Below are 540,387 nucleotides of genomic sequence, written 5' to 3'. Positions count from 1 at the left end.
TTAGTCATCCTAAGTTCTAAATTCTACATCACTAGCATTGTTATCACGTGCTCTGCGATGCTGACTCTTAACTGCAGTCAGTTAACTAGAATAGTAGCTCTGATAACTGAGGAAGGAGGTGGGACAAAAACTGTGGCTGAATTCAAAAACTTATGAGAAACACAGAGGATCCCTATATACAGGGCTTTTTTTGATGGGGTACTTGGGGGTACTGAGTACCTGCACCTTTTCCATTGTCTGCTAAAATTGACCCATGTAACCCAAGTTTTAATGATAGAACTCAGGCTCTACATACTAATTCTGCCTTGTCATAGATTCTGTGACTGGTTGCAGGGGGTCCTGGCTATTATGGGGTGGGTCCCTCAGTGATCACCCCACTCCTGAAAGGTGGCCTAGCATTTGAGTACCGGCACCTTTTTTGTTAAAACAAACACACTGCCTATATATCAGTGGTCCCCAAACCTGGTCCTGGAGTCACCCCAGCCAGTCAGGTTTTCAGGATACACACAATGAATATTCATGGGAGAGATTTGCATGCACTGCCTCCACTGCATGCAAAAACCCATCATGAATATTCATTGTGAATATACTGAAAGCTGGACCGACTGGGGTGTCTCCAGGACCAGGTTTGAGAACCAGTGATATATAGAAAGAGGGTAGAATCAAAGCAAAACAAATTCAAGCAGGGCATAGAGGGGTATAATCTACACACAATGTCAGGTACAATTCTTGTCACCTTATTGGACCGACTGGATATACCATACAGGAATTTATTTGTCATCATTTACTATGCATCCAACTTCTTTATAATATCGGTACTTCCTTGGCTTAAACAATCTGTGAATACAAATTCTCAAGGTAAAACATTTTCTTAATTAAAGGAGGAAAAGATCTCGGAACATCACCAATCGTTCCCAGCTTGCAGCATATCAGCTGCTTTTATCAGTTGATTTCTTCATAACAGATCTTTAAAAAAAAAAACCTTGACATTGTTTTTAATGTATCTATTTTTTAATTATATTTTCTTTTGCTAAAAAGTCCAGGAGCAGGTTCTTTAACTTTTTTCTTTTTCTTTTTCCATTCTATGTCTCCAGTTAGGCTTTCAGCCACATTCTTTGATACTGATTACATTATTGAAAATAATTGATTATGAATGCTTGTTTCTGTCTTTATAGATTTTATCTTGTCAGCAAAATAATTAGGCATTAGGAACGGTGGACAATTGTTCTTTTGCTCTCGCAGAGGAAATAAATCTGGGCAAAATGTATTAAATGGCTAAGGCAATCTTTCCCTTACAAGGACATTTAAAATTCAGTACAAGACTCAGGTCTTACTCTTAGAAAGATGAGTGTAGATCTAAGAAAGTTAATTTTACCTGAAATTAAGTGGAAACTAAAACTTTACCGTGAGGTTTCAGCCTTCTTGTATCTTGACTCATCCGTCTAGTCATACCCCAAGCTGCACATGTGCTTATGCAGTGGCTCCTATCTCTGGTCACAGGATTTAAAAAAAAGCAACAGAAATGAGAGAGAAGGGATGTACCCCTACCAGTTTATGTGAAAAGCCTAATTCTTTTTAGCATAGGACTAATTTAAAATAAATGGACTTGGCTGTTTTGAACATTTTCTTAAGTAGAGGAGTGTGGTAGCCGTGTTAGTCCACTCTTAAGGTTCTCAATAGAAATCAAACAAAATAAAACATGGAAAAGAAAATAAGATGATACCTTTTTTATTGGACATAATACATTTCTTGATTAGCTTTCAAAGCTTTGATGTCCCCATGCATACTTCCTACCCACCCCCCTCCTCCCACCCTGTCAGACTGTCATAGTAATGCTTGAATGTTTTCACTTATATACACTGTCAGCTAGCACATTTGCTTATTTCCGATCTGACGAAGAAGGGCAACCTTCGAAAGCTAATCAAGAAATGTATTAAGTTATGTCCAATAAAAAAGGTATCATCTTATTTTCTTTTCCATGTTTTATTTTGTTTGATTTCTATTGAGAACATTTTCTTACAAAGCAAAAGGAAATGAGCAAGCCAGGTCCAATTGGCCATGACCTCAATTTTACTCATCAACCAGGTGAGGCACTGTAATTAGTGTGTTAAGTTTGTGGTTGACTGTGGATTGACTAAAGCGAATGACAGAACGAAAGAGGACAGTGGAACAAAGGACCATCTGACCAGCAATGGAAATAGAGGCATTGGAGAGAGAACCATATGATTGGCAGTGCGGATGGAGATGTGGCGGAAGTACAGTGCGCCACTCCCATACCAGTATAAACTTTTGTTTCCGCTCCCTTCCTCCCCCCTCCCCCCCCCCCCCGTAAACCTTGTCATTCACACAATAACTTTGTATTTTGCAAGCGGTGAATGGCCATGATAATTTCCATAAATCTTGTATGAGATACTAGGAAACATGAATTTAAAAGAGAATTCGGAAGACATCATTTATGGGTAGTTGAAGCTACGGTACTCAACTTCTTATTGGAAATCACACATTCTTTGTCACTGTGGAGGAGTGGCCTAGTGGTTAGGGTGGTGGACTTTGGTCCTGGGGAACTGAGGAACTGAGTTTGATTCCCAGCACAGGCAGCTCCTTGTGACTCTGGGCAAGTCACTTAACCCTCCATTGCCCGCCACATTGAGCCTGCCATGAGTGGGAAAGTGCGGGATACAAAAAAACAAAAAACTTGAGAATATAAGTGGAGGCCAGTCTGAAGGCTCAGTAGCAAGTGCTGTGCACTGCAATACAGAAGATCTATGGTTTGATCCTAAGTAGGCCGGAGAATGATGCTAAAGTGATGAGTTCACAGCCCGGGGGGGGGGGGGGGGGGTAGAGGGAGTCATGTAGGTCCCAAGATTTCAGGGTTCTGGAAAGACTTCTAGTACATGTCCCCCATCCCAGCTCAGTTTCTGCAGTGACCAGATCATGTATGTACATGTGTGTGTGTGTGGGGGGGGGGGGGGGATAAAATAAGGGGAGAAAATCCACATATATTTGTGAATGAAGGCTCATGGTACCAGATTTAATCCCCGGTTCTTATTAAATGAGAAATACAAAGAGGAAGGAAGCAGCCATGTCATCCTGCCTCTCCCCCCCCCCACCCTAAAAAGAGAAATGTCATAGTGAGACAGACCAATGGTATATCGAGCTATTTCCTGTCTCCAACTATGATTAATCTAGGACTCTTAGAAGCAACCCCAGCAACTTCTAAGAAAGCTATTTGCAATTGCTCACTCCGACAAGCACAAAGTGGATACGTCCAAGTCTATGTGGCTAATTACTGTTTATGGACCTGTCCTCCAGCCATTTGACCTAAGCTGTTTTTCTTTTTTAATTTGTGGAAGAGCTTTATTAAAACACTTGCATGGAACAAAAAAAAACAAAAGCAATAGAGCAAAACACAGCAACAAGAACTTCCAGAGGTATAATTTCTCTCATGTATGTATGGAACTAACCACTCAAATGTAAAACAACATCCCCCTCCTCCGGCACTGTAGGCGCCAAAACTTGTTTTATACTTGTCATGAAATGCCTAGCAACCTGCCTGGGGTTACCCCGTGGCCACTTAGAGGGTCTATCCCCAGCACAACTCAGGTCCACCTGCACCTGCTGCTTGTGATCCATGCTAGCACACTCCTCCCACTGACTGGGTTCCAACCACCTCTGCATGAGTTTCCTGCTCTCAGATTATCCCCAGGTTACTGGGGCCACATTCTTAGTGGTCCCACAGTTCCCAGAAAGCATTCGCAGACCCAAAAACCACCAGGATTCTTTATCAGTCCAGACAGCAGAGGCAACAAACTGAATAGTGTTTATTGTCTTAACAATATTGAACAGTGAAACAAAAAAGTACAATCAGCAAAGAATAACAGGTAACTGAAATATAGATCAATAATAAAACTATCTAAACCTTTGTTTACTTTCTAAAAAGGACCTGGGAAGATCAGGAATTGTTCACAGAGCCTCAGCAAAGAGATCCTATTCTCTTTTCTTCCTGGCTAAGACTGGGGAAAAAGCCAGTAAAATCCAAATGAAAATGAGCTCTAGGACCAATCAGAGCCCAGAACAAGTTTTAAAAATAGCTGGTTACATCACTGCAGGCATTTCCTTTATCTGTGTTAACTAAAGAAGGAAAGATCAGTTCTTTGTAACAGCTTAACATGTACCACCTGCTGGCCAAACTAGAGAAATACACTTCAATAATTAAGGTAGTTTTACAAGCTTAAAACACACTGTTCTGTCACAATACTCAGCTGTGCTGGTAGCCTTGACCACATTCGCTGACAACAAATTCCATAGCTTAATTGTGAATTAATTGAACACCCCCCCCCCACCCTTTTTAAACAAAAATTGATATATTACAAGCTAGTTTAATAGAATTTCTTCTGGTGTTAGTACTGTTTGATAACGTAAGCAACCCTTCCTTCGCTGCTGCTTCTTCTACTGAACTCAGGATTTTCTAAACCTCTACCATATTCTCCAACCTGAAGAGTGCTGTCTTGATAAGCTTTTCTTCCTAAGGGAATCATTCAATTTCTTTAAGCATTTTTGTCACCTCTCTCCACTTTTTTTAGTACAGCTATATCTTTTTTTTTTTTTCCTGTGGTGACCAGAACTGCACAGAATGCTCAAGGTTTACTAAAAAGAAACTTTCTGGCCAGTCTCAAACCAGGGATCGGTCACATATCAGGGGAACCTGAAAACCACTATGCTATGGCAACATGAGCAAAATGATAAGAAAAGCTAAGGCAATGCGATTTGTACCACCATATGATCCCCATTTTACACAGACCCTGGATTCTATATATGGCACCTAAATGCGGGCAGACAGCAAACCAAGAGAGGGTCCAAAAGTACATAGAGTAAACCAGCACAAAAAAAGCACAAAAGGGCCTCCAGAACTGGAACAATGGTACAAGCTTTACCAAAAAATGTTTTTTTCAGAAGCCTGTATGGCGGTTGAGAGTGCTTGCTGAACAGATCTAGAAAGAATGTCCGCATTTGACCCCTGAGGTAGGTGCTGTTGAGCGCGGAAACACGGCCCATGTCGGGTCCATTTTATTAAAGATTGTACCATTGTTCCAGTTCTGGAGGCCCTTTTGTGCTGACCTAAATGTGGGCACCAATCCAAGATGCATGTGTAACTTAATAGGATAATGAGCCATTTAATGAGCAATAATTGGATGCTAAGAACCAATTATTGATGTTAATTGGCACCAATTAGGATTTGCCTGTGCATCTGGCTGAGTGCTATTTGTGAATTGAGGTTGAAAGGGGGGGGGGCAGAATTAGGAGTAATGTCAGGAAGTATTTTTTCACGGCGAGGGTGGTGGATATGTGGAATGCCCTCCCGCTGGAGGTGGTGGAGATGAAAACGGTAATGGAATTCAAACATGTGTGGGATAAACACAAAGGAATCCTGTTTAGAAGGAATGGTTCCAGGGAATCTTAGCGGAGATTAGGTGGCGACGCCGGTAATTGGGAAACAAAATGGGAGCTGGGCAGACTTCTACAGTCTATGCCCTGATCGTGACTGGATAGGGATGGGCTGGAGTGTAAATTTTAAGGGACTTCGATGTTAGCTTCAGAACTTAGTACAAGAACAGTGCTGGGCAGATTTCTATGGTCTGTGCCCTGAGAAAGGCAAGGACATATCAAATTTGAGTATACATATAAAGTATCTTGTTGGGCAGACTGGACGGATCGTACAGGTCTTTATCTGCCGTCATTAACTATGTTACTTTGTATTATTATTTTTTTAATTAATTATATATATTTTACAGTTCAAACAGAGATGATACAGAAATTTGTAATTAACTTAAACCAATTATCTCTATTAACATTAAGTTGAAATTTACGTAACTCCTTCGACCTTTATAATATATTCTATAACACTGGATGCCCGATTCCCATAGCACACAGCCCAAAAAGGGGCATGGTCATGGGCGGGTCAATAGTATTCTGAAAAGTTGGGCGCAGTGTTTCAGAATATGGGGGAAGAAGATGCACTCAAAAAATTATTTCAAAAACATTCTTACATCTCAACACTGCAGAAGAAACAAGACCTCAGAAATCGCAGAGAGTTATTTTTACTCACCAGATCAATCAGTCATTGGTCAAAAAACCGTCTTCCTGCCTACATTTTAAACTTATTTATTAATACTAGTCCATCAATTTCAACTTACATGTTTTTGTTCTTTTATTTAAAAAGAGATATAAAACTTTTTTTTTCCTTGTAGAGACAATCTCAACTCTTAATTTCCATAAGGAAGCTTCAATTACTGAAGAAATCAATTTTATCAGTGACACTTGTCTGACTTTTTCATCCAGCATTGTTGAGATGTTTTTAATAGAAATCAAAATAAAACATGGAAAAGAAAATTAGATGATACCTTTTTTATTGGACATAACTTAATACATTTCTTGATTAGCTTTCGAAGGTTGCCCTTCTTCGTCAGATAGGAAAAAAGCAAATGTAGTAGCAGAAAGTGAAACATCCAAGTATTACTTTGACAGTCTGGCAGGGTTGGAGGGAGGGGGTGGGTAGGAGGTATGCATGGGCACATGAAAGCATTTCATTGATATTCTAATAGGATGGGTATGGGTAGGTAAGAGGAGGGTGATAAACAGAGAAATACAACCTTATGGTTTATAATGTGCTAGAAAACCCAGATTCTTGTTAAGTCCTGTCTTCAGGGTGTCAAAATATTCAACCTTCGAAAGCTAATCAAGAAATGTATTAAGTTATGTCCAATAAAAAAGGTATCATCTAATTTTCTTTTCTATGTTTTATTTTGTTTGATTTCTATTGATAACCTTTAAGAGTGGACTAATACGGCTACCACACCTCTCTACTTGAGATGTTTTTGAAATAATATTTTGAGTATTTTTAATGTGTGCATCTTCTTCTTGAATTCACTTCCAAGCCTTCTCCTCCCTGTGACTTCCTAACCCACTCCCTCAACCAACCTAACCTGGCCTCCTTCTCCTCCTTCCCTGAGATCACCGAAGAGGACACTGCTCGCCTTCTTTCTTCCTCTAAGTGCACCACCTGTTCCTCTGATCCGATTCCCACCAATCTGCTTAACAACATCTCTCCTACAGTTATCCCCTCAATCTGTCACATCCTCAACCTCTCTCTCTCCACTGCTACTGTCCCTGACACCTTCAAGCACGCTGTAGTCACACCACTTCTCAAAAAAACTTCACTTGACCCCACCTGTCCCTCCAACTACCGCCCCATCTCTCTTCTACCGTTCCTCTCCAAAATACTTGAACGCGCTGTCCACGGCCGCTGCCTTGATTTCCTCTCCTCTCAGGCCGTCCTCGATCCGCTTCAATCCGGGTTTCGCCCACTACACTTGACAGAAACAGCACTCTCTCAAGTCTGTAATGACTTGTTCCTTGCCAAATCCAAAGGTCACTATTCCATCCTCATCCTCCTCGACCTATCGGCCGCCTTTGACACCGTCAATCACAATTTACTTCTTGACACACTGTCCTCATTCGGGTTCCAGGGTTCCGTCCTCTCCTGGTTCTCGGCGTACCTTTCCCAACGCACCTTCAGAGTATTTTCTAATGGCACTTCTTCCACCCCCATCCCGCTCTCTGTTGGGGTTCCTCAAGGATCTGTCCTTGGACCGCTTCTTTTCTCGATCTACACCTCTTCCCTGGGCTCGCTGATCTCATCACATGGTTTCCAGTACCATCTCTATGCTGATGACACCCAGCTTTACCTCTCCACTCCCGACATCACAGTCAAAACCCAGGCCAAAGTTTCGGCCTGCCTCTCAGACATTGCTGCCTGGATGTCCAACCGGCATCTGAAACTGAACATGGCAAAGACCGAGCTCCTTGTTTTTCCACCCAAACCCTCTTCTCCTCGTCCCCCACTTTCCGTCTCTGTTGACAACGCCCTCATCCTCCCTGTCTCTTCAGCCCGCAATCTCGGAGTCATCTTTGACTCCTCCCTTTCCTTTTCTGCCCATATCCAGCAGACAGCTAAGACCTGTCGCTTCTTCCTCTATAATATTAGCAAAATTCGCCCATTCCTCTCTGAACAGACCACCCGAACCCTCGTCCACTCGCTCGTTACCTCTCGCCTTGACTACTGCAACCTTCTTCTCGCTGGCCTCCTGCTCAGCCATCTATCCCCCCTTCAAGCTGTCCAAAATTCCGCCGCACGTCTTATCTACCGCGTGAACCAATACTCTCATATCACCCCTCTCCTCAAGTCGCTTTACTGGCTCCCAATCCGCTACCGTATACAGTTCAAGCTTCTCCTATTGACCTTCAAGTCCACTAAATCTGCAGCCCCCCACTACCTCTCTGCCCTCCTCTCCCCGTATGTTCCCACTCGTAACCTCCGCTCTCAGGACAAATCACTCCTATCTGTACCCTTCTCTACCACCGCTAACTCCAGACTCCGCCCCTTCTGCCTCGCATCACCTTATGCCTGGAACAGACTTCCCGAGCCCATTTGCCATGCGCCCTCCCTGCCCATCTTCAAGTCCTTACTCAAAGCCCATCTCTTCTCCCTTGCTTTTGGCGCCTAACCATCTTCCCCATTCATGATACCTACACTGACTACATAGTTTGTTACCTTTAGATTGTAAGCTCTCCTGAGCAGGGACTGTCCTTCCCCATGTTAAACTTGTACAGCGCTGCGTAACCCTAGCAGCGCTATAGAAATGCTAAGTAGTAGTAGTAGTAGTAGTAGTAGTAGTAGTTCTTCCACTATTTGAGTTATAATTTTGATATATATTTATTGTGGAGATTTTTGTTGCCATTTATTACGGTTGTCTTCTTATAGAATATAGGGGATCCACAACCCAACTTGCATGTCAGGATTTACACCAGGTTTTATCTGGCATAAGTCCATCACCCAGAGGTGGGGGTGGGAATCACATGCTCTTTATAGCAATAGTACTTAGTGCTGATATTTTCTGGCGCCAAATTTTGAGCACCATTTATAGAATTTTGTCTGTTCCCCCCTCCAATATAGAGTAGAATTGAGATGTCCAAGTTGGGAGGTACTGAATTCTGATGATATTTTAGAAAAAGGATACACCAACACGAATCCTTTTCTAATATATCTGCAGGAGTATGTGCGTATTTGCCAACATGTGTGGCAGGAGCAGCCGTTTTATAAAGACACTAGTAAGAAATGCCCATTTCCAAAGGGAAGGAAACGGGCGCTAGCAAGGCCATCCCCCACCCTCCGTCGCTGTTCCAGACTCGGCCGTCGCTCCGTTTTCACCCCCTTCCGCGACCCAGTCCCCCGCTGCCGTCCAGTACCTGCGGTGACGGGGGACCCCAACCCTCATCAGGCGAAGTCGTGCGATTGCCTCCGTGGCGTTGGTTCTGCAATGATTTTGCTCCGCCCTTGTCATCATCAGATGGGCATATCTTGACGCCTCAACTTCCGGTGGCCAAAGCGGATATCTCGACGCCTCAACTTCCGGTCATTTAGAACGTTGGGGTTGCGAATTATGTGCGGAAGGGGCGTGGCTGAGGGCGGGTCTATGACTGACAGTGAGTGGTGCATGAGTGAGAGTGAGTGTTGCTGACAGCCTAGCCTACCAACACTGCAGGGCTTCAGTGTTTCCCTCCCACAGAGTGAGCTATGTTCCAGGTGAGAATTATTTATATAGATATGTTGATAAACTGAATGGCTTGGACCCAGCAGTTAAGCACTTATTTATTTATTTATTTGTTTGTTTGTTACATTTGTATCCCACATTTCCCCACCTATTTGCAGGTTCAATGTGGCTTACATATTACCGTATGGCGTTCACCAAGACCGGTAGGAACAAATACAATGTGATATTGAGGTAGAGTAAGGTACATGTGTTACAGACACATTGGGGAATTATAGAGAGGAGGAGTTATGGTATGTTCAATTACGAGCTTTGGTTTCTTGTGTAACAGGGTTCAGGCATTTAAGTTGGGTCCGTAGGGTATGCCTTATTGAGTAGGTTGGTTTTTAGTAATCTCCGGAAGTTTAGGTGGTTGTATGTAGTTTTCACGACTTTTGGTAGTGCGTTCCATAGTTGTGTGCTTATGTAGGAAAAGCTGGTTGCATAGGTTGATTTGTATTTGAGTCCTTTGCAGTTGGGGTAGTGGACATTTAAGTATGTTCTTGTTGATCTGATTGTGTTTCTGGTTGGTAAGTCTATGAGATCTGTCATATATCCTGAGGCTTCACCATAGATAATTTTATGAATCATGGTGCAGATTTTGAAGGCAATACGTTCATTGATTGGGAGCCAGTGCAGTTTTTCTCGGAGGGGTTTGGCACTTTCGAAGTGCGTTTTTCCAAATATAAGCCTGGCTGCTGTGTTTTGGGTGGTCTGTAGTTTCTTGTTTTTTTGCATCCTGCATAGTTACCATTGCAGTAATCTGCATGGCTTAGTACCATTGATTGTATCAGGTTGCGAAATGTTTCTCTCGGGAAGAATGGTTTCACGCGTTTGAGCTTCCACATTGAGTGGAACATTTTCATGGAAGTGGCAGTTTCACAACTTCTATGTGTGATGCCATTTCCACATATAGCTACCCTACTTTACAGACCTACAATGTAAGTGCTGCCAATTAAGTAGTTAGGCTGCAATCTTAACTTGGTTTCAGTTTAGAGCTGGACATGAATTACATAGGGTTAAAGAGAGACTCCCTTAATCCCTTCTTCAAAGCCCTGATCAAAACAGGCATGTAACAGCATGAGCCCAGGAACACCGAAAAAGGGGAGCAAAATTCCCTGGGCCCGGTCTCCAAGGGGGGCCCGGCACCAGGCTCTGTCTCTCTCCTGCTCCTGTGTGCTGGGAGAAAGACCCTGAGCACCGAGCGCCCCTCAGAGGCCTGGGAGGAGCAGACACACTGATGCAGGAAGGTAGGGGTGGGGGCGGCCTGAGCGAGCGAGGGGTGGCAGCAGCAGCTGTGTGTGTCGAGTTGGGGGGGGGGGGGTGGCGGCTGCGGCAGCCATGACCCAGTCCCAGCTCTATCTCTGGGCGGGCCCAACAAACACAATCACTCGGTGATGAAAGTAATAAATAAATAAATAAATTAATTAATTAATTTACATTTACAAGTATAAAGCCTGTTTCCTTCACAGACTGGATAAGCATATGTAGTGCCTCCTTTACAGCACTGTCCTAGATCTGGGCCCCAGGGCTATCCTCCTCCACTGGACTCCTAGTGCTAGCCACACCTGGGGAGCCTTCTCCCTTGCTGGGTCCCTACTGCTGATTGTACCCTGGAGGGCCTTGTCCTTCGCTGTCCTCTCTTCAAGAGAAGAGACGGGGGGGGGGGGGGGTTCTCACTGCTGGGGTTCAGGTTTACCAGTCCTTAAGAGGGTTCTGCCACCACCAGTGCCAGGGTTCCCCACTAGAGGGCTACCTATACTCTTCTCAGCCCTAGGCACCAATCGTGCCCCCCCCCCCAGGCCTCTTTATTTTCCCCTGAGCTGCTCCCAAAGTTCTCTGTGCCTTAAGCAATACTCCCAAAGGCTGTTGCGCCTTCTTCTGCCCTGAGCTGCTCCTAAAGGCCTCTGTGCCTTGAGCAATGCTCCCGAAGGCTGACACTCTTCTTGTCTTCAGGGGAGCCTCTCATTTTTTCCCCTATTGTAAAATGGGGAATAAATGCACACAATTTAGTCTTGCTCAAACCATGCCCCCTTGAATTCTCTGTCTGGTGTGGATATCCATGTGTAAATAGTGTCTTTCTGAAATTGGTATTTATGGATGTATGTGATCTACAGGTATACATGTCGCTGTTTACATGTGGATGTGGTCTTAAAATGATGGCCTGACGGATAGAAGGATTCAAGATGGCATCCAAGCAGGATGTGTGACATAGACGCTCCTGAAAACTCTCTTACCTTAAGCCTTATCTTTGTTGAATTAATGTCGAAAAGGAAAGGGAAGCCAAGGGGACTACCCCTCCCGAAGCCAATTCCTCCCTTACCGGGACAGCAGTCTATGGCTACATTTTTGGTTTCAACTCCAAACGCGGACGTTTTCGCTAGCAGGGAAAGGAAGAGCCCCGCTCAGGAGAGCGAATTATCGCTCAGTCCGCTGGGACCCTTGACCCTGACGCCGCCGCGTGCACCCGGAACTGCAGTACCGAAACCCGATAGTGAGGTGGTTTCGAAGGAGTGGCGTGCTCCGGAGGTAGCAGCGACGCCCGATGTGAACCAGGGGCTGGTGCTGGGAACCCAGAGATTACCAGGAACAGCAACTGGGGAAACCAGTGTGGAATCGCCGATAACAGCTGAGCAGGAAGCTATTTCCCGCGCTTTAGCGATCCAACCTCTGGTGAAACCCCAAGAAGTATCGCTGGAGTCGATTTGGATGGCGTTAGAATCTCTTCACAAGGTCTGTACCTCATTTGTCACTGTCTCCTTGAATAATGCCTCACAGATAAACTTTTTGAAAACCAGACTGAGGGATTAAAGATAAGGCAAGCAGACTTGGAAATACAAATTGGAAAAGTATCTCAACAACAAGCTCAAATTTCAGGTGATCGTATATTAATCCACAGGAAATTAGAAAATATGGAAAATCAAACAAGGAACCTGAGTTTAAGGTTACTAAACTATCCAAAATCCAAATTTGTAGCCCCCAAGGATATGTTCGCCAAATTTCTAAAGGAGGTATATAATTATCCTGAACAATCACTTCCCCCACTACAAAAAATTTATTACTTGGAAACAAAAGCTCCTTTGCAACAAGATATTCCTAAACAGGCTACTTTCCATGAATCATTGGATCTAATAAACCTTCTTGAACAGTCTATAGACAACACCGAGACTAAGGCAACCTTAATTGTAACGTTTGTCTTTTTACAAGATAAAGAATCTTTGATGAGACTTTATTTTAAAAATGTTCACCCGGTATTTAAAGGAAGCAAAGTCTCAGTGTTTCCAGATATTGCCCGTTGGACCCAACAGAGGCGGAAGAAATTCCTGGATATGAAACAGGAATCTGTTAGCTTAGGGGCTGTTTTCCAATTACGTTTTCCTTGTAAATGTATTTTGATATTCAAGGAGAAGAAATATATATTTTTTGAACCTGAACAATTGAGATCATTCCTTGATAAGAAAAGTGACTAGACCTTAATTCAAATAAGAGTCCCGCAAATGTATTAAAGGGAACCACTGTTTGATTTTTGTTATATATTACTTCTTATTACACCAACTTCCTTTGGTTATAACCATCTTGAATCCATTCTTCTAGAGGACTATAAACCCAATTTGGAAAATACTTTCTTTGTAGAATATTTCCTTAATTTTCATGTATCTAAAATGGATGTATCTGTTCAAAGAATGTATCTTTGTATTAACCTTAAAATGATAAATAAAGAATTTAAAAAAAAATGATGGCCTATGTGTGTTAACCAGATACATTTTCCTGGAGATTATCATAGTGCATGAATCCTAGTATACTATTTTGACAGCCTTTGAGGGGCATAATCGAACAGAAACGCCTATCTCCATGGGCGTTTATCTCCGAGAACGGGTCCGTGAAGGGGCGGAGTGAACCGTATGTTCCAAAAAAAATAGACGCCCATGTTTTATTCGCCAAGGTGTGAGCTGGGCGTTTTTGCTTTTCACCGATAATGGAAAATGAAATCGCCCAGCTCAAAAACGAATAACTCCAAGGCATTTGTTCGTGGGAGGGGCCAGGATTCATAGTGCACTGGTCCCCCTCACATGCCAGGACACCAACCGGGCACCCTAGGGGGCACTTTTACAAAAACAAAAAAAAAAGGTCAAAGAGCTCCCAGGTGCATAGCACCCTTCCCTTGGGTGTTGAGCCCCCCAAATCCCCCTCAAAACCCACTGCCCACAAGTCTACACCATTACTATAGCCCTAAGAGGTGAAGGGGGGCACCTACATGTGGGTACAGTGGGTTTGGGGGGGTTGGACGACTAAGCATTAAGCAGCACAATTGTAACAGGTAGGGGGGGGGATGGGCCTGGGTCCACCTGCCTGACGTCCACTGCACCCCCTAACAACTGCTCCAGGGACCTGCATACTGCTGCTTGGGAGGAGGGTATGACATTTGAGGGTGAAAGTAAAAAGTTGTGAAACATCATTTTTTTGTGGTGGGAGGGGGTTAGTGACCACTGGGGGAGTCAGGGGAGGTCATCCCCGACTCCCTCTGGGGGTCATCTGGTCATTTAGGGCACTTTTTGGGGCCTTATTCGTGAAAAAACAGGGTCCAGGAAAAGTGCCCTAAATTCTAGCTACAAACGTATCCATTATCGGCGAAAGGCGCCCATCTCTGTTCGGGTGATAACCACGCCCCAGTTCCGCCTTCACCACGCCTCCGACATGCCCCCGTCAACTTTGTCCGCATCCGCGACGGAGTGCAGTTGAAAGCGTCCAAAGTTCGGCTTTCGATTATACCGCTTTATTTGTTTTTGTGAGAAAAACGCCCATCTCCCGATTTAGGTCGGAACTTGGGCGTTTTTCTCGTTCGATTATAAGCAGGTTTGTCAACTGATGCTACCGCTATAAAATTATTAGAAAAGGGATGTCCTTTAATAATGTGTAGAGTGAATATTATGCCAAATAGTTTTATTTTTTTATTACATTTGTACCCTGTGCTTTCCCACTCATGGCAGGCTCAATGCGGCAGGCAATGGAGGGTTAAGTGATTTGCCCAGAGTCACAAGGAGCTGCCTGTGCTGGGAATCAAACTCAGTTCCTCAGTTCCCCAGGACCAAAGTCCACCACCCTAACCACTAGGCCACTCCTCCCATCTGGTGATGCAGAAAATTTCAAGTCCATCTTGGCGTACAACAGAAATAAAGCAGAAATGCCATTACCAGGCTCCCTCATGGTCTGATGAAGAGAGTGAACTTTTGATGCCAAGCTCGATAACTCAATAAGGCAAAACAAATCACAGGACATGCCACAATACACCATTTCAGTATCTAAAGTAAAGTATAGTGTTTATAAATGTAAAGTTTAATTTCCTGTTGTGTTCTTGTTTTCTGCTTACATATTGGTGATATGTACACATTGCTGTACAAGGGAAACATTTATGGTACATCTGTGTAGGGATATAATAAATTAGTTTACTTTAATTACTTGATATACGGTCCTTCATCAAAGATAAGAGTTATTTGCAGAGTTATTTATTTATTTGTTACATTTGTATTCCACATTTTCCCACCTATTTGCAGGCTCAATGTGGCTTACATAGTACGGTAAAGGCGTTCGCCAATTCCGGTATGAACAAATACAGTAATGTTGTGGTAGAATAAGGTCCATGTGTAACAGACAAATTAAAGAATTGTAGAGAGGAAGAGTTCTTATATGTCCATTACGAGCTTTGGTTTCGTTGTGTTGCAAGGTACAGGCATTTAAGTTGGGTCCGTAGGGTATGCGTTTTTGAACGGGTTAGTTTTTAATGATTTCTGGAAGTTTAAGTGATCATATGTTGTTTTCACGGCTTTAGGTAATGCGTTCCATAGTTGTGTGTTTATGTAGGAAAAGCTGGATGCATAAGTTGATTTGTATTTGTGTCCTTTGCAGCTTGGGTAGTGGAGATTTAGGTATGTTCGTGTTGATCCTGTTGTGTTTCTAGTTGGTAGGTCTGTGAGGTCTGTCACGTGGAAGGAATGGATCCACAGAAGCTTAGCTGAAATTGGGTGGCGGGGAGAAGAGGGGTTGGTGGTTGAGAGGCTAGGATGGGGGAGGGCAGACTTATACGGGGTCTGTGCCAGAGCCGGTGATGGGAGGCGGGACTGGTGGTTGGGAGGCGGGAAATACTGCTGCACAGACTTATACGGTCTGTGCCCTGAAAGAGACAGGTACAAATCAAGGTAAGGTATACACATATCGTGGGCAGACTAGATGGACCGTGCAGGTCTTTTTCTGCCGTCATCTACTATGTTACTATGTTACTATGTATCCTGGGGCTTCGCCGTAGATGATTTTATGAACCAGGGTGCAGATTTTGAAAGCAATACATTCTTTGATTTGAAGCCAGTGCAGTTTTTCACGGAGGAGTTTGGCGCTTTCGAATCGCGTTTTTCCAAATATAAGCCTGGTCCCCGTGTTTTGAGCGGTCTGAAGTTTCTTTATAATTTGTTTGATTAGGCAGTAATTTGAATTACTACTTGGCAGGGATTTCCCACTTGCTGACTGGTTGACTCACTGGTAGGGGTGGAGAGACAAGCCGCTTTATAGCCATCCCGGGGAGCTTGGGTTGGTTCCCCCCCCCCCCCCCCCATTATCTTGTTGGGATGATGTTGAAGTCTGTGAACTCTGCTTCTGTTTTTCTCTGAGGTTGATAATCGTTGCAGCGGGTGGGAACACGAGCCGATTTGGCTACTTGTGGGGTACAAATAGTCCTCCTTAATTTCACCTGGCAGTGATAATTAAAATATGGGCTCATATGACCCAGCTTCTTAGCAAGGAGGTCTTTTGTTGGTTTCCAGAAGCTTTAGCTGCAACGGCAGGGCAGAAAGTAATGGATACATGGCGAACGGACAAGGTACTGATTTATTGCCTCAAGTTATCTAATGTTTGCAATGCAATTTTGTAATACAGCTCAGGTGAAGATAAATCACGTTAATGTAAGCCCTTTGACAATAAATGAAGCTGTGGCCTGTGTTTGCTGTGGCTTGGTGCTGTTATTCCCCTCTTATTAGGTTGTGAGAAAGGGAAGTTAAGAGTCTTAGCCATTCTATTAGCATGATTTGAAGGTATAAATAAACACATGAAGAAGGGTAAACTAGTCAATTATTTTAGGACAGAGAAATATTGAAGAGACTTATTACTACTACTTAACATTTCTAGAGCGCTACTAGGGTTATGCAGTGCTGTACAAATTAACAAAGGACGGTCCCTGCTCAAAGGAGTTTACAATTTAAAGGACGAAATGTCAAGTTGGTGCAGTCTAGATTTCTTGAATAGAGGTGTGGTGGTTAGGTGCCGAAGGTGACATTGAAGAGGTGGGCTTTGAGCAATGATTTGAAGAGTTTGTTCCACGCATGGGGTGAGGCGAGGCAGAAAGGGCGGAGCCTGGAGTTGGCGGTGGTGGAGAAGGGTACTGAAAGGAGGGATTTGTCTTGAGAGCGGAGGTTATGGGTATCTATTGGGAACTATGTTGGATACTTCCAAGTGACCTGGACTGTGATAAAATGTTGAGAGACCCCCTCCTCCCCTCTCGATTCTCCTATACCATTGGGCCTGGATCAAGGTGAACAATCTGGTTAACACTGGAATAGCCAATTATATAATTTTTGCCACATTGCTTTTTTTTTTTTTTTTAAGGAATTTAGAATTTCTTCTCTTGTGTGTAACGTGAAAACCATGGACCATCAAGAACCAGATCTAGTCTATAAATGGTCAAACTATATTAACTGACCAATTTTTTATTGGGCGATGGCAGGAAAACAGAAGATGTGTCTGACCTCTCAAGCAAGGAGTTTGTGAGTTGCAGTCCAGAGCTAGTCCTGACATGACACTCCAAAGGGGTAGACTCAGGAACAAGGTCAGCAAGGGTGATGGTTTCCTGGAATATCCTGGAGGAGGAGCTGGAGAGAGGAAGTTAAATGAAACCCTGGGGGTAACCTGCATAGGGCAACAGTGACACCACTGAATGGTTCTTCTTCTAAGAAGTAGTAACAACTCTAAACAGTTTAGTGAGCAGACCGGATGGGCCATGTTGGTCTTTATCTGCCATCATTTACTCTGATACAGTTGCAGATCCATTTCAGGGACACTGATTACAGCGCCAAGATAGTAAATTGACCCCAATTAAAAGCTTAGTTTTCACTATTAAGTTTAATCAATAGCTCTAACAGTTGATTGCCGAGTTGAAATGAAGCATCAGATAATATGAAGTCCAGTTGGCAATGCTTCTGGAACTGATTGTGATGAATGGGGCTTGGCTTGGCACTTTTCCCACGGCAGCAGCAGCAGCTGAAAGACCACAGTATCTGGGTTCATGTTTTTCATGTGTCCTTGAGCCACTTACTGGAAACACCTATTTTGATTAGATGAAATCTGTGCTTTTCCCTGTAAAGGTGGCGCTTTTAATAAGTGGCTTATCCTTATGGCCTGGAAACACCTTACAAGCTGAAACTCTAAGAAGAAAAACATCTGTATTCACCCAGAGCTTTAGTTTAAAGTTGGTGAGGCTGCTTTTGGGTGGAGTTTTTTTTTTTTTTACTCGCCTTGCGAGCCACCTCCAGCTTCTTCCAAACCTGTTGGGCAGTTTTCTTTTCCTCCGAGACAGGGAGTACACGGGCTTCAAGAAACAGGTTTGACTTCACCTGCTGACGTTTTGAGCTCCAGATGATTGTTAACCACCCTGCTAATGAAAGAGGAGCCTGGAAAAACTGGTCGTGTCAGGAGAGAGCTACATTCCTGACTGATTGTTGGAGCTGCGGCTCTGGGCGAGCTGGGCGCGTATATAAGGGCGAAACCGCGATCAGAGCCAGCCAGAGAACGGGGCGACCGGGCTCAGCTCGCCATGAAGACAGGTAAGTGGCTAGTGACGCGGATCCCGGGCAGAAAGAAGCAACTTATGCAGAGGGGTTTTTCGGTCCCACTCGAGCTGAAATGTCTTTAAGTCTGCTCTCGTCTGTGTGGGGAGAAGCCACTTGTGCGCTTAAGTTTTCTGGAACTTTAAACTGCAGCAAATTATTTCTTCCCTCCGTTCCCTCCTTTCTGTTCGGGGCTCTTTCGGTGAATTTGGCAGGATCTGGGGTGAGCGGTGACTGATTTTGGTGCCAGCCCAGGGCTTTTCTCTCTCCATTTAATGCTTATGTAACTTTACATAAGGAGCGTTTGATTCTGAAACCGATCGTGTCCCAGCTACAGAGTTACCCACTTTTGTAGCCAGCCCTGATTTTGGAACTGACATCCCAAAGCTGTGTGGGATTTATAGTACCCAAATGCTGCCCATTGAAATCAGTGCTGCAAATTCCAGAATGCACGAGGAAGGGGTGGACACAAATCCAGGACTGGCCTAAGAATCTCCAGGCTGGAACTGGGTAACTTGGCAGCTCTCTAACTATCTTGACTCTTTCAGACTCCGGTTGCCTTAGGCAGACATTGGGTCCTTAAGACCATCGGACTCCTGACGGGGCTGGCAAAGTCGTCGTCCCCCCACCCCCATAAGCTGACTTTGATGAAAGTTTGGAGGGATTTGACAGCTGGTTCAGCCCCGCGGGAGCTTTAAATAAATGAGCAGAGCAGGTGTAGCAGGGGGAGGAGACGAGGGATCGGTTCTTACTTCGCCCACCAAGTGCTTTTGTTTTTTTTCTTTTTCTTTTTTACCAGGTCTGCCAAGCACTCGTCTCGGTGCGTTTTGGTGAACAGGACATCGTGCGTTCTCTGCGGGTCAGCACAACTTCCGGCACACAGCCTTCCTGGTGCAGTGGTTCTTAACAGTTCAACAGTTCTCTATCGAAATTGTGAAATGTTTAGGACCACTTGATCAGCGAGGCCATTGCATCGATCAAGGAGGAAGACTTACACGCGATGGATTCAGCTGCCACTCCCAGGCTTCACCTAGTTGCTTGTCTATCGCCCACGCACATGTGTCTCGTGCTCATGTGCAGTCAGGTATTTTTGCAATTGGTGGCCACTGCTGTGCATAACTTTTTTTCTTCTTCTTTCTTTCTTCTTCTATTAACCAAGCTGAAGAAGGAAATCTTTGCACGATTAAATGCGTCCAATGGACTCTATAGAAAGGTGAAACCGAAAGTGAAGTTGCTGGGCCCACCGCTCCCTCTAGGTTTTACTGGAAATGGTGTGGTGGAATTTGTTTGACAGGTGCAAGGTACAAGTTTTATAGAGAGAAACTTTCTGGTAGCCGGAGGAAAAGTCCGCTTTTAATATCATAAGCTGGGAACACTTTGCTCCAAATATTTTAGTATTTTTTTCTACCATCAATAGAAATCAAACAAAATAAAACATGGAAAAGAAAATAAGATGATACCTTTTTGATTGGACATAACTTAATACATTTCTTGATTAGCTTTCGAAGGTTGCCCTTCTTCGTCAGATCGGAAATAAGCAAATGTGCTAGCTGACAGTGTATATAAGTGAAAACATTCAAGCATTACTATGACAGTCTGACAGGGTGGGAGGATGGGGGTGGGTCGGAGGTATGCATGGGGACATCAAAGCATATCATTGATATTCTAACAGGATGGGTGTGGATAGGTGAGGGGTGGGGTGATCAACAGAGACATACAGCTTTATGGTTTATAATGGGCTAAGAACCCCAGATCCTTGTTAAGTCCTTTCTGTTGGGTGTTAAAATATTCAATCATTCTGACTTCAAAGGTCTTACGTTATAAGGCATTTGCTTATTTCCGATCTGACGAAGAAGGGCAACCTTCGAAAGCTAATCAAGAAATGTATTAAGTTATGTCCAATTAAAACGGTATCATCTTATTTTCTTTTCCATGTTTAATTTTGTTTGATTTCTATTGATAACCTTAAGAGTGGACTAACACGGCTACCACACTTTTCTACCATCAATAAACAGGTTTCATCTTTGTTTTATTGGGTTAGCCATAGAAGCCAGCTCTGTGGGTGCTTTAGCACCCCCCCCCCCCCCAATATTGAGGAAACTCTTTGACTGTGTCCAGGGAAGACTAATTTCCATTGGGTTTAGCACCACCAATCATCACCTTATGCTTTGAATGTGTAATATCTTGAATAGAAGAGACAGCTGTGCACCTGTGGTCTCTGCTGTCATTATTTCATTTCCCAGTAAAGGCATTGGAAGATGGCATTTAATAATTTTTGTTAACCTACGTTTGATGTATACACACACCTATTTTAAGTACCGAAATAAAATAAATAAATATTACACCTATTTGTGGGCATATCTGTTATTGAGTGGTTCTAGTGCTGGTTTCTGGGGCTGCTATAGAGGGACAAAAGGTGGCACTTTTTTATTTTTTTATTTTTTTTTGTAAAGTTGTCTCGCCTTCCGGGGCTCCTGCAAATTTTTGGAAATGGGACCATAGCTTTTGAAGAAGCTGATCTGAAAAAGGACATCCGAAAAGGGGATGGGACTTAATATACCGCCTTTCTTTGGTTTTTGCAACTACATTCAAAGCACTTTACATAGTATATACAGGTGCTTAGTTGTACCTGGGGCAATGGAGGGTTAAGTGACTTGCCCAGAGTCACAAGGAGCTGCGGTGGGAATCGAAACCAGTTCCCCAGTATCAACATCCACTGCACTAACCACTAGGCTACTCCTCCACTAGCGACATTCCATGTAGAAGGCTGCCCTTGCAGATCAGCAACGCGGCTGCGCAGGCTTCTGTTTCTGTGAGGCTGACGTCCTGCACATACGTGCAGGACGTCAGACTCACAGAAACAGAAGCCTGCGCAGCCGCGTTGCTGATCTGCAAGGGCAGGCTTCTACATGGAATGCTGCTAGTGGAATAGCAACATTCCATGTAGAATCTCAATCTCAAATAGTAGCAACATTCCATCTAGAATCTCCAATAGTAGCAACAGAATCTCAATAGTAGCAACATTCCATCTAGAATCTCCAACAGTAACAACATTCCATGCAGAATCTCAAATAGTAGCAACAGAATCTCAATAAGTAAGTACATAAGTAATGCCATACTGGGAAAAGACCAAGGGTCCATCGAGCCCAGCATCTTGTCCACGACAGCGGCCAATCCAGGCCAAGGGCACCTGGCAAGCTTCCCAAACGTACAAACATCTATACATGTTATTCCTGGGATTTTGGATTTTTCCAAGTCCGTTTAGTAGCGGTTTATGGACTTGTCCTTTGGGAAACCGTCCAACCCCTTTTTAAACTCTGCTAAGCTAACATTCCAGAATCTTGAATAGTAGCAATAGCAACATTCCATCTAGAATCTCATATAGGGAAAGGGAAATGGGACTTGATATACCGCCTTTCTGAGGTTTTTGCAACTACATTCAAAGTGGTTTACATCTATTCAGGTACTTATTTTGTACCATGGGCAATGGAGGGTTAAGTGACTTGCCCAGAGTCACAAGGAGCTGCAGTGGGAATTGAACTCAGTTCCCCAGGATCAAAGTCCACTGCACTAACCACTAGGCTACTCCTCCACTCATTCCACCAATAAGAGCTAACCTCATCAGTGATGTCACAATGGCTTGATTTACCGATACTTGGCTCACTTCTGATATTGTGATGTCATAAGGGAAAGGGGGAAAGGGAAATGGGACTTGATATACCGCCTTTCTGAGGTTTTTGCAACTACATTCAAAGCGGTTTACATCTATTCAGGTACTTATTTTGTACCAGGGGCAATGGAGGTTTCAGTGACTTGCCCAGAGTCACAAGGAGCTGCGGTGGGAATCGAAACCAGTTCCCCAGTATCAACATCCACTGCACTAACCACTAGGCTACTCCTCCACTCCAGTGTTAGCAACTAGGAATTCAATTTAATTTCATTAAAATTTTTTGGAAACCATTACATCTACGACTAATTCAGTTTCTGTCCTAACAAAATTGACCAAGAAAAGCAAATTTCTTTTACCATTAAGAGATGAAATGTACTTATTTTGTTTATCGTAGTGGGAGGGGAGAGATGGCAGCATTTATTGAAGTCTCATTTTTAAAATGAGACCGTCAATAATATTTAGGGTGCTTTTTTTGGATTCTTTTTTTGTGGGGGGGGGGGCAGTGAAGAAGGGGGTTCTGTTCATTGGCTCATGAGGGATGTAGCACACAGTAGTTCTCTCTACTTGTGCTTTTCTTCTTATTCTTTTCATATTTACTTTTTTGATTTTATGTATTGTACTCTTCTTTGGTGGATTTATCTTTTAAGTGGTTAATCAAATAAACAGGCCTTGAAGTTGAACCTATTACCACTTTGTCCGGCTTTTACCGTGTCTGGGGAAAAGGGCCTGCAGTAAAATTGAAACCAGTGCGCTCCTATTTACAACCTGAGCCCTTAACGCCACCAATTGATCTAGCGGTAAGGGCTCACACGCAACACGTCCTGTTGCACAAAATCACACAACATGATACATGGGTGAGAGTCGCATCGCTGGGTATTCACAGCTTCCAGAGTAGTTAAACCAATAGCAAGGTGGCTCACTGATCACACTTCTATTAAACACCCTCCACACATGTTACAAGCCTTTGAGTGTGTCAGTATGGCCTCTTCCTTTGCCCCCCCCCCCCCTCCTCAATGCCTTTTACTTATTCTCCCTCTGCTTACAGTATAAGCTGTCTGGGCCAGGGACAACAGAACTGACGTTCTCTGTGAAGTCACTGAGTCACTGGCAAGGGTGGGGAAAACGCCAGAAATGTGACACTAAATCAAAGGTGAGTCAACTGTTGTAACAGACTTGGCACCAGCTCAACAAAAGCAGATTCAACACTTCATATCTCTTCAGTTTCAATTATCTTTGCTGCTGCTACGACATCACGAAGGAAATTAAAAGGGGAGATTCTGGCAGGTATATATTGAATAGCAAGTTTCTTTGCACCTCTCTTCCCCACAGTGAATTCTTTTGAGTGAATTCCTTGAAAAAGTTGGGAAATCCTAATAAATAAAAGCTAATCACATGGTGCAAAGGAAGGTGACAAAAATGATCTGGGGCTTGTGTCAAAAGATGTAGGAAAAAAACTTGAAGCCCTGTATATGTTTATCTTAGAGGAAAGGGCACATGATAGACAAACAAATCGTTTTCAGAGATAGGGAAGCTGTAGAAGCAGAGGATGGGAACTGGGCAGGAGATTTTTTTTTTTCCACAGAGAGTGGTAGATACTTGGAATACCTTCCAGGTCGAGGAGGTGGGGATAAAAGCAGTGACCGAATTTAAAAACACGTGGGATTAACAGAGGATCCCTATGGCGAAAGGACATGGAATCAAAGCAAAATTAGATGGCTTTCACACTTTAAACAGAGCATAGAGGAAGAGGAAATGGGAAGTATAGCTCTAGCCACCTCATTGAGCAGACTGGATGGACCATACAGGTCTTTATCTGCCATCATTTACTGTGTTACTAGGGTATGTTAAAGAGGAGTTTCAAGCACAAATTAGTAATTCTGATGAATGTATTTTGAAATATTATTTTTGAAACCCACCATTACATTGACAGATGGATGTTAGAAAAAGACGTCTTTGTAATACAAAAGAAATCTAGCAAAAACGGTGTTGGTTTGGGACTTCAAATCCACAAAATGAGAAAAACATAAAAGGAAACCCATAAAACATATATAGTAACGGTACACAGTGGGAAATACCAGACATATTGCAAATAGTATACCATCACAGAAGAGAGGGAAAACAGCAAACAAAAAAAAAAGCAAACACTGGGCCTTCAGGATTGAGAAAAATGTAGTCCTTTAATATGACAAAGACCCGACACGGGCCGTGTTTCGGCGTACAACCGCCTGCATCAGGGGTCAATAAATTCCTATTAGTCAACTTGCGGGTTATTGCGCAAGAGGTAGGTAAAGCAATCGGGGTAGAACTCCTTAAATCGCCCACAACCAATCCAGCAGCTTTCCTTCTCCGGTACTCCGTCCCTTCTGACACAACTTCTCTAATGAGACCCGGGTCCATTAACCGTCCCGTACAAAGAAGATGTATATAAAGATGTTTCGGATAACAGAATGGATAACAACGAGGTAGCACATTGAACATCTACTGCAATAACTTTGGTACATGAGACAAGGTTTGGGCTTCCACCAATAACGAAGCTCTGATCGATCGATCTTTGTTGTCTATTCAATAATCACAATATGATATGCTTCCATTCTTGCTGCTACCCTAGATACAGCTGCTGGTCACGCTGAAAGGTTTTGTATCCCCCCCCACGGTGACCCAATGGCAGGGCGTTCACCACCCCCTCCCCTAAAGGCCGTGAGATGACCATTCTTCCTCAGGGTTCAGGCTTTACCTCTGCCCTTCGCCAAAGGACAAACAAGCAATGTTTACATTCTTTGGAGCTGAGGTGTCAAGTCCGAGTTAAAACATTAATGGAAATATTTGAGTTAGCAAAAGGTATTAACAAAGTGAGTCCTTTAAATAGCAGAGATATTTCAAGAGCTGCTTAAAAAGCAGCAGTTTGCCAGGTACCTAAATTATCATATTCAAGAGAGGGCTCAGGGTAAGTTGGTAAAGACGGGGCAAAGAGTCAGAATCCACAACACAGAAGCAATGAACTTCATGCTCAGTCCTCAAAGTCTAAGCTAAGCATTCACTCCCCCCCCCCCCCCAGTCACTGTCCCTTATGTGCAGCTTTTTAAATATGTTTGTAATCAATAGAAATAAAATAAAACAGAAAAAAATAAGATGATACCTTTTTTATTGGACTAACTTAATACATTTTCTGATTAACTTTCAAAGGTAACCCTTCTTTATCAGATCAGAAATAAGCAAATGTTGGTAAATGACAGTATATATAATTGAAACATCAAAGTATTCCATAAATATATTTGAGATCCAGCAGTTCTCAAGCTTATCTGAGTCACACAGAAGCAGTAAACATCGATTTTCATAGTCAGTCCTCGAGTGCTGACACCAGGTCAAGCGTTCAGGATACCCCTAATAAAAATGCAATGAGGAAAGTAGGGATGCAAATCTGTCTCCTGCATATTCATTAGAGATATCCTTAAAACATGACCCATCGGTGGCTCTCAAGGCCTGGGAGTGAAAACCAAGGCATTAAGCAATTATCAAATGAAAGGTTCCCAACCCTGTCCTGGGGGATCCCCAGCCAGGTTTTCATAATCTCCTCAATGCCTATTCATGAGTATATGTGCATGTAGTTAGTCAATACATTCAAATTTCATGCATACTCATGAGAGATGTTCTGAACAACTGATTGGTTGGGAATCCCTCAGGACAAGGTTGGGAACCTCTGCTCAAGAGTTAAAAAAAAAAGCCTAACCTGATGTAGATGGCCATAAATTAGATTAAACCAGTGGTTCTCAATCCAGTTCTTGGGACACTCCCTAGGCAGTAGGGTTTCAAGATAGCCTCAATGACTATGGATGATATATATTTACATGCACTGCCTTCATTTTATGCAGAGTTATCTCATGCATATTTGTCACTATCAATAACGTGATTGCTGCCCACTTAATTAAGCTTTTTAAACCACTTTATGTGCTACATATATTTTTTTATTATTAATATGCTAGTGGCTGATATACATGTACCTCCTAAAATAATATTTCATTCATCCATTCAACCTCACACACTCTTAAATTATAGTACCTCTATTCACATGTTACCTAGGTTAGAACAGGGAACTTGGCTATTACAGAATATCCCTATAAAAAGTACATTATATATACAAATGAAGCGGGCTGCTAGCAAGGTTTTCGTCGCCAACCCCTTTCTCCCTGGCCAACCCCTTCGTTGTTCTGCCATTGCTCCGCCCCCAACGTCATGACGTATGCGAGGGCGGGGCCCGGAGCAATTTCCGACCCCCCCCGCCTCCCTCCCTACCAACCCCTTCGTTGTTCTGCCATTGCTCCGCCCTCGATGGCGGGGCCCGTAGCGATTTCCCACCCCCTGCCTCCCTCCCTCCCTGCCAACCCCTTCGTTTGCCATTGCTCCGCCCTCGAGGGCGGGGCCCGGAGCGATTTTGGTGGCTTCACCACCACGAACCTTCGAACCTTTTTGAAGGAAGTCAGGGCTTGGCTTCACTGACGTCAGTGTCCTCAGAACGTTGAGGATGAGTTTTATTATAGTAGATGAACATTGATTTAATTAAAGACACCTCTACTCCGATGTCACCAATGTCTCCAATAACACTAAAGTTCAATCACGTATCTTTTCCAATATAAAGTTCAATATTGAATGTTCAGTATACACACTGATCCTCTGAGCAATCCTTCTGGGTATCTGCTTCAAGCTTCATTTGATTAAGCCCTTCAAGGGTTCGCCCTGGGGGTCTTTGAAAAGTATCACACCATCCCGTCCGTCTGTTCTTCCTTGAGTAATTGCAATCCTTTATTCAAACTACGATCCCCACTGTTGTTGATGTGGTGGATCTGAACTGTAAACAGCACCTTTCTGTTTAAAGTTTTTCAACCCAATTAATTAAGTGAGCAGCAGTCACGTTATTGATAGTGAGGTATTAGACTGTGCCTGGATTGGAATAAGGGAGATCTCTTAGTAGTATAGGATGCATATTTGTCATGGATATTCTGAAAATCAGATAAGCTTGAGAACTGCTAGTTTTTAACCATATTTCAAAGCTACACAAAAGGGGACAGTGATTGGGGGTGAATGCTTAGCTTGATTTTTGTTAGGAAGAAGAGAAGATTGCGGGGCCAATGTAATAAATTGTACTAGGCCAGTGGTTCTTAAACCTGTCCTGGGTGACCACCAGCCAGTTGGCTTTTCAGGATATCCCAAATGAATATACATGAGATAGATTTGCATGTCTGTCATCTCTATTATATGCAAATCTCCATCATGTATATTCATTATGGATAGTCTGAAAACCTGATTGGCTGGTGGTCCCCCAGAACAGGTTTGAGAATCACTACATTTGGCTTTGGTGTGGGAACCCTATACACAAGCTAAGGGGTCTTTTTACTAAACCATGGGAAAAAGTGGCCGGTAGTGTGGGCGCATGTTTTGGGCATGCGCTGGACCAGTTTTTACCATGTCTGGGGAAAAGGGCTGGGAAAAGGGCCTGCGGTAAAATTGAAATCAACGTGCACTTATTTACAACCTGAGCCCTTAATGCCACCAATTGATCTAGCGGTAAGGGCTCACACGCAACATGTGCGGTGACTGGTTGGCACATGCCAACTGCCAATTAACGCCGTAAATGCCATGCATAGTAGAAATTAAAAAAATAATTTCTTCCAGCAGTATGGGCGCACACCAAATCTGAAATTACCGTCCCTTTTGAAAATGCCCCTCCAAGTCACTATGACTATAGAGAAGGTGACCCAGGTCCATAATGCACTCTAACTGTTAACACGTGTGGTGGAAAGTGTGAGCCCTCCAAAACTCACGAAATACCTACTTTACCCACATATAGGTGACACCTGCAGACATAAGGGCTAGTGTAGTGGTTTACAGTTAGGTACAATAAATTTTTGTTGGGTTTTGGAGGGCTCACCATACAATATAAGGGGGTAACAGTGAGATATGTGCCAGGGATCTTTTAATGTGAAGTCCATCGCAGTGCTCCCTAGGGTGCCTTACTTCTTTGCTGGGATGTTTGTGTGGTCAGTCTACTAAGAATTTTGCCCCCCCCTCCCCCAAACATCCCAATGGCTTGTTTTTGTGTATTTTCTCCTTGGTTGTGGTTTTTTTTTTTACCTTTGAAGAAGGTCCCAAAAGATAGACACACTGAGCACAAAAACATCTGGCAAATGGCCATTTTTGAAACAAAAAGTTGTTCGTTTTTCTGGTTTGAAAAGGAGTTCTGGCCGTTTTCTGTGAAATGTCCAAAATCAGATTTAGACATCATATCAAAAATGCCCCTCCACCTATCTCCTATTTCTGCCTCTTATGTCTTAAAAGGGTCATCTTATAAAGGATTTTTTTCTGCATAAATGCCTTTTCATGTGCCTCCTTGGCTTCCCCTGTTGTTCCCCCCCTCCCCCCCCCCCAGATGTGCCTTCTTCTCTGTTCCGCCCTTGCATTTGTTTGATGTTCATTCTTTATAAATTGTTAGCCACTTAGAGCCTGCTATGTTGGGAATGTGTGGGATATAAATGTTCTAAATAAACAAATAAACGGGCTCTTATAATATGACCCCTGGGATTACACGTGGAAAGTATATGTACTGCGCAGAAGGTGCATCCTTTTCTGTGACCTGTGTGTAGGCATGCTCAGGGGAGGAGCATGAGCAGAGTCATGATTTATTCAAATGTATAAAACAAGTGTGTACTCTACCTGTAAACATTTAGGTCTCCTCTCACGCAGGTGCAAATGTCCTGGCTTCTTTGTAGGTGTCATCTCTGCCGCTTTGGCCCTAATATTTTATAAAGAAATATAGGTGGTTAGGTATTTTTATGCAAAAGGCTTGAAATAGGCCTCTACATAGGCCCCACATAGGCAATCTCTTGTAATTAAGATCTGCTCTTAGAGGTTTCTAAAATGTAAAAAATTGAAGTTTATTTTCCAGCTAATTAGGGTCATTTGAGGGAACGGGAAATGGGACTAGATATACCACCTTTCTGAGGTTTTTGCAACTACATTCAAAGTGGTTTACATATTATATGCAGGTACTTATACCTGGGGCAATGGAGGGTTAAGTGACTTGCCTAGAGTCACAAGTAGCTGCAGTGGGAATTGAACCCAGTTCCCCAGGATCAAAGTCTACTGCACTAACCACTAGGCTACTCCTCCACTAGCAACATTCTCTCTAGAAGCCTGCCCTTGCAGATCAGCAATGCGGCCGCGTGGGCTTCTGTTGCTGATCTGCAAGGGCAGGCTTCTACATGGAATGTTGCTAGTGGAATAGTAACATTCCATGTAGAATCTCAAATAGTAGCAACGGAATCTGAATAGTAGCAACATTCCATGTAGAATCTGTAATAGTAGCAACATTCCATGTAGAATCTCATATAGGGAAATGGAAATGGGACTTGATATACTGCCTTTCTGAGGGTTTTTGCAACTACATTCAAAGCGGTTTTACATATATTCAGGTACTTATTTTGTACCAGGGGCAGTGGAGGGTTAAGTGACTTGCCCAGAGTCACAAGGAGCTGCAGTGGGAATCGAACTCAGCTCCCCAGGATCAAAATCCACTGCACTAACCACTAAGACAAGAAAAGTTGGTGCTTATCGGTGTTTTTGCATTGTGGGTGCTATATTGCTAGGCACCTTATCAGGCTGAATCACATACATACATTTATGCACTGGGAAAGTCACAAAACCGGGGTGGAAGATCTAAGGTGAACAAGGGGAAGGATGAGAAAGTACTAGAGGAAGTGGTGTATTTCCGCTGTTTAATCCATAAGCTCAATTTTACTTTTCTGCATGGAGGGCGTTTTATCAGCTAATATCTAAAATCAGCAGCCCTAATAATAATATTAGGGGGTCTTTCATAAAGTGGCGGTAAACCCAATGTGAGCCTACCGCATGTTAAATCTGAACTACCGCCAGCCCAATGCTGTCGCCGGCGGTAGTTCCGGGTCAAGCATGTGCCGTTTCTGGCGCTCCAGACATTTTAAATTTTTTTTCAAGCATGGCGGTGACCCGGCGGTAATTGGGCATCACTGCATGCTACCCGGTTACCACAGGGGTACCACAAGAGCTCTTACCACCACCTCAATGGATGGCAGTAAGTGCTCCCTGTCTCATGGCCAGGGGCGTAGCCAGACTTCGGCGGGAGGGGGGTCCAGAGCCCGAGGTGAGGGGGCACATTTTAGACCCCCCGGCGCCATTGCCGACACCCCACGCCATTGCCGCCACCAGCACCACCACCAACAATTATGACCCCCCCCCCTGTCGATGACCCTCTCGACCCCCACCCGCCGTTGCCTACCTTTGCTGGCTGGAGACCCCAACCCCTGCCAGCCGAAGTCTTCTTCCTTCGTTTGGTTTCTGAGTCTGACGTCCTGCACGTACAACGTGCAGGACGTCAGACTCAGAAACCAAACGAAGGAAGAAGACTTCAGCTGGCGGGAGCTGGGGTCCCCTGCCAGCAAAGGTAGCAGACGGCAGGTTGGCAGCGGGAGAGGGGGTTGAGAGGGTCGTCGGCAGGGGGGTCAAGGGCCCCGTGGCCCCATAGTAGCTACGCCCCTGCTCATGGCCACATGGTAATCTTACTGCGTGGCCATTTTTGGGGCATTTTACCGGCTGTGGTGAAGAGGGCCCTGGCATGCAGGAAAAATGGCCCCCGCCACTACCGTGGGGCCTTTTTTCCCGCAGCTTAGTAAAATGACCCTGTAGTTTCTAAAAGGGTAATGTTATAAAGAAGCCATACGTTAAGCAATACAGAGGTAAATTCTATAAATGGTTCCTAAAAAATTGGTGCTGAAAAAAAAAATGCTTAAGCAGTATTCTATAAGCTGTGTCTAAAGTTTGGTGCAGTTTATAGAATAACACTTAGTGAAGAGGTCATGCCTAAATTTAGGTCCCGTCATTTGCACCAATGAAAACATGTTTCAAATGCCCACACCTACAGATCCACACGGAGCACTGTTATTCTATAATTATGCAAGTAACTAAAAAACGCACCCCCCAATCTGCCCCCAACCCTCCAATTTCTGTGCCCCTTTTTTGGGCCACGCTTAAATTTGAGGTGCAGATCCCACACCTAAATGTACATGTGTAAGACCCAATTAAATCTAATTAGTGCCTTTAATTGCATGTTAAAAAGCCAATTATTGGCAGTCATTGGTTCGTTATTCTATTAAATTGGGGCCATACCTAAATTTGTGCATTCAATTTTTGGCGACTTTTATAGAATCTGTGCTCCCACTTTGAAGTATTTTAGTCATTTACACATGGATGTATCCACGCACACCCGTAAATGATCTCTTATAAATACAATGTGGCGCTAAAGTACACATTTTGAATGAGGGCAAGTACTTTGCTGGTAGGCATGCACAAAAGTAGAGTTTGGATGGACCAAGGGCATCTACTTGTCTTTTAAAATAGGCTCACCACAGATGCCTTAAAGTCACTTTAATTAAGCATCCCCTTATAAAATTACCTTCTAAATGTCCATGAAATTCATTATCTTGACATTATGGGGAATGGAGGGGTGGCCTAGTGGTTAGAGCACCAGCCTTGACGTCCAGGCCAGTCCAAATCCCCCTGCTGCTCCTTGTGATCTTAGGCAAGTCACTTAACCCTCCATTGCCTCAGGTACAAACTTAGATTGTGAGCCCTTCAGGGACAGAGAAATACCCAGTGTATCTGAATGTAACTCACCTTGAGCTACTACAGAAAAAGGTGTGAGCAAAATGGAAATAAATAAATGTTGGGTTGAATTAAATCTCTGCTTAAATTTAGCAAGGTCAACATGATGCAAACAGATGAGTGGTCAGATATCAAAGAAATATCAATCTCATTGCATTCAATCTGCACAACAATTGTTACTGAAATTAAAATATAATCCTGTCTGGCATTCACCTTATGAACACTGGAGTAAAAAGTAATCTTCTCAGTGAGGTTTAGTGCTTTCCAATTAGCCATCAAGTTTAGCTCTTTCATGTGACGTTCACCCTTTTCCTCATGTGTCCTTTCAGGGGCATTTTTGGTTGTTACCACCTATCAGAGGGTTCACTGTTATGTTGAAATCGCCTGCCATTATTATCTGGTATTCATTGTATATGACCAACTTTGCAAATAACAGATTGAAGAGTTTATAGTTATAAACACTGGGTGCGTACATATTACACAACATTATCCTTTATCCATGTAATACTCCCATCATTATTACACACCTTCCCTCTGGGTTCTGTATCAGCTTGTGGGTTTCATAGGCTATTCTTCTGGGTATCAGGATTGCCACTCCTCGGAGATGGCTGTTGTGTGCAGAAAATCCCAGTTTGCCCTTCCAGTCTTGTTTAAGCTTTTTATGTTCCTGTAAATTTAGACGGAGTTCTTGCAGAAAAGCCATATCAGCTTGGGATATTTTTAAACAGTTAAATATTTTTGCTTTTTTTATTGGGAGGGCTGAATATTAGGCTTCCTTCAAAATTGTGGAACCAGATGCATGGCTGGTAGGGCTCCTCAAGCCCACCAGCCAAAGAGATTCACCATCCTAGCCCCCGCCCCTGCTCCTTGAGTAGCGAGGGAAGCCATCAAGGTGCTCCTGCTGCTGATGCTGGCACTAAGCCGTGCATGTCAGGAAGTATTTTTTCACGGAGAGGGTGGTGGATACTTGGAATGCCCTCCCGCGGGAGGTGGTGGAGATGAAAACGGTAACGGAATTCAAACATGCGTGGGATAAACATAAAGGAATCCTGTTCAGAAGGAATGGATCCTCAGAAGCTTAGCTGAGATTGGGTGGCAGAGCCGGTGGTGGGAGGCGGGACTGGTGATTGGGAGGCGGGGCTAGTGCTGGGCAAGACTTCTACGGTCTGTGCCCTGAAAATGGCAGATACAAATCAAGGTCAGGTATACACATAAACTAGCACATATGAGTTTATCTTGTTGGGCAGACTGGATGGACCGTGCAGGTCTTTTTCTGCCGTCATCTACTATGTTACTATGTTACTATGCTTACTGCACTGCATCAAGGGAAATAGAGCACACACTCACACCATACTTTCTAAAATGGCTCCCATGCATCCACTGGGTCTGCCCAGCCTCATCCTATTCTTCCTTCAGATTCTCATCTTTGCAGTTACACATGCATTGTGTTGTGTTGTCTCATGGTGAAATACCATTCACACCACCTCTGCGGGGTATTTGGCTGCAGTTGCCAGCAATCTTCCTCATATAACCCCTCTTTCTTTGTGTAATAAAATATGATGCATCAGTCACCATTCCTGCAGAGTACAAGCCTCTCTTTCAGGTTCAAAATCTCCAGCAAGTAGCATCATTTCTGACTCTACTGTTTATCTTCTGACTTTGTCCCTTTGGAACAAATTCTGCATGGCATGGGCGATACATGTGTGTTTGTAGACACAGTTGTACAGGCATTGGCTTCATATAGGTATTTTTTTCTCACTATTTTTACTGTATTTAGTTGCTCTCCACACTTTTTTTTTCTCACATTGTATTCATTAGTAATTCTGAACATTCTTTCACATATTTATTATATATTTCTTTTTCTCTTTTTCCATTTTTCCCTTTTTTCCTTTCTTTATGTTGTTTACATTTGCATTGTTCCATTATTAAAATATTTTTTTCAATGTTTATATCACTATCATAGATTCATGTGTATCAGCATCTCATGTATTTTTATTAACAAAAAAGTTCCAAACAAAAAAAGTTCCCGACATAAAAGTCCCTGACAAAATAGACTCCCGACAAAAGGGCCTGATGAAATACATTTATTTTTGAATGGTACGAATTTGAAGGGTACAAAGACGTGGAGGAGCCATAAATTACTGAGAAAGAGCACGGCTTGTCACTTGAAAGTCCTGGCACCTGCCTATGGCTTGACTTCACTATCCACACTTGGTATCTAGTGAGAATCATAAATCTGCTTGAAAACATAATCCAGCTTGATTAAGAGTCTATTTTGTCTTGGGTTGTTTTGTTGTGGGGTTTTTTGAAGGGTTTTTTTTTTTTGTCATGGTCTGTTTTAGTTTTAATCTGTTTTGTTGGGGTTTTTTTTGTCGGGGTTTTTTTGTATGGTCTATTATGTCGGGGTGCCGGATTTTCATGTTTCTGATGAATATTTATTTATCCATTTTTTATGAGGACCCCTGACGAAGGCCAATGTGCAGAAACACGGCCCGTGTTGGGTTTTTAGCTGTATGTACCATTGATGAATAAACGTTTTGGAACATCAATACTGAATGCCCTTGGTATTTGTCATCTTTGGATTTGTAGATTTGGTGGCTTCCACCCTCTTTTTGGCTTAGATTTGCAGTTTTTGTGGAAGTTTTTTTGCTGTTCTTTTGTTTTGTTTTTTCCTTAGTAGTCACCCTGTCATGTACCATTTGTGCTTCAGCAGTTGCTCATACCCTGGCAAATTATTACCCCCCCCTCCCCACCTCAGCCCTCCCTATCTGCTCTTAGGGGAATTGTGTCAGTAGAACATCATTAAGGTTCTTAGGGCCTAACAATCCCTGGGATTGTCTGTTTGTTTATTTTAAATTAAGTATCCATTCTTGTTATAGATGTTTGGGCTCTTCCATTTATAAGATCCTTCAGACTTTAATTGTCAATTGATATTTGGGTCTTATCACATTTAAAAAAAGCCTATAATTTTATTCTCCAGTAATAGCAACAAACACTTATTATCTGCACATATTACTCTCATCCCGTCAGCATTTCGTACAATGTATTTGTTCGAGATCTTCAAATACCCAGTTTGTGTTGTCGTTCATCGTTTGCATCTTTTCTGGGAACTGCAGATTGAACCTGATCCCAACAGTGGGTAAAAGGAAACTTGCTCTCCAGCGCTTAGAACGCTTTTAAACTTTGAAGCCTTGCAGTGTGGTTCCCTGAAGAAGCAGAGCGAAATGGGACTGTTGGGACCGCGCTTGAATCGTTATACAAGCTGGAACCTACCATTCTAGACGTAACTGGGCATGGAGCTAAGGTAAGTCCCAATAATTTCATCTACTTGATACATAAAGACTTTGATATATAAGGACGTTTGATTGAGAAGCTATTTTTTTTTTTGGTTCTTGTTTTTGATTCAAATTGGATGGGAAAACTTAAACTTATTTGCAATAGAAAAAAAAGGGGGTTTTGTCGATGATTACTTTTTATACTGTGTGCAATTGACAAATGTGTTCACGTCACAGTTTGATGAGACGTTTCCCCTTAATTTATATAGACACTCTTCACTGCGTGTGTGTGTTTTTTTGAGACTATCAACTTCTGTGTGAGAACAGGCCATATACATGAGATCTGGAGATAAACATGTGCTGTTTTTCTACAGAAACTGGGTAAGGCCCTGTTGGATCTAAAGAGCTTTCAGCTGATTTAGCGTCACAGCCTCTACAGGCTTTATGATTGCCTCATCCTGAATCATCTCTCACTCATTTTCGAATAACTCCTCCCCGAACAAGCTGGCTTTTGTTCAGGCAAGTCATGTACAGACAAGGTGCAGAATATCACTGAGTACATCAAGGCCGTCTTTCAGAAATGCTAAATTACTGGCATCGCTTTCATCGACTTCTCTGCAGCATATGAACCATCATATGCTGTTTTGGAAGATCTATGAGTTGACAGAGGACTACTTGTATGGTTCAAATATTATTTGCACTTCTTCCTTATTGGTTTGCATTGAGCCATACAATCATAACAAAAATAACAATAATTAGGATTATTCATACAAAAATCAAAACAATACTAAACAAGAAAAAAAGGACAACAAATCAATCTGAATAATCTTCTGTGAAGTCCACTAAAGCAAATGGAGATAGATCATACAGACAGAAAGAGAAGATAAATATAAAAGAAAATAATAAAATTAAATAACATTTAGCGAGGCTCTTGTAAATAGCCAGGAAATTTTGAATGCCTCATCTTGGAAGTCCTGTTTCCAACCTAAACTACTAAAACCAAGACTAGAAATGCCAAAATATAAGTGAGGCTACTCACAATTAGTTGTGTCGATATTTGTCTTGTTTCTTTGTTATTGCTTCGATTTCAGAGTGCCCTCAGTCAAAAAACCACTGTTAAAGGCAGTATATTTTCAATGCCTAGTGGTCTGGCATTTCTAGTCTTGGTTTTAGTAGTTTATGTTACCATTTATTCACCAAAGACTGAGGGATTTAATTGTAAAATATCCTGTTTCCAACTAGGCATCTTAAGCAAAGTGAAGCTTCACATCTCAGCTGTGAAAAGCTAATCAAATATTTAGTAGTATATTGACCATCGTTATTAATATCCTCTTGTGGCATCTGTAGAAATAGCCGATGCTTATTCTATGTTTCCATAGGTCAAGAAAACACCACACCATTGACCAAAAAGAAATGACTATTCTTAAACTTAAAGTCTCATATTTAAATTTTTGGGACTTTCATACACAAAAACCAAGAAAGTGGTACAGTTAATCTCTTTAATGTCTGAAATGTCCAAGAGTATAGAGATATCCAAACTGACACTTCAGCAGATAATTCATATGGAGGGTGACTTAAACCAGGGTTTTCGGTTTTAGCCAGCAAATCTGCAGCTAAAAACAAAGCTGAAACTGAAACTGTTGGCCCCCTTGTACCAAAAGCGGTCCACACAACCCCTCTTACCCTCTCAGCAGAAAGCGGGCCTGGGATCCCCCATATAAGGCGGGCCCCCCCCTAACAGACAGCCACCTTCCAACCACAAACACTGTCCTCCCTTGGCCTACCTTAGAACCCTGTTGGTCTAGTGGCCTAGTTGGGGCAGGAGCAATCCCCACCCACTCCTGCTTATGCTGACTCCACATTCAAAATGGTTGCTGGGACCACTCGCAGAAGTCTTGCGAGACTGCTGCTAGAAAACGCTGCAGATGTTTTGAAATTGGAACTGGCATTGGCAGGAGCAATCTTGGCAGTCTTGCGAGACTGCCTTGGGAGTGCGCAACAGCCATTTTGAATGCAGAGCTGACAAGGGCAGGAGTGACTGGAGATCGCTCCTGCCCTGACTAGGTCACTAGGCCACCAGGGCTTTTAAGGTAGGCACGAGGAAGGCCTATGGGTGGAGGAAGGGCTGTCAGAGGGACCCGTGGGTCCCACTTTCTGCTGAGGGAAGCCTCTCTGCGGCAATAATTCATGTGGTAACTGCTTATCACAATATTAAATTTGCATTCCTATTTTTAATTAAACTTAGGGGAATAAGGGCCTCTTTTACTAAACCGCACTACTGATTCCCGGTTTGGCAACTGTGCCACAGCCTATTCAATTGCAGCGTCGCATTTGCCACACGGAAATCGCTACCGCAGTTTACTAAAATAGGCCCTAAGTTTTAAGCAGAAAATCCATCTTCATTTAGAAGCTTAAAAGGTTTTGCTTAGAAAACGTAGGCCCTGCCATTCAGTTGCTTGCATTTATGAGCCTGATTTATAAGCCTGGTGCTAAAAATTGGTGCTTTGCTTCTAACTCTTTCCCTCATCCTAAATCCTTCCCTATTGCCACTCACTTTTTATGCCTCCTAAATTGAGGAATTTAGTGAAATTTTGGGGTAGATATTCAAAGCGATTTAGACAGTCAGAAACAGCTTCCGGCCGTTTAAAAGCAAATCAAAACAAACACTAACTTGTTGACTGCTTCGGGGTTCGATGCAGTGGACAAAGTAGATGATAAAGCACAAAATCAGTTCAAATTACAAACATAACAAAAAAAAATCCTATTAATCATTAAGGGGCCCTTTTTGCTAAGCCATGACAAAAAGTGACCTGCGGCAGTGCGAGCGTAATTTTTGGGCACATGCTGGAGCAGTTTTTGCCATGTCCTGGAAAAGGGATCTTTCTTTAAGGGGCCGGAAAATGGACGTGCAGCAAAATAAAAAAATTAGCTCATGTCCATTTTCGGCCTGAGACCTTACCACCACCCATTGACTTAGCGGTAAGGTCTCACAAGCTACCCAGGCGGTAGGTATACAGCGCACGTCCACTGCCGTTTACTGCTGGGTAGGAGCTATGCGGTAGAAAATAGAAAATATTTTCTACTGCGTTTTTTTTGGCGTGTGCCAAATTCAAAATTACCGTATGGGGCACGCAGTAGCCGGGCAGGAATGACGATTTGGCATGCACTGGACGCACATAGGCCCTTATGTGCCTTTGTAAAAGGGTCCCTAACATTTTTAGGAAAGAAAAAGGTTTTCACCTTCTTTCTAAAAGTAACTTAGTTATATTCAGTACTAATATAAGAAGGAAGACAATGCTACAATGATACTCCCAATACTGAAAAACTTAGCATTGTTATAAAAAGTAGGCAATTGATCTTGAAGACGCAGAGAATGTCCAATAACGAGTGAAGTAAATTTAATCGATAGTTCTGAAGTGGACCCATATAAAATTTGAAAAATTAAACAAACTTGTCTGGGGTTAACTGGGCATATTCAGTGCAGTGACGTAGCTACATGGGGCCAGGGGGGCCTGGGCCCCCGTAGATTTGGCCCTGAACCCCCTGCCAACTACCCTCTCGACCCCCCCTCTCCCGCCGCCAACCCACGCCTGCACGTACAGGACGTCAGAAACAGAAGGAAACCTTGCACGGGAAGAAGAGGACCTCGGCTAGCGGGGGTTGGGGTCCCCCACCAGCAAAGGTAGGTGACGGCGGGTTGGCGGCGGGAGGGGGATCGAGAGGGTAGTCAGCAGGGGGGGGCAAAGTTGTTGGTGGCGGTGGTGGAGTCAACAATGGCGGGGGGGGGGGGTTTGGCAGCACTGGGTGGGGGCTAAAATGTGCCCCCTCACCTAGGGCTCTGGACCCCCTCTCCCGCCAAAGTCCGGCTACGCCCCTGATTCAGTGGCACTTAACCAGACAGTGCTACTGAAAATATCAGTTAGCATCTAAGCCAAAACTAGCTATTTTTTGGGTGATCCCGGGATGGAGTCGGCACTTAACCAGTTAAATGCCAACGTTCAGCATCTACCTAGTAGCGCTTTAGAAATGTTAAGTAGTAGTAAGTAGTAGTAGTAGTATGCTGCTAGGAAAACTGTATAAATAGGATAGCATGAAACACAATCCTATCGTTATGAAGTTCATCGTAGCCGGTTACGTGCTGAATATTGCACTTAACTGGCTATGTTTTGTCCAGCCTTGTGGGTCCAGATACTCAATGCTGAAGCCCAGACATGGCCTGGCATTGAATATCCGGGTATAAAGCTGGCAGCGGTCAGCATAATACTGAGCATCGCCAGCGGAATATTGATTAAAAGATAGGAAACAGAGAGTAGGGTGAAATGGTCAGTATTCTCAATGGAGAAGGGTAGATAGTGGGGTTCCCCAGGGGTCTGTGCAGGGACTGCTGCTTTATAACAAAGGATCTAGAGATGGGAGTAACTAGTGAGGTAAATAAATTTACTGATGACACAAAGTTATTCAAAGTTGTTAAATCGCAAGGGGATTGTGAAAAATTACAAGAGGACCTTACGAGACTGGGAGACTGTGCATCCAAATAGCAGATGACGTTTAATGTGAGCAATTGCAAAGTGATGCACGTGGGAAAGAGGAACCCGAACTATAGCTACGCAATGCAAGGCTCCACATTAGGAGTCAGAGGTCTATAAATTAATGAGTGGAGTGGAACGGGTAGACGTGAATCGCTTGCTTACTCTTTCCAAAAATACTAGGACTAGAAGGCAAAGAATTTGGGCGGTAATGACCTTCGCGCATCAGATGCCACTTGGCACATGTCCGCTACACGCGCCAGGAAATAAAAAATAGTTTTAGACGCGCGTAGCGGACCCGGGCCAAAATTGAAATTACCGCAAGGGCCACACGGTAACTGGGAGATAGCTCCAATTTGGCGCACGTTGGGCCCGCGTAGGCACCTACGTGGCTTAGCAAAAGGGGCACTGAGTCATTTTGGATGTCTCTATGTTAATAGATGTTTGCAGTATGCAAATATCGAACACAGAATGTGAGCATTTAAAAAATGTAAACAGCATAATACATTCACATTTCATCGAAGCATGATCCCAGAGAGGGTTTTAGAATCCTAACGTTTCGGGAGCACGTTTGCATGATCCCTTTTCTAGGGTGAGAAATGTGGTCAACAGGTCCTTTCATGTCTACATGGTGTCCTGTGGAAGTCCAGTAGCACAATTCCTCAAACTCATTTGATTCATAATGGTGAGAGCGTCTGGGTAGAAGGAGTTTAAACTCATTTCCTCAGTGGTGAATTATAAATCAAAACAAAATACGTAGATTGTGATGATGTTAACTGCTGACTGATTTCTCTCAATAATTTGCCAGTTCCTGCTGCTTTTAGTGTCAGAAAACATCAGAGATTTGCAATCTGACAGCACGCGGTGGAAATCGGGAGGTAACTCCGACTTGATGCGCGTAGGTAATTACCACGCAGTTAACACGAGAGACATTACTGCTAAGTTTCAATGGCTGGCAGTAAGGTCTCAGACCCAAAATGGATGCGTGCCAGTTTTGTCAAAAATAAAAAAAAAGTCCTTTTTTACAGGTGTACTGAAAAATGAATCTGCGTGTGTCCATAACATGTGCCTACACTACCGGAGCCCAGGGACGTAGCCGGACCTCGACGGGGGGGGGGGGGGGGGGGAGGGGGGGTCCAGAGCCCAAGGAACACAGTTTAACCCCCCGCTGACCCCCCCCGCCACTTTCGACCCCCCTTCACACCGCCGACCCTCCTCTGTCACCGCTGCCGCCACCAGGTATCTTTGCTGGCATGCCAGCTGAAGTCTTCTTCAGTGCTGCTCTCCGGCACATTTGCTGATCTGTTTCTGTGAGTCCTGATGTCCTGCGACTCACAGAAACAGATCAGCGAACGCGCTGGAGACCGGCGCTGAAGAAGACCTCGGCTGGCGGGAGTTGGAGACCCCCACCAGCAAAGGTACCTGGTGGCGGTGGCGTCGGTGGAGGGTCGGTGGCAGCGGTGGCCGGGGGAGGGGGTTGAAAGTGGCGGGGGAGGGTCTGCAGGGGGGGTTGAAAGTGGCGGGGAGGGTTGGCGGTGGGGTGGGCAAAAGTAGAGGGAGCCAGGGCTAAATCTGTGGGGGGCCCATGCCCCCATGGCCCCACCTAGCTATGCCCCTGCCACAGCCCATTTTTCAGTAGACCTTAGTAAAAGGACCCTTTAGTTACTACTAACATTGCATTAACGGCATTAGTGTTAACCACTATTACCAACGAATTCCAGAGCTTAAAAAATATTTCCTCCTATTCTATAACAGGGAATCTAGGATAAGAGGATAAGCACACACCCATTTCAAGCCCATTCTATAAAGAAAAAAAGCCACCAACTTTCTTTATACAATATTCACACATGTGGCAGAAAACAGGCTTAGAACTGGTATAAATGCCAATGCCTAGATGTTGGTCAAAACACAGCTAAATTATAGAATACTGTAATTTATGCACACATTTGCATACTCTGTCCATGTGCTCGGCTACTGGCAATGTACACTCCATCAAAACATGGCGTCTACTTTACCGCAACTCGGTACTCTACGAGGTCATTTACACCCACATATATGACAAGAATACTGCCATTACGGTCATTTGCGACACAACATAACCAAAGAATGCAACGGACATTACCTGACTCTTCTTCCCCCTTTCCCTCTCTAAGTTCCCCCCAACTGTTTCCTACCATACATATACCTCATTATACCACAAAATCACTTTGTATTCATTCATACTATGTACATAGGAGCCGACTCTGTGGGTGTTCTGGGTGCTTGAACACCCCCAATATTGAGAACATTCCTTGTATTTGTCCAAGGAGGGGTTATTTACATTGGGCTTAGCACCCCCAATAATTTTGAAAAGTTGCTTCCTATGACTACGTATTCGTTCAAACCGTAATCGGCTAACACTGTTAACGGTTATATGTAAGCAACATTGAGCCTGCAAAAAGGTGGGAAAATGTCAGTGGTGTACCAAGGGGGGGGGGGGGGGGTGGTGGTGGCGGTCTGCCCCGGGTGCACGCTGCTGGGGGGTGCCACGGCGTGCGCCTGTGGGCTCCGAGTTCGCTACGCTAACTTTGCTGGTTCGCTGCAGCTCCCTCCCTCTGCCCCGGAACAGGTTACTTCAGCACGTAACCGGCTACGATGAACTTCATAACGATAGGATTGTGTTTCATGCTATCCTATTTATACAGTTTTCCTAGCAGCATACTACTACTACTACTTACTACTACTTAACATTTCTAAAGCGCTACTAGGTAGATGCTGAACGTTGGCATTTAACTGGTTAAGTGCCAACTCCATCCCGGGATCACCCAAAAAATAGCTAGTTTTGGCTTAGATGCTAACTGATATTTTCAGTAGCACTGTCTGGTTAAGTGCCACTGAATCAGGGGCGTAGCCGGACTTTGGCGGGAGAGGGGGTCCAGAGCCCTAGGTGAGGGGGCACATTTTAGCCCCCACCCAGTGCTGCCAACCCCCCCCCCCCGCCATTGTTGACTCCACCGCCGCCACCAACAACTTTGCCCCCCCCTGCTGACTACCCTCTCGATCCCCCTCCCGCCGCCAACCTGCCGTCACCTACCTTTGCTGGTGGGGGACCCCAACCCCCGCTAGCGATGTGCACCCGGGGGGGGGAGGTGTCATTTCACGGGGGGGGGGGGGGGGGCACGCTGCACCCGGGGGGGGGGGTGCATCGGCGATCTGCCCCGGGTGTCATCGAGGGTAGGAATGCCACTGGAAAATGTGGGATACAAAGGTAACAAATAAATAAAGAAATAAATACATTTCTGCAGTCTAAAACTAGGCAGCTGCTTATAGACTTATCACCCACATGACTGAGGATTTGGTTGTTCTTTAAACAGATAAATCAATATTGGGTTAAGTCTGTTTCATTAATTGCTTGGTAGGACACCTTCCATTGAATTTCTGTTCCTGTCTTCAGCATGCTCTCGTGTCCCATGCGTACTGTCAAACACATTCATTTTTCAAACACAAAGTCAACATATATGGCAAAGGAAGTCACATTTAATGGCAGAGGCACCCATTACTCACTCCTTTGCCAATAAATAGAGAACAGTTTACATACATCTGCCACAGCGTGATCTTGAACACTGACACCTCATGGTCCTTTTAGATGCTAAACTGTAATACTCAATAAATTGTATTTGTGGTAGTACAAATTTTAGTCTGGGAATGTGACTCAGAGGCACAGTAAACAAATGCTCTTCAGTGTTTATAGATCCAGGAAGGCACCAAAGAGACAGATCATTTGGAAGCATATATCTCGTGTGAATTATTTCACTGGGAAGACAGACTACTAATTTATTCAAAGTTTGCTCAATTTGATTGATAAAAAAAAAATGTTTCCTACATTCAGATATTTTGATCTTTCGTTTCATTTCATTGATTTATCCCAGAGAAGGTTAAATTGCTGATTCTGTGCAGTTTTGCATTTGCTTGAAAAGGAACACTGATCTCGTCAGAGCGTATTCCATCCTGCCCCCTTTTCCACTCTGTCTTACCCAAACTAGTTTCCAGTTTGGAGCGTCCCATGGTACAAATACAAGGATCATGTGATCGAAGACAATACTTTCCCTTATTCTTCATCAAACCTGCTGTATGACAGAGCTTGTTGTTATAGAAAGGTTCTGCATGCCCTGACAGTACAGCTCTGGTTGTTTACTGTGAAATTACAGCACAATGCAGTAATTAGTACATTTGAAGAACCCACCTGTATTTTTTTTTTTGTTTGTCCCCTCAGTGGGGTTCCCTGATCGGCTGCCACCCGGGGCGGGTCGCCGCTGCGCACTCCCCCGGGTGCAGCATGACACTCCCCCTGGTGCAGCGTGCCCCCAGCGCATCACCATCCCCCCCCCCCGTGCATCTCCTCCAAGTCCCCCCCCAGGTGCATTCTTCCTACCTGTGGGAGCTGGGGGCAGCCGCGCAGCTGTCCGCTCTGCTGGTTCCCTGCTCTCTGTGCCCCGGAACAGGAAGTAACACCAGAGAGAGCAGGGAACCAGCGGAGCCGACAGCCACGCAGCTTCTCCCTGCGCCTCTCCAGAAGAGTGCTTCCGGGGATGACCACCCCTATTGCCACGCCTTCGGTACACCACTGCTTCTGCTCCTTTGGGCTTCCAGCTCAATTGACACCACTTGGTGCTGGGCTATGGCCCAAGAGACTTCAGCTGTCGATTGGGGATTTCTCCTCATTTTTGCTTCTTATCAACTCATTTTGGCCCCGATGCTCAAAGCTTTTACCGTGCTTTGATGTAGCCTGGTTGTAGCCAGTCTAGCGCACACGTTATTCAGCGTCTAACGCACAAAGAGGATCTGTGTTGCTTTTACTGTTCACGGTAGCAGCTACCGATAATCCTATGTAAATGTATTACAGTGAGCTCATTAGTATTATAATGAGCATTCTGTGCGATGCACAGACATTTCCGTGTGATGCATAGAAAGGAGCACCTACCTTTAACGTTCAACAGGGCCGCCGAGAGACGGGCCGGGCCCAAGGCAAGGCCTCCCCCGGGGCCCCGCCCCCACTCTCGCCGCCCCGCTACCCCCCCGAGGTCACCGCCTCCACCGCTTTCTGCCCCCCTCTGTCCACCACCGGAAGTTACGTCAGACGAGGGCGGGACAAAGGGAGGGAAGGAGGCACGAAGGGAGGTGATTTGCTGCTGCTTGCTGCAGCGCTTTCACACGGAGGTGAGAGGCGCTGTGATTTCAATGCAGGGGGCCCGGCCCGGTGGCAAACGGTCGACGACAGAGGGTGGGTGGGACTGCGGCGCCGGGCCTGGGGGATTTTGTCCCCCCTGCCCCCCCCCCCTCGGCAGCCCTGATGTTCAAAATGTTCCAGCAGGTCTGGAGCTGTCGTTGCATGAGGGCGACTTCTTTATTTATTTTATTTGTTACATTTGTATCCCACATTTTCCCACCTATTTGCAGGCTCAATGTGGCTTACATAGTACCGTAAAGCCATTCGCCAATTTCGGTATGAACGAATACAGTAATGTTGTGGTAGAATAAGGTTCGTGTGTACAGACACATTAGGGAATCGTAGAGAGGAAGAGTCATTATATGTCCATTACGAGCTTTGGTTTCGTTGTGTTGCAGGGTTCAGGCATTTAAGTTGGGTCGGTAGGGTATGCCTTGTTGAACAGGTTAGTTTTTAATGATTTCCGGAAGTTTAGGTGATCATAAGTTGTTCTTGGTGGACCAGTGTGCTTGCATTTGTGTGTATTAACATAACATAACATAACATAACAGTAGCCATACTGGGTCAGACCAATGGTCCATCTAGCCTAGTATCCTGTTTTCCAAACAGTGGCCAAGCCAGGTCACAAGTACTGGGCAGAAAGCCAGATCGTGGCAACACTCCATACTACAAATCCCAGGGCAAGCAGTTGCTTCCAATGGCTGTGTCAATAGCAGACTAGGGACTTTTTCCATCAGGAATTTATCCAAACCTTTTTTAAACACAGATACGCTAGCCACTGTTACCACATTCTCCGGCAAAGAGTTCCAGAGCTTAACTATTCGTTGAGTGAAAAATATTTCCTCCTATTTGTTTTAAAAGTATTTCCATGTAACTTCCTCGAGTGTCCCCTAGTCTTTGTACTTTTGGAATGAGTTAAAAATCGATTTACTTCTACCAGGGCCGCCGACAGACTGAGCCGGGCCCATGGCAAGGCTGCCCTGGGGCCACTGCCGCCCCCCCAATCGCTACTTGGGCCGCCAGTGCCTCAGTCCCCAGTGTCCACCCGCCTACTCCCAGCCCCAATCGACAGCCCCCCTCCGTTTGCCACCGGGCCCCCTGCATTCAAATCGGTAGTGCCTCACCTCCGTGTGAAAGCGCAGCGGCAGATCGCCTCCCTTCGGGCCTTCCCTCCCTGTGTCCCATCCTCAAGGAAACAGGAAGTTACATCAGATGAGGGCAAGACACAGGGAGAGAAGGCCCGAAGGGAGGCGATCTGCCGCTGCGCTTTCACACAAAGGTGAGGCGATGCCGATTTGAATGTAGGGGGCCCGGTGATGGACGGAGAGGGGCTGTCGACGAAGCCGAGGACGGGCGGGTGAGACCAGGGACTGCAGCACTGGGACCCCCTTGGAGGCCCGGGCATGGGTAATTTTGTCCCCCCTGCCCCCCCCTCTCGGCGGCCCTGACTTCTATTTGTTCTACACCACTCAGGATTTTATAGACTTCAATCATATCTCCCCTCATTCGTCTCTTTACCAAGCTGAAGAGCCCTAACCTCTTTATCCTTTCCTCATGTGTGTGTTCTTCATGTAACAGCAGTGTGAAAAAGTTGTTGTGGAATATTTGTTAATAGAATCTGCATGTGTGTGTGAAATGTGCTATGTGCGTGTACTATATATGTGGCTGTGTGTGTTCTGCACATAACAGCACTACTATAATCAAGGAACCCTATGTTGCGGGTCTTGCCTTGTTTCCCTGGGCATGTGTATAACATCGATGCTTACTGTGAGACTGTTCTACGCATGTGCTAGGCGCTTTGCCTACTGAGCCGCTTGCAGAATTTCCGCACTCCTCATTTGCATCCGATTTCCTTTGAGTATCAATTGCTGTTTCAAAATCAGTAAGTTCAACCGTGGATATAGACGCACGTGGTATTTAATGGTGACTTTTGACCATCGAGCCCTTAGCAACATAACAACAAATTAAATGATGACAGATAAAGATCAAAATGGCCCATCCAGTCTGCCCAGTAAAGTGTTTACAGTTGAAACTGCCATTCCAGGCAAGTTAGCTTCCACCCTACCCCTCCCATTCTACTTTGTTTATGGCTGTAAATCACTCTAGGCCATTTTGGAATCACAGTCTAATCATTTTAACTGTACTTTTGTGCTCTGCAGGCTACCCTTCTTTTATCATTAAGGGTCCTTTGGGTTTATCCTACACTTTTTTCAGGGCCCCTTTTACCAACCTGCAGCAAAAGGGGGCCTGCGCTTGCGTTGGCTCATGTTTTTCATGTGCGCCGAGGCCCCGTTTTACCGCAGCGGGTAAAAGGGGAGTCTCTTTTTCCTGCAGGAAATGGCTGTGCGGCAAGTAAAACACATGCTGTGCAGCCATTTGGGGGGGGGGGGGAGCCCTTACCGCCATCCACTGAGGGCACGGCTCTGCCCAAATACTGCCTGGTTACACTCCGGGGCTACATTTATGTAGCATAGGATATGATGCACACCAGGGGTGGGAAGTACCATCGGGCTGCTGCAGTAACCTGGCACTACTTCCTGTTTAGCGAGCGGCAGGGGCGTAGCTATGTGGGGCCATGGGGGCCTGGGCTCCCGTAGATTTGGCCCTGGACCCCCCTGCCGATGACCCTCTCGACCCCCCCCCTCCCGCCTTCAACCCGCCATCACCATCGCCTACCTTTGCTGGCGGGGGACACCAACCCCCGCCAGCCAAAGTCCTCTTCTTCCTTCATTCTGTTTCTGAGTCTGATGTCCTGCACATACAACGTGCATGACGTCAGACTCAGAAACTGAACGAAGGAAGAAGAGGACCTTGGCTGGCACCGCCAGCAAAGGTAGGTGACGGTGGGGAGGGTTGGCGGTGGGAGGGGAGGGTCGAGAGGGTCGTCGACGGGGGTGTCAAAATTGGTGGTGGTGGTGGCAGCGGAGGGGGGGTGGCGGCAATGGCGGGGGGGGGGGGGGTTGTCGGCACCGGGGGGGGGCCTAAAATGTGCCCCCTCACCTCGGGCTCTGGACCCCCCTCCCGCCGAAGTCTGGCCTTAAATATTGATGCTGAAAAACCACGCGGTTAGCAGGATTCTATAAACTACACCTAAAGTTAGGAGTAGTTTATAGACTATATCTGTGCACTGTTCGTACAACTAAAATTTAGGTGCACCCATTTAGGTCACCTAAAACCAGGTCTAAATACCTGCGCCTAATTTAGGCACAGAATGCATGTATTCCCTAATAGTGTACATAGTATTTTGAAATGCCAGAAACCTGCCCATTACATGCCCATGGCTATGCCCCCTTTTCAATTGCATGCATTAGAATTTATGCGTAAAATACACCTAGAAAGTTGTGTGCATAAATTCTAATGAAAGTCAATTAGAGCCACTAACTGATTGTTAAGAATCAATTACCGGCGCTGATTGGCTTCTTAATTAAGTTGTGTGTGCAATTTGGTCATGTGGCCAAATTAATGTGTACAACTTAAGGCGCCATACATAGAATTTGGGGGTAAGCATGGATTCTACAATGGCAGTTGGGCAAGCAACTGCCATTATAGAATGTTAAGTTTAAAAATCCCAGCACATTGCATCTTTATTAACCTATAAAGAGCAGCGTTGGATCTTTAGTTTAAACACAGTGGAACCCTATGCATTAAACATGGAGGTGGAGTGGATAACGATTATTTTTTGGGTTTATTAACCACCTTTATGAAGAGATTCACTCATGGCGGTGTACAGTAGGTACAGTTTAACATAAAACTTATCATTTTGTTAACAGCATAACAATAGTAAAAAAAAAACCAAGAAGAAATAAATACAATAAATGAAGTAAACTTGAAAACGGTAAATTGAAACCTATTAATAGAACTACCGTGAAACAGTAAAAAAAAAAAAAAGAACACATTTAACAGCACTGGAAGTCTGTAAAAGTTTGAATTGATTGGCTGTGGCACTTGAAGGCTGAGCTGGAAGCAATATAAAACAAGACACGGCTGCCATTTTCTTTTTTGTTCGTACATTAAAAATGTGGAAAGTATGCTATGAAGATATTTATAATATATGTCAATCTTAAAATGGATGTCACAATGTGATTCTGATATAATTACGATCTTTTATAGGAGACTTGATGCCCTAACACAGACAACGGAGTGGCCTAGTGGTTAGGGTGGTGGACTTTGGTCCTTGGGAACTGAGGAACTGAGTTTGATTCCCAGCACAGGCAGCTCCTTGTGACTCTGGGCAAGTCACTTAACCCTCCATTGCCCCATGTAAGCCGCATTGAGCCTGCCATGAGTGGGAAAGCACGGGGTACAAATGTAACTAAATAGATACTATTGGAGATTCTACATGGAATGTTGCTACTATTGGAGATTCTACATGGAATTTTGCTATTTCACTAGCAACATTCCATGTAGAAGGCTGCGCAGGCTTCTGTTTCTGTGAGTCTGACGTCCTGCATATACAGGACGTCAGACTCACAGAAGCAGAAGCCTGCGCGGCCACATTGGTGATCTGCAAGGGCCGACTTCTAGTGGAATAGCGACATTCCATGTAGAATGTCAAATAGTAGCAACAGTGGAGAAGTGGCCTAGTGGTTAGGGTGGTGGACTCTGGTCCTGGGGAACTGAGTTCGATTCCCACTTCAGGCACAGGCAGCTCCTTGTGAGTCTGGGCAAGTCACTTAACTCTCCATTGCCCCATGTAAGCCGCATTGAGCCTGCCATGAGTGGGAAAGCGCAGGGTACAAATGTAACAAAAATAAAATAGATACTATTGGAGATTCTACATGGAATGTTGCTAGTGGAATAGCAACATTCCATGTAGAATCTCAAATAGTAGCAACAGTGGAGGAGTGGCCTAGTGGTTAGGGTGGTGGACTTTGGTCCTGGGGAACTGAGTTCGATTCCCACTTCAGGCACAGGCAGCTCCTTGTGAGTCTGGGCAAGTCACTTAACTCTCCATTGCCCCATGTAAGCCGCATTGAGCCTGCCATGAGTGGGAAAGCGCAGGGTACAAATGTAACAAAAATAAAATAGATACTATTGGAGATTCTACATGGAATGTTGCTAGTGGAATAGCAACATTCCATGTAGAATCTCAAATAGTAGCAACAGTGGAGGAGTGGCCTAGTGGTTAGGGTGGTGGACTTTGGTCCTGGGGAACTGAGTTCGATTCCCACTTCAGGCACAGGCAGCTCCTTGTGAGTCTGGGCAAGTCACTTAACTCTCCATTGCCCCATGTAAGCCGCATTGAGCCTGCCATGAGTGGGAAAGTGCGGGGTACAAATGTAATAAAAAAAAGCACAGCTTTGTTGGCAGTGGCTCTCCTACTTTATATGGTGAATCGTGAACTTGAGTTTCCCACAGTTCATTTAATAAGATAAGTGATTTCATGATATGATTTTTTTGTTGCAAGTGCTGAAATTTCAATATTTAAATTGAACTGGACTGAACAGAATGAAACTTTTCCAGGGCATAATGGCATTTTAAAAATAGACTGAAAAAACGGACCGATAATGATCTTGTGTGGATTGTGGTGTTGCATTGAATGAGTTTACTTTGGAACGCATCCACCGTTAACTGGTGCAAACAATTTTGTTTTCCTTAGCGTGTTATTATTTGTTGTGACATGCTAAAAAGTTGGTTTAAATGGTAAATTAAAGTTAAGTGCTGGGATTTTTTGAAATTGTTTGCTCATTTTTGTGCCCCTGCTATAATATCTCTTTGACTTCTTACTAGCTATCAGTTATAGAATACTAGCTAAGTCTAAATTTACATGCCTAACTTAGAGACACAAACAAATGACTAGCGTAAATGTTTATGCCTATCTGTAGCAGTGGTGTAGCTATGTGGGGCCCCTGTAGATTTGGCCCTGGACCCCATTGCCAATGACCCTCTCAACCCCTCTCCCGCCGCCAACCTTCCCCCGCCGCCACGGTGGGCTACCTCTGCTGGCGGGGGACCCCAATCCCCGCCAGCCGAGGTCCTCTTCTCCCTGCGAAGGCTTCGTTCTGTTTCTGATGTCCTGCACGTTGTACGTGCAGGATGTCAGACTCACAGAAACAGAACGAAGCCTGGCTGATCTGCAAGGCTTTGTTCTGTTTATGTGAGTCTGACGTCCTGGGGGTTATCCTCAAGCATTCCTACTCTGTTCCCAAGTCGGGAACACTAATGCAAGCACCTCATGCCTTCTGCAGAGGCTTCCAAACACCACACGTGCGAACTTCTCCTGCTCTGGTACCTAGGACTTCCCCCTCGGAGCTACGGGTCTTGGCAGGGGCGGACTACCAAAGACCAGAATTTTCTCTTTTATTATTTCTCATGTTCAGCCCTCCGGGGCTTTGCTTTATTCTGATTTCTTTACCAAGCTGTGATTAGCAGCTCCGTCTCCTTAGTGACCACCCTGAAATTCCTTCCTCCCACCCTCTAAGCATGGGCATTCTCCGGGGGGGGGGGGGGGATCACATGTGTATTATCAGTTTTATCATGGGAATACACTTCTATCCAAACAAATTTCCCTGAAGGTTTCTGCACCTGCAACGAGACATACGTAGGTTAAATGAAAGTCAGGGTGTTACACTGGGGGATTAAGGGAGTTGTTTTCCTTAATCTCTTGTAGGATCAGCTCAAGGGGTTATGGCATCCTGAGCCGACTTTAGTGAGAGCAAAGGAACATGTGAAGGGTGAGCCAGTGAGGCAGGCTTCTGGCACTCCAGCTCTGAAACCCCGAGCCAGTGTTTCATCTGGCTCATGCCTTAAACTGGCCCTGGTCCTTGTTTATTATTTCTGCCTCAAAAATAAAACAAAAAACCTTTTTTAGTGGCTCCTATAGTAAACTGCCGTCACTTAAATGTAAAGTTTTGTGAAATCAGCTAACTATATGCATCAGTGGTGGCATTTATATGTGGAAGAAAACAGGTGTGAGGATGTTATAATGCCGTTGTATCGCTCCATGGTGCGACCGCACCTTGAGTATTGTGTTCAATTCTGGTCGCCGCATCTCAAGAAAGATATAGTAGAATTGGAAAAGGTGCAGCAAAGGGCGACTAAAATGATAGCGGGGATGGGACGACTTCCCTATGAAGAAAGACTAAGGAGGCTAGGGCTTTTCAGCTTGGAGAAGAGATGGCTGAGGGGAGACATGATAGAGGTACATAAAATAATGAGTGGAGTGGAACAGGTGGATGTGAAGCGTCTGTTCACGCTTTCCAAAAATACTAGGACTAGGGGGCATGCGATGAAACTACAGTGTAGTAAATTTAAAACAAATCGGAGAAAATTTTTCTTCACCCAACGTGTAATTAAACTCTGGAATTCGTTGCCGGAGAAAGTGGTGAAGGCGGTTAGCTTAGCAGAGTTTAAAAAGGGGTTGGACGGTTTCCTAAAGGACAAGTCCATAAACCACTACTAAACGGACTTGGAAAAATCCAAAATTCCAGGAATAACATGTATAGAATGTTTGTACGTTTGGGAAGCTTGCCAGGTGCCCTTGGCCTGGATTGGCCGCTGTCGTGGACAGGATGCTGGGCTCGATGGACCCTTGGTCTTTTCCCAGTGTGGCATTACTTATGTACTTATGTCCTCTACTTGGCTCATCTTTATTACATAGAGCAGTGATTTAACCTATTGTGATGTCATAGTGGCTCATTCCACCAATAAGAGCCAACCTCATTTAGTGATGTCACAATGGCTTGATTGTATAGAATGTTTGTACGTTTGGGAAGCTTGCCAGGTGCCCTTGGCCTGGATTGGCCGCTGTCGTGGACAGGATGCTGGGCTCGATGGACCCTTGGTCTTTTCCCAGTATGGCATTACTTATGTACTTATGTAAGTTGCCAGGTGGTACCACTGTTTTTTTTTTTTTTCATTTGTGCAGGTCTATGAAGTCGCTGCTCCCATTGTATGTGCTGGAAAATACATGTGTATTTGCTGGGGTCCTTCTATGTATTTTACAAAAGGTTTGGCATTTGGCAGAGCTTTTTGTAAAATACTGGTGAAACTGAGCACATCATAACCTGGACGTCTCAAGTCTGAACTCAATGGCCTGTGCTAAATGGTGGTTTTTCCTGACTCATTGCATTGGTCATTCCCACCCCTCCTTTTTTACCTTGATATTTGTGGGATTGTTTTCTTTTGTGTGTGTGTGTTTTTTCTCCAAATATTTTATTAATTTCCAAGAATACAAATAATAGGAAAACAATGATGGAAAAACATAGGAAGCAAGAAACACAACAGGTGGGAAAGGAAAAAAGAGAAAGGAAAGAAGAGAAAAAAGAAGGGGAAAGCATCCAGGTGTTTAACAAATAAGTCCTTTGTACTGGTTTAAGGTGTGGCCTGAATAGTTTGGAGGTAGTTGTCCAAAATAGACCAAATTTTTTCCTTAGATACTATCATCCGACTTTTCGCAGCCATGGCGAGCTCAAACTTCTGATGCTGCAGGACTGTATTCCACCAGAAATGAATATTCAGCAACTGTGCGTTTTTCCAGTTTTGCAAAATATGCCGTTGAGCAATAGTGAGGAGAATGTCCAATAGTTTTGATTGCGGGGAGGTCAAATCAAAAGTTGCATGAACGGACTTAAAAATTACAATTGAATAAGTCAGGTCATCAGTTATGGGCAAATGTTTTTGTATAATATTCCAAACAGCCTTCCAGAATTGAAAGATCGGAGGACACTCATATAGCGTATGAGAGAAAGTACCCACTTGCAGCGAACAGTGCCAACATTTGTCTGATGAGCTCAGGCCAGCAGTAGCAAGTTTTCGAGGAGTCCAATTGGTTTTATGATATAAAAAAAACATAGACTGTGTGTGTGTGTGTTGCTTTTCTTTTACCTCCTTGGAGCTTGGTATCGTGGCCCATCGTTTTGCCACGTCCTTTCCTTTGGTTGGTTTGTAGGAATGTGATGCCTTTGAAACCTGTTAAATACAGATGCTGGGGGGGAAAAGTATTGAGACACAAACAGTGACCAATGCACAAAGAGGATCACATGCAAATGAGATCACTCTTTGTGCTAGGGTTGCTGTTTGCGACTAGAAGCTGTCAAATGCATTTGACAGCTTGCACAAAATTCCTCCCAGAACAAGAAAATCCCTGTGGTCTAATGGACTGCCTTCTGACTTCCCCAGTTCCCCCCGTGCCCCCTGAACCAAAAATCCCAGGTGGTCCAGTGGATCCTGACCCCCTTACACCCCTTCTGACCCGCAAGCAAGAATCACCCTGGTGGTCTAGTGATCCACACCCCTCCCCATCCTCTCCTCATACCTTAAAGATGTTGGAGGCAGGAGGACAGGAGCAACACCTCCTCCTTCCTGCCTCTGGGCCCTTCTGGAACAAAATGGTGGCACCCAGCCCCTGCCCGGTGCATTTTCCTTATATGGTGCTTAGCCCCACCCATTGCAGCCAAGGATGCATTGGGCAGGGGCTGGGCACCGCCATTTTGTGCAAGGCAGGTCCAGAGGCAGGTGGGAGGAGGTGTTACTCCTCCCTTCCTGCCTCTAACATTTTTAAAGTACAGGAAGGGGAGGAGGGGAGGGGGTCACTAGACCACCAGGGCAATTCTTGCTTGGGGGGGTCAGGAGGGGTGCAGGGCAGTCAGGGGTCCACTGGGCCACAGATGTTTTGCATGGGGGTGCAGAAGGGGTTTGGGGGTCCACTGGACAACCAAGGATTTGTTGCTTGGGGGTGCAGGTGCAGAGGGGGGATTGGGGTCCCCTGGACCACTATACTACCAGGATAGTTTTCAGGTCGGGGGGGGGGGGGGGTCAGAACGTGCTTACCATGGGGAGCAGTATGCTTGAAGGCAAGATGGCGTCCAGGGAGGACAGGAGTTTCTGAGCTCCTGATGTCCACTCGAACTATCGGGGAAATAAAATCCTTACCTGAGGTACAGCATGGGGAAAAGGAAGGGGAAAACGGTGGCACAGACCTCCTCTAACGCCATAGATCCCATTCCCCGACAGCCGACACTGGAAAGATTTGGAGTCCAGAAGCTGGAGCTGCAGACGCCCACACAGGACAGATCCGACGTTTGCTCACCGGACTGCAGCATAGAACCGGCTTCTTTAAGCTTGCCTTCATTCACTGTTCCCCCGCGACCCGGAAGTAATTTGCTAGCGTCAGGATCACAGCAGGAATTGCTGACCGAAGAGTCAAGCCCCCAAGCAGCGGGAGGAGGACCTGCCGCTGTATCAGCCCCAGTGGTGCCATCTAGTTGGAACGAGAGGGTGGATAACCCTCTTTTTTCCAGTAATCTGGGACCTACTTCCTTGGAAAATTGTGGAGCTATCAAACCAGCAGTGATAACTCTTGAGAGCCTGTGGGATGCCATTCAGGGTCTGAATAAAACCCTAATCCAGGTAACTGATACAATTAAAGAAGAAGTTTCCTCTATAAAACAGTCTCAAAGCCTTGCGACCTGCAAAGTTCAAAAACAAATGAAGAATAAATTGAAGTATTAGATGGGGAAATTAAGACTTTGCAGAACTTAACAGGGATGATGATTAAAGACAAGGAAATTCTGGTGAAGAAATTAGAGTATCTTGATAATCAAGGGAGAAGGAATAATTTAAGGTTTCTTAATTTTCCTAAAACACCCTTGATTTCTGCAACTGATATGCTTAAAAGGTATTTTGGAGAAGTTCTAACTATTCCTAGAGAGGGTTTTCCACCTGTTGTTAAAACTCAATATGTCTTTGGAACTAATAGGCATATTTTCAAAGCACTTAGCCTTCCAAAGTTCCATAGAAACCTATGGAACTTTGGAAGGTTAAGTGCTTTGAAAATATGCCTCTAAGTCTTCTATACCAGAACCTCAACCTGAACTTAATATTACTGATTTCCTGGAAAATTCATTAGAAGTTGTAACTCAATGGATGACTCTATTAGTTTTATTTGCTTTTGAATCGGACAGGAATAATATATTTCATTTATACTTTACACATATGAATGCTAAGTTCTTTGGTGAAAAAGTTCGGATATTTCCAGATTTCAACAGAGATACACAAAAAGGAAGACGAGAGTTTGTGGTTTTAAAACCAAAAATTCTAGCCTTAGGTGGTACATATATCTTGAAATATCCGTGTAGATGTTTGGTATCAATTAATAATGTAAATTATGTATTTCTTGATCCAAAGAAAATGCATGAATATATAAGTGCCAAGGAAAAAGGGAATGCCTCAGCCTGAATGATCCCATGGGGAAAATATGCTGTTAATACCTGCTAGCGAGCTTTTTACGCTCTCTGATTGATTATTTATTTATTTATTTATTTATTGCATTTGTATCCCACATTTTCCCACCTTTTTGCGGGTTCAGTGTGGCTTACAATATGAGATGAATGATGGAAATACAGTTTGTTACCAATTGGTTATGGATTACATTGTGCAGAGTTATGCGAGACAATCGAAGTGTCGTTAAGGAATGTAACAATGGAACACAGACATTGAAATGTTGGAAGGAGACAATGGGAGCTTAAAGGGCGATAATAAGGCATAAAGACATATGGTATGCATATTTCTGTGAGTAAAGGTATGAGTGATGTGAGATTACGGGGGGTGAGAGTTCAGAAGTGGATGTATGATGCATGAATGAACAGTGAGTGTGGACTTATGTGTTTTGGTTCTTTCCGTAGATTTTTTCAAAAAGATGGGTCTTCAATAATCTTAAATTTCTTACTTAAATTTCTTTATATTTGATTTAATTTACTTATATCTTGTCCTCCAAATTATCGTGGTCAATATATATTAATTAATTTTTTTTTTTTTCTTCTTGTGTACCTTTAAATAGGGAAAGGAAGAGTTTTGTTAGATTGCCTTAAAATTTAATCTGTAATCCTGCATTTGTATATATATGAATGTGTTATTTGAAAAGTACAAATAAAGAAATTTAATAAATAAATAAATAAATTTAGGAGCATAACCTTTATAGACTAAGGCCCAAAGCGGTTTACAAAAATGGGAAATCTAAAACTGATAAACGATATACAAAAAATACATTCAATAAAAACAGGATTAAAAAAAGAGGACATGAATTGCGTCATGAGGTAGAAGGGAAGGTCAGAGTAGATAGATGAGTCTTCAGGGCTCGTTTAAAGGTCTGGAGAGAGGGTTGATTGCGGATATTTGAGGGAAGATTGTTCCAAAGTTCCTAATAGATTTCCCCTATGAAGGGCAATTCTACTACGGGGCACTTATAATTAGGTGCTTCTAGGGCATGTGATAGGAGCCTGTTCACTGAAGGAAAGTCAGTGCTGACTCGACTTTATAGAATATTGATGTAATTGAGTATATACACAACTGTATACACTTAGGATCAAGCACTTTTGCCACCTATAGAGCTGGTGTAAGTATTAGTGACTAAAATGCTGCAGATATTTGCAAAGCATATTGTATTCTGTAAGTTTAAGCCCCACCCTTGTGGACACCCCCTTTACAAATATGTGCTATGTAAGTTAAGCAGGTATATACAGAATAGCGTTTAGGCAGTTTGGACAGTTATATGCTTATGTGAAGACATATGCCGTTATTGAAAAGATGATAACTGGGCACCATTTAACCTTCAACAGACCCAAATGTCCAGGGGTTGTATTGTGGACACGTCCAGTGGTCAAATTTGTTGTTGGCCGTAGCTATATGGATTATTGAAAAGATGTACACATGTAGCACCTATGTTAGAGAAATGCCTCTTAATTGCCTAACATTGTGAGATAGGAACATACCATGATTAATATGTATTTATTAATAAGGAGAGTTTTATATTCTACAACTCCAAAAAAATACATTTGTTCAGCGCAGGTAACAATCTTTACCCCTTAATACAGAATATAACACATTTGTTCAGAAGCAACAATCACACCCCCTTTGAAAATGAACTAAACACTGCAGCCAGACTCATATTTGGAAAAGCGAAATATGAAAGTGCCAAACCCCTAATAGAAAAAACTACACTGGCTCCCCCTGAAAGAACGAATTACGTTTAAAATATGTACCCTGGTTCATAAAATTATTCATGGCGAGGCCCCGGCATATATGGCAGACCTTATAGATTTACCAACCAGGAACTCAAAAAGATCAGCACGCACATTCTTGAACCTCCACTACCCCAGTTGTAAAGGACTTAAATATAAATTAATATATTCATCTAGCTTCTCCTACATCAGCACACAACTATGGAATGCACTACCAAAAGCCTTAAAAACTATGCATGACATAACAGCCTTCCGGAAATTACTAAAGACCAACCTGTTTGAAAAAAATATACCATAATGAACCATCCATAATGACCTAACATCATAACTCTACCACAACCAGATAAAATCAAATTCTATACACTGAACTGCTTCAATCAATTTTCACCAATGAACATTAACGCATCACCCCTTTACCTCTCATGCTTGAATTGAACTTTCTACCCAACGTACTCAACAAGTTACTTCATCATTTATGAACTTTAATGTTACTCTGTTTTGTATTTCTCATGCCGGAAATGATGATTATCATTACAGCATAATGTAAGCCACATTGAGCCTGCAAAAAGGTGGAAAATGTGGGATACAAATGTAACAAACAAACAAACAAACAAATAAATAAATAAATAAATAAATAACTAGAGCTGATTTCCTGCATTTACAAGCCTGAAATGTGGGTGGTTACAGGGGTGGAGTTAGGGCATTGACTTTCAGCACCACAGATCTACTTAGGTGTCTAAGAGGCTGTTTTGCTAAGCTGCCCTATGAAATGGGTTTAGCTTTCCTGCGTGCTAAGCCCATTTTTACTTATTAGGATTTATTTACTGCCTGTCTGAAGCAATTCACTCAAGGCGGTGCACAGTAAGAATAAATCAAACATAAGCAGTAGACAATTACAGCAGTAAAAATATTCAAATAACAATACAAAATATGGCATAGTACATTACTTGCAATGTCAACACAATATGTAATAGAACATTTTAATAGATACCATAGGGTATAAGCAAAGATGGAACATATAGATAGGTAAATGAGTAAGAGGAGTTAGAAAATAAGGTGATTAATTTAAAGAAAGTTGCAAATGAGGTCAGAGAGATGGTTAACATACGGATAGGTAAGAGGAGTTAGACAATGCGTTGACTAATTTAAAGGAAGGTGCACACAAGGTCAGAGAGATGGTTAAATGTTATCTCAGCTAGGGTACGAGTGGATAAACATGTGCAGCCCGAGTTACTCTTTCTGTGTGTGAGAGAGACTAACAAGTTAGTTACTTCTTTCATTAAAGGCCTGGTTGGGGAGCATTCCAAGATGGCGGATGTTACTCGATAGCGTTCACCGAGGCTCTCTGGATTTACCTTCCACTCTAAAAAGAAAAAGTTTCAACTAGTGATGCCGCACACGAAAAGGAAGGGGGTGGTCAAAAGCTTACCATCTGCGGCTGGAGCCGCCCAAACAGTCCAGTTGACCCTCGATGGTTTCGCTACGAATACGCCATGGGAGAAGATGCCGAGGAGCCCTGCAGTGGGAGCGGCCAGAGGAGCGATGACTCCCCTGGGGGTGGATACCACCCTTTCCTCGCCAGATCTCAACCCTCTTCCGTGTCCTGCAAGCTTTAGAGGGGAGGTAGAGCTTTCGGAGGCGTCCGAAGTTGGCGCTGAGGAACTCTCGACGGATGGTGCCTCATTCGGAAAGCTCTACATCAGGGGCAGGAAGCTCCCGCGGAGGTAACCCTGGGGAGCATTTGGGTAATGTTACAACGTTTGAACAATACGATTACAAAAGCAGCTTTGGATACAGCTTCTCTGGTGACAAAAATAGATCTTTTGAACGATTCTGTGGAAAAAATTAGGCAAGATACTAGTAGCCAAAAAACGTATTTCCAACAAGAAATAACTTCACTAAAAAATACAACTGAGTGCCTGATTAAAGATAAACTTATTCTTCATAATAAAATAGATCAGTTTGAAAACTTTAACAGGCGGCTCAATTTGAGTGCTCTTGAACTGTTTAAAAAATATCTGATTAATACTCTAAAGTACTCCTCTGATCTTATACCCCCGATAAACAAGGTATATTATCTTCCAATACCGCAAAAGAAGAAAGAGGAGGAAGAGAGAAAATCAGAAAATCAAGTGTTACAAGCCTCCGGATTACAAGATTTGACTGCATTCTTGGAGCAATCTACTACTGAAATTAGAACTCAATCCACTTTGATTGTTTCCTTAGTCTTCGAGCAAGATGTTAATTCAATTATGAAGTTGTATTTCAAAAATGCAGTAAAAGAATTTCTAGGAGCACGAATCTGGATCTATCCGGATGTTACAAGAACGGTTCAGGAAAAACGGAGAAAATTTCTTGCATTGAGAGAAGAAACTCAGTTTTTTTTTACTGGCATACCTGTGCAAATGCTTGATAAGATACTTGGACAATAAGTATATTTTTTATGATCCGGACCAGCTAAAAAGCTTTATTGAATTAAAGAGAATTATCAAATGACTCTCAGGGTTAGTGTTGAGATATATTTTTGAAATAACCCGTGGATTGAGTCCAGGCCTTGTTTCTTAATTTGAATTAATATGATGTATGTTCTCCTCAACTTAATTGACCCCCCCCCCCCCCAGTCTTAATTTGTGGTCTAAGAAGAGAGCTGCAGTTACTTTATATTAGAATATTTCTTTTTGTTAATCTAGATATTATCTCTATGTTTCTCTTGCAAGGTATATCTTATATAATGTTTGAAATACTATAAATAAATAAATAAATAAATAAATAAATAAATAAATAAATAAATAAATAAAAGGCCTGGTGGAAGAGCCAAGCTTTCACCTGCTCCCTGAAGTAAAGATAGTCTTGTGTTAAGCAGAGCCTTTCAGGCAGTGCATTCCAGAGTGTGGGGGCTACTCCGGAGAAGACTTACGAGTATCACCTCCCAATACAATACAAACAACTACCCTACCATAACCACACCCTACTGCACACTTCCTATCTCAGAAAATCTGAAACTCCTTGGAGTCACAATTGACCGAAACCTCACTCTCGACACCCACACGAAGAACATGACGAAAAAAAATGTTCCAATCGATGTGGAAATTCATAAGAATAAAACCTTTCTTCCCAAGAAACATCTTCCGCACCCTAGTACAGTCACTAGTAATAAGCCACTTGGACTACTGTAACGCTCTGTACGCAGGCTGCAAAGAACAGACCATCAAGAAACTCCGGACAGCCCAGAACACCGCCGCCAGACTCATTTTTGGAACACCTAAATACGAAAGTGCGAAACCCCTCAGAGAGAAACTGCACTGGCTCCCGCTCAAGGAACGTATTGAGTTCAAGATCTGCACGACTGTACACAAAATCATTCATGCAGATGCCCCACTCTATATGCTAAACCTAGTGGACCTACCACCCAGGAATGCCAAAAAATCGGCCCGCAAATTCCTCAACCTGAACTTCCCCAGCTGTAAAGGAATGAAATACAAACAGGTGTATGCTACCACCTTTGCGTACAAAAGCACACAATATTGGAACGCACTACCCATGGCCCTGAAAACCATAACCAATCTAACAAACTTTCGCAAAGCTCTGAAAACACATCTCTTCAACAGAGCCTACAAAAGTCACCCTCAATGAAACATATCATTCCGCAAACTACATAAGGCACCTACAACACCTCTCACACGACCTTACCTAACACCTTTCCATCTGAATTCCTCTTTCACCTCAGCTTATGATTGACTGTTTTTGTTCTTTCAAATCATGTAACGACGTTTTCATTTTCCATACTCTGTAAGCCACATTGAGCCTGCAAAAAGGTGGGAAAATGTGGGGTACAAATACAATAAATAAATAAATAAATAAATAATGTCTTTTAGTGTGACTGTCAAAAACAGCCTTTTTTGTTGAATATATGGTTGGGCACTAATGTTAGCGTTAGCATGTGGCAATTGAAAAAAATATACTATGGGAGCATGTACTGACTCCTATTTAGGAGGTGATAAGGGCTCCCCTGTTATGGACGCGCTAACCTAATGTCAGTGTGCTAACTGGTTAGCGCATTCATGTCCATGAAGAGAAGAGAAGACAGAGAGAAGACAGAGGCTGGATGGAAAGGGTGCAGTGAAGGAGGGAGGCCCATGGATAGAAGGAGGAAGAGGAGGGCCAAGGCTGGATGGAAGGGGGAGTAGAAAGAATATACATCCTGGATAGAAGAGGGAGATAAGGAAGGCGGACCATGGATGAAAGAGGAGAGAGAAGGAGGGCAGATGCTTGATAGAAGGAGGAGAAAAGGTTGGCAGACACTGGATGGAAGAGGAGGGGAAGATAAGAGGGAAGGAGGGCAGACTGGATGAAGGAGGAGAGAGAAGGAAGGCAGACCCTTGATTAAAGGAGCGAGAAGGAGGGTAGACACTGGACTGGATGGAAGATGGAGGGGAGGACAAGAGACAAGGAAGGGAGATGCTGGTCCTAGGAGCAGAAAAGCAAGAGAGGATTGGAGACAGGAGGGAAGGAGGAATAAGGGGAGAAGCTGAACATGAGAAGGGATAGAGACATAGAGATGCACTGCTGGACACGGGGAGGGGGATAGTGGCACTGAGGGGTCTTGCTGGACAGAGCAAGGATAAAGATACAGAGGGGGAAGATGCTCAACATGGCAGGAAGATAGGGGCAGGGACACAGAGAGGAGTTGAATGATTGGCATAGACAGAGAAGAAATGCCGAATGGACCAGGATATCCTGGCAAAAAGGTTAAGAGAAGACAGAGAACAATTAAAAAAAACACACCACAAAGGTAGAAAAATGAATTTTATTTTCTATGTATTGATAGTAGGACTGAATCAAATCGAAAAATCGATTCATATGAGTGAATTGAATCGAAAACATTTTGGCCAAATCGGACAGCACCAGTAAAAAGTACCTACAGATTCTTGCAGGAGCTTTTTGTGCAGGTGCCTTTTTCCTACAAGATAATGTGTATAGATTTGAAAATACAATCTGGACATGTTATAGTTCTCCGCTGACACTAAACATACCCACAGGACTCCCTACTTTTCATGTCATCTCCAAGCAGATAACCAGTTTACTCATGAAAAAGGGCCTTTTGAAAACTGCTCCCATAGTATAAGTTCAAGGTCCAAATTTAAGGTGCAATTTCAGTCAAAAATTTAGGTCTCCTAAATTTAAGAGCTTAAAATCAAGAAACCCAGTTTAGGGACGAGCAGTTTTTGTAAACAGGCTTTTCTCACAATCTGTGTCCATGGGAAGAGAATCTTGTCGAAGGAGATCCTCAGTCAGTAGCACATAGGACAGATGCACAGCGCCATCTGCTGGTAAATGAGACATAAATAGGGAAAGATCATGGAAAGTAAGAAAATTAATTACAGCAGAGTAAGACTATTAAGGCCATTCTTAAAAGGAGTTTCTAAAAAAAAAGGCAGTTGCAATTGTCCTTTCAGGGAGCAAGAACATGGAATAGTCTACTGAGTCAAGTCATAGAATTACCATCCTATTTACTTTTCTGGAAGTTTTGGAAAACGTATTTGTTCTCATGTTGGATAACTAATCCTTAGGGGCCCTTTTACTAAGCTGCGTAAGGCTCTACGTGCACCCAACATGCGCCAAAATGGAGTTACCGCATGGCTACCGCATGGCTCTTGGGGTAATTTCATTTTTGGTGCATATCCGATACGCGTGGCTGAAAATTAATTTTTATTTTCGGATGCACGTATTGGATGCGCGCCATGTAACATTTGGCGTACGTAGGTCTTTACCACCCGGTTACCGCATTAGACTTTACCGCTAGGTCAATGGCTGGCGATTTTATTGTTTTTATATTTAACTGTAATGTATTTCCCTCTATTGTTGAGATTTCTCTTTGTGATTCGCTTTGAATTCCATTGTGGAATTTAGCAGACTATAAGACTGAACTAGAATAGAACAATAATAAACTCTGAACCAACATACATAGTAAATGATGGCAGATAAAGACCTGAATGGTCCACCCAGTCTGCAATCTAAATTGAACAGTTTCAAAAAATTTCCTAACACGTCTCAGTTTTCTTAGTAAAAATAATAAACTTTTAACAGACTTTTATGATCTGTGTCCCGCAAATGACAAGATGGCTTTGAATAGGCTTTGATGGGAAAGGGAAATGGGACTTGATATACTGCCTTTCTGAGGTTTTTGCAACTACATTCAAAGCGGTTTACATATATTCAGGTACTTATTTTGTACCAGGGGCAATGGAGGGTTAAGTGACTTGCCCAGAGTCACAAAGAGCTGCAGTGGGAATTAAACTCAGTTCCCCAGGATCAAAGTCCACTGCACTAACCACTAGGCTACTCCTGTAGTTGGAACATAAGGATAGAGCTGAGCCAGGTGGACTTCTACAGTCTAAGTCCCTGAAACAACAAAGAAAGGCCATAATCAAGTATATAACATCATGTTCATTGTTGATTCATTCTAAAATTGAGAATGAATGAGACTATTGGGCAGACTTGATGGACCATTCAGGTCTTTATCTGCCATCACGTACTATGTTATAATCAGGCACATTTTCGAAAGAGATGGACGTCCATCTTTCGACATAAATCAGTACTCTCAGAGATGTCCAAATTGGTATAATCGAAACCCGATTTTGGGCGTCTCTAGCAAAAGTCTGTTGCAAGGACATCCAAATCTCAAGGGGGTGTATCGGAGGCATGGTGAAGGCGAGACTTGGGCGTGCCTAAGACTTGGACGTCTTTGAGCCATAATGGAAAAAGGCAGAGACGTCCTAAACTAAAACTTGGACGTTTTCACCCGGACGTGGTCACTAACCCCCTCCCACCCTTAAAAAAATCATTAAAAATATTACGTGCCAACCTCTATGCCAGCCTCAGATGTCATACTCAGGTTCATGACAGCGCATGCAGGTCCCTGGAGCAGTTTTAGTGGGTGCAGTGGGGATATCCTGAAAATCGCAACTAGCTGAGTGTGCCCCGAGGATTGGGTTGAAAAACTCTGGACTAGAGAGTGAGAAGAGAGATGCTGAACAATAAAATGCAAGCCAGAGCCACCAAAGGTTTGATATTTTCATTGTCTTGATAGATAACTAATCAGCATAAAATGTCTCAGGGCCCAGTTTAAAGTTTCAGAAGCTGAACATATTTGGGGGGGGGAGGGGTTCTACAACTGGGTGCTCAGAAATAGTCATCCTGGTGACTAGAATGCTAATAGTGTAACAGGCAAGATATGTGCCAGTCAGGAGCAGTCAGCAAGATGGGTGGGCAGAAGAACTCCGCCCTGTCCCACAAGTGATTTAGTCTTCCCTCTCTTGCCTGCATACCATATGGTCTCTCAAACATCCCCCTCCTCCGCATACCTTTTAAATAGCAGATTTTCACCGGCAACAAGCAGCAACTAATACACACTGCTCATGTTGGCCCCACAGACTTCCCTCTGATGTATTTCCACATAGACGGGAATACATCAGAGGGAAGGCTGTGGGGTCAGTGTGAACAGTATGTATCAGTCGCTGCTCGTTGCAGGTGAAGATCTACTATTTACAAGGTATGCAGGAGGGACAGTTGTTGGGAGTTTTTGGCTGGTGGGGCTTGGTCTCCCTGTCAGCCACATCATACATATGCTGCTACTGGGTGGGCCTAAACCCAAACTGGGTGGGCCTGGGCCCACCAGGGCCCACCCTTGGCTATGCCATTGGTGCCAGTAACTTAGATGCAAGCTCTTAAATCAACCATAGAGCTGGTGTAAGTTCAGGTGCCTAAGTCTGGGCTCAGGCCCACCCAAAATATCATATCTGTTTATACCTCTGTTCTGGACACATCAGAATACAAGGTCAGATTAATTGGTTTAAGAAAGCACTTAAAACATATCTTTTCAAATTATTTGATAAGTAATGTAATGTAGTTTTTAGATGTGTAGCTTGCAAGGATTGCCTTGTATTTTTAGCTTATTGTAAACCCCAGAGAGCTCTCATTTGGGGATTTTGCGGGGTATAAGTGCCTGTATAATGTAATGTAATAACTGTACACTCTCAGCAGATTCCACCTGCTTATATTGCAGCTGCCATTTTTGAACCAAAACGACAGGGGATTTCTGCTGCCTGCCCTACTCTAGACCACCAGGGTATCCTTCAGGGACTACAAGGGGTTGGAGGGTCCTCAGGATGCACTTGGGAGGGGGTTTCTTCTGGGGTGGCTTACAGAAGGGGGATGGATGCTCTAGGGGGTCAGGGGTACAAATGCTATGATAGGCGAGTCACATAGGGCACAATTATAGCTCTCACCTGGTTAAGTAGTGTTGATCTAGTCATGCCCAGATTTTCAGCAGCAAATAACCACATACAGAGCAAGATTATAGAATAGGCAAACTAGGCACATGCCTAGGGCCCAAATGTTTAGGAGGAGCCCTCTCAGATTCATTTCTAAGGCATATTTTGCCCTGGTAAGTTAGCTGCTGGTGAAAAGAATAGAGTGTGGAAGGAGGGAGAGAGGAACGTTAGATCCACCAATGCCGAAAGAGGTCTTTCTGTTTTCCCCACTCCCTGTGTACAGTCCTCCAAACAGCAGGGGGAGTCAGCAAGAATCACTTCTTACCAGCTGCTTTCTCCTCTTTTGGTATTTCCTCAGCAGTCAGAACCACATGGGACCCCATGTATTTATTTTATTATGGTGGGCAGGCCATTGTGCTTGTTTGCCTAGGGCCCATGAAACGACTAATCTTGCCCAGACCACATAGCACTATCCGGTTAATGCTGGAGTGGTTCACGGGTGGAGTCTGGGTGTTTCCTGGTGGTGACTGTGATATCTAGTGGCAATGCCTGGATAACTATCTGGTTAAATAAAGACAGAAAAAAAGCTGTCCTAAGTTAACTGAGTAGCTGGGCATAGCCAGACTTTGGCGGGAGGGGGGTCCAGAGCCCGAGGTGAGGGGGCACATTTTAGCCCCCCGCCATTGCTGACCCCCCCACGCCACGAACTTTGACCCCCCGCCATTGCCAATCCCCCCGCCACCAACTTTGACCCCCTCCCATTGCTGAACCCCTCCGCCACCAACTTTGATCCCCCCACCATTACCGAACCCCCGCCACCAATGACCCTCTTGACCCCCCTGCCGCCAACAACCCACCGTCACCTACCTTTGCTGGCGGGGGACCCCAACCCCCGCCAGCCAAGGTCCTCTTCTTCCCAATCCCACGCAAGGCTTCATTCTAGTGCAGGACATCAGACTCATAGAAACAGAAGGAAGCCTTGCGTGGGATTGGGAAGAAGAGGACCTCGGCTAGCGGGGGTTGGGGTCCCCCGCCTGCAAAGGTAGGTGACGGCGGGTTGTTGGCGGCGGGAGGGGGGGTCAAGAGGGTTGTTGGCAGGGGGGTCCAGGGGCAAATCTACGGGGGCCCGGGCCCTCGTGGCCCCACGTAGCTACGCCCCTGCTGTTGAATATTCAGCAGTACTTTTATAACTCCTGGCTGATGACTTTTGCCAGGATCTTCAGCTCTGCTGGGCTGGATATTGCTCCCAAGATTTTGATTTTTTGATGACTGGCACTGAGAATATAAATTTGTCAGTGAGATTTCTCACTGAGATCCTGTTTGTATGAGTGCTCCTTGACTAAATTAAAGATATTCAGAATAGGAGATATTGCTAAATCATTTTCTTTTTTTTGTATATTTCGACTATCAGTGAAGTTTTTGTGTGTGTGGCATAATTTGAAGTATCTCCGCTTGCGATAGATCCAGCTTGGTCACTGGGAAACTTGGCTAAACAATCCACCAACATGCCTGCTGCCGATTTAATGTGTGTTTAGCGGCAAAACTGGATGCTAATATCAGCTAGTTAGATCTCTCGCCTCCCTTGCAATCACAGATACGCTGGCTTCTGCACTGATGGTGGCAGGTCCCCTCCTCCTCTGGGCACTTTAAATATTTTAGAACACACAGACAGCAGGGATTCAGCAAACACCTTATAAAAGTTTGAACTAATGCCATCCAGTCCTGGCACTTTATTTAATTTTAGTGTTTTAATGAATTTTAATAACTCCTCTTGGGAGATCTCTGTATCGAATGCCAAGCTACTTTCTAGAGATAATGAGAGGATGTCCACAGAGTCTAAAGTGTCTTTATGTACTTGCCAATGTTATTTTTTCCAAATACAATTCCTGATAAAAACGAGCAAACCTCCCTCTTATGTTTGCTAACTGATATATGCATCCCTCCTTTCCTGTTATTCCAATATTTTTGATTAGTTTACTTGTTCAGTTTGAAGATCTTATCTGGTTTCTTACCCTTTTCATAATATGTCCACATTTTAAAGGTGGTCTCATTTATTAAGGGCGTTGTTTGGCTGTCAGAATTGTGCAAATGCTTCCTGTGAGGTCAGTGTGTCACCAAAATTGCAAGCATCAATATTGAAAGCATGGCAGTGGCATACCTAGCTTCCTTGCCACCCAGAGTAGAGCACCCCCCTCCTCCCGGCAGTAAGGGGCTGCACCGAGCAGTTGCAGAGCCACAGTCTACATGTGTGTGGCTGTCGGCTCTGCCAGTCCCCTGCCTCGAAACTGGAAATAGATGTCAGAGGGGGTAGGGAACTGGCAGAGCCCATAGCTGTGTGCATGTAGACTGCAGCTCCATGACTGCTCGATGCACCCCCCTTACTATCTGTACCCAAGGCCAGACTGCACCCACCACCCTACCCTTGGTATGTCACTGAAGCATGGTTCACTGGCTGACCTGTTGGCTCAGTAGTAGTGCTGTGAACTGCTATGTGGGAGGTCTGCCACACCTTGGGCCAGCTGGGGCTGAAGATGCTCAAAACAGTGGCGTAGCCAAGGGTGGGCCCGGGTGGGCCTGAGCCCACCCACTTTAGGCTCAGGCCCACTCAATAGCAGCACACCTATGATATGGCTGGCAGGGATCCCCAAGCCCCACCAGTCAAACTCCCAACAATTGTCTCTCCTGCATACCTTGTAAATAGCAGATCTTCACCTGCAGTGGCCCCACAGCCTTCCCTCTGATGTATTTCTGCCTATGCAGAAACAGGAAGTTGCATCAGAGGGAAGGATGTGGGGTCAACATGAGCAGCGTGTATTAGCTGCTGCTCGCCGCCGGTGAAAATCTGCTATTTAAAAGGTATGCAGAGGAGGGGGGATGTTTGAGAGATCATATGGCATGCAGGTGAGAGAGGGAGAGACCAAATCACTTGTGGGACAAGGCGGAGTTCTTCTGCCCACCCATCTTGGGCCCAGGCCCACCCAAAATTGGGTGTCTGGCTACACCCCTGGCTCAAAAGGATGCATTCACAGTTCTGTGTGTGTGTGTGGGAGGGGGGGGGGGGTAGGGGAAGGGAGAGTCAATTTTGTTGTTAAACATTGACAGCCACTGGATGGGTTCAAGACCATATGATAGCAAGGTTGTAAAACGCGCACTGGTGCATGGTCCATAATCAGACTAGGTATGGGGGAGGGGGGCATATGAGAGGAGAGGAAAAAGTCTACTAAATAGTAGTTGTGAATGAAAGTTTATGGCTGCAGATCCTGGCCCTGGTTGTGCCTGAGCTGAAAGTACAAAGTACAAAGGTAGTAATGAGCAAACACCTTTTTCAAAGACGGGAAGCTACAGAACTAGAGCACATGAAATGAAACTAAGGAGGTAAACTTTTAAAAGCAACATTGAGGAAATACTTTCTCAGGGAAAGGGTGGGGGAACACCCTCCCGCTGGAGGTGGTTGGGTCAAAAACAGTGACAGAATTCAAGAAGGTGTGGGATATCTGGAAAGAGGATCCTATCAAAGGAAAACAAATGACATAGCTGGGTGTAACTCGCATGGAGCAGCAGGTACAAATCCTACACAAAGGCCCAGAGGAGGTAACTTGCATGTTCTTCACAGAGCGGCAGGTACAATTGTTGCCACCTTCCTGGGCAGACTAGATGGACTGTCTGTCATCTGTTACTATGTTAAGAAGGAGATGACCAGGTCAAAAAATAAGAGCTGTAACCACATGTAATCTCGTTTCTGTGTGTTGTGATTAACTCACAAGAGTTTTAATGCAAAAACTGTGCTATTGAAATAAATGAGGTGAAAACCACGGTGTCGCATATTATTGCTGTTGTAAACGACTTTGAACTGTTTTATTCTGGACAGTAAGGTGGTATAATACATTTAAAAGGGGCATTAGAACTAGCAAAAGTGAACCCAGACCCACTGCTGGAAGCAAGTAGCTATCAGGCAGGTGATCAAAAGCCCCGCGCTGTTCCAAACAGCGCTCTAAAATAGCGCTGGAACAGCGCAGGGCGCTATTAGATCTATTATCAGAGATAATGCATGCAAATTTAAGCAGCGCAATTATCTCTGATCATGGGGTAGAAGTGCGGGCGAATTGTGCCTGAGCATGGGCTCAGCACAATCCTCCCGCACTTGTTTGACAGGTCTGGGCTGTCAAAAGCCCAAACCTGTCAAACACAGGGGCTGGAGGTCCATGGGACCACCAGGCCCTGACTACCCCTGCCCCGAGCAACGGGGGCCGGAGGTCCGGCAGACTTCCGGTCCCCCCGAAGATCCCCCCCCCCCAGGTTCAGAGAGGCCTGGAGATCCGGTGGGTCTCCAGCCCCCCAAACCCCCAGAAAATGGTCCCTGGTGGTCCAGTGGCCGCCGGCCAAACCCCCCCTCCCAGCGAGTGGTCCGGCGGACCTCCAGCCCACCCCAAATCCCCCCCCCATGCTGGTGGTCCATCGTGAAAAAGAACCCCCTCACGGCCCCCCTACCTTAGTTGGAGGAGGAAGGTAGCCTGCCTCCCTCCTCTTCCTTGGATTGACGCTGCCGCAAAATGGCGGCACCCAGCCCCACCCAGTGCATCCTGGGATGTGCTGGGCAGGGCTACAGACCATATAAGGGAGGGCTCTGATCATGGGGCGCTAGCAAACGCCGGTGCTAGTATGGCGCTAACAGCCTCTAGCGCCGGCGTTTGCTTTTGATCATCTGCCCCTATATGTGGTGGACAATGAGTGTCCAGTAGAAAGTGGTTCTTATGTGTCCCTTAGGGAATGGCACAGAACCACAGAACAGCGATCCCTTGAAATGACAGGACTACTTCAAAACCAGGCATGCCACTATCAAGGCAGCAGTCTCAAGGAAACTGTCAAACCGTTGAACTTCCTATATGCCTCGCTGGGCCATGTTGGGGGTACTGCTATAAAGGAGGCATTAAATTTTACATACCGGTTACATGCATAAATGTTTAGAAGACTAGTGTATATATGCTTCCAGGGCTGCCAAAGGCAATGTGCTTACCTCACTGATGCTGCCGGCAGCCTGGAAAATTGAAGGAGGGCAGCGGTGCAGGGAGCGGGAAGGGAGCGAGTAGTACCAGATTCCACAGGTGAAGGGGTGCTGCGCCCACAGGTGGGGAGAGATGCTACATCACTAGGGGTGGAGGAAGGATAGAGATGCGAGACCACAAAGGGGGAAAGGGGGAGTGGGAAGAGAAAGGGGAAGGGGAAGGGAATGAGAGAGCTAACTGACCGGGGGGGGGGGGGGGGGGGGGGCAGGAATAGAAGGGGAAGGAAAGGAGAGAGCTGACAGACCAAATAAAGGTAAAAATATAAAGAAAAACAATAAACAAAAAGCAATGAACAAAAACAGCAGCACAAATTAACCGCGTCTTTTTGACAGTGTGAACATTGTAGTTAATTTGTTACTCAGCGCCCAGATTGTTATCACCCCAGATGCAGGTTCCACAGAGCCGAAACGCCTTGTTCACTATATAGTGGGCGTCGGGAACTTGACTCACTTTCAGTGCTGTGCTGGTGCGATGCAAAATCGCCTATCAGTTAAGTAAAAGGGCTGCTGTTTTTCTTCATTGCTTTTTGTTTATTGTATTTTTCTTTACATTTTAACCTTTAATTGGAGTACAAATAAAATTAAAATTAGAAATTCAGCAGCTTTTGAAAAATTAAAAAATTATTACAGCTTAAGAGGCAGATGATTGTCTCACAATTCGTGCTGCAGATCTGAAATAGCTTGAGGCTATAAGAGATCTCATAGCCAGTTCACTTGATTGATTGATGATGCCTCAACGCTAAATTTACTTTTGATACAATTTAGGTAACATGTATCTCTTACCATTGATGCTCATGTAAAACACTTCTCCTTCGCGTTACTATTACACTATTTGGCCAATTAAGGTACTTGTGACCTGGATCGGCCACTGTTGGAAACAGGATACTGGACTGGATGGACCATTGGTCTGACCCAGTATGGCTATTCTTATGCTCTTAAGAAATCATGGGGGAGAAACCCTGGACCCACAGGGAAAGGGGGAAAGAGAGAGAGAGAGAGAGAGAGAGAGAGAGAGAGAGAGAGGGGGAGAGAGTTGCTGGGATTGGAGGATACGTGAATGGAGGCGGGAAAAGAGAGAGATCGGATGGTTGGGTGGGGAAGTGGAGAAGAGAGTAGGAGAGATGCTGGACCTGGGAAGTGAGTGAGATAGAGGATAAAGGGTCATGGATTTGATACGTAGCCTTTCTGTGATACACCCAACGCAGTTTTGAGAGAAAGAGAGATGGGGGGGAGATGTTATACCCTGGCCCCAGGGTGGGGATGCAAGAGAAAGGGAAGTGAGAGGGAGAAGCTGGACAGGGGGTGGAACAGGGACAGAGAGGGAAGGTGCAGGATAGGACAGATAGGAACATGGAATGATGGTGGACATGGAGAGAGAAGAAATAGCAAATAGGCAGGAGACCCAGGAAAGAGCAGAAAATGGATGAGACATGGAGGATGAGGGAGAAGGGAACAAAGTGGAAGATGAATAGGACTTGGAGGGGGAATAAGGGGAACAGAGCAGAAGGTGAATGGTACTAGGGAGGGAAGAGGAACAGAGCAGAAGATGGATGGGACTAGGGATGGGAGAAAGGGAACAGATCAGAAGATGTTTGGGACTTGGTGATTAAATGGGAGACTATTGGGGAGCAGAGCAGGGAATTATGCATGGGAGAGATGGAGTGGGAATTTCATGCGGATAGTGAGTAGTTGGCAATTGGTGGGTATGAATGGGGGTACGCTAATGGGTTGAGAGAATAAGAGTGTGAAATGAGGGGTAAGAGAATGGGGATAAAGTGTGGGGAAAGGCTGAGATGTAATGTGAATGACCTGCAAGAATGGATAGAGGATGAGAGGCACTGAAAAGGGATGAGGGTACTGGAGAAGGATAAGACTGTAAGCTCTTTGAGCAGGGACTGTCTTTCTTCTGTGTTTGTACAGCGCTGCGTACACTTTGTAGCGCTCTGAAATGTTAAATAGTAGTAGTAGTAGTAGAAAGGGATGGGTCTCCCAAGGGATCGAGTGAGGGTAGAAATAGGGTTAAAAAGATGGTGAAAGAGAGGCAATAGGATATGGGGTATAGAAGAATGCCTGGAGGCAAGGGAAGGAAGGAGAGAGAGGGGGATGGAGCTGGAGCTAGGGCTGGTGAGGGGATGAGAGACAATAGAGAGCAGAAGAGCACAAAAGATGGAAATGGGGGACCGAGGAGGGGAATAGGAAACTTGAGAAAAAGAAAGACAGAGGCGGTAATGAGATTGCTGGAGAGGGGGTGACAGGGAGATGGGAAAGGCTGGTTGGTAGATGAAAGGTGAAATGGAAAACAGACTAGAGGTGATAGGGAGAATGAGGGGTAAAAATCATATATAGGTGGATTTAGAGGTAGAGAAGAAAAGTTAGAAAAGAAACATGAAAAAGAAAGATCAGTGCCAGGTGGATATAGAGAAGGTAGAAAAGAAGAACAAACCTTTGAAAGAATTTAGAAGACTGGCACAAAAAGTGGAACAGATTGGGACCAACCTAATTAGAAAATTGCCCAGACAACAAAGTGTAACCAGTGTAAGAAAAAAATTAAATATTAGTTTACCTGGATCCTGGGAGCTGTGGGAAGACTCCTGGAGGTTGGGGGCATGTCTGGGCGTGTCTGCCATGAAATTGCAGTTTCATCGCAATCCGCGGGGTTCCGGGCCACCAGAAAATAGAAAACAGCTGGTTTTGGCGGCAGGAGGGTGTCCTGTGCTTCTGGAGACATGCTGGATGCTGGGGAATGCTGCTGATGGGTGCGCGATGTCGAAGGACACACTGACATCATCAGTGACATCCGCAGCGCATGCGCGGTGCCCTGAACTTGTCCGATGGCTCCAGAGTTGGTACAGAGCATCGGGGACCATTGTGCCACCAACCTTCAATTATAAAAATCTCAAAGGGAGGCTTATTGTGACCCGTGGAAGGGTCAGAAATAGAAAATAAAGATGTCACCGAAATCGGGGATTGTACGCAATTGCGCATGCGTGAGGCGCACGCATGTGTCGCATTTTTAATTAATTTTGCCCCAGAGACTGATGGGAGATGCAGGAGAAGCTTTGGTAGCATCCTTGGTTGCCATGGTGACCCAAAACGGTGCAAATTTCAGCGCAGATGCAGTACACTTAAAGAAGACCTGCACTGACACCTGAAAATGCCATTATCGCGGGGGTGCACACAGTTCCCTGACTTTGTATTTTTTTGCACCGGGGTCCTGTTTGGGGGGAAAGTAGGTGTGCGCAGCACTAACTGGATAGCGCAGCTACACTGCCACATGCCTACCGATTAGCAATGGTTAGGGCATGAGCCCTTTTTGTCTACTAAATAAGTGTCAGTAAGGGCTTAGGCGCTAATGGCCATGCGCTAATTTGGAAAATCATAGTACACAGCCCCTTTTAGCAAAAGGGCTCCATTATCTGCTGGATTCTATATTGCACACCTAGAGATCAGTGCTGAAATTCCGGCATGTTCTTTAATAACGTGCATAATTTAATTGGCTTAACAAGCTAATTAGCATTGATAACAGCACGTAACAAGCAATAATGAGCACTAATTGGCAATAATTAGAATTTATATGCACAACTCGCTAAGTGTATTCTGTAATGAACTGCGCCTAAATTCTAATGCACGTAGTTCAAAAGGCACGTGGCTATTGGCGGGGAAATAGGCGTTCCCAAATTTATGCACGTAGTTATAGAATACGGCCCACTGCACGTAAATCTACGCATGGGGATTTATGCCGCATTTTCATTTGTATAAATGGAAGCATGTAGTTTTAGGCACTGGGATTTCAACTAAGCGTATTCTATATACTGCGCCTAAATTTAGGCACCGCTTATAGAATACGCTTAGGTGGAAATGTTTACCACGCGGATCTTTTAGGCGTGTTATATAGAATCTGGCCCTATATGTTAGAAGAAATCAACTAGCATTGTTTTACAAGCATTGTGCTTGATGGGAATTTTAAATGAATAGAAATATCCACAGCTATACTAAAGAGATGGTACTTTATTGTATGGCCACTAGAAGGCACTGTTTTGTTTCAGTTATTGAAGCATTCCTGAGAAGTTGCTACTCGTTCCCTGTCTCAAGCTGTAACAAGATGAAAAGATTCATATAGGCTTGTGTCTCTTTGTTGACAATTTGGGGGGGGGGGCGTGTGTGTATGAAAGCCACTGTGCACGTATGTCCTGACACACACCTGTTTCTCCAAGCTCAGAATGTGAAGGGCTAGAAAAAGGAAGTGCTGTTATGATCCAAGCAGGCATGGAAGGCAGTCTGCCCATGTGAGCCCCCAAAAATGATAGTAGCACCACAGGAAGAGGCAGGTTAATATGAAAGTAGCACGGTAGCCTCTAGCATGCAAGGATAGAGATTGCCAGTGTGCTAAGGTTGGGTTAAGTTTGCTATTAGGGAGAATACAAGTGCAGTGCATTGTGGTTGAGTCAGTTTAGATTGAGTCAGAGACAGTAAGCAGTAGCGGAGTCAAGCTTAGGTGGGGAGAAAGCTTGGGAGGGGAGTATGGGTAGATTTTATCCTATATAATAAATCGCACCTCCAACATTCTGAAGCTGACTGCATGGCTGAGGCATTCCTGCTCTCTGTATCCATCTCCTGAATTGACATCACGTACTTCTGGGTTCGTCACAAGCAGAAGTGACCAACCACACGAGGTTTCTCGGCTTCAGCATGTTGGAGGGGCATTCTATTAAATAGGATTGGTCAGTTCCTTGAAGCACAGCCAGAGCTCAGCGTCCTGCACAGTAACGCTCAGACACCAGAGAGGGGGGGGGGGGGGGGGGGGGTGGGGGGGGGGGGGGGGGGGGGAGGTATCTCTGTCACACACACACTCTCTCTCACAGTCGATGTCTTTCTCTCACTCTCACACACTATCTCTCACACACTCTATGTCTCACACTGTATTACATTCTATGTGTCACACAGTCACTCACACACTCTCTTGGTCTCATTCACAGAGAGTCTGTGTCTCACACACATTCTCTCTCTCACACACTCTCTCTCACAGACACACTCGCACCCAGACTCACTCTCTCTCTCTGACACACACACACACTCGCACATTCACTCTCTCACAAACAGTCACTCTCACATACACTCTCTCAAACATACACACTCCGAGGAAAACCTTGCTAGCGCCCGTTTCATTTGTGTCAGAAACGGGCCTTTTTTTTTACTAGTTTTATTATATTTAGCTCACATCTTTTCATTGGCAGCTTATATTGGAACCAGTGTGCCCTGTAACAGATATTTTGCATTAATGAGAAAACCTTCCTCTCCAAGAATCTGTACAGGAAATGCAAATAACATGGTGTTACTTGCTCACACCTCCTGTCCTGCTGTACGTTTAATTAATAGCTAGCAAGCAGCTGCCTGAATATTCATGTTGCAGCTGTACAAGGTGACCCTGGTTTCTTGCACCACTTCTAAAACATCAGCATTATGAAGAGGACAGGAATAGGTGGGACAGGTTAACTGTCAGGTAGACTGGGCAGCCACCTAGAGGGTAATTGTATAAGGGGGTACCTAGATTTAGGTGCTAGAACGTTAAATAGGTACTTACTTTTCTTTATATAATACAAGCATAAGCCATCTTACGTACACCTTCTTTGGAGAAGTGAACGTTGACAACAGCCATAGAGTCAGTGAAAATACTTGCAGCTAGACTGCAAAAGAATGCACATGGAAATAAGATTTTATAATCTACATGTGAAAGTGTGTACCCCATCCATGTTCCACTCAAACTCCAGCTGCAAAGTTTGCACCAGAAAATGGTCATTTATACACATTCTTACTGCGCAAAACTAGGCATCTCCTCACAGAATTACCCCCCCCCCCCCGAGGTGGTAGCTTTAGGGCAGTGTTTCTCAACCCAGTTCATGGAACACACCCAGCCAGTGTGGTTTTCAGGATATCCAGAAGGAATATGCATGAAAGAGATTTGCATATAATTATCTCTCAGGCCGATGCTCAGAAGCAAACGCGGGCGCTAGAGTCAGAATGCTCAGAGGTTCTGGGGTGGGAAACAACGAGCGCACCAAAGATTAGCCCAAATAGCATGCTAATGTAGTCAAACGGATGTTAATGAGGTCATTTCTAATTCCCTCCCAATGCTCAGAGAACAGCCCACAAAACAAAGCCGCCCTTACTGCCGAAAAATAATGCCAGCTTGGAACAGGCGTTAATTAGGGTTTTTGAAGAGAGGATTTCTCATGATTCATTCTTTAAAATCTACCATTTTTTTTCTTTAATTTGTAGCAGAAAGAAGCCCGTGCGAGCCCCTAAGTGCCAGCAGTGAGAAACAAATGTGTGCAAGTCTGAACAACGGCGAAAGTGAAAACACAACTTGGTGCCTGTTTCCTGCATTTAAATATAAGCCTTGCAAGTAAAAAAAAAAAAAAAAGAATTTGAAAAGCTTATATTTAAAGGCGCAGAAAACAGACGTGTGTTTCATGCTCAAGTTTGCCTGGCTCATGAGCACAGGAACTGGTCTTACGGCGAAACTCTGCTACGCGTGTGCCAAAAGTGTTACCCTTTGCTTTTGCTTTAACAGCATGCATCTAATTTGAATATCATTTCCTTTTAAGATTGGTGAGCTAGTTTTCTGCGCTGTAGGCTTTACCGTGGGGAGTTCTGAGCAATGGGGCATCAATGCATGCTCATTGTGGATATCTGAAAAACCTGACTGGCTGGGTTGTGTCCTGAGGACTGGGTTGAGAAGGGGTGGGGTAGGAGGGGCAAAAAAGCACCTTCAGTCAAAGCAGAGCAAAACTCCATTTACTCAAAGAACTGTCAGTGTGTAGTTTTACCCACAGGCAGCTTGAGCAAGTTTTATGCCTTTGGGTTTAGTATAGTGTACAGACTTTTTGACAGATATATAATTTTGGAGACATATTATGATGTGGAGTGGAAGTTTCAGCCTAGTACAAAATTTATTCAAAGTCTTTCGTCCACATCTTTAATTTTTTTTTTACCCGAAACTCTTGTACATGGCACAAATAGAACCAGACAACACAAATGAAGGGGTCCTTTTTATCAAGCTGTGGTAAAAAGAGCCCCGCACTAGCGGCGGGAGTGTTTTTTGCCATGCGCTGCGGCCCTTTTTACCACAGCGGGTAAAAAAGGCTAACAATAGCCATGGCCATGTGGTAAGATTGCTCTTATTGCGTTGCGAGGGGGAGCACTTTACCACCACCCATTGAAGTGATGGTAAGGGCTCCTGTGCTTAGCTGGGAATAACCGGGGAGTGCTAAGCACTGCCTGATTACCACCGGGTTAGTGCTGCACTAAAAAAAATATAGCCCTATTTTCCCCAGCATGGGAAATGGTAGACGCTGGGGCCAGAACTACCGCCGATGCATGCGTTGGGTTGGCGGCAACTCCAGATTAGCATACGGTAAACCTGGGCTTACCGTCGCTTTTGTAAAAGGGCCCCTCAGAGCTGTATGATTGATTGATTGATATTCTGAGTGATTTGCAGCTCATTTCCTTTTTAAACAATTTTATATAACTCATTTACCCAGGTTAATAGCTATTTATCTGAGTAAATGACTTTTGGAAATTGCCTCATTATGCATGCATGTACAACAAAAAAACAAAGCTTAATATTTACAATGAAGAAAGCAGTTTCAGAACTTTTTACACATAAAACTCAGTTTTACACTTCAAACGTGGGTTATGCAAAATTCACCACCATATACTTGTAGAAAAGTTAAATGCAGGAAGTGATCCTAGGTGCACTTTTATCCTGGGTGCTCCCAGGGGTGGAGATGGGCAGAGTTTAGGATTTGCATACATACTTTGCATAATACAGAATATAAGTGCTTAACCTGGCAGACTACATTTGTTTATGTACAACTGCTCTGGAGATGGCATAAAGACACATATGTGTCTGCCGCCCCTGGTTGCAGGTATAAGCAGCGATTTTAGAAGGGAAAGTATATGTGCAATTTTCCTGACTGTTTGTTCTAAGATCAACCCCATATTGACTAATTATATACTTTTGAAGGGTTATTTCTGGGAAGATCCTAAGTACATATAAGTACATAAGTAATGCCATACTGGGAAAAGACCAAAGGTCCATCGAGCCCAGCATCCTGTCCCCGACAGCGGCCAATCCAGGTCAAGGGCACCTGACAAGCTTCCCAAACGTACAAACATTCTATACAGGTTATTCCCGAAATTGTGGATTTTTCCCAAGTCCATTTAGTAGCAGTCTATGGACTTGTCCTTTAAGGAAACCATCCAACCCCTTTTTAAACTCTGCCAAGCTAACCGCCTTCACCACGTTCTCTGGCAACGAATTCCAGAGTTTAATTACGCGTTGGGTGAAGAAACATTTTCTCCGATTTGTTTTAAATTTACTACACTGTAGTTTCATCGCATGCCCCCTAGTCCTAGTATTTTTGGAAAGCATGAACAGACGCTTCACATCCACCTGTTCCACTCCACTCATTATTTTATATACCTCTATCATGTCTCCCCTCAGCCGTCTCTTCTCCAAGCTGAAAAGCCCTAGCCTCCTTAGTCTTTCTTCATAGGGAAGTCGTCCCATCCCCGCTATCAATACTTCTGTTTTAGGAGTGATTATGGTTGTTCAATTTATTTATTGTTGCTCAGAATTTGTGATGCTAAGCCAACAAGTGGATGAGCCATCACTATCCAATCATTGCACCTTCTGCCCTGTTGCACCTAATAAGAATCAGAAGAATCTGTGAAAATAATATCATCATATAAAGCTAAGTACTTTGATTTTTTTGAATATATTGATGTGAACACTGATGTGAACAGTATATTGAAAACACCATTCTTGAAGCAACAGTAGGCTGTTCATTGTTTGAATTACGTTTTCATCTTAGCTGTGTGGGCAGCAGGTGTGATGATTGGCTTGTCTGCTTGTTGGCTGAGCACCAATAATATTTTTTACAGTAATATTATATAGATTCTAGTCTCTGGAATGATTCAGTTGATATATGAACAGAGAGACTATTTATTGAATTGAGTCCTTCGGTTTAATTGTATGTTCAATTTACTTATCAAAATTTTTTTGGGGGGGGGTCTAGGGATATGACACTTAAGTGAGGACAGTGCAAATGTCAAGGTTCCTAGAGGGTATCTTGCACTGCTCCATTGGGCACCAGAGTAAGCCTTGGAAAGGAAACAAACCTTAAATCTCGCTTGTATCATCCCGACCAGTTGGCATGTGAGATCTCTGCAGCTCTCATTTCTTTCCTAGGAAAATGGCAAGAATGTTTTGTTTTATCACATGCACACAGAAAGAAGTTTCCCAGCAAAACCGTAGCTCTTTGCATGACCAGTCCTGTAACTGCCCATAAAGGTAAGCTCTAAGGCAGTAATTGATTGTTCGTAATAATTGTGATATGGTCTGATCACTTTGGGTTACAGGGTCGAATGACTGTTGTGTCATTAAATGCTCCAGCCGACTATAGCGGAGCTGGATTTCCTCCAGGTCCTAAAGCCTTACATTGTGGCTCTTTTTTTAAATTAAGGATTTATAATATTCATGCACATAATGATACAAAAATAAAGAAAGGAATAAGTCCCAAAATCAGAACATATCAAGCAAAGAGGAAAATATAACCAACAAAATGACAAGCTTAGCAAGAACTAGTGAGGCTCCTGCCTATGCGATGCAATTTTTAACTTTACTTCACGGTGTCACTTCAAAATATAATACCATGGACCAGTTTTTATTACATTTTCTGGAAGTAACCAAGTTGAAGTTAACATCATTCTGCATCTTTACAATATCAAATGACATCAACATGGAATGGGTTACCTCTGTCACTTACCTCTGTCACTTAAAAACTTTTGAAAGCGTTGGGCTTTTTTTTTTTTTTTATTAAATGTGGCCTTTTAAACTCTTGGGGGTCCTTTTACTAAGGTGCACTGAAAATGGCCTATGCTAGTGTATGCGCATGTTTTGGATGCGCAGATCCGTATTTCAGCGCACCTGTAAAAAATGCCTTTTTAAAACGTTTGGCCAAAAATGGGCGTGTGGCAAAATGAAAATTGGCACGCGTCCATTTTGGGTCTGAGACCTTACCGCTACTCATTGGCTTAGCAGTAAGGTAATTTGTTCAATAAACAGTATGGGCTGTTAATCCTACTAGGGTAATCTAATACAGCAAAAACTGAAAAACAGCCAAACACAATCTTAAAGGGTTGTGTAGAGTGAATGTACAGCACTAGCTAACTAGTGGGAAATACCCTCAGAAGCCAAGGTCTCCGCCAAGGTCTGACCACCAGGACACTAGTATCTACATGAGATTTGTTTTGTGCCTGTGATCTTGTCTCTTTCTTAGGGTATACTATCCCACCTGTTTGCAATCAAGACTGTTCATATAACTATAAAAATCTTTCCAAGCTACAGCATAGCATAAATAAACTTAGCTTTCTCAAAGCTGGCTTGGTAACCCCACACTCCAACTGATAGCTTTCATTCAACAGGGCCCAGATCGTTTCACCCATTTCAGGGCTTCATCAGGAACCACAGTTTGAACATGGTTACAGGGGTATAAATTTATAGCTGACTGAGCTTCTCTGGAGGCCAGCACTGATCAGTAGAGAATGCCTTTTACTGCCCAGTTAGCACCGTGTGCCAGAAAAGAAAAATTATTTTCTGGCAAGTGTAGTGGACGCACGTAAAAAATGAAGATAGCCTGGCAGTAATTCCAAATTGACACACATTAAGCCCTGGATTCTATAAATGATGACTAAAGTTTCACGCACAAATCAGTGCACATTGATGATTTGCATGTACAATGTAATTGGTTAATGAGCCAATCAGTGCCAACAATTGGTTGCTAGCAACGGTTACTTGGCCTTAATTAGGATTTACGCATGGATCGTATTCTATAATGATCCACATGTAAATCCTAGGACATGTATTTTTGGGGCGGTAAGTATAGAGGGCATTTCAGGGACGTCCCTATGAATTATGTGCATTCTTATAGAATATACCAGATCTGCACCTAATTTAGGCACTGGACTTAAGTTAGACACGGGTTAGATGGTATTCTATAATTTATTTATTTGGATTTTGCTCACACCTTCTTTTTTTCAGTAGTAGCTCAAGGTGAGTTACATTCAGGTACACTGGATATTTCTCTGTCCCAGGAGGGCTCACAATCTAATTTTTATACCTGAGGCAATGGAGGGTTAAGTGACTTGCTCAAGATCACAAGGAGCAGCAGTGAGATTTGAACCAGCAACCTCTGGATTGCAAGACCAGTGCTCTAAGCACTAGGCCACTCCTCCACTCAGCAACATTCCATGTAGAATCACCAATAATAGCAACATTCCATGTAGAATCTCAACTAGTAGCAACATTTCAGAATCTCAAATAGTAGCAACATTCTATGTTCCACTGCACTAACCGCTAGGCTACTCCTCCACTAGCAACATTCCATGTAGAAGCCTGCCCTTGCAGATCAGCCGCGCAGGCTTCTGTTTCTGTGAGTCTGACGTCCTGCACGTACGTGCAGGACGTCAGACTCACAGAAACAGAAGCCTGCGCGGCTGATCTGCAAGGGCAGGCTTCTACATGGAATGTTGCTAGTGGATTAGCAACATTCCATGTAGAATCTCAAATAGTAAGAACAGAATCTCAAATAATTTATTTGGATTTTGCTCACACCCTTTTCAGTAGTAGCTCAAGGTGAGTTACATTCAGGTACACTGGATATTTCTCTGTCCCAGGAGGGCTCACAATCTAATTTTTATACCTGAGGCAATGGAGGGTTAAGTGACTTGCTCAAGATCACAAGGAGCAGCAGTGAGATTTGAACGGGCAACCTCTGGATTGCAAGACCAGTGCTCTAACCACTAGGCCACTCCTGTTGGCCACTCCTGTTTATAGATGCTGTTTATAGAATACTGCTCAACGCATAATTTTTTTCCATGCCAATTTTTCGGCACATTTTACTGAATCTAGTCGTATGTACTGAACTGCCAACAGTTAGGCATATAACTCCATATGTAACGTACACCAGGTTTTGACACGGTATAAGTGCATGTACCTAAAGTTAAGCAGAAAACTGTGGACTTAGGCTAATAATCTATAATGGCAGGGCCTAAATTTTGGTGCTGTTTCTTGAATCTACCTCATAACTTATACAATACTGTCAGTTATGTGTGTGTATTTCCAACATTTAGGAACCATTGCCATACTGGGACAGCCCGAAGGTCCATCAGGCCCAGTATCCTGTTTCCAAAAGTGGCCAATCCAAGTTACAAGTACTTGACAAGGTCCCAGAACAGTAACACAGATTTTATGCAAGCTTATCCTAGAAATAAGCAGTGGATTTTCTCAAGTCCATCTTAATAATGGCTTATGGACTTTTCTTTTAGGAAATGATCCAAACCATTTTAAACCCTGCTAAGCTAACTGCTTTTACCACATTCTCTGGCAAAGAATTCTAGAGTTTAATTACTCGTTGAGTGAGGAAATATTTTCTCCGATTCATTTTAAATTTACTACTCAGTAGCCTCTTTGTATTCCCACTAGTCCTAGCATTTTTGGAAAGAGTAAACAAGCAATACACATCTACCTGTTCCACTCATGCTTAAATTGTAAGTGCATATCTAACCTGTTAGGCTAGCATTCTGTAAAGGAAAATAGATGCTTATTTCTCCTTATAAAATAGATTCCTCCCAGGTGCCTGTTTATAGATGTCCTGTTATAGCATTGCACTGTAATGTTTTTTCCCCCTCACTCCTTTCAGGACCTCATAAGAATTTTGGTAAACACCTTACATTGTTTTGTAAGATTCCTGATGAATCTTACAAAAACAACCTGCAAAACCAATTTAGTCCAATCTGAAGCAAAAAAAAAAAAAAATTAAGGAAGGGGAAAAAATGAAGACGACTTTTATCCATGGGCTGTTGCTCAGAATCAATCTGGGCAGAGGTCACTTAACTGTTATTAAAATGCGGTAGCTCAATCATCAGAGCATTAAAAGACAAAATCTTTAATGTCATTTGTGTAGGTAAATTTGAGTTGCTGTATTCAAAGAGCAGGGCCAATGAAGCGTTAGGTGGCAGCCAAGCAAGCTACCCAGGGTTAACCTAGAATGATTAGAGTGACCAGAAATTAAATGGAAGATCGTGGATTACAAACTGTCTCTTTATGACTTGCAAATTAGAATGGAAATTAAAAAGCTTGAACACAGAGATCCCCACGCCTCCCAGACACGGACAACTGAGCAAAGGATGGCTTGCAACTGTCTTTCATTAGCAGGTGCCAATCTTCGCATTCCATGACCTTCACCAGTAGCTACTTCAGTAGGTTCCATTAATTTTTAGGCATTTGTACTACCCTGCAAAATGTTATATTATGGCAGGAAGATTTGACATGATTTTGACAATAATTAAATGGGTTAATTTCCTTTTATGAATGGGATTAAATAAGCAGGAAACCTGTTAATGTTTGGGAAATTATATCAGAGTCCCTGGTTTGGGATGCAAAATTACCCCCAAGTGCATGAGGTTAGTCTAGGATTTTCAACCCAGTCCTCAGGGGGAAAAAAATAACTCCAGACAGTTGGATTTTCTGAATACCCACAATGGAGATGATTCAGCCAGATGTGCATGCACTGCCTCCACTGTATGCAAATCGACCTTATGCATATTTGTTCCTGAATATCTAACTGATTAGATGTGTTTCAAGGACCGGGTTGAAAGCCACTGGACTACTGGTATGGGTACTGAAAATGAACAGTGCCCCACTGTCCTACATACATCCGCTCACAGGACAAATCCCTCCTCTCAGTACCCTTCTCCACCACCGCCAACTCCAGGCTCCGCCCTTTCTGCCTCCCCTCACCCTATGCTTGGAATAAACTTCCTGAGCCCATACGCCAAGCCCCCTCCCTGCCCATCTTCAAATCCTTGCTCAAAGCCCACCTCTTCAATGTAGCTTTTGGCACATAACAATTTACCTCTATTCAGGAAACCTAGACTGCCCCAATTTGATTGACTGCATACTTTGTCCTTTAGATTGTAAGCTCCTTTGAGCAGGGACTGTCCTTCTTTGTTAGACTGTACAGCGCTGCGTGACCCTGGTAGCGCTTTAGAAATGTTAAGTAGTAGTAGTAGTAGTAGGATGTGACAAGATGAGGTCATTCTGCAAGGAATATATTAATAATTTCAATGAGTGAGAAATGTGTGTGATGTTACTTAAGAAGGAACGCATCACATTTCTGGAGTTTGCAAGTTCACAAATGGATAGTACAAGACTGATTTCACCAAGAGTTTGCGAATTTGCAAAAGCCAGGGGTAGTAGAAACCCGGGGTGAAGGTGCTGTTGTGTTAGAAGTTGGTACAATGTGCTGCCTCCGACCTGCTGGCTTTAATACATTGCACTTGTGAAATGTATGAAGTGCGCCCTCTCTCTGCAGATGGACGTCATGACATGGACGTCAGATGGACGTCATCACACAAACCATGCAGTTTAGATAATTAGAGGGGACACTCGTTACAGAAAACACCAATCACAGACGTTCCTAAGCAGGTGAAAGCCACAGGGGAGTTTATAACTAAGAGCAGCTTAAAGGTAAATAAAACAAATGTAGTGAGAAAAAACTGCAGCTCACTAATAAGCAAAGACAACCACTTCCGTGTGAGGTTATTGTCTCTAATCCGGAGTATGCAAATGGCTTTATTATCCATGGTCTGTGCGAATGTAAACCCCCCTGTAATAAGCTCATTTATACTGTGCATGCACTTTTACATTTCCCTGGTTTGCTTCCTCATGTGCCCAAATATTAAAGATGTCCACAAAGCCTGGATATTGCATTTCATCACTACTGCAACCGATTGCCATTTAAAATAAAAATGTTTTGTGTTTACGTCTGTTAAACTTGAAACATCGTCCACTGCAAATCATATCTGAGCAGTTTACAACTACATTTACAATAACCCAACAAGCCAAGAACGCCAATACTCAAGACAGGAAAGAGAAAAACAGACAAGAACTTTAATAAACAGCCCCACAGGCAAACCGACTACAACCTGAAAAAGCTAAAGTTTTCAAAGCAACTTTAAGTAAGAAACGTGGAAGAGTTTTCTATGTCAAGAGACCTCTCCCTTCCCGTCTCCGATTTGCTTTTCTGTAGAATATCTATACTTCTTGGATATAACATGCGAATATTTATCATATCTAGAGACTTTCAATACAACTCTTTTCTAATCCATATTTTGATGTGCCTCCAGGCTTCTTGAAAGACTCAAAACAGCCTTAAAACATATGCTTTGCTTTGATTAACCGCTTTGATGGATCAAGCAACATTCGATCCATTGAAAAGCAAGCAAACAAACAAAATTAATGTTTAAAATGGTAACATCGGGGTTCCAACTACCCAAGTGTTAAAAAAAACAGACTACAAGTAAGCACACTTTAAGCTTTAAAGTGACCCCATTATAACTTTATTTAAGGGCCTTCTAAGTGTCAGGTTAATACTGCAGAAAAATGTTATGTCTGCCAAAATGCCTAGGTTTTTTTTTTAATGAGAAGCTGGCCCGGGGCTATTTCCTCATCTCAAAGGGCAGCAGATGGGGGGACGTCCTCGGGGAGCCGATCCTTGGAATCTCATCAGCATGCACGGGTGACCTAGCCTTTTCCGGCGCAATGATAGACATGATAAATCATCTTTACAACGAATTCTAATTATCGTTTATGTGGCCTGGACGCCTCTTGGAAAAGCAGATTTCCAACACTTTCCCCCTTATTGCGTCCAGATTTCTCCCTGGGTGTCAGGGGTGGTTTGTCCTCACCCCTATCCTCGTGGGAGGAATCGGACTGACAACATTAGCCCCTCCATCACAATGTACTCGGGACTGAAACCACTCTATTAAAGTAACAAAATTGCGTGTATTAAACGAAATCTAATTCTTTTTCCTCAATGAAATCATGTACTGTTGTCTTAGATGGGATTAGAAACACAGCATTATGGTCATTAATATTATAATGCCTCTATGATTAGAGTGCTACATTGAATTTCATGGATTTTTGCGCACTGTTGGCTAGATTTCCCTCGGGTACTCAACAGGGATGCATTGTATCCTTAGGAAATTAAATGTAGAAATCTCTGCAAAAAAAAAAATTCTACAAATCCAGTAATATAGAAGCGTCTCACCCCCCCCCCCCCAAAGGAACTTTATCATCCAAAGCGGACTTTTCATTCCCAAAGCCACCGCTGGCTCATCGGATCTTTCAAATTACTGCGCACAGACACAAGGTGAACTTATAATTTGTCCTGTGTATTGTTTATAAAAGCAAATGGCCTCACTGCGCCACCAGAATTCAACTTGTGGAAAAGGATAGATAATGTAGGATTCAGGTCACTCTTCTTTAGTTGAAAACTTAATTTGTATCTCTGAGAGCGAAAAGGGGCTTTTGAAATTCATTGGGAAACCGATCTCTTCAAGTTTTCTGTTTCCCCTACGTTTCAACCAGAAAACAAAAAAAAACAAACCCTAATATTTAGTCTTCACTTTACGTAGCGTGAAATTTTCTGATGGTATCAAAGAGCTGAACCGACAGAGACTAGTGTTCAAGAAGCAACCGAGTAGGGAGTAGATAGAGCCAGGGTCACCCTTACTGGTTTACTGGCGAGCTCGACTGGGCTTCAGTGGTTTCATTCCCTTCCCGACTCATATCAAGTTAAGCATGTCATCATCTGTCTGCAGATCTGTGATAAACTTTAAGGGTAATGACAGACGTGAGGGATAATGTCAGAAAACGAGAACGAAAGTAAAACAAATCAACACTTTAATATAACATACTAGTGGTGTGGGGGAGTGGCCTAGTGGTTAGGGTGGTGGACTTTGGTCCTGGGGAACTGAGGAACTGAGTTCGATTCCCACTTCAGGCACAGGCAGCTCCTTGTGACTCTGGGCAAGTCACTTAACCCTCCATTGCCCCATGTAAGCCGCATTGAGCCTGCCATGAGTGGGAAAGCGCAGGGTACAAATGTAACAAAAATCAATAGATACTATTGGAGATTCTACATGGAATGTTGCTATTCCACTAGCAACATTCCATGTAGAAGGCTGCGCAGGCTTCTGTTTCTGTGAGTCTGACGTCCTGCACATACAGGACGTCAGACTCACAGAAGCAGAAGCCTGTGCGGCCACATTGGTGATCTGCAAGGGCCGACTTCTAGTGGAATAGCAACATACATTCCATGTAGAATCTCAAATAGTAGCAACAGTGGAGGAGTGGACTTTGGTCCTGAGGAACTGAGTTCAATTCCCACTTCAGGCACAGGCAGCTTCCTGTGACTCTGGGCAAGTCACTTAATCCTCCATTGCCACATTGAACCTGCCATGAGTGGGAAAGCGGGGTACAAATGTAATAAAAATAAATAGCAGGATCTGTATACTGCTGTGATCAAAAAGTTCTAAGCAGCTCATCACAGATCAAGAAACCAGGACAAAACTCCCAGGAATTCCTAGGCACAGACTACCAAGAAGTCATCATTTCAAGCTGGCCACAGTGAGTGAGGCACGTCAAGTCTCTACCAGGCTCAACGATCGGGTCCTTATTTTACTGTTTTTGTCTATTAGATTGTAAGCTCTTGGAGCAGGGACTGTCTTCTACATTTGTGCAGCGCTGCGTACGCCTTGTAGCGCTATAGAAATGCTAAATAGTGGTAGAAGTAGTAGGTCCTCTTTGCAGTTCTTGCGTATTCGCCTCCTTTCATTTTTCCAGGCAGTCCCAAGATGTTTTCCATTTTGGAGTTTGCACTGGTGGAGGCTGGATGCAGCTTAAAAGATGAGCTGTCTCCTTTTCAGGAAGTCGGAGCTGATCCCCCTGTCCCGATAAAGGGCAAGTGGCATTTATTTATTTATTAGGATTTATTTACCGTCTTTTTGAAGGAATTCACTCAAGGCGTGCTTTTTTTTTTTTAACTAGGGGCTTAAATATTTAAGCCTACGTGTTTGAAACTTCGGTTAGTCCTAACTTCTTAAGGATCTTTCCTGGCAGGGGGAAACCCCCCCCCCCCCCCATCTACCAACCAACCAAAAACGTTTGACTCCAAGATTGCACGAATTATACTTACACCAACAGGGAAACTTTTTTCATCCCAGTGTTGGACATTTCTGTCTCGGTGAAACTGCAATCGATTGAGATATATATTTGCTCTGTTTTTCAGCATAGTAGGAAGGCAGTCGGTTACCATCCAAGAGTAATAATTAACTCATATCATGTGCTGGCAAGGAATTGAAGTATTCAGTAACCTGCAGCACAGAATAACAAACAAACAAAAAAAAAACAATCCAGATCTTCCTGAATAATTTGCCTTTATAAGACTGGCAAGACCAGGTAGGACCCTTTTTCAAAACACGATGCCTTACAATCTCAGAAATGCTACCTTGTGACAGTTTTTCCCAATGGAGAAATAAAGGAGATTGGAGGGATAATGTATGGAAATAGATCTCAGAAGCAGAAAGAGCAAAGACACTGCCCTGTGGTCTATCAAACACGTGTCCTGCTGAGACTTTCATAGTTTTCCATTATATTTCCCCGAGAGGTGGCGTTTCAATGCGAGCATTTAGATAAGGGTCACTGGGAGAAATACAGTCAGTACAAAGTGAATAGACGTCTGGTTATCTGCAGCCTTCCATCCTGTGTCCCTGCGATAAGATGTTTATGAAGCGACCAATATTACATGGCCAAGGATTGCTTTCAGATGTCCTGAGAAAAATAGACTTTATCTAGTCTATTAGCTATTGTGCACAGTTTCTTGATATTTTACTTTTGAGACAACAGAAGCAGAAAATGTAATCCCTTATTTGACGTAAACTTAGCCTTTCGTCTATGGGACTCCGGATTATCGTTCATGTCAGAGATCATCAGTGTGTGAAGGAAGTAGTGAATTAATTCTCCATACGCTGCACTCAGTTTAAAGATAGGCGGCAAGATACATCAAGGTCTTAGGTAAACAATGCTTTTTAGGAGTGTAAGTGAGCTATTTTCAAATTCTATTAGCATCAAATAATAGGCATGGATACTCATAAAGTTTTCTTTGGTGCTTTTTTTTTTTGTAGAAACAAATATCTTTCAAGAGCACGCATTATCTCTGGATCCTATATAGGTCGTCCAAGGTGGGGTGCCCAATTTTGGGCACATAGGGCAAATGTGTGGGCAAAGTAATGTTAATGTGCCATCAACAATCAATAATTGATGTTAATTGCAGTGTTGTACCAAGGGCGGGGCGGTGGGGGGCGGTCCGCCCCGGTGCACGCCTCTGGAGGGGTGCAGAGAGCGGCCGTGCACCTGTCGGCTCCGCTGGTGCTCTCTGCACCCCTCCAGTGGCGTGCACCCAGAAGGGGGGTTTGATGGGGGCTGTCATTGCACCGGGGGGTGTCGTGCTGCACCCAGGGGGGGGGTGCGCATTGGCGACCCACCCCGGGTGGCAGCCAACCTAGGATTGTCATTGGTTAATTGACACCAATTTGGAGTTAAGAAGGCATCTGCCCCAGGTGCTATGTTATAACATCCATATAAGGATGTAACTCCAAAGGGGCGTGGTTATGGGAGGGGCATGGGTGGATCCAGGGCATTCCCAGACCATTAGGTGCAATCATAGGCACCGACTCCGTGGGTGCTGTGGGTGCTTGAGCACCCCCAATATTTTCACCCGCCGGAAGTCGGAAGTTGCCAGCCCGACCTGCCCGGTGCCCACCCTTTTCTCCCTCAACAGTCCTCCGCCGGTCCACCCTTGCCTTCCTGCATGCCGCCCAGAATTTTAAAAGTCATCTTACCTCGGGGTCCCGGCGGCAGCAGTGAAAGGCGAGCAGGCTCGATGCTTCAGCCTTCCCTTCTCTCTCAGCTCTGGTCCTGCCCTCATTTCCTGTTTCCGCAAGGATGGGACCACAGCTGAGAGAGAAGGGAAGGCTGAAGCGCTGAGCCTGCTCACCTTTCACTGCTGCCACCGGGACCCTGAGGTAAGATGACTTTTAAAATTCTGAGCAGCATGCAGCAAGGCGAGGGAGAAGAGGTCGGGTTGGGGTCGGACTGACACTCGGAGGAGAGGGAGGGGGCCTGGAACTCAGAGGAGAGGGAGGGGGCCTGGAACTTGGAGGAGAGGGGGGCCTGGAACTCAGAGGAGAGGGGGGAGAGGGAGGGGGAGGAGGGGGAGGAGGATTGCACCACCTGTAAAAAAAAAAAATTTTCAACACCCCCAATCATTTTGAAATTTGACTCCTGTGGGTGCAATGTTATACAATACTATGAAATGCACAACCAACTGCTCTAAACTAGGCACCAGCATTTACAGCAGGTTTCAGCAGGCGCTCTGGACTTTCTTGCAAAGATCCATTGAGCCGGTCATTCATCCCATCTCTGATTTCTCTTAGTACTGTATCTTACTTAGGATGGCGTCAGCCTTGTGGTTTTTCCCTCATTCAGTTTCTCTAGTTTTACCCAAACCCTTCCTTCTGTGAATGTCATACTGTAGATTTTACCATGCTACCACACACAACCTTCCAGCAAACACCCATCTTTTCTTCAATCCATTGTTATGTCACTAATGGAATTTCAGCTTCATCTTTGTCCCTCTTCTTTCTTATTTAATTCTCTCAGTCTTACAGCTTCCCATCTCTAGACTTCCTCTTTCATTGACATACGTAAGTAGAGAGGTGTGGTAGCTGTGTTAGTCCACTCTTAAGGTTATCAATAGAAATCAAACAAAATAAAACATGGAAAAGAAAATAAGATGATACCTTTTTTATTGGACATAACTTAATACATTTCTTGATTAGCTTTCGAAGGTTGCCCTTCTTCGTCAGATCGGAAATAAGCAAATGTGCTAGCTGACAGTGTTTATAAGTGAAAACATTCAAGCATTACTATGACAGTCTGACAGGGTGGGAGGATGGGGGTGGGTAGGGGGTATGCATGGGGACATCAAAGCATATCATTGATATTCTAACAGGATGGGTGTGGATAGGTGAGGGGTGGGGTGATCAACAGAGAAATACAGCTTTATGGTTTATAATGGGCTAGGAACCCCAGATCCTTGTTAAGTCCTTTCTGTTGGGTATTAAAATAGTCAATCATTCTGACTTCAAAGGTCTTATGTTCTTGTATGGTTTTAAAGTTACCTTTCAGGATTCTCACTGTGAAGTCACTGGTACAGTGTCCTGGTCCTCTAAAATGCTGACCAACAGGGGAGGGAGCCCTACTGGCACCAGTATTGTTCATGTGATGTCTATGTAAATTGAATCTTGTCTTAAGCATCTGGCCTGTTTCTCCAATATAACATCCTTCGTTACATTTTTTACACTGAATGATATATACCACATTGGAAGATGAGCAAGTGAAAGATCCCTTTATGTTGAATACGTAAAACATCGTGTCAATTTGCTTTACCTCTGTAGCTATTTTCTCATCTTATCCATCTACATATACTTCAAAGAGATCTCCTTACTAAGGCCCTGATGCTCAGAAGCAAATGCGGACGCTAGAGGCCATTAGCGCCGGACTAGCACCTGCATTTGCTAGAGCAGAATGCGCAGAGCCAACAAGCGTCTGAACCAATGAACTTGCCAGCTCACAGCGCGATGAGCATGCAAATGCATGCTAAGGAGGTCATTCCATATTTACTCCCAATGCTCAGCGGACAGCGTGCCAAACAAGGGCATTTTTTCTGCTGTAAACCCCTCACCAGCTCCAAGCTGGCATTAGGTCATCTGGGGTACCCAACCAGTAGCGTAGTTGTGGGGGGGCCTTGGGGGTCCAGGCCCCCCATTACAACCTCAAGCTCCCCAACCCTGGTGGCCAATCAAGTGCCTGTGTTTTGGGCACTACTGGCTGCCCTCCCAGTCTCTGCACCACTGTCCTTCAATTTTCCAGGCCGCCGGCAGCGTCAGTGAGGTAAGCACACTGCCTTTGGCAGCCCAGAAACTTTCCTTCTGCTACAATTTCCTGTTCTGCAGAGGGGGGATGCTGCAACAGAGGGAAAGCTTCCAAGGCTGCCGAAGGCAGTGTGCTTATCTCATTGACGCTGCCATAGGAGCCAACTTTTCAAAATGATTGGGGGTGCTTAATTTTGTTTTTTACAGGTGGTGCATTTCTCCCACCCCCCCGCTCCCTCTCCCCTCACCCCCCTCTCCTCAGAGTTCCAGGCCCCCTCCCTCTCCTCAGAGTTCCAGCCCCCCCTCTCCTCAGTTCCAGGCCCCCCTCCCTCAGAGTTCCAGGCCCCCCTCCCTCTGAGTTCCAGCCCCTCCCTCCCTCCGACTCGAGTTCCAGCCTGACCTCTTCTCCCACTCCCACAACAGTCTTTCGCCTGCCCCTCGTCTTCCTGCATGCCGCCCATAACTTAAAAGCCATCTTATTGGGGACCCGGCGGCAGCAGTAGTGAAAGGCGAGCATGAGCAGGCTCGGCGAGTCGGCACTTCAGCCTGCCTTCCCTTCTCGTTGCTCTCGTTGCTCTGGTCCCGCCCTTGCGGAAACAGGAAATGAGGGAGGGACCAGAGGCAAAGCTGAGAGCAACGAAAAGGGAAGACAGACTGAAGCGCCGACTCGCCGAGCCTGCTCGTGCTCGCCTTTCACTACTGCTGCCGCCGGGTCCCCAATAAGATGGCTTTTAAGTTATGGGTGGCACCAACTCCGTGGGTGCTCGAGCACCCCCAATATTTCCCCGCCGGAACCGGAAGTTCCCCAGGACAAGAGCCAGCCCGCTGCCCGACCTCTTCTCCCACTCCCACAACAGTCCTTCGCCTGCCTCTCACTTTCGCCGGCGATGCTGTCAAAAAAGCAGCTTTCGATTATACCGATTTCGCCGCTTTTGAGAGATCGCCGGCCATCTCCCGATTTATGTCGGAAGATGCCCGGCGATCACTTTCGAAAATAAGCCTGTTTGTCTCCCTAGCTAATTGCAAGTATCCCAGTCCTGGAGGAAGAACTGGAATGTATCAGATTCTAGTTTATTTTAGAGAAGGGGACCAGGATGTCTTGCTCTCTCTGTATCGTCTAAATCCATCATAGGGAAGTAAATGCTGTTTCTTTTTGATCAGTACTTTGAAATTTTTCTGCCTTGTATTCAGTCTTCCAGTAACATTCACAGTCCTGACAGTGAACAGCTTTGAGTTTTTGCAGTTCCCCTAAATCAGGAGCAGATTAAGCATTCCAGAAGATCCCTGACCTTACGCACCATAAATCTCCGTCTTGGTCTAACTTCCAGCAAGTTTCCTCTCTGCTCTGAATTTGCTTCTGCAGAGAAAGGATCTCTCGCTTGCTTTTATCTTGCAAGGCAATACATTTTGTATATAAATCACCCTGTGCTGCTCTTTGCTCCAAGGGTCTGGATCTAACTTTTACCTGCTTTTGTAATTCTACTTTGTCAGCAATATAACCGCCTCGACAAGGCATAAGTCTTGAAAACCACTTGTTGAACCACCTGTGAAGCTGTAGACCATGCCACTAAGGCAGTGGTTCACAATCTTTCTTCTGTTGAGACACACTAAATACTATAGTTTTCAGCTAAACAAAGGATAAAAAAAACCCACTCTGTATCATTTGATTGTGTCTAATAATGATGTAAGGGAAATACAAGAAGGACTTTTTCAAGGAGAGGGTGGCAGATACCTGGAATGCCCTCCCTCTGGAGGTGGTGGAGATGAAAATGGCAGCAGAATTCAAAAATGTGTGGGATAAACACAAATAGGGTTACCATTCGTCCGGATTTCCCCGGACATGTCCTCTTTTTGAGGGCACGTCCGGGGCGTCCGGCGGGTTTTGCCCGCACGCACGTCCGGATTTCTGGACAAACGTGCATGCGGGAGGGCGTGCACAGCCTGCACAGACCCTGCAATAGCGCTCCCCAGTCCTTCCTCCCCACCGCTGTGGTAGAGAATGCCGCTAACGTCAAGCAGGAGCCCGCGCAGGCCTCGCGTTCCAACAGCCCACGTCGCCATAATAACAGGTGCTCGAGAGTGACACTTAGCTACAGCCTACAGTGATTCCCCCAGGACCTTGGAGAAGCTGCTCCTATTGGTGGCCTTGAACATTGCGTCCAATCAGAGGAGAGGAAGGCGGGAGCTGTCATTGTGTGATTGGCCGGCCGCTCTAAAGTTTGTGTAGTCGCTAGCGGGTCCGACTCCCGGACTTTGGACGCTTTTAGGCTGCAGCAGTGCATTGTAAAACTCTTCAGGGGCAGTGTGAGAGCTCCGGGGTTAGGGTGAACTGTGGGGTGTCGGTAACGTCAGTAGAAGGAGACCCACAGACATAATTACTCATGTTTCAAACATTAAAGGAACAGTTTTATAAATGAGGAGCCTATGTACCTTCACATAATGCAAACGTAAATAATTTATTGGCATGACGGTTTCTCACGTGTTTCTTCCATCTTCAGTAGAGAGATGTGGTTAGTCCACTTTTAAAGGTAATCAATAGCAATAAAACATAGAAAAGAAAATAAAAAGACACCTTTTTGTTGCTAAAATAACACCATTACTGCAAAGCTGCCAAGTTACCCAGTCTAGAAGCGATACTTCTTGGAGATGACGGGGGGAGGGAAGGTGATGGGGGGAGGAGGGGGTGACCGGGGGAGGGGAATATGCGTCAGGGGCGGGGCGAGTGTGTGAAAGGGGCTGGGTAGGGGACGTGAAAGGGGCGGGGCAGGGGACGTGAAAGGGGCGGGGCAGGGGATGTGAAAGGGGCGGGGCAAGTGTCCTCTTTTTATGAGGACAAAAAATGGTAACCCTAAACACAAAGGACTCTTATATAGAAGGCATGGAACCAAACAACCTTAGCAGTAATTAGATGGCAACACCAGTAATTGGGAAGCAAAGCCAGTGCTGGGCACACTTCTACGGTCTGTGCCCTGAAAATGGCAAGGACAAATCAAGGGCAAGTAAACTTATGTAGTATCACATTATACCTTACTGTGAAGAAACTGTGTGTTTTAAGCCTGTAAAATGTATTAAATATTTTCCTGTTTTAATTATGTCCTGAAGTGTATTTCTCCTATTTGGCCAGCAAATGTTGTTTCTTTGCTATAAAGCTGTTACAGGGAACTGAATGCTCTTTTTCTTTAACAAAAGCAGGAAGCAAGAAGCAGTATGTATTTGAAATCTTGTTGACTGGACTCTGATTGACTTGGAGTTTGAAATTACCCTGCACTGTTGCTGGCTGCTGCTTCAGTCTTAGCCCGGGAGGAAATAGAGACAGATCTCTTTGCTGAGGCTTGGTGACCTATATATCCTGACCTTTCCAGGTACTGTTTAGACAGTATATATATGTTTAGTTAGTGTTATAATTGATCCATATTTCAGTTTGCCTTGGTATGCACTCTACATCCATTCTTTGTAGGTGTCCACACCATCTAAGTCACCTTTACTTTAATATCATATTAACTAGTGGCTGTTTAGTTGTCTCTCTTATCTTTGGTCGTCCTCGCGATGGAAAGCAGTTGAGGATGCCCAAAATCGGCTTTCGATTATGCCGATTTGGGTGACCTTAGGAGAAGGACGCCCACCTCCCGATTTGTGTCGGAAGATGGGCGCCCTTCTCCTTCGAAAATAAGCAGGATGGTCTAGTTGCTTAATTGAAAATAAAATGTACTCTTTATTTGTTGTCTGGGAATTGCATTTTACTAATTCACTTTATCCCAGCCTCTCCTTTCAGCTTTTTTAGTGTCATCTTCATCTAAGTTCTGTTCCAGGGCCTTATTTTTATTTCTGCATGCAGTGGAAGTAGTGCATGCAAATCTCTCTCTCATGAATATTCATTCTGGATATCCCAAAACCCCGACTGGCTGGGGTGCTTCCAGGACCAGGTTTAGGAATCAATGGACTATGGTTTTTTCCTCCAGGAACTTGTCCAAACCTTTTTTAAACCCAGATACACTAACCACTGTTACCACATCCTCCGCAGCGAGTTCCAGAGCTTAACTATTTTTTGAATGAAAACATATTTCCTCCTGTTTGTTTTAAAATTATTTTCCTTGTAATTTGATTGAGTGTCCCCTGGTCTTTGCACTTTTTGAAAAAGTGAAAAACTGATTCACTTCTACCTGTTCTACACCACTCAGGATTTTATAGACCTCAATCATATCCCCCCTCAGCTGTCTCTTTTTCAAGTTGAACAGCCCTAACCTTTTTAGCCTTTACTTTACTTCTTATATTCCGCATCTACCCATAGAGTTCAGTGTGGAGGTGCAACTCCCCGATTCTTCCTCCCAAGTTGCCTGGGGTAGGAAAGGCTGCAGAGGCAGTATTCATTGCCCCCAGGGGGGAAAGAGTTGCACCTATTGCTCAACAGTGACATGTACAGGCTACTTCTAAAATGCACATGTACCAGGTTCCAGAAGGGGGAGCCATGGTCTTTGTCCCCTTTTCAAGGACCATTACTGCAGTTTGTGATTCTTTGGTCAGTACATAAATAGATGAAAAAAAATATATATAGCTGGTAAGGCGTTATGCACTAACCAGCCAGGGAGATGAGAGAGAAAGATTTCTTTGCTGAGGACCTGTGAACAATTATATTTGATAACCTGTGAGCAGCTATATGTCCTGATCTCCCCAGGTACTATTTACATGGTAAACAAATGTTTAGTTAGTATTATAATTGATCCATATTCAGTTACTTGTTACTGTTTGCTGATTGCACCTTTTCTGTTGATTGTTCTAATTTTTCATCACGATAAACATTTTTAGTTTATTGCCTCCGCTTGTCTGGACTAAGAATCCTGGTGGTTTGTGTGTTGGGTCTGTGAATGCTTTCCAGGAACTGTGGAACCACTGGGAGTGTGGCCCCCCCAGTAACCTAGAAATCACTGGGGATATTTTGAGAGCAGGAGACTTGCCCAGAGGAGGTTGTGTCCTAGTTGGTGGGAGGAGGGTTCTAGTGCAGAGCACAAGTGGCAGGTGCAGGTGGACCTGAGCTGTGCTGGGGATGGACTCTCTAAGTGGCCACGGGGTAGCCCCAGATGGGTGGCTAGGCATTAGGTGACAGACGTTGTCCTTCTTTGGTGGCAACAGTGGGATTGTCAGACTCAGTGCGTGGGTGAGGGTCACCATCCACTGAGTGGTTCAGAGTTTTTTTTATTTGTAACCTCTAGACATAGAGCACAGTGAATAAGTGCAGCAGCAATAGGGTCCCTTTCCTGTTCAGTTTTGTTTTAGGAGTGTTAGTGTTAGGAGATTAGCAGCATCATGATGGCGACTGGTAGCATCTCTCAGACGTTGGATATGCCTGACCTAACACCAGAGCAACCGGATGGACTCAGTGAGGAAGAGACGCAAGATCGGCCGCAGAGTTCTTCTGAGGGGAGACCAGACTTGTTGTGGACAATGGCCTGTGTGTTGGCAGGGCCGGATGCCATGCCAGCTGAAATCCTGCAGATCTACATGATACAACAACAGCGGCTAGATCAGCTGTGGCATGAAGAATGGGAAGAGCGCCAACAGCAAGAGGAACGGGAAGAGTGATGGCAGTGGGAGAAGCGAGAGCATGAATTCCAGCTGCAGAAAATGAAGATGGGGATGGAAATGGCTCGCATCCAAAGCTCCAGCCCAACCTCTACGCCAAGGCCCGAGGGAGGATCCACAATCTGAATCGGGCCTAACTTGTTTTCGCAGTTTGATGATAGCTGAGGTGACATTGAAAAAAATTTGCCACCTCACTGAGATTTCTCAGAAAGACTGGGTGCGTTATCCGAGAGGAAAGCTCACTGGTAGGCATTCCAACACTTGAGGCATTCCAAGGACTGTCCATGGAGACATGCTCCCAGTTTGAGGAGGTGTGCTTTGTTGAATTGTTATGTCATTATCCCTGAGACCTACAGACTAAAGTTTCGGACTTCGCAAAAGGGGGCAGATGATACTCACAGCACGTTTGTGATTCAGCTAAGATACCAGCATCAGCGGTGGCTCAGTGGAGCTGAGGTTAAGGCCCTGGAGGACTGCCAAAACCTGATGGTCCTGGAGCAGTTTCTTCAGCGTTGTCGTCCAGAGTTGAGGGAACATGTTCAAGATCACGAGCCCCGTACTCCAGAGAAGGTGGCTGAGTTGGCCGACATCTTAATGGCTAACCATCCCTGGTTGGCAAAGAGAAGCCATTCTTATCCACAGCAGCCAGGACCTAAGGGCAGCCAGGGCCCTGTAACCTCAGAGACTGTCAGCAAACCCTCCAGTGTTCCCCAAAACCTAAAGACATCCTTGTTACCAGTGTGGGTGTACAGGACATTTCAAAGCGGATTGCCCAGATAGCCTCAAGCCTGCACTAAAGAGCATTTCAATTCCTGCACCAAAGCTGGTGGCTTTCGTGGGTGGCTCAAGTTCCACAAAGGAGGCCCACACAGTTGCCGCAACACAAAAAGTTACTGGTCATTCATCAAGCAAGGAAGCAGATGGGTTTCCACAACACTACATCACCCCAGTAACTATGAATCTGACTCAGGTGGATGGGCTTGTGGACACTGGCTCTAGCAGTCAGAGGAGGGAGGTGAGAGGTGCTGCGCGGGCCGGTAAAGTGGAGGGAGGGTCCGGTAGAGGGGGGAGCGGCGGCGACAAGCTCAGGGGGGCGGGGCACGGGGCAGAGGTTGGCGGGAGGCGGAGCTGTGGGAGAAGGAGAAAAACAGAGGAAGGGAGGGGGACTGGGGGCTGCTAAACTTTGGTTTTTTTGTTTTTATTTTTTATTTAATACATGCGGAAGCGGGGAGCAGCGGCGACCTCGGGGGGGGGGGGGGGGGGGGTAAGGGCATCCATACAGGACGCTCCTGACGAGCGCCTTTGCCCCTTTTATTTTCAACGTGTTTTTTTTTTGTTTTGGGTTTTGACGTTTGTGGCGTGCGCAGAGCAGCCAGCATAACGCTTGGCTGCTCTGCGCATGCTTTACGGGCAGATTAACGACGGGGATTACACTTCTGTAATGTATTCAGCTTTCAAATACTGAACCAAACATTTGGGACTTCTGTTTTTAGTGCATTCTTCGTTTTTTCAACTTCGGTAAGGACTTTTACGTTTTTGATTTTTTAACGTATGGTTGATGCATCTGGGCCTGAGAGAGTATCTAAAAGTACAAACTATGGAAAACCCTTCAGTCAAAAGGGAGAACTAGAAGAACAACAGGAAACGCATAAAAGAGACACATTTTACATGCTCTAAGTATGAGAAAGATTTCAGTATGAACAAACAGCAAAGGAAGCACCTGAAAAATAATAAAGTGTAATATGTATAAGTATAGAATATGGGAAAAGCTGTATCAATAAAGCAAAAATTACAGAATATCAGATAAACACTGATGAGAGAATAGCTTCATGTCCCAGTTATGACAGTAGCTTCAACCAGGAAGAAAGAAAGCTCCACAAGAAATACAAATTTTCACCCAGAAAAAGAGACCAGTTTCAAGTACGGAATGTAAGAAAAGTTTCAGTTGCCATAAATTATTGTCATTGCAGCACAGAATTCGTTCAGGGATGAAATTGTTCACATGAATTGAATGTAGAAAAAGGTTTACTCATAAATCACAGCTAACAAAGTACCAGAGAATCCACACAGGAGTAAAACCATTTATATGTGCTGAGCATGGTAAAAGCTTCTGTCAGAAGACACTCCTTATTATTCAGAAAATGAAGCATGCAGGATTAAAACTGTTAGCATGTACTGAGTGTGATAAAAGCTTCTGTTATAAGCACCTGAAGGGCAATGAACATGACAATGCTGATGGACTCTCCAGAAAGGAAGAGCCAGAACCGCCCTGACACTGGACTGTCAAGATCTGACCAGCGGTCTGTAGAGGCCGTAGTCCAGAGTCTCTCTCTTAAGGAGGGAGGTGTGACAAAACGGTGGGGTTTTAAGCCTGTAAAACTGTATTATTTCTTGAAGTGTAGTTCTCTAATTTGACCAGCAGATGGTGCATGTTTATGTTTAAAGCTGTTACAGAGAAATGACTGTTCCCTCTTTAGTTTACACAGATAAGAGGTAACCTGCAGTGATGTGACCAGCTTTTTAAAAACTTGTTGTTCTGGGCTCTGAATTCATCTAGGATGTACTGGCTTTTTTCTACAGTCTTAGCCAGGGAGAAGAGAGAGAAAAATCTCTTTGCTGAGGCCCTGTGAACAGTTATATATTATAACCTGTGAGCAGCCATATGTTTTGATCTCCCCAGGTACTATTTAGATAGTAAACAAATGCTTAGTTAATTTTATAATTGATCCATATTCAGTTACTTGTTACTGTTTGCTTTTCTGTTCATTGCTCTAATATTTCATCACAATAAACATTTTTAGTTTATTGCCTCTGCTTGTCTGGACTGACTAAGAATCCTGGTGGTTTGTGTGTTGGGTCTGTGAGTGCTTTCTAGGAACTGTGGGACCACTGGGAGTATGGCCCCCAGTAACCTAGAAATCACTGGGGATAATTTGAGAGTGGGGAACTTGCCCAGAGGTGGTTGGGACCTAGTCGGTGGGAGGAGGGTGCTAGTGTAGAGCACAAGCAGCAGGTGCAGACAGACCTGAGCTGTGCTGGGGATAGACCCTCTAAGTGGCCGTGGGGTAGTCCCAGGCAGGTGGCTAGGCATTTCGTGACACTGCCAATATGTGGAAGAAGGTGAATTATTTTTAAATAAAAGTATGAGATGAGACAGAGATTTATGTTTTAACGGTTTTTATTGATGATACGATGCTTACAAGAATCATGAAATTTAACATGTTTCATCGAAACATCACATTGCAATTATATACAGACATCTGAACTACCATCATCAATAGTTTATCAATTTCTCCCACCCTCCCCCCATCATCCTCCCATCATCCTCCTCCCCCAACCTTCTAACAACCCACTGAGCTCTATGCACCATGTCTTAACATCTAGGCTCCGTACCCCGCCCTCCCACCTCCCGCCTGACTCCCTCTACCCTTTTAATCATAATAAGTGTTCACTCTACAATCGCTCGTTCAAACTTTCCAGGGTAACCCCGCTGTCCATGATATCATATTCTATGTTAACTTCAGTCCCTTTCCCATTAGGACTGTTGATAGGGTACCATGAAACAAAGATCATTAAACGAACGGGGAGCGGCTTTCTCTGTTCACCCCCTGCTCGTCTGCATCGCCCTATGAGTGAGTCCCTCTGTTCCCGCTAGGCCCCCCATACATCATATAATGAGACAGAGATTTAAAATGTGCTCCTAGCAGGATAGAACAACAGTCTGCTTCCTTTGATCATAAATTACAATTGGTGATGAGATTAAGGAATTTATTGAAACCAAATATTTTCAGGACTGTTGTATAGGGCTTAATTATGACATGTTTTGATTATGCTAATGCATTGTTCCCAGGACTTCAGAAAACGCAAAATAGAAATTGCACAGAACTTAGTAGCCAGGGACCAACCATTTAGAACATATTACTCCTGTTCTAAAGAGCTTACATTGGTTACCTATAGAATAAAGGATCCAGTTTAAAATTATTTGTCTGGTATTTAAAATCTTAAAACAACAAGTATCTGAAATATTGGCAGCTGGATTACATATTTATCATTAAGATCGGGGACTAAAAATGTATTGGCTATTCCAACTCATCATATCGTTCAATTAGATGAATTCAGACACAGGATTTTTTATATTGCTGGACCTACTTTATGGAATAAGTTACCTTTAAGAGTTAGGAACATCGCAGATTTCAAAGAATTTAAAAGGGAACTTAAAACTCTGCTGTTTATACAGGCTTACAGCTGGGGAAGTGTATAAAAATCTGGTTTCAGTTCAGTAAATATTTGATTGGTTGTGTACATTGTTATTATATTTTGTGATATCTGTCTTGCTTTATATTATGAGTGTTGTGTTGTAACCCGCTAAGAACAGTGGATTAAGCAGAAAATAAGTTTTATAATAAATAAATAAATGATATCACTGATACAAGAAAAATCTCTTTCTTCAAGCATAGATGCATGCAGGAGTTTTAGAGAAACTTTTGAAAGGTACAATTTTCCCCGTAGTACTTTTTCTATAATCATGGTGTGTTGTTTTCCTATCTAAAACATGTTACAGTAAAATAATAATTAAAACAACTTCATGGAGTCTTAACTGTAATCTCTATTTAGCAAGTAAGGAGACATGGGACAGAGCTGTGAAATGTAATGTTGGATCCCTGGATTTCATTTATGAAGCACATGGAGCTTCTCAGAGAACAGTGTAGAAATCAAGTTTCTTTCAAACAAAAAGCAGATAAAACATAGGCAAATTGGTTAAAGTTTAAAAGGACACTGCCCACTGTATGCTGTACAATATTCCAAAACTGTATGTAGGGAACAGAGTGATTCTTATCCTTTGACATTTAGACTTGTAAGTTCGGTTTTCAGTTCTTTCAGCTGCTCCGGTGCTGCTCTTTTCCTTGTGAATAGGCAGAGGTTCCCAAACGTGGTCCTGGAGGCACGGGCGTAGCCAGACAACAGATTTTGGGTGGGCCTAGGGAAGAAGTGGGTGGGCACCAATTGTTCCCCCCCCCAACCACCACCCAAAAAATACCTCAGCTGGTGGGAAAATGCTTCTTTCCATCTTGGCAGTCTGCAGCAGGCATGCGCTGAAAAATGAACATTCACAGTCTTCAACTGGCCGAGCTTGGGATCCCACCAGCTACCACTAAACATGTGCTACTGTTGGGTGGGCCTGAGCCCTAAATGGGTGGGCCCTGGCCCACCCAGGCCCACCTGTGGCTACGCCACTGCCTGGAGGCACCCCAGCCAGTCAGGTTTTCAGGATGTCCGCAATGAATATTCATAGAGAGATTTGCATGCACTGCCTCCACTGCATGCAGATCTCTCTCATGCATATTCATTGCGGACATCCTGAAAACCTGACTGGCTGGGGTGCCTCCAGGATCAGGATTGGGAACCAGTGGTCTAAGGGGTCCTTTAACTAAGCTGCAGTAAAAAAGTAGCTTTTCCCCAGGCACTAAGGGCCATTGTTACCACAGCAAAAATGGCTGATTTTCCAATTTTTGTAATAATGGCCATGCGCTATTGTGGCCATTAAAAAAATTGCATCTGTGCACTTAACCGACACCTATTTTGTAAGCAGTAATGGCTCGTGCGCTAATCCTGCGCTAACCGGTGAGTGTACGGTAATATAGCTACCCTGAGTAGCGCAGGAATGTCCACACTCTGCACCAGACATGCCCCTCTAACAATTAAAAATTTTTTTATTTTTATTTATAACCATTTAAATTTTTACAAGCGATAAAACAACTTGCTGGAAATACAGAGAAAGTAATATGTAGGAATTATTTCAGGAAGGTAATTCTATTCTCTTCCTTAGACCACTAAATAGGGAGAGTGAGACATGATAAGGAGATCAATTAAACAGTAAACAGAAAAAAAACCCCGTGGTATTAACCTGATTATCCCCAGATATTACTCGTCTAATTCATTATTCCACATTGATCATCTGGTTGGCTTCTTCAAGGCCAATACGGTGTATAGTCAAATCATTTAATTGAAAAACATACTTATTGTCCAATATTAGCTAGAAATAATACATCTGATTACATTCTTTCTCTTTTAAAAACCAGAAGTTATTTAACAATACATATACTTAAGTCTCTAATTCAAATCCCACTGATTAAAATAATCCCAGTTTTCACAGGCTTCACTCCTTTTAAAGTAATAATTTGAGGAAATATTTCCGAGGAAAACTTTAGGAGTCATACCCGGAACTCTGGGAAAAACAATAATCTCAATATTAATCATCCATAATAATATTCATTTTATTATTCAAAATTTCTAACAATTTTAAAATATTTTTTAGCATGCGGTTAGCCTGCGTTGATTCGGAAATTACCGCAGGATGTCTGAGCGTGTCCCGTGCGGTAAGCTATTTTAAGCTGTGGTAAGAGTACACTAGCACTTGCCAGCTTAGTAAAAGGGATCCTAAGGATGCAAGCCTGACTCCAGAAAGCTGACGTCATCCTATGGGATAAATGAAATACGAGAGATCGAGTGATTTCACAGTAGTTGCGCTGCATTTCATGAAAAGAGAAGATCCCCTCCTGGGTTCGTTGTATTTCAAATTAAGAAATAATGGTGCAGCAGCAGGAAGCGTATGCTGATGGAGGGTTAGGGGAACCTCACATAGCAGTAAAGTATTCGCTACATGTCACTGTTCTGTTACTGAAAGTGCAATAGGGACACTTAGCATTTTAGAATTTGCTGCTTCCAGGACTGAGGCGCCCACTGCTTCCACCATCATTGGCTTTGTGGTACGTGTGGATCTATTGGTGCATGTGATGTAGAAAGCTGCACGGGAACGGGGACTGCGGGAATCCTGCAGGAATCCCCTCCCCCAGGCCCTTGGGACTCCTGCGGGAGTCTCCACCAGGTCTGCGGGAACCCTGCAGGGGTGGATGCAGCTCCTTCGGGTTTCCTACAGTGTTACCTTGACTCTAGTCCATCTCCGACTCACCCGAGTCCAACATGTCTGCCTTCTGCGATGGTCTGCGTTTCAACTTGAAAGTGAAATTCAACAGCAGGACTCATTGCAGTGCTCCTTCCCTCCTTTTAGAACCATGCCCTGAGCAGTGGCGTAGCTAGGGAGGTAACACAAATAGAGAGGGTAATACAGCATACACAGAAAGTATACAAACAGAAAAAGCAACACTGGGCCTTCAAGACTGGGACAATAAAAGTTCTTTATTAATGACCTGACACGGGCCGTGTTTCGGCACTGGACAACGCCTGCTTCAGGGGTCAAAGAGGGGAACACAGTCAGATGTACATGAATTGAGTTCAATGCCTAGCTCTCCGTGTCAGGTCATTAATAAAGAACTTTTATTGTCCCAGTCTTGAAGGCCCAGTGTAGCTAGGGAGGTGCCAGGGGAGCGGCTGCTCCCCCAAACGGAGTTCCGCTGGCGCCTATTTTTTTACCCATGTTGCATTTAAAATGCACGCCGGTGCCGACGGAAGTCCGCTGTTGCGCCGCTTTTGCTCCCCTCGCTCCCCCTGCGCCTTCAACTTGGCTCTGCTTCTGGCCCTGAGTTGCGCAATCATGGAGAGAGAACGCTATTGGACGGAGCCCCAGACAGAGGCTTGAAAACTAGTCTCCTTATTTTCTAACTCCTCTTACATATCTATATGTATGTGTATGTATATGTTCCATCTTTGCTTACACCCTATGCTTAACCCTTGGAGCAGGGACCCGTTCTACCAGGCATTCCCCTCCCCCCTCCCAGTTACTTTGCTTCCCCCTCATACCTCATCAATCAATAACTCTTTTGCACACTATTGTGGGATAACCATAGGCCGCAGCTTGATTTATTAACATTTAAACTTTCAGTTAACATCAGTAAAGGATAACCCCACCCCCGAGCTACAGTTGTCAAAGCATAACATCAACAGCTGCCCCCCTCCCGCCGCTCTCCATGATAGCAAAGCAGCAACTTCCACTTCCTGCTGCCACTGCAACTCTTCCTCTTCCCGGCTCCGCCCTAACAGCAAGAGCCCTGGCCTGTGTGGACCTCCACACATTTATTCCGGGTCACCCGACCCGCCTTTAATGACCTGGCCCATCCCCATGAGCCATTGCTCCTGTAGCTCGGGTTTTTGCCGCTGCGACAACTCCAACGCCATTCATCTAAAAAAACAAAATTCTACAACACAACAAAGGAAGCCTCGCCCCCTCAAATTAAATGTGAGGGCGGGAGGGAGGGCAAAGCCGCCTCCGAGGATCAGGAAACGCCCCGAGCCTCGGAGGAAGCCCAGCCTTTATTCCCTCCCAACTGTCCCACCCCCCCGGCAACCTCTCCTCCAATCGGATGCAAGAATCGGGCTCAAGGGCTTGCTGGCTTCTTTTAAGCCAACCCATCATTCCAGCCCCTGAACCCGCTGGCTGAGAACACTGACCCCCCCCCCCACGTGCTCCCACCTTCCTGCCCAGAGCCTTCCAGAACCGGCCCAGCCCTCGTTTAACTGGGCCTGTCAAGACAAGCTCTCGGGCCTTTCTGTCTATTGAAACGTTCTATTATGCATTGTGAGTAGTGTACCATGCCATACTTTGTATTGTTATTTGAATCTTTTTTACTGCTGTAATTGTCAGTTGTTATGTTTGACTTATTCCTGCTGTACACTGCCTTGAGTGAATTCCTTCAAGAAGGTGTAAATAAATCCTAATAAAATAATTAATTAATTAATTAATTAATTAACTAACTAATATTGGTCCAACATAGGAGCTATTCAAAAACGTCATTTTGAAGCCAGATTCAGTACCATCACCATCAACAGCCAACCCTCAAAGTCAGAGATGATTATCCTGAATTCAGTGGCATTCCTAGTCTTGACGACACCCGGGGCGGATCGCCGATGCGCCCCCCCCCAGGTGCAGCGTCTCCCCCCGTGAAGTGACACCCCCCCGGCGAAATGACACCCCCCCGGGTGCATGCCGCTGAGGGGGGTGCCGCAGCGCGCGCCTGTCGGCTGCGAGTTCGCTAGGCTAAATTTTCTCGTTTGCTGCAGCTCCCTCCCTCCCTCTCTGCCCCGGAACAGGAAGTAACCTGTTCCGGGGCAGAGGGAGGGAGCTGCAGCGAACGAGAGAATTTAGCGTAGCGAACTCGCAGCCGACAGGCGCGCGCCGCGGCACCCCCCAGCGGCGTGCACCCGGGGCAGACTGCCCCCCCTGCCCACCCCTTGGTACGCCACTGCCTGAATTACTGTCCTATCCTTTGAACTGGAGATAGTTTATGAGCTGATCCGCTGCTACAAGCTATGTTGCACTACTTGCAACTTGGGCAAATGCGTATAAGCAGGATGAACAGGCTTGCGTTTGAGTCAGTCCATTGTACGTTATTTTTGGCCACTCCTGCCTTTCTGCTTTTTTTTTTTTTTTGCTGTTTAGGTTTTCCAAGTGTTGAAATCCTTGAAGCAGACGACCCTTCATCTGCATAAATCCTATGCAATGGTCCCTTGACTGAACTAGGGGCCAGATGCACTAAACTTAACGAGCCAGCAATGTGGTTTTTAAGCTGGTTCTAGCCAGTTTAGTGCGCAAGTAGTAAACCGGGACATGCACAAAAGGGTTCTCGGAGCCATTTTCCTGTCACAGTAGCAGATAACGAAAACGGAATGCAAATGAGCTAATTACCATTATAATGTGAATGCGATGCGATGCACTACCATTTCCGACCCCATGCACTGTGGAAAACCTAACGGGAGGTCTGCACCTCTCATTGGGGCTGCTGTGAGCGGGACCCATGCAGAGGAGGATGCCCATCGCAAAAATCGGAAGAAAAGTGCTCGTCAGGGACATCCTTTCAAGGACCTAACACTTGGACGTCCTTCACTCAGAAAAAAAAAAAAGGACGTCCCTGATGAACACTTGGATGGTTTTTCTTCAGGTTTTGTAATGGGTGTCCTTCTCTTGGACGTGTTTTTCTTACGTGCCCGAAAACCGCAGGAGAGAAGAATCGGGGATCGGGACGTGCAAGGACGCCCAAATCAAAACTATTTGGACGTCCCTTTTGATTATGCCCCTCCAGGTGTCAGTCAATCACAGCGCGTTTAGCTGTCAGCTAAACACACTGTGATTGGCTGAGAGAGACCTGGAGGGACATAATCGAAAGGGACGTCCAAATAGTTTTGATTTGGACGTCCTCGCACATCCCAACCCTCGATTCTCTCCGGCGGTGTTCTTGGACGTGTTTTTCTTACGTGCCCGAAATGACTAGGTACCTTTGCTGGCAGGCTGGTCCCCTTCAGCGCTGGTCTCCAAGTCCGGCGCATTCACTGATCTGGATTCTGTTTCTGTGAGCCCCTGGCATCCTGCACATAGGTCCTGCATGTTCCTACGGGCACTTAAGAAAAACACGTCCAAGAGAAGGCCGCCCATCACAAAATCTGAAGGGAAAAACGTCCAAGTGCTCGTCAGGGATGTCCTTTTTTTTTTGCGTGGACGTGTATGAAGTTGTCTTTGGCATGTACAGAGCAGCCAGCATAACGACTCAGCTGGCCGACTGGCTTCCCCTCCTTAGGAAGGAAATCGCGTGAAATGAGCTAACAGCGAGCAGCTCATTTGCATGCGATTTCCTTCATGCATGTCCGTTTTTTACCGATTCGCTAAGGGATCGGTAAGGGAAGGGCGCTTACGGTGGAGTTAGTGCATCTGGCTCTAGGAGACCACAACTTGTGCTTTTTGTTGAGGTTCTTTCAAAGGAAGCTCCTCTCTGTTATGGGATCGACTGCTACAAGCTCTGGAAACCAGGCACATGGAGCAGGATTCAACTTTGCAGAACACTCCTGCCCGAGATTAGCGGAACCGCTTTTAACGCGCTTTCTAATAAGCACGCTGACCCTAGAGCTTCGTGCATCGGTCGCCTAAACCGCTCGCTCCCGGCTGGTGTCCATGTTGACGTTACGTGCTGAGGGTGAACCCCGCCGGGATTGGCCCTCGGGCTGCGGAGAACTGACAGCCGGCAATTAGCTTCTGCTCCCCGGCTGGGGGGGGGGGGGGGGGGAGAGAGAGACAGACCGCCTTCAGGCGCAGCTCTGGTGCCAAAGCTCAGCTCTGCCCAACTCAGCGCAACTGGCAGAGCAAACTGCAAAGAAGAAAACGCATTCCCCTGCTTGATGCATCGGTACAAGGCAGCAGCTTCACCGCTGCTTTTCGAGGTGAAGTCTAGAGCAGGGCAGCACCTGTTTTAGTTGCTCCAAACATCGAGGGAAAGAGAACTCGTCTTTTCCCTTCCAGTGCGACTCCTTTCAATGAGTCGGACAAGCACGGGTTTTATAACGGCCAAACCTCTGGGAACCTGCAACCACTGAGCATCTGATTGACCTGGTGTGTGTAAAATACCTGTGAATGTAATCAGACTTCAAAGAGCTCTTGAGGACTTTTGCTCCACTCCTCTGGCGTTTTATTTCATTACGTGTTTTTTTTTTTATTTTTTTTGCCACATCCAGGAGTCGACCTGAATGTAGCGCCCGGGAGCCTTGCGTGGGGAGAGAGAGATGAAGTGGTTGGCGAGTGAAAGGTGGCCACTGACGGCCCTTTCCTGCAGGAAGAGCTGGCCCAGAGCGTGCAAGCCCCAGCAGTAAGCCAGGGCTGATGGCTCTGGGTGGATTACAGTGCAGTGGGGCTCTCGCTTGCCCGCAGGATCCTTGCTGGAATAGGCTGAAATCTTTGATGGGACCTTGAGGGGGAAGTGCTACTGAAGCACTATGCGCTCATTAGAAAGGTGTGCCTGAGACTGAAGCACATTGCTTGGATTTACTGCGTTTTACCCCCCTTCAACCCCCAAACGCATCTTAGCACACCCTGCCAGTATGAAGGAGTAACCAGTTCCCCATCGCTCAGGGAGTCGGATATTCCCCCCCCACCCCACCAAACCATGGCTTCTCAGAACTCGCCGGAACCCTCCGGCGCCAGCAGGAATAACCCCAGCATCCTGGAAATAGGAGCCCTTTGCCTGGATTCCGAGATCATTTTCGGATTTACCAGTCATCTGTTGAGGAGGAGAGGAAAGGTAAGTACAGACCCCCCCCCCCCCCCCCCCCCCCCAGCTTCTCTGCTTCAGGACAACTCCAGTCTATTTGGTTTATGCCTTGGATTTCTGGCGCTGTCCGTACGATCAAGGGGTTGTGACTTGGAGCGCATTTCTCTAGGGTTCTAATTCTAGTCAGTGTAAAAACTTTAGTTTGGCTACTGCCCGTGTTGTTCGAAATAGAAAAGCCCAGATCTGTATAATCATGTTTTCACTTGGGAAGTTTTTAATGCATGCTCCCCGCTTAGTTCATCATCCATCTGGATGGTGCTGAAAAACAGAACAGGCTCCAGATGTCCTTTATCCGCCGAATAAAAGAGCGTTAGACTAAGATGCCGCCAGCGCTAGATTCATTTGCAAACTGCAAAACATGCCAAGAAGTAGCCCTCATTCACCGGTTTCCTTCCAGAGAGATTTATGGATCTTTCGCTATATATATATATAAGAATAGGTCTCAGAAAATAGTCAAGGCGGTGCTGGGGAAGGGCTCTGGGTGCCAGTTCACTTGCTGAGTTATAGCAGCCTTAGCCTAGGCTGTACCTGAGAGCTGAACCTAGTAGGAAACAACAATGTAACCTGGCTGATGGGGGATTTCGCAGCCATTACTTAGTAGCATGAAATATTTAAGCATGTTAGTGAAAAAGTGCAGACAGCAGGGAGCTGACAGGGGCAGCGGAGTGAGCGCATCAATCAGCAGCAGGGACCCCCCCTCACTTCCCTCACTCAATTCCCCCCCCCCCCCCAAAAGGGCTGCAACAATGAGTTTCCAGCGGCAGAAAGTGAAACTCCCCGGGCAGCTGAGGAGGAGACTCGGTTCCCACATCAGTCCTCTGGCTCGGTTTGCTCTCAAACTTGTGGCCTAAGAGCTCAGCATAGGATAACATATAAATGTGCTTTTCAAAGATCAGGGGCTTGAAGGATTATGAACGCACCGAGGTACAGCCTCACCTGGGTTTTAGGGATGTGTGTGACATCCTCTATCCCCCCCCCCCCCCCCCATACACACACAGTTTTTGTCTATGTTGCGGTGGATATTTATCTGCCTAGGTACTATTGTTTTGCTTTGTGCGTGTGGCACTGTATCAATATCTGTATATATATATATCAGATCCAGCATGCCTGTGAAACGGATAAATGCATGTGTGTTCTCTGTATGTAACCGCTTTTTGTTGTGTGTTGTACACTCATGCGTGCCTCTTCGGTTGTGTATGCGACTGTATGTCCGAAAGTGTGTGTGTGTGTGTGTGTGTTTGTTCTCATTGTAACCGAAGCACCCGAGTCAAAGACAGGAACAGCACACGCAGAACAGCCTGATCCGAGGCACAGCAATGGCTTATCAGGGTTGTGTGTATCCATATATCTGTCTGTGTGTGGTCCCGGCTGTGGGTACACCGGGGTCGGGGTGGGTGTGTGCTTGTGTGCAGGGCTGTGGCCAGGGATTGCTACTGAAAGGAGGAAGAACAGCGCACCTGCTCTCAGCAATATGCCCGAATGGGGGGGGGGGGGGGGGGGTGTATGTGGTGGTGGTGGGGGGGGCAGGGGGGGACTGCAAGCCCCAATTGTTCTACTCTGTTTCCCCGCCTACTCATTGAACAAGGGGATCCCTAGGTGCCTCTTTAACACACTGGTGTTGAAATGTGCACGATGATTTCGGGAGTGTACTCAGCGGTTGGTTGGAGGCTAAACCAGCCAACCTCCTCCAGCCCTGCTCCCGAGTTCTCTAGTTGCTGATGCTATGTAGGGGGGGGGGGGCATGGCCTCAGTGGCCCACCCCATTCCGCTGCCTCTGTAGCCGCGCATTAAATGGAGCTGAAAAGAGGGCCGATTTCCCCATTATAACTTCTGGAATACAGTCGTAGGCGCTGGCAGAACTCTCTCTCCCCACTTTATTACTCACGAACGATCTAGGGGTTGGGGGTGGGGGAGGGAGAGATTTGAAATCATTCCTTTGCTTGGCTTATAATGATCGGTAATTAATTACTGTTGCCACTCGCAGCGCTGGGTACGCCTTGTAGCGCTATAGAAATGCTAAATAGTAGTAGTAGTAGTAGCCCTGGAAAGGACAGCCTAACGAGGACGAGAGTCCAAAGCCAAAAGAACTGTAGTGGCCTCGCTGTTCTTTGTCAAATAAAACAAAGAAAGGATTAGGTTTCACGGTTAGCGCTGCTGTCAGTCAGCAAGCAGGGATCGTGGTGCTTTTTGCCCCCTCAGAAAGACCATTCACTTGGAGGGTGTTCTGACTTGCACCACCCTTTCTGTTAAAAATCAGAGTCTAGTTTCCATCTCCTCTTTAACAGAAACGAAAAGAAATGCGTACTTTTTAAAATAATAGCAGACTCTAAAATGGGCCAAAGCTTGACATTTCATTACCTCGTCAGCGACTACGCCCATGGGTTCTTCTGGGTTTGTGCGCGTAGCAGACAGACAGGCTTAACAGAAAATGCAGTCCAAGCTCCGGACTCGGTGCTTTTGCAGTTTCGCATCGGTAGATGGCGCTGCAGCGTCAGGAACTGAAGAATGGCCAGATTGAGGACGTAGAATCCTGTACAAACTCTGGCTTAGGGATCCAGTCCAAAACGCTCGCTTTTCACACACTTTTGTGATTGAAAATGCAGTTTTAGCATTTTGTTCCCACTGAGCTAGTTGTCTGTACTCAAACTAGGAGTCGCAGGACCATATACACATACATTAGGAGGTTCCCGAGGAGTCACATCAATCATGCCTTACAAAAACTGCATCTTATTCTTCACTAAACCTGTTGGTCCTTTCAAAGGTTTATATCCCCCCCCCCCCCCCCCATCTGACATGCGTGAAACTGTATAATGTGCAAATGATTACAGGATGGATGGTCTCTCTCTGGAACAGATCTTCAAATAGATTTCTCTTGCCCATATAACGTGATAAACATAGACCTCTCTGTCCTGGAGTCCTGGGTATGTTGAGCACCCAGGTCAATTTCTTCAGATTTGCTGAGTAGCCTTTGTAATACTTGCATCGTACTATAGAGCAAGCTTGCCTCCCTTTCACACAATGCAGTAACGTTGGCAGATGTGATTAATCCTTCCCGGATGTCACACCATGGAATTTAAGGCTGCCAATACACTGGAGTGATGACCAAAAAGTGCTGAAGTCAGTCATTTATTTTGATGACAGAACGAATATCATGCAACCTTATCTTGGACTTTGGTCCTGGGGAACTGAGGAACTGAGTTCGATTCCCACTTCAGGCACAGGCAGCTCCTTGTGACTCTGGGCAAGTCACTTAACTCCCCATTGCCTCATGTAAGCCGCATTGAGCCTGCCATGAGTGGGAAAGCGCGGGGTACAAATGTAACAAAAATAAAATAGATACTATTGGAGATTCTACATGGAATGTTGCCACTATTGGACATTCTACATGGAATGTTGCTACTATTGGAGATTCTACATGGAATGTTGCTATTCCACTAGCAACATTCCATGTAGAAGCCTGCGCGGCCACATTGGTGATCTGTAAGGGCCGACTTCTACATGGACTATTGCTAGTGGAGGAGTAGCCTAGTGGTTAGTGCAGTGGACTTTGATCCTGGGGAACTGAGGAACTGAGTTCGATTCCCACTTCAGGCACAGGCAGCTCCTTGTGACTCTGGGCAAGTCACTTAACCCTCCATTGCCCCATGTAAGCCGTATTGAGCCTGCCATGAGTGGGAAAGCGCGGGGTACAAATGAAACAAAAATAAATAAGCCGCCCTTTGTACTGTCATAATTATGGATTCAAGGTGGCATGAAGGTGTAGCCTACTGGTTAGAGTAGTGGGCTGAGAATCGTGGGGCCTGGTTCCAATCTCATTGTAGCTCCTTGTGATCTTGGCAAGTCACTTAACCCTCCATGGCCCAAACTTAGATTATGAGCTCTCCAAGGCCAGAAGAATACCCACTGTACCTGAATGTACACTGCTTGTAGGTTTATGTATTTGGGGATTTTGTGCACACCCTTTTCAGTAGTAGCTCAAGGTGAGTTACATTCAGATACATTAATAATAATCTGCCATGTTTTATTTATTTATTTATTTATAGCATTTATACCCCGCTCTTTCCCGCTCGATAGCAGGTTCAGTGCAGCTTACAATGTATGAGTACAAAGTGTCACAGAGATAACGCAATGTAATTACAAAGTATCATAGAGGTAATACAATGTATGGATAAAAAGTATCACAACGAGAATACAATTGTATAGAGCAGGACAGGGGAGGAGATTGAGGTATGTATAGTGTTAGTGGTGTAAATATATAGCTGGGCCTCCATGCATCCCATCCCAAAGTGGGGTCTATCCTGAAATGTAGCTAGGTGCTGCAGTTTGGCTGCTCTGTCTGTAGCATCTAAACCCTTGCCCTGGCTTGACTCTGGCTGTCTTTGACTGGGATGCTCTGCTTACATCATAAACCAATCTAGATACTAATATTGTTTAAACACATACCTCCCCTCCCCCCCCCTTCATTTTAACTTTCTGGTTTGCCTTGCTTTGAAAATGCTGACTGGGGCATTTAAACTTACACCTGGATATTCATCACTGGTACCTGGATAACTATCCAGACAGAGGTGTCTTCTTTTTTTCCAGACATTGAGCTGGAAAATACCCCTGCTGTCAGCTTATATATGATATGTAGCATCAGTATAACTTTAACTGCGGTCAGGCATTTTGAAAGCATGCCAACCACCAGTTGAAATATGGGAGGGATACAGGCCTACCAGATGTGTGTATCTGTTTAGCTGCCAGTGGTTCCCAAACCTGATCCTGGAGGCATCCCAGCCAGTCAGGTTTTCAGGATATCCATAATGAATATTCATGAGAGAGATTTGCAGGCAGTGGAGGATGCCTTCAGGACCAGGTTTGGGAACCACTGGTTTTAGCCTATCACCCTCACTAGAAATGGGTGGGTAGGAATGCAGCTGGATTTTTGCGATGGGCGTCCTCCTCTGCATGGGTCCCGCTCACAGCAGCCCCAACGAGAGGTGCAGACCTCCCGTTAGGTTTTCCACAGTGCATGGGGTCGGAAACGGTAGTGCATATAAGAAAACGGCTTGAGAATTTAAAAGGACGTCTGCTCTATTCAGTTTTAGGGCTGGTGTGAGGGTATTAGGTTCCTAGTCAAGACATTCAGCTTTGCCTCTCCCTTCCCCAAACTGTCAAGTACCTAACCCAGCGATTCCCAAATAGCCAGTTGGGTTTTCAGGATATCCAAAATGAATATGCGTGAGATTAATTTGCATAGAGTGTCTCCTTGGTAAGCAAATATATCTAATGAATATTCATTATGGATATCCTGAAAACCTGACCGACTGGGGTTCCCCAGGACAGGTTTGGGAATCAGTGGCTCCTCTTCTGCTGAGAGGTTTGATAATTAAACTCAATAATCACGATTACTCCAACTCCAGATCAAACCTGCATAAAGCAACATCATACTTTGTTATATATATATTTACAAATGGGTTATTTTTGTTTTTGTTACATTTGTACCCCATGCTTTCCCACTCATGGCAGGCTCAATGCGGCTTAGGGTTAAGTGACTTGCCCAGAGTCACAAGGAGCCTGTGTGGGAATTGAACTCAGCTCCTCAGACCAAAGTCCACCACCCTAACCACTAGGCCACTCCTCCACTGGTGCTACTATTTGACATTCTACATGGAATGTTGCTATTCCATTAAACATTTCATGTAGAGGTCGGCCCTTGCAGATCACCAATGTGGCCGCTCAGGCTTCTGCTTCTGTGAGTCTGACGTCCTGCACGTATGTGCAGGACGTCAGACTCACAGAAACAGAAGCCTGCGCAGCCTTCTACATGGAATGTTGCTAGTGGAATAGCAACATTCCATGTAGAATCTCCAATAGTAGCAACATTCCATGTAGAATCTCCAATAGTATCTATTTTATTTTTGTTACATTTGTACCCCGCGCCTTCCCACTCATGGCAGGCTCAATGCAGCTTAAATGGGGCAATGGAGGGTTAAGTGACTTGCCCAGAATCACAAGGAGCTGCCTGTGCCTGAAGTGGGAATCGAACTCAGTTCCTCAGGGCCAAAGTCCACCACCCTAACCACTAGGCCACTCCTCCACCTTCCCTGTGGATAAAGGTACATGCTAATAGTTCTTTGTGCTTTTGGGACTGCCAGGGTCTATTGTTTTCCCTTGAATGTAACTACGGCTTGCTGCACCCTAGAAACTGCCTCCCTGGGCAACTGCCTTGTTCACCTAATGGTTAAGCCAACCCTGCCAAGTCTCCTTCCTCTTCCCTGTGGTTCAGCCCAAGAGACCTGCAGAAGGATACCTCATTTTGGCAGGGCTTTTTTGAAAATTCCCAATAGAGGCCAGAAAGGAGGAGGAGGAGGAAAGGGAAATGATTAGGGGATTTAGATAGCACATATTTGAGTTGTAGCTCAAGATGAGTTTAGAGGCCGACTAAAACCATTTTTTCCCCGTTTTGGCTGAAACCAAACCTGCAACAGAATTTGTCACTTGATCTTGACCAAAAAGGAAACCATAAATGAAACTGCTATGCACCTCCTCCCTCTCGCTCTCCCCCTCCCCCAAACAAAAGCATCATACCTCCAAGGCCTGGTCCACCCCTGAACGAAGGTCAGGCTCCCCCAGACCTCCCACTGCCCATAGGGCTGGATCCCCCACCCCGGCCTACTTTAAAAGCATTGGTGGTGTAGTGGGGGCAGGAGCAATTCACACTGGCCCCTGCCCCCTACCCTTGCTGGCTCTATTGTCAACATGCCAGAAGTCATGGTAGCTATGTTGAGATTGGAGCTGGCGTGGATAGGCAATCAGTCTTACTCATGCAGGCTCCAAATCTGAACATGGCTGAAACAAGGTTTGGCGGCAGTCTTGCGAGACTGCTGCTTGAAGTCCCAGCACCCGTGTTGACAATGGAGCCAACAGGAGTTGGACTCTGAGTGTGGATCGCTCCTGCCCCCACTGCACCAACAAATGCTTTTAAAGTAAGCTCGGGGTGTGTGTGTGTGTGGGGGGGGGGGGGGGTGGGGGCCTTGGATCTTGGATGGTAGCTGCTCTGGGGGGGGGGGAGGAGAGGGAGCAGGGGCTGCACCAGAGTTTTGGTTTCAGATACATTTTTTGATTAGCTTTCGAAGGTAGCCCTTCTTCGTCAGATCGGAAATAAGCAAATGTTGATAGATGACAGTATATATAAGTGAAACATCAAAGCATTTCAGTGGCAGTCTAACAGGATGAGGGTGGGGTTTAGGTGAGAGACAGGGAGAGCTGGGTGGATGAGGGACAGGGAGATATGCATGGAGATAAGAGGGTGACAAAGCAGTACAATTTCTATGGTTTATTATGGGCTAGAAAACCCAGATCTTTGTTAAGTCCTGTCTGGTGGGTGTCAAAGTGCACCCAACTCTTCCTGTCTTTCACCTAACCCACCCTCATCCTGTTAGACTGTCACTGAAATGCTTTGATGTTTCACTTACATATACTGTCATCACATTTGCTTATTTCCAATCTGACTGAAGAAGGGCAACCTTCGAAAGCTAATCAAGAAATGTATTAAGTTAGTCCAATAAAAAGGTATCATCTAATTTTCTTTTCTATGTTTTATTTTGTTTTATTTCTATTGATTACCTTTAAAGGTGGACTAACACGGCTACCACACCTCTCTACTCTATTTTTGGCCTGAAACTGAAAAAGGACCAAATTAAGATTTTGGGTTGGTTTTTGGCACTGAAATCGAAATTTGGTCAGTCTCTAGATGAGTTATATTCAGCTGCTTTAGTAAAGGGGAACCTAAGTTTGTACCTGAGGCAATGGACTTGCCCAGATAACAACAGAAATGCCAAGTTACCCAGTTCCAGGCTGGAGACCTTCTTGCCAAACCTCATTTTTAACTTGCAGTGTGGGATTTGTAGTGCCTGATTCTGCCCATTGAAATCAGTGCTGCAAGTCCCATAATGCACCAGGATAGGGTGGTCAGAAATCCAGGACTGTCCTATAATCTCCAGCCTGGAATTGGGCAACTTGGCATCTCCGTAACGAGTAGCTGCAGTGAGATTTGAACTGGACTTTCCCGGTTCTCAGCCCACTGCTGTAATCATTAGGCCACTTGTCCACCAGGAAGGAGTACCAACAGAGGCTTGTATGAGCATTTATGGGCTTTCGAACCAGGGGCGTAGCTAGGTGGGGCCACGGGGGCATGGGCCCCCGCAGATTTAGCCCTGGCCCCATTGCTTTCCCCCCCCCCCCCCCCGCCGCAGCCAGCGCCCCTCCCCTGCCACATTTGACCCCCCCTCCCACTGCCGCCAACACTCCCCCGCCACCGCCATCAGGTACCTTTGCTGGTGGGGATCCCCAACCCCTGCCAGCTAAAGTCCTCTTCAGTGCCAGTCTGCAGATCCAAATGGATCTATATGAGGTAGAGGCGTGGCCAGACTCAGTATTTTGGATGGGCCCTTCCATGCGCACGTGCCCCCTCCCCCCCAACCACACACCACAAATATCTTCCCGGAGCTATTGTTAAGAACATAAGGTTGTTGTTTTTTTCACCTACTCCACATCTTCTGTCTCTCCTCTGTGGCGTCTCGGCATTTGTGTTCCTGTCTCTAAACTCCGTCCCTCCCCGATGTCAGTACAGGCACCCTCGGCAGCTTCAGCGATTCATTCTCGCTGCTTGTGCCGGCCCCGCAGGCCTCCATCTGCCGTGTCCCGCCCTCGCTGATGTTATTGCCTGTTTTCTGTCTCACGGAATGCGGCAGATGGAAGCCTGTGGGGCCAGCGCAAGCAGCGAGAATGAATCGCTGTAGGTGCCAAGGACACCTGTACCAACACCTGGGAGGGAAGGGGTTCAGAGACCAGAGTGCAGATGCCAGGATGCTGTGGAGGAGAGATGGGTGGGAAGAGAGCAGTGTGGCGCTGCAGCTGGTTGGGCCTGAGCCGAGATTGGGTGGGCCTGTGCCCACCCAGGCCCACCCGTAGCTACACCACTGATCTGAGGTTTTAGGCCAGCGGTACTCACTCCAGTCCTGAAGGGATCACTTTTCTGGAAATCTCTAATGAATATACATGAGTAGGTGATAAGGCAGTATGCATGCACACCATTCTCATACGTATTAGGGGTATCCCCCACCTGTTTACTTCCCCTGGAGGACTTTTAATGTATGAATATGGAAAATTCACTTCTTGTTTTGCTTTTTTACGAATAATGCGCATTTGGAAGACATGGATAGATTGCGAGCAGAGAGGGGAGGGGGACACATCTGTGACCAGTTCAGAAAGTAGATGATATGCAGCCTACATATTGTATACAGGTACTTATTTGTACCTGGGGCAATGGAGGGTTAAGTTACTTGCCCAGAGTCACAAGGAGCTGCCTGTGCCTGAAGTGGGAATCAAACTCAGTTCCTCAGTTCCCCAGGACCAAAGTCCACCACCCTAACCACTAGGCCACTCCTCCATTTAGACTTAACCTATAGAACTTTGTAAATCTAAGTGCTTTGAAAATGAGCCCTTTAGCACCCCTGTGGGCCAACACTTCACAAGACCAGAACACTGCACCAGTGATTTCACAGTAAGAATACTGAAAGGTAATTTTAAAACAATACAGGAACGTAAGACCTTTGAAATAAGAATGATTGAATATTTTGACACACAACAAACAGGACTTAATAAGGATCTGGGTTTTCTAACCCATTATAAACCATAAGCTGTATTTCTCTGTTTATTACCCTCCTCTCACCTACCAACACCCATTCTGTTAGAATATCAATGAAATGCTTTGATGTCCCCATGCATACCTCCACCCTCCCATTCTGTCAGACTGTCAAAGTAATGCTTTGATGTTTCTCTTATATATACTATCTGCTACCACATTTGCTTATTTCCGATCTGATGAAGAAGGGCAACCTTCGAAAGCTAATCAAGTTATGTCCAATAAAAAAAGGTATCATCTTATTTTCTTTTCCATGTTTTATTTTGTTTGATTTCTATTGCATACCTGAATGTAACTCACTTTGAGCTACTATTAAAAAAACGTGTGAGCAAATTCCAAGTAAATAAAATAAATACGCTAATTTTCCCATCAGCCGGATACTTTGTGCCCCCCCCCCCCAATCATCTTTCTCAGCCTTAAATCCTTAAAGAAAAAAAATGCACTTTTGAACGGGATGAGATGTGGAAGGCAGATCATGTTCACCACATCTGTTATACACAGGGAAGGCCCTGCCTAAAGATTGAATCAGAGGTCTGGAGGAGGGGATGAGGCAGCTTTGAAAGCAAAAAACTGTTTTTTTGAGCATGAACCTATCTTTAAAATATTCATTTTTGGAACCACAATGTAGGAGTGAGGGGGCCTGAAGGCATTTGCTGTGTCTGTGTGGCGGGGACAGGGTTGAAAAGAGAAATGTTCTCTTTCCTTCTGGAAGCCTCAGGGACTATCCTATTTCAGAGTGTTAAAAATTATAGCCACAGTTATTCCATAGGTATCATATCTTGCTGGGACTAAGGCTCAGTTGTCTGACATACTTCCCAAACGTGTCTCTCTTAGACTAGCCATCAACACAATCGTTGTGTCGTTTCCTGTTAGAGAGCCTATCAAATGAACTGCTGAGAACGGATGTATCTGGCTTGCACAGTAATAATAAGGCAGCCTCTTAGATATTAAGTTGCATTTTTTTGACCCTTTTCATGAATGGTCTGGAATTAACAAAACAAAAACACCCCACATTGTTGTTAAAAGACACACTACTCATCTCTCAATAACTTGCCAACGCACTGGGGGCCCAGACACTCATTTTATCTGAGTGGTGAAAAAGTGTAAATAAAACGAGCCCCACCCCCACCCTCCGTTTCCTCTGCTGCAGGGGTTTGCATGGGATTTTTGTCCAGTTCCTGGGCTGGTGCTGGGAAGTGACTCCTCCCTCCGCTTCCTTCCCCTCCCCCCTTCCTCCCCTCCCTCATGCTCAGTCTCTGAGCTCCTGCAAACTTGAAACCTAAACTTTTTGTGTGTATGTGTGTTGTTACTTCTTGTGAAACAGCATGGAAGGGCACATCACCTAACTGCTCTAGGAGCAGGGAGTGGGACTTCATTCTCACACTTGACTTGGGTACAGAAGACCAGGACATCACCAACCGCTCCCCAGCTTTTTTTCACTATTGTGGTGAAATTGTGAATGCATCTGGCAATGGGGAGAAAAAGTCTTGCACAATGCTATGGATTAATTATTGCATACGGGGCTAATTAAGACAGGGTTTAAAACCCCGGCTTCGTTTCCAAAGATGTTCCCAGCTTTGCAGTTTGCAAATCGCACGTCTGCGGTGAGTTTGCAAAGTTTTTCACTGATGTTTTGTGCACCGATTTTCCTACCTGGGCTCGTAGTGCGTTTAGACACTGACGGAATATAAATAGTAGCTTGAAAAGTGCATCCGTGCAGCGCAGTGGAAAAAGGCTCTCCCTAGGCACGTTTTGGGCTGGGGGAAGCTGCTGAAAGTGCTCAGACTGTGCTTTCTACTCTTCTTTCTCTCTGCAGGGCTCGGAAAGGACTACCGGCAGAGAGGCGCCGCTGCCCCTGGAGCTCTCCCCCAGGAAGAGGCTGCAGTCTGCGGACGAGGAGGATCTGCCCGGCAGCCGTCCCCCTCCGGAGGGAGCCGGGGCTGGATCTGTTGCGGAATTCGGCCACTTGGAGAGGGCAGAGAACGGCAGAGGAGGCTGGTGCAGGAACTGCCAGATCAAAGTCGGCGAACTTCAGAAGCAAGCCTTGAAACTGGCCTTTCCCAGCTCTTTAACGGTAAGCCAGGCTCTGCTGGAGCTAAGATCACGGTCTTGACCCCGGGGGGGGGGGGGGGGGGCTTCCAGAATAGAGACCCCTGCCCTGGGTGGTACTCCAGTGCTGAGACCCGTGCCTTGGGTGGTACTCCAGTGCTGAGACCCCTGCCCTGGGTGGTACTCCAGTGCTGAGACCCCTGCCTTGGGTGGTACTCCAGTGCTGAGATCCCTGCCCTGGGTGGTACTCCAGTGCTGCTAGAGCAGAGATCCCTGCCCTGAGAGGTACCCCGGAGCTGCCAGAAATGAAATCCCAGCCTGGAGTGTTACCCAGAGTTGGGATTCTTTCTCTGGAACTGTTAGAGCCCCCTCTGCTTCAACAGACACAGGAGATGTAGGAGATTTGCCTGAACCCTTGAGACAAATTCGCTAGAGCTGCATGTCTCTGTTCTTTAGAGACAATGAACCTACACTAGGCACCTTGCAGTTCAATGGTAAATTGGCACCGTTGAGCACAGGCTCTGTTGGTGTGGGTTGCTTAGCCGGGTATGCTGGAGTCCCGGCTGTGTAAAGCGGACAGTGTGTGAGCTGCCTCGCCTGTTCCTCTCATTATAATGACTGGGGGTTTATTTCTAAAGGAGCTTATTTAGATCAGTTGTGAGAGACTAGCACTGTTGTCCCCGGTATTTCTGACACGCCTTCACCTTGTGCGTGAATCAGGGGCGTAGCTAGGTGGAGCCACGGGGGCAGGCATGTTCCCCCCCCCCCCCAGTTTTAGCCCTGGTCCCCTCTATTTTTGACCCCCCTCGCTGCCGACCCTCCCCCGCCACTGCTGTTGCCTGGTACCTTTGCTGACGGGGGTCCCCAACCTCCGCCAGTCAAAGTCGTCTTCAGCGCCAGTCTCCGGCGCCTTTGCTGATCTGTTTCTGTGAGTCCTGACTCCTGACGTCCTGCGCGTCAGGACTCACAGAAACAGATCAGCGAAAGCGCCGGAGACTGGCGCTGAAGAAGACTTCGACTGGCAGGGGTTGGGGACCCCCACCAGCAAAGGTACCAGGCGGCGGCGATGGCCGGAGAGGGGGATCGAAAGTGGCGGGGGAGGGTCGGCGGCGGGAGGGGGGATCGAAAGTGGCGGGGGGGGGGGGGGGAGTCGGTGGCTGGGGTCGGCAGGCTAAACTGTGCCCTCCCACCTTGGGCTCTGGACCCCCCTCCCGCCAAGGTCTGGCTACACCCCTGAATGGCTTTGGAGAAAGTTTTGGGAAGCTGTTTGTTTTGTTGTTATTTTTCATTGAACCTTAAGTGGCTGGAAGCCTGCGTCTGAAATCCCTTGAGAAAGGGTCAGACAAGTTAATATGTCAAAGGTTACCTTCATTTTTCATTGTGTACCCACGGGGAACGTTCCTTCCTTCTCCTTAGCCCTGTATGTGTTTGGCCTGTCTGGGCTGCAGAAATGTGCAGAGTCTCCTCACAGTCTGCCTATAGGGAATCCATCTCTTCCAGGATCAATTGGCAGGTTGGCTTTTGGTTTTTTTTTTTTTTGGTAAGAGAATCATAGGAACCGACTTTTTATTAATGATGTGGGTGCTGCTAGGCTGTTGTAGGTTAGACACAACCCTTTCAGAAATTGTGGGCACGGGTTTTGTTGCAACATTTCACTTCTTGAAGAATTATTGGAAATGGATTTGTTTATTTATTTTATTGAGGGATTTGTGTGAGTGATTGGAGTGGTTAGGGCTGTAATTTTGGGGATTTGATGACATGAATTTGATTTGTATTTTTGTTACATTTGTACCCCACGCTTTCCCACTTATGGCAGGCTCAATGCAGCTTACATGGGGCAATGGAGGGTTAAGTGACTTGCCCAGAGTCACAAGGAGCTGCCTGTGCCTGAAGTGGGAATCAAACTCAGTTCCTCAATTCCCCAGGACCAAAGTCCACCACCCTAACCACTAGGCCACTCCTCCACTGTTGCTACTATTTGAGATTCTACATGGAATGTTGCTATTCCACCAATGTAGTCGCGCAGGCTTCTGCGAGTCTGACGTGCAGGACGTCAGACTCACAGAAACAGAAGCCTGCGCAGCCTTCTACATGGAATGTTGCAAATTCCATGTAGAATCTCCAATAGTGATAACATTCCATGTAGAATCTCCAGTAGTATCTATTTTATTTTTGATACATTTGTACCCTGCACTTTCCCACTCATGGCAGGCTCAATGTGGCTTACATGGGGCAATGGAGGGTTAAGTGACTTGCCCAGAGTCACAAGGAGCTGCCTGTGCCTGAAGTGGGAATCAAACTCAGTTCCTCAGGACCAAAGTCCACCACCCTAACCTCTAGGCCACTCCTCTGACATAAGGACCTATGAACCTTTTTATTTATTTATTTATTTTTTAATAGAAGCCTGTGCTAAACATGAGCAATGCAAATACAAGGCACTTTATAGTGGAGGCGTTTTCTCAATATTTGGAGTGCTCAGAGAGAAAGGGGGGATAGAGAGATTTAGAACTGGTGAAATAAAAATAAGAACTGTCTTGACACATCTTTCTGGGTCAACAAAGATGGCCACAAGGAAATGTACTTATCCTTTGCAAACATGTGCCTGCTACTAATAATAATGTATACATCACTGTTCACATTATATGCAAGTACTTTCTATGTTCTTAGAGGGCTCACAATTTAAGTTTTTGTACATGGGGTAATGGAGGGTTAAGTGACTTACCCAAGGTCACATGGAGCTGCAGTAGGAATCAAACCCAGGCCGCCAGGATCAAAACCTACTGCACTAGCCATTAGGCTACCCCCAAGCCCTTACACACAGGGGCATAGCTACAGGGGTCCATGGGGGCCTGGACCCCCGCAAATTTCATCAGGGCTCCTGGTTTGGCTGGCGGGGGTCCCCAACCCCCACCAGCCGAAACCTTGTTCAGCACCGGTCTCCGGCACAGCCGCGTTCGCTGCCCTGCTCTTCTTTCTTCTCGCTCCTCCTGTGCACGCTGATGCTCCTTTACGTGAAACTGAAAAGGAGCATCAGCGTGCACAGGACAGGAGGAGCAAGATAGAAAGAAGAGCAGGGCAGGAATGCGGCTGCGCTGGAGACCGGCGCTGAAGAAGGCTTCGGTTGGCGAGGGTTGGGGACCCCCTCGCCAGCAAAAGTATTTGCGAGGCAAGGGAGGGCGAGGAGGTGAGGTGAGGTGGTGGTGGTGGTGGGGGGCGAGGAGGCGAGACATGTGGGGGGGGGGGGCGGCGGCAGGGCGGCACTCAAAATGTGCCCCCAATCTCAGGCTCTGGCCCCCTCCCACTGTAAGGTCTGGTTATGCCCCTGCTTACACATCTCTCTCTCTTATATATATATATATATATATATATATATGTATGTGAACTAGATGCTTGCATACATATATTACCACTGTGGGGCCCTATATTGACACGTAGAGTTGCATGGTTTTATATAGCTAGTTGAACTTATGTTTACTAAGCGGCGATATAGGCTCATTAGCGTTTTAAATGCGCGCACATGGTTTACACTCATTAAACGCTAATGCGCCCATAGAAATGTATAGGCATGTTAGCGTTTAACGCACCTTAAATTTACAGGCGTGTTAAAAGCGCTAACTCACCTTAGTGAACATACCCCTAAGTTTTCTGGAACATTTTCTGGCGCTCATCCTATGCCTTTCATGGATTCTTTGGCAGTGCTGCAAGCAGATTGGCTTCCCCTGTTTGCTCTCACTGCTGCAGAAGTGTTTTCTAGAGACATTGGCGCTATTAGCATATGGATTAGGAGATATTTACATTTAACTTTTAATTAAAAAGTATATTCTTGGAAGATTCTGGATTTAAAAAAGGACCACATGCAGCCAGTGATCGCACGGTTTCAGTTTTGCGTTGGGAGGGTGGGTCTAGTGTAAATTTTGCAGTTAGCAGTTCTGGACACTGGATGGGGCACGGACAGTTTGCAAAGATCAGACCATCTGGCAACAGACAAAGAGCAAAGCAACTGAATTTTAAGGACTGCAAATGTATTTTATGCTTTTGATAACATTAGAATTAACAGATTGTTTTCAAAACAATGCTTAGCTGGCTGTTTGCAGAGTCTAGCAAGAATGGGGTCTGTTCTTGACCTTCATTGGCATTGAAGGAGTTCCTGTATGATCTGCAATATTCCCATTGTGTTTATATATAGTCTTTAGAGCTGCATTGTGCTGCTCTGTCAGAAAGGCCAGCTATGATTTGAATTATTTTATTTTGTTATTTTTCGGTGGTGGGAGGGGGGGAGGGGTTTCTAGAGTGTTTCCTCAGGTTTGGGTAGTAAGATGCTTGATAATGATGAGCAGGGCTGAAACCTACTGACTTCACTAGAAGTGCTGGCGGTAAATTTTTCTGGCTGTTACCTGAGACCTTATCTGTACTTGAAAGGTCCCGGGTCTTATCAGTAGATAAGGGGTGAATGAATCTTTGTCATGGGAAAACACATGTGCTGTGGCTCTTGCTCAGGTGTTTGAGGGGGGGGAGGGGGAGGAGGAGGAGAAGGAAATCCGCTTCCAAGAGCCAGTCTGGGTGGTCTTGCTTGCTTGAGACTTGGAGAGGACTGCTTTCATTAGGGCTTGATGATGGTAAATGAATCTCTTTTTTTCCCCAGCAATTTGAAACCTATACAAAAAAAAAAAAAGCTAATAACATTATAACTGGCACATTGTTAAATTTCTGACAATCTAATTCTAGGATAGATATGGATACAAAACACCAGCAGGTGATACTGTTCTGAGCTGAAAGGATTACTGCTAGCATAAATTTTTTTAAAGTGTATTACTAGTCTCCTTTATAAATCTCTATCATGCCATAACTTTAGATGTTTTTTTTTTTTTTTTGTTACATTTGTACCCCGCGCTTTCCCACTCATGGCAGGCTCAATGCGGCTTACATATTGTATACAGGTACTTATTTGTACCTGGGGCAATGGAGGGTTAAGTGACTTGCCCAGAGTCACAAGGAGCTGTCTGTGCCTGAAGTGGGAATCAAACTCAGTTCCTCAGGACCAGAGTCCACCACCCTAACCACTAGGCCACTCCTCCACTGTTGCTACTATTTGAGATTCTACATGGAATGTTGCTATTCCACTAGAAGTCGGCCCTTGCAGATCACCAATGTGGCTGCGCAGGCTTCTGCTTCTGTGAGTCTGACGTCCTGCACGTACGTGCAGGACATCAGACTCACAGAAACAGAAGCCTGCGCAGCCTTCTACATGGAATGTTGCTAGTGGAATAGCAACATTCCATGTAGAATCTCCAAAAGTAGCAACATTCCATGTAGAATCTCCAATAGTATCTATTTTATTTTTGTTACATTTGTACCCTGCGCTTTCCCACTCATGGCAGGCTCAATGCGGCTTACATGGGGCAATGGAGGGTTAAGTGACTTGCCCAGAGTCACAAGGAGCTGCCTGTGCCTGAAGTGGGAATCGAACTCAGTTCCTCAGGACCAAAGTCCACCACCCTAACCACTAGGCCACTCTTTGGTGAATTGAACCCGACTCTTCAATAAAATATACTTGAACATAAATCTCTATCATGCCAATTTACCCTGAATGCACATTTACCAAGGAAAGTCAGTAATGCAGTGAGATAATAGGCAGTATTTCTGTTCCTGTCTGTTCTTGCACAGGTGCCTGGTAGCCAGGGGAGCCGACAGCCAGGACGGGCACCGTGGCAGAGTACACAAGCCTCTATTTAGGGGGTCAAGAGGTGGCATAACTTTACCTGGCAAATTAAAATAGCGGATCTCTGCACGCTTTGCGGTTTGCAAAGAGTTCAACAATGCTGTAGTGCATTTGGCTATGGCCTGCGGGCGGCTCAGGGTAGAGTGCGCCAAGTCAGCAGTTGCCGTTGCAGCGATGAGCATGCGCAGAGCGTCGTGGATTAATGTAAGGGCCCAACGTTGCACACGTGTGGTCTCAGGACGGGCCTGGCTGCGCTGCACACGTTTTCACATTTAAAAAAATTATAGTCAGACATGGCGGGTGGGTGGGCCTGCCGGGCTGGGCCCCGGTGTCACGATGCTTCCATGATTTCCTCCCTCCCCCCCCTCCCGTCATCAGGCCTGCTGGTAACTTGCTAAGAAAACATATAGTGAAAGGCTCATGAACCTCGACGTGCATAGGCTGGAGAGAGGAGACATTTAAATACCTCAGTAGCGTTAATGTACAGGAGGTGAGCCTTCTGCAAATGAAGGAAAACTCTGGAATGAGAGGGCATAGGATGAAGTCAATAGGAAATAGGCTTAGGAGGAATCTAAGAAAATACTATTTCACGGAAAGGGTGGTGGATATGTGGAATGGCCTCCTGGTGACATAGTAACATAGTAGATGACGGCAGAAAAAGACCTGCACGGTCCATCCAGTCTGCCCAAGAAGATAAATTCATATGTGCTACTTTTTTATTTGTACTGTCCTCTTCAGTGCACAGACCGTATAAGTCTGGCCAGCCCTATCCCCGCCTCCCAACCACCAACCCCGCCTCCCAACCACCAGCTCTGGCACAGACCGTATAAGTCTGCCCAGCACTATCCCCGCCTCCCAACCACCAACCCCGCCTCCCAACCACCAGCTCTGGCACAGACCGTATAAGTCTGCCCAGCACTATCCCCGCCTCCCAACCACCAAACCCCGCCTCCCAACCACCAGCTCTGGCACAGACCGTATAAGTCTGCCCAGCACTATTCCTGCCACCCACCACCGGCTCTGGCACAGACCGTATAAGTCTGCCCAGCACTATCCCCACCGCCCAACCACCAGCCCCGGCACAGACCGTATAAGTCTGCCCAGCACTAGTCCCGCCTCCCAACCACCAGCCCCAGCACAGACCGTATATGTCTGCCCACACTAGCCCCGCCTCCCAACCACCAGCCCCAGCACAGACCGTATAAGTCTGCCCAGCACTATCCCCGCCGCCCAACCACCAGCCCCGGCACAGACCGTATATGTCTGCCCAGCACTAGCCCCGCCTCCCAACCACCAGCTCTGCCACCCATTCATGGAGGTTGTGGAGACAAGGACTGTGTCAGAATTTAAGAAAGCGTCCTAAGGGACAGGCACGTGGGATCCCTTAGGAAAAAGGAGGAGTTAGTGGTTCCTGAGAAAGGGCAGAGTGGATGGGCCATTTGGCCCTTATCTGCTGTAAATGTGTCTATAACAGGCAATTTGTAGAACATTGTTTAAATGCATTTTTATAGTAACATTTAAAAAAAAACCCAAAATGTAGAGGCCTATTTGGTGAAGTGCAGCAAGCATTTACCGTATGGATTAACATGTGGTAACAGTTACCGCATAGCTGTAATTCAGGTGGTAACTGCTTGCTGTGGGAGGGGATGGGAAAGGGGTGGAAAGTGAGAGGGTGATGAGACAGTGTTGCGTTTATTGCATAGTAAGTTACTGTACACTAGCACACTACACATAACTGCCCCCTCAAGGGGAGACAGTAAGTGTACTTGGCCTATTGGTAGGGCTGATGTTAGGGGGGTGGGTGCAAGCAGGGCACTTGCTCTGGGCCCCCATGCCAGAAGGAGCCCCAAGCCTGCCTTAAATTGAAGACAGCCCAGCCTCCTGGCGAGCACTGGGGCCTCCTTGCAACTTTCTGCCTTGGGCCCCAGCGTTTCTAGCTCCAGCCTTGACTGTTGACATGCAGTTAATGTAGCCTACAACTTAAAAGAAATTCTAAGTACACCGAGCAGCAAGGTTGCCAGATGGGAAAAATTTTCCCCGCCCAAAATCAGCCCAAAACCAGCCCAATGTCAAACCCCGCCTCCCATGTCACCAGCCCCGCCCCTTGACATCACACCTGGCGTCGTTAACCCCGCCCCTGAAGTAGACCACGCCCCTCAAAAGCTTCTATTGGACCAAATTGGACCAATAGAAGCCCCGGAAAAAAGCACACAGCGGCCACAGGAGAAGAGCCCAAACCCGCACCCCGCAGCCGCCGAAGTTTTGCCGCAGCTGCTCAAAGAAAACCCGCCCAGTGTTGCGGGAAGACCGCAACCCTGGCAACAATGCCGAGCAGCATCTCTCATCTTCCCATCCTCACTAAACATGGGCGTAGCCAGACACTCAATTTTAGGTGGGCCTGGGCCCAAGATGGGTGGGTAGAAGAACTCCGCCTTGTCCTACAAGTGATTTGGTCTCTCCCTCTCTCGCCTGCATGACATATGGTCTCACAAACATCCCCCCCTCCCCTGCATACCTTTTAAATAGCAGATTTTCACCAATACACACTGTTTATGTTGGCCCCACAGCCTTCCCTCTGATGCAACTTCCTGTTTCCGCATAGGCAGGAATACATCAGAGGGTAGGCTGTGGGGCCGGTGCGAGCACTATGTATCAGTCGCTGCTCACTGCAGGCGAAGATCTGCTATTTACAAGGTATGCAGGAGGGACAGTTGTTGGGAGTTTTTGGATAGTGGGGCTTGGGGGATCCCTGCCGGCCATATCTTAGGTGTGCTGCTTCTGTTTGGGCCTGAGCCCAAAGTGGGTGCCACTAAACAGCAGCCTGAACCCCTTAATCAGCATTCTGAGCAGCATCTTCAACTCCCGTCTGCCATCCCCCAGCTCTTAACGAGGGTGTCTGTGGTGGGGCAGAAGTGATCCCTGAATGCTTCTGGCTTATTGGTGGCTTGGGTTCAAAATGGTGATTCTGAGCCCTTACAGTAATCTTGTGTGTGGCGATTGCTCCTGCCCTGCTAAGTATCAAATGAGAGTGGGGTGGAATTTGGAGTAAGGGGATGGAGATGCTGTTTGGGATGCTGCTCAGGGGGCTCTTTTTTTTTTTTTTTTTGGTAAAGCAGTTGGTCATGGTAAATGCATGCCAATAGTGCATAGGTTACCCCACAGGCTATTCTTACCGTTCATTAATTTTTGCACCACTGCACAATAAGTGCAAAAACTTACTCTACAGGCACCTTAGCTGGCAGTTAAAACAGAATTATTAAGATCTCCTATTTTATGGTTTTGGCCCATTTTGTGTGTGCTCAGGTGAAAATGTGTTAAACTTTATTGCTCTCACTGTTTCCAGTCTAAGTGCACCAGGTTGCTGGTTCTTTCCAGAATCCTCATACAGGTATTGATTACTCCAACTCTGTTATCATCTTCTGGATAGTTACAACCGGTTGCATTTCCTAAAGAAGCTCTTAAGGTTGAAGTGGAAGCTTCTTATGTTTGGAAGGTGGTGAAATGGACTGAGGCATTGCTGTGAGGTTCAGTACAGCAGCTCTGTGACTTTTGTCAATAGCTGGTCCCAAAGATAGATGGAATCGACCAGAAAATTCAGCAATTAGATAGTTCCAATTCCAAATAGCTCTTTACAGCAGGTTGGAACTTCAAGGGTTAAAGACAGCTTATTATTGATTGTTACATTTGTACCCTGTGCTTTCCCACTCATGGCAGGCTCAATGCGGCTTACATGGGGCAATGGAGGGTTAAGTGACTTGCCCAGAGTCTCAAGGAGCTGCGTGTGCCTGAAGTGGGAATCAAACTCAGTTCCTCAGGACCAAAGTCCACCACCCTAACCACTAGGCCACTGTTGCTACTATTTGAGATTCTACATGGAATGTTGCTATTCCACCAGTAGTCTCACAGGCTTCTGCTTCTGTGAGTCTGACATCCTACACTTACGTGCAGGACGTCAGACTCACAGAAACAGAAGTCTGCACAGCCTTCTACATGGAATGTTGCTAGTGGAATAGCAACATTCCATGTAGAATCTCCAATAGTATCTATTTTATTTTTGTTACATTTGTACCCTGCGCTTTCCCACTCATGGCAGGCTCAATGCGGCTTACATGGGGCAATGGAGGGTTAAGTGACTTGCCCAGAGTCTCAAGGAGCTTGCGTGTGCCTGAAGTGGGAATCGAACTCAGTTCCTCAGGACCAAAGTCCACCACCCTAACCACTAGGCCACTCCTCCACTCATTGCATAGGTACAGTGGGGGAAATAAGTATTTGATCCCTTGCTGATTTTGTAAGTTTGCCCACTGACAAAGACATGAGCAGCCCATAATTGAAGGGTAGGTTATTGGTAACAGTGAGAGATAGCACATCACAAATTAAATCCGGAAAATCACATTGTGGAAAGTATATGAATTTATTTGCATTCTGCAGAGGGAAATAAGTATTTAATCCCTCTGGCAAACAAGACCTAATACTTGGTGGCAAAACCCTTGTTGGCAAGCACAGCGGTCAGACGTCTTCTGTAGTTGATGATGAGGTTTGCACACATGTCAGGAGGAATTTTGGTCCACTCCTCTTTGCAGATCATCTCTAAATCATTAAGAGTTCTGGGCTGTCGCTTGGCAACTCGCAGCTTCAGCTCCCTCCATAAGTTTTCAATGGGATTAAGGTCTGGTGACTGGCTAGGCCACTCCATGACCCTAATGTGCTTCTTCCTGAGCCACTCCTTTGTTGCCTTGGCTGTATGTTTTGGGTCATTGTCGTGCTGGAAGACCCAGCCACGACCCATTTTTAAGGCCCTGGCGGAGGGAAGGAGGTTGTCACTCAGAATTGTACGGTACATGGCCCCATCCATTCTCCCATTGATGCGGTGAAGTAGTCCTGTGCCCTTAGCAGAGAAACACCCCCAAAACATAACATTTCCACCTCCATGCTTGACAGTGGGGACGGTGTTCTTTGGGTCATAGGCAGCATTTCTCTTCCTCCAAACACGGCGAGTTGAGTTCATGCCAAAGAGCTCAATTTTTGTCTCATCTGACCACAGCACCTTCTCCCAATCACTCTCGGCATCATCCAGGTGTTCACTGGCAAACTTCAGACGGGCCGTCACATGTGCCTTCCGGAGCAGGGGGACCTTGCGGGCACTGCAGGATTGCAATCCGTTATGTCGTAATGTGTTACCAATGGTTTTCGTGGTGACAGTGGTCCCAGCTGCCTTGAGATCATTGACAAGTTCCCCCCTTGTAGTTGTAGGCTGATTTCTAACCTTCCTCATGATCAAGGATACCCCACGAGGTGAGATTTTGCGTGGAGCCCCAGATCTTTGTCGATTGACAGTCATTTTGTACTTCTTCCATTTTCTTACTATGGCACCAACAGTTGTCTCCTTCTCGCCCAGCGTCTTACTGATGGTTTTGTAGCCCATTCCAGCCTTGTGCAGGTGTATGATCTTGTCCCTGACATCCTTAGACAGCTCCTTGCTCTTGGCCATTTTGTAGAGGTTAGAGTCTGACTGATTCACTGAGTCTGTGGACAGGTGTCTTTCATACAGGTGACCATTGCCGACAGCTGTCTGTCATGCAGGTAACGAGTTGATTTGGAGCATCTACCTGGTCTGTAGGGGCCAGATCTCTTACTGGTTGGTGGGGGATCAAATACTTATTTCCCTCTGCAGAATGCAAATAAATTCATATACTTTCCACAATGTGATTTTCCGGATTTAATTTGTGATGTGCTATCTCTCACTGTTACCAATAACCTACCCTTCAATTATGGGCTGCTCATGTCTTTGTCAGTGGGCAAACTTACAAAATCAGCAAGGGATCAAATACTTATTTCCCCCACTGTAGATTGAGATGTTGGAAAATCAACTTAGATCTGCTGATTTGAGACGCTTACATTTTTCTTTTGTGTTCTTTACTGTCTGCAGAGATTATGTTGAGGAAATATTTCAAAGACGTTTTAGCTCTGTCTAATGCTGATACTATTGTTATTATAAAATGTTGTTATTTGCCTAAGAAAGTTCTGAGAGCAGGCCAGGACGAGATGGCTCCAGAGATAATATCTGGTAAAGGTAATGAAGTACTGGATTTGACAGCTTTTTTTGGAAACTGCTCAGGATAATTTCTCAGTGCATTCCACCCTCCTGGTTTCTTTTGCCTCAGAACTTGACAAAGTTTTGGTTTTGAAAAATTACTTTAGGAAGAAGGATTATTTATTTTGTGGTGGGAGCTTGCAGATATTCACTGATATCTATAGAGCTACGCAGGCGTAACGCAGTTTCTTAAGCTTGAGTTGTGCCTTTAAGAGCCGTCTTCTTTTTGAAATTTCCTTCACAATGTATTATTATGTTTTCAGATGCTAATTATGGGTTTTTTATTTGAACCAGCCCAGCTATGAAGCAGAGAAGGAGATTTAGGGAACACTCCTTATTCTTCAAAATCTATCTGCTGCTTTTGACACGGTTGATCACCGCCTACTCCTCGATACGCTGTCCTCACTTGGATTTCACTGCTCTGTTCTTTCCTGGTTTTCTTCTTATCTCTCGCATCACACTTTTAGTCTATATTTTGGTGGATCCTCCTCCACTTCTATCCCACTGTTAGTTGGTGTACCTCAGGGCTGTGTCTTGGGACCTCTTCTTTTCTCCATCTATACTTCTTCCCTTGGTGCTTTGATCTCCTCCCATGGTTTTCAGTATCACCTTTATACTAATGACTCCCAGATCTACCTCTCCACACCAGAAATTTCAGCTGTCTGGCGTTGCTGCCTGAATGTCTCGCGGCCATCTGAAACTAAGCATGACCAAGACTGAGCTTCTTATCTTTCCCCTTTAGCCAAACACTCCTCTTCCTCCATTCTTTATTTCTGTGGATAACACTCTCATCCTCCCTGTCTCATCGGCTCATGACTTTGACTCCTCTCTCTCTTTTTCTGCATATATTCAACAGACTGCTAAAATCTGTCATTTCTCTATAATATCATCAAAATTCGTCCTTTCCTTTGTGATCACACTACCAAAACTCACACTGTTATCACATCTTGCTTAGACTATTGCAACTTGCTTCTCGCAGGTCTTCCACTAAGCCATCTCTCTCCTCTTCAATCTGTTCAAAATTCTGCTGCATGACTTATATTCCACCAGTGTCGCTATGCTCATATTAATCCTCTCCTCAAGTCACTTCATTGGCTCCCTATCTGTTTCCGCCTACAGTTCAAACTCCACTTATTGACTTACAAGTGCATTCACTCTGCAGCTCCTCAGTATGTCTCCACTCTTATCTCGCTCTACACTCTTCCTCATTAGGTAAATCTCTCTTATCTGTACCTTTCCACTGCTACTCTAGACTCGGTTCCTTGTATCTTGCTGCACCATATGCCTGGAATAGAATTCCTGAGCCAGTACGTCATGCTCCATCTCTGGCCATCTTCAAGTCTAGGCTAAAAGCCCACATTTTTGATGCTGCTTTTAATTCCTAACACCTGTTCAGTACCCATGTCTGGTTTATCATTCTCACCTTGGTATTCCCTTATCACTTATTTGTCCTGATTAAGTTGCAAGCTTTGTCGAGCATGGACTGCCTGTTCATGTTTGTTGCGTGCATCTAGTAGCGCTATAGAAATAAGTAGTAGTATATTCGTTTATAATAAAAGGTGCACAATTTTCTGTTACGATTAAGTGTGACATTGTAATAAATGAAATATATAATTGTAATAACCAGAAGTGGCTTGGGAATAAAACCAATATCTACCAGAAATTAGTCAAGAAACAAGCAATCTGGTAGAGTATTTTAATTTTACATTGACCTTTTCGATCTGTGATGTGGACTTCCAGAAGCTGTATTGGTTCTGGTAAAAACAGGCTTAACTGTAGCTTGCGCTACTTTTCACTCAACCTGCACAAGAAAAAAATGAATGATGTTGCATTTCACTACCTATCAAGATAACACAAGTTTCTTCTTTAGATGCCCTGTCACGATATTCTAGTAAGGTTAGTAATCTAAATATCTTCATTTAGGCCCCGATGCTCAACACTTTGGTGCTATTCTGAATAGTGCCGTAAAAATACCACCAGAACAGCCCAGAACAACGCCCTAATGTTCAATGCTAATGAGATGCAAATATAGGCGCACTCATAGCATTGAGCATTAGGGAGTTCAGTGGGAGGACTGTGCTCAGTACATGCACAAAAAAGTTCTGCAGTAAGCTTGGCTCCCGTGTGCATGTACCTGATAAAACCTGAATGTGAAGAACACACATTGATGTCAGTGTTCTGTGGCCTAAATATAAGTGTTTATATATATATATATATTTTTTTTTTAGCATGGACGCTTTAAATTTAGATGCAGGAAACAAACGCCAATGTGTGCTTTCACTTGGATCTGCTGTTTCTCATGTCCGGCGCTTAAGGGCTTGCATGCAGCGGCGTACCAAGGGCGGGGTGGGGGGGGGGGGCGCTCCGCTCCGGGTGCACGCTACTGGGGGGGGGGGGGGGGTGCCGCGTGCCTGTCGGCTCCGCAGGTTCCCTGCTCCCTCTGCCCTGGAACAGGTTACTTCCTGTTCCGGGACAGAGGGAGCAGGGAGCCAGCGGAGCCGAGAGCCCCGCGGCTGCTCCCTGCAGCTAAAGATGCACCCGGAGGGGGGTTTGATGCGCCGGGGGGTGTCATTTCATGGGGGGGGGGGGGTTGCGCATCGGCGATCCGTCCCGGGTGGCAGCCGACCTAGGATCGTCACTGCTTGCATGGGCTTCTTTCTGCTTTCAAAACCAATCACAAGTGGCAGATTTTGCAGAAAGAATCAAGAGAGAAGCATGAAAGTCATGAGAAATCCTCTCTTCCAACACCCTAACGCCTGCTCCAACCGGACGTTATTTTTTTGCAGCTTCTAAGGCAGTTTTGTTTCAGGCGCTCTTTTCTGAGCATTGGGGAGGAATACAAAATGACCTCATTAACCTGAGCTTGACTACATTCAGTGGTGTTCCTAGGTCGGCTCACCACTGCGCCACCCATGCACATCACCGCTCCCCGGCGCATCAGCTCCCCCTGCGAATCATGACCACCTCCCAAGTGCATTGCTCTTACCTCTTGGAGGTGCAAGGAGCAGTTACGCGGCTGTCGGCGCCGCCGGTTCCCTGCCCCGGAACAGAAAGTAACATCAGAGGGAGCAGGGAACCGGTGGTGCCAACAGCCGTGTGGCTGCTCCCTTCATCCTCTTGCAGCGTGCACCTGGGGCGGACCGCCCCCACCGCCCCGCCCTTGGTACGCCACTGACTACATTGGCATGCTACTTGCGTTGTTCATCTGTTTGCATATTTGTTCCCGTGCTTCAGCCTCTGAACATTCTACACAAGTAAATGTGGGCCTAGTATGACGCTAATGGCCTCTAGTGCCCACGCTTACTTTTGAGCATTGGATCCGTAGAGGATAAATATGAAAATGAGTAAAAGTGACTTTGCGTCACAAGAGTGAAAAGGCTTCAAGCTGAACGTACAGATAATTCCTTCTCTGCATGCTATAACTCATTACAGGCTGAGTAGGACGGCTCCTTCTTTGAACTTATTAAGCACTGAAAGGATTTCTATTGCTTTCATGAAGAAGCATCTTTCAGCACTGGTTCACAAAGGTCTGTACGCCAGGTTTGGAGGCTGTTCAGTAGGTGTTTGGGTGTGTCCAGATGAAATAAAATTCGACTTCTGTTCTTTATGGGAACAGTTTTTGAGCCATTTAATTGGATAAAGTGTCTGAAGATTGCTGAAAGTATGTCCTGGGGTTCATAGTGCATGTGTTTTTAAGAGGATTGAAGGGAGAAATTCCCAGTGGGATCACAAAATAATGTGTATAGATTGCATTTTGAATGTACCCTCCCCGTTTTCCATTGAAATGTTTACCTGTACAAAAAGCAGGTACAAGAGTCGGTGAGAATGTTTTACCTGTGGCAGTTTTGAAAGGGAAAGTAGGCACACGATTTCTTAAAAAAAAATTGGTACAGAATACCCGAGGACTCTGCACCGATGCAGATAATTTGAAAATTGTACCCCGTACTTTTATTATGAAAGAATGACATTATTTATTGCTGCTTTGATCACCTACTAAGCCAGGGGTGGGCAATAACGGTCCTCAAGGGCCACAATCCTTTCGGGTTTTCAAGATTTCTACAATCAATATGCATGACATTGAATTGCATTTACTGCTTCCATTGTATGCAAATGGATCTCATGCATATTCATTATGGAAATATAGAAAACCTAACTGGGTTGTGGCCCTCAAGGACTGTGCTTTAGAAAATGACACGGGGGACAGTGACAGAGCCTGCAGGGATGGGGACAAACTTCTTCTCCATGTCATTCTATACTTTGAAGGCTGTTAATAATTGTACATAAGTACATAAGTAATGCCAGGAAAAGACCAAGGGTCCATCGAGCCCAGCATCTTGTCCACGACAGCGGCCAATCCAGGCCAAGGGCACCTGGCAACCTTCCCAAATGTACAAACATTCTATACATGTTATTCCTGGAATTGTGGATTTTTCCCAAGTCCATTTAGTAGTGGTTTATGGACTTGTCCTTTAGGAAACCGTCTAACCATTTTTTAAACTCTGCCAAGCTAACCGCCTTCACCACGTTCTCCGGCAACAAATTCCAGAGTTTAATTACGCGTTGGGTAAAGAAACATTTTCTCCGATTTCTTTTAAATTTACTACACTGTAGTTTCATCGCATGCCCCCTAGTCCTAGTATTTTTGGAAAGCGTGAACAGACGCGTCACATCCACCTGTTCCAGAGAGTTATTTATGTTCGAGTGATGCAGATGACAATGTTTTCATTTTTTGGAAAAGCAAGCAAAAATGCTGTCCACTACTGGCAAAATTTGCATGGGGGATCATGTGCATTCCTGCTACCAGCACATCTTCTGAGAAGACATTTTCTATTGCAAGAAGGACTGTGGAAGACAGGAGAGCTAGATTGAATCCTGAGATTGTTGATGACTTATTATTCATACACAGATTAAAAAATCATAACAGTGCTTTGTAGGGCATACTTCTTCCCTGCCAGGGCATTCAGAACGGGTTGTATTTTGTACCCCTGGATATTTTAACAGGGCAGATTAGGGTTCTTTGGAGTAGTAGAAGTCAACTATTGTTGGAGTTGGAAAGTTAGAGGGTGAGATTGTGTGTGTGTGGAGGGTTATTATAGTTGCTCATTGTTTTTATTGTTTTCTGTTTGTGATTTGTAAACAATAGTTGCACAGAATATTGTTCCTTTTTATACTTTAATAAAAAGAATAAAGTATAAAATCATAAGTGTTCGAGGCTTCTGCAGATGAGGACAGAGCCCGCGGGGACAGAGACAGGGCTTGCAGGGACGGGATGGGGATGGAGACAGAGCCCACAGGGACATGGCGGGGACGGGGCATACTTTGCCCCCGTGTCATTCTCTACTGTGGTTTCCCACCCCTGTGCTAAACAGTATATTGTAACCAGAATAAAACACTTAAATATTGTTCGGCAGCACAAAGATTACACTTAGAGGGGCATAATCGAAAGGGACGTCCAACTTTTGATGAGGACGTCCTCGCAAAACGTCTCCATCCAGGGGCGGGGAAACCCGTATTTTCGAAACAAGATGGACGGGATCTTTCGTTTCGATAATACAGTCAGGGACGTCCAAATCCGTAAATTTGGTCGTCCCTAGATTTGGTCATCCCTAGACTTGGTCGTTTCTGATTTTCGGCCATAATGGAAACCAAGGATGTCCATCTCAGAAACAACCAAATGCAAGCCATTTGGTCGAGGGAGGAGCCAGCATTTGTAGTGCACTGGTCTCCCTGACATGCCAGGAAACCAACCGGGCACCCTAGGGGGCACTGCAGTGGACTTCATAATTTGCTCTCCCCAAACCCCCCCAAAACCCACTACCCCCAACTGTACACCACTAACATAGCCCTTACAGGTGAAGGGAGCACCTAGATGTGGGTACAGTGGGTTTCTGGTGGGTTTTGGAGGGCTCACTGTTTCCTCCACAAATGTAACAGGTGGGGGGGGGGGGGGGTATGGGACTGGGTCTGCCTGCTTGAAGTGCACTGCAGTACCCACTAAAAATGCTCCAGGTACCTGCATACTGCTGTGATGGACCTGAGTATAACATTTGAGGCTGGCAAAAAATATTTTTAAAGATATTGTTTGAGGGTGGGAGGGGGTTAGTGACCACTGGAGGAGTAAGAGGAGGTCATCCCCGGTCATCTGGTTATTTCGGGCACCTTTTTCTGCCTTGGTCATGAGAAAAACACGACCAGGTAAAGTTGTCCATGTTTGTTTCGATTATGGGCCGAGGACGTCCAAGTGTTAGGCACGCCCAAGTCCCACCTTTGCTACACCTCCGAGACGCCCTCTTCAACTCTGGCCGTCCCTGCGACGGAAAGCAATTGCAGATGTCCGAAATCAGCATGTCCGAACTTGGCTTTCGATTATACCGATTTGGACAACCCTGTGAGAAGAACGTCCATCTTTCGATTTGTGTCGAAAGATGGGTGTCCTTCTCTTTCGAAAATGAGCCCCTTAGACTCCAATAGCTTGTTAACTGTAATAGAAAAGCATGGTCTGATCTGATTTGGTAAATCTTTCCTTGAGTTGTTTTTTCTTTATCAAATTTTTAAACATAACAGTACAGTAAGCATTCTAGGAAACCTTTAGCCAACATCAAGGAAGAAAGAGTATCAAACAAGGAAATAAACAGTTAAAGAAATCAAAACCAAAATTCACCTGGATTATACATAAGGCGATCTAACATTTATCCACTTAATATTTACACTATTTAGCTGCTCTATCTATTAATAGCCTTTCTAGCTGGTCTGGTTCAAGAAGACATAATTAGCATTTGAAAATGTAATAATACATTGTGAAGGAAATTTCAAAAAGAAGATGGCTCTTAGAGGCATAACTCAATCCTTAAGTTTAAGAAATTGTCTGTCTAGCCTGCGTAGCTGTATAGTTGATATCTGCAGTTTTCCCACCACAAAATAAATAATCCTTCTTCCTAAAGTAATTTTTCAAAACCAAAACTTTGTCAAGTTCTGAGGTAAAAGAAACCAGGAGGGTGGAATGCACTGAGAAATTATCCTGAGCAGTTTCCAAAAAAAAGCTGTCAAATCCAGTATCTCATTACCTTTACCAGATATTATCGCTGGAGCCATCTTGTCCTGGCCTGCTCTCAGAACTTTCTTAGGCAAATAATAACATTTTATAATAACAATAGTATCAGCATTAGACAGAGCTAAAACGTCTTTGAAATATTTCATCAACATAATCTCTGTAGACAGTAAAGAACACACAGGAAAATGTAAGCGTCTCAAATCAGCAGATCTAAGTTGATTTTTCAACATCTTTCAAACTATCTAAGCAATAATAAGCTGTCTTTAATCCTTGATGTTTCAACATGCTGTAAAGAGCCTATTTGAGACTTAGTGGAGGAGTGGCCTAGTGGTTAGGGTGGTGGACTTTGGTCCTGGGGAACTGAGGAAGTGAGTTCGATTCCCGGCACAGGCAGCTCCTTGTGACTCTGGGCAAGTCACTTAACCCTCCATTGCCCCAGGTATAAATAAGTACCTGTATACAATATGTAAGCCGCATTGAGCCTGCCATGAGTGGGAAAGCGCGGGGTACAAATGTAACAAAAATAAATAAAATAATTGTTGAATCTAATGATCAATTCCATCCATCTTTGAGACCAGCTGTTGAGAAAAGTCACAGAGCTGCTAACTGGACCTCATAGCAATGCTTCAGTCTGTTTCACCACCTTCCAAACATCTAATAAAGACATTTAAGAAGCTTCCACTTCTGCCATAGGAGCATCTTTAGGAAATGTAACCTGTTGTAACTGTACAGAAGATGATAACAGAGTTGGAGTGAACTTCTGCAAAGCCAATCCCCCCCCCCCCCCCCACCCATTGGGGAAAAACCTTCTTGAGACAAACCCCCTTGGTGGAATAGATGGGAAGAAATAGGCCGTTCAGGGTAAACCTTTCCCCCGAACTTAACGAGGCACCAGAGTCTTAACCCTATAGATAGAGGGGGAGGAGTATCTTTATTTAACAGAATTAGATGTTTCTCTATCGGGCCCATAGTAACTGGCATACATGCAACAAGATGTTTAGATTTGGCTTTGCTATCCCCATTTAAAAAGCAAAAGGTGTACCTGAGAGAGGAGTTGAAATCCAAGCCAAATACCCTGGCTCACTGTGGCTCCACCAGGGCTCACAAGGGACTTGGCATTGGGTTTGTTGGGTTTGATTGGCGACGCTGGCCTACACTGATGTTGTTAGTGGGCCAATGAGATAGATCCAGAAACAACCACAGCCAGCCCAATAAGATCTTCCAGGTATCTCTTGCAGTAGTCACCAGGCTCTCGTTTCTCTGTACCTCTTTTTCTTGAGACACTGTCGTATCCAGTTATCCAGTTACGTGAGCCCCGGTTGAATATCTTCTGGCATTCAAATAACATTCAAGGGGGTTCTCAGTCCCTCCAGTCCCCCTTCCACCACTCCAAGAATATCCCCTCTTCTGATCTCTCTCCCCAGCACCTCAGAACTGCTTCCTCGCTTTCAATCCCGCTCCCTTGGTATAGATAGACCCCCCCAACTTCCTTTGGACCTAAGATCCCTGGTGGTCTAGAGGGGGTGATGGGAGGAGGAGTAAACCCCACTTCCTCCTGCCCCTAGTGGCTGAATCACAAAATGGTTGCAATGAGATTGAAGGGGGGCAGACTCAAGAAAATGTCAGGAAGTATTTTTTCACGGAGAGAGTAGTGGATGCTTGGAATGCCCTCCCGCGGGAGGTGGTGGAAATGAAAACGGTAACGGAATTCAAACATGCGTGGGATAAGCATAAAGGAATCCTGTGCCGAAGGAATGGATCCTCAGGAGCTTAGTCAAGATCGGGAGGCGGGAATAGTGCTGGGCAGACTTATATGGTCTGTACCAGAGCCGGTGGTGGGCAGCGGGACTGGTGGTTGGGAGGCGGGATAGTGCTGGACAGACTTGTATGGTCTGTGCCAGAGCCGGTGGTTGGGAGGCAGGGCTGGTGGTTGGGAGGTGAGGATAGTGCTGGGCAGACTTATACGGTCTGTGCCAGAGCCGGAGGTTGGGAGGCGGGGATAGTGCTGGGCAGACTTATACGGTCTGTGCCCTGAAGAGCACAGGTACAGATCAAAGTAGGGTATACACAAAAAGCAGCAAATATCAGTTATCTTGTTGGGCAGACTGGATGGACCGTGCAGGTCTTTTTCTGCCGTCATCTACTATGTTACTATGACCTCTAGCAGCAGCCTTGCAGTACTTGGTAGTACCACAGAGCTGCTGTGAAAGGTCAGAGCAGCCATTTTGTTGAAGTATCCACTAGGGGCAGAAGTGAGCATACTTCTGTCCTGCTCCCATCACTCCTGCTGGACCTTCAAGGATCTTAGGTAGGTGCAAGGGGTTGGGATGGGTGGGAGGGAGGTCTGTCCTTGCTGGGGGGGGGGGGGGGGGAGATAGGAAGAAGGGGCTGTTCCAAGGGAGTGGGAGAGGGATCAGAAGTGGGGGGCAGCATCAATCTTTCTCTGTTACCCAGAGGTTAACCAGGGACCAGCCAATATTCAGACTGGTGCCTGGTTAACCTCACTGCATAAACTTAGGACAATCTTTTTTTTTTCTGTCCTAACTTTATGCAGTCTAAATACCTGGTCCTCAGCTTTATGGCAACACAAGCAGTCACAGTCCCATTACAATGGCTGGTATCCCCATTACTCGGACTGAAACCATTAAGGTCTTAGGTGTGACCTTGGATGAAACCGTTTCCTACATGGCACACATCTCCACATTGATAAAGTCTTGTTACTATAAATTGAGCATGATATATCCAGTTCATCATCTCTTCACTATCTCGGCAATTAGGATTATCACCCATTCTCCGGTTATCTCAAGGCTAGATTATTGTAATGCTCTTTACAAGGCATAATGGCTCACGATCTTCATTGTCTTCAACTCGTACAAAACTCTGCTGTAAGACAAATATGACCATATTACACCCAATCTCAAGAGTGAGCACTGGCTGCCAATTACCACTGTATCACTTATAAGCTTATACTTTTGGTTTTTAAAGTATTCCAATCAGGCCAACTGCTCTACCTATCAAGGGCGGTAATACCACATACCCCAGTCAGAAGTCTTTGCTCTTCAGTCCAAAACCTACTGTTTGTTCCCTCATTTAAACAGGTCCACTTTGATACCATTCGCTCAAAACTATTCAGTATCAATGGACCTAAACTTTGGAACTCATTGTCGCTTTATCATTGGCTAGAATGTAGTCTTGACAAGTTAAAATCAGGCCTGAAGACATTTCTTTTTGCAGAAGCTTACTCCAATACTGGCTGAGTTGGAGATGTTCTGCTACCTAAGCCGACTCTATTACTGTTCTCTCCATTTCTGTCTCCTATCATGATTGTAGTTCTTTTAATTTCCTTGCTGATATTGTAAATTGGTGAACGGTCCAGATGGCATGTATTATTGGTGCGATATATTACATAATCCTAAACTTGAAACTTTCCTAGCTGGTTAGCAGACTGAATATCGCTTCTAACCAGCTAGGTCACCGCTCCGTCCAAACTCCTTCCTGGCCTGCCCCTAACCTTGTTAGTTAGAGGATGGGTAGTTAGTGGGAATACTCAGCGGCACTGTTTGGTTAGGTGCCGCTGAACATCCCTGCGTAGCCCTGGACAAGCGATATAAATGGCCAGGAGCATCTCTTGACTGTTTCAATCGCTTTGAATATCTACCTCCCAGCCTTAAAGCTGCTTGTATTTGTCCATAGTCAAAACATGTCACTCAAAGCATATGGGCTTCTTTTACAAAGCCGCGCTATTGATTCCTGCTCGGTAAATTAGAGGAAGCCCATTCAATTCCTATGAGCTTCATCTCATTTGCCACGTGGGAATTGCTAGTGGGACTTTGTAAAAGAAGCCCTATGTCGCCTACAAATTGTTGCCCAGTCTATAACCTTCCGTTTGTATCAAAACTGTTGGAGAAAGTTATTTCGTTACAGCTAGAAGATTTTATTGAGAAAACAAATGTTCTTCATCCACGTCAAACAGAATTTAGCAACATCATAGTACAGAGACTGTGATTATAGGTTTAAAGGACAAATATTTAGGCCAATTTAGATCAAAATAATACTGTTCTCTTGATTTCTTTAGATCTGTTGGCAGCTTTTGATGTCGTTGATCATGAGCTGCTTTTGCATAGATTATCTGATATTGGATTGGCAGAGCATGCCTTAGAATGGTTTCAGTCTTATTTGTAATATTAACAAAAATGTTTTTTTTATACTTTGTGGGACTTGTTCAATGTGTAAATTCCTTACCAAATTTGGCGCATGTTGGGTGGATGTAGGCGCCTACGCGGCTTAGTAAAAGGGGCCCTAAGACATCTCTGAAACTGCACCTACATTTGCAGACCTCTTCTTACTTTCAATAAAATTCTGAAATTGTGGAACTTCAAAAAAATACATCTCTTTTTCTCACAGGTAACAATACATTTGCATGGAAATCGAATAAATACCTGCATACCCAAGTTGCGAGCCTCCTGAGCAGCAGAAAGGAATTTCTTACACCTCTCCTGTGTAGTTCTGCACAAATCAGGAAACCTCCACAATTTCTGACCTAGAAAACAATGTTGTTCCATAGTGGCAGTACAAAGTAAATATTCTATCTTTATCCTGCTCAAAAACAAATGTTTCTAGCAATGTAGTTCTATTAATCTCTTCATCTCCAGATCTCTCCAGGATGGCTGACACATTGAGACTATCTTCTGTGATGTTAGCTCTTTCAGGTCCCTCTTGCCCTGATCTGACAGGCAAGAAATAACGTCTAGCAACAGGAGGGCTTAAGTCTGGAGGAATCTTCAAAATATTACTACTACTACTACAAATCATTTCTATAGCGCTACCAGTCGTACGCAGCGCTTCACAATTTAACATGAAGAAAAGACAGTCCCTGCTCAAAAGAGCTTACAATCTAAATCAGGACAGACAGACAGGACAAATAAGGGATAAGGGTAGGACAGACAGATAAAATACCTTTTCAAGATGTCCCTAGGTGTAACTCAAGAGGCACCTTGGGAAAATTCACAAATCTCAAATTTGAATTCCTTAATTTATTCTCTGTAATCTCAATCCTTTGATTAGAAATAAGTCTACCCTGAATAAAAGAGTTAAATCCACCTGTTGTTTCAATGACTGGTCTCTCCACACTCCCAGTCAGGGCTCCAACTCCCTCCTCCTGTTGTGATATACCCATTTCCAACTTATTTGCAATTGCAGCAAGAATCAAGGAATTTTGCAGTACTGAGGTTTTCAAATGAACTAACATGGTCCAAATACTCTCAAGTGTAATCACAGGGGGTTTGACCAGAGTAGGTTTAGAGATAAAACTCTCCAAGTGGGTCCCCACTTGCTGGTCCTGTAAAACAGGATTCGCTGATAGTAAACTGCTAACCCAACTGCTGGTTATACCCTGCAGGTATAGGATTCCCACTCTTACCGTACTTTCCAGAGCCTGAAACTCACGGTGAAGCTTCTAATTCCATGCGGGAATTCCCCCTTTAGGATCCCTTCCAAACAATGTTGCACTTCCTTGCACTTCGACGGTCGGCACTTCACCCCATAGTCTCTCTACTCTGGAAGTCGGTGGCAGGGGAAGGCTCCTCGCATCTGAGCTCAAAGAGCATTCCAGCATAAGGTGTTGAGTCAAGACCTCTTTACCCAGTGGCTCATTGACTGGAGACAACTTACAGTCAGAGAGTTACAAAAGATGTAATCAAAGACTGTGACGCGAGAGAACCAAGAGGTTTGAGGGGTGGCTCTTGAGTTTCCTTCATCACTTCGGGGCCATTTTCAAGGCAGAAAGGTCGGTAGGCAACTAACAGGAATGATACTTTCCAGTGTCGGCCCTGCACAGCTTATGTGGCATTCCAAGCAGCAGCCATCTTGGATCCCGGACAATCTCTGTCTTAACTCTTCTACCTATACATATGTATGTCATATTTATGATTCATATTTAATTAAGACTTATCTTTGCTTTGCTTTGACTTGACTGTAATGGCTTTAGGCAATGAGATCAGATGTAGATTTGAAGGGCATCTACGCTCGTTAACAAAAGGATGACAATTTAACTATAGGCAAATGTGTTGAAATACAAGCTGGCTCACATCACTTTACTGAGCTAAGATGTCTTCATTCAAGTTATTTGAAAATGAGACAACATTAGAGATAAAATTGAGGTTTGTATGAATTTATTGTCTCTACAACCTGCACATGTTTTGCAGAAATTTATTAAAACACAACAATGGTGGGGCATGGAAACATTAATTCACCAGGAAATTCCACAAGAAGATTTCCACTAAACAAAAACTGACTCTGCAACTTCACTACATAAACATAGCTATATACCAAACACGAATATAGCCCCTTACAAGAAGGAAAAGGCCTCAAAGAGCTCCTAGACGCTTTTTTAATCTATCGGAGCTAGAACAGATCTTTATGATCTTCTCTTCATCATTGGCCAAAAAACCTTCAAAAAATGCTGACAACTTCCTGTCATTTACATAATCTGGATCTTTTCTTGAACTTTGGTGTGCTTACAATATTGTTTGAATAATGCTATGCACTCAGCATGAGTACCAACACTTATCTTTAAAGTCAGTACTGGTCTAAGGATCTCATTGCAAATTGGGTGCTCTGCCGCGCTTTCTTCTCCCTCTAATCCTGAGCCGACGATGGCCAGCGTTTCGCTCTGCTGCTTCAGGGTCTCGGTGACGGGGCTGATCTGCAGATAAATGAAAAACACATACCATTACAAAAAAAGTATCTCCAGACTTCTTTATTCATACGTATCAAAGCGCTAACATTAATAGTACTTGGAGTGGCCACAGCTCCTCTTCTTAAGGTTCCCCTCGACATCTGATCAAGCGCACCGAAGCTGCATGATATAGCTAATGTGACGTCAGACGCTGTCTGAAAATCTGCCAATAGGTAACTCAGAGTTCAAGGAAAGATCCAGAACATGTAAATGACAGGAAGTTGTCAGCAATTTTTGAAGGTTTTTTGGCCAATGATGAAGAGAAGATCATAAAGATCTGTTCTAGCTCCGGTAGATTTAAAAAGCATCTAGGAGCTCTTTGAGGCCCTTTCCTTCTTGTAAGGGGCTATATTTGTGTTTGGTATATAGCCATGTTTTTGTATTGAAGTTGCAGAGTCATTTTTTGTTTAGTGGAAATCTTGTGGAATTTGTTTGCAGAAATTTATGCCACAAACAAGCTTAAGTGGTGAAAGGGAGCTGAGCCATTGATGTATTGATTAGTCTTAACTCCACATTGGTGCCAGTAGGTAGAGTCCTTGGTTTTCTGCAGCAGTTGGCCATTTGAAGGAACCTCCATGCTAGTTCCTGTGCTGTCTGTGAACATTAAAGATTTGGAGTTTACTTGCTGGATGTTTTCTAAGTGGTGGTGAGCTCCATCTGGAGACAGGCATCTGACCTCATCAATCAGTGCCAGGAAGTACTTGAAAAGGCAGCCACTTCTGTGGCACTTACCACAGGTGCACCATCATGGGCCTGCTGCCAAAGGGGGTTAACAAAGGGGCATGCCCCTTTATATGTGCCTCTAGTAACATGTGGTAGATGGTGGACCAGTAAGTTGAATTGTTGTCTAATTGACTGTGAGTAAGGGTTTTTCTTTTTAAAATATGTTAGTAAGAGCTGGGGTAACCTCTGGATTGCCTGTATTTAAAAAGACATGCTGAGGGAATATTGGGAGTTTAATATTGTTGTGTACAGGTATGAGAAAATTGAATGTGTATCGGATAAATTCTGGGAAGTCAACACTAGAGTTTGAGAATGCAGAGAACATTAATTCTGGTCAAACTGAAGATCAATATTTTGGCCACAAAGAAAATCCAACGTATCTGGGAATTACCAAAGCCTACTTGAGTGTCAATAAAGCTTATTGGATTGCTGATTTGATAGATTAAAAATTGAATATCTTATGCTTTACTGAAACCTGGGTTGGAGAAGGAAATATAATGTCAATATCTCAAGCTTTTTATTCTGGAATTCAATGGCTATCAAGACCTTAGAAAGGGGTGGGGAGTAGGCATTATTGCAGATGTACATTTGCCATTGGCCACAGTAGGTAGTTTAAGTCTTCCAGGTTGTGAAGACCTGTTAGCCTCTTTACAAGAATGATCTGGCTAAGGGTTGGCTGTAGTATATTGGGCTCCTAGAGTTCTGTAATCCTTGGAGTGACATTATACAACCACCTAACTTTAGAAACTCACACCAAAGCCACGACAAAGAAGATGTTCAACATGATGTGGGTATTGAAGAGAGTAAAACCATTCCTCCCACAGAAAACTTTCCGCAATCTAGTACAATCCACAGTACTCACCCATGCCGACTATTGCAACAGCATCTTCATTGGTTGCAAAACCCAAATCATGAAAAAACTCCAAACCGCCCAAAACACAGCAGCCAGACTCATCTTTGGCAAATCAAGATTTGAAAGCGCAACACCACTTCGTGAAAAACTTCACTGGCTCCCTATCAAGGAACGAATATACTTCAAAGCCCCCACAATGATCCACAAGATCCTCCATGGCGAATCTCCAAGCTACATGACCAACTTGATTGATCTTCCAGCCAGAAACGGGTCCAAATCTTCTCGAACATATCTCAATCTTCATCTTCCCAATTGCAACGGCCTCAAATACAAAACCTACTATGCATCCAACTTCTCCGTTATAGGCAGCCAACTTTGGAACACCATACCTCGACACATCTGAACAACCAATGAACACCTACCCTTCCGAAAGCTGCTGAAAAATTACCTCTTCCAACAAGCCTATCCAAATGACCCAACTTAATTCTCAAACCTAATCCATACCACTAGCACTACCCATACTCCAATCCTTTCCCCCACATCTCTTCCTACTGACCTACTCTAAATAACTGTGTTATCTCTGTGATACTTTGTACCCTACTTTGTAGGCCGCACTGAACCTGCTATTGAGCAGGAAAGAACGGGGTATAAATGCCACAAATAAATAAAAATAAATAAATTAACTGATTTTATTACAGAGACCTGCCTGAAATTTACTAATATTTATGTGCTGGAGTATTTTAACATCCATATTACAGACAAGAAGATGAAGAAGAAAGTAAACTGTATTTATGGATCGTTTAAATGATTTTGAGCTGTACCAAATGGTAAATGTACCAACCCACGAGGAAGGGTATACAGTAGACTTGATTTTGATATCTTGTAAATCATCTGTTATATAAAAATACTGCTTGTGCTAGACCTTTCTGATTGCATCATAAGCGGTCACCTTTCAATGTTTTATAACAAGATAGGTAAGAGAGAAAAGAGTGAGATAGATACCTAGATTATGAGATTACCCTAGGGCTGGATTTAAAATTATGGCACCCATAAGAAGAAGACTGGTGAAGAAGGGAGTCCTCTAGAGACTGAAGAGTAAGGGGGTCCCAAACCCCATTTTGTAGGTGCCTACAGAATGTGGTGCTCTAGGCACATGCCTACATTGCCTGTTTCTAAATCCAGCCCTGAGGTCACTAGTGACTCTTTTTCAGAATGAGTGGAGTTTTATTGACTAATACCGGAGGAGCACGTTTTAAGATTTAACAACTTTTATTGCCGACAAAGCATAGTTAACCATAGCCAGCATAAAGATTGAACGTTAAACAAATTATGTAAAGTTACATGAGAAATATAAACAGACTTTATCTTCATTCAATTATTTTATAAAATAACCCCTCCCCCTTTGCTACCGCACCCCCTTTATCCCCTCAACACCCCCCCAACAGCAAGTGCAAGGTGGTCAGAAACAGAAATGAAGGAAAAAGTAAGGTACTAAAGTAGCATCAAACCTAAAAGTTCCCACATGTCCATTTCCCTTCCACCAACCACCCTCAAAACTCTAAAACTGGAGAGAGCCTGTTGGAGAAGCATATTTTAAAATGAGGTTCTAGTTTTTTCAGAAGTATTGAATTTTTGGACTACAAAGGATGGTAAGGGGTGGACCAACAGAACAAAAAAAATAGTAAGCTCTGGAACTCGCTGCCGGAGAATGTGGTAACAGCAGTTAGCGTATCTAGGTTTTAAAAAAGTTTGGACAAGTTTCTGGAGGAAAAGTCCATAGTCTGCTATTGAGATGGACATGAGGGAAGCCACTGCTTGCCCCGGGATTGGTAGCATGGAATGTTGCTACTATTTGGGTTTCTGCCAGGTAACTTGTGATCTGGATTGACTACTGTTGGAAGCAGGATACTGGGCTAGGTGGACCATTGGTCTGACCCAGTATGGCTGTTCTTATGTTCTTAAGGCAGTATGGTTCTATCAGAGCATGAAACCCTAAGGATGTCATTTAGAAAGAAAATGTAAAAATTCTTCAGAAAATTTACATAGGTTCAAAAATCACTGTAACAGCTATACGTTTGCATTAACCCATGTTAAAAAGGCTTGTCTTTTCCAGAATTAGGTCAAGGAGGAAAATAGACTTGGAGAAAAATTTCAGGCATGAACCTTCCCATGGTCACACTTAACATTATATGCAGAATTTTTAAGGAAAAGATTGATATGATCCACAAACAAACTTTGAAAATAAAGAATGTGTAAAAGATAGCATGACTCTGATGAGCGTTATGGATGACCAGACTGGTAAGGATAAATGTACTGTTGAACTGGCTCGTAATCTATCACTGTTGGATTCTCTACATATGTAGAAAGAAGCCTGGAATCATGTTACACAGGCAACCATTGTGAACTGCTACAAGCGGGCAAGCTTTGTTAAGAATGTGGAGAGGGATGAAACAGATGCAGCTGTTGCAAACGCGTCAGATGAACAGGCTATTGACATCCCAGCCGGTGTTACCGAAGAGGAGTTTCATCACTACGTAGCTGTTGATCACGATCTACAAACAGCTGACGACAGCACTGATGTCGAGATATGCGCCTACACGCAGGCAACGGCTGATGATGAAACAGATGATGAAATGAGCAGCGAGGCACATGCTGATGAAATTCAACAACCTCCTGTCACTTTTGCAAGAGCTCTGGAGTCTCAACACCGTGCGGGCCTATCTGGAGACCACTGGATGTCAGTGCTATGACAGTTTTTACTGTCTGGCAGACGTAGTCTATGGAACTCACAGACACAAGAGTGTACAGAGGACTATGACTGATTACTTCAAGTAAGCCTAACGTCAGTTAACGGAGACTGTATACTGTACATATAATAAACAGTACTGTACAGATGTCAAGCTTCTTTGGGTCACAATGGTTAAGTGCACGCTCCGGTTAACTGCATGTATTTCTTTGGTCCCAGACCCTTGCACTTAAGCGGATTGCACTGTATTTGCAAAGGAGGAAAGAAGAGAAAACGACAGCCAGCATGGTTAAAAGGTGAAGTAAAAGAGGCTATTACAGCCAAAAGGTTGTCCTTCAAAGAATGGAAAAAGGACCCAAATGAAGAAAATAAGAAACAACATAAGCACTGGCAAGTCAGATGCAAAGCATTAAGACGGCTAAAAGAGTATATGAAGAGAAACTTGCTGCAGAGGCTAAAACTCACAGTAACAACTTTTTCAGGTACATCAGAAGCAGAAACCTGCGAGGGAATCCATGGGACAATTAGATCACAAAGGAGCAAAGGGGGCGCTCAGGGAGGTCAAGACCATGGCGGAGAAACTGAATGAATTCTTTGCTTCGGTCTTTACGGAAGAAGATGTAAGAGATTGCCAACATATTCAATGCCTGATAAGAGAAGAGGAACAAACAAATGTATTACTTTCAAATATTCATCACTGGAAATGGTTTTCAAGGGTGATGATGCGGAGGAACTGAAAGAAATCTCTGTGAATCTGGAAGATGTTAATCTGTTTGTGAGACCTTGAGCCTAGGCTGAGGCTTAGGAAGGATCTTGGCCAGGGCCTAGGGTGGACCAAACAGGCGCTACGCAAACCCACAGCCACAAAGCCCTGCACACTCAGGACACTCAACCAGCACCAGCAGAAAAGGGAGATAGACCACTCAGGTGGGCCTCACGGCCGAAATGGAACCCACTCATACAGACTCCAAGCATACGGGCCTCATGGCCGATCTGGAACTAAGTCATACACACTAGGGAAGGGAAAAATGAACAACGAGAGGTCCCAGGAGGGACTGGAGCACATGCAATGCACACAGCACTAGCTAGACATAAGAGAAGGGTGACAGACAAGAAGCTGGCAGGTACAGGCTAAGACCAAGGGAAGAAAAAGCCAAAGACAGAATGGAACACAGACTCTATAGGAGCGAAGCTCCTCAGGAACACTCTAGGCTGTACCAAACAGCGCACAAATACACTAGGCTGTGCCACACAACACCCAAGGGACAAGGGAAGCCACCTATAGGAATACACAAGGCTGTGCTACACAGCACTCAAGGATTAAGGGAAACCACTTATAGGAATACACAGGACTGTGCCACTCAGCACTCAAGGCTCAAGGGAAACCACACACAAGGCTGTGCCACAGAGTCAATTAACAGACACTAGAGACAAAGGGAAAAGCAAGCAAACAAGGAAAGCTGCCTTTACATATACCCGACAGATAAGGAGCAGACTCAGGAGACAACCACTTTAGACAAAGAGTTAAAGCAGGCTAAAGGGAAGGGCTGCTAACAACATTTACGTCAGGAAGAAGCAGGGCTTATACTGTAGTCAAAGGTTTAAAGCTAACAAAGGAAAAATACAAACAGTGTTCCTACCAAAACTCAGTAGCACACAGAGACAGAGCACCCACAGGTGCAGGGAAGCAGTTTCGCTAGGGAAACAAACAAGCAAACGATGGGAACAACCAGCACACAGAGAAACTACGAGCAATGAGAGGAGAAAACGACTCCCAAGAAAGGATGGTGTGCTACATGCACAGACAGAGAGACCGGGATCAAACGCTAAAGCCTAGACTGAAGGGAGAGGTAGGCTTAAATAGATCTGACCTCTGACGTCTGCTGCATCAGACGTCAGCTCAATCCCTAACAGGCCAATCAGAAGCGAGTCCCAATCATTCCCCTGCCTGTCTTAGCAGAATCATAACAGATGTACTGAGCCAAATTGACAAATTAAAGAGTAGTAAATCACCTGGACCGGATGGCATACATCCAAGGGTGCTCAAAGAACTCAAGCATGAAATTGCTGATCTGCTGTTAGTAATATGTAACCTGTCGTTAAAATCATCCGTAGTACCAGAAGATTGGAGGTTGACAAGTGTGACACCGATTTTTAAAAAGGGTTTTGTTTATTTATTGCATTTGTACCCCACATTATCCCACCTTTTTGCAGGCTCAATGTGGCTTACAGAATGAGGTTATGTTAAAATCAATACATGTTTTAAATACAGTTGATCATAAGCTGATGTAAAAGGTTATGATAAAATCAATACATGATTTAAAAACAGTTGATCATAAGCTGATGTAAAAGAGGTAGTAGATGGGCAGATGTTGGGTAGGTTGTGTGCGAAGTATTTTAGGTGTGTTCGGCTGATTTGGGGAATAAATTGTGTACAAAGTGTTTTAGGTGTGTTCAGGTGATTTGGGAATGAATTGTATCATTGAGGGTGACTTTTGTAGGCTTTGTTAAAGAGGTGTGTTTTCAGAGCTTTGCGGAAGCTGGTTAGATTGTTCATGGTTTTCAGGGTTTTGGGTAGCGCATTCCAGAACTGTGTGCTTTTGTATGCAAAGGTCGTAGCATAAGCCTGTTTGTATTTCACTCTTTTGCAGCTGGGGAAATTCAGATTAAGGAATTTGCGGGCTGATCTTTTGGCGTTTCTGGGCGGTAGGTCCACTAGGTTTAGCATATAGAGTGGGGCATCTGCGTGAAAGATTTTGTGCACGGTTGTGCAGATCTTGAACTCAATTCGTTCCTTGAGCGGGAGCCAATGTAGTTTCTCTCTTAGGGGCTTCGCACTTTCATATTTAGGTTTTCCAAAGATGAGTCTGGCTGCCCCAGGGGTTCCAGGGGTGACCCGGGAAATTACAGACTGGTAAGCCTGACATCAGTACCAGGCAAAATAGTGGAAACTGTTATAAAGAATAAAATTACGGAACACGTAGACAAACATGGTTTAATGGGACAGAGTCAGCATTGGGTTCAGCCAAGGGAAGTTTTGCCTCACCAATTTGCTTCATTTCTTTGAAGGCGTGAATAAACATGTGGATAAAGGTGAGCTGCTTGATGTAGTGTATCTAGATTTTTAGAACGCTTCTGATAAAGTTCCTCATGAGAGACTCCTGAGAAAATTAAAGAGTCATGGGATAGGAGGCAAGGTACTGGTATGGATTAGGAACCGGTTTTTGGACAGAAAATAGAGGGTAGGGTTAAACGGTCATTTCTCTCAGTGGGGGAGGGTGAACAGTGGAGTGCCGCAGGGATCAGTACTGGGACCGGTGCTATTTAACATATTTATAAATGATGTGGAAATCAGAATGATGAGTGAGGTGATTAAATTTGCAAGTGACACAAAACTATTCAAGGTTGTTAAAACACGTGCAGATTGCGAAATATTACAGGAAGACCTTAGGAAATTGGAAGACTGTGCATCCGAATGGCAGATGAAATTTAATGTGGAGAAATGCAAGGTGATGCACATTGGAAAGAACAGTCCGAATCATATTTACCTGATGCTAGGGTCCACCTTGGGGGTCAGCCCTCAAGAAAAAGATCTAGAGGTGACGTTGTAGATAATACGCTGAAATCTTTTGCCCAGTCAATATAAGTATACATAAAAGTTTAGTATAAGTGTGCTTCTTTTCAAATCTATTTTGTAATTGATAGGATGTGTAGGAGTACTTGAAGAGTTGCCTGGGAAAGCGTTTCTTCTCAGTAGCAGGGTAATTAGGCATAGGAAATAGTGAAATTTAATGGTTTATGATCTCCTGTTGCTCCAGGGCAAGCTACTAAAGTACTGTGCACACCCTCTAGGTTGAAAAAAAAATGTTTTAAATGTCCTTTACTATGGTGCAGTTTCCTTACAATTAAATTGTTTAGGTCTCTGGTTGGAAGGCACAGCATGAAGTGCCTAGGGCCAGCCCAACCATGTGACAGGTCTAGGCAGTCACTCAGGGCAACAGCTTCTGGTGGGTGGGTGGGTGGGGGGCAGCAGTGAGCACCTGCAGTCAAAGCAAAACGATATGTCCTGATAATTAAACTCCAAAGAAACAGCAGGAAGTACTTTTGTCAGCAGGGTGTGTGGGCAGTTTTCAAATCTCCCATTTACTCAGATTATTCTGGAAGGGGTGATGTGGGATAAGCATGAATGTTGGGAGGGGGGGCTGGGGCAGAGGGCTTAAAAATGAATTGGGGACTGGAGGGGGTGGTGTTGCACAAGAATGAAATTTTGCCTAGGATACCTAATATTTTTGCACTGGTTATGGAAGTCCCTTCTTCCTGTGCCACTGTCTTACAAGTCACATTTTCACATTGTTCTACTTTGTCCAAGTTTTTTTTTTTAATTGTTGTATTTTGCTGAGGCATCACACATGTACAAATGAAATATTTATTACGTCCTTTGCACTGCAGACTTGGCCACACTTTTTTTTCTTTGTGGCGCTGGGTGTCATTTGTATGAAAGGTGCTCTTTCAAAACCAGATTTCCTTTTCTCGCCTTCTTTCCAGTCCTTCCTGGGGCTGTGCAGTTGCGTGGTGTTCACGTGCTTAGCTGAGGGAAAGCTTTTCTGGCATAAGCAAGGAAAGAGGATTAGCGCCTCACAACATTACATATTCGCTCCTTATCCCTCATTTTCATGTTAACCCGCCAATGCCCAAAGTTGGCATTACCCTTCTTAAGATGGAGTGCTAATACCAAAAGCATTAATGTTCTTGACAGAAGTGTGGATTTGCTGGAGTCAAAGGGTTAAGCACATAAAAATCCAATTTGGAATGATGCCTTCAGATTTGCTTTCTAACGGCGGTTCTTAATTTTTTAAAAAATTTGTAATCTTATTTGAATCTGCACAAGGCATAGTGGCCATATTATCATATGTCAATATTATTCCTGTGCTGATTGCAGATTACTCATGGGAAGCATCATGTCTGGTGAAGCTTTCAGCACATATAAATATTTGAAAGTAATACATTTGTTTGTTCCTCTTATCAGGCATTGAATATTTTGGCAATATTTCTCAATAAAATGAGAACAATGGATAAGACAGCGACAATTAGAGACAAAGGGGAGGATTCTATAAATGACGCTCGAAAATGGTTGCCGGAAAAGTTTGGTGCTAACCTCCGGATTCTATATATTGCACCTAGATTTCCGCACGGAAATCTAAGCGTATTCCATAACAGTGCACATAACCTAATTGGATAACAAGCCAATCAGCGCTGTTGGATGTTAACTAGCAATTATCAGCACTAATTAGCATTAATTAGAACTTCCCTGCACAACTTGCTAAGTGCATTCTTTAACATGGTGCACGTAAATTTTAATGTGTGTAGTCAAAAAGGGTGCGTGGACATAGACGTGGAATGGGCGGATCGTGGGCGTTCTGAAAAGTTACGGGCACGGTTATAGAATATACCTGCTCTGTGCCTAACTTAGGCACCGGTATTTACACCAGGGTTTACTTGGTGTAATTGCTTGCGGGTATATATAGATGCACAGTCGGGCCATAAGCGTATTCTATAAGCCGTGTGGAAATGTTATAGAATACGCTTAGGCGGAAATGTTTTCCTTTGCGGATTTTCCAGTTGCCATATATAGAACCTAGCCCTAAGCGCTATTTTATAAAGGATGCATATCACATAGCACCAGTTTCTGCACCCAGCTCTGGGCGCCAGTCTTACGCCTTTTGAAACCTGGTGTAAATCCTGGTGCCCAAGCTGGGCTCAGAGACTTATTATTCTGTTACACTGTGTGCAACATTTTGGAACACCATGACCTGCCCATGCCTCCCATGCCCACGCCTTCTTTTGAGTTGCGTGCTATAGTATGTAGGCACCCTGTGTAATAGAATAGTTTGCAGTCAGATGGAAGCGTGAATCCTAATTGGTGCCAATTAATGTCGATAATTGGATGTTGGCATCCAGTTATTGATGGTTAACAGCTCGCTAGCCAATTAAGTTGTGTGCTCATCTCAGCAGTGTGCCCAAATCTGAGCGCCATATATAGAAACCAGGGGGAAAATGCTAAGGAGTCGTCTTCCTAAGCTGCAGCAGTGCAAGCACGTCTTTTGGGTACACATTGGGCCATTTTTTACCGTGTCTAGGAAAAGGGCCTTTTTTTAAGGGTCTGGAAAATGGACCTGCGCTAAAATTGAAACCAGTGCGTGCCCATTTTCAGCCTGAGACCTTACTGCCACCTACTGACTTGGCGGTAGCATCTCGCTCGATACCTGCATGCAAGCATGCAGCACGTGCCAACTGCTGTTTACTGTCGGGTAACTGGCCCGTGGTAGAAAATTATTTTCTGCTGCGGGATTCTGCGTGCACCAAACTCAGAATTAATGCCCACCTCACGTATTAGTTGGGCGATAGTGCCGATTTGGCGTGTGCTGAACGCATGTAGGCCCTTACACAGCTTAGTAAATGGGCTCCTAAAATTCTAAGATAAAAAATGGAACATAGTTTTATTTCCTTCATGGCAGGAATGTAAATGTGAATAGTGCTTACGCATTTTTGCTTTTGTTAGTGATGTTCTGATAAGGATTCAATTTCCATTCTTGGTATAGTCTGTATATTCTGTGCTTGCAGTATACTCGAAGGGCTCCTTTTAAAAAGCCGCAGTAGTGGTGACCCATAGGAATTAAATGGGCTTTGTCGCATTTGGCGCGCCGCTAATCATTAGGGTGGCTTTGTAAAAGGAGCCCAAAGTTTGCTGAGAAAGCTTACTTCAGTAGACTGAATGGGCCAATTGACTCTTCTCTGGAGGAGTAGCCTAGTAGTTTGTAATGGTTTATAGCAGTGGGCTCCAAACCAGCAAAACTAGGTTCAAATCCCACAGTTGCTTCTTGTGATCTCAGGCAAGCCAGCTAAGCCTCCGTTAGCTCAGGTAGAAACGTGAAGGACATTTCTATAACTGGGCATGTGCAGTGCGCCAATGAGAGCTGCTTACATGCCGAAATGCAGTATGGTTGCGGTGCTTATATCCTTATCTAGGATTGATTCACCCTACTTTTAACCTCCTGTCTTTGTCAAGACAGCGTGTATTTATCCATATTAGTTCAAAGAGCTGTATCAAGTCCCCTGAAGCAGGCACTTTGCCGAAACACGGTGCTGTGTCGGGTATTTTTGGGAGAGCCCTGTTGGCTACAGCACTCTTCTGGTGAACATTCTATAAGGAAGTGCGCGGGGACATTCATGTGGGTGGAGCATGGGCATGGCACCAACTTACACATGCCACTTATAGGATACTATACGTTACATGTTCAGCATGACACACTAAGGCGTGCCAACTTATGCCAGTGACAGAGCTGGTGTAAGTGGTTGCGCCTAAATGTAGGTACGTCAATGTCAACTTGCCCTACTATTCCATAATGGAATCTTGGCTCCAAAATGCCATTATTGAACTGGTGCTCAGTGCATGGCATTGCGGTGCTTAGTTATAGAATTGCCCCTTTAGATTGTAGGCCCTCCAGGGACAAGAACGTACTTCCCCTGCTCCTGAATGTAACTTGCCTTGAGCTGCTACAGGAAACGGCATGAGCTAAATCCATATTCCATCATCCACTATAGTGCTTCTCAACCTAGTCCTCAGGGCACACCCAGGCAGTCAGGTTTTGAGGATATCCACAGTGAATAATCCGGAGAGAGATTTGCCTACAAATCTTTCTTATGCACATTCACTGTGGATAACCTGAAAACCTGACTGGCTGGGTGTGCCCCGACGAGGACTGCATTGAGAAACACTGATCTACTGAGTGGAGGAGTAGCATAGTGGTTAATGCAGCGGACTTTGATCCAGGGGACACTGGGTTTGATTCCTACTATGCTCCTTGTGACTCTGGGCAAGTTACTTAACTTTCCATTGCCCCAGGTACAAATAAGTACCTGTATTTAATATGTAAACCACTTTGAATGTAGTTGCAAAAACCGTAGAAAGGCGGTATATCAGGTCCCATTTCCTTTCCCTTACTATATACTACATGATGTATCCATGTTACCTCCTTCTTCCCAAAGTGTATGCACACACAAACCCCCAGATTCTATACATGGCGACTAAAGTTAAAGTTGTTTAACAAGCCAATCAGTGCTGATAATTCATCACTAACAATTATCAGTGCTAATTAGAATTTACATGCACCACTTTTTAAGTGTATTCTGTTAAGTGGTGTGTGTAAATTCTAATGCATGGCCATGGGAGGGGCATGGGCAGGTCGTGGGCGTTCTTAAAAATTGACGCACTGTTATATAATATACCTGATCCACGCCTAAGTTATGTGCGGGCATTTACACCAGGTTTTAATTAGCACAAATGGTTGCAACTAAATTTTAGTTGCGGGGATGGGCGCTATGCCTATTCTATAAACCGAGCCTAACTTTAGGCGAGGTTTATACAATAGTGCTAAGCGTGGGTTTTTTTTGGCACTGATTATTTAGGTGCCATATATTGAATCTGGTCCAAAAAGTATAATTTTACTCTACTTCAGTAAAACCCAGGACCACGGAGTTTAGTTAAGTGAGGCTAAAGTAACTGGTAAAAGTGCTGAGGAATAAGGAGAGTGTTTTGAAAATATCAAATATTGTTTGAACATTTAGAATAAGACAGTCATATATATATATTTTTTAATTAGCAGATGCACAACTTCAGGAGTGCAAACAGATGGAGCAGGAAGCCATGGAAAGAAAAGAGTATAATTAAAATAATGAAGTATTACAATATAGTAATGCTGAGTTTATGTTTTTAGTTGGATGGATTTATAGCTTTTAATTACATCTTAAAGCCAGTACTGTTACAGTAGGAGCACCATGGGCCATTTGTGCAGAATTTTGTGCTCAAAGTTGGGCGCTAAATGCTGGGATCCATGCCCAGTTTTGGGCATGAGGATTTATACCAACTGAACCCTGGAGGGGGTTAGTGACCACTGGGGGAGAAGGATCCTGTGGTCATATCAGAACATATGTATGGAGCTTTAACCTAAACCTTGCGTATTCTTATATCTACACTAGTAAAAAAGCCCCGTTTCTGATGCAAATGAAATGGGGGCTAGCAAGGTTTTCTTCTGTGTGCATATGGGAGTGTGTGTGTCCCTGCCCTCTCTCGCTTCCCCTGTGCTGTCTGTCCCCTCTGCTCTCTGTCCCCTCCCCCCTCGGAGTCGAGTCCTTCAGTGTTAAGTTTCCTGCTGTGCTGTGTTTGTGTTACAGAGATAGTGAGGGCTTCTGCCCTCTCTCCCCTCCCCCTCTGAGTCCTTCACTGTTACAGAGAGAGCGATTTGATTTCGTGCTTTGCTGTGTTTTCCTTCACTGTTTGTGTTACAGAGAGAGCGAGGGCGGGGCAGACACTCATGGGGAAACCGGATATCTCTCCCCCTTCACACTTCCGGCTGGATGCTTCATTTAGAACGTTGGTGGTGCCTTTTATATATAGAGATCGGTGACGTTTGTATGAGTTGCCCTTTAGGCATTAATGTGTTGGATTCCAGAGCCTAACTAGGAGCACAAGATGTGGAAAGTACTTTAGTGAGCTTGGAAGGTCCTTGAAGTCCAAGTGATTAGAGCAGTGTGACACATCATTGACATGAAACAGAGATTTCATGAACTTTATAAACATTTCATCTTTACCTATATTGTTTTTTTAACTGATATGTTTAGGAAGCCAAGATGTTTCCATTTTTGAATTGGAAATTCTAGATTTCCCCTAATTTTAAGCTTTGAAGTTTTCAAATCATCTTTCTACATGCCATTCCAGTACCCTTGTAGGAAACATGGCCTTTTAATTATAACATACTAATCTTGGGCTTCCATCGTTGTGCTGCATTTTGACTTGCAACTTTATTTGTCAGTTACTCAAAGGGTCAAAGGGTAAAGCGTCATGGATTTGATATACTGCTTTTCTGTGGTAAAACCAAAGCGGTTTACATATTATATGCCGACACTTTGTCCTTGGTGGGATTACAGTCTAAGGGGCCTTTTTACTAAGCTGCGTTAGGCACTAAAACTGGAGTATGATGGGACACGCTCAGGTGTCCTCTGGTAACTTCAAAATGCACGTATGCTAACTGTGCACTAATAAGTTTTTTTTTTTTTTTTTGAGGGGATGTGTCATAGGTGGAGAGGGGGTATTCCTGTGCTTACTAGATGGGACTCAATCTTGTAAATGGCGCATAAATTTGGCCGCCCCCCCAAAAAAGACGCATTAAGCGCTATTGTATAAATGGTGCTCGAAGTTGGGCGCCATTTATAGAATAGCACTAAATGCTGGGATCCATGCCCAATTTTGGGCATGAGGATTTATACCAACTGGGGGAGAAGAGTCCTGTGGTCATTTAGGGCACTTTTTCGTGCCTTATTCATGATAAAAACAGGTCTAGCTCAAAACGTCCTAGTTTTAGTCTTGGACGGTTTTGTTTCATTCCATTATGGCTGATGAACATCCAAGTGTTAGGAATACCCAGATCCTGCCCTTAACATATCCCTTACACGCCCCCCTTGTGATTTAAATGCACTTTTGACTTCATAGAAAAACGTCTAAAAATTGGTTTTGAAAATACCAATTTGGACGTTCTTGTGAGAAAAACTTTCAGATGCAGATTTATGCCACTTTTTGGATGTTTTTCCCTTTTGAAAATGAGCTCCATCATTACCTATCTAAGCTGGAAACTAGCCTAGGACTTTTCCATGTAGTAGGGTGTCCACAGTCAGAGTACCAAGTTCTGTAGTAGGGTGTCCACAGTCAAGAGTACCACAGGAATGACAAAACTGTGCACCTCTGTTTTCTGGATCAGTTTGTTTTTTTTGAACAAAGCCGATGATAGGAATTGAGGACTCTGTTGAGAGTTTGCTTTATCCTTCTCGTTTGAAGACGGTTTTAATTGCACTCTGGAGTTCTGAAGCTTTGTTTGTTTAAATGTTTTTTGTTTGACAGCCCCTGCAGTCAAACATGGAAATATAGCAAACATTTTTTTTTTAATGTTTTAGGTGATATATTGTTTGCTTCCCCATTTTTGGTGTTAATAGTCCATAAGAAAAGGAAAACTACAAGTCCCTTCATGCAATGGGGTAAACCCAGGATTGGATCAACCCTGTCTATGAATCTGGATCTAGCTTGCGATCTTATCTTGGCCTGAGCATTTACACCTTGAATATAAGCCTGTTTTTGGTCGCTTAATGCTAGTATTCTATGGAAGTTGCCATCTTCGAATATCCGTCTGTGTGACTTGCAGAAGAACACAGGGAGCATCAGTGGAGTTTGACCCCCTGGCTTCCTTCTGCTTTAACAACTAGGCTACTTCTTTCTTTTTGCTTTTTTTCCTAGCGTTTTCAGTTTCCACGGGGAGAATGAGATGCATTCAGTCCTGTTAGAATCAGATTTATCAGACAGGATTTGCCATCAGTTGTGGTAAACAGTGGTATTCTGACTATTAAGTGAGTAAACCTATGATTTTGGAAGGTGAAGGAAGGCAAGCAGAATGTCTGGTACAACACGTGTAAAACATTATTGGATATTGTGAGATGAAATAAAACCCCATAAGCAATTTATCTTTCTAAATCAATACTTCGCTGGCAACATCTCCTTTGGAGAATGCCTATAAATGAAATCTAATGGATGAAGGAGAAGCTTGGGGTTTGACAAGTAGAGCACTCGCTGTAGGAGAAAGGGCATTTCAACATCACAATTTGCCTTCCTGGTTATAAAAGAGATATTTTGAGTAGCATAATTCTGGAAGAACACAATGGAGGGACTAAGATAAAATCCATCTTTGAGACAGGCGACAGAAGAATTTGCTTTTTAGAAAAGTCTTTGGCACCAGGGAATGCTCAGAAGTGGCTTGTGAAACGTTTCTGCCTACATTTGCGCCTGCTGTTTCTATGGGTAACTGGTCAGGGCCAAAATCATAAGGATATACTATACTTTCCTTGGAAGTAAAATACAACATACTGAAGAGTGTCCTAAATGAAATTTGATTACTTGTTTTTGTTTCATTTTCAATCCTTCCAGCAGCCAGCTTGTCCTGCACTCTCTAGCTGCTGCTGAATTGTGCTTTCAAAATGACAAAACAAACCTCTCAGGACTTACTTCATTACCATTTAGCCCTCATGCCACCCCCTACCTCTGCCATATTACCCTAACTGTGGTTTTGTAAAGATGATAGGAACAATCAAGGTCACTCCTGGACTGCACTACAAAATTTAAAAAAAACCATAAATAACTCTCTGTGAACCACACCACCTGACAGTGAAAGCTGAGAATCTTACATAAAATACTGCTTGCTGAATTGTGAGCCAATTCCATAAGGCACTACTTGCCAATATGCAAACTAAATCCATAAAGCACTCTTTTTTGGGCCTCCTTGGCTTCTAAGTCCTCTTAATAGGTCCCTTTCACTCTAAGGGTGAAATGGTTCCACTTCCAGAACACTCTTCCGGGTCACCCCAGACAAGTCCAGGGGGTTCAGTTCTTCCCCCTCCAGGCCTTGAGAGCCACTGGGTCCAATTTTCCTTCTCTTAGGGCTTTAAAGTGATCCAAACTCTTGGTTATTCAAAATATGCAAATGAGTATTCAGATCACCGTTCAGGTCAACGTTATGTATCCATGGTTTATCTTGCGATACCAATCCACTCCACTGCCTTACAGGATTGTGTTAGTCTGTCCCTGCCATCTCCTGCGTAGCCTCTATCCTTGGACTATGACCACTCCTGTAGGATCCCGGGGGTTTACTCTGAGTAGGATAGAATGGACTAAATCCAAATGGTCTTCCTGTACTTAACTGACAACTATCTTCTCAAATCCAGAGGAGCTAGTTTTTAGTGATGGGATGTATCCACCCCCCCCCCCCCCCCAAAAAAAGAGAAAAAACCATGAAATGAGCAATGCCTTGGCTATACCTACAGCAAAGCTATCTGAACCTGTCTTGGGGACCTTGTAGGAAACAGTATATGTAGATTTACGTTATGCGTGTTCCTTGTGGACATCCTGAACAGTAGCGTAGCATACTAGGGGCAGGGTGGTAGGGGTGCAGGCAGCAAGGGGGTGCTCTGCTGGTCCCCTTCCCCCTCTGAGATTATTTTCTGTTCCAGGGCAGGGGTCCTGGCAAAGCCGACAGCTGCACGCCTGCGCCGCGCACCCCCTTGCTAGGAATTCCACTGATCCTGAATGCTGCACCTAACTTGGGGAATGTCTCTCTATTGCAGCTGAACGTATGGGCTGTGTGAAAGCCTGCGCTTGCTTTTAGGTACTCTGAGAGTGACAGTTTTCAGCCAGGGCTTTTTAGCCAGCTGCATTTCTGATTCTGTTAAATCACTATCAGGGGATTATTTACTAACAGAGGGCTAGATTTACTAAAAGGTGCTACTCTGTGCTAGCAAACACTAAAACTCAAACCAGAAACCATTAACAAGGTTTCATGCTGCCATTTGGGCAGCTAAACGGGATTTCTACAGTAAATAAATCGCCTAGTCCCTCAATAAACCACAGTCGGTTTTTCACATTCTTCATACAATTGCTCCATTGTCTCCCTGATTATGACTTTTCTGTTTTGCCACTTGATACTCTCTCAGCTGCCTGGCAAGCGAAGACTTCTTCACTCTGCCAGTCACTTCAACTTGCCCAGCTCCCTCCCTCTTTTTCTTGTGCCTCTAGCCCTATCTCTTCCCTTGCAGATCCACTTAACTCTATCCCTGTTTCTTTCCCGCCACCCCCCTCTCCACTGACCCCTCTTCAGATCCTCCTGACTCCATTCCTGTTCCTTCATCTCCCACCCCCTCCCCGTTGCCCCAACCCCATGATCTGCCTTGCCCTCTGATACCTTCATTGGCTGTCTACCTTCTTCCCGACTTACTTCCGCTACTGCCCCACATACCCCTTTCCTCTGCCCCTCTTCTACCTGGTCCTCCTTCAGTCAGCCATGAGTTCTTATGGTTAACAAAGTTCTGTCCTCCCTCAATCCCTCCTTCTCTTCTGTGGACCCATGGCCTGCACTTTTGTTTAAATACCTTTCAAATCAACTCACTCCTCATCTCCTTCCCCTCATTAATTCTTCTTTCACTATGGGCACTGTCCCCTCCTCATGGAAGCACGCAGTTGTCCATCCTCTCCTCAAAAAGCTTCATTTCGACCCCATTTCTAATCTCCCATTTCTGTCTAAGCTAACTAGTTTTCCAACAACTTGTCCAACATGTTGAGAAATGTAATGTTCTTCATCCGTACCAATCTGGCTTTCACTGTAATCATAGGACAGAGACCCTTCTTCTTGCCCTTCACAATTTCATCTGCATTTCTCTTGACCAATTCTGCCTGTTATCCTGATGTCCCTTGACCTATCCTCAGCATTCAACCTTGTTGATCATTCTCTCCTTCTTCACCGTCTCCAGTCAATTGGCATTACTGACACAGTTCTCACTTGGTTTTCAACTTATCTTAATAACCGCTCACATCAACTATCTTTGGCAGTTCCTCCTTGCTCCCTCTTCCCCCTCAAGGCTATATTCTGTCTCCCACACTCTTCAACATTTTCTTGGCTCCCCTCCTTACTGCTATTCAAGATCATGGTTGCATTCCTTTCTGTTATGCGGATGACATACAGATCGCTTTGTAAAGTTCCTAATTCTTCTGCCCTTCTGCATCTCAACATATGTCTCTCTCAAGTTTCTCTTTGGCTTAAACTAACCTGATTTTCCTCAACATGTCAAAGTTCAAAGCCATCTTTTTTTCCCTCTTCACGCTCTGCCCAACTCACACTCTCCCCTTCTTTGGACGGTCAACCAATCCCTCTGCACATTCCATTAGGATTCTTGGGGTTATCTTCAATTCTTCCCCCACTTTTAAACCACAATCAACTCTGTACTCTGCTCAGCTTTCTTTGCACTTCAACGCATCCGCTCGGTCCGCTCAGTACTCCCCCTATCCCTTCTTCATCCCGTTATTCTGGCACTGGTTATTTCACATCTTGACTACTGTAATTCCCTTTATGCTGGTCTTCCCCTTCACTCTTTGAAACATCCGCAGCTTGTTCAATCAACCATCAATTTGATCATGTAACCTCACTGCTCCGTACGGCTCCCTGTTTCATCATGCATTATAGTGAAAATTCTTCTGCTAGTATACAAATCCAGATTCCCCTCTGCCCCTGCCTATCTCAACAATCTCCTGATTCCCTACATTCCCCTTGGTTTCCTACGCTTTGCTGATCAGAATCTCTTCCCTCTCCCTCCTCTGTCCCGCAAATCTGCTTTTTGTTATCTGGGTTCTAAATTATAGAATGAGTTACCACTTTCCATCAGAAACCAGCCCTCCCTTCCCAAATTCAAACAAGCTCGCAAACTCCATCTTTTTTCTATTTCTTTTTCTGCCTTTACTTAATATTTTTCTTGTTTTCTCTTTTTTATTATTATTTTAGATTCTAAATGCTATATTTTAATTATTCAATTTTTTTGAAAAGATTTTACTGTAAACTTCTTTTTGCCTATATCCCAGGCCTTAGTGGTATAGCAAGTCTGTGTAAATAAATAAATTGTAGTCTAAAGAAACCAAACAATTATTTATAGCTAGTAAATAAGATACCTGTGTTAGATTAAAAAATGTTTTAAGATGTGAGGCTTTGGAACCCTGTGTCAATTACAATGGGACGCCTTCTCTACCACCGAAGGTAATTGACTACGAGACCCTGAAAGAGTTAATGGTATTGAAAGGAAATTCAAAAGCTGAATAAATGAAGGAGAGAGGGGACATGCAGATGATGTAAATGATTTTTGTGCTTGTAAAATATATATTTTTGTCATTTTCAAGCTTGTAATTGTAATTGGGTTGACCAGCACCACATAAAACTGTTTGTTTGTATTTGTTAACAATAAAACATAGGCTCTGATCTCTTGTGTGCCAAGGCAAAATATTTTTGAAGGGAAATTATGTCAGCTAATTTGGCGAGAACACAGATTGTACAAACATGAACTGCAGGTCAAACCAAGTCTTGAAAATCAGCCCAAACAGCTACCTTCAAATATATCATTTTGTCAGCATGGCATGTGGATGTCTTCTCTGTCTTGATTTACAGATGAGAGCATGGATGGGGCACATAGTTACACATGGAAATGATGGAATACCATGATTTATGCATGTGTTTCAGCAGTGTAGGCGTGAGCACGTAAAACAGTTCTGTGGCTGATATACAGTAAGTGCTGCATTTTGACATGTGCATTTACGCCTGCCATTCACATGGCGTAAGTGGGCATGCCTATATGTAGGCACGTGAATCGTGGTGCCCAGATGCTGTTGTAGAATTAGTGCGTAATGTTCTGCATCTAAGTGCCTAAATTGTGTCACCCGATTATAGAATCGCCCCTTTTTGGGGGGGAAATTCTATCAATGGCGCTCAAAATTTAGCACCGAAAAAAATCGGGGCGGAATGGTATTCTGGGATTGGTGCCCTTTATACAACCGTTCCTAGTACCGGCATTCAAGCTGAACTTTGGGTGCAAGGAGTTACACCAACTGAAACCAGGTGTAGATCCCGGCACGCGAAGTTGGGCGCGGATCCCTTGAGTTCTATAACAGTGCACACATTTTAAGGGAATGCCCCATGCCTTTCCCGTGACCACACCCCCTTTGCAGGTCCACATGGAAACACTTACACACTATTCTAGAAATAGGCACATAAGTGTATTTTCACCCGGATCTGCCATTTTTGCCCCATTTTGGCATCTGTTAGAATGCTTTTTCGCACTGATAATTCGGCGCAGAAATAGTGCCTAACGTTCGATGCAATATATAGAATTTCCCTCTTTGTGTGATGTACTGATCAGACCAACCCGCTTCGCAGTTTTATAAAATGTGTGCGTGCTGTACCTTGGGTGTCTGCGTTCTTTCCTATCATTTAATGGAATTCTTTTCTTTATTATGCCCTACCTTAGGATTTTTAACAATGTTAACCGCTCAGTAATACCTGCAGAAAAAGCGTCAAACCATAAAAGGTGGGGTGTGCATTACAATTCTGTCCCTGCTCTGCCCAGACTTTGCCCTAGGCACATTAATATACAGTGTGCATATACCAGGGGCATAGCCAGACCTTACGGTGGGAGGGAGCCAGAGCCCGAGGTTGGGGGCACATTTTGAATGCCGCCACCTGCCACCCCACTGCTGCTGTCTCCTCGCCCACCCGCCTGCCTGCCTGGCCTCCTCACCCCTCGTCCGTCTCACCAACAAATACCTTTGCTGGCGGGGGTCCCTAACCCCCGCCAGCCGAAGCCTTCAGCGCCGGTCTGCACCGGAGAGACCGGCACTGAAGAAGGCTTCGGCTGGTGGGGGTTGGGGTCCCTCACCAGCGAAACCAGGGGCCCGGATGAAATTTGCAGGGGCTTAGGCCCCCGTGGCCCCCCATAGCTACGCCCCTGACATCCTATATAATAATTCTCACCTCCAACAGGATGTGCTTGGGACCGTGCCTGCCGGAAGTGGTCTGCTAGGCAGGCATGCTCTGACCTCAGTGACATCAGTGACAGACAATTTGGCAAAGCAAAACAATCTGAGTGCTGGCCATTAGGACACAGGGTTGATAGGAGAGTTTTAAAAGACTGAAGGAACTGAAAGTGTTAAATGGGGGGAGGGGGGGAGTTCTGAACCACTGAAAGACATGAACATTTGGGAACAATCTGAATGCTGGCCATTAGCACACAGGGTACATAGGAGAGTTTTAAAAGACTGAAGGAACCAAAAGTGTTCGGGGGGGGGGGGGGGGGGGGGGGGGGGAGTTCTGAATGAATGAAAGAAATGAAAATTTACGAGAGGAAAACAATCTGAATGCCGGGCATTTGTACACAGGGTAGATAGGACACTTTTTTTAAAAAATGAAGTACGTGAAAGTATTACATCTTGGAGGAGGGGTGAGGAGGAAAGCGTTGGGGTATCCGGATACTGGGCATTAGGGCCACGGGGGTACATAGACTTTTGAAAGCCTTAAGGAACCCAAAGTGTGGGAAGGAGGAGGAAAAGGAGGGGAGGGAACGGGGTGAGGGGCATTAGGAACAGGGGAGGGGGCCCTGTCACACACTCTCATTCTCACACACACACACTGTCACACAGACAGTCTCACTCAGTCACACACCCGCCCATTCGCTCTGGCTCTCTCTCTCAAACATACACACTCCCAGGAAAACCTTGCTAGCGCCCGTTTCATTCGTTCCAGAAACGGGCCTTTTTTTACTAGTATACTATAAGAACGTGCCATCTTGTCAACACATGTACTTATGCGAGTCTGTGTATGCTAGTGCAGTTTTATGATGTAAAACAGGCTTTATAGAACTAAACCCTTAAGGTTTAAACTTAGAGACAAAGGAGACTTCCCAAAGCTTTACCCTACCTAGGTATAAACAGATGATCAAACTCTCTTTTATTTAGGGCACAGAATGTACCTTGTTTGTTCAGCCATCTCTAAGTACTTACATAAATTAAATAGCACAGATCAAAAACACAGAGAACATTCAGCTCCACCTCTTCAATTTTATTAGAGACAAGCATAAACAGGAACCCAACAAAACCTTGTCTTAATGGTCTAGATTTATCTCCACTTTTTGTGTGTTCAGAATCTGTTTCCACCCTCAGGTTTGTTGCTGAAATGTTGACACTGCTTGGCACCCTAGATTGCCCCTGTGGGTGGCAGATGACACTATTCAGTGATCAGGGAGGGAAGGATGGCCAGCCAGGATCACAATAAACAAGCCTGAAGAAGCGAATCCCTCAGCGCAGTGCTTTGCTGGAGCGGTTGTTAATTTTTGAGACATTTTGCGAGCCCGTTGTTGAGACAGGGCGAACCGGTTTTCTTCTCCTCCCCCCAAGCCGCAGGGTCCCAGCACAATCCTGAAGGCAGCCGCCCTGGTGGTCTAGTGCATTGCTCTTTAAAAATGGCTGCCGGGAGTTCGAGTGGTGGCCTCGCGAGACTTCCACTGGATTCTTGTGAAGCCGCCCTTGAGGATCTTTCTTGCCCCGAAGAATCAACTAGACCACCAAGGTGGCTGCTTTCAGGTATGTGCTGGGATCCTGCGGACTGGGGGAGCGGGGAGGAGGTCTGGAATAGGGGGGTGAGGCGGGCACCGTGGGGGAGGATACAGTAAAAAAAAAAAAAAAGAGTTGTATTTTCAAACATGCCGGCTTGTGCATACGGATGTACACAGAGGAAGCATAGAATGGGAATAACTTTTCATAAGTAGAGTAGTAATTTGTTATAAATTGTAATCGGTGTGTCATTTGGAGGGGCTGGTTATAAAGACACCCTAACCCTGTTATATTGGTGCAGAGATTTTTTTTTTTCTCCTGGTAAAGGGCTTCTAAAACAGACATCGTGTTATGAGAATCAGGTGCTCAACATTCAGTGTTTCTATTTATTTATTTACTTATTTATGGTATTTTATCCCACATTAAACATGAATTAGATTGGAACCTGGGAGCATTTAAAATCTTTTTTTTTTTTTTTTTTCCTGGAGAGAGTAATGCATTGCCCCCCCCCCCCCAGGCTCTCTCCCCGGGTATAGCCAGCTCTGCAATTTGTGTGTGTGTGTGTGTGGGGGGGGGGGGGGGGGGGGGCGCAGAGGTGGACTGGGGGCTCCCCTCCCCCAAATTGCAGGGCTGGCTATACCCGGGGAGAGAGCCTGTTGTTAAAAATTTACCAGCACACCACTGCCCCAGCGCCAGGTTCCCAGTCAATATCACCTGTGGAATGTGAGAAAGGCCCCATTAGACCTAAACAAACCTATTGATTTACAGTACTTGAAGGTGCAGTCCATAAGCTATCAACTCAATAAGACACTTTTCAAAGGGCAGAGGAATAAGATATGTTTCTCAGTTGCCGTGCTGTGCGGCTAAATGGCCTCTGATGCTCTCTCTTCACCTGCAATATTAGAAAAACCCATAAAAGTGAAATACGATGGCTCCCTGCGACTGGCACAGTTAAACACTTTTTTTTCCCCAGTCTTTATGTTTGTTTCACTTTGTATAAAGGCTGGTGTTCTCCTAAATGCGTTTTCTTCTTAATATTTTTTCTCATGCCTCTTCATTTTAGGTGTCATGGTATTTACCTAGGAGGGGCTCTGATGAGAATCAACCAGCGGTGTCTCAGCCAAGGGGGAGGGGAAGCTTTCGAAAGCTTTAAATAACAAGAATGCAGATACAAGTGCCAGGACTAAAAAAAAAATATTATTTGTACTGTTTAATTTATGATGTGTTCTTTACGGGAAAAAAAAAAAAAAGAATGCCTTAGGGGGAGGTTGTGTCTGTCATCTGTTTGTGATCTGGTGTCAGCAGAGAAGCTGGAGAATGGATTTAGCTGGATTATATATAAAAAGTCATCAAAGCTGATGATTTCAAACTACGAGGGTGACGCACAAAGCGGAGAAGACATCTGCGCAAATGGCCTGATTACTGTTAGACATTATTTTTTTTTATTAGGTTACGCAAATGAATTCTGTTGCAAGAAGTTTTGACTTGTTTTGCAAAAAACTTAACTACACCTTCCTGGGTTTTGCAGGAAATTGAGCAATGGCATGTTTTTGTGCACACATGAAAATTGCTAATATAGGGATCCTTTTACTAGCAGCTTAAAATAACTAAGGAGTCCTTTTACTAAGGTGCGCTAATGATTAGCATGTGCTAAATGATAAGACGCCCATTATACTCCTGTGAGCATCTTATCATTTAGCATACATTAATTGTTAGCACGTGCTAAATCTGTTAGCGCTCCTTAGTAAAAGGACCCCTTACTGCGGGATACGCTAAGGCATCCTGCAGTAAGTTCCAAATCTGCATGCACTACCCTTGTGCTAAAAAATATTTACAATTTTTTGTCGGGGGGGGGGGGGGGGGGGGGGGGGGAAATGTCTGGGCCCGAGAGTAAATGTTCCCGCGGTAATCAGCACATCTGCATTACTGCATGCTAACTGGTTAGCCCAGGATTACCGTGTGAGCCCTTCCCATCTACAAAATATTTATTTAGCAAAACTTACTATACTGCCTTTAACTGCCACATTTCAGATCAAAGGGGTTTACAATCTAAAATCCGATAGGAAAGGAAACTCCAATATGTATAATTGAAAAGTAAAATCAATCAAAACAGCAGACATAATGCAAATATCCAACTCCAATCTCGACGGCTCGGTTGTTACCGATGACCTTTTGAAAAAGCCAGGTCTTCACCTTAGTCTTAGTGCTCCTTTTACCGAGCTGCGCTAGCGATCCCGGCGTGGCAAGTGCGACAAAGCCCATTCAATTCCTATGGGCATTTGCCAATCACTATCGTGGCTTTGTAAAGGGAGAGCCCTTAAATAGGTTTCAGTAAGTGCTCCCACAGTAATTGTTTTTAATGCCCGCGTGGTAATTGCAACATTAACGTATGGCCATTAATAAAAAAAAAAAAAGAAAATCAACAATTTTTCCGGCTGCGGTAAAAATGGCCTTGGCGTGGGGGGAAACCTGTGTAAGGGTGTGCTAAGGTCACCTTTTACCACGGCTTAGTGAAAGAACCTCATACTGAGTTGCATGATTTTTTTTTTTTAGCTCATTAGCAATTTTGCATAATTTCCTGGTATCACTTTGCAGGTAAAAAAAAAACAGCTTGTGCTAAGATAGCACGGCTTGTTTGCCGGTTTTGCACTGGTTATTGGCTTTGTGGAAACTGTTTGCATTATGTAAAGTGATTTTGGAACTTGTGTGCATTCTGCGGAGCGCATCTTTCCAATTTTTGTTTGATTGGCTTGTACTATTATTATGGGGCAAAGGCCTTGAGAGCCTATACTTGGAACAGCTGTTGGGAACGGGTTTTGGGTTATAATTTTCTGCGCAGCAGGAGGTCTGGCAGTGTGGGCGAGAAGAAGGGAAGATGCCTGGAACTGGTTCCCAGGAGTGATGTGGGAGAAGGTCCTGAATAGGATGGGAGGAGGCTGTCATTACACAGGACAAGCAAGGCATGAGACGGATTCCATAAGTGGAATGAAGAATGCAGGGCCTGTGATAGATCAGGACAGCAGTTGGTAATACTTTCTTGAGTCGTTTATATTTATCATGAGTGTTCGGCTGATGTTCTTAGTAACTGAAAACTCGATATGTCCTGCTGAGTTTGACATCTGAAAAATAGCATGTAAAAATGCCCCCTCTGATGTAGACTTCCAGTTTCAGAGGGGCGGGACCGCTAAAGCTAGCAGCAGCATGCACATGGTAATGGTCCCTCGCTTTTTTCTGTTTTTGCCACCACAGACCCAGGAAGGCAGTGAGCCCGGCAGAGGTGGCAGCACGTGAGTGGGCAGGTGAGAGGAAGGAAAGATGGCCTTGGGACTAGGGAGACTTAGCCTCACCAAGTCTCTTATAAAGGGCACCTTTTGAATAGTGGACTACCAGACAGATGCAAATGGCTTTCTCAAGATTACGGTCCCTCAAAGTCTGTGTTGGGCATCAACTCCTGCATTGTGTCCCATGGGTAGTTTTCTTTATAGGACGGTCCAAAGGTTGCAATTTTGTGAAAGGGGAGACTGCACACTTTACCTTCTGTGGGATAGTACCAAGGATGTGTGTATGGATATTCAGTGGCACTATCTGGATAGAATTTGCACTCAGTGCTTTGCATTTTATGCCCAAATTTGTTCAACCCCTATAGAATTTGCCGTGTTCTTCTTACCTCTCACCACTGTTATTATAGTATGTAAACCAAATAGGTCAGAGACCTGTGGAGCTGACAAGCAGGCTGCAGCTCACACTGTAATGATATTGAAGGTTGTCCAGCAGGTGTCAGTGTAACGGTAGTGATTTGTTGTTTTTGATAGGGAGGGCCCATGGAAGGTGCTGGAAACTCTTCCTATTTGATAGCAGTTCTATCCATACCCAGTCCTAGGAGCAGTTGGTTTTGCTGGGTACATAGGATTGCATTCTATATGATTAACAAGCTTAAAGCATAAAACAGCTACAAATATTTCTTCCTTATCTACCTCAGGGAGAGGTGGTCTACTGATTTCAGGAGAAGTTCAAGGTTTCCCTGTGGCACAGATCTTTTGTATGACCTTGGCCCAAATCACCTTATCTCGCTGCATGCTTTTTTGTCTTAATCTAGCTTTCCTGCTTAACTAATTAAGAAGAGCTCTGTTGTGCAGGAACTCAGCATTGTGACATTCAGTCGACCACAGATAGTTTGAAAGAGAAAAGAGTCCCCTGTGCTTAGGGACGTGCCTTCATAATTTTCCCTTCTTTCTCTTAAGGTAAGATGTATTAAGTTCCTGTGATCTTGAGCAATTCACTTCTTATGTCATTGCATAATTCATGGCTATTGAAAAGGGAGCCCCAAGAACCTGGCCTTGTTTTCTGATCAACACCAGATGCCGTAGCTTGAGAAAGAATGTAGGAGCCAGGCAGCCACCATGGGTCATGCTATAATAAGCATCTTGTCAGAAAGACTGAGACTGAAATAACAGAGTTGCTACTGTGTTAATCGCAGACGAATTGTTGATGGAAAGGCTTTGTTGCTGTTTCCTGTGCTATCTATTACTGCACTGTAACATCATTTTTATGGGGCACCTTTCAAACGAAGCACCTATGCGTAAACGCTTCCCTTTTATTTTCCTTTATCATGGAGGCATTTCCTGGGGGCAGTGTTGGGGTAGAGTGTGCAGTTATACACATTTTAGGATTTCCAAAATAAGGCATACAGATCTGCACTTGTTGTTTGTGCTGGTACTTTATTCATGAAAATTTACATCCCCCCACCAAAAGAAAATGACAATATCGTCCACTGTTATGGATGGCAAGGATCCCCATGCCTTCCCAGTGGAAGAGATCCTCTTCCAGTGGCCAGAAACTCTTCAATGATGGGAGTTGGCAGCACTTTCCATTGGTTGACGCCAGGCTGGTCCCCCTGCACATGCTTGTTTTTTGCACATGTGTGAAAACTGAGCTTTCACAATGGGAGCAGGAGTAAGTGCGGCAGCAGACCATGGAAAGTGCCACCAACTCCCAACGTTGAAGAGTTTCAGGTCACTGGAGGAGGACCTTTTCCACTGGAGGGTTTGGAAATCACCAGTTCAGGTATTTGGGGATCATGGGGAGGGGAAGGGGGAGGGGGAACCGAGCTGGGTGGGGCAACATTTTGTGCCCCCCACCTTATACCCAAAATTGAGCATCTGACTAGGTGACTGGTACATTCAAACTTTTGGAAGGTCTAAAGAATGCATGTAAGTGCATGACCTCCCCAAGCCTACTCCTTATACCTATGTACACATATATATATATATATTAGTCCTACATGTTTACATGTATGAACATATGCATTGGGCAAGTTTTCAAGACCCTGCTTCTGCACAGAAAACCCTGTTGTATGTGTACAAATGCCTACAGAAATTACATCCATGTACTGAATGAAGTTCACATTCTGATCTGCTAGTGTATTGTAATTGAAGAAATATTTTAGCTAGAATTTGTATTGTATTATATTTTTTATGATGCATATAAACCGCTCGGACACAAAAGTAAATCAGATTAATAAATCCAATCCAATCTAAGCATGTGGAGGGCAAATCTATAATGGGGTGCCTAAAAGTAGAATGCCTGGCAGGAGCCTATTCTTAATAAAGGAAGGTAAATCCCCACACCTATAACTACGCATGTAAATTTTGGAACGCCAACGAAACGCCCATTTCCCAGCCCATAACCATGCCCTTTTGAACTGCGCGCATTAGAATTTAGGCATAGTTTACTACAGAATATGCTTAGCAAGTTGTGTGCTTAAATTCTAATTATTGCTAATTAGGGCTCATTATTGCTTGTTAGATGCTCTTATCAGCGCTGATTAGCTTGTTGGTAAGTCAATGAAATTACACAGATAGTTATGGTATACGCTTAAATTTCAGCGTCGGAACACTAGATGTGCTATATAGAATCCGGGAGTAAAGGGGGAAGTTATCAACATGGGCTACTGTTAAATTGGGTTATTTACTCACTGGTTGTGTTATTTAGCACAAGTCAGGTTAGTTTAGTACATGGTCTTGTTGCATAAAATGGGACCTTGTGCTGAAATAATCTGACTTGTGGTAAGATATTCAGACTTAACAGTAGTCCACTTTAGGATTATATATCACTACGTTGATAACTTTTCCCCCCCCAAGTGTCAATAAAATTTCCAGCATCAACTACAAAAAGCATCAGATCTTGGCAAAACCCATAACCTACCACAGAGGTTCTCAGTCCAGTCCTCAGGTCATACCTAGCCAGTCAGGTTTTTAGGATACCTACAATGAATATGCATGAGATAGATTTGAATAGAATGAAGGTAGTGCATGCAAATTTATCTCATGCATATTCATTGTGGATATTTTGAAAACCTGACTGGCTAGGTAAGTCTCGAGGACCAGGTTGAGGACCCTTGTTCTATACCCTTGTTCTATATCAATACCTCTAGGTTAGGCCCTTGGGAAAGGTCCAGTATAGAGGTTCTTAGCTGAGTCCTCAGAACACACCCAGCTAGTCTGACCTTCAGGATATCCACAGTGAACGTGTATGAGACATCTCCATTTCATGCAAATCTTTCTTAATCATATTCATTATGGCTATCCTGACAACTGACTGGGTAGGGGTGTGCCAAGGACTGGACTAAGAACCACTGGTCCAATAGGTAGTGATCTAAATCCAGTCACTAATATCTGGTTGACTATCAGGCTTATTTTCAAAAGAGAAGGGCGCCCATCTTTCGACACAAATCGGGACATGGGCGTCCTTCTCCCAGGGTTGCCCAAATCGGCATAATCGAAAGCCGATTTTGGGCATCCCCAACTGCTTTCCATCGCGGGGATGACCAAAGTTCCCGGGGGCGTGTCGGAAGCATAGCGAAGGCGGGACTGGGGCGTGCTTAACACATGGGCGTCCTCGGCCGATAATGGAAAAAAGAAGGGCGTCCCTGACGAGCACTTGGCTGACTTTACTTGGTCCATTTTTCTTGTGAGCAAGCCTCAAAAAAGTGCCCGAACTGACCAGATGACCACCGGAGGGAATCGGGGTGACATCCCCTTACTTCCCCAGTGGTCACTAACCCCCTCCCACCGTAAATAAAAACTTTAAAAATATTTTTTGCCAGCCTGTATGCCAGCCTCAAATGTCATACCCAGCTCCCTGACAACAGTATGCAGGTCCCTGGAGCAGTTTTAGTGGGTGCAGTGCACTTCAGGCAGGCGGACCTGGGCCCACCCCCCCTTACCTGTTACACTTGTGGTGGTAAATGTGAGCCCTTCAAAACCCACCAGAAACCTACTGTACCCACATCTAGCCCTTCTCCCCTTAGGGCTATGGTAGTGTTGTACAGTTGTGGGGAGTGGGTTTTGTGTGTGGGGGGGGGGGGGGTTGGGGGGCTCAGCACCCAAGGTAAGGGAGCTATGCACCTGGGAGCAATTTCTGAAGTCCACTGCAGTGCCCCCTAGGGTGCCCGCTTGGTGTCCTGGCATGTGAGGAGGACCAGTGCACTACGAGTTCTGGCTCCTCCCACGACCAAAGGGCTTGGATTTGGTCGTTTCTGAGATGGGCGTCCTCGGTTTCCATTATTGCCGAAAACTGTGGACGACTATCTCTAAGGTCGACCTAAATGTTGAGATTTGGGCGTCCCCGACCGTATTATCGAAACGAAAGATAATACGGGTTTCCCCGCCCCTTCGCCAGGACATCCTGCGAGGACGTCCTCAGGAAAACATGGGCGCCCCCCGTTCGATTATGCCCTTCCACATAACATTTAATAATAATTTCATTATTATAATACCCCAAAATTAATCTAGGTGGCTAAAAGTGGAGTGGAGGAGTGGCCTAGTGGTTAGGGTGGTGGACTTTGGTCCTGAGGAATTGAATTGGATACCCACTTCAGGCACAGGCAGCACCTTGTGACTCTGGGCAAGTCACTTAACCCTCCATTGCCCCAGGTACTAATAAGTACCTGTATATGTAAGCCGCATTGAGCCTGCCATGAGTGGGAAAGCATGGGGTATAAATGTAACAAACATAAATAAATAAATAAAAGGGAGCCCAAGACCCAGATAATTTAGTGATATAAGGGACCTGCCTTTCAGCTTATATCCTTTTGTTTTTTCCTTTACTGGGAGGGGGGGGGGGCGTCATTTTACCATATGTGGGAAGCCCTTCTGCTGACACAGTAGATGTACCTGAAGGACAGTGGTGTGAAACCTGGATGCGGGCAGGCCTAGTAATTTCACTTCTTGTATAATATGTGATGTCTTGGCAGGGAAAGTTAGACATTATTGGTTTCTCTTGTGGATGTGCAAAAAAAAAGGCTTTAAGGTTTATTAAAAATTTGATTAACTGACCTTCATCGAAAAAACAGCAAGGCAATGTACGAAAGTCAATACATTTAAAATAAATCAGCACAAAATAGCACAAGACAACAGGAAAGAAGAAGGACCACAGATAAGGGTATCTAATACAATTTACAACCTATCAATAAATGCAGAAACATTAGGAAACAGAAAAAAGGCAAAGAAGGAGCTGGGCTGTTCGCATTTATATTAAAACTGGTGAGGCAAAGAAAACAGCCATCTCTCAATATTCAGCCTGCAGTGGTCAGGAGCATAGCATAGATTCTTGGATTCAGGGCTTTTTTTGAGGGGGTACTCGGGGGATACTGAGTACCGGCACCTTTTCCATTGTCTGCTAAAATTGACCCATGGAACCCAAGTTTTAATGATAGACCTCAGGGTCTACACACCAATTCGGTGTCGTCATAGATTCTGTGACTGGTTGCAGGGGGCCTGGCTATTATGGGGTGGGTCTCTCACTGATCCGCCCCACTCTTGAAGGGTCGCCTAGCATTTGAGTACCGGCACCTTTTTTGCTAGAAAATATACACTGCTTGTATTCCGCATATACCTTCGCAAGTTCGATGCGGATCACAAGTAAAGAGACAGGCCTAGTTATTCAATACATATTTTTGAAATAGGTTTTTAAGGCTTCTCTGTGGGGCTCTTTTACTCAGGTGCGCCTAAAACTGGCCTGCACTGGTGTAGACCCATTTTTTGGACGTGTGCAGGTGATTTTTTTCAGTGCGCCTGGAAAAAAAATACAGGTTTTTTTGGTGGCTGAAAATGGACGTGCAGCAAAATTAAAACCAAATTGCATCTTGTTTTTGGCCTGAGACCTTACTGCCATCCGTAGACTTAGCAGGTATAGTTTTAAGGTCTCAAGCGCTAACCGGGTGGTAAGTGGCTAGCGCGTGTAAACTGCCGATTACCGCTAGGTAAGCGCCATGCGGCAGAAAATAGAAAATATTTTCTACCGCGTGTTTTGGACTCGCGTCAAAAAAATGGAATTACCGCCCAGAGCATGCGATAGTTGGGCGGCAGTTCCAATTTGGCGTGTTTTGGATGCACGTAGGCGCCTACGCACCTTGGTGAAAAGGCCCCTAAATAATCTGTAACTGATAATGGATTGTAATTGCACTGGCAACCCCTTCCAAGATTTTGCAGCTCGATAAGCAAAAGATGCATTAAATAGTCTTTTAGATTTCTATTCTGGGATTCGGAAAATTAAAGGAATAAGCATTATACAAAGAATATGTTCCATTAGTAGTGGGAAATTCAAATAAATTGAATATATAGAAAGGAGCTTCACCATATAAGATCTTAAAAAGAAAACAATAAAACTTAAATACTGTAGAACTACTACTACTACTATTTAGCATTTCTATAGCGCTACAAGGCATACACAGCGCTGTGCATCTAATATATGAGCCAGTGGAGATGAGAAGAACAGGGCTGTGGAGAGACCAAGCCAGGCCCGAGGCAAAGAATCTTGAGGGCAGCCCCCCCCCCCCATGCTCCTTCAGGCCCCCCACCCTCCATGGCCCCTCAACTGGCAGTAGCTTACTGCTTGCTCGGACTGTCTGCTGCTGCTGTGTGCCAGATTATCTTGCTGCTACTACTACTACTACTACTATTTACCATTTCTATAGCACTACAAGGCGTACGCAGCGCTGCACAAACATAGAAGAAAGACAGTCCCTGCTCAAAGAGCTTACAATCTAATAGACAAAAAAGTAAATAAAGTAAGCAAATCAAATCAATTAATGTGAACGGGAAGGAAGAGAGGAGGGTAGGTGGAGGCGAGTGGTTACAAGTGGTTACGAGTCAAAAGCAATGTTAAAGAGGTGGGCTTTCAGTCTAGATTTAAAAGTGGCCAAGGATGGGGCAAGACGTAGGGGCTCAGGAAGTTTATTCCAGGCGTAGGGTGCAGCGAGACAGAAGGCGCGAAGTCTGGAGTTGGCAGTAGTGGAGAAGGGAACAGATAAGAAGGATTTATCCATGGAGCGGAGTGCACGGGAAGGGGTGTAGGGAAGGACGAGTGTGGAGAGATACTGGGGAGCAGCAGAGTGAGTACATTTATAGGTTAGTAGAAGAAGTTTGAACAGGATGCGAAAACGGATAGGGAGCCAGTGAAGCGACTTGAGGAGAGGGGTAGTATGAGTAAAGCGACCCTGGCAGAAGACGAGACGGGCAGCAGAGTTTTGAACCGACTGGAGAGGGGAGAGGTGACTAAGTGGGAGGCCAGCAAGAAGCAGACTGCAGTAGTCTAAACGAGAGGTGACAAGGGTGTGGATGAGGGTTTTGCTATCACATAACTCAACTCTGCCTGCCACGGGTCCTTCTTTCTGCCGTGTCCCCTCCCACCTATGTGAAAATATGAAGTATTTCACATAGGAGTGGCGTGGCTGGCAGAGCAGAGTTAATGCGATAACACGATAACCCGGTACACAGGAGCAGGAGACCAATCCAGCCTTCAGCCTGTGCCTGCCACTGGAAGCCAGGAGAAAAGGGCTTTTCTATTGCCAGCGCTAGGCTCCCCTCGGAGGCCGGGCCTGAGGGAATCTTGCCCCCCCCCCCCCCCCGCGTCCTCTGTGGCCCTGGAGACGAATCAGGTAAGACATCACATGATCTACTTTAGTCAAGGAGGATATTAGTCGAATGGCTATATTTTGTATTGTCCGCAATTTCTTCAAAAACCATGTAGGGCAATCCAAATAAATGATGTTACAGTAATCTAATGGCAATAATAATAAAGCTTGAACCAGTATTTGAAAACGATCTACCATGAAGGACTTACGAATTTGTCTCAGTTTCTTAATCAAATGATTTTTTTTTTTGTTACATTTGTACCCTGCGCTTTCCCACTCATGGCAGGCTCAATGCGGCAATGGAGGGTTAAGTGACTTGCCCAGAGTCACAAGGAGCTGCCTGTCCCTGAAGTGGGACTTGAACTCAGTTCCTCAGGACCAAAGTCCACCACCCTAACCACTAGGCCACTCGTCCACTGAGATTCCAGAGATAAAGTATCGGCCGGCACCTGTATAACTTCCAGGTCGACAGCTGACCCAGTTACTGAAAACTAGACTATTTCACAAATTTTTAAGCTGTTAATAATAGAAATCCATATCTGTGCAATGCTTGTCTGTGTCTAGTTTAGGGGTATGCTCTACTGTGGTTGTTAGCCGCTTTGATCTAATTTTTGTTTTTTTTTGTATAAGCAGCATATAAAAGCTATCTGTAATGTAGTGCAGTGTTCAATGTCATTGCCTAGACATGGTCCAGCATTGAATATCTAGGTGAGATTCAGTCCACGGCTGTCAGTGGCCTTTAAAACCACAGATTGCTGCAGGCTGAATATTCACCTTTTAAATCACACTGTACTATGAAGGATGGGAATTTTAGACTGACCGCCAAAAATGATTTCAGTAAGAAAGTTAATCTGCATCTGACTTCTATGGAAGGGGAATAGGTCACTAACAACCTCCCCAAGCTTAATTACTAGGGCATCTCCAGCAATGAGTAGACATAATGGAAAGTGAGATTCTAGGAGGTCTGTGCGGTAAATTAAATAGGCTGTTATGACTATAACCCAAAGAACATACCTGAGAACCTATATGCTGAATAGGGTCTCTCTACAGTCAAAGACCAAATGTATGTTCAACCAACGTAACCTACATGTTATACCTTAATGTATTCTTCTTGACCATGTATGTATGCACATGGTATCAAACATATAAATGGCAAGTGACCGACTCACCTGCAAATGCGCAGTAGAGACTTCCCTCTCCGTCCCGCCCTCGCGTCAAGACGTGATGACATCAGAGGGCGGAACAGAGAGGGAAACGGAGTCGGAGTCACTGTCAGACGCTGCCGCCTGGAAACGAACATCGCACGCACCAACCTCCATCCCCCCTATCTCCGCCGCCGCTCCCGCTCTCTTCCGCATCGGGCCCCCTGCACTGACCTGACAGCGCCTCTCACCTCCGTGTGGAAGCACTGCAGGCAGCAGCAGAGCGATCTGCTGCTGCCTGTAGCGCTTTCACACGGAGGTGAGAGGCGCTGTCAGGTCAGTGCAGGGGGCCCAGCATGGAGGGGGAGGGAGCAGCGGCGAGGAGGGTAGCTGGAAATCTCGCCCGTTTTTATGGGCTTAACGGCTAGTATATATATATACTAGCCATTGAGCCCGTAAAAACGGGCTAGTAAAGGAAGGGGGGGGGTTGAAAGCCCCCCCCCCCCGGATAGGTCATCACCGCCACCCCTCCACCCGGGCCAGGTACCTGGCTTCACTATTCAAACCGCCGGAACGCAGCACCCAGCTCATCTGAGCTGCCGTCGGCCTTCCTTCTTCTCTGCGTGTGTTCCGCCCTCGTGTGACGTAACGTCGGCGAGGGCGGGACACAGGCAGGTAAGGAAGGCCAACGGCAGCTCAGATGAGCTGGGTGCTGCGTTCCGGCGGTTTGAATAGTGAAGCCAGGTACCCGGGCCGGGTGGAGGGTGGGTGGCGGCGGCGGCGACTCCAGGTGGGTGGGGGGAGCGTAGCGGCAAACCTAGGGGGGGGGGAGCAGTGGCGATGGCGGTTCCCTCACTCACAGGTGCGCAGGTTCCCTCTCTGTCACGCCCCATCATCACGTATTGACGCGGGGTCGGGACAGAGAGGGTCTCTACTGCGCATTTGCGAGTGAGTACGCCTCTTGCTATTTATATGTTTGATATATATATATATATATATATATATATATATATATATATATATATACACCATGATCAGTTCCATATATGCTATGTACCATGTATGTTACCATGCATGTATGCACCTTAACATAACACCACTTGTAATTTTGTTATCCAGAAATGGCAACCGCCATTACGGCAAATGTAAGCCACATTGAGCCTGCAAATTGATGGGAAAATGTGGGATACAAATGCTACTAATAAAAATAAATAAAATAAAACCCCTCACCCAGGTTTTGGTGACAAAAAACCCAAATGTTATTTATGCCACAGAATTATCTCATCGAGGATTCATAAACCATGGGCAATAGGCAGATCTCTTCAAATTGCCCCGTATTGTTTTAGAATTTAAAACTACATCATGAATGGGGAACAATAATGACTCCTTACAAGAACAACCTTGCCTGTATCGCTTATGTTAACAACTTTCCAAATCCATGCAGTGCTCCTCATTCATGAGAACCCCAACACATGCAGTACCTTATTATAGGGGGTGACCAGCAGATGTATCCAAGTCCAAGACAGTCCAACATATGGCTAACTCAGCCAGAGTGGAGGAGTGGCCTAGTGGTTAAGGTGGTGGACTTTGGTCCTGAGGAACTGAGTTCGATTCCCACCTCAGGCACAGGCAGCTCCTTGTGACTCTGGGCAAGTCACTTAACCCTCCATTGCCCCATATAAGCCGCATTGAGCCTGCCATGAGTGGGAAAGCAAGGGGTACAAATGTAACAAACGAAATAAAATCAAACAGCCTTCCGACCTTCAAAGGCCTCCCAAAGGGTAATGCCCAAGTATGTGTTTGTGAGTATGAGATAGAGAGAGAGCGAACTGTTGTAAATCTTACTGAGGAGAGCAAAAATGCATGACGAGCACAGGGTGAGGGTTTAAAAGTACTACTAGAATCTGCTTTTGCTTTGCTCTACGACACTGTACAACATTTTCCTCGTGTTTGATAATGGAAAGTTAAGACTGAAAGGAAGCTGTCTTGCGGATATATTTCAGATCATAAAATCCATCAGCGTTGGGTCACTAATTGATTTGCAAGAAAGGAATTTCCTATACTGTGTATGCTTTTATACTTTTGGCAGCTGATGCCGTGACTGGTTCAGCCAACGATATTCTTTCCTGATTCTGTTGTTAACTCAGGAAGAGCTGTGAAGTCATTTACAGTTCCACCCAGATCATGGTTTAAAGTACGAAAAGCAGCTCGGCACAAGAAATTTATGTGTCAAAAGTGTATACTTTGTAGAGAGACGCATTCCTTGTGAAGTTGGCTTTTATTTCTCAGTGGCATAATAGCAAAGGCTGGCCGCAGTGTAGTAAAATGTAAGAATGCCTACTCTGCAAGCCGAACTTCTCCCGGCTTTGAGTCCAGCAGCAAAAGCAACATCTGCGTCTTTGGCAAGCTCCTGTTTGGCTCTGGAGATGCCTCTTGGCTGTCAAGTAGTTAGCCCAACTGGGCTGCTTGTTAGCCGAGACAGTATTCCTTTGCCAGCTTACCTCTGGTGCTCGCGAGCTGTACTAATGGATCAGATACCTTTTTGAAGTCTTTCTTGCTGTTGTAAATGGGCATGGTGTGGAAAGATGCGTTATTTATGTCCACGCAAATTCACGTGTATACGCTACTCACTGTGGAGCAATTGCAACAGCCTGTGCCGTCTTTTTTTTTCTCCTGGTCTCGCTGAATCATGGTTTGGTCTTCTGCCATAAAGCAGCACTATAATGAGTTTCTCTGAGAATAGACTGGTGAGCGAATGAATCAAATATTAACACTAGCCATTGGATTGAAATATCTTGAGTGCTGGGCAGCCAAGAAGCCGTATTTTACATTTCTCAGGATAATAATAATTTTGTGCTTGGCAACAACATGTCTTATATTTTTACGATTTTATTCTGCAACGTATACATATAATATACATAAAGCTTCAGTATGTTAAGTGTTGTTTACTTTGGGGAGTGTACTGTCACAAATAACAGCTCTGTTGCTTCAAAGAAAACCCTGTGGCAGAAATCAAGTTTCAAGTCCAGTTTTGACACTGAAAAAGGTGGTTGTGTTGCAGCATTTCTCTGGCTTCCGTTTCCAGTCTTAATGGTTCACATTCCCCCAAATTCTACATGGCGCGCCTAGAGATAGGTACCGAAATCCAGGCGTATTCTATAACAGCGCGCGCAACTTAATTGGCTTGACAAGCTGATCAGCATTGATAACAGCGTTTAACAAGCAAAAATTGGGAATAATTAGAATTTATGCGCACAAATTCCTAAGCATATTCTGTAATGAACTGTGCCTAAATTCTCATGAGCGCGGTTCGAAAGGCGCGTGGCTACGGGTGGGGAAATAGATGTTTTGTGGGCATTTCCAAAATTTATGAGTGCAGTTATAGAATATGGCCCAGTGTGCATAAATTCTACGTCCAGGAATTTAGGTCACATTTTCGTTGGCCTAAATGGACGCGCGTAGTTTTAGGTGCTAGGATTTCTGCCTGAGCCTGTTCTATATACTGAGACTAAATCTAGGCGCTACTTCTAGAATACATTTAGGCAGAAATCTTTGCCGTGCGGGTTTTTTAGGCAGTGGCATAGCTACACGGGGGTCTGGGCCCCCCAAATTGGCTCTGCGGGCCCCGGTTTGGCTGGTGGGGGTCCCCAACCCCTGCCGGCTGAAGCGTTTCTCCCGCAGTGGTCTCGCTGCATTGCCTACCCTGTTCTTCTCAGTCGCGCCGTGCACACTCGTTTTAGTGAAACTGAGCATGCACAACAGCAGGGGGTACGTACATATGAGAGAGAGAGAGATAATGGGTGACAGTGGGGGGGGGGGGGGGTTACATATGAGAGAGAGAGAATGGGTGATGGCAGGGGGGTTACATATGAGAGAGAATGGGTGACAGTGGGGGGGGGAGGGGGGGTCATATGAGAGAGAGAGAATGGGTGACGGCAGGGGAAGAGTGAGCTGCTATGGAGTGTGAGAATGTAAATGTAGCCCTGTCCAGCACATGAAGGCAATGTGAGAGGCCACAGGGGTGTGGTGCTGTGAGGCAGGAGGAAAGCTGCCAGCCCTGTTTGGTACAGGGTCCTCCAGGGTGCTGTGAAGAGGACAGGGGCATTAAGTAGTGGTTTCCTTTGAAGAGACTGTTTGTGAAAGGGTTGAATTATTGGGATGTATAGAACAGCAGGCTGAACTTTCACTGAGCCCTTCTGAGGGAGAGGAGAAGGTAGTGCAAAGGAAGTGGGCCTGAACTGTTTAGGAACTGAATGTTGGCTGGAGTTTGGAACCTGGCCTGAACCCTGTTTGTGAACTGCATTTCAATTTTGAGAGTGGAACTGAATTGAGAATAAAGCACTTTGGTCTTAAGTCCGTATGGCAGTCTGGTTCTTGGCTGGAAACCTGTCAGCCTAATAGGGCTGCCGGCCCCAACCCAGAGTGGAGGAAGCGGACCCCTTTACTCTGCCCATGCCAGATCCAGACTCAAAATGGCTGCCAGGGCCTCCAGCAGCAGTCTGTGGATCACTCCTGTCCTCTCTAGACCACCAATGATACGGTAGGCCTGGGGGTGGGTGGGGGCCTACAATGTTGTTCTGGGAGAGGGAGGCTCCTTATGTTGGGGGTGGGGATCAGCAATGGTGTTCCTCAGTATATAAAAAACTATTTTAGGGGTTCTGCCATAGAAAAAAGTTTGGGAATCACTGTGTTAGGTTCTGTAGACCGTAAGCAAAGAAACGTGAAAATAAGAGGCGCTAGCGTAAAATGTGATACGTAACCTTGATTGGGCAGTAGTGGAGCGCATGTTAGAAGACTTGTGGTCATTTGTACATGTAAATAGTGGAATTTACACATGTAAAAATGCCCTAAGTGTGCAAGTGGCACTTTTAGAAAAGCCATTAGTGAATTATGAATATTTGCAGCACTCACAGGTTGGAAGGGGAGTGTTTTGGGTGTGGTTTCAGTGGGCTTGAAAAGCATGCATATTTTTCTGGTTTTTGTAACAACATGATGAACATACTTTAAAAAATCTAGACAGTGGCATTTATTCCTGCTCCGAGGCACACATTAAATTTCAGCTAACTGCTTGCTTGGACTTGGGTTTTGGAGGAGTGACTGGGGGGAGGAGGGGCATTGTACTAAGTACCTCAGAAATAAAAATAAATCAAGGGTTATAGCTCAACTTCTTAATTGGCTCCCAGGTTTTTAAACTCGGCTCTTCTACGCCTAAGTTGCAAAACCCCTCACTTAAATTTTCAAAGCCCTTCATGATGCTCTTCTTTTTTAAACATTTCTTTGTAGCCACACCCACTGTACATGCCGCCAGATACACATGTATTCCTCATAGCGTTTTATATGTTTTACAATAGGTTCCACATTCAGTCAGCATTTTGTGAAATAGTCTAGATCAGGCTTGTCCAACCTTTTTTTTTAAAAAATTAGGAGCCACATGTAATATTTTGTAATATTCAGAGGGCCAAGACATGTGTATGTTCCCTTGAGCTCAGTCACGCTCTCTGTTTCTCTTCCATGCACCCCCACCATCACCCAATCACCCATTTTCTCTCTCTCATACGTACCTCCCGCTGTCACCCATTTTCTCTCTCTCTCTCTCTCATATGTACCCCCCTGCTGTCACCCATTCTTAGGGTTACCATTTTTTGTCCTTAAAAAAAGAGGACACTTGCCCCGCCCATACCCTGCCCCATTCCACGCCCTTGCCCCGCCCCTTTCCACACCTCACCCCACCCCTTGTCACGCCTCACCCCGCCACCCTGTCACATTTTCCCCTCCCCCTGGTCACCCCCTCACCTCACCTCCCCTCCCCCCGGTCCCGTCACCACCTCTCCCCTTACTCACGATCTTCCCTGGTGGTCTAGTGACTTCGGGGCAGGAAAGAGCCCCCTCTTTCCTGCCTGGCGCGCTGCTCTGCATCCTGTATGCTGCCTGTGACGGTCTCGGCGAGATTCAAAATGGCCGCCGAGAATTGAAGCGGCCTCGCGAGACTTCAATTCTCGGCGGCCATTTTGAATCTCGCCGAGACCGTAACAGGCAGCATACAGGATGCAGAGCAGCGCGCCGGGTTGGAAAGAGTGGGCTCTTTCCTGCCCCGAAGTCACTAGACCACCAGGGAAGATCATGAGTAAGGGGAGGGGAGGTCCGCCGAACGTCAGCGTCAGCCTGCCCATTTGTCCAGAAATCCGGACAAATGGGCAGGCTGGCCAAAACCCGTCCGGATGCCTGGACATGTCCTCAAAAAGAGGACATGTCCGGGTAAATCCGGACGTATGGTAACCCTACCCATTCTCTCTCTCTTAGATGAAGTCTCCCACTGCACCCCACGCCACCCCACCTCACCCCACCATCTTCACTCTCTCTCGTTCCCCTTCCGTGAGTGGCCTGCAGGAGCTCCAGTTGAAGTCCTCCAACGGGATCCCTGCTTCTCTTCCGCTACTGGTTTCACCTTGAGGTTGAGCCGCGTGGCACCGGAAGTTGAGGTTGATCTTGTGGCATTAAATCTCACGAAACTTGACACCACGGCAACAGCCTCAACTTCTGGTGCCATGCAGCTCAAGCTGCCAGTTAGACCAGTTGTGGCAGAGAACCAGATGCTATGAGAGGACTTCACCTGCAGCTTTCTGCAGGCCAAGAGAATGAGGGTGGCGGGGCCGGGTTTTGGCCCGCGGGCCGTAGGTTGGACAAGCCTGTTCTAGATACTGTGACCATTGTTTCTTGCGTGTACCTTTCCCTGCCTGTGCAACTTCTGTAAAATCAAGCTTACTGTCTTTTCTTCCCTACGTGAGTGTCCTTCCGTGCAAATGAACTCAACTACCCTTAAATGAAAATCTTTCATTTTTATTTGTTTCCCATAGAGAATTAAAGTCCTATATTTTGTTTGGACAGACTAGATAGGGCCCCTTTTACCAAGCTGCGGCAAAAGGGGGGCCTGTGCTGGAGTCGGCGCGTGTTTTTTGTGTGCGCCGAGGCCCCCTTTTATCGCATCGGGTAAAAGGGAAGTCTCTCTCTTTCCTGCAGGAAATGGCCGTGCAGCAAGTAAAGCACTTTCCGTGCGACCATTTTGGGGGGGGGGGGGGAGCCCATACCACCACCCATTGAGGTGGCAGTAGGAGCTCCTGCGCTAACACAGCGGTAACTGGGCAGCACGCAGCACTGTCCGATCACTGCCGGGTACACTCCGGTGCTACAAAAAGTAACATATTTTTGTAGCGCTGGATATGACTGTGTGCTAGGGGTGGAAAGTTCTGCCGGGCTGCTAAGCTAGCCCGACGGTACTTCCTGTTTAGCGAGCAGTAAGCCCATGTTAGTAAAAGGGACCCATAATGCCTTAGGAGATGGTTTGGAAATCCTTGAATTTAACCAGCTTTGCTCATATCTGTCTGTCATATCTATCTATCTGTCTATCTATCTTGTCTGTCTGTCTGTCTGTCTGTCTATCTATCTATCTATCTATCTATCTATCTATCTATCTATCTATCTATCTATCTATCTATCTATCTTGCTGTGGAAATGCATGATACTGAGTCTCAGGAACAGCCTTTCACAGCATCAGTAAAACTGAAAGACAGGTGTGTGACACTTTCTCACCAGCCCATGTGTTTAGCCAGGGCAATTAAAGAGATGCTGTGACATCCTAATTGTATGTGGAATATATGTGAGCTGCTTTGTTTCTGGAGATAGACTACCTGGGGTGCTAACTGCTTGCTATACAGGAATTTACAGCTTTCTGGAAGAAGGCACAATGGGCACTGCTGCCCTACCTATAAAATCTGACTTTTGCTCTACATTCTTCCCAGTGTTCATTTACTTTAGTAAATAGTGGATAAAATTAGCATGGGAAGGATTAGTTGAAAGAGGCTGATTTTATTGCAGGTCTCCCCCCCTTTACTTTATATACACTGCACCCCAGAATTCAAATGCTAAGATGCTAATTCTTCAAATCCTCCTAGCAGGAGGTGTGCAAAATCTCTCACTGTCACACACGCTGCTGATTGCCCCTTCCTCCAAAGGGGAAAAAGATGCCTGGGGCTGAGTAACACCAGCCAGTTTTCCATGTATATGACATGAGGATTTTGCAGCCAGGAGGCTTGGCCCCACCCCCTGAAGTTTGAATTCTGCATTGATTAAGGTTTTTGTGATTTAATTAACTCAAAGACTGAGAGGTTTTTTATTTTTTATTTTTCTGTTCATTTATTTATTTGGATTTTGCTCACACCTTTTCAGTTGTAACTCAAGGTGAGTTTCATTCAGGTACACTGGGCATTTCCTCTGTCCCTGGAGGGCTCACAATCTAATTTTGTACCTGAGGCAATGGAGGGTTGAGGGGTCCTTTTACAAAGGATCGCTGAAAAATGGGCTGCGGTAGTGTAGGCGCGTGTTTTGGGAGCGCGCAGAATCATTTTTCAGCGCACCTGTAAAAAAATGCATTTTTGGTTTTTGGACCGAAAATGGACATGTGGCAAAATGAAAATTGGCGTGCGTCCATTTTGGGTCCGAGACCTTACCGCCAGCCATTGACTTAGCGGTAAAGTCTCGCACATTAACCAGGCGGTAATGGTCAATGCGCTTCCAAATGCCAATTACTGCCCCCCACGCCAGAAAATAAAAGTGTTTTCTGACGTGCGTATCAGACACGCCTCAAAAATGAAATTATCACTTGGGCCATGCAGTAGCCGGGCGGTAACTCAGAATTGGCACACGCAGCTTAGTAAAAGGGCCCCTAAGTGACTTGTCCGAGATCACAAGAAGCAGCAGAGGGATTTGAACTGTATTTGACCAGTATAAAAAGAATCATTGAATTTGTATTTTCTCTCTTCCAAATGCGATATAAGTATTTATTTTTTTATAGATCCTCATGCTCTGGCACACCCTCCCTTATCCATTTACCCCCCCGAATTCTAAAAAAAATTGTGCATGTAAATTTGGGCACGCACTGAATTTGTCTGCGCAATTTAATTATATAACGAGCCAATTCGTGGCAATAATTGGCTTTTTAAACAAACAGTTATTGGCACTAATTAAATTAGAACTTACGTGCAGTGGCATAGGAAGGGTGGGGCGGTGGGGGCGGTCCACCCCGGGTGCACGCTGCTGGAAGGTGCAGAGGGAGCAGGGAGCCAATGGAGCAGACAGGCGCTCGGCTGCTCTCTGCACCCTCCAGCAGCCAAGAATGCACCTGGGGGGGGGGGGGCTTGATGAGCCGGGGAGGGGGGTGTCATTGCGCTGGGGATGGGGGTGTGCGCAGCGGTCATCATCCCCGGGTGGCAGCCGACCTAGGATCGCCACTGCTTTGGTGTGGGATCCATGAACAAATTATAAGCATGGCCCAAAAAAGGGGTTGCGGAAATGGGAGGGTCACAGGCGTTTCGGGGTGGATCAGGGGTGTGGCTTTGATCTACATGCATAATTATGGATATAGGGGGGGGGGCTCTGTGCGTAAATGTAGGCATGGGCATTTCCACCACATTTTTGTTGGCACAAATGGCACTTAACTGTACATGCAACCCCTGAGTATAAGCGCTATTCTATAAACCATGCCTAACTTTAAGCGCGGTTTATAGAATAGTGCTTTTACCAGCGCCACATATAGAATCTAGCCCTTAAGGGCTCTTTTGCTAAAGTACAAGAAGCAGTTACTGTTAGCGTATAGGGGTTGTAAGTTATCACGCTGGCATGAGAGTGCACACTAATTCATGGGCTAACTGCGTGTCCTGGAACAGGGTGCAGAATGGGTAGGTTATGGACAGGAAATGGGCTTGGACCATTCTTTGCAGTTACCAAATGCAGATTTTGCTCACACCTTTTTCAGTAGTAGCTCAAGGTGACTTTTAGATTGTAAGCTCTTAGAGCAGGGACTGTCCCTCTATGTTAGATTGTACAGCGCTGCATAACCCTAGTAGCACTTTAGAAATGTTAAGTAGTAGTAGTAGTTACATGCAGGTACTCTGGATATTTCTCTGTTTGTACCTGAGGCGAGGGTTAAGTGACTTGCCCAAGATCACAAGCAGCAGCAGTGGGATTTGAACCGGTCACCTCTGGATTGCAAGACCAGTGCTCTAACCACTAGGCCACTTCTCCACTCCACTGTAAATGCTCTTATCACCTGCCTACTGCAAATGCACTTCACTGTGCTTATGAGCCCTTTTATGAAACTGGATTAAGCACTAACAGGCACTGAACACAGGAAAAAGGCTCAGCAGAAAATGCGCTAAAGCGCCATGTGATAGTTTGCCTGTCAGCACATGCTACTTGCGCATTTCTTAAAAGTTGTTAATGCATGTTATTTGGCAAAACCTGTGTGTAATCCCTTTAACACGCTTAAAGGGAAATGGGACTTGATATACTGCCTTTCTGAGGTTTTTGCAACTACATTCAAAGTGGTTTACATATATTCAGGTACTTATTTTGTACCAGGGGCAATGGAGGGTTAAGTGACTTGCCAAGAGTCACAAGGAGCTGCACTGGGAATTGAACTCAGTTCCCCAGGATCAAAGTCCACTGCACTAACCATTAGGCTACTCCTCCACTAGCAACATGCCGTGTAGAAGCCTACCCTTGCAGATCAGCAATGCGGCACGCATGCTTCTGTTTCTGTGAGTCTGACATCCTGCACGTATGCGCAGGACGTCAGACTCAGAAACGGAAGCCTGCGCAGCTGCGTTGCTGATCTGCAAGGGCAGGCCTCTATATGGAATGTTGCTAGTGGAATAGCAACATTAACATTCCATGTAGAATCTCCAATAGTAGCAACAGAATCTCAATAGTAGCAACATTCCATGTAGAATCTCAAATAGGGAAAGGGAAATGGGACTTGATATACTGCCTTTCTGTGGTTTTTGCAACTACATTCAAAGCGGTTTACATATATTCAGGTACTTATTTTGTACCAGGGGCAATGGAGGGTTAAGTGACTTGCCCAGAGTCACAAGGAGCTGCAGTGGGAATTGAATTCAGTTCCCCAGGATCAAAGTCCGCTGCACTAACCACTAGGCCACTCCTACACTCCAATTCTATAGGAAGCAGTGTAGATTTAGGCAGCAAACACACAAAAATTGCTGGTATCCTAGTCGTTTACATGTGCATGTGGATGTATACTTGCATAAATGATATTAATCCGGCTACGCACTATTCTGTAAGTGTGCACCTAACTTTGATGGTGCATACTTTGCATGTGGGCGGAGTCTGGATAGAAGCAAAAAACAAAGGCGTAGGGTGTACAATGACACTTCCAACAGAAGGCGTAACTTACAAATTCACCTACATGGCCAGATTTAACTACCTGGGCAGTAAATGGTGGAATTCAATACCAAAGATCACAAGAAGCATCACAAACTGTCTTCGATTTAGAAACGAACTGAAAAAAATACCTCTTTTTAAAAAATTCTACAACAAATAATTTAGGTATCAATGTCCATTCCGATTACTAATCATAAACCATTCACTGTCCCAACCAAAATGTAAACTGTAATGGTAAACCACCACTATAAGTCTCAACCAAACTGTAAAATGTAAATCAATACTGTAACCATTAACCAGAATGTAATTTGTAAGCCACTTTGAACCGAAACTTGTTTTTGGATAACAGTGGGATACAAGAATGCATGCACAAATAAATAAATGCATAAATAAAGACCAGGGAATTGTAGAGTCCGAATCAAAAAAGTTTATTAAGTGGAGGACATTTTCTGAGACTTGACATGGTGCTGTGTTTCGGTGTGGCTGCCTGCGTGAGGAGTCTGGGTAAGTGTAACCTCTAACGTGTCTGAGTAACAAACTTGGGCCCAGATGCACAAAACCTAACGAGCCCACAACTTGCGTTTAAAACTGGTTCCAGCCAGTTTAAAACGCAAGTAGTTCACCCCGGGCATGCACTAAGGGCATTTTCCCTGCCACGGTAGCAGGCAACGAAAACGGAATGCAAATGATTGAAAAGCTATTATAATGAGCTGCACTACCGTTGCAGCCCATTATAATGAGATGCACTACCGTTTTTCCGATTCCCTTACCGTAGGAACCCTAACGAGATGTCTGACCTCTTGTTAGGGCTCCTGTGAGGGAATTGGAAAGGAAAAGGGCCCCCAAAAAAGGTAAAAAAGCAAAAAAAAAAAAGCAGGGAGCGCATGTGAGGGGCGTCCTTTAAGGACGTACTCTCCCTGCGCTTCTGAGAGACGTCTTTTTTTCACATTTTTTTTTTAGCTCTGCCGGCGCTGGTGTTTTTTCCCCCCTTCTATTTTGTCTTCGCCGCCCCTCCACAGCAAAACTTTTATGTTTTCCTGGTTGCCAGAGAATCGGGACGTCCCTTTAGATTAGGCTCCTCTTCCTGGTCTCTTCAGCCAATCAGAGCGCGTTTCGCTGACAACAGCCAGCTAAGCCCGCTTTGATTGGCTGAAGAGACCAGGAAGAGGAGCCTAATCTAAAGTGACGTCCCGATTCTCCGACTCTACCGAAGGACTAGAGAATGCAAGTGAGCTACAACGAGTAGCTCATTTGCATTCTCTATCGTTGATGCATTCCCGTTCCCTACCGATTCGCTATGGAATCGGTAGGGAACGGGAATTACCAATGTCTTTAATGCATCTGGGCCTCGGAGCTTAAAAGGCTCCCAATGTTTTAAACAAGAGAAACCCCTGAGAACGGGTTGCCTCCAGTTGCGTGAGCAATGTAACCATAGATCACTCTTTTGATTTGGACTCTACGATTCCCTGGTCTTCTCTTGGAAGTGTCATCTCACACTCTACTACTTTGTTTTTTGCTTGTGACTTGTCGTAGTGGTGTCCTTGTGCCTCCACCATTGGTGGTTCCCCTTCACGGGTTCTGGATGGAGCATAGCTGGGGCACACCCTTCTAATATAATTTGCTCCTCCAACATTGCAATGTGTCTCACTGGGATCGTAACCACCTGCTGACATCACTCCTCCAACGTTCTTCGTCCCCCCTCCCCTCCCAGTTCCATGGGACCCTGGAACTGGGAGGGAGGGACAGAGGGAGGGGGGACCCTGGAAATGGGAGGGAAGGAGGGGAACACTGGAACTCGGAGGGGGGAGGGAGGGGGGCATGGAACTCAGAGGGAGGTGGAGGGGGCAGGGGAGAGATGCTGCACATGGATGGATGGAGGGAGGGGGCAGGGCACAGAGGACGCTGCCTGCATATGGATGAATGCAGGGGAGAGAGCATAATGCAGGGGAGGGAGGGAGGGGACCCTGAAACTCGGAGGGAGGCAGGGAGGGGATGACCCTGGAACTTGGAGGGAGGGAGGGGACGACCCTGGAACTTGGAGGGAGGGAGGGGGACAACAACCCTGGAATTTGGAGGGAGGGAGGGGGACATCAACCCTGGAACTCGGAGGGAGGGAGGGGACAACGATCCTGGAACTCAGAGGGAGGGAGGGGGGCCCTGGCACACACTCTCATGCTCACACACACACACTCTCTCACAGACACACTCGCACCCAGTCTCACTCTCTCTCTGTCACACACACACACTCGCACATTCACTTTCTCTCACACAGTCACTCTCACACACACTCTCTCAAACATACACACTCCGAGGAAAACCTTGCTAGCGCCCGTTTCATTTGTGTCAGAAACGGGCCTTTTTTTACTAGTATTTGTATAAATTATAGGCGACTGTAATTCACACGCGACTCTCCCCAATCTAGGTGCAAGCATTTAAATCAGCTGTATGGCTGGCATAAATACTTGTGCCTGAAGACATATGTACGTATTTACCTGCTAACACTGCTGATCTATTTATAGAACAGGCCTCACATAGGCCATTCTTGGTGCCTAGAAATAGAAATGCCCTCGCTGTAACTATAGTCCTTATACATTTAACAGTGGTCCGTAATGGGTCACGTCTGTAAACTAGGCGCTAACATTTACATGCACATTAAGCACGTTAATATGTAGGGGTTGATTCTCAATGTGATTTAACCGGCCAAAAATGTTTCCTGCTGATTAAATTGCCTGTTTGAGGCTAACTGCTTATTCTCAGCAGCACTTAACAAGATTGCGCTACTGAAAACCGGCTATTTTGGGGATGCTTCGGGGGCGGAGTCAGCACTCTTCTGATTAAGTACTGATATTCAGGTGGCCAGGTTAACCATACAAATACGATCACATAAAAGTCAGTTCTATCTATATGTGTTGCCCCATAGCTGGTTAAGGTGTCTTTTTACTAAGCTGCAGTTAAAAAGGGTCCTGCGCTAGTGCATTTTTGCTGCGTGCCGAGGATCTTTTTATCGCAGTGGGTAAAAAGGCTGAAAAAATAAGAAATGGCCATGCGGTAAGATTGCTCTTATTGCATGGCCATGCAGGGGGTAGCACTTAAGAGCTCCTGCGTTAACCTGGCGGTAACCGGGCAGCATGCGACACTGCCCAGTTACCAAAGCCCGGAAATGCTGCATGGGGGTGGAGCTACCGCTGGTGCCCGCATTGGACTGGCGGTAGTTCCGGATTGCCGAGCGGTAAGCCCGCGCTGGACTTACCACTGCTCAGTAAATGGTCTCCTAAGTGCTGAATATCACACTAAACCGGTTATGTGTTAGCCGCCTCTGCAGACCCGGAAATTCAATGACAGTGCCTGGACATGACCTGGCATTGAATTTCCAGGTTTAACGTTAGTGGCCTGGGGCGTATGAATAGCTCGATGTATGTAGGCTTGATCCTGCACTTTACATAAATACAGCGCCTGCATGTGGCACGGACACACGCAACTTGTGCGTAGGTGGCATTAAGAATGAATTTTATTTTTTTTTGACTGGTCAGTTCTCTTTTATTCCTTTTCTCTCCAGCTTAATTGAAATCAGGCTCAGATCTGGCAGCATATGCCTTCATTTGCACTACCCCTATTCTATATCACCTCTCCTCTAAACATATTGGGTCATTTCGCTAACCATCCTGGCCCTGGTGGCCATGAAACCCTCCAGCCATGGACCCTGCCTCTGACCATCCATGTGCCACTCCCAGGCAATCACCGCAGCTTCAAAGTGGTTATTCAGTGTGGAAGGTATTGCAAGGTACTGCAGACAGCCCCCCCCCCCTATGCAACTGAAACTAATCTGTTCCCTGCACAACAAAGCTAGAATTCAAAAGAAAAAGTCATTAATATTGATTCCCTTGCACTATCTGCAAGAGTACTTTCCATTCTCTGCAAACAAATCTTTTAAAAATAGATCTGATTTACAAAGGCTCGATTCTCCAAAGGACAGTGCAGCAGGTGATTTACTCCCTCCTCTGCACTCCTGCTTAATGGATTCCAACTTTGTGATGTAATTTGATTCAGGGGTTCCTTTGAATGAAGTGGCGAGAGGAAGCTCTCAGGTAATTAGGGAAGATGATGGTTTGCAGTTTGGCTTGCTTCGTTTGTTCACACCACATGCCGAGATTCTTCCTGCAAGGCTCAGCTTTATAGCGAGAGGGCTTCGCTTTAATAAGACAGGCTTCTGAAGTGGGAATCCCAGTATCCCCCTATGACAAAAGTCTCAGCTCCAGGTAGGAAATGCACAGATTCTTCTGGTTGTATCAAAGAATAGTGGAGCAGGCAGAGAATATTTATACTGAGATGAGGTGAATGACGATGGGGTATGGCTTATTTAGTTTTATTTGCTCTTATGGGCCGAGACTCAGTACCTTTAAACTCAGCTTTTCCGTACTGTAAACCTAGGCCTGAGTACACGTGTAGCTTATGAAACGGACAACATTATTTTAAAGAAATGATAACTATGTAGCAGTTCTTAAGCAGTTGATTATGATAGAGGCAGAACGTTAAGTTTTGTAGCACTGAAATCACCAGTGTAGAACCTTTTCCAGCTGACAACACGGCGCACGTTTTATTCCCGGGGAACAGCGCCCCTCAGGGTGCTGGACTTTGCGTAAGTGAGTCAAAAGTCAGATAAAGGTTTCAGAAGTCGGGGGAGAAGGGGGTTGCTCATTAATGGGGCGCTGCGTGATGCTGCAGTTGCTTGCTCCTGCTTTTTGGATACAGTTGGTTAAGTGCATGAAGAAGGAAGCAAGTGCTGAGTGTAAGGCACTCCATATGGTTGGCTACTGTTCTTTTGTAGCGAAACATGCGAGTTAATGGTGTTACTTACTGTTTTGATCTGGCTTCTGCTGTTCCATTGTTAGCTTTTTCTACTGCACAGTAATAAGTATAAAATATGTGCACAGGGCAAAAAAAAAAAACAAAAAACCCTTCAGTTTATTTTTGGGCTTTTTCCTGATATTTGGACCTTTTCTCACTTTGTTTCAGGCTGTGAGAACTTTTAAGCTTGCACTAATTGATTAGATGCCTGTTAATTTGTAGGTTAACACAATTAAATTAATTTAGCATAGATTAACCTCTTTATGGAGCAGTAAAGAACTGCAGATAGACAAATGCACACCTAATAACTGGACTGTTGGCTTGCAGTTTTTCTACAACTAGAATAGAACTCTCTGAAATGAAACAAAATATATATGTTAGGGGGGGGGGGGGTCCTTTTTACTAAGGTGCGCCGAAACGTGGCCTGTGCTGGCGTAGACACGTGTATTGGATGTGCGCGGGTCCATTTTTCAGTGCACCTGCAAAAAAAAGCCTTTTTTTTTGTTTGTCCGAAAATGGACATGTGGTGAAATAAAAAATTGGCACGCGTCCATTTTGGGCCTCCGAGACCTTACCGCCACCCATTGACTTAGAGGTAAGGTCTCGCGTGTTAACCGGGCGGTAATTGTCAGTGTGCGTACACTGCCGATTACCGCCCGGTTAGCGTCGCGCAGTAGAAAATAAAAAAAATATTTTCTGCTGCGTGTATTGGGCGCGCGTCAAAAATGGACTTACCGCCCGGGGCTCGCAGTAACCAGTGGCGTACCAAGGGGAGGGGGCGGTCCGCTCGTTCTGTGCTCCCTCTTCCTGTTCTGGGGCAGAGGGAGCATGGAATGAGTGAAGCCGACAGGCGTGCGGCACCCCCCAGCAGGTAAAAATGCACCCGGGGGGGGTGTCCTTTCGCCGGGGGGGGGGGGCCCTGCACCCGGGGGGCGCATCGGCGATCCGCCCCGGGTGTCAGCCACCCTAGGAACGCCACTGGCGGTAACAGTAGTTTTAATGGGCGGTAGTTCCAAACTGACGCGCGTTGGACACGCCTACGCGCCTTAGTAAAAGGGCTCCTTAGTTTGGTTAGTCGGGAAGCAGTAACGATTGTAGGCACATTCATTGGCAGAACTGGGTGGCCTGCAAGACACATTTGGTAGCTGGCTTTCCTGTCTTCCTTCTCCTAAATATAAGGGTGTGATTTCTCCAGCCAGCTTATTGCAGCTGTTCTTTCAGAGGTGGGGATTCTTAAAGGGAGAGTCTATCACAGGACAGTAAAATCGAGTTTAATGGCTGCAGGCTTCGCTTTCAAGTGATGTTTAATGCTTCCAGCAGCGACTTGTTTCGTTTAACCTTCATGCCTGCGGAATGGCCAGGTGTTTCTGGAACACCAAGTGGAAAAATAAAAGTATTCCAGAAGCACAGCTGGTCCTTCAATAAGCGGCAGGAGGAGAACAGCCCTCAACGATAAAAAAAAAAAAAAAAACTGGTTATAAAAACTGGTTGAGTAGTTTAAATGCCCTCTTGCAGAGGCTCATCAGAATTCCAGCACTAAATGATGGTCTCCTTTATTCTCCTTCAGGGCCCTGAAATGTTTAAACCTAAAAGAGAAAACCAGGGCACCCAAAGCGTATCATTTATATTGCGGGGCTTCACCCGTTCCTGCGCTGAGGCATTAGGGGGTAGTTCATCTTTTGAAAGCATTACCCTTAATTCATTTCATTTATTATCATTTGTATACCGCCCTTATCCAGAGCAGTGTTCATAACAAACCTTCCTAATAAAATATTACAAAAAAAAGAAAATATCTGCAATAACAACTCAACAAAACAGAACAGGAGTGGAGGAGTGGCCTAGCGGTTAGAGCACCGGTCTTGCAATCCAGAGGTGGCCTGTTCAAATCTCACTGCTGCTCCTTGTGATCTTGGGCAAGACACTTAACCCTCCATTGGCTCAGGTACAAACTTACATTGTGAGCCCTCCTGGGACAGAGAAATATCCAGAGTACCTGAATGTAACTCACCTTGAGCTACTACTGAAAAAGGTGTGAGCAAAATCTAAATAAATTATTTGAGATTCTGTTGCTACTATCTGAGATTTTACATGGAATGTTGCTACTATTTGAGATTCTACATGTAATGTTGCTATTCCACTAGCAACATTCCATGTAGAAGCCTGCCCTTGCAGATCAGAAATGCGGTCGCGCAGGCTTCTGTTTCTGTGAGTCTGACGTCCTGCATGTATGCCGCGTTGGTGATCTGCAAGGGCAGGCTTCTACATGGAATGTTGCTAGTGGACTAGCAACATTAACATTCCATGTAGAATCTTAAGTAGAGGAGTGTGGTAGCCAAGCCACTAGATACCACCGTATCTGCTCTGACCCAGGGGACAGAGACAGACACCTTAAAAGCCTGAGTGCATCCTTCAAACAGAAAGGCTACAACCCCAAAATAATCTCCAAGAATATTGCCTCCTCCCTCAATACACCCAGGGAGAATCTGCTACAGTACAAGGAGAAAAAATCCACAGACAGAATTCCCCTTGTAGTGACATACAATCCAGAGCTGGAAAAACTGAGGAAAATCATAAGAGATCTACAACCTATACTCCAGGAGGATGAATTACTGAAAGAGATATTCCCATCCCCACCAGTACTGGCCTTCCGACAACCACCCAACTTAAAACACAAGCTAATCAGAAGTAAACTTCCATCACAGACTGAAAAGGAACAGAACGGCACACGTCCCTGTAATTTATCCAGTTGCAAACTATGCCAAAATATTTCACAGAACCCCACAGTTACCCACAAAGGAAAGATATTCAACATAAAGGGATCTTTCACTTGCTCATCTTCCAATGTGGTATATATCATTCAGTGTAAAAAATGTAACGAAGGATGCTATATTGGAGAAACAGGCCAGATGCTTAAGACAAGATTCAATTTACATAGACATCACATGAACAATACAGCCAGTAGGGCCCCCACCCCGGTGGGACAGCACTTCACAGAACCAGGACACTGTACCAGTGATTTCACAGTGAGAATACTGAAAGGTAACTTTAAAACCATACAAGAACGTAAGACCTTTGAAGTCAGAATGATTGAATATTTTAACACCCAACAGAAAGGACTTAACAAGGATCTGGGGTTCTTAGCCCATTATAAACCATAAAGCTGTATGCCTCTGTTGATCACCCCACCCCTCACCTATCCACACCCATCCTGTTAGAATATCAATGATATACTTTGATGTCCCTATGCGTACCTCCGACCCACCCCCATCCTCCCACCCTGTCAGACTGTCATAGTAATGCTTGAAGGATTTCACTTATATACACTGTCAGCTAGCACATTTGCTTATTTCCGATCTGACGAAGAAGGGCAACCTTCGAAAGCTAATCAAGAAATGTATTAAGTTATGTCCAATAAAAAAGGTATCATCTTATTTTCTTTTCCATGTTTTATTTTGTTTGATTTCTATTGATAACATGTAGAATCTCAAATAGTAGCAACAGAATCTCAATAGTAGCAACATTCCATCTAGAATCTCCAATAGTAGCAACGTTCCATGTAGAATCTTAAATATGGAGAGGGAAATGGGACTTGATATACTGCCTTTCTGAGGTTTTTGCAACTACATTCAAAGCGGTTTACATATATTCAAGTACTTATTTTGTACCAGGGGCAATGGAGTGTTAAGTGACTTGCCCAGAGTCACAAGGAGCTGCAGTGGGATTCGAACAGTGAGAACAGTGATCACGATCAGCTCTGAAGATGACAGTGATATTCAGACACTATCCTCCTTGCTATATGATTTTAGGGGGTCTTTTACTAAGGCACGCTGGCATTTTTAGTGCGCGCTAAAAATAGGCATGCGCTAAACGCTAGAGATGCACATAGGAATACATTGGTGTCTCTAGTGTTTAGCGCGTACCTATTTTTAACATGAGCTAAAAACGCCAGTGAGCCTTAGCAAAAGACCCCCTAAGTTAGGACAGCGGCTGAATATGGCACACTGTCTATAGCTAGAAAGAATGCCCACATCCATCCCGGCACTATCTGCCGGATTCTATATAACGCGCTTAGAGATCTGTGCTGAAACCCAGGCGTATTCTATAACAACGCGTGTAACTTAATTGGCTCAACAAGCCAATCGGCATATTTAACAGCATATAGGGGCCCTTTTACAAAGCCGTGGGAAGGCTGATGTGTGGGTAGCGTATGCCAAATCAGCACTACCGCCAGGGTAACCCGTGTGCACAGCAGTAATACTGAGTTTGGTGCACGCCGAATCCCGTGGTAGAAAATATTTTCTATTTTCCACTACAGGGGGCGTAATCGGCAGCATGGCCACTTTGGCGCATGGTTACTTTGCGGGTAGCAGGTGAGCCCTTACCGCTAAGTCAGTGGCTGGCGGAAGGGGCTCAGGCCATAAATAGGTTGCGCGCTAGTTTTCATTTTTGCGCATGCCCATTTCCTGGCCCATTAAAAAAAATGGCCTTTTCCCCCAGCTGCGGTAAAAAGTGGCTCAGCACACGACCAAAAGATGTGCTCACATTACCACAGGCCACTTTTTACCACGGCTTTGTCAAAGGACCCCATTAACAAGAAGTAATGAGCACTAATTGGCAATAATTAGAATTTACGTGCATAACTTACTAAGTGGATTCTGTAATGAACTGTGCCTAAATTCTAAAGCATGCAGTTCAAAAGGGGTGTGGGCGGGGAAATGGGTGTTTTGTGGCAGTTCCAAAATTTATGAGCATTGTTATAGAATATGACTCCCAGTGAGCGTAAATCTACATGCAGGGATTTACACCACATTTTCGTTGGTATAAATGGACATGTAGTTTAAGAAGGCCGGAGAGCTGACTAGCGAGCAGCTGCACGTAACATGGCGGCTGCCACGCGGTAGCTCCCCGGCCCGGGCCGTCCTCCCGTTTCTGGCTTCCCCGCCAGAGAAGTGACATCAGAGGAGATCCCACCTGTGATTGGCGGGGAGGCCGGAAGAGGGCGGGCCAACCCGACGGCAGCAAATTTTGAATAAAGAGCTGCTGGAGAGACCAGGGAGCCTCTTTGGCGGTGGAGCGGCGGATTGCTTCCCCTCCCTCCCTCCCTTGGACCCTCTCAGGGGCTCCGTAGGTACGGGATCTATCTTCTGGGTTTGAAAACAATTATATAAATTGTCAACCCTATGCTGTTTTGTTTACGGATAAAGTAGGAATCAACCTGTTAGTCAAGTTTTTCTTGGCCAGTATACAGTAATGGTCAATGTCTAAGCCAACTGTATCATGTTATGAATAAGGATAGTTCGTCGCTTGAGGCCAGGACAAGAACACTCACTGGTGGCAGACTGATCACCTAGCTGGCTCTAAACGGCAGGTGGAATGCTGGGATGCGGTACTGTGTAAAACTGGAAAGACACGCGGACACACTGGAGGCGAGGATATGGCTGGCCGCCACATGGACCAGCAAGTCATGCTCCCTAGCTGGTGAGGCAGGGCGGGGAGAGGAAGTCTCTAATATGTTGGACTCAAGGCTTGGGTGCTTCCTAGGGTTATAAGTTAATGTGTTCAATAAAGCTGTGGCCGTTTACTCCCCCAAAATTGTATTCTGTCCAGTCACTGTGTGTCTTACGTGTGAGGGTCGGGAGTGAGTGTGTGCAGCTTGCCTATGCTATAAGTGCTGGGATATCAACTAAGCGCGTTCTATATACCACGCCTAAATCTAGGTGTCACTTACAGAATACAGTTAGGCAGAAACGTTTACCATGCGGATTTTTTAAGCGCCTTATATAGAATCTGGCCCTATATGTTTGACACTATTGGGGTACTGCTGCTGAAAATTCATGGATAAGGCACCTATTCGTATGGAAGCTGCCAGTGTGCAGATAAGTGCTTTTGAATATCAGTCTATCATTTTAAATCAGGTGATTGCACACGCATGCATAAAGTTTTTTTTTTCTTTGGAGCATAAACCAGGGGCGTAGCTAGGTGGGGCCGCGGGGGCATGGGCCCCCCACAGATTTAGCCCTGGCCCCCTCTACTTTCGCCCCCCCTGCCGCCACTTTCGACCCCCCCCCCCACCGCCGTCGACCCTCCCCTGCTGCCGCCAGGTACCTTTGCTGGCGGGAGTCCCCAACCCCCGCCAGCCGAAGTCTTCAGCGCTGGTCTCCGGCGCGTTTGCCGATCTGTTTCTGTGAGTCCTGATTCCTGCAGGACGTCAGGAGTCAGGACTCACAGAAACAGATCAGCGAATGCGCCAGAGACTTGCGCTGAAGAAGACTTCAGCTGGCGGGCGTTGAGGACCCCCGCCAGCAAAGGTACCTGGCGGCGGCGGTGACGAGGGAGGGTTGGTGGAGGGAGGGGATGTCAAAAGTAGCGAGGGATTGGTCGAAGTGGCGGGCTAAACTGTGCCGCCCACCTCGGGCTCAGGACCCCCCTCCCGCTACGGTCTGGCTACGCCCCTGCCATAAACTAAACAAATATGTTAGATGGTTCAGTTTTATAAGAGGGTTTAAGTAAAGGTACGAGTGATATAATAGCTAACAAGGAAGCTCCCCATTGCTGAAGTGAGGAGTGGAGGAGTGGCCTAGTGGTTAGGGTTTTGGACTTTGGTCCTGGGGAACTGAGTTCAATTCCCTCTTCAGGCACAGACAGCTCCTTGTGACTCTGGGCAAGTCACTTAACCCTCTATTGCCCCATGTAAGCTGCATTGAGCCTGCCATGAGTGGGAAAGCACGGGGTACAAATGTAACAAAAATAAAATAGATACTATTGGAGATTGTACATGGAATGTTGCTACTATTGGAGATTCTACATGGAATGTTGCTATTCTACTAGCAACATTCCATGTAGAAGGCTGCACAGGCTTCTTTTTCTGTGAGTCTGACGTCCTGCACGTACGTGCAGGACGTCAGACTCACAGAAGCAGAAGCCTGCGCGCCCACATTGGTGATCTGTAAGGGCCGACTTCTAGATGGAATGTTGCTAGTGGAATAGCAACATTCCATGTAGAATCTCAAATAGTAGCAACAGTGGAGGAGTGGCCTAGTGGTTAGGGTGGTGGACTCTGGTCCTGGGGAACTGAGTTTGATTCCCACTTTAGGCACAAGCAGCTCCTTGTGACTCTGGCCAAGTCACTTAACCCTCCATTGCTCCATGTAAGCCGCATTGAACCTGCCATGAGAGGGAAAGCGCGGAGTACAAATAAAATACAAAAAAAAAAAAAAATAATTTAACTGTTGAGCATTTTTTAAAAACTTTCGTAATTTTTCAATTTTTCAAGAGCAAATCAAGTACAGTAGGGCTAAGTCAGAACAGTAACACTGAGATTTTGAAGAGTTTCTGTGGTGGTCAGGGTCCTTCATTCCCAGCTGTTTCTAGTCCTTACTGAGAGTCTGTCAAGCAGTAGTATCTGGTAGGATAAGCAGGAGCCCAGATCAGACTGAGGTGGATAGGGCATGTGCAGGAGAAAGAGAAAACTGTTTCTGAGCAGCACTGATTATCAAACATATAAATGGCAAGTGACCGACTCACCTGCAAATGCGCAGTAGAGACTTCCCTCTCCGTCCCGCCCTCGCGTCAAGACGTGATGACATCAGAGGGCGAAACAGAGAGGGAAACGGACTCGGACTGTCAGACGCTGCCGCTGGAGCCTGGAAACGAACATCGCGTGCACCTACCTCCACCCTCCCCCCCATCCCCGCCGCCGCTCCCGCCCCCCTCCGTATCGGGCCCCCTGCACTGACTGACCTGACAGCGCCTCTCACCTCCGTGTGGAAGCGCTGCAGGCAGCAGCAGGGTGCTGCTGCTGCTGCCTGCAGCGCTTCCACACGGAGGTGAGAGGCGCTGTCAGGTCAGTGCAGGGGGCCCGGCACGGAGGGGGGAGGGAGCGGCGGCGAGGAGGGTAGCTGGAAATCTCGCCCGTTTTAACGGGCTTAACGGCTAGTTAAATTATAATGGACACAATGTTGCAGGAAATAAGGCCGTTATGGATTTGAAATGCTCCTTTAAAGACAAACTGGTTCCTTTGAGTGCCCTCTCCGTGACTAGTTTTCTTTACATTGCAAACTTTCATTGTAAACTTTTAGATTTCCGGCAAAGCACTTCACTAGGGTCTTCTTAATTCCATAAACATTAGAAGGAGCCTAAGTAGTAAAATCCTTCTTTACAGCCCATCAATTAATTTCCCATAGAATCTAAAGAGCAGAGTACTGCCAATAAAGACGCAGATGTGATGCTCCCTGGTGTTCAGTGCTGGATAATATAATTGAAAAAAGTTTTAAGCTGTAAAATTGCATATTGGAGGTTTGAGGAGGGAAGAGGTTGGCAATAAATTTGTATTGCCCATTCGGATTAGTAGTCTGAAGGTACGTGGTGGGTGAGGGGGTAGAAGGAGCACATTTATGGTCTTTCTTCCCATAATGCGGAGCTCCCAGTACATGTGCAACCTGAGTTCAGCCAGAAGGTGTTGCTGTTGTGCAGTGGCTATGCTGTCTCCTTTCTTGGAGGGGGGGGGGGGGGGACTGTGGGGGTGGGGGTGGGGAGGTAGGTTGTGAAAAGGAGCATTTAATTAGCAGAGAAAGAAGATGGGTAGTTATCAAGCACAGCACAAATTGCACTGTTAAGTCCTGATAATTATTTTCCTGCTGAGCGTTTTGCTTGTGGAATTGTATATCTCTTGTTAATCAGTTATGGATTGTGAGACCCACTGCTCAGTTGCAGTGTGTTAGCAAGATAGAGTGCTAATAGGAATGCATAATAAGCAGGTTGCAGTTCCCCATTTGTTTTTTTGTCTTGCACACGTGCCTTGACTAACGCATTGTTTTATTCCCTCTTGTAGGACCCACAGTTTTCAGCTTTAATTTTCGACAAGCTTCAAGTGCCTGACTATTTGCAGAAAAGCAGGAATGAAGGGGGGAGTCGTTGCGAAATTTGTGCAGCCCACGTGAACCAGCTGAAGCAGGAAGCTCTTCAGATGATCCAGGCCCTTAACCAAGTGGGCTGCCAAGAGATGCCCGACCCCCAGCGCTCTGCAGCAGGGGCAAGTGTGATGCCAAGGCAGACCCCACAAAACCTGGGCGTGACGTCATCACAGATGGACTTGCCGATGATTGCCGGGCAGGTGGGTAGAGAGTCTGGAAACCCGTCAAATCTTTGCCCTGGGATAGAGAGAAAAAAGGCGCTCGGATGGCCCCAAGGGACAGCCAGCTTTCCAAACTCCAGTGTACAAGTTACTGTGGCTCCCAGCAGTCTCTCGAGTGCTTTGAGCTCAGTAACCATTCAGGCTCAACAATACCTGCAGGGCGTGTGGAGCATCTCTAGAGTAAACAGCTTCCTTCCTTCACCATGTCTTGTAAGTATCTTTAACAAAGTTATTACTTAACATCCAAGTTCCCCAAAACATGATGGGTTATGCCGTTCAATTAGACCTGGTTTAATGATATGGAAAGCGTGACGCCCCTCTGCTTTTTCATGAAAAGCAGACTAAAACGTTGATTACTTTTAACCTGAGCACAGTGGTAGCCGAGACCAGCCCTTTGGCTCAGTGCCAGCGCTGTGGGTCTTGCTTCCTAACCCTGTCTTCTCGTTCTTAGATATCTTCCCCAGATATTCAGTGCTATTTAACTGGCCAGAACGTCTGCTGACCAGTTAAATAGCACTTAACCAGCTATTCCCCCCGCAGAATATCCCTGGCTAGTGGCTAGCAGATAGCCGGTTACATCGCCCAATATAACCGGCTATCTGCTGATTTTTTAAAGCCAGTTTAGTGGCCATATTTGGCTGTGTGAAAACGTGGGATACCTTTGACCAGTTTAAAGATAACCAGCTAAGTCTGAATATCGACTTAGCTGGTTATCTTTAAACCGGCCAAAGATAAACCGGATATTCGCAGAGAAGGGTTTCAAAAATGATAAAGGGGATGGGACGACTTCCCTATGAGGAAAGGCTAAAGCGGCTAGGACTCTTCAGCTTGGGGAAAAGGCGGCTGAGGGGAGATATGATAGAGGTCTATAAAATAATGAGTGGAGTTGTAACATAGTAGATGATGATAACGGCAGAAAAAGACCTGCATGGTCCATCCAGTCTGCCCAACAAGATAAACTCGCATGTGCCATTTTTTGTGTATACCTTACCTTGATTTGTACCTGTCTTTTTCAGGGCACAAACCGTATAAGTCTGCCCATCACTATCCCCGCCTCCCAACCACCAGCCCCGCCTCCCACCACCGGCTCTGGCACAGACCGTATAAGTCTGCCCAGCACTATCCCCACCTCCCAAGCATCTGTTTATGCTTTCCAAAAATACTAGGACTAGGGGGCATGCAATGAAGCTACAATGTAGTAAATTTAAAACGAATCGGAGAAAATGTTTCTTCACTCAACGTGTAATTAAACTCTGGAATTTGTTGCCAGAGAATGTGGTAAAGGCGGTTAGCTTAGCGGAGTTTAAAACAGGTTTGGACGGCTTCCTAAAGGAAAAGTCCATAGTCCGTTATTAAATGGACTTGGGGAAAATCCACTATTTCTGGGATAAGCAGTATAAAATGTTTTGTACTTTTTGGGATCTTGCCAGGTATTTGTGACCTGGATTGGCCACTGTTGGAAATAGGATGCTGGGCTTGATGGACCTTTGGTCTTTTCCAGTATGGAAATACTTATGTACTTGTATTTTGTCTAAACATTTTTTAAAGTTTTCTCCTCAAAAGCCTTTGTAATGGAATGGCCCTACTATTGACCTTTCTATCATTTGCTGCTTTCTGGGGTAATTCTATAAGGAGCTTTCTTTGAGGCAGGAAAAACACGCGATTGCCGGTGTTCTAATCTTTTAGCATGCGTAAGTAGCATTTACATCAGCTCTGTGCCTAGTGTAGGTGATTGTGCTTAAAATGTAGGGGTCACCATGTTCAAAGCATTTATGCTCCTAACTTTCAGAGTTATGCCCATAAATTGACCTTTTTGAAACTTGACTAGGGCTGCATGATAAACGTTTTATTCAAAAGTCCACTAAAGAGGGACTGTATCAAAGGTTTTGCTGAAATCCAAGTAGATTACATCTAGCGCATGTCCTTTATCCAGTTCTTTGGTCACCCAGTAAAAGAAGTCAATGGGATTCGTTTGGCAGGCTTTTCCTTTGGTAAAGCCATGTTGCCTTGGATCCTGTAACCCGTTGGCTTCTAGAAAGTTAACTATATTTCCCTTCAGCAGCAAGTCCGTTATTTTTCTACCACCGATGTGAGGCTTACTGGCCTTCAGTTTCCCACTTCTTCCCTGTCTCCGCTTTTGTGAAGAGGGACCAAATCAGCTCATCTCCAATCCCACAGAACCTCTCCCGTCTCTAAAGATCTATTAAATAAATGTTTACGAGGTCCCGCCAGGACTTCTCTGAGCTCTGAATATCGCTTTGAATAATCAACCTAAAGTCTTTTTCAGGGGGGTTGGACTGTTGGACGAGAGCATCCCACAGAATAGTAGTATTACAAAATGCCATTTTTTTGTGCTTTCTTGGTGTAAAGAACTAGGTTATGATGCCTGAGATCTAATGTATAGTAACTTGGAAAGACTCAATGTCACACATTGCCTTTGTGTAACAAGCTGGGACTCTACCTCCTAAGGAAGCAGGTTAAAGTAATTTAATGTGCATGATTTACTGATCTTCTGGAATCTAAATGGAAAAAGGGAACAACCTGCATTCCCATAAATGAATGTAAAAGCCTTTTAGATAGCACTCGTACATGAAATTATTTTGTGCTATGATTTGCAAGCTGTGTGGTACAATTAGCATAAATGTATACACATGCATCGTGAATTATTTTCCCCATGAATTATAGTGCTTGCATATTGCAAAATATCTCATTATATCCTGTAAAGCCTCTGAAATGCACTGAGATGTAGGGCAAAATATCTCGTGGGAGAAAAACGTGGCTGCTCCTTGCATCTAGAGTACGAAGCATGGAATATATCAGCTCGGGTTAACCTCCTGGCATTCGAGAATAAATAATGTTTCTGTATGCCAAAACCTGACCTCTCCAGTTATAAAGCCTGGGCTGGCATTAGGTGGATGCAATCAAGACAACTGGCTGGGGCCTCCATATCATAGGGGACCCCAAACTTTCCAAAGCAGAAGAAAGCACAGCTCACTGGTGGGCTTTTGGGGAGTGGGCCCACCCTCCCAAACTTCTGCTCTGGACCTAGCATGTCTAACACCAGCTCTGGTCAAAGACATGGCAACTATATTTTAATTGAAGTAACTATGAAATCATGGATTTGAGATGTAGAAATCCAGAGAGTGGGTACTTTTTTGCAGGTAAAGAAATTACAGTTACTAAACAGAATTGAGGAGGAGTGGTCTAGTGGTTAGGGTGGTGGACTCTGGTCCTGGGGAACTGAGGAACTGAGTTCGATTCCCACTTCAGGCACAGCTCCTTGTGACTCTGGGCAAGTCACTTAACCCTCCATTGCCCCAGGTACAAATAAGTACCTGTATATGTAAGCCGCATTGAGCCTGCCATGAGTAGAAAAGTGCAGGGTACAAATGTAACAAAAATAAAATAGATACTATTGGAGATTCTACATGGAATGTTGCTACACTAGCAACATTCCATGTAGAAGGCTGCACAGGCTTCTGTTTCTGTGAGTCTGACGTCCTGCACATACGTGCAGGACGTCAGACTCGCAGAAGCGTGCGCGGCCACATTGGTGATCTGCAAGGGCTGACTTCTAGTGGAATAGCAACATTCCATGTAGAATCTCAAATAGTAGCAACAGTGGAGGAGTGGCCTAGTGGTTAGGGTGGTGGACTTTGGTCCTGAGGAACTGAGTTCAATTCCCACTTCAGGCACAGGCAGCTCCTTGTGACTCTGGGCAAGTCACTTAACCCTCCATTGCCCCATGTAAGCCGCATTGAGCCTGCCATGAGTGGGAAAGCGCAGGGTACAAATGTAACTAAAATAAAAGTCTTGGGGTTATCATGTCTGGCTACCTTAAGGTCATCAGTCAAAACAGTTGGGAAAACTAATAGAATACTTGGGTGCATTAGAAAAGATTTCACTAATAGGAAGTAATGTTTCTTCTCTCTAGATGTCTGGTGAGACCCCACATCAAGTATTGTGTTCAGTTCTTCTGCAGATATGGTCTCCAGAGCATTGATAGGACAGAGGTGATTTCAAAGGAGGGTCACCAAAATGGTGCATGGCCCACACTGCAAGCTTTATCCAGACAAAGTGAGGGATTTAAAGATGTAGAAGCAAGAGGAGATATGATACAAATATTCAGATATCTGTCAGCTTAATAAATCCATGGAAAGTAGGGTTTCCCAGAAAATGGAAGGTTTAGGTGAAAGGGATTATCCTATGAAACTGAAGGGTGGGAAACAGAAAAGCAGGGCCGTGCCGATGCGGTAAGCGAGGTAAGCATGGCAGGAGGGCGCCATCCTCTGGGGGGCGCCCCGCCGCACCATGCTTACCTTGCTCTCTTCTCCCCAGATCCTTTTTTTTGTTTTTGTTTAAATTTACCTCTCCGGCGCGCGGCAGCGTAAGTGAGAAGGAGGCGGCGCTCCCCCGGCCGCCCCGACGTGTCTTTCCTTCGCTCGGTTCCGCCTTCTTCTGACGTCATTTCTGACGTCAGAAGAAGGCGGGACACAGCGAAGTCAAGACACGTCGGGGCGGGGGAGCGCCGCCTCCTTCTCACTAACGCTGCCACGCGCCGGAGAGGTAAATTTAAACAAAAAAAAAGGATCTGGGGAGAAGAGCGCGGGTAGTGTAGCGCTCGTTTTCGGGGGGGGGCGCCGGAGAGGCCAACTGCAGGGGGGCGCCGGAGACCCTAGGCACGGCCCTGCAGAAAAGAAATGTGAAAAAATACTTTTTCACTGAGAAGAAGCAGGACACCCGAAACAGACTGAGGTCATAAGCTGTGAAACACGGTAGAGTTTAAGAATGCATAGGATGAACATTTGGAGGATAATTTTGCAAAAGATCATTTAGGGTAAGAGGATAAGAAGGCTCCTGTTTTATAACGACAGATAAGTGCCTATAGGTGCTTATAAAATACTAGGGATAAACTGGCAGAAATCACAGCTTGCTTGAACCTGTGGACATTTATGCTCGTAAATTGGCCTCGTTCAAAATTTACTAGGGCTGAGTGCATAAATTTTTACTCACAGTTTCACTAAACTCCTAAAATTAGGAGCATAAAAAGTAGGTGGCGGGTGGGGAAAATAAGTTAGGAACGTAGCACTGATCTTCAGTACGAAAGTAGGCTCATAAATCATAAATTAGGCCCAAAAATCTAGGCAAATGAATGTCAGGCCTAAATTTATAAGCATAACTTTTTAAGCTCCTAAATTAGGATACATTTTCAGCTGAAAAGTTATGCTTCTAAGTATGACTGAAAACAGGGCACAAATTTAGTAGGCTAATTTAGGAGCTTAAATTTAGGAGTTCAGCGTTTACTGAATATTGGGCCCATAGATGCCTAGAAAATGTTAGCAGAAAAGGGCAGTTCTGGCCCACTTGTACCTGCCTTGTTTTGTCACAGGTCTTACTACTTTTGTTCTCATCCCCCTCACTCACTCTGCCACTAAGTTCCCTATGGGGTAATTTTATTAACACCCCCCTCCCTCCCGTTTACTAAGCTGCCGATATGTAAAACTACCTTTAAATATCGGCAGCTTAACTGGGAGGAACAGCTCCTGGCCAGTTATCCTTGCGGCGTACCACTCTTAACCAAAACAAACACAGGGTGGAAGAAAACCAAGTCCAAGTGACCAGCTCGAACACAAGACATAAGAGCTCCAAACAAAGTTTATTGGGACCCTACACGGTCCGTGTTTCGGCAGCAAAGCCTTCTTCAGGGGTCAATAAACGAGTCCTCTGCTAAACGCCAAAACAACTTTGAGTGCTAGCAAAGCACGAGTGGGAGGACGTTGAGTCCACAAGTATGCTCAAGGACACAGCCAAACCGTCAAAGTGAGCTCCATTTGCCACTACCCTCTGTCACCTTCTAGTCAACCAGTTTCTAACCCAGTCAGTCACTTTAGGTTCTATTCCGAAGGCATTCAGTTTATTTATTAGTTGTCTTGAGTGTAACTGTGTCAAAGGCTTTGCTAAAATCTAAGTACACCACATCTAGCACTCATTCTCAATCCAGCTCTTGTAGGTGCTGTAGCATGTAACGTCAAGGGGGCGTACGTGTGGGCAGAATGTGGGAGGGTCATGGATGTAACTTGTATTACTATAAATTATGTTTGTTGCATGGCACAATTAGTGTTCTACAGTAGAATACTAGGGATGTGTGTAGCGCTATAGAAATTATAGTAGTAGTAGTGTGCCCATTTACACCTGCCATTGACCTGATTTTACTCTCTGAGCTCCGCTGGTGAAAGGGTGCCTCTTGTGGTGATGCTTATATACTGCAAATGTAGACGTTTATTACCTTGTAACTGAGGTTGCTGTGGCTCTCTTTCCCCTCTAATAAAAGCTCCTATTACAGATTCTGCTACTTATTTCACAATGACTCAACCATTTGTTCATGAGGGAAAAGGATGAAAAAGCGAGAGAGGAAATGCTGGCTTAACCTCATGGCTACGCTTCAGAATCCATGTTTACTCCTTACCTTTCATCTGCCCCTGTCCATCACTCAGGTGGAGTGGAGTGGAGCCTAATGATTAAAGCAGAAGGCTAAGAACCAGGGAAGCCAGGTTCAAGTCTCACTGTCTCTCCCTGTGATTTTGGGCAAGTCAGGATGTAAATCCTCCAGGGACAGTAAAATGCTAACTGTACCTGACTTCAAGTTCCCTTGAGTTACTGCTGAAAAAGATGTGACCCAAATTCAAAATCCATTTCCTGTAAAAATCCACTGTTCAGTGCTTATAAAACCTTTAATGGGACTGGTGCATTTTCATTGTTACACGTAGAGGCTCATTTTCTTTTTTTTTTTTTTTTTTTTTTTCAGGGCCAAAGTATTTTATTGTCAAGTCAATTTCATACCAAAAATCATAATTAATTCTTCATAACAAAAGATACAGCCTAACTTTGTAAGTCTATGTGCTTTGAAAATGAGCCTTTTTTTCTTTTAGAGGCTCATTTTCAAAGCACATAGACTTACAAAGTTACACCCCAAAGTTGCGCATCCAGATTATAGAATAGTTTAATTACATGCGTAAAAATAATTAGATGCTGGGATAGTGCTGGGCAGACTTATACGGTCTGTGCCAGAGCCGGTGGTGGGAGGCGGGGATAGTGCTGGGCAGACTTATACGGTCTGTGCCAGAGCCGGTGGTTGGGAGGCGGGGCTGGTGCCCTGAAGAGCACAGGTACAAATCAAAGTAGGGTATACACAAAAAGTAGCACATATGAGTTGTCTTGTTGGGCAGACTGGATGGACCGTACAGGTCTTTTTCTGCCGTCATCTACTATGTTTCAAAGTTACACCCCAAAGTTGCGCATCCAGATTATAGAATAATTTAATTACATGCATAAAAATAATTAGATGCTAATTGATGTTAACCAATTGGTTATAATTGGTGCTAATTAGCACTTATGTGCATGGGTAAAAAATATTATTAGTTACATTCCTAACCTATGGAATGCACTGCCAAAAGGAGAGAAAACAATCTACAACCATCTAAACTTCAGGAAATCACTAAAAACTTACCTATTTAAAAGGGCATAACCTATTGACCCAACATAGATGCCCAACGCCCTGCAACGCAGCAAATCCAGCGATCGTATTGGACACTATTTAACCTTCCCTCTCTCTGATCCCCTTATGCCTGAAAGAAATGGACCCTTTATTCGACCACAATATCACCTTGTATTTGTTTCTCTACCGTTCTTGGCAAACGCCTTTCCGGTACTATGTAAGCCACATTGAGCCTGCAAATAGGTGGGAAAATGTGGGATACAAATGTAATAAATAAATTTACACCAGTCTGTGAGCTAGCATAAGTTTTCATGTCTAATGTTGAGTGCGTAACTTAGGACTACGCTAGCATTCTAATGATAATTATGCACATAATTGCTGATCTAGAATTCAGGCTTAGCACGCATCATCCTGGTGCCTAATGTTAGGTGATCTTTTGAGAATTACTCAATTATAGGGGTGAATTCTATATATGGCAATGAAAAAAAGCACTATTCTATAAGTTGTGCTTAAAGTTAGGCTTGGTTTATAGAATAGTGTGTACACCCAGGAATCATGTCTAACTTTAGGCGCGACCATTTGTACCAACTGAAACATAGTTCAAATGTACACACCTAAATTAGGTGGCTATCCCCCCTTATTTTATAACAATATGCGTAAATGCTAGGAATTCCCCCATTCCACTCATGACCTTCCCCTTCCACACCCTTTTTTTTTTTTTTTACTCATGTGTAAAATTTAGGCACAGATCCTGCATTTAAATTTAGTTCATAAATTCCAATTGAATCTAATTTGTGGCAATAATTGCTTGTTAAAACGCCAATTAGTGCTAATTAGCATTTAATTAAATTGTGTGTGCAATTGGGGAAGCGCTCAAATTTGCATACACAATTTTTTGGCAACTTTTATAGAATTAGGAGGATAGTGTATTCAGCATTTGTGTAGGTATTTAGGGAATAAAGTCAGTTATTAACTAAATTCAGAGCAGGGACTTAAAATACATGTAACATAGTAGATGACAGCAGATAAAAGACCTGTACGGTCCATCCAGTCTGCCCAACAAGATAAACTCATGTGATACTTCACATGTATACCTGGTCTTGATTTGTCCTTGCCATTTTCAGGGCATAGACCATAGAAGTTTGCCCAGCACTGCCCTTGTTGTAAAATTTCTGAAGTTAACATTGAAGCCCCTGAAAAGCTCCACTCCAGCCCATCGAAATCTATTCAGCCACGAACAGGGCACAGACTGTAGAAGTCTGCTAGACAATCCAGTTTCCACATACATCCCTGGATTGTATATATGGTGCCAATCCAAGATGTGCACCCAACTAATTTGACTAATGAGCCAATTAGTGCCAATAATTGGGTGCTAGTTGGCATTGATTGACATCAATTTGGATTTGCGTGCACATCTTGATACGCGCTATTCTATAGCAATGTGCGCCTGTCAGAAAACACCTATCCACCCACCTGGGGCTACCCCACAGCCACTTAGAGGGTCTATCCCCAGCACAGCTCAGATCCACTTGCACCTGCCACTTGTCCTCTACACTAGCACCCTCCTCCCACCGACTGGGGTCCCAACTGCCTCTGGGCGAGTCTCCCACTCTCAAATTATCCCCAGTGGTTCCTAGGTTACTGGGGCCACACTCCCAGTGGTCCCACAGTTCCTAGAAAGCACTCACGGACCCAATTCACAAACCACCAGGATTCTTAGTCAGTTCAGACAAGTAGAGGTGATACATATTGTCATGAAAAATTAGAGCAATGAACAGAAAAGGTGCAGTCAGCAAACAGTAACAATTATAACACTAACTAAACATTTCTTTACTATCTAAATATTACCTGGGGAGATCAGGACAAATAGCTGCTCAAAGGTTATCAAATATAACTGATCACAGGGCTTCAGCAAAGAGATCTTTCTCTCTCTTCTCCCTGGCTAAGACTGGAGAAAAAGTCAGTACACCCTAGCTGAATTTTGAGAGCCAATTAGAGCCCAGAACAAGTTTCAAAAGTAGCTGGCCACATCAATGCAGGTTACCTCTTATCTGTGTTAACTAAAGAAGGAACAGTCAGTTCTCTGTAACAGCTTTAAACATAAACATGCACCACCTGCTGGCCAAACTAGAGAAATAGACTTCAATAAATAAATAATACAGTTTTACAGGCTTAAAAACCCACTGTTTTGTCACAGCACCTAAATCACATAGGGGCCCTTAGTAAAAGCGTGTACTCATGCCCAACGCGTGCCAAAATGGAGTTACCAGGTGGCTCTTGCGGTAATTTCATTTTTGGCGCGTGTCCGATATTTGCATCTGAAAAATATTTTTTTTATTTTTGGGCGCATATCAAATGTGTGCCAAGTGGCATTTGACACGCATATGTCATTACCGCTCAGTTACCGCGTGAGTTTACTGCTAGGTCAATGGCTGGCGGTAAGGTCGCGGACCCAAAATGGTTCGCCAATTTTCATTTTGCCGAACCTCCATTTTCGGCAAAAATAAAAAAAAAGAGGCCTTTTTTACAGGTGCGCTAAACAATGGTTCTGTGCGTGCCCAAAACACGCGCCTACACTACCGCAGCCCATTTTTCAGTGCACCTTAGTAAAAGGACCATAGCATGCAACCCAAAAGGGGGCATGGCCATGGGAGGTGCATGGGTAGGTCAAAGTAACATAGTAGATGATGGCAGAAAAAGACCTGCACGGTCCATCCAGTCTGCCCAACAAGATAAACTCACATGTGCTACTTTTTGTGTATACCTTACCTTGATTTGTATCTGCCTTTATAAGGGCACAGACTGTAGAAGTCTGCCCAGCACTAGCCCCGCCTCCCAACCACCAGCCTCGCCTCCCACCACCGGCTCTGCCACCCAATCTTGACTAAGCTTCTGAGAATCCATTCCTTCTGAACAGGATTCCTTTATGTTTATCCCACGCATGTTTGAATTCCGTTACCGTTTTCATCTCCACCACCTCCCGCGGGAGGTCATTCCAAGTATCCACTCTCTCTCTCTTGCTGAACCTGTGAAGCCGTGTCGGGGACAGGCTAAATGGATTCTGAAACCGCAGAGAAATGACTGCATATTCCCTCCTGCTAGACATCCATGCTGTATCTTCATTTAAGAATTTTAAATCAAAATCCTGGTTGTTCACTAATGCTTTTTTCCGTAACATGAAATTATTGTATCCTTTAGCCACTCCCTCTTTCCCCTCCTAATTTAACCCCCTTCCTGTGTCCTTTTTCCAGTTCCCCATTCTTATTAACAGTTGTTCTCTCTCCTCATGATCAAAAGCAAACTCTGGTGCTAGAGGCTGTTAACGCCATACTAGCGTCAGAGTTTGCAGCCGACCCATGATCAGAGCCCTCGAGCACCTGAAACAGCGCACTCGAGGGCTCTCAGTGCAAGTAGCATGCAAATGCATGCTAAACAGGGCTTCTAGCGCAATTAGCTTGCAAATGCATGCTAATTGGCGCTTAACGCATTCATCCCCAATGATCAGCGACCAGAGCGCCAAAGATTGGGTCGCTGGCTGCAGCAAAATCAACGCCAGCTCCGAGCTGTCGTGACACCCCCCTGGCCCCGTCCCGGCCCCCTCCCGGCCCCCCTACCTTTCTGTTGGAGGAGGGACGCAGTCTGCCTGCCTCCCTCCTCTTCCAGTCAGTCATAGCCCAAAATGGCGGCGCCCAGCACCGCTCACTGCATCCTGGGATGCACTGGGCGGGGCTACAGACCATGTAAGGGAATCGCTCCCTTACATGGTCTGTAGCCCCGCCCAGTGCATCCCAGGATGCAGTGGGCGGTGCTGGGCGCCGCCATTTTGGGCGTCGACTGACTGGAAGAGGAGGGAGGCAGGCAGGCTCCGTCCCTCCTCCAACACAAGGTAGGGGGGCCGGGAGGGGGCCAGGGGGGTGTCACGACACCACGGACCACCAGGGAATTTAAAGACAATGCTGGGGGGAGGATTTGGGGTGGGCTGGAGGTCCACCGGACCTCCAGCCCCCCCCCCCCCCCCCCGTCGATGGAAGAACGATTTCTGGGGGTTTCAGGGGCTGGAGACCCACCGATCCTCCAGCCCCCCCCCGTCGCTGGGTGGGAGGGTGGGAGAGGGTTTGGCCGGCGGCGGCGGCCATGACATTTTCTGGAGGTTTGGGGGGGGGGGCCTCGTTGTTCGGGCCTCGGGCCAGGCTGTTTGACAGGTTTGGGCTTTTGACAGCCCAGACCTGTCAAACAAGTGCGGGAGGATTGTGCTGAGCGCATGCTCGGGTGCAATTCTCCCGCACTTCAACATGATAATCAAAGATAATAGCGCTGCTTAGATTTGCATGCATTATCTTTGATCATCCATGCAGAAAAGCCCTGCGCTGTCCTGGCGCTATTTTTAGGGCACTGTTTGGAACAGCGCAGGGCTTTTGATCATCTGGGTCTAAGTGAAAGTTTCTTTCATTGTTGATTCAAAGGCAACACTTTTATGGTCTGCAGCTTATAAAATACTGCTAGCCGAAATAATATTAAATATGTGCATTTTAAGTTTTTTTTTCTCCCTCTCATTTATGTGTATTATTGATTTTATTTCAGTGTAGGGTATGTAATGGATTTATAATTAGAGTACAGTCACAGTAATCAATGATGGGGATTATTAGGCATGTAAATAGAACTCGAAACCGAAGATGAGGTAATTTGGTATTGTAACTAGAAGTGGATCGCATATTCAGGCATTGTTACTTGTGAGCTGCAGAGAAGTTCCTGAAGCAGACACAAGGAACGTTTCACACTTCCACTGGAAAAGCTGCAGCTATTATGTAAATCTGCATGCTAGTTACTGTAGATGTATAGGAAGAATGCTCTTTTGTACAATTTCTTCAGTAGACATAAAACACTTCTTTTACCCTATTTTCTGTTTGTTATAAAATGTGGCTGGATAACAGGTTCTAGGAAACAGTCAGCTGCCTAAGAGGGAGCTACTTATTGATGAAGGGCTCACGTTTCTCACCATAATATAAGAAGGTTTGGCAGAGCAAGTCTTTCCAGCCCTTCTGATGCAGATTGTCAGAAGCTTGTTAAAGTCTTCCCTGTGGGTCTTCACCATATGTGCTTTCCTCAGTGCAGTTAAGGGGGGGGGAAAGCTGGATATAATCCTTATTTACTCAAATGGGCAAGGAACCCTCTAGTTCTTTTTTACCAAGTGGATGTCCTGAGCCATTATTTAAAGGATCTGGTGATTAAAATGGCCACATAGCAGCCTTATTTCTGTGTATCCTACCATAGAGGCCAAGTACACCGCCTTGAGTGAATTCTTTCAAAAAGGCGGTAAATAAATCCTAATAAATACATAAATGTAGGCAACCAAGATTTTCATTCTCCATCGTGCTTATCAATTATTTCATTAATTAATTTACCATCTTTTTGACGAAATTCGCCCAAGGTGGTATTCAGCAAGAATAAGTCAAATATAGGCAACAGACAATTACAGCAGTAAAAATAATCAAATAACAGTACACATGATGGCATAGCATGCTGTTTATAATGTTAACATGATACACATTAAAACATCTTCATAGAGAGGATAAGGTGTAAACGGAAGTAGAACTTATAGATATATAAGACAGAGTAACAGGAGTTAGATAGAAAATATAATTACCATTATGTGATGCATCCGTAACTTCAAAAGACAACCTTACTCTCCATTATCCTAGCTGCAAAAAAAATTACTTTACAAATTAATTCATATTGCGGGTTTTACATACCTAAATGCAAAGAAATGGAATTCCTTAGCCAAACAACTAAGGCATATAAATAATTATATGACATTTCGCAAATTGTTGAAAATCATTCTAGTAAGCACAACTCTTACCAAGAAAACTAGTTGATCTATATTTGATATCATGCTGCCTGTTCTCACTGTTCAATACTAAGGAGTGGCCTAGTGGTTAGAGTACAGGTCTTGCAATCCAGAGGTGGCTGGTTCAAATCCCACTACTGCTCCTTGTGATCTTGGGCAAGTCACTTAACCCTCCATTGCTCAGGTACAAACTTAGATTAGAAATATCCAAAGTACCTGAACTACTACTGAAAAAGGTATGAGCAAAATCTAAATAAAATTATACTTACTGATCCTTTAGTATAATATTTATGTACTCATAGTTACAAAATTTATCATAATATATGCAATACTACTGTTCTTGCATTATAAGCCACATTGAACTCATGCTTGTTTGGGATAATGTGGGATACAAATGTCATAAATAAATGAATAAAATAAACTAACTTAAAGAATCAGAAAAGGTGTGTGAAAATGAATTCAGCCAGCGCTGCGTACGCCTTGTAGCGCTATAAAAATGCTAAATAGTAGTAGTAGTAGTAGTGTAAGCTAGAAATCAGTCCTGTCCCGGAGGCTTTTCTAACCACTTTGATTTTCAGAGTATCCCTAATGAATGTGTATCAAATAGGTTTGCATACATTGAAGATCGGGTGTGTGCACATCTGTTTCATGCCTATTCATGGGGGCTGTCATGAACACCAGACTGTTAGGTGTGCCTTTAGCACAGGGTTGAGAACTACTGAGCCAGAGCCATAAGGCAGAAGAATATTGAGGCGGTGACTCAGGAATTGTTTTAAGTGCCAATCAATTTCCCTGTGATCTTTCGCTTCTCCCCCCTCTCCTCCGCGGTCCCACTTTTATATCCTTCAGAAATGTGAAAAGCATTGCTGGCCAACTCCTACAGCCCTTCTGCCTCCGGCCCCAGCAGTAGTATTCTGTATGTGCAGTATTTCCATTGTCGAAGTTCCTGGGGGATCTGCTGCAGATAGGCTCATAAAGGCAGATGGACAAGACAGCACAGAGGTAACATCATTTCTATACTCTTTTATTACAACTGCATCTGCTCTGCATGAGTGTGATGCCCAGAGGGGCTCCTCCTCCTCCTTCTCCTCCTCTGAGCTTTTGGTGTAAGCCCACAATAAAACTTCCAGGTGGTATTCAGATCCCTTCCCAAGGAACACGCACATTTTGGGTTGAAAGAGTGGAAGTTTGTAAAGACCTATTTGACCCCTTGTGAGGAAATAAATACTAAAAAAAATATCTTCTCTTTTCCAGTTGGGGCTGGTTGGCAGGCTGTGATAAAAACAGATGTTCACATTTTTAAAGATAGGATGTGGTTTTTGACAAATGTCTCAGCTGAAGACAAAATGCATGCCGCGAGTCGTTTAGCAGACGGGGCGCATTTTTACTTATAAACTCTCTCACTGAAAAATACTTCTGATGAGTACTGTTGAAAAGCCCTTGATGATAGTCAGTGAAAGTATTTGGAAATGCTGGTAGATGTATTTGTCTTGGGAACATTTCACTTCATCTTGTCATATAACTCCAGGCGAAATGTAAGCCTTGCCTGGAGCACTATGTATGTGTACAAAGAGTGAGGGTAAGGATGGAAGCTAAGAAGTTTTATTATTTTTGTCACCTAAAAATAATGCTTTAGTTTGTTTAAGCCAAATGTATTCGTTCATTTAGATTGGAATCAGAATTTGAGTCACATGACAAGGAATGATAAATGGGGTTGAATGAGACAATATGGTAAAAAAACAAGTTACAAAATAAAGGCTCTTATTTGAAATGATCAATGGAACGGTGCATTTTATCTGTGAATAAGAGCCCAAGAATTGGAAGCATCTAAGCTCTGGTTTATCATGGGCATTTCCCAGACACACAGAATAGGTGAATACCCTGAGTGAACTGATCTGCAAGCAGAGTGGAGGACCAGCATAATGATTGGAGCAATAGGCCGAGAACCAGGAAGCTTGGTTCAAATCTCACTGATCCTGGTTCACTTAACTCTCCATTGCCTCATGTGCAAACTTAGGGGCCCTTTTACTGATTTGGTTTATTGACTTGATATATTGCTTAATACATGTCGGGTGTAGTCCGTAATAGTGCGCATAGTTTTTTGAAATGCCCACAACCCGCCCATTCCATGTCCATGGCCAAAACCCCCTTTTCGACTGTGCACATTAGAATTTATATGCACTACGTTATAGAAAGTTATGAGTGTAAATTCTATTTAAAGCCCATGTTCCGCTAATTGGCTGTTAAGTACCAATTATTGGCGCTGATTGGCTTGTTAAGTTGTGCGTGCAATATGGGTGTGTGTGGCCAAATTAGCGCGCACAATTTAAGGCGTCATATATAGAATTTGAGGGATATATATATATACACACACACTAAGTACAAACAAAATATATCATAATCGTAATATGGGACCCCACCCTCCCCCCAAAATACCCATACTTAGAGAATAGGCGATAGGATTTTCAGGGTTGTCACTAAGGAGACAGAGCTGCCAGTGACAGTTTGGTAAAGGAATGAGACTAAAGCCCTGCCCTAGGGGGCAGGGCATGAGAAATAATAAAAGAGGTTGGTTGGAGAAAATTCTGGTCTTTGGTAGACCACAGAAGGCAAAAGTAGAGACTAATAGACGATTCACCACTGGAGACGTGAGTCCAACAGTTCTTTATTATATCAGAGATAACGACCCGACACAGACCGTGTTTCGACGCTAAAAAGCGTCTGCATCAGGGGTCAATAAATACACCAAGTAATGAATGCAAAACGAAGAGTCCTACTTGTATATGTGTTTTTGCTCTGATAGTTTGTAGCCAGCATATTCTGTTTGGTGCTACGTGATCAGTGAGTTGACAACACATATACAAGTAGGACTCTTCGTTTTGCATTCATTACTTGGTGTATTTATTGACCCCTGATGCAGACGCTTTTTAGCGTCGAAACACGGCCTGTGTCGGGTCGTTATCTCTGATATAATAAAGAACTGTTGGACTCACGTCTCCAGTGGTGAATCGTCTATTAGTCTCTACTTTTGCCTTCTGTGATTCGTCATCGTAGAGAACTTTTCCTGTTCTATATTTTGGACTTTGGTAGACCACCCCCTCCGAAACCTGTAGCACCGAGGGGGAGTTTGGAATCCTCTGCACAAGGCAGAAGGTGCCTGCAATAGTATCTCCAACTTGGGCGACAAATTAGGAGTGCTTGAGGATAACTGCCTCAGGTGGGAGAAGTGGGAGTGTGAGTGCTTCACTTCTGGCAGGACTTGCATTGCATGAGTGAATGGATCCTGCTCCGGGATGGGACAGAGGGCACTGAAAATTGTGTAAGTGGATTGCAGGCTGTAAGGGACTAGTGTGGCTCAGCCATGTGCTGTAAGTCCAGGAGGTTAAGTGAACTGGAGAAATTGGGAATGAGAAGGATGAAGGACCAAGGGGGACATGGCGTGGATGGTTACCCCATTCTATCTCCCTGAGCCATGATCATAAGTACGTAAGTATTGCCACACTGGGACAGACCAAAGGTCCATCAAGCCCAGCATCCTGGTTCCAACAGTGGCCAATCCAGGTCACAAATACCTGGCAAGATCCTAAAAAAGTTCATTACATTTTATGTTGCTTATCCCAGAAATAAGCAGTGGATTTTCCCCAAGTGACTTTAATAATGGTCTATGGACTTTTCCTTTAGGAAGCCATTCAGACCTTTTTTTAAAACCCCGCTAAGCTAAGCACCTTTACTACATTCTCTGGCGACGAATTCCAGAGTTTAATTACATGTTGAGTGAAGAAAAATTTTCTCCAATTCGATTAAATTTACTACTTTGTAGCTTCATCGCTTGCCCCCTAGTCCTAGTATTTTTGGATAGAGTAAACAAACGATTCACGTCTACCCATTCCACTCCACTCAATATTTGATAGACCTCTATCATATCTCCCCCTGCTTCAGCCTTTCCTCACAGGGAAGTCGCCCCATCCCCTTTATCGTTTTTGTTGCCCTTCTCTGTACCTTTTCTAATTCCACTATATCTGTTTTGAGATGCGGTGACCAGAGGAGTATAAAAGGAACTGAGTAATAAATAGAATAACTGCAGCAGTTGTGGGTTAAAATGAATGTGGACTGAGTTTAATCAAGAGGAAAATCACCAAGTACTGTTTCTGCTCTTTGAACTGAGAACCCTAAATGTCCTGATATCATTGACTATGTTTTGCGCTGTGCTGACCATCGAAAGGAGAAAATCGCTCTGAATTGTACAGACCAAGTTGACTTTTGTGAACTGTTTATTCCAGGTTTGTTAGCATGGAGGCCTATTTTCAAAGCACTTAGATGTACAAAGTTCCATAGGTTACTATGGAACTTTCTAAGTCTAAGTGCTTTGAAAATAGGGTTACCATTTTTTGTCCTCATAAAAAGAGGACACTTGCCCCGCCCAATTTCACGCTACCTTCCCTCCCCCCTGTCACCTCCCCTCCCCTTACGCTACTATCCCTGGTGGTCTAGAGGTACCTTTTCGCTCGGGGCAGGAAAGAAAGAGCCCCCTCTTTCCTGCCCGGAGCGCTGCTGCTAGCTGCCCTGCTGCATCCTGTGCGAGTCCGGCTCTTGGCGTTTCAAAATGGCCGCCGAGAGTTGAAGCAGCCTCGCGAGACTTCAACTCTCAGCGGCCATTTTGAAACACCGAGAGCCGGACTCGCACAGGATGCAGCAGGGCAGCTAGCAGCAGCGCTCCGGGCAGAAAAGAGGGGGCTGTTTCTTTCCTGCCCCGAGCGAAGAGGTACCTCTAGACCACCAGGGATAGTAGCGTAAGGGGAGGGGAAGGGAGTCCTGTGCCCGCCTCCGCTCCCGTCCTCGCCAGCCAGCCTGTTTGTCCAGAAATCCGGATAAACGGGCAGGCTGGCCAAATCCGTCCGGACGCCTGGACATGCCCTCAAAAAGAGGACATGTCCGGGTAAATCCGGACGTATGGTAACCCTATTTGAAAATGAGCCCCTTAAAGTCAGTTTAGGGAAAGGGGACTTGATATACCACCTCTCTGTGGTTTTTGCAACTACAGTCAAAGCGGTTTACGTAGTATATACAGGTCCTTATTTGTACCTGGGACAATGGAGGGTTAAGTGACTTGGCCAGAGTCTTAGCGGTAAGGTCTCTCGCGTTAACAGTGCGGTAATTGCCTAAGCGCGTTGAGTCAGAGTTACCGCTTGATTTTCGCTGCGTGCCAGAAAATAAAATATGCTTTCTGGCTCGCGTAGTGGATGCACATCAAAAAGGAAATTACCGCATGGGTCACGCGGTAGCCGGGCGGTAAGTCCAAATTGACGATCGTTGGGCGCACATAGGTGCCTATGTGGCTTAGTAAAAGGGCCCCTAAGTTATTTATAAAATTACCCTATTAGTTCCATAAAGCTCTGTAATAATCTACATAGCCATCTATACTAATCTGGCCATTGTCCAGACCTTCAGCCCAGGGACATAGCCAGACCTCGCCTGGAGGGGGGCCAGAGCCTGAGGTGGGGGGGCACTGTTTAGCCGCCGCCACATTGGACCCCCCTGACGGCCTGCCGACGACCCCCTTGAACCCTCCTCCCGCCACCAACCCTCCCCCGCCGTCATCGCCTGCCCCGCCGCTGCATCAGATACCTTGTTTGCCGGCGGTGGTCCCCGAACCCCGCCAGCCGAAGAGAGTCTTCTTCAGTGCCAGAGTAGCGCCTTCATTCAACAAAGTTCCTGGTATGATCAGCTGTTTCTGACGCCTTACGTTCTGCACGGGGCTACATGCACAGTGCAGGACGTAAGGCGTCAGAACAGCTGATCATACCAGGGCCAAACCTACGGGGGCCCAGGCCCCCTCAGGCCCCACGTAGCTACGCCACTGCTTCAGCCTGCCAGTAAACTCTGCTATCTAGACACCATATTTTCCTTGTAGGACTTAGAGCTATTGCTCGTTTGATTCTGTCATTGCAGACTGATCTAAATAAATACCCTTACTAGTGATGGTAGTTAGTGTCACACAGCCCATGTCACTCTAGTGTTACTAGTCAGGCTGCTCCACTGCACCCCTCACTCACAAATTTATACTGAAGCCCCATGTGTTCAGGAAAGTTAGTTCCAGCTCTGATTTCAGATGATGAGCTGTGTTGCAGATTCCCTGGTTTACATACTGTAGATCACTGATTACCAACTTGTCCTCAGGGGCCTCCAGTCAGTTGGGTTTTAAGGAATCCTTCAATAAATATGCACAAGATATATTTGCATGCACTGATGTGCAAATGTCTCTCATGGATGTTCCTTGTGGATAACTGAAAACCTGACTGTCTGGAGGTCCCTGAGGGTAGGTTGGGGAATCACTGACTCAGATCTTATACACTAGGAAGAACTTTAACTAAAATTTCCTGGGGTCTAAAGTAAGTGCCCACTGTAAAAGAGGAAATCCTAATGATTGCTTTGTCTTAATTGTTGGCTGGGTTATTTAACAAGCGTTCCTGGCAGAGCTGACAATTTTAATTGAAAAAAATAAGCATTAGGTGGCATTTAACGTATACACAAGGGATAGATAACACCTTTGCAGTGATGCTGCTTAGAATCTGCAGTTCTGTTACTTGTTTCTTAGAAGGCAGAATTTGGGAAAGCAGTCATCAGATATAGCTAAAAGTAATGAATATGCATGAGAGAAATTTGCATGTGAAGGGCAATTCTATAACCAGGTGGCTGCATTTACATGCCACTTGCATATGTAAATGAATAGAATACCGGCACTCTTAAGGGTAAGTGGCAGCAAAAGTGGCTGTAAGAGACAGCCTAAGTGACATAGGATCAAATTCTATAAATTAAGCCTAAAAAAAACGAGCTTAGCGCTATTCTATAAATCTTGCCTAAAAGGTGCATTTTTTAGAATACTTGTAGAGCTGTCCCTGCGACTGAAACTTAGCCGCAACCATTTACACCAGCTCAAATCTGGTGTAAGTGCCCTTGCCTAACTTAGGTGCGGATCAGGCATATTCTATAACGGTGTGCGTAATTTTTAGGAACGCCCACAGCCCGCCCATACCCCTCCCACGGCCACACCCACTTTTGTGATCCGCGCATTAGAATTTATGTGCACCACTTTACAGAACAACGCTTAGAAAGTGCACATGTAAATTCTAATTAGTGCCAATTAGTGCTGATAATTGATTATTAGTGGCCGATTATCGGTGCTGATTATCTTGCTAAACAGTTAAGTTGCATGCGCAGATTGGCTACGCGCACTGATTTGCTTGTGAAACTTTAGCCACCGTTTATAGAATCTAGGGGATAGTGCATTAATGCAAGGGGGCGTTCACATGGGCAGAGCATGAGAGGGGCATGACCAGTTATTTTGATTTTTGCAAAGTGTTGAACACCTGGATTTTTGACACTTAACTTTTGCTAAGCTACTTTTGTTGTTAGACTTATAAAATATTGTATCTGTTTTTTATTTGCTAATTGGAAGACATGGTTATCATATTGTAAATTGTGAAATGTTTTATTTTACACCGCTTTAAAACTTTCGAATTAAGCGGTATGTCATGTTAATAAATCCAGTCTAATCCAGTAAGCAATGCTGCCAGTTACACATGCAACTTACAAAATACAGTAAGCTACGCAGGCCCTTGTTGCATTTAGGTGACCACAAATATGCCAGTTCCATTTCTAATATTTTAGATACAAATGGAAAATTTGAAACCGGACGATAACTACTCGGAAAATATGGATCCAGCAATGGTTTCTTAAGACTTAGTTTTACCAAAGCTTCTTTAAGAACTTTTGGAACAACCCCCTCTGTGAGGCTATTTGTTATCATAGAATGCAGATAGGTCTGTAATTTCAATGCAGGAATCTTTAACCAATTTGACATTATCAGATCTAAAAAAACTACAAGTAGGAGACAGATTCGATATCCATTTCTGAAATTATGTCAAGGATGGAATCTCGAATAAGTGCCATAATCCTGTTAAAGTTGAGACCGGTACCTCTTCCACCTCCTTCTTCTTAGGAAAAAGTGCTATTAAATTATCTATTTTAGAAATAAAAAATGTTGCTAATGTTTCTGACTCTATACACGAATTCTCCATATTTATCTCTGGATTTTTTTGTCAGATGTTTCATAACATGAAACAACTGTTTCGATGAATTTGCAGCAGCCTTTATTTGTTTAGAAAAGTAAGAAACATTTGCTATCCTTATCTGCGCTAAAAAAAATAGCGTTTGACATTGTTTACATTTATTTTTTTGTTCTATTTTCTTTTCCTTACGCCATAGTCGTTCTGCTCTACGTACTCGCTGTTTACATAATTTTAAGCCTGGGTGGTACCATAGCTGAGAATATCTGCTCCTTTGTTTTAATGTTTTTAAAGGAGCAATATCAAGAGCTTCAATAAAGGTCTGATTCCAGCTAGTAACGTGCTCCTCTAATGATAGATCAAAGAATTCTGATGGAAAAAATTCTTAAAAAGGCACTTGCTGTACTGCCTTTCTGAGGTTTTTGCAACTAAGTGGTTTACATATATTCAGGTACTTATTTTGTACCAGGAGCAATGGAGGGTTAAGTGACTTGGCCAGAGTCACAAGGAGCTGCAGTGGGAATCGAACCCAGTTCCCCAGGATCAAAGTCCACTGCACTAACCACTAGGCTACTCCTCCACTAACAATATTCCATGTAGAAACTCCTTTCAGATCACCAATGCGGCTGTGCAGGCTTCTGTTTCTGTGAGTCTGACATCCTGCACATACGTGCAGGACGTCAGACTGAAAGAAACAGAAGCCTGTGCGGCCGCGTTGCTGATCTGCAAGGGCAGGCTTCTACATGGAATGTTGCTAGTGGAATAGCAACATTCCATGTAGAATCTCAAATAGTAGCAACAGAATCTCAATAGTAGCAACATTCTATCTAGAATCTCCTCCAATAGTAGCAACATTCCATGTAGAATCTCAAATAGGGAAAGGGAAATGGGACTTGATATACCACCTTTCTGAGGTTTTTGCAACTACATTCAAAGCAGTTTTACATATATTCAGATACTTATTTTTGTACCAGGGGCAATGGAGGGTTAAGTGACTTGCCCAGAGTCACAAAGAGCTGCAGTGGGAATTGAACTCAGTTCCCCAGGATCAAAGTCCACTGCATTAACCATTAGGCTCCTCCTCCACTCCCAAGGAGACAAGGCAGTGGGATCTATATTTCGCAAACCTCTAGTCTGAATAGATACTGGGACAGTATATCGAACCTGACATGAAAATAATAATTTAAAATTAAGAAAAAAGTGATCTGACCAAGAGACTGGTACTGCTTCAATCTTTGTGCATTGTAACTCAGTTGGCATATTTGTCATAACTAGATCCGGAGTATGGCCTGCTATATGAGTAGGTCCTTTTGCATGTTGTGTCATACCAATGTCCTGTGAGGAATTCATAAATCTCATAGACCGCAAGGTGGTCTTATCATCCACATGGATATTAAAATCTCCCCAACGTAGGAGATTTGGAAATGTTACAACAGCATCTGCTGTTGATTGGTATATACTCTCCCAATCCTCTCTTGTAGTAGAAGGGGCACAGTAAAAAAGAAGCATATGAAAAGTAATATTCGCTGTATGTATTTTTAATATTGTAGATGACCTGGAAGCCTGACTGGATGTGGGTCACCAGGGCAGGTTTAGAAAGCTCTACTTTCAAGCCAAGAAGTAACACCATGGGCAGCCGGAGCTATTTAATCAGATTCTTGCACTTAAAACACTACAATCATATTGCGGCCCTATGCTAGCAGTCTGGTTCGTGGGTGGTAGGGTTCACAAATGTCTCATTAGCTTAAAGAACAGCTTAATCCAGTCCTGGCTTGACTGCACTGCATGCTGGATGTCTGAAGAAAAGCTGGACTGTAAGGGTAGAACCAGGACTGGATTAACCTGTTCCTTGACAACATGGAGCCAGTTGGCAACTCGTGTGGACACGTCATGTAATTCTGCCAAGCCGTCTAGTTTCTGGAGAGAGACTTTTATCTGCTCCTGTGTTTTTAATATATATACTAGGGATGTGAGAGTAGAGGGTCAGGGGAGAGGGGGAGGGGGCCAGAATGCCTATATTCTAAGAGGCATAAATACTCACTTCCCAACAGTCTCCACACACCCCTGTTATACCCATGCAGCGCAATACACTCTCAATCACCCCAGTCTCTTTCTATGCATCCTCACGATACACACTTACACTGTTCAGATATACACAAATATACCTACCACACCACTCATACACACACTCTCCATACAGCCCCCCCATACCCACACACACACAGCCCATGCTACTCTAATGAGACATTCTCTACCATGTCTGTTCCCATCGAGCCCCTCATGCAGATAGGGCCAGCCCAAGGGAATCTAACACCCTAGGTGAATCATTAGTTGTCTGATCTGCCCCCTACCCCAACCCAGGGTTAGTTTAAAGCCTAATCCCTCCCCCTTGTAGCCCTTCCTTACTTCCCCATAATCCAGCATCTCCTCTTGCCCTCCAAACGTGCACTCATAGACCAGCTCTCCCCTTCCATCCTATCCCCCATAGTCCAGCATCTTTTCTTTCCCTCTCTACTACTTCCACTGTCCAGCATCTCCACTTCCTCTCCGTATCTCCCATGAAGGGACAAGTATCTCTCTTTCCCTACCTCTCCATGTCCACTGTTAGCTTCTCCCCGTTTTTCCTTCTGCCAGACCTGCACTGCCACCGCCTCTCCTTCTCCAAGGCTGAAAGGACAAATGGATTCAGCCCCACCCATATCTCACTCCACCTTCAACGCAGGACTTCCTCTCTAAGGATGAGTTGGGATGCAGCAGTGCCCCAGCACAGACCTTTGGTTAAAGATCCCGAACCGGCACTGAATCCATTTGTCCTTAGACCCTGGAAAGAGGGAGGGCAGAAGTGGCAACAGCAGCAGGGGGAAGGAAAAAGGGGGGAGTTGAAATGCTGCACTCTTGCTGCTCCGCTGCCCCCCTAGGCAGATCGCTAGTCCACCTAGTGGCAGGGTCGGCCCTGCATGCAGACATGTCTGAATTATGAATGGAGTAAGGGGTAACACACCATGATATCACATTATAAATGTGCATTTTTCAACTCATTACAGAGCTGAGGCATGTAATATTTTTGGTGGAGTGCTTTGTTTCCTCCGCGAATCTCTTACTATGAGTTAAGAATACCAATTAAAGTAGTTAGGAACTTAATGAAAAGCTGTGGATTGCCTTTAAGTACATTATTAACCGTAATGATTTGCCTGGTAGGCCTCTGGATTTTCTACTGGTTTGGAGAGGGGTCCTTCTGTTATGCACGGACTCTCAGATAAGATTTGCTGTCTGAGTGAGTAGTGTTCTTTCTATGGAAATTGTGCCATTTTACTGGGATAAATGCTCATTCTGGGTGCTTTTATTACATTGCTGTCATATATGGAAATAAAGGGGGAATGGACCAGAAGAAGCTCAGAGACACCCGCTGGAGGGTCATCTATGAAGATTACGGCTTTAGTGGCGCCACCTCATTCTCATTTTTATGCCACTGTTTATTAGTATTTGATTGGATTAACAGTGCAGGTGACCTTTTAGTCTTCATTTTCTATCTTTCCTTGGATTTTTTTTTTGTGCTTATGTTTGTAGTAAGTTGATTTATATGTTCCCCCCCACCTTTGCCATGAGAGAGGCAGTTGCATGTTCAAGGACTGTTTCAGCCTCGGATAGAGACAGATGCCAAAGTTCCAGAACAGTTCCTCATGGCCAAGTAGTTACAGATAGGATTTGCAAGCGCTGTTTTCCCTAAATCGGTGCCAGTGCAAGCTGGATCTTTGCGTTTCACCCACTCACAGTTATATCCGGAGTGAACAGGTAGCTTCCCTGCTTCTGCTTCAGGTAAGTAGGGTGTGTGTGTGTGTTGAGTATCTATGAGAGTGTGTGTGTATTTATGCCTGGAATAGACTTCCTGAGCCTGTACGTCTGGCTCCATCTCTACCTGTTTTCAAATCTATGCTGAAAACCCACTTTTTCACCACTGCTTTTGGCTCCTAACTACTACTCAATTTACCTCCCCTTGTTCCTTCTCACCCTGTACTTCCCTCGCCCTTAATTGTCTTGTCTGTCTGTATTATTTTTAGATTGTAAGCTCTATTGAGCAGGGACTGTCTCTCTCTGTCAGGTGTTCAGCGCTGCGTGCGTCTGGTAGCGCTATACAAATGTTAATCAAACATATAAACGGCGAGTGATCGACTCACTCGCAAATGCGCAGTAGAGACTTCCCTCTCTGTCCCGCCCCCGCGTCAATACGTGATGACGAGGGCGGGACAGAGAGGGAAACTGCGCCGCCAAGGTTGATACCGCTCCCGCCCACCCGAGGTCGCCGCTACCGTCCCCCCCCCCCCCCCACACACACACCCGGCCCGGCCCGGGCCCTCTCTCCGCTACTAAACTTACACATCCATTTGCCGGAACGCAGCATGCACATCAGCTGAGCTGCCGTCGGCCTTCCTTCCCTGCCTGTGTCCCGCCCTCGCTGACGTTACATCGCAGGAGGGCGGGACACAGGCAGAGAAGGAAGGGCCGACGGCAGCTCAACTGATGTGCGTGCTGCGTTCCGGCGAATGGATGTGTAAGTTTAGTAGCGGAGAGAGAGAGAGGGCCCGGACCGGGTGGAGGGATGGCGGCGGCGACTCCGGGTGGGGGGGAACGGTAGCGGTGGCGACCTCACGGGGGGGGGGGGGGGGGAGGGAGGGGGAAGGAAGGAAGGAAGGAAGGAAGGAAGGAAGGAAAACCCCAATACCAGCCCGTTTTTATGAGCTCAACGGCTAGTAATAATAATAATTTAGGGAGAGAGAGAAGGAGAAGGGGGTACAGTGGACTAGACCGTAGTATTACCAGATTTCAGGCTTATACTTTCCTTTACCATGCTTCTTCTAATTCAGGAAGTTGGAGAGCACTTGAATGACAATAAATGTAGGTTTTTCGAAGGTTTTTCAGTTATACTGGACCCAAACCTGCTTTACAGTGTGGTTTAACTAGTTGGGAATGAGTGCGCACAAGAGTTTGGAAATCGTGCATTTAATTCAGTGAGAGCGATGCAAGGGTGCTTCTCGGTCACCTCAGAAATGCCCAATATGACTGTTGATGTGGTTTTAAATGGAAATACAGAGCTGAACAATCTTGCACTTGAATTTCAAAATACAAGTAGTACTTTAAAAGGAAAGAGGTAGTGGGGGAGAGTTAAATATTGATGTGAATAACATATCTGCTATACTGGAACAATCTATTGAAGATACTACTGAGAGGGCTACGCTGCTTGTTTCTTTTGTTTTTGAATAAGACTTAAATACAGTTTTAAGACTTTAAATATTCGCAGTAGTAATAGTTAAAGAACCTAAAATGTTGTGTGTGTGTTTGGGGTGGGGGGGTTAACTATTTTCCAGGAAGCTCTTTTCTTCCCTATCAGTGGCTGATGCAGAAAGCTACTGTGAGCAAGTGTGTGGTTACCATGAGATGTGTTCACACATTGCTAGGTGCATATTCCACAAAGGGTTCAGTGCAGAATCTAACGTGCATTAAACATGGCCACACAGTATATTCAAATATATGGTGAGGAGGCCATGAGGTATTCTGCTGCTATGCATATACATAAGGGAAATGGGACTTGATATACTGCCTTTCTGAGGTTTTTCCAACTACGTTCAAAGCAGTTTACATATATTCAGGTACTTATTTTGTACCAGGGGCGGAGGGTTAAGTGACTTGCCCAGTGTCATAAGCAGCTGCAGTGGGAATTGAACTCAGTTCCCCAGGATCAAAGTCCACTGCACTAACCACTAGGTTACGCCTCCACTAGCAACATTCCATGTAGAGGTCTTCCCTTGCAGATCAGCAATGCGGCCGCACAGGCTTCTGTTTCTGTGAGTCTGACGTCCTGCACGTATGTGCAGGACGTCAGACTCACAGAAACTGAAGCCTGCGCAGCCGTGTTGCTGATCTGCAAGGGTAGGCTTCTACATGGAATGTTGCTAGTGGAATAGCAACATTCCATGTAGAATCTCAAATAGTAGCAACAGAATCTCAATAGTAGCAACATTCCATCTAGAATCTCCAATAGTTGCAACTTTCCATGTAGAATCTCAAATAGGGAAATGGGACTTGATATACCGCCTTTCTGAGGTTTTTGCAACTAAATTCAAAGCAGCTTACATATATTCAGGTACTTATTTTGTACCAGGGGCAATGGAGGGTTAAGTGACTTGCCCAGAGTCACAAGGAGCTGCAGTGGGAATTTAACTCAGTTCCCCAGGATCAAAGTCCACTGCACTAACCACTAGGCTGCTTCTCCATGGATTAGTGAGACAAAGCCAACAAGGATTTAGTCAAGGGAAATCTTGCCTCACCAATGTACTACATTTCCTTGAAGGGGTGAGTAAGCATGTGGATAAAGGTGAGCCAGTCGATATTGTGCATCTGGATTTTGAAAAGGCATTTGACAAAGTACCTCATGAAAGACTCCAGAGAAAATTGGAAAGTCATGGGATAGGAGGTAGTGTCCTACTGTGGATTAAAAACGGGTTAAAGGATAGAAAACAGAGAGTAGGGTTAAATGGTCAGTATTCTCAATGGAGAAGGGTAGATAGTGAGGTTCCCCAGGGGTCTGTGCTGGGACCGCTGCTTTTTAGCATATTTATAAATGATCTAGAGATGAGAATAACTAGTGAGGTAATTAAATTTGCTGATGACACAAAGTTATTCAAAGTTGTTAAAAATTGCAAGAGGACTTTACAAGACTTGGCACCCAAATGGCAGATGGCTTTTAATGTGAGCAAGTGCAAAGTGATGCATGCGGGAAAGAGGAACCCAAACAATAGTTAATATGCAAGGTTCCGCATTAGGAGTCACCGCCCAGGAAAAGGATCTAGGTGTCATTGTTTATGATACATTGAAACCCTCTGCTCAATGTGCAGTGGTGGCTAAGAAAGCAAATAGAATGTTAGGAATTATTAGGAAAGGAGTGGAAAACAAAACTAAGAATATTATAATGCCTTTGTATCGCTCCATGGTGCGGCCACACCTTGAATACTGTGTGCAGTTCTGGTCACTGCATCTCAAAAAAGATATAGTGGAATTAGAAAAGGTACAGAGAAGGGTGACAAAAATGATAAAGCGGATGGGATGACTTCCCTATGAGGAAAGGCTAAAGCAGCTAGGGCTCTTCATCTTGGAGAAGAGATGGCTGAGGGAAGATATAGAGGTTTATAAAATACTGAGTGGAGTGGAACGGGTAAATGTGAATTGCTTGTTTACTCTTTCTAAAAATACTAGGACTAGGGGACATGCAAAGAAGCTACTAAGTAGTAAATTTAAAACAAATCAGAGAAAATAGTCACTCAACGAGTAATTACATTCTGGAATTCATTTCCAGAGAATGTGGTAAAAGCAGTTAGCTTAGCAGGGTTTAAAAAAAAGTTTGGGATAATTTCCTAAAAGAAAAGTCTATAAGCCATTATTGAGATGGACTTGGGAAAATCCACTGCATATTCTAGGATAAGCAGCATAAAATCTGTTTTGCTGTTCTGGGATCTTGCTAGGTACTTGTGACCTGGATTGGCCACTGTTGGAAACAGGTACTGAGCTTGATGGACCTTCCGTCTGTCCCAGTATGGCAATGCTTACGTTCTTAAATGGGATTTTAACAGGTGCACAATGCAAGAAATTTACTGCCAGGCCTGAGGCAGCGTATAATGTGTTAGTCAAGAGGATTTTATGTCAGATTTTTCTTTTTCTGCAACTGTAGCAAGTAACTGAAAATTTAAAAGACAAAGTGGGATATAACAGCTCTATGCATGTGTCCAAAGAAAATGAAAGTTCCAGTGCACATCTGTGCATGAACTGGAATGTTCTCTACATAAATATTTATTTATTTATTGCATTTGTATCCCACATTTTCCCATCTTTTTGCGGGTTCAGTGTGGCTTACAATATGAGTTAAATGTTGGAAATACAATTTGTTACAGATTGGTTATGGATTACATTTTGCAGAATTATGCGAAACAATTGAAGTGTCGTTAAGGAATGTAACACTGGAGCTTATCAGAAGCACTAAGCCTATGAGGGAATCCATGGGACCGTCAGATCATCAAGGAGTAAAAGGGGCACTCAGGGAGAACAGGGTCATAACAGAGAGGCTGATTGAGTTCTTTGCCTTGGTTTTTACTGAAGATGTAAGAGCTCTACCTGTACTAGAGATGGTTTTCAAAGGTGATGATGCTGAGATACTGAAAGAAATCTCAGTGAATCTGAAAGATATACTGAGTCAAAATCGACAAATTAAAGAGTAGTAAATCACTTGGTCCAGATGGTATATACTCCGAGGTACTTAAACTCAAACATGAAACTGCAGATCTGCTGTTAGTGATCTGTAGCCTGTTAAAATCGTCTGTAGTACCTGAAGATTGGAGAGTGGTCAATGTAATGCCTTTTTAAAAAAAAAGGGATCCAGGGGGCGATCTGGGAAATTACAGACCGGTAAGCCTGACGTCAGTGCTGGGCAAAATAGAGGAAATTATTATAAAGAATAAAATCACTGAACACAGTCAAACATGGTTTAATGGGACATAATCAACTTGGATTCAGCCAAGGGAAGTCGTGCCTCACCAATTTGCTTTGTTTCTTTGAATGAGTGAATAAACATGTGGATAAAGGTGAGCTGGTTGATGTAGTACATCTACATTTTCAGTAAGCGTTTGACAACGTCCCTCATGAGAGACTCCTGAGAAAATTAAAAACCCATAGCAAGGATGTAATGTTCTGTTGTGGATTAGGAATTGGTTGATAGAAAGAAAGAGGGTCTGGCTGGCCAATTCTCTCCGTGAAGGAGGATGAATAATGGAGTGCCCCAAGGATCTGTACTGGGACTGGTGGTATTTAACATTTATTAATGATCTGGAAATGGGAGCAACCAGTCAGGTGATTAAATTTGCAGATGATCCAAAGCTATTCAAGGTTGTTAAGGGAAAGGGAAATGGGACTTGATATACCGCCTTTCTGTGGTTTTTGCAACTACATTCAAAATGGTTTACATATATATACAGATACTTATTTGTACCTGGGGCAATGGAGGGTTAAGTGACTTGCCCAGAGTCACAAGGAGCTGCAGTGGGAATCGAACCCAGTTCTCCAGGATCAAAGTGCACTGCACTAACCACTAGGCTACTCCTCCACACCAATGCATGCAGATTAAGAAAAAATTGTAGGAAGACCTTAGGAAGTTGGAAGACTGGGCATCCAAGATTTAATGTGGCCAAGTACAAAGTGTGATGCACATTGGGAAGAATAATCCAAAACGTAGTTATTTGATGCTAGGTTCAACCCTAGGAGTCAGCACCCAAGAAAAATCTAGGAATCATCATGGACAACACGCTGAAATCTTCTGCCTAGTGTGTGGCGGCAGCCAAAAACGCAAACAGAATGCTAGGAATTATTAGGAAAGGGATAGAAAATAAGAAAAATATTAGAATGTCTCTGTCTTGCTCCATGGTGCGACCACACCTTGAGTACTGTGTGCAATTCTGGTTGCCATATCAATAATAAAAAAAAAAAAAGATATAGCAGAATTAGAAAAGTTTCAAAGAAGGGCAACCAAAATGCTAAAGAGGATGGTTAGCCTCACAAACCTTTTATGTGCAAGAAATTGTTGCAAGGCTAATATCTACACGCAGAACAAAGTTCTGGCTCATGTGCAGATGTGTGCTGGCAGTTTCATTTTCATAAGAACATAACATAAGCATTGCCATACTGGGACAGACCGAAGGTCCGTCAAGCCCATCAAGCTGGGCTCTTTTTCCATCCGTGGTCCAATTGAATGGAACAATTTACCATTGCGACTCAAGTGTGAAGCCAGTGGTCCTGCATTTCAGAAACAGCTCAGAGACTTCCTCTTCGCTTTGATTGGTTCATGTATTTGTCATCTGTTTGATTTTGTTTTTTGTTTTTGCTGAATGTTTTTATGGTGGTTTTATTGTAATTTGCTCTGGATAAGGGCGGACTAGAAGAAAATAATACATGTAATCTAAAAGTTTAATTTCTTTCACATGTAACAAATTAAAGTGTGAAGGGGTTCTGAGAGGCTCAGGGGAATTAGCACAGGGTTATGGAGCTTTTCACCTCTAGCTCCCATTTAGCTCAGATTGTTAGTAACTGAAAGTTGCTGCTGCTTTGTGGATTATGTGAAATGAGTTGCTGGTCTCAGTCTGGTTCACACTGGACAGGTGTCCATATCACTAAAAATAGAGCCCCCCCCTTCTCACAGTTAGCCAGTAATGGCACCACCGCCGACAGTCTCATCAGAGGCTGAAGCCTGAACAGGCCTGGTTTTATTTGCCGGTCTTAGACTGATCCCTCCAGAGCAGTGAAAAGCAACAAAGGATCAAGAAGCCTATGAACGGTACTTTTGATCTGTTGTATATTAAATAGGCCCAGCAGCCTATGAGTGAGGCCAAGTAGACATGTAATTTTAGCCCATCTTACACAGGCGCCGAAACGACTTTATATCTTTATAAAATACCAGAGGCAAAGCTACAGAAACTGCATCTAGATTGAAGCTGCAGACTTTTACGCCTACTGGAGGTGTAAATGTTTGCATGTACTGTAAAGTATATGCATAAATGTTTATTAAAAAAATGCATAAATTATGACCCTGAACAGCCCTATACATGAGTCTTGTAAAGGTTTGTGTCTACTTGGCAGTGCACTCACTTTTATTGTGCATAGTTTTATCACAGCCCTTGCACCCACATCAAAATGCTTTTACACCAGAATAATTCTTCATAAAATTGCCCCCCACCCACAAAAGGCAGCTAGGTAGGGTTACCATAGTTTGTCCTCTGAAAAAGAGGACACATATCACGCCCCCTGCCCCGACCACACCACGTCCCTTTTGGATCCTCGCCCCGCCCTTTCTCGCTCTCACCCCGCCCCCTGTCACATATTCCCCTCCCCCCAGGTCACATATTCCCCTCCCCTGCCCCCCGTCACCTCCCCTCCCCCTTGTCACATATTCCCCTCCCCTTACTATCTACTGCCCTGGTGGTCTAGTGACCTCTTCGGGGCAGGAAAGAGCCCCCTCTTTCCTGCCCGGAGCGCTGCCTTGCCCTGCATGCTTCTCTGTCTCGGCTCGGGATTCAAAGTGGCCGCTGAGAGTTGAAGTCTCGTGAGGCTGCTGCAACTCTCGGCGGCCATTTTGAATCCCAATCTGAGACTGAGAAGGATGCAGGGCAAGGGCAGGCAGTGCTCCGGGCAGGAAAGAGGGGGCTCTTTCCTGCCCCAAAGAGGTCACTAGACCACCAGGGCAAATAGTAAGGGGAGGGGAGGGGAGACCCATGGTGCCGCTCGCCTTCCCACCCACCCGTTTGCCCAGAAATCTGGAGAAACAGGCGGGCGGGCAAAACCCGCCGGACGCCCCGGACATGTCCGGGGAAGTCCGGACATATGGTAACCCTACAGCTAGGTAACTACTCCCCAATATCGTTTATTGTCTTACACCTGTATAGGGAAGATAGATGTGGATGTGTTGGAGGCATAGGAAAAATCCTAGATCTCTGGTCACCATGGTGACTAGGGGTCCTGTTTACTAAGCTGTGCTAAGGGCACAACTAAATACTAGAAACATCCATAGAAATATATGGGTGTCCCTAGCGTTTCGCACATGCTGATGTTAGCGCGCACTAAAAACACTAATGCACCTTAGTAAACAGGGCGCTAAATTTTAATTGCTGGTTTCTGTCCCTTCATACTCCCTGCTGGACTGTATTGAATAGGATGTACTTGTGGTGGGCCTTCAGGAGAGAGCCACATAGCAGTGAGGATATGCATAAGACTGCCTGGAGTGAACTGCAAGCTGCTGTGATCTTGTTGGATTGCAAGGGGAAGAGAATATGTTGGGACATCTGTTGGGAGAGTAGTGCGTGTTGCCAGGGGGAACAGAAGTGTATGTTGATGGGAGTTCCTTCTGGGCTGCTAGAAAACATGAGCTTGTTGGCATGGTCCTTACCTTGGAGAAGGAAGGATGCGAGTCCAACCCCTTCCAGGCTGTCTGAGTTTGATATGGTTAACGGAGATAGTCAGGGAAGAGAAGGAGAGGAAGAAACTGGGAGGGGGAAGTAAAGACCATAAAAAAAAACCCAAACCCTAACCCTTATAAATAAAAAGAGAAAAGAAAAGATTTATTTTACATGTTAGATCAACCTCTGATTCCTTAACTTCACTGCCTAAATGTAAATGCCATATGTGGAATGCCCTCCCACGGGAGGTGGTGGAGATGAAAACTGTAATGGAATTCAAACATGCGTGGGATAAACAGAAAGGAATCCTGTTTAGAAGGAATGGTTCCGCAGAATCTTAGCGGAGATTGGGTGGCAACGCCGGTAATTGGCAAACAAAATGGGAGCTGGGCAGACTTCTACGGTCTGTGCCCTGAGAAAGGCAAGGACAAATCAAACTCGGGTATACATATAAAGTATCACATGCCATGTAAATGAGTTTATCTTGTTGGGCAGACTGGATGGACCGTACAGGTCTTTATCTGCCATCATTTACTATGTTACTATACTATGCTAAAATTATACTGGTCAATATTCAGTGGAGTGGAGGAGTTGCCTAGTGGTTAGAGCACCAGTCTTGACATCCAGAGGTGCCCAATTCAAATTCCAAAGGCGCGGGAGGGCTAATGTGCGGGTAGCACGTGCCTAATTGGCACTACTGCTGGGGTAGCTCCTGCGTCCAGCGATAATTCCAAGTTTGGCATGCGCCAAATCTTGCAGTACACAATAATTTTCTACTGTGGTGACGTTCCCGGTGACAACCGGCGGTGCATCCACGTTGGGGCGCTGCATGGTTACCATGTGGGTAGCACGTGAGCCCTTATCCCTTACCGCTAGTTCAGTGGGTGGCGGTAAGGGCTCAGGCCATAAATAGTTGCCCGCTAGTTTTAATATTAGTGCAGGCCTATTTCCCAGCCATGGTAAAAAAATGACCCAGCGCGCACCTAAAAGATGCATTCACACTACCGCAGGCCACTTTTTACCGCGGCTTTGTAAAAGGACCCCTTAACTGGTTAAGATAACTGCATAAATAGGACCACATAAAATGCAGTCCTGTCTTTATGCGGTTCTTTTTAGCAGGGTAATTGCTGAATATTGCACTTAACCGGCTCCTTATACCCGGAAATTCAAGGCCAGAGCCCAGACATGGTCTCGACATTGAGTTTCTAGAGTTTGGTATCATCTGCAATGAGACAAACCTTACCAGACAGTCCTTCCACAATGGACAGATCTCTGTGGTACACCACTGATAACATCCTTTTCCTTGGAGCAAACTCTTTTTACCACTACCCTCTGTCTCCTTCCACGTAACCAGTTTTTAATCTAGTCCAGTCACTTTAGGGCCCATATCAGTTGCCTATGTGGAACTGTGTCAAAGGTTTTGCTGAAATCCAGTTACACCACATCTAGTGCCCCTCCCATATCCAACTGTTTGGTTACCCAATCAAAGAAATCAATCAGATTTGTCTGACATGACCTACCTCTAGTAGAAACCATGCTGCCTCGGGTCCTGCAGTCCATTTGATTCTAGAAACCTTACAATCCTCTTCTTTAGAAGCATTTCCATTAGTTTACTCACCAATGATGTCAGGCTAACCGGCCTGTAATTCCCAATCTCCTCCTTCTGCTCTTCTACAGAGGGACCACATCCGCCCTTCTCCAGTCCTCCGGGACCACTCCAGACTCTAAGGAAGCATTGAAAAGGTCAGACAATGGAGCTGCCCGAACTTCCCCAAGTTTCTTGAGCACCTTCGGATGTATCCCATCAGGCCCTATCGTTTCGTCTATTCTTAGTTTAGCTAGCTCCTTACGAGCACAGTCTGAGAAATCGGTCCTGGTCTACCACACATCCGTTTCTATTAGCATTTGTGTTCTGCGGTCCTACTTCCAGCCTTTCAGCCGTGGATACAGAACAGAAATAATTGTTAAGCAGTTCATCTTGACCCTTATCAGCTTCTACACATTCCTCCCCTTCACCCTTAAGCCTCACAATGCCATTTTAGCACTTCCTCCTATCACTTACATATCTAAAAAATGTCATGGTCTTCACTTTCACTCTGGGTGTGCATAGGGGAGGATTTTGGGTGGAATGCAGGTGGAATCTACACTTACACATATAGGTTATAACTTAATTCACACACATACTTGTGGAAAGTACATGATAATATTTACACCAGGCCTCAAGCTCATGTAGATGCTGGCACCTATATGTCCACACATGCTTTCACACCTATGTTAGTATCTATATAATCAATCAGGCATGTGCCTGATTTTATAAAATAGGTGATCCATGCTTCCTCATCCAAATGGTTTTCAAAGTGAGTGCAGCAATCTTTCCTTTGGGATATGTCTTGTATTATTTTCATTGCCGAGTTATTCTCGGTAAGTAGTGTCATAATGGGGCTCATTTTTGGTGCATGTATGATTCGTGTGTCTGACAAATTTATTTTCGGCTGCGCATATTGGCCATGTGCCAAGTGGTATTTGACATGTCATTACCGCCTGGTTACTGCTGAGCCTTTACCACTAGGTCAATGGCTGGCGGTAAGGTCTCGGACCCAAAATGGACATGTGGCAATTTTTATTTTGCTGCACTTACATTTTTGACAAAAATGTTTAAAAAAAGGCCTTTTATACAGACGCGCTGAAAAATGGATCGGCGCGTGCCCAAAACTCGTGCCTACACTACCACAAGCCATTTTTCAGCGCGCCTTTGTAAAAGGATCCCTGTATCACCTCAGTTTAGTAGCCATACTGTCTTAGTACAAAGAAAAGACACCTATAAACTACTGATCCCAGAATCCTTTGGTATCAGATGCAAATAATCCCATGTGATCGCTCTTTCACTTAATCCAAGGTGGCAGCTTTTGTTTCCACTTAGTGTCCACATCAGTGGGAGCGAAGTTACCCGAGGTACATGTCTCAGGGCTATTACATTTTAATTGTGAAAGAGTCATGCTGTGAGCCACGAAGAAAGACCAAAATATAAACGTGAAGGATCTTGTGGAGTAATAATTTAAGCCATTAGTGACCTTGTCATGTATGTTTTCTGGGAAACAAAAAGCAGCTGTGATTGATGAAGACTGCTCCCCTGAAACCATCAGCAGGGTGTAGACCCAGAGGTGGTGTTTGACTTGGTATTGGCAGGCTTAATGGAGCTGAAAATCAACATGGCTGAAGGAGGTTTGCGTCTCCAGGCCTGTTGGCTTCCAAGTGCACATTCCTGTGACATTTACTTCAGAACATAGTTCAAATGGTTGTGCCCCAAACAGTGTTTCGCAAAGCTGTACGCAAAACACAGAGGTCTTACTGAAGGGCTGGTGAAAATAAAAAACGCATCAAAATGTAAACCTGGGAGCTATTCATAAAGTAAATAGATGCTGTTTTCACATGTTTCATTTAGGCATTCATGCAGAAACGTGTTACATTTGTGACTGGCAAGTTCCTTGAAAAGCAGAAGGGTCCAGCGTGTGATGTATCAGCGAGAAATAACCCCTGACAGTTATAACTAAACCAAATATGCAGCCCTGTCAGCCACTAAATAACCCTGGAAAACAAAAGGGTTCTGCTTATCATTTTCCATTTCTTCATGCTTGTTGGGCTGTTTAACTGTGCATCGCTCATCACAAAAGGCTCTCTTATTCTGCTTCTGTGTTATAGGCGCAGTTATGACTTCTGCTGGTGCAGGCAAAGCACGCCTGTCCATGTTGATTCTTTATCCTGGCTGTTGGCGGTCACTTAAGCAATTGGTTCAAGAAATTGGGAATGTGATCATTTTATAATTGTTTTATCCATGCTCTTTTTAGGTGGAAACCATGACAACAGAAGGTGGAAGGGAAGGCCACACTAGCCAAGTGACCTCAGGGCAGAACAGTGACCAAACCGGGCCAGGCAGCTCACAGTCATCCCAGAGTTTGGTTGCGCCTGCTGGGGTTTCGGCAGGATCTTCAGCTGCAGCTTCTTTCTTCATAAGGTAGTTGTTGCCTCTTAATTCTTTGGCTTCTTTGGATTGCAAAGTGATCATTATGTTTTGGGTATGATAAGTCAGGTGCTCACTTTTCTGATGATGGTTAAAGAAAAAAAAATGTTGTTTTTCTTCTTTATAATCCTCTATTTTTCCTTTGGTCCTCCCGATGTTGGGGACTAAGGGGCTGGAGAATTATAGTATTTTCCTTTGCTTATTGGTTCCCTCTAATTCTTTCTGATATGTTAATTGCCCCTTTTTTATCGTATCAAGTATTTTGTTTGTATGTAAGGACAAAACAATGTCCAAAAATGCACAGTTGATTGCATACCAAAAAGCCACCTTCTTACAACTCAATAAAATAACCTGAAATACAAAACATATAAGTTCATCTCGGTCGGATATTTCCTGAATTTGATCCTTCAGTGATGATAATGTGATGCCTAATGTTGAGCATAGGAGCCAGCTTTGTAGGTGCTTGAGAACCCCCGGTATTGAACACACTCCTTGACTATGCCCAGGGAGGGGTAATTTCCATCAGGCTTAACACCCCCAGTCATTTTGAAAAGTTGGCTCCTATAGTGTTGAGTACCTTTGCTTTTCAGAGCCATATTTAATGAAGATTGATGTAGTTCGCAGATAGAACAGGCCTTTTGCCTGCGCTGACATAGGGGCCCCTTTTACTAAGCTGCATTAGGTGCTAACGTGCAACAAAAATGGCCCTAATGCAGGACACGCGAAAGAGTTTTGCCTTAGCTTTGTGATCTGCGCTCTAAGGCCCTGATCCTGAAAACTAATAGCACTGGAACAGCGAGCCAGAACTGAGCTCAATGCTAATGACATGGAAGTATAGTCGCGCTGTTAGCGTTGAGCATTAGGGACTTGTTCTGAGTTGAGTGTCAAACAGAGCTCTTGTGCGCCTGCACCTAGGCATGGAGACAAAGCAAGGCGTGGAGATAGAGCGAACAGGGGGAAGGAATAGAAACGAGCCATGAGCCACTGCAGACGCCACTGGAAGAGTAGTGAAATCACTATTTATTGGACCAGATGATTCATCATCCTGCCCCCCACTCACAAGGTGGCAAGCACAGACCTACCAACTGCCACACCAGATCTGGAAAACCTGCCTCATTCGTACTTTATGGATTAAAAAATACGCACACATTTTTCTTCAGCTCCTCTCCGACCTCCAGCAGGGTCAAGCTTTCTCTTTGGTTAGACCTGCAGTAGATGAGGGCTGTTTCCTTTAATTTCTGGACCACTAAGTGTATTAATTCTTTTGTATTTTTTGGAAAGGGCTTTCAGGGGCTGAGAATGGGTGTCCTGACACTACCGCCACGCTAACTGGTTAGCGTATCCATAATATGGCATCCCTTAGTGCCTCCTAAATAAGAGGCGGTAAATGCACCCGCCTTCATTTTTTGAAATGGGCTTGGTGTACGGGAAAGGCCTGCATACCCCCAGATTCTATATATAGGGCGCCTAGATTCCATGCGGAGATATGTGCGTATCTTAATTGGTGGAACAAGGTAACCAGCGTTTTTAACATCACTTAACAAGCAATAACGAGCACAAATTGGCAATAATTACAGTTTATGGGCGGAAATCACTAAGCATATTCTATAAAGAACTGCGCCTAAATTGCAAAGCGCTCAGTTCAAAATAAACGCGTGCAGGGGCATGTTTATGGGTGTTTCGTGGGCATTCCAAAATTTCCATGTGTAATTACAGAATACGGGTCAGTGCGCCTAAATTTACGTGCATTGATTTACACTAGGATTTTACTGGCGTAAATGAATGCACATAGATTTAGGCACTACGTTATCGACTAACTGCACCTAAATTTTATATGCCAGCCTCAAATGTCATACCCAGCTCCCTGACAGCAGTATGCAGTCCCTGGAGCAGTTTTTAATGGGTGCAGTGCACTTCAGGCAGGCAGACCCAGGTCCATCCCCCCCCCCTACCTTTTACACTGGTGGTGCTAAGTTTTGAGCCCTCCACACACCCCCAAAACCAACTGTACCCACATGTAGGTGCCCCTCTTCACCTATAAGGGCTATGGTAAGGGTGTAGAGTTGTGGGGAGTGGGTTTGGGGGGGGATTTAGGGGGCTCAGTACCCAAGGTAAGGGATGCATCTGGGAGCTATTTGTGTATTCTTTTAACATTTTTAGAAGTGCCCTCTAGGGTGCCCGGTTGGTGTCCTGGCATGTCAGGGGGACCAGTGCACTACAAATGCTGGCTCCTCCCGTAACCAAATGCCTTGGATTTCCCCAGGTTTGAGATGGCCGGCATTTTTTCCATTATCGCTGAAAAACAAAATTGGCGATCTCAAACCTGGCGAACTCTGGCATTTGGCCGGGCTAAACCGTATTATCGAAAAAAAAGATGGCCGGCCTTTTTTTCGAAAATATGATTCCGGCCAGCTGTTGCGACGCCGCCAAAATAGATCGCCGACGACCTATTTCGCCGGTGACGTTCGATTATGCCCCTCTATGACTTTACGTTTTTCCTAAAGATCCTGCAGAACTTTAACTTTCCATAACCATATTGTGTAGTGCGTTTATGATATCTGCTTGCATTTTTCTGACAGATCAAATCAGTGTGTTGTTCATAGTCTGCTTTCCAGGACTCTTAGTAGACTGAAAACATTGTGTTTTTTTTTTCATATTCCTAACGTAGGTGAACTGTGGAGTAAAGAATCCAATTATTTGCTAATGAGTAATAATGGCATACATAATCTAAGGGTCACTCTTCTTGCCCAGGCAACTGATTGTTCACTGATAAGCATTTGGTCATTAGATTGACCATAAAATAAAGTCAATAATTGAGGTTACTCATAAGAGCAGACACCTTATCAGCTTTAGGCATGGTGAGCCAGCTTGCTGGTGACTGGCACACTGATTGTGCTGTGACTGAGCATATGATTAGAGTATTGAAGCAATGTGCTTCAAATGAAACTGCAGGAAACGCAGAGCAATATTAGCACAACCACTAAATGACTAATGGGTTTTGTACACAGCATCAGACTACTCAATTAGTTCCAATAAGCTGTGCCTTGCATACTTATCCTTAGCCAGTGTTACAGCACGGCTGGCTGCAGATAGGATTTTTTTTTATTTTTTGTGTGGGTTTTAACTCTGGTAGTTCAGATTTGGCAGGGAGCAGTGATGATGGGAAAAAAATCTCTCTTTTTTTTTTCCTGAATCTTATCTGCAAAAAGAACAGTTTGTAGAGCTCTTATACAGTTGAGTTCATTGAGGGCCCTTTTTACTAAGCTGCATGGGCGCCTATGCGCGCCCAACACGCACCAAAATGAACTTACCGTCCGACTACCGTGTGGCTCTTGCGGTAAGTTCATTTTTGGCTCACGTCTGAAAATTATTTTGTTATTTTTGGACGCGCGTAGCGGGTGTGCGCCAGTATTATCTGATGCGCGTAGGTCATTACCGCTGAAATTCTTTACCGCTAGGTGTATGGCTGCCGGTAAGGTCAGAGACCCAAAATGGACGAGCGGCAATTTTGATTTTGCCACAAGCACATTTTTTTGGGGGAAAAGAAGAGGCCTTTTTTTTACAGGCGTGCTGAAAAATGATTCTGCGCACGCCCAAAACCCACACCTACACTACCACAAGCCACTTTTCAGCACGCCTTTGTAAAATTACCCCCGAGTTATGAAAAACCAATATAGAGGCCTTTTTTCCAAATTTCAGGAAGCACTAAGGTGCGCTTACTGCAGCTTAAAATTTCGTACTGTGGGGCACGCTGAGGCGTCTCGCCGTACTTGTAACATGCATGCTACCGATGTGCTAAAAAAATGTATTTTTTTTGCAGTTCGGGTGGAGAGTGGGTGTGTCTCTGAGCTAATCATTTAGTACAGCTACATTACCGCCCGATGATTAGGTGGCGGCAGGGGCGTATCTGGAATCCGGCGGTAGGGGGGGCCAGAGCCAGAGAGGGGGGGCACATTTTTGCCTCCCTCCCCCCCCCGCCGCCGCCTCTCTCCACCCCCTCCCCGCCGTCAACCCTCCCCCGTTGCTTACTTTTGCTGGCGGGGGGCCCCAACCCCCGCCAGCCGAGGTCCGACCCGCAATCTCCATATTTCGTCTTCCTCCGTGGCCATGTGCTTCAAGGAAGTAACGCTGCAGTGCTGATTGGTTGAATCCAGTTCGGCGTCTGACGTCGCAGCGACGTCAGACGCCGAACTGGATTCAACCAATCAGCACTGCAGCGTTACTTCCTTGAAGCACATGGCCACGGAGGAAGACGAAATATGGAGATTGCGGGTCGGACCTCGGCTGGCGGGGGTTGGGGCCCCCCGCCAGCAAAAGTAAGCAGCGGGGGAGGGTTGACGGCGGGGAGGGGGGCCAGGGTGAAATCTGCGGGGGCCCAGGCCCCTGTGGCCCCACGCAGATACGCCCCTGGGTGGCGGCAAGGGCTCATGCGCTAATTTTTGTTAACGGTTGTGCACTAAGCTATTAAATCTGAAAACAGAAAGTCGGTCATTTCACGGCCACAGCAAAATGTGGCCTTAGTGCACGGAAAAGACCCACGTAAGGGCACACTAAAGTCATATTTTGCTGCAGCTTTTTAAAAAATTCAGGGCCCTGTTTACTAAGTCACGTTATAGGCGTGTTACCGTTTTAAACACACGTTAACCATGTACGTGCGTTAACCATGTGCGTGCATACAATATTCCTAGAGGTGCCTGCACGGTTAGCGCCCGCGCTAATTGTAGGCACATTAAAAATGCTAACGCACCTTAGTAAACAGGGCCCTCAGATTTGTCAGGCGATTTGAAAATTGCAAGGGATCAACAAGTTCTTCAATCTGTGTTTCAAAGTTTGATAGTACCATGTTTTGGTTATTGCAACGGTTTGTTGTTGGGAATTTCAAAATCCCAAAGCTTTACAGGTTGCACAAAATTCAATTGCAAGGGTTTTAGTTGGATATAATCAGTGTGAATATATATCACCTGTTCTGAAGGGTTTTACATTCATCGCTGTAGTTAAATAAAATGGAGCCTCTCCCTGCAGCATCCTAAAAACTATAATTCCCTTTCGTAAAGTAAATCCGAAACTCTACCGGAAGCCAATGTAATAGAGGCTCAAATTTATTTAAAGAAAAAAAAATCAAATGAAAGGCAGTATTCTGGACTAGCTGCAGGCTTTGTAAAGAAGATTTAGGGCAACCGACCTACATTATTTATTTTTGTTACATTTGTACCCTGCGCTTTCCCACTCATGGCAGGCTCAATGCGGCTTACATGGGGCAATGGAGGATTAAGTGACTTGCCCAGAGTCACAAGGAGCTGCCTGTGCCTGAAGTGGGAATTGAACTCAGTTCCTCAGGACCAGTCCACCACTCTAACCACTAGGCCACTCCTCCACTGTTGCTACTATTTGAGATTCTACATGGAATGTTGCTATTCCACTAGAAGTCGGCCCTTGCAGATCACCAATGTGGCCGCGCAGGCTTCTGCTTCTGTGAGTCTGACGTCCTGCACGTACGTGCAGGCTCACAGAAACAGAAGCCTGCGCAGCCTTCTACATGGAATGTTGCTAGTGGAATAGCAACATTCCATGTAGAATCTCCAATAGTAGCAACATTCCATGTAGAATCTCCAGTAGTATCTATTTTATTTTTGTTACATTTATACCCCCGCGCTTTCCCACTCATGGCAGGCTCAATGCGGCTTACATGGGGCAATGGAGGGTTAAGTGACTTGCCCAGAGTCATAAGGAGCTGCCTGTGCCTGAAGTGGGAATCAAACTCAGTTCCTCAGGACGAAAGTCTACCACCCTAACCACTAGGCCACTCCTCCACCACAAATTACAATAATCAAGAATAGACAAGATTATTGTCTGAACGATAAGCCTAAAAACAAAAACATCAAAATATTTCTTAATGCAACAACGTTTTTTAAGGTGATAAAAGGATTTCTCAACAACTGAGTTAATTTGCGGCTTCATACTAAATGTGCTATCAATCACCACCACTCCCAGTAGTCTGGACTCTATCCCAAAGGTAAAGCAATCTGACCCCACAGTTACAGTATAGAACCGAAATGGGTGGTCCAGAGGTCTCAACCATAGGAACCATGTCCAAGATTCAAGTATGAGAAAGGTTGATATAGCCTGCCAGCAGAGATGGTGCGGAACAGGGGCGTAGCCAGCCTTCCGTGGGGGAGGGGTCCAGAGCCCGGGGGGAGGGGGCACATTTTAGCCCTCCCCCCGGCGCCGCCCCCCCTGCCGACATTGCCGCCCCCCCTCCCGCCGCGAACCCGCCGCCGCTGCAGCCTACCTTTACTTTTGCTGGCGGGGGATCCCACTCCCCGCCAGCCGATGTCTTCTTCTCAGTCGCTTCCTGCTCTTCAATTTGTTTGCTGACGTCCTGCACGTACAACGTGCAGGACGTCAGCAAACAAATTGAAGAGCAGGAAGGACTGAGAAGACGTCGGCTGGCGGGGAGTGGGATCCCCCGCCAGCAAAAGTAAAGGTAGGCGGGGGCGGGTTCGCCGGGAGGGGGGTCCGGGGGTGAATCTGCGGGGGCCCCGGCCCCCTCAGGCCCCACGTAGCTACGCCACTGGTGCGGAAGCCAGCACTTTTAACAGATTTTGGGCATACATGAGACAGATAAGGCAGGCGGTGGTGAATAAAAGACTGAAGTCGTATGAAAGATGTGTGCGTGTAGATGGGAAACCAAGAGGTGGCGTTGGGTTGAAAGAATCTTAAATGGACTAACTTATCTTTATTTGCTGTCATCTACTATGTAACTATGCCATTTTCCTCTTTTTTTTTTTTTAAGATTTCTCTATTCTTAGGAACAGTGGCAGCAACAGCTGACTGGAAAATGTTGGATTCCTTAGGTAAAACGATAATCTTGCCAGGCTGGGGGTTGCTGTAATTTGACATTTTGCACCTGTTTCTTCTCACTTTGCTGGTCAGTTTCAAACTGTTTTAGCTACGTCATCAAGCACTACAGTGGCTTATTACAGCTGATGGATTTGGCGACTGGGGCAATGCAGTCTGTCTGCAGGCTGCTAGTTGATACAGGTCCAACACTTGATGACTAGAACTGTAAAATGTAGCTGTTAGAGGAGGCATGAAGAGCAGTAAATGTGCCTCTGAATTTTTCTTGTATGGGATCTAGTGTGGAGGTTTGGAATAGACGCTGGCTGCCATTACTGTATAAGGGAATCCTTCACATGCTCATCTTCAAATGTGGTATATATCATTCAATGTAAAAAGTGTGAAGAAGGATGCTATATTGGAGAAACAAGCCAGATGCTAAAGACGAGATTTAATCTACATAGATTAAATGCCAGTGCCAACCAGGATATCACCTCTGTGGGACAGAAATCCAGAACACTGTGAGGCATATTTTCAAAGCACTTTGGGAGGCTAAGTTCCATATGTTTCTATGGAACTTTGGGAGGCTAAGTGCTTTGAAAATAAGCCTCCCTATCAATGATTTTATGGTGAGAATACTAAAAGGAAACTTGAAGGCAATCTAGGAACCTAAGACCTTTGAAGTTAAAATGACGAAATATTTTGACACCCACCGGACAGGACTTAACAAAGATCTGGGTTTTCTAGCCCATTATAAACCTTACAATTCTACTGTTTTGTCACCCTCTTATCTACCATCCATCTCTCCCTGTCTCTCATCCACCCAGCTCTCCATGTTTACCCGCCCCATCCTCTTCCTGTGAGACGGTCATTGGAGTGCTTTTGTATTTCACTTATATATACTGATATTTGTCAGCATTTGCTCATTTCTGATCTGAAGAAGAAGGGTCCAATAAAAAAGGTATCATCTTATTTTCTGTTCTCTGTTTTGTTTTATTTCTGTTTATTACCTTTAAAACGTGGACTAACATGGCAACCACATCACTTTACTCAAGATGTGTAATGAAAAGTGATATATTATCCCAAACGAGGGCGGCCCAAGGCAATCTGTGGCCTGAGGTGAGGGATGAGATGGCGCGTCCCCTTCCCAACTCCCTCCTCGGAGCTACAATCAGGGAGTAAAGTGGTTGGGAATGATAGAAAACTACAAACTGGCAGGAGCCAAGCAATTAAGTTTCTTACAAAATCATGAAAATACATAAACCATGTATATTTATATATTATATGACATAAAACCAAAGTGGAACAGCCTAATGGAGTCAAGCCACACACAAAAGAAAAATGTCTCATTCATTCCACCAGGGTTGAGCCCTCTGGTGCTAGCGGCCGCCGGGACCTAGCTGCACATCTCTGAGGCCTGGGGTGAGGAGTCCAAGCATTCACAGAGAATATATTCATTCATGGAGTATTCCCAGGTAGGCAGGGTGGTGGCCTTGGCAAGATGCTGCTCCATGAAAAGGGCTGCATGAGGCCTCCGCCTCAGTTGGCCTAATGATAGGGCCATCCCTGATCCCAAAGATGTTATAGGTAAGATCAGCCATTTAAAAGGAGTGGAGGAGTGGCCTAGTGGTTAGGGTGGTGGACTTTGGTCCTGGGGAACTGAGGAACTGAGTTTGATTCCCACTTCAGGCACAGGCAGCTCCTTGTGACTCTGGGCAAGTCACTTAACCCTCCATTGCCCCATGTAAGCCGCATGTAACAAAAATAAAATAGATACTATTGGAGATTCTACATGGAATGTTGCTACTTGTGGAGATTCTACATGGAATGTTGCTACTATTTGAGATTCTACATGGAATGTTAATGTTGCTATTCCACTAGCAGCAACATTCCATGTAGAAGCCTGCCCTTGCAGCCGCGCAGGCTTCTGTTTCTGTGTGCAGGACGTCAGACTCACAGAAACAGAAGCCTGCGCGGCTGCAAGGGCAGGCTTCTACATGGAATGTTGCTAGTGGAGGAGCGGCCTAGTGGTTGGAGTGGTGGACTTTGGTCCTGGGGAACTGAGTTCAATTCCCACTTCAGGGACAGGCAGCTCCTTGTCACTCTGGGCAAGTCACTTAACCCTCCATTGCCCCATGTAAGCCGCATTGAGCCTGCCATGAGTGGGAAAGCGCGGGGTACAAATGTAACAAAAAAAAAATGGTGGACAGCCAACATTTGGCAGTGTATAATCCAAAATTAGCTAAGCATTTCAAAGTGGGGAAACTCCCAAAAAGAATGCATTGAGACACGCAGCGGAGAAACCGATGTTTTGATTTCTCCTGGAATCTTCATCAGCTTTCTACATTTGCAATATAAATACAGCTATTTATACACCATGGTTACAGATTTTTTTTTTTTAACCAGTGAAAGCCTATCTAAATTTATTGATGATGACATCAGAACAAATCATTACACTAGTCATTCAAATCCCACCAGTGAATCCTTGTTTCCTGAAAGCTCGCTTTTTCACATCCCACTTCACTTTCAAGTGCCAGCTTCAATAACCATCTTTTAGATCCTTCTGGAACAGCAAATAATCAGTGTCCTAGACTACCTGGGGACGTACGTTCCTACAATTGGAGCAAAACACCTGATAGCTGTCTGGCAAGTTGTTATCAACTGCGCATCTGTGAATGAAGGATTTTTTTTTAAACAGCATTTGCTGAGCCAACCCTAATAATTGAGTCAGCTCGTTCTAAAATTTATTTTAATTGGTCAGCCAAATATTTTGGACAAATTAAATGTTGACATTTGTATATTATTATAAGAACTTTGAATCCAAGCCCAAGCTCTGCTGGTGTCAAGAAAGTTCATTGAAAATTGGGCTAATGTGCTCTCTGGTCATAGTCCTTGTCAGCAATCTCTATGATCCAAGGAATTATTTACCTTGTTTGATGACATGCCTCACTAGAGTAATTTGAGGTGAGTTATAAAATAAAAATTAAAACATAAAATACAATAATTACAAATAAAACATTAAGGGGCCCTTTTACTAAGGGTTGGCATGTGCTAACGAATATGAGCAAGTGTTGAATTCTATGAAACCCATCGGTATAAAATGGGCATCTTAGCATTTAGTACCCACGAACTTTGTTAAAAGGGCCCCAAAAATGTAAATAAAACTGTAACAGCTCATCAACACCACCAAGAAGAAACTAAGCAGCCAGTAATACTTCTGAAGCACCAAGCTTTTAACATAGTAAATGACAGCAGATAAAGACTTGAACGGTCCATCCAGTCTGCCCAACAAGATAAATTCATTTTACATGGTATATAATACTCTATATCTATACTTGAGTTTGATTTGTCCTTGCCTTTCTCAGGGCACAGACGGTAAAAGTCTGCCCAGCACTGTTCTTGTACTAAACGTTCTGAATCTAACATTGAAGCCCCTTAAAATTTACAACTTACACTCCAGCCCATCCATATCTATTCAGTTATAATCAGGGCGTAGACCGATGTCTGCCCAGCGTCGGTTTTGCTTCCCAATTACCGGTCTGTTTCTTAAAAGTAATAAGATATGATACTCCAATGGAGTCTCATTCCATAATTTCAGTTCCATATACCCTAATGTAAAAGAGGACTTCGATACATATTTGATCCTGTTTGAAATTTGAAGAAGAGATTTTTGAGATGGTCATAACACTCCAGATGGTACATAAAGCAATAGTAAACCTTTCATGTATGATGAACCAATACCATAAAAGGTACAATGAATTAGAACATAATCTATATGGCTTGTTACCAGAACCTTGCTATCAAAGGTTGGACAAGTGTGTCTAGGTCTTGCCTTTCAAGCACCAGCGAAATCTGGTGGAAATGATAGGAATTTCTAGCTACTTCTGATATCTGGCTTTTCACATTAAGTTTAACCTCCACTCTACCTCTGACTGCAAACATTTCCCTCTGCAACCAATCATAAGAATATAAGCATTACCATATTGGGACAGACTGAAGGTCCATCAAGCCCAGTATCCTGTTTTTAGCAGAGGCCAATCCAGGTCACAAGTACCTGGCAAGATCTCAGAACAATAAAACAGATTTTATGCTGCTTATCCTAGAAATAAGCAGTTGTCACGGTTGTGCCCATGTCTCGGGCTCTCCTTCCTCTCGCCACCTGGTGGCCAGACCTGGTGGCTGCAATGGACTGTCTGGTTATTGTCACCCGTTCCAGATTTCAGTGCAGTCCGGTCCGGATCTTCTGGGCTGCCAGACTTGCTTGCTTTGGTTGAACCTACACAGCACCCGTAGTTGCTTGGTGATTGCTGCAGCTTGAGCCTCAGCTGCTGCTGGACTTATTAGCCATTTTGAAACCTTTCTGCTTTGCCTTTGCGTCACCTTAGGCCTTGGTTTGTTGGTGCTAGTTGCTCTTCTGCCTTGTGTGGGTTCTTGCCTGAAATTCTTGTCTGTTTTCAGTTAGTCTGTGTGTAGTTAGATTAGGTTGTGGTTTGTTTTCTAGTCTTGTCTCTGGGTTACTTTGTGTTTAGTCCTTGTCTGCTTGTGTCTTAGTGGCTCCTCTGCAGCTTTCAGTTCTGTGTCTTGTTAATCAGTGTTTTGTTCCCTGTTTTAGTGGCTGCTTGCAGCTTTCAGTCCTGCCCTTTAGCTTATCCTTTCCCTGCCTTGCTGCCCCTGTATATTCCTTTCCCCTCTGTCCCTCAGACCCTGTTCTGCCTAGTTAGGATCCTGTTCCTGCCCTGTCCTATAAGTCCTGCTGGCCACCTGCAGCCAGGGGCTCAACTCCTGGTGAAAGGTGGCCATGTGCAGATGAAGCCTAACTGTTTGTCAGTGTTCTGCCCTGTCTCTGGTGTAGGGTGGTTTTGCCTGCCGCTGCCGCTCCTCGGCAGTGGCCCAAGGGCTAACAAACTTTGTCCCAGCTTTGAAAACCTAGCAGCAATGGATTTTCCAAGTCCATCTTAATAATGGCTTATGGACGTTTTCTTTTAGGAAATTATCCAAGCTTTTTTAAACCCTGCTAAGTTAACTGCTTTTACCATATTCTCCGGCAATGAATTCCAGAGTTAAATTACACATTGAGTGAAGAAATATTTTCTCTGGTTTGTTTTAAATTTACTACTTAGTACTAGTAGCTTCATTGCGTTCCCCCTAGTCCTAGTATTTTTGGAAAGAGTAAACCAGCGAGTGTTTGTTTTTGGGTATTTGATATACCGCCTTTCTGGATTACAGTCAAAGTGGTTTACTTAATATAAAATCAATAATGAAAATGTAATACAAAGAATGAAAAGATAGAGAAGAATATGAGAACAAAAAGAGAAGACTTTTGGGACATTCAAATCCGGTCCAATCACAGTTCTCTATAAATGCCCAATCAAAAAAGTGAGCTTTAAGACCCTTTTAAAATTTCTTAAAATTGGGTTCCGATCTCAAGGAAGTAGGGAGAGAATTCCAAAGAGCAGAAGCCAAGAAATAAAAAGAGGTTTGCTGTGCGGCTTCATGCCCACCGGAAAAAAGAGAAAGGAGAAATAACTGATTTTGAGTGTGAGAGTGCAGGATTCCAGTAGGTAGTATGGAATTACCTGAATAATGTGTAGTGTGAACCAGGGGCGTAGTCTGACGTCAACGTGCAGGACGTCAGACTCAGAAACAGAACAAAGGAAGAAGAGGACCTCGGCTGGCGGGGGTTGGGGTCCCGCGCCAGCAAAGGTAGCAGACGGCGACGGCGGGTTGGCGGCAGGAGGGGGGGTCGAGAGGGTCATCGGCAGGGGTGTCAGGGCCAAATCTACGGGGGCCCAGGCCTCCGTGGCCCCATGTAGTTATGCCCCTGGTGTGAACTATAGTTAAGACTTTAAGGGGTATAGTTATCAACGTGTGCTACCATTAAGACATACTATTTTACCACTAACTCGTGCTATTTTAGCATTGGTCCCATTATATGCATAAGTCATAGTTACTAATAGCTGGGATTAACAGTAAAATGACATGTCTTAATGGTAGCTCATGTTGATAACTTCCCCCCTAAAGTTGATATGAAATGAAATTGGGAACCACTGCAGAAAAGAAAACTGTTGCTTTGCTCCCTTCTCCAGCCCCTCCACTCCTGTTTCCTGCAGACTGCCTGAGGGGACAGGCTCCAGGTGTCAACAGATGCTCCTTAGATCCAGTTCCATCAATTCCTCTGGCGGGTCTGACTCTGTTGACCTCCTTAATGCTTCATTTGCAAAGGGAAGTGTACCTGCATGGCTCAGAAACACTGTTGTGTGGCCAGTACTGAAGAAGCTGGCTTTGGATTTCACATTAGGATGGAAGCAGGGCAGAAGATTTTAAAATAAATAAATGGTTGGTCAATTTCTAATTTGTCCTTCTTAGGCAAATTGAAAATATTGTATCTAGGCAGTTGAATGATTTTGCAGAACGGGTGGATGGGTTGCACCTCTACCAGTCAGGATTCTGGATAGGCCAGCGTTTAATGCAAGGCCCGAGAGCCAATAGTGATCCCGAAAGACCTGTAGGGCATCCCCTATTGTCTTTATGGGGGTTTCCCCGTACCACTCTGCCTCTCTGTCCAGGCTCAGGACAGAAAGGAGATAGGGGGAAGAGCTGCATGCTTGAAGGACAAGGCATTTCACAGGAGACAAAAGAGAATGTTTTGGAAATGCTCATAATCTTGAGGATACCCCTCAGTGAAGGTGGGCTGGTGGGGTTGGATGTCATTGACACACACTAGTCAGCAGTGTCATGACCCCGCATGTGAAGATATTTGGCGTCTCTCCTTCAGCTCCTTAGAATCCAAAGAGGCCCCAGCTTAAAAATTAATGAAGACCACTGGGATATGCCATGGAGTGGTTTCCCTGGTCAATGATGTATGAGCGATGGTAGGTGGGAATCAGAATCGTCACTGACACAAATCATCATAACCTGTTTACATAACAGCTGGAGAGGTTGGGTGTTTGGGGGCACTGTATTTGGTTATTTTTCCCCTATAGCATATTCGGATAGCTTTGGTGTAATATATTTTATACCTTTGATCTTTAAAATTTCTTATTTGCTGCTAAACAGTCAGAAAGAGGAGGCGGTGGCACTGCTATTTCAAACCTTCCAGATGCAAGCTAAAAATGAAACTAGCTATTTCCAGCTGAAGGAGAAATGCATATAATTTGCTCCTGCCAATGGATGTTACATCGCTGTCCACCTCCTCTACCTGCTCACTTTGATTGTTCCTCCTCCACCCCCCTGACAAGGCTGAGAGCGTCCTGCCTTCCAGTATTCCAAGTGCACCAGCTCGGGATTAGTAAGAAGCTTTTACTATATTTTTCAGAAACGATGGTGGCCAGCATCCGAGGATACCGTAAATATGTACTTTAAGAGATTTCTCCACAGGACTGGAAAGGAAGCTTTGCTGAAGCTGGGCTGTGCAATGATATGTTTTTTTTTTTTCTTTTGTGGCATTGATTCTTGGATATGGTACTACATAGTTCTGCACATGGAGTGTTGTACAAGATCATGGTGGGGAGGGAGGGGGGGGGGGGGGAGCAGGGCACACGGGGTACAGAAGAACATAAGAATAGCCATACTAGGTCAGACTAGTGGTCCATCTAGCCCAGTATCCTGCTTCCAACAGTGGCCGATCCATTTCACAAGTACCTGACAGAATCCCAAATAGTAGCAACATTCCATGGTACCAGTCCCAAGGCAAGCAGTGGCTTCCCCATGTCTATCTCAATAGCAGACTATGGACTTGTCCAAACCTTATTTTCAACCCAGATACACTAACCAATGTTACCATATCCTCCAGCAGCGAGTTTCTGAGCGTTGCGTGGGAAAATATTTTCTCCTATTTGTTTTAAATTCTGTGACATAGGCACTAACATTTACACATGACTCACAATGCATTACTCATGTAAATGTTTAGAATACTAGCTTATACCTATCTTACTCTGGTGCATAGGGTGTTGAAGCAAGGGTATACCCTATTACTTGGCTTCAATTTTCAGCATTATGTCCTAGGGAGGGAGTTGTGATCTTGGGACGCTGGACTGCTGAGACTGTGTGATTCCCATGTGGTACAGTTGCAAAGAACTAGTCGAAGCATGTTATCCATTGCAGGGCCATGGCTGTGGAATACAAGTCCAGTACAAGTCAGAATGATGCAGGAGACAGAGCCTTTTAAAAAAATATTGAAAACCTACTTGTTTGAGCAGGCTTTTGGAATTGAGGGGTGGTTGAGTCAGATGGATGGCTGTTCATCAGGCTGTTTTTAGAGAGTCTTTGGGAACTGTTGTAATGTCGGTGTTATTCATGCATGTTGATTTTGTAAGCTGCTTAGGATCTTGGCAGGATATAAATGTTTTAAATAGACAAGTAAATAAGTAAATAAATATACATAAGCATACATACATAAGCATATATATGCCAGTATTCTGCCAAGCGCTGCACCATATGCCTGGAATAGACTTCCTGAGCCGGTATGTCAAGCTCCATCCCTGGCTGTCTTCAAATCTAGGCTAAAAGCCCACCTTTTCGATGCTGCTTTTAACTCCTAACCCTTATTCACTTGTTCAGAACCCTTATTTTATCATCCTCACTTTAATATTCCCTCATCTCTTGTTTGTCCTGTTTGTCTGTCCTAATTAGATTGTAAGCTCTGTCGAGCAGGGACTGTCTCTTCATGTTCAAGTGTACAGCGCTGTGTACGTCTAGTAGTGCTATAGGAATGATAAGTAGTAGTAGTATTTGGGATTCCGGAATCTTGCTATTATTTGGGTTTCGGAATCTTGCTACTCTTTGGGACTCTGCACAGAAGCTTGCTACTCTTTGGGATTCCGGAATCTTGCTACCCTTTGTCCTTATCCCTTATTTGTCCTGTTTGTCTGTCCTAATTAGATTGTAAGCTCTGTCAAGCAGGGACTGTCTCTTCATGTTCAAGTGTACAGCGCTGTGTACGTCTAGTAGTGCTATAGGAATGATAAGTAGTAGTAGTATTTGGGATTCCGGAATCTTGCTATTATTTGGGTTTCGGAATCTTGCTACTCTTTGGGACTCTGCACAGAAGCTTGCTACTCTTTGGGATTCCGGAATCTTGCTACCCTTTGTCCTTATCCCTTATTTGTCCTGTTTGTCTGTCCTAATTAGATTGTAAGCTCTGTCGAGCAGGGACTGTCTCTTCATGTTCAGGTGTACAGCACTGCGTACGTCTAGTAGCGCTATAGAAATGATAAGTAGTAGTAGTAGTTCTGTACATATGCATGTATCTTGTATAGTGCATATTTGCAAGGTAAGTGTACCAGTGATGTAGCCAGGAATTTTTTTACAAGGGGAACATCTCCCGCGCCGCTGCCCTGCACTGCCCCCCTGGTCTCCTGCGCCACCCCGCGGTACCTTAAAATCCTCTCTGCTGCATTCTTTTCCTGGGCAGCGGCACTCATAGGCTGCCTGCGGCCTGTACCAGGACTTCCTCCTGAATTGTCCTGCCCTTCACAAAACAGGAAGTCATGTCAGACAGGGTGGGGGCGGTTCATGGAGGAAGTTCCGGTGCAGGCCGCTGGCAGCCTGAGTCCGCTGTCCGGATGAAGACTGCAGCACAGTGGATTTTAAGGTATGGGCGGGGGCTGGGTCTGACAGGGGTTGCGTATGCAACACATGCAGCTACTATAAATATGCCACTGAAGCGTACACAGGGCAGAGCGTGGGTGGGACTCATATTTACACATGTACCTGATAGAGTACTTTAAGTTGTCTGCGTACCTCTGGCATTTAGGTATGAGCATTTACACCAACTCTGTAACTGGCATAAGTGCTTATGCCTAAATATCACATATATCCCTAATTTTCTATCCCTAATCTCTCTTACCTTTACCCTTTTTCCCTTTATACCCTGCTCTTTCTATCCATTCTGACTACCACAATCTATTGTATTTGTATAACTACTGGACTGGCGATAGCCTTTTTGGTCTATTGTAAGCCACATTGAGCCTGCAAACATGTGGGAAAATGTGGGGTATAAATGTGATAAAATAAATTTGGCTAGCATTTTATATAGGAAAGTAGGTACCTCTGTTCATTTATAGATTAGGTTCGTTCCTGTTGTGGAATTGTCCTTAATAGTGAAGGGCTTGTTCTTTTAGCAGCCCACTATATAGACCAATTGCTTCAGTTTTTTAGGCAAGAACTAAAAGATGATGAACTATTCAGGTCTTTATCTGCCCTTGTCTACTAAGGCACTTGTTTTCAAAAGAAAAAGATGTCTCAAAAGCGACACAGTTGTGATTTTTAAAACTCGATTTGAGACTTTTTCATTGCAGTTCATCTAAATTGCAAGTGGGCATGTTGGGGGCGTGATTTGGGCGGGCCCACAATTTGGACATTTTTCAGGGATAATGGAAGAAGATAAAAACATCTGGGGCAAAAATTGGGACTTTTTTTAAATCTGAACTTGTTTCAATCATGACTAAAGTCACAGAAAGGTACCCTAACTAACCAGCTAACTACTGGAGGGATTAAGGCATGACCCACTTTTAACCCCTAAAGATGTGACAGCGACAATGAATACCAAGCTCTGTGACTGCTTCCAATATTACGGCCAGTCCTAGGAGTAGGCTAGTGGTCAGTGCAGTGGACTGTAGAGAAAGGGACCCAGGTCCATATCCCACCTAATACATGTGGTGGAAACTGTATGCCTTCCAAAATTTACACAATACCAACTGTACCGAGAGATAGGAGACACCTGCAGACCTGAGGGCTTTTGTAGTGGTGTACAGTTAGGTTTTAGGTGTTCCTGGAGGGCTCACGATACAAAACAAGCGTGTTTTGTACCTAGGTCCCTGTATGTGAAGTCCAGTGCACTGACCACTAGGCTGCCCCTCTGCTCGGCTGGAATGTCTGTGTGACCAGTTTACTAGGAATGGTGCCACATAGCCATCCCTATGGCTTGTTTTTGTGTGTTTTACTCTAGGACATTTTTTTAAAACGGTGTCTAAAGAAATACGTACCGGGCAGAAGAATGTCTGGAATATATCGATTTTCGAAACAAAAAAATCGATGCTTTTCCGGTTTGAAAATTGCTATTTTCAGGGTGAGAATTTTAGACGTTTTCAGCAAAACATCTACATTGGATGTCATGTAACTTGAACTCATCAGTTCTTTCCTTAGTGACCCGACTCATGAATTAGAGCTTGAAGGGACCGTCTTTGCTCCAGTTCTGCTGAGCGATAGAGTATAAGTCATCGGGACAATTCATGTCATCTCCAAAGGAGAAAGTTCCGTTGCTTCTTAGACGTCACAACTGAATTGACTTCTGACGCAGGCGCTATGTGCCAAAACACGGCCCGTGTCGGGTCACTAAGGAAAGAATTGATGTTCAAGTTACATGATTAAAGATATTGTGTCCCGATTTTGAGGCTCCTGGTGCTTCTTTTTGCTATTTGGACTTTGTTGTGTACTTTGGACCAGGGGCGTAGCCAGACCGGCGGGAGGGGGGTGCAGACGAGGTGAGGGGGCACATTTTAGCCCCCCCCCCAACCGCCATTGCTGACCTTCCCCCCCCCCGCCATTGCCGACACCCCCCGCTGCTGCCAGCACCATCACCAACAACTTTGACCCTGCCCTACCGACGACCCTCTTGACCCCTCCCGCCCACCGTCGCCTACCTTTGCTGGCGGGGTACCCCAACCCCCGCCAGCCGAGGTCCTCTTCTTCCTTCGTTCTGTTTCTGAGTCTGACGTCCTGCACGTACAACGTAGACTCGGAAACAAAACGAAAGAAGAAGACTTCGGCTGGTGGGGGTTGGGGTCCCCCGCCAGCAAAGGTAGCAGACGGCGACAGCGGGTTGACGGCAGGTTGGCGGCAGGAGGGGGGGGGGGGTTGAGAGGGTCGGTGGGAGAGGGGTCCAGGGCCAAATCTACTGGCCCCATAGTAGCTACGCCCCTGCTTTGGACCCTCTCTGTGCTGTTCTGTGTCCATGTGAACTTCCAGCCTCCTGTATTCGAGTCTTGGGATTGTACCGCAAAGCTTATGGAACATCTTTACTGTTAAGAGTTTACACAAGAGCTCTGTATAGACCGTAGTTTGGTTGGTTGCATTTTCCTGTCCTCATGCCATTTCTCTGACTGGAGAGGCGTTGCAGGGTTGATCTACCCTACGTGCTGTTGCAGGCAGGGCTCAATTTCATGCTCATCTGCTGCTTTTGGCATGGAGAATTCTTCCAACAGCATTTGCCTAGGAAAGGGATTGGAAGATTATGTGCAGCTTTTATAAAAATGTCTTGTCATAATTTTTGAATGTTATGAGTGGATTAGTCATGATTCATCCATGAAACAATGCCGATTCTTGAAGTGATCAGTAACGAGTGCCCCTCCTCCGCTCCTGGGCAGGCTACATGTGATTAAGCAATAAAAAGTCATTGGATTCCAGCTCCTACCAAAGGACCATCAGCCAGAGGAGGAGAAATTCTTGTCATTAGTGATTAATTAGTTAACCAGGCACTGGCAACTGTCAACAAAAGAATGAGCAAAGGTAATAGATAGATATTGATCATGAGGATGCACTAATTTGCTGCTCTCCTTGAATTCTGCAACAACAAAAAAAAGGACTGCAAAGTTGGCTGGAGTAAGATTGCCTTCTCTCCCCTCTGGGGATGAGAGCCTTGCGGTGCACACATCAAAATAAATAATCACAATAAAGGAGGATGCAGGGTAGAATGCTGCACAGAGCATCCGTCCATTTATTGTGTGAATTGGCAGGTAATTTAGGGAAACAATAAGTGGAACTGTAGGTACAATAACAGGCTTTGTGATTTTTATTTTCTAGCGTTTCCTTTCGAGCTGGAGCCCATAGGAAAAAGTTAAGAGAACAGTGTTAGGAAAAAATCCCTAAACAATACAGTAATAGTTCACGGACTTCTTTTCCATGTACTTTATTTTTGGCCCAGGAGTTTTCTCCCGCTCCTTTGGGCTTCCTTCTGAACCAGAAGTTAGCCTCTGTTTGGTCCCTTCTGTGATGCTCCCTAGCCCTAATCTGGGACCCACTGGCTGCAAGTCCTTCTGAGGCCTGGTTTGCGTATACCCTAGTTCCAGCATGTGGACATCTTAATGACTTACGCCCTCATTCTAGAACTTTAGGTGGCAGCTCAGGTAACACAAAAGGGCACGCATAACACCAATTCTGTAACGACTTTAAGGCGAGCCAAAAGTTAGGCGCACCTACTTATGACAGGTCAATGGCTAACGTACCTGGACGTGCCTAAGAGTCCCATACAATGTGCAGAACAGACACTTACCTTTATTATTCACTCTTATTATCACTGTTGGTTTTTTTTTGTTACATTTGTACCCCACGCTTTCCCACTCATGGCAGGCTCAATGCGGCTATACAGGTACTTATTTGTATCTGGGGCAATGGAGGGTTAAGTGACTTGCCCAGAGTCACAAGGAGCTGCTTGTGCCTGACGTGGGAATTGAACTCAATTCCTCAGTTCCCCAGGACCAAAGTCCACCACCCTAACCACTAGGCCACTCCTCCACTGTTGCTACTATTTGAGATTCTACATGGAATGTTGCTATTCCACTAGCAACATTCCATGTAGAAGTCGGCCCTTGCAGATCACCAATGTGGCCGCGCAGGCTTCTGCTTCTGTGAGTCTGACGTCCTGCACGTACGTGCAGGACGTCAGACTCACAGAAACAGAAGCCTGCGCAGCCTTCTACATGGAATGTTGCTAGTGGAATAGCAACATTCCATGTAGAATCTCCAATAGTAGCAACATTCCATGTAGGATCTCCAATAGTATCTATTTTATTTTTGTTAAATTTGTACCCTGCGCTTTCCCACTCATGGCAGGCTCAATGTGGCTTACATGGGGCAATGGAGGGTTAAGTGACTTGCCCAGAATCACAAGGAGCTGCCTGTGCCTGAATTGGGAATTGAACTCAGTTCCTCAGGACCAAAGTCCACCTCCCTAACCACTAGGCCACTCCTCCACTCCATACGATATCTACGATACGTATACGTTTACTATTTTTTATTTTTATTATATTATTATGTTATTTTACTGAACTATATTACATTGTTATGTTATTTAATTGAACTGTAGTTTGCCCTACGGTCTTGTAAGCCACATTGAGCCTACTATTGGTGGCAAAATGTGGGATATAAATGTGTTAAATAAATAAATAAGATGTAGGTATCACTTGGTGACCTGATCGTGACACGCCCATGCTCCATCCATGTGTGTGCTCCTGATAGCTGCGCACTAAACGATTTAGTGCAGTGTTTATAGAATGGCACTTAGTACTTACACGTGTAAATGCCAGTTATTGGCACCAATCACGCGTGTAAATGCTACTGTTCTATGCAGTTGGCATACTGTTGGTGCCTAAATTTCGGTGCCAGCTTATAGAAATGGCCTTTTAGGACTAGATTCAGTAAATGGCGCTGAAAAACTGGCACTGAAAAAAAAAGCTGCGTGGAGCGCTATTCTATATCCAGTGCTTTGACTTGTGCGCCACTTACAGCCGACTTCCGCGTCAAACTTTGGGCACGAGGATTTACAACAACTGAATGCTGGTGTAAATCCTGGCTCGTAATTTAGGCACAGATCCCTGGTATTCAGTAATACTGTGTGCATCTTTACTGAAAGCACTGACCCGCTCATGTCTCTCCCATAGCCATTCTGCTTCTGAATTGCGCACTATAAGATTTGCGTTTGGATATTTTATAGAATAGCGTTTAGCGAGATGCGTCTGCAAACCCAAAATATAGCCAATTAACACCAATAACTGTTAACATCCAATTATTGGTGCCATTTGGCTCATTAACCAATTTAGGGGGGGATTCATCAAGAAGCGATAGGGGAAGACTACTGCTAGGGGCATCATTTGGACGACTGCACTTGGAGTGGGCAGGAGTGATTGGGCATTGCTGCTGTCTGAAGAGCCCCTGGGTCCCCAGACCACCCCCTGGACCACCCGTGATTGGTAAGGTAGACACTATGGTGAGGTGGGTGGGCCTTGGGGGAACCCTACGTTGGGGAAGGGGGATGCCCATCTTGTTTTGATAATACGGGTTTCCTGCCCCTTCGCGGGGCCGTCCGAGGATGCCCTCATGAAAACTTGGGCGCCCCGTTCGATTATGCCCCTCCACATGTAAGAACTGATTATGTGTTTATGTTTATTAGGGTGCTTTATATGCCGTCTTTCACAACAGATCAAAGCGGCGTATAACACTAAATAGGAACAGGACAGGACAGAAAGAATGAAATGAAAGAGGAGAAAAGGGAAATAGATAAAGAAGGGGCAGGGGCAGAGAGACAACTGACCACCCGCTGAAACCTGCAACATAGAACCCGCTCGATGGACATGAAATTAAGGAAATGCCAGAGAAAATAAGGGGGCTTTTAAGGAGCCAGCAGAAACGAGGGTACGAAGGCTCAGATCTCAGGCAGAGGGTAAAGAATTCCAGAGAGAAGGGGCCAGGCAAAAGAAAGCAGAATGCCGAGTAGAATCAAGACGAGCACAGTGAAGGGGTGGCACAGAAAGATGGGAGTCAGAAATTGAAAAGAGAGTACGTATGGGGCAGTAGGGGATAATAAGGTTAGCATGTAATTGATTAGAATAATAGGATATGCTCTTACCTTCTCTGCTTTTAGGCGTGGATCCCATGAGTATCTGGCATCTTTGACTATACCCTACTCTCTGGCTAGATCTCTTCGCTCTAAATGATCACCTCCTTGATCTTCCCAGTCCCAAAGCAGCACAGCTCGAGTTCACATGTCACCGTCATAGGCGCCCCGTATAAGAGGCTTGTGACCTTCGCCGCCTGCTTCCCGCCCCCCCTCCGAAATTTAAAACTTGATACCTGCTCGGGACCAGCGCTTTAGAGACAGAACGAAGGGAAGCTGAAGGCGCGCCGAGCCAGCACGCGTTTCACTGGTGCTGACGTGCTGTGTCGCTGCCGACGCCGCCTTCCCTTATCCCCGAGCAGGTATCAAGTTTTAAATTTGGGGGGGGGGGGGGGGGCGGAACTGGACCTGGTGCTCGGTGGGAGGGAGGGAAGGAGGAAGGCCTGATGCTGCTGTTGATGGCTCTCTCATTCTCCCTGTCTCCTCAGCTCGAAACCTTGGGGTAATCTTTGACTCTTCTCTCTCCTTCTCTGCTCATATCCAGCAGATTGCCAAGACCTGTCGTTTCTTTCTTTACAACATCCGTAAAATCCACCCCTTTCTTTCCGAGCACTCTACCAAAACCCTCATCCACACCCTTGTCACCTCTCGTTTAGACTACTGCAATCTGCTTCTTGCTGGCCTCAGTCACCTCTCCCCCCTCCAGTCGGTTCAAAACTCTGCTGCCTGTCTCGTCTTCCGCCAGGGTCGCTTTACTCATACTACCCCTCTCCTCAAGACTCTTCACTGGCTCCCTATCCGTTTTCGCATCCTGTTCAAACTTCTTCTACTAACCTATAAATGTACTCACTCAGCTGCTCCCCAGTATCTCTCCACACTCGTCCTTCCCTACACCCCTTCCCGTGCACTCCGCTCCATGGATAAATCCTTCTTATCTGTTCCCTTCTCCACTACTGCCAACTCCAGACTTTGCGCCTTCTATCTCGCTGCACCCTACGCCTGGAATAAACTTCCTGAGCCCCATCCTTGGCCACCTTTAAATCTAGACTGAAAGCCCACCTCTTTAACATTGCTTTTGACTCGTAACCACTTGTAACCACTCACCTCCACCTACCCTCCTTTCTTCCTTCCCGTTCACATTAATTGATTTGATTTGCTTACTTTATTTATTTTTTGTCTATTAGATTGTAAGCTCTTTGAGCAGGGACTGTCTTTCTTCTATGTTTGTGCAGCGCTGCGTACGCCTTGTAGCGCTATAGAAATGTTAAATAGTAGTAGTAGTAGTAGTGGGATGGAGGAAGGAAGGCAGGCAGGCAGGCAGGCAGGCAGGCAGGCCTGATGCTGGGTGGGGTGCCTGGCGCTTGATGGTGGGTGGGTGGGAGGGAGGGAGGGGTGCCTGCCTGCCTGATGCTGGGTGGGAGGGGTGCCAGGTGCTAGGTGGGTGGGAGGAAGGGGTGCTTGATGCTGGGTGACAATTATGGGTTTAAGCTCCGCCCCAACCCCACCCCCTTTAGCCTCCCCAAACAGTTGGGCCACCGACCGCCTATGGTCACCGTGCTTTTTTCTTTATGGTCCCTCACTATTGGAATTCTCTCCCTTTCTCTGTGCGTTCTAAATCTTCTTTGAAGAACTTTAAAAACCTGGTTATTCAATGAAGCTTTTCATTTGAATACCTAGTTATTGAAGACGCTTACGGTTTGGTTCATCACCAGTTCCTTCCCCTTAGTTACTACTTTGTCCTGCCCTCCATCCTAGTTACTCCTCTCCCCCTCCCCAGCTTTGTTGGTTTCTCTTAGCCTTTAGTCTCTTTGGTTTCTTTCCTATTGATTTATAGTAGTTCCTTTCTTTCTTTTTTAAGTTTATATTTTTAAATTTGTAAGCCGCCAAGATCTGCCAGTCAGCTAGGGAATTATATGGAAAGTATAGTACATAAGTACATAAGTACATAAGTAGTGCCATACTGGGAAAGTCCAAAGGTCCATCTAGCCCAGCATCCTGTCACCGACAGTGGCCAATCCAGGTCAAGGGCACCTGGCACGCTCCCCAAACGTAAAAACATTCCAGACAAGTTATACCTAAAAATGCGGAATTTTTCCAAGTCCATTTAATAGCGGTCTATGGACTTGTCCTTTAGGAATCTATCTAACCCCTTTTTAAACTCCGTCAAGCTAACCGCCCGTACCACGTTCTCCGGCAACGAATTCCAGAGTCTAATTACACGTTGGGTGAAGAAAAATTTTCTCCGATTCGTTTTAAATTTACCACACTGTAGCTTCAACTCATGCCCTCTAGTCCTAGTATTTTTGGATAGCGTGAACAGTCGCTTCACATCCACCCGATCCATTCCACTCATTATTTTATACACTTCTATCATATCTCCCCTCAGCCGTCTCTTCTCCAAGCTAAAAAGCCCTAGCCTTCTCAGCCTCTCTTCATAGGAAAGTCGTCCCATCCCCACTATCATTTTCGTCGCCCTTCGCTGTACCTTTTCCAATTCTACTATATCTTTTTTGAGATACGGAGACCAGTACTGAACACAATACTCCAGGTGCGGTCGCACCATGGAGCGATACAACGGCATTATAACATCCGCACACCTGGACTCCATACCCTTCCTAATAACACCCAACATTCTATTTGCTTTCCTAGCCGCAGCAGCACACTGAGCAGAAGGTTTCAGCGTATCATCGACGACGACACCCAGATCCCTTTCTTGATCCGTAACTCCTAACGTGGAACCTTGGGCTTACTGCCGCATAGTAAAAGGAGCCCTTATTGACTAGCTTTCAAAGGCAACACCTTTTTCTTCAGACCAGAAATGAGCCGCATATGACAATATCAGAATATCTAAGTAAAAATAAAAAGAATATATAAGCGAAACATAAAACCTTTCCAACGACAATCTCGCAGGGAAAGGTAAGGCTGGGGGTGGGGGGGAACAGGGAGATATGAACTGGTGATCAGAAGGTGACAAAGCAGTGTAGTGTGATGGGAAACCCAGATTTGCTGTTAAGATCTCTTTTGCTGGGTGTCAAAATATTTCATCATCTTAACTTCAAAAGTATTACATTCCTGGATTGTTTTAAAATTTCTTCTTAGTATTCCGACCATAAAGTTATTAATGCAGTGCTGTGGTTTTGCAAAGAGCTCTCTCACAGATGTATCACCCTGGTTAGCTTTGTTGTGTTTAATGTGGTATCTGTGTGAGTTGATTCTCGTCTTTTGCACGTCTTTACCATACTTGTTGGTGGATGTGTCAAGGCAGCCATATCACCACTGTAGTGACATTAATTAGCATAGTGGCTGAAGGCTGACAAGGGGGACAGCAAAGACCAACCAAGGGCATGAAAAATAAAATAAAGCAGGAGTGATTTATAAAACCATTTAACCCTGGGGATTATTACAAAAAGAATAGGCATTTGTTTTATAGTTAATATCTGAGACAGGATTTGGTGCAAAACATTACTTTCTTATGTTTTTTGTCCCCTGGCTTCATCCCTCAGCGGTGTAAAAATGTAGTAATCTGTAAATTGTGTGGAAAAGGAGGTTAGGGACTGTTCCCTGTCACTTTATATTCCACTGCTCCAGGAGGTGTCATACATTAGTTTTATCCCATTGCCATGACACATGGCTGTAAGAAAAGAATCCCCCAAGGCATCCTAAAAGACTGCATCTATTAAAGGAGAAAAGAGTTAAATAATAATAATAATAATAAAAAAAGCAGCCTGCAAAACTCAAAACTACTGGGAAAAGTAATACAAACCAGATTCACCAGAGCTTTAATTGGAAGGGGGAATGTGAATAGGAGATCAAGGCTTAGTCGCATCAGTAGACTTTAGGGGTAAGAGAGGAGGACTCGGCTCAGGATTTACCACTTCAAGAGATCGGAGCTGAAGAAATTGATGCTTTACGCAATTGGATAGATTTGAAATATGTATTTACTACAGTGGTTCTGCTGATTTTTAGATTTTCAGGGTATATAGGCTACGTATTGTAAAATAAAGTTTAAGGCTCTTCTGTAGCTCAGATTTCATGCTTGCTGGGCAGGTTTGTATATTGATGACGGCTCAGCTCACAAACACATGTCTAGACGCATGCTAGTTTGTTGTATGTTGAAGTTGGAAACAGACAAAACGTTGGTCCATTTTTTTTTGTCATTATCTAAACTTAAGGTTGCCAACTTAGGGGGAGGGGGTTTGTGCGCTTCTTTGCTTGAGGATTTGTGTGGGGAATCAGTTGTCCCTCACCTGCATACACCTAACCTAGAGTTATTTTATGTGCATGCCTTCTTTCAAACAGCACTCTATCCGTAATATGCGCATATTTACAGAAAAGCATGTAGGCACACTTTTGACATTTACATACATATATGTGCCCACAAACTTGCATTTGCCATTCTGCTAATTTGTGCATTCATTTGGCACATAAACATTAGCAGCTACTTTATAGAATTAGCCTGATAGGCTCAAGGTGCTGCGGCCTGGGGGTGCTTTCCAGGTCCAAGCAATCTCTTTTAAATGCCTAAGAAATAGTCCAGCACATAAGTACATAAGTAATGCCACACTGGGAAAAGACCAAAGGCCCATCGAGCCCAGCATCCTGTCCACGACAGCGGCCAATCCAGGCCAAGGGCACCTGGCAAGCTTCCCAAACGTACTAACATTCTATACATGTTATTCCTGGAATTGTGGATTTTTTCCAAGTCCATTTAGTAGTGGTTTATGGACTTGTCCTTTAGGAAACCGTCTAACCCCTTTTTAAACTCTGCTAAGCTAACCGCCTTCACCACGTTCTCCGGCAACGAATTCCAGAGTTTAATTATGCGTTGGGTGAAGAAACATTTTCTCCGATTTGTTTTAAACTTACTACACTGTAGTTTCATCGCATGCCCCCTAGTCCTAGTATTTTTGGAAAGCATGAACAGACGCTTCACATCCACCTGTTCCACTCCACTCATTATTTTATATACCTCTATCATGTCTCCCCTCAGCCGTCTCTTCTCCAAGCTGAAAAGCCCTAGCCTCCTTAGGGGTGTAGTTGCCAGTCTTAGCATCAAGTTCCATGCAGATCATTCTACTTCAGGGGTTCTCAACCCAGTCCTCGGGACACACCTAGCCAGTCAGGTTTTCAGGATATCCACAGTGAATATGTATGAGATGGATTTGCATACAATGGAGGTAGGGCATGCAAATCTATCTCATGCGTATTCATTGTGGATATCCTGAAAACCTGACTGACTAGGTGTGTCCCGAGGACTGGACTGAGAACCCCTGCTCTGCTTGCATTGTTTGAGCTCACTAATGCCTTCTGATGGCTAGAGTATCTGGAATGGATCCTTCCGGGACTGGGAGGAGAGGGGGGAGGTGTCCTTTCTGGAATGCTGCAGTGCGCTGTGACCTCCGAGGTTTATAGCCCAGCTATAAACTGGCTCATGTTCAGCATATTCCCACTATGGAACTTCTTAGCAGTTGCCATAGAACACCTTCCCAGAAGTGTCGCTTTCTTATTTCTCGGATCCACATCCTCAGCTGTGGTTGGGGGATTTAAATAATTTTTGAACAGGCAGATCCAAAACACCAGTGGGGCTTTCTTACATTCAGTACAGTCTGACCTGTAATTGATTTCAGTGCTCCCAGAGGCCCCTTGCTTTTCAAATCATATAAAATCAGGCACTTTTGCTGCTTTTATTTTTCATGTGAAATGACATCTTTGACCTTCTTTTTTTGTCCTGTGATAATGTTGTCCTAGGCTACAATAATTCCATTTGGCTTGTTCAATCTGGTTACCCAGGGTTCTCTAATATTTACTGCCTATTTGAGTTAAAGATAAGAAAAATGAAATTAGTCCATTTTTAATGTATGTTGTTCTTTAAAAAGAAAAAAAAAAAAAAGAAACCAATTTAATGACTTTGCTTCTTCTGCCTTGTTAATCTACCTAAGCATCAGAACATACTGTAATTATTTAATTAAGCGATAATCTTGGAGATAATAGCTTCTCAGTCTCCATAATTGGCTTCTTTTTTGTTTTAAAACTATAGTGGCTGAAATGAGGGATAGGTAGGAAGATTCTTTAATCCCTGGAATAACTCACTTTCCCAGTAATGGGGTTAGGATTATTTAACTCCAACCACTGCTACTACTTCTAGATTGTACAGACGCATAAAACAGAGTTCCCTTCTCTGCAGAACTTACAGCGTAGTTAAGACACACAGTCACGACAAATAATTTCTAGTAATTACTTAAGTATTGCAGTAAAGAATGTGAGAAAGTCATGATCAGGAAGCGTCAGGGCGTGGTTGCATGGACCAGTGGCCAGGTACGAAGCCCTCAGAAATACAGCCACACACAAGGGCTGCAAATATAACAGCTGCTTTATTAATGTTCAAATAAAGAATCTTCAATTCTGTTCTTTCCACAGGCTTGATATCAAACATATAAAAGGCGAGTGTTGTACTCACTCGCAAATGCGCAGTAGAGACTTCCCTCTCTGCCCCGCCCCTGCATCAATACGTGATGAGGGGGGCAGGACAGAGCGGGAAGTCTCTACTGCGCATGCCGCAGACGTACTCGCAACCGCTCCGAGGTCACTGCTACCGCTCCCCCCACCCGGAGTCGCCGCCACCGCCGCCCCTCCACCCGGCCCGAGCACTGTCTTTCTTATTGAACTGACATCGCACCACGCAGACGCAGCAGGCACATCAGCAAAGCTGCCGTCGGGACGGGCTTCCTTCTCTGCTTGTGTCCCGCCCTCGCCGCGTTACGTCACACCAGGGCGGGACACAGGCAGAGAAGGAAGGCCGTCCCGACGGCAGCTTTGCTGATGTGCCTGCTGCGTCTGCGTGGTGCGATGTAAGTTCAATAACAGACAGTGCTCGGGCCGGGGGGGGGGGGGCGGAGCAGCGGCGACCTCGGGGGGGGGGGCCTCGGAACCCCCCCATTCCAAAACGAGCCCGTTTACACGGGCTCAATGGCTAGTTTTAAATAAACAATCTCTTGAAATGTTACTAGAGTTTCTTTCAACGCTGTCCCTGCCATGGCGCCATGGGTTCAATAGTTAAAGTTAGTTTATTAGGATTTGCTATACCGCCATGACCGACTAGCAGTGTTTGGCGGTTTACAATAAATTTCTAGAAAAAGGGAAAAAAAAACTACAAAATGTGACGGGAAAACAGCAACTCACAAGAAAAACAAGAAGGAGAACAGGGGAGAGAGAACAACTGTTAATAAGAATGGGGGACTTGGAAAAAGGACACAGGAAGGGGGTTAAATTAGGAGGGAAAGAGGGACAGTGGCTAAAGGGCACAATAAATTCATGTTACGGAAAAAAGCATTAGTGAACAACCAGGATTTTGATTTAAAATTCTTAAATGAAGATACAGCGTGGATGTCTAGCGGGAGGGAATATGCAGTCATTTCTCTTCGGCTTCAGAATCCCTTTAGCCTGTCCCCGACACGGCTTCACAGGTTCAGCAAGAGAGAGAGAGAGTGGATACTTGGAATGCCCTCCCGCGGGAGGTGGTGGAGATGAAAACGGTAACGGAATTCAATCATGCGTGGGATAAACATAAAGGAATGCTGTTCAGAAGGAAGGGATCCTCAGAAACTTAGCCGAGATTGGGTGGCAGAGCTGGTGGTGGGAGGTGTGGTTGGGAGGCGGGGCTAGTGCTGGGAGACTTCTATGGTCTGTGCCCTGAAAATGGCAGATACAAATCAAGGTAAGGTATACACAAAAAGTAGCACATATGAATTTATCTTGTTGGGCAGACTGGATAGGTCTTTTTCTGCCATCATCTACTATTTTATTTTTGTTACATTTGTACCCTGCGCTTTCCCACTCATGGCAGGCTCAATGCGGTGGGCAATGGAGGGTTAAGTGACTTGCCCAGAGTCACAAAGAGCTGCCTGTGCCGGGAATTGAGCTCAGTTCCTCAGTTCCAAAGTCCACCACCCTAACCACTAGGCCACTCCTCCACTCCCTACTATATGTTACTATATGTTACAATGAGGCATATTTTCAAAGCACTTAGCCTTCCAAAGTTCCATAGAAACCTATGCAACTTTGGAAGGCTAAGTGCTTTGAAAATATGCCTCTATGTTACTTACTTTCTTAACTTTTCTACCTCAATGAAGCCTCTATTTCTGGACAACACGGGGTAGCAACGTCTTCCCCAGGTGCTGTTCAGGTACTGCAGCCAACAGGAACACCCTGAGAGGATTTCTTCAGTCAGGAGTTGGGGGCCCCCTCCCGTTCTGTTCTGCTTCAGGGAATTTAACCTTCTACCTACTTGAGCCCCTCCCTCTTGACTCAGCAGGTTAAATCCACCTACCCTAAACTGGCTCACTCTCAGCATCAGTGAGGAAGTGTTCTTACGGGAACCCGGCCAATCCTTCACACAGGGTTTTGGATTTATTTATTTGGTATGTTATACCACCGTATTGCCAGAGACTTCAAGGTGGTTTACAAAGATAAAGTTTTATATAAAACAAAACAAAAAAACTGAACAATAATGAAGATGAGGGACATTAACAGTAACAAAAACATGAACAGAAGGGTGGGGGAGCAGATAGCACAACAATGAATTCCCAAGGCAATGGAAGATGGGACGACTTCCCTATGAGGAAAGGCTAAAGCGGCTAGGGCGCTTCAGCTTGGAGAAAAGACATAAGTACATAAGTATTGCCATACTGGGAAAGATCAAAGGTCTATCGAGCCCAGCATCCTGTTTCCAACAATGGCCAATCCAGATCACAAATACCCGGCAAGATCCCAGAAAGTACAAAACATTTTATACTGCTTATCCCAGAAATAGTGGATTTTCCCCAAGTCCATTTAATAACGGTCTATGGACTTTTCCTTTAGGAAGCTGTCCAAACCTTTTTTAAACTCCGCTAAGCTAACTGTCTTTACCACATTCTCTGGCAATGAATTCCAGAGTTTAATTACATGTTGAGTGAAGAAAAACTTTCTTCCGATTCGTTTTAAATTTACCACATTGTAGCTTCATTGCATGCTCCCTAGTCCTAGTATTTTTGGACTGCTGAGGAGAGATATGATAGAGGTCGATAAAATGATGAGTGGAGTGGAAAGGGTAGACGTGATGCATCTGTTTAGTCTTTCCAAAAATACTAGGGCTAGGGGGCATGTGATGAAGCTACAAAGTAGTAAATTTTAAAACGGTGAAAGCACAGCAACAGAATTTGGGTGGAAAGTGGGTGGAGTTAGCATGTTCGTGCATAAACGATAAAGTATCTACATGCATACATGTGTAAAGTATACACCTTTATTTACACTAGCTGTCGAGCAGATATAACTGATTGCACCTACATTCCGGGTTCATTCTTTGTCACATACACTAGCATTTTATAATGACAAGTTGGGACCTACCTGTAAATTAGTGTCTATTTGGGCACCTCTATAAGCATCTACCCATAACACTGTATTTTAAAAGTACCCTCCAAGTGTGGAATCTGGAGCTAGTAATGAAGATACAATAGCCACTGGGAGGAGAGGTAGCATAGAACTGCAGATTGATGCTTTAGTATGGGAGATGCAGTAGTAGTGGAAGTTGATATGGAGCCATGAGAATGACCAGAACTGGTGTAAGGGTCAGAGAAGACTTAACAGGGGAAGACTGGAAATTTTCTGAGTCAGAAGAGTGAACGGGGCAGGGGAGTGACTGGGGAATAGTCAGGATTAGATGAGAGTAACTGGTTGTGGGAGAATTGTCAGGAAAATCTCTCATGATATGAGCCACAGAGATATTTGAGGTCAACTCAGATATAAGGGAAGATTAGTTCTTACCTGTTAATTTTCTTTCCTTACGTCCCTCCAGACCAGTGCAGATGCTTGGATTTATGTTATCCTGCAGTTAGTGGGGACTAAGAACTACTGAGAGCTTATCATTTTTGTGCCACATGGATGGAAGGGGTGTTGGGAGACAGCAGCGGCTGGGCCTAATGATATTCTTTATTTAGCACCACATGGGCATATAGGGAACTACTGAGTGGGCAGGAAACAGTGGAAGCAGCAATGGCAGTGACATGTTCGGCCACATAGAGGGGAGAGGGAAGGGAGGCAACATTAGGCCCTTGGTCTTTTTTTTTTTTCTGATGCCATTTCAAAAGGCTAGGAGAGGGGAGGAACTATATGCTACTCCTAAAAGTATGACACATTTCACCAAATATTTTTACTTATTTAAGCATTTAGTACCCCCCTTTTCCAAGGTGAGATACATTTAGGTATAGTAGGTATTTTCCTTGTCACTAGTGGGCTCATAATCTAAGTTTGTCCTGAGGCAACAGAAGGTTAAGTGACTTGCCCAATGTCTCAAGGAGCCAAGCAGGATTTAAACCAGACTCCTATGGTTCTCAGCCTACTGCTCTATCCATTAGGCTCCGCCTCCAAATGGGAACACTGACTCTGATAACAATGTTGGAGGAAGATAAGTTGTACAGCTGAATTTTGAATAGACTCATGGTTCAGAGGAGAATTGTGAGGACAAGGTTTCAGTAGTCCAAGTGGGATGTATCAGGAGAATAGGTAAGAGTTTCAGTGGTGTGTTCAGAAAGGAAACCTCAGATATTGGCGATATGGTAAAGAAAGAAATGACTCAGGCCTTGATGCAGTAAACACTGCATTGAAAGTCCTGCCAAGTTTCAGCACACAGCTAAAAAAAATACTTTTACTCCCGTTATAGTAAACTAATGGTATGCAAATTAGTGTTAAAAAGTTCACACTCTCAGAAAAAATAGCGAATGTCGGTGCAGTAATGTGCAGCTGTTTGATGCATCACGAGTAAATATCTCTCTTCCTGGAAGACCATGAGTGGGACTGGCTCATGCACTGACAGGAAGGGAGATTTAAAAAAAAAAAAGAAAAAAAAAAAAGAAGGCCATACTCCCTGGATATCCCCCCACCCCGACTCATCCCGCAGAACAGTATGAGCGAAGGATGACCATATCAGAATCTATAAGCGGAATGTACAAGCATTCCATGATGGTCTTGAGGGGAAAGATGGGGGAGGGGAGGGGGATGAAAAACATGGAGAGATGCATGGGTGATCTAAGGATGACAAAGCAGTATAATTTTATGGTTTATAACGGATAGGAAGCCGAGATCTTTAAGTACCTTCTTGTTAGTGTCAAAGTATTTTATCGCTTGGATTTCAAAGGTCTTACTACATTCCTGGATTGTTTTAAAGTTACCTTCTAGTATTCTGACCATAAGGTTATTGATGCAGTGCCCAGGTTATGAAAATTACTCACCCATAGAGGTGTCACCTTTGTTTGCTTTGTGGTGTCTGATGTGGAGCCTGTGTGAGTTGGTTCTTATCTCTAGCATCTGTCCCATCTCCCAGTATAGAACCCTTCTTCACATTTTCTGCATTGAAATAATCAACATTTCAGGGAGAGCACGAGTAGGCTCCGTTATGTTGAATATTTTTCCCATGTGGGTAGCTGTGGGGTGCTGTCATGTGTGTTGGCACAATTCGCAGCTTGGTATATTGCCAGCGCATATCACAGGACCTCACAGTTACCCACGTGGGAAAACCATTCAACATAAGGGATCCAGTCTGTTATTTGTAGGAAAAAATTTATGCAGGAGCATCTTGTCAGGCTGGAAGTCCTCAGTTCCATGGCGGCTTTCCCTGGCCTACCATACTGCTGCAAACAGCACAATGGTGAAATACAGTGTAAGAGGCAGATACCCCCCCCCTCCCGTCAACTCTTCTACCTCTGTTCAGTTTGCTCTAATAGTGAATTGTATTGTCTGGGATAATTGCTTAGTATAATTTGTAGGACCATGGTAACGTGATTCATTGGACAGTCACTGTAATAAAGAACGTCTGTTTTAATCACATTCATTGTGATGATGGGAGAGAGGAAAATATGCCAGTGGTTTTGGTAGGTTTATCTAGAAGTCTGTAATATCTCTATATATAAAAGGCAACACCAACGTTCTATGAAGCCTCCAACCGGAAGTGTGAAGGGGGAGAGATATCCGGTTTCCCCATGAGTGTCTGCCCCGCCCTCGCTCTCTCTGTAACACAAACAGTGAAGGAAAACAGCAAAGCAGGAAATCAAATCACTCTCTCTGTAACAATGAAGGACTCAGAGGGGGGAGGGGAGAGAGGGCAGGAACACACACACTCCCACATGCACACAGAAGAAAACCTTGCTAGCCCCCATTTCATTTGCATCAGAAACGGGGCTTTTTTACTAGTCTATATATATATAAAAGGCACCACTGAAGCCTCCAGCCGGAAGTGTGAAGCGCCAGAGATATCCGGTTTCCCCATGAGTGAAGGAAAACAGCACAGCACGAAATCCCACACAGTGAAGGACTCAGAGGGGGGAGGGGAGAGAGATGCCCTCACTCTCTCTGTAACAAAAACACAGAACAGCAGGAAACAACACTGGGGGAGGGGGAGGTGGAAGGGGAGGGAGAGAGGGCAGAGGGCAGGGACACACACACTCCTACATGCACACTCTGAAGAAAACCTTGCTAGCCCCCGTTTCATTTGCATCAGAAACGGGTTTGTTTTTACTAGTATTAGATAAAGTTGGAGAAACTCCGATAAGAATTTGGCCAATATTCAGCTGGCGGTGGTCAGCATTCTTTTGCTCGCTGCCAGCTTTATTCCCTGATATTCAATGCAGGGCTATATCCAGGCACCTGCATTAATATCTAGGCATATGTGGGCAGATAACACTTTTGCGGTTAAGTTCAATATTTAGCACTTAAGCACATAAGTTGAACCACACAAAGATAAGACAGCTTTTTATGCAGCCCCATTTATTCGGTTATCTTATGTGGTTAAGTGCTGAATGCGCTTAATTGCATGTGAAGGGGTTTATAGAACACTGCCCCTCACCCTTAAGAAAAGTACCCCTGAGAGCCTGGGCCACCTTAAGAACAGTCTCTCCGATAGCTGGGGCCACCTTAAGAGCACTGGTCCTGCTCTGGGAGGAAGTGAGCCGGGAGGGATGGAGCCCAGACCAGGAAGTATGAAATACAGGGCCAGGCTAAGGTTAAGGAGACCCAGGGAGAGAAAAGTTGAATCCCTAACAGATGACGCTGAAGCTACAGTTCTATAATTGTGACCTGGCTGAGGTAAGCCATTTGTTATTGCCAAATTGAACCTTGTAAGTTTTGCTCTGAGGTCTGGCTGGAGCCAGACCTGAACCTTGGCAGAGAACTGAGAACTATTCGGCTGTGTATGAGGCATAGCAACCCTTGCAGTTGCAGACTGTGTTTGGCCTACCGCCAGAGGCTTGCTTACAACCGAATATACTGGACTGCAGAAGTTTTCTATCCTATATCTCGGGCCCTGTGAAAGGAACAGGACTGAGGATTCCCTTGAATAAATACTTATTTTTGGTTTCACCCCATTGTCCGGCTGTGTTATTTTACCGTTCCACTCCCCAACCCTCACTCGGGGTCTCACTTCATAAGTGCCGACTCTGCCCCAGGACGGCCCATTTGGTTTAGGTGCTAACCACGGATATTCAGTGGCCCAATCCAGTTAAGTGTTGCTGAATATTCACAGTTGGCCCCTGACATTTAAATGACTTGTCCATTTAAATCACTTTGAATATTGGGTGAAATGTTTTTAGATGTCTGGCTATTTCAGTTTCACTTTATGGATTTCACATCGAAAAGAAAGTTTATAATTTTACACCGGTGCTGACAATAGCATCTCAAAGGCCTGTAGCATGAATTGCAGAGCAGTATTGGTAAACAAAAGCCCAGTGACCACATTCACCTAATATTGCAACTATCTAGACTTGACTTGCTAGGACTAAAGGCACTACAGAACCAGCTGCATAATTTCTGCTGGCAATATTCCAAGAAACACTATGCCAGTATGTGAAGATATGATAATACATATACTACTTAGTGGAAAAGAAAGCAAACACACAATAAATACCTATAGAATAATATTATATATATATACTAGTAAAAAAGGCCCATTTCTGCCTCTGATGAAATGGGCGCTAGTGGGCACAGGACTCCCTTCCCCTCCCTTTACGCTAGTCTCCCTGGTGGTCTAGAGGTACCTGTTCTGTCGGGGCAGGAAAGAAAGAGCCCCTTCTTTCCTGCCCGTAGCGGTGCTGCTAGCTGCCCCGCTGCATCGTGTGGGAGTCCGGCTGTCGGCGTTTCAAAATGGCAATTGAGAGTTGAAGTCTCGTGAGGCAGCTTGAATTCTTGGCGGCCATTTTGAAACTCCGAGAGCCGGACTCACACATGATGCAGCTGGGCAGCTAGCAGCAGCACTCCGGGCAGGAAAGCGGGGGCTCTTTCGTTCCTGCCCGAGCGAACAGGTACCGCTAGACCACCAGGGATAGTGGCGTAAGGGGAGGGGAGGTGATGAGGGGAAGAGGGGGCGATGGGGGGCGGGGTGGTACCTTTAAAGGGGCGGAGTGATGGGGCGAAAGGGGCAGGGTGATGGGCACGTCCTCAGCGGCTGCGATTTGTTGGAAGGGGAAGAGTACCTACTGCTCCCCGTGCGTTCATTTGCCTTGTGTACGTGTTCTGCCCTCGACGTCATCACGTGTGACGCGAGGGCGGGGCATGAAGACATGGTGAGTGTTGTGGCTTCACCACCATGAACTTATGAACCGGTGTGTGAGTGCCTGCAGTGACGTCAGTGTCCTCAGAACGTTGAGGGTGCGTTTTATTATAGTAGATATCTATCTATCTATCTATCTATCTATCTATCTATCTATCTATCTATCTATCTATCTATCTATCTATCTATCTATCTATCTATCTATCTATCTATATTATATATATCGCAGAATTACACCAAATAGATGTCTGTATATAAAAATATATCTCTGTCAGTGCTGAGAAATATACCTGAGAACCAATCAGCCAAATAATCGGTTAAATAAACCATACCCTTGAATCTAAGCCAGCCTTTGGCAACAAGCATTGCAAGTCTAACTCCTCACTGTTGAAGTAAAGCCGAAATCTCACCCTGAGAGTTGCTTCTTCACTGATTTCTGGATAGATGAAAAACTCCTTCTTTTAGCTACAGTTATGAACAGCTAGCTGATCTGTAAAAGATAACCTTATGGCTTCCTTAGCCCAGGCAGCCAGACCAAGCATCGTCAGCCGTAGTTATTAACTTACTTCCCTGCCAGAGGAGAAGGCAGGGAGGCTATCCTTTTGGCATGATGAGACGGGTGTCTTTTCCTGAGTTGTCAACAAAGCTGCTACTCCAGTTCAGTGCCAGGTAGAATCTGATGACTCTTCTGCTTGGCCCAATCCATACACACAATCTTGCTGTCTGAATGATAGAATCCAGACCTAGCCAAACAAAGAAGGCCAAGTTGATCCAGATACTCTTGTACACAGAGCACATTGGTGTTATCACATACATGGGGGTAATAAATCTGTCCGGCAAGCTACTTCATGCCCTTAGATGAAATACAGATGTTCTCTGTGCTTCCAGTGGCCGTGGTCAGTCAGCAGTGTCCATAGGCAGGTAGAGAATCAGGAAATGTCAAAACAGCCATCTTACTCTTGTTCACACAGATGATGCAGGTTCAGGCCTGTATGTAGACGTAGGCCTCAGTTGCGCACAAGGTGACACACCAGAGATATTCCTACAGACCCTTAATAATCTTATTGTCCCCCCCCCCCCCTCCAGGCACACTTCTAACTTATGAAGGAGGCACCGCTGAATACTGGTTAGTGCTTAGCAGATAAGCGGTTATATTGTACGATATAACTGGCTATCCGCTAATATTCAGTGCACTGATGGTTAAGTTTGGTCTGCCGAAATAGCAGGCCTATCTTTGGCCAGTGCTAAATATTGGCTTGGCTGGTTAAGTTGAAACCCTGGCCAAAAAACACCCAGATGTTCAACACCAGTCACCGGAAACGGCCTGGCGTTGAGTTAGCTCTGCTAACTCCTGTGGTCTGAATATCGGGCCCCTGGCAATAGAAATGCCTGCACTCAGTATTCTCTGCATCTGCCTTTAATACCTTTTTATTACCATGAAATTTAAATGCGCTTTGTGCTGATGTCAACGTGAGTCTTTGCGCAGATTTAGCTGTTCTACAAAACTTATTTTAATATAGGGCACCCATGGTAGCTCACACAGTTATGTACAGTTGTTGAGCTAAATTGCAATCAAAGCCTAGTGCACTTAATTACATTGGCCCCTCTGTTTCTGAGCTTGAAGGTTGGGCTGTTTTGCTCCTTCATCCAGGAAACTGAGGCTCTTCACCCTCTGAGCTGAAACTGAGGCACATCACGCTTGTCTGTGAGCCTTGAGACCGAGGATCCCACTCCCTCTCTGAGGCTGGAGGCTGAAACTGTTTATTCCCTCTCTTAGACTAGAGACTGAATGATGAAAGCAGTAGATGCGATAGATGTGAACCACTGGGAGAAGACTGAGTGAAATAATTTTATCTGACTGGAAAGATAGGGTAGATGGTTAATGAGGCCAAAATGGTAATTGGCCTTAAAGCACCAGTGATTGTTAAAGGAAGACGAATTTTGACAAACCAGCAAATGAGAGCAATTACTAATGATTGCCTGCATAGTTAAATTATTCTAAGTAATTTGATTTGATAAACATGATGGGAAGTTGAACACAGATGTGCTTAAAATAAATACCACATACATGATAATGTGAGATATAATAGTTTATTTGAAAACTGTTATTGGCTATACTTGGGGCTAAATTTAAGCGAGTGCCTTCTCTTTACGGGAGTATTAAGAATAGCCATAATTTACCAGAGCTTGGCATCAACGCTATGAAAAGGTTGCAGTTGTAACTTCACAGGTTTAAATGGATATATTTACAGCTCCCATTTTCCGGCTGAATTTGCAGTAGTAAGACTTTATGGATACTTCTGCTTGAAGGGGGAACATAAAAGAGCAATAAGGAAGGCTCTTTACTGATGGCGTATCAAAGAGAGAAAATATATCCTACTTCAGTATCTGGGCAGGTGAATAAAAGAATGCTGATGTTCTTAACCACTTGTAAGCTGGTTACTGTAGGTGTCTGATGAAGGAGTAGGCCAGAGAAAGGTGGTGGTAAAATGTAGTCAGTTGGCATCTGGCCAATATTCAGCTGGGTGCAGTCAGCATTTTCTGGCTGCTGCCACTGGCGTTATTCCTAGATATACAATGCTGAGCCATGTCCGGGCACCAGCATTGAATATACAGGCATACGTGGCTGGATAATACAATATACCCTAAATTCTATATAGTGCAACCTAAGTTGTGCATGCAAATCTGAACATATTCAGATTTACGTGCACAATTTAATTGATTAACAAGCCAGTCGGTACCGATAATTGGCCACTTAAGCAATTATCGGCACTAATTGGCACTAATTAGAATTTACGCACACAACTTGCTAAGCGTATTCTATAAAGTGGTGCATGTAAATTCTAATATATGGATTGGAAAGGGGGCATGGCCATGGGAAGGGCATGGGTGGATCGTGAGCAGTCCTAAAAAAATATACACTCTTTTATAGAATATGCCCGATCCGCACGTAACTTAGACGTGGACATTTACATCAGGTTTTAGTTGGTGTAAATGGCTGGGCCTAAATTTAGTCGTGGCACCGGATACTTAAGCGTATTCTGTAAACTGTGCCTAACTTCAGGTGAGGTTTATAGAATTGCGCTAAGCACGTGGTTTTTCGGTGCCAATATTTTAGGCACTATTTATAGAATTTACCCCTAAGTGGTTACGTGCAATATTAAGCTGAACAGCATAAAGATAGGACTGCTTTTTATGCAGCCCAATTCTTACGGTTATCTTATGCAGCTATGTGCTGAGTATCAGCAGTTGATTGCAAAAGTGTCGACACCACCCCAGGACTGCCCCTAGGCACTAACAACGGATATTTAGCGGCACAGTCCAGTTATGTGTTGCTGAATATTTGTGGTTAGCCCTGGACAAGTGATTTAAATGACCTGGAGCTCTCCTGGCTGTTTAAATCGCTTATTGGGTAGAGCAGTGGGCTAAGAATAAGGGAAGTCGGAGGAGTTCAAATCCCACTACACCTCCTTCTAACCTTGGGCAAGTCACTTGAGCCTCTATTTGTACACTCTACAATGGTCTGACTACAAAGGGCCTGCACCAGCTCCGATTGATTCAGAATGCTCCAGGAAGACTAATAGAAGATTGCAAGTGACGTGACCACATCACACCATTTTTGCAAAAAATACACTGGCTACCAGTAGAATACAAGGCTAAACTTAAAACTCTGATCTTCAAGGCCCTTGAAGGAAATGACCCCGAATGCCTGAAGAGTAGGATGATCCTCTGCACACCTCCAAGGACTATCACTAACCATACCCTCTCCAAAAGACTTTATGCAATGTGATACCCGCAAGCGAGCCTTCTCTGGAGTAGCCCCCACATTCTGGAATGGAATCCCTGAAAGGCTCTGCTAAACACAAGACTATCTCTGCTTCAAGAAGCAGGTGAAAGCTTGGCTCTTCAACCAGGCTTTTAATGGAAGAAGTAACTTACTTGTTAGTCTCACTCACACACAGAAGGAGTGACCCAGGCTACACATACTTCAGCAAGACATGTTTATCCACTCCTACCCTAGCTAATATTTAATCATCTCTCTGACCTCATGTGCACCTTTCTTTAAATTAGTCACCTTATTTTCTAACTCGTCTTACTCTCTTACCTATCTATATGTTCCATCTTTGCTTTACCATTCACTATCAATTAAAATGTTCTATTATGTATTGTGTTGACATTGTAAGTAGTATACTATGCCATACTTTGTATTATTATTTGAATATTTTTACTGCTGTATTTGTCTACTGTTCGTTTGATTTATACATACTGTACACCGCCTTGAGTGAATTCCTTCAAAAAGGCATTAAATAAATCAGAATGAATAAATAAAATTACCTGAGATGTAGAGTTCAGTTCCTCTGGGGAGGGGCACTGTACCTGAATGTAAGTTACCTTGAGCTACCTCTGAAAAGGTGTGAGCTAAATCCAAATAAATGGAAGAACAAGGTCTGAGATAAGCCAGAAAAAGTCTCAGTTGTAAACCAGCATATATAATGTCTTTTTAGAGAGACTGAGTCAGACTCTGAAGATGGAGATGAGGAAAGGCCAGGGAAAAGTCAAAAGAAGGAAAGTCATGCTTGTCTCTGAGAAGCACAAATTAGACTGGATTATAGTTAAAAGGTCGAGTGAACAATGACAAATGCTGCCCAGGAAAAGTTAATGTAATTTTCTGAACAGCAAAAGAGTCATTGTAACCCACTAAGACAGGAGATCATCGATGAAGCAAAAAAAAAAAATATATATATATATATATAATCTGTGAATAGCAGAAACAATTTTCTTATCTGTTATGAAAAGGATATTTTCTTCAAAAATAAAACACAGTTGGGGTTTGCTTAACACCAATGGCCACTTGATTGTCTTGCAAGACGCTCCTTCCATTTAGGGATAATTTCCACTGAGCTTCTACACAATGACCCTTGTGTTCAGCGCATTAAAAATGTCTCTTTCCTTTGTCATCCAGCTCCTCTTTTATAGCTCAGATAATGGAGTGTCATTCCAAAATGGATGAGAAAGTTGAGGTGTCATGGCTGCATGTATTGATTACAAGCTGTAAGTAGATGATGGACTGAGAAAGAACCAGAAGTAAATTTCAACGATCCTTTTCCCTGTTATTGATTCATGGCAGCTGACTTTAAACACTTGCATTATTTTTCCCTATCAATCATATCTAACAGTTCAGTTCTGCCTTCAAATGCATGAGTGCAAACCCATTGCTTTGAGTTGTTTCCTTGGTTCATGTCATCTGTTTGTTCAGTACTGGTGTCATGGCAAATGGATTTTAAATGAGATTGAAATATAAACGTTCATAAAGCCAGTTATAGAAAATCAGGCCCAGGAAAGGAAGATAGCAAAATGTTGTAATACCCAAATCCTTAAAGATACAGACTAATTATTTTGTGTACGGAATTGCTTTACAATATTTTATTCTGAACAACCAGATGTTTTGAATTTAATCGGAAAATTAGCCTCTTTTCTCAGAAGATGTCATAATAGAATATCATGACCATGTATACATTTTTCTGGGTGTTTGCTTTATTGAAGCATCTTGTTGGAAACAGACAACCGAGGTATCAGAAGTGATTTCCCCAGCTCTACATTTGCAGTTTTTATTTATGTGTGGAAATTATGTCCAGAAATACTTTACTGGACTTCAGTCACTGCTATTAACAGCAGTGTTCCGCTTGCCTGCCTGGATGCACAGTACATGTGCAAAGTCAGCCATTAGATCATGGTTCAGTTCATATATAACACCCCAGGGGAATCCTGTAGTTGACTTTATTGAAGCAGCAATTATTTATTCAAAGCCCCCCCTTCACTCCCCGCCAACCGGATTCTGGTTAGACAACCTTCTCCAGAGTTGTTTCTGCCATTTCTGTAATAGACCAGGAACTTGCATAATGATCAGCAGGGCCACTGAGAGACACAGCCGGGCCCGGGGAAGGCCTGCCCCCACTTGGACCACCGCCGCACCGTACCCTCCCCCCACATTCGGGCTCCAGCCCCCTTACCTTTCTGTGTCTGCTCCTCGCTTGGTCTGTCGTCTCCTGCTCCTGTGTGCCAGGAGCCAGGTTATCGTGTTAGCGCAATCACCCGAGTCCTGGTGCACAGGAGAAAGAGAGAGACAGACCCAGAAGCAGGCAGGCAAGAAGAAGGTTCTTCTCTCTCAAAACCTTGCTAGTGCTGGGCCCCCCCTTCCATTGGAGGCTGGGCCTGGGGAATCTTGCCTCCCCTGCCCCCCCCCCTCTCGGCGGCCCTGGCGGTCAATGATTTTTGTTGCCACCGCAGCTTTATGCAGGATATTTAATGCTGGCCATGTCTTGACATTGGCATTGACTAACCAGGTATGTGTGACTGGCTGGCACTTAACCGTCTAAACCAACGAAAGATAGGACAGCTATTTATGCAGTCCTATTTGGAAGACTAACTTAACTTTTTAAGTGTCAACTTTGCCTTGACTGTGCCTCTGGACTGCCCACTGAATAGCTGGTTTCAGCTTAGGGTGGTTAGAGTGGATTTTCACCGGCACTGTCTGGTTAAGTGCTGCTTGAATATTAGTGGACATAGCTGCCGAGAGGGGGGGCAGGGGGGGCAAAATTCCCCGGGCCCAGGCCTCCGGGGGTGGGGGCCCCGACGCCGCAATCCCACCTGCCCTCCGTCGTCGACCGTCTGCCACCGGGCTGGGCCCCCTGCATTGAAATCACAGCACCTCTCACCTCCGTGTGAAAGCGTTGCAGGCAGCAGGGCAGCAGATCGCCTCCCTTTGGGCCTCCTTCCCTCCCTGTGTCCCGCCCTCGTGTGACGTAACTTCCGCGAGGGCGGGACATAGGGAGGGAAGTAGGCCCGAAGGGAGGTGATCTGCTGCCTGCAGCGTTTTCACATGGAGGTGAGAGGCACTATGATTTTAATGCAGGGGGCCCGGCCCGGTGGCGGACGGAGGGGGGAGCGGCGGCGACCCTGGGGGGGTGGAGGGGGGAGCAGCAGCGACTGCGACCTCTGGGGGGCAGTGGGGGCAGGGCCCCGGGGGCGGCCTTGCCCCGAGCCCGGCCCAGTCTCTCTGCAGCCCTGTTAGTGGATAGGCCCCGTAGGCAATTTGTATATTTGGATTTAGCTACACCTTTTTCAGTAGCAGTTCAAGGTGAGTTATATTTAGGTACACTAGGTATTTCCCTCCCTGGAGGGCTCGTGATATAATTTTTGTATCTGAGGTAATAGAGAGTTAACGTGATGTGCCCAAGATCACAAGGGTCAGCAGTGGGATTTGAACCAGGCGCCCAGGATGTCAAGGCCAGTGCTCTAACCACTTGAATATTGATCCCATTCCAGCTGCTTTTCAGCACTACTTAACCAGCCAGGAATGGCTCCTGGCCAGTTAAATAGCACTTAACTGGCTAAGCGCTAATATTCTGTGTGAGATAGCTGGTTATCTCCGCTGAATGTTAATGCTTAGCGCACGTAACCTAATTGGCGTAATAACAGCTTTTAACAAGCATAATGAGCACTGAATATCGGCTGGATTGTTTTTAAACACTTTGTAAACATGCACTTTCTTTCTTTATTATAGAATACTTTCCGTTGTGACACCAGATGGGGTAAAACCGCATAAAACTTCTTCCATGTTTTACTGTATGCAGGCATAATTTTCACCTAAGTTGTATGGTGGCTCATGAAAACATTTGTGGGTAAGGAATGATGGCTTTCCTGCTGGCTTCATTTTCTGCCATCAGGCCTGGTGTTAGACATTCAGGGGCCCAGGGCAGAAACCAGGGAGGGGGTTCAAAAGTTGGCCTTCAGCCTATGTCTCTTTTAGCTTGAGGCAGATTTGGGGCCCCTTATGATATGGGGGCCCAGGGCGATTGCCCTGTTTGCCACCCCAGGGCCGCAGGGAGGGGAAAAGATTCCCCAGGCCTGGCCTCCAAGGGGGGTAGGCAGGTTTCAAGGGAGCAGAAGCTTCTTCCTGCCTGCCTGTTTTTGGGTCTGTCTCTCTCTTGGGCCCAGATGCATCAACCAAACGTTAAAAAATAAAAAACGTAAAAGTGCTTAACGATTTCTAAAAAACCGAGAATGCACTAAACAAATGCTTCAGAAATGTTCGGAGCGGTATTGAAAAGTAGGATGTATCACATGATCGTAATTCCCGTCGTTAATCGGCCCCAAAAGCATGCGCAGAGCAGCCAAGCGTTATGCTGGCTGCTCTGCGCATGCCACAAAGGCCCAGATATCAAAACAAAAAAACCCCCCACAAACACGTGTGTTTCGGGAGGGGGCAAAGGCGCTCGTCATGAGCGTCCTGTATGGACGGCCTTGCCCCCCTCCCCACTGCTCCCAGCTTCCACCCCCCCCCGCACGAAAAAACTCAAATTTTAGCAGCCCCGGCCCTCCTCCCTTCCTGTTCTGTGTATTCTCCCACACTAGCTCCGCCTCCCGCCATGCTCCATTCCCGTGCCCCGCCTCCGCCGCCCCCCCCTGGGTCGTGTGCTAGGACCAGGATGATTGTGTTAAGGTGATAGCCCAGGTCCTGGCACACAAGAGCAAACAAAGACTGACCGAGTGAGGTAAGGGGCAGGGTTGGCCTGACGGTGTTTGGGGGGAGGGGTACGATGCAGTGGTGGACCAGGTGTGTGTGTGTGTGTGGGGGGGGGGGGGGTCCTGCCCTGAGCCCGGCTGTGTCTTTCAGCGGCCCTGTGCCACCCCCTAACGCCAGCCCTGTCTGCCACTTGTGGGCAAACAGAGGCACGTGGAAGGGCAGAAGAGAATCTTCAGGTATAAAACATTACAAAATGCTGGCATAACAATAAAATCCACAAGTTACTCTGGAGGGTTTGCTGTTGCATGGTTTTGAAACAACCTACCGATATTCAGCCCTGGCTTTTGTTTTTGTTTTTTTAAATGCTGGCAGCCATGGGCAAAAAAATATGATATTCAGTGGCAATACTCAGATACCTCCCAATTCTATAATCTTACACACACAATTTTTCTCTTAGCTCGCAAAGTTGTACGTGCAAGTTACAGAATACTGTCAGTTACGTGCATAACTTAATAATATTATTAGGTGCAAACTGGCATTAATGACCAATTATTGGCTTTATTTGGTGTTGGTGGTAATTTGCATTAATTAGCAGTAACACGTGTCGCTGCCCTTAGTTGAGATTCTTCAAATTGTGCGGCAGAATCCATAGCGCACAACTGTAAGGTGGTGTGGATCTGGGAGGGGCATGGGCGGGTTAGGAGTGTCAGACAAAAAGGATGGAAGGGTCCAAACCAAGGAACCAGGAAGACCTGAAGTCCAATAGGTTCATAAAATTCAACAGAAATCTTCGAGTACAGTAAACAGGATGCGCATTACACCAATACCCAACATAGGCCATGTTTCGGCAAAAGTATGCCTTCATCAGGGGTCCTGTGAATGGCCCAATGGAATGCCTGCTGACCGTCGTATCTCAACGGTAAGCAGTGTGATTCCTGCTGACCATAGAAATTCAACACTCAGACTTTTAAAGAACAAAAGCGGGAGTCAAAGTGTTGTCCACTAACATTAAAGGCGCCTTTCACTCTCTCTGGCACTTCTGTTCTTTAAAAGTCTCAGAGTGTTGCATTCTGAGCCCAAATTGTGTACTGCTAAGATAGTACAGACTCTGTAGCATCTGGTTTCTCAATAAATTCATCTTTGACTACAATCAACCTCTGGATATTTGTCTGCTTGTTTGGGCCTACATCCCTTCCCTACTGCTTCGTCTGATCTAGGCTCCTCTGTAGGGAGTCGCTCCTTGTTTCATCAGGTGAAGGGCCGCCGAGAGGAGGAGGCAAGGGGGGCAAAATTCCTCAGGCTCGGCCTCCAAGGGGGCGCCAGCAAGCTTCTTCCTCCCTGCCTGCTTCCAGGTCTGTCCTCTCCAGCTCCTGCCCATGACCCAGATGATTGCCTTAGCATGATATTGCGTTAATGCAATCATCCGGGTCCCAACTTCCAGCACGGACAGGAGCAGGAGAGGACAGACTGTGGGAGCAGACAAGCAGGAAGAGGCTTGCCGGGCCCAGGCCCTCCCTTAGAGGCAGAGACAGAAAGGTAAGGGTGCAGGCGGGAGGGAGCGGTGGTGGTGCGAGGGGGGTGGGGGTGGGGCGGCATGCGGTGGTCCGTTTCTGCCCCTGGCCTGCCTGTGTTTCTCGGCGGCCCTGATCAGGTGAAGTTACACTGCACTCCACTTGTAAGTGCATGCTCTGCTTATCTTCACTACAGAGTGTCAGTCCCGTTTTTCTACCATAGACTTTGATGAGCAATCACTCTGGTTAAGCACGCTAGATGAAAGCACACGATCCGCTTGTATGCACAAACCTGACTGGCATTCCGTTTTTGTGCAGAGTCAGGTCATTCAACTGCACAGCCCACCTGGTGTTCTTTCATTGGTGTGTCGCTGCTACTACAGTCTTATTAATTAGTAAATGACTACATTTATGTGTGATTAGCTAACTGATGTTTTTACAAAATTGTCCTACCATCCTATTAATGCATAAATGGTGCTACACAGTTAAACTTCAGTCCTGAGGCCTTGCAGTTAACCAGAGCACACTGTATTCAGTGTTAATATGTAGATAAAGCCACCAGATACATGCTTTTAGAATACTGGCCTCTTAATCTACGCGTGCAGTGTATACATCATATATTATTATCTGCTACACTGTTGAACACGTGCAAGTTTCTAAATAAGAAATACCTTTCTAAACATGTATTTTTTTTCCCCCTCTGGCATTTGTGGGTCAGTGTCTTTATCCTCCCCTCAAATAAAATGTAAGGGTGTTGAAAGACCTGTGCGTCAGAAATCTATAAGCTGTGCTTATGGTACATTACTTCCACCATCTATATTTATTGCCGAAGGTAGACATTCTAACATTGGTTTAGTTCTAAAGTGCTGTTTCGATTTCTGTACCTCGTAATACTTTGGTAAACCCTTCAGGGAATAGCAGGAGACATGATTTTTTAAACTTTTGAATTATGGAGAAAGATATAATCGTTTAAGATTGTGAACTCTATTCATTAACTCATTAACTCTTAAGAGTCCACCAGGTTGAAGTTGCTGTGCTGGTAACACCCATTGCTCCCTATCAGCTGCATTAGGGTGACCAGATTCACCTTGGCTAATCATGGTATATCCTTCTGTTGTGTTAGAAACAGGTACTGCGAACAGCGTGCTTACTAACGTATTTCTGCTCTAGCGATTGAAATATGTTCGGACGGAAGAGAATCTGCTTCTAATTTCTAAAGACTTCATGGGTTACGGTGATTTCAGTATCTTATTTGTTTTTTTTTGTTACATTTGTACCCCGCGCTTTCCCACTCATGGCAGGCTCAATGTGGCAAGCAATGAAGGGTTAAGTGACTTGCCCAGAGTCACAAGGAGCTGCCTGTGCCGGGAATTGAACTCAGTTCCTCAGTTCCCCAGGACCAAAGTCCACCACCCTAACCACTAGGCCACTCCTCCACTGTTGCTACTATTTGAGATTCTACATGGAATGTTGCTATTCCACTAGAAGTCGGCCCTTGCAGATCACCAATGTGGCCGCGCAGGCTTCTGCTTCTGTGAGTCTGACGTCCTGCACATACGTGCAGGACATCAGACTCACAGAAACAGAAGCCTGCGCGGCTGCAAGGGCAGGCTTCTACATGGAATGTTGCTGCTAGTGGAATAGCAACATTAACATTCCATGTAGAATCTCAAATAGTAGCAACATTCCATGTAGAATCTCCAATAGTACCTATGTTATTTTTGTTACATTTGTACCCTGTGCTTTCCCGCTCATGGCAGGCTCAATGCGGCTTACATGGGGCAATGGAGGGTTAAGTCACTTGCCCAGAGTCACAAGGAGCTGCCTGTGCCTGAAGTGGGAATCGAACTCAGTTCCTCAGGACCAAAGTCCACCACCCTAACCACTAGGCTACTCCTCCACTCCCTAAGTGTCGCTGCCCTTAGTTGAGATTCTTCAAATTGTGCGGCAGAATCCATAGCGCACAACTGTAAGGTGGTGTGGATCTGCAAGAACTTGTTTTCCTTGTTTCAGAATTCTGTTCTGGGCCAGAAGCCGTGAGACCGATGATCACATTTTTTTTCCTTCACCTCTGTTGCATCCTTTCTTTATAGGTTTCTATCTTGAAATTCACAGGGAGTGGCTGGGCCAGTTTGTGGTGTAGAGGAATGCTTTATCTGTGCATCGGATAACTTGTTAGAGCATGGTGTGTCACTTTCATAAATGTTATCACCGGCAAAGCCCATCTGGTCCTGTGAGTGACAAGGGGATGATTGCAGCTTTTTTTTATGATGTCAATGAGATTTCAGCAGTTCTTAGACTCAGCTGCCAAGCTGTTGGAGAAAAGTTATACTATAATTGAAAGTCTGCTGGGGGAGAAATTAAGTGAGAATCTTGCCAGCCATATTTCTGCCCATATTTGCTTCTATTAGTCTCCTGACGGTATGTCCTTATGAAATCTGATTAGAGTGAAATGACTTGATTTGTTAAACAGGCAGTGATGGCGACGAACATCTGTTTTACTGGTGTAAATTACGCTGAGCTCATAGTAACATTGTCCTTTCCTGATATTGCTTTCTACAGAGCAGCACAGAAGCTCAATCTATCTTCAAAGCGAAAGAAGTATCACCCACCGCTGCTGCCTTCTCACGAATTCTCCAGCTGCTCTACAAATTTCAGTGGCATGCTGCATATGTGCCCTCCCCCAGCACCACCCTGTCTTCTGAGGGCCGTGTCGAAAATGAAAGACAGCCCCGGCATCGGAAAGGTATTCCAGACTGTGATACTTGAGATAAAAACCCGAGCGCATGCACACTGCTTACACAAGTGCGAGGAAACAATTGCAGAAATGACTGTGTTGGCAGTGGCCAAAAGTACAGACCGTTTTTCACTTTTCTATTTGTAGCAAAGTTGAGAAACATCTGAAAGTTCACTGTGCTGCTGTATAAAAATTGAATAGTGGAGTTTCAGAGCAAATGAAATTGTACTGATATACAGTGTTGTAAAATATTATTTGATGCATTGTTTATTGTATTGTAGTAGTGGAAAAGGCTTTTGTTTTAAAAAGCCTTTGTTATTGGTACAACAAATCTTTTATGTGCCGACTGATAAAGAGAATGAATTTTGAAAACCATGTAGTGCCTTGCTGAAGTGACTGCAATGCTGAAGGAAGACAACTGTCTCCTCTTGGCCCCTCCTAAAGACATCTACTACTACTACTACTACTTAGCATTTCTATAGCGCTGCCAGGGTTACGCAGCGCTATACAAGTTTAAACATGGGGAAGGACAGTCCCTGCTCAAGAGAGCTTACAATCTAAAGGTAACAAACTATGTAGTAAGTGTAGGTATCATGAATGGAGAAGGTGGTTAGGCGCCAAAAGCAAGGGAGAAGAGATGGGCTTTGAGTAAGGACTTGAAAATGGTCAGGGAGGGCGCATGGCGTATGGGCTCGGGAAGTCTGTTCCAGGCATAAGGTGATGCGAGGCAGAAGGGGCGGAGTCTGGAGTTAGCGGTGGTGGAGAAGGGTACAGATAGGAGTGATTTGTTCTGAGAGCGGAGGTTACGGGTGGGAACATACGGGGAGAGGAGGGTAGAGAGGTAATGGGGGGCTGCAGATTGAGTGCACTTGAAGGTCAATAGGAGAAGCTTGAACTGTATACGATAGCGAATCGGGAGCCAGTGAAGCGACTTGAGGAGAGGGGTGATATGAGAGTATCGGTTCACGCGGTAGATGAGACGTGCGGCGGAATTTTGGACAGATTGAAGGGGGGATAGGTGGCTAAGCGGGAGGCCAGCGAGGAGAAGGTTGCAATAGTCAAGACGAGAGGTAATGAGCGAGTGGACGAGGGTTCAGGTGGTCTGTTCAGAGAGGAATGGGCTACTGTGGGAATACCCATTCCATGACAGTCTCTAGCTATGCGTGTTTCCTGTCGTCAGCCTTGCATTCACATTTCTAAAAGGGATGTATATGGTCTTGAAAGCGCAGGTGCTGTAACTTTTATGAATACTTATTTTGGTAGTCCAATGAAAGATATCATAACTTGCAGTTTTCTCTAGGGTTATTATAGCCACTTGAGTAGTACACTAGCTAGAAGGGAAGAGATACTGCTTCCTCTGGATTAGGTGGTAAATATATTCAAAGATTGCAATGAAAAATGTCATTGTGGATTGATTTTTGCTAGGGTTAGACATACTAGATAGCTGTTCTGTTCTGCTTCTGCAGGTGGCGTCATGATTGTTGCAGTTGTCTATGTCTTGCCGCGTCTGAGTAAGTGGGACCGACGTTTCAGCATGATGGCTGAAATGTCGGTTCCACTTAGATGCGGCAAGAGCTGGACATCCGCATCAATCGTACTAGATAGCTCTTAAGGTGTTGACAATATTGAAAATTCCAGGAGAACGGAGAACTCGGAATTCAAACGTGCGTGGGATAAACATAAAGGAATCCTGTTTAGAAGGAATGGATTCACTGAATCTTAGTGCAGATTGGGTGGCAACAACGGTAATTGGGAAGCAAAGTCAGTGCTGAGCAGACTTCTACGGTCTGTGCCCTGATTGTGACTGAATAGATATGGATAGGCTTGAGGGTAAATTTTAAGAGGCTTCAACGTTGGCTTCAGAAAGTTTAGTACAAGAAGAGTGCTGGGCAGACTTCTACGGTCTGTGCCTTGAGAATGGCAAGGACAAATCAAACTCGGGTATACATATAATGTATCTCATACCATGTAAAATGAGCTTTTCTTGTTGGGCGGACTGGATGGACCGTCCAGGTCTTTATCTGCTATCATAGACTGTTAAATATGTTATGTTACTTCAGTAGCTGCTAATCTAACAACCATTTGGGGGTGTTCCCAGCATTTTTCTTTACAGGCGCTGTGTTAAAAGTTCCATTAGCGCATGGTACTTTGGAGTTAGTGAGGAAGCATTTAGCACCTCCTATTTAAGAGGCAGTAAGTGATCCCGTATTAACTGCGCATTGGTCAGTTAGTATGCGATATTTGCAGCACACTAACCACAAAACACCTTCCAGGTTCATTCTCCACCTATAACAAATGTTCTATCATCTTCAGAAGTCTCCTTGTTTGTTCCTGGTCAGCCTGGTCATTTTCCCACTTCTTTTCACTGCTTGCTTGTTTTCTGTGGGATCTCAGAGCTCCTCTGCCCAGGCAGAATTACACTGTTTAGTAAAAGGACCCCCCCCCCCCCCACAGGGTTGTAGTATATTCCAAAATGCTGTTGACATTGATGGCATAGAAACTGGGGCTGGAGGAAAGGTTTGCTGTTCTATTAACTGCATTTCTAGTTAATAGTCACGGGGGGGGGGGGGGGGGGGGGGGAGGGGGGAGGAATGCTATCACATAGTCGATCAGTTACGTAAATGTTTAGACTAATGGACTTTGTGTAAAGATGCCCATTGGTATGTAGCTGTTGCCACTTTGGGGCCCTTTTACTAAGCCGCGTACGCATCTACATGCGCCCAACTCATGCCAAAATGGAGTTACCGCCCGACTACCATGTGGCTCTTGCGGTAATTTCATTTTTGCTGCGTGTCCAAAAAAAAATCATTTTTATTTTTGGACGCACGTATTGGGCGTGCACCAAGTGGCATTTGACGTGCATAGGTCATTACCACTTGGTTACTGCGTAAGACTTTACCGCTGGGTCAATGGATGATGGTAAGGTCTCAGACCCAAAATGGACGCGTGGCAATTTTCATTTTGCTGCACGTCCATTTTCGGCAAAAAATTTAAAAAGGCATTTTTTTACAGGTGCGCTGAAAAATGATTCTGTGCACACCCAAAACACGCTTCTTTACTACCGCAGACCATTTTTCAGTGCGCCTTTGTACAAGGGCCCCTTTGTTCTTTCCAGCTTTTATAGTTTCTATCTATATATACAAGGCTCGACAAATACCGGGCACCAGGGATTTCATACCCTTGAAAGATTTTTTTTTTCTCTTTCATAGCATTGCCTGTAAAACTTCTTTCCTGGCTCTGCAGGCAATCAGGCTCTCCACATGCTTGAGCCATACTCTACAGGAGGTTTGGGAAGTCTTGCGGGACTTGAAACACAAGACTTCCCAGACTTCCTGCACAGCACGGCTCCAGTATGTGGAGAGCCCAGTTGCTGTGCAGAGCCAGGAAAACAGTTTCAGAGGCAACATTTCGAACAGGGAGGCAAAAGCTGGTGACTATGAGAGAAACTAGTGTAACAGTTGGGGGGGGGGGGGCATGAGAGAGACTGACTGGGGGAAGGCTGGAGGGGAACATGAGAGAATAACTGGGCGAAGGCTGGGGGGGGGGGGCATGAGAGACTGGCTAGGTGAAGGCTGGAGGCGGGGTATGAGAGACTGGCTGAAGGCTGTAGGAGGGCATGAGAGAGACTGGCTGAAGGCAGGAGGGGGGGGGCGTGAGAGACTGGCTGAAGGCTGGAGGAGGGCATGAGAGAGACTGGCTGAAGGCTGGAGGGGGGGGGGGCGTGAGAGACTGGCTGAAGGCTGGAGGAGGGCATGAGAGAGACTGGCTGAAGGCAGGAGGGGTGGCGTGAGAGACTGGCTGAAGGCTGGAGGAGGGCATGAGAGAGACTGGCTGAAGGCTGGAGGGGGGGGGGGGCGTGAGAGACTGGCTGAAGGCTAGAGGAGGGCATGAGAGAGACTGGCTGAAGCCTGGAGGAGGGCATGAGAGACTGGCTGAAGCCTGGAGGAGGGCATGAGAAAGACTGGCTGAGGCTGCAGGTAGGGCATCAGAGAGACTGACCGGGAGAAGGCTGGAGTTTTTGGGTTTTGGGGCCTGGATTGGCCGCTGTCGGAGACAGAGTGCTGGGCTTGATGGACCTTTGGTCTTTTCCCAGCGTGGCAGTGCTTATGTACTTATGTACATGAGAGAATGCCTGGGTGAAGGTTGTGGGGGGGGGGGGGGGGGCATGAGAGACTGGCTAGGTGAAGGCTGGAGACAGGGCATGAGAGACTGGCTGAAGGCTGGAGGAGGGCATGAGAGAGATTGACTGGCTGAAGGCTGGAGGTAGGGCATGAGAGAGACTGACTGAGGGAAGGCTGAAAGAGGGAGGGGGAATGATAGAGACTGACTGGGGGAAAGTTGGGTGTGGGGAGATTGAGAGAGGGACTGGCTGAAGGCTGGAGAGGGGCGAGAGATTGATTGGGACCCAGGCCATGGTAAGAGGCAGTTGCCTCTTTGCTTCACCTATCAAGGCAGTGCTGTCACACAGCTGACAGCATGCTTTTGGAAGGGAGACTGCAGGTGTCTGCCAGTGACTTACAAAGGCACCTTGGGGAACTGATTTACTAAAGTTTCTTTGCCCAAGGACATAGAATAGGAGAATAGCCTTAGTAAATCAGTTTCTGAAAGAGCTACTGCTGATCTGGCAGGGGATTTCCATCCCTCCTCTCTGGCTCCCCTCCCCCACCCCTGAAGAAACATTTAAATTCACTGCTGACAAGGTTGGAGGGATGAGTAAGGAGAAGTGACGGAGGTCTCTGCTGCTGGCTCCTAAGATTTTCGTCCGGCTCCTAGATTTAATGAAAATTTGTCAGGCCTGTATATATGTTATTATTTTTTTTTCCAGTTTATCTTCAACATGTTCAACGTGAGAATGAAAGAAATCAACTATCTTTTTTCTCAGTAGGGGACAAATAATAGAGCACTTTACTAGGCATATGTCTGCTTTGAAAAACTATGCTTGTGCCTTGCTAGATCCAACCCCATACTGTGACTTATAATGGGGTCTTGGCTGTATAATTTCAAGTACTATGAAGACAACTTTTTTCACCATGACATCCTATTTCTTCTATCCCAAGCAATGTCTGTCAGTGCACCACAGCAGGGACAGAACCTAACGGTGGGCATAAATTGTGCTAATCCCGGTATTTCCTGTTTACTTGCAAAGGGAGTAAATTTCTGCGGTTTTTTTTTGTTATATTTGTACCCCGTGCTTTCCCACTCATGGCAGGCTCAATGCAGCTTACATGGGGCAATGGAGGGTTAAGTGACTTGCCCAGAGTCACAAGGAGCTGCCTGTGCCTGAAGTGGGAATCAACCTCAGTTCCTCAGGACCAAAGTCCATCACCCTAACCACTAGGCCACTCCTCCACTCCACTGTTGCTACTATTTGAGAGTCTACATGGAATGTTGCTATTCCACTAGCAACATTCCATGTAGAAGTCGGCCCTTGCAGATCACACATGTGGCCGCGCAGGCTTCTGCGAGTCTGACGTCCTGCACATACGTGCAGGACGTCAGACTCACAGAAACAGAAGCCTGCGCAGCCTTCTACATGGAATGTTGCTAGTGGAATAGCAACATTCCATGTAGAATCTCCAATAGTATCTATTTTATTTATGTTACATTTGTACCCCGCGCTTTCCCACTCATGGCAGGCTCAATGCAGCTTACATGGGGCAATGGAGGGTTAAGTGACTTGCCCAGAGTCACAAGGAGCTGCCTGTGTCTGAAGTGGGAATCAAACTCAGTTCCTCAGTTCCCCAGGACCAAAGTCCACCACCCTAACCACTAGGCCACTCCTCCACTCCACTCCCTTTGTGTGTCAGTTTTGACCCGACTGTTGCATCTTCTCCTTGAGATGTTGCTGGGAGAGAGGAGGGGAGGGAGCCCTCAGTGACTGGTTTGGAATTCTGTATCAACATTAGTTTTTTTTTTCTCGATCTTAAATCCTCCCTATCTTGACAGTAAGAATATGTTCCCCCCACTCCTCCCCAGCTGTTCCAGTGCTACCACAACTTCAGCACCTAGTGAAAGCGCCCAGGGATCTTCCAGCACTAGTCCAGATCCTTCTCCTGCTGCGGTGCACAACCTGTCCAATAAATCACGGTTACAGCCGAAGTTTTTGTCAGATAGTTCAGAAACCCTATCAGGGGCATTTTCGAAAGAGAAGGGCGCCCATCTTCCAACACAAATCGGGAGATGGGCGTCCTTCTCTCAGGGTCGCCCAAATCGGCATTAATCGAAAGCCGATTTTGGGCGTCCTCAACTGCTTTCCGTCGCGGGGATGACCAAAGTTCCCGGGGGAGTGTCGGCAGTGTACCGAAGGCGGGACGAGGAGTGCTTAAGAAATGGGCGTCCTCGGCCGATAATGGAAAAAAGAAGGGCGTCCCTGACGAGCATTTGACCGACTTTACTTGGTCCATTTTTTTTCACGACCGAGCCTCAAAAAGGTGTCCAAACTGACCAGATGACCACCGGAGGGAATTGGGGATGACCTCCACTGACTTCCCCAGTGGTGATTAACCCCCTCCCACCCTGAAAAAAACAACTTTAAAAACTTTTTTTGCTAGCCTGAAATGTCATACTCAGGTCCATCGCAGCAGTATGCAGGTCCCTGGGAGGGGAGGTATGTGTGTGTCAGCGGAGGCATAGCAAAGGTGTGGACGTCCTTCTTTCAAACATTTTGGATGTCCTGAACTACTACTACTACTTAACATTTCTAAAGCGCTACTAGGGTTACGCAGCGCTGTACAATTTTAACATGGAAGGACAGTCCCTGCTCAAGGAGCTTACAATCTAAAAGACAGGTGTACAATCTAAAGACAAGTGTACAATCTAAAAGACAAGTGTAGAGTCGATCTGATATTTCTCGAAAGGTTGGGTGCCGAAAGCAGCATTGAAGAGGTGAGTTTTAAGCAGAGATTTGAAGATGGGTAGGGAGGGGGCTTGGCGTAGTAGTTGAGGAAGATTGTTCCAGGCATAGGGTGAGGCAAGACAGAATGAGCGGAGCCTGGAGTTGGCAGTGGTGGAGAAGGGTACTGAAAGGAGGGATTTGTCCTGTGAGCGGAGGTTACGGGCGGGAACATAGGGGGAGATGAGGGTAGAGAGGTAGTGAGGAGCCGCAGACCGGGTGCATTTGTAGGTAAGGAGGAGAAGCTTGAATTGTATGCGGTAACTGATCGGAAGCCAGTAAAGTGACTTGAGGAGAGGGGTGATATGAGTATATCGGTTCTGGCGGAATATAAGACGTGCGGCAGCGTTTTGAATGGATTGAAGGGGGGATAGGTGGCTGAGTGGGAGGCTGGTGAGGAGTAAGTTGCAGTAGTCAAGGCGAGAGGTAATGAGAGCGTGGACGAGAGTTCGTGTGGTGTGCTCAGAAAGGAAAGGGTGAATTTTGCTGATGTTGAAGAGGAAGAAGCGACAGGTTTTGGCAGTCTGTTGGATATGCGCAGAGAAGGAGAGGGAGGAGTTGAGGATGACTCCAAGGTTGCGGGCAGATGGGATGGGGAGGATGAGGGTGTTATCAACTGAGATAGAGAGTGGAGGAAGAGGAGAAGTGGGTTTAGGTGGAAAGACGAGGAGCTCGGTTTTGGACATGTTCAGCTTCAGGTGGTGGTTGGACATCCAGGCAGCAATGTCGGATAAGCAGGCCGATACCTTGGCCTGGGTCTCCGCGGTGATGTCTGGTGTGGAGAGATATAGCTGGGTGTCATCAGCATAAAGATGATACTGAAAACCATGAGATGAGATCAGTGAGCCTAGGGAAGAAGTGTAGATTGAGAAGAGAAGGGGTCCAAGGACAGATCCCTGGGGAACTCCAACAGATAGTGGGATGGGAGTGGAGGAAGATCCATGAGAGTGAACCCTGAAGGTGCGGTGGGAGAGATAAGAGGAGAACCAGGTGAGGACAGAACCTTGGAACCCAAAAGAGGACAGTGTGGCAAGAAGTAAATCATGATTGACAGTGTCAAACGCCGCGGATAGATCGAGGAGGATGAGGATGGAATAGTGGCCTCTGGATTTGGCGAGGAGCAGGTCGTTGCAGACTAGAGAGTGCTGTTTCTGTCGAGTGTAGAGGGCGAAAACCGGATTGAAGTGGATCGAGGATGGCATGAGAGGAGAGAAAATCAAGGCAGCGACTGTGAATGGCGCGCTCAAGTATTTTGGAGAGGAAGGGTAGGAGAGAGATGGGGCGGTAGTTGGAGGGGCAGGTAGGGTCAAGTGATGGTTTTTTTAGGAGAGGTTTGACTACGGCGTGCTTGAAGGTGTCAGGGACAGTTGCAGTGGAGAGAGAGAGGTTAAGGATGCGACAGGTGGAGGGGGTGACAGTATGGGAGATGGTGTTAAGTAAGTTGGTGGGGATGGGATCGGAGGAACAGGTGGTGCATTTCGAGGAGGAAAGAAGGCAGGAGGTTTCATCTTCGGTGATCTCAGGAAAGGAGGAGAAAGAGGCCATGGTTGGTTGGTTGTTGGAAGGGGCTACAGGCTGAAGAGGAGGTGGTGGCTTGCTAGTGAACTGCCTCTCCCCCATAGGGACAGCCAAATTTCGAAGGAGTGGCCTAGTGGTTAGAGCACTGGTCTTGCAATCCAGAGGTGGCTGGTTCAAATCCCACTGCTGCTACTTGTGATCCAAAATCCAAATAAATAAATAAAGGGGGGTTCAGAGGCATAGCAGCTATGGACTTCCTTCTCACAGAAACATTCAGGCATGGATGTCCTTCTCACAGAAGCATCACATTTTGGACGTCCAGCTGAGGCATAGCGAAGGACGTCCTTCACCCATACTCTAAAAAACAAAAAAGACGTCTCTGACGAGCACTTGGACGTTTTCACCTGGACTTGTATTTTTCTAAGGTTGTAGATGGCAATTTATTTAAGGTTGTAGACAGCTATTATACACGCAGCTTGTCTGCATGTATAAAGCTGTCGTTGGCATGTGCAGAGCAGCCACGCATAATGCTTGGCTGCGCTGCACTGGCTTCCCCTCCTTAGGAAGGAAATCATTCGCAAATGAGCTAACAGAGAGAAGCTCATTTACATGCGATTTCCGTCATGCATTCCCGTTCCTTTCCGAATTGCTAAGGGATCGGTAAGGGAAGGGCTTTTTCCGTTCAGTTAGTGCATCAGTTAGTCCACTGCAGTGCCCCCTAGGGTGCCCGGTTGGTGTCCTGGCATGTCAGGGGGACCAGTGCACTATGAATGCTGGCTCCTCCCACGACCAAAGGGGTTGCATTTGGTCGTTTCTGAGATGGGCGTCCTTAGTTTCCATTATCACCAAAAATCAGAAACGACCAAGTCTAAGGACGACCATCTCTAGGGACGACCTAAATTTCAAGATTTGGGCATCCCCGACCGTATTATCGAAACAAAAGATGGACCCCCATCTTGTTTCGATAATAGGGGTTTCCCCGCCCCTTCGCCGGGACGTCCTTAGAGATGGGCGCCCTCGTTCAATTATGCCCCTCTATAGGTCTTAGTATCACTCCTGGAGCATTTAAGTTCTTGTCGCTGGTGATATTTTCTACATGTCGCAGCCTTATTTGACTCCGTCGTTGCTAGCTTCCAAGTCTGTTCAGAATACTAGGAAATGTTAATTGCTGAAAATCTAGCATACATTTTTAACTGCTTGTTTTTCTTTTGTGTTTTTAATTGCTTAAGCATCACCACTGGTAAAGAGCGAAGTGGGACATGCCATTTACTTCAGCAGTGCTTGGAGGGATTTTTTTTTTCCTGTTGCTCTACATATTTTTCCCTTTCATCATTTTCTTCTTCATTGTCTTGCAGTTTAGGCTAGAAATGAAGCAGCACATGGGAAATCTTTGGCAGCTACTTGTCCCAGATGTCTGGGTCAGGAACACACTTTGCTTGTGGCAGCATCTGTGTTTGTGCTCGGCTCCCTAGCTGGTTTCTTTTATGGTTTCAGAGCCTTGTGCCTTGCTGCTTTATTGGCTATAGGAATGGATCCACAGTTGACTTTGGAGAGAATGAGTGTTAGTGTTAAGGATCTGCCGACATAAAGCATTTAAAAATACACGGAGAAATGTACGTTTATGCACAGGTTTACATGCACCATAGACATCTATGTTAAGAAAAAGTAAATGTCTAAAATATCCACAGCTCGGAACAGGCACATAAATATTTATGTTGTGGAATAACAACATCAACGTTTAAGTGCCTGAATATAAACATTTATCTTAACCATTTTAGAAACATAAACGTTTATTTTCCATGAAGCTGTCACTGAGCCCAGTGTTCCTTGCCAGTTTGGCTTTCAGGGGAAGAGAGGGGGGGATACATCGAGCAAATCCGAATACACAAGGAACTTCTATTCCGCAACTTGCCCGAAGGCTTAGTTCAATTACAAAAAGTCAAAAGAGATTAATAATTTCCGAAGAATGCATAAAAAATAAAAATAAAAAGCCAATTACGTAAAAATACACAAATCAAACCTTCAAAAGTTTTTCACATAAATAAATCTTTAACAATTTACGAAATTGTAAGTAAGAAGACTCACATGTAAGCTCTACAGGAAGAGAATTCCAGTGTTTAACTGCTTGATGATGGAAAGAGGGGAAAACACCCAAGACGGGTGAGGGAGTAGCAACGTTACGAATGCAGTACAATCAGTCAAAGAGTAGGATAGGGAAGGCACTTCCAAAAACCCCAGGGATGACGATGTAGAAAACAGCCAAGGATATTTACTGGAAATCGATTCGACACAGTGGCCATGTTTCGATGCCTAAGTGCCTGCCTCAGGAGTCTGGTTATACTTGGTATATCAAAATCACCGGAAGGTTCTTTCTGGAGAGACTGCTGCCAGCATGATAAGGGGGAAGATGCGTCAAAAAATTGTCTATAATGAATCTGTTTTACAAAAGGAAAGAGCAAAGATAGATGATTCCTGGTCTGTGATTATTTGAGTAAAAGCAACTGTGGTAAATAACTGGGAGCATTACCATAGACAATTCTCAAGACAATAGTAAGAAGTTTAAACAAACAACGTGTATAAATAGGAAGCCAGTGAAGTGGGGAATAACGTTGTATGCCAAAAATTAATCTAACAGCAACATTTTGTAACATTTGAAGCCAATTAAATGTAGCCTCTGTACAGCCAATATATAAGAGGTTGCAATAATCATACAAAAACAAAATAAATGCTTCTTAAAGAAACAGTGCTTAACATCCTATATAATAATTTGCACCTCCAACGTTCTATGCCTGGATGCCTGGGTTTGTAACATCCATAACCACTCATTGCCCTGCCCTCATGTCAAAACGTAATGACGTCAGAGGGTGGAACAGTGAGAGGGAAGGGAAGCCAGCGCCAGCCAGCCAGAGAGGGGAGGATAGAATCACGGGAGAATCGCCCCCCTCCCTCCCCCCCTCTCCTCCGAGTTCCAGGCCCCCCCTCTCCCTCCCTCCCTCTCCTCTGAGTTCCAGGCCCCCTCCCTCCCTCTCCTCTGAGTGCTAGCCCGATCTGCGCTGCCCGCCCTCTTCTCACAGTCCCTTGCCTGCTCCTTGCCTTCCTGCGTGCCACCCAGAATTTTAAAGTTCTTACCTCGGGATCCGGCGGCAGCAGTGAAAGGCGAGCAGGCACGGCGCTTCAGCCTGCCTTCCCTTCTCTCTCAGCTCTGCCTCTGGTCCCGCCCTCATTTCCTGTTTCCGCAAGGGCAGGACCAGAAATACCAATAGATTCTAGTAAATATAACATTGGGTCATGGTCTATCAAATCAAATACTGCAGCAATTGATGACCATGAGCCAATTGCATTTGAATCACAGCCAGCAATGTCTCCAATAAGGTTTCAGTGCGAAAACCCTTCTGAAAAGCTGAGTGCGTGGAAGAGAGAATACAGTGATCTTCCAAAAAATTGGATAACTGTTGGGCTACGATATTGTCTATTGTTTTTGCAAATAAAGGAATGCCTGCGATAGGTCTGTAGTTAGGTGTTCTGGGTAATATCTTTTGGTATTGGTGTTAGAACTATGCTGCTCCCCAAAATTGGATATTTCCCTTCTTGAAACAGTTCAGATAATGAAGACTGTAACCAAGCCACAAACTCTGGAGGAGCTGATGTGTACAGATAAGAAAGACAAATGCCCAAGGCACATTGACACTTTGAGAAAAGTTTCAAGAGAGTTTCTGGGTTTCTGCCAGATACTTGTGACCTGGATTGGCCACTGTTGGAAGCAGGATACTGGGCTAGATGGACCATTGGTCTAACCCAGTATGGCTATTCGTATATTCTTATGTTCTTATGTATAGCCTAAATGAATCATTGAACATATTTTACTTATTTTTGTTTGAAAAGTCAGCCAACACTTGGTTGGTTGGGCAATTTGTACAAGTAGAATCCAGAAGATATTGAGATTGTGAAAGACTAGTAAAATGTTTAAATACTTTTTTAAGATTTGGGGTAGGGGTTCCTATTTGTTTTGGGGAATTAAGGGGGCAATCGCCTATAGGAGCATTAGTCAATGGGAGCAATGTTCTGAAACCTAGACCTCCTAGGTAACAGGTATAAATCCCAACATCGATCTGTTAGAATATAGAAGAGACTGGAAGACCTGAAAATGTATACCCTGGAGGAGAGGAGGAACAGGGAAGATATGATCCACAGGTTTAACTACTTGAAAAGTATTAATATAGAAACAAATCTTTTCCAGAGAAGGGAAAACGGTAGACCTAGAAGGCGTGAATTGAGATTGTGGGGTGGTAGTCTTAGGAGTAATGTCAGGAAATTCTGTTTTCATGGAGAGTGTAGTTAATGACTGGAACGCTCTCCCCATGGAGGTAGTAGAGAAAAAATGGTGATGGAATTCAAAAAGGCGTGGGAAGAACACAGAGGATCTCTAATTAGAAAATGAATGGTATAAAAAACAAAACTTAAATGGCTGCATGTGTGTTTGATGTGTCACGTGGTGCTTAGATGGTGACTCCAGCTGTGAAGAGCTAAGGCCAGTGCGGTCTGTGGTCCATATATTGCAATCTGGTTTAGGATGGGCTAGAGAGGGCTTTGACTGCAACTCCTGTAATTGGAAAGTAAGGACAGTGCCAGGCAGACTTTTATAGTCTGTGTCCCACAAATGACAAGATGGATTTGGTGACGGCAGATAACGACCTGTACGGTCCATCAGGTCTGCCCATCAAGATAAACTCATAGTATAAGGTATGATATGATACTACATATGTATACCTGATCTTGATTTGTCCTTGCCATTTTCAGGGCACAGACCGTAGAAGTTTGCCCGGCACTGGCCTTGTTCACTCCTACACATGGCCTAATGGGTTTGATTACTGCTGCTGCCTGACAGTCAGCAGTGAGTAGAGATACTGAGGAACCAGGTTCAGTTCTCTCTGCAGCTCTGTGTGACCCTGGGCAAGTCACTTAGCCCTCCATTGCCTCAGGTACAATATGTAACTTAGATTGTGAGCCCATTAGAAATTGTAAACCACATAGAGGGGCATAATTGAACAAAAACGTCTATCTCCATGGGCGTTTATCTCCGAGAACGGGTCCGTGAAGGGGCGGACCGAACCGTATTTTCGGAAAAAATAGACGTCCATGTTTTATTCGACAATTTGTGAGCTGGGCGTTTTTGTTTTTCAGTGATAATGGAAAATGAAAGCGCCCAGCTCAAAAATGAATAAATCCAAGGCATTTGTTCGTGGGAGGGGCCAGGATTCGTAGTGCACTGGTCCCCCTCACATGCCAGGACACCAACCGGGCACCCTAGGGGGCACTTTTACAAAAACAAAAAAAAGGTAAAAGAGCTCCCAGGTGCATAGCACCCTTCCCTTGGGTGTTGAGCCCCCCAAATCCCCCTCAAAACCCACCGCCCACAAGTCTACACCATTACTATAGCCCTAAGGGGTGAAGGGGGGCACCTACATGTGGGTACAGTGGGTTTGGGGGGGGCGGTTCGGAGGGCTCCCATTTACCAGCACAAGTGTAACAGGTGGGGGGGGGGATGGCCCTGGGTCCACCTGCCTGAAGTCCACTGCACCCCCTAATAACTGCTCCAGTGACCTGCATACTGCTGCCAGGGAGGTGGGTATGACATTTGAGGGTGAAAATAAAAAGTTCTGAAACGGCATATTTTGTGGTGGGAGGGGGTTTGTGACCACTGGGGGAGTCAGGGGAGGTCATCCCCGATTCCCTCCAGTGGTCATCTGGTCATTTAGGGCACTTTTTGGGGCCTTATTCGTGGAAAAACAGGGTCCAGGAAAAGTGCCCTAAATTCTCGCTAAAAACGCAAATTTTTTTCCATTATCGGCGAAAGGCGCCCATCTCTGATCGGCCGATAACCACGCCCCAGTTCCACCTTCACCACGCCTTTGACACGCCCCCATCAACTTTGTCCGCATCCGCGACGGAGTGCAGTTGAAAACGTCCAAATTCGGCTTTCGATTATACCGCTTTATTCGTTTTTGTGAGATAAACGTCTATCTCCCGATTTGGGTTGCAATATAGGCGTTTTTCTTTTTCAATTATAAGCTGGATAGTCACCTCAGGGATCAGTTGTGGTATATCAGATACTGAAAAGAAATAAATATTTGAGGTAATTAGACACTAATACACCAGCTCTATGGCTGGCGTAAGTGCTGCTGGCTAGCTTTTAAGCACATATACCTCTGTTGCCTTTTATGCAGTGTTTCTCGCTTTGAGAAGGCTTCCTCTCTCTTGTTAAAACTTCACTGGCTTCCCATAAGTGCAAGGATCACCTTTAAAATATGGTGACTGTTTACCAAATCATATATGGTTTATCACCCTCCTACATGCAACAACTAATTGATTTACCTTCACGTAATACAGTAAAAACATCTAGAGAATTCCTCACACTCCGTTATCCAAACTGCAAAGGTCTTTCTTCCAAATCAGTCCTTGTTGCAGGCTTCACATGTCAGAGTACCAAAACTTTGGAATTCTCTAGCCAAGCAATTAAGGGACTTAGAAGATTATCTGAGATGCTGTAAATTACTAAAGGCTTTTCTATTGAATGCATATCTTATCAAAAGACTATAAACTGATGTTGCTCTCTCGTGTATGTTTCAACATAACCAGTACTCTAGCCTAGTTTCATGACAAATATGCAATTATTCCTAATACGTTAAAGTGTTATAATTAATTATCTGACTGTATTGTATTTTTGATGATTTTCTTGAATGTAAGCCACATTTAACCTGAGCTTGTTCGGGATAATGTGGGATACAAATGTTGTAATAATAATAATATATTCCCAGTTAGGCTAGTATTCTATTAAGGAAAGTAGACGCTTATCAGGCACCCTCTATATGCCTAATTATAAATGCCTCATTATAGAACTGCCCCTCTGTATGTCACCCTTGATCAGTGACCATGACTCCTCTTAGCATCCACAGCATTCCCAGCCCTAGCCAGCTCAGAGTAATCCCCAATTCTAGCACCGAGCTATCAATTTGGCCTAGTTTGTCAGTATTAAAATCGGTTAATGTATATAATTTTAAGTAATGTGACATATGTTAATTTACTGAAAAGGAAACAAATGTAACTATACTATGGGGAAGTGAAGATTTATATATTAGTTGCCAGTGGATTCCCCATTCCCTTCAAAGGCAACAAATAAAGCCCCTAAACTTCCCCCTTGCCTAACCATTCAGGCTGTTAGGCCACCCTGATCCTCAGCCTACTCCACACTAAGTTAGGAAAAGTATGTTGGGGCAAAAGAGGGCAATATCCTCTCATTCCTTTGGTGTCAACATCCAAGTGGTGCTGGCTAACCTTATGTGGTCTTTTGCCTCCACATGTGCAGGGGGAAAAAAGACTACGTAAAGGCCAAGGCTGGATTTACACTATATTGGGCCCTTGACAAACATACACCTATGGGCCTCCATTCACTTTTTATATCTGCTCCAGCTGGGGGTCCCCATTTATGGTTTTTCCTCTCTTCCAACTGAGGCTGCTCACCCCCAGATCACCTTTCCTGAGTGATGTGAGGGATATTACAGATGCTGGTCCTGGGTGTGATGGAAGTTGTGAATAAGTACCAGGCCTTAAGAAGTACGTATTTATGGGTTTCCTCCCTCACAAAGCAGGAGGGGGCACTAAGCAGAATGTGAATGTATACAGACTTAGTCCTTGCACTCACTCACAACCTGCTAACATACGGAGGCCCAGCCCCTTTAGCTTTCCTGGCTGCTCTGAAGAGATGAGCTGAGTTGGGGGAGGGGGAGGGACAGACTGATGAGGGAGTGGTGGTCTGTGTAAGAGGGGAGGGAGAGGGCATTCAGGCAAGCTGGCGGGAAGAAGTGGATTCAGGGGGCCTGAAGAGGGATTCCAGTCTTACAGATGGGAAGAGGGGAGTAGTGCATGTCTAATGTTAAAGATGTAGGCCGTTGATGGATTACTGGCAATTTTATTGGTGATTTAAATCCGGCCTTTCTTATTTAAAGCCTCCACTTGACAGCCTACCCTGGTCCCAAGGATCTAGCATCTATCAGAAGCTTATTGTTCTCACGTGGGAGCAGAAGCATAGCCAGGATTTGACATCAGGAGGAGCATACCTTTTGTAAAATAGGTGCCAGTGCGAGGTTGAAGGGCCAATACACATAGGCGTGGCTTCTGTCAAAATCCATTTGGGGAAGCGGCTGCTCCCCTTGCGCCCTTCTCTCTAGCTACACCTCTGGGTGGGAGATTTGGTAAATCTGGGGGCCGTTTCTTGACTTTGGGCCGTAGGCACACATCTTTTTGCCTGTAGATTAATCCTACCCTAACGATGCCATTTTGGAGTTAAGTATTGACTTCTTTCTTTTCTCCACTGTGAATTTCCCGAGGTCAGAGTGGGGGAGAGAGCCTGGCCCATGATCTTGGAGTGTTAGGTGGTTGGTTTTTACTTTTTGCTGTATAAGAAGATCAGAGCCCCAATGGGGATGTGCTTGTGTGCAGCGATAATCTATTGAAAAACACTTGGTTTAATGATCTTTAATACAAGGGGTGCTTAATGCAATGATTAACACTTGCATTAAGATCAGCTGTTAATGCAAAATCTGTTTTATAAGCAGAGCCATTTGGACATGATGTATTTCTCCACACAATAGAGGAAAATGCTCTATAAAGCAGGTGCTTCTGCATTTACTGAAGGCTAAATGTAAATTTCAGAGAGCGTACTACAGAACATGGAAAATGAATTCTGACCGCTTAAATAGCTTTTAACTGGTTAATTGTGAATATTCAGCGGCAGATAACTGGTTACCTCTGCTGAGTACTCGTGGTTAGCACATGAGGTGAATTCTATAAATCATACCTAAAAAAACCAGCGAGGAACCCCCCCCCCCCTTAAGTGCTATTCTATAAGCCGTTCCTAAAGTTAGGCATGGTTTATAGGATACCATTTAAGCGCAGGGGTTGCATATAAATTTAAGCATGTTCATTTGCACCCACAAAAATGTGATGCAAATGCCCCCGCCTAAAATTACATGCAGAACCCTGTTACTCTATAATTGCACGCATAACTGGAATGCATGTTCACACTCTACCCTGAAACACCCGTGAGCCTCCCATTTCTGTGCTCCTTTTCCGGGATGCAGTAAACATTTAGGCCTAAATTTGCACACATACGTTAATTGTTTTCAATTAGCGCCAATAATTGCATGTTAAAAAGCCAATTATTGGCACTAATTGGCTCATTCTATTAAATTGAATGCACCCAAATTTGCTCATCCAATTTTAGGTGACTTCTACAGAATTTGGGGGATAGTAGCTAACCAGCTTTATCTCTCAGTTATCGTCAATGTTCAGTGCTGGGTTTAGTGGTTAAATAGGACCACATAAATAGCAGTCCTATCTTAAACTGCTGGGATCTTAACTGGTTAGCGCTGCACATAGGCTTAACCAGTTAAGTTCCGTCGGCCTAAAATGAAACCAGAAATTCAGTGTTGATCGCTGGTATCTTAGCATGACTAGCATGATGTTTATTCAAAGTAACATAGTAAATGACGACAGATAAAGACCTGAACGGTCCATCTAGTCTGCCCAACAACATAAACTCATTTTATTCCTATGAGGTGGTCCATTTGGAAGGACTGCTCTGAAAATATACATAAACTACACTATCAATTAACCATAATTGTTAAACTACAGTAATCTATTGCACAACGATTTATTTTTCTGGACTGTAATTTTGAAGAGAAAGGGACACGAAGCTCTCAAAAGCGTAGAGTGCAGTCAAGAAATCCTGATGCATTGAAAGTATTACCTTGGTGCCCTGTTTACTAAGCAGCATTATAGGCGTGTGAATGTTTTTAATGTGCGTTAACCATGTACGCACATTAACCATGTACATGCCTACAATATCCTTATAGGCGCCTACATGGTTAGCGTGCGCGCTAGGTGTAGACATGCTAAAAACACTAATGCACCTTAGTAAACAGGGCCCTTGGTGTTTTTGCCCATTTTGTCAGACTTGTGAGTTCTTGTACCAAGTAGAACGCTACTGAGCCCGGTACTCGGACCAGGTTCTGCTTGGCGGCGGACAACCCTGGGTTTCACCTGCGTTGACCGCCGTTCCCCAGAGGTTGAGCTCCTAGGTGCGGGTGGCCTGCAGGATTTACGAGACGGAGCTGGAAGTGGGGTGGTGAATGTATTGGCCAGGCAGTCAGCAGGCAAGAGAGTGATCAAGGTACAGGCAAAGTCAGTAGGCAAGCAACAGGCAGAGGAGTAATCCAGGAACAGGCAATATCAACAGCAGGCAGGGGAGTAATCCAGGTACAGGCAATGTAGATAGGCAAACAACAGGCAAGAGAGTAATCCAGGCACAGGTAAAGTCAGTAGGCAGGCAGCAGGTCAAGAAGGTAATCCAGGTACAGGCAAAGTCAGTAGGCAGGCAGCAGGTCAAGAGAGTAATCCAGGTACAGGCAAAGTCAGTAGGCAGGCAGCAAGCAAGAGAGTAATCCAGGCACAGGTAAAGTCAATAGGCAGGCAGCAGGCAAGAGAGTGATCCAGGTACAGGCAAAGTCAATAGGCAGGCAGGCAGCAGGCAAGATAGTGATCCAGGTACAGGCAAAGTCAGCAATGAGGAACAAGTAGATAAGAAGCAAACTACTAAGCAAGTAACACCTACCAAAGTAGAAGCCGAAGCATGGAGTCCAGGAAGAGCTCAGCTGATAAAATGCTGGCGTCTGACATCAGCAGGAACCAGCAGGGAGAAGGAGCACAGCCATAGGACAAGAGCAGGGGAAGGAGGAACCGGAAGACCAAGAGGAGAGAAGCAAGGGAAGCCAGGCAGAGGGAGAGCAGACACAGGTGCATGAAAGCAAAGCAATTAAGGAGCCTGCAACCACCGCTCTCTGAACAAACCCAGAGAAGAACTACACACACACATGGCTCAGGGCAGTGCCAGTCAAGTGTGCGTGTCGACGGGACCCCGCACAGCCCGAGGACACCGCTTGCGTTGAGGTACGGGACATGACACATTTGGGGCCGGATTCAGTAAATGGTGCTGAATATTAAGCTATGTAGAGCAGTTCATACTGACTATAGAGGTGGGTTTTTTTTTGTTGTTTTTGCTTCTGAGGTTTACATAAAGTTGATTTTATTTTCTTTTAAAGAAGTTGATTTCATTTTCTTTCAAGATCTTTTTAAAGACCACCATATATCATTGTAGCTGTTATTTTTATTTTTATGGGCAAACACCCGTAAGACTCCTGAGGCAGACCCTTTGGGCCGAAACGTGGTGCCACGTTGAGTCTTTTACCCAACAGCTGTGTGGTTCATGTTACATCAACAAATGGACTTTTCTATGTGCTATATGAATTAAAGTATTGTTTTATTTTTAAGCCCCACAGTTTGTTTGATCCTTCTTCTGTTTCACAATCTTTGTTTTTTTTATTGTTTCTTTCATGGGATGCTTGTGTTCAGCCTTTACATGGCCTCAAATATTGTGTTCAATTCTGGTCACCGCATCTCAAGAAAGATATCGTGGAATTAGAAAAGGTGCAGAGAAGGGCAACGAAAATGATAAAGGGGATGGGACGACTTCCCTATGAGGAAAGGTTAAAGTGGCTAGGGCTCTTCAGCTTGGAGAAAAGACGGCTGAGGGGAGATAAGATAGAAGTCTTTAAAATAATGAGTGGAGTGGAACGGGTAGACTTGAAGTGTCTGTTTAGTCTTTCAAAAAATACTAGGACTAGGGGGCATGCGATGAAGCTATAAAGTAGTAAATTTAATACAAATCAGAGAAAAGTTTTCTTCACTCAACATGTAATTAAACTCTGGAATTTGTTGCCAGAGAATGTGGTAAAGGCGCTTAGCTTAGCGGCATTTAAGAAAAGGTTTGGACGGCTTACTAAAGGAACAGTCCATAAGCATTATTAAAATGGACTTGGGGAAAATCCACTGCTTATTTCTAGGATAAGCAGCATAACATGTTTTGTACTTTTTTGGAATCTTGCTAAGTATCTATGACCTGGATTGGCCACTGTTGGAAACAGGATGGTGGGCTTGATGGACCTTTGGTCTGTCCCAGTATGGCAATACTTATGTACTTATGCTGAGTATTAGGCGCTAGAAAAAAAATGCATGCTCAGTGTTATTCTGTAAAAGACGCTCCAGGCTTTGGGCATGAAGACATTTACTAACTGAAACCTGGTATTGAGCATGCAGCCCCCAAATACTATAACACTGCGGCGCGTGTAATTCTTTGGAACGCCTTTGACCCATTCATGCCCCTTACATAGCTACATCCTTTTCTGGGTTGTGTGTGAGAGATTTGGGCATGGATCCTTATAGAATCGCGCGTTGCTAGATCTGTGCGCGGATCCAAATTAGAGCCAATTAACCTGAATGATTGATTTTTAACAGCTCATTCGCTCATTTATTTGCATGCTGATCTCAGGATCCTGCACAGTTTTGGGTGCTATTTCCTGAATCCGAGGGTTGATGTGTATATTTTTTAGGTGCAGCGGTATACTCAAGTCAGGGCTGTACATCCCAGCCCAGCCACATCCAAAGGGAGCAGCAATTTTAGAAGGTTGAAAATCGGGAAAATAACATGCTCCCCCCTCCCCCACATATAGATTTCTAAAATTGCTGCTTCCTCTCCAAATGGCCCCAGTCAGCTGGTATTTTGCCTATACATGGAATCCTGATTCCTAGTGGTAATACTGTGATATTACTGCTAGAGCTGTACCGAATAGGAATAATGAAAAATATTATTTGGCCAAATACACATACTGAATGGCATTGAGTTTTAACATAACAAATAATAAAAGAAGCAATGTGAAATCAGAGATCAAGTGTTTTATTACAGTAGAGCCCCAGATTATTCGTATTCAAATTTAAATCACTATTTGGCTGAATATGAATAATGTATTTGGGGCCGAATTGACCGGAATAAAAATATTCATACAGCTCTAATTACTGCTAGAGCTTTCAGTGGCCATTTTGGTCCAGAGGTGAGCATTTTGGCAGAAACAAGGGGCATTTTTCCTATGCCACTAGATCCCAGGGACCCCCAGTAAGGCCAGGGTTGGCTTGGGGGGGGGGGGGGGGGGGAGGAGGGCCTTCTTAATAAGGTTTAGCCCATGGGAAGGGGCTTTTTATAAGGGAGGGTACCACATGGTTGGTATATGCCTCAAATGGGGAGGGGGACTTGCATTGAAGGTGAAGGTTCCTGGTCAGACAACCATCAGGTGTGGCATTGGGTGGGTGAGCCAGCACGTGGGTGCTATTTTACAGTTATGGGGGTGCCTGCTGTTGGGGGATGTGCTTGGGGGGACTGGAGGTTGCTGAAGGGAGGGACAGTGATGCACAAAGAAGGCTACTGCTTTTGGGGGTAAGCAGGGGAATTGGATGGTAGAGGGGATGATAGTGGGGCTGCAGATAGTAGTGAAGGGTTTTTTCAGGGGTGCCCAGACAGTTAGACATGCCCTGGAGCAGGCATAAATTCCAGCGTCTTGGTTTCTCTGTACAGATGTGAATTCTGTATGAAAAATAGGGAATTCAAGTCTGTACTGTAGGCCTGCCCAGATCACTCCCTCTCCCTGCCCTCCAAATTTCCACCTGTTAATGGCTGCTGTTGTGAAATGGTATTTAAACATCTAGGCCTCTCTGGACCTTTAGCTGCTGCTATTTACACCTGGGAATGCTTGAAAAATAACCGTCCCAGCTTGCGCTGTTGGAGACTCTCAGCTAATCCAGTTGGCTGATTGGAAATTTTGAATGCATAAGCTCTGCTAAGTGTGTCATGTCAAGTATGAATGGGAGCAGTGATTTTTAAAAAATATATTTTAACTGGAATAAAAGACTATAATAGACAAAGCATTTGGATTCCGTTCAATGATGGCTGTTGCCAGAAGCACATGCTTGGACAGAAAACAATTTTGGACTTTCAATGAAGTCACAACTGAAATGGCTTATGTTCTTATGTCTTATTGTGCATTCAGATTTCAACCTAATCTGCAGCCCTGTACAATATACACAAACATACTGAAGTCAAAGAGTATGTCTTGAAAGACCCTCCTAATGTTGCTGGTACCGCTGCTTTTTAACATATTTATAAATGATCTAGAGATGGGAGTAGCTAGTGAAGTAATCAAATTTGCTGACGACACAAAGTTATTCAAAGTTGTTAAATCATGAGAGAATTGTGAAAAATTACAAGAGGACCTTACGAGACTGGGAGACTGGGCGTCTAAATGGCAGATGATGTTTAATGTGAGCAAGTGCAAAGTGATGAATGTGGAAAAGAGGAACCCGAATTATAGCTACGTCATGCAAGGTTCCACGTTAGGAGTCACAGACCAAGAAAGGGATCTAGGTGTCGTCATTGATGATAAGTTGAAACCTTCTGCTCAGTGTGCTGCTGCGGCTAAGAAAGCAAATAGAATGTTAGGTATTATTAGGAAAGGAATGGAAAAAAAATGAGGACTTTATAATACCATTGTATCGCTCTATGGTGCAACTGCACCTCGAATATTATGTTCAGTTCTGGTCACCACATCTCAAAAAAGGTATAGTGGAATTAGAAAATGTACAGAGAAGGCCGATGAAAATGATAAAGAGGATGGGATGACTTCCCTATGAGGAAAGGTTGAAGTGACTAGAGCTCTTCAGCTTGGAGAAAAGATGTTTGAGGGGAGATATGATAGAGGTCTATAAAATGATGAGTGAAGTGGAATGGGTAGATGTGAATCACTTGTTTACTGTTTCCAAAAATACTAGGACTAGGAGGCATGCAATGAAGCTACAAAGTAGTAAATTTAAAACAATTGGAGAAATACTTCTCCTCTCAACGTGTAGTAAAAGCAGTTAGCATAGCAGGGTTTAAAAAAGGTTTGGAGAGCTTCCTAAAAGAAAAGTCCATAAGCCATGATTGAGATGGACTTGGGGAAAATCCACTGCTTATTTCTAAGTTAAGCAGCTTATTTCTAGGATAAGGAGCATAAAATGTATTGTATTGTTTTGGCATCTTATCATGTGACCTGGATTGGCCACTGTTGGAAACAGGATGCTGGAGCTGATGGACGTTTGGTCTGTCCCAGTATGGCAATACTTATGTACTTATGATGTTGTTGCAAGATGGCATCCAACTTGTTTTACCTTATCTATAAATGGGCTGAAGGCGCCAGAGCCCATACTGTTGAGCTAGAGTCTCTTTTTTAAGGGCAGTGAAGCAGTACAGAATGATTCTTGTAACTGAATCCTTTTTGCAGTCTCCAAAGATGTTATTAAATTTAATGTCAGAAGAGTAGGGATGATGTCTGAAAGCCATTTAATATTGTCACTGGGAAGAAGTCAGATTATGTTCAATTCCTGACATTAATGTGCTACTTAAGATAATTTATCATATTGTGGTATTAAAAAAGACATCCTTTTCTCTGTGGCTGGTGACTAGCATCTTAATTTGCCTTTTTTTCTGTCCCTGATTACTTTGGTATCCTAAGAAGCACTTTTATGCTAAATGTTTTTTCTTGGGTTCTATTCAACTCGTTCCTTACAAATGCTGGAACACTTACACGAGTAACATTAAGTGCTTGCTGTCTTCAAAGGTCCTGTCAATTTTCTTTTGCCGTGATGACAGAATCCTCTTACCGGAAACAATTAAAGACCTGCATTTACAGAGAATCTGAATCTTCAAACTGCCCTTTTAGGGAATCTCCGATGTAATTCCTCGAATGTTTCCTATATCCTTCAGCTTAATTGCTTGAACTCATTTTTCTGCTTCATCAACGGCCAAGCGCCATGGTTTGCTGGTAATGTAATCTCTGCTTAACAATACTATAATATCACTCATTTGTTGTTGTGATAGCTCAGTGATGAATCTCCAAGTGGTACTTAATGTTGTCACTTTTATTACCTTTTTTTCTGCTAATGATGGGAGAGAATTTTGAACAATATAAATTGTAAATTTTCCCAAAACTTGAAGCCGTAGTTTAAGTCCCAGCACTCGGTTCCACTGAAGCCATAAAAATGTTCTCACAAGAAGTATATCTCTAAAGCAGTGTGCAATTTGCTTCTTTGCAAATGGAAGTTTCCCCCTGAAATATTGCGGGCGAGCACATAAAAAGACACATTTTCTTTAATGCTATGCGCAGTGCTGAAAATGAAATGGTTATGTTATTGCCGCTGGGGAATGTGGCATAAACTTGCACTTAATGTGGGCTTGGTTCTGAACACTGTGGTTTAGAGGAACCTCTTTTGGGTTCCGGCTAGGGACTTCAGACTTTGTAGGCTAGTTTAACAATTTAACATGTAGACGTGCCGTGCAACAGTACATGAACAACCTGCAAGATATGTGCACAGAGAACCAGCTTTGTAGGGTTGTAAATCAGTTATTGACTATGACACCTGTGAAGAATCTTACCTCTGCAGTGAGACTTTTTAAAATACGAATTGATGAAACTACAGATTTCATTTAAAAATGGGTTACATGATTCTTCGACTGAAAATAAATTCTGTTAGTGGTCTAAATACAGAACAGTATAGAGAAATAAACTTCTTTTTGTGAACCTGCTGAACCTTCCAGTTGTGTGCATTCTTTTCTTTGACTGAATTTCCCTACAAGTGAGAGCGAAGGCCCATAATAGAGAGGTTGTGTAGAGGGAAATTGAGACACCCAGGCTGGGATCATGATCAATTCACCATGTATTTTACAAAAAGCTCTAACAGACATGGAGCCTTTTGTAAAATAATGAGGATGCTGGCAAATACATGGGTATTTGCTGACACGTCCAGCGGGAGCAGCGATTAAAAAAGAATGTCCCAAGGTCTTAAGGTAGCATCACTCCAGCCAGCCAGTTATCTCCTGAAAATTAATTACTAAATATTTGGCCTGTTAAAAGCCAAACGAAGTCCTGCTACCTTTTTACTGGCTGAGCTGTTGACAGCACCCTCAAAATGTTTCTGTAAAATAGAGATTACAGTTTTTGAAAACAATAGGGCAAATTTATGAAGTGCTCCAAAATTTAGGTGTCAAAATGCAGTGCGCTGAGTGTGAATTCTACATCTGCATCTGGGCAGCCAGATTCCATTATAGAATACTAGCATAAGTTGGCATCAATAGCAGCCCATATTGCTATGTCGATGACATTCAAATACTGTTTCATAACCTTTCGTCCTCTGCAGATCTCACAACCTTTAATCAGTGCTTGAGTGCAGTTTCCGCATGGTTTAACATTCTTTTTTTGAATTCTGCTAAATGTGAAACAATCCACGTCCCTAATCCTTGTGTACTCCGCCCTTCAATTCTACTTCTAGATGATATTCCATTTTACAATCCGTGTCCCGGGTGTTAAGTTCTGGAACTCATTGCCAGAGGATGTGTTAACAGCGGTTAGCGTATCTGGGTTTAAAAATGGTTTGGACAAATTCCTGGAGGAAAAGTCCGTAGGCTGCTATTGAGACAGACATGGGGGACCACTGCTTGCCCTGAGATTGGTAGCATGGAATGTTGCTACTATTTGGGTTTCTGCCAGTTACTTGTGACTTGAATTGGCCACTGTTGGAAACAGGATACTGGGCTAGATGGACCAGTGGTCTGACCCAGTATGGCAATTTTTATGCTCTTATGTTCTTAGAGGATCTCTGTTGGAGCCTTTGTCGGCTTACTTGGATTATTTTTTTAGACCAATGAGTGAGAGTGGAGTCTAATTGTGGAAAACCACGTTGAGAAATTCAAGCATTGCCATAGACTTGTGAGGTTTTTTTCTCCTTATTCATCAGTTAAGAAACCTTCTTTGTGGGTTTTTTTTTTGTCAGTATTGACATTTTAAGAAGGTGCGTTTCTCCTTTTTTGGGTATTTTGTACCTTAACATACATTGCCACATCCATAGTAATCTCAGTTTTTCACTTTCTTCTTGCCTACAATCATGCTGAGTAGACTCCAGCCTTAAGGAGATAATTATATAAGTGGGTGCCTCTGTTTATTTTATTTATTTAGATTTTGCTCGCACTTTTTTCAGTAGTAGCTCAAGGTGAATTACATTCAGGTACTCTGGATATTTCTCTGTCCCAGGAGGGCTCACAATCTAAGTTTGCACCTGAGGCAATGGAGACTTAAGTGACTTGCCCAGGATCACAAGAAGCAGCAGTGGGATTTGAACCGGCCACCTCTGGATTGCAAGACCAGTGCTCTAACCACTAGGCCATTCCTCCACTCCACTGTTTAGGTGCACAGATGCCATTGTAGAATACTAGCAGGGTGCTTAAAATGTAGGCGCCTGCAGTTATACCAGCCGTAGACCTAATTGTGGAAAACCACGTTGAGAAATTCAAGCATTGCCATAGACTTGTGAGGTTTTTTTCTCCTTATTCATCAGTTAAGAAACCTTCTTTGTGGGTTTTTTTTTTGTCAGTATTGACATTTTAAGAAGGTGCGTTTCTCCTTTTTTGGGTATTTTGTACCTTAACATACATTGCCACATCCATAGTAATCTCAGTTTTTCACTTTCTTCTTGCCTACAATCATGCTGAGTAGACTCCAGCCTTAAGGAGATAATTATATAAGTGGGTGCCTCTGTTTATTTTATTTATTTAGATTTTGCTCGCACTTTTTTCAGTAGTAGCTCAAGGTGAATTACATTCAGGTACTCTGGATATTTCTCTGTCCCAGGAGGGCTCACAATCTAAGTTTGCACCTGAGGCAATGGAGACTTAAGTGACTTGCCCAGGATCACAAGAAGCAGCAGTGGGATTTGAACCGGCCACCTCTGGATTGCAAGACCAGTGCTCTAACCACTAGGCCATTCCTCCACTCCACTGTTTAGGTGCACAGATGCCATTGTAGAATACTAGCAGGGTGCTTAAAATGTAGGCGCCTGCAGTTATACCAGCCGTAGACCTGGTGTAACATTGGGCGCCCAAATTTCGGAAAGGGTACAGTATTCTGTAAGGCAGAAGTTTTCAATCCAGTCCTCGGGTCACACCCAGCCAGTCGGGGTTTTCAGGATATCCCCATTGAAGATATTTTGAAAATCCCAACTGTCTGGGTGTGCCCTGAGGATTGGGTTGAAAACCTCTGCTAAGGTGTTCATAAGTGGTAGCCCTGCCTATGCCCCGCCTTTGCGCATATCCTCCTTGAATTTAGGCACTATACCATGTAGGTGCGCCCTTACAAAATACTACTACATTCATATGTGTGCGTTAGTGTCGGTATTCTGGACATTTATGTGCATAGTTTCCTGGATTCTATATATGGTGCTCAAAATTGCATGCGCAAATTTGGGCGTGCACCCAATTTGCACTTGCAATTTGAGTAATCAACCAATTAATGCCAGTAATTGGTCCTGATAATTAGTTATTGGCATCAATTGGCAACAGTTTGATTTATGCCCGCATCTTGCTAGGCGCTAGTCTATAAAGTTGCACATGTAAATCTTTTTGTGTGCAACTGAAAAGGGGGTGTGGTCATGGGAGGGGCACGTGGGGGTCAAGGGTGTTGACTGCAGTATTGTAGAACTTGAGGGATCTGTGCCTAATTTATGTGCGAGGATTTACACCAGGTTTCAGTTGGCGCCACGTGCTGTTCTGTAGACAGCACCCAATTTGGAGTGCCATTTATATAGATTGGCACTCTGTACGCATATTTTTCAGCGCCCAAATTTGGGCTTCATTTTCTGAATCTAGTCCAAAGTAAGCGCCCCATTGTAGAATCGCCGCCTGACTCCCTCAGTTTGCAGGTACCGTACATTGAATTGCTTCTGTGCTATTGACTGACTGACTGTCAGAATCACTTGCATATTTAATATTCAGCCTTTCCAACATGCAGTACAATTAGGGGTTCTGTTTTTAGGTTTCTATTTTTAATGTATTCCAGGTGTTCCATTTTGACTACTCCCATGCCTTTTCACTGACATGCAAAATCATTTTTAATGAGTGCTCTTAAATTCCTACTGGTGAAAATGGAGCAGAAATTCATTGTTCCAATATCAACACGTCCCATGAGAGCCAGCGACAGGGATGAGTCCTTTAGGATCTGTGCTGGATAAGTAAACCATGGAATACCTGGCCTCCCTTCCTGTTTCAAATGATGGCCCATCAGAGTGGAGGGGCATAGGGTCTGCACATGTGACCAGATCACATCCATAAATCCAGCAATACTGATGGTGTGGAATTGCTGGCAGTTTAAGTATCTGGGCAAGTCACTTAGTGGGAAAGCGCGGGGTACAAATGTAACAAAAATAAAAATAAATAAAATTTCATTTTTTTAAAACCAAAGTACAAATTTGATAGCAAGGATTATTTTTTCATTATTGATTTAAATAGAACACAATAATTCAGCAAAGAGCAAATCTGTTGTTAAAGGTTTTATACTGTTTGCTTACATCCACTTTAAAGAACGACTGTCTAGCACTGCAGAAATTATGCCAAGTCCCAGGACTCCACCCTTTTCTAGGACAATAGAGATTGTAGGTAGATCGACTGTACCCGTACGTACATGCAACTCATGGTTAGGCATTTCAGCCACTGTTCAGCAGCTGTACAGTTGCTACAGTGAAAGTACTTAACATGCAGCTAAACTTAATTGCATTGGAAAACATGGCACCTGTTCTGGAATTGTGATGTCAAATTTAAACCAGGAATCAAAATATATTTTCCTGACAACAGGCATGACTTCAGGAAATGAGAATATCGTGGTCAATATTCAGCTCATGTCTGGGCACCGGCATTGAATATCCAGGGCTAATTCAGCAAGTGCTAGCCACCGGGTCTTATGCAGTTCCAGTCAATATTCAGCTGGGACCCACATAAGATACTCATGTGGGTCCCGGCTGAATATCATAAGGGTATTTGGCCAGGTCCTGATTTTCTCTCCTCCATGATTCTGGTCCTCCTCCCCTCCAACCCCTCATGGAAGCTTAACAATCCTTCTGATCCCCCCCCCCCACTTCAGGTACCTTCTTCTTTTGTAATCTCTTCAGGGCAGGGACATGTTGTACCACAGTACTTATCACCACTGAACAGTGCTATTTATTTCCGTTACTGCTATAAAAAAACAAGTATTATGAAGCTGAGCTCTAAAATGAACAGGTGAAAAAACAGCAGTCATTACCAACCCTCTCCTCTTTTGCTTTCCTTTTTGAATGGAAAATTTCCCATTAAAGTTTATAAAAGAAAATGTTTGTGGTAGGAAATTGTTAGCTTTCATGTGTGTTTCATGTGGAGGCTCCAGTTTTACATGTTTTCCTGTTAGAAATAGTAACCTAGGAAAACACTTTTGACAGGATGCATATGATAGAAATCATCTAAGTCAAAGTCAAAATGGCTAATGAATGTTAAAGTGAAAAGGAAGGCACCTTGAATACTCTGCTGAAACTACTCCTGAAGGAATGAATTAATGCATCGTTGTACTGCATAGTGCGCAACATAATGTGGAGAGATGGTTTTAAAGATTAGTTAGCACAGTGGTTAGATTTTCAGGTATTTTATAGTTTATTTAATTTATTTATTTGTTACATTTGTACCCCACATTTTCCCAACTATTTGCAGGCTCAATGTGGCTTACATAGTACCATGAGACGTTAGTCGCCTTCAATGAAAAACAGATACAAAGTGATGTTATTATCAAAGAGGATCATGTGTTACAGATACATTAGGAGAATCGTAGAGAAGAAGAGTTATATAGTTCAGGCTGACTAGTACTCTTTGTAATGTAAATACTAAGGAAGACATTTTAGAAGCATCTAGATTTGTAACTGGCAACATTATTTTGTCTAGATTGCTTCCAGGTTGCAAACTGTGAATTTAGAAAGTCACTATTTACATGTGTAGAACCCTCTAGATGCAGTAATCCTATAGCCAGGACCTGCCCAAGGATGTGTCTCAAGGAGCTTCTGCCCAAGAGGGAAGGGTTAGGACAGTTGTTGTAGTTGGTGATTCAATCATTAGGCATATAAATAGCTGGGTGGCTGGTGGACATGAGAATTGCCTGCTCACTTGCCTGCCTGGTGCGAAGGCGTCGGACCTCGCACATCACCTAGGTAAGATTTTAGATAGTGCTGGTGAGGAGCCAGCTGTCTTGGTACATGTAGATACCAATGACATAGGAAAATGTGGGAGGGAGGTTCTGGAAGCCAAATTTAGGCTTTTAGGTAGAAGGCTGAAATCCAGATCCTCCAAGGTAGCATTTTCGGAGATGCTTCTGTTCCATGCGCCAGACCCAAGAGGCAGGCAGAGCTCCAGAGTCTCAATGCATGGTTGAGACGATGGTGCAAGGATGAGAGATTTAGATTTGTTAGGAACTGGACAACATTCTGGGGAAGGGGGAGCCTGTTCCAAAAGGATGGACTCTACCTTAACCAGGATGGAACCAGGCTGCTGGTGCTAACTTTTAAAAAGGAGATAGAACAGCTTTTAAACTAAAATGGGGGGGGGGGGGGGGGCGGGGATCCGGCAGACGCCCAGGAGCACATGGTTCATTGTGGAGTATCCTCGAAGGATACCATTGAAACAGGACATTTAGAGAATCCCAATAGAGAGGTTTCAATAATGGTGAAAGAAAGCCAGGAGTGTTTGATTGGAGAACAGAGTAAAGGATGCAAATTATCCTTGTCAACTTCAAAGCATCTTTTGTAGATGCTAGGAAAAACCACAGTTTGAAGTGTCTATATACAAATGCTAGAAGCCTAAAAAATAAGATGGGAGAGTTGGAGTATATAGCTCTAAATGAAGAGGTAGATCTAATAGGCGTCTCAGAGACCTGGTGGAAAGAGGAGTGGATCAGATTGAGGGGGGGGGGGGGTGAGGTTTCGCTATATGTTAAAGAGGGAATTGAATCAAACAAAATAAATATTCTATATGAAACAGATAGCAGTGTGGAACCCTTGTGGATAGAAATTCCATGTGTGAAGGGAAAGAGTATACTGGTAGGGCTGTACTACCGACCACCAGGACAGAACGAATAGACAGATAAATGTTTACAGAAATTAGGAAAGCTGGCAAATTGGTCAACAATATAAAAATGGGTGATTTCATTTACCCCAATTTTGACTGGATAAATCCTACATCAGGAAGCACTAGGGAGGTAAAATTCTTAGATGTAATAAATGACTGCTTCTTGGAGCAACTGGTCCAAGAACCGACAAGAAGGGGAGCTATTTTAGATCTAGTCCTTGGCGGAAATCTACTGTAGCAGCATTCAGTTTTTGAAAGGGTGGCTGTGAAAAAATAAGGAAAGTGGTAAAAAGAAGCTAAATGGATCAACTGCAAAGGTTAGGACATTGTTTAAAAATACCATCGTGGAAGCCCCGACCAGATGTATTCCATGTATTAACAAAGGTGGAAAGAAAAGCAAACAACAGCCAGCGTGGTTAAAAGGTGAAGTGAAAGAGGCTATTAGAGCCAAAACAGCATCTTTCAAAGAATAGAAAAAAGGATCCAAATGAAAATAAGAAGCAACATAAGAACTGTCAAGCTAGATGCAAAGCACTGGTAAAGAAGGCTAAAAGAGAATATGAAGGAAAACTTGCCATGGAGACAAAAACTCATAGTAACACCTTTTTCCAGGTACATCAGAAGCAGAAAGCCTATGAGGGAATCTGTGGGACTGTTAGATCATGAGGGAGCAAAAGGAGCACTCAGGGAGGACAAGGCCTTAATGGAGAGATTGAATGAATTGTTGGCATTGTTGAAATAGTTCTGTGGTGTATGGAAAGTTAAGCGCCATAATAGAATGTTAGTGTGGTATGAAAGAGAGTGTGAGTGGGTGATGTTTTAGTGAAGAAGTGTACTATAACAATAATTTCTCACAATAAAGGTATTGAAAGTTAAACATACATAGTTGTGGATATATTGTGCACTTTTGTATGATACAACTATATTGGAATTCTTGCATCCCCATTGTGTATGTATATTGAGTTAGTAGTAAGATAACACATCTTAACAGTAGCCCATAATAATAATGACATCCCTTAATGTCCATTCTTTAATGCAGGCCCCTATTTACTAATATCATGCATTAAATTATAATAACTCAATGGACTTGTAGTAGTGGAAGGTGAAGTTTGTCCAAGGTTACAGGAGTACATAAGTACATAAGTAGTGCCATACTGGGAAAGACCAAAGGTTCATCTAGCCCAGCATCCTGTCACCGACAGTGGCCAATCCAGGTCAAGGGCACCTGGCATGCTCCCCAAACGTAAAAACATTCCAGACAAGTTATACCTAAAAATGCGGAATTTTTCCAAGTCCATTTAATAGCGGTCTATGGACTTGTCCTTTAGGAATCTATCTAACCCCTTTTTAAACTCCGTCAAGCTAACCGCCCGTACCACGTTCTCCGGCAACGAATTCCAGAGTCTAATTACACGTTGGGTGAAGAAAAATTTTCTCCGATTCGTTTTAAATTTACCACACTGTAGCTTCAACTCATGCCCTCTAGTCCTAGTATTTTTGGATAGCATGAACAGTCGCTTCACATCCACCCGATCCATTCCACTCATTATTTTATACACTTCTATCATATCTCCCCTCAGCCGTCTCTTCTCCAAGCTGAAAAGCCCTAGCCTTCTCAGCCTCTCTTCATAGGAAAGTCGTCCCATCCCCACTATCATTTTCGTCGCCCTTCGCTGTACCTTTTCCAATTCTACTATATCTTTTTTGAGATACGGAGACCAGTACTGAACACAATACTCCAGGTGCGGTCGCACCATGGAGCGATACAACGGCATTATAACATCCGCACACCTGGACTCCATACCCTTCCTAATAACACCCAACATTCTATTCGCTTTCCTAGCCGCAGCAGCACACTGAGCAGAAGGTTTCAGCGTATCATCGACGACGACACCCAGATCCCTTTCTTGATCCGTAACTCCTAACGCGGAACCTTGCAAGACGGAGCTATAATTCGGGTTCCTCTTACCCACATGCATCACTTTGCACTTGTCAACATTGAACTTCATCTGCCACTTGCACGCCCATTCTCCCAGTCTCGCAAGGTCCTCCTGTAATCGTTCACATTCCTCCTGCGACTTGACGACCCTGAATAATTTTGTGTCATCGGCGAATTTAATTACCTCACTAGTTATTCCCATCTCTAGGTCATTTATAAATACATTAAAAAGCAACGGACCCAGCACAGACCCCTGCGGGACCCCACTAACTACCCTCCTCCACTGAGAATACTGGCCACGCAATCCTACTCTCTGCTTCCTATCTTTCAACCAGTTCTTAATCCATAATAATACCCTACCTCCGATTCCATGGCTCTGCAATTTCTTCAGGAGTCTTTCGTGCGGCACTTTGTCAAACGCCTTCTGAAAATCCAGATATACAATATCAACCGGCTCCCCATTGTCCACATGTTTGCTTACCCCCTCAAAACGGTGGCCTTCCATAATTACAGACAATGACATTTAAAGTCTAGGTCTTTGGAAGATGAACTTGTCACGCTAGTCTTTCACATCAGTATTCTCTAGATATGGCCATTATTATTGAGGATGTTGTAAATGGAAGCAACTGACTGCTAAGGTCAAGCTCACAGCCATTTTCTCTTTATATGAGTCTCTATCGTGGTAATCTAATAACATTGTTCTGTAGCCAAAGTGCTTCTGAAATAAATGTAGTGAAACTTTGCTTTTTATGGGTGACTGAGAGCAAAAATGATGCTTAAAACTGTTGATTGGCTCTAGTTTTCAAGATATGCTACTGGGTCAGAATATATGTCCCTTGACCTGCGAATGGAGGAGGATAAGTGAGTTATAAAGGGAAGGGACCTCAGTTTAAATTGGAAATGACTAAACTACATCTTTGACTGCATCTATGAATAAATCTATGACTAGATTTGGACATTACTTGCTTTTTAAGCAAAACCATGAATGATGCATTCTGAATGCGATATTGCATCATACGTGATATGAATTTTATTGTGTTTTTCATGGAAGTTATGGATGATGCAACCATAACTCAGTTTACATCACTTTTCTGAACAAATTGGCTTATATCAGCTCCAGAGATCTTATAGTGGCTCATTTTCAAAACAGAAAAACATCTAAAAAGCAGCAGATGGACTTTGTTTTTTTTGCCAAAATGTCAAAATCACTATTTTCTAAACCTATTTTAAGAAGATTTTTTACGCAGTTCCTATTCAGTGCATCCAAATCACAAGGATGCATCTTGGGGGGCGGGATTTGGACGTTCCCAAAACTTGGGACATTTTTCTGTCATAATGGAACAAACAAAAACATTTGGGGTTAAAAGTTGGACCACTGGATGAGATTAAGGAATAACCCTCCCTCACTTCCCCAGTGATCACTGACCCCCCCCCCCCCCAAGATATACATACCAGCCTCTGTGGCAGCTTCAAATGTTATGGGCAGTCCTATTAGAACAGCAAACAAGACCCTGGAGCGGCCTTGTGGTCAGTGCAGTGGACTGTGGAGAAGTGCTAACTGGTGCACTTGTGGTGGAAAGTGTGAGCCCTCCAAAACCCACCAAAAATCTACTGTACCTGCAGGCATAAGGGTGTACATTTGGGCTGACCAAACAATATAAGGGAGTAATGGTGAACTGTGTACCTGGGACCTTTTATATGAAGTCCACTGCAGTGCAACCTAGGCTGCCCCACTGCTCTGCTGGGATGTCTGTATGGCCAGTCTAGTCTACTAAGAATGCTGCTCCCCCCCCATACATCCCAGTAGCTTGTTTTTGTGTATTTTTCCCTTTGAAGGGATTTAGACGCCATATCAAACAAGCCTCTCTTTATCTCTGGTGCAGATGACTTACAAAAATTGTAGACCAGTGATAGCTGAAAGAGCCATGAAAATACAGCAAACTGGACATATTTTGCTTTAGGTTGGGTCGCATTGTTTATCCAAGTCTATTTCAGTTACATAGGAAAGATGCCTAAAAAAATCAGCTGGATAAAGAGGCACCAGACTGAGCTTCAGTGAATGCTCCCCATATTATAGAGAGATGACCGCGACAGGTGGTATAGTGGAATCAAATCTTTAGAAGATGAGGTACTTTCAGAAAGGGATTGTCAAGTGAATTAATTCTGCATTGAGAAGGTTCATTGTCTAAATATTCTGATGATATTTCAAGGTTGAGGGATGCAGTCTAATCCACATGCCATCTTCATGCCGCTTTTATAAGAATTCGGCCTTGAGTCTGTCACTTGTAATGCTTTTGAAGCATTTCAGTTATTTTATGATTTGCCTAGTTCTCAGGACTATCTTTTCACATTCAAATCAGTCCTTAGAAAAAAAAAAAAGAAAGTATTATACTTTAATAGGAGGGCTGTTGTTCATAGCTAATGTGTCCAGGGAATATATTGCGACACCCCCTCCTTCCCACAACCTTGGATAATGGTATATAAAGATAATGAGTTAATTACCTTGATTTTCTATTGCGGGACAGAAGATAGGCCTACCTAAAGAGTATTTGAAATCTGAATGTGTTGAGTCTGCCCTATGATGATTATGGATGGAGGTTTGATGACATGTCAACTTTCCCACAATCCACTGCGATTTACCATGGAGACACTGTAATTCCCTGGTTCTTAGCAGTACTTACTGTAGTCTTCTTGTAGTTATATGAAGTAGAAGGGTTCTCTGCTTATTTGTAAGTTATTGCTGGGATTTTAACAGTTGTTTTAGGAGTTTGCAATCAAAGGGTGAGAGAGAAAGGCAGATGGTCTCATTCCCCATCTTGGTGCAGGAGAGAGGGTAGCAGAATTATTTTTCTTTTTTTTAATAAACTCCAGAGTGCCTTTGAAATCAGTGTGCTCACCCTTAAAGAGCTTGGCGCTGAGCCCTTACAGTAGGGCTTGTAGTAATTTCGCATTGTCAGTTTAAATAATTTGTTTTTTAACACCTTTGACTTTTTCCTCCAATTGTCTTGTTTGTTGCCAGAAGAGAACCTCAGGCACAGCTAGTCAAAGCTGTACTCTACTAGTAATCACAACATAACCGGCCAATAAAAAAACTCCCAGTCCGTACCAGAGTTGTGCTGCACAGTTGACCTCCTGGAGGGCAAAACCTTTTCTTTCTATGGAATTTAGGCCTGGGATGTGGTTTTTCAATGGCCAGGACAGCTGCCGCAGAGCCTTAAAACTGGCAACAGAAAAGCCATTTTTTTGTGCTTCCGGCTCCTTGCCCCTGCAGTCCAGCAGCCCCCACTCTCTTCTCACTTCCCCACAAGTCTGGCATCTCTCTATCTGCTTCTCCCTCTACCCTGTGGGAGTGGGGGAAGCCAGATCTGGGGGGTGGGAGGGAGATAGCGAGGGAGGACAGGGTTACTGTATTGGGAGAGCAGAGGAGAGTGATTAAAGGGAGAGAGAGATGTTATACACATGGGGGGGGGGGGGGGGGGGGGGTTGTGGAAGAAAAAAAAGAGAGACCAGACCTGAGGGACGAAGGAAGAGAGAGAGAGAGGGGTGCTAGTCCAATAGATGGAGGGAGGAAGGGAGACAGACATGCCAGTCTGAGGAGCAATGGGATGCTTCTTACTGTTACTGACTAGTGTCAATCTTGACATTAAAACCTCCAGGGGGATAGCCATGTTTAGTAGCAGCAAAACTGACAGAAACCGATAACATTTGATATATATTTTTGAGGACAAGAATTTATTGTCAGATGCGTCTAAATTTTGTTCTTGAACGTTCATGATTCAATAAACCATTTATTGGAGTAATTACTAACATGCTAAGGGAATAATGCATGGTATTTGCCTCTTAAAACACAATCCAGCTTATAATTGAAAAAGAAAAACGCCTATTTTGCGACCCAAATCGGGAGATAGACGTTTACCTCCCCAAAACGAATAAATCGGTATAATTGAAAGCCGATTTTGGACGTTTTCAACTGCACTCCGCGCGGATGCGGACAAAGTTGATGGGGGCGTGTCAGAGGTGTGGCAAAGGCAGAACTGGGGCGTGGTTATCGGCCGAACAGAGATGGGCGCATTTCACCGATAATGGAAAAAAAGTATGCGTTTTTAGCTAGAATTTAGGACACTTTTCCTGGACCCTGTTTTTTCACGAATAATGCCCCAAAAAGTGCCCTAAATGACCAGATGACCAGATGACCACCGGAAGGAATCGGGGATGACCTCCCCTGACTCCCCCAGTGGTCACTAACCCCCTCCCACCAGAAAAAATGATGTTTCACAACTTTTTATTTTCACCCTCAAATGTCATACCCACCTCCCTGGCAGCAGTATGCAGGTCACTGGAGCAGTTGTTAGGGGGTGCAGTGGACTTCAGGCAGGTGGACCCAGGCCCATCCCCCCCTACCTGTTACAATTGTGCTGCTTAATGCTTAGTCATCCAACCCCCCCAAACCCACTGTACCCACATGTAGGTGCCCCCCTTCACCCCTTAGGGCTATAGTAATGGTGTAGACTTGTGGGCAGTGGGTTTTGAGGGGGATTTGGGGGGCTCAACACACAAGGGAAGGGTGCTATGCACCTGGGAGCTCTTTTACCTGTTTTTTTTGTTTTTGTAAAAATGCCCCCTAGGGTGCCCGGTTGGTGTCCTGGTATGTGAGGGGGACCAGTGCACTATGAATCCTGGCCTCTCCCACGAACAAATGCCTTGGATTTATTCGTTTTTGAGCTGGGCGCTTTCATTTTCCATTATCACTGAAAAACAAAAACGCCCAGCTCACAAATTGTCGAATAAAACATGGACGTCTATTTTTGTTGAAAATACGGTTCGGTCCGCCCCTTCACGGACCCGTTCTCGGAGATAAACGCCCATGGAGATAGACGTTTTCGTTCAATTATGCCCCTCAATGGGGCCCTTTTACTAAGCCATATTGGCACCTACGTGCGCCCAACGCATGTCAATTTGGAGTTACCGCCTGGCTACCGTGTGGCCTTGCAGTAATTTCATTTTGATGCGCATTCGCTACGCACGCCGGAAAATAATTTTTATTTTCTGGTGCACAGCAGAAACTGGGCGGTAATCGTCGTTCTAAGCGCATAGACAATTACCGCGTGAGACCTTACCACTAAGTCAATGGCTGGCGGTGAGGTCTCAGACCCAAAATGGACGCGCACCAATTTTTATTTTGCCGCATGTCCATTTTTCGCAAAAATTTCAAAAGGATCTTTTTTACAGGTGCGCTGAAAAATGGATCTGGGCACATGCAAAAAATACACCTACACTAGCGCAGCCCATTTTTCGGCGCACCTTAGTAAAAGGACCCCAATGTCAGTATTTCCGTTATGTTACCATAATGCACATTAAAATTACTGTGGGGTATGTAATAATATGCAAACGCAGCAAAACATCTTGGGGTCAATATTCAAAGCGATTTAACTGGCAGTTGTACTTGTCATGTGATAAAGTGCTTTTCTGTGCGTTAACTGTATGGAAACTTGCTGGGAATGCCCCCAACAGTTAGTGTACAGGCACTGCACTTTAGTAAAATACCCCCAAAGATTTTTGTACCTGTCATTTTGGATTAGAAACGGCATAAACAAAACAACCAAGGGATTGTGCATTTTTGATCTACTGTCTTTGTGTGGTACTACCAAAGTGGTTTATATATTATATGCAGTTACTTTCTCTGTCCCTAGTGGGCGCACAATCTTATGCTTTTATCTGTGGAGCAATAGATGGTTAAGTGACTTGCCTAAGGTCACTGGGAATTGAAGCTGGTTCTCCTGGTTCTCGGCCTGCTGTGCTACCCATTAGGCTGCTTCTCCACCATGTCACGTTAAATGATTGTAAACACCTAAAATATATAAAGCATTCTGTTCTATGATGCCATTGGGGAAGTGTGGCTAACTTCTTTTCCTACTTTTTGCAGGTGAAGGTGATGGTGCGGATTTGTCCCTCTCAAGGGAGACACGAGACCTCAGAATCTATGTCTTTCATGAAGGTAGATACAAGAAAAAAGCAGGTCACTCTCTACGATCCCACCGCAAATGGACACACAAACTCAGGTCACTGGAGACCTACTGTTGTTCCAAAGATGTTTGCCTTCGATGCAGTCTTCCCTCAGGATGCCTCACAGGTATGATAGACTGGGGTATAAACTATGCACATTTGTCTCACATAATACCCTCTGGCTTCAGCTATTTTGTGTTTGGATCAGTGGCATAGCCGGACACCCAATTTTGGGTGGGCCTGATCCTAAAGTGGGTGGGCATGACAATCCTGTTCCCCCCCTCCCCCGGTCTGGCATCTCTCCCTTTTCCTGCAGGGATTGTGGAGTCTCTCAACTCCACTCCCAACCCCCACCCATTACCTTGTAAAGGTTCTTCTCTGGCACTGAGTAGTGACTCATACCTGCTGCTTGCTCTGGCCCCAAGCCTTCCCTCTGACTTGTCCTGCCTGTGCAGAAATAAGAAATTATGTCAGAGGGAAGGTTTGGGGCAGGCAGGAGCAGTGGGTATGAGTGCTGCTTGCTGCTGGCAAAGAACTGAAGCATTTACAAGGTACGGGGAGGGGGGTGGAGGGGGTGGTTGGTGGGGGTGGAGTAGAGATGCTGGAACTCCTGTGGGGAGGAGGAGAGGAAGAGATGCTGGGAGTCTTCAGCTGGCGTGGCTTAGCAAGCCCCATCAGCCACATTAGGGATGTGCCACTGCTGGTTGGGCCTGTGCCCAACTGGGCCCACCGATGGCTATTGCACACAGATTTGAATGCTCTTTCCATTAAAGACCTGCACTTACAATTTGTAAAGATTCTTGCTTCTTACTATTATACCACAAAATGAAAGCAAGAGGTAATGTAGAGCAGTGTTTCCCAATTCCAGGCCAGGAGTAACCCTTTTTCAGTCAGGTTTTCAGGATATCCACAATGAATATGCATGAACTTGATTTGTGTACATTCCTTCCATTATATGCAAATCTCTTTCATGCATATTCATTGTGGATATCCTGAAAACCTGACTGGCAAGGGGTACTCCAGGACCACAGTTGGGAAACACTGATGTAGAGAGCCATAATTTAATAATAAGGCACGTTGGTGAACAAGGCACGTAGGTGAATATGTTACACCTGTTTTGTAAAGGCTTTCTATGTGACTGTGTGTGTATGTACTGGAAATGATATGCACATATGCATGTATTTTATAAAATAAACAACTGCCAATCCCACCCCCTGACTATCTGTTCTCTACCCCCAGAAATGCCTTCATGTATAGGGGCAATTCTAGGACAGGGTACCTAGAATTAGGCATCCGGAGGATGTGCAGTAGGGGCCTATCCTATATATGGTGCCAAAGTTTGGGCGCACTGCCGAGATGCGCACACAACTTAATTGGCTAACGAGCTATTAAACCATCAATAAGTGGATGCTAACAACCAATTATTGACGTCGGTCGACACTAATTAGGATTTGCTTGCGCATCTGACTGCACGTTGTTCCATAACGCTGGGTGCCTAAATCACATAGTTCGCAACCCAAAAGGGGGCATAGCCATGGGAGGGGCATGGGCGGGTCAGGGGTTTTCCAAAAGGTTGTGTACAGTTTATAATGTGTCTATGCGCCCAACTTGGATGCCAGGAGTTACACCAGGTTTCAGCAGGCTTAAGTCTGGCACCCAGAGTTGTGTGCGGAAACCAGCACTATGTGCTATTCTATAAACGGCACATACCCTTTATACAATAGAATAGGGCACAGCGCTGAAGTTTCCCGACAGCCATTTTTGAGCGCCGTTTGTAAATCCCCCCCTTAGTGCCAATTCTGTAACGATGTTAATGTGAGCCCAACCTATTATATGGTGCAAACCTGCTTTGGTGTACTGAAACTTAGGTGCAAAATTTTACTTAGGTCAATGGCAGGCATAAGTTGGCGTGCCTAAGTGAACCTTGCAGTGCGCACATCTGATACTATTCAATAAGGTGAACGCATTGCTAGGGGGAACACCCATGATCTGCCCACTGGTACATCCCTTTTGCTATTACATGCCATCCCTTGGATTCTGTTTAGCAAGACAAGTTGCATGCGCAATCCAGTCGTATTCTGGATTTGCATGCGCAACTGAATTAAGTCAGTCAGTGCCAATAATTGCCAATTAAACAATGCAATACAATGCTTCTGGTCCACAAACACCTTGACAGTTCGTTGTGGATTACAAAACTGGAACATGATTTCCAGGAAATACACCCTTACTAAATAAAAATAACCAAATTAAATTCCATAAAATTTCTCAGACAACCATGTTTTCAAGAATTTGCGAAAAACCAGATAGTTTGGTTTAACACAAATATCCTCAGGTAACTTACATAGTAACATAGTAACATAGTAGATGACGGCAGAAAAAGACCTGCACGGTCCATCCAGTCTGCCCAACAAGATAACTCATATTTGCTGCTTTTTGTGTATACCCTACTTTGGTCTGCACCTGTGCTCCTCAGGGCACAGACCGTACAAGTCTGCCCAGCACCATCCCCACTTCCCAACCACCAGCCCCGCCTCCCAACCCCGGCTCCGGCACAGACCGTACAAGTCAGTGGCGTAGCCAAGGGTGGGCTTGGGTGGGCCCAGGCCCACCCAGTAGCAGCATACCTATGATGTGGCTGGCAGGGATCCCCAAGCCCCACCAGCCGAAAACTCCCAACAACTGTCCCTCCTGCATACCTTGTAAGTAGCAGATCTTCGCCTGCAGTGAGCAGTGACATACATACTGCTCGCACCGGCCCCACAGCCTTCCCTCTGATGTATTTCTGCCTAGGTGGAAACAGGAAGTTGCATCAGAGGGAAGGGTGTGGGGCCAACATGAGCAGTGTATATTAGTTGCTGCTCGCTGCTGGTGAAAATATGCTATTTAAAAGGTATGCAGGAGAGGGGGAATGTTTGAGAGACCATGTGGCATGCAGGCGAGAGGAGAGACCAAATCACCTGTGGGACGGGGCGAGGTTCTTCTGCCCACCCATCTTGGGCCCAGGCCCACCCAAAATTGGGTGTCTGGCTACGCCCCTGGTACAAGTCTGTCCAGCACTATCCCCGCCTCCCAACCACCAGTCCCGCTGCCCACCACCGGCCCTGGCACAGACCGTACAAGTCTGTCCAGCACTATCCCCGCCTCCAAACCACCAGCCCCGCCTCCCGATCCTGACTAAGCTCCTGATGATCCATTCCTTCGGCACAGGATTCCTTTATGCTTATCCCACGCATGTTTGAATTCCGTTACCGTTGTCATTTCCACCACCTCCCACGGGAGGGCATTCCAAGCATCCACTACTCTCTCCGTGAAAAAATACTTCCTGACATTTTTCTTGAGTCTGCCCCCCTTCAATCTCATTTCATGTCCTCTCGTTCTACCACCTGAGGACATGAAATGAGATTGAAGGGGGGCAGACTTACTGGTAATATAATGAAATATTAAAGATAGATTTATATCTGAGTTTTTTAATTGAAGGAAACTGATGCAACATTAAATTACACAATTTATAAGAACAAATTGAATTAAGTAAATTTGTCCAATTAACCAAATAAAAAGGGGCTAACCTATTCAGTATCTTAATACTAATACTTGAAACAACAGCCTAAATTTGTCAGATCCCAAAAATTTGCGAACAGATCTTAACTTTCTCATAGTATAGAATGATTTTTGTACTATTAATTTGACATAAGTAGAAAAAGTCAGTAGGCTGTCTACTTGGACTCCCCAAATTCATGTAGAATGCTGAAAGACAAGAGTCCAAACCTATATGAAAATTTTGAGGAAAACTTAAGTTTTCAGATCCAAGCATAAACATTTAGTTTATACAATTATTGACACTAATTGGCTTTAATTAGGATTTACGCGCACAAATGTTTAAGCGTATTCTGCAACATGATGCATGTAAATTATAAGTCGCATAGTTGAAAAGGGAGCATGGCCATGGGTATGGAATGGACAAGTCATGGGCGTTTCTAAAATCTATGCGTATTGTTATAGAATACACCCAGTCCAAGCCTAATTTAGGCATTGGCTTTTATACCAGGTTTTACTTGTTGTAACTGCCCGTGACTACATTTAGTCATGTGGATGGGCGCTCGGCGTATTCTATAAACCACATATAAATTTAGGCTTATTCTAAATAGCACTTTATAGAATACACCTACGCATATTTTTATTCAGCGCCAATTTGTTTTAGGCGTGATATGTAGAATCTAGCCCCATGTGGCTAGCACACCAACTTCATAGACTAGCACTTCGCACATATGCCCGTAAATGCCAATTTCTGATGTTTTTCACACACATAAGTGCGCCCGTCCTATAAATTAGTGCATGCAATTAGTGCCGAAATTTAGGCTCCCTTTATAGAATTGCCCTTAATGTGCCTACTGTGAATAGTTTCCTGTTTTTGGTATTGTTTAAAGGTGAACCAGTGTGGTGGATTATTTTCATTTCATGTCTTGTAAGCCAGGGTTCTGCAGTGCAGCTTCTCTCACTCCTCTTAGCTGACTGGACAGATGTGGACAAGATTCATTTCTGATCCATTTCATTTTCACCCAATCTGGTCACTGTGTCTCCGTTAGTGAAAGTGGACCCAGGCCCTAGCAACAGTGCATAGGTTAATTTCTGAGATGTATACACGGAAATGTACAGAGAAATGGCTTTCACTCTAAACACTTTCCTGTTGCCCTTATTCTACTTGTCCTGCTGCCTCATGGAGCTGAGTCCAGGACCAAACACTGGTTCTGTGAGCCTGAGAGAAAGGAGTGTGGAGCTCTACAGGGCTCCAGGCTCTGATACTCTCCATCTCTCCCTTCCAACCTTCGATACTGCTGGGCATTTTGAGGGCAATTCTGTAAACTACGCGGAGACCCCCGGATTCTATAAAGTTGTGTGCCCAAATTTCCGAGTAACGTGCAAATTTGGGAGTTGCAAGTACTACCAGTTGTGCACCTAACTTAAGGGGTCTTTTACTAAGCCACGGTAGCGTTTTTAGTGCGTGCTCATGACTGTTGACTATACTTGTTTTGCAAGGTTTATTTATTTATTTTGGTACATTTATACCCCACATTTTCCCACTATAGCGAGCACAATGTGGCTTACAAAATTACAAAGGATTACAATGCATAGAGGGTAGTGACACAAAAGTGAGAAGGTCTGGAAAGAACAAGAGGGATAATACAAGGATACTTTACTAGGTGGAAGTAGGTGGCTAGACAGGTGTAGTCAACATGAGGAAGGTGAAGGCTTAGCATTAAGTGGGGGATAAGCTTTCTCAAATAAAAATGTTTTTAAGGATTTCTTGAATAGCTAGTGGTCGTCAATCACTTTTACTTGATAAGGAAGCAAAATAGAATATTTACAACCCAAATCCTGCCTTTGCCTACTGGTATGGCCAACTACGTTTTGTTCAGGTGTTAGACCAAGAAAAACTCCGGCCTGTGTGCCATCAATCTTCTTGGATTTCCAGGTTATCCTTAATAAATATGTACAAGACAGATTTGTATGCACTCTGCTTCAACTGTATGTAAATCTGGCTCAAGGATATCCATTGGAGAAAGCCTGAAACATCATTTGATTCAGGGTCCATGAGGATTTGAGACTGCCTACCCTGACTGTCTCAATAATGTGAATTCTCCTTTTTTTCTTTGGAGTGGAGGAGTAGCCTAATGGTTAGTGCAATGAGTTGAGATCCAGGGGAACCAGGTTCAATTCCCACTGCAGCTCCTGTAGACTCTGGGCAAATCACTTAACCCTCCAGGATCAAAATATGTATCTGTACTTAATATGTGTCAGGTACAAGATATGTATCTGTATATAATATGTAAACCACTTTGATTGTAACCACAGAAAGACTATATCCTATCCCCTTTATTAAAAATGAATGAAATATTGTTGTGTGTGTAACATGTCTGTTCTCACTGTTTCTTTCAGTTTGAGGTATGCGCTGGAACAGTAGCAGAAGTAATCCAGTCTGTTGTGAATGGAGCAGATGGTGGCATATTTTGCTTTGGTCATGTCAAGCTTGGTGAGATCCCAAATTTGTTAGTTAATTACTGTGTCTGCTTCTAGTACAATAAACCTGCAGAATGGGAAGAGATCAGAAACGGTTTTCAATTAGCTCTCTTAACTGATCAAGATTTATGTGCACATTCAAGGGGTAATGTATAATGTGTTTTCCATAGGTAAAAGCATGTTTTAGACGTGGGAAATGACTCTTGTAAAAGTGCATGGCTGAATATAGGTGTACAAACACACACGACAATGCAATAGTGTGTGGGTATTGCAGGGGAAAGTAGTTTGGGCAGAGCAGGGAGGGGGTTTGTGATGTGCATGTAGATTTTATAAAAAAAAACATGATTGCACACATACAGGGTACTCTGATAAGGCACCTGGTCGGAGCCTAGTCTAAAAAAGAATATGGGCACTCGCAGCTTTAGGTTGTGAGCTGATAACATACTACTACTACTTATCATTTCTATAGTGCTACTAGACGTAAGCAGCACTGTACACTTGAACATGAAGAGACAGTCCCTGCTCGACAGAGCTTACAATCTAATTAGGACAGACAAACAGGACAAACAAGAGATAAGGGAATATTAAAGTGAGGATGATAAAATAAGGGTTCTGGACAAGTGAATAAGGGTTAGGAGTTAAAAGCAGCATCAAAAAGGTGGGCTTTTAGCTTAGATTTGAAGACGGCCAGAGATGGAGCTTGACGTACCGGCTCAGGAAGTCTATTCCAGGCATATGGTGCAGCAAGATAAAAGGAACAGAGTCTGGAGTTAGCAGTGGAGGAGAAGGGTGCAGATAAGAGAGATTTACCCAGTGGAGGAGAAGGGTGCAGATAAGAGAGATTTACCCAGTGAATGGAGTTCCCGGGGAGGCATGTAGGGAGAGATTATTATTATTATTACATTTGTACCCCGCGCTTTCCCACATAATGCAGGCTCAATGCAGTTTACATAGTAATTTGAAATACAAAGTTAATAGAATTTTAATAAAACAGTAGAAAACAATGTAAAGTTGGGCTTAGTAGTGTATGATAAGTTGAGCTAGATAATCTATGACTAGGATAAAAGAGGGTAGACAGGATAGGATAGTGTAATTTGGAAGAAAGGGTAAGGAGGGATAAAATTAAGGAGAGATGGAAAGAGAAGGATGGGAGGTTGGTATTTAAGTCAGAACAGAATTGGGGGTGGAAGTTGGCGAGATTAGGTTGGGGCATTTGGGTAGGCTTGCTTAAAGAGATGAGCTTCCAGCATTTTTCTAAAGGGCAAGAAGTCGTTTATTAATTGGATTGGTCTGGGTATAGCGTTCCAAAGCTGGCTGCCCAAAAAGGAGAAACTGGATGCGTAGTAGGTATTGTATTTAATTCCTCTACAATTGGGAAGGTGTAGGTTAAGATAAGTTCGTGAAGAAATAGATCTGTTTGTAGCAGGGAGGTCGATCATTTCATTCATGTAGCCAGGGGATTCGCCGTGGATGATCTTGTGGGTCATTGTGTTGATCTTAAAATTTATTCTTTCTTTGATGGGGAGCCAGTGAAGCTTTGCTCGAAGAGGTGATGCACTTTCGAATTTTGATTTGCCAAAAATAAGTCTGGCAGCCGTGTGAGAGTGGAGAGGTACTGAGGAGCTGCAGAGTGAATGCACTTATAAGTCAATAAGAGGAGTTTGAACTATATGCGGAAATGGATAGGAAGCCAGTGAAGTGACTTGAGGAGAGGGCTAATATGAGCATAACGACACTGGCGGAATATTAGTCATGCAGCAGAATTTTGAACGATTGAAGAGGAGAGAGATGGCGAAGTGGGAGACCTGTGAGAGGCAAGTTGCAATAGTCTAAGCGAGAGGTGATAAGAGTGTGGATGATGGTTTTGGTAATGTGCTCAGAAAGGAAACATCAGTTGAGACCAAGCCATGCTGATGTTGTCTTGAGTGGGGGAGGGAGGCATGGGGGTGTGAGACCAGGGTTTGGCCAAGGAGGAAAGTAATAGGTAGGGAGGTAAGGGTTAAAAGATAGGGACTATAAGTTGATTTTAATTGGAGGAATGGGTTGCTAGGGGCCAGGGTGGGTAGGTTCATTCTGGAAGAATTTTTGGCAGACAAAGTTAGTTTGGGTGAGAGGTAGTGGAAGGGAGCGGGTTGAGGGTGTCTAGGTGTCAACCCTCCCTTCCCTCCCTGGGTTGCTGGGTGTTGGTGGTGGTGGGGCTGGTTGGGGGGATAGATGAGGTTGTTTAGGGTTTCTTTGGGTGGATGGTTGGTCGCAGCTTGGTGATGCGGGAATTTGGGTGTTGATGAAACTATTGGGGAGGCCTTTTTGTACATCATGTGCATCACCACCACCACGATTAATTTTGCCAAGTCCTGTGTTACTGTGGACTTGGAATTGGATGGGGAGTAAGGCTAAGTGCTTGCTGAGGCCAGTTCGGCACCGACTAGTTTCATTTTGGTAAGAATAGAAAAGGCCTCTCTAGGATGTTTGTGCTTCATCGGATCTTAAGTTACGAAGTTTAAATCAATGTTTTTTTTATTGTGCAAAATAGTTGTTAATAAAGCCGCGGCCCATTGTATGCCAAAGAGGTGTTCATTTTAATTTATTGTGTAATTGCTATTGGGTGCGTGGTGTGGTGTGAATGCTGATGTTAAGATGCCTACTTTCCGTTATAGAATACTAGTCTAAGCAGGTATATAAATGATTAACATTTAGACACAAGTACTTACACCAGCCCTTAGAGCTGGTATGTTAGCATCTAAGTGCTGCAGATACCCATGTGACTTACAGTATCCTCTAAGTTACACACAATCTCTTGGTATAACAAAAACTTTTTAAGCCACCAAACTGTGTTCCCTACTGATCATGGAAGGAAAAGCCTCAGAAGCTCAGTAGGTTTCAGATATCTCAAAGAGATTAACGACCACCAGCTTTTTAAGAAATCTTTCAAGACATTTTTATTTGAGAAAGCTTATCTAACCAATAGCATTCAGCTCTCACCTTCTTCATATTGACTACACCTGTTTAACCACTGACTGCATCAACCTCGTCTTGCACCCTTTATTATCTTCATGTTCAACCTGTTTTTCTGTCTATTTGTATCATTACCCTCATTGAGCTGTAAGCTTATGTAACCCTGTAAGCCGCATTGTGCCCACTCTAGTGGGAAAATGAGGGGGAATAAATTTACCAATAAATAAATAAATAAATATTCCACGCTCAGCTTACTCTCAGTTATTGGCGCAAAAACCTTCCAATATCGTAATGTCTTGTCATAATTTGACTTTTCAAAAATAGCAAGTACAAAAAATGTACTCTAAGCAGTGATATATTAAATCATTTAACTCCCCCCCCCCCTAGTTTTAGTGTCCAACTTCAGTGCTCTGCAAAATCATGTGCAAGTCCAGATTAATTTCCCAGTGGTGACCAGCGTTTGGCAGTGCTTTCACCGCTGCATTAGGGAAAATACGGGCACCTGTTTATTAGCAGGGTCCTGGATGTGGAATGCCTTACCTAGCCAGTTGCGTTTATGATCAAATGTTCTTCAATTTAAGAATTTGATAGTCACAGCTTTTTGTTCAGGCATTTGTTAATGTTTAATGGCGGTTCACAGAAAAATGATAAAGGATGATTGTAGCAGCATATCTGTGTTTTTTATCTTGCTTGTAATTTTTATTATGTATGTTTTCATGGTAGCCGCTTAGGTGTTAAGGGCCAGATTCCATATGTAGCCTTAAAAAATCAGTGCGGAAAACATTTCCACCTAATAAGCGGCACCTAGACTTAGCTGCGATATATAGAATACGCTTAGTCGATATCCTAGTGCCTCAAACTATTTACACCAATGAAAATATGGTGTAGATTTAGGCGCAGAGGGCCATATTCTATGACAATGCGCCTACATTTTGTAAAGCCCATGAAACACCCATTTCTCTGCCCATAACCACGTCTCTTTTTGCCTGCGCACATTAAAATTTAGGCGCAGTGCGTTACAGGATACGCTTAGGGAGTTGTGTTCGTAAATTTCAATTATTGCCAATTAGTGCTTGCTATTGCTTGTTAAGTGCTGTTAACAATACTGATTGGCTTGTTAAGCCTATTAAGTTAAGTGTATTGTTATAGAATATGCTTGGATTTCGGTGTGGAACGCTAGGCGCGCTATATAGAATCTGTGGGTAAGTGGGTTATAAGTTTTTAAAATAAATAAAATATATGTGTAAACGTGTGCTTGAATTATCTAGACATTTTATTTATTTATTTAGATTTTGCTCACACCTTTTTCAGTAGTAGCTCAAGGTGAGTTACGTTCAGGTACAGTGGGTATTTCTCTGTCCCAGGAGGGCTCACAATCTAAGTTTGTATCTGAGGCAATGGAGGGTTAAGTGACTTGCCCAAGATCACAAGGAGCAGCAGTGAGATTTGAACTGGCCCCCTCAGGATTGCAAGACCGGTGCTCTAACCACTAGGCCACTCTTAATAATAGTCTGTACCATCCTGCCCAGCACCGATGCCAGACTCACCGGTCCACAACCTCCCGGATCCCCTCTTCAGAGCATGTAAATCAGTTCTATGACTGCTGTAAGTGGCTGCACCTAAAATATAGGTGTATAATTTACCTATTGCACTAGTATTTTATAATGGAAAGTAAGTGACTACTTTTCTTTATAGAAATAGGTGCCTTCTTGGTGCTTTAAGAATAGGCCCCACTTTATAGATTTCTTTTTGTAGAGTACACACATATATTTACAACTTTTTTGTAGTAGGTATTAATCTTATGGATTTGATTTTCCATGCTGTTGAGGCTGGTTCTGGATTGCCGCATTAGACAGACACTTAGGTGCCCGAGGAACCTTTATAAAATAGGGATTAAATAGGTGCCTTTTTGGACTTTTCACAAGACACCATGCTGTAAGATTACTGCTGTAAAGGTGTGATAAGATAGAATTAAAAAGATATTGCGAATCAGAAACAAGTTGATCAGGTTATTTTGACATCCTTTTTCCAACTTCGTCTTTTAAGTAAGTTGAAGGAGATGGTGCCTCCATCGGATTTTCGGATGATTGCGAAGAGCCTGGTACTAACAAAACTTGATTATTGCAATTGGTTGTATCTGGGAATGTCATCACCCAGGTTCCAGGCTCTGAAGGTTGTCCAGAATGCGGAGGTATGTTTGATTATGGGAGTGTCGAAATCTGCCCATATTACACTAGTGCTGAAAAAGCTGCGCTGGTTGTATATAGTGCAAAGAGTGATATTTTAAGGTTTCATTATTGATTCATCAGCGAATTCATGCTACCGTACCTGTGTATTTTTCTCATCTGCAATAGCTTATCATTATGCTGAGACCCGCATTTTCTGTGGCAAGACCTATGGTGTTGGATAAGCTTCCGGGACATAAATACTCAGCAATTTAAAAAAATATCTGGAAGCATACTGTTATGTAAAGGCTTTTCTGGAGGAATAAACTTTTTGCTGATGTTCGAATCTGCTGGTTTAACTGGTGTTTGCTGTGTTAGTATGTGTTTTAATTATGTATGTTTTATTGTTACCCACTTTGGTTAAAGCGGGATATAAATCTGAAAAATAAATAGATATAGGAGGTGAATTTTCCGAATGGAAACAGCATATTTCAGAGATTTGGGGCTATAAACTCGATATTGACACAGAAACAGCTGTAAAGGAATACAGAGCATATTTCTGTGATACTCCGTATCTTGCTTATCAAAGTGAAAGATCTGTATTTGCTATCCGTGTAGGCAAATCGTATACCATGATTGGAAAAGATAACTCCTCACAGAACCTTGGCATTGTCCCCTGTGCAATCTCCTGGCTTTTCAAGTTAATCAATGAGCGGAAAGAGAAGACTGGAACTCGCTTCTCAATTAGAGTGTCTGCTGTGGAGATCTGTGGCAAAGATGAAAACCTCAAGGATTTGTTAGCTGACGTAGCCAGCAGCAGCCTCCAGGATGGACAGTCTCCAGGGGTATATCTGAGAGAAGATCCAATATGTGGAACTCAGGTATAATGAATAAAACAGCACATACTTTTAAGGTTGATTCACAATGCATTGTATTTCATTTTCTCTTGCAACACTCATGATATTCAAGGTGGTAAGTTTTTTTTTGTTTGTTTTTTTTTGCTTCTCAAATGTGAACCCACATGTCTTACATATTTCTCTTCACCCCTTGAAACTTTATCTGCATCACTTAAAGCATTTGCATTGGTCCTAACTGTGCTGACTGCTTTGTGTCTTGATACATTCAGCTTCAAAACCAAAGTGAGCTAAGGGCCCCAACGGCGGAGAAGGCGGCCTATTTCCTTGATGCTGCTATTGCAGCCCGGAGCACGAGCAGACCTGAGTGCGATGAAGAGGAAAGACGGAATTCGCACATGCTCTTCACCCTTCACATATATCAGTATCGCATGGAGAAGAGTGGGAAAGGAGGAAGTACGTTCATGAATTTCTATTTCACCTTTTTCTATGTTTTAGAACAGAGATTTTCAACCTTTTTCATTTATGGCACATTTACACAGTGCTAAAATCAAGGCACACCTCTACACGTGGCATTTTACATTCGGAGCTGGCCGGTTATGTTTAAACTGGCCAAAGATGTTCCAGGGTTTCACGTGGCCAAATTTGGCCACTAAACTCAAACTGAAAATCGGTGGATAGGCAGTTATATCGTCTGATATAGTGAGCTAGCAGTTAAACAGTGATATTCAGCAGGAGACAGCCAGCTATCTCACGTTGAATATTGCCGGATAGCTAAGTACCATTTAACCGTTCAGGTGCTGTTCCTGGACGGTTAAATGTTTTTGAATATCGGGGGGGGGGGGGGGGGGGGGGGGGGGGGGGGGGGTGATATGACCTATCCAGTCTGCCCATCCATGCCATCTACTATCCCTTTCACTGCCTTGGAGATCCTACGTAGTTGTCCCATGCTTTCTTAAATTAAGATACAGTTTTCGTCTCCACCACCTCCACTGGGAGGCTGCCCCACTAATTCACTACTTTTTCCATGAAGAAGTATTCCTTCAGTCCCCTTTCACCTTCATCCTATGCCCCCTCATTCCAGAGCGAGACTCTCCTGTACATTTATGCCATGTAGGTGTTTCATCATCTCTATCATATCTCCCCTCTCCTGCCTTTCTTCCAAAGTATTGAGATCTTTAAGTTTGTCCTGATATGCTTTGTGACGAAGACCATTAACCCTTTTAGCAGCCACCCTCTGGACCAATTCCATCCTGTTTATATTTTTTTTGAAGGTGAGGTCTCCAGAATTGTACACAATATTCTAAATGAGATCTCACCAGAGTCTTATACAGGAGCACCATCACCTCAGTTTGTCCTACTGGCCATTCCTCTGCCTACTATCTATGCAGTTGCTAGACATGACTGCATTCTGTGGATTGGAGGTGTAGCCTAGTGGTTAGTGCAGTGGACTTTGATCCTGGGGAACTGAGTTTGATTCCCACTGCAGCTCCTTGTGACTCTGGGCAAGTCACTTAACCCTCCATTGCCCCTGGTACAAAATAAGTACCTGAATATATGTAAACCTCTTTGAATGTAGTTGCAAAAACCTCAGAAAAGCAGTATATCAAGTTCCATTAACAAGATTCTGGAATGTTGCTACTATTTGAGATTCTAGATGGAACGTTGCTACTATTGAGATTCTGTTGCTAGTATTTGAGATCCTACATGGAATGTTAATGTTGCTATTCGACTAGTGCTATTCCACTTGTCTAGTACTATCGCTATTCCACTAGCAACATTCCATGTAGAAGCCTGCCCTTGCAGATCAGCAAAGCAGCTGCGTAGGCTTCTGTTTCTGTGAGTCTGACGTCCTGCACATATGTGCAGGACGTCAGACTCACAGAAACAGAAGCCTGCGCAGCCGCGTTTCTGATCTGCAAGGGCAGGCTTCTACATGGAATGTTGCTAGTGGAGGAGTAGCCTAGTGGTTAGTGCAGTGGACTTTGATCCTGGGGAAGCGAGTTCAATTCCCACTGCAGCTCCTTGTGACTCTGGACAAGTCACTTAACCCTCCATTGCCCCTGGTACAAAATAAGTACCTAAATATATGTAAACCTCTTTGAATGTAGTTGCAAAAACCTCAGAAAGGCACTATATCAACTCCCATTTCCATATATTGAATGCCACTCCATCTCAATATAACGGCACTGAACAGGTGGATTTTTATAAACGCCATGGCTAGTGTGTAAAGAAATACGATTACTGCTGCTGCTGAATATTGACTGGATGGTAATAGCTATGTAGGGCTGTGCTATCCTATTGAATGTGTGTGGCTAATTTTGTTTTGTTTTGTGTGGCTGCTGTTCCTATTACAGTGTCAGGAGGACGCAGTCGCCTGCATCTCATCGATCTGGGGAGCTGTGAAAAAGTGCTGTGCAAGAGCCGTGATGGGGGAGGTGCCCTCTGCCTATCTCTGACGGCCCTAGGCAATGTTATTCTGGCCTTGGTTAATGGTGCTAAACATGTACCATATAAGTAAGTGAATGCTGTATATTTTGTATTAATTATGACCATTCAGAAAAATAATCTGTAATTCCCAGGTATCCAGTCAAACTCAAAGAAACCAATTCCTCAATAAAGATTTCAAATTCACTTTCATTAGCTTTTTATGTAATTTATGTACGGTCTTGTGCATTCTACTCAAACCTTGCCCAGGTGCATGCTCACTGACAAAGTGCATTCCATCAAATTGTGGTGTGGCTTTTCCACTAGTTGGTGTTCTGTAAGGAACCATCTAGTTTTAGGTGGCAGGAAGGCAGGCATATGGGGATATTCTAGTGGCCAGTTAGTACTGGAGTGGTAAACACCATAATTTGTGAGTGTGCACATGGGTGGAGTTTTGACATAGCACACAGGTATGCAATGTAAATTCAGTTAGCGTATGTACTAACATCTAGGTGTGAGCATTTGTACCAGCTGTAGGGATGGTGGAAGTGATCCACCATTGCACCTTACTGTACATACATTTTTGGCCATTTGCACTAGTATTCTATGAAGAAAAGCGGATGCCTACTTTCCTTTATAGAATAGGCTTAGAATAGGGGCCATCAGCAGGGCCTATAATGGGTGCCCTGTTATAATAATTATAGAATTACCCTCTTACCTCCAAAATTCTAGAAATGGCACTTAAAACTGCGCAGGCAAATTTGGGCGTGTACCCAATTTGCACATGCAGTTTAATTGAATGAGCCAATTAGTGCTGATAATTGGGTGCTAATAATTATCGACACCAATGGCCATTAATTGAAATTTATGCATGCATTTTTAATCACGGGGATCTGCATGCTAATTTTATGTGTACCTCGAAAGGGGGGGACTTGGCCAGGGGGAGGGTCATGGGTATGTAAGGGGAATCAGTTCCTAATTTAGATGCAAGGATTTACACCAGGTTTTACTTGGGGTAAATCCTCATGTCTAAAGTTAGGTACTGATCCCAGCGCTAAGCGTATTCTATAAACGGTGCCTAGTCATTTATAGAATAGTTAGCGTGTTGTTTTTTTTTTTATGACGATTTGTCAGTGCTATTTATAGAATTTGCTCTTTAATGCGCAGTGATTACTGCCATATTAACTGTAAGGCGTATTCCATGCCCGTTCCCCATGCACTTCTGTCTTATGAAGTTAACGCGGAAATTAGCATATATCATCAACTAAGGCACCATCTTAATTTTATGCAGTGCCTGCGTTAAATGTTAGCATGTGCTAACTACCATTTTAATAGCTAATATGGATTTGTACATAGGCCCCTTGATGTTTCAGCAGCAACAGTTAGAAAGGTGATCAGGCTGCACATGGAGGCAAACAGGTAGTGCTTATACCCATGAGAGAGAGCACATTAATGCACTGTTTAGACTCTAGATGAAGTCATGCCCAGCATCCTGGCTGGGGCTTTAGTGAAACCTTTGATGCCAAGCCAACCACAGTGATCCATTTCATGTTTCGGGAAAGACCAGAAGATGAAGGGGCTAGGGCTATTAAGATGCATTTCTGTAACGGAGCAAGAAAAGAGAATAAAGAGTCTGTTGTCCCTTGGTGATCTTTTGTTTGCAGAAGTGAAATCTGCTTTGTTTACTCTCAAAACAGAACGCAACATGCAGCACAAAGAAAGAACCAGTAAAATTCCACTTGTAATATGATTTATGCCAGTTTAACATTATGCTTTTGTTTCACACACTCCTAAGCTTATAGTACTCCAGGCATAGTCCAAAACATCATTTTGGTTCATGGTGTAAGACGTGCAGGGAATTGAAGGAAAGAAACATAAAGATGCCCAAATAGTGATTTACTGCATGATAGTTAAAGTGTTATAATTAATTATCTGACTGTATTATATTTTTGATGATTTTCTTGAATGTAAGCCACATTTAACCTGAGCTTGTCCGGGATAATGTGGGATACAAATGTTGTAATAATAATAATAATAGCTGAATGACAGTGGTGCTGCATTGCGTTGCAGAGGATCAGGGTTTGATACCCTGATTGAGCTTCTTCTACTCAGCCAGCAGGGGTTGGGGGTATTGCAGTGACAGCATTTACAGCTCCTTGAAGGAAGAATCTACACCATTGCTCAGTGGCGACACCTGGGGTTCTGGCTAGGAGTCTGCGTTAGGTCACCAGGGGTTGGCTTTGACTTGACAGCAGTTAATCAGCCAATCAATGGTTTGAAGCTCAGGTTAAGGACTGTCACTGTGATGTCTCGATTGATTTGGGAGGTGAAATACCTGTAGTTGTTGCAAATGAAGATCAGAACATTGTAACCCTGTAGAGACTGTTCCTTTACAGATGGAAACCCCAAAGTAGTGGAAGGACACTGGTAGCTCAAAAAGCTAAATATATTGACAATTAGGAATTTAAAAAAAGTAAGAAGATAAACAGTGAAGATGATGATGTGAAATAAGGGCTAAAATGTTTTTGCTTTTTTTTTTTGCTTAAAAAAAGAGTTTTATCTTTCACTAAATCTGAACACTTGTTTCTTCCAGGGATAGCAAACTGACCATGCTATTGAGAGAATCTCTGGGGAACATCAACTGTCGAACTACCATGATTGCTCATGTTTCTGACTCCCCAGCTAATTATGCAGAAACCCTTACGACCATCCAGCTGGCCTCACGCATTCACCGAATGAGGAAGAAGAAATCCAAGGTGAGAGGACATGTAGAAGCAGAAATGGATTTAATCAAAAACAAATTCACTTACCAGCTTGATTAGTTCCAAGAATTGGGTTTTTAACATGTAATTATTGGCACTAATTAGATTTCATTGGGACTTAAGCATGTAAATTTAGGCGCAGGATCCTCACCTAAAATTTTATGCACTGCCTGAAAAATGGGGCGCAGAAATGGGAGGGTCATGGGTGTTTCAGGATAGATCCGTGGGCCTGATTTTGAGTTACACATGTAATTATAGACTCCGTGTGTAAATTTAAGCACGGGCATTTGTTCCACATTTTCACTGGTGCAAATGAAAGCACCTAAATTTACGCACGACCTCTCCGCTTACGCATTATACGATAAACCGCGCCAAACTTTAGGTGAGGCTTTTAGTATACCGCTTAAGCTGGGTTTTTTCGGCATCAGTTTTTTAGGTACCATTTATAGCTTTCATCTCTACATTTATAGAATAGCAACTAAATCAGTTCCACGTGTAACTACGATTTAATGCCAGATATAGTTAAAACCAGCACTTATCTGTGGCTTGCATAGCAGCTCAAAATTCCACAGCTCAACAAAGTACCTTATTTTGCGTCTTCCTCAGGAGCTGGCTATGCATCAGGTGTGCCTCTCAGGTTCCATATTTCCAATGCAAGCTTAACTGCCTCTCCTTGGAGGCGCCTTCTTGAAAAATCTTGGCAATTTGGGAGAACCCTGTGTAGTTGTCCGATGTCATCACATTGTTTTCAATGTACAGTGAAACCTCGGTTTTCGTCGATAATCCATCCGAAAACAATCGGCGAAATCCAAAACCGATGAAAACCAAGGCAATTAACGAGGACGGCCAAAATCAGGAGAAGGACGTCCATCTTCCGATACAAATTGGGAGATGGACATCCTTCTTTTTCAACGAAATCCGAGGCAACCAACGAAAACCGAGACAAATTTCTCGTTGAAAAAAATCAACGAAATCCGAAACCGATGAAAACTGATGTCAACGAAAACCGAGGTACTACTGTATTTCTTAGTCCCTTAGCAACCGTAATACAATCCATTGGCATCTCATTCCATTTCTACACAGATAATATCTTCCTTCTGTACCTCAAAAAACCCTTTCACTTCTTACTAGGGCCACTCCAGAACTGTCTTCAACTGATTTCTGACTTAAACTTGTCCTTAACAGTGAGAAAACTGTAGCATGCTGGTTTACAGGCCTTCGTACCCCACCCATTCCACTGCAGTGTTTTGGGTCCATCTTTCAACCAGTAGATTCCTTCAGATACCTTGAAGTTATCCTTGACTCACAATGATCATTTACCCTTCAGATCTCAAATGTGTGCAAAACAGGATTTTTTATACTTCACCAGCTCCGCTCGATTCAGCATTATTTTAGCCTTGAAACTTTCCACTCCTTAATTCTTGCATTGTTCACCACAAGATTAGATTACTGTAACATCATCTATTTAGGCTGTACCCAGTCATCTATTAAAAGGCTTCAGTCCTAACGGAACACAGCCATCTGTCTACTTTGTCATTCACACCATGACCATGCCTCCGCATTGCTTCAAAAGTACTACTGGCTGCCGATTTCTCAGTGTATACTTTTTAAAATACTAGTCCTCACATTTCAGTTCCACCGGCCTCTTTACCTCTCCTAATTCACTATTCCATATTCCCCAGCTCGCCTTTTACATTCAATCAATGATCAGCGACTAGTTTTACCCGGTCCAAAATATTCCCAACTCGAGTCCACCAGTCATCGTGCTTTTTACTTTGCTACACCATTTCATTGGAATTCTCTCCCACTACACATTCGTGCTGAAACCTCTCTGAAAACTTTCAAAACTAAATTAAAGACTTGGCTTTTTGCTAATGCCATTTCTGCTGAGTAATTTAACATAGTAACATAGTAGATGACGGCAGAGAAAGACCTGTACGGTCCATCCAGTCTGCCCACAAGATAAACTCATATGTGCTACTTTATGTGTATACCTGACCTTGATTTGTATCTGCCATTTTCAGAGCACAGACCGTAGAAGTCTGCCCAGCACTAACCCCACCTCCCAACCAGTAGCCCCGCCTCCCACCACCGGCTCTGTCACCCAATCTCCGCTAAGCTTCTGAGGATCCATTCCTTCTGAACAGGATTCCTTTATGTTTATCCCACACATTTTTGAATTCCGTTACTTTTTTCATCTCCACCACCTCCCGCGGGAGGGCATTCCAAGCTTCCACCACTCTCTCCGTGAAAAAATACTTCCTGACATTTTTCTTGAGTCTGCTCCCCTTCAATCTCATTTCATGCCCTCTAGTTCTACCGCCTTCCCATCTACGGAAAAAATCGTTTGCGGATTAATACCTTTCAAATATTTGAACATCTGTATCATATCACCCCTGTTTCTCCTTTCCTCCAGGGTATACATGTTCAGGTCAGCAAGTCTCTCATACGTCTTGTAATGCAAATCCCATACCATTTTTGTAGCTTTTCTTTGCACCACTTCAATTCTTTTTACATCCTTAGCAAGATACGGCCTCCAAAACTGAACACAATACTCTAGGTGGGGCCTCACCAACGACTTATACAGGGACATCAACACCTCCTTTTTTCTGCTGGTCACACCTCTCTCTATACAGCCTAGCAAACTTCTAGCTACGGCCACCGCCTTGTCACACTGTTTTGTCGCCTTCAGATCCTCAGATACTATCATCCCAAGAACTCTCTCCCCGTCCGTACATATCAAACTCTCCCCGTCTAACACATATGCCTCCCATGGATTTCTACTCCCTAACTGCATCACTTTGCATTTCTTCGCATTGAATTTTAATTGCCAAACCTTAGACCATTCTTCTAGCTTTTGCAGATCCTTTTTCATGTTTTCCACTCCCTCCTGGGTATCCACTCTGTTACAAATCTTAGTATCATCCTTAAAAAGGCAAACTTTACCTTCTAACCCATTGGCAATGTCATTCACAAATATATTGAACAGAATCGGCCCCAGCACCGATCCCTGAGGCACTCCACTACTCACCTTTCCCTCTTCCGAGGGAATTCCACTAACCACCACCAGCATTTTCCCTATTGCCCTCTGTCCCCTGTCCCCTTTCTCCTCTTTTTAATGAGCAAGCAGTTTCATTAAAGATAATTCTGTAAAGCGTATTCTGTAAAGTGGTGCATGTAAAATCTAATGTGCAGATCACAAAAGGGGACATGGCCATGGGAGGGGCATGGGTGAATCGTTGGCGTTCCAAAAATTTACCAACAATGTTACAGAATATGCCAGAGATCTGCACCTAAATAAGACGTGGGCATTCACACCAGGCTTTAGTTGGTGTACATTGAGGCATATTTTTCAAAGCACTTAGCCTTCCAAAGTTCCATAGAAACCTATGGAACTTTGGAAGGCTAAGTGCTTTGAAAATATGCCTCAATGTGTTCAGTTTTGGAGGCCGTAGTGTAGGAATATAGTGTAGTGAGAACAATGTAGGCAATGCTTCAAAAAAAAAATATGGAACAGCTGTTCTGAAGGCAACAGTGGAAGCAGCCTTTGGAGTAGGTCAGGGGAGGGGTGGATTAACAAACTGGGATAGAGGTCATTAGAAGGGGAAGGTTGAGATAGGATTGTGGAGAATGATGTGTACGTGAGATGGGTGGGTGTTGAGACTGACTGGTTTAGGGTTGGGGAAGAGTGTGCATTGAGGATATGTGAGGGTGAGGAGCTGGGGAGAAAGACTTTGTTGAGGGGAAATAGGCTGAGGGAGACAGAGAGAGAGAGAGAGAATGTATGGGAACAGAGTTAATTTTAGTTACACAAATTGTAATGAGTGTACTCGAGTGGCTGGGCTAGTTGCATCATCCTAACAGGAGTCTTCTCTAGGCCTGCTACATCCTTGGTGGGGGTGCTAGCTGCTATGTCCCATGATGATCCTGACTTTTATTCAGGAGAAGTTTTGTTCAAGCAGCTCCTGCTTGAAATATACTGAGGTTCATTGTCCTGAGCCACTAGTTATAGATTGGTAGGAGAAGGGAGGACCAGATGAAATGAGAGATACTTTAAAGATTGTAATTCAGTGCTTATCAAACGTTCTGTGGCTTTGACACCATTATTGTGGCCACAGGATGATGTTTTGATTTACAGCCTGACCAGATTGTGAACCCAAACGTGGCTTGGGTTTTTCAGATTGCCTATCTGTTGAATATTATGTTTTGATTTCAGCAGATTTAAATTCTAATTTGTTGGCCTTACTTCTGTGGTTAACAATTTTCTTTTGTTTACCAGTATGCATCCAGCTCATCCGGAGGAGAAAGTTCATGTGAAGAAGGTCGTGTACGAAGACCACCTCACTTGAGACCATTTCATACAAGGACCGTAGCCGTTGATCCTGATCTTCCTGGACATAGTATATCTAGTGATCCTGACTATTCATCAAGCAGTGAACAGTCATGTGACACTGTCATTTATGTCGGTCCCAATGGCGCATCTTTATCCGACAGGGAACTGACGGACAATGAAGGCCCACCAGAATTTGTTCCCATAATTCCTTCACTTAACAAAAAAAGAAGCAAAGATAATTTTTTGGGTGTTAGAAGTTCTGACAGGGACCACTTTAAGTGCAACACCTTTGCTGAATTGCAGGAGAGGTTGGAATGCATTGATGGAAGTGAGGCACCAAATGTATTTGCTTGTGAAGAAATTCCTGTCACGTCAAACTGTGCTCCGATCCCTGAAACTGTGCATTCTAAACTTCCAAAGGAGACGGCGTCTCCTAATGGAGGATATAGAAAAACTGCTTCACAAGAAGCAGTATCTTCAAAGACAGAGCATAATATTCATTCTGAAACTATTACTCAGCTAGGAAATGGGGGCACCTATGAAATTAGCCCATCACAGTCCAAAATGGACCATCCCCAAAGGCAAACCAAAGCTGCAGGTAGGAAACTGGAATCAATTTCAGATGGAGAAAAAGAGACAATCACAGATTCACTGAGCTCATCAGAACCCAGTGCTTCCCAAACTCAAGAACAGAGAAAAACAAAACCTGAACTAGTTGTAAAAGAAAAAACATGTTTTTTGAAGAGACCCTTACCAAGTCCTGCCCCTCCACCCCCACAACCAAACGATTATTCTGTGGACTCCAAAGGTTATTCAGATGTAGGCAGCAGCCATGCAGTCCGCACCCCTCCTGTTGGAATGAGCAAACAATTGGGCTGCAAGCCTGAGCACAGTCTTGCGGGGAGCACATTTCCACTTCTCAGTAGCACTCCTCATCATTCTGCTGCTATAGAGGTGCACAGCTTTCGATCAGCAGTAAGAGGCAAATGTTTTGACCGTGACATTTTAACTACCACGGTGACTTTGCAGCAACCTGTGGAGCTTAATGGAGAAGATGAGCTTGTGTTTACAGTTGTGGAGGAACTTTCCATTGGCGGGATTTTGGATAGTGATAGACCTGCCAGTATGATTAGCTTTAACAGTGACTGCTCACTTCAGGCTCTTGCCTCAGGTTCTAGGCCAGTAAGTATTATCAGCAGTATTAATGATGAATTTGATGCTTATACCTCACAGGCAACTGCAACGGGTGTAAATATAGACATAGTTGTGCCCCTTCCAGAAGAGCCATTTGCCAGTAACAGCAGATGTTCATCCATCAGTTCTTGGCTTAGTGAAGTAAGCATTTGTACAATGGAAAGTGATGGCGCACATTCAGACTCTGGGGATCATTTAGTTCTTCAGACTGCATATGAGAAGCCCTTCAACTTGGATTCTTCGGGTGTGCCTGTCTCAGCGCCACAAGGGCTGAAAAGTTCTTTGAATGATAGCGGGTTTGGTTTTTCAGATATAGACTGTGAGAGCCTCAGCTCTGGCAACATGTCTTCACATGCAAACAAATATCCTCCAACTTTTGAACTAACCAAAGCAATGCCGGTCAAAAATGCTTCTTTTGCAACAAATCAATCTGTAAAGGCTAAATCTTGCAGCTCTCAAAGTAATTCGGTGATAGAAACAATTCATTCCAGTCTTCCTAGGAAAACAAAGACTACCTCATCTGCAACCCACAATAATCCTACACTGAACGGTAAAGAACTTCAAAAGCAGAATTATACTTTTGATGATCCCTGGCTGGTGCGCGCAAATAATCAATTGGAAACAAAAGCTGAAGATCTATTGCCTTTAGCAAAATCTTCCAATTCTGGCACAGATAATCAACTGAAACAGTCAGGAAATTATGCCCAGCATTCCAGTAGTGCACCCAGGCCAGCCCAATCACAAACAATGCTTGCATGCTCTCAACGGGTTGTAGATGGTTGTGAAGTATCTTCCAAATCTTCAGCAAAAAAATGGGAACCTTCCATGAAAATTCCACAGCTGAAACGGGGAGCCACCACACTAGGTGTGACTCCAGTAGCACAGAGTAGTCCTCAAGCAGATCCAATATTTAAGGGAAATTCTGATTCTCCATATACCATTGGCAGCCTCAAAACATCTATGGGCAAGAAGGTTTTGCCACAGAAAGTCAGCATGCTACCTAGACCAGGTGGGACAACACCACCGGCACCACCTGTTCGGAAATCTAGTTTAGAGCAAAAAAGTATTGTTTTACCATCAAGCAATGTGGGTAAACTCGAAGGACTGGAAACATCTAGAGTTACCTTGCTAAAGACCGAAGATGAAGCAGATTTAATTTCAAAACCTAGAGCTTGTATTAATGAAGGAACAGGCAACAAAATAAATCCCAAAGGAGACCATTCCTTGCCAAAGACCGCTTCAAGTTTAAAGACTAAGGCATCTAAGACTGAGACTGTGCATCGTTATGGGAGCCATATGTCTCTTGACAGGTGTGACAGCTTGACATCAGTTGGCTCAAAGGCAACTATGGCTCGGGACAATGGAAGCTCTGCAGTCAGCAATGGAAGGGCAGGACGATCAGTGCCAAGGCTTGGCATGCCACCCACAGCTACCACTACTACTTCCCCACCATCATATTCTGCCCCTGGTCCCAATAAATCTAGTCAGGCAAGAAGTGCCACCAACCAGAAGGTCATAGCAAATACAAGTAAGAATCGCAGCCTTTCTGCAAGTGGATCAAAATCTCTTAGCTCCTCTGTGAGATCACTGAATCAGTCAAGTGGAAAGAGCTCTATTGTTTCTCCCAATGGAAAAACCAATCCCCGGTCAGTACAGTGCGTGAACAGCAAACCTGGCAGAGGAACTATTATGGGAACAAAGCAAGCTATTAGAGCAGCTAACAGCCGTGTTAATGAACTAGTATCTGGAAATCCTGGCAAGATGGTGTATTTTAGAGGATCTACAGATTCTGACAGTGGTAATGACAGTGGTGTTAACCTCAGTGATGAGAAGTCACAGATTCCAGTATTACCATCACCCTACAGCAAAATAACAGCTCCACGGCGCCCTCAGCGGTACAGCAGTGGGCACGGTAGTGATAACAGCAGCGTACTGAGTGGAGAACTACCACCAGCTATGGGACGGACGGCTCTTTTTTACCATAGTGGTGGTAGCAGTGGCTATGAAAGTATGATACGTGATAGTGAAGCTACGGGGAGTGCATCGTCGGCACACGACTCTATGAGTGAAAGTGGAATGTCTTCACCTGGACGCATGAGGAGTTTGAAATCCCCCAAGAAAAGATCAATAGGTAACACTTGCATGGTTTGCATTTTTGTTTGTTTATTAAGATTATTATGAAGAGATTCACCCAATGCAATATACAAAAGGTGTAGCTTGACATAAACAGCTTACATTGTTGTAGCAGCATAACAATAGGATGAGCGTTCTTGATTGTGGAACCCTCTTGGTGAGGTGCTCTCCCTGAGGGTATTCAGCTTTGTTCAATCTACAGTTTTGATCCTTAATGAAGTCTTGGTTGTTTAGGCAACCATTTACACTATGGGTGGGGTTACTGTCAAGATTGTGGAGGGAGGTGTGTGATGATGGGTTGGCGTTGTTATTCATGAGCTGGTTAGAAGTGCATGGATATTGGAATGTGTTTTTTTTTGTGAATTTGTAATGGGTTGGGTGAGAAGGGCGATGGGTATTTTGTAAATCATAAGTACATAAGTATTGCCATACTGGGAAAGACCAAAGGTCCATCAAGCCCAGCATCCTGTTTCCAACAGTGGCCAATCCAGGTCACAAATACCTGGCAAGATCCCCAAAAAGTACAAAACATTTTATACTTCTTATCCCAGAAATAGTGGATTTTCTCCAAGTCCATTTAATAATGGCCTATGGACTTTTCCTTTAGGAAGCTGTCCAAACCTTTTTAAAACTCCGCTAAGCTAACCGCCTTTACCACATTCTCTGGCAACGAATTCCAGAGTTTAATTACACGTTGAGTGAAGAAACATTTTCTCCGCTTCGTTTTAAATTTACTACATTGTAGCTTCATCGCATGCCCCATAGTCCTAGTATTTTTGGAAAGCTTAAACAGATGCTTCACATCTACCCGTTCAACTCCACTCATTATTTTATAGACCTGTATCATATCTCCCCTTAGCCGCCTTTTCTCCAAGCTGAAGAGCCCTAGCCACTTTAGCCTTTCCTCATAGGGAAGTTGTCCCATCCCCTTTACCATTTACGTCGCCCTTCTCTGCACCTTTTCTAATTCCACTATATCTTTTTTGAGATGCGGCGTCCAGAATTGAACACAATATTCGAGGTGCGGTCGCACCATGGAGCGATACAAAGGCATTATAACATCCTCATTTTTGTTTTTCATTCCTTTCTACTACTACTACTACTACTACTTATCATTTCTATAGCGCTACAAGGCATACGCAGCGCTGTACACATTCTATTTGTTTTCTTAGCCCCAGCAGCACACTGAGCAGAAGGTTTCAACGTATCATTAACAACGACACCTAGATCCCTTTTTTGGTCCGTGACTCCTAACATGGAACCTTGCATGACATAGCTATAATTTGGGTTCCTCTTTCCCATATGCATCACTTTGGACTTGCTCACATTAAACGTCATCTGCCATTTAGACGCCCAGTCTCCCAGTCTCGTAAGGTCCTCTTGTAATTTATCACAATCCTCCCGCGATTTAACGACTTTGAATAACTTTGTGTCATCAGCAAATTTAATTACCTCACTAGTTACTCCCATCTCTAGATCATTTATAAATATGTTAAAAAGCAGCGGTCCCAGCACAGACCCCTGGGGAACCCCACTAACTACCCTTCTCCATTGAGAATACTGACCATTTAACCCTACTCTCTGTTTTCTATCTTTTAACCAGTTTTAATCCACAATAGAACACTACCTCCTATCCCATGACTCTCCGATTTCCTCTGGAGTCTTTCATGAGGTTCTTTGTCAAACGCCTTCTGCAAATCCAGATACACAATATCAACCGGCTCCCCTTTATCTACATGTTTGTTCACCCCTTCAAAGAAATGTAGTAGATTGGTGAGGCAAGGTTTCCCGTCACTAAATCCATGTTGACTTTGTCATTTCATGTTTTTAAGAGAGGTGATTAATAAATTTGAATAAATAAATAAAATGATCAAATGCCAGCATAATACAACAATTAGAACAGTGAGGTAAACTTGGAGATAGGCAGATTAAGTAATAGCAATAATATAATACAGTGTTAATAATGTACACTTTAAAGAAGCACATTAGAACGTTCATATAACAGAAATATCATACGTCAGCAGAATTCAAATGATACACCATAATAGGCAGCATAGTAGAACATTATATAACATAAATATGAAAGACTTTAATAGGCAGCACAGTAAAATATTCATATAGCATAGATATGATGCTATAGTGTCAACACAATGCAGTAGAACCTTCAAAATAGGCAAAAGAGTGCAAAAGTACAGTTGGGATATATAGATGGACAAGATGTGTAGGTGAAAACATTGGGTCAAAAAAAGTGGGTGGCTAGATTGAGGGTAAATTACCTGTACAGTTGAATAATGTATGTGAGCTGGCTCATGTCTGGACATCAGCACTGAATGTTCAGCACTCAATGGACATGTGCTGGCCTTGGGGAGTAATGCGGGTCTAGGCTGATATTCAGTGGGGATCTGCATAAGAGCAGTCCATATTTCCCCCAGTTCAGTCGTCCTCCCAGCCCCCCAACAAAGTCCAATCTCCCTCCTGGCACCCTCAAGTCCCAGCAGGACCCCTGAGCCTAGCTTAACAGGCCTAGTGGCCTAATAGTTGTTGAGGCAGGAATGAACCCCACTTGCTCCTGCCCCTCGCAACTTCTAATAGTAATCTCATGGTACTATTGCTTGAGCTGACCCTAGTGGTAGTACAGCAAGACTGCTGTCGGAAGTTGCAGTGGCCATTTTCAATCAGGAGCCGAGAAGGATAGGAGCGAGTGGGGTTTGCTCCTGTCCTAACAATCACTAGACCACTAGGCCTGTTAGGGTAGGTCCAGGGAGGGGAACTGCTGAGACTTAAGGGGAGCTGGGATGGGGGAATCAGACTTTCGTTGTGGGGTTGGGAGGAGGAATTATTGGATTATTGTCAAGGGTGCAGGAAGGTTGATCGGACTGTTGTCGAGGGCAGGAAGGGAAAAGGACTATGTTGAGGGGGAAGGGGGAATTGAATTTTTGTTGGGGGGGGGCTGGGAGGGGGGAATCAATTTCAGGTTGCTACCTTGTATTTATATGGGTGCTGGCAAATGCATAGCTAATCGGTCAAAATTAGGGTTGGTATTTATGTGGTCCTATACACCACGTTAGCTATGCGGCACCGGCATTGAATATTGCCAGCACCTGTATAACTCTTGACTCCTCCCTGACTCCCAGAACTCCCCTCTCCTGTCCGAATTTTAGATGGCTGGGTAGAGCTGATAGCAGAACTGCCTGTTGTAAGTGTCACTGAATACTGGGGTCTGGCTTACAGAGTGCAATTTAAGCATTAACCAATGGCGTGCTGTTTTAAATAAATGTTTGTTAACCAGTGACAACGTACATAATTTAATAAAAATCCAGGGAAGAGTGTCTCAGAGTGGCAGGTACCCATGTAACTTACAGTATTCTGTAGCTTATGCATGTAAGTTGGAGCTCCACCCCTGCTCCCTCCCTGTGTAATTTATGCAGATATTTGCAGAATAGTACTTAGTTGCTTCGCTAACTCTTATATGGGTTTGTGCACACATGCATGTGTAAGTTCTAGTATTCTAGACATCAAAGTTCGCTAGAGGCATGTAAATGCGGGTTAATTAGTACAGTTTAGTAAAGTGGTCTTTCAAAAAAGCGGTAATCCATTCCAGGACACTATTTATTAGTCCTGATTACAAAGGGTTAGACTTGTTTCAGGTAAAGACAGGGCAACATGAGAAAGTGTAACTTTGGCCTGAGAATTTACCTCCTAATTCTGTAAAATGCGCCTCAAGACGCGTGTCAAAATTGTGCACGCATCTTAGTTGAATAATGAGCCAATTAGTGCCAATAAATGGCTTTTTAACAAGCAATTATTGGTGTTGATTGAAATCAATATGTATGCACGTAAATTTAGGCACGTGATCTGCGCCTAAATTTTTACACACGTCCTGAAAAAGGGGGCATAGAAACCGGAGGGTCATGGGCATTTCAGGGCGGAGCATGGGTGTGGACTCCAGTTATGTATGCAATTATAGAATAAGGAGTACTCTGTGCATAAATTTAGGCATGGGCATTTGCACCATGTTTTCGTTGGTGCAAATGGATGCGCCTAAATTTATGCACGACCCCTGCGCTATTCTTTAAACTGTGCCTAACTTTAGGCACGGCTTATAGAATACCACTTAAGCGGGTCTTTTTAGGTATCATTTATTGAGTCTAGCCCTTAATTTCTCACAGTTCACTGAAAGGGATAAATTCAATTGTTTCAAGTCTACACTCTCTTTTGCTAAGTCGGAGGGAAGCTAGTTATTTGTATTTTCAAAGTTCTAGATATTATAAATATATTTTTCCACGTTGCTGGTCTCTGACACAGAGTTCTGAAAAGTTTTAAAAATTAGTGCTGTCTGAATTTGAATGTGTAGAGTTAGACTTCCTAGGGAGTGTAGTTTCTGCCAGGGAGCCTGTAGTGAATATGGTTGGTTGATTTGTAGAATAATATATGGCACTTTTGGCTAGTAGTTCTCAGGGGCTTTTCAAATTTGGTGACACTGGGTGCACACTGCTTCAACCCTTTAAGCTTCTCCTACAAATCAATATTAGCAGCTGTTTAAAATTGCAGGCACACAGATGAGGATTTCCTGATTGATGAATATGAATTATTATGCCCAAGGAAGTACTTGAGAATAACTGTAATTGATGCGCTGCTGTATTTCTTTTTTTCAATTGAAATTTGTTCCTCTCCTTAGATTGCGTTATAACTCCTGGCAGATGTAATACTTTTGTGTGTAAGAATAACTTCTTTTTTAATAAGCAGATCAACATAAGGACCTTTGTACAGAAAGGGAAAGATTTGCTTTGCTTCTGGTTTATTTGTCTGTTACACTGCACACAGCACCTTCAAACTTTGTCTTTAGTTTATGATGGTGCTAGTGTAAATTGCTGTAGTGAATTGGAGGTTGTTTTTTTTTATTACATTTGTACCCCGCGCTTTCCCACTCATGACAGGCTCAATGCGGCTTACATGGGGCAATGGAGGGTTAAGTGACTTGCCCAGAGTCACAAGGAGCTGCCTGTGCCTGAAGTGGGAATCGAACTCAGTTCCCCAGGACCAAAGTCCACCACTCCTCCACTAGCAACATTCCATGTAGAAGCCTGCCCTTGCAGCCGCGCAGGCTTCTGTTTCTGTGAGTCTGACGTCCTGCACGTATGTGCAGGACGTCAGACTCACAGAAACAGAAGCCTGCGCGGCTGCAAGGGCAGGCTTCTACATGGAATGTTGCTGCTAGTGGAATAGCAACATTAACATTCCATGTAGAATCTCAAATAGTAGCAACATTCCATGTAGAATCTCCATGTAGAAAGTCCACCACCCTAATCACTAGGCCACTCCTCCACTTTTGCTACTATTTGAGATTCTACATGGAATGTTGCTATTCCACTAGCAACATTCCATGTAGAAGTCAGCCCTTACAGATCACCAATGTGGCCGCGCAGGCTTCTGCTTCTGTGAGTCTGACGTCCTGCACGTATGAGACTCACAGAAACAGAAGCCTGTGCAGCCTTCTACATGGAATGTTGCTAGTGGAATAGCAACATTCCATGTAGAATCTCCAATAGTAGCAACATTCCATGTAGAATCTCCAATAGTATCTATTTGATTTTTGCTACATTTGTACCCCACACTTTTCCCACTCATGGCAGGCTCAATGCGGCTTACATGGGGCAATGGAGAGTTAAGTGACTTGCCCAGAGTCACAAGGAGCTGCCTGTGCCTGAAGTGGGAAGTTTAGTATTATTCTAAGGATTCAATTTTTAGGTGATTATAAATTATAAATTTAAGTGTTTATTTATTTTCTAGCTCATAAGCGGTTGAGGGTACAAAAAGTTGGTGGTTATCAATGTTTTTTCTCCACAGCTACTGCTGTGAGCTACCTTTTCTGGGGGATTAAGTATACCCGTTTGTGTTACTTAAATGTCATCTGTGCAGAAAAGATGCAAAAACTGTATGAAAGATACAAGTGAAGCCAGGGAAGGGGTGGGAGAGTGCTAGGAAACGTGATGCCATTCTGGTGTCCTACTGTACCATCAGGGATGGCCCCCTGGGTAAGTCCTGGGGGTTTTTGGGAATCACTGGGAGGTGGTTGGATGGGTTGGGAATGGAAGGGTCTCTCTGTTCGGAGGGATAAGCATGGGGGGGTGCTAATTTGATGGGGTACATGGATTGGAACGGGGGGGTTAAACAACACCACAGATCCCCTAATGCAGGTCTGGGTTGATGTTCAACTGGCTGAATATTGACCAGCCTGTATATATCTCAATTCATATTAGAAATTAGGACACATACTGTAGTCATTGGTTTAAAGAGATGATCATCTTGCAGAAGCTTTGTGAAAGAAATAAATCAACGTTTGTTTACACATATGCACTTTAATTCCCCGGGGGATAGTGAGTTCCATATCCCCACTGACAGCTGTATCAGCCAGCTTGTCCCAGTGTTATGTACTACCATTCCTGTGGTTCACTGCAGCAGGCATACCACCAAAGGGGCGTTCCTTTATGCTGCAGGTCATATGTTCAGAATTTCAATTTGTTTTACCATTGATATTGATCGTTTGGCATTATGGGTTTTTCTCATTGAGAGTTTGGCATTGCTAGGCATCTTCAGATTATTGGGAGGAGTGGTAGATATGGTTGATCAAATCCAGTCTATAAGTGGTGCTTTGATCATGGCCTTCCAATGCTCACTGCAGTTTTAAGGTTGGGTCAACATTGGCTGTGAGTGAACAAAATAAAAGATAAGATTGAAAGTTGCTGTAATTAAAGCACATTCAGTTTGGCCCAAGGTCCAGGCGATTGTTGACAAGTTCCTAGGTCAAGGTCAAAGTGAATGGATTTTGTCGGCATTACCATACTGGGAGCTGCTAGTGTGGATTGATAAAAGAGGTCCTTAGCTTGTATTACTGAGATGTGACTATCCAAATTTTATCCAGTTTTATTGAATTGGATGTATCCACTTGTTTGGATATTAGTCCATCAGCCTAGACTTGCATAAAAGGATTATGAGTTGGTACATATGGCTATAAAATGTTTTCACAACAGTCAATAGCAATCGTAATTAGGGCTTCTAACCTTATAAATTTAGGTGTTTATTTTTCAGCTAATTAGGGGTTCTTGGATGGTTCAGATTGTCAGTGTTGATCAGTGTATTTGTGCCAGAGGTACTACTGCTTGGTACCTTCTCTGGTGGCATAAAATAATATGTTTGTGAGATATGGAAATCAATGCAGAAAAGGCACAAAAATTGAGTGGAGGATAGAAGACAAACTGGGGTGTGTGGAGGGGGTGGGGTGGAAAGTGGTGTGCTTTTGGTGTTTATCCAGTAAACACGTGCTGTTAATTTATTTTTTGTATTGGGGCGTTTTTTCATGTTCAGTTAAAACCTAAAATCAGAAGCTCTAATAATAATGCAAAATAATGCTGCCTAAGATGTAACATTTCATAGAATGATTCTTGCTGTAAAAGTTTGTTCACAACCAGCTTGTTATTTTTTGGTGATTTTAATTTGCATGTAAATGAAGTGTCATCTTCAGCAGTGTGTGTTCTGCCCTCTCACTGGGTGTGATTGGCATGCAGCTTAAACCAGAGTATAAAACATCACTATGAGAAGAACTCTTGAACCAAAATATTCTTTAATGCAGTCATCAAGCAAGGAAAAATAACTTACAGTTTAGATGTGCTGGACAAGAGTTTTGCCTTGCAAACTGGGAGTCTGTTCTCCACTAGCTCTCTCTCCATGCAAGAGAGAAGCTGGGAATAATTCAATAACACACCTGGGTAGTTATACTGTTTATATTTTTACACTTATGAAAACAACCAAAAATCTCCCAAAAATGCTCTTTGGTAAAAACACACTAATAAACTACAAAACCAAAGACCTTAACTCAATGCCTGCAAATAGCAGTACCTTTTACTTTCTTTCTTTATTCATCGTTTATATATATGCAAATTCTTATTGTGAAAATTATTATTATTGTATACTCTTCAAGAGAGCCCTCAGGAGACACCACTTATAAAGGCAATGTCATTAATTATTTTGCCTAGTGGCATAGCATCTTTTCATCGGGCTATTTTTACACTGGCAAAATCTTGATAGCAGGGGCATAGCCAGACTTCGGAAGGAGGAGGGTCCAGAACGAAGCCTTGCAGATCAGCTGATCTGCAAGGCTTCGTTGTGTGAGTCTGATGTCCTGCACGTTGTACGTGCAGGACGTCAGAAACAGAAGGAAGCCTTTTGCGAGAAGAAGAGGACCTCGGCTGGCGGGGGTTGTGGTCCCCCGTCAGCAAAGGCAGGCGACGGCGGGTTGGCGGCGGGAGGGGGGGGTCAAGAGGGTCATCAGCAGGGGGGTCCAGGGCCAAATCTACAGGGGCCCAGGCCCCCTGGCCCCACATAGCTACGCCACTGCTTGATAGCATCACAGTAGTTTTAGGGGGTCATGCAGCAAAATACAGCATAGGCAGTTTCAGTTCACAGAGGAGATGTGCTGCAGATCAATTCTTACAGACCCAATGGAGAGAAAAAGGGGTGGGGGGGGGAGGGGACTAGCCCAGCAAGCACAGAGAACAGGACAAGGCAATAGAAAGAGTCCCAAAGGACACAGGGAACTGGACATGTGCTCTACAGGGTACTATAGGATTACAGGGATTTGTAGTCTTAGTATATACCCCGCCTGATATTGGTAGATACCACTGTTTAAATTACCATACTATTAACATAATAAGCATGCAAAGTCCATTAATAAAGCTGGATCTTGAAGGTTGACAACTCCTTGCTTGTCTCAAGTTCTCTGTCATGCAGGTGAGTTTTGTCTTGCAATTTTGCAGGAGAAGTGAGAGTTTCTGGAGTGAACAGCGGTCTACGGAGTTCATGTCTTTTGTGGTGTGTATGGAAAACTGGCTCAGTGATGGCTCCTGCAGGATTCTGATGTTGAAATTTTCAGATGGTGCCAAGTTGTCATTGATGATCTGTTGTTCTGCATCTCTGATGACACTTTGACGATAGGTGTCTGATTTTTCATCAGCTGGTCAATAAACTGAAGATACAATGTTGGTGGCAAGAACAGTTGTCTCAGGATGGATCTCTGCATCAGAGTCAGGGTCTATAAGCTCAAAGGAGTTCTCCATAGCTGGAGGTATGTAGCCAGGTTGTAGAAGAAAATCTAGTCCTGATAACCACATGGTTTCCATTTGATGGGACGCCAGCACAGCTCTGATGGCACAGGCTGCTGTATTTTGGCTAGTTCGCACATAATGCCACTGTTCTGGTTGTGTTGACTTGCGGATATGCTCAGCTCTTTTGCTGACATACACGTAAAATCTTCTGGATTGGTTGTAGATGTAGCCCAAGACAACTTTACTGTCAGTGTAAAAATTGTCTGTGTCTATTTTACTTAGTATCATCTCTGTTATCTCTACTTCCAGCACTGCTCTATTCAATGCTAAGCACGGAATGTATGATTGAGTTGTGGTGCTAACATGACTTTACCAAAGATGAATCTCACATGAAATGCTTTCAAGTAGGCCACTGCAGCTATGGCGTTTTCAGAAGCATCTGAGAAGATGCAGATCTCTTTGTGACAGGCAACACTGAGTGCTGCAGGGATGTAAGTGCATGGGATGTGCAGTTTTGCAAGAGGCTTTAGAGAATCCATTTCTTCTATTCTTGTCACATTTCTTGTGGCAGTGAGACATCCCCCTCATCAGTACTTTGGGTAAGGTCCCTCAGCAGGGATCTTTCTTGAATTATGACTGGAGCCACAAACCCCAGTGGATCGTGCAAACTATTGACTGTGGACAAAACACCTCTGCGTGTATATGGTTTCTCTTGGGTGGAGACTTGAAAGGTAAAAACATCTCTTTTTAGATCCCAATGTAATCCAAGGTTTTTCTGAAGCAGAAGGGTGTCTAGATCTTTCGCTAAATCCTTAAAATATTTGTCATGGTCCTTGGCAGGAAATGCTCTCATTACCTCTGGACTGTTGGAGGTGATTTTATGAAGTCTCGGACTGGCCTCTCCAACATTGCTTGTGTTCTCTTTAGAATGTCAGTGGCTTCTCCCATGGTAGGTAAGGACTTCAAACGATCGTCAATGTAAAAGTCTCTTTCAATGAATCATCTGGCATTCATGCCATATTCTCTTTCTCCTTCTTGGGCTGTCCTTCTAAGTTTGTAGGTTGCTGTTGCTGCAGGTGATGGATGTGAGCTCTCATTCTGTGTTCCACAATCTTCTGGTTGATGTTGTTGTCATGGTACCACAAAAGAATCTCAGGTAGTTTCTGTAGTCTAGGTGTACAACAAAGCAGTAGAACATTTGCTAGATATCTATTGTTATTGCAATGGGTTCCTTTCTGAAGCGAAACAAGACTCCTAGAAAGCAGCGCATAGTTGAGTGAGATTCCTTGAAATTGAGCACTGGAATCGAACACAATCCTGATCTGGCCTGGTTTTTGGGCGTGATACACACCAAAGATAGGTAAATACCAATATTCTTTGTTGTCTTTTAATGGTGAAGCTGGCTCTGCATGGCCATTATGATTTTGCATGAATTTTATAAAGTGCTGTTTTGTCTCTGGTTTCCTTCTGAGAGTCTTCTGCAATAAACTAATTCGAGAGGGAGCTTGCACTCTGTTATTAGGGAGTTGTGATCTGGGCATCCGACATGGTAGAGGAGCTACCCAACTGTTTGACTCATCTTTGTAGAATTCCCTATGATTCTCAAAACTCTGCCTTCTACTGAAAGAATTGGTTTGTCGATATCCTTGGTGACTTGGAACACTGAATGCCCCACATGTTCTCCTAAATTTTGTGAAGAGGTGTTCTGACAGATGATTGAGCCAGGGTCTGGTTCTTCCCAGCTGAAAACCTCCTTTACGTTCAAATGGTTATGACAAGGTTTGAACAAAGTGGTTCACCCATTCTCTGAGATGCACGTTTTGTATACATCTACACTTGGTCTCCTCAATCTGTTAAGGCGAGTTGGTAGGCATATACGCTGTCGGGTGGGCCTGCACTTAACTCACAAACTCTAATCAATGTTGGTACATCTAATTGAATCAATTTTTCCTCATATATATGATTTCATAAGTGATTTGCTTGTTCTGTAGTTTCATTATTTTTGGTTTTCAGATTCCTCAGGTGAAGGATTCCACTTCTAAACTTGCTAGTATCAAATGCCAGCCATATAGGGGTCACTATGCAAAGGCAGATGAGGCTCCTGCCAAATCCCGCAGAGCCGGCTGGCTGCTGATATTCAGCTAACAATACTGGTTTTTAGGGTCCTAGTAAAAATTGATAGTGGGAAAACGTTGGATTGAAGATTGCTGATATTCAGCGGCATTTAACCGGTTAGTGCCACTGAATTTCATCGCTAACTGGACTATTGTAACATTGTATATCTGGGCCTACCTAAATTTTGTATACAGGCATTGCAAATGGTCCAGAACTCAGCTGCATGATTGGAGTCTGGTTTTTTGTGGTTTGATCATGCTGCAACAGCTGCGCTCGCTGCCTGTGGCGCAGAGGATTAAATTTAAAGTGCTATTACTGGCTCATCAGGGATTGTATCATGACTCTGCTTGTTACTTACGTACTGTCCTCCAGCATTATGTGCCATCTAGGGTATTGCGCTCAGCGGACGCTTGCTTACTATCAGCGTCAGATTTCAGTCATTTACGCAAATCACCAGAACTGGTACCCTTTCTGTGACCAGACCTTTGGTGTGGAACAAGTTACCCCTAGCGTTGAAGTCTTCAGAACATTGCACCTTTCTAAATTAATGTTGAAGCATCTGTTGGACCACTCTATTGATTGTAATGCTTCATAGTATTTGCACTGCTTTCTTTGCGCTGTACTAGTTCTGTTGTGTTTGTGAGTAGTCTGTACTTTGTATTTTAGATTATGTATGTTGGTTTGTTATCCATCTTGGATAAAGACGGGCTATATTTTGGCATTGGAGGAAATGTCCTAAACTGGTTCAGGGGGTTCCTAACCTAGCGGTCATATCAAGTCACATCGAATTCAACAACGTCTACTGCATGGACACCTGAATGTGGAGTACCACAAGGATCACCCCTCTCACCAACCATTTTCAACCTAATGATGATCCCCTTGGCAAAACTCCTATCAAACCATAACCTCAACCCATATATATACACCCGATGATGTAACAATATACATCCCTTTCAAACAAGACATTAAAGAAATCTTCAATGAAATCAACCAAAGTCTACACATCATGAACACATGGGCAGATGCATTTCGCTTGAAACTAAATGCAGAAAAAACTCAATGCCTGATACTCACTTCCCAGTACAACACGAATGAATTCACCGTGATAAACACACCAAAACTAAACCTTCCAATCTCAGAAACGTTAAAAATCCTTGGAGTCACTATCGACCGCCACCTAACACTCGAAACTCATGCAAACAACATAACCAAAAAGATGTTCTACTGCATGTGGAAACTGAAAAGAATAAGACCATTCTTCCCAAGATCCGTCTTTCGCAGCCTAGTGCAATCCCTCGTACCCAGCTATCTGGACTACTGCAACTCACTATACGCAGGTTGCAAAGAGCATATACTGAGGAAACTTCAAACAGCCCAGAATACAGCAGCCAGACTCATCTTCGGAAAACCAAAATATGAAAGTGCAAAACCCTTACGAGAGAAGCTACACTGGCTCCCACTCAAAGAACATATCACTTTTCAAGTATGCACATTAGTCCACAAAATCATTCACGGTGAAGCCCCAGCCTACATGTCTGATTTAATAGTCTTACTACCCAGAAACACTAAAAGATCATCCCGAACTTTCCTCAACCTCCACTTCCCTAATTGCAAGGGCTTGAAATACAAGGCGCTGCACGCATCAACCTTTTCTTACATGAGCACGCAGTTCTGGAACACACTGCCGCGCAACCTGAAAACGATCTACGAGCAAACCACCTTCCGCAAAATACTGAAGACCCATCTTTTTGAGAAAATTTACGGAAAGAACCAAAACACATAAAGCCCACCCTCACTGTTCAGTAACGCATCAATACAGCCACTTCTGAACTCTCATCCCCCGAAATCTCACCACACTCATACCTTTACTCACAGAAAATGTATACCAAATGTTTTCCTGTTATTATATATTGCCCCTTTTTGTCTCCCTTGTTTCCTTTAAATGTTTCAGTGCTTTTTCCATTATTATATTCCTTAACGATACTTTGACTTTGACTCGAATAACTCATCACAATGTAATCCATAACCGAGTTGTAACAAATTGTATTTCCATGATTCATAATGTATTGTAAGCCACACTGAGCCCGCAAATAGGTGGGAAAATGTGGGATACAAATGCAATAAAATAAATAAATAAGCATTAAGAAACTGGCTCAGAGGCATTCCAGGGTTTGAGCGGAGCAATATTAGCAGCAATATTCAGTCCGCTAGCAAGCTAAGTAAGTGGATAAAGTTAGGACAGCAAGAAGGCTGTAATTTGGCTTGCAGAATGATTTGTAGTTGTATCTTTTTGGTCCTGGGTATACAAACTTGGAATGAGCTAATACTACTGTTTACTATTTCTATATCACTACTAGACATATGCAGTGCTGTACACGTTACATTCAGGTACTTTCTCTGTCCCTAGTGGGCACACAATCAATGGTATTTTTTTGTGCCTGGCAAGCACACCAGAGGGAAATAATCGTGAAGCAGTAATAGTGTAGAAGTCTAAAGATGAAACAACAAGGCGGAGCCAAACTCCAGAGGAAACAGATTTTATTGGAGGACCTGACATGTTTTGGATAATGCCTGAGTCGGGGGTCATAAATGTAACAGCTGTACAAACTCTTGTATCAGTCCCACAGCCACAATGATAAAGTATTTGTATGCAGATAGGTACTTCCTGCAGCTCAGGTAACGGATTCAAACTTTTTTCTTACTCCAAATCTTATGCACTGCTTATACTATCTTAAAAACTGTTAAATTTCTGATATTTGATTATTTACCACCGGTTGTGATAGAAATTAGATATTTCTCTGTGGCATTCCTACTTAACTTTTAAAAAGTATTTTGTACTAGCCCTCCTGCCCCTTCTCCCACCTCTTCTCTCCCATTGCTAAAGTAGTCACTTGATCTAGTAGGCAGGGTTTTATCGCAAAGCAGAGGTGTAGTGAGGTGAGGTGTTTTAATACAGCACTGGAGATTGGTTTCACAGCTAACAGAGTCCACAGATCTTTGGTTCTCTAGGCCCTCCCACCCCACCCCTCAGCCCACCCATCCCAAAGGTTACACTTCCTATATAGACTGCCTATCTCCATCAATTGTCTATAAATGAAATGAAATCCAGTCCCTTTACTTGATAGAAATATAAGATTTCAACTGTGCTTTGACATGCTCAGTCCATGTGAATATTGCCATACTAGATATAAAATGAGTTAATAAAATATTAGTTGAAATACCTCTGGAGGTCAAGCAACTTTCAGAAGATCATACACATTGATGTAATCACACACTCCTTTGAAGCAAGTGACCAATCTGACCTCTACTATTGCATTCCCATCACCCAGGGGCCCCTTTACAAAAGCTGTAAGGGCATGTGTGCGTGCAACACACATCAAACCAGTATCACCGCCTGGTTAGCATGTAGAAAATAATTTCCTATTTTCTAGCGCAGGGGCGTTTCCGGCAGTTGGCACTCACTGGATGGTTAAAGCACGGGTAATAAGTGAGCCCTTACTGCTTTGTCCATGGGTGGCGTTAAGGGCTCAGGCCATAAATAGACTCGCGCCGGTTTTCATTTTGCCACATGTCCATTTCCCAGCCCAACCCCCCCTTTTTTCTAGATGCACTGGAGACATGGTCCAGCTCATATCCAGTACATGCGCCCACACTACCGAAGGCCACTTTTTGGAGCGCCTTTGTAAAAGGGGCCCCCCAGTTTCTATGGGTCCTTTAAAGTTACTTCGTGCACTGTTTGTTTTTGTTGTATTGTAAAAATAATTTTATTCGAGTTGATTGTCAGCGTAACACAATGAGGCAAAAAAATAATGTGTTAACTGTTTATTAAGGTCTTCAGCGCCGCCGATTGATACCTGCTCCGCTGCCTGATACATCAACCCTGGGAAGAAAACCTAGTGTTACCGGCCAGTGGGTTGACCTACCTCCTTTGCCCGGTACGTTGAAAGAGCCATTTGAAATTAAAGTGTATGAGATTGATGATGTGGAACGATTACAGCGACACAGACAAGAAGAAACTGAGGTAAGCACGCTTTTACAGCAACTTCAGACAACTTAAATTACAGTCTACATGCCGAACCGCTGCGTGACTGCTAGTGTGGTTTTTCAGGAAATTGATTGCAATTAATTCAACATAATTATTAATTTTACAATTCATATGTTGGGGGTGCCCTTAACCTAGAAAGTGAAAATAATTACTGCCTACGATTAATTGTGTTTAACATGACTGATCGTGTGAGTAGAGAATATTAATCAGTACGTTATGGGAATCCTTTACAATGCTAGCCTGCCTGGGGAAGCTTTATAGTCTCTCTCTACTTTAGGGTCATTAACTCTTTATTTAAATGACATCCTGGTTAGAGTTCTAGTAAATGAAAGATGGTAGGATTTAATTTACTTGTAATTGGAAAACAATTCTGTTCATTCCTTTTCCATTGTTAGACTTTTGATACCTCTCTTTGTTTCATTTATTCCCTTTACAGCCTTTCCAAGATGTTGAAAAGGTGAGACTGTTACTGTGTGTATTTCTTTGTTTGATATCTTAGTTTCCAGCTTGCCCATACAGTGAAAAATGACTCAGTTGTTCTTGAAGTGCTCCCGTTGAGTACAATGTCTTCTGTGCATGTTAAAAGAACTTACAAAGTGGGAATCTAAGACGCTTGGAGAATGCATTGCTATATTTTGGGTTTTACTTAGCAGTCACGTTGTAGACAACTTGTCAATGGGGTGTTTTTCCTCCTTTTAAAATCAGAATCCGTTGGAGTCAAAGTACTTAACTAGTACATTTGCAGTGGCTGTAGATAATCTATACCTCCTTCCAAAATAAAATGCATTTAAACAATGTTTGCTCCATGTATCCACACATCCTCCCTCACCACAGCCAAGTGCAAAATATATTCTAGGAATCCTGAGAAAATATAGTAGAAAAAACCCCCATGAAATAGCTTCGTTGGAAAAGTGTGTGCCTTCAATGTACTGTACACTTGTAGCAATGCTGAATACTATGAAGGCTATTCTATAAGTTGGCATCTAGAGGTAAAGTCTGATGCAGTAACCGGGCGGTAAGGTATTTGGAGAGTAAAACCGGTGCAGGGCACACTTCTACAGTCTGTGCCCTGATCGTGACTGAATAGATATGGATGGGCTGGAGTGTAAATTTTAAGGGGCTTCAACGTTAGCTTCAGACCTTTTAGTACAGGATCAGTGCTGGGCAGACTTTTACGGTCTGTGCCCTGAGAAAGGCGGGGACAAATCAAACTCGGGTATGCATAAAAAGTATTACATACCATGTAAAATGAGTTTACCTTGTTGGGCAGACTGGATGGACCGTTCAGGTCTTTATCTGCTGTCATTTACTATGTTACTATCCAGCTTATTTTAGAAGGAGATCGCCGGCGATCTTCCGACACAAATCGGGAGATGGCCGGCGATCTCCTGAACCCGGCCAAATTGGTATAATCGAAAGCCGATTTTGGCCGGCGCCAACTGCTTTCCATTGCGGAGCCGGCCAAACTTCAATGGGGCGTGTCGGTAGGGTAGCAAAGGTGGGACGGGGGCGTGGTACGAGATGGCCGGCTTTGCCCGATAATGGAAAAAAGAAAGCCGGCCTTGACGAGCATTTTGCTGACTTCACTTGGTCCCTTTTTTTTCAGCACCAAGCCTCTAAAAGGTGCCCCAACTGACCTGATGACCACCGGAGGGAATCGGGGATGACCTCCCCTTACTCCCCCAGTGGTCACCAACCCCCTCCCACCCTAAAAAAAAGAAAAATATTTTTTTGCCACCCTCTATGTCATACCCAGCTCCCTGACAGCAGTATGCAGGTCCATGGAGCAGTTTTTTGTGGGTGCAGTGCACTTCAGGCAGGTGGACCCAGGCCCATCCCCCCCCCCACCTTTTACACTTGTGGTGGTAAATGGGAGCCGTCCAACCCCCCCCCCCCAAAACCCACTGTACCCACATGTAGGTGCCCCCCTTCACCCATAATGGCTATGGTAGTGGTTGGGTTTTGGGGGGCTCAGCACACAAGGTAAGGGAGCTATGCACCTGGGAGCAATTTTTGAAGTCCACTGCAGTGGCCCCTAGGGTGCCCGGTTAGTGTCCTGGCATGTCAGGGGGACCAGTGCAGTTCAAATGCTGGCCCCTCCCACGACCAAATGCCTTGGATTTGGCTGGGTTTGAGATGGCCGGCATCGGTTTCTATTATTGGCGAAAACCGATGCCGGCCATGTCAAGCCCGGCCATCTCTGACAATTGGCCGGGCCGAACCATATTATCGAAACGAAAGATGGCTGGCCATCTTTTTCGATAATACGGTTTGGGACTGCTCTTTGCGGCGCCGGCCATATAGATGGCCGCCCATATAGATGGCTGGTGCCATTCGATTATGCCCCTCCACGTTACTAAATGCCACTTGGCGTGCGTAGCTGACGCAAGCCGGGATATAAAAAATATTTTTGAGGCACGCCTAGTGGACGTGCGCCAAAAATGAAATTACTGCAAGGGCCAAGCGGTAACTCCATTTTGGCACGCGTTGGGCACACGTAGATGCTTACGCGGCTTAGTAAAAGGGCCCCATAGTGCCTAACTGCAAGTGGGGGAGGTACACATAGGTGGCGGATGGGTGGGCCATGGGCGTGTCTCTCAGTTACGCATGTAGTTTATAGAATACTATAAAATATCCCCGTGTCGGGTCATTTACGAAGGAATTGATGTTCAAGGTATACGAATAAAGAAATTGTGTCCCGTTTTTGAAGGCTCCTGGTGCTTTTCTTTGATATATAGACTTGCTGTATACTTTGGACCCTGTCTGTGCTGGTTTAAAGGTTAGACCCAGAGACATTTTGGTTTGATTTATATTGCTCTGTATCATGTTGTTTTAAATAGCGTTTTGTTACATGTGTTCTGCAAAGCACAGAGCTTTGTTTTGTTTTTCTAGTTTTAAGAATTATGCACCACGAGTACTGGTCATGCCTCAGGGTGTTGTAATAACACGGTTAAGTGTTTGAAATGCTACTTCTCTGTTTTCAAAAGGGTCTGATGTACTTCAATACCAAACTGAAGATCTTAGAACGGCGCCAGCAGCAAATCAGAGAAGTAAAGGCCAAACATGACATGTTGAAGGAGGAGCTGGAAGAGACAAAGTGTAGGCTGATGTTGGATCCAAACAAGTGGAAAGAAGAATGTAAGTAATTTTGCCCAACACTGACATAAATTGTCCCTTTAACGTTCTGTCATAGCATCTAGTTAAATGTACATTTTTTTTTCCAGTAATAGGAGTAGGAAAATTAAGCAGGAAATCAAGTTAAAGACCAATGTCTTCTCTTAGTACAGGGCAGAGACGTAGCCAGACTTCAACGGTAGGGGGGTCCAGAGCCGAGGTGAGGGGGCACATTTTAGCCCCCCCCCCCCGGCGCCGCCGCCCACCATTGCCGCCCCCCCACCCGCAGCCATTGCCGACACCTCCAACAACTTTGACCCCCCCCCCCCCCCCGCCAATGACCCTCTCGACCCCCCACCACCGTCGCCTACCTTTGCTGGCGGGGGACCCCAACCCCCGCCAGCCAAAGTCTTCTTCCTTCGTTTGGTTTCTGACTGAGACTGACGTCCTGCACGTACACGTACAACGTGCAGGACGTCAGACTCACAGAAACAGAACAAAGCCTTGCGATCTGCAGGGCTTTGTTCTGTTTCTGTGAGTCTGACGTCGTCAGACTCAGTCAGAAGAAACCAAACGAAGGAAGAAGACTTTGGCTGGCGGGGGTTGGGGTCCCCTGCCAGCAAAGGTGGCAGGAGGGGGGGGGGTTGAGAGGGTCGTCGGCAGGGGGGTCCAGGCCCCCGTGGCCCCATAGTAGCTACGCCCCTGGTACAGGGAAATCAACAAGATAATTAACTGTCTAATAATTGCCTTTGTTCTATACCGGTAAACGTCACATGGCATGCCAGAACATGCTATGTTTCGTAGCATCGTGATGAGGCATTACCAGGGCTACGTTTAGATCTGGGGAAGAAAAACAGGTCAGTGAATTTTTTTCAACTCCATGTCCAGTATTTCCCATGGAAGAAATATCTGCACTAAAAGCAGGCACAAAAGTTCATTGTATTCACGGCAAAGTCCAAAGTGAAAGTGCACCTGTACTTTCTGTTTGAAAATTGGTACAAAGTCTTCTAGGAGAAATTATAGCTTGAAAATTGCCCCCAGAACGGTTTGCCCAAGATCACACAGGGGCCCTTTAACTAAGCCGCGCAAGCGTCCGTGCACTAAAAGAGCACTACTGCCGGACGTCTGGAGGCTTCCCTTGGTAGTTTTCCGCTTAGCACGTGTTAATCCCGCGTTGATAAAATATTTTTGATTTTCCAGTGCAGGAGGCATGCCCATGGGCGGAGAGTAGCTGTGCCTGCGCTAATTGGGTAGCAAGGGCACATTACCGCACGCTATCTGATTAGTGCAAGAGTAGCGCAGGAGCCCTTATCGCCTCCTAAATCGGTGGCGGTAAGGGCTCCCGCGGTAATGGCCACGCACTAATGGGGAAATTAGCATGTGGCCATGACCAAAAAAATATGGCAAGGCAGCTATTTACCTGCTGCGCTAAAAGTGGCTGCAGAGTGCGGAAAACCGACGCTCTAACAGCTATGGCTGCTTAAAAAGCGTGGCTTGGTGAAAGAACCTCTTAGTGTGGGACCTTCAAAAAAAAAAAAAGAAATGAAAAGAAAAAATCATTAATATATTGCTGCTGTAAATCTGGGCTTAGCCCACGGGAAAGTCTTACATTGATATTCGCTAAGTCCAGATTTTGCCATGACTTAGTACAAGGGCCCCAAAAATTAGGCCAGAAAAATTGCTGTGCAGACTTATCTGTCTGATATCTGCTTAGGAATCTCAATATTATTACTATCCAGACAGCACTAGCACTGCCCACACTGCAAGGATATTCAGCTCCGACTGCAATCTGGACACCTGCATGGATTATCTGTGTTTATTTAGGGCCCCTTTTACAAAGCGGTGGTAAGCCCAACGTGGGCTTACCGCTGGGCTACCACAGCAGCCCGGCGGTACTTCCCACCCCAAGTGCGCTGTCCTAGGGTGTAATTGGGCAGTGCCGCACGCTGCCCGGTTACCGCCAGGTTAGTGCAGGAGCCCTTACTGCCACCTCAATGAGTGGCAGTAAGGGCTTCCCCCCGAAATGGCTGTGCGGCAAGTGCTTTACTTGCCGCACAGCCATTTCCTGTTGAAAAGAAAGACTACCCTTTTATCAGCTGCGATTAAAGGGGGTCTTGGTGCATGTCAAAAACACGCGCCGATGCCAGTTCAGGACCCCTTTTGCCGCAGCTTGGTAAAAGGGGCCCTCAGATGCCATGGCCAGCATTTAAAAACAGCACTATTTCATTTATGGAATTGCAGTTAAGAATTTTACAAACTGTGCTACCGATTAGCAGTGTGCTAAATATAAAGAAACCCATCCTATTCCTGTGGGCTTCTTTGCATCCAGCGCACCACTAATGGTAGCGCAGCTTTGTAAAACGAGCCCTTAATAAATATTAAATTGAAAAAAAAATAAGACAAACAGTACTTCTTCATTTATGGAATTGCATCGAAAAATTAGAAATTTAATAAATATTGAATAAAAAAAAAATAAAAACAATGCTGACTGTGGTAGTTCAATATTGATCTGCTTATTTGTGTCTTTTTTTTTTTTTCAAGTAGCAAAACCATTGGTAGCTTTGGAAGGGACACCATCAGACTTATTTTCGAAAGAAAAGGGCGCCCATCTTTCGACACAAATCGGGAGACGGGCGTCCTTCTCCCAGGGTCACCCAAATCGGCATAATCGAAAGCTAATTTTGGGTGTCCTCAACTGCTTTCCATCACGGGGGACGACCAAAGTTCACGGGGGGGTGTCGGAAGCATAGTGAAGGCGGGACTGGGGTGTGCTTAACACATGGGCGTCCTCGGCCGATAATGGAAAAAAGAAGGGCGTCCCTGACGAACACTTGGCCGACTACTTGGTCCTTTTTTTTTTATGACCAAGCCACAAAAATGTGCCCTAAATGACTAGATGACTACTGGAGGGAATCGGGGATGACCTCCCCCTACTCCCCCAGTGGTCACTAACCCCCTCCCACCCTAAAAAAAAAAAATTTAAATATTTTTTCCAGCCTCTATGCCAGCCTCAAATATCATACCCAGCTCCATGACAGCAGTATTCATGTCCCTGGAGCAGTTTTAGTGGGTACTGCAGTGCACTTCAGGCAGGCAGACCCAGGCCCATCCCCCCCACCTGTTAAACGTGTGGTGGTAAATGTGAGCCCTCCAAAACCCACAAGAAACCTACTGTACCCACATGTAGGTGCCCCCCTTCATCCCTAAGGGCTGTGGTAGTGGTGTACAGTTGTGGGAGTGGGTTTTGGGGGGCTCAGCACACAAGGTAAGGGAGCTGTGCACCTGGGAGCTTTTTCTGAAGTCCACTGCAGTGCCCCCTAGGGTGCCCGGTTGGTGTCCTGACATGTCAGGGGGACCAGTGCACTATGAATGGTGGTTCATCCCACGACCAAAGGGCTTGGATTTGGTCGTTTCTGAGATGGGCGTCCTCAGTTTCCATTATCGCCCAAAATCGGGGACGACCATCTCTAAGGTTGACCTAAATTTCGCAATTTGGGCGTCCCCGACCGTATTATCGAAACGAAAGATGGACGCTCATCTTGCTTCAATAATATGGGTTTCCCCGCCCCTTCGCCGATGTCCTGCGAGGATGTCCTCAGGAAAACTTGGACGCCCCTTTTGATTATACCCCTCCATGCCTAGTTCATCATATGTGGACTTTTTAAGGCAATGTAGTTACTCACTTCTTTTTGTCTTAATAGTTGAAGTGACTCCTGAACTTGATAAGGAGTCAGAAGAATACCTGGAGGCACTGGAGCAAGTAACCGAAGAGCTCGAACAGTGTGTTAATCTCTGTAAGTCACACATCATGATGGTGACCTGTTTTGACATTGGAATGATCTGCGACGTGCATGAAGGAGTAAGAGAAGTGGAAGTGTGAGGATGGTATGGAGTAACTTGCGAGGATGAATAAGGAGGATCACTGGACAGAAACAAGGTCAGACCTTTGCTATGTTGAGACTCGAAAGTCACAAGGAAAGTTGTTCGATGGAAGTTGGTGGCAAGTTGCGATGTTTGTGAATGACAGCGGTTCCTCAAAACCTGAACTGTTGAAAGATAAGGTTGAGATGAACAGTGAGTGTAGCAGACAAAAGGAAAAGAAGAGAAAAGTTCATCGGAACAGAGTTGTTGGTGGAATGTGGAGGTGATAACTTGAAAGTGCCTTTAAAATTGATTTGACTTTTTTTCTGTATCTGGTGCTAGAATTAACAAAAGCCAGCAAAGCTAAGCAGACCACAAATTGTATTCCTATGAAATATTTTATATTGTATAGTGTATTTATAATTATATGTACAAAATTGTAGCGGAAGCAATAAGTAAATTATGTTTTCATACCTGAATTTGCCTTCTTATTTCATGGAAAAGCTGTTTTATGTAGCAGAGCAAAAATTGTATTATAACTGTTTTCTTGGTCATGATTCAAGATATTTTTGTGAACATTTAAATATTAAGAAAGGAGGTGCATTATTAAATTTCAAGATGATTACTTAACATTTTGTTTTTTAAAGATTTAAATAAATATTCTTTCAATTGGCCTGCCATATTGACAGCCTCCTGGGCTATGAAATTAATTTGTCATTTTTTCAGCTATTGTATTAATCTGGAAAGTCCAAGACATCACTGTGTTTTCCGCTTTTGTGGAAAATTTTGAAAAGTACATTTTACTACCAAAACCACAAAGGAAAAAAAAAAAAAAGCAAAAACACAATTTTGTAAATGTTAATTTTGCCACATATTTTTTGATAATTTTGATGACGCATATGGGTATTTTCATTGTAAGCATTTAAGAAAAAAAAAAAAAAAGAAACTCTTTTTACAGTTTTTCTAAGGAAGGCAAAATCTCAGGATCAAATTCAAACTTGCTGCATGAGATTTCTTGCATTTAAGTAGGCCACTTAACGGTGGCCGCTGTAATGCAAATTTTTTTTGACAAACTAATGCTTATGACAAGGTTTTAATAATGTATGTAATATCACATTTCATAATGAATATTTTTTAATCATCTTGTTTTATATGGGGGTTTTCAAAACCTGTGTACAAATGTATAATAGCTTGCTTCAGCTTTTATCTGTGAATAAAAGATACTTATTGTTAATATTTCTTAATTCTTATTATGGAAAAGATGCGGTCACAGCGAACTGTGGTTTTGTGAAATAAACCCTGGCAAATGTAAAAAAACAAACAAACAAACAACAAAAAAAAAAAAAAGGGATGAGTGGACCTACATGATCATGAAAAGCCCCTTGGGAGCAGGAAACCAATCCTTTCAGTATGAAAAAAACCCTCTTACACCACCACCAAAACAAGCAAAAATTCAAAAATAACAGCCAAGATTTTATTTGTTACAAATTTCCTCTTTTCAAATGGTAAACTTTAGCACATGATCCCTTTTGGCAGTTACATGAGACTACTGCTAGGGGCGCCATTTTACTGAAGGCGCCAGACAGCACAAGCGTGACGGCCTCGCTGCTGCCTGAAGACTCTTCAGACCACAAAATGCATTCCAAGGTAGCTCTTTTCGGGCTGTGCCCATTTGGGAGAAGGGTCTTCAGCTAGGCGGCTGTTGTGCTGGAGCATCGGGCTGTGTTTTTGTGGTCTGATGCTCCCAGGTGGCGTGAATTACACTGTGTGTGAGGTGGCTTGCAAGCAGCACTATTCTTGTAAAACAGGATTTAGCAACCTGCGATACTGAGATCCCGCAAGTTGCTCAGTCTGGCAGTGAATCGAGCTGTGGTAAAAAAAAAAAAAAGATCTTTTACTGCACCTTGATGAATTCCCCCCTTAGGTACTAACACTTAACACTAACGCGTGCTTACTGCAGCAATAAATGATGTATTGTAGGGCGCGATGAGGTGTCCTGCGGTAATTTTGCCATGTGCAGGGGGCATGTTTGGGGTGGAAAGTGGGTGTGTTATGCGCTAATTGGTTAGTGTGGCTACTTTGCTGCACGTTAACTGATTAGAGCAGGTTTACCACTTGGGTCCCTACTATAGCGCTGCGTACGTCTAGTAGCGCTATAGAAATGATAAGTAGTAGTAGTACTGCCTACAAAATAGGTGACAGTAGGGGCTCACCCTAATGTGAACATTAGCGCATGGCCATTATTGAAGAAAATCTGAAAATTGGCCATTTTACCCCAGCAGTAAAAATGGCCTTAGCGCATGGGAATGGCCCATGTAAGGGGCACACTAAGGCCGCTTTTTACCGCTGTATGGTAAAAGGCCCAGTGTTGTGTGTGAACATGGGCAACTCAATGTGTAGGCAATTTTTAAATATGGAGGGGAGCTTGCAGGTCCTGCATGCCCATTTTCAAAGGGCACACACAGAGTTTCTCTTTGAAAATTCTGTATTGGCAGGGACAGTGGATACATTTTTGAGCTTTTATAGAATTTTGGGATGTTCTCCCAGATTAGCTAAGGAGATCTTACCAGAGGATTTGTGAAAAATTTGGAAAAAATTGGAAAAGTAATCCAAAGTGAATCCACCTTCTAATGAAATCTGCTTCAAGATCTTTAAAAATCTACAGCTAATTTTTCGGATTAGTTTCAGACTTCATCCAAAGGTTTCCATGAACAAATCTGATACTTTGTCCATTTTAATTGTTTGATAAACCTATTTTGAAGACATTTGTGCATACCTCAGTTGCTTAACTAGCTTGTTTGCCACCCGGGGCAGGTTGCTGCATGCCCCCCCCCCCCTCGGAGTGCCACACCTACCTGAAGAGCATCACCCCACCACCTTTCCTCCTAGCAAGGGGTGCCCCGGAACAGGAAGTAATGTCAGAGGGGCAGGGGACCGACAGAGCCGATAGCTGCGTGCCTGCTCCACGCACCCTCTTGCTGCCCCCATCGTCCCACCCTTGGTACACTACTGGCATACCTAGTCATTACTAATGAAGTTACTGTTCGAGAGGGACTCTATCATAAAAGAGTTCCTTATGGATCCTATTTACTAGGTTGTGTTAGCTCTTAACGTGGCAATTATCGCATGCTAACAGTTAATATGAGCACTCTATTAACAGTAAATATGGTACCTTCGCAGATAATGCTATGTTAACAGCCAATGTCATCTCAACGCATAGCTTTCAGTTGTCTAGGCTCTTCGTTCTAGAATGCACATCTTTGCTTGGAAAGCTTGTACACTTAATTCACGGTCAAGTAAAAGCTTGGCTTTGTACCCAAACTTACACGAGTGTTATATCTGTATGCTTTAATTTATTTTGATCATCTTGGGGATAACACTCATCCTGTGATGATCAGTGGTTTTCAATGGCGAGGCATGCATGGCTCCTAGCATTAAATATCTGAGTATGTCCGCTGACCCAGAAGTCAACCAGGCGCCCACTTAACTTGGTGTATAAATGGGCCCTTTGAAAAAGGAGCGGTAGTGCCACTGCGCGGGTAGCGTGCGCCTAATCGTCCCTACCACTGGGGTAGCGTGGGAGCCCGGCGGTAGTTCCGAAGTTGGCACGCAGTTTTCCTTGGTAGAAAATAATTTTCTATTTTCTACCACAGAGGACGTTCCCGGTGGTAATCAGTGTGGCCATGTTGCCGCACGCTGCCTGATTACCACATGATTAGCGCTTGAGCCCTTACCACCTGCTGAATAGGTGGCGGTAAGGGCTCAGGCAGTAAATAGCTGTATACTAATTTTAATATTAGTGGATGCCAAACAGAAAGTGTATCCAGCATACATAGAAAGTACACAAAAAAGAGCAACACTGGGCCTTCAAAACGGAGGCAACAATAAATTACTCCTGTTGTCTCCGTTTTGATGGCCCAGTGTTGCTCTTTTTTGTTTGTGTACTTTCTGTGTATGCTGGATACCCTCTCTGTTTGGCTTGCACTTATTGGTGAGGGATGGCCTTCAAAAACTGGGACAACATATTGAGTTATTCAGAAGAGCGTCTACACAATTTTCTCTTGGGTCATTACCAATATTAAGTGCATGGCCATTTACTGCCCCATGTTTAAAAAGGCCTTTTTCCCTCTGCGGTTAAAAAGTGGTCTAGCGCCTATCAATTTCACGCATCAAAACTACCATGGGCCACTTTATACTGCGGCTTAGTAAAAGGGCCAAAGTTAGGACAGCCTTTTTCTGTCCTAACGTTATGCCCTGACTTATATACTCAACAGAAAAGTAGACAAAATGTTCACTTAAACTAATTATAAAGGGGAAAAAAAATCTCATATTGTCACTGGGACATGATAATGGTTATCAACACCCGATACAGAGGTGGATCCCACTTGCAGATAAGTGGGCTACTGTTGGAAACAGGATACTGGGTCCCAGTATGGCAACACTTTTATACTTATGAGCTTTCAGATAAGTGTCATTGCATTTTTTCTGCTAAGTGCCAGTAATTGAGTTTGGCTGTCCTGAACCAAATAATGATGTAATTTGGAGACAACATAAGATTATAATTTAAACAACATGAAAATCAAAAATTACACAAAAAAGATATAAATATATAGTTTTTGGTAGGTGAGGGTTTTTGGCAATAATTATATCAGTCACAAGTGGGATCCACCTCTAAATTGGGTGTTGATAAACATTATCATGTCCCGGTGACAATATGAGACCCCCCCCCCCCCCCTATAATTAGTTTAAATGAACGTTGTGTCTACTTTTCTTTTGAGTGTATTACTTCAGCGATAGTAGACCATCGGTGAGCCTTTGATGTTCTAAGTGAGCTTGCTTAGACAGTTGGCAGACTGAATATCGCTGCTAAATTGCTGCACCTTCCAAGCTCCACCCCCGAACCATCCCAAACCTAGCTAGTTAGGGAATAGTGGTGATATTCAGTGACAGTACTCAGTTAAATGCTGCTGAATATCAGCGGCTGGCTGACTAGTGGAGCCTAACTGGACAAGAGCCGCTCCTGCCCATTTTAAAACCCCTTTGACTCTCTACCCCTTGTTTTTAACAGTTATATGTTTTGTCTCGGTATACGTTGTCTGATGTTCTGTCTTTGTTTTATTGTTTATTTTTGGGTTATTGAATGTTGATTGTTTCCTTCGGCCCCTGTTTACAAAGCTGCGCTAACGGCTGCAGATGCGGTAATGCTGACACAGCCCGTCGACAGTGCCGCACAGCTTTGGAAACAGGGAGGTTAGACTCTCCATGCTATGATGTTTTGCTTGACTACTGGTCTATCAAATCCTGATGAATGAATGAATGAAGAAGTAAATAAATAAATAAATAAAATGGGACAGGGCAGGGAATTGGTGGCGATTGCACTTTACAGTTAATGCAGAAATCGTTACCGTGTGTTAAATGTTAACATGGCGGTTATTGAGGCATAGTTAACACCATCTGAATAGGTGCAGTAACTGCGTCATGTTATCCACAATGCAGTAACTACATTTCCTCTACATCACCTAAATGGGAAACTGCTGTGAAAATCCCTCAAAGATTAATGGAAATATTTTGTAGTCACTGTGCATTAATTTTGGCAATTAACATGTGGTAACTGCAAAACTTTACTGCAGTTTACTCAATAGGCCCCTAAATGTGTTAAGCTTATCAACTCATTGTATAAATATGATAAAACAAGTGCAGGTGTGCATAAATTTTCAGTATTTTATGTGATTGCAAACATGCAAAAAAACCCTCAGTTTTAAGTTCACTTTGAAAATTTATATGCTCTGCATCATGAGCAGACAATTTATGAGAATAACCACACTGGAAGGGTTAGGACGGTGTCCTCTGGATTTGCTGAGCTGAACAGGGTCACAGGAGGGTGACACCCTGTTCATCCCTCTGTCATGAACACAAGAATGGTGAGCCCTTGGACTACACAAGGTAGGAACTGAGGCAAGACTAGAACAAGGGCAAACAGGACTAGGCAAGACAAGACAGGGCTAGACTGAGCAAGGCAGGACAAGGCAAGACAAGAACTGGACAGGACTTGGAAAGGCAGACAAGAAAGGAACCAGATCCAGATGAGGAAAAAGCAGGACAAAGGGGCTAGAAACAGAACTCAGGCAGAACAAGGCAAGACACAGAAACTAGGTTAAAACTTGCTCCAGACAAGGCAAAGCCAGGCAGGGCAAGAACTGGATCCGGACACAACAAGGAGCAACACAAGACAGGGCAAGGCTAGACAAGCCAAGGACTGGATCCAGACAGAGCAAGGCAACAAGGTTAGAACTGGAACCCAGGCAGAACAAGGCAAGGCACAAAAACTAGGTTAAAACTGGGTCCAGACAAAGTATGACAAGGGCAGGGTAAGGACTGGATCCAGACAGGACTGGACAAGGCAATTAACAAAGACTAGACTGAAATGTGATACTAAGGGCATAACACAGCCAGAAGAAAACAAGGACTAGACACACAAATAGGACTAAATAGGGCAGGAACAAGAGTCCAAGGAAAGTCAAAATCTGAGAACAAGGCAGGACTTGGAGCTTGGCAGGAACTCAGAGACAAGGCAAGGTTGGAGCTTGGCAGGAAGTGGGATACAAGGCAGGGCTTGGAGCTTGGCAAGATCTCAGAGACAAGGCAGGAACAGAGCTTGGCTGGAGCAGGAACCAGGTACAGGACTAGGATAGAGCAGGAACAAAGCTAAGCAGGTTCAGAAACAAGACTCACAGGAACAAGACCCAAACTGGAGTTGAAACAAGAGTAGAAACCTTGTTGTGAAGGTGACTGAGAGGAGCAGGAACCACCTTTAAGTACCCCTGAGGGCAGAAGTAGATCCTCAGCTGCCTCCCTAGAACAACAGCACCCTGCCCCTTCAAGAACAGTTCTTCAGTGCATGTGCGTGCCCTAGGAGAGCCACCAGATGCTGGACCCCGAATACCACGGGACCCGCCAGGAAAAAGGTGCTTCAGGGGAAAAAGGCACAGCAGAGCCGTGACACTCTTTTGGGGATTTAATGCCAGATACACAATAGGGGGGAAGTAAAGGGCAGGGTTTCTGTGTGCATTTTTTAGAGGTTGGCAACCTAGTCCCCAGCCTCCACCTTTCTCTAACATCTGCCCCTGCCTCCCACTTTTCTAGCATCTGCCATCCCACATCCTGTACTATCCCCTTCCATGGCCATCCTCCTTCCCTGCACTATCCAAGGTGCAACTTTTGTGTCGACATGGGAGCAGACTCAAAAGTATATGTTGGATATGAAGCATGGATGGATTATGTAACCCCCAACACATAAGTTCTTCCCCTGACTCATCAGCTGGCATGTCTTTGTGTGCAAAGTGGAGCACAGGAATCTACTCTAAGCCCGATTCTGTAGAAGGAGCTCAGCCATTTACTGAATCCAGCCCATTGTGAACATCTATGTACTTCTATTCACAAAAAAAAAAGGAGGGGGGAGATGCAATAGACTATCTGCAATTTCTTGCAAGAAATCTTCAGTTTATGGAATATTGCCCTCTTAAATTGCACAATTGATAGAGAAATCTTCTCTTTGTCTTCTTCTGTATAATCCTGCTAATGCGCGATGTTATGCTTTTAAATAAAATGAGCTGATATGTGACATTGCTTTTTTTAGGATACTAACATAATCACCAACAGGTGAGGATTTTCTGAGCAGCTAATGACTGACTGAAAGGATAAAGGTTTCCCTTACACGGCCATTAACAAAACATGGTCTACAAGCTAGACTTTATGATTAGTTTTATAGATCATGTTAAAATGAAAACCAGCAGTCTGACAAACATGGCAATTTATTTATGTGGAATAGTTGGCAGGGGAATTCCTGTTTTATTTATATTTTCAGTTGCTTCACAACCACCAAAGATAGGTTTTACAGCCGATCAGAATGTGGTATTCCTAGGCATTCCATTAAGTTCATGATGTGGGGTGTGAGATTATTTCCACGTTGTGTAATATTATTTAATCCTTCTTAGATACCTAAATGGAAATTTTATTGTGATGTATGTTTCTGCTCTTTTACTATCATGGTAATGTTAAGGAAAAGAGAAAATAAGGGGAAAAACACTGCTGTAGTGTAAATATTATGCTATTTCCCCACAACCAATTGTAGAGATGCTGAAACGTTAATGATACCAAGAATGGGAAAGTAGATATGTTCTACCAGGATTGTTCCTTCTTGAGAGGTGGAGATTAGAAAAATGTCTTTCTATGACTTCTTGTTGTCTTTCTACTGGTTCCTGAAGTGTAAGGAAGGACTGAGGGGTCTTTTTACTAAGCTGTGGGACAAAGGGCCCTGCGGTAGCAGTGGGGGCCATTTTTCCCGCATGCCAGGGCCCTTTTTCCAACAGCTGGTAAAAGGCCCTCCAAAAAATGGCAACACAGTGAGATAACTCTTGCCATGCGACCGGGGGCCCTTACTGACACCCATTGAGGAGATAAGGGCTCCCGCGCTAACTTGGCTGTAACCGGGCAGCACACGGCGATGCCCGATCACTGCCGGGTTATCACCATGCAACCCATTTCTGACTCTGAATAAAATTAAGTAATAAAAATGTTGATAAAAGGTCTTTGCGTTCATTATACTTTAGAATAAGTTGGGTACTCTAAAGAATGATGGCTATTGACTATTAAATATTGATCAACTGTGAAGTCTGTAAAATGTATCCAATCAACATAAGGTGATTTTAAAGATGGTCTCTCCATCAAAATAATCTTTCTCCAAATGCACTAAAAATGAACTTTGTTTAATAAGAAACTGGTATTTGCCACTGCCTGGTTTTTCCGCAGGACTACATTGCAATTAATTGTACACTTTTCATTATGTTTCGGAAGGTTACAGCAATTAACTGAGAAAACTGGGGCATCAGGTATTGATAAGTTAACTGTGTTGAAATGGATTGTAAATTTCATCTTTGTGATCTAATTCAACCCTCCATTCTTTAGATGAAGTTGTCTCATTCTATGTTTTTCATAGCCTACAAGCTGGAGCAAGCAGGGTTAAACCATTTTGTAATTACCAGTCCATGTTTTGAATTAACATTTTTTCAGTTCAGTCAGACATAATAATGGCTCTAGAGTAAGGTGCATAAGCAGTCAACTAAATGGCTTGTAAAGTACTGCGAAATAAATTAAAATCCAGCAGAATTTCACAGCTCTGTTCCTTTGGCTTTCCTTTTCTTCCGGTAAGTTTGGTTCAGTGTCTGCTACAGAACTGGGTTAATTGGAGGCCATATTGCCCCTGGAAGTTACTTTATTTTCAAGCTTTACAATACTGTACAAACAATTGAGTACAGTATAAAAAAGTGTGGTGATATAATCATATCAACTGTGACATACTATTGATGGGATAATAATTAATGCTATACTATTGACTGTAGTGTAGAGTTGTGTTAAATGTATTGGGATCTGGAGAAAATTAGGGCCGTGTTTATATAGGAACGCTAGTGTTTTTAGCGTACGTGTTAATAGGAATATTATGGGCATCTACACGGTTAGCGTGTGCTAAAAACGCTAGCGCTCCTTTGTAAACAGGGCCCTTAGTAGGTTGTGATACTCTATAAGGAATTCAGAAAGGAATGGGATACACACAGTGGATCACTAAAAGGCAAGAAGATATTTATTTATTAATATAATCCGAGCATAGAGCACTTTAGCTATAAAATGACTTTTGCACTTCTAAGAAACCATGGCTTTGGGCACAGTACACAAGTACGTATGCAAATTATAAAATATTATAATTTATGCAAGCTCTGGCTTGAGCAGGTGTAAATGTCGGTGCCTAGATTATTCACACATAAATTTAGATTACTCCAGGGGTTCCCAAAATATTTTGGTTTGTAGCACCCCCCCCCCTCCCGGCCACATGGGTCTCCACACCCCCCTGGCCATATGGGTCTCTGTGCACCCCCCCCCCCCCCCAGCCACATGGGTCTCTGCATCTCCCCCTACCACATAGGTCTCCCTTTCCCTGCAGCCCCCTCCTCTCACATCAGCAAACCTTCCCCAAATCCAGCATCGCTCCTACCTTCCTTCAGGTCCAGCATCCCCCCCACCACATAGGTCTCCCTTTCCCTGCAGCCCCCTCCTCTCACACCAGCACACCTTCCCCAAATCTAGCATCGCTCTTACCTTCCTTCCTGCAGGTCCAGGATCGCTACCGCTTCCTTCTTCCCCCATCGCTGCTGCAGAGCCTGCAGCTTACATTTTCGGGCCGTCTGCGTTTCACACAGGCACTCCGGTGTCTTCCCAGTCTGCCGCGTCCGGCCCTATCTGAATCAACTTCCTGTTGCGAGGGCCGTACACGGCAGAGGGAAGTCCCTGCAGTGCCTGTGTGAATCGCGGCTGCCCGAAAATGTAAGCTGCAGGAACTGCAGTGGCGGCAGGGGAAGGAGAATAAAGTGGCAGATGCCGGACCTGCGGGAGGGGAAAGTAGGGAGTGATGCGCCGTGGCACCCATGAGAGTTCACTGCAGCACACCAGGGCCGTACGACACACAGTTTGGGAACCGCTGGATTACTCTATTTTATAATAGAGTAGAGTGGAGGAGTTGCCTAGTGATTAGAGCACTGGTCTTGCAATCCAGAGGTGGTCAGTTCAAATCCCACTGCTGTTCCTTGTGATCTTGGGCAAGTCACTTAACCCTCCATTGCCTCAGGTACAAACTTAGATTGTGAGCCCTCCTGGGACAGAGAAATATCCAGAGTACCTGAATGTAATTCACCTTGAGCTACTACTGAAAAAGGTGTGAGCAAAATCTAAAGAAATAATAATAAATAAAATAATCTATGAAGGAATTTGCAAATGCTGTCCAAACTCTGCCAATATCCTTACCTCCTTGCAAAATACATGCCCATCATGTCATGGTGTGTTCTTTTACACTGGTTGGTATTTCATAGGAGGCCATTTATGTATATATGGCCACACTGGTGCAGAAAGAACTTTACAAAATTATCCCCCCCTCCCCCCCCCAACCCCAAGACTTTTTATACCCTACCATGTTTGCTTCATTGCAGTTTTAATCTTGATACTATTTTTCTTTCCCACTTTCTTCTTAAGCTGCATTTTATAAGTTCTCCCAGGATGAACAGTCATGCTACGTGAAACTTACATGTTTCCACAGTCTGGAGGAGTGGCCTAGTGGTTAGGGTGGTGGACTTTGGTCCTGGGGAACTGAGGAACTGAGTTCAATTCCCGGCACAGGCAGCTCCTTGTGACTCTGGGCAAGTCACTTAACCCTCCATTGCCTGCCGCATTGAGCCTGCCATGAGTGGGAAAGTGCGGAGTACAAATGTAACAAAAATAAAATAGATACTACTGGAGATTCTACATGGAATGTTGCTATTCCACTAGCAACATTCCATGTAGAAGGCTGCGCAGGCTTCTGTTTCTGTGAGTCTGACGTCCTGCACATACGTGCAGGACGTCAGACTCGCAGAAGCCTGCGCGGCCACATTGGTGATCTGCAAGGGCTGACTTCTAGTGGAATAGCAACATTCCATGTAGAATCTCAAATAGTAGCAACAGTTGAGGAGTGGCCTAGTGGTTAGGGTGGTGGACTTTGGTCCTGAGGAACTGAGTTTGATTCCCACTTTAGGCACAGGCAGCTCCTTGTGACTCTGGGCAAGTCACTTAACCCTCCATTGCCCCATGTAAGCCGCATTGAGCCTGCCATGAGTGGGAAAGCGCGGGGTACAAATGTAACAAAAATAAAATAGATACTATTGGAGATTCTACATGGAATGTTGCTATTCCACTAGCAACATTCCATGTAGAAGGCTGCGCAGGCTTCTGTTTCTGTGAGTCTGACGTCCTGCACATATGTGCAGGACGTCAGACTCACAGAAGCAGAAGCCTGCGCGGCCACATTGGTGATCTGCAAGGGCCGACTTCTAGTGGAATAGCAACATTCCATGTAGAATCTCAAATAGTAGCAACAGTGGAGGAGTGGCCTAGTGGTTAGGGTGGTGGACTTTGGTCCTGGGGAACTGAGTTCAGTTCCCGGCACAGGCAGCTCCTTGTGACTCTGGGCAAGTCACTTAACCCTCCATTGCCTGCCGCATTGAGCCTGCCATGAGTGGGAAAGTGCGGGGTACAAATGTAACAAAAATAAAAAATATAGGCTAAAGGATTGCTGCAGCAGGTAGAGAAAACAGCAATGCCTTTTCTGTCAAAACTGAACCAGTCCATGAAAGGAAGTAATACTACTCCTGGCTTCCAGTTACTGTTCTCCGCTTGATTCTAGTGATGCAGATCACTTCTCAGATTTTAGTACTTACTTGGAAATCAGGGAACCTCTTCTATTCAGGCACAGAGACCTGGAGGCCCTGCTCTGAGCTTGGAACCTCCCAGTCTGAACATTCACTCTTAATTAAGAATTAACGCATTTATGTGACTTTTACTCCCAGTATAACAGTAAACTGCAAATGAGCACTTCGGTAATGGAACCTCTCACTAATTAGGTAGCTATTGAGGCTGATGAAGGGATTTAGCTTTAAACATTTGCAGACTAGGCATAACCTAATGAAATAAGGTATGAAATAAGGAACGTAACTCACCTTGAGCTACTACTGAAAAAGGTGTGAGCAAAATCTAAATAAATAAATATGAGCAGTTCCCTTCCTGGGGTCCTACAGAAGAGTTTAGCATTCTATGTTTACAGTGTATATCCACACAACCGGTTACCCTTAAATAATCTGAAGCGAAATTGCCTAGGTTTAAATATGTATTTGCTATACGATTCCAACTGTATGTTTTCAACATGCAAATATCTCCACTGATGAACTTTGCTAATGCTCCTTAGAAGTTGCCTATGACATATATGTATTGAGATAACTGGAGCTCTTCATAAAGGGTTTTTGCTTGGTCCTCTGCTATCTCAGAACAGTATTCAGTTCCGTGAACTACAGTGGTTCTAGAGGGTCAACCCGTTAACATTTATTCAAGGGGGGGGGGGGGGTCATTTATTAATGGTTGGAATGCAATAACGGCATGCTGTCCGCCATAGCTCAGGCCCATTTTATTCCTGTGGCCCTGTGGTAGACAGCATGTGCTAATGGGATTAGCATAGACTAATCTTTAGTAAATTACCCTTACTATTCTAATGACATTATTTGGCATTACACAATCTAAAAATCATAAACGGGCAATTCTGTAAACTAGGTGCTAACATTTACATACCCATTGGGTGCGTAAATATTTAAAATGCTAGCATGTATGTGCACATAGGGGCGTAGAGGCCAATATGTTACCTCAGCGATATTCTGTAAATATGCAGCTGTCTTGCATAGTTCATATTTACAAGGGGGATATACAAATGGGTGGAGCAAAGTAAAACCAGCACTGGTTTTACTCTCCAATTACCGGCGTTGCTACTCAATCTCAGCTAAGATTCCGTAGATCCATTCCTTCTAAACAGGATTCCTTTGTGTTTATCCCACGCATGTTTGAATTCCATTACCGTTTTCATCACCACCTCCCGTGGGAAGGCATTCCACGTATCTACCACCCTTTCTGTGAAAAAATACTTCCTCACATTACTCCTGAGTCTGCCCCCCTGCAACCTCAATTCATGTCCTCTAGTTCTACCACCTTCTCGTCTCTGGAAAATGTTCATTTGCAGATTAATACCTTTCAAATATTTGAACATCTGAATCATGTCACCCCTGTTTCTCCTTTCCTCTAAGGTATACATGTTCAGGTCGGCAAGTTTCTCCTCGTACGGTTTGCAATGCAAATCTGATACCATTTTTGTAGCTTTTCTTTGCACCACTTCTAGTCTTTTTCCATTTTTAGGGAAAGGGAAATGGGACTTGATATACCGCCTTTCTGAGGTTTTTGCAACTACATTCAAAGCAGTTTATATATATTCAGGTACTTATTTTGTACCAGGGGCAATGGAAGGTTAAGTGACTTGCCCAGAGTCACAAGGAGCTGCAGTGGGAATCAAACTCAGTTCCCCAGGATCAAAGTCCACTGCACTAACCACTAGGCTACTCCTCCAAGATATGGCTTCAAAACTGAACACAATACTCCAAGTGGGGCCTCACCAATGACTTGTAGAGGGGCATCAACACCTCCTTTCTTCTGCTGGTTATACCCCTCTCTATGCAGCCTAGCATTCTTCTGGCCACGGCCATCACTTTGTCACATTGTTTCTTCACCTTTAGATTCTCGGACACCAACACCCCAAGGTCTCTCTCCTGAGTCGAGTTTACTAATCTCTCCCCTCCTATTCGGTACCTCTCTTTTGGGTTTCTGCATCCCACTCTGCACTTCTTGGCATTACATTTTTTTTTAACTGCCAGACCCTTGACCATTCTTCTAACTTTTGGAGATCCCTTTTTCATTGTTTCTACTCCCTCCAACGTATCCAATCTATTGGCTATCTTTGTTCATCCACAAAAAGGCAAACCTTTCCTTCCAACCCTTCCTTCAAAGAATAGTTAAATTCTGGAATTTGTTGCAGAAGGATGTGGTTATGGTAGTTTGCTTATCTGGGTTTAAAATAAGGTTTGGACATAGTTTGTTATTGAGATGGACATGGGGAAGCCACTGCTTGCCCTGGGATTGGTAGCATGGAGTGGTGGTACAAATTGGGTTTCTGCTAGGTACTTGTGACCTGGATTGGCCACTGCTAGAAGCAGGACACTGGGCTAGATGGACCATTGATCTGACCTAGTATGGCTATTATGTTATTATGTTCTTAGGGCATAGGTGGGGCTCCCACTTACACATATATTTACAGAATATTGTAAGTTACTCATGTAATCCCTAGTTAACATGGGATTACTGTAAAGAGTGAGCCCTGCTAGAGAATCACTGGGGGGATTGACTGGGAGGTCACACTCACACTTCTGTCGGCTCTATGGTTGGTGTAAATGTTAGGTTCCATTATAGAATGCTAGCATAACCTGGTGGTAGTGCCCCTATCTTGACACCTAGGCTCCTTCCGTCTGCCCTCAGGTGTCTCAGCGAAGGTGCCCAGTAACAGAATTTCCCCTTAAGCCATTTTTTGTATTGAGCAATAAAGTGTTGTAATATCATTCTATGATAGACTGCACAGAAAGTTGAGAGCATAAATCCTTTGAATGTCAGGCCCTACAGATAATGTATAATTTCTTTCTGTCCTCACTTCTTTCCCTACATCCACCTCTAACACTGATCTTTCACGTACAGCTTTCTTCCATTTATTTTTCTGCTTCTCTATCCACTCAGATTTCACCCCTCTTAATGCCATTCAGACCTCAATCTCCCTCATGTTTACTGTATCTACCTAAGGCTTTCCATCTCCCTCACCCCAACCCTCCCATTCCCTATTTCTCGCTCTCCTTCCACAGCTTCATTTCCCCTTTATTATGACCAGCATCTCCTTTTTCTCTCCATCTTCCCCCACCATTTGACTAGGATCTCTCCTCTTTCTCCATCTCTCCGTGACCCATGTCTGGCATACCCATTATCGTTCCTTCTCTGTGCCCCATGTCCAGCATTTCCCATTCTCTTCTTTTCCCCCTCCCCTGTGTTCTGCAGCTCAGCTTCCCTTCTTCACCTGCCCCCATAGTTCCAGCATCACAGCTTCTCTTCCCTTCGCTATTCCCTTGTAGTCCAGTATTTTCTCTTCTCTTTTCTTCTCCTTGCTCAGTGTCAAGTATCTCCCTTTCTTGCTTGTCTCCAGATGAGGAGAGCAGGTGTAAATGTTAGCATGTAAATGATGACTCCGCCCATGTAACTCACCTTGGGCTTCAACTGAAAATGGTGTGAGCCCAATCCAAATAAACAGTGAGGCTTTGGTTTTAGTCTACAGTGTTGGCTAGACACAGCTATAGTGCTCATGGCAGAATGCTCTGAGTAAAATCATGAGTTTTCCATAGCTTAGTCAACTATTGCTTTTCTTAATTAAAACAACACAATGGCCCAAAGCCATTTGGCAGCTTTATCTAGTTTCTATCCAAAATATTCCAGAGGAAAGAATTTATCATTCAGAAATTGATACAGCCTGTACAAATTTGAAAAAAATGAGGTATATAAGATTCTTCATATCCAATTTTGTCTGTATCTCTAGGGATCATTTAACAGGATTGCAAACTTATGAAAGTAATTTTTTTATTACTGACAAACTGACTTTTTTTTTTTTGCTGACGCACATTATATCATTGTTATTTTGTGCAGTGCTGGACTTACTGTGATTTCTTTTTGCCTCATAAAATTACCCCATGTATGAAATTATGCACAATGATTAGATGGCACATAGGCGCCCTTTTAAAAAGGCGCGTTAGGCTCTACGCACGTGCAGTGTGCACCAAATTGAGTCTACCACCGGGCTACTGTGCCCCCTGGTGGTAATTTCAGATTTGCTGCGTGCCTGTAATGCCTGGATGATTTATTTATTTCCTCCCATGCGTGGCGTTTCCAGCGGTAATCAACAGTTGGCTCGTGCTGACTGGTCACCATGCATGTAGTGCGTGAGCCCTTACTGCTGGATCAATGGGTGGCATTAAGGGCTCAGGCCAGTTTTAGACGTGCGCTGGTTTCAGTTTTACCACATGCTCTTTTCCTATCCCATTAAAAAAAAAGCCCAAAACATATGCCTACACTACCGAAGATCACTTTTTACCGTGGCATAGTAAAAGGACCCCATACTTTGCACAAACTGAGAATAGGCGTGGTTAGTAGCATACCTTGGGTAGAGCATGGGCTGAGTCAAGGTACATACCTAGGGTATAAAATTCCTTGAATTATGGAGTCCTTCTACTAAAGGGCATTAAACACATACCCCTGGATTCTATATATGTTGCCCAGATTTGGGCTTGCTGCCGAGATGTGCATGCAACTTAACTGGATAATGAGATGTTAAGCATCAATGTCTGCTAACAGCCAAATATTGATGTTAATTGGTACCAATTGGGATTTGCATGCATATCTGGCTGCATGCTATACTTGAATATATCTTCCTAATGAGATATTGCACTCTCCAGTCACCCAGCTCTGAGCTACTTCTACCTGTTCAACTATTTTCTCAACTCTGCAATAAAGCTGCCACTCTTCAGATTTCTACCTCCAACCACTGACACAGAATTACGGAGTCTCTGTGCCTTGGAGCAACACTTCTGAACATCTGACTGTGAGTAAATTATCTGTGTTTATTCAATAAAGGAAACTTCAGAAAATAAAGAGACTTCAGGTGTGTGCTGGTGTGCCAAGGTTATACTTCAAGATATTGAGACTTTACAGTTAACAAGTCTTAAGAGGCTTGACAGTTAGTGATCAGCAGGTTCTCCAACACTCACTGTAAACTAGATACCTGTCCCAACTACCTAATGAAATCCGTCCTGACTGCTTCATAGCAGACCTCACATCCCACCTAAACATGGTAAAAACCATAATATATTAATAAGATTACAAGATAAGTTCGGGATTGGTGGAAACATAGCTAGCTGGATCAAGGGTTTCCTAACCACAAGAACATATCAAGTAAACTCAAACTATCATCACCGTGGAAAGCAGACTGTGGAGTACCACAAGGATCACCGCTATCACAGATCCTCTTCAACCTAATGATGACCCCACTAGCCAAGTCCTTATCCAACCAAGGCCTTAACCCTTTCATCTATGCAGAAGATGTCACAATATTCATTCCTTACAAATCTAAACTGACAGAAATCAACAACGAAATCAAGATCACCTTGAACATCATGGACTTTTGGGCAAATGCATTTCAACTAAAACTAAACAAAGAAAAAACACACTGTCTCATCCTCTCATCCCTACACAGCGTGGACAACCCCACAATTACCAACACTCCAGATTACACCCTCCCTATCTCAGACAGCCTGAAAATCCTTGGCGTTACAATGGACCGCAAATTAACAACAAAGAGCCAAGTGACATCCACAACAAAAAAAATGTTCCACTCAATGTGGAAACTCAAATGCATGAAACAATTCTTCCCGAGGGGAACATTTCGCAACCTGATACAATCAATGGTACTAAGCCATGCAATGGAATTTATGTGGGATGCAAAGAATAAACCTTAAAGAAACTTCAGATTGCTCAAAACACGGCAGCTAGGCTTATCTTTGGAAAAACACGATTTGAAAGTGCAAAACCCCTTCGCGAAAAACTACACTGGCTCCCAATCAAAGAACGCATTGCTTTCAAAATCTGCATTCTGGTTTCCAAAATTATCTACAGTGAAGCTCCGGGATACATGACAGACTTGATTGACCTACTAACTAGAAACAGATCTGAATCAACATGAACGTACCTAAATCTGCACTACCCAAGCTGCAAAGGACTCAAATACAAATCAACTTACGCGTCCAGTTTTTCCTACATAAGCACACAACTGTGGAATGCATTACCAAAAGGCTTGAAAACTACGAACGACCACCTAAACTTCCAGAAAATACTAAAAACTAACCTGTTTAAAAAGGCATATCCTACTGATCCAACATAAATGCCTGATCTCTGCAACACAACAAAACTAAAGAACGTAATGGACATAACACAACTCTTCCGCTGTACGATTCCATAGTGTGGCTATGCCACATGAACTTTATCTTACCACAACGTCACTTTGTATTTGTTTACACCGGAGTCTGCAAACACCTCTCCGGTACTATGCAAGCCACATTGAGCCTACAAATAGGTGGGAAAATGTGGGATATAAATGTAACAAATAAATAAATAAATAAATAATGTTGGGTGCCTAAATCCTATAGCATGCAACCCAAAAAGGGGTGTGGTCATGGAAGGGGCATGGGCATTCCAAAAAGTTGTCTGCACTGTTATAGAATAATGGGTCTCCACACCCAACTTGGGCGCCAGGATTCAGGTTTCAGCAGGTGTAAGTCTGGCACCCAGAGTTGGGCACAGAAACTGGCACTAAGTGATATTCTATAAAAGGTGCACACCCTTTATGAAATGGCACTTAGCACCCAAATTTTCCACTTCCCCTTTTTGAGTGCCATTTACAGAATTCCACCCTCAATGCACGACTGCGTTAAGGATTTTGCGGTAGTTTGTCTGTTTCTGCACGTTAAACTGTGCAATTCTGAATTTCTCAATCAGGGGGCATTGGCATGGGTAGAAAGTGGGTGTGGAAGTGTTAGCTGGCTAGTACACAATTGGGCTCATTTTCAAAAGAGAAGGACACCCATCTTTCGACACAAATCGGAAGATGGACGTCCTCACAAGTTCGTCCAAATCGGTATAATCAAAAGCCGATTTTGGACATCCCCAACTGCTTTCCGTCGCAGGGATGGCCAAAGTTTAAGGGGGCGTGTCGGTGGCGTAGCGAAGGTGGGACTTGGGTGTGCCTAACACTAGGACATCCTTGACCCATAATAGAAAAAAAAAGGACATCCCTGACAAGCACTTGGACGACTTTACCTGGTCATATTTAACTCACGACCAAGGCACAAAAAGGTGCCCAAAATGACCAGATGACCACCGGAGGGAATCGGGGATGACCTCCCGTTACTCCTCCATGGTCACTAACCCCCTCCCACCCTCAAAAAAATATCTTTCAGAATATTTTTTGCCAGCCTCAGATGTCATACTCAGGTCCATCACAGCAGTATGCAAGTCCCTGGCGCAGTTTTAGTGGGTGCAGTGCACTTCAGGCAGGCGGACCCAGGCCCATACCCCCCCTACCTGTTGCGTTTGTGGAGGAAACAGCGAGCCCTTCAAAACCCATCAGAAACCCAATGTACCCACATCTAGGTGCCCCCCTTCACCCGTAAGGGCTATGGTAGCAGTGTACAGTTGTGGGTAGTGGGTTTTAGGGGGGGAGGTTGGTGGGGGCTCAGCAATCAAGGTAAGGGAGCTATGTACCTGGGAGCAATTTATGAAGTCCATTGCAGTGCCCCCTAGGGTGCCCGGTTGATGTTCTGGCATGTCAGGGGGACCATTGCACTACAAATGCTGGCTCCTCCCATGACCAAAGGGCTTGCATTTGGTCGTTTCTGAGATGGACATCCTTGGTTTCCATTATCACCAAAAATCAGAAACGACCAAGTCTATGGACGACCATCTCTAAGGACGACCAGAATTTCAAGATTTGGACATCCCTGACCGTATTATCGAAACGAAAGATGGGTGTCCATCTTGTTTTGATAATATGGGTTTCCCCGCCCCTGCATCGGGACGTTTTCCGATGACGTCTTCATCAAAACTTGAACATCCCTTTCGATTATGCCCCTCTATACGCACCACATGCTAACTGTGTAGCGCACTCTTCATGTGGGAGTAGATACCGCACATTAATCCAAATGTTAGCGCATGACCTGGAAAACAATAGAGGGAATGTCCCTTCTTGATCAGCGTTAATTTTGGACTTGCCATGTGTTAAAAGTCCACATTATAGTGTGTTAAGCCCAAAACGTTGAACACGTTAGTAGGAGGGAGGACCCCTGTGTTACCTCCCAACCTCGGCAACCTGTTCTAGAATTATTTTTACTTTCCTGAGAGTCACCTCTTTATGCAAAGGAGATATAATCCCTGACTATAAACTGCAATAAACATCAAAGCATGCCTTTAACTGGGAGAAAAAGACTTCAGAGACCTTATAAAGCATACATTTAATTTTTTTCTTTTTGTTACATTTGTACCCCACGCTTTCCCACTCATGGCAGGCTCAATGCGGCTTACTTGGGGCAATGCAGATCACCAATGTGGCCGCGTAGGCTTCTGCTTCTGTGAGTCTGACGTCCTGCATGTACGTGCAGGACGTCAGACTCACAGAAACAGAAGCCTGTGCAGCCTTCTACATGGAATGTTGCTAGTGGAATAGCAACATTCCATGTAGAATCTCCAATAGTAGCAACATTCAATGTAGAATCTCCAATAGTATCTAGTTTCATTTTGTTACATTTGTACCCCACGCTTTCCCACTCATGGCAGGCTCAATGTGGCTTACATGGGGCAATGGAGGGTTAAGTGACTTGCCCAGAGTCACAAGGAGCTGCCTGTGCCTGAAGTGGGAATCGAACTCAGTTCCTCAGGACCAAAGTCCACCACCCTAATCACTAGGCCACTCCTCCACTTTTGCTACTATTTGAGATTCTACATGGAACATTCCATGTAGAAGTCGGCCCTTACAGATCACCAATGTGGCCGCGCAGGCTTCTACATGGAATGTTGCTAGTGGAATAGCAACATTCCATGTAGAATCTCCAATAGTAGCAACATTCCATGTAGAATCTCCAATAGTATCTATTTTCTTTTTGTTACATTTGTACCCCACGCTTTCCCACTCATGGCAGGCTCAATGCGGCTTACATGGGGCAATGGAGGGTTAAGTGACTTGCCCAGAGTTACAAGGAGCTGCCTGTGCCAGGAATCAAACTCAGTTCCTCACTCCTCCACTCCAGGAACAGGACAAATTCTCATTCATCGGTCTTAAAAAACTCCCACACTTTTCCACAGTGTCACAAAATATGCCTCCACTTTTGAATATGAAGTTTAAGCAGAAATTAAATGCATGTTTCCAATAAGGTCTCTGAAGTTTTTCTCTCCCAGTTAAAGGCATCTTTTGATGTTTATTGAAGTTTATTGTTAATTTTCAACTTATTGACACTGGTATCCCATTCACGCCTGTTAATCAGCCAAAGCAGTAATTAACTGGTATTAATTGTATTGAACTCCCAAGTTCTACAGAATTTCAGATCCTGAGTCTGGGGCACGGAAGACACTCATGGCATTTTTACTGACATGAAATTATTTTTATGGACATATGGGGTATTCTTTTGTTCATTTTATTTTACAGACTGTTTGTAAATTTACTGACAGTCGGCAACCCTGTCAGTTACACAGCAACAGAAAGTACTTCAATTTGTTTTTTGTTTATTTTTTTATTGTACTCAAGATAAAACTAAGGTCATGCTTCCACAAAGGAAACCAGGAGGTTGACTGCAACATACTTGAGAAAGAATTCTGGTTGCCTTTGTTCAGTTAAGCACTGTGGAATTTAAATGAGGCATCATTTCCAATGTGTGTAATGTATACAATACATATTTTGCTACAAAGAGAAACTGGAAGCTTATATTTATTTTTAAATGCTTAAATGGCCTTTTTTTGGTGGTGGTTAGGAAAATAATTTGTTCTTAGAGCACTGGAGAACATAAGAAACATAATAATTCTGGGAAACTCAACTGGTTTTTAAATTACAATAGGTCAACCACACATTCAACATATAATTTGAAACGTCTAAGTTAGTTTCAAATCTCATATATATTCAGTGTAATATCTGTTTAGGTAACACTGCTGATTACCTACAAAATAACTTGAAATGTCTAAGGGGTCCTTTTACCAAGGTGCACTAATGAATTTATCACATGCTAATGATTAGCATGCGCTAAATAATAAGATGCCTATTATGGGCTAGATTCTATATATGGCGCCTGAAAAATCCATGCGGAAAATAGTTACACCTAGGCGTATTCTCTCTGAAGCAGGACATGGGTGGCACCCGAAGAAAGATGTTTTTCTGCAATAATAGAACAAAATGAAAATGTCTAGGGCCAAAATTAGGATGTTTTTGGCTAGACCTGTTTCAATCATGACTAAGGGGTATGTTTACTAAAGTGAGTTAGTGTTTTTAATGCGCCTGTAAATTTAAGGCACGTTAAACGCTAACGCACCTATACATTTCTATGGGTGTGTTAGCATTTATTTGATGTGTGTTAAAAACGCTAATGCGCCCATAGTGTTGCATAGTAAACCTAGCCCTAAGTGACCAGAAGGTACCCTATAATGACCAAATGACCATTGGTGAGATTAAGGCATAACTCCCATTACTCCCTAGTGGTCACTGACCCAGAGTAGACTGGCCATTTGGGCAACAGGGCAGTGCCCAAGGGCCCAGTACCTCCTCTCCACATGACCAACATCTCTCTCCCCTCTGTCCCGAGTCTTCCTCTCTCTCTTACCCCTCCCCCACTCTAGCATTTCCCCTGTCCCTGACCTTCCCACCCCTACGTTTACCTCAAAAGTTGCTTTCTCCGTACAGGGCCCTGGCATAAGCTGTCTGTCATTGAGTGGAACCTTCTCTTTGTCAAGGCCCACCCCTTTCTGATTCAACTTCCTGCTTCCACACATTAGAATTTACACACACTGCTTTATAGAATACTAGTGAAAAAGGCCCGTTTCTGACAGAAATGAAATGGGCGCTAGCAAGGTTTTCCTCTGAGTGTGTATGTTTGAGATAGTGTGTGTGAGATTGAGTGTGTGAGAGAGAGTGAATGTGCGAGTGTGTGTGTGACAGAGAGAGAGAGAGTGAGACTGGGTGCGAGTGTGTCCGTGAGAGAGAGAGTGTATGTGTGAGAATCAGAGTGTGAGATTGAGTGTGTGAGAGAGAGTGAATGTGCGAGTGTGTGTGTGTGACAGAGAGAGAGAGTGAGACTGGGTGCGAGTGTGTCCGTGAGAGAGAGAGAGTGTATGTGTGAGAATCAGAGTGTGTGCCAGGGGCCCCTCCCTCCTCCGTCCCAGTTCCAGGGTCCGCCCTCCATCCCTCCCCCTCTGAGTTCCAGGGTCATCCCCCTCCCTCCGAGTTCCAGGGTCCCTTCCAGTTTCAGGGTCCCCCGCACCCTCCCCCAGCGTTTCAGGGTCCCCACCCTCCCAGTTCCAAGGTCACCTTCCCTCCCTCCCAGTTCCATAGTGTGCCTCCCAGTTCCAGGGTTCCCCTACCAGTTGAAGGGTCCCTCCTCCTCCTCCCTCCCAGTTCCATGGTCCTGTCCCCTCCCTTCCTCCCTCCCTCCGAGGTGCTTGGTGAGGGGGTTGCTATTTGCTGTCAACCTAAGGAGACACTGCTTCTGGCGTCCAGCAGCTACGTCCTGCCATGACCCACAGGCAGCTGGAGCTCCCTCATACTCTTTGAGTGACCCACATTGACAGGGAACGGCTGGATAAACTGTTTTAGTGATATGTAGTTTAGATTTCATGATATTGATATGTACAGATGTGTAGCTTTCAAATAAATGAAAAAGGTGTGCAGTAAGAAACCAAAAACAAAAACCTTTTGTCCTTTACCTGTTAAGGTGCAGTTTATCCAGTAGAAACAGCTGTAGATGTGTTTCAGATGGAAGAAGGGGAAAAAAAAAACAACAATGTGTATCAGCAGCTCGTAGGTGTGCTTGGTTTTGAGTGTATGGGAATGACGGCTGTGGTGGGGAGTGGAAATAGAGATTAACCAATGGGCCTCCTTGCTTACATTGTAGTTGATTGGGTCAGTTCCACTCTTGAGTAGTAATCGTCCTGCTGCATGGCCAGAGTCGGAGAGGAGAGGGGGGTGTGGCGGAACAGTGAGCGAGTGGCTGTGGGAAGGTGGGTGAGGGGGAGTGTGGGCGGGGGGACGGGGTGCAGTGGCGATTTTGTTTGGTTTTGAGTAAAAACGACAATGTGTATTAGCAGCTCGTAGGTGTGCTTGGTTTTGAGTGTATGGGAATGACGGCTGTGTTGGGGAGTGGAAATAGAGATTAACCAATGGGCTTCCTTGCTTACATTGTAGTTGATTGGGTCAGTTCCACTCGTGTGTAGTAATCGTCCTGCTGCATGGCTAGAGTCGTAGAGGATAGGGGGGTGCGGCGGAATGGTGAGTGAGCGGCTGTGGGAGGGTGGGTGAGGGGGTGTGTGGGCGGGGGACAGGGTGCAGTGGCGATTTTGTTTGGTTTTCAGTGTATGGGAATGACGGCTGGCGTTGGGGAGTGGAAACAGAGAGTAACCAATGGGCTTCCTTGATTCGTTGAGTGTGTTTGCTCCGTCCTTGACGTCATCACGTTGTGACGCGAGGGCGGGGCAGACACTCATGGCCAAACCGGATATCTCGGCCGCCTCAAGTTTCCAGCTTGAGGCTTCATTCGAACGTTGGAGGTGCCTTTTATATATAGAGATGCTTAGAAAATTGCACACATAAATTCAAATTAATGCCAGTTAGTGCAGATAATTGCTCATTATTGGCCAATTGTCGGTGCCAATTGGCTTGCTAAACAATTAAGTTACACATGCAATCTGGCTGCCACATTTGCACACTCAACTTTAGTAGCCTTATATAGAATCTGGGGGTAGTGCTGAAAACCCGTGCTAAGCTCCTAACTTATTTTCCCCACCATAAATCCGTCCCTGTTACCACCAACCTTTTATGCTTCTACATTTAAGAGGTTAGTGAAATTTTTAATAAGAATTTGTGCACTCAGCCCTAGTAAATTTTCAAAGAGGCCAATTTTTGAGCATAACTCTCAAAGTTAGGAGCTTAAGAGGGGCATTTTTGATAAGGCATCTAAATCCGAGACGTTTTGCAAAAATGTCCAAGAATCCAGATGTGAACATGGCCATTTTCAAACCAGAAAGATGTCCAACTTTTTGTTTCGAAAATGGCCATTTGCTAGATGTTTTTGTACTCACAAAAACAAGTCATCTTTTGATACCATCCATGTCCCACTCAAAACACACACCCTTCAAATTTGAACAAACTGTGGAGCAAAACATCTGGAATTGGGGTGTCAAAAATTGCAAAATGGATGTTTTGGAGAGAAAAATGTTGGTTTCCCACCTTATGAAATTCTTTTTTTTTTAATTTTTAAAATGAGCCCCTTTATCTTTTGAATATTGAGCCACTGATGTTTAAGCAGGTTTCCAGCCAACCCTTGATTTGTTTTGTCTACATTAAGGAAGCCCAGCTTCAAGCAAAGGACATGAAAGATCAAACGCTTTTCTTGCTAGTAAGAATCCAAAGTTATTACAACGTTTCTCCAGACTGGTTGTTGCTGCCAGAAATTGAGGGTTATAAAAGGGCATTGCAAGGAAGGAAGAGTATATTTTCTTCTGTGTATTTACTTCTACCCTGCTGTTCTAATTAATAGGTCAGAGCCAACTCAAGGCTACTGGCCCCTTTGGCATTTTGAACAGGCTTCCATCTTTTATTTGGGAGGAGAGAATGAGCACATGTTGATAATGATCAAAGCTGTCCCTGAAAAGCTAAACAATTCATTCAAAGTAAAAATTAAGTATTTACATCTGAAGAGTAAGGAGTGGGTTCAGCCAGCAGCCTCTGGAAAGCATTAAACGATACTATTTTTCTTCTGTGACAGCTATATATATATATATATATATATATATATATATATTCAGCATTGTCCACAGTTAATGTTTCTGTAGTCATGAAAATGTTAACTTTGATTCCCTCAGTGTGGATTTAGCTGAAAGGAGAAGCTCTGGAGGATACCTCCTATTTTTAATTTCTCCTTTTGCACAGAAAACATGTGGCATGAAACAAACATTCTCCACTGCTTCACCCACACTGGAATGAATGCGCAACGATCAAACAAGATGTATTTAACAAGTACAAGACCATGACAAGTTCCTTTAAAGCTGTTTGCAATTTTAAAAAATGATAATAATCACAATTTGGAGTTATATAATGCATTTTCTACTTTACCGTTTCGAAGCTTGTCACTTCTGAAGTTCTCCTCTCATTAAATGCATCATTTTGGGAATGCATTTAACGTTTTTCTCTCCCAAATCCAGAATCATTATGAGGAAACACATATTAGAAGATCAACAGTGCTCGAGGGTTAACCTGTTAACTAATTCCAGAATTACTGAGCATGACCTGCCCTTTGGGTCAGCTGTGGCTGAAAAAGTCATTGTCTGCTCTCAGGGGAATTAAAAGGGGCCAACAGATTATGTGTAGTGTGCGTTTAAAGATCAGTCCTGACAGAACTATTCGACAGAGTGTAACAAGAAAAAGACAGGAAAGAGGAAAACAAGGCAAGCCTCTGACAAGAAGATTAATCTACTAGTGATTTCCTGGAGCAGATTTTTACGTGGCCTTGTATGTATGTTGCATTGTGCAGTGTCTCCTTTTGCACAGTGGTGATTTCACTGTTGTACGTATATGCTCAAGTTGTATTGGTATCAGCGGGTGCTGCTGCCGCATTTGATTTTTCATTTTTTTTTAACCTAGTTCTAATTTTTACTATCTCATCATGTAGTGGATGCATCAGACATGCAGTAGTGACTGTTATTGTTTTACCCTACCACCTGTTCTAGTCCTCTATCTTCCATTCCGTTCTCTGGATGGATGCTTAGGCTACTGCCGGTAGCAAGTTTAACTTGCAAGCACCTATAACCATAGAAGAAGGGGACTGCCCAACCCCCCAAACCCCTTCCTTTGACAACTGTTGCTAGATCTTGTCCTTGGCTCTCCCTCACCTTCTGCCCTACTGTTGTCATTGTCATTAATGCTCGTGACAGTAGTAGAGCATTTAAGGTAAAAATCCAGTACAAGGTCTGCCTATCATAGTCATGTGGTGCCCTGCTCCTCTTCCTCCACGAGTTTCCAATGGAAACCTGAGTAAAGTGGTGCGGTAGCTGTGTTAGTCCACTTTTAAAGGTAATAATTAGAAATAAAACAAAACAGAGAAAAGAAACTAAGATATTGTGCATCTGGATTTTCAAAAGGCATTTGACAAGGTACCTCATGAAAGGCTATAGAGGAAATTGGAGGGTCATGGGATAGGAGGAAATGTCCTATTGTGGATTAAAAACTGGTTGAAGGATAGGAAACAGAGAGTGGGGTTAAATGGGCAGTATTCACAATAGAGAAGGGTAGTTAGTGGGGTTCCTCAGGGGTCTGTGCTAGGACTGCTGCTTTTTAATATATTTATAAATGAGTTAGAGATGGGAGTAACTAGCGAGGTAATTAAATTTGTTGATGACACAAAGTTATTCAAAGTCGTTAACTCGTGTCAGGATTGTGGAAAATTACAGAAGGACCTTGCGAGACTGGGAGACTGGGCGGCTAAATGGCAGACGACGTTTAATGTGAGCAAGTGCAAGGTGATGCATGTGGGAAAAAAAGAACCCGAATTATAGCTACATCATGCAAGGTTCCACGTTAGGAGTTATAGACCAAGAAAGGGATTTGGGTGTCGTCGTCGATAATACACTGAAACCTTCTGCTCAGTGTGCTGCTGCGGCTAGGAAAGCGAATAGAATGTTGGGTATTATTAGGAAAGGTATGGAAAACAGGTATGAAGATGTTATAATGCCGTTGTATCGCTCCATGGTGCGACCGCACCTTGAGCATTGTGTTCAATTCTGGTCGCCGCATCTCAAAAAAGATATAGTAGAATTGGAAAAGGTGCAGCGAAGGTCGTCCCATCCCATTTATCATTTTCATCATCCTTCTCTGTACCTTTTCTAATTTCGCTATATCTTTTTTTAGATGCAGTGACCAGAGTTGTATACAATAGTCAAGGTGCAGGCACACTATGGAGTGATACAAAGGCATTATAACGTCTTCATTTTTGTTTTCCATTCCTTTCCTAATATTACCTAAGATTCTATTTGCTTTTTTAGCCTCTGCCACACACTGAGCAGAGGGTTTCAACTTATCATTAACGATAATACATAGATCCCTTTCCTGGTCGGTGACTCCTAATATGGAACCTTGTATCACGTAGCTATAGTTTGGGTTCCTCTTTCCCATATGCATCACTTTGCAGTTGTTTACATTAAACGTCATCTGCTATTTGGATGCCCAGTCTCCCAGTCTTGTAAGGCCCTCTTGTAATTTTTCACAATCTTCTTGCGATTTAACAACTTTGAATAACTTTGTGTCATGAGCAAATTTAATTACCTCACTAGTTACTCCCATCTCTAGATCATTTATAAATATGTTAAAAAGCAGACCCCTGGGGAACGCCACTATCTACCATTCTCCATTTAGAATACTGACCATTTAACCCTACTCTCTGTTTTCTATCTTTTAATCAGATTATAATCCACAATAGAACACTGCCTCCTATCCCATGACTCTCCAATTTCCTCTGGAGTCTTTCATGAGGTACTTTGTCAAATTCCTTTTGAAAATCCAGATACACAATATTGACCAGCTCACCTTTATCCACATGTTTTTCACCTCTTCAAAGAAACATAATAGATTGGTGAGGCAAGATTTCCCTTCACTAAATCCATGTTGGCTTTGTCTCATTAATCCATGCTTTAAAATATGTTCTGTAATTTTATTCTTTATTATAGTCTCTACCATTTTGCACCGACGTCAGGCTCACCGGTCTATAATTTCCTGGATCACCTCTGGAACCTTTTAAAAAAATCGGCATTACATTGGCCACCTCCAATCTTTTTTACTGGACTTACTGAATACATTGTTTGATTAGCTTTCAAAGCTTCTTCAGATCAGATTTCAAAAAAATATATAAGTTACAGCAATAAAATGGTATCATCTGTGTTTTTATTTCTATTTATTACCTATGGAAACCTATGTGAGGGGGTGGAGTACCACAGATCTTGTCAGAGAACTAAGGTAGGCTCCACATTGGATTTTTACCTTTAATGCTCTACTACTGCCACAGAGTAGCAGTGACAAAGTCAACAGTAGGCCCGGATTATAGAGGCAGAACAGTGTAGTGCTCAGTCATGAAGGAGTATAGCTTGCTCTGGCCACCTTGTAGAGCAGACTGGTTCGATCTTGCAGATCTGCCATCATTTACTGTGTTATTATCAATATATGGTTTTCGAAGCAGTTGTCTATTCCTAAATCTTGGCTGCTGCAGAAACCCTTATTTACCCCAGGTCTGGACAGATGTCTTTTCTGAAGCTATCACCCCTCTCTCCTCCTCTAATGGCCTGAATGCACAACCTCTTTGATGCACTCAAGACCAACTGACCCTGACAGATGTTGGAGGCAGTTGTCTATTCCTAAATCTTGGCCTGGCTGCTGCAGAAACCCTTATCCACCCCAGGTCTGGACAGACACCTTTTCTGAAGCTATCACCCCTCTCTTCTCCTCCGATGGCTTGAGTGCACTCAAGCCCAACTGACCCTGACAGATGAGGGAGCCACACACAGATGCCTTATGCTGCTACTAGGACTGAATTTATGATTGCTGTGCGCAAAGTTATGATGTAGGGGTTTGGTTGGGAGTGTTCCTTTGAAAGTGGGAAGGGTGCAGAGACTTTCAACACTCTCCCTCTTCTCATCACACACCCACCCACCTACCACTCCTTCCCAAACACTCATTTCAGGTGCCTTATTTTTGGAAAATCCTTCAGTTAAATTCTAGAGATACAGATATTCACACCTATATAAGCAACATGTTCCCATTTGCTGCATTTATGGTGCCCAATAACATTACTTTTTAAATAATTTCCTCAGTGAGTTTTTCTTAAGCAGGATTTCACCTTTCATTCACACCAGTTTAGTCAAGAAAGTTGCCAGATAGCTAATTATCAAACAATAAGCAGTTGGCGTGCTATAACAAGAGTGGATATTAAATTCTGCCTGCCGGTATTTTAACCGCCTTTATCTGATTACTGTCATTTATTTCCAAATTAATCAGTTCCAACTTGAGCAGTCCTCATAATCCATTCATAAGCTTGTTAGTTATCCCTTTCACTACGATTGAGGATGTGCCAAAACTCTTACACAGGCAGATATGAAAATGAGACTCCTTTTTGTAGGTGGAAACAGAGCTGCCTCCAGGATTTATCCAAAATGTAAATGACTCTCACTTGGGCATCTGTGACTATGATTTCTGTCCCCGCCTCATTACTGGAAGCCACTGAGATGCCCTGGAAAATAGGAGAATGAAATAATGAATTTAACATGTAATGTACTCAGTGCTGCAGCTTGATCAGTAGAGTTATAGGTCTGAACTCTGAGGAGTGAGACCACAATAAACCAGGAACAGTTAAAAGAGAGAGAAAAGCAAGAAAGACAATAAAAGTTCAATGTTCACTTCATACTCAGACATGCACCTAATTTACTAAGTAGAAGGGCTTATTCCAGGTTTAGATTAAGGCCAATTGATGCCATAAGCACAGCCCAACAATGGTGCCCCTCTGCCCTTCCATTGCTTAATTGACAAGACATTGTTGAGAAATATCATTATTGTACGAAACAGGTGTCAGGAACAAATGGGACCCTCAATTTTTGTTCCAAATAACCAGTGGTGTGCTGGAGCAGGCTCTCACAGGCTCGCAAGAGCCGGTTAAGTTTTTAAGAATTTTGGGAGCCGGTTGTTAAAGTAGGTTCCTCCATGGCTACTTTAACAACTGGCTCCCAAAATGTGGGCTTGGGCCCCCTGCTGAATTCTCTTTTACTTTGCTGGTGGGATGCTGAGCCCTGCTAGCCAAGTAAATAGACTACTGCTGCTCCCCGCTCCTTGTTTCCAGCTCTGGGCAGCAGGCTGGGACTTCTCAAGTATGTGAGAGAAGTTCCAGCATGCTGCTCCGAGTAAGACGTTGGGAGTGGTGGCAGTCCATTTATTGACTGCCAGCAAAGGTATGCCTAGTGTGCCTGCACGAAGGGAGGGAGGAGAGAGAGGCAAGTGTTGCTCCCCCCCCTCCCCCCCCGGCCACCACTGGCCCTTCCAACTGCAGAGCTGGCTACATCTGGAGAAAGAGCCTGTTGTTAAAAATTTACCAGCACACCCCTGCAAATAACCCAAAAATGTCCAATTGCAGTAGAAACCTCTGAAATTTGAGATATTTCTGAGTACTTTATTTTGCAACAGGATGGAGCTCCAGCACATAGATCTCACAAAACAGTTGAGTTCTTATTTCTTAGGATTTATTTAACGCCTTTTTGAAGGAATTCGCTCAAGGCGGTGTATAGTAAGAATAGATCAAACATGAGCAATAGGCAATTACAGCAGTAAAAATATTCAAATAATACAAAGTAAGATAGTATACCACTTACAATGTCAACACAATGCGTAATAGAACATTTTAATTGTTAGTGGAGGGTAAAGCAAAGATGGAACATATAGATAGGTAAGAGAGTAAGAAGAGTTAGAAAATAAGGTGACAAATTTAAAGAAAGTTGCACATGAGGTCATAGAGATGGTTAAATCTTAATTAATGAAACCCCAGAATTAATTGAGCCAACAGCTCAGTGGCATCGAAGACTTTGTGAATGTGTCAGGGCTGAAGGCAGACACTTTGAACACAAATTATGAATTAATTAAGAAAAAATCTCATTATAGTAATATATTTTCACAGGTCATACTAAGGGCCCTGTTTCAAAGGCACGCTACTGATTTTAGCGTGCTGTAATAATTAGCGTGTGCTAACTGTGTAGATGCCCATAATATTCCTATGGGTGTCAACATGGTTAGCATTTTTAGTGTGTGCTAAAAATTAGCATGCACTAACCGTGTAGATGTCCATTGGAATTATGGGCATCTACACGGTTAGCGTGTGCTAATGCATAGCACACGCTAAAAACGTTAACGTAACTCTAGTGCGGCTTAGTAAACAGGGCCCTAAATGTTTTGACGAATCCAAAGTATTTTGAAACTATGTAAGGGGTCCCTTTTTTCCTACTTTAATTATTTTAGTCTGTAAACCGCTTAGATCTGTAAGTGAGCTTAGGCAGTATCGCAAGTTTTAATAAACTGTCATGTGTATTTATAATGATTAAAAACACATTGAAGTTCATGTTGGATAATAGGTGTCAACCAAAAAGAAGCGAGGCAAATACGAGGATTCCAAAACAATGAAGTTTTATTGTAAAAGTCACACAGGACGGCCCGACACGGCCGTGTTTCAGCATGTAGGCCTATCTGAGGGGTCAATGGACCAATTATATTTGAGTAGCCTTGGTCCCATAGGTGTCAGAATCTGTTTCTTTCAGAAATCTCCATTCCAAGATGAAGAGCAAATGTGACGGCTTAGTGCCAACAACTCTGCAAAAATAACTCTCTGAGAAACCAGTGAGATAGTATAAAAGGTGTGGCAGATGGCAGTGAAAGTGTTAAGGGCATGTTAGCTAGGGGGAAAAAAAACTCTGTGATGTCCCTCCTCCTTTCCCTTGGTGCCCTAAGCACTTGCGTATTTTACTTAATGGTTAATCCAGGGCTGAATAATTGAGATGACTGATTATGGGGCCCTTTTGCTAAGCCGCATTAAAAAGTGGCCTGTACTATTTTTAGAGCGTGAGTTTCCCATGTGCTGAGGCCACTTTTAGTGCGGCAGTAAAATGGCCGCAATTTCTATTTTTGCATTCATGGCCACGTGCTAATTAATTTCCCAATTAGCATGTGGCCATTAGCATGTGAGCGCTTACCGCCATTTATTTACGAGGCAGTAAGGGCGCCCACGCTAAACCTGCACTAATCGGGCAGTGTGCGGCAATTCACCTGCACTACCAGATTAGCGCACGGCACGCCTACTCTCTGCTTCCAAACACACCCCGTGCAAAAAAATATTTTCTAGCGCAGAGTTGGTGCGCACCAATCCAAGAACTACTGCAGGACACCTGAGCGCATCCCACAGTAGTTCTTTTTTAGGGGTCCTTTAACTAAGCTGCATAAGCGTCTACGCGCTCCCAACGTGTGCCAAAATGGAGTTACCGCCCGACTACCACTTGGCTCTTGCGGTAATTTCATTTTTGGCGCGTGTCCGATGCGCGCGTTTGAAAAATATTTTTTTAATTTTCGGACACGCGCCAAGTGGCTTTTGGCACGTGAAGGTCATTACCGCCCAGTTACCGCGTGAGTCTTTACCGCTAGGTCAATGGCTGGCGGTAAGGTCTCAGAACCAAAATGGACGCGCGGCAATTTTCATTTTGCCACATGTCCATTTTCGCCCAAAATAAAAAAAGGCCTTTTTTTACCGGAGCGCTAAAATAATGGATCGTCGCGCATCCAAAACCCGTGCCTACACTACTGCAAGCCATTTTTCAGTGCACCTTTGTATAAGGACCCCTTAGTGTGCCGTGAGCAAGCGTTAGTGCTTACCTCCGCTTAGTGAAAATGTCCCCGTGTAAAAAAGCACCATGGAAATGACCAATATTCCTACGTGTCTCTGGTTGAAACGTTTTCATCTGCTTTTGACCAGTAACATTAGTCCATACTCCTATGGATTGATAGTCTGTTGTTCCCTATTTTCCACTGCAATATTTTACTTAAAAAAGGCACCAGAAAATGATCATACACTTCAAAGACGGAAGCAAAAGGTTTTTTCTTTGTGCTTGGCACTGTGTGAGATTTCCCTTTAAAGTAATCATTTTTGGAATGGTATCTTGTAAGCAATTTCCTGGAGTCCAGTGCAGCCTTCTTTTCCTGTTTTTCATGCACTGGCCTAATTTACTCCTCCATAGCCAGAGGGTAAGTGTGATTTAGGAAATGTTACATTTGCATTATTGACTTTTATTTTGGTCTGTTGCTGCTGGTCCAGCAAATTGCAACAAATTTAGAACCTCTTTGGTGTTCTTGCAGAGAGGGGACTGGAGTTCTGGCAGGTCCAGTGGTCTTACTCATTACATTTTATTTATTTAGATTTTTGCTCACCCCTTTTTCAGGAGTAGCTCAAGGTGAGTTACATTCAGGTATGGATATTTCTCTGTCCCAGGAGGGCTCACAATCTAAGTTTGTACCTGAGGCAATGGAGGGTTAAGTGACTTGCCCAAGATCACAAGGAGCAGCAGTGGGATTTGAACCGGCTACCTCTGGATTACAAAACCAGTGCGCTAATCGCTAGGCCACTCCTCCACTCAGCAACATTCCATGTAGAATCACCAATAATATTAACATTCCATGTAGAATCTCAAATACTAGCAACGGAATCTCAAATAGTAGCAACGTTCAGTGTTCCACTGCACTAAACGCTAGGCTACTCCTCCACTAGCAACATTCCATGTAGAAGCCTGCCCTTGCAGATCAGCAACGCAGCTGCGGAGGCTTCTGTTTCTGTGAGTCTGACGTCCTGGCGGTAAAATCTTATGCGGTAACTGGGTGGTAATGACCTACGTGCGCCAAATGCCATTTGGCGTACATTCCGATATGTGCGGCAAAAAATAAAAATTATTTTTCAGATGCGTGTATTGGACATGCACCAAAAATGAAATTACCGCAAGAGCCACACGGTAGCTGGGCGGTAACTCCATTTTGGCGCACACTGGGCACACGTAGACGCTTACGCGGCTTAGTAAAAGGGCCCCTAAGTGAAGTAAAGTGAAATAAATACATTTTTTAAAAAGCTGTGCTCTTTTTAGGCATAAGCACTTGTGGGGGAGGGGGGGAGGATGGAAAAAGAAAATCTCATTACATCTGTCACTGAAGCATGCCTGGAGGTGCGCTCTGTTCTCCTTGCTGCCACCTAAAGTCACCTCAAACTAGTAGGCAATTCCACCAGGTCTCAAGCCTAACAGATGGTCTTTACTAATGAAAAGAACCATTTTAATTAGATCATCTGAAGACATTTATTCACATTGGTCGGCCTTCCCAATAAAGTTTCATTGACCAGGATCAGTACTGCTGGCTTCCAGCAGTCACCATCTGCTTGGTGTAAGAAGGAACTGGCTACAGGATCCCTGTTTGCCTTTCCCACTTCACTGAGCTGGAAACAGGTTTAACTGGAGAAGCTGCAGAACTGGCTTAGAGAATCCCTTCATTAAAGCCTAGGGTGGTTTTGAAAACTGTGGTATCCTTGATGGCAGCCCTGGGATTACAATGGCTTATCCTGCTATCTCTTAACAACAACAGTTGCAGAAATCGGCTTTAGAGGCTACGCTTGTTTCCTCTGGCACTGGATCTCTTAACGTTTGAGAAAATCTTCATTACATTTGCAGAAGCCTCTATTTAGCTTGTCGGCGTGCGTCTTAGTTTGGCCATTTAAAACTCTCAGCTTTCTGTGTGCAACAATCGGTGCAAGCTGAGACTACAAAATACCTAAAAGGATTAAGAACAGCTCACCCTCTCCAGAAAGCTGTCAGCAACTGAAGAGTCTGCGTACAGGAGGTAGACTGTGCGCCAGATTTGCCAAATGCGATGAAACAATTGCCCAGAACAATTGACATGGACAGGATCGCACTAGCCAAAAATGAGTGTTCATAATAGCATTTCTCAACTGGCAGGTGCTAATTTTAGTTAGCTTCCCCTCCTCCTCCTCTCTACCAACGTCTTGGCTTACATAAATTCTAAGGAGAAGTCTGTGTTAGTGGGAAGGGAGTCTGCTGTTAGCTTACCATTTGGCTTTGCAGCTTGGCAAAGGTGCAGTATTTTTGTGCTACAGACTATTTTTGCTTTTTATCAAACAAGATTACAATTATTTTTTCCATTTTGAGAAAAAAAAAGCTTTTCTTTTTCCAAAGCCAGCTGCATAACAATCATTACTACTTTTATAACCCTTAACTGTCTTTAGGTCTGTTAGATGACTCTCCTCTATTACGCCTACATTCTCTAGTGACCTATCATAAGTACATGAGTAATGCCACACTGGGAAAAGACCAAGGGTCCATCGAGCCCGGCATCCTGTCCACGACAGCGGCCAATCCAGGCCAAAGGCACCTGGCGAGCTTCCCAAACGTACAAACATTCTATACATGTTATTCCTGGAATTGTGGATTTTTCCCCAAGTCCATTTAGTAGTGGTTTATGGACTTGTCCTTTAGGAAACCGTCTAACCCTTTTTTAAACTCTGCCAAGCTAACCGCCTTCACCACGTTCTCCGACAACGAATTCCAGAGTTTAATTACGCGTTGGGTGAAGAAAATGTTTCTCCGATTTGTTTTAAATTTACTACACTGTCGTTTCATCGCATGCCCCCTAGTCTTAGTATTTTTGCAAAGCGTGAACAGACGCTTCACATCCACCTGCTACATTCCACTCATTATTTTATATACTATCATGTTTCTATCAGACTGCATTCAACCTATGTTCCACCTTTCAGACTGTGTTCCACCTGTGATGTAAACTGCACTGAATCTGGAAAAGGGGATTTTAGCGGCATACAAGACTTGTTTTGATTTGAAACACATACAGGATGAATTCTATAAGTCGGGCCTAAAACTCAGCACTAAAAAACCCATCTTAAGCACTATAAGCTGCACCTAAAATTAGGCACGGTTTATAGAATGACACTTAAGTCCCGGGAGTCAAGCATAAATTTATATGTGTCCGTTTGCACCAAAGGAAACATGGTATAAATGCCACCACCTAACATTATTGCATTACCTGTATTGTAAATGAACATTATTGGTAAAAATCTGGTTTGAGCACATGTCCTTAAATATTATACAGTGCAGGATAATGCAATTCCCCCAAATCAAATATATCTTTTTATCCCCTTTTTCAATACGGCCTAGATGTTGATGACCTTAATGGCCTTTTCACCTTCAAGTTTAGCCTTCAGGGTTTTCCTAATCCTTCTGATGTATTCTTTGGTGATTGTGTTCTTTACTATGACATGATATCTACTTGTAGGATTCCAGATATATGTAAGCTCCTTTGTTGTCCAATCCCTTGATGACCTTATTATGGGGCATTTCTAGGCCTTTGATGTCAACCATTTTTCCTTTTTTTTTCATAGCTATGATAGTACATTTGTCTAATCCAAATTCCATGGCAATATCTTCACTGAAAATTCTGTCAGCATTTAGCAGTGATTTGATTTCCAGTTGCAATTTTCCATAGAGCTTCAAATTATCCAATTGAAATTTGGGAAGATACCTTTCCAGTTTGGTAGCCTAAGGCTGTTTTTCTCTGCATGACTGACAGTGGAATTAAAGCTATCACAAGCAACAAAGGTGAAAATGAGTCTCCATGAAATAATCCTCTTCTGATCTTCACTTGACCCACTTCTTCACTGCCAACTGTCAGTTCTGGTTTCCACTGACTCATTGCGTTCTGCTCAAAGTTTCTTATATTTTCACTCACTCCAGTTATTTCTACGCAATTCAAAACCCAAATATGTAGCAATGAGTTGAAGGCCTTCTTGTAATCAATCCAAGGTACATTCAGGTACATTTTTCAACGTCTGCAATTTTCCAGGATCATTTTATCAATCAAAAGCTGGTCTTTGGATGCATCTGGTGTTTCAACATTTCCCTTTTTGTTCCACTGAAAGCAAATTTTTTCTTCCCAAGAGGTCTTGGACTGTGTGTCCACTATTATTCCTGTCAACAGTGAGCATTGCTGGCAGATGGGCTATTGGCCTGCAATTGATTGAGACTGTCTTTTTTGCTGGGTCTGTTTGCAGGAAGTAGGTCTTTCCAGTTGTCAACCAGCCTTCAATCTGCCTTCTTTGCAGCCTGCTGTTGAACTGTTCAGCTATTCATGGATGTAAAGAGGTCCAATGTTGGAGCCAGGATGCATACACTTAAGCGATCATTTTATACGTACTCTTTGCACCTTAAGGGCTAGATTCTATATATACTACTACTACTTAACATTTCTAAAGCGCTACTAGGGTTACGTAGCACTGTACAGTTTAACATAGAAGGACGGTCCCTGCTCAAGGAGCTTACAATCTAAAGGACAAATGTACAGTCAGTCAAATAGGGGCAGTCAAATTGGGGCAGTCTAGATTTCTTGAATGGGTATAAAGGTTAGGTGCCGAAAGCAACATTGAAGAGGTGGGCTTTGAGCAAAGATTTGAAGATGGGTAGGGAGGGGGCTTGGCGTATGGGCTCAGGAAGTTTATTCCAAGCATAGGATGAGGCGAGGCAGAAAGGGCGGAACCTGGAGTTGGCATTGGTGGAGAAGGGTACTGAGAGGAGGGATTTGTCCTGTGAGCGGAGGTTTCGGGTGGGAACGTAAGGGGAGATAAGCACTGAAAAAAATACGCCTAAATTTCGGTGTGGTTTCTAGAATATGCTGAGCACCCATCTGCATGACTAAATTTAGCCATGGGGAGTTATGCCAAGTAAAACTTCATATAATTTCCTATGCCTAAATTAGGCATGGACTGTATATATTCTATAACAATACGCATAGTTTTTAGAAATGCTCACAATCCACCCATTCCACAATCATGGCCATGCCCCTTTTTCAACTATGCACCAGTGGCGTAGCCAGACAGCTAATTTTGGGTGGGCCTGAGCCTAAAGTGGGTGGGCACAAAATTATCTCTGCCCCGCCAAACCTCCACCTCAAAATATAAATACTTTAGCTAATGAGGATCCTCAAGCTCTGTTAGCTGAAGACTTTCTCCGAAGGCAATTAATACCAATCGGTCCACCACTTTTCTCTCTTCCCCGCCTCCAGTCCCCGGTCTGGCACCTCTCCCTAGCTCCACCCCATTGACAATTAATACCTTTAATTAAATTTAGATATTAGATATGTATCAAATGTCAAAGAATTTTAGATATTAGATCTGTGTCATATGTCAAAGAATAAAGTGGTTGCTCAAAGCATATACTAACCACAATCGCTCAACTGCAAAACACTATGCACAAATTTGTGCAAAAACACACTCAGAACCTTACTGTATCATAAATATTACACTGGGCAGAACCTAATACACCAATATACCACCCATACGGAAAATGCAGACTGTCAACAATATGAAACAAGGGATCATATCACAATTCTCATGTAGAGCCACTAAACACCTTTTTAGGGTGGATAGTGTTCACAATGAGCTCCTTTTATTATCGACCATATTTTATAACGATCCTTCAAGAGGTAGTGTGTCATGATTTAGGCTCTACACCATTTCTGATGTTTTGGTGCCACCTCAGTAAGGCCAACACACAATCTCTCCACTGCAAAACACTATACACAATCTTGTGCAAAAAAACACACTCATAACCTTACCAAACCATAACAGCACTAATTCCAAGGGCAGGACGAGCTACAACCATATGTGTGGAAAGGCAGCACTATAATTACACCGGGCTCTAAAACACCAGTACACAACCTAGTGAAACAAAAAACAAAACAAAACAAAACAAAAAAGGCTGCAAATACTACATGCTAGCAGAATACTGCACCTTAATCACACATGAAAAACACATGACAACAGTGTAGCGCTCTAGAAATGTTAAATAGTAGTAGTAGTAGTAATATGAAGGCAAATTTCTGAACTGGAAAGTTACCTCAAGAAGTCAGACTCAGCATGCAGCAATACTAGAAAAATTGAAACTTACATGCAAAATATCAGAGATGCACATTTCCAAAAGCTGACATATTCCAATTAATAAATTCTGAATTAAAAAAATGTTTTCTACCTTTGTTGTCTGATCATTTAGTTTTTCTATTCGCGTTGGTCCCAGTGTCTTCTGTTTTATGCAGTGTCTTCTTTCTATTTGATATTTTTTCACTCACCATGTCCACCATCCTCCTGTGTCCTTATGTTCTCTCCCCCTGCCCTCCCCTCTCCTCATCCATGTCCAGCAATTTCCTCTCTCCCCTCCATCCATTCATCCATGTCCTGATGTCCAGCAATTTCCTGTCTCCCCTCCCCTCCAGTGATCTGTTCTCTCCCCACCCCACCCTCTTCTTCATATCCAGCGATCTGTGCTCTCCCTCTTCCTCCCCCTGCCGTGATGGCCAGCGATTCTCCCTGCCCTACCTCAGCTCCCCTCTCCCTGCCATTCCATCCCATCCATGGCCAGCGATTCTCCCTCCCATCCCATCCATGACCAGCCATTCTCCCTGCCCTCCCTCAGCCCCCCAACAGCCCTCAGAGTACGTTCCCCCCTCCCCTCCCATCCATGGTCAGCGATTCTCCCTGCCCTCCTTCAGCTCCCCAACAGCCCTCCGAGTCCTCTCCGTTTCCCCTCCATGGCCAATGATTTTCCCTGCCCTCCCTCAGCTCCCCAACAGCCCTCCGAGTCCTCTCCGTTCCCCCTCCCCTCCATGGCCAGTGATTCTCCCTGCCCTCCCTCAGCTCCTCAACAGCCCTCCGAGTCATCTCCATTCCCCATCCCCTCCCCTCCATGGCCAGTGATTCTCCCTGCCCTCCCTCAGCTCCCCAACAGCCCTCCGAGTCCTCTCCGTTCCCCCTCCCCTCCATGGCCAGTGATTCTCCCTGCCCTCCCTCAGCTCCCCAACAGCCCTCCGAGTCCTCTCCGTTCCCCCCTCCCCTCCCATCCATGGCCAGTGATTCTCCATGCCCTCCCTCAGCTCCCCAACAGCCCTCCGAGTCCTCTCCGTTCCCCCCTCCCCTCCCATCCATGGCCAGTGATTCTCCCTGCCCTCCCTCAGCTCCCCAACAGCCCGAGTCCTCTCCATCCACCCCCCCGCATGCACACGAGTGTGTTGAACCTGCCCTTTTTCTTTCAGTAGCAGCGAGCGATGTGAAGGAACTGCAAGTTCGCCAGCTTCAAGTTCTCCCTTTCCTCTTCATACAGTGTCGGACCCGCCTTCGCGGAAACAGGAAATATGTCATCGTAAAGGCGGGACCGACACTGTGTGAAGAGGAAAGGGAGAACTTGAAGCAGTGTCTTGACGTCGCTCGCTGCTACTGAAAAGAAAAAGGACAGGTTCAACGCTCTTTGCATGGGGGGGGGGATGGAACGGAATGGAGGAGGAGGAGCGGAGGAGGGCTGCCAGTCGGGCCGAGGGAGGGAAGGAGGCGCGCCACGCGGGGCCTCTTAGAGAGCGAGGCCCTGTCACCCGCACCGCCCTAAGACCGGCTCGACTCGGGGTGCACCATTCCTGGGTGGGCCCTGGGCTTAAGTGGGTGGGCCTGGGCCCACCCAGGCCCACCCGTGGCTACGCCCCTGCTATGCACCTTAGAATTTATACACATTATTTTATAGCATACGCTTAGATAGTTCTGCACATAAATTCTAATTAATGCCAATTAGTGTCAATAATTGCTTGTTAATTGGCAATTATTGGTACTGATTGACTTGTTGGCTAATTAAGTTGCATGTGCAAATCCAGAATATGACCAGATTTGCGCACGCAGCCTAAGTCGCACTATATAGAATCTGGAGGTAAATGTCTCAATCCTGGCACATTATGCACCCAAAAATTGGCACTGAAAAAATAACACACTACACACTGTTCTATAAATGGCGGTAAAAGGTAGGCACCATTTATATAATATACTTACTCCCGGATTCTATATATGGTGCGCTTAGTGTGCATTAAATTGTGCATGTGACCAATTTATGCATGCTACTCAATTAGTTAACAAGCCAATTAGTGTTGATAATTGGCCAACCAATTATCAACACTAATTGGCAATAATTGGAATTTACACATGCCTCTTTTTAGGAATATTCTATTAAAAGGTGCACATAAATTCCAGCACGTGTAGCCAAAAAGAGGGGGGGGGGGGGCAGTGGGAGGAGTGTGGGCATGCTGGAGCATCAATCAAATCTACGCACATGGTTATAGAATTTAGGGGAGCATGCCTAGGTTTAGACGCACAACTTTCGAAATATTCCCAAGCACTAAATCATTAGAACAGCATACTCATTTGCTTTATGCAGGATCTTCAGAATATGATGCAACAGTACTGCTTAGTAAATTTCTTTTTAGCAGTAAAGTGCAAATCGTCATTGATCCAGAATTTTGTTTTTAAAGGTGATTGAACCCGATTAGTTTTCGAACAACATACCTTTGACAGTGTGTACTCAACTGTGGAGAAACACTGTTATTCCAAAATCAACTGCTTGTAGTACCACAAAAAAGTGAAATCTAGCAGTACCCAAATATAAATCAAATCAAATTAGGGCTTATATACTGCTAAAATTCCCTAAGCAGGGTTCAGTGCGGTTTACAATAGTTAGATTATAAAGATATTACAGTACACACTTCACTGACATGGGCATCAGAAGAGAAGGAAGATAGACATTTGTATGGCGGTGAAATTGTTGGCTGTGTGGGCCGGTGGGGGGAGGGGGGACTGTCACAGTACGGGTTTTGGGAAACCAAAGGTTTTTAGTTTTTTTCTAAAGTTGAGGTATATGTTGTCTGTTCTTATGTCAATGGGGAGTGAGTTCCATATGGAAGTACCCACTGCCGGGAAGAGGGATTTGAAGTGTCTCAGATATCTTGAGCCTTTGTAGGGTTGTGAAGAGAGGAACAGCCGATTTTTTTAGTCTATCAGATCTGGCTAGGCACAGAGAAGATATAGTAGTTAGCAGGCCAGATGTGATGCCGTACAGAATTTGATAGATGAAGCATGCGGCCTTGAAGATAATTCTTTCAGAAACTGGTAGCCAGGGTAGTATATTGATAAACAAATGAGCTAAAGACCTCAGACACCAAGATGCTTACCATAAACTCGGTGTCTTTACTGGGGTAATGAGTATAATCATCGGTCAAGAAACTTGTTTGTCATTTTTAACCTTTATTGTTGATTAAAAAATCAGTCTCTGGCTGTCTTCAAGTCTAGGCTTAAAGCCCACCTCTTTGCTTCTGCTTTCGACTCCTAGCCATGATTCTCTTACTCAACACCCTCACTTATCACCCCTACCACTGCAATTTCCCCACCCCTAGCTGTCTGTTCATCTGTCCAATTTAGATTGTAAGCTCTGTTGAGCAGGGACTGTCTTTTCATGTTAATTTGTACAGCGCTGCGTAAGTCTAGTAGCACTATAGAAATGTTTAATAGTAGTAGTAATAGTAATTAAAAAATCAAGCACTTACGTTGATTTTTTTTTTTACTTTTAGTGGTTGCAACTCAGTTCCAGTTCTTTAATAACCAGAACCACGTTAAGTTTTTGAATAAAGGTTAAAAATGACAAATGAGGTTTTTGATCGATGATTTTACTCGCTACCCCAATAAAGACGCTGAGGTTATGGTAAGTGTCTGGGTGTCTAAGGTCTTTTCCTTGATTTTTTATGAGTGATTTATATTTGGGTACTGCTGGGTTTCACTTTTTGTGGTAATGCCTGTGACATAGATTAATTACACACCTCACCACTCCACCCTTACTCTGAAAGTCAAATTCTATAACAGTTTGCTTAGATCTTTCCTGCCATCCTTGATTTCTTTGTAACACCAATTGTATCTCTTATCCTGAAATGGCGATGCCATAACAGGTCTTTGTAAGCCACATTGAGCCTGCAAATAGGTGGGAAAATGTGGGATACAAGTACTATAAATAAATAAAGAAAGAAAAAGACATTGCTAAAGCATACCAGTTAGCTCCCATCAATATACAGGCATCAGTATTCTGCACAATCTGGAATGGCCATCAGGTAGATTCTGGAAGACAGGAAAGGGGATGGGATTTGATATACTGCCTTTCTGTGGTTACAATCAAATCAGTTTACATATTATATACAGGCACTAATTTTGTACCTGGGGCAACAGAGTGTTAAGTGTTAAGGGATCTGTCCTTGGGCCCCTTCTTTTTTCAATCTACACCTCTTCCTTAGGCTCCCTGATCTCTTCTCATGGTTTCCACTATCATCTTTATGCTGACGACACTCAGCTTTATCTCTCCACACCAGAAATCACTGCGGATACCCAGGCCAAAGTCTCAGCCTGCTTATCCGACATTGCTGCCTGGATGTCCAACCGCCACCTGAAACTGAATATGTCTAAGACTGAACTTATTGTTTTCCCACCCAAACCCACTTCCCCTCTCCCTTCACTCTCTATCTCAGTTGAGAACACCCTCAACGTCCCCGTCTCATCTGCCCGCAACCTCGGTGTCATCTTCGACTCCTCCCTCTCCTTTTCTGCGCATATCCAGCAGATAGCCAAGACCTGTCGCTTCTTCCTCTATAACATTAGCAAAATTCGCCCCTTCCTCTCCGAGCACACCACCCGAACTCTCATCCACTCTCTCATTACCTCTCGCCTTGACTACTGCAACCTACTCCTGACCGGCCTCCCACGTAGCCATCTATCCCTCCTTCAGTCCATCCAGAACTCTGCCGCACGTCTTATCTTCCGCCTTAACCGATATACTCATATCACCCCTCTCCTCAAGTCACTCCACTGGCTCCCAATCAGATACCGCATACAGTTCAAGCTTTTCTTACTCACCTACAAATGCACTCGATCTGCGGCCCCTCCTTACCTCTCTATCCTCATCTCCCCTTACGTCCCTACCCGTAACCTCCGCTCTCAAGACAAATCCCTCCTTTCAGTACCCTTCTCCACCACCTCCAACTCCAGGCTCCGCCCCTTCTGTCTCGCCTCACCCCATGCCTGGAACAAACTCCCTGAGCCCATACGCCGTGCCCCCTCCCTACCCATCTTCAAATCAATGCTCAAAGCCCACCTCTTCAATGTCGCCTTCGGCACCTAATCACTACACCTCTTCTCAGGAAATCTTAACTACCCCCAACTTGACATTTCGTCCTTTAGATTGTAAGCTCTTCCAAGCAGGGACCGTCCTTAATTGTTAATTTGTACAGCACTGCGTAACCCTAGTAGCGCTCTAGAAATGTTAAGTAGTAGTAGTAGTAGTAGTCACAAGGAGCTGTAGTGGGAAACAAACCCAGTTCCCAAACTTCTCAGGCTGCTGCACTAACCACTACGCTACTTCCACTAACAGCCTGTTACAAAAATCAAAATGGGGAAGACCTAAAAAACTGTGAGGCCCGTTTACAGATTGGCCCCAAGAAAACCTCCGGAAATGGCTTGTGCGGCGATAACCTGCTGCCCGATTACCGTCGGGGTATCACAGGATCCCTTATTGCCACATCAGTGGGTGGCAGTAAGAGCTCCCTGCTGCACGACAATGCGGTAAGAGTTCTATCACCGCATGGCCATGTGTGCTGGGGACCTTTTTACCTGCTGTGGTAAAAAGGGCCCTGGCAGGTGGGGAAAAATGGCCCTGCCACTAATGCAGGGCCCTTTTTCCAGCAGCTTGGTAAAAGGGCCCCTGTATGTAGGTTAGCCAATAACAAAATTGGCTTAAGCCTATGTAACATCCATGCCTAGATTTCATAAATGTCTGAGTAACTTATAGTATTTTATAACTTATTATTCCATAAGTTAAATGTGGAATTATGCACCCTGTCCATGATCCACTCAGACTCTACCCATGTGTACACCCACTTGCAAACTATGTGCTATGGCTAAGCTGCTTGATTATATCAGATGTGGATGATTGTCTATTTTAAAGTTTTGTTATCATAATTGGATTTAATGTTTACTTATTTTTATTATGTTTTTTTTATGTTTTCCGTTGATTTTATTTTGTATTTTATGATTATGTTGCATTTTATGTATATTTTTTGTTACCTGTTTAGATTAACATAGTAACATAGTAGATGACGGCAGAAAAAGACCTGCACGGTCCATCCAGTCTGCCCAACAAGATAACTCATATTTGCTGCTTTTTGTGTATACCCTACTTTGATTTGTACCTATGCTCTTCAGGGCACAGACCGTATAAGTCTGCCTCGCACTATCCCCGCCTCCCAACCACCAGCCCCACCTCCCAACCACCGGCTCTGGCACAGGCACAAACCGTATAAGTCTGCCCAGCACTATCCTCACCTCCCCAGCCCTGCCTCCCAACCCCGGCTCTGGCACAGACCGTACAAGTCTGTCCAGCACTATCCCCGCCTCCCAACCACCAGTCCCGCTTCCCACCACCGGCTCTGGCACAGACCGTATAAGTCTGCCAGCCCTATCCCCGCCTCCCAACCACCAGCCCCGCCTCCCGATCTTGACTAAGCTCCTGAGGATCCATTCCTTTGGCACAGGATTCCTTTATGCTTATCCCACACATGTTTGAATTCCGTTACCATTTTCATTTCCACCACCTCCCGCGGGAGGGCATTCCAAGCATCCACTACTCTCTCCGTGAAAAAATACTTCCTGACATTTTTCTTGAGTCTGCCCCCCTTCAATCTCATTTCATGTCCTCTCGTTCTACCACCTTCCCATCTCCGGAAAAGATTCGTTTGCGGAATAATACCTTTCAAATATTTGAACGTCTGTATCATATCACCCCTGTTTCTCCTTTCCTCCAGAGTATACATGTTTAGTTCAGCAAGTCTCTCCTCATACGTCTTGTAACGCAAATCCCATACCATTCTCGTAGCTTTTCTTTGCACCGCTTCAATTCTTTTTACATCCTTAACAAGATACGGCCTCCAAAACTGAACACAATACTCCAGGTGGGGCCTCACCAACGACTTATACAGGGGCATCAACACCCCCTTTCTTCTGCTGGTCACACCTTTCTTTATACAGCCTAACAACCTTCTAGCTACTGCCACCGCCTTGTCACACTGTTTCGTCGCCTTCAAATCCTCAGATACTATCACCCCAAGATCCCTCTCTCCGCCCGTACCTATCAGACTCTCCCCGCCTAACACATACGTCTCCCGTGGATTTCTACTTCCTAAGTGCATCACTTTGCATTTCTTCGCATTGAATTTTAATTGCCAAACCTTAGACCATTCTTCTAGCTTCCGTATGTCCTTTTTCATGTTTTCCACTCCCTCCGGGGTGTCCACTCTGTTACAGATCTTACAGTTTGCAAATAGGCAAACTTTATCTTCTACCCCTTCGGCAATGTCACTCGCAAATATATTGAACAGAATCAGCCCCAGCACCGATCCTTGAGGCACTCCACTACTTACCTTTCGCTCCTCCGAGCGAATTCCATTCACCACCACCCTCTGGCGTCTGTCCATCAACCAGTTCCTAATCCAGTTCACCACTTTGGGTCCTATCTTCAGCCCCTCCCGTTTATTTAAGAGCCTCCTGTGGGGAACCGTGTCAAAAGCTTTGCTGAAATCTAAGTAGATTACGTCCATAGCTCGTCCCTGATTCAATTCTCCTGTCACCCAATCAAAGAACTCAATGAGGTTCGTTTGGCACGATTTCCCTTTGGTAAATCCATGCTGTCTCAGATCTTGCAACTTATTAGCTTCCAGAAAATTCACTATCCTTTCCTTCAGCATCGCTTCCATTACTTTTCCAATAACCGAAGTGAGGCTTACCAGCCTGTAGTTTCCAGCTTCTTCCCTATCACCACTTTTGTGAAGTGGGACCACATCCGCCGATCTCCAATCCCTCGGAACCTCTCCCGTCTCCAAGGATTTATTAAACAAATCTTTAAGAGGACCCGCCAGAACCTCTCTGAGCTCCCTCAATATCCTAGGGTGGATCCCATCTGGCCCCATGGCTTTGTCCACCTTTAGCTTTTCAAGTTGTTCATACACACTCTCTTCCGTGAACGGTGCTCTATCCACTTCAATCTCATTTGTACTTTTTGCAGTCCATCGCGGTCCTTCTCCAGGATTTTCTTCTGTGAAAACAGAACAGAAGTATCTATTTAGCAAATTTGCTTTTTCTTCATCATTATCCACATAGCGGTTCGCAGTATCTTTTAGTCTCACAATTCCCTTTTTAGTCATTTTCCTTTCACTAATATACCTGAAGAAAATTTTGCCACCCCTCCTTACATTTCTAGCCATTTGTATAATACGGAATAAGAAATGGATAAATAAGTAAGCCTCAAAAAGGTGCCCGAACTGACCAGATGATCACCGGAGGGTATCGGGGATGACCTCCCCTTACTCCCCCAGTGGTCACCAATTTCTTTCCCACCCTAAAAAAAAAAACTTAAACATTTGCCAGCCTCTATGCCAGCCTCAAATGTCACACTCCGCTCCATGACAGCAGTATGCATGTCCCTGGAGCAGTTTTAGTGGGTGCAGTGCACTTCAGCCAGGCGGACCCAGGCCCATCCCCCCTCTACCTGTTATACTTGTGGTGGTAAATGTGAGCCCTCCAAAACCCACCTGAAACTCACTGTACCCACCCAGTTATGAAAGGTCACCTTCTATACTTACCCGCCTAACAGTCTCCTTTTTCTCTTCCCATACTTAATCTCTGTGCATTACTAATTGTATCTGATATCCTGGAATGACAATGTCATAACAAAATTCTGTAAGCCACATTGAGCCTGCAAATAGGTGGGAAAATGTGGGATACTAATGCAATAAAATAAAATAAAATAAAATAAATAAATAAAATAAATCTAGGTGCCCCCTTTCACCCCTTAGGGCTATGGTAGTGGTGTATAGTTGTGGGGAGTAGGTTTTGGTGGGGTTTTAGGGGGCTCAGCACCCAAGGTAAGGGAGCTATGCACCTGGGAGCAATTTCTGAAGTCCACTGCAGTGCCCCCTAGGGTGCCCGGTTGGTGTCCTGGCATGTCAGGGGGACCAGTGCACTACGAATTCTGGCTCCTCCCACGACCAAAGAGCTTGGATTTGGTCGTTTTTGAGATGGGCGTCCTCGGTTTCCATTATGGCTGAAAACCGGGGACGACCATCTCTAAGGTCGACCATCTCAACATTTAGGTCGACCATCTCTAAGGTCGACCTAAATGTTGAGATTTGGGCGTCCCCGACCGTATTATCGAAACGAAAGATGGACGCTCATCTTGTTTCAATAATATGGGTTTCCCCGCCCCTTCGCAGAGCCGTCCTGCAAGGACGCCTCATGAAAACTTGGGCGCCCCGTTCGATTATGCCCCTCCACGTACCACACATCTTGTCCCCATCTATATATCTGCACTTGGCCCCTCAGCTATATGGTAAGCTGTATTGTAGAAAAACATTAGTATCATAGCAATGTTATTTGAATGTTCTAATGTGTATTTATTTTATATTCCATCGTTATTATGCTTACATTGTATTATTCTCTCTGTTTTTTGAATTTCAGTTGTGTTAAATATGTATATTTTTGATCCTGTTTCATAGTCGGCCTATTATTAGGTCTCAATTTGCTGCTTTCAAGTTTCCCTCTTTCATTCTGTCTCTGTCTTTACTTGTTCCATTTTACTGTTGTTATGCTGTTAACAAAATTTTAAGTTTGATGTTAAACTGTACCTACTGTACATTGCCTTGGGTGAATCTTTTCCTAAAGGTAGTTAATAAATCCCAATCAATCAATAGATAAACATCGCACTGAGATTTCTGTGCAGAAATTGAAGCATATTCTATGACAATGTGCATACCTTAATTAGTTAAGCTATTCAGCGCTAATTGGATGTTAACAAGTAATTAGCACTAATTGGCATTAATTATAAATTTATGCACACTACTTTCTAAGCGTATTTTGTAATGTGGTATGCGTAAATTCTAAGTCACATAGTTGAAAAGTGGGCATGGATATGGGTGAAGAATGGGCGTGTCATTTGCATTTCTAAAATCTATGCACATTATTTATTTATTTGGTTCACTTGTATCCCACATTTTCCCAGCATGTGCAGGCTCAATGTGGCTAACAAAGTTACAATAAAATTACATAATACAACAGGATATAATAGTAAAAAAGAAAGTAACAAATACAATTATAGAATACACCCACTCCACACCTAATTTAGGTGTTGGGATTTATATTAGGTTTTAGTTGGCGATAATTGACCTTCACTAAGGGCCCCTTTTACTAAGTCACATAGGTGCCTACGCGTGCCCAACGCATGCACAACACGAGGCAAATTGGAGTTACTGCCCAGTTACCGCATGGCCCTTGCAGTAATTTCAATTTTAGCGTGCGTCCACTATGCACGTCTGAAAAATATTTTTTATTTTCTGGCTCGCGTAGTGGAAGTGCGCCAAGTGGCATCTGATGCGCATAGGTCATTTCTGCCCAAATTCTTTACCGCTAGGTCTATGGCTGGCAGTAAGGTCTCAGACCCAAAATGGATGTGCTGCAATTTTGATTTTGCTGCACGTCCATTTACAGCAAAAAAATAAAGGCTTTTTTTTACAGGTGCACTGAAAAATGATTTTGCGCACGCCCAAAACCTGTGCCTACACTACCGCAGGCCATTTTTCAGCGTGCCTTTGTAAAAGGACCCCTAAATTTAGTCATGTAGGCCAGCACTTGGCATATTCTATAAAGTGCATCTAAATTAAAGCATACTCGGCACAATATAAAGAATCTATCTCACTATTCAGAAAAGGAGGTTTCCCAAATTTCACAGCAGACCTACTGTAGAAACCAAGAAATCAAAGCCTCCGCTAGTCACAAATGAAGAAAGACTGAAGATGTGACAGTATAATAAAATTCAATGAAAGTACTACACATCAGTACAGAATAGAGTCCATTACTTAATTAACCCGTTGCACCTAGCAAACATAACACAATTAAGGGAAAAACAGCTCTCGCATTTGGGATCTCCGAACAATCCTCTCTACTTCACAGAAAATTGTCCAGCTGAGAAGGCATAACAAAAATATATCATCCTATTACATTTTATCACACATTTCCTAGTTTACTTCAAAAAAATAACTCAGCACCAAAGCTGGGTCATAGGGGAAACATCTGGAAGGACGTTAATGTTCATTTAATTTTGACGTGATATACAGAGTGTTAGATCCCAAGAGCTAGAAAACATCAGGGCAATTTTCAAAACTGCACAACCAGGTGTAAACTCTGTGGGTACTTTTTACCCATGGATTTTGAATTAAATTTCAAAAGGAATGTATATACTTTAGCTTTGAAAAGCCCCATCCAAGTGAAAAACAGAGAAAATCAAGCCTTTGGGATGTAGGAGGGGCAGTACTTTTAGTAGACTGGTCCCCCAACATCCCAGGAGAGCAGTGGGACACCCTAGGAGGTACTGCGGTGGACTTCATATAAATAGTCCCAGGTACATATTTCACCGTTGTTCCCTTATCTTGCCTGCTGAGCCCTCCAAAACCCACCAAAACCTCCCTACCCTCAACTGTACACCACTACAATATCCCTTATGGGTGAAGGGGGCACCTATATGTGAGTACAGTAGGTTTCTAGTGAGTTTGAGAGGGCTCATAGTTTTCAACACAAGTATGATAGGTAGGGGAAGGTATGGGCCTGGGCCCACCAGTCTACAGTACACTGCAGCAAGCATTAGACTACTCCAGGAACCTGCATGCTGCTCTAATAGACCTGACAATAACATCAGAAAATGCCATAGAGGCTGGTAAATCATATTTTTCTTCACATGTTTTGGGGTGTGGGAGTCAGTGACTACTGGGGGAGTAAGGGGGTCATCTCTGATTCCTGCAAGTGGTCATCTGGTCATTTAGGGTACTTTCATGTGCCTTATTCGTTCTAAAAATAGGTCTAGATCAAAATGTCACCATTCTAGCCCTAGACATTTCCATTTTGTTCCATTATGGCTGTAAAATGTCCAAGTGTTAGAAACACCCCAATCCTACCCCCAATATGCCCCCTTATGATTTGGACAAATTGCAGACGAATTGTATAGATAAATGTATATAAAACAGGTTTCAAAATTAATGATTCAAACATTTTTCTGAGGAAATAAAATGTCCAAATGCTGCTTCATGCTACTTTTTAGACGTTTTTCTCTTTCAAAAATGAGCCTCAAAGTCTATTTACAAAGGTAAATGACTTTTGAAAATTGCCCTCCAAGGGAGTAATTTTATAGCACACACACATACTTTCTCCTATGCAGGTACCAGCAAAATTTCAAAATAAAAGTATGTGCATAGTTTCACTTTGAAAATTACCCCAGGAAACTATGCCCATATATTTACAGCCACCTTTTGGCCTGCAAAACTTGTTTTGGTTTATAAAGTATAAATGTATGTATGTTAATTATGTTCACAAGTGAAAAACCTTTTCTCAGCTCCTCCCTCAGGAATATCACCTCTCAACTGGGTAAATTTACATGTATACAGGCTGGATGTGGGTAGGTTTACCTGCAGATCAGACTGGAATTTTATATGCCTATTTCCATGTACCAAACACTGCTTTATGCATAGAAATGGTCTTAAAAATTTCCCTCCAGAGGATCATTTTATAATAGGGCATCTAAAGTCAAAACTAAATTGCACACTTGAAATATTCTCTAAAGATATTAAAGGCAATTAGCCAATAAAGTGAGCTTATTAATTTGCAAATACCATTTCATCATCATTTGCCTCCTTTTTTTAAACAAACTTTGTATAATCCACATATGTGTTTATGTGCCTTTACAGAACCCCCCCTAAAGTTACACCTGCTTTCGTGCAGGCATAACGTTTCCACCTAAATTTGGGGCCCTTTTACTCAGGGCTACCGAGAGACCAGGCCAGGCCCGGGGCAAGGCCGCCCCCAGGACCCCGCCCCCGAGGTCATCGTCACCGCCGCCCCCCCCGGCCGCCGCACCACAGTCCCCACCCGCCCCCCTCCGTCCGCCACTGGGCCGGGCCCCCCGCATTGAAATCATCACAGCGCCTCACCTGTCACCTCACTTCCGTGACTGAAAGCACAGCCAGCAGCGGCAGATCGGATTTGCCTCCCTTCGGGCCTTCCCTCCCTGTGTCCCACCCTCGCGGAAGTTACATCAGACGAGGGCGGGACACAGGGAGGGAAGGCCCGAAGGGAGGTGAATCCGATCTGCCGCTGCTGGCTGCACTTTCAGTCACGGAGCGAGGTGACAGGTGAGGTGCTATGATGATTTCAATGCGGGGGGGCCTGACCCGGTGGTGGACGGTCGACGGAGCCAAGGGCGGGTAAGATCGGGGACTGCGGCGCCAGGCCCCCCTTGGAGGCCCAGGCCCGGGGAATTTTGTCCCCCTGCACCTCCTCTCGGCGGCCCTGCTTTTACTAAAGGGTTACTGCATGGCAACAGGCTAGGTGCGCGGCAACCTGGAAATATTGCCAGCCCAATGTAGGTGCCGGCGGTAGTTCAAGTTTCAAGTTTATTAGGGGGTTTACTTTCCCACCTATCATGGTGGATATCATGACAATCCATCTGACTGGGGGCTTCAGACGACTGACTTGAGGATCATTCATTTAGTCCAATAAGAAGGTTTATTGATTTTTATTACCATGTTACAGCAATGAAGGAAACTAGACATGATGAAGCATTCACACATCTCCTTGCTGAATACACATTTTATCTTGCAACTTTCATATGCATCACTATTCCCCCTGTTTACCAAGCTATGCTTGCGGCTGCCATGTGCTAATGCCGACACAGCCTGCTCACTTCTGAATGGGCTGTGTTGGCATTGCCGAGTGGCTTAGTAAACAGGGGGGTATGTGAGGCATATGAAGTCGCTCATGAATATGTTTCAGCTCTGTATCAATTCCCGGTACTTTCTTCAACACTCTGGGCTTTATAAAAGCTTCCTCTCAAATCTTTTCTCTTCTCTGATGGACATGTTTTCCAGACACCTTCACTGCAATGTTAACAGCGAGATCCACATTTTTTCATTCTTTAATTGTAGTCTAGATGTCAGTACAAGTGATCTTCAATTTTTCTGTCTGAATGAATTACTTCAGAAATTTCATTTCTGTTGCTTACTTTGTATTTCCAGGCCTATTCTTGGTAGTCAGAACCCAATCTTCCAAAGCACAAAGGCAAAAAGATGGTCTTGATAACAGAGCTTCAAATGATATTAGTACCTTGGCCTCAATTGTTCTTCATACAATAAGGTGACTTTGTACAACTAAATTGAAGGCACCTATGTGGAAATATAATCGTCAGCTACTCCATTATTATAAAATGTACTGCAAACTTATATAGGGTAACAGCTTAGGTTGTTGGACTGCGTCTCTTAGAGTAGAAAGTCCAGTAATTCTCTATAACCCTTAATCGTTGTCTTCCATATCATTTTTTAGTTTTGTGCAAATATGAAGTTATAATTCTTTAAAGGGTCCTTTTACTAAGTTGCACTGAAAAATAGCCTGCGGTAGTGTAGACGCGTGTTTTGGACGTGCGCAGAATTATTTTTTAGCGCACCTACAAAAAAAATGCCCTTTTTTTTTTTTGCCAAAAACAGATGTGCGGCAAAATGAAAATTGCCACGTGTCCATTTTGGGTCTGAGACCTTACCGCAAGTCATTGACCTAGTGGTAAGGTCTCACGCGGGCGATAATTGTCTATGCACATCAAATGCCACTTGACATGCGTAGCTGCCGCGCACCAGAAAATAAAAAATATTTTTCAGACATGCATAGCAGATGCGCACCAAAATTGAAATTACCACAAGGGCCACACAGTAGCCAGATGGTAACTCCAATTTGGCTTGCGTTGGGCACCGGTAGGTGCTTACGTGGCTTATGGATCCTTTTACTAAGGTGCGCTGAAAAATGGCCTGCAGTAGTGTAGATGTATGTTTGGGCGTGCACACAATTATTTTTTAGTGCACCTACAAAAAGTGCCTTTTTTTTTTTTTGCTGAAAACGGACATGCGGCAAAATGAAAATTGCCGCGCATCCATTTTGGGTCTGAGAACTTACCGCAAGCCTTTGACCTAGTGGTAAGGTCTCATGCGGTAATCAGGCGGTAATGGTCTATGCGCGTCAAACGCCACTTGACACGTGTTGCTGCCATGCACGAGAGAGTACAAAATATTTTTCGGACGCGCAGCAAAATTGAAATTACTGTAAGGGCCACGCAGTAACCGGGTGGTAACTCCAATTTGGCATGTGTTGGGCACACGTAGGCGCCTATGCAGCTTAGCAAAAGGCCCCTTAGTAAAATGGCCCCTAAAACTATTAAAATAGGCAGAGCAGAAGCATCTAGAATAGTAGCTAATTCAGGTTCGAGCCATATTTATGAAGTTCCTATTTGGATGAGAAGCGTATATAAAATCTAAAGGTGAAAATCCAAATCCAGGAGCTATGAGGCAGCTAGATGTAATTCAGCTTGGTTGGAACATGGGTCTTTGTCCTCTTCATTTGTGAGTGAATAGCATCACATTATCCTCAAAGCAATAACTGTATCAAAATTATTATGAGACTAGTAAAACCTCAGTTTTTGTTGACTTCGGTTATCGTTGTTTTCGGTTTTTATTGGTTTTTTTCTTCGAAAAATTTGTCTCGGCTTTCGTCGGTTGCCTCAGATTTCGTCAGCGTGCCCATGCTGCTAATTTTGTGTTCTCTTGTGGCGTTCTCTTTTGGCGTTCTCCTGTGGCGTTGTTTCTCGTTGTGTGATCATCACCCCTAGTTCCATCATGGAGCCAAAAAAAGTTTCCACAGTCAGCAGCCCTTTGAAGAAAAAGGCCAGGAACACAATCCAGTTGAAGAAGGAAATCATTGAAAAATACGAGAACGGCGTTAAGATCGCCAAAATCGGCCGCATGTACGGGAAGTCACCATCCACGATAAGTTCCATTGTGGCAAAAAAGGTAGCAATAAAGGAGGCTAATGTAGCAAAAGGCGTGAATGTGCTAACGAAACAGAGATCGCAAACAATTGAAGATGTGGAACAGTTATTATTAATTTGGATCAATCAAAAGCAGTTAGATGGCGATTCTGTTTCTGAGGCCATCATATGTGAAAAAGCCAGACTGTTGTATGCTGATCTCATTAAGAAAATGCCTGGGACGAGTGCTAGTCTACTTAGTGATTTTAAGGCCAGCAGAGCTGGTTCGAAAAATTCAAACGGCGCACTGGCATACACAGTGTCACTAGGCATGGCGAAGGTGCAAGTTCGGACAAGTCTGGGGCAGAAATATTTGTGTCCGAATTCAAAGATTACGTAGAGGCTGAAGGATTCATCCACCAACAAGCCTTCAACTGTGATGAAACTAGCCTGTTTTGGAAGAAAATGCCAAAGAGGACGTTCATTACACAGGAGGAAAAGACACTGCCAGGACATAAGCCTATGAAAGATAGGCTAACTCTTTTGTTGTGTGGTAATGCTAGTGGTGATTGTAAAGTGAAGCCCTTACTGGTGTACCATTCAGAAACTCCTAGAGTTTTTAGCAGAAACAACGTGATCAAAAGTAAATTGTGTGTGATGTGGAGGGCAAACAAGAAAGCATGGGTCACGAGGCCAATTTTCATTGAGTGGATGAATGAAGTGTTTGGCCCGAGTGTGAAAAAATACCTCCAGGATAATAAGTTGCCCCTTAAGTGCCTCCCGTTAATGGACAATGCTCCTGCACATCCTCCAGGTTTGGAAGACGCATTGTTGGAGGAGTTCAGTTTTATCACAGTGACGTTCCTGCCCCCTAATACCACACCACTCATCTAGCCCATGGACCAGAATGTCATTTCCAATTTCAAGAAACTGTACACAAAAGCAATGCTTCAAAGGTGTGACTCTATATATATACATTGATTATTGTTGTTTGGGTTTCTACATCAGTGGAAGTGGTATGTGGGAACACGGTATTCATAGCAAACTGCCTTCTATTACCATCAGAGATTGTTAGAGATGAATCATGCATGCATTTATAAGCAAATGTAGTGGTACATGAAATGAATGTGGGTTTTTTAAAATATTTATGTATACCTAATAGGTTTAAGTGTGATCTGTGCCATATGGTTTTGATGCATTGACATTTGAGATTAACCAATGCAGGTGTGTGCGCATACACTTTAAAGGAGGCGGAACATAGAATGTGCTGTGATGGTTCCATCTGTGACACTACCACATGCTTCCCCTGTGGATGCAATGGGTGTAATGGGTACGGACTGAGCACATTTCAAAAAATTATAAATATATTTACACTGATTATATATGTATAGGAGGTAATTTTGATTGAATTTGACCTAAGAAAAAATATTATTTGGAAGAAATTATGGCCAGGATGTGTGCATGAGAAAGATTTAGAAGGGTTTGAGCCTTCACCTGATGACCCTACACATGTGGTACAGTCAATTGTTTATTTGGAGAATTCCATGGGTTTGGAGGTGAGTGGTGAGGATGTGGAAGAGTTGATGGATGACCACAGTGAAGAACTCACCACTGAAGAGCTGCAAGACCTTCACCTAGAAGTGCAACAGACGGCAGATGAAGAAGTTGCTTCAGATGAGGAGGAAGAGACAGGGGAGAATGTGCCGTCCTCAGAGATTAAGGACATCTCCATGTGGAGTAAAGTACAGGGGTTTGTGGAGAAAAATCACCCAGACAAAGCTGTGGCAGGCCGTGTCTGCAACTTGTTTAATGATAATGTCTTGCCCCATTTTAGGCAAATCTTAAAGAGGCGGCAGAAACAGACCTCTTTGGACAGCTTTCTTGTGCGACATGGGTCCACTGACTCTGAAGCTGGCCCTAGTGCCAAAAGACCAAGAAGACAAGTGACCCCAGATAGTGCCTTGATACCTAAGGTCCCTCAACTGTGATGAAACTGCCATGTTAAATAAATGTTCCTTTATTCTTTACATTACTCTTTTGTATTAATTTAATATAAATTTCTTATTGCCTTGGTTTTCGTTGGTTTCGGATTTTGCCGATTGTTTTTGGATGGATTATTGACGAAAACTGAGGTATCACTGTACTTGTTTGTAGGTGCTTCAGAACCTAGACTTGTATGTGCCGACATATAGATGTGTATTTTGGAAACAAATGCCCTCCCGCGGGAGGTGGTGGAGATGAAAACGGTAATGGAATTCAAACATGTGTGGGATAAACACAAAGGAATCCTGTTTAGAAGGAATGGATCTATGGAGATTGGGTGGTGACGCTGGTATTTGGAGAATAAAACCGGCGCAGGGCGGACTTCCACGGTCTATGCCCTGACTGTGACAATAGATATGGAGGGGCTGGAGTATAAATTTTAAGGGGCTTCGACGTTAGCGTCACAATTTTTAGTACAGGAACAGTGCTGGGCAGACTTTTACGGTCTGTGCCCTGAGAAAGGCAAGGACAAATCAAACTTGGGTATACATATAAAGTATTACATACTATGTAAAATGAGTTTATCTTGTTGGGCAGACTGGATGGGCCGTTCAGGTCTTTATCTGCCGTCATTTACTATGTTACTATGTTTTACTAAGATGCACTGAAAAATGGCCTGCGGTAGTGTAGGTGCGTGTTTTGGCCTTTTTTTTGTCCTGAAAATGGACATGTGGCAAAATGAAAATTGGCGCGTGTCCATTTTGTGTCTGAGACCTTACTGGCAATCATTGACTTAGCAGTAAAGTCTCATGTCTTAACCGGGTGGTAATGGTCAATGCGCAAATGCCGTTTACCGCCTGCGTGCCTGAAAATAAAAAAATATTTTGACGCGCGTATCGGATGTGCGAAAAAAAATGAAATTACTGCCCGGGCCAAGTGGTAGCTGGGCAGTACCTCGGAACTGGCATGTGTTGGACATGCGTAGATGCTTACGTGGCTTAGGAAAAGGACCCCAAACATGTCTATATGCTCCCAATTAAGGAAACAACCCCACAAACGTTCGGCACAATCGATTTTAGGGGACAAAAAATAGTGGAGGATTAAGGGGGGGGGGGGGGGGTGACCTCTTTGAATCCCTCCTGTACAGCACTGCCAAGAATACACAGTTATATGAAACCTGAATTAGAAAACTGTGGCTGATCTGTGGAAGTCATCACTGATTCCCAGATTCGCCATCCTCCAAACTGGCAAATTCATTGAAACTTTCCACCAGTCGGCTTCAGATTTGCCAGAGAATTCCAGAAGATCAATAGATTTTGAACAAACAGAAGCTGGGCCATAATCTTGAGTTTGACTAGTGATTATTTGCACGTCCTTTTACTTTGAGATTTCAAGGTAATGACTATCAGATTCATATTCCCTCCGTCAACATACGTACATACATATATATGTATCTATATTTAGATGTATGTATTCCAGGTGACAAATGAAGTTTTCAGTGGTATGCAAATATCTCTTTCCGCTTTCTTATTTCCATTTTGGCTCCTGGCAGGGGGCTCACAATGCAAGGATAATTTAGCTGGCAAATATATGGTACTATTTGCTTCCTTTTAAAGGTTGAAAAGGTCCTTCTCTAATGATTCTAACGGTTTGTCTGTCAGATGTTCATGAGTTCAGACTGTACCTTTTATTTCAAGAAAAATTGCTACAAATTTAATGAAGGGAACATTTTGAAACCAATTTTCAGGATTCTTTCCCTTCAGGGACTGAAATGGTAATGCAAACGGTGACTATAAAGCGGGGCTAACACATATGATGAAATTCTAGATCCAATCACTCACTGACACTTACTGAGGAAGAAAAGGCTGATTGAAATTAGTCCCCCCCCCCCCCCCCAACCCTTCACATGCCCCTACATTTTCTCTCAATTTGTCACATTCCTGGTAGCACAGAACAGCATTTTCGCGGGGATATGACTGACTTTAACCCCTGTTGCGTTCTTGCCTGAATACAGTGTTTCGCTTACAGGAACAAGCCCTGAACAGAGCGAGTAAAGCTTTTGTTGCAAACCTCACTCTGAGAGCCTCTCTTTCCATTTACAGCTGCAAGCAAAAAAAAAAAAAAAAAAAGAAAAAGACGCTCGCTCAAACAAGACTAAACAAAATCCAAAGAAAATCAACACACAATTGCAGGCATTTCTACATTCCAATGGCAATCATTTATCTTCACCTTTCTGTAGTTTAACAGGTGCTGGGTGGCTTTTATTTTGGTTACCCTGCTGTTGGATACTGAAAGTGCCTAGGCAGTCAAATATTGGTTTGGAATGCGCCTACAGATGGAATGTTAAATAGTTGAATGATCATGAGAAAGGGGGGGGGGGGGGGTGGAGGAGGAGGCAGAATTTCAGGAGATTTCTAGATTGAAATACCTGAGGTGAGTTGTAAGCCAGACAATGGCGGTATAGCTTTATATGGCTAACTTGCCTAGAATAAGGAAAGGGATGACCAGCAGGAAAAGAGAGGTGATAGTGCCCTTGTATAAGTCTCTGGTGAGGCCCCATTTAGAGTACTGTGTGCAATTCTCGAGACCGCACCTACGGAAAGATATAAACAGGATGGAGTCGGTCCAGAGGGTGGCAACAAAACTGGTAAGCGGTCTGGGTCATATAGGGACAGGCCTATGAACCTGTATTGGAGAGAACTGGTAGCATAAAATGTTGGAAGTAGAATTGAACAAGTCATAATTTATTGGAGCCGATGGTGACTTTGGCGAGCCACAAGGTTTGTGTCCTTGTGTGAAACGAGTTGCTGGCTGAGGCTCCTGTATGACTTAGAGCTCCTTTTACTAAGCCGTGGTAAAAAGTGGCTTGCGATAGTGTAGGCGTGGGTTTTGGGGGCGCACACAGAAATATTTTTCAGTGCACGTACCAAAAATACCTTTCAAAATTTTTTGCCGAAATGGACGTGCGGCAAAATCAAAATTGCCACGCGTCCATTTTGGGTGTCTGACCTTACCGCCAGCCATAGACCTAATGGTAAGGAATCTGCATGGTTAGGACCTACGCACGTCAAATGCCACTTGGTGCTCGTCCGCTATGTGCATCAGAAAATAAAAAATATTTTCTAGACACGAGTAGGAGACATGTGCCGAAAATGAAATTACTGCATGAGGCACGTGGTAGTCGGGTGGTAAGTTCATTTTGGCGCATGTTGGGCGCGCATAGAACCTAACGCAGCTTAGTAAAAGGGGCCCTCATTTAGTTGGGTGTACCCATTCTTAATAAACTGGCCACATAGATATCCCAGCAGAGCAATGGGACACCCTAGGGGGCACTTCACATAAAAGGTCCCAGGTACACATCTCATGGTTACATTCTTATATTGTATGGTGAGCCCTCCAAAACCCACCAAAAACCTACTGTACACATCTGTACACCACTACAATAGCCCTTATGCCTGTAGGTGTCACCTACAGTGGGGGAAATAAGTATTTGATCCCTTGCTGATTTTGTAAGTTTGCCCACTGACAAAGACATGAGCAGCCCATAATTGAAGGGTAGGTTATTGGTAACAGTGAGAGATAGCACATCACAAATTAAATCCAGAAAATCACATTGTGGAAATTATATGAATTTATTTGCATTCTGCAGAGGGAAATAAGTATTTGATCCCCCACCAACCAGTAAGAGATCTGGCCCCTACAGACCAGGTAGATGCTCCAAATCAACTCGTTACCTGCATGACAGACAGCTGTCGGCAATGGTCACCTGTATGAAAGACACCTGTCCACAGACTCAGTGAATCAGTCAGACTCTAACCTCTACAAAATGGCCAAGAGCAAGGAGCTGTCTAAGGATGTCAGGAACAAGATCATACACCTGCACAAGGCTGGAATGGGCTACAAAACCATCAGTAAGACGCTGGGCGAGAAGGAGACAACTGTTGGTGCCATAGTAAGAAAATGGAAGAAGTACAAAATGACTGTCAATCGACAAAGATCTGGGGCTCCACGCAAAATCTCACCTCGTGGGGTATCCTTGATCATGAGGAAGGTTAGAAATCAGCCTACAACTACAAGGGGGGAACTTGTCAATGATCTCAAGGCAGCTGGGACCACTGTCACCACGAAAACCATTGGTAACACATTACGACATAACGGATTGCAATCCTGCAGTGCCCGCAAGGTCCCCCTGCTCCGGAAGGCACATGTGACGGCCCGTCTGAAGTTTGCCAGTGAACACCTGGATGATGCCGAGAGTGATTGGGAGAAGGTGCTGTGGTCAGATGAGACAAAAATTGAGCTCTTTGGCATGAACTCAACTCGCCGTGTTTGGAGGAAGAGAAATGCTGCCTATGACCCAAAGAACACCGTCCCCACTGTCAAGCATGGAGGTGGAAATGTTATGTTTTGGGGGTGTTTCTCTGCTAAGGGCACAGGACTACTTCACCGCATCAATGGGAGAATGGATGGGGCCATGTACCGTACAATTCTGAGTGACAACCTCCTTCCCTCCGCCAGGGCCTTAAAAATGGGTCGTGGCTGGGTCTTCCAGCACGACAATGACCCAAAACATACAGCCAAGGCAACAAAGGAGTGGCTCAGGAAGAAGCACATTAGGGTCATGGAGTGGCCTAGCCAGTCACCAGACCTTAATCCCATTGAAAACTTATGGAGGGAGCTGAAGCTGCGAGTTGCCAAGCGACAGCCCAGAACTCTTAATGATTTAGAGATGATCTGCAAAGAGGAGTGGACCAAAATTCCTCCTGACATGTGTGCAAACCTCATCATCAACTACAGAAGACGTCTGACCGCTGTGCTTGCCAACAAGGGTTTTGCCACCAAGTATTAGGTCTTGTTTGCCAGAGGGATTAAATACTTATTTCCCTCTGCAGAATGCAAATAAATTCATATACTTTCCACAATGTGATTTTCCGGATTTAATTTGTGATGTGCTATCTCTCACTGTTACCAATAACCTACCCTTCAATTATGGGCTGCTCATGTCTTTGTCAGTGGGCAAACTTACAAAATCAGCAAGGGATCAAATACTTATTTCCCCCACTGTATATATAGGTACAGTAGGTTTTTGGTGGGTTTTGGAGGGCTCACATTTTCCACCACAAGCGTACCAGTTAGAGTTGGATATGGGCCTGGGTTCCCTTTTCTACAGTGTACTGCACTGACCACTAGGGCTAGTCCAGGGACCTACTTGCTGCTCTGATAGAACTGGCCATAACATCTGAAACTGTCATAGAGGCTGGTATATACTGTTTCTTGGTGTGGGAGGGGTCATTGACCACTGGGGTAGTAAGGGGGGGTCATGCCTTAATACCTCAAGTGGTCATTTGGTCATTTAGTTTCAGCACCATCTGAAACTAAACGTGACCAAGACTGAGATTCTTTTCTTTCCCCCTAAACCAACCTCCCCTCCTCCCCCACTCTCTATTTCTGTGGATAACACTCTCATCCTTCGTGTCTCATCAGCTCGTAACCTTGGGGTCATCTTCGACTCCTCCCTCTCCTTCTCTGCACATATTCAGCAGACTGCTAAAACCTGTCATTTCTTTCTCTATAATATCACCAAAATTTGCCCTTTCCTTTCTGAGCACACTACCAGAACCCTCATCCACACTCTTAGCACCTCTCACTTAGACTATTGCAACTTGCTTTTCACAGGTCTCCCACTTAGCCATCTCTCTCCTCTTCAATCTGTTCAAAATTCTGCTGCACGACTAATATTCCGCCAGTGTCGTTATGCTCATATTAACCCTCTCCTCAAGTCACTTCACCTGCTTCCTATCCATTTCCGCATACAGTTCAAACTCCTCTTATTGACCTATAAGTGCATTCACTCTGCAGCTCCTCAGTACCTCTCCACTCTCATCTCTCCCTACATTCCTCCCCGGGAGCTCCGTTCACTGGGTAAATCTCTCTTATCTGCACCCTTCTCCACTGCTAACTCCAGACTCCGTTTCTTTTATCTTGCTGCACCATATGCCTGGAATAGACTTCCTGAGCCAGTACGTCAAGCTCCATCTCTGGCCATCTAAAAGCCCACCTTTTTGATGCTGCTTTTAACTCCTAACCCTTATTCACTTGTTCAGAACCCTTATTTTATCATCCTCACTTTAATATTCCCTTATCTCTTGTTTGTCCTGTTTGTCTGTCCTAATTAGATTGTAAGCTCTGTTGAGCAGGGACTGTCTCTCCATGTTCAAGTGTACAGTGCTGCATATGTCTAGTAGCGCTATAGAAATGATAAATAGTAATAGTAGTAGTTAGGGCATTTTTTTGTGATAACTAAAATATCTAACTTTTAGCCCTGGATGTTTTTGCTTTGTTCCATTATGGCAGAAAAACATCTAAGTTTTGGAAACTCCCAAATCTCGCACTGCATACGAACTGCATATAAAAGTCTTAAAAACGGGTTTTGAAAATAGCGATTTGATGTTCAAAGAACTGTCCATCTGCTGCTTTTTGGACATTTTTCTGTTTTGAAAATGAGCTCCTTTATCTTCAGCAGGCCTGCCTAAGTAGGACAGCAGAACATGGGGTTCTGAATTTGAATTGATAGCCTATCCATTCCATGCCCATAGCCACGTCCCCTTTTCAACAATGTGACTTAGAATTTACACGCATCATGTTGCAGAATACGCTTACAGACAGTTGTGCGTGTAAATTCTAATTAATTCCAATTAGTGTCAATAATTGCTTAAGTGGCAATTATCAGCACTGAATAGGCTTGTTAACTAATTTAGTTGTGCGCAAATCCGGAATACAACCGGATTTGTTGCACATAACTTAAGTCAAGCTATATAGAATCCGGAGGTATATGGATAAATACGCGTATTCTGTAAAGTACACCTAAATTTTATAGTTTATAGTAGTTGTGGCCATTTATGCCATGTTTTACTTGGGGTAAATCCCAACACCAAAATTAGGCACAGGGCGAGTGTATTCTATAACAATGCGCATAGATGTCAGAAACACCCATGCCCTACCCATGGCCACGCTCCCTTTCCAATTATGCGACTTAGAATTTGGGCACATCACGTTACAGAATACAGTTGCGCGTGTAAATCTTAATTAATGCCAATTAGGGTTGATAATTGCTTGCTAACATCCAATTAACAGCGCTGATTAGCTAGCTATCCAATTAAGTTACGTGAATTTTGCTTTCCACACGGAAATTAAGGTGCAATACATAGAATCCCAGGGAAAATGGGGAAAAACTAATAGCAATACAAAAAAGAAGAGTAGGGATGACTCAATAAAATTAACCAAAGAGGAGGCTTGGTTCTAAAACAAGATAATAGCTCTTCAGCAAGAGAGGAGTAAAAAAAAAAAAAAAAAAAAAAAAAAAATCAAACAATCCTCTGCACAAAGATAAGTTTAAGAATTGTATTATATGCCCAAGAGATAGTTCTTTACTGTGTATCGAACAGATAAAATCAGAGACTCCTTTGTCCAAGAAATATTCTTTTGCTATGTATCCAACAGATAAAATCAAACACGACAAAGGGCCTTATTTCGGTGGTGTCGCCTGCATCAGGAGTCACACGGTCTGATAGTATTTAACAACCTAAGCAGGAAAAGTCAGCAGAAAAGTAAAAACGTATTCAACCGAAGGACTGTTATCTTTTTTGGAACCAAGCCTCCTCTTTGGTTAGTTTTATTGGGTCGTCCTTACTTTCTTCTTTGTATTGATTTCTTTGCGGGCAATTTGTTCTTCCATTTTTATGCTGTTTTCATATGCATTGAAAAACTCATAGGACAGATCTGGCCCCATGATTTAATAATTTCTTTGCAAACTTTAGCCAGGAAAATTTACTTGGCTATTTGTTAAGTTGGAAAGCAGCCACTCCTGTTTGCAAATGGATACATTTTAGACAGGTACTGTCTATCCAAAATTAATGCTTTTGGCAGGCCGGCGTTTAAAAGAGAAAGCTTTTATGCAGTCGGGACCCGTTGCTGCCTTTGTAAGTGCTTTTGAATATCGACCTTGTTTTTTCATCTGATGCAATGGAGACTGTTCAGGCATAAAGAAGTAATATTTTTGGGGTAGTGTCAGTGATGTCATGAAAAAAAGTGCATTTCTTATCTTTAGCAAAAAAAAGTGTCTCTGTTATATTTTTCTCCATTCTACCCTTAGTCTTTTTCCAGATTACTTCAAATGTCATAATCACATTCTAAAGCACAGCCCTTCATTTTAATTAAGCACAGTTCTTATGGTTATTATTATTATTATTATGATAAACAATAGCAATATGGATTTTAAGCAGTTAATTTGCTAAGTGCAGCAGGAATAAATCCAGTATGATACGAAGCAGATAAATTGATGGGGAAACCACTCCGTAAAATGCCTCTGAAGATGAATGAGTGGAAACCATAGGAAAGAAAGAGACCTTAAGCTTAAAGACACAGGACTAGTCAGAAATCTCAGAATGACAACTTATAGGCAGGACAGACAAATTGGAACTGAGGCATCCAGGTTGGAACACCATAAGTGCTGCTAATATTTTAGAACAGGATCTGCCAGTGTTGAGCCTGTTGTAAAATACATGGTTACAGGGGCGTAGCCAGACTTCAGTGGGAGGGGGGTCCAGAGCTTGAGGTGAGGGGGCACATTTTAGCCCCCCCCAGGCTCCGCCAACCCCCTGCCACCGCCACCGCCGCCACCACGACCACCAACTTTGCTGACGACCCTCTTGATCCCCCTCCCACTGCCAACCCTCCTCCGCCGCTGCCATTGCCGACCTTTGCTGGCGGGGACCCCAACCCCCACCAGCTGAGGTCCTCTTCTTCTGGCGCAAGGCGGAAGAAGAGGCAGGGCTGGTGGTTGGGAGGCGAGGCTAGTGCTGGGCAGACTTATACGGTCTGTGCCCTGAAAAAGACAGATACAAATCAAGGTAAGGTATACACAAAAAGTAGCACATGTGAGTTATCTTGTTGGGCAGACTGGATGGACCGTGCAGGTCTTTTTCTGGCGTCATCTACTATGTTACTATGTTTCTGGAGGGTTGTCGGCAGGAGGGGGGGTCGAGAGGGTTGTCGGCAGGGGGGTCCAAGGCCAAATCTACGGGGGTCCAGGCCCCCGTGGCCCCACATAGCTACGCCACTGCATGGATATGTGTGGCAGGAGCATCCATTTTGCAATCATGAACATCTAAAACAGGGGTTTTCAACCCAGTCCTCGGGGCTCACCCAACCAGTTAGGTTTTTTAGGATATCCCCACTGAATTTGGATTCCATGCCTAAATTTACGCGTGTCGGTTCTAATTAAATCTAATTAGTGCCAATAATTGCTTGTTAAAAAGCCAATTATTGGCTCTAATTAGCTCATTATGAGGCCCTTTTACAGAGCCGCTGTACAGCTAATGTAGGGGTAGCACATGCCAAATCGACCCTACCGCCAGGATAGAATGGGAGCCCGGCAGTAATGCCGAAGTTGGCGTGTGCAGTTTCCCATGGTAGAAAATAATTTTCTATTTTCTACCGTGGGGGGCGTTCCCGGTTGTAATCGGCAGCATGGCCACATTGCCGCACACTGTTTACCGTAGGAGTAGCGAGCGAGTCTTTCCTGCCAAGTAAGGGCTCAGGCTGTAAACAAGTGCACGCTAATTTTAATATTAGCGCATGGCCAATTACTGCCCCATTTTAAAAAGGCCTTTTTCCCACTGTGGTAAAAATAATGGCCCAGCACGCACCAGTTTTATGCACCCCAAACTAGCACAGGCCCCTATGTAATTAAATTACATATGCAAATTGGGTGCACAATTTTTTATAGAATGAATGGGTCAGTTAGATGCATAACTTAAGGGCCCTTTTACAAACCTGTGGGAGGGCTAATGCTTGGGTTGCGTGTGCCAAATTGGCACTACCGCCAGGGTAGCGTGTGCACCCAGCAGTAATTCCAAGTTTGGCACACGCCAAATCCCGCGATAGAAAATATTTTTGTATTTTCTACCGCCGGGGACATTTCCTGGCGGTAATCGGCAGCGCGGTCATGTTGGCATGTGCTCCATTGGTTACTGTGCAGGTAGCATGTGATCCCTTACTGCTAGGTCAATGGCTGGTGGTAAGGGCTTAGGCCATAAATAAGTGTGGGCTAGTTTTAATTTTTGCGCATACCCAGTTCCCAGCCCATTAAAAATGGCCTTTTTCTTGGCTTTGGTAAAAAGTGGCCTAGCGCATGTCAAAAAGACATGCACACACTACCGCAGGCCACTTTTTACTGCAGCTTCTCTGCCCATATCCAGCAGACAGCTAAGACCTGTCGCTTCTTCCTCTATAATATTAGCAAAATTCGCCCATTCCTCTCTGAACAGACCACCCGAACCCTCGTCCACTCGCTCGTTACCTCTCGTCTTGACTATTGCAACCTTCTCCTCGCTGGCCTTTCGCTTAGCCACCTATCCCCCCTTCAATCTGTCCAAAATTCCGCCGCATGTCTTATCTACCGCGTGACACGATACTCTCATATCACCCCTCTCCTCAAGTCGCTTCACTGGCTCCCGATCCGCTACCGTATTCAGTTCAAGCTTCTCCTATTGACCTTCAAGTGCACTCAATCTGCAGCCCCCCATTACCTCTCTACCCTCCTCTCCCCGTATGTTCCCACCCGTAACCTCTGCTCTCAGAACAAATCACTCCTATCTGTACCCTTCTCCACCACCGCTAACTCCAGACTCCGCCCCTTCTGCCTCGCATCACCTTATGCCTGGAACGGACTTCCCGAGCCCATACGCCATGCGCCCTCCCTGCCCATTTTCAAGTCCTTACTCAAAGCCCATCTCTTCTCCCTTGCTTTTGGCGCCTAACCACCCTCCCCATTCATGATACCTACACTGACTACATAGTTTGTCACCTTTAGATTGTAAGCTCTCTTGAGCAGGGACTGTCCTTCCCCATGTTTAAACTTGTACAGCGCTGCGTAACCCTGGCAGCGCTATAGAAATGCTAAGTAGTAGTAGTAGCTTTGTAAAAGGGCCCCTTAGAGAATACTGTATGTTACATGCATGCTTGCTGCATATACATGACTGCAGTTATGTCACGTCTATGGCTGCTGTTATTGTGGATGTGTAAATGTAAGAAGTAGCGATACTGGGTTATGCTAGTATTCTATAATGGAACCTGGGCACCCAGATGACATCATACAGTAGGCTCCCATCATGCATCATTGGGGTGCCTACATGGAGATGCCCATTTATAGAATTGCCACGTTTAGATATTGGTCAAGCTCTTCGATGTACATTCATTCAGGGACCCTTTTACAAAGCAGAGGTAAGCCTAACCCGGGCTTACCACTTGCTAAAAAGGAAGTACTGCCGGGCTACAGCAGCAGCCCGGCGGGACTTCCCACCCCCAGAGCGCCATCCTATCCGGCGCTACAAAAAATATTTATTTTTGTAGAGCCGGTGTGTACCCGGCAGTAATCGTGCAGTGCACATTACTGCCAGGTTAGTGCTGGAGTCCTTACTGCCACCTCAGTGGGTGGCAGTAAGGGCTCCTCCCCAAAATGGCCACACGGCAAGCGCTTCACTTGCTGCACGGTCTTTTCTTAGAAAAAAAAAGAAAGACCTACCTTTTACCAGCTGCGGTGAAAAGGGGCCTCAGTGTATGTCAAAAATGCGCTGACACCAGCGCAGGCCCCCTTTTGCCGCAGCTTGATAAAAGGGGTCCTCAGTGCCACAGATAGTGTTTTTAAAAAATAGCTTGCTGCTGTCTGAATATTGACCCTTTAGATTCCCACTCATTTGTACTGATCCCTAAAGAAGACAAATTTACAATCATGCAGGAAAGGCAGACATGTAAACAGCAATGTATTAATCTTTTAGATTAAAAACCTGAGGGACTCAACCAAGACATTGGATTCATGAGCTGCTATAAAAGCCTTTAGCACGTTCTACCCTCACTAGTGATGAAATGCTACCTCAGTACCTTGCTCATAAGTATTCTGTCACCTCCATTGATTAAAACTTTGTGAATTGTCTCTGATTGGTGCTAATCTAATTTTCTCTGGAAATCTCTGACCACAGTCCTGGGAAGTCTCATTTAACAAAATTCTCCAGTACAAAAAAGCTTCCTTCTCCAGTTATACAGTCACATCGAGGTCCTCATTTCATTTGAACATGTATTACAGCAACTCACCATGTTTTACAAACTATGGGGTCCTTTTTACCAAGGTGTCTCTAGCATTTAGCACACGCTAAAAACACAAGCGTGCCTTTGCAAACGACCCCCTATGAAAATAGATGCACAATGAAATAAAATATAATAAAATCCATACAAAATCACACATATTAATACAATTAGAGGGGCATAATCGAACATGGCCGGCGAAATAGATCGCCGGCGGTGCTACAGCTGGCCGGAACCGTATTATCGAAAAAGATGGCCGGCCATCTCTTTTTTCGATAATACGGTTTAGCCCGGTCAAATGCCAGAGTTCGAGATGGCCGGTTTTGTTCTTCAGCGATAATGGAAAACAATGCCGGCCATCTGAAACCCGGCAAAATCCAAGGCATTTGGTCGTGGGAGGAGCCAGCATTTGTAATGCACTGGTCCCCCTGACATGCCAGGCACCCTAGGGGGCACTTCTAAAAATTTTGAAAAAATACAAAAAAAGCTCCCAGGTGCATAGCTCCCTTACCTTGGGTGCTGAGCTCTCCCAAATCCCCCCCAAACCCACTCCCCACAACTCTACACCATTACCATAGCCCTTATGGGTGAAGGGGGGCACCTACATGTGGGTACAGTGGGTGTTGGGGGGGGGGTTGTAGGGCTCAACACTTAGCACCACAAGTGTAACAGGTAGGAGGGGGGATGGACCTGGGTCTGCCTTCCTGCACTGCTCCAGGGACTTGCATACTGCTGTCAGGGGCCTGGGTATGACATTTGAGGCTGGCATAGAGGCTGGCAAAAAAGTGCTTTATTTTTAGTTTTTTCATGTGGGAGGGGGTTGGTGACCACTGGGGGACTACGGGGAGGTCATCCCCCATTCCCTCCATTGGTCATCTGGTCAATTTGGGCACCTTTTTGAGCCTTGGTCGTGAAATTAAAAGGACCAAGTAAACCCGGCGAAATACTGCTTAACGCCACTTTTTTTTCCATTATCCACGAAAGCCGGCCATCTGGTAGCCACGCCCATGTCCTGCCTTTGCTTCGCCGGTGACACGCCCCTTTGAACCTTCACCGGCGAGGCGACGGGAAAGCGGCGATGCTGTCAAAAAAGCAGCTTTCGATTATACCGATTTCGCTGCTTTTCCGAGATTGCCGGCCATCTCCCGATTTATGTCGGAAGATGGCCGGTGATCACTTTCGAAAATAAGCTGGTTAGCCACCTTTCATACAATCAACAAGAGAACACACTGTCTCATTTTCTTATATCACTTAAATGAATTTTGCTATTAGCAACAGAAATATTAAAAATAAAAATAGTAATCAAGATTTCACCTCAACAAAATGATTGAACTACTACATTATTTTTTTGTTAAGGATCATTCATAAATAAACCAAGGGGCCCTTTTACTAAGCCATGTGAGCACCCAATGCGTGCCAATTCTGAGCTACCACCCAGCTACTGCATGGCCCTTGTGGTAATTTCATTTTTGGCATGTGTCTGCTACGCGCGTCCGGAAAAAAATATATATTTTTTTTGGTGCGCGCCAGCTATGTTCGCCAAGTGGCATTTGACGTGCATAGGTCATTACTGCCCGGTTACCGCGTGAGTCTTTACCGCTAGGTCAATGTCTGGTGGTAAGGTCCTAGACCCAAAATGGATGTGCGGCAATTTTCATTTTGCCTCACATCCATTTTTGGCAAAAATAAAAAAAAGGCCTTTTTTACAGGTGCACTGAAAAATGATTCTTGAGGGCTGCAGGTTGCTCACTTCTGTGCTAGACCCAAGGGGAGGGTAGGGAGGGAAAGGGCAGATGCTAGACTGCGAAGTAGAAAGGGGAAGGGGAGATGCTGGCCACTTGAGGGGTAGAGAAGACAAAGGAGGTTATTGGATGCCTGGGGAAAGGGGAGATGCTATAGTGGGGTTAATAGGACCTTGAGCTGCCCCTAGGGGTTAGGGGGTGGGGAAACATGGCTGAAAGTTTGCCTAGGGCATCAGATATCCTTGGGTTGGCCCTGGTGTAAGTTTGCACCTATTGAACGAAACATACATGGGAGCAGGCTTAGGGAAGGGCTTGCATTTACATACATATTTTTTAATTTTCGAAAGTATATGAATATTTTCCCTTGGAAAAAAAATATCCACACAAATGAGCAGGTATAGATGCCTGAAGCTTTCCTGGGTTGATTTTAAAGTGAAATTATGTGCGTACAGCAATTTCAATGTGAAAATTAGAAGAAAGCTGCCAGCAGGTAAATGCTACCCATGGTCTTTACACTAATGTGGCAGCTATGAAATTAACCCCCAAATGGGGAAAACCATTTAGTACATCTGAGCCCATGATTTAATTCTTTAGTTTTAGCCGGGAAAATGTATTGCTCTATTTGTTTAGTAGGAGAAGAAGAAGAAAAACCTAATTCATTATTCAGAGACACTGGTATAATTCCTTTTTCTTCTATGGTTACTATTAAGACATACGTTTTTCATTTCATCTTCCGTGTTCAATGCGTCCTCCCTAATGGTACCTCAGGCTTATCTTAGACATGGTCATGACAGCATGGAGGATTCTAATCTTTTCAGGAATAAATAGAAATGTGCGAATATCCTCCTTTCTTGAAATCAAGTTATCTATTTATAATGGGAATCAATTGACTTGTTTTTTTTTATTCTTTTGCACAAATAGATGGTGGGGGGGGGGGGGGAGCGCTCAATGCATACTGCATGCTTAGTTACATGTGAGTTATTTCATTAACTAAACCAATAAATCTACTAGGTAAATTGTTATTCTGTTTAGACTGACCAAAATCTCAAAAATTCCCACTGGATTGTATACAACTCTACCACCTCGGGTCTAGATGTTGCTATATGGGATAAATTATTCATGAAGTCCAATCTTAGAGTAATTGTTATGCCTCATAAGCAGAGTCTGTATGAGGTGTCTGATGGGTATATGGTTTTCATTCTATTTTTATTCTATACACCACTAATAATAAATATCTTTTTTGATCTTTGTAAATTCAAATTTTTTAATCTCAATTGGTTTCTAACCAAACAGAGCAGAATTCAACCTCAATGAAGCCCCTGAAAACTGCAGCCTCATTAATTGTCCATTTTTGTCTGAAAATGCTGTATTTAACGTGGCAAGATGTTTAGCTATTTTGTATTATGCAAATACAGAGGGGAGAGATTACATTCCATGGATGGAACACGTCTTAACAAATGTAATTTGTTAATAGCTTTCCAACAAGAATAAAATCAACAAAAAAATATTGCCCTCGGAAGGCAAATCAGATTTATCACCCTTGGTTCACACAGGCAGTGCTTGTGAATCAATACTCCCTTGGACTATTTGGGAACAGATCCTGCATTTGGCCCTTACATTTAGGGTTCGCTCCTGTTTTCTTTTTTATTCTCAGTTTCACGTGGCAGGTTGTTTTTAGTCCAAGCCATTTTAGGCATAAATGATTTTTGTAAGTGTATGTGTGTGGAGGACGGGATGCCAACTGGAGCATGACCAAAGCGAGAACAGCTGCCAATCTCAAGGCAGTTACAAATACTAATTTAAGATTAATTGCTACAACTGTTTGTTCGTTTATTTTGAAAAGACATACCGTCACATCTGAGGTATTTGCTTAGATCTGGACCTGCTGGTTTATTTCATATGTGTGTGTGTGTTTTAAAATATGAGGTTATTTTAGTATTTCTCACAATTACCTTCCCATCATAACTGCAGAACACCATTCCTTTGTCAGGCAGTAGCCTTGTGGTTGGCGATAACAAGGGAGCTCTCACAAAACAAAACATTGCTACTCATTCATGCTGGTCATGGATCTCTCTATAACATTTATGACAAACCACCCTTTGTGACCTGGGGCCAGATGCACTAAACTTTAACGACCCTTTAACGAAGAAATTTTTAACCGTAGCATGCATTACAGGCCATTTTCCGACAACGCTAGCAACTAACGAAAACAGAATACAAACGAGTAACAACCATTGTAATGTGGACGATTCGGGATGCACTAACCATACCGACGATTGCACCGAATCATTTACTGCGATATATTTAACGTGTGGTCAGAGCTGTCATTAAGGTCGGAGCTGTCATACAGACACGTCTTAACACATCCTTGTGGGCGTCCTTGCCCCCCCGCCCGAGATCGCCGCTGCTCCCCGCTCCCCCCTGCATTAATAAAATCGTGATTTTAGGCAGCCCCAACCCCCCTCCCTCCCTCTCTTTCTAAACAGCTCCCGCCATCCTCTGCCCCATGCCCCCCCCGCCCGAGGTTGCCGCTGCTCCCCGCTTCCACCTGCAGCATAAAAATCAAAATTTTAGCAGCCCCAACCCCCCTCCCTTCCTCTATTCCTTTCTTTCTACTCTTTCTCCCACAGCTCCGCCTTCCGCCTTCCGCCATCCTCCGCCCCGTGCCCTGCCCCCGCCGCTCTGCCTGAGGTCGTCACCGCCGCTTCACCTGAGGTCGTCACCGCCGCTCCACCCCTCCACCGGGCCCCCCTCCGCCTTACCGGGCCCGTGCAGCGCCTCTCACTTCTGTGTGAAGGCGCTGCATGGGCAAGAAGAACATCTGATCACCACCGAGTCTTCAGGACGTCTCTCCTTTCCTGACCTGGGCCCGCCCCCTCTTTATTTCACAGGTGTCTGTCCACTCACGGACATGGCAAGCTCAAAAGGATTCAATAGAAATCTGAATAGGGTGACTCCCCCCCCCCTACATGCATGTACACCATGCAGCAAATAGAAGCAAACCTTTTCACCAGCAATTATGAGTCTACTCTGATCCAAGAGATACTTTTACAAGGGTGTTCTCCACTCACAAAAAGTCAGGCCTTGGTTTACTCTGTCCCAGCTTGACTGGGGGCACTTTCTCTCTCCTCTGTGCTATTTTCTTCCCAAAGAGCTCACTATTAAGTTGGAGCTAGTCTGGATCCGAATGAACTGAAGGAGAATCATCAAATATCTTCCCATGTGGAGCTGAGACACCGCTGGCCAGCCATGTTTCTATGACATCCATCCCCACCAGCCCATCTTCAGACTTTTCATTGGGGGTATCCTCAAATAGGTGGGTTATTTCCAAATACATTTTCTACATCTATTGAGAAATGTCTTGTCCTTCAAGCATGAGGCTTCCCCCCCTCCATCTGCTTCCTCCTTTCTGTCATGAGCTTGGTTAGAGAGGCAGAGAGTAGCAGAAAAACAACCAGAGGAAGTCTCCAGGGGCCATCACTGGTGCCTGGGCCTTGCAATGAAGACCACTGCCCAAGGAAAATAAACTTTACTCTCTAAATGGAGCCTTAATTGGTTCACTAGTTAATACTAATTCTCCCTCCAGTCAACTTTTTAACTCTTTCCAGCCCATTCTATGTATTGGGTCTGTCCATCCTATCACAACATTACTTTCTATATAAACTGATATTATATTAATGCACTGTGGTTGCATTAAGGGTTCCTTTTACTAAGCTGCAGTAAAAAGTGGCCTGCGGTAGTGTGGATACGTGTTTTTGGTGTGCGCTGGGCCATTTTTTTTTACCATGGCTGGGAAAAAAAGCCTTTTTCAATGGGAGCAGTAAATGGCTGTGTGCTAGAATTAAATGTAGCACATGGCTATTTACTGCCTGAGCCCTTATCGCCACTCATTGACCTAGTGGTAAGGGCTTATGCGCTACTCATACGGTACTCATGTAGCATGCGCCAATGGACCATGCTGCTCATTACCGCTGGGAGCACCCTCTGCGGTAGAAAATAGAAAAAATATTTTGTACCACAGGAAACAGCGTGTGCTAACTTTGACATTACTGCCAGGTGGGCATGCTAGCCAGGTGGTAGTGTCGATTTGGCGCATGCTACTTGCGTGGAAGCCCCACTGCCACTTTGTAAAAGGGCCCCTCAGTTTTCATGCCTTTATGCACCCTGCTTTCACTGGGACCAGGAAATAATTCTCAAACACGTGATCAGAATATGGATGTATACTGTCGTCTAAGAATGAGAAAATAATAACTGATCCTCTTAAAGCTGAACCTCACATTAAAACCTATCCATAAAACTTTATTTTGTTATGTTATATCATGTCTTCTATTCCGCCACAACCTACACCAGTGGCGTACCGAGGGCGGGGCACTGGGGGCGGTCCGCCCCGGGTGCACGCTACAGGAGGGATGCACCAGTTCCCTGCTCCCTCTGCTGTTACTTCCTGTTCCAGGGCAGAGAGAGCAGGGAACCAGCGGAGCCGACAGCCGCGCGGCTGCTTCCAACATGTAAGAAGAATGCACCCGGGGGGATGGATGATTCTGCACCAGGGAGGGGGGGGGGGGGGGGTGCACAGTGGCGATCTGCCCCAGGTGACAGCCGACCAAGGAATGCCACTGACCTACTCTCTGCCTGTCTAACCAAGTTCAGAGCAGATCACATCAACAACCCAACCAAAATGTCTAGGAATTACAATACAAATGCACAATTACATCAACTACGTTAATCCATCGTCTGAAGCTTAACAAGGAAAAAACATTTTTAGTGTTGGACCTAGACAATGGTATTTAGAATGATAATATATTGAAACTGTGTAACCAGAACTTCTTTCATGAATGAAATTAAAATTCTAGGGGTAACTATATCCAAAACTTTAATTGGATCTCCAAACTAATATTCTAGATATGAAAATCATTCCTTCTATTGAAGAAACTGAGGAAACTTCGTAATTTACTCAAAATTCATGTCTTCCGTTTGGTGGTTCAGAGTTTGCTCCTTTCTATTATAGATTATAGTTATAGTATATATGCACAACGTAAGAAAGGTTTTAAAAAATCCATACAATCCACAATGCTGCTGCTCGGCTGATTTTTCAGCCCCAAAACATGATAGAGTTACTCTTCTGCTAATAAGGATGAACCGGTTGCCAGTTGAAACCCACATCTAATTAGAGGTTTGTACATTAGTTTTTAGGTCTTTCCATGGTTTGGCCCCATTATATTTAACTGATAAGATTGTAATTCAACACAGAAAAGGAATCTATGAGATCTTATGCATCTTTATTGTCCAAATCCTGGCAAGCTGAAGAATAAAACCATCTTTTCCACAAGTTTTACATACAAGGCTCCAACAATTTGGAATTCTCTTCCTGTTTTTATTGGAGAGACAAAAAATTATTTGACCTTTAGAAAATCATTAAAAACATTTCTTTTTAAGAAATTTTTGAATGTTTTGAAGTCCGAATAGACATTGATGTAGTATTGGTTAAGTTGTAATTCCTCAGGGTTTGCCCGATTCCCTCTAGATATTGTGATCCGCATAGAACTGCATTGGGTGACAGCAGAATGTAAGAATTTTTTTAATGTAATGTAGAATAACCAGTACCAAAATACATAACATTCAATAATGATTTGCATCAGATAACAAAAGGCCAAATTTAAGAAAAAATAGCCTTCAAGTTTTTCCTGAAATTTAAATAATGTCTACGAGACCTCAGAGATAAAGGTAATGAGTTCTGGATTTCAGCCATTTAATAATGTAGAGATGAAGAGAAATGCTTAACTGATATTAACTTGGTTATTATTGGAAAGCATAGAAAAACTGAGTTTGGGTACTGTATCTATGGACATGTATTTTAAAATGACCCATATCCTCTCCATTATTACTTCCCTATGAGGAAAGGCTAAAGCGGCTAGGGTTCTTCAGCTTGGAGAAAAGGCGGCTGAGGGGAGATATGATAGAGGTCTATAAATTAATGAGTGGAGTTGAATGGGTAGATGTGAAGTGTCTGTTCATGCTTTCCAAAAATACTAGGACTAGGGGGCATGCGATGAAGCTATAATGTAGTAAATTTAAAATGAACCGGAGAAATTTTTTCTTCACTCAACGTGTAATTAAACTCTGGAATTCATTGCCAGAGAATGTGGTAAAGGCCGTTAGCTTATCAGAGTTTTAAAAAGGTTTGGATGGCTTCCTAAAGGAAAAGTCCATAGACTGTTATTAAATGGACTTGGGGAAAATCCACTATTTCTGGGATAAGCAGTATAAAATGTTTTGTACTTTTTGGGATCTTGCCAGGTATTTGTGATCTGGATTGGCCACTGTTGGAAACAGGATGCTGGGCTTGATGGACCTTTGGTCTTTCCCAGTATGGCAATACTTATGTACTTATGTACGTGAATTGCAAGATGAGGTTGAACATTTAACACCAAGCAGTCTATGAAAAACAGAACATGGATATGGTTCGCAAGCTTGCAGGTATGGTTCTCATATGACATGCTATGGATCAGGCATCAGGAATTAATACAGGGGTAAGTTTAAATCATTTATGTGCATAAAAGAGAGGTTTACAATCCAAATAAACAAGGCAAAATAAACTTCATGAACTCTAAAAAACTACGGGGTCCTTTGACCAAGCTGTGGGAAAAAGGACCCTGCACTAGCGGCAGGGGCCGATTTTCCTGCACGCCAGGGCCCTTTTTACCGCAGTGAGTAAAAAGACCCCAGGCACACATGGCCATACAATAAGAGAACTCTTACTGCATGGCCACGTGATGGGTAGCCCTTACAGCCACCCACTGAGGTAGCGATAAGGGCTCCCGCGCTAACCTGGTAGTTACCAGGCAATGCGCGGTGATGCCTGATTACTGCTGCACAAGTCATTTCCTGCTCTGTTATTCTCAACTTTAGTTTCCTCTTAGTTTGCCCTATGTACCTCAGGTTACATGGGCACCAAATTGCGTAAATCACTCCACTTGACTTGCAGTCTGTGTGATGCAACAACTTAAATAAACGCTGTGTACGAGGTTGAATAACAGACTCAACTACTATAGCATATTTACAGTATGAGCAAATTCCACATGTAAAATGACCCTTTTCACTTTGTAATCAACATTCACAAGCTCCTCTAGTCCAGCATTGGATGGAAGCCAGTCACACCCTAGAGGAATTAAAATTTCTAGTCCTGTTACAGGTGAAAAACACGGAGGGAGATATATCAAAAAAACTTCTGTTAAAAGAACAAAAAATGATATATAACTGACAGTCGTTCCCACTGGTCTCAATAAAGAGATAGAATGGTACAATATATAATAAAGTGGTGTCATTGGATTTTACATCATAGTAGGTGGGGCCTGCTGGAATTTAAACGGCACATGTGTGGGCATCTTTTCATTCGGGTTTACTTTGAGTGGGAAGTTTCTCCTAGTCTGGGCTGAAAAAATTCTTAAAATAATTTCAAAAGAATTTTGAACTTAAATTCAAGGTGGGTGATAATATAGTGATACTTTAAGAATAGTTCAAGAATGTTAAAGAAATACTTAGTAATGGTCAATAATGACAGTGTTGCCTATAGATTTATTATGTTGTAGATTCGAATAAAGGTAATAAGCTGTAGAGATCAGGACACTCAAGTTTGGAATAGAGATCGGGACATCTGAGATTGGAATAGTGAACAGATTTGAGGAGAGACTGAGAGCGGACACGTGGAAAAACATTAAGAAGACATATAAATGATTCTGGGAGTCTTATATTTACTTTTGGATATCTACCTGTGAATGTAACAGCAGTTTTCTTGAGAAGAACATTAATTCAACTAGAGTGGGCATTCGTCAGTGGATTAAACAAAGGACTTTCTGGACATTGTATTTTTGGATACCACGTTCACGCATCAGTCTACCTATATATTTTTTTAAGAGGTGGTGGAAGATTTGTGGTTATTGACACAATTTAGTTTTGGTGGTCATTTCATAAGCTGTAAAGTCCAACAGACAAGCAATTTAACCCCTCAATCAGATAAGTCATTTTCACGTTTATCTATATAATTTATTTATTTATTTGTTACATTTGTATCCCACATTTTCCCACCTATTTGCAGGCTCAATGTGGCTTACAATAGTACTGTAGAGGCGTTCGCCAATTCCGGTATAAACAGTTACACAGTGACGTTATGGTAGAATAGGGTTCATGTGGAACAAACAAACATATTAGGGAATCATATAGAATAATTTGTACCTCAAGGTTCTCTGGCTGGGTTCATAACATCCTGATGTCAGCTTGCATCCAGCGTTCCCTTCCCTCTCACTGTCCCGCCCTCGCGTAAATATGAAATGACGTCAGAGGAGGGCAGGACACTGAGAGGGAAGGGAACGCTGGAGGCAAGCTGACATCAGGATGTTATGAACCCAAGTGAAGGCAACAGAATGCTGGAGGCGACACGAGGGGAGAATCGCGGGACACAGATGGGAGGGCAGGGCAGATGTGACTCGCTGGACATGGAGGGGATGAGAGGCGAGGGGAGAATCATGGGACATGGATGGGAGGGCAGGGCAGAGGAGAATCGCTGGACATGGATTGGATGGGAGGGGAGGGGAGAATCGCTGGACATGGAGGGGAAAGAGGAGAAATCGCTTAGACAAGAGCCTTCCTAGGGCCCGTTTTATTTTTGATGAAACGGACTTTGTTACACTAGTTTATATATATTTGTTTTACAAATTATGGTGCAATGATTGAATGAGGGGTCACTACTTGGTCAGCAATTCATTGCTACTTCAGCAGTGATCACCGGACAACATTGAGCTCCTTTGTATACACTTATATACACAAGTTATTTAGTTGGTAATTAAAATTTTTTAGAAATTGTTTATTTTGATTTATTGCACTTAAATTAGATACTCTGTTCAATTTGTATGGAACAGTGTAGCATAGTATGCCATACTTTGTATTGCTGTTTGAATATTTTTACTGTTTGACTTATTCTTCCTATGCACCACCTTGAATGAAAAAGGCGGTAAATAAATCCTAATAAATAAATAACTATTCCTTTAGGTGGCTTCCAATTTTTTTTGTTTTTGCTTTGCATTAACCAGTCAGTCTAATGGAATTCCTTCACTTTATTCTAGAGTTTAATGACATCACAATTAAAGTTTGAGATTAAAAAAAATACAGGTTCTCTTCTAAGTTATCCACATTCATTTAGAATTATGGTTTGCCTCCCTTGCTGAACACTAAGGGGTCCTTTTACTAAGGTGTGCTGGAAAATGGCCTGCAGTAGCGTAGGTGCAGGCTTTGGACACGTGCAGATCCATTTTTCAGTACACCTGTAAAAATGCCTTTTTAAAAAAAAAAATGTTGACCAAACATGGACATGAGGCAAAATGAAAATTGACGCTCGTCCATTTCAGGTCTGAGACCTTACTGCCAGCCATTGACTTAGCGGTAAGGTCTCAAGTGTTGACTGGGCGGTAATGGTCTATGCCTGTTGGATGCCTTTTACTGCACGGTAGTGCATCAAAAATGAAATTCCCGCCCGGGCCACACGGCAGCTGGGCGGTAACAAGGATTTGGCAAGCGTTGGCCGTGTGTAGGCGCTTACGCGGCTTTGTAAAAGGGCCCCTAAGGAATTTACCCTTGAAATATATTTATGCTTTCTTGACATCTACAGTGTATACACCGACTTCATAATACTGCTTGAAGTTTTTACACACTTCATACAGATATTCATTCCCAGATTTGCTGCTTTTTTCATTTTCATATCTCTCTGCTGTGGTTTTTATATTCCCAGCATGGTACAGTCTTATTGTTTGAGCACATTTCTCAAAAACCTTGTTTACTTTGTTAAAATTGTGTCTTTCTCTTTAGTCTCCACAGGTTTGACCCTCTCTGGTTTAACTGATCATATTTCTAGGTTCACTGTCTTTGCTCTTACAATCACCTCTGCAAATATTTATTTAGTAGTTTCTTTGTCTCAGTAATTCCTTCTGCTGCCTGGGACCACAGCAATTTGTTTTATGGCTCTTGTCACTGAAAGCATTCTTGTTTCCAACTACCAGAGTGTCACAATTTCATGGGAAAATGCCATGACAGATGTTGGTGGCTAGGGCGAAGATATTTGGACTGTTGAAGTATGTTACATAGACCAAAATTAAGGAGATCATAACTTTCAAGGGACTGGCTATGTGAACTTAATACCAAACTCATAATACTTTTTAGTAATTACTATTAGTACAATACCTTCATAATATTATTTATAGCACTGCACAGTATCTATTTTAGGATACACACTGCTTGAAATATTACAAACTGAAGGATGCGCATTCATTTGAAATAACATGTGCCAGGAAAAACCCTGATATCTTGTTCTCCCCCCCCCCCTCCATGTTGTAAATGAGTATAAACTATTCACAGATATGGCACACTCTTTTCAGGAGAATGCACACCATCCCCTAATAGTGCAAACATTTCATGAATAGTGTGCCCCTTTTGGAAAAGTGCACACTTTTCTGAAAGAGTGTGCACTATTCACGAATAGGGTACACTATTCATGAAAAGTTTGCACTATTGGAGAATAGTATGCACTCTCCTGAAAGAGTATGCCATACTTGCGAAGAGTGTGCACTATTGTAATATCACAAACAGGAGAAAAGCAGACTAACTGATGTGCAGATATAATTCTTTATTCTCAAATATGCGAAGTGGCCACATTTCACCAATAAGGTTCCGTCGGGGGTTTAACATACACTAATAAAGGGGTAAAAGTTGCTTCTCTTCAATTAGCAAATCTGTATGCAAGACAGCAAGTAGCTGCTCTTAGACCTGAGTGGCAGCACTGACTGCTGACCTGCTAATTCTCTCTCTCTGAGTGAATTGTATCTGCACATCAGTTGGTCTGCTTTTCTCCTGTTTGCTGGTTTTCTTGTGAGCCGATCTGTGCCTCCTTTTGTTTGTCTACTGTAATATAGTGCATCTTTGTCTGAATAATGTGCCTTATTTGTGAAGAATGTGCACTATTGGGCAATGGTGTGCATTTGTCTGAAAGAATGTGCCCTATTTGTGGAGTGTGCACTATTGGGGAATAGTGCTCCTTTGTCTGAAAGAATGTGCTCTGTTTGTGAACAGTGTACACTATTGTGAAATACTATAACTTTGTCTGAAATAGTGTGCCTTATTTGCAAAGAGTGTGCACTATTGGGGAATAGTGCATCTGTGTCTGAAAGAATGTGCCTTATTTTGAAAGAGTGCGCACTATTGGGCAATAGTGCGCTTTTGAAAGAATGTGCTCTATTTGTCTGAAAGAATGTGCCCTACTTGTGAAGAATGTGCATTTTTTTCCAGTGAACTATGGGTAATAGTGAGCATTTGTCTGAAAGAATGTGCCTTATTTGTGAAGTGCGCAGTTTTTTCAGTGAACATTATTTATAATTATGCCCCTGAAGCAAATGATAACATTTTTTGAAATAAATGACAGGGGAAACTCAATGTAAGGAAAACATTTTGGCTGCACATCATTAGAGACCACACACTCTAGTGTGCTGAACAGTAGAAACCAATATGAGTAGTAAGAGAGCAAAGGATTTAGGGTACTTGTAGCAAAGGCAGTGGTTTTATCAGTTGTAACCAGCATCTGATCTAACCCTAAAGAAATACAAAGGGCTAAATAAAACCTTGGAATGTCAGACAAGCTGTCATGCTTTTGTTACAGACTCTGTAGTGTGGGTGAAAGCCCTCAAGCAAAATTTTCATAGGAACCGTGAACAGCATTGACATCATTCTTCCCAAGGTTACAATAAACGCTGAGAGCAGATTTTTATTAAAAAAGGGCAAAAATATCAAACATTCGGTTAGTTTGACTTGAAATGGCACCGATCCTGCAGAGAACCAGAGCTGTTCCAATCGCTGCTATGGCAGAAAGAGTAGATGAGGAATTTGCAATGGGCATACCTACACCATTACTCAAAGCTGCAGGCAACTGAGAAGACAGCTACAGTTTTCTGTGCGAACATCTGTTCCATTTCAGCACCAGTTGGTTCATCAAATATAACATTTTCTTGAATAATTTCCTCCTCATCTTTTTCTGTTATCCTTGTATCATTGCTTTGTGGATTAAGGGATGGTTGAGATTTGCACAGAAGACAACATTGATAATTCTTAGATTGCTACTTTAACTGTGCCATCTTTTTGGAAATACAAAAGGCTTCTGAGTTTGTAGCACAGCTCTGAAGGGTGCATGTGTTCTCTTGTACTGCCTTCTGAAATGCTGAGGTCTGGCACTAAATTTTAGGAGGCTGACCCACTTCCTTCTGCCTTCTCAATTCCCACTGGAAATAAGTCAGTAAGGGCCCCTTTTACCAAGCTGCCGAGGTCCCCTTTTACCACAGCAGGTAAAAGAGAAGTCTCTCTTTCCTGCAGGAAAGGGCCACTGCTCGATTACTGCCAGTTACAGTCTGGTGCTACAAAAATAAATATGGATATGACGGCATGCTAGGGGTGGGAAGTACCATTGGGCTGCTGCGGTAGCACAGCGGTACTTCCTGTTTAGCGAGCGATAAGCCCGTGTTGGGCTTACTGCCGCTTAGTAAAAGGGGCCCTAAATTTTAAGGGCATTGCCCATCTCCCCTCTCGCCCTTTAATTGACATATGTGGTAGAACTAAGGTAGTAAATCTTTTAATGGGACACTCCCCACCTTCTGGGGTCTATGTCACAAGCAGAGTTTATCTAGATGTCCTTTCAAATTCTAATATTGTAGTGTTACTTGAATTATTGCACACACGCCGACATTTCCAAATTAATTTTTGCAGTTTCTTCAGGTAAAATGAAAAAAGTATTTGGCTACTCTTGAGGTCTTTTTACTGAAGTGCAGTAAGTTTTTGCACTTTACTGCGCTTTTAACATCAAAACTTAACACGTAGCAATTGCAAAGGGTGCGCAGTAACGTTGGGGTCACGCCTAGCATGTTCTCTGCAGTTACAAAACTGAAATGTTCTTTATCACGCATTCCCCTGGATTCTATATGTGGCGCTTAGATTCCACGTGGAGATATGCACATAACTTAATTGGTGTAAGAAGGTAAGCAGCATTTTTAACAGCACCTAACAAAGCAATAACGAGCACTAATTGGCAATAATTACAATTTATGAACGGAAATCGCTAAGCATATTCTATAAAGAATTGCACCTAAATTGCAAAGTGTGCAGTTCAAAATAAACAGTCGTAGCTTAAAAGAGGCGTGTTATGGGCGTATTTATGGGTATTGTGTGGGTGCTCCAGAATTTCCACATGTAATTGCAGAGGACTTAAAATACAAATCTACCTATGCATCCAGCTTTTCCTACACGAGCACACAACTGTGGAACGCGCTACCAAAAGCCTTGAAAACGACGTCCGACCACCTAAACTTCTGGAAAATACTAAAAACCACCCTGTTTAAAAAGGCATACCCTCCCAATCCAATTTAAATGCCTGACCTTGGCTACAAAAGAAAACTAAATCAAGTAATGAACATAACTCTATTCTTCCGCTCTACGATTCTTATTGTGGCTCTGCCATATAGACTTCATCTTACCACAACATCACATTGTATTTGTTCACACCGGAATCTGTAAATGCCTTTCCATACTATGTAAGTCACATTGAGCCTGCAAATAGGTGGGAAAATGTGGGATACAAATGTAACAAATAAATAAATAAATAAATATGGGTAAGTGTGCATAAATCTACATGCACGGATTTACACGAGGATTTTCTTGGCATAAATGGATGCATGTAGATTTGGGTGCTACAGTATCAACTAAGTGTATTCCATACACTGCACCTAAATCATATACAATACACTTAATTCTGCATGGATTTTTTCAGTGCCACATACAGAATTTGGATTCAGGAAATGGCACCCAAATATGGGCACCGAAAGAATCAGCATCCAGTGCTATTCTAGAAAAAGGCACTGTGGAATGAGCACCCTTTATAGAATAGCGTTGGTCGTCAAAATTCTATACCCAACTTTGGGCACAAGGACTTATACCAGCTAAAACCAGGTGTAAATCCTGGTGCACAAGTTAGGTGGAAATGGGACTGTACCAAATAACCAAGGCAAACCACAGGTAAAAAGTGTCCAAAAGTTTATTTGCCAGTAGTAAATCTAATCCCCCCAAAAAGCCCAACACGGGCCGTGTTTCGGCTGGAAAGCCTACCTCAGAGGCCAAATCCTTTCAAATCAGTAAACTTCACAGAATCGTGTAAACATGTAGCACAAACTTACTCCTGTAGTGATGATATATCACTTTTAGAGTGAGCGCTCCTGCTAGCCTCTCTGAGTTTATAATTGTATTTTAATAGGCCTAGACATCATGGGATGGTGGCAGGGTTGCAAATAACACAAAGGGGTCCTTTTACAAAGGCATGCTAAAAAATGGCCTGCAGTAGTGTAGGTGCGGGTTTTGGTAACAAAGATCCATTTTTTAGCACACCTGTAAAAAAGTTCTTTTTTTTTAACTCCTAAAAATGGACGTGCAGCAAAATAAAAATTGCCGCGCGCCCATTTTGAGGCCTGAGACCTTACCGCCCGCCATAGGCCTAGCAGTAAAGAATTTGGGCGGTAATGATCTACGTGCATCAGATGCCACTTGGCGGGCGTCCATTACGCGCACCAGAAAGTAAAAAATATTTTTCCGATGTACGTAGCTGACGTGCACAAAAAAACGAAATTACCGCAAGAACCATGTTGTAGTCGGGCGGTAAATTCATTTTGGCGCATGTTGGGTGTGTGTAGGTACCTACGTGGCTTAGCAAAAGGGGCCCAAAATAACACAAAAGGGGACATACTACAACTCGCTATCCAATAATATGCAAAACAAATGTGTACAGTAGTCTATCACAAAATTAATAACATACAGCAATCACTTATCTGAGTCAGCACTGAACAAAAACAAGCTTCCAAATACTAATCGAAAGACAAAAACGCCTATATTGCGACCTAAATCGGGAGATAGGCGTTTATCTCCCAAAAACAAATAACGCGGTATAATCGAAAGCCGAACTTGGACGTTTTCAACTGCACTCCATCGCGGAAGCGTACAAAGTTGACGGGGGCGTGTCGAAGGCGTGGTGAAGGCGGAACTGGGGCGTGGTTATCGGCCGATCAGAGATGGGCGCCTTTCGCCGATAATGGAAAAAAAATATGCGTTTTTAGCGAGAATTTAGGGCACTTTTCCTGGACCCTGTTTTTCCACGAATAAGGCCCCAAAAAGTGCCCTAAATGACCAGATAACCACTGGAGGGAATCGGGGATGACCTCCCCTGACTCCCCCAGTGGTCACAAACCCCCTCCCACCACAAAATATGCTGTTTCACAACTGTTTATTTTCACCCTCAAATGTCATACCCACCTCCCTGGCAGCAGTATGCAGGTCACTGGAGCAGTTATTAGGGGTGCAGTAGACTTCAGGCAGGTGGACCCAGGCCCATCCCTCCCCTACCTGTTACAATTGTGCTGCTTAATGCTTATTAGTCGTCCAACCCCCCCAAACCCACTGTACCCACATGTAGGTGCCCCCCTTCACCCCTTAGGGCTATAGTAATGGTGTAGACTTGTGGGCAGTGGGTTTTGAGGGGGATTTGGGGGGCTCAACACATAAGGGAAGGGTGCTATGCACCTGGGAGCTCTTTTACCTTTTTTTTTGTTTTTGTAAAAGTGCCCCTAGGGTGCCCGGTTGGTGTCCTGGCATGTGAGGGGGACCAGTGCACTACGAATCCTGGCCCCTCCCACGAACAAATGCCTTGGATTTATTCGTTTTTGAGCTGGGCGCTTTCATTTTCCATTATCGCTGAAAAACAAAAACGCCCAGCTCACAAATTGTCGAATAAAACATGGACGTCTATTTTTTTCAAAAATACGGTTTGGTCCGACCCTTCACGGACCCGTTCTCGGAGATAAACGCCCATGGAGATAGACGTTTTTGTTCAATTATGCCCTTCCACGGGTGTTGTGGGCTTCAAGTGAAGTTTGGAAGTCTGTTTTTGATAAGTGATTGCTATATGTTTTTTATCTGGTGATGAACTATTGCACATAGAGAGGCATTTTCAAAAGAAACGTCTAAGTCAGAATTTGGACATTTTACAAAGACATTCAAATTCGGAGGTGGGGAGGTCATTTTTGAAAAAAGATGGACATCCATCTTCTGTTTTGAAAATACCAAGGACCTCCTGTGATTTGGATGTCTTTGTGATTTGGACGTCCTTGTTTTTGGTCCATTTTCGAACAAAAAATGTCCAATTGCAAGCCTTCCAAAACAGAGGAGGCGTGACTTAATGGTTAGTGCAGTGAGCTTTGGTCCTGGCAACATGGGTTCAATTCCCACTGCTCCTTGAGACTTTGGGCAAGTCAAATACAGAAAGGGCATTTTTGGGTATGACATCTAAGTCTGAATTTGGACATTTTTTGTAAAACGTCCAAAATCAGAACAAGAAAGGTCATTTTCTACAAAAAAAGTCTATCTTTCCTTTTGAAAGTGCTGTTTGGAAAAATGTTATGTGATTTGGGGAAGTAAGGGGAGGTGATCCCCAAGTCCCTCCAGTGGTCATCTGGTCATTTGGGGCACCTCTTGTGAGGAGTTGCCTAGTGGTTAGTGCAGCAGACTTTGATCCTGGGGAAGTGGGTTCGATTCCTACTGCAGCTATTTTTTTAAATAAAAACAGGTCTAGCTCAAAATGTATAAGTTTTAGTCTTGGACGTCTTTGTTTTGTTCCATTGCTGAAAGATATTCATGTCTTAAGAACGCCCAAGCCCCACCTTGAACACATCCCTGGCACGCCCCCCTTGAGATCTGGACGTCCTTCTGACAGACTGCAATTGGAGACATCCAAAATTGGGTTTCGATTATACTGATTTGGACGTCCCTGGGAGATGTATGTCCATGTTCCGATTTATGTCGAAAGATGGACATCCATCTCTTTAAAAAATGAGCCTGATAATTTCTGGAATGCAGAAATGCTGAGAGAGAACCCGCTGAGATGAGGAAAACATCACTGGTGTATCTTACCTGCTGGAAATTGCATTCAAACTTGGGAAAGGTAAACTTGGGGTTGAAGTAATTTCATTTGCTTTTTTTTTTTTGTTAAATTACTGTACTTACTTAAAGTCAGTTCAGACAATAGTATAGTCTTAAGTCTCTGTTAGGATTTTATATAAATAGTGTTCTAGAGTCTAGTTTAATATTTTAGGCTGCATTTTAGAGCTTGGCATAACATCAGTTACCAGTCGAGGGAAGCCTCTGTTTAGTGTTTAATTCCCTCCTCTGACCCCCAAGGCTGATCTTTAATTTATAGGCCCTCCAGCCAATTAGGAGGAGGACAATGTAGATAGTAGACTTTTTTTTTATTTGCAATATGTGTTGTTCCTGATTTATTTATTTTAGGAAAGAACATAAGTGTTACCATTCTGGGACAGACCGAAGGTCCATCAAGCCCAGCATCCTGTTTCCAACAGTGGCCAATCCAGGTCACATGTACCTGGCAAGATCCCAAAACAGTACAATACATTTTATGCTGCTTATCCTAGAAAAAAGCAGTGGATTTTCTCCATCTTAATAATGGCTTATTGATTTTTCTTTTAGGAAATTATCCAAACTTTTTCTAAACTGTTAACTGCTTTTTAACACATTCTCTGGCGACGAATTCCAGAGTTCAATTACACCTTGAGTGAAGAAATATTGTATCTGGCTTGTTTTAAATTTACTACTTAGTAGTTTCATTGTATGCCTCCTAGTCCTAAACAAGTGATTCACTTTACCTGTTCCACTCCACTCAGTATTTTATAGACCTCTATCATATCTGCCCCTCAGATGTCTCTTCTCCAAGCTGAAGAACCCTAGCCGCATTAGCTTTTCCTCATAGGGAAGTCATCCCATAACTTTTATCATTTTCGTTGCCCTTCCTTATACCTTTTCTAATTCTGCTATATCTTTTTTGAGATGCGGTGACTAAAATTTCTCACAGTATTTGAGGCGTGGTTGCACCATGGAGCTATACAAGGTCATTATAACACTCTCATTTTTGTTTTCCATTCCTTTCCTAATAATTCCAAACATTTCATTTGCTTTCTTAGCCACCACTGCACACTGAGCAGAGGGTTTCAACCTATCATCCACGATAATACCTAGATCCTTTTTCTTGGTGGCAACAGAGCTACAGTGGGAATTGAACCTGATTTCTCTGGTTCTCAGGCCACTACACTAACCGTTAGGATAGTCCTTCACTTGCTTTGAAAATGGGAAATTCACAGATATTTTTTTCAGCCTGTTCATGCCATGCCCACTTCAAAACTCTGTTTTCCAGCTATCTACATATGTAAATAGCTGCTTTCTGAAATTGTCATTTACAAGTGTGTGCGACCTAGATATGGAAGAGCCCTCATGTGCAGATGCTTTTAAAATGACCAATTTCTTATTGTGGATTGATAACTGGTCAAGGGATAAAAAGCAGAGAGCAGGGTAAATCTTTAATTTTGACAATGGAGTAAGGTGAATGCTGGAATACACCAGGGATTTGTACGGGGACTGGTGCTTTTTAACAGATTTATACATGATCTGGAAACTGGAGCAACAAGCAATGTGATTAAGTTTGCAGATGATAGAAATTATTCAAAGCTGTTAGATCACATACAGACTGTGAGGAATTGCAGGGGGGGGGGGGGGGGGGGGGGGCTTGTGAGACTGTGAAACTGGGCATCCAGATGGTAGTTGAAATTTAGACTATAATTTTAGAAACATGTCCGCATGTAAATAACTGCATTTTTTTTTTCTTACATTTGTACCCCTCGCTTTCCCACTCATGGCAGGCTCAATGCGGCTTACATGGGGCAATGGAGGGTTAAGTGACTTCCCCAGAGTCACAAGGAGCTGCCTGTGCCTGCAGTGGGAATCGAACCCAGTTCCTCAGGTGTATCTCATCCATATGTAAACACCGATTTTGGAAAGTCACTATTTACATGTACACACAAAGATTTTAAGGGGTGTTCCCACTGGGTTTTACGTTAGTCCAAAGGTACACATGGGTTTTTCAAAAGTGCTCATTTTGGCCACAGTTTACACAAGGGACTAAGGCAGACATTATCTTTAATTCCATGTAGTTTATTTCTGTCTCGAAGATGAAAGGTTAAAATTGTGGTCTCATTACCTAACTGCCACACCTACACATGTAGGTTTGTAAAACAGAGCAGCTACACATAGAAGTGGCTCTACTTGTGCATAGACCTTGTGAAATCATCACTTCCTTGTGCAATGTGGAAGCTGACTGGTGTGTCATTCTTTTTTTTTTTTCTTTCATATGTATATTTGTAAAATAGCTCCTTCTGCTGCATGTATCAACAAATACACATGCATTTCTGCAATGATTTTACAAAAGGCTCTGCATCAGCAGATCTTCTTTTAAAATACTATTGGAATTGAGCCCGTCCTGACCTACACATCTCAATTCTGATCTCTGTGTTCTATGTAAAATGAAGCCCCTAATATAGAACGTAGGGAACAATAAATCCAAACTTCACAATGCACATGGAGGGACATTTTCTATAGTGCATCTAAGTCAGACTTTGGATGTTTTGCGCTAAACGTACCAAATCTGAAAAGGAAAAGGTATTCATTTTTGAAAAAAGTATAACATCTTTTTTTTAAATAAATACTCTTTCAAACAAAGTTTTGTGCTTTGCATGCTTATTTTTTTAGGCCAATTTCAAAGGAAAAAAATGCACGTGTAAAGAACGCGCAAAATCAAGCCATTGGGATGTAGGAGGAGCCAGCATTTTTAGCAGACTGGTCCCCCCAGACACCCCAGGAGAGCATAGGGGACACTGCTGTGGACTTAATCTAAATGCTCCCAGGTATACATCTCACCATTGCTACTTTATCTTGTGTGCTTAACCCTCCAAAACCCACCCCAAACCCCTTACTACTACAGTAGCCCTTATGGGTGAAGGGGGCACCTATATGTGGGTACAGTGTATTTCTGGTAAGTTTTGAAGTGCTCAGTTTCCACCACAAGTGTAATGTGTAGGGGGAGGTAAGGGGTCTGGGTCCACCATTCTAGAGTGTACTTCATCCTCCATGACACTAGTCCAGGGACCTGCATTTTGCTCTAATAGACCTGGCAATAACATCTGAGGCTGTCATAGAGGCAGGTGAGTACTATTTTTATTCATGTTTTTGGGGGGTGGGAGGGGGTCAGTGACCACAGGGGGAGTGGATCCCTCCAATGGTTATCTGGTTATTTAGGATGCCTTTTTATGTCTTATTTGTTAGAAAAACAGGTCTAGACCAAAATGTTGAAGTTTTCACCCTAGATGTTTTCAAGTTTTGTTCCATTATGGTTGTAAACCATTCATGTGTTAGGTATGTCCAAAGCCCACCCTAATCTTGCTTTTGAAACACCCTCAACATGCCCCCCTTGTGATTTGGATACTATACGAATTGCATAGATAAACATCTACAAAATACGTTTTGAAAATACCACATTGGACATTTTGAGAAGAAATTCGTCCAAATGCTGCTTTATGACACTGTTTGGACGTTTTTTCTTTTTAAAAAATGAGCCCCATTGTGTCCTATTATGCTTAAACTACATCAATGAATCTGTATTTCATTTATAATTGGGGCAAACAAAAGAAGCAACACTGGGCCTTCAAGACTGAGACAACAGGAGTCCTTTATTAACGAGTGACCAGACACGGGCCTTGTTTCGGCGTTAAACAACGCCTGCCTCAGGGGTTGTCAAAAAGATCGCTGACAGCTTCTTGGAAGTAATTTCACTATTTGGACGCACATACAGCAGAAACAGCCATTTTACATCAAACACATACCTGAGACATTTGCTCTCTGCTTCCAGCAAAAATCCCTCTGACCAAACACGAGGGCCTTGGGGGAGGGGTAATAGGGGACCAGACCTAAGGGAGAGGTTCAGCAGGCAGGCTGAGGAGGAAACTGTGTCTGCTGGGAGTTGTAATGCGCCAGGATGGTTTGATCGAGCTTCTACTCTGGCATTTGCTAATTCTTAAATTAAGGTAATTATGAAACATGAGACCACTAAAATAGACAAATAACCCTGAATTCTATATATGGCACTCACAGCTGGTGTGGAAATTTGGGCACATGCTCAATTTGCGCACACAATTTGAGTAATGCAAGAGAGTAGTAAGTAGTTTTTGATGTTTAGACAACGGGTCCAGTCCCTAGGGAGTACTATTCAACTTCGATATCCATGTAAATGTGTGGTTGTGTTAGCATCCACTAGATTTGTGTGTTTTTTGATCCAGACCATTTGAGGATTTTGGTAGAAGTTAAATAATTGGTAAACATTTAATTATTATGTAGATATGTTTTTTCCTTTTAAAAGTTAATAATCGCTATTTGGATGATATGATGTTTGTTTTGACTTAATCTCCCATCTTTATTATTCTACGACTTTCTTTTTACCTATTTAATCCCTGTTGCTTCAAGGGTGTGGTTCTCCCCATTTGTAGACTAAGTAGCACATATTTAGGTGGTCTGAAGTGTATTTCATTTATTTATTTATGTCAATTTATATACCGTATCTTATTGCTACTGCAAGACAGAACGGTTTACAATTTATAAAAAGAAGCAATACAATATGTACAGGTTGGACAAGCATTAGAACTCCAGTCATTACAGGAAAGCACAGCAAACCCACAAACTAGCTACATAAGTTGAAAAACAATATAACTTATGATTAGTATACAGGAGAACACCGCAAATACAAAATTAAATACATAATATAATCTACACAGACAAATAATACAGTTTTGATTTAATATATATTACAGATGCCCATTTATAACCTTTCTTCCATTATTCTAAATTCTGTTCTACATAATCGATAAAGTAGAATGTTTTCAAAAGTTTCCGAAAATGAAAGTAAGATTTCTCAAGTCTGATCTCTTTTGGAAGGCCATTCCAAAGAGAGGGAGACAAATAGAAAAAAGCCAAATTCCGTGTAGATTCCCATCTAGCCCTAGCGAGAGGAGGAATCACTAACCTGTTGTCTGTCAGGGATCTAAGGGTTCGTGTGGCAGTGTAAGGAATAGTTAGATTTGACAGATAGTCAGGATTTAGTGTATAAAAAGCCTTATGGGTCAAAACTACAGCTTTAAACTTAACTCTTGCTTCAACCGGAAGCCAATGCAGTTGATGCCTTTTCTTTTTTGTATTTCTATTTTTGTGCTTTGTTTCCCAAGTATTTTTGCTTGTATATTATTGATAAATGCATTGAAAAAAAAAAGAAAAAGTAGGTTTTTAAAGTTGCCTTAAATTTTTTATAAGAAGATTTTTGTCCTAAGAGAAAGTGGAAGACAATTCCATAAAGCTGGTACAAAGAAGATGAAAGTTTAATACATTGTTGGTTCTGATTTTGCCAATGAAGTGTTAGGAAGAACAATCAATGATCGTTTAAAGAATGAAGAGCATGTGTGGGCATGTAAGGAATAACCACACTCAATCATCAGTGAGGTAGTCTTACATGGAGAGCCTTGACCATCAGAATAAGAATCATAGGGGCCCTTTTACAAAGGCGCTCTGAAAAATGGCCTGCGGTAGTGTAGACGCGTGTTATGGGCACGCACAGATCCATTTTTCAGCGTGCGTGGAAAAAAATATCTTTTTAAAAATTTTTGCCGAAAATGGACGTGCATCAAAATCAAAATTGGTGCATGTCCATTTTGGGTCTGAGACCTTAGCACCAGCCATTGACCTAGTGGTAAAGATTCACATGGTAATTGGGCGGTAATGACCTACGTGCGTCAAATGCCCCTTGGGGTGTGCCCAATTCATGCGTCCGAAAATAAAAATGATTTTTCAGTCACGTGTATCAGACACATATCAAAAATGAAATTACCACAAAAGCCACGCGGTAGCTGGGCGGTAATTCCATTTTGGCGTGCATTGGGCACGCGTAGACGCTTATGTGGCTTAGTAGAAGGGCCCCATATATCCTAGTAATGTGAGACTACAATCCACTTACTTGTTCATGAGCTTTCATGATGATATAACCCAAGTTATGGGATTCATTGCCACTGGAACGTCTTTATAAGAGTTATTATTTAACTTTTAGAAAGAAATTGTAAACATGGTTTTATGAGAAGGCTTTTAGTCAGATGTGGTCTGTCTAATGTGATTTATTTGATAGTGGGGAATTTTGTTGGGTTGTTTTACTTGTTAAATTATATTTGAATTTATTATTATAACATACTTCAAACATTTTGGTGAGACATGATTTCAAGTAAAGCCATTAAAACATTAGGTACCATTGGACTATCTGCTCCTTATGTGTAAGCCACATAGATTTGAAGGATGCATGTTTTGGGGGTTGCTTGGACAATCCTTGAAAATATATGTGTGTTTTATATTTTGTAATGATAACATACATGTGCTTGAAAGAATTTTCCTGCCAGAAGTTACTCCTGTTCTGTGTCACACCCCCAGCTAACGTCTTGTTTGAACCTGGGGTTTGAAGAGAGATTAAGGGGGATGGGGAATGTGTTTACATCTCTGGTGTTTAAAAAAAAATCAAAATTCAAAAAAAATGTGAATTTGGGAGCTTGGTTCCCTAATTGGCTCCCCAGAGACATGCAGTTTTGCAAAATCCACTGCTTGTAAGTGATAAGGCATCCACAGATAAATAGCAAAATCCCAGCTTATAGGTGTAAGAGACACTACTTGTAAGGACAAAACCCTTGACAGATGCCACTCTTTTTAAAAATATGATCGTTGGTAAAATGACTTCTTCTCATGTATGTGCCACCAAATAAATGTATAAGTTCCACGTTCAAAGAGCCTAAAATGAAATACTATTTTAGCTTTGCATGTAGGGACCTAAATATCAAATCTTTTTACGAGCTGGTGAAAGGCAAATTAGTCATTGTTCAAACAGGTAACACTCTCTTCTGCAAGTGGCCCGACGAAGACTTTATTTTGTAAGATTTTTCCATGAGGAAAGCAGCACAAAGAGTAAACGTAATAAGCTCTCAAAGCAAAGCTTCATCTGAACAAAGACATTTTTTCAAGGATGGAAGCCATGCGTTATTACAGCGGACCGCAGGATCTTTCCTACTGCTTCTGTGCTTTTTCAGTCTCCACTATGTTTAAGCTTGCATTAGGGAGGCGCATTAAAGATTTCAGTTATCCCTTAATAATTATATACCTACCAATAACCAGTAATTGCATTATGAGATTTTCCCATTATCTTGAAGCTGAACTCACAGCAGCCTTCTCCAAAAATAACTGTTTCTATTTTAAAGCAAGAGGAATACAGTTTCAGTAATGTCTTTTATATTGCTCTGATTATTATGCCATTAAGATACTGAAAAAAAAAAAGAATATGAAATGGTGTCAAGATTTCATTGACAAGGTTGAAAGCTTCAACTGTAGGAAGACATTTTGATTTTCTACTGGCATAATATATATATTGTAAACAATGCTGTGTAAATAACCTGGAAATTCAATAACTCTATATGATTCCAATTTCCTTTTTTACTCAAGTTATGTAAATAAGTTTGCCTCTTTCTAATATATAGAGAAGTTGCAGATGGAAATGAGATCAGAAATGCTGATAAATCCCACACCAAATCCCTCTAATCCTTGATATATCAGAAATCTATTCTGTAGCACTGAGCGGTCTTTGGAGATAGGATTACTTCCCCTCCCCCCCAAGCCCATACCATGCTCTAGTAGTAGTAAATTGATCCATAAAGGAAACACATACAACCCTGGGTCTATGCCATATAATCATGAATATTTTAACCCCATTTTCCACATTTATGAACCCAATGAATAGGTGCATATTTTCTTTAACTGTACATAGAATTTGCCTTGAATTTAACCATCCTTCTGCTTATATCAATTGACTTTATACTACCCATCTTGATCCCATCTGCATATCTGCATTTGGCCCCTGGCTATATAGTAAAATGTCTCACTGAATTGTAAGAACATCATTAGCATCCTATATAATAATTCTCACCTCCAATGTTCTACGCTTGGGACCGTGGCTCCCTGGCTGCAGGTGGACTGCGAGGCAGACACGCAAGGATGTCAATGACGTCAAAACAGCTGATTCCAAGGCAAGGAGAGGAGTACTCCTCCTACTGCCTCGGAATCAGCTGTCACCCCCCGCGCTACGGCCCCCTCGAAACCCACCCCCTTCCTGAACCTGTCGATCCCCCCCACCGAAACGCCGAAAACTGCACCCCCCGCCGCTGTTGTGCACTACCTGTGCTGACAGCCGAAGTGTTGTTCTGCCCTTCGGGTGGGTTCCTCAATCATCTTCTCAGAAAGTTTAACTCCTTGCGTCTGACGTCAGACGCATGCGTGCGTCTGATGTCAGACGCATGCAGAGGAACGTCCCGACAAGATGATTGAAGAACCAACGGGAAGGAAAGAACAACACTTCGGCTGTAAGAACAGGTAGCACAACAACGGCAGCAGCAGCGGCGGGGGGCAGTTTTCGCCGGAACGGGGGGGGGGGGGGGAATGACAGATTCGCGGAAGGGAGGGTTCAAGGGGGCTGTAGCATGGAGGGGGGGGGGGGGGGGAAATTGCCTGCCTAAGGCCCGTTTCCTTGCCTACAGAAACGGGCCTTTTTTACTAGTCATATATATGTTATTCAAAAGTTCTAATGTTTTCTTATTAAGTGTTCCATTGCTAGTATGCTGATATCTCTTCCATGCTATTATTGTATTGTTTGCATTGTACTGACATCATATCTCTGTTATATGATTGTTCTACAGTGCTGCTAAATATGTATATTTCTGATACTATTTTATGTTAGTCCTATTACTAGGTTTTAATTTGCTGTTCCCAAGTTACCTCATTTATTGTATTTATGTTTATATTAGGTCATTTTACTATTCTCATGACGTTAACAAAATTGTAAATAAATAACTCAGATTTCAATTAAAACAACCCTTTAATCATTAAAGTGTAAAATTACTAGCCAGAAGTAGCCTAGTGGTTGGTGCAGTGCACCATAGGAAAGGGAACCCAGGCCCATATCCCACTCTAACTGGTACACTTGTGGTGGAAAGTGTGAGCCATCCAAAACCCACCAAAAACCTACTGTACCCACATATAGGTGACACCTGCAGACATAAAGACTATTATAGTGGTGTACAGTAGGTTTTCAGTGGGTTTTAGTGGGGTTACCATACAATAAAAGGGGGTAGCAGTGAGATTTGCACCTGGGAGCTTTTACGTGAAGTCTACTGCAGTGCCCCCTTAAGGCGCCCCACTGCTCTGCTGGGATGTCTGTGGTGTCAGTCTACTAAGAATGCTGGCTCCTCCCCCTTCCCCACTCCAGATGTCCCAATTTTGTGCATTTTTCCCTTGGACACTTTTTTTGTTTTCAAAAATGGTCACAAAAGCTAAATGCACCAAGCACAATGCATCTAAAAACATCTAGGAAATGGCCATTTTTGAAACAAAAAGACAGACATTTTTCAGGTTTGAAAATGGCTGTATTCGCCACTTGTTTTTTGAACTTTTGAGCAAAACATCCAAAGTTGGATAGATGTCATATCAAAAATGCTCCCCACACCTATTCAGATCTATTTCTAGCCTAATGGTTAATGCAGTGGGCTGAGGAACTAGGTTCAATTCCCACTGCAACTCCTTGTGACTCTGGGCAAGTCATAGGAATAATATGGGCCCTGCTGCAGATAACTCAACCTAATCTTTAGTAAAAGACGCCCTAAGTACTGTATATCTTATATAATAAAACTCACCCTCAACGTTCTGAAGACACTGACGTCACTTCCGTCATCAAAATGGGTTTGAAGGGTTCGTGGTGGTGAAGCCACCGAAATCGCCGTCTCAGGGCCCCGCCCTCGCGTCAAACGTGATGACGCCGGGGGCAGAGCAATGGCGTACGGTGCGTTCAGGAGGTGCGGAGCAATGGCGTCAGAACGACGAAGGGGTCAGTAGGTAGGTAGGTAGGGAGGGAGGGAGGGAGAAGGGGGGTGTTGGGGAGGAAAACCTTGCTAGCGCCCATTTCATTTGCTCCAGAAACGGGCCTCTTTTACTAGTAATATATAAACCACTTTGATTGTAAACACAGAAAGGTGGTATATCAAATCCCATCCCCGTATCTATCTATATCTCTTTTTATCTATTTATCTATTTATACACGTTCGTATTACATGATTGTACTTGGACATTTTTTTGTTAAATGGTCACAATAAAAAAACACGCTGAGCACAAAATATCCACAAAACGTCTAGGAAATGGCTCTTTTCAAATCAAAAAGATACTATGTTCACCACTTATTTTTGGATGTTTTCAGCAAATTGGATTTAGATGCCATATCAAAAATGCCCCTTCACAGGAAATAATAAAAAGAAAAACACGCTTCCTTCCCAGCTAACACATTACTATAGCAAGCTTTTTAAGTAGTGACTATAACAGGATTCATCCCAACTTGCCCAGCAGCAAACCTCTTAGTAGCCAATAAAGCAGAAAATTGAGAGGGAACAAAAAAGCCAACCATATTTCTGAGAGTCTAGTGACTGACCATGCATTACAAGGGTATTTAACGAAGGAAAGACTTCCAAAGCTATAGAACTCCTGGTCTCTAGAAACGTCAGAAAAGATCCAAACTTTTCTATTATACAACAACTTTTGCCTTGATTAAAATAAATTCTCAATGGCCAATCTTTGTCTGTAGACAAAGTCAAAGAAATCATTAGAGTTGAAGTCACAGAAACTTCTGGCTCAGAAGATTCCAAAATATCAATTACATTAGCCAAATCCAATTCCTGTGGTATATTTTGGCTCCCAGGGATCTGCCCTTGTTCTTGATTCCTCAATGACAAATGATTCAGTTTTGAAACTGGTGGTATTTTATTTCCAGGAATTTCGAAAATTTCAATGAGATACTACTGTAGTATCTCACAAGGTGTAACATGTTTAGAGTAGGGAAAATTCAGTAAACATAAATGAACTGCCTTCATCATATTTTCCAAAACTTAGACTCCCCCCCCCTGAAATTAGTCATATCTTTAATATTTTTCATTTGCACAGTTTTAATATCTTTTACATTTATTTTTAACCTCATTCATATGTGTTATCAACGATTTCAGGTCACCACTAACTTTTTCAGTTTGTTCTTCAGCAGCAGTAAGATTCTGAGTCCAATAATCCTGAGGTATCATTGCCTTGGCCAAGTCAGAGAAAGCTTGCCAAATAACTTCTAAGGTAACAGATACTGGTTGAGACTGCAATAAAGTCTGCAAAGTCAAACCTGGTGTAACATTGTCAGCCATGGCGAGTAAAGGCAACTGCCGGTCTTGAGAAGCAGATCCAGTAGACATCAAACCTTCAACTGCTGCCCTGAAAGCCAACCAAGAATCAGCAGAAAGTCTGAGAGACACGAATACATAGTGAAAAATAACAGCAATTATATAATTTTTTTTTAAAGAAAATTATCTTCTTTCTCTGCTAGGTAAAATTCTACAGACAGAAAGGGAATCAATTGCACAAAAAAAGTAAGGAATATAAACGAAACCTCTCTATTAGATCATGATACAAAAAAGATCAAACAAATCTGTAAACAAGGCCATAGGAGCCAACTTTTTAAAATTATTCAGGGTGCTAAGCCCAATGGAAATAACCCCTTCCTGGACACATACAAGGAATTTTCTCAATATTGGGGGTGCTGAAGCACCCACAGCACTGGCTCCTATGAACAAGGCAGATTATAAGATTACATAAGAACATAAGAGTAGCCATACTTGGTCAGACCAATGGTCCATCTAGCCTAGTATCCTGTTTCCAAACAGTGGCCATGCCAAGTCACAAGTACCTGGCAGAAACCCAACTAGTAGCAACAATCCATGCTACCAGTCCTGGGGCAAGTAGTTGCTTCCCTATGTCTGTCTCAATAGCAAACTGTGGACTTTTCCTTCAGGAACTTGTCCAAACCTTTTTTTTTAAACCAGATACTCCAAATTTGTTTACTGGATGATACAGCAATGATTGAATTGGGTACTCCAATCTCTTCTTTCGAAAGGCAGCATTAATTGCAAAATGACGCATATTACTCTAATGGATTTGTCCGGACCCTCCAACATTACTTCAATGGCACAATCAAATGCATGTGCTCCTCACTATGGAACATATGTCAATAATGCAGAAGGGACCAAAGGCAAAAAGTGCTTCCTAACCATTTGGTTGCCCTACTTGAATAGCACAGTACTATGATATAAAAACAAGGACAATGAGTTTGAAACACATTGAAAAGTGCACACCTACAGTTTGACACAATGACGAATTCTCTCTTTCCTCTATTTTCAAGGCGGATGGAGGTGGGGAGGGTACAAATTTGTTTAGACAATAATTCAGCAACACTAGATTGGTTTATCTAATAAATGGAAGCACTTGGTCCCTGAGGAAGCTCTGAAATGAGTGAAATGGAGAGCCCCATTGTATTAACATTAAGCTAAGTGCCTGCTGCAATTTTGTTGTGAAACACACAATATTAGTGAAAAGATATACGAGTATCATGAAAAATTGCATATAAAAATTTTGACCACAGTGTGAAAATTCACAGAGGTTTGGAGACCAATGATATCAGTGGAGTCTGTTGAATGCCAGCATTGAAATAAGATATTTGCTGCCGTGCCCGGACTTATGAGGTCTTTCCCTCTGTTAATTTCATATTCTAGTGTTGTCCCACTTAAATATATAGACACTATGGGATATTAGTCAATATACTTACTTGAGAAGTTCAGCTTTCTATTGACTGATGGGGAGGGTACAGCCATGGTAAAGAATGTTTCAGTACATAAGTATTGCCATACTGGGACAGACTGAAGGTCCATGAAGTCCAGCATCATGTTTCCAACAATGGCTAATTCAGGTCACAAATACCTGGGAAGATCCCAAAACAGGAGACAAAAAGAAAACAGAAAGGAATCCCATGAAGAACGTAGACAGCAAATGAGATATTTATAAATGATCTAGAGATGGGAGTAACCAGTGAGGTAATTACATTTGCTAAAGACACACAGTTAGTAGAAACATAAAAACATAGAAACATGACGGCAGATAAAGGTCATATGACCCATCCAGTCTGCCCATCCTCTGTAACCCCTAAATCTTCCTGTTCCTAAGCGATCCCACATGTTTATTCCATGCCTTTTTAAATTCTGGAACAGTCTTCGACTCCACAACCTCCACCGGGAGGCCATTCCATGCCTCCATCACCCTTTCTGTGAAATAGTACTTCCTTAGATTACTCCTAAGCCTATTTCCTCTTAAGTTTGTCATATGCCCCCTCATTCCAGAGCTCTCCTTCATTTGAAAAAGGCTCTCTTCCGGTACATAAGTGCCCTTGAGATATTTAAACATCTCTATCATGTCTACTCTAGGAGTAGCCTAGTGGTTAGTGCAGTGGAATTTGATCCTGGGAAACTGAGTTCAATTCCCACTGCAGCCCCTTGTGACCCTGGGCAAGTCACTTAAGTCTCCATTGCCCCTGGTACAAAATAAGTACCTGAATATATGTAAACTGCTTTTAATGTAGTGGCAAAAACCTCAGAAAGGTAGTATATCAAGGCCCATTTCCCTCCTCTCTTCCAGTATATACATGTTGAGGTTCATAAGCCTGTCCCTATAATTTTTGCATTCAAAGACCACTTACTAATTTCGTAGCTGCCCTCTGGACCGACTCCATCCTGTTTATATCTTTCCGTAGGTGCGGTCTCCAGAACTGCATGCAGTACTCCAAATGGGGCCTCACTAGAGACTTATACAACAACACTATCACCTCCTTTTTCCTGCTGGTCATGCCTCTCTTTATGCACACAAGCATCCTTCTGGCTTTGACAGTCACTTTTTCTACCTGTTTGGAAACTTTAAGGTCATCAGACACAATCACCCCCAAGTCCCGCTCTTCCTTTGCACACTGAAGCACTTCACCCCCTATATTATACTGTTCCCTCGGATTCTTGCGACTCAAGTGCATGACCCTGCATTTCCATTCCTCCAGCTTCGCTAGGTCCTTCCTCATGTCATTCACACCCTCCAGGGTGTCCACCCTGTTGCAGAGTTTAGTATCATCCGCAAGGAGACAAACCTTACCAGACAGCCCTTCCGCAATATCGCTCACAAAGATGTTAAAAAGAGCCGGCTCTAGGACCAATCCCTGCGGTACTCCCCTGATGACATCCTTTTCTTCAGAGCAAGCTCCATTTACCACTACCCTCTGTCTCCTACCATTCAACCAATTTTTAACCCAATCCGTTACTCTAGGTCCCATACCGAGGGCACTTAATTTATTTATCAGTCGCCTGTGTGGAACCGTGCCAAAGGCTTTGCTGAAATCTAAGTATGCCACATCAAGTGCCCCTCCCACATCCAACTGTTTGGTCACCCAGTCGATGGTCTGTAATTCCCAACCTCCTCCTTACTTCCACTCTTGTGCAAAGGAACCACATCCACCCTTCTCCAGTCCACCGGGACCACTCCAGTTTCTAAGGAAGGATTGAAGCGGAGCTGCCAGAACTTCTCTGAGTTCCTTAAGCACCCTCGGGTGTATCCCATCTGGCTCCATCGCTCTGTCTACTTTTAGTTTGGCAAGCTCTTCACGAACACAGACCTCTATAAACGGGTTTTGGTCTACCATACATTAGCCTTTGTTTTCTGCAGCCCTATCCCCGGTCTTTCATTCGTGAACACAGAGCTAAAGTTGTTAAATTGCAAGAGGATTGTGAAAAATTACAAGAGAACCTTACAAGACTGGGAGACTGGGCATCCAAATGGTAGATGATGTTTAATGTGAGCAAGTGCAAAGTGATATATGTGGGAAAGAGGAACCTGAACTATAGCTACACAATACAAGGTTCCACATTAGGAGTCGCCAACCAGGAAAGGGATCTAGGTGTCATCGTTGATCAGTTTACGGCGGCAGATAAGAAAGCAAATAGAATGTTAGGTGTTATTAGGAAAGGAATGGAAAACAAATTTGAGGACATTGTAATACCTTTGTATCGCTCTATGGTGCGACCACACCTCGAATATTGTGTGCAATTCTGGTCACTACATCTCAAAAAAATATAGTGGAATTAGAAAAGGTACAGAGAAAGGTGACGAAAATGATAAAGGAAATGGGGTGACTTCTTTATGAGGAAAAGCTAAAGTGGCTAGGGATCTTCAGCATGGAGAGATTGCTGAAGGGAGATATGATAGAGGTCTATAAAATAATGAGTGGAATGGAACAGGTAAACGTGAATCGCTTGTTTACTCTTTACAAAAATACTAGGGGGCATGCAATGAAGCTACAAAGTAGTACATTTAAAACAAATTGGAGAAAATATTTCTTCACTCAACCTGTAATTAAACTCTGGAATTCATTGCCAGAGAATGTAGTTAAAGCAGTTAGCTTAGAGGGGTTTAAAAAAGGTTTGGATAGCTTCCTAAAAGAAAAGTTCATAAACCATTATTAAAATGGACTTAGGGAAAATCCACTGCTTATTTCTAGGATAAGTGGATAAACATGCTCTTTTTAAAACCCATTCAGGCTCATTTTCGAAAGAGAAGGATGCCCATCTTTCGACACAAATCGGAAGATGGGCGTCCTCACAGGGTCGCCCAAATTGGTATAATCGAAAGCTGATTTTGGACATCCCCAACTACACTCCATCGCAGGGACGGCCAAAGTTCACGGGGGCGTGTTGGAGGTGTAGCGAAGGCGGGACTTGGGCGTGCCTAACACATGGACGTCCTCGACCAATAATGGAAAAAAAGGGCGTCCCTGAGGAGCACTTGGACGATTTTACCTGCTCCTGTTTTTCTTACGACCAAGGCACAAAAAGGTGCCTGAACTGACCAGATGACCACCAGAGAGAATCAGGGATGACCTCCCCTTACTCCTCCAGTGGTCACTAACCCCCTCCCACCCTCAAAAAAATCTTTCAAAATATTTTGTGCCAGCCTTAAATGTCATACTCAGGTCCATTACAGCAGTATGCAGGTCCCTGGAGCAGTTTTAGTGGGTGCAGTGCACTTCAGGCAGGTGGACCCAGGCCCATCTCTCCCTTACCTGTTACACTTGTAAATGTGAGCCCTCCAAAACCCACCACAAACCCACTGTACCCACTTCTAGGTGCCCTCCTTCACCTGTAAGGGCTATGGTAATGGTGTACAGTTGTGGGTAGTGGGTTTTGGGGGGCTCGGCACACAAGGTAAAGGAGCTATGTACCTGGGAGCAATTTATGAAGTCCACTGCAGTGCCCCCTAGGGTGCCCAGTTGGTGTCCTGGCATGTGAGGGGGACCAGTGCACTACGAATGCTGGCTCCTCCCATGACCAAAGGGCTTGCATTTGGTCATTTCTGAGATGGGTGTCCTTGGTTTCCATTATCGTCGAAAATCAGAAACGACCAAGTCTAGGGACAACCATCTCTAAGGAAGACCTAAATTTCAGGATTTGGGCGCCCCCAACCTTATTATCGAAATGAAAGATGGATGTCCATCTTGTTTTGATAATGCAGGTTTCCTCGCCCCTCCATCGGGACATTTTGTGAGGGCGTCCTCAGCAAAACTTGGGCGTCCCTTTTGATTATGCCCCTCCACATGTGTCTGGTGTAAAACCTGGTGTGGAAATTTTCCCCCATATACATATCCTCTTTGTAAAATGGGGAATACATGTGTAGATTTAATCCTTCCCAAACCATGTGCCATTAAAATCTCTTCATGGTGTAGATCTCCATGTGTAAATATCAGGTTTCTGAAACTGCCAGTATTAGATACATTCCTAAAATAATTGGTAATTTTATAAATTCTTTTTCATGTGTAAAAGTGCTTTTTTCTTCTGGTTACTTCTTTAATGAAGACACCCGGGCACCCATGTGTCTTTATAAAATAAGCTAAAAATGGGCACCTGCTTGCTCTTGAAACCTAGGTGACCTGTTATAAAATGACTCTCATGCTGTATCTGTTGGCCTAGGAAAGTGAGCCCCTTTTACCAAATTCTTTCTGGTTTAGAAATAAAAGAAATTAAAGGGTCCGTTTACCAAGCTGCAGTAAAAAGGGCCCTGCCCGGTTAAAAAGGCCAAAAATGGCATGACCATGTGGTAAGATTTCACTTACTGCGTGGCCATGCAGTGGGGAGCACGTACATAGTAACATAGTAGATGATGGCAGATAAAGACCTGTATGGCCCATCCAGTCTACCCATAAGGGCTCCCACGCTAACCTGGCAGTAACCAGGTAGTGCTGGGTGCTGCCTAATTACTGCTGGGTTAGCGCCACGCTAGAAAATAGATAGCTATTATTTGTAGCATAGCAGATGGTGCACACCGGGGACAGACTGGATGGACCATACAGCCCATATCTGCCGTCATGTTTCTATGGAACTACTGTTGGCGCCTGCGTTCGATCGGCGGTAGTTCCAGATTAGTGCAAGCTAAGCGCACATTGAGGCATATTTTCGAAGCACTTTGGGAGGCTAAGTGCTTTGAAAATGAGCCTCATTGGGCTTACCACCGCTCTGTAAAAGGGCCACTAAAAAAGTAGATTTTCCAATGATTGACTTTTTTTGCTCAGATTCAAAATGCCAACAATTTATAGAACATGTGGCTTCAAAGTTCCTTTCCTGTCTTGCCATTATCATTAGGCTAATACACCCTTGATGTCGAAGGAAGAATCAGGTGAACTTGTAAAATCTGCAGTTGGAACACTAAGAACTATAGGAGAGTGAACTGAGATTCTCTATTTTGATGGGATTCTCCATAGACTCTGCAACTCCTCAGTACCTCTTCACTCTTATCTCTCCGTATATTCCTCCCGGAAAACTCCATTCACTGGGTAAATCTCTCTTATCTGCACCCTTCGGTCCACTTTTAACTCCAGAATCCATTCCTTTTATCTTGCTGAACCATATGCTTGGAATAGACTTCCTGAGTCGGTACGCCAAGCTCCATCTCTGGCCGTCTTCAAATCTAGGGTAAAAGCCCACCTTTTTGATGCTGTTTTTAACTCCTAACCCTTACTCACTTGTTCAGTACCCATGTTTTATCATTCCCACCTTAGTAATTCCCTTATCCCTTATTTGTCCTGTTTGTCTGTCCTAATTAGATTGTAAGCTCTGTCGAGCAGGGACTGTCTCTTCATGTTCAAGTGTACAGCGCTGCGTATGTCTAGTAGCGCTATAGAAATGATAAGTAGTAGTAGTAGACTCAGGGCCCAATATTCAAAATGATTTAACCGGGCAGGAGAGACTCCTGCCCGGTTAAATCATGGTTAGCTGGATATCTGCTGATATTCAGTGACACTTAACCAGGCAATGCCAGCTTTGACCACCCAGGCACAATCCGGGCAGTGCCAGGGCAGATCCTGAAGTGATGTTGGCACCATTAATATTCAGTGCCAGTGCCTGCGTAGCTAAATGGGCAAGTAGGACCATTTAAATAGCAGTCCCAACTTTGCCTGGGTAGCTATGTGGGCACGACACCAAATATCGGCTGTACCTGCATATCTTACGGGCATTGCAGATTTATTTATTTATTTTATTTATTGCATTTGTATCCCACATTTTCCCACCTTTTTGCGGGTTCAGTGTGGCTTACAATATAAGTTGAATGTTGGAAATACAATTTGTTACAGATAGTTATGGATTACATTGTGCAGAGTTATGCGAAACAATTGAGGTGCCGTTAAGGAATGTAATAATGGAACATAGACATTGCAACTTTGGAAGGAAACAATGGGAGCTTAGAGGGCGATAAAAAGGCATGAAGGCGTATGGTATATATTTTTCTGTGAGTAAAGGTATGAGTGATGTGATAATACGGGAATGAGAGTTCAGAGGTGAATGTATAATGCATTAGTGAACAGTAAGTGTGGACTTTATGTGTTTTGTTTCTTTCCGTAAATTTTTTCGAAAAGATGGGTCTTCAATAATCTGCGGAAGGAAGCTTGCTCGTTGGTTGTTCTTAGGTTGCGCGGCAGTATATTCCAAAACTGCGTGCTCATGTGAGAAAAGGTTGACGTGCGTAGCGCTTTGTATTTCATGCCTTTGCAATTGGGGAAGAGAGGTTAAGGAAGGTTCGGGATGATCTTTTGGCGTTTCTGGGTGGTAAGTCTATCAACTCAGACATGTAGGCTGGGGCTTCGCCATGAATGATTTTGTGGACTAATGTGCATACTTTAAAAGTGACGCGTTCCTTGAGTGGAAGCCAGTGCAGTTTCTCTCTTAATGGTTTTGCACTTTCATATTTTGGCTTTCCAAAGATGAGTCTGGCTGCCGTATTCTGGGCTGTTTGAAGTTTCCTCAGTGTTTGTTCTTTGCAACCTGCGTATAGTGAGTTGCAATAATCCAAATGGCTGAGCACAAAGGATTGCACTAGGCTGCGAAAGACGGATCTTGGGAAATATGGTCTTATCCTTTTTAGTTTCCACATGCTGTAAAACATCTTTTTTGTTGTGTTGTTGGCATGAGTTTCAAATGTTAGGTGGCGGTCGATAGTGATTCCAAGGATTTTTAGCCTGGATATTCAGTGCTGGTGCCTGAATATGGCTGGGCATTGAATATCCAGGTCTAGTCTAGCCAATGGCAAGTCAGCATTTAAAAAAATGCTCAGTGTCACCGGCTCAATATTGACCTGTCAGTTTTTTGCTGGAGGCTAGCATTACCCTTAATAAGAGCATCAATCACTTTTTGTAAAGTTAAAATCTTCTCTTCAGAAGCTTTGTTAACTAATGTTGACCAAAAAATTTGCATTCTGCAGCTTTAAGAGATATGACTAAGTCCTGCACCCTACAGAACAAGATCAGTTCCAGTTCAACTATATCCTTCAATATCTTTTTCAGCAATGGGATCCTAAAAACACCTTTCTGTTCTTCAACTCATGCTCTATCCATTAAGATTCTGGTGGTGGCTGTATGGTCATCAGCCTGAGAGACCACCATGAACTGACCGTTTCCCTCCAAAAAATGCTTTTTGGCCAACAGGAATTGAAGACTTGCTTCTGCTGTCAATGGATCTTTCATAACTTCTAAAAATGAGTATGGCAGCTGCCAGAGTTATCTACAAAACGAATCAAGAGCTATCGAGGATACTTAATGTCAATATCAGCTCGAAGATCATCCTCTTCCCATGAATATTACTCTCAATAAAACTATTATCACTTTCTTAATTTCTTGATTTTAAATTTTTATCTTTATACTTTTATACTTTAAAAATAGGGAGGAAAAGCCTCAACAGACTTCTTCACAGTTGAACTCCTTCTAAGCACAACAGCTGTCAATTCTTACCTCTTAGGAGTACTTGCTGTCATCATAGGCTGAAAAACTTCCCTAGTCATTTTAATTTCAAAATCAAAACAAAATTCAAAAACTTATGACGATGCACAGACTCTTCCCGCTGTCCATTGCCAACAATGGCCAAAGTTTCGGTGACTTCGTCAGGGTCCGTGGTATATCCACTGTCAAGCTGACAGAGTTACTCATGCTGCCATGTCCAGTCGAACCATTGCCCTTACTGTTACAATTGCTACCACATTCACATACTACAGGTCTAGTTCAGGGCAATGGTGAAGCATGAACATGGGATGGAGACCCAGAATCTACCTGGAAAAGATCCGCTCAGCATTCTTTGGTAAAGAAGGGGTTAAAGTAATGGGTGCATGAAATTGAGGAAGATGACAGTGCCACTCACTGGTCTAGTTGAAGAAGCCTAGTTCTTCCATCAAGCCACAACAAAGCAGTCCATAGTTCTAGTCACTATAGGTAGGTGTTCAGTAGTCTTAGAGGGATAAATGGGAACATTTTCCTTCCACATAATCCTTGTTCAAAAAAAAAACAAAAAAAAAACAAAAACAAAAGGGTTATAAGGACTGCTAGTGAAGGCTCTTATGCTGAGCCTAACAGCCTGCTACTGCTTATCTTGGCTCCAACATAAATGTTCCTGAGTGAATGTTTGAAATGTAAATGGAATGCATTTCAAACCCATTTGTGGGAAAATTTATTGAGAACTGCATTGTATAGATAAACACATTTTCATTTGAGTAATCCAGGCTAATATGTAATGAAGACATAAAAGTATGCACTTAGACTGGTATTTTAATTATTGTTTTATTATTTTTAGATAGCACTAAAAATATACAGTAACACATTGTATGTACACAAAAAGGAACAATTCATTTTTGTCTAAAGGGATTACAGATTTAGTGCATGGCTGAGGCTGATAGAGGCAAAGTGACTTCACCAAAGTTACTTCACGTATCTCAGAAACGAGACTTGAGCTCTCTTGTGCAAGGTCCTGGATTGCACTGGTACTGTGATTTTACAGACAGAACAATCTGATCGTACATGAGAAGACTGTGGGCTAGTTTAAAGGGTGCTAACATGCAGTAAAACACATTAGGAGTGATAGTCCAGAAAAACTGAGCTCCTAAATTTAGTGCAGATATGTGTTTTGGGCGCGCAGAATCATTTTTCAGTGCACCTGTAAAAAAAATGCCTTTTTTTTTTTCATTTTTGCTGAAAATGGACGTGCAGCAAAATGAAAATTGCAGCAGGTCCATTTTGGGTCTGAGACCTTACTGCCAGCTATTGACCTACCGGTAAGGTCTCACGCGATAATGGCCTACGAGCACAAAATACCGATTACCGCCCGCGCACCAGAAAATAAAAATATTTTCCAGTGCACGTATCGGACACGCATAAAAAATGAAATTACCGCAAGGGCCACGCAGTAGCCAGGCGGTAACTCAAAATTGATGTGTGTTGGGCACGTGTAGGAGCCTACACGGCTTAGTAAAAGGGCCCCTTAGGAGGCTAAAGGGTATTATTCAAAGTGATTTAAAGAGCCAGGGGAGGTACCTAGCCATTTAAATTGCTTGCGTTGGGCTATCTGGGGATATTCAGTGGCACTTAACCCAATAGTGCCGCTGAATATCCGCTTTAATCACCTATGTCACAACTGGTGAGTTTGTGGGTGGTCCGGTGGAGGATTTAGGGTGGAGCAGAAACGTAACCACTTATTCACGGAGCCTGAATAGCCGCCTAGCGTTCTGCGCTGAAATCCAAGTGGATTCTATAAGAGTGTGCATAACATAATTAGCTTAACAAGGCAATCAGTCTTGTTAACAGCACCTAACAAGCAATAATGAGCACTAATTGACAATAATTAGAATTTATTTGCAGAACTCATTAAGCGTATTCTGTAATACTCAGTGCCTAAAATTTAATGCATGCAGGCAAAAATGGTTATGGGTGGGGAAATGGGTGTTCCAAATTTTTCACGCACTGTTATAGAATATGGTCCTCTGCGCCTAAATCTACGCGCCAGGATTTACACCATGTTTTCATTGGTGTAAATGGAGGCACATAGATTTAGGCATTAGGATATCAACTAAGCATATTCTACATATGGCGCCTAAATCTATATGCTGCCTTTAGAATACGCTTAGGTGGAAATGTTTTCTGCGCAGATTTTCTAGGTACTGTATATAGAATCTGGCCCTTAGTGGTGATTTTCAGTCCTCTAACCGGTTAAGTAACTGTATAAAGTTAGGACAGTAAAACAGCTGTCCTAACTTTGGGCTCCTTTTATCAAGCTGCAGTAGGGCTACCATGGCAATGGCATGTGGCAAATTGTCCCTTCCGCTGGGTTCACTCAGGTAGCCGGTGGTAGTTCCAGCTTCCACCGCATGCCATTTCCGGTGCTGACTTTAAACAAATTTTTTTTAGTGCCGGGGCTTACCTGGCGGTAATTAGGCAGTGCTGCATATTTGCCTGGTTACCGCCAGGTTAGCACAGGAGCCATTACCGCTACTCTGGGAGTAAATGGCCACGTGCTAATGTACTGACTTAGTGCACGGCCATTTACTCCCACTTAAAAAAAAACACATTTTACCCACTGTGGTAAAAAGGGGCCTCGGCACGTGGCAAACCCACACACTGATGCTACCACAAGCTCCTTTTTACTGTAGCTTGGTAATAGGACCCTGTTTATGCGGTGAGTTAACCGAGCTCTGGTCTGAAAATCGGCCTGTGCTCGATTAACTTCTGGGTTGGCAATCATAGGCCTTTAATGGAAGAAGTAACTAACCTGCTAGTCACACACACACACACAAGGAGTGACACTGACTGCACATACTATGGCAGGACATGTTTATCCACTCCTACTTTAAGATACCGTGTTTCCCCGAAAATAAGACACTGTCTTATAGTAATTTTTGCCCCCAAAAATGCGCTAGGTCTTATTTTCAGGGGCTGTCTTATTTTTCGGGGAAACATCGGGGTTGGATCGGGGTAGGCCCGCCCGCCCTCCGTCGCTCCCGGAACTAACCTTAAATGCCTCCTTTCACCTTCGCAGCAAGCAGCAGCAGGGCAGGCCACTCCTTCCTTCCGTGTCCCGCCCTCGCCTGACATAACGTCCGAGACGGCGGGGCATAGAAGGAAGGAGAGGTCTGCCCTGCTGCTGCTTGCTGCAAAGGTGAAAGGAGGCGTTTAAGGTTAGTTCTGGGAGCGACGGAGGGTGGGTGGAGGGGGGGCGGCCTTGTCCGGCTCTCGGCGGCCCTGCTTTCAAACAAAAGTTTGCTAGGTCTTACTTTCGGGGGAGGCCTTATATCTACCAATTCAGGAAAACCTCTACTAGGTCTTATTTTCGGGGGATGTCTTACTTTCGGGGAAACAGGGTAATATTCAAACACCTTTTTGACCTCATTTGCAACTTTCTTTAAACTAATCCCTTATTTTCTAACTCCTGTTACTCGATCTTACCTATCTATAAATTCCATCTTTGCTTACACCCCACGCTGTCTATTAAAATGTTTTATTACATATTGTGTTGATGTTGTAAGTAGCATACTGTGCCATACTTTGAATTGCTATTTGAATATTTTTACTGCTGTAATTGTCTATTGCTTATATTTGACTTATTCTTGCTGTACACCGCCTTGAGTGAATTCCTTCAAAAAGGCAGTAAATAAATCCTAATAAATAAATAAATTACCCAGATATTCAATGCTAGGAGTCACACATGGTCTGGCATTGAATATTGGGGGTTAGTTTAGGCCATGGCTGGAAGTGCTTTACCAGCCACTTACTGCTGCAGACTGAATATTGAAAATTCATCTTAATTTAGGAGCTTCAAGTTATGTTTATAAATTTAGCTTTGCCATTCATTTGCTTAGATTGATGAGCCTAATAAATGAGCCTAATGCTTCTTCCCCCTTCCTCCCAATTTGCCCTGTGACCACCCTCTTTTTATGCTCTTAAATTTAAGAGTTTACCGAAATTTGGAGTATACAATTATATCTCATGCCAAAGTGTCTGCTTTAATGAAGACATTGCATTTAAACTGCTTTAAAGCAAATACTGGGAAGGAAAGCATGTTAATTTATCAAAACTGGAGATTGAGGGCCCCTTTTAATAAGCCACGTAGGTGCCCATGCACGCCCAACGTGTGCCAAATTGGAGTTATCGCCCGGTTACCACAAGGCTCTTGCGGTAATTTCAGTTTTGGCATGCATCTGCTACGCGTTAAAAATTATTTTTAATTTTCTGGATCATGTCGCGAACGCGCGCCAAGTGGCAGCTGACGCACGTAGGTCATTACCGCCCAAATTCTTTACCGCTAGGTCTATGACTGGTGGTAAGGTTTCAGACCCAAAATGGATGCACAGCAATTTTGATTTTGCTGCATGTCCATTTTTGGCAAAAAAAAAAAAAAAAAGAGAGGCATTTTTTGCAGGCGCACTGAAAAATGGATCTGCATGCACCCAAAACCCGCGCCTACTGTACCGCAAGCCATTTTTCAGCACTCCTTTGTAATAGGACCCCTGAGATAGTCATTCAAGATAAGATATATATATTCTTACACAGTGTTTTTATTTATTTTTGTTTGTTACATTTATATCCCACATTTTCCCACCTATTCGTAGGCTCAATGTGACTTACATGGTACCAGAGAGGTGTTACAGACTCCGGTGTAAACAAATACAAAGCGAAGTTGTGGTAAGATAAAGTTCATGTGGCACAGCCATACTGTGTTAATAGGAAATCAGAAAACAAAATTTTGGAAAACCAAATGAAAAGAAAATGCTAGCACTCTCTCTTATTTTTTTCATTTTCAAGAAGAAACACCGACAGCAGCTAAACCTGGGACTGGCCTACTGGCTAACCACAAACTTTGAAATCACTAAAACAAATCCACTTGATGAAAAATGACAGATCCAATATGCCTACAACTAATGGAAGGAAAAAGCCTCAAAGAGCTCAAAACTCTTTCAATATTTAACGAGCTAAAGGGATCTATAAAGATCTCAACCCTGTCATCATTGGCAAAAAACCTTCCTTAAAAATTTAATTTTTCAAATCGTTTTAAATAATATGCTTCTTCTGTTGCTCAAAATAATCAATATAGTCTTTGCTAACAGGCACATTTATATATTTTATCAAATGCCAAAAAAGAGACACTTGTCTTTGCAGAGTCTGTATCATATCCAACTATGGAGCCAAACCAGTAATGCGATAACAGTCCACTCGTCCCTGGGACAACGATGGCCAGCATTTCTCTCAGCTTCCTCAGGGTCCTAGACGGCAGAAGCTCTTCTACTGGTTTGGCTCTATAGTTGGATATGATGCAGATTCTGCAAAGATAAGTGTCTGTTTTTTGGCATTTGATAAAAGATTTAAATGTGCTTGTTAGCAAAGACTATATTGATTTGTTTTGAGCAACAGACGATGCATTTTATTTAAAACTTTTTTGAAAAATTAAATATTAAAATTTTTAAGGAAGGTTTTTGGCCAGTGATGGCAGGGTTGAGATCTTCATAGATCCTTTTAGCTCGTTAAAACTTGAAAGATTTTTGAGCTCTTTGAGGCTTTTTCCTTCTATTAGTTCTAGGCATATTGGATCTGTCATTTTTCATCAAGTGGTTTTGGTTTAGTGATTTCATTATTACTTTTGGTTAATCCACACCTGCATTTTTTGTTATAGAGGATAACCACAAACTTTTGTACAGGAATTGTATGTCCCATCTGATGGGGAGAAATGAAAAATAGACTTTTACTTCAGCAGATTTAGCCCATACGCAGCAGAGCTTTAGAAGTGTTAACTCCCATTTTTTTTTGTTCTCTCTCTCTCTTTCACACAGATTCTTGAATAAAAGATTCAATTACTCTCTCTTCTTTAACTTCCAAACAAAAATGATGTTTACTTACAGTTTCTTCAGATAACTATTTACATCATACTTGCAGTAGACCTAGAGGGGCATAATCGAACAGAAACGCCTATCTCCATGGGCGTTAATCTCCGAGAACGGGTCCGTGAAGGGGCGGAGTGAACCGTATGTTCCAAAACAAAATAGACGCCCATGGTTTATTCGCCAAGGTGTGAGCTGGGCGTTTTTGCTTTTCACCGATAATGGAAAATGAAATCGCCCAGCTCAAAAACGAATACATCCAAGGCATTTGTTCATGGGAGGGGCCAGGATTCATAGTGCACTGGTCCCCCTCACATGCCAGGACACCAACCGGGCACCCTAGGGGGCACTTTTACAAAAACAAAAAAAAAGGTAAAAGAGCTCCCAGGTGCACAGCACCCTTCCCTTGGGTGTTGAGCCCCCCAAATCCCCCTCAAAACCCACTGCCCACAAGTCTACACCAGTACTATAGCCCTAAGCGGTGAAGGGGGGCACCTACATGTGGGTACAGGGGGTTTGGGGGGGTTGGACGACTAGTAGCATTAAGCAGCACAATTGTAACAGGTAGGGGGGGGATGGGCCTGGGTCCACCTGCCTGACGTCCACTGCACCCCCTAACAACTGCTCCAGGGACCTGCATACTGCTGCTTGGGAGGAGGGTATGACATTTGAGGGTGAAAGTAAAAAGTTGTGAAACATCATTTGTTGTGGTGGGAGGGGGTTAGTGACCACTGGGGGAGTCAGGGGAGGTCATCCCCGACTCCCTCTGGGGGTCATCTGGTCATTTAGGGCACTTTTTGGGGCCTTATTCGTCAAAAAACAGGGTCCAGGAAAAGTGCCCTAAATTCTAGCTACAAACGCATCCATTATCGGCGAAGGGCGCCCATCTCTGTTCGGGTGATAACCACGCCCCAGTTCCGCCTTCACCACGCCTCCGACACTCCCCCGTCAACTTTGTCCGCATCCGCGACGGAGTGCAGTTGAAAGCGTCCAAAGTTCGGCTTTCGATTATGCCGCTTTATTTGTTTTTGTGAGAAGAACGCCCATCTCCCGATTTAGGTCGGAACTTGGGCGTTTTTCTCGTTCGATTATAAGCAGGATGGTAAAACTACTGAATACAAAATTCTGTCAGTTGGTTATCATACAGCTTGAAGAGAGATTGCTAACACCATCTTATGCTGACACAGACTGACTCACTCTCAGAGCAACTAGAGTGACTCGGACACACCCACAAGACATTACACTATATCCAATGACATCATAGCTCATAGAATTGTTGACAGTTAATGCATGCAGCACTTGTCTTTCACATATTCCTACATACCCCTTCACATGCATTATTGTCCAACAATTCAATTCTTATATATTTATTTATATACATACAGTCCTAGCTTTTCTCATAGATTTTCAAAATTTCTTACAGCTAGCGGTTTCGTCAAGATATCAGCAATCATTTGGTCAGTTTGTTTATATTGCAAACTTATTACTCCTTGCCTTGACAATTCTCTGACATTATGGAATTTTGTTGCAATATGTTTTGTTCTAGACTGTACCCTGTCATTTATTGGCAACCTTATACAGCTTTGATTGTCTTCAAAAATCTGTATCGGTCTCTGCTGTTCTATACCAAAATCTGTACACAGTTTTTCTATCCACATTAGTTCACGACATGCTTCAGACACAGCAACATATTCTGCTTCTGTGGATGATAAACTTACAATGGTTTGTTTATGACTTGCCCATGAAATAGATGTTTTTCCATACATAAACACATACCCACTTGTGGATTTGTAATCTGAATGATCTCCAGCCCAATCAGAATCACAGTAACAAATCAATTTCTGATTACTATTTACCGGAATCACCAATTTACAGTCAATTGTACCTTTCAAATATCTTACCACTCTTTTTACAGCAGTCCAGTCAGTCTTAGTAGGCTTGTTCACTCTTCTACTTAAAATTTCTACAGCATTCGCTATATCAACTCTGTAAGTGGTAGTTAGATACAAAAGTTTTCCTATTGCAGATCTGTATAGAATGTTATCTGGTAATGGTTCCCTTTCAGTTTCATCCCTCTGAAAATCTGTGGTCATAGGTGAACCTACTGAGTGTGCTTCCTGCATACCCATACTTTCAATAAGATCATTAATCTTTTGTTTCTGACTTATTAAATAAGAACCATCTCTCTGTTTATCAATATTCATACCTAAATAGTATGACACATTTCCAAGTTCAGTTATTTCAACATTCTGATTTAAACACTTTACAATGTCTTTATACTCTTTTTCACTTTCACTTGCTATAAGCAAATCATCTACAAATGCTAAAATGTACACACAATGACCTTCCTTTTGTCTAGTATACAAGCATTTATCTGCTTCTCCTTGCTTAAAATCTAAATCAGTTAACATTTCATGCATTTTCTCATTCCAGCATTTTGCACTTTGCTTTAAACCATATAAACCTTTGTTCAGTTTACACACAAAATGACTGTTATTTGTATCTATGAAACCTTCTGGTTGTTTCATATACAAGTCTTCAGATATATCTCCATGAAGAAATGCTGTTTTAACATCTATGTGTTTCACTTGCATTTTCTTTGATGCAGCTATGCTTAGGAGAGTTCTGATTGTTGTGTGTTTCACTACTGGTGCAAATACTTCATCATAATCTTCACCATATTTTTGAAGATAACCTTTTGCTACCAGTCTGGCTTTATATCTTTCTACTTGTCCTTGTGCATTTCTTTTCAACTTAAATACCCACTTGCATCCTATGGCCTTTTTGCCATGGGGTAATTCAGTTAAGTTCCATGTTTTGTTTTTATGCAACGCGTCAATTTCATCTTGTGCAGCTTTTTTCCATTTTTCTGCTTCTTTTTCAGACATTTGATCAATTTCATCCCAAGTTAAAGGTTCTTGTGCATCATCAGAAGTTGTTAAATAAGATAGTCTTTGGGGTGGATTACCTCGATTTTCTCTGGATGAGCGTCTGACATTTTGTTGGTCTGACCTCTCCGTGTCATCTGAGATCAGGATTCTATCTCCAATCATTTCCCCTTCATCAGTGGTACTGTCTTCAGTATAAACACTTTCTGTATCTATTTCATTTTCCTGTTCCTCATTAGAATCAGAAAAATTATTATCAGACAATTCTGGTATGTTAGTGTTTATAATCACCGGGATATTGATTATTGGTTTCTTTTCATATTCTGGATGATAAGGTTCATTTGGAATTTTCCAGTCTTTATCAATTTTTTTATTTTCATCAAAATATGTGATGTGTTTTACACCAACAAATCCAGTGTTTAGATTCAGAATTCTATAACCTTTGTGACCTGAATCATAGCCCACTAGAATTCCTTTTTCTGTTGTGGAATCCAGCTTATGTCTCTTCTGTTTCGGCACATGAGCATATGCTGTACTTCCAAATATTCTTATATGTGACAGATTTGGTTTTTTACTATGCCACATTTCATGTGGGGTGCGATCAGTCCCTTTTGTAGGTAGTCTGTTCTGTAGGTATACTGCTGTGAGAATTGCTTCTCCCCATAATCTCTTTGGAAGATTACTATCAGATAGCATACATCTTGTCATTTCTACAAGCGATCTGAACTTTCTTTCAGCTACAGAATTTTGTTCTGGTGTATATGCAACTGTCTTTATGTGCTGAATACCTTCTTGTTCTAGAAATGTTTGTATGGTTTGTGAAGTAAACTCACCACCGTTGTCAGTCTGTAGAATCTTTGGTTTTTTATCAAATTTATTGCTTACCAAGGCTACAAACTTCTTTAACATATCAGCAACTTGATTCTTTTCTTTTAATAGATAGGCCATACAGTATCTAGAGAAATCATCCACAAATATTAATGCATATTTGTTATTCCCTAGTGATGGAATATTAAATGGTCCACATAAGTCACTATGTATCAAGTCCAGTATTTTACTACTTCTTTTTCCTTTATATGATGGAAATGAGGGTCTTACCCCCTTTTGAGTAATACAATCTATGCATTTTTCCATCTTACCATTACTGGCACTTATTTTTATGCCTGTTGCAAGTTGCTTACTTTGCAGCTCCAAGATCACCTTTGGATCTCTGTGTCCCATTCGACGATGCCAGGTCTCAAGATTACATTCTGTATTCTTCTTTGTTTTTATAAGATGTGATGATTCACCTGTAATGTTTAACTTATAGACATTGTTATTCATATAACCTTCAGCATAAATTTCATTACCATCAGAAATTGTACATTTACTATTTTCAAAATGAATTGAAAAACCTTTCTTGTCTAATGCTGATACACTGAGCATATTACAAACTGCTCGTGGAACATATAGGACATCTTTTACAAGAGTTTTTTTGACTCCATCTGATACTATGCATTTTAAATGTCCATTTCCTTTTCCTTTGATCATTGTTGAGCCAGCATTTGCTGTGTGAAGACTACCATCTTCTGGTCTCATATCTGTGAAAAATTCTTTATTATTGGTTATATGTTTTGTGCTGCCAGAATCTAATATCCAACTATTTTTATCTGAAGTGTTCTTCATTATATTAAAAGATTTTTCTGTCATTATACAGCTCTTATTCTTACTGTTGTCATGGTCATAATTTTTTCTTTGACCATGCTTATTCTCCATTGGCTTAAATGAGCTAGAAGGGGTGTGGTTTTTCTTGTTACAGTATTTTGATACATGTCCCTCTTTACCACATGAATAGCAAATCAGCTTGTTTCTGGGCAGGCTTTTTTCATTATAGCTCCGCCTCCTACTATGCATTGCTGAGAAAAATGTTTCATTCTGGTTAATCTCTCTTGGTGAACAGATCTCCTCTGTTATAATACATTCTTGTCTAAGCTTAGAGACAGCCTGTTCAAAAGATTGTCCTTCAATTGCTTCATTCACTGTCCTGAATACTTCAAAACTTTTAGACAGAGATGTAAACATAAAAGCTCTCTTTAAAGCATCGCAGATAGGTATACCCGATAATTCTAGCTTCTTAAATAATGACATTAAATGTGTTATATGATCATTACATTTTTTCTTGTCATTCAACTTCAATTGAATTATTTCTGATAACCATATAGGCTGTTGTTTTGTATATGAAGTACCATACATGGTTTTCAATTTTTGCAATATTTCTTTTGAGGTGTCTGTTCCATCAATCAATATTGCCTGTTTCTCTGTCAGAGCTTCATATAGCATACTTCTGACATAACAGTCTGCAGTATTCCATTCTTCAAAATTGTCAGCATTTCTTACTTGATCCAAACATATATTTAGCTTCTTTGCTTCAATAATACATTTAAATCTCATCTCCCACTGAATATAGTTATATTCATTCAGTTGGGGCACTTTGAGAGAACATAGTAATGGTGCAGCTGCCATCTTGTCTTTTGTGTGGAGAGATAAAAAAAAATTTCTTAATGTTTTCTTTTTTTTTATTTTAGTGGTCTGGGCCCATAACCCAATATGATGGGGAGAAATGAAAAATAGACTTTTACTTCAGCAGATTTAGCCCATACGCAGCAGAGCTTTAGAAGTGTTAACTCCCATTTTTTTTTGTTCTCTCTCTCTCTCTCTCTTTCACACAGATTCTTGAATAAAAGATTCAATTACTCTCTCTTCTTTAACTTCCAAACAAAAATGATGTTTACTTACAGTTTCTTCAGATAACTATTTACATCATACTTGCAGTAGACATGGTAAAACTACTGAATACAAAATTCTGTCAGTTGGTTATCATACAGCTTGAAGAGAGATTGCTAACACCATCTTATGCTGACACAGACTGACTCACTCTCAGAGCAACTAGAGTGACTTGGACACACCCACAAGACATTACACTATATCCAATGACATCATAGCTCATAGAATTGTTGACAGTTAATGCATGCAGCACTTGTCTTTCACATATTCCTACACCATCCCTGAGTTCTCCCACACTGCACCTTGCCCCATCCTGGGTCTAGAGAAGGTGGGAACAATCCTGGTCACTCCTGCCCCACCAAGGCTGTATTTTAAAATGGGGCTGGTTGACCCACTTTGATATCTTTATGATTTTCCATCAGAACCTTAGCTAGAATTAAAAAACAAAACAAAACATAATGTCTATATATTGCTCCATGGTGCTTTTAACCAGTTACTTTGGCATGAGATCTGGTTGGTTTGTATGATGTACAAAAATTACAAAGGGGTCAATACTCAGCTGAAGTGATCAGCGTTTCGTTCACCGCCGATGGAGTTATTCCCGGATATTCAAAGCTGGGCCTTGTCTGGGTTTCAGCTTTGAACATCTGGTTATTTTCAAGCTGGCTAACACATAGGGCCTCTTATACAAAGCCACGCTAATGATTTCCGTGCAGCAAATGAGAGGAAGCCCATAGGAATTGAATGGGTTTCCACTCATTTGCTGTGCAGGAATCGCTAAAGCGGCTTTGTATAAGAAGCCCATAGCCGCTTAAGTGGTCATGGGTTAGCAATAAAGATAGGGCAAACTTTTATGCGGTCCCATTTATGCATTAAACCTGGGCGCTTAGGGGGAATTCTATATATGGTGCCTAAAAAAATCCACACGGAAAACATTTCTGCCTAAGCGTATTCTATAAGCGGCACCTAGATTTAGGCACAGGATATAGATTGGCGCTTGGTTGATATCCCAGCGCCTAAAACTATTCGCCTCCATTTCCACCAGTGAAAACATGGAGTAAATCCCAGTGCGTAGATTTAGGCGCAGAGGGTCATATTCTATAACTATGTGCATAAATTTTGGAATGCCCACTAAACGCTCATTTCCCCAACCATAATCACACTCCCGCAGTGTGTTATAGAATACACTTAGTGAACTGTGTGCGTAATTTCTAATTATTGCCAATTAGTGCTCATTATTGCTTAAGTGCTGTTAACAATGCTGATTGGTTTGTTAAGCCAATTAAGTTATGCTTGTTGTTACAGAATACACTTGGATTTCGGCGTAGAATGCTTGGCGTGATATATAGAATCCAGGGGTAATGCAAGCTAAATTTTTTTTTTTTTGGGGGGGGGGGGGGGAATTTCTGAGAAAGAGAGTGGTTGTTCCTGTGCTAACCAGTTATCCCTCTACATTACCGCATGGTAACTGGTTAGTTCACAGATAGCGCAGGAGCCCATACTGCCTACAAAATGGGTGGTGGTAAGTGCTCCTAGGGTAATTAAATCAAAATGGCTGTGGATTAATGGGGACAATGTCCGCTAATGCAAAAAATAGAAAATCAGGGTTTCTTACAGCCACGGTAGAAATGGCCAAAGATGTAGCTAGATGGGGTACCAGGGAAGTGACCGCTCCCCCAAACGGACTTCCAGTGGCACCGGCGCCTATTTTTCAGACAGTCCATTGCACCTAAGCAGTCTGCTCTCCGCTCCCCTTGGCGTCAACCTGGCTATGCTTCTGGAAATGGCCTTAATAGGTGGAAAAGATCTGCATAAGGGCATGTTAAGGCCTACTTTTAGTAAAAGAACTCCTTACATAGATACTTAGGACAGCACCAGCGCTGGTCATATTACCTGAATATTCAGCACCAGCTCTTATTGGGAAAGTGGTGCTGAATATTCTGAAGCGACCTTTATTAATTTTTTTTTTTGCATCGGGGTGTTTTATTGCTGTTTATCAGTCAAAATCTAAAATCAAAAGCCCTAATTATAAATGCTACATACTAAACCACCAGTGACACTGTACATGCTTTCCTCAATCTTAGTTTCTTTCTAAATGAGTCATCACAGAGGTGGAAAGAACATGCTGGAATATTTTTGATAGGTTCTTTGATATGGTTTAATGAAGTAGACAAAGTCACTGGGCAAGGATGATGGTGGGTGTGTGTGTGTGTGTGTGGGGGGGGGGGAGGGGGGTCTAAACTATAGACTACACAGCTTGCCTTTACAAAGGATCCTTAGGCTGAAACACTCCCACCCCTGTCCGCAGCCCCTCCCTTACCAAAATGTTGCATTTTTCTTAATTGTGCCTCAGGAGTGATTTGAACTAATAAAACAGGTTACTGGGGAGATTCATTTTTAATACAAATCCACACATAAAGTTCATTTAATTCTGAGGAGAAAAAGGGTGGGCACTGGATTAAAATCCTTTAATGTTTGCCTGACCATTGTTAATGGGAACTGACCTTTGTAGCAATATATACGCACTCAGTTTATTAAAGCAGGGGCAGCTCTACCAGGCCACTGGTCAATCAGGGTTGCTTGGGGCTGAGGAATTCCATTTAAAACCTCTCTCCAGGTAATCAGGGTTGATTCAATAGACATCTGCTAATAAAGAAAGTGCTGTGAAGCTACTATTCAATTCCTACTTCTGTTGGCTCCTAAGAGAAAAACATTTAATCAGAAAACCATTAGAGTTGATCTAATGAATCAGAAATGCTTTTTCATGGCATTAATTATAGAGTTCCTGAAATGTTTTCTGGCATATATACTTGGACAAATGCTCATCTTTCCTCGGAGAAACCTGTTGCACAACCAAAAAGAAGTACCTGCCAAGAAGAATGCAAGGTTTGAGTTGCAGAGGTGATTCAGAGGTCGGGTGAGGCAGAGGAACACTGAGATCAACTCGCAGATCGAAGGGGGGCAAAATAAACAGTTTCCCTTCTTTTAGATGGTTTGGGTCCTGCATCCAGACAAATTAAAGCGGTATCATCTTGTTTTCTTTTCTATGTTTTGTTTCTATTTATTACCTTTAAAAGTGGACTAACACAGCTACCACATCACTTTACTCAAGACAAATTATTAAAATTGCCCCTGACAAATGTTGGGCCAGTGATAGCTTTATAACAGAATGGAACTCATTGCTGGAGGATGTGGTTAGTGTATCTGGGTTTAAAAAAAAGATTTGGTCAAGTTCCTGGAGGAAAAGTCCATAGTGTGCTAATGCGACAGACAGAGGGAAGCCACTGCTCACCCCATGATTAGTAACATGAAATGTTGCTACTATTTGGCTTTTTGCCAGGTACATGTGACCTGGAGTGGCAACTATTGGAAATAGGATATTGGGCTAGATGGACCATGGGTTTGACCCAGTACCACTATTCTTATGTTCTTATGCCTTTCTCTATGTCGGTCTGACTGCTCACGCGTCTTTTAGATTGTAAGCTCTTTGAGCAGGGATTGTCCTTCTATGTTAAATTGTACAGCGCTGCGTAACCCTAGTAGCGCTTTAGAAATGTTAAGTAGTAGTAGTAGTACTGTCTAAATAAACTTTTGCGTGTACAGGACTATTTGTAGCTGTTTTTTCTTGCTCAGTGGTGTTACTGAAACCCACAGCGGATTAGCTTATATAAGAAGCCAATTGCATGAATAGATCTTGGAGTCACATTCAAGTGCAGATCTGAGTTTTCAACTAAGGATGGCCCTTTCGTAGATTTTTGACTGTATCTGAGGACCTGTACAAGATGGGGATGGTGGAGGGTTTTTGAAAGTGCTGCTAATGACTATTGCTAAAACAGAATGACTATTCCCTGCTGAACATTCCTCCAATCATTCATATTGGGAATATGTGGGGAATAATTAGAAATATCAAATCTTTTTGAGCCCTATGTATCACAACAAAATGCCAAATGCGATCAGCATTACTGTATCTTGGGGAGAGGAGTTATCAAAGTGGGTTACTGTTAACATGTGTTTACTGTTCATCTGGATTATTAGTAACTAGCCCCCCCCCCTTTACAAAGTTGCGCTAGTGGCTGCCGGTGCGGTAATGTTGACAGTCCATTACAAAGCTGCGGTAGCTGCTAGTGTGGCTTTGGAAGAGGGGTTAGGTCTCATTGCATACAATAGGACCTGTGCTAAAATCACACGTTAGTGATAAAATAACACATCTCAATCACTGGTCCCTCTAAGCCGAGTGGGGGTCCTTCACCTATAGTCCTGCCAGTGGAGGACACTGTTTCACTATCACATTTTTAATAGTGAGGGAAAGGCAAGCTCTTTAGGTCTCCAGGGAACCTGCCTGTCCCTAGTATTTGAAAACACAATATTGAAGCACCGAGGCAAGATGGCACCCTAGAGGCAGGATGCTTTAGTCACTCTTCCATCCTTCTTCAGCATGCCTAAGAAATGCCATGGGAAAGTTACTCCAGTGGCTTTGGTGACTCTTACCTTGACTCCACGACTGATCCAGACTAGATTGGAGGATTTTGCGGCAGTATTATCATCTGGGGATCCACTGTGAGCAGGTGGAGTAGAGAAGTCTGCTTCCCTGCTCCTGGATGGTGGTGTCTCACTGCCCCTGAGCTGCGAGAACTACCGCTGGATCCAGCCGGGCAGAGAGAGAGAGGGCCATCAATGGAGCCAAGCTGAGTTCTGAGGCAGCGATTCCAGCGGTTGCTCTTCCAGAGACTGAAACTCCTGCGAGCGCCACTGCCCAATGACACAGTGGCCAGAGTGAAGCAGAAAGTTCTACCCAAGGCAGCATGACATCTCAAACAGCTACTACAATTCAGAAGGGGCTGGTTCCCCTGTCGGGAATATTGGCTACACAGACCAGTTTGGTTTCCTTTCCACTGGTAAGGGTACAGTTTTTTTCTCTTGAAGAAATATGGAACACTATTGTGGCTTTGGGACAATCTGTACTTGGATTTTGGTAAAAGAATTTTAAAAATAATGAAGCATCATCCTCCCGTGGCAGAAATACAGTTGAGGGACTCCCACTCAGTCTAGCGGGAACAGTGGCCTTAACAGTAGCCCATGTTGATAACTATTTTCATGTGGTGATTTATAGAATGCTAATCTTCTCAATGTGTTTCTTGGTTTCAGAAGTGAAATAACTATACGGGATATTGCTCCTTTTCATTTGAGTACAATAGGATGGATAGAAGTAACAGAATCAACTCAGCATGGGATGAAGGAAACTTTAGATCTTTAAGGCACATAGTTATCAACTTGGGTTACTGTTATGATGTGTTATTTTACCACTAACTCATGATATTCTACTCCAGGTCCCATTTTATAGAATGAGACCTAGTTATTAATAACTGGGGTTAGGCGGAAAAATAACACTGTTAATGGAAGCCCACGTAGATAACCACAACCCTTAGCGGGATTAACAAAAAAAGGTTCTCAGCATATTTAGTTTACAACTGCTGCTTAGACAGAAGCGTTGTCATATTAGCCCACATCTAGGAATGTTAACCTTTTGGCTGAAACTAAGTCCTCTTCTTTTTCTCCGAGACTTCAGGTAGGCAGGTCTTATAGTGAATGGTAGAGTCAGGAGCTGCAACTCCTCAGAGCCAGTGCCCTGCCCTAAATATTTGACATAGATTAAACCAATTTCCAGTTGAAGTGCTCCTTTCTGACAATTTGCCTTATCTCACGAGGCCTGAACCCTCACATGCGATATCAACAATTTAATGTGTGGTTTATCTACACTCAGGAGCAAAATAATGCTAACTGTGAGATAATATCTGGCATGGCAAGGTTAAGCATAACATATTCAGAATGTAGAGACAATATAGACTAGATCCAAAGTCAAACTGATAGAAAGGGTTTGAATATTTGGAGTTAAAAATAACTGAAGAATCAGAGGATGCAGATTTGATAAGGGTAGCTAGTTGAACTCCTTAAGAAGTAGGAGCTGGAATCTTGGACCAACTGCTAAAATAGGTTGGTAAGCTGAACTGACAGAAAATGGAAGACATCAATACAAGAAGAAACAAAGAATTGGGTCCTGATGAGAGAGAGAGAGAGAGAGAGAGAGAGAGAGAGAGACATGGAAACTCTGAAAATGAGGGAGTCAGAATTAAGGTGGGAAGGGAATAGATTGAGGAGTAAATTGGCTGTGTGGAACAGGTGGTGATTAATTCCTCTTGTCTTCGCAACAATGTATTTTTAATTCAAAAATAGAAACGTTTATATATATATATATATATATATATATATATATATTACTATTTAAAACAACCGTTTACATTAGTTAAATTCAGTACAAAACTTTATTAGGCTAGAAAATTTTTTTAACAAATCAATTTAGATGAAATCACATGCACACTCAATCTTGCTTTCATTCACACTATATTTTAATCATCGCACTTTAGCTGGTCCTTCTTTGTTGCAATCATAATGTGTACAATAGCTCAACATTTGTCCCGTATTAGAGATAGATATTGCAGTTATTGTCCAACATCTCTGATCTTCCACCAGAGTTTATGTGAACTGCATTTTTCAATACTGGGACGAAACAGCACATCTTATTCAATCATAAACTTGTTGAAGGTCCCGCATGTGTGGGCGTTTTTTCGCCTTCCTGGCTGCTGGTGGAACTGTGTTCCCGACTGCCGATAGAAGTTGGATGAATGAATGACCCTTGAAGACGCCATAGTCGGCGAAACACAATTGTGTCGGGTTTTCGGTTTTACGTTTCATTTCTACACATTGAGAAAGATTGACCTTAAGAAAAGTTTAATGGACATTAATACTGGACCTTCAACAAGTTTATGATTGAATAAGATGTGCTGTTTCGTCCCAGTATTGAAAAATGCAGTTCACATAAACTCTGGTGGAAGATCAGAGATGTTGGACAATAACTGCAATATCTATCTCTAATACGGGACAAGTGTTGAGCTATTGTACACATTATGATTGCAACAAAGAAGGACCAGCTAAAGTGCGATGATTTAACACTTATATAGCACAAGTTGTTTTAACGATTTATTAGGGGATTATATTAAAATATAGTGTGAATGAAAGCAAGATTGAGTGTGCATGTGATTTAATCTAAATTGATTTGTTAAAAACTTTTTTTGAGCCTAATAAAGTTTTGTACTGAATTTAACTAATGTAAACGGTTGTTTTAAATAGTAATATACATGCAATACAACCAATTGTAGATTTAAACCTATATTTTATGATTGTGTGTGTGTATATATATATATATATATATATATATATATATATATATATATATATATATAAGAAAAAGGCTCAAAACCAACCTCTAGATAATTTTTTTCATTTATAAATTATGAACTAAGAGGTCATATCTCATCACTACCCTCTTTTATAAGTTATTTATTTGTATATTTGTGCAGCTTTTATATATTTGACACTGCAGCAGAGAAAATAGTTTCATTTCAAGCCCCTCTCTCTCCATTCCTTTTTCTGGGAACTTCTGAGAACAGGGATAGTTAATTACAAACACTTAACAAAGACAAAAGAGCTTCCTCTGCCCCTCCCACCTAACAAAAGATGGACTAAGGTGGGCACCTGAATACCCCATTGAAAACAAAGAACTCAGGAAAAGCATAAACAGGACATTTGCTTGTCAAAGGTATACCTGCCCCTCCCATCAGCTTTCAGACATGTGCAGAAAGGAAGGACTTGTAATGTATATCTGCCCCAGAGACTGAGCAGGACATCAAAAGACTATTTGCCAGCAAAATCCAGACAGCAAGTCTCGTGATGTCATAAGACATGAGGCCAGGACTCAGGGGTCGTGTGCAGACATGAGACCAAGATACCACAATGCTTTGCAAATGCCCAAGGGTCGTGTGGAAACCAGGAAATCAGGACAAAGAGCCACATGGCATATCCTCCTGCAGCTTGCAAGGTATAAAAGGACAAGCTGTTTCCCAAGAGTCAGATTCTCTTCAATTGCAAGCAACTCAGATTCTCTTCAGCTGCAAGCAACTCAGATGATCCACTTACTGCAGAAGCCCTGTTCCTGTCCTGCAAACATGTGCTTACCTAATGCTGTTCATACTGTGTAACAAGGACTTGTAAGTAACATAACTTTTGATCTAGACCTGCTACTTTGTTCTATTTTATGCACAAATTCTCTGTTCTAAGATCCTTTTAAAATCTACCTCTCGTGTGCAATTGTATATTAAATCAACATTTTTGAAGCTAAATACGGTCTCTTTGTGTTCTGAGTATATGGTATCTTTATATATATACTTAATTTAATTTATTGCAATTATCACCTTTGGTGATTGGTAGAGAAATTAATATCCTAAAACTTATAAATACAGCACCTGCTCTTAAATTATAAAGAGAGGCGAGTTGCTCTAGAGCTATTTTCCCCAAAATAAATCATTTCTTGTAACACTTAGATTCAGTCTGAAGTTCCAAAACAATCAAAATGATATTGAGTATGAATAGGGTTACCATCTGTCCGGATTTCCCCGGACATGTCCTCTTTTTGAGGGCGCTGTCGGGAGTCCGGGTGGATTTCTTCATTTGCTGGCTTTGTCCGGGTTTTCTCCGAGTCCTCCACTCCTCCTCCTGAATCTCAGTCTCCTCCCCTCGTCCGACGTGCTGCGTCCGTGCGTGTGCCCGCCCCAGTCAGCTGATTAGTTGATCCATCTTCCGCCCTGCACGAATCAAGCACGCAGGCAGGCGCGCAGTGCAGCGCTTCAGTTCTACTGCCTGCCGCCTGCAGCCGTCGCCATATCGACGATGAGGACCACGAGGTCAATTTGTTTTTATCCGACTCTTCTGGGTCCGGGACCTGGTCGGACGGAGACACTTTCTTCGGATGTAGGTAACTTGGTAGTTGGTAGGTAGGCAGGTAGGCTGCCATGTTGTGGCCCATGTGGTTGCAGTGGGGACGTGGGGGAAGGGAACGTAGAAGCGTGTAAGGGGCGAGAGAGCTGGCAAAGGTGGATGGAGAATGAATGTATGCTAATATTGATATCGGATTGAAGTAGAAAAATTAAAGTTGGTGGGTTTCTGCCTGAGAGAGGGGGGTGTAGGCCATACCTATGGAGAGAACATGGACCTTGCTGGGACCTCAGCAAGGGGAAGGAAGAGGTTTGGGAAGAGAATTTAAGAAGGTAGAAATGAATGCTGCAGCTAAGTCTTTAGAACAGCTGACCAAAAGGGGATGGAGGTCAGAGGAGAAGGAGAAAATTTTGGAGATTTGTTAAGAAGGAGGGGTAGAGAAAACTGACTGAACTTAAGAAGGGGGAAGAGATACAAACTAAGAATTGAGATGAATTGAAGAGGGAAACTGCTGCTAGTGGGGGGGCGAGGGAGAAGAAGCCTGTTATAATATAATGGGAGTATTCTACACAAGAAAATTACAAACAGGTGCACAATTATTATTCTTTTTTTTTTGCATAGAATTCTCCTCCCCAGGACCCTTGAATTAATAGTAGTAACTGCTGCCATTAAACTGTAAGGTTTTGCAAAATGGGCCCCAGCCGCCCATGTACTAATACGCTCGCTGACACTTGATTACTCGTAAATACGATACAGCTGTCAAAGTGTTGCACGGATTATTTAATTTGTTAGTACTAGTGTGTAGCGTGTGGTGGACTTGGTCCTGGGGAACTGGGTTCAATTCCCACTGCAGGCACAAGCAGCTCCTCTGGGCAAGTCACTTAACCCTCCATTGTCCCAGGTACAAATAAGTACCTGTATATAATATGTAAGCCGCACTGAACCTGCTATGAGTGGGAAAGCGCGGGGTACAAATGTAACAAAAAAAAACATAGAAAAAAATCAGTGTAGATGATAGATCAGATATGCATGAAGTGTTGTTCATGTGTTTGCTGGGAATTGACTGTTTTTTTGTTGGGGGGGGGGGGGGGGAAAGACGGTAGAATGACAAAAAAAAGAAAAGAGCCCCTTCTTTTCCTGCCCGGCACACCTACAGACTGTCTTGCTCCCTGTGCCACTTCAAAATTGCTGCTAACAGTTCAAGCGGCAGCTTCGCGAGACTTCCATTGAAGTCTTGCATAGGGGGCGGGGTAGGGGCGGGGAAGAGGTGTGTCAGGGGGCGGGTATGTGTCCTCTTTTTCTTAGGGCAAATATGGTAACCTAAGTATGAACCAAACTAAACTTTGTACTGTCCTCTTCAAAAAAGGTTGTAAATGAGATCTTACTGATATTTTCACATTTGATTGATCAAATTGTGAAAAATATCAGTAACTTCAGACTGAATCTAAGTACATACTTACACACTATGACTAGAATACTGGCATTTAAACACATTCTTGCTGTCTAAAAGTAGGTGGTTTCTTATAGAATTACTATATATATATATATATATATATATATATATATATATTCTGCATGCAAGCTGGAGCAGAGGAGTAGCATAATGGTTAGAACAGCATACAAGGAGCCTTAAGACTAGGTTCAAATTCCAAATCACCTCTTTGTGGTTTTGGGCAAGTCACTCAATCACTCTACCCTCCATACCCCAGGAGAAGGCAATAGCAAACCCCTTCTGTATCATGCAAGAAAAACCACAAGGGGGGGAGGAGGAGGTGGGTTTCTTTCATTGTGTGGTCACCAGGAGTCAGGTCAACTCAAAGGCACATGTGGAGGGGCATTGTTCATATGTCTTTTTGTGAAAACATCTAAAATTCTCATCCTGAACATAGCAATTTTCAAACTGAAAAAAAGGTCTATTTTTGGTTATGAAAATCTTTAGGCTCTGTATATATTTCTTTAGGTACCATTAAAAAAAAAAAAGTCCTAGTGAAAAACACATAAAAAGAAGCCATAGGGATGGCTGTGTGGCACCATTCCTAGTAAACTGGCCATACAGATATCCCAAAATTGAAAATGAAAAAAGACGACCTTACAGAAATCATTTTAAAAAAGTTTATTGATTTATAAAAATTAAAAAGGGAAGGTGATTGAGACTAGACACAGCTGTGTTTCGGCCTGTCAGGCCTGCATCTTGTTTTCATTCACGAATGATTATATTGAAAAACTTGAGCCGAAGCTTCGGCTCAAGTTTTCAATATAATCATTCGTGAATGAAAACAAGATTTTCTGTATGGTGAAAAGACTCCTGATGCAGACCTGACAGGCCGAAACACAGCTGGTGTCGAGTCTCAATCACCTTCCCTTTTAATTTTTATAAATCAATAAACTTTTTAAAAATTGATTTCTGTAAGGTCGTCTTTTTTCATTTTCAATTTTAGTCATCTTTGCTTGTTTTTGTTTTTTATCTGTTTTCCTTCAAAGACTGTTTCTTCTGTTTTTTGTTTTGTACACACAGACATCCCAGCAGAGTAGACGGGCAGCCAAGTGGTCAGTGCAGTGGACTTCATATAAAGGAACTCAGGTATGAATTCCATCTTAACACCCATATTTTATATTATGACCCCTCTGGGAATACCTACAAACCTACTGTACCCAACTGTATAAAAGCCGTCAGATCTGCAGGTGTCTCCTATCTATAGGTACAGTTAGTATTTTGGCAGGATCACAATTTCTACCACAAGTGTAGTATTTAGAGTGGATATGGACCTCGGTCCCTTTCTCTACAGTTTACTGCACTGACCGCTATCCTACTCCTCGGGCCAGTTTGCTGCTCTACATTTACTGCCACTTATATACTGCTCTTATCCAGAGAGGAGTACAAAATAAACATACGTAATAAAAATAAAACCTATCAACTACTAACATACACAAAGAAATAACAAAAACAATACAGACAGATTCGTCCCTGCTATACCTAAGTCAAATTGTAGCTTGCATCAAAAATAAAATGCTGTTTCAACAGTTTTTTTTTAAAATAATCCTGAGTTCTTTTGGCTCCTAAGGGCACCTGGGAATTTACTCCATTCTGTTGGACCTGCTACAGAAAAAAATCCTCATCCTGGCATATTCCAATTGAAAAAGTCGAAAATCAGGCACCTCCAATATACAGGAGTTGTCAGAAAGAAATGCCCACCTCAGATGGTACCAATGAATACTGGGACGAGTCATGATATACACACTGATGAACCATCACAATAAGCTTGAACTTAATCCTATCTTACATGGATAACCATTACAATTGCTGAAAAGGAGTAATGCATTTACATTGACAAACCATATAGTAAACGACCTGTAGAATTCATCACAACTTTCAATGCTTGAATACAGTCAGTCCAACATAACAAGTACTGCAATAATCTAAACCTAAGAGAATTAAACTCTGCAAGACCTGTCGAAAATCACATTGAGGAATGAGCAGATGTAATTTACTAAGCAAATGCAACTTAAAGGATGACTTCTTCATTGCAGATCGAATGAAAAAAAAAAAGACAAAAATACTTCCGAATTCTTTACCACAGTGGAGATCTTAATTGTGGTATCAGATACTACAACCTCAGAAGGGAAAGGAACAGTAGAATCATTGGTCACCAACAAAATCTTGGTTTTAGACATATTGAGAGTTAATCGACTCTCAAACATCTAATGGTTCAACTCTTCCAAAATCATTTGCAACAGTGCAACCATGACAGGGATCGGCTCTGTCAGTGGCACAAAAAATTGGATGCCATCCACATAAATGCAGTATGCCAACCCACGTGCTTGTAACACCCAGCAAATTGGCACTAGATATATATTAAATAGTGCCCCTGAAGGAGCTGACCTCTGAGGTACTCCAGTAGTCATTGTCTTCATTGCAGAAAGTTTTGCACCCCACCCAAACCTGCATTTTCCTACCTGTGATGCCCTAGCCATTCTCCTTTCATGCTACAAATTTCATTATATGTATAATAGATTTATACATATAGCAGAATACATACAAGTCCCCAGGTATTTTTAGAACAGCAGTTATATGTTTAACAAGGCACAAAATGTATAACTGCTATTTGAACACTGAGCCTATGAAAATCCAAGAATTTGGAGGTTTCCGTCATTTTCTGGGGCACAAAGTCCCATTTTCCCTGAAAGATTGCCTTTCCAAATCAACATACATTATGTTCCATTAAAAATCTACCTATGCATAAATCAAGTGTAGATGTCTGTACGTGTTTTTAACCATGGCAAATTTTAAAGGGAAACCATGTATGTACTTTATCTTTGAAACTACATGGGTAAAAAGTACCCGAAAGCAGCCAATCTAAAAATTGACCTTTTGGGTATAGTCAAAAAGTGGCATTCAATTAAAATAATAATTTACTAATGAATTTCTAGTTTTGGGAGAAAGGTTGAGGTTTTATTCGGTACTGAATTCAATAGAAATCAAACAAAATAAAACATGGAAAAGAAAATAAGATGATATCTTTTTTATTGGACATAACTTAATACATTTCTTGATTAGCTTTCGAAGGTTGCCCTTCTTCGTCAGATCGGAAATAAGCAAATGTGCTAGCTGACAGTGTATATAAGTGAAAACATTCAAGCATTACTATGACAGTAAAATAGATACCATTGGAGATTCTACATGGAATGTTGGTAGTATTGGAGATTCTACATGGAATGTTGCTAGTGGAATAGCAACATTCCATGTAGAAGGCTGCGCAGGCTTCTGTTTCTGCGAGTCTGACATCCTGCACGTACGTGCAGGACGTCAGACTCACAGAAGCAGAAGCCTGCGCGGCCACATTGGTGATCTGCAAGGGCCGACTTCTACATGGAATATTGCTAGTGGAATAGCAACATTCCATGTAGAATCTATAGAAATCAAACAAAATAAAACATGGAAAAGAAAATAAGATGATACCTTTTTTATTGGACATAACTTAATACATTTCTTGATTAGCTTTCGAAGGTTGCCCTTCTTCGTCAGATCGGAAATAAGCAAATGTGCTAGCTGACAGTGTATATAAGTGAAAACATTCAAGCATTACTATGACAGTAAAATAGATACCATTGGAGATTCTACATGGAATGTTGCTACTATTGGAGATTCTACTTGGAATGTTGCTATTCCACTAGCAACATTCCATGTAGAAGGCTGCGCAGGCTTCTGTTTCTGTGAGTCTGACGTCCTGCACATACGTGCAGGACGTCAGACTCACAGAAGCAGAAGCCTGCGCGGCCACATTGGTGATCCGCAAGGGCCGACTTCTACCTGGAATGTTGCTAGTGGAATAGCAACATTCCATGTAGAATCTATAGAAATCAAACAAAATAAAACATGGAAAAGAAAATAAGATGATACCTTTTTTATTGGACATACCTTAATACATTTCTTGATTAGCTTTCGAAGGTTGCCCTTCTTCCTCAGATCGGAAATAAGCAAATGTACTGAATTCAGAATGAGAGGAAGAACTACCTAGAGATGTCTTAGTAAAAATTCAAAACACATCAATTTACACACCATCTTTCAACATTTCTTTCTCTTTCACACAGCTTCAAGCTATTGAAATAACTTTAATTTGAAAGTATCCAGCTCTCTAAGCCCCTGTTGCAGAAGTGCTCTGATTGTGCTTCTGAATTCACCTCCACAGAAAGACACCTCCGGCCCTTTAATTTAATCAGCACTTGAAGATCTCATCACAGACAGCACTGCAGACTACAACAGGATTAATAAGCATCTTATTGAGTGGATTTTCATAATGATGGTCTTTTCAACATGGGCCTATTTTACGGAAGAATATTCCATTTTTTTTTCTCCAGGTTTGCAAAATGATAAGGTCCCAGTAAAATTGTTAAGACATGTCAGTACTAAAGGCAACAACACGGTGCTAGGTGAAGTTAGCAATATCCAGGGTCAACATTCTAAATCACGTCATCAGGGCTGGTGTTAGACATTCAGAGGCCCAGGGCAGAAACTGGGGAGGGGGCCAAAAAACTGACCTTCAACCTATGCCTTCTTTAGCTTGAAGCAGGTTTGTGTTCCCCCTATGGTATGGGGGCCCAGGGTAGTTGCCCTGTCTGCCACCCCCTAACGCTGGCCCTGTGCCTCATAAGTGGTTTTATTTGAATTTCAGCTCAGACAATGCATAGTATTCAGATGTTTAAGTGGCCCTTTTATTATATCACGTTAAGCGTTAACACGTGCTAAATGCTAGAAAAGGCTTACCGCCAAATACTTTAAAGTGTTTTGCAGGAATTTGCCTGTCAGTGCACACTAATCATGCACTATTTTTTTTATTGTTATATTTTCAGGAGGGAGCAAGGCAGTGTTATCCATCTCAACACTCAATGTTCGGCAAAAATCCACCTCACCAACCCACCCAGTTATAAAAGTCCACCTTCTATACTTATCTGCTTAATACTTTCCTTCTTTCTTCCCTTACTTAATCTTTGCACATTACTAATTGTATCTGATACCTTGGAATGACAGTGTCATAACAAAACTATGTAAGCCACATTGAGCCTGCAAATAGGTGGGAAAATGTAGGATACAAATGCAATAAATAAATAAATTTAGACTGGTCCAATATCAAATTTCAAAACAAAATTATGAACCTAGTCAATATCTTCCCATATTTTTTTCACAATGGATTTACATATTGTCTCGAACAGTCCTTCAACAAAATTCATGAAAATAAATATACAACATTCATACGTTGTATGTTGTATGAATGTTGTATATTTATTTTTATGAATTTTGTTGAAGGACTGTTCGAGACAATATGTAAATCCATTCTGAAAAAATATGGGAAGATATTGACTAGGTTCATAAATTTTTTTGAAGTGTTATCCATCTAGCATGTTTGCATTAGCGTGCTGCAACTGGATAATGCAGACTTAACACACTTTAATATTTTTGAAGATCTCGTGCACTAATGGAAAAATTAGCATGGGCTGTGTAGGATACGTAACCGGTGTGGGGGAAGAGGAAGGGCCTAATATGTGGAGAGCTGCCATAGCTTGGCTCAAAATGCACATTTTAAAAATATGGATACATTATTCAATATTTTCAGACCTTACCCCCCCCCCCCCATTCCCCAAATTAGGATGTTTAAAGAGGTAGCTAGCATTGAACTGCACATCACTACCACCCCTAGCTCAAACACACCTAAACTAGTAATGTCCTGACATCTTGCCGAACATTTCCTCCCTAAGATTCTCCATCCCACGTCTGTGCTCTACACCCCCAAAGACTACACTTATCCACTATCAAGAACATTCATGTCCCAGTTGGGCAGGACTCAGGAGTGATCTCCAGTTGTTTCTGTCTGAGAGGGGACTCATATACCTGGTAGTGGATAAGAAGTAAGGAAGCAGAAGAAAAGTGGGGCCTGTGGAGGAAGAGAATTGATTACATTTTTGTACCACAAAGGCTTTAGAAATTAGTGTGTGTCAGTGTGTGTGTGTGTGTGTGGGGGGGGGGGGGGGGGGGGGGGGGGGGGGGGGGGGGGGGGGGGGGGGGGGGGGGGGGAGGGGGGGCTACCAAGAGGCTTCTTTTTAAGGGCTGGGAGATCTCTGGGGGAAAATATCGATTTGATACCTAAACTATATGAACTTTATATTTTTCATTATTTCTTTTAACCTGCCATACCTGTACTGCATTAAAAATCATACAGATATGATGAGTTGGCTTTGCGAGTTGAGCCCAAGAACGTGTAAGGTAAGAGCAGTATGCCACTATACCATAAAAGACTCTACTTCACACATACTTTTACATGTATCTCTTTATAATCACATGTTCCATATTTCTACACCTATTTAAACATTCTCAGACCACAAATCTAGATTTCAGTAATCCGTTAGTCATTGGTATCACCTCTGTCATTCTTCATCGCTGTTAAATAAACAATGAAGAAGCTTTACCAAACTATCTTTCATAGAGTGGAGAGTGGCCTAGTGGTTAGAAAATTTGTCTTGCAATCCAGAGGTGGCCGGTTCAAATCCCACTGCTGCTCCTTGTGATCTTGGGCAAGTCACTTAACCCTCCATTGCCTCAGGTACAAACTTAGATTGTGAGCTCTCCTGGGACAGAGAAATATCCAGAGTACCTGAATGTAACTCACCTTGAGCTACTACTGAAAAAGGTGTGAGCAAAAATCTAAATAAAATACACTAGGTCTGTCATATGGAGGTGTATTTAGGGGTCCTTTTACAAAGACGCACTAGCATTTTTAGCGCACACTAAAAATAAGCATGCAGTAAACGATGGAGTCGCCCTTATATTTCTATGGGCATTGCTAGCATTTAGCGTGTGCTAATAATTAGCGCACCCTAAAACCGCTAGCACGCCTTTGTAAAAGGACCTCTTAGACTTAGGGGTCATTTTACTAAGGTGCGCTAAAATGGCCTGCTGTAGTGAAGGCACATGTTTTGGCTGCATGCAGAATCATTTTTCAGCGCACCTGTAAAAAAATGCCTTTTTTGGGGAGGGGGGGGGGGGGCAAAAATGGAGTGCGGTAAAATGAAAATTGACGCATGTCCATTTGGGTCTGAGACCTTACCGCCAGCCATGTCGATTACCGCCCACGCGCCAGAAAATAAAAATATTTTAGGACACACGTAGTGGACGCGTGTAAAAAATGAAATTACCACCTGGGCCATGTGGTAGCCAGGCGGTAACTCAGAACTGATGCACGTTGGGCGCGCATAGGCACTTACGCGGCTTAGTAAAAGGGCCCCTTATGAAATTACATAGAAACTGATGGAGCTTTGTAAGAGTAAATGTTTTGAAAATGAGCCCCAGAGTCTATTTGGCTATAATGCCCTTGTCTTTAAAATAATAGTTTAAAGAATGATTTGAAAAAAGCATAATCAGCAAATGTTATGTTAATATTTAACTTACAAGTTGGACCTTAGATTCAAAAGTGTCAGTTCTGCTCTGCCTTGGATCTTCATAACTGGTATACACTGATATGCTTCATGTTGAATCTGGAAATCTCTCTAATCCACAATGACTTCAGACCTTTCTAAAGATTGGGTATTTTTTGTCTATCAACTTTTTCCATTAAGTCAAAGGATGATGCCAATAACATTATCCTTTGACTTAATGGCAACAGGACATCTGTGCTAAAACAGCAAACGTAGCCTAGGGGCTATAAAGCCCTCTTCAGGGTCAGCTATTCTTTTTCAATAATGGAATATTTGTCTCCATTTTTTAATTGTGGGAAAATCACTCCTAATTATCCCTACAAATTGCTGGGTTTTCTGTTTCTGTGTAGTGAGATTGTGACCCATGTGGTTGAATTTTCCAGCAAGTCCATATTCACACAAATCCCTTTGCTTCCCACTTATTTGTGACTTTGTCAAAATGTCCACTCTCTCTACGAAATAAGTCATATAGAGTTTGTCTTCCATTTGCAGTTTAGCATAAATAAAAAAAACCCTGCATTCCTCGGCCTGAACAGTATAGGTGGTGTTTCCATGCCAACCATAACCGGGTCTCTTATCCATGGCTTCAAAGTATCCCCCCAGCACATTTGGTCTATCTCCTGTAGTCCTGTGATTGAAATGGTCTGTGAATTTTTGGTCTTTGATCCTTACGTGGGGGGGGGGGGGGGTCCCAATAAAAGTAGACACTGTTTGTTTAAATTCAGCTAGGACACAGGTCGGGTCTTCCTTTTGGACTCATTTCATTCACTCTGCTGCTCCCCAGTATCTCTCCACACTCGTCCTTCCCTACACCCCTTCCCGTGCACTCCGCTCCATGGATAAATCCTTCTTATCTGTTCCCTTCTCCACTACTGCCAACTCCAGACTTCGCGCCTTCTGTCTCGCTGCACCCTACGCCTGGAATAAACTTCCTGAGCCCCTACGTCTTGCCCCATCCTTGGCCACCTTTAAATCTAGACTGAAAGCCCACCTCTTTAACATTGCTTTTGACTCGTAACCACTTGTAACCACTCGCCTCCACCTACCCTCCTCTCTTCCTTCCCGTTCACATTAATTGATTTGATTTGCTTACTTTATTTATTTTTTGTCTATTAGATTGTAAGCTCTTTGAGCAGGGACTGTCTTTCTTCTATGTTTGTGCAGCGCTGCGTATGCCTTGTAGCGCTATAGAAATGCTAAATAGTAGTAGTAGTAGTAGTAGGCCACCAGGAAGGATCGTCACATATTCATCAAGCTAAATAAATTCTATAGTCTTATAATCTCTAAGACAGATGCAAAACTAAGTAAGCTTAATCCAGGCTTCACATACCCATCTGAATTGGCTTTTATCTGAATTTATTTCATAGTAATAAATAGCTTGCTTTGACCTTGGTAATCTTTAGCCTTCTCTGTACTATGTCTAGTATAAGCTTTTTGTTCTTTAGGGATCAATTAAGGATCATTTAATCTATAACTGCCGCCATATTTTTGACACTCACTCAAATGTGGATATGTTTCAGATTCATCATCCGAATACTGCAAGTTACAAGCAGGGGCTCGCTCTCTGATCATAGCCAACCCTGCAATTGGGGGGGGGGGGGGGGGGGGGGGGGAGCCAGGGGTGGACTGACTGGGACAACACATGCTTCTCTCCCCCCTCTCTCATGCAGACAGGCTAGGCATACCTTTGCTTGCAGGGATGCTGGAATGCCACCACTCCCCCTGCTTGTTTCTGACTTTGAGCAGTATGCTGGGATTTCTAAGGCATATATATATTTTTTTTATTACATTTGTACCCCACACTTTCCCACTCCTAGCAGGTTCAATGCGGCTTACATATTATATACAGGTACTTATTTGTACCTGGGGCAATGGAGGGTTAAGTGACTTGCCCAGAGTCACAAGGAGCTGCCTGTGCCTGCAGTGGGAATCGAACCCAGTTCCCCAGGATCAGAGTCCACCACCCTAACCACTAGGCCACTCCTCCACTGTTGCTATTTGAGATTCTACATGGAATGTTGCTATTCCACTAGAATCGGTCGCCCTTGCAGATCACCAATGTGGCCGCGCAGGCTTCTGCTTCTGTGAGTCTGACGTCCTGCACGTGCAGGACGTCAGACTCACAGAAACAGAAGCCTGCGCAGCCTTCTACATGGAATGTTGCTAGTGGAATAGCAACATTCCATGTAGAAATCTCCAATAATTCTATTTTATTTTTGTTACATTTGTACTCCGCGCTTTCCCACTCATGGCAGGCTCAATGCGGCTTACATGGGGCAATGGAGGGTTAAGTGACTTGCCCAGAGTCACAAGGAGCTGCCTGTGCCTGCAGTGGGAATCGAACCCAGTTCCCCAGGACCAAAGTCCACCACTCTAACCACTAGGCCACTCCTCATGAGAAGTTCCACCCTGCTGTTCAGAGCTGTAAACAAGGAGCAGGGAGCAGCAGCAGTAGCAGTCTATTTACTTGGCTGGCAGGGCTCAGCATCCCTGCCAGCAAAGAAAATTCAGGAGTAGGCTCAAGCCCACATTTTGGGAGCCAGTTGTTAAAGTAGCCATGTGGAGCCTACTTTAACAACCAGCTCCCAAAATTCTTAAAAACTTAACAAATGGCTCTCACCAGCCAGTGAGAGCCTGCTCCAGCACCCCACTGGTTATAAGCATCCCTGCTGGATTTAGGTGCCTGCAGTTAGGCCAACTCAGAGGTTCTCAACCCAGTCCTCAGGACACACCTAGCCAGTCAAATTTTCAGGATACCCACAATAATATGCATGAGGTAAATTTGCATGCACTACCTCCGTTGTATGCAAATGTATCTCATGCATATTCATTGAGCATATCCTGAAACCTCGACTGGCTAGGTGTGTCCAAGGACTGGGTTCAGAACCCCTGGTCCAATTCTATGGCTGGTGTACCGTGGGCATGTAAATATTGGGCACCGAGACCAGGTTATGTTAGTATTTTATAGTGTAACCTGGGTGCCCAAGTGCTGTTATAAAATAGTCCTCAGGGTGCCTAAATGGACATGCAAATTTATCATGCATATTTATTGTGGGAAACTTAAAAACCTGACCGGATAGCTGTGTCTGCAGGACTGGGTTGAGAACCCGTGTTTTAACAGGTATTAGGCAATTCTATAATTGGTCACCTATAATTAGGTGCCTATTCTCTACAGGAATGTAGGTGCACAATACACAAACGCGAACATTCAATATCATGAATATGACATAGTCAAAGAACATATTCCTCAGATCTTCAGTACAGTAACTTTCAATATATCAATATATCTTTCCCATAAACCTCAGTGATGTGCAATCACCAACGATTACTCAATCTGGCGATACTTGCACACATCAACCTCTTCATTGGTTTATTCAAATGATTTTATAATTTTTCTTTCAAATTATTAAAACCCATAAATTAAATTGAACTTATCTTCTTTTTCTTCTCTTTTATTTATCAGACCCGGGGGTTAGGCTGCCCGACATGCACGTTTCGCTCCGAAATGAGCTGTCTCAAGGACATCCCCTACAATATAAAAGATATTTCATTTATATCCACACCCCATACATCAGCAGTCAGCCTATGTCTAGGGCGCATATTTATTTAAACCAAAAACCCTCCAAAACTTACCCCATGATCTTATTAGCGCCAGCTCAGCAAAAGTAATTCAAAAGCCAAGATGGCGCCAGCGTTTTTTCAAATTAATTAAATACCAACTGACCTCTGACGTATCTCCCATTAGAACCATGGGGCACCCCCAATATTTTACGGACCGGAATTTCCCTTCCAGCCGAGCTAGAATTTTAAAACTACTACTACTACTACCACCCTCTGAGTTCCAAGGCCCTCCCTCCCTCTGAGTTCCAAGGCCCCCCCCTCCGAGTTCCAAGGCCCCCTCCCTCCATCCGTCTGAATTTTAAAAGCTCTCTTCTTACCTCGCGTCAGTGAAAAGCGTGCACTGCAGGCTCGTCAGCGCTTCAGTCTTCTTTTCTGTCTCTTGGCTCTGGTCCCGCCCTCATTTCCTGTTTCCGCAAGGGCAGAGCCAAGAGACAGAAGAGAAGGCTGAAGCGCCGACGAGCCTGCAGTGCATGCTTTTTACTGACGCGAGGTAAGAAGAGGGCTTTTAAAATTCGGATGGATGGAGGGAGGGGGGCGAGGGAGCCTTGGAACTCAAAGGGAGGAGGTCCTAGAATTCAAAGGGAGGGAGGGAGGGACGGTGGGCGGTGTGAGGGACTGGAACTCTGAGGGAGGGAGAGGGGGGCAGAGGTAGAGGGGGGAGGGGGCGGAGAATGCACCTGTAAAAGTTGGCTCCTATGTATGCAATACACATTCTAGAATATGCGCTGGAGCACACAACAGCCCAGCATTTAACTTTAAGCATCCTACAGAGCAGTGTTTCACTAGTCCTGGAGTACCCCCTTGCCAGTCAGGTTTTCAGGATATCCGCAATGAACATGCATGACCTTGATTTGCATACACTGCTTCCATTATATGGAAATCTCTTTCATGCATATTTATTGTGGATATCCTGAAAACCTGACTGGCAAGGGGGTACTTCAGGACTGGACGTGGGGAAACACTGCTATAGAGAATTACCCCTATGTATTTTATAGGGTATGCATAGATATCACCCATGGCTTGTCCCTCAGAACATGCCTACATTGACCCCGGATTTTACATATGTTGCTCGTAATTGTGCATGCAAATTTGGGCATGTGCCCAACTTGCGCACACAATTTGAATAATAATCCAATTAGTGCCAATAATTGGGTCCTAACAATTACTGGCACTAATTGCAAAAATGTGGATTTACGTACGCATCTTCCTAAATGCTATTCAATCAAGATGTGCATGTAAATCTTTTAGCGCACAACTGAAAAGGGGATGTGGCCATAGGAGGAGTATGGGTGGGTCAGGGGTGTTCACTAAAGATGCACACACTGTTATAGCATTTGGGGCATCCATGCCTCATTTCAGGGCTGCCAAGAGACCGAAATGGGCCTGGGGCAGGGCTGATGCCCCCCCCAGGATTGTTACTAATGCCACTCCCCAGGATCACCGCACTGCCGCCCCTCCTGCCACAACTCCAAATACCTTGGCTGGTGGGGATCCCGAGGCCCTGCCAGCAGGAGGAGCAGACACAGCAGGGCTTTGGGCCAGAGCCTCTGGTTTGGCTGGCAGAAGTCCCCCCAGGCCTCACCAGCAGAGGTCTTCCTCTAGGGCTGCTCTTCACTCTGCCGCTTTGCCTGCCCTGCCCCTGCGACTGCTTTTTCTCTCACATTGCGCATGCTCGGTTTCAAAACCGAGCATGCGCAGCCTGAGGGGAAAAGCATCTGCTTGGCAGGCAATGCGACAGAGTGAAGAGCAGTGCTGGAGGAAGACCTCCGCTGGTGAGGCCTGGGGGGACTTCTGCCAGCCAAACCAGAGGCCCTGGCCTGAAGCCGTGCTGTGTCTGCTCCTCCCGAGTCTCCGAGGGGGGCCCGGTGCAGGACCTTTCTCTCTGCTGCTCCTGTCGGGATGCAATCACCCAGGTCCTGTCAGGAGCAGAGAGAGAGAGAGAGAGGGACCCTGGCGCTGGGTCCCCCTTGGAGGCTGGGCCTGGGGAAGTTTGTCCCCCCCCCCGCCTCCCTCTCAGCAGCCCTGCCTCATTTACAAACAAGGATTTACAGCAGGCTTCAGTTGGTGTAAATTCTTGCGCCCAAAGATGGGTGTGAATTCCGGAACTACGTGCTATTCTATACACGGTGCTCAACTCAGAGCACCGTTTATAGATTAGCGCTCAGCGCTCATTTTTCCAGTGCCCAAATTTGAGTGCCATTTAAAGAATCTGGTCCTGAGTGTGACAACTGCATATATGTGCGAAAATGATATAATTACCCCCATTAAATGAATTAAACCAAAAACTTCACTTGCATTCAAACTAAAGCTATTTCTTTGATGGTAATTAAAGTTGAAGAAAAACCAATAAAGAAAACGCGAATGCTCAAACAACCTTTTTAACCTATAAAAAAGCTGACAAAAGTAATTCTAAAATTGGGTTAATTGTCTTTTACTGCTGACATTTTACAACTTTTCACTTGGATTTTTAACATTAAAAAAGGGACAAAGTCTACGCTTCACGGCATTTAAGCAGGGCAATAAAAGCAGAAAGTATCTACATTTACTGTAAAGTTCATAACTACTTTATCTAGAGGACATTTAGAGAATAACTTAATGGTCTTGATTATTCCACTTCCTATCACACAGGAAAACTAATCCAGTACTGTTAGACTTTGGTAGCAGAAAACTGATGCTCTGTGCCATGTGGCATCTGTGAATTGACCTATTTATTTTTATGCACTGCTGGTTGGGATTTGCTTTATATAAACCACTGTAGCAGCACGAAGGAAGAATCAGCATTTCTACAATGGCATATGCTATTGCTTATGGTTCAAGATAAAGGTTTCAGTCTAAAGGCAGTGAGGCCAAGGGCGATTCTGTCAAGGTGAATGTAGCCTGTAAAGGACTTCCCACATATCAAGGCCCTTTACCCCAGACTCTATATGGCACCCAAAATGTCATGCACAAATTTGGGTGCACGCCCAATTTCTCTGCACAATTTGAGTAACGAGCCATTACTAGCAATAATTGGGCGCTAACATTTGACTCCAATTAGGATTCGCACAAGCATCTTGTGAAGCCTTATTCTATAGAGTTGAGCATGCAAATATTTCTTCCAGTGGGCAACTGAGAAGTGGGAGGGGCATCAGTGAGTCAGGGACACTAGAGATGCGCACAGTATTAAAGAATTTGGGGGGATCTGTGACTAACTTACATGTGAAGATTTACACCAGGGCCACCGAGAGACACAGCCAGGCCCAGGGCAGAACCAGATCACCGCATGCTGCCCCCCCCCACTCGTGCCACCGCACCCCACTTTTGCTGTCCTTACCTTTTTGTCTCTGCCTCCAAGGGGGGGGGCCTGGCTTCGGCAAGCCTCTTTCTGTCTGCCCGCTCCCACGGTCTGTCCTCTCCTACTCTTGTCCATGTCTGGATTTGGGACTCAGATGATTGCATTAATGTGATATCGCGCTAATGCAATCATCCAGGTCTTGGGAAGCATTTTTACTATTGTTAACAGCATAACAATAGTAAAAATGAGCAAATATAAACATAAATACAATAAATGAGATAAACTTGAAAACAGCAAATTGAAACCTAATAATGGGACTAACATGAAACAATATCAAACATATACATATTTAACAGCAATGAAATTCAAATAACAGAGATATAATATGATGTCAGCATACCTAATAAGCACACATTAGAACATCCAAGTAACAGATATGATGCTAATGCTTGCCTATAATACAGACAGTTGAAAATTAATGTGGCCGATTTGCTTATATAAGTACTTCACATTTCAATAATAGCAAGCATTTCCGATTTTACTTGTATCATAATTGTATGATAATATGGAGGAAAAGACCTCAGAAGCTCAGCCTGTGGAGTCTGTAATTCACCACTATGGGGGCGAACCTCCTCATAGGTCTAAAAAAAACCCCTCCATTTTATTTAATTTTTTCTTTTCTTACTTTCCAGTATTTCTTATGTTGAACTTTACTACTATTCTTTAATAGCATTGTCCTTAGATGTTAAATGGCACTCATCTGAATGCATAGCTGCTTTTTTGGTTTGCTCAACAGAGTGCCTCCATTTCACAGTTTGCTTCGTCTGGAGTGAACCACTGACTATTTTGTCAAAAAGTCCTAAGTGCAAAAAGGATTTGTGAGTAGGATAACGCAGGCACTTCTAGCAGGTAAATTATAAACCATATTTAGAGTGCAGTTAGCAAAGAAGTTCTGGTATGTCCTGATTTTACTCAGAAATCTTTTTTGCACTTAGGACTTTTTTGACAAAACAGTCAGTGGTTCAGCTCCCGATGAAGCAAATGTGTGAAACTGAGGCTCTGTTGAGAAACCGAAAAAAGCAGCTACGCATTCAGATAAGTGTGTCTAAGGACAATACTATTGAAGAAAAGTAGTAAAGTCAAAGTTAAGCAACATAATAAATATCTGGAAAGTAAAAAAAGAAAAAAATTAAATAAATGGAGGGTTTTAGACCTATGAGGAGGTTCGCCCAGCCATAGTGGTGAATTACAGACTCCACAGGCTGAGCTTCTGAGGTCTTTTCCTCCCATATATAATAAATTATTCATACAAGTAAAATTGGAAATGCTTGCTATTATTGAAATGTGAAGTACTATAATACAGACAACCCTGTAGCTGAGGGGCCAAGTGCAGATATAAAGATGGGGACAAGATGGGTGGTACAGAGTCAGGGATAAATAGATGTGTGGCTAAATTCCAGGCAATGTTATTAATACATAGTAAAACTTACTGTGTTAACTGCATGGCGCTTCCAAAATGTTTGGGAATGCTCTCAACATTTAACATAGAGATTTTGTAGATACTGCATGTTAGTTTTGGTGACTGAAAAATCTAAGTGTACTTTATTTATTTATTGCATTTGTATCCCACATTTTCCCACCTATTTGCAGGCTCAATGTGGCTTACATAGTATTGTTATGGCATTGTCATTACAGGATATCAGATACAATTAGTAATTAAAAAGGGACCTAAATAAAAGCAAAGGACCAAATTACAACCAATACAGCCATTGCCAATGTTAAGAAACAGGCAAACTGATACATTGAACAATTCGCTCCAAATGACGATCACAAACAATGCAATGATGTTCTGATTAAAATGTGAGAATTCAGCGTTGCCATTTCAGGCTCTTGCAAAAAGGTGTACCAGCAATGCATATTAATTAACAAAGGAGATGGAAATGTGTGGGCTGTTAAATACGTCTGTCTGCAGCTGACCTTATTCCTGAATGAAATTGCTTTAAAATTACTCTCCTCAATTTCCTGACCCAATGAAAGGTAAGGGTCAGTCAGGTACCTTCCTTATTCTCTGGTGTACTTCTAGCTCTCTATGTAAGGCTAATTAGATGACCTTCGTTCAGGTCTGTGAGTTGTAGAAGTTACTTTCCAGAGGTCACTTTGTGATGTCTTTCCTTGCTAGAGTTGTAGTAGCTGTATCATTCAGCTAGACCTGCAGGTCTCCAGAGTGAAGCTGGCTGCTTAATGTCCATTGTAAGCCCAAGGAGACCTGCCTCTTCTGCTGCTGATATTCAGACATGGGAGGTATCCCATGGGCAGCGCTGAGCCTTATGCGGGCAGTTTCCGCTGACCGGCGTTGAATACTTGAAACGGTTCAAAGAAAAGCGAGAAAAATGGTATGGGGTTTGCATAGAAAGACATATGAGGAAAGACTTGCTGACCTGAAATGTATATCCTGGAGGAAAGGAGAAACCGGGATGATGATATACACGTTCAAATATTTGAAAGATATAAATTCACAGGCATTTTCCAGAGATAGGAAGGAGGTAGAGAATATTTATTTATTATTTTGTTTGTTGCATTTGTATCCCACATTTTCCCACCTATTTGCAGGCTCAATGTGGCTTACATAGTACCGTGAAGGCGTTTGCCAACTCCGGTAGAGAAGCAAATACAAGTGATGTTATAGTCGAATAAGGTTCATATGTTACAGACACATTGGGAATTGTAGAGAAGAAGAGTTATATAGTGTTCATTACGAGCTTTAGTACATTGTGTTGCAGGGTTCAGACACTTAAAAGTTGGGTCGGTAGGGTATGCTTTTTTGAACAGGTTGGTCTTTAGTAATTTACGGAAGTTGAGATGGTCGTACGTTGTTTTCACAGCTTTTGGAAGTGCATTCCACAGTTGTGTGCTTATGTAGGAGAAGCTGGATGCGTAAGTTGATTTGTATTTGTGTCCTTTACAGCTTGGGTAGGGAGATTTAAGTATGTACGTATTGATATGACTGTGTTTCTGGTTGGTAGTTCTATGAGGTCAATCATGTATCCCGGGGCTTTGCCTTAAATAATGTTAGGGGTGTAGATCTTGAAAGCAATACGTTCTTTGATTGGGAGCCAGTGCAATTTTCTCAGAGGGGTTTGGTGCTTTTGAATCGCGTTTTTCCAAATATGTCTGGCTGCTGTGTTTTGAGCGGTCTGAAGTTTCTTTATGAGCTGCTCTTTACATCTGCATAGATTCCGTTGCAGTAGTCAGCATGGCTTAGTACCATTGATTGTATCAGGTTGCGGAATTTCCCTCGGAAGAATGGTTTCACGCGTTTGAGTTTCCACATTGAGTGGAACATTCTTGGTTGTAGAGTTCACTTGGCTCTTGAGTGTAAGGTTATGGTCGATGTTACCCCAAGGATTTCAGGCTGAGATAGGGAGGGTGTGATCTGGGGTATTTAAATTTGTGGTTTGTTCATGGTGTTGGGATGAGAGGATGAGGCAATGTGTATGAATTGAAAGGGGGCCGACTCAGGAATAATGTAAAGATACTACAGACCAGTGCTTAAAAATTAATGAGTTTACTAGAGCTAAATGATTGGTTTAAGGAAACATTGCTATACTCTCTTCTTGCTGACTGAGTTTTATATTGCAACAAAGATTCTCTCTGGGCAAATTTCGCTTAAAGAAACGTTTTTCTCAAAACAGACTTAGGATATCCCCTATCGACAAATCTCTGTCACAGTTCACGAAAGTGCAACAAAAATTCATCTTTTGATGAACATTTCCTCTGCACCCTCAAAAATTGACTGACGGGCAGTACCACAAGGCAATCCCCACCTTCTGACCTGTTCTTCGGGAGCTGCGATTCCATGCATTCCAGAAGTGAGGTCCCGACGGACCCGTTTCGCTACCGCTTTCTCAAAGCGGTGTAGCGAAACGGGTCCATTAGGACCTCACTTCTGGAACATATATGCAGAGCAGCGAAGCACAGCTTTATAAAGATAAGTGGTTTCTTAATTATCTTCTGTATGACCACGCAATATGATTAAAGAGAATGAAGAGAGGTTTTTTTCCCATAATTCCTTTTTCCCGTGTGCTCACTATAAAGAAATTTTGTGGTTAGAATTAACCAAGTGTGGCCACAGCAGTATGAGGTTTTTCCTCTCACACACGGACGATAAAAAAAAAACGTGTAGGTTATAAAGGTACTCGCATGATTCACTGAGTGTGTAGTTGTAGGACTAAGGAGTGTGAATCAGGATCTAATTTAGACACTCAAAGGCCAGTACAATTAGCACAGTCTTCAAAACTTCAGTATGGGGTCAGGGGCTATAAAATAGAGCTCCTTCCAGAACCTTAAAATCATAAGCGTCAATATTGAAAGCAATTTAACTGGCTAGAAATGTGTCATGGCCAGTTAAATTGCCTGTTTGGGGCCAATACTCATTTTCAGCGGCACTTAACCAGTTAGTGCCACTGAAATGAAATCCGGCTATTTTGGGGGTGTTCCGGGCAGGGGCGTAGCCAGACTTCAGCGGGAAGGGGGTCCAGAGCCCGAGCTGAGGGGGCACATTTTAGCCCCCCGGTGCCGCCAACCCCCACCACCACCACCACACCAAAACTTGACCCCCCCTGGCCGACCCTCTCGACCCCCCCCTGCCGCACCAATCCGCAGTCACAAATTGGTGTACGTTGGGTACACGTAGGTGCCTACACAGCTTAGTTAAAAGGCCCCAAGATTTGGTAAATCATTCCAGTGTGTAGCTGCCAAATATGCAAATGTGCTAGAAATTTTTTTTTTTTTTATAAACCACCTTTCTAGGATTTGGAAATTGTAATATTTAAAAAAAAACATCTAGATCCCAGAATAATATTCCTAGTGGACAATCTTATTAAACCAGACATATGAGCAGGTGTTTTACTATGCACCATCAGAAATACCAAACAACAAAGTATAAATATAACTTACGCTTACATTGGCAACTGTCACATCCGTCGCTCCCTTCGGCTGCTCCTCCGCGGGAAGCGGGAGCCGGCGGCCGACACAGCGAAGACCGGCTTTCTTGAGGCCACGGCGAGGAGCCGGGGCTCGCCGTGGTGATGGCCGCCCAGTCCGGGGCCGAGGCCGGAGGCCGGCGTTCGCGGCTGCCGGTCTCTCGATTGCCGGCTATGGGGCTGTGTTTGCGCCAATAGGGGAAATGGCGCCGAGGCGCGATGGCTGGCGTCTCCTTCACTCTCGGGCGCGGGAACCCGAAGCTCCGCCGCAGAGGAGTTAGATTGGGAGGCCAGTACGGTAGTCCTGCCTGGGAGGTCGGACAGAGCCAATCAGAAGGGCTCTGTCGATAACCAGGTTTGATTGGCCGGCTATGACTACGGGGGCTGGGCGGTTGAATGCTGAACAGTATTTAAGGAGCGGGCCTGAGATAGGACATTGCTTCAGGTTCTGTTTCCCGAGGCCAGTCTCCGTTTGTTCCTGTGCTCCATTGGTTCCTAGTGCTTCTGGTTTTGACTTTTGGACTGTTCCTGGTTTTCTCTGCTAGCCGCCTGCCTTGACCTCTTGCCTGATTCTGACTACGCTGTTAGCTGCCTGCCCTGAACTGTTGCTGTTGTTGGACGTCTCCGCTTTCCATCTGCCCTCTTCTCTCCTGGTTCCAGTCCGGGTCAGTTCGTCAACCCCGCGGTTCCTGAAGTCCCATTGACCGCCTGCAGCTGGGGGCTCAACCCTTGGTGAACGGCAGTCGCGCGGGTGAAGACTTGGGGTTGCACGGCTGTCCTTTGAGGTCCTTCGGGGCCTTACGGGACCTATGGGCTCACCTTCCTTGCGGACAAGACAGCAACCAATGCAGTTGCACCAGCAATAGGGTAACTCTATCAAATTAGAATACTTAAAGGTCAATCAAGCGGTAGTATTTAACAAAGTTTGAAGTTTCTTAGTTACTACATCCTTACATCTAGTGGCGTAGCCAGATGGGCCTGGGTGGGCCGGGGCCCACCACTTAGGGCTCAGGCCCATCCAACAGTAGCACATGGTAATGAAAATGCTGCTCTCCACAATACTGGCACCTTCGTATGCTCAGTTTTCAGTGCATGCCTGCTGCAGACTACCAAGGTGGAGACTGGAGAGAAGCATTTTCCCACCAGCTGAGATATTTTTGATGTGGGGGTGGGGGAGAGACATTTGGTGCCCACCCACTTCTTGCCTAGGCCCACCCAAACTCTGCTGTCTGGCTACGCCCTGCTTACATCCAATGTAAATAATATTACAATGGTCAATATGTTACAATACTATATCTTGAGTAATCGATCTAAACACTTCAGGATTAAAACTAGACCTTTCATGACATAATTTCCACAATATTCTTCATAAAGACGGCTAATAAATCCCAATCGAAATAAAATAAGCGCATAAATAGAACCACAAAAATCAGTCCTATCTTTATGTGGTAACCCATATCCGGATATATGCTGAAAATTACGGGTTCGACACTGGCGGCTGTCAGCAAAATGATGACCGGTACCAGCTGACTATCAGGCCTAGACTCTAAATCCAGCCACTAGGTGCCAAACTTGTGTGATGACAATGGCTTTTTACCAAAGGCAGTGCCTACTGCCTCTGTAACACGCCAAACACTTGCACATAGCACTGCCACTGAGCCATTGTAAGCATAAGAATATATTGGGTCAGACCCAAGAGCCATCTAGCCCAGTATCCTGCTTCCTACAGTGGCCAATCCGGGTCAGAATTCCAAAGACTAGCAAGATTCCATGATACTGATCCCAGGGATAAGTAGTGGCTTTCCCCATGTCTATGTTAATAGCAGATCATGGACTTTTCCTCCAGGAACTTGTCCAAACCTTTTTTAAACCCTGATATGCTAACCACTGTAACCACATCCTCTGACAACAAATTCCACAGATTTTGTTTTAGCCACTGCCTTTTTTCTCCACCTTATGATTTCTAGATATATCAGCTATTTTGAAGCATTCAACCAATGATTGGCATTGCTGTATCCTCCAAATTGGACCATGTTTACTCTGTAGGGTTGCGTTTAGTGCTGAGGTTGCTTCTGTGGTGTGTGTCTGCAACATTATTACATGGCCATTAATAGAAAAAATAGAAAATTAGGGTTTTTACAGCCACGGTAAAAATGGCCTTAGCATGTGGGGAAGTCCCATGTAAGGGCAGGCTAAGACCTATTTTTATCACAGCTTAGTAAAAGGATCCAAAGTGAATCATACTGTAATTTTCCTGTAGTAAAACAGAACACATGCAATTTTAAAATAGGTTAGTAAATAGGCTCTGAAATTTGGAATTGTAGCCATGAAAATAAAATAAAGGATTTTTTTCTCGCTTGGACTGCATAGCGTTACTTTGCTTCTGTGATGAATGAACGCACTGGGTTGTTTTTTTCAGAGATTGACAAGTCAATAACATTCAGGCTTCAGACTTATGCCAGAGAGCTGAAGAGGAACGTTTTATAACCGAGAAAGTCAAATGTTTTGGCTTCTTGGACTTGGAATCCTGTAACAATCACAGTCCAAAGTGCAAATTGTTTTGTATCAGTTCAAGAGAGGAAATGGAAAAAACATTGATTTTTTTTTTCCCTCTGCTGAATCTAGACGTAATGGATTATTTAAAAAGTTAAGAGCTGAAAGTAATAACAATAATAGTGCTATGCACAGTCTGATGGGGTATTATCGGGATGTCCGAAGCCAATGTTTAGGCTGAAGAATGTCTGCACCATGTATTCACTGCTTTATTAGGACTTAACTGAACCATGCCATTAATCGACTTGAGTGCCAGAGCTTAAAAAGAAACTGGTAATGCTGTTTACCTAGACATCCACAGCCCTTGAACACATCTCTACTTTTGGCAAAAAAATATTATTTTCTTTGCCTCCTCTTTTTTTTTATTTCACCCTGCCAGGCTTACTCTCAGATGTGTAAACGGTGCACAGGAGAATAGAAAACCATTGGGATAATGGAAGGTTGGTCTAACACTACTGTGATTGAGTGCATTTTTTGCTGCTTCTGGTGTTTACTGAAGGTGCCCTAGTCCTTGTAATGAGAGCGTTGCTATTGTCCTCCTGTCATTTCAGCGTCCCAGTAGCACCACTTTAATGCTGCTGATTCTGAATCTAGACATTTACAACTGCATTTCACAGATCAAGGGCATCAGGAATATCCACTTAGGCACTCCAAGAAAGAGCTTTTGTATTCAATGTATACTATTGGCATGAGTACTACCACTTGGTGTACAAGAACAATACTTCCTCTCTCCTGTTGGCTTATATCGTTGGAAAGACAGTATACTCAGAGGGAGGGACGTAGACCAATGGTTTTCCTCAGGACACAACCAGATAATCTAGTTTCTAGAATATCCACAATGAATACGCATGAGATAATTAACATGAAATGAAGGCCATGCATTTAAATATATCTCATGCATATTCATTGTGAGTGTCCTAAAAACCCAACTGGCTGGGTATATTCTGAGGACTAGCTGGAGAACTGCTGAGTTGGACAGCTGACTTCCGCAGAAGGGAAAGGGGCTGAGTTGGACAGCTGACTTCCGCAGAAGGGAAAGGGAAATGGGACTTGATATACCGCCTTTCTGAGGTTTTTGCAACTACATTCAAACGGTTTACATATATTCAGGTACTTATTTGTACCGGGGCAATGGAGGGTTAAGTGACTTGCCCAGAGACACAAGGAGCTGCAGTGGGAAGGGTAAGGGCAATGAGAATTCCACTGGAAAGGACTTCAGTCCCATGATTTCACCAGAGGTAGGGGCTGAGTCAGGCAGGGAACAACTAACTGTCAAGTCTCTACTCTTGTGGCAACAGTCTTTGCCTGTAGTGCACCAATTCTTTCATTCCACAGGCACTCCATACAGTCCACTACCCAGGCAAATCTCTGAATAAAATATACCGCATTCTCTGATTTCTTCAAAGTAAAAAAGCCAATGCACAATGTAGAACTAAAACAAACTGGCTGATATTCAGTGCGAGTTAACCGGCTGCGAATGACTGTTGACTGGTTAACTCGCGTCTCAGTCGATAACCGGTCATTTTCAGCAGCATTTAACCCATTATCGTCATTGAAAATGTCTGGTTAGTGCCGATAATAAATTTGGCAATGTTGGAGAAGTTCCGGGTGTGTGACCAGTTAAGTCCCGATGTTCGGAACTTAACCGGCCTGCTTAGTAGCCAAATAAGGCCGCATAAAAAGCGGGCCTATCTTTGCCTGCTAAGCTATGGCCGATTAAGTCTGAATATTGACTTAACTGGTCATGCACTATCTGGCATTGAAAATCCCGGATATTCAATGCCGGTCGCTGGAAACAGCCCAACATTGAATATTTGGGTTGAACGCTGGCAGTGGGCAGTCACACAACGCTGCTATCAGATGAATATCAGGTGGAAAAGCTCTTAAAACACAGTAGTGTAGTGCAAATATTCTCCTTTTTCTCACTAACTCTACTAGCTAGCTATTTCCTTCCTTTTGGTTCCTCTGTTATTCTTCCCTCTTGCTTCGGGGAGGGGGAGGAGGGAGCATGCAGAACGAATCATTTTCCATGCATTCTCCTCCTTGTCCAGCAGATCTGGGACAGAAACACATGCCCTCTAAATCTATAACTGGTTGCCTCGATGAACCCCTGCTAGACCATCAGGGATTCAGGTATGCCCCAGGGGTGGGGGACTGTAGGGCTGTGGGGCAAGAAGAGGGGGTTCTTGAATCATGGGATCTGGTCTGGGTGTCAAGCTATGGTTGAGCTGTGAATTACCCGGTTAGCAGCTATATTCAGTCCACTAGGGACGAAATTCAATAAATGTTGCCTAAAAATCAGTGCTGAATAAAATAGCATTTAGCACTATTCTATAAACGTCGCTTAAAGTTAGGCACTTTTTATAGAATAGCGCTTGGAGCCGGGAATCATGACTACATTTAAGCATGTTCACGGTCCCCACTTGTGGAAAAGGAAGCACCATATTAAGCTAAGTAAAAGCTGAATTCATATATCTATATATTTGGCAGTGAGTGCAAACTTACAAACATTTTGGCCATACACTAAGGGCAGTCTAGAGATAACAGGAGGTTTTTTGAGCCGATGATGAAGCAGTCCTGCTCCCGCTGCTTAATAACGCTGGGAGCTTCTTGACGCTTTTTCCTCCTATCGCTCCTAAATTTATTATTTTATTTATTTGTTACATTTGTATCCCACATTTTCCCACCTATTTGCAGGCTCAATGTGGCTTACATAGTGCCGTAAGGCGTACGCCAATTCCGGTAAAGAACACAAATGCAAAGTGATGTTATGATAGAATAAGGTTCATGTAGACCCATTTGGGAATGTAGAGAGGAAGAGTTTTGTTGTATCCTTTACGAGCTTTAGTTTCCTTGTGTAGCAGGGTTCAGGCATTTAAGTTGGATCCATAGGGTATGCTTTTTGAATAGGTTGGTTTTTAGTGATTTCCGGAAGTTTAGGTGGTCATATGTTGTTTTCACGGCTTTTGGTAGTGCGTTCCACAGTTGTGTGTGCTTATGTAGGAAAAGCTGGTTGCATAAGTTGATTTGTATTGGAGTCCTTTGCAGCTTGGGTAGTGGAGATTTAAGTGTGTTCTCGCTGATCCAATTGTGTTCTGGTTGGTAGGCTATTAGATCTGTCATGTATCCCGGGGCTTCGCCATAGATAATTTATGAACCATGGTGCAGAGTTTGAAGGCAATACGTTCTTTGATTGTGAGCCAGCGCAGTTTTTCTCAGAGGGGTTTGGTGCTGTCGAAATGCGTTTTTCCCAAATATAAGCCTAGCTGCCGTAAGTCAGACCCTTGAACGAGTATCCCTTTTGCATATATTTGGATAGATTGACTATTTTGCAGGGATCTTCCCCTTCTGTTTTGATTTAGTACATTTAAGCATGACCATTTACACTAATGAAACCTTGGTGAAAATCCCCGTGTCTACATTAGGCACATATTCCCTTTATTCTATAACAAACCTAAATTAAAGGAATGCCCTTGATCCAACTATGATCTTCCCATAGCTGTGCCCCCTTTTTGGACCTGTGAGTAATTTAATGCCAATTAGCCCTGATATTGATTTATGACCCAATTATTGGTGCTATTAGCTCATTATTCAATTACATTGCCTGTGCAACTCATAGCACCATGTATAGAATTCAGGGATAAATGGGTAACTATCCAGATAGTGATAGACTGCAAAAAGCCATCCTAACTTTATCCAGGTACAGGTCTCGATATCAGCGGTACCTGGATAAGTGCCGGCAGCTGCTTTCTAACTGTATGTCCAGTGCTGGTATCCTGGTATGGCCCGGTGCTGAATTTCCCAGTATATAATACCCACAGTAGTTGGCATTTAAAAAAAAAAGTGCTGGCCACTGTGGTCTGAACGTTACCCCCTTTGGATTTTGAAGGGTCATCAAGAAATCTGAATCAGGCTCAAACCATTGACAGAAAAGTGCTGACATTTCATTCCAACAGTTCACTGAAACAGGCACAAACCTTTTTGTTCCCCAACGATTTGTACCTCTCCAAGGTGACCTACATCAAAGGTACTTTTGGGCGACAGGTTTTCTGTAGACTAATGCTACAGTATTTCACTCTGAGTTGACACTTATTCTCTCTCATAATTATGTGTGCATGTTAAGTGTCTATCTCTGACAAGAAATGACACTTGCTGCTTTACAGAGTACTTTAAAAAAACCCTTTGGTACAGCTAAAGAAATAATTCTGCCACTTAATAAGATGTTCATTCAGCCAATCTGCTATGCTCCATTGCTTGGAAACGTTATGGATAATTTCATAAATGTTAATGTCGTTCCCTAAGTGAAAGAGCTGGCACTTACATATTCTCCGAAGGATTTTTAAATACTATATCACTGTTGATAGAGCTGATTCCTTATCTCTGCTTACTACCAATGAAAGTCTTTAAAAAAAACCTGCCGGAACTTACTTTGACTGCTCAAATTTCCAGCTATCATAAAGGCAATATCATTATTTTACCCTTGTTTTTCCACTTGATAATCCAGAGTACCGCTGAATTTATTCCATCCTTCGCCACCTCTTTCTGCTGCTTACATCATCTACTACTTAACTACTACTTAACATTTCTAGAGTGCTACTAGGGTTACGCAGCACTGTACAATTTAACAAAGAGAGACAGTCCCTGCTCAAAGAGCTTACAATCTAATAGACAAGTGAACGGCGGTCGATAGGGCAGTCAATTGGGGCAGTCTGGACTGAACGGTAAGGTTAGGTGCCGAACGCAGCATTGAAGAGGTGGGCTTAAGCAAAGACTTGAAGACGGGCAGGGAGGGGGCTTGGCGTAAGGGCTCAGGAAGGTTGTTCCAAGCATAGGGCGAGGCGAGGCAGAATGAGCGGAGCTTGGAGTTGGCGGTGGTGGAGAAGGGTACTGAGAGGAGGGATTTATCCTGTGAACGGTAATTTGGTCATATTTAATAATTATACTACTCCCCCTCTTGCATTTTAGGTAAAGGTAGCTCCTTGAAATTTACAAATGAACTTTTATGTTATAATTGGTACAGTTATTATTATTTCACTTGTACTCTGGTCCTCCTAATGTGTTCCTATTTTATAAACTCACCTGTTCAAATATTATATTGTATACCACTTAGAAAAGCAACTTTATAGGCAGTACATCAAATAAAGACGATAATATGAACTACGGACTTCTTCATTTGGAGATTGTGGCAGGCTGCGGAGACATAACCTGGAACAGTTTTACACAATAGTGATGTATGCACACAGAGCCCTGCATTAGTGGCGGTAGCTGTTTATGCTGTGTGCCAGGGCCATTTTAGCGCAGCAGGTGAAAAAGGCTGGAAAAAAGATGGTTGTGTGGTAAGTTCGCACTTGCTGTGTGGCCATTTCGGAGGGAGCACTTACTGCCACCCATTGAGGTGGCAGTAAGGGCTCCAGTGCTAACTGGTGGTAACTGGGCAGTACACAATATTTTTTAAATATTTCTGTTATTGCTGGAAATGGTACACGCTAGAAGGGGAACTACTGCT

At 43.9% G+C, this 540,387-nt stretch overlaps 1 protein-coding gene across 2 annotated transcripts; it reads left to right on the top strand.

Annotated features, from left to right (window-relative positions):
• Positions 1–121,659: 121,659 nt before the first annotated feature.
• On the top strand, positions 121,660–383,036 carry KIF26A (kinesin family member 26A). 2 transcript variants are annotated; one of them, XM_030214372.1, is made up of 16 exons: positions 121,660–121,991; positions 122,204–122,461; positions 208,332–208,613; positions 245,870–246,036; positions 295,662–295,845; positions 335,048–335,254; positions 341,062–341,155; positions 346,881–347,143; positions 347,389–347,572; positions 349,474–349,633; positions 352,137–352,299; positions 356,585–359,963; positions 375,012–375,202; positions 375,663–375,683; positions 378,214–378,364; positions 382,042–383,036. In XM_030214372.1, exons 1-16 carry the CDS (start codon positions 121,953–121,955, stop codon positions 382,218–382,220), a joined length of 5,922 nt encoding a protein of 1,973 aa, XP_030070232.1. In that variant the 5' UTR covers positions 121,660–121,952; the 3' UTR covers positions 382,221–383,036. The 2 variants fall into 2 exon arrangements, with proteins under 2 accessions (XP_030070232.1, XP_030070231.1); XM_030214371.1 differs by having other exon boundaries at positions 208,332–208,844.
• Positions 383,037–540,387: the final 157,351 nt, after the last annotated feature.

Source organism: Microcaecilia unicolor, chromosome 9 (genome assembly GCF_901765095.1).
Source record: "Microcaecilia unicolor chromosome 9, aMicUni1.1, whole genome shotgun sequence".
Taxonomy (NCBI): domain Eukaryota; kingdom Metazoa; phylum Chordata; class Amphibia; order Gymnophiona; family Siphonopidae; genus Microcaecilia; species Microcaecilia unicolor.
The sequence above is the reverse complement of the archived record's forward strand: the minus strand, read 5'-3'. Positions and strand labels throughout refer to the sequence as shown.

What these genes read in the sequence shown, in the direction of transcription:
- KIF26A (XM_030214371.1), top strand. Translation starts at nt 121,953, where the DNA reads ATGTTCCCAGCTTTGCAGTTTGCAAATCGCACGTCTGCG. An exon ending in TTGCAAATCGCACGTCTGCG is followed by an intron (nt 121,992 to 122,203) that starts GTGAGTTTGCAA and finishes TTCTCTCTGCAG; the next exon opens with GGCTCGGAAAGGACTACCGG. An exon ending in CTTTCCAAGATGTTGAAAAG is followed by an intron (nt 375,684 to 378,213) that starts GTGAGACTGTTA and finishes TGTTTTCAAAAG; the next exon opens with GGTCTGATGTACTTCAATAC.